Source organism: Canis aureus, chromosome 4 (assembly GCF_053574225.1).
Source record: "Canis aureus isolate CA01 chromosome 4, VMU_Caureus_v.1.0, whole genome shotgun sequence".
Lineage (NCBI taxonomy): Eukaryota > Metazoa > Chordata > Mammalia > Carnivora > Canidae > Canis > Canis aureus.
The window spans coordinates 57,046,080-57,622,795 of NC_135614.1; the positions used below are offsets into that span (position 1 = coordinate 57,046,080).

A 576,716-nucleotide genomic window follows, 5' to 3' on the forward strand; every position below is an offset into this window, starting at 1 on the left:
CACTTGTCCAGTCCTCTGTTTGACTTCAGGGCTTAGCTTAAATGTTGCTTCCTCCAGAAACTTCCCCGGATCCTGGAGGTCCTGTGCATCTTGTTTCTCTTTTTATACTGTTTCGTCTGCATATTTGTCTGTCCTCCTACTAGGCTGAACTCTCCTATGACTGGGGGGAGGGGAGGTGTCTTGCTCTGCTCAGGGCCCAGCCAGGGTCCAGTGTGCATTAGGTGATCATTCAACACTCCAATCAACAAAGGGGCGAATGAGTCAACACACCCCTTCCTCCGGGCCTTTACTTCTGCCTCTCTTCCTGCCTGCACTACCTCCTTCCTCCTTTCCCTCCTTTCCAGTTCTGCCCACCCAGTCAGGTACAGTTCAAGTCCCATCTCCTCAGAGAAACCTTCCCTGATGCCTATAGCAGAAATGCAACTCCTGTCCTCCTGTGTCCCCTGGGGACTCGGGCGACACACCCCTGAGAACTGGGCTCGGGCATGTTCTGTCTCCCGCTTCACTGCCAGCAACATGAGGGAAGCCCTGTGGCTGTCTCGGGCCTCAGGGAGGATGCAGAGAAGGTGCTGAGTGCAGATAGAGCTGGGGAGACACAGCTGAGGATGCTCGAGCAAGTGCATGTGTCACCCAAGAGTTCATGTGTCAAAGAGTCAGAAGGACTCACAGCTAGAACAGGTCATCCAGCCATATGCTACACCTGAACCCCCAGTGAAGGAATTTTATTGATGACTCACTATGGAGCACTTACTATCTGCCAGGCTCTGGCTGAACTCTTTTTTTTTTTTTTAAGACTTATTTATTTATCCATGAGAGACAGAGAGAGAGGCAGAGACATAGGCAGAGGAAGAAGCAGGCTCCATGCAGGGAGCCCACTGTGGGACTCAATCCGGGATCCTGGGATCATGACCTGAGCCGAACCTAGGCACCCAACCGCGGAGCCACCCAGGCGTCCCTCTGGCTGACCTCTTTAGCACAGCATCTCACATAATCATCACAACTGCCTTACGCATTAGGCACTACTGTTGCCATCATTTTATTTTACATATGGAGGAAGTGAGGCTCGGAGAAGTGTGGTAACTTCCTCTGGGTCACACAGTAAGCAAGTACCAAGGTAGAGATTCTTAATTTCCCTTCATGACTAAGGCATGCCACCTCTAGAGCATCACCCAGAGATAAACATCCAGCCTCCACTTGCTTCCTAGTGCTGTGAGAGAGCTCACCACATACCAGGACATTCTTTCATTTACTCATTAAGTTAATAAATATCTATTGAGCACTACTACGTGCAGACACTCACTGTGTTTGCCATTGGGTTGAGGGAGGTGCAAGATATCTGTTCTCATGGAACTTATATTCTAGAAAGCAGGCATAGACAGAGGCCAATGAAAAGTAAAAATCCGAAGGGGCACATGCACCCCAATGTTTATAGCAGCAATGTCCACAATAGCCAAACTATGGAAAGAGCCCAGATGTCCTTCAACAGACTAGTAGATAAAGAAACTGTGGTGTATATATACAATGGAATACTACTCAGCCATCAAAAAAGGAAATCTTGTCATTTGCAATGACATGGATGGAACTAGAGGATATTATGCTAAGTGAAATAAGTCAATCAGAGAAAGACAATTATATGATCTTACTCATACATGGAATTTAAGAAACAAAACAGAGGATCATAGGGGAAAGGAGGGAAAAATAATATGAAATCAGAGAGGGAGACAAACCAGAACAAACTCTTTTTTTGAAAAATATTTTATTTATTTATTTATTCATGAGAGAGAAAGAGGCAGAGAGGTAGGCAGAGGGAGAAGCAGGCTCCCTACTGGGAGCCTGATGTAGAACTCAATCCCAGGGGATCACGCCCTGTACCAAAGGCAGATGCTCAACCACTGAGCCACCCTGGTACCTCAAAAAACTCTTAATTATAGAAAACAAACTGAGAGTCACTGGAGGGGGAGGATGGGGGATGGGATAACTGGGTGATGGGTATTAAAGAGGGCACGTGATGTGATGAGCACTGGGTGTTATATATGACCAATGAATCACCAAATTCTACTTCTGAAACTAATAATACACTATATGGTTATTACTTGGATTTAAATAAAATTTTTAAAAAATTTTAAAAATATTTTATTTATTTATGATAGACACAGAGAGAGAGGCAGAGACACAGGCAGAGGGAGAAGCAGGCTCCATGCCGGGAGCCTGACGCAGGACTCGATCCCAGGACCCCAGGATTGCGCCCTGGGCCAAAGGCAGGCGCTAAACTGCTGAGCCAACCAGGGATCCCCTTAAAAAACATTTTAATGGCAGTGGTAAATTCTAGGCAGAGTTAAAATAGACCAGGCAGTCCTGGTGGCTCAGCGGTTTAGCGCCGCCTTCAGCCCAGGGAGTGATCCTGGAGACCCAGGATTGAGTCCCATGTCGAGCTCCCTGCATGGAGCCTGTTTCTCCCTCTGCCTGTCTCTCTCTCTCTCTCTCTCTGTGTCTCTCATGAATGAATGAATAAATAAAATCTTTAAGAAAAAAAAGAATTAAAATAGACCAATGAAACAGAAGGACAGGGTAGCATGTTTAGATGGAGTGGGCTGGGAAGACCTCATTGAAGAGATCATATTTTAGCTGAAACGTAAATGACAAGAGAAAGCTAGACTGGAGCTGAGGAAAAGCATTCCAGGCAGAGGGAACAGCAAGTGCAAAGGCCATGAGGCAGGAATGAGTGGCGTGTGTTTGATGCACAAAGGTGCAGCCTCTGCCTACAGGGCCGGCTGGGTAGTGCTGGGGAGATGGCTCCCCAAGCTGGAATTCGGGCTGGGAAATGGTTTCCTTGTGGAAAGAGCACTTTTTAGGGACTCAGAGGACAAAATTTGAGTCTGTGTGACCTTGGATGGGTACCTCTCCCTCTCTGGGCCTCTGTTTGCCTATCCACAGTCTGACATAGTTGGTATTTGCTAAGAGCTTCCCAGGCCTGAGATGCAAGCCCATGCCATCCCTTCAAGGTCCTGGACCCACACAGGATTCTGGGAGGCAGGCCACAGGACTGGGGAAGCCACAGTTGCCCCCCACCCACAATGCCTCTGCTCCTAGGAATGGAAGCAGAGATGCAGGAAGGGCTTCAGCCCTTATGTTAGCAATGGTCCCATTTCCTGCAGGCCCTGTTCCTGAGGAACATTCCCCCAGGGTTGTCAGTCCTGTCCCACTTTCCTTAACAACCTTGAACTGAAACAAAACTGGTGGGAGATTTTGCCTCTACCCCATGAGTAACTTCAGGCAGGCCCTTCACCCTCTGGGCCTCAGTGTCCCCAGCTCTGACCTTCCTGATGCCCAAGCTATCTCAGTGGGCCTAAAGGCTGCCACAGGGTTGCCATGGTGGCAGGCTACAGGCTCCTGCTCCCGGCATCTGCGGGAGTTGCAGTAGCCACTATGCAGGTGAATGGTGCCTCGATGGGGCCCTTTATTGCGAGAGTCCGCAAAGGAGACCTGTGGAGGGAATGTGTTGTATGTGCTTTACCCACAGGAGCAGGCCGGGTTGGGTTGTGAGTCTGGTTAACGCCTCTGTGCTTTAGGCCTGTTGCCCGTTGACAGGATTTTTTGTTTAATTGGAGGCATAAGAAAACAATAACATCTGTTGGCACGAGGAAAGCTGCAGGAGCCCAGTGAGGAGAGTTCCAAAGGAGGTGTGCGTGTGGAGGGGGAGAGAGGATCTCAAGTCTGAGCTCTGCCACAAGAGCTGGGTGACCCTGGGCAAGTCAAGTCACCATGGCCTCAGTTTTGCCATCTGGAAATGAGAGGTTGGACTATAGCTGGCCCAAAAAGCACCTGTATCAGGATTCCCCAGGGAGCCTATTTAATTCAGATTCCCAGTTCTGTCCAGCTCCACTGACCCGGAATCTCCTGGAGGAAGAAGCCCGTAAACACACCACAACCTGAGTGTGACTTGGCAGGTCCTGCATCATGGAGTGAGAATTGGCACTGTGGTTTCCAAGTGTCAGCACAGGGTCTGGTACATGGGAATTGTTAGCTATTCTCATGAGCTGAAAGTCAAAGGGATTTTGACCAGAATGTTAATGGGTAATATATAATTCTAGTGATTTCAATTTTTTCTTTTTTACCGTCGACTTTTTACAGTGGACATGTATAGCGGTGTAACTGACAAATATAATTATGGGAGAAATTGAGATGACTCTACAATGTGGATGTAGTCTTTTTGGTAGGTGCACACGTAATTATATTTAAATTTTGTTCTTAACTATATGACTTTCAGGTTATGACAGTAGTGCAGGCTTACTAAAATAAGTAAAACAACAGAACGCAAATGTGTGCATGTGACAGGTTGTTATCCAAATCCTCCCTGCCTCTACCCCCAAGGGTTAACAGCCCACTGGGGATAATTCCACACTGTTCCTCTTGCTCACACAGACTGACACCCTGGCGTATGGTCCGTTTGGGATTTTTCGTTGTTGTTGCTTTTACTAAAATCAAATCATCTCATACACCACCCTGCAATTTATTGTTCTCTCTTGAAATATATCACAGACATTTCTAGGACAGAAAACTAGTTCTATCTTATTTCTTTTAAGATTTGCTCAATAAATATTTAATTTTCTTTCTTGCCTCTACAAAGAGAAATAAATGAAAATAATAGCTACTTTTAAAACTTCAGGGTTCCAATTTTGAGCTTTGAGCTGGACCATTCCATACCCATCCCTCTTCAACACACATCGCCTCACACATATGCACATAGTGTGTGCACATACACAGATATGCACCTGGGTGTACACATGGGTGTACACACATCCCGTCTTTCCTCTCTCTGCATTGTTGGTGAACATGAAATCTCACCCTTTCAAGAGGAGGGAATGGGTCTTAGTCACCTGGGCTGGACTCACACTATGAAGTCAGACCATCCTTCCGAATTAGCATTGAAAACCAGTAACAGCCAAAGCCAGAAGGAGCCCCAGATCCTACCCAATTCTCAGGCTTTGGAAATGGGTTCTGCTGGTTTGGGGGGAGAGCAACTTTTGCTTTTACCCAACCACCCACCAAAACCTTCAACCCAGAGTTGCAAACTGAGGCCACATCTGCTACAGATGGGTTTAGTTTGGCCCAATCAGCACATGGCTTCAGCTCATGTTATGATTGGGGTCCTGGGATCAAGTCCTACTTAGGGCTCCTTGATCAGCAAAGAGTCTGCTTCTCCCTCTGCCCTCCCCCCACTTGTGCTGTCTCTTTCTGTCTGATAAAAATATTTTTTAAAATGTGTTTTAAGTTAAAACATTTTAAAATTGGGAAATTTCATATAATAGCCCAGATTCCTGCTTTTCCTGAAAATTCCAGGATTTGGCCACTCTGGGCCCAAATTCTCAAATGGCACGGCCAGCCGGCACTGAGCACTGCTGCCCCCTTAAGAGAGGGCACTGCCCTCCAGCACAGCCCCACCTGGTCTGCTCAGCTCAGCTGGTGTCTGCTGGCCCATAACACAGTGTAAGCCCTTGGAGGGTTGCCTCACAGATGCACCTGCAGTAAGGACAGAGCGCCCAGAAGAACACTGGGATCCCAAGAAACCGTCCTTGCCAGGGGCCTCCTTTGGCCCTTCATTGGCTGAAATATGTCCCATCACCCCGTATGCTGGGAAGTGACAACACCACAATACTAACAGCTACTATTTATTGAGTGCTCACTACGTGCTGGGCAACCGAGCTTAACACGTCCCTTTCAGGACCTCCTTTGACCCAACAGTCCTGTCCACGCATTATGGTCTCCACCAACCTGATGAAGAAACCTAGGCTCTGAGAGCTTAGGTAACTTGCCCAATTAACACCATTAGGGGTGGTGGAGCTTGGATTGCAACCTAGCTCCAGAGCAGGAAGGAGTACTTAGCTGGTGAGCTGCCCTGCTAGGAAGAGCAATGTGATTGGCTCATTTGCATTCAAACCTAACTTAGAGGGAGTATCCCAGGGCTGTGGGCCACCTCAGCTTGCCCTCCCCAGTGGAGATAACAGAGTGGTGAAGAGCAGACCTCCAGTGTTAGACAGACCTGAGCTCAGAACCCAACTTTGGTAATACCATGTACTAGCTGTGGAACCTAAGGCAAGTGACTAAACTTTGAGTCTCAGCTTCCTTGTCTGTGACCTGGGAAGGATGTTAACACCTGGCGCTGAGGGTTATTGGAGAGCTGAGCTCATGCATTTAAATGTTCTATGTATAGAGTTCTATGTCAGTGGCAGACATAAGAGAGTCTAGCTAAAAAGTGAACCAGAAAAAGGGATAGAATGACATGGAATACTCAGAATCCAAAGAAAAACTGAAGAACCAGGAAATGAGATAGCAGGAATAAAAGACAACTTTGCCAGGGAGTCACCAATGGAGCAGTAGGGTTCCAGCCTCTTTTCTCCCCATCCAGAGAATTCTCCCCATTCAGAGTCCTGGGAGCCTTGCTGCCCTGGGTCCTGCTCCTACCTGGGTTATGTCAGGTTCCCTGGAAGCAGAGCTTGAGACCAGGATTCCTGCATGACTTGTCTGCTGAGGTGGTGCTGGCAGAAAGAACTGGCAGGCAGCAGGACTGGTGAGGGAAGAAGCTGGTCAAAGATGGTGGTTTCAGGAGAAGTCTAGTCCCTGTCTGATCCCACTGGCAAGCTAGAGCGTGGTTAGTACCATAGTCTGTCCACACTTGAGGCCCTGGGGTTGGGTTTACCCTCCAGGAGGCAGTCATTGACCGCAGGCCAACCCCAAGGGGAGAAGCACATCCTCTCAGGTAGCTCCAGGTAATTCACCTGGGGTAATTGTCCAGAGAATGAGGCAGCTAAGAGCCATTAGCATTCAGTATTTGCATCAGGGGGAGGGTTTGCTAGCCCAGGAAGGGAGTCTGGGCAGGGCACCCAGAACATTATTCAATGTCCCAACAGCCCACACACAAGGAGGGAGAGGGGATTACCTGAAGAGAAATCAGGGCACTGTTTGCAGAAGAACTGGATACAGAAAGCTAGGGAGGGAAAAAAAAAAAAAAAAAAGCAAATATTCACTACAAATGATCAGCCCTGAGCCTGCCTTGTGTATAGTAAGCATCAAATTAATAGTGGCTGTTATTATAAGTGTAACAGGATATTAACATGGAAGTGGCAGCGAGAGGCCCAATAAAATAGATGCCACATTCCAGAGTAAGGTATAAGACCATGGTAGACAAGACCATGTTCTCAATCCCTCATTGTGGGTAGTTTTCAAGGACTGGAAGTAGTTGAGGATAGCGGGGAGGGCAGTTTTTGCAGGGCTGGTGGTGCTCCCTGAGTCCTCCCTGGCCTCAAAAAAGAGTGATGGAGGATGCCTCCCCCGTCTAGCCCACATCAGAGCGGTGGTACTATGAGTAACTACTCATAGGGCTCAAAATATGTCTCCTTCATTTCAGTGGACACAACACCTGCCCTCTGACTGCCCTCTGGCCATCCCACCGAATGGGCCACCTTAGTGCTGGCCAACTGCTTTGACAGTGGAATGGAGGGGTGGTGGCTGTACTGGGAAGCTAGCTCTCAGAGTGGATGGGAGCAAGAGCTGTGCAGTTTGGTGGACTCACATGGGACCTCTAGAGAGAATGCCAGGAAGCTTATCTCAGGGTCTGTCCAAAGGGGGTTCCTGGAGGAGGGCAAGCTGAAAGGAGCTGGAGGGCCTGCTGGATGCCCAGGGGCTGAGGAAGGAGAAAGCTGCCTGCAAACACAGAGACAGATCCGCCTTGCAAAGTTCCTGCAGGTAAAGAGCTCCAGGGAGGGCAAAGCAAGCCACGGAAAGGCCCCCTGACCATGTCTACCCTACCTGCCTGCCTGGTCTAGAGCGCCCCCCATGCGGGGCCACCGCAACAGGGTAGCAACTCTCTTCCTCCAGGCTCCAGCCCTGGAGGGTCGGAAATCAAGCTTAGCAAATTCTGCTGGGAGGGGAGATGCACAAGGCAGGAGAGAAAGGGGGAAGCCAAATAAGCTTCCTCCTTGATTACAGGATTCACCTGACCTTCCACTCACACAGGCTGGGGCTGGGGGCTGCGGGGAGAAGGCAGGCTTCCAGCCCAGTGTGCAGATGTGGTGGTCTGGGTGGGAAACTGAGCTGAGAGGATATTTAGTGACTGGAAGGGGCTGTAGGACTTTTTGCTTCCTAAAGGGACTAGAAAACTCATGGCTCTGCCCCAGTTTTCATACAGGGGCAGGATAAGTAGCCCTACAGAACAAATGAAAAGGGTCAGAGGGAGCAAAAAACAAATTCTTTCTGTTTCAGAGCCTATGTGTTATGAGTGTTCCAATAAAGGCCACTCGAGGGAAGGCATTGGAAATGACATTTCAAATATGTGACCTCCTCAGACTGGGGCCTGAATATTAGGCCTGAGGGTCTCTTAGGAAAACCCAGACCCGTTATTTTGGGATTTGGTGAGCTGAGCCCAAGGTTACCCTGAGTTATGATTCTTGGGTTCCACAGCCCCAAATCTGCATCATGCCATCTCCGAAGGGTCAAGTACTTCTGACACATGTCACACCCCTCAAGTGAGAGAAGGGAGTGTCTGAGGAGGCAGATGATGTAGCCAAGGTCTCCAGGCTGGGTGGAAGAGGCTTTCTGGCTCCATAGGCTCCTGACCCTGGACTCTCAAATTCTGGCCACAACGTGATGGCTTCTGGTGGTGCTGCCCTGACATAACAGGCTGTAAGTGAGGTGTGTGGGCTATGGAAGCTGGGGCATGACACACAGGGCTTCCAGGAATGGATGCAAAGTGTGCATAAATAAAGAAAGAAGCCAAGGGAATTATCTTCCAGGCCTTGTTCTGGAACCAGTGAGCTTTTCAGAACTAAAAAGGCCTTAAGGACCATTCAGTACCCCCAACACATTTTACAGACAGAGAAACTAAGGCTCATGTATGAACAGAGACTTCCAGGAGCTCAGTCTGGGCTCCAGCATGACTACATTTGAGCCCTATACCTTCCTCTGGAGGGCTCAAGGAGGAGATGCATCAGGATGAAGGGAGAAACTCCAGCCAAGGCACCAAGAAGGAACAGTTAGGGTACAACGGGGATGGGAGGGTGGTGGAAATAGGACTTGTTCATTTGGGTTTAACAACAAGGTGTGTGAGGGGACACAGGCAGACAGGCTCTAAGGAAGGATGTGGACAGGGGCCGGAGAAGGTTGGCTTTCCACGCTGGAGAGTCCTTACAAACACCCTGTGGGCAAAGGAAAGTACTCAGAGGCAGCTGGGTAAGCAAGAGACATAATACGAATAGCAGGTATTTGATGAGTGTTTCCTATATGCTAGGCACTGTTCTAAGCATATTAACATGTATTAGCTCAATTAATCTTCACTCGACCCTGTCAGGGAGGTACTGATACTAAACACCCAGAGGCTGTGGCACAGAAGTTAAGCCACTTATCCAAAGTTACACCCTGGTTGGAGTCAGGATTCCAACCCTAAAAGTCTGATTCCAGACCCCACTAAAACTGGCCTCATGGGCTACGGAGGTTTTAGGAAGAGCACCTGGAGTGTCAGAGACAGACTGGGGGAATGAGTTCAGTTAGATGCATGTGGAGTCCAACCTTCGAGAAAAGGCAGAAGTACAGGGTCTGTGCAGACCACACAGAGTTTGCCAGAATTTCCAGGATCAGGAGAATCACAGAACAGAACAGGAGATCCAGAGGTCAGCTGGTTTAACCTTGTATTTGCAGGTGGGAACACAGACTCAAAGAGGCAGGGAGACTTGGCATGCAGCTTGCTGCCTAGGCTTGCACCCAGACGTCTTGACTCCAATGATGGAGATGGATTTTTTTTAAAGATTTTATTTATTTATTCATAGACACAGAGAGAGAGGCAGAGACACAGACAGAGGGAGAAGCAGGCTCCATGCAGGGAGCCCAATGTGGGACTCGATCCTGGGTCACCAGGATCACACCCCAGGCTGCAGGCGGTGCCAAACCGCTGCTCCACCGGGGCTGCCCCTGGAGATGGATTTTAAAAGATGTGAACTATCAGGGCACCTGGGTGACTCGGTCAGTTAAGTGTCTCCCTTTGGCTTGGGTCATGATCCCAGGGTCCTGGGATCCAGCCTCACGTTGGGTTCCCTGCTCAGCAGGGAGCCTGCTTCTCCCTCTCCTCCCTGCTCATTCTCTCTCTCTTGCTCTGTCTCTCTGTCTCTCTCTCTCAAATAAATAAATAAATAAAATAAATAAATAAATAAATAAATAAATAAATAAATAAATAAGTAAATCTAAAAAAAAGATATGAACTATCAAATTTAAAAGGCAGGAACTAGACTTTCTGGAACAATGTGATATTCTGTAAGAAAAGCTTTTTTTAATGGGCATGTCCTTTGATACTTTTTAGGACTTTGTCATAAGGAATATACATGCAAAAACATATGTCACAGAATGTTTCATTAAACATAATTCTAGTTATTTTTTAAAAGATTTTATTTACTTATTCATGAGAGACACAGAGAGAGAGAGGCAGAGACACAGGCAGAGGGAGAAGCAGGCTCCATGCAGGAAGCCTGATGTGGGACTGGATCCCAGGTCTCCAGGATCAGGCCCTGGGCTGAAGGCGGCGCTAAACCACTGAGCCACCCAGGCTGCCCAATAGTTCTAGTTATTATAAAAATTCCCCAAACTGAGGAATTGGTTAAGTGAATGATGATAGATCTACCCGAACACTATGCAATCTTAAAGAACAATCATGTTGTAATTCAGGAGTTCTTAACCTGGGATACATGATTGGGTTTCAGGAGACTGTGAACTTCCTAAAATTGTGGGTATGATAGGAGAATGTGGATTTTTCTGGGAAGTGGATCCATAGCTTGCTTAAAATTTTCAAAGGGATCTGTGACCAAATAGGCAAAAACCTAATATTATGGAAGAATATTGATAAAACCTCTTATTTAAAATGTAGAGGGGCACCTGAGTGGCTCAGTGGTTGAGCATCTGCCTTTGACTCAGGTCATGATCCCAGGGTCCTGGGGTCAAGTCCCATATCAGGCTCCGTGGTGGGGGGGCTACTTCTCCCTCTGCCCATGTCTCTGCCTCTCTCTCTGTTTCTCATATGAATAAATAAATAAAATCTTTTAAAAAATAAATAAAATGTAGATAAAAGAGTATCAACAATTACCTACAGCCAGTCTTGTTTTATTTCCACGGCCGCTCAAGTCCCCATCTTGTATTATTTTGAAGGGAACCTCAGACATCATTGGACTCAGAAATGGCTCATCTCTAGAAGGATTGTTTAAAAAAAGGATAGGCACAATGTCATTGTCACACTTAAAAAAGCTAATGACAATTCTTTATTATCATCCAATATCCAGGTAATATAAAAAAGTAAATGATTTTCATTGACCAGAAAATAAAAAGTAAAAATAAAAAATAAAACTCACAATCCATCACTAAGGGAGAAAAGCGAAATGGGATAGATTATGACCCCATTTTGAAAACCATTCACATCATAATGGTGACAGTTATTTGAGGGAGGTAGTATGATCGGTGTTTAATTCTCTTTCCCAAATTCTCTGTATTACTTTTTGAGTTAAAAAATATGCAAAAAGAAGAATGAAAAGGTAGATTTCTTTTAAAATTCCAAATCTTCTGATTCAGCATTTAAGTTTCAAGAGTTTATCCTGCTGCATCTTGAGATGGAGAGGACCCAGACAACAGGGAAGTTCAGGGTCTTAGCCACAATCATGAGGGAGGGGAGGCTTTGAAGGGGATAGGAGGGTCTGACTGACTTTCCCAGCCTCTTGAGAGGAAATGTAGAAGCAGAGGTTCTGGAACATCTCTCAAACTCTGGTCCCTGATGTCCTGCCACCTCCACCCTCTTACCTTCCCACCTTTATCAAGCCTCACACGTTTGGGGCACTTTGCTGCTGGAGTTGACAGACCAAACGAAACAGAGGCGGGCAGCAGATAACCAGAGCCCTTTCTGGCCACACATAGGCCTGTTGGCTTGTCGGGCCTGGAAGAGAAGGCGTCTTGTTTCCCCAACACATTCCAGAGTCATGTCCCCCAGGCTGCTTGGCCTCCTGGCCAGATCCCTGTCCAGCCACTCCGGCCTTCCATGGTTGGGACAAAAAGGGAATGAAAGGCCTGACATTGTGAGGCTACTTTTTCCAAAGGCACAAGTCTCGGTTTTGCTGTGTGACCTTGGACAAGTCCCTCCCATCTCTGGACCCATGTTTCCGCAGCTGGACAGGAAGAAAGATAATTTCTAAAAGGTTCATTCCCCCCCTCCAGCCACCCAACTCTTTTGGCCAGAGTTCCTACATTTATCAGAAATGGGAAGTAGATCCACCACACCTCTAAATGTCAGCCTGGAATTTCATGGCTGCTTCCAGCTATAGTGTGAGGGCAGGTTGCTAAAACTTTTTTTTGGCAAAGATAGACACCACAGCCCAAGACCCAGAACACACATATATTTTTTTCTTTTTTAAGATTTTATTTATTTATTCATGAGAGACAGAGAGAGAGACACAGGCAGAGGGAGAAGCAGGCTCTATGCAGGGAGCCCGATGTGGGACTCCATGTGGGACTCGATCCGGGGACTCCAGGATTATGCCCTGGGCCGAAGGCAGGTGCTAAAGCACTGAGCCACTCAGGGATCCCCACATATACTTGATATAAAAGTTCCATGTGGAAAAAAAGTTCAATGCAGGAACATTTACCTTTCCTTCATGATACACAGTCTGGATATTTTCCATTCTTTCTTTTCTTTTTTTAAAAGATTTTATTTATTTATTCATGTGAGACACACAGAGAGGCAGAGACATAGGCAGAGGGAGAAGCAGGCTTCCCATGGGGAGCCTGAGGCGGGAACTTAATTCCAGGTCCCCAGGATCACGGCCTGAGCCAAAGGCAGATGCTCAACCACTGAGCCACCCAGGTGCCCCTGATGATTTTCCATTCTATTCTGCTTCTTCTTCTTTTTTTTTTTTTTTCTATTCTGCTTCTTATTTTCAATCTCTGATTGCAATCTATTAAGATGTTTTCCCAATCAAGGAAATAGGCATCATTTCCACATTGAAAAAACACTGATTCATGCAGCTATGCCCTCATTTCTGATAAGGTGGTAGGAACCCAGACAAACACAAATGAATTTTCTCTCGGTTTTTCAAATGGATTCTGTATTCACTGCACTTCCCAGATTTTATTGTGCCTACGAATCCCTCTGGAATGTTTTTAAAATGCAGATTCTGACTCAGTGGGTCTAAGGTGCAGCTAAGATTCTGCATTTCTAATTAGCCTCCTAGGTGATTCCAAGCAAAGCAGGTTAACGACAGGTATCTCTGACATCAGTTCACTGGTTCCATGTCATTCTTACCAATGGACAATTTTTCTCCTCCTCAGGACAGTTTCCCTTCCTCTCTACTTTCTTCTCTTTTCTATCCTAACATAAATGTGTTTGGAGAATCCATGGGTTCAAATCACATCTCCGTCTCTTACTAACTGGGGAAGCTTGGACAAGTTACTTAAATGTTCTGTACCTTGGTTTCTTTACCTGCAAAGCGAGGATAATTACCGTATTTTTCTGATAAAGTACTTTTGAGATGAATGAGAAAATCCATGTAACATTCTTAATACAATACCCACCACATTATGAATACCAAATAAACATTATGGTTGTGGTCATTATTATTTTTATTGCCCAAGTTACCTTGGTGCCTTTCTTATTGACTGTCTCCTCCCATAGGAATTATGTTTTATTTTATATGTTTAGTTTGAAGTATGAATTTATTTTTAATCATAGAATTATAGTCGTTGAGCATCTACCTTTAGCTCAGGTCATGATCATTATGATCCTGGGGTCCTGGGATGGAGCCCCACTTGGGCTCCCTGCTCAGCGGGGAGTCTGCATCTCCCTCTCCCTCTGCTTGTGCTCTCTTGCTCTCTTTCTCAAATAAAAACATAAAATATTTTTTAAAAAAATCATAGAATTATAACTATACATTACAGTAAGTTTGAAAAGTAGAGGAAAACCAAATTATATTATCCATAATTACAACAATTCCATCAACAATGATTGTTTTGGGATGTCTTCTTGCATATGTCTATTTGATGGTTCTCGTTTCTAGTTGAATGCAACTTTCTCTTTTATAAAACCTAGTGAAATCTCTCACTTGCATTTGGATGTGGATTCATGTTATTTGTTTTGTCTTAAAAATAAAGCCTTTCTTATTTTGAAGGGGGAAAAAAGCCCATGCATTTAATTTTGTGTCCTGCCTTTTTTTTTCTTTACTTCTTATATTATATTCACTTTTTCCCCTAGAAATTCATTCTAAAAGTATAAATGGGAGTGTTGCCAAGTATGATGAGTATGGCCTATAGAATCAAATCATTCCAACACACTCGGCTGGAGTTTGACTCCTGTGCTAGTTCTGGCGGTGGACACATGACTTAAGAGCTTACAAGATGCATAGATCTTTGGGACTTAATGGGCCCAGGGGAGGATCTGGGGCTTGGGATCACATAATGAGGGGGGGCAGAGCTGAGATCAGAAAACATGGCCTATCTTACAAAGAGTAGCAAGGGACTTAATTAAGGTACAGAATCTATTTTACTTCCATTTTACTAATTTAAGTGAGACTTTATTTTAAAAATTCCATATGCCAGCTCTCTTCCTAAAAAATTGTTCCTTCAACCACATGTTGCTGAGCATCAATTGAATGATGGGGCTGTACCATATGAATAATTTCTAGGTGATCAGAGTGCCAGAGGCATTTCCTCAGGATTGTCTATATTAAGCAAGTTACCATTCATTCAGTGAACAAATATTTAGTTAGTTTGTGATTTCTATGTCTAGGTACTCTGCTAAGTGCTGGGGATACATCAGTGAATACAAGAGATTCGACTCCTCTCCTAATGGGGTTTATAACCTCATTATGATGAATTATCTGTTTAGATGCAACTACTATTAAAACTGATGAACACAAACTCTATCAGGAAGGATTCTTAGTATATGGCATTTAAGGGGGAGGAAGTAAAACAAAGTTGCATTGCTCAGGTGGCAGGTTCATATTTAATTGTTGTTAGAATATCTTTTGAGAAATAAAAATATTTTCAGAATATTAACTATCCTGCTTCCACCCCCAACACACACATGATTATAGTGATTAAAGGAAGGACTTTGGGGTCAATGGAGACCTGGACTTGAATCCTACTTCTCCATTGTCCTAGCTGAGTGACCTTGGGCCTATCTCCATATCTATAGTATAGAGTTAACAACAGCCTTGCTGCAAGGATTAAATGAGAGATGTGTGTAAAGCACATGACATACAGTGAGAGCTTAATGCAGCTGTGGGGGGTGGGTTGGGGGGGTGGTTAGTGTACTATGACAGGGGAGGGGTCTGCCTCATGGTTTCAGGAAAGAATTGTATGCTTTTGAACTGCAAACAGCCCACTATCCTGTTTCTTGGGCTGGCTGTGCAGTTTTGCTGGAGTCTTCAAAAATACACTCTGATTGTTCTGTTTGGTACAAGGTGGGGACCGCTTGACTCACTTCCAGCCCACAGTGGTAGCTGGGCTGCCTTGGGCAGGAACAGCCCTAAACTAATATCAGACAGAGCAAGCAGAAAGCTGTCAGATCAAGTGACAAGACACGGGAGAAAAAGCATATACATGCTTAAATGTCAAGAGTCCCAGTGACAAATATATCTGAGTTGATGCAATTACACTTTCTCCCCTAGAGCAGAAAATGAAAAATAGAATGTTAGGGATGATCTCTAAAGTGACTTTAGAGATCATCTAAGCCACAGCTTTATTTAATCAATTATTTCTTTCAGGGAATATTTTTTTGGAGGTGTGCACGTGTGCTGGGTGCCAAGGTAGGACAGGTAGACAAGAGGCTTGTCTCTTTTTGGAACCTGTAGGATTCAGTGGAGAAGCTACAGCCCAGGGAGTTGGAATAGCTGGTTAGGATCAAGGCAATTGCCATTTCTTCCTATATTTTTTGATTTTTTCTAAATTTCCACAATGTACATGTATCCCATTTAATTGTGCATATATATTGACTTTGCTAGAGTCACACAGCTGACAGTATATTTGTCGGTAAGTAGGTTACTCTCAAGCGCTGGCCGTATTCATACACGTTGTCTTCTCCAAGCATGATTCTTGCATCAGAATGAAAATGCACATCCCGTGCCCACCCCAATTTTACAAGATTCCCTGCCTTGGAAACATGCTCAACCAGGGGATTTCGAGGGTGTGCTTCTCAACTTCGAGAAGCAATGCCAATGAAAACTAATCACCAGGTGATCACCAGGTAGCAAAGAAAGCAGAAATGATTTTTTAAAAAATTGGTCCTAGAAATTTAAATTAATGAACTAAATTCATGAAAACTAACCCATTTATCTTCTATTGGAATAAAGTCAACTCCTTTTTTTTCTCTCTAGTGCCACAACTAATTGCATACATTATGTGTTTTTAACAGGTGCTATAAATCAGTGTGCCCTTGGGCATAGGGCAGTCGGGGGGGGGGGGTGAGAAAGAGGGGGCATCCCCCATCTGACAACAGGGCACACTAAACAAGTGGCACATGGCCTTAGAGTGAACAGCCCAAGCTCTCATTGCTGTGCTTCCCTCCAGCACCAGCACCCTGCTTGCCTCTGGTTGCATAACAGCTTTTTCCGGGCCCTACAAATCACAGCCCTGTCCCAGATCTGGAGCAGGCGCCCTTTACACTGCCCAGCCCCACAGCCTTCGGCATTTGTAACCTCTCTCTTTTCCAGGTTATCATCATCTGTCAGATCTGAAGTTAAACAACAAGAAACATGTCAGGTGAGTGGCTGGGAGAGACACTTGGCTGTTTATGAGAAATATTCCATTACAATCTGACGCAAAATGTTAGGATGCATCTGCCAGCAAGCACCCAGGCTGAGAAAGTTCCCTTTCTCCGCAAGCAAGCTGATTAGTGTGTGGTTCCAATCCATGTTTATCCTCTCTGGCTCCATGGCAAAGGCCCTCGGAAAAACCTGGCTGGGTTGACTCCTGGTTGCCTGGTACAGTCAGATTCATTCAATTAGGATACCCAGTTCGAGACATAATGGGTTTTGGCGAGCTCAATAGACTGATTGGTTTTTATACACATGCACAGAAAGATTTGATTTCCTCTGTGGAATTTATGGCAGGGGAGAGGAGGTAATTAAATTAATTTCTGCTCTGGTTTCCAGGCTTTCCTTTCTGTTCTCTCTTTCCCTGCCACCTTTGCCGTTCTTTTTAAAATAGACTTTCAGAGGGCCTTGCTTGCATGGACAAAAATGAATTTAATAACTACCATCAGTCGGTTTGAGTTTGGGGGGTGAGTTCCACTGTGACGTCTTGTTCTTGGCTCCACGCTCCGAGTGGTGTTGGGAAGATAACAGGGACAATCTTGTGCCAGGTGGTGTGTGTAGGTGAGGTGACGGGGTGTTTGGGGTTGTTCGTGTGGCCAGGGAGTGATGTTCACACTGGGAAGAGGTGGTTGAAATCGGCTTTCTGGAAGGGAGCTGGCTTTCACACTTCAAAATGAATGCGCTTCCCCTTTCTCCAGTCGCCAGGTATGCCTTTTTTTCTGATTTCTGCTTTTCACACCATTCACTTGTCTGTTCAGCTCCCCGCTCTATCACCACGTTCTGCTGCAGCGAGGGGAGCCATTGGGCAGAAAGACTCAGGCACTGGGTGAGGTGCTGTGTTCCTGCCCACCCCTTCTCCTACCCGAAGCCAAGACCCTTTTATCAGCCTCTGACTTTTTCAGTAAGGACTTCTCTGGTTAAACTAAAGACAAAGAAGACCCCTGAGAGATTTAAAAATTCAATGGAAAAAGCAAAAAAACACTAAGCACTTAACTTCTCTCCCAAAGGACAGGAGAGCCTGCCAATTCCCCAGCAACGCCAGAGCTAAGCATTTTCCCAGTGTCAACATTAAATCCCTTTTTTGTGTTTCTCTCTTAAAGTGTGTTTACAATTGACCATTATGTGAAAGATGACGGATGTAGCCTGGCCCCTTTTAAAATAATAAGACTAATAATGATGCAGTTTCTTGCCCATAGACTCAGTTTCCGAATCTGAAGAAGGCAAGAGTTGAGGAAGCCAGAATATTCACCGGTAAGTGTAGCCAGCCATTGATCCATCCCTCCCAACCCAGTTGCTCAAATGTTTGGGCTCCTGTGGACTTCTCCATCAGATAAGCACAGATTTCTCAAGATTAATACTTTGGCCTCCTGGCAACTTTAGAAGTCAGTATCTTGCCCCAATCCTCTCCGCAGCTGGAGGAAGTATGGACCCCATGGCCCATTCCATTTTAGGTTGGGAGAACTGAGACCCAAGGAAGGAGGAGCCGCCCCTCTTGTACCCTCAGTCCCAAATTTTAAGGCTGGGCAATAGAAGAGCAACTCCTTGTCCCCTAACCGTTTCCACCCATTCTATCTCCCACCAGTTCTTCATCTTCCAGAACAGACTAGGTTGACCTGACTGGGTTTTTTCTACTGAAATCGATTTTATTTCTTTAAACTAAACGCTACTGAGTATAGATCACTCCTGCCAGGTTGTGGCTGAGGATTCAGGCTTGCGGTGGAATCCATAGGTTGGCAAGAGTTACTGAATAACCTCAGATTCCCGCACTACCTTGCCACCATTCTTGCGCAGAGCTGCATTGCTCCAGTGCGCACAAAGTTTGGAGTAAATCCCCAAACTCCTCTCTCTGAGATAGCTGTGCTTAGACAAACAAACTTAGAGCTGAGAGCTTGCCCCCGTTCTGTGGGGTGGGGACGCTGGCAGAGAAGTGCATGATCCCTAGAAAGAAAGACAAAAGACAGAGAGACATGGCTCAGCCTTGCATTTCTCGAAAAAGCAGACTTGCTCATGAAGGCCCTGTGCATCTGAGCTCTGATTGGATTACAGGACTTCCCAGCCTATGGGGCTGGTGGCATCAGTCCTTGGGGACATGGTCCCAGCTCCAGCCTTTTCCCAGTCCTGAGCCAGGGTAGACTAGCTAGCTGCAGGATCCAAAAGAAGGTGGAGTGGATTGATTCCCTCCTCCCAAGTCATTTACATTGGATTGAAAAAAAGAAAAAATTTCTCTGACCTGGAAAGCAACATTCAGGAGGTGAAACTGACCTTCATGACACTGACCAGAGATAAACCTCTAGTCATAGAAGGGCTTGGCACAGAATTGATCAGTTGGTTGGGGTCCAGGCAAGCGACCTGCAACCCAGCACTATGAAACTAACCAGCCAGCACTTAAGGAAAAACCCGATATGCCCAAAACAGAAGTGCACAACAGGATCCGGTTAACTGACCACCTGAAACTGATCTCTGTGAGGCCAAACAAAATTAAATTGCTCCAAAAGCAATCGGACTGGGTGGAAAGGAACCACAATGAAATCCACCTGCCTGTAAGGCACCCCTGACCAGGCGAGGGGTTGGAGCCCCAGGGCGGAGGAGGGCCCAGAGTGGACCCCAGCGGAGCCGGCCTGTGTCCCGGTGAACACAGGCTGGAGCTGCTGCGGGAGGCGGCAGGGGGATGGAGGGGGTGTGTCGGTGCTTTTAAATTTACGATCGCCGCGCGCCCCAAACGATCCCATAAATTTGGGGGCTGATTTCACCAAAACTGTGAGTTACGATTTTTCAAATAAATACATTTTCCAATCAGACGGGGTTCTGTTTAGGTTGAACGCGTCCTAAAGCAGACATCTCTCTGCGCGGAAAATACACAGAGGAGGAAACGGAGCCGGGACTAAGCTCAGACGACATAAAAACTTGTGTAAACACGTTGTCATTTAGGACTTCGGAAGGGAAAGGGAATGGGGGAGGAAGATGTTTAGTTCTCCCCGACTCCTCAGGTCCCAGCCCCGAGGGAAGACACGGAAAATTTAATATTCTTTTTCCATAAGCTTGATTTATGTTACTCATTAGACAATGGCCGCATCAGGTTTACCTTAAATAGATTTAGTATTTTTGAGGCTGTTACAAAAGTAAAGATGGACTGGGTTGTCCTCTGGCTCCCCCTCATCCCCTGGCCCCCCCACCCCCAACCCAGCACTCTCTCTCCTGCCTTCTTTCTCTCTCTTTCTCTTAGTTTTTCTTTAGGAAAGAATGTTGGGGAGGTGAACTGAAATGGATTCGCGAGGGTCTTCTATTTCTAGCTGTGCACCCCATCCTCTGGCCTTTGTTTTGCCACCTGTAAAACAAGGAGACTACACTAGGAAGCACAGGCCCTGTTGCACAAGAACATTCACACACAATGCTGTGCGCAGTTGCAGGAAGCTCGGGGATCCCCGAAGCTAAAAGGTAGAGAGAGTGGAGTATCAGCTCTTGTGGCTTGGCCTCTCTCCACTCCTCATCCCAGGGAAGGGGAGAAATAGGGGAGACGCAGGCTGCCATCAATGCCCGCCTCCCCTAGAGTTCTGGCCTCGAGCTGCTGCGCCTCTGCCACTCTGGCTGTTTGCCCTTAGGGCAGCTGCTTTCCCTCTCTGGGCCGGCTTCCCCGCTCGCTCGTCCTAACACTATGGGATCTCTCGGGAGACTCGCCCCTGCCGGCGAAGTCAAGGAGGCTTCTCACCCCACTAGCCTATAGGATAAATCGACCCGTTTTCTCTCTCCCGTGCCCTGACCGTCCCCCGGGCCCCGGGGAGCGGGTGGGGCCAGGTTGGAAAGTCCTAGGCACTCTTTAGATGCCGCACAGAAATGTTTAAGGGATTTGCGCGCTCAAGCTGCGGGGTAAATGGCCCGCGGGCTGATTTATGGCGCGTTACCGCGCGACGCGATTCCCCAAGACAGCGAGAATATTTTACACCGCGCTAATATAAACAGGCGGCCGGCCGGGTCCTTTTTATGGAGTTCCTGTAATTACCCGGGCCCTGACAGGTCCTTGATTTACGGCCCTATTTAGATAAGGGGTCCGGTGCGGGGATTGCCGGTGGCGTCAAGGTCACGGGACGCGGCGGGCGAAGATTTTGCGGTAGGCGCCGAGGCGCGGGCTCTCAGGCCTTCCAGCCCCGGGGGTGGGGGGGTGGGAGTGAGGGGACGAGTGGGGCAGGAGCAGAAGGACCCCAACCCCAAGGCCCAGGCCGAAGTCACTGCAGAGCGTCTGAGTACAGCCAGGCCACTGTACAGATGGGGAACTGAGTCCCGGAGGGGGCCGGAACTCCTCCGGATCATGCAGCGAATGAAGTGCGGGGGGAAGATATTGGGAAGGAATTCAGGTCTCTGGCAACATAACCCCACACCTGGCAAAGCTCGGTCTCCCTCGCTTCCAGCCTTATGGCAGTGGGGTTCTGTTGGGTAGGTAGTTGGGGAAAGAGGGAAAACCCAGTGCGGTCAGGAACAGGCTTGGTTGGATCAGAACACAGCACTTGAGGCAGAGACCAGTGGTCTGGACCCCCCTCCCCATCCAGGGCTATGCAGTCGCCTGGACGCCCGAAACCCCATTTCTTTTTCCCGTTGCATTAATCCCCCAACCAGAGCCACCGTTTATCCAGGTGGGCTGTTATTGTGCTAGGAGCTCCACCTGTATTACTTCAGTTAATTTTAAACTAGCACTCTGGGCGGGTGTTACTGTGTCCCAGTTTGCAGAAGAGGAAACTGAGGATCCTAAGGTTTACGCAAGGAAGGGTGACAGCGCCGGATCTCAACCCAGGCGCGCCGGAATCCGCAGCCAGTCTCTCTTAAGCTCCCCTTTACTACGCTTCCTAAACCCTCCGTGCTTGAGCTCTCGACCCCGTAAGATGGGGGAAGAGTTCTCGCCCTAGCACCTTCGGAGAGAAAAGCGCGCCTTTGAAAACGCGGCGAGGGTCAGCCCTTCGGGGGGCGCTCTCCGGGTGAGCACTGCGGGGTGCCGGGAGGGAGGCGGGGCCGGGGCGTGTGGACCCGCGCGGAGGCCCCTCCGAGTCCCCAGCTTCGTATCCTCGGTCTGGAGCCGGTCCCAGAGCGGAGCGCTAAGTCCCCGCGGAGAACAACCGGGGCGGGGGCCCTGCAACAACCCAGAGCTGGGAATTAAAACTCCAGACCGTCAGTCCTGTCCCTTTGTTCTAAAATTGGGGAAACTGAGGCTCAGAGAGGGAAAGGAACGCACACGTCTTATCTCTCAGCGCACAGGAGTTTCGGGCAAAGTCCTGGGTTGCACACCATGTAGCCTGGGGCGGAGAGGGAGACCGTACTCACTAGGTCCGCCGCACTCCAAACGCACCAGGCTGGAGTTAAAAGCACTTTGGGGTCTCCCAGAAGGCCGACGCTGGAGCCCAGGCGCCTTGCGGTCTATGCAGGCGATCTCGGTGGCGTCCATCCTGTTTGGAGGCCGCCAAACCCGAAACTCCAGAGGGTCCCCTATGGCTGCGTTCCCACTGTGGGCGCCGCTGGGCTGAAGACTCGAATGCTTGGCAGGCCGGGGTGGGGTGGGGATGGTGGCATGGTGGGTGGGGTGCAGGAAGGAGAGCAGCATTTTTGGCAACCCAGAGGACTACAGGCACCCTCCTCTTTACCCATGAGAGGCTGCCAGGCATTCTGAGGGCCCTCAAGGGACTCATCATACGGTATCAATAATGCATTTCCTACCACACTAACCCGGCCAGATAGTTTGGGGATGCATAGCGCTCTGAGTGATCTGTGTAAGGTGGGGGGAATGATTTGGATCTGTGGGTGGTGGGTGCTGGAACTGTGACTTTTTTCTAGTAATTGCCAGGATCTGTATGAGTGCTTGCCCTTCATGTGGGTGCTGTGACAGTGTGCATCCATTGCTGGACTTCATTTTCAGGACTTGTGAATGTGGCTATATACGTAAGATAGAATATATGTCAGACTATCTAAGGGCTTGCAATTTGTGTGACTGCGTGTTGTGTGCAAAGGTGAAAATGTCTATGTCTGAGCACCTGTGTGTACATAGTGGTAATTGTGGCTATGTGCCTGGGTGTGTTAGTTTCCACACTGAGAACGCACTAGATGTATGATGGAGTTTTCACCAGTTTGTGCTGTGGAGACAGTTGTGGGGAAAATAAGAAAATATAAATTTGTGAAACGGTGCACAACTGTAGGTGTAAGACTATGTGTAAAACCCTGCAGCTGTGCGATACTGATGTAGAATTCGTGTGCCTCTACCGTGTGATGGTATCTTTATGCATGCCTGCTTATAGGGTGGGGAGTGGCTCATAGCTGTAACATATCTGAGTCGAGATGTGTGCCCTGTGGGTGACGGAGAGATAATGTATAAAATTCTAGGAATGCATGAATATTAAAATGTGTCTCATGGGTGTAAATGTGTTAACCATGAGAATACACATACTTTTTGGCATCTGTATGAATAGATGGACTTCTGTGCATGCATATACGTACACGTGTAATCCTGAGCACCCAAGTGCTGCTGTGAGATGCTGTGGGTGTAGATCGGCAGTAATAGGGCAACCCCTGGGTGTGTGTTGAGGACGGAGGTCCCACTGCACAGGGTAATTACAACTCTCTACACACACCCTCACTCCAGAGCGCCTCCAGGCTGGGGAGGCTGGGGACCCCGTGGAGCCGGGGCTGAACCGGGCGCCGAGAGCTCCCTCCCTGGGAGCCTCCGGCTCTGCGCTCAGCCCAACCCCAGCGCTGCTGGCGCCAGGCGCCCGGGAGAGTGGCGGGTTTCCAGCCTGCCTCAGGCAGGAAACCAGGCCCTCCCTTCCCCCCACCGCCACGCACCTCTAGGGCCCACTGCCCTGCAGAGCTCCCATAAGTGCAACCTGCTCAGGACTAAGTGTCCACTTCTGTCTTGCAGTGCCCCCCCCCCATCCATTTATTCCCTTGTATGAGAGAAATACCACATCTCCACTTGCTACCAACCCCAGGGATAATCGTTCATCTCTGGGCCTCACCTTTCCTATCCCTACCAGGAGGGTTGACCTTCCTCCCTCTGCCTCTATACTACTAAGTGTGCTAGGCACATAGTGGGCAGTCAGTAAACAATGTTGAATGTGCAAAGGAATGAATTTGCCCTCCAAAAAGAGCAGTCACATATCTATTTCCTCCTCCCCCACCCTGCCCTTCACTGGGCATCGCTTTGGAGAGAAAAGCACAATCCCTCTGCTCCTCCTAGGGAAGGGGGTTGGCTGGGAAAGGTTGGTGAGGATGGAGGGACTCAGGTGTGAGGGCATCAGCTGCGAAGCTACCTCAATGGGAGAGGCACCACCACCCTGGGATTTCTGGGTCCCCGTGAGAGCCTTGGGAGAAGGCCCCTGTGGAGAGAACCAGACAGCCCCAGAGAAGCCCTAGCTGGGAGGGGGTTAGAGTGGAGGCCAGCACAGCCAGGACCTCTCTCTGCTCTGCTGGGTGTGAGATACCAGCATGGTAATTCTCTGGCTGCGCCAGCCTTGCAAATCGAGTGGAAGTTCTCGGCCCTTTTGTATGTGTTTACTACCAAACATTGATTTCTCCTGGTGTGAGCCTTGGTGCAAGCCTTGGCACTGGGGTCCTTAGACAAGTGGACATTCTCAGGCAGTGATGACCTGGGTGGAGTGACCCAATGTAGCCAAACTTTGGGCCCTCCATCTGGCCTTTGGATGGGATTAGGCGCCCAGGAGGTGAGAAGAGTGCCTCCCAGGCCCTGGAGCCCGGAACAAATCAGTAAATGCCTGTGGGCTTGGAGCCTGACTTCCTCCACCCCTCCTCCCCCACACACCAAGTCTTCTTCTCCAGCCCCTGGTCAGTCGTGGATTGCATGGATGCCTTGGGCAGAGTTGGGATGGGGCACAGCCCTAGCTGGATGGGGTTGCACAGCCCTAGCTGGATGGGGTTGATGACTAGGGGCTGGGAGTGCTTAAGGGAAACCATTAGCGGGCTGTGCTGCCTCCAGCAGGGTTCTCTGGCCTTCTGGCTCTGGCGCTGAGCGGAGTAGTAGTAGCTCAGGACTGAGAAGGGCGAGAATTCCCATTCTGAATCTTGTACAGTCTAGAAACAAGAGACCTTCTTTCTCCAGGTCTCAGTTTCCCTATCTGGAGAATCGAGGGGCGGGCTCTAGGTAAAGGCCTTCTTTTCACCGGATGATTCTGGATTCCTTTCCTTGAGTCCACAGGGAGGAGGTGGCAGCCACCGTCTAGGGTGTTGACAGGCCTGGGCCTCAAGTACGGAGCCCCCGCCTCCCCCTTAGCCGGGAAATGGGGGTGGGGAGGCGGAGGCGGGGCCGCCTCCCTGTCCCCGCAGGCGGCCTAGAGCCGTGCGGTGCCGGCTCGCTGAGCTTAAAACCCGGGACGGCCACCCCCTTTCCTCCTCCCCGCCCCCCTGCCATTGGCTCCAGGGAGAGGTTGACATCAAAGCCGTGGCCTTATATAAGCCAGACCCTGCAGGGGAGGCCGCAGAAGGGTTAACTAGGTCTGCGGCCCCGGCGTCCCAGCCCGGGACCCAACAGGCGAGAGGCCGGCGGGCGCGCCTGTCCGCAGCCTCGCCCCACACTCTCCCCAAGCCGGCGTCCAGCAGAGCGCCGCCCCACAGCCCACGGGTGGCCCGGGCAGTGTCTGGGGCGCATGGGGCGGCGCTAACCGGGCTGGCGGCGCAGGCCAGGGGCCGCTCCAACATGAACCTCGTGGGCAGCTACGCACACCATCACCACCATCACCACCATCACCACCCACACCCAACGCACCCCATGCTCCACGAACCCTTCCTCTTCGGCCCGGCGTCGCGCTGTCACCAGGAGCGGCCCTACTTCCAGAGCTGGCTGCTGAGCCCCGCGGACGCTGCCCCAGACTTCCCCGCCGGCGGGCCACCGCCCTCAGCCGCGGCGGCCACCGCAGCCTACGGGCCCGACGCCAGGCCCGGCCAGAGCCCCGGGCGGCTGGAGGCGCTCGGCGGCCGCCTGGGCCGGCGGAAAGGCTCAGGACCCAAGAAGGAGCGGAGGCGCACGGAGAGCATTAACAGCGCGTTCGCGGAGCTGCGCGAGTGCATCCCCAACGTGCCCGCCGACACCAAGCTCTCCAAGATCAAGACCCTGCGCCTGGCCACCAGCTACATCGCCTATCTGATGGACGTGCTGGCCAAGGACGCACAGGCCGGCGACCCCGAAGCCTTCAAGGCCGAACTCAAGAAGGCGGATGGCGGCCGCGAGAGCAAGCGGAAAAGGGAGCTGGTAAGTCGGGGGCCCGTGGGCTCCGGCTAAGGGCCCGGCTTGGTGAGCCCCCGCAGGCCCGGGGCACGGTGGAAGGAGTCTGCATCGCTGTGCGAGCGCTTTTGAGAGGCTGCGGGGAATTCTGAGGCTGTAGTATGGGATCGTGTGCGCGGCGGGGGCAGCTTCGTATTTGAATTCATTTGTAATGTGGGACAGTCTGTAAGGCTGTGAAAGAAGACAGTCTTCAAAGGATCCCTTTTAAGGATCCTTTGGAAGCTGCAGACCTGAGAAAATGTACACATCTTATATTTTGCTCCCAATTTCAAGGGGGGCTTGATCCATTCCTGGGCTTTCCTGGAATCCACGTTAAGAACGCAGTAGAAATTTGTTACTTTAATTTGCCTTAGTGTGGATTTATGCACGTGGACTCAGTTTTCAAAGAGTTTTTGCTGAACAGGCTAGGCCACTTCCTAGCACCGATAGGGAAACTGAGGCCCAGAGTGGGACGAGGGATTAAAGGCCACCTACCCAAGGAGTCAGAGGTGAAGCTGGGGTAAAACAAGTCAGGTCTTCTATTCCCAGCCCAGATCCGGTCCCACTGCTCCACTGCCCAGCGAGCTAGTTCTGAGAGCAACCTTGTTGGTTTTGTGTGTAAACTCTGACAAGCAAGAGGCACGGGTCTTACCCACTGCTTTTGGCTTTGGAGATCGCAATCCCTACTCGACCTTTCTCCATCCTCTCCAGTGAGGGCGACACTTTCTGGAGGGCGGGTCAGCTGGCCCAAGGGCTCTGGGACGCCTGAGGGCGGTGATTTCCAAGCTAGGGAACTCGTTTCTCTAAATTGGTGTGTTCGGGCCCGCCGCAGCAAGTTAGGAGTTGACCAGAGAGCCCCGCCAGGTTTTCTTTGCCCCGCAGGGGCTGTGGTAATCTAGGGAAAGCTCCTCGGGGGAGACCAGGAAAGATAGATAGGCATCGGGTCTCTAAACTGCCACCGGGGTGGAGGAGAGGCAAGCCGAGGGACGCGTGGTTGCAAGGAGTTTTGGGGCGTATCCTCACCAACTGCTCGTTGCCGCCTCTTTCAAAGTAGCACCGCTAGGTTCTTGCTAAGAGCCAAGAAGGAGGATAGTGGGCCAGGCCAACTGGTTCCTCCTTTCCTAGCCATCCGAGGCTCCTAGTGCACTAGCAGGGACCCAACCCAGTGGCCAAGCCCAGACGCTTATCCTGGTGGGAAAGCGAGTGGGACTTGGGGGTGGGGGGGAGAAGGCCCACGAGAGGGAAAAATTGCTGATTCCCACTCTCCCCATTCCAATACTGGCGGCCGTCCTTTGGCGCCATAAAGCACAAACTATGCGCATCAGTTTCACCAGGCACAGAAAATTCTGGTTACCAAACCTCCAGAGACTGCCCATCCCATTCCGGCCCCCAGAAACTCTGGCGCATAAAGGCAAATTTATGAGCCTGTTTGCCTATTTTGCAAACAGAAATCGCTCACTTATTTAAAGGCGCCCAGTTACTGCTCCCAAAACCTTTTCCCCACCCCAACTCTATGCCTGGGCGATAGGAGTAGAAAAATTTAAACCTGTCTCTCGCCTCTTTTCTTGTGTGTGTCCTCTGGCAGCAGCAACACGAAGGCTTTCCTCCTGCCCTGGGCCCAGGCGAGAAGAGGATTAAAGGGCGCACAGGCTGGCCGCAGCAAGTCTGGGCGCTGGAGTTAAACCAGTGAGCCGAGGCCGCGCCGAGGACCCGCCACGGCTGCCCGACCCCGGAGCCCCGGGAGGAGAGGAAGGCGGCGGCGAGGGCCAGGCTCTGGGTGCCAGGGGCTTATGGGGGCGCATCCCGCAGAGCCTCTGCTGCGTGCTGGCAGGTCGCCAGCTGCAACAACACACTTGGATCGCACGTGCAATGTCATTTGAAATTGTTTTTAATACATTAAGAGAAAGAGAAATATATATATATCCACCCCCCACCCCTGAAACTGAGAGGGCGGCTCTTGGCTGCACAATGCAGGAGAGAGGGACTGCGGGACTCAAGCGCGCTAAAACGCACCCTTCCAACCCTTCTGGGGCGAATTTCGAAGCCCCTATGCTTTCTCCACTATGCCTACTGGCTCTTTTCTTGTCCTCCCCGACCGCTTTGCGGCAAAACCCCCGGGCGCTCTCTTCCCTAATGAAAATGCAATAAGAGGAATCAATAGTTTTTGCCAGGGAAAGAGAACCAAACCAGGAAGACGGAGGGCTGCCTTTTGTTGCTCTCCTTCAAACAGTGGTGTTTTATTTTATTTTATTTTATTGTCGCTGCACTTCCTATTTAGTTCCAAGGGAAACACTTTCTCTCCCTCCTTCCTTCTTTCTTCCTCTCCCTTCCTTCCTTCTTTCCTCTCTTCCTTCTTTCTTCTCTTCCTTCCTTGCTTCCTTCCTTCTTTCCCTCCTTCCTTTGTAAATAAAAACTTTTCCCTACGTTGAAAAGTTTTTATGTATTTAAACTACCTACCATGCCTGCTGCGCTCAGGTGTTTATTACCCCATCCCTACCCTTTTTCTACCTCAAATCTATAAGACCACTCACCGCCTCCTCCCTTTGCCAAAGCAGTATCTATGCTCTTGACTAATAAAAGATTTTCTGAAATCGGAGGCAGCCTGCGTGTTGTCTTGGTGGGTATATCCGCTAGCCCCATCATTTCTGCTAGGCGGAGAATCTTCTGTTCTGACTTCTCTTTTGTTAAATGTTCTGACCAAATGGCAAATCAAGTCAGGAAAGCGGGGCAGATGGAGGATTTATTCGTGGGACAAAGAAAAAAGTTCTTAGAATATAATGGCTGGACAGGATAACTTCAGTGAACCCACAGAAAGGAAAACTGGAAACGAATTAGGCCCAGAAAGGACAGGCTAGGATTTATGTGGGTCAGCATTTCAGCTGATGTGTGGGATGGTATGCACACCGGTGTCTGCAGGCGGTGGTTTGGGGTTACTGGGAAGGGGGCTTGTCATACAAGCAAATGGCATCTGAGGGCATTGCAAGTCGACAGAAGGGGATGCTCTGGGGAATAGGTTCATGAAAGTGAGCTTCTTGGGATCTTATAGATGTGTGTGTAATGGTCCAGGAGCTCACACGGAGCCCCGCAGCTGTGCGAGGGCCAACCACCGGGTCTGCCTAGCACAGCTCCCTGAGCGAGGCAAGAGCTCGACAAATCATAGCGGCTATTACTTTGTACTCGACTAAAATAAGCTCGTGAGTGCTTGTGGTTACACTGAGACAATTAGGTTTCCTTCCAGGAACAAAGCACTAAACAAATATTTGTGAGACAGCATGTGGATTTGTGCAAAGCCGTGCAGTGTGTGTGCTTGCTAATTCGGGCACTCGTGCCGGACAGCTGGTTTCTGTGCCCCCACAAGCGCACCCATGATTGGGTGTGAGGATAAATAAAAGCGTGTGCATATGCCAAGGCGCAGATGCGTGGAAGACTAAAGTGGGGCAGGCAAACGCCGGCGTTTACGTGTCCCTGAATAACCGTGCACCGACAGGCAGCTTTGCGCGCCGCCGTGCGCTAGGCACCCGGCGAGGCGCTCCGGCGCGTCCCGGCACAGCTCCACGGCTGCGCGCGGGAACGCACGGTCTGCGGGGCCTGCACCCGGCTCCGCGCTCGCTGCGGGGGAGGCGCGCGCACCGGGCGCCGGGCCCTGGGCGCCCTCCGCGGGATGGGCGTGCGCCGAGAAAGGAGGCCCGGGCAGCGCCGGCACCAGGCGTGTCCAGGGCGCCTCGCCTCGCCGTCGGGGTGAATATGGGGCCCCATTAGACTTGGCTGTAAACACCGAGGCAGGAGCCCAGCGGCCACGCCAGCCCTTCCGGACGCGAAGGAGTTAATAAAAGGTGTTTTATGGGTGCGAGGAAACGGTGGGGGAGGTGTGAGCGTCTCTCCACTCCGACCCCCTACCTTTCCCTTTTTTCCCTCTCGCCACCCGCCGCCAGATCAAACGGGCCCGCGATTTAACTAGGGCAACACCTCGCGGTAATGAGCCGCCCGGCACACCCCTCCCCCGGCTTCAGTCCCCGGCTCCAGGCCCCGAGGCCCTCGGGGAGGAGCGGAAAAGGAAAATCCAAGACTTTTTTTCTCCTTCTTTCTTCCTTCTCTTCCCGAGAGCTGAGAAGTCCCTTAGAAACCGTGGCACGCATGGGGAAACTGAGGCTCGCGGAGCAAGCCGATCCTGGTGCCTCGGACCCGGAGGGGACCTTATCTGGATTCGAACCCGGGGCTCCGGCTGAGTTCACAGATGGCCTCCTGGCTCTCCCCGGAGCCCGGCTCCCTCGCCTATTTTTAGCGCCGCGAGGTATCCTAGGCACGGGAGGAATGCGCACCCGCGTCCGCTTCCCTGGAGCCCTGGCCCGCGAGCGGAGAGCGGGTCCCGAGGGGTGCCGCCGGCCGCCGTGCCTGCGAGGGCGGTGCTGGAGCCTCCGCTTCGGGCCCAGCCGCGGCTCAGGCCGAGGACCCGCGAGCCGAGCCGGGGAGCCGCGCAGAGCGGGGCGCGCGGCCGGCCCCCCGCTGGGGAAGCCCAGCCCCCGACGGGCGCGGCGCGGGGTCTCCGCAGGGCGCCTGCAGACGCGGCTCCAGCCCCTGGCCTGCCGGTGGCGCCCCCTCCCCCAGGGACCGGCTTGGGACACCCGCCCTGGCTTCCTCGTTCTCTCCCTGGGGTCCACGCAGGTTGTCGGAAACCTACCTCTCAATCCCCCCCAGGCGAAAACCCGGGCGTTAGCAATTTTGAAATGAGAATAGCACTTTTTTTTTTTTTTTTAATCTAAGGGGGAATGGAATGGTCACCAACTTAAAAGTAAATTCCAGGAATTTATTGCAAGGGAATCCTCCCTGATGTTACAAAGTTTTAACAACAGGGACTATTCTACTGAAGAGTGAAAAACACAAAAGACCCCAACGTGTTATAATTACAGAACTGGCTAAATAAATCCATCAGTACGGTGGGTTACCACACAGCCCCTAGAAAAGGTATGGGAATGGACACGGAGATTGTGCATGATATATTAAGTGGAGAGGAAAACAAAACAAAACAAAACCTCCCAGGTTGCTAAAGACTGTTTATTGAGACCTGCTTTATGTAAAACTAGCTAAATAGCATTCAAGGAGAAAAAGTGGGAGAATGTACATCAAAACATTTATACCTCCACCTCTGAGTTTGGGGAAAAGGGATGATTTTGACTTTTCCTTCTGCTTAGCTATATTTTTCTACGTTTTAAAACAATTAGTATTATTTTTACAACAACAAAAAATTATGCTGCAGTTTTTTTTTCTGACTTCTTCAGTGGCTGGTGTATTTTTTGTACACTTTACTCAACATACATTAATTGAGCACCCACCTGGTGCTAGGCACTGCGGGTATAAATGTAACAAATAAAAAAGAATCCTAATAATCACCACTCATTCACATACAATAGTAAATACTTGTGAAGAGTTTTCTTATTACTTCCATGCAGTAAATATAATTTTTTCTTACATCTATTTATTTTTTTCTTTTCTAATGTTGAAAACCTATTAGTGCATGAAATAATCAGAGCAACAACTAAAATTTGTAGAGGAAATTAGGCCCTTAGCATGCATTATTTCATTTATGCCTCATGAAGATTGCACGAGGTTAAAACTGAGGCAGCCAGCTTGGAGAGGTGAAGGACATTGTTCAAGGTCATAGGGCAGTAAAAGGTGGGTTGGCTTGGATCAAAGGGCAGCTCTGGCTGCCTCAGAGACCTGGCTTTTCCCCACGTCTCAAACACCTCCAGGTTGTGTGTGTGTGTGTGTGTTCATACAAATACAGCCTCTTTAGTCAGATCTTTCTTGGCCCCCAACATAAGGTAGACAAAGAAAGAAAGGGTTTGGGGACAGAATCTGGATTCTAACTCCAGCCTTCACCGGTAACACTCTTCCTCTGTGGGTCAGAGTGGACCCCATCTATAATGTGAGGAATGCAGCAGGTTTCTCAACCTCTGGGTTCTCTCCTGACTGTAACACCCTGACTCTGATTATCTACTCTCTGCTGGTGAAAACACCATGTTATTCTCTCTCCTGGCCTCTGATATTTGTAGAGTGCACTCATTTTTCCTTGGAACTTCACTTCTCTAAGCATGTTTTTGTCCCCCACCCAGAGAGGTGAAATGACCAGCTCAGGGTCACACAGCTAATGGAAGACTGAGCTAGGATTAGAAGGCCAGTCTGCAGGCTTCAGGCCCTGGAGTCCCTTGGAAAAGGCTCTGGATCCATTCTCTTCATGCAGCTAACAGTTAAGCTTATGGTCGTGCTAAATCCCCATAAAAGAAATGAAACCAAGAAATCAGCCAATCTCATTTTTAAATGAAAAGTGACTAGGAAGAAAAAATATGCAGGGTCTGAAGTGTCTGAAACCAGCCTCCTGATTTAAACCTAATTTGTCTGAAAAAAAAATTTTTTTTTCTGCCAAGAGAGTTTTTACAGCTGAGCTCTCCCAAACCCATAAAAAATAAGGTTTATATGGGAAATAGTGAAAGACTCTTAACTATAATACACAGCGTCTAATGTAAGCAGACATAGACACTATATAAAGCTCCTACAAATGTTATTAAAACAAACAGAAATGCACATTTATCCCCACAGAATGGACAATGGTAGTCATCGGACTTTCAAAGAGTTCCAGAAGTCCTATTTTCACTGAAATGTTCGAAGCACCCCATAACACTGGGACCTCAAAGATCCTTACCCACCATCCAAACATTTCCCTCATTTTACAGGAAGGGGAAACTGAGGCCCACGGAGCAGAGGGACTTGCTCAAGGTTACCGCGGGGAATTGTATGCTTTCCCCCCTGTGTTTAATTTTGACTTCTAGCACAGGATATAGAACAATACAGCGGCCAAGTTACTGAAGTTACAAGAGTCTGTCCAAGTTACCGAACATTTCTGAACCTCGTGTCCTCACCTACAAATTGGGAGAGACCACGGCCGCACCTTCCTGGGCTGTGTGAGGACTGAATGAGAAGAGGCATGCAAAGTAGTGCACTGAACATGGTAGATGTTTTGATGATTTTTTTTTAGTTCTTTTTTTTTTTTAAGATTTTATTTATCTATTTGAGAGAGAGGCAGAGAGCGCAGGAGTGAGGGGGAGGAGGAGGGAAAAGGGAGAGGGAGAAGCAGACACCTCGCTGAGCAGGGACTCTATCCCAGGACACTGGGGTCAGGACTGAGCGGAAGGCAGATGCTTGATCAATTGAGCCACCCAGGCGCCCTTATTTTTACGATTTCATTTCACTGCCACAACAGCCTGTGAGGCATTGAGGATTTATTTTGGTTTGTTTTCTTGTTTTAGAAGGGTAAGGATATAGAAGTTTCCCCACTTTTCGGAAGTTTGTGGTCTACTACTTCACTTTATGAAAGACCTATGTTAGTACCTGTTTTCTGTTAACCAAAAGAAATTAGAAGAGGAGTTTCACTTTTATGAAAAAAGCAAAAATAGCATTAAGTGTTTGTTTTGCAGTGAGGTGTTAAAGACGCAGCATGCCCCCCAGCAGCCAGAGTGGCCGCACCAAGCTTCTTCCCTGGGAACTCCTCTCAGCATCCCAGCATCAAGCTACCAGAGCTTGGAACTGTGCCTGTAAGCATCGGTGCTCTAGCTCCATTTATTTTATGCATCCATTAGCAAAATGTGTCCTAAGGTACCAGGAAAGCCTAGAAAGTTTTTTTTTTGGGGGGGGTCTGGGAATGCCCACTTTTTTTTTCCATATAGATTAATGGTAATTGCTTCTTTGCTTTTGCCATTTGGACTTACAAAATGTGTCATAGGAATGCTCTCCTTTCAGATAGTGGGGTGGGGTGTGTGTGTGTGAAACCTGTATTTTTTTCTCTCTTTTTTAAAAAAAGATTTTATTTATTCATTCATGAGAGACATACAGAGAGAGGCAGAGACACAGGCAGAGGGAGAAGCAGGCTCCATGCAGGAAGCCCGATGTGGGACCCGATCCCGGGACTCCAGGATCATGCCCTGAGCCAAAGGCAGGCGCTAAGCCACTGAGCCCCCCAGGGATCCTGAAACCTGTATTTCTAATGGGCACAGGAAGTTGCAGTGACTTGCCCAAGGGGCCTCAGCCAGTGAGTGGATTCCTGGTTCAAAGCCCTTATATTCCACATCATTCAGGTAAACCAGGGCAGGTGGGCTGCAGTAGTGGAGTTTCTGAAAGTAAGGCAGCAGTATATAGTAGAAGTATAGCATTTGTAGAAGCCACAAATGCAAGCCATGTATGTAATAACAATTTTTTTAGGAGTCGCGTTAAAAAAGTAAAGAGAAACAGGTGAAATTAAATTTAACAATATATTTTATTAATTACTTATGTACATAATGTATTTATTTGATTCAGTATGTCTAACCTGTAATTTCAACCTGTGGGCAATATAAAGATCATTAATGAGATATTTTACATTCCTTTTTCCATATTACAGCTTCAAGTTCAGGAGTGTGTTTTAGACTTAGAGCACCTCTCAGTTTGGACCACATTTCAAGTATTCAATAACCATACTTGGCTAATGGCTACCATATTGGACAATGCACATCTTAAGGCTCATGTAGCAGGAATATTAAACACAGTGCTTTAATTAATTATATCTATAAATAGCCACCATTTACTGAGCACTTACTCTGTACCAGGCAGCAGCATGCAACATCTATGGGCTCAATTACCTAACAACCATGAAGGGTAGGTAACTTATTCACAGTCACATAACTAAGGGCTGGCATGCAGACCCAACTCTTCTGTCTCCCGAACCTGCAATTTGAGCTGTTGAGTTCCATGAGTTTGGGAGACATTAGCAGGGCTGTAGTTGGGCAGTGAGGTGTGGAGGGTCCTTTGGAGTATTCCACACAGTGAGTAAAGCCCTGGGTTCCAGATCCAAGCCTACCATGAGTCAAGTGACCTTGGGCCATTCATCTTGGGTCCCAGTTTTCTAATCTTTAAGATGGGCTATGATGCCTTTCCTCAATCCACAGAACTCTTGTCAGGCTAAAAAGGGAAAAAGTCTTTCAAAGTGTTTTGAGATAGAGACTATAGCACAAAAGATAAGGCCAAGGTCAACAGGGAGGTTGGAACTGACCCCCAGGCCTGTACTCAAAACCAGATGAGCTGGTTGGATAAGCTGAGTGGTCTTGGACAGATCTCTTCACCTCTCTGAGCTCCAGAGCCCTCTTCTGTAAATGGGAAAGCAGAGTGGGTCACAGAGATGTGATGGTCCAGTAATGATTAGACGATGATTGGAAAGCTCTCAGGCTGAGCCAGGGTAGGCAGTGGTAATCATGAGCTATCCTTAGTGCCTCTGTTGTAGTTGGGGCTGGGCTGCAGGGCCTGATCTGGAAGCAACAGGGAATGGCAGGGAAGGGGAAAGGAACATAGCTTCCCCCACCCCCCTGAGATATGGCTCTTGGCTCAGGGTAGTATTCTGGTAGCCCATTGGTGGGGTGTGGGAGGTGTCTTAGTGTGCAGGAAAAGCACCAGACCCAGTCAGTGGTCAAGAGAAGGGGTTTTAGCCTGCCGTGTGATGTTGGGCATTTCCTTGTCCCCACTGGACCTCATTGTCATCAGTAGAACTAGGGGGTAAGGCTAGAGATCTCACTCCCCTTCTGCCTTGGCTGTTAGGATTTTACTACTGTGGGAATCCAAGCAGTCACCAAACACAGCACCCATGAGAAAATACCCCTGAGCCTTCCCCTCTGGGGGTGGGGGGAGGAGGGAGGAGGGGGGAGGGGGGCTGCCACTGGGGGAGGGCGCCACCTGGTGGCCATACAGCCTCCTCTCTGTTCAGTGTGGAGAAACCTGTTAAGGACTCCAGACTGGGGTGGCCAGTGGCCCCAGAGCCCAGGGCACACTTTTTCTGACTTCCTTTGGCAGCTCCGGGGAGCAGAGAGGGAACCCACCCAGTACCAGAGATGGAGTCCTGGGCATGAGGCTAACTCCTGAGGGATGTTGGGGTTTTGCAATCCAAGATCTCTGAGGCCGTCTGCCCTAAAGTCACCTTGGAGCAGGGGTCTGTGTTTCCCTACTGTGTAAAGTCTGTGTAAAGTCTAAAATGCATCACCCATTTTGTTCTCTTTCTTTGGATAGGAGCCGTGGAACCAAACAATCTTCTCTTGGTAACTCAAGCTCCTTCTGTCACTCCTGCGCTGGGCTGACGGAATGCAGAGGGCGTTTCCCCTGCACTAACCCCCCTCAAAACTGCTGGGATCCTGAGTTCTTCCAAGAGCTTTCCTGCCCCTCCATGTCCACCACGATGCTAGTATTCGACTTCTCTCTGTAGTCGGGGCTGCATGGTGCATAGAGGAGTCCGACTGACATGGGTTCAAATTCCAGCTCACCATAAGACTCTAGGAAAGCTGTCTAACTTCTCTGAGTCTCAGTTTCCCCACTGGAAAAATAGGGATGATGATAGCTTCTCTGCAGATTTGTGTGAGGCTTACGACCCTAGCACAGTGTCTAGCACTGAGTAGGTGTTTAACAAATAATAGCTACAGTTTCTGCAGGTAGGGCATCCTGACCGCTTTTTCATAGTTCAGAAATATACTAGAAACATAAATAGTATACATTTGAAAATGATATTAGCGACCAGAAATAAACATCCTTACTGTTGAAGATGGTGGAGCCTCTTTGCAACTGTCTAAATTAGCTCAGTGAAGTCCAGCTTGGTCTAGTCGAGATAAACCCCATTAGACAGGCTGGGGTTTTGTCAGTAGCTCCTTCCTCATTCTTTGGGGTTCATAAGCTTCATTAGGTACAGTTTCACCTTCAGGCAGTTGCTTGTTGACATGGCTGAGTCAGACCCCTGCCCCGCTGATGGCACTGCTTCCCCCTGAAGCCTGGTCCACTCCTGCATTCCCCATCCCCTAAGCAGGATCCTCAGGGGGTTCTGATCGGGCACTGGGGTCCTCCCGCTGCTGCTGGTCCCTTCACACAGTTGCATCTTCCTCGTAGTCATGAACCTTCAGGAAGTCTCTCTCATTAGCTGCTTTAGCTTAATTAAGCCCATTCCATTTGCTGAGCCTCACTGGCTTCTCCAAGACAGCACGAGCCCTTTACACACAGCTCCTTCATCAGGAGGGCTGGTGCAGGGCGCTGAGGCTGCCTCGCACACCTGAGGATTTCAGCAGTGGAAGGATTACTTCCGGTCCATGTCTGAGAACGAATTCCTCTGAAATTCCCAGCTCCTGGAGGACAGAGTCCTTTCCAGATTCCTTCAGACACCTGGCACACAGCACACTCAAACTTTTTTTGGCCATATTCCATTGCTTGGTGTGGTTTTTTATTTTTATTATTTTATATTATTTTCTCAGTGAGAAAGCACGAGTGGTGTGTGTGTGGGGGCGCAGCAGAGGAGAGGGAGAAGCAGGTTCTCTGCTGAGTAGGGAGCCTGATATGGGGCTTGATCCCACGCCCCCGGAATCATAAGCTGAGCCGAAGGTAGATGCTTAACCAGTTGAGCCACCCTGGTGCCCTGGTGTTGTTTTGTTTTGTTTTTTATTAATAGCAGTTTTAGTGACTCCAAAGTCCATGCATGCTCCTTTCTCTGGCATCTAAGTCTTTTGCTCCTGACTGGACTTCCCCTCATCCTTGGCTCCTGTGAAACCTTCTGATTTTTTTTTTTTTAAGGGTCTGTTTAGGATCCTCTTCTTCCAGGAAGCTCTCTTGGTTTTTCAGAAAGCTTTTTCCTTCCTCTTTCCCTTTTACTCTGATTCATATAGATACGGATACAGTACGGCTATACATGGAGCTGGTAAATAGATGTTTTGATATGCCTACAGATATGGCCTTAGTTGCAGATAAAGATGTGTGTGTATGTGTGTGTATATATTTGCACATACTTGTTCATATACACATATAGTATGTAGATACACAATATGCAAGTCCACATATCCACATATATATTCATGTTCATATAACATGTATACATATATACCTATGTAGTATAGTTTTCTAGCATTTCTAAACTGCTATGAATGTCCTTTTATATTATTTTACATGTAGACATATTTATAATACTTTTAAAACTGGTTCCCTTTTATTTGACACATAGATTGTTTCCACTTCTTCACTGTTGGGAACAATGCTCCCATGAGATAGTAGCTTATTGGGTGAGTGAGCAGCAGGGCACATTGGGCTTCGGGGTCAGATAGCCCTGTGTCTGATTCTCGTCCCCCCCACTTATTGATGGCCTTAGACAAGCCATTTTCTTTTTCTTTTTTTAAGATTATTTATTTTTTTCATGAGCGATCAGAGTGACAGGCAGAGACATAGGCAAAGGGAGAAGCAGGCTCCCTGCGGGGAGCCTGATGTGGGATTCAATCCCACCTGAGCCAGAGGCAGACGCTCAGCCACTGAGCCACCCAGGTGTCTGACTGTTTCACCTTTCTAAACCTGTCTATAAAATAGTTCTCAGCTCCTATGGTCATAAAGCATGTAAAGTGCTTAAATGTTGGGCCTGTCACAGAGTTAAGAGCTCAGTGAAGACACTGTGCCAATCTGGGAGGCAGAAGAGAGGATTTGCTTTGGCTCTCCCACTGCCCAGTGTGACCTTGTATATGGCTATTTTGTAGTGTGTGACAAAACCCACGGAGACGACGGGTGAGAGCCCTTTTCAAGTGAAGTGTTACCCAATTTAAGATTGTAGTATTCTTGTTGTTTTTACCAATTTTCTACAGGTTTGAGGAATATGTAACCTAAACACTATATATGTGGAGAAGGGCTTTGAGGGCACTTAAAACATTGCTTTGCAATCTTATAGATTTGGTGAAAATGTTCACACCCATTATAAACGATTTAGATACCAAACAGGCACAAAGGAGAAACAAAACCCCAAGTCCCACCAACCAGGAGTAACCACAGCTGGCCTGTTGGTTGTGGCCTTCTTTTACTTGCTACCTCTGTGGTGCCCAGAGCAGGACAGGGCAGGCTTCAGCTGTTTAATGTCTCTTGACCACAACCAGATTGAGTTGTTAGCAGTGGTGTGTTCTGGCTCTGTCCCTCTCAGCCAACCTCTGACAGTTTCATTAACCCCATTAAATCACACAGGTGCCTTTACACCTCCTGGGCCTGTTAATCTCCGCTCAGCTCTGGTAAGTTAAAACCTGGCTGGAAAGTTGGATGTACCTTGTTAACCTCCATTAAACCCTATTAAATTTCCTAACTAGAGTCTTAGTGACTTCTAGGAATCCCTCATTAAAGTTTAGTAAATCCACTTAGTAAATCCACTTTGGGTCAGGGCTGACCGTGGCTCTCCTGCTTCAAAGTGTGGCATGCCTGAGTTCTCTGACAGTGAGGTTGACATATCCCTAAGGACCAGATGACCCTTGGATCCAATCCAAAGAGTGTCTCTAGCTTTTTTACTCAGGAAAGTTCCTCCTCTCTATGCCTGCATTTATACCTCTATAAACTGGAGTTAACAACAGTCCCTATTTTATATAATTGTAATGAGATTAAATGAATCAATGCATGTAAAACTAGTAGCATGTTGTCTGGTGTGCACGCTGCACTTGGCAGCTAATATTATTGTTTCTAGACAGGAAAGATCCTTATAAACTAAAAGACTGTTAAGTTCATGGAAGATTCAACTGCAGACATTTATAGTGTTGTCCTACATGCTGGGCAGAGTGCTAGAGCTGTGGGCCATTTTCATTCTGGTTTTATCCAGACTGAAGACTATCCATGGCAATGATTCCTCCTAAAAGAGCCTCTGTGGCTGTGCATGTCACCATATTTGCTCAGGCTCTGACACTTCGGAGCTGTTCCAGGTGGAACACAGCTACTTTCTGTCCCTGGGCCTTGGAGGGTTGAATTCAGTGGTTCCTAAAAACCTGGATGTGCATACAAATGCTCTGGGAGATTGTGTAAAAACAGTTTCCTGGACCCCAGGAAGATTGAGGAGATTCTCATTAACTAGGTCTCACTGGGAACTCTGAGCAAGTAGTCCCGATGAGGCTAAAGCTGCTGGACTGGGAAACCTCTGGACCAGATTCTTCTTAACTTTATTGAGCTTAAGTCTTACTTGGGGAAATTTAAAAAATTCACATTCTTGGAATTAGGCCCCTGAGCTTTTTGTTCTGAGAATCTGGGATGGAGGCCCAGGAATGGCATCGTACACAGCATTCTCAGGGGATTCTGATGCGGGTGGGAGGTGGCGAGTGCCACACTGTCAAAAACACTGTACTTCGGATGATTTGGTATTATTCTAAAGGTCTATTTTGAGAAAGGGGTGTCACGCACCTGGGTGGCTCAGCAGTTGTCTGCCTTCGGCTTAGGGCATGATCCTGGGATCCTGGGACTGAGTCCCACATCAGGCTCCCTGTAAGGAGCCGGCTTCTCCCTCTGCCTATGTCTCTGCCTCTCTCTGTGTGTCTCTCATGAAAATAAATCTTAAAAAAAAAAAAAAAAGTAAAAGGGGTGTCAGGTTACTGGTGAAACTTCTGTAAAGATGTGGGTTCATCTCCCATCATAACCCAAGTCTCTGGATCCTCACAGGAGACCGACTCTAGCAGAGGTCAGCCAGTGTGGGGGAAGTCTGGGGACAAAGCACCTCTTTGAGGTTCTGTGTATGGGGGGTTAGAGGACAGGGGGCAGCCCCTTCTCTGTGGAAGAAATGGAGGGCAGCAGGTGGAGGGATGGAGGGAACTATGGTACACTCACACGGAGAGACAACATGGTATGAAAATTACAACTTCGCTTCCTGAAGGAAATCACCTCAGGGGTCATCTAAATGACTGCATCCTTCAGCAGCAATCCATCACCAACCCTGTGGGCTCCGAGGGATACCCAAGACTCCCCATCCTCTTTGCCTCCAAAAATGCCTCCTGAGAAGTCACCCTCCACAGGAGGAAGTGGACTATGGGTGGAGTGGCGAGGAGAGGAACTGCACTGGCAATTTCAATGCCACTTAAAATTTTAGAGCTAGCATCCATTCCTTCTAGTTAACTAATAAGATGAAGACAAACATTTATTGCATTTCTTCCCTTCCACTCTGCTGAGGACAGAACTGTGCTGAAGGGTCACTAACGACACATGTGAGATGAAAGACCCCAGTCTGAGGCGTGGCTGGGCAAGGGGCTTCATCCATACAGCCTCAGGGACCTCCACCAGTAAAACGCAGTCAGGTAGTCCCATCGTGAGCATGTAGTGACTGGCCTGCGGACTTCGCTAAAACACAGACCTGATTCAGTAGGCAGCTGGCAGGCAAGGGGGGCAGAGTCTGCATTTCTAACAAGCATTCAGATGATGAACCGACTCTAAATAGCAAGCCTCTACCGTAGGTGAAGACACACCAGTCCACAGTCCGTGAAGGATGTTTTTGAGCCGTTTAAACACTGGGATATTTGTATAAAGGTCTAGACTGCCAGCTCCTCTTGTGAAATTTCGAGAAGTGGCCACTCAGGGCTAGCATCCCCACAAGGCAACAATAGGCTGGGGCTGAGTAGCGGCTGCCCTCAGGAGGGACCCTAGTTCTCCAGTGGCCCCCTGCAGGGATTGTGGCTTGCAGTCCTCCAGCCAGTGGAGGCTTCTCACTTTATAGATGGATAATTGCAGAGCCAGAGGAAAGCTTTTTGCTCAGGGTATCTAGGATGCTATGTGGCATTCAGGCTCCAGCCTCTGGCCATCAGATTCATCGTCTCGTTCAGTAGGAGTGAGTGGGAGGGCAGGAGTCAACTTCTGTGATTTGAACTTACTTGATGTGCCCTAGGATTGGAAGGGGGAATGTGGGAGCTAGTCCTGAGAGCCCGGAGGAAAGACCGCTGTCACCAATGACTGTACTACACAGCCAGGGGCCAAATACAGAAGAGAAAGCATCTGAATTCCATGTGGCCGGCCGTTCAAGGAGAAAAAGAGAATGTGTATCTCGTTACTCATTCAGATCATTTATTAAGAGCGAAAGTCGGGCCGTCCCATCTGTGTGATATTGCAAACATGAAAAATCACATACATACTAAGGAGACCCCACAGGATTGAGAGCCTTTCAACAGTACAGAGCCATAGATTACAAAATTAAAATACAAATGATCCCCCGAATTTGGCAGGAAACAATACAGTATGAGGAGGCCTGGAATGGAAGGGCACTTGCTTTTTGATAAGGCAGTTACAAAATGGAAAACAAACCCACACCCCAAAAACATTCTGATGGGCATAACGGATAGCAGACACGTGAAACCGGGGTCCCGTACAACCTTCCGTTACTGGCGAACATGTGTTCATTGAGTGAGAAAAACCGAAGGGTCCGTGGTTTAGGATGCAAGCCAGATGAAATAACTGATTGTAGACATTTCTACCTTAAGAAGAGGTCCCACCTTGCCCCAGACTAGACTCCACCACAAAACGCTGGATCAACTTTACCCTTCCTAACCTTGAACTTGGAAACAGTCTGTAAAAAGTGAAGGGAATAAAAAGGCACCCAAAGCACCATGCTTCCCAGGCCATGGCCTTGGGCTTACTTGTCCTTCTAGCCCAGTAACAGGGACTGGGAGGCCATGAATCACAGGGCCTCAGAGCTGTGTCTGTCTGCGTGGGGGCCAGCTGAGTGACACAACCCCAAAACACCACCTGAAAGGCAGAAGTCTGACCAACAGATCTCAGAGCAAGCCCATCTTGTGAGAATTGAGATTCTAGGACAACACTACGATTCCTGCCAGGACTTTAGAACCCTGGTCTTAAATCATAAACTAGTTCTGTTCTCCCCTCATGTTCATTTGGTGAAACTCAGTGGACTCCTTTCCTAATCATTTCACACAGCCTGGAGTTCAGCAGGTGGGTTCACAGCCCCTGGGAGCCAGGATGGCCTCAGGAACCTCTGTGCTCAGTGGCAAGGTCTCAAGAATCTGCAGGCAGCTTGCTTTAGACAGGATTCCATACATGTGCCTGTCAGAGTGAGAAGAGCTCTGGATAGGTCAGGAGGACCAGAGGTTAATCCAGACAGTGCCACGTGACTCAGACAAATTCTGAATTTTAGTCTCCTGTCTTTAAAATGAGTGATGGGGCAAGAGCAACCTCACAGGACTTTCTAGCTTGAACATATATGTCTACTCAGACACAGAGGCCTGTGGTATGCCTCTCCTCCAAGGTCCTAAGCTTTATTTTCTCGATAAAAACAATGTGGGAAGTACTTGCAGAAATCTTAAGGTATAAGCCCTCAGAAGCCACGAAACCTTTAAACTCCACACAGAGCAATATTTTACAATCTTCTAGCTAAAACTTTTCCTAAGTGATGTGAGCATCAGTTTTTGTGGGGCAGGCATGAAATTAGTGCCCCATTCCTTCTTAGGTTATTATTTTTTATCAGGATGACAGCATCTCCTCCCCATCACCCCCTAAAACTGCTTCAGCAAGAACATGGGAGGAGAACTAGGCTGATGAGGTTTCTGCAACCTCCTTCAACAGGGAACTAAAAGGACCTGTGCTGAGGGGGAAGGACAGTCAGGGCACCAAAGTATCTAACTGCTAGCTGCTCCTTTCCAAAAGACAACTGCTCTGCCCTGGTACAGTGCCAGCAATTAGGTCCTTGGCCAAGATGAACAACCTGTTCCATATGGCCCCCACTGGGCAGAGATTAAGATGGAAGTGACAGAGAACACAGAAAAGCCAGAGGTTTATAGAGATAGAGCAGGCTTCCCAGGAGGTAGTGAGTTCCCTGTCCTCAGAGGTGTTTAAGCCCAGACTGCTCAAACCCTGGGTGGGACAGTTGTAGGCAGATGTCAGCACCTGTGGGGAGACTGGACTGATGACTTAAAGACCCTTTCCCAACTTTGGGATCTCACCATTATAACAACTGAGAGCCTTCAGGTGACTTCCATGAAGCAACTTCTCTAGGACCCACGGTCTGGACAGCCTATTTCAACAGACAAGGTCCCCCTGAGGAAGTCCCCTCTCCTACTTTCTCCCTTCCACCAGGCAGCTGTCCTGTGGGATATTAGCCACAAAGTTCCCACAAAACAAGCAGCTGAAATGCCGAGGTTAGATGCAACATTCCAGCTGCAAACAATTATTAATATCTGTTCTCTGGAAGGCAAGCAGTGACTATTTAGCTGTGACAGGAACATTGGACAACTTGGCGGCTCTAACACATAAGTGAAATTCCTTGTCATTTTACGATGCCAATCTCGAAGCCTTTGGTTTCAGTCTTCCATGGGATTCGGCTATGAGCTTTTTCGCATGCTGTTGCCAACCTAAGAGTTTGTTTGTTGAAATAAGAAGTCTGTCCATTTGTTTTTTTAAAACCCTAAATCGAAGTAACACGAGTGGCAGGATACTGACATTTCCATGTGACAACCTGCAGGGCATATGAGAGAGTCATACCAGGCTGGACCGAGGCAGGAACCGTCCTCTTTAAGAAGACAATGTCAGCTCTGGATTTCATATTCCAGTTTTGCCCAGGAGCACCAAGAGGAGAGAAGGCAATGTTGCAACATTACAGGTGGAGAGAAGCGCAAAGAGTCCTTGGCAGGTGTATAAAAATGTAGGCAGCCAAGATGAACACTGCTTTCCCCAGACTCCACTGCTTCAGAGGGCCCAGCCATTACTAATCGGCAGAAGTCTTCTGCCCACAGGTTAAGCCATGGGAAATCGCAGAAGAGGCTAAGGCAAGTGGCTTAGTGGTTTGATGAAAGAACAGATCTCCGCACACAAGAAAATCATTAAGTTCACATAGTTTTGTCTTTTCTCTCTGACATGTTTTCAAAGGTTGAAAACATACCCACAACCTCCATTTTCTAAAAGTATCTCTCTTTTGAGGAAAGGTGGCAGGGGACTCAAGTGTGCACAGCATCTGGCTGAAGGTGAACGTTTCCCCAGGCTTCACATTGGAACAAAAGTATTTACAGACACACGTGAACAGATGGATCCTAACACCACAGCTTCCTGTACAAAAATATACTGCTGTCTCTCTCCACTGGGAAACAAATTTGCTGTTAAAGAAATAGTGACATGACCTACACATCGGCAGTTCTCGCTTAAACATCAGAAAGATACATTTTCTTAGTAAGAGGTGGACATTTCCAGAGAGCAGACTACCAATGCTTTAACCTGTCGCCATCATCTGAGCCCCCCCTACCCCCACCAAACTGATGAGAAAACATTCCCCTTGACAAAGTGGGGCTTGGTGCCTTCAAGACTTTCTAAGTCTCTCAGGAGAAGAATCTTTGTAAGCAACGTACCTTAGAGCCTTCTTGATGTCTGCACATCAACATCCTTCAACCAATCTCTACAGACTCAACTTGAAATGGCTAAAAACACTTCATGGGCACCTTGATGTGCTATCCATAGCTGGGTGTATTAAAATAAGATCCTGTCTTAATCTAGAGTATGTTCTATGTACATTCATGTATACATATTTTAAAAGGCTGCAATCTGCTAGACATGCATTTTGAACACTGGTGAACACTTTGCTGCAATGGAACACACTGCATTTTAGTGAGAGGGGTGGCCTGTCCCCAGTCGGCACGGTTCTCTGCCCCACAGGACTGAGCCTTCGGGCAGTGAGCTTAGTAGGGGTTTTGTTCTGACTTCTCTGTGCTGATGCTCAGAGTGAGCCATTTGAGACACTTAAACTCTCTGCCGGGTCAGGCCATCCACGGCTCCTTTTATAATTTAAGGCTTAAGAAAAAGCACTCACAATTAAAACTGAGTAAGAAAATGATACTTTTGACCACAATACATGTCAAGATGGTCAGAAATTAGAATCCAAGTCCTTTTCTTCTCTTTTCTCCCACCCCCTATTCACAACCTTTGTCCCCTACCACACTGATTAGAAACTTTTGCAAAAGCATATTTTTGGATATAAAGCTTTGTTTTCAAAGGAGACTTTGGCTCTGACATAGATAAAGGAATCTGAGTTTCTGAACATTAAAAAAAAATCAGGTAATTATTCATATTTTTAAAAATTTGTTTCAGCAATCTTTCCCCCTTAAAAGGGAGGCAAATTGATCACAAAAATGAATATCAGATAGCACTGACCATTGTTACTCAAACCCATGACTTGCTGTTGACCCCAAGCCCAGGCAGTAAAGGCCAGTCAGACTTTTTATCCCAGAACTGGACTTCTGAGCAGGAATCACATGATCCTTGGCAGCTTTCTTGGTGGTTGTGAACTAAGGATTAGTATTTCTGAAAACATGAGTCCCAAATAACTAAGTATCTCCATTTGTCAAAGCATTTATGGCCTGGGAGGGTGACTAAAGTCACAATTCCTAACTCTCCCCACCAAAGTAAAGCCCAGAGTGATGTGCAAAGGGCTGCATCTCCTGTGAGGGTCCCTGTACCAGTGTTTCTGGAACCTTTACGAACATAGCTTGGTATATGCAACTGCCCTCAAATCCTCTTCTGATGAGAAACCTGTTGATGCATCAGGGTTTCCTCCACACTCTAGAAATTAAGTGGTGAGCAACAGAAATGGCAGAGGGCTCATTAACTAGAGGTGTGAAGCAGATGGTACAGGGCCAGTGCAATTAGCCAACAAATACTGAGTGTGTGCCTACTGTGTGCCAGGCACAGGGCCAGTGAAGGGGACTGCTGTCAAACTCATTTGCTGATCAACGACAAAGTTTACAACAAAGCAGGGCTTGTCTGTTCCTAGCAGACTTGTGTCTACTCAGGCTCCTGCAGTTAGCTGCACCCCACTGCTATTCCAGGGCTACATCTCACACAAGGCAGAGTGGTTTTACAAGGTGAGTATCAAAATATTTTCTATCCCACATTTCCAGTAGAATTGACTTGATGCTTTGTTGAATGCTGCAATACATAGTTTTTAAATCTCTTCGTGATCTTTTTTCAGTCTGGTAGTTGCCTTAAAGGAAAGTCTTTGTATACACATGCTGCATCATGAGAATATAATTCTCCTGACCAAAAAGATTTACAGTATTCATCATTCAAACTTTTTTATTTACAATAAAATTTAACAGTCTTAATGGGCTTAAACGTAGCAGATGTCACCTGTGTGTTCAGCATTACACTTCATTCCTTGATGTGCTTCATCGTCACTCAAGCTGTTTGCCACCCTCCGATTTCTGGTCCAGTCTACTCTTGTTACTCTTCACCATGTAGATGAAGTAGGCAAGCGTCTCTTTTTCATTCACAGGTATGTTCCTGAAGTGTCGGCTGACAGTCTATGTGGGGGAAAAAAACCAAAGTCAGTTAAAGCATGCCTAAGTCAGGGCCACAAATTCTGAACTATGCAAAGGAGGGAGTGCAATTTGCTTCCAGAGCTAGAGAGGGGAATTATGATCACTGCAGAACTTCCTGCAGTGCTGTGGAACTCAAAATGCCCTTCTTTCCCAAGGGGTTGGGTGATTTGATTTCCAGGCCTCCAAAAGCAGCACTTGAGCCCACAACATTCCCAAGATGCAGTTCTATTTCAGTGGCTGCCAACTGTCTATCACGGCATAATCTCAAGGTCATCCCCATGGAGGACAGGTAGGGACTGCTCTCTGCTTGGTCAGTGGCTACCATCACCAGCTCGCGGGCCCTGGAACTGGGCAGAAAAAGGTCTTTTTAAAATTGTGTCAAATGAATGGCCAATTGGACAGATGTAAGTGTTTGGCCCAAGAGTTCATCTAAAATAGTACATACTGCCTCTTGAAAGACACATCACAGGGCAGCCTGGGTGGCTCAGCGGTTTAGCGCTGCCTTCAGCCCAGGGTGTGATCCTAGAGACCCGGGATCGAGTCCCATGTCAGGCTCCCTGCATGGGGTCTGCTTCTCCCTCTGCCTGTGTCTCTGCCTCTCTCTGTCTCCCTCTGTGTCTCTCATGAATAAATAAATAAAATCTTAAAAAAAAAAAAGACACATCACATTTGAAGAATAAGTCATCATTTACTATATACTCCTGACGCTTGGCTTTATTTTACAAGTCCTGAGAATGCAGGTCTCTTTTTGCCCTACCTCATCCGGTCCCTTTCATCAGGGTGAATGCTGGCAAGTGGGTAATGTTACATTAAAGCAGGAAAGAGCTGTGCACCCCTATCTATGTTTTATCTAGATGCTGATGAAGGAAGTTTAAGAAAAATGATGGATCAGCAAGAAACTCCTAAAAAAAAAAAAAAAAAGAAAACCGATGGGGCTGTCAACCTTTCAGGAAATTTCTGAATGTACTGTGGGGGCTGGGACAGATAATGAGAGAGAACTAGCACTCTAGAGTGGTTACCTCTGGATGGTAGCATTGTATTTTTCTTTTTTCCATTTTCCAGATTTTCTACAACAGGCAGAAAAGCACATTAAGAAGAGGGATAAGACGGAGCCTGCACAAATGCCAACAGGACAGAAGTATCAAGCTAGGCTGTCAGTATATTCAAACAAGAGCCAATAGAGTATTTCTCCCTCCTCCAAATTGTATTAAGAGCTCAGGTAGGAGAAAAATTTCTTGGGTTCTATTCATTATAATACTTACTGCCATTGCCAGTATCAGAGAAGAAATAATCAAAGGGAAAACTAAAAAAGAGTAGCTCCCACAGAACATGAGCAAAGGTTTTGGGGTAATTAATCTGACACACCCAATGTGCAGGAAGGACCATATCTATATAGTCTTACAAAACAAGATTCAAACACATGCGCAACACTCAGGACTTAGAATCAGGCGTCCAGAGATTCCAGGTTCAATTCTGCTACTAATTTGCTGTGTGATTTTAAGCAAGTCCTTTCTTCTCTAGGTGCCATGGTTTATTTTACAGAAATAGGGCCTTTCCAGGTCTAAAGCTGTGGGACTCTAGACTATATAAGAGAGGGAACAGGAAGTTGCTTCTGAGCTACAGAGGGTATTACAGACACACGTCACAGTAGGGAAAACTAAGGTCACCATCAGAAGCATAAAGCTGGCTATTGCTTTTTACAGTGCAATTTGTCTACCTACTTCTGCTAACTGGGCCTTATTGAAGCCTGGTCTGGTCTGCAATTTGTAGTGTCGTTTATAACGCCGTAGAGTGTTCACCTGCAGCTGGAACAGATCAACCTAGAGAGAAGAAGAGAAATGCATTATCTATCATCTGACTAGTCACGACTCACCCAGAACGCACTATGTGCCCAGCACTATACTAGGAGGGATAGGGGTTGAAGAAGACTACAGAGATGTCTTAGAAATGATCCACTGAGGACTGAGAACTGGCTGGGAGGACAAAAAACAAAAACAAAAAACAATGGAAAAAGAATTCTGGCTGGGGAGGGGTGGTTCCGGGAGGCTCCTGGAGGTGGTGAAGCTTAAGCTAAGGAGAGCAGGAGAGCAGGGTTTAGAGAGACAGAGAGAACAGGGCCAGACTAGGGGATGAGAGAGAAGACCATGAGCACAGAAAGCCAGGAGATGAAGAGACAGACTCAGAGGTCATAGGCAATCGCGATAGGTTTAAACGGTGAGACTGGAGGGTAACAGGTCTTGAAAAGTGGAAGGAGTGACCACAGGTGGTAGGGGGTGATGTTCCAGGAAAGTGGATCAAGTGGCGGTTTAGAGGGGAGGCTGTTGGGGGGTGAGGGTGGAGGCGACGATGCTGTAGCACTGATCAGAAATGAGTTGAGCTTCAGAGGCTGGTGATACTAGCCAGGGACACCAAGCATGGGGAGCAAAGATCACCCCACACAGGCGGCCTGGAGGAGGATGGGCCAGAGCTTAGTAGTGGATAGACGGAGGAGGGGTGGGATGAAGGGCAGAGGGAAGTACTGATGTTCTCAGGGTTCTTCCCTATGCTCGGCCTTCAGGTATTGGAAACCTGAACAACTCTCCGGAGAAAACTCAAAAGCTACTGTAGCAAGTGAACCAATCAGCAGGTTAGGTCGGGGTTTCTGCAGATGACCAGATAACAGAGGGAAAGGACCCCCCCTTGTTTTCTAACACAGGAAGAGAGGAAAGCTGCACAGTCACGAAGTATTGAAGGCCCAGAAAGTTGGGCTGCTTTTACCTGCCTCTAAAAGAGATGTTCTTGCTTCAGGCAGGTGGAGAGCACTTAAAAACAAAATGAATGATCAATATGAGGGACCAAAGTCCTTCATTCTTTTCAAAACATTCCTCAAACCCTCCCCCCCCTTTTTTTGGTAAAAAGCACTGAAATTGAATACATTCATTTCTTTATGAAATAATAATACTAATGCTGAAGGCAATAGAAAAATACTGTAAACCAATACTGGAAAAAGGGACACAGGGAGGGGCAGAGGGAAAGGACCATATTTTCAAAGGGTTTCTCCACATCTGCAGACAAAGGCCCGCCTACTCTTTCTATTCCTACGCAGTCGTTTCCACTCTGAGTGCTAACAGGCGGTTGCCTTATGAAATATTCATGTGTCAAATATTCAATGTACATTACAAACAGGTTTTCTTCTGAGTCTTAAGTGAAAACTTCGAAAAAATGCAATACTCTTTCCTGTAGCCTTGCTCAATAGGTACTAGCCCCTTGAAGGTTTAAGAAGCCTAGGTCTCATCATCCAGTGCAACGTTTCTCAGCAAGGGGTGGTTTTGCTCCCCTACCCCAAGAACATCTGTTAATGTCTGGGGGCATTTTTTTTTTTATTGTCACTACTGTGGTGACTGGAATCTAAAGGGTAGAATCCAGGGATGCTGCTTACATCCAACAATGCACAGGACAGTCCCCACAACAAAGACTTCCCTGGCCCCAAATATCAACAGTGCCAGGGCTGAGAAACCCTGGGCCCTTATAACTGACTTTGGAATGGCTCCTTGGGAACAAGTCTGGATCAGGGAGAAGAGCTGGTGTGAATTGACAATGTACACCTTCATTTTGCAGACCAGAAAACAGAGGGTAAGTAACTTCCCCCAACCCCAATTAGTCTCCAACTCGAAACAGAAAAAAAAAAAAAAGTTTTAAGCATCTTGACATTGTGGTTATAGTTAAGAATGCATCAGGGGCTTCCTGCAGAAAGGCAGTCTGGCCTAGTGGGAAGGGCACTGGACCACAGGCCCGGAACTGTTTGTGTGACCTTGGGCCTTTGTGCCTGTCTGTAAAACAATGGGGCAGTGAGGCCAGCTGATTTCTAAGTTTTCAGCTCTCAGATTCGATGTTACCATGATTCTATGATTCACTTTTCAGATAAACCACAGCAAAACAAAGAGGACTCAAAATTACTTCTTAATACACAAAGTGGACCAGGTCAGAGGTAACAATCACATTAGAATCCACTCTTCCAGCTTTTGCCAGGGGACTTTTTTGACTTTTACCTCAGGAATGTCAGTGTCGTGCTCAGGAGAATCTCCACCATCGTCACTTGTCTTCCTCTTCCTTTTATTTCGTACACTCTGGATGAAATTTTTGTGGAAGTCGCAGATATACAGGTGCCTTACCTGATGGGAAGCAAATTAGAGTGAGGCTTGCCAATTCTATGGGAACAGGTAACATTTGAACTTCGGGGCTTCTCTCCTTTGCAAGGCATTGAAGAAACAAGGAAGAACAACATGTAGGCCCTGATTTCCAGAAGTTTCCTGTTGAGTGTAGACCAAGAAGCCCACAAAGGGATACAAACACTATCATCACACACTGGGCAGGAGGAACTTATAATCTAAGTACCCCCTTAAAGGCTAGGGACAACAAGTGGTAGGGGCTCAGCCAAGGGAGAGATGGCTGGGATAGTCAGTGTAGAGGTTCCTGACTGAAAAGGAGGATTTATAGGTAGATAGGAAGCATTCCAGATGGGAAGAGGGCCAAGACTTAGTTTCAAATAGAGATGACAAGAAGGCATGACGGAGACAGCCCAGGGTAGACGGTGTCGGTGAGGTGGAGCTAACTGCCCATATATGAGCACTAGGAGATTTGGGGCTTCGGGGTATGAGAACAGCGCAGATTTTCTTTCAGACAAAACCGAGTACCCCAAGGCCTTTGAAGCAAGGAGTGATGTGACCTGTAGGAGTTATGAATTTACAATGGGCTGGAAGGCACTGTCCCAGGAAGGAGGAAAGAAGGGGCTGTGGTAATGGTAGACAGGACTTCAGATTTTTCCACTGACAACAGCTACTACTGTAGGATGACATCTCTCTAAACAACTTCATTTCTGTGTATCAGAATTATACTTCTTGCATCACCACACATCTGGCCCACAAAGAGAAGTGGAAAGGGAGGCAGAAACTCTTATTCTCCCAGAAGCCACATGAAAGAAGTTGGATGCTACTGCTGATTTTCTAATGCAGGCTAGAGGCATAACAGTAAGTGAAGGCAGCAACAGCAGCTGAGAGGTGAACATGTTTTCATTTAAGAATGTAAGTACTAGGGGTGGCTGGAGGAGCCACTCGGAACCCTAACCAAAACGAAGCCCTGTGTAAATGACTTGGGGTTGTTGACACTGGAACAGATGCTACACAAATGTTCTAGAGAGACTTCTGAATTTGAATTTATTCCTTATAAATTTATACAGACAAAAATAAGCTGATAGGAAGCCAGCATCAATTAATTCAGGCCTTCTCATGGAGAAAATAATGAAACTTGCTTTTTAGTCAGATGAATCACCACTTTCATGTGGTTGGATTGGTGAGTCCTGAGCACTTTTAAGCTGCTACTGTGACTGTATCTTGCAGACAGCAGGTATTCTCTAAGTGCACTTGCACCAGGACAGGCAGCCCCTGCCGTCCAAAAGCAGCTTAGGCCAGCAAAAGCTGCCCTTACGTATGGCTACAGAGTCAAGTAGCTTTGCCAGTGTCAACTCTGCCACAGGACTTTCAGACACAGCTTGTGTCACCGTCCCAATGAATCCCGCCTAGTTGATGTATAGACCGCCGGACATGCTTTTGGCAGGGAAGAAAGCACACGCACACCATACTCTCTGTTCCTGATGGGAAGCTGGCCCTCACGTTAGCCAGTTCCACATGTAAGCCCGGAGATTAAGCAGCTCCTCAAATTCACAGTGGCATGCTTGGTAGAACAGACAGCGGAGGGGGCTTCCTGAAGCTGTGGCCAGGAGGTTTTAGGTCAGGACACTAGAATAATGGAATTCTGGATGGAAGAGAACTTAGAATCACCAGTGTAACCCCACTGGCCCCAATCTCATTTTCTACAGAGATAAACAGAAGCCACACAGATGGGGTTGTGAGCTTGGCCAAGGTCACCCACGCCTTCTGACCCCTTGTGCATGTCCTTTCCTACCACAACATTTTCTTTATACTATTCTCAACTTCCATTTTTCTCCAGAATAAAGCAGAAATATGTCAATTGGAGGAATGCTTGATTGCATGTTATATATTAATAACTCATAGAGCACTGCCAATGTCTACATGAAATGAGTTTGCCTGAGTTGGATTTTTGGTGCTATTATTTTAAAAGGTTTTCTGCTAGGCCCTTTTACAAGATAAATAGTCATTATTTCTCCTTAATGATTTTCAAGTACGTACTGATTTTCAGAAATTTCAGAGCTCAGTGGCCTTTGGGGGCTAGGGGTGGAGGAACGAGGGTGGTGGCAAAAGCCCCAGTGTTTTTCTTTTCTGTTTCACTTTCTGCAACAGCTAAAATTCTTGTGACACGGCAGTTACTTAGAATTGAATTCCTGCCCAAGCCTGTGAGAATGAAGTAGAATCCCCCTTCAGAAATAATGATTTTATACCACCACCTTGAAACAAATTGTGAGTGATTCCACCTTGAAACACTACTCCTCCAGAAACATTACTTTTGGGGAACTCTAGTGCCACATTCATGCGGCCTCTCTCCTAGACATTGTGTGTGAAACCACCAACATAGCTCAACACAGGTTTTCCAGTGGGGTCACTGGGTAAATGGACCCCGAGTGGCAGCACAGTTGTTCAGATGTCATGGCATCCAAGAATTTAAAAGAACTGGAAATTTCTTTTTCTTTCTTTCTTTTTTTTTTAAGGACTGGAAAATATTATGAGCTGTTCAAGTAAAGGCTCCCAACCACCTACACAAAAGGTAGGCAGTGTTTCCAAGAGGATAAATTCACTGCTGTCTTAGAATTAGGCATTTCACTTCAACACATGTCCTAATCTGGACCTCCTTAGTGTCTAGCCAGTTGTTTGCTCTCTGAATTCCTTTCATTCACTCATTGGTACAGATTTGTAGTAAGAAAGCCATTAACTGACAACCCCCCCCCTCCCCCGGCCTTTTAAAAAAACAGCATCTTTCAAGAGTGGCAAATATATTGATTGTTACCTTAAAAGAAAGGCGGGGGAGGAGGGGAATGGGAGGGAAGAGCCTGAAAGAAGAGGCAGTAAGATTTTTTATTTATTTAGACCTAATCAAAGCTTATGCATAGTGTTCAGAAGAAAGTCAGATAATGGGTTTAAGAAATTAACCAGCCTCTTAGTCACTGTGTGACTTTGGCCTGGTCACTTCTTATCTCTAGGCCTCAGTGTCCACTCTAAGATCCGAAGCAGAAAAGTGTGTGTCCTTTCAGTTTAACAAGCAATCTCTAATTTTCCCCAACAGTGGAATTTTGGTCCTAAAGGAGACTGGATATTAACCACCTGAGCTCTTAGCTGGTCTACCTGAATATTAAAGGCACCCTTAACTCATTTCCAATTCCTAATCACAAGGCAGCCACTTAAGGCTTGCAGCAACAGATGTCAAACTAAAAAGTTCTTAATTGGTTGACAATAGGCACATCTTTAGAATTGTTAACTAGAAGTGGTGAAATCACACAGGAAAAGTTTTCCTATAATTAGGCACAAAACACAGGGCGATTCTATTCAAATGTAACGCCCCTTCTCCAACTGCCTTTCTAAAGAAGCTACCCGTAAGAAAATGGATTTTCTTCCTCCTGGTCACTTGGACTGCAGACAGCCACCTCCCAAGACCTGGTCTTGGCCTTATTTCCGCCACATCCTTGAAAATCCCATTTCCCCGCAGCTGCATGCGAAGCAGCAAGCAGCGAGCTCGGTGACCCTCTGCAGAAGCCGAGGAGGTGGCTTGAGGCGGTGGGGTGGGGGGAAGTAACTGCCCCCTTTCCTTTTCTGAAGCGATCACAGGGTTCCGAGGAGAGAGCAGTTGAAGAGCCGGGTCCCTTCATCGCCCCTCCCCAACACTTGCAGCTTCGTGGGCCAACAGGATTAACCCAGGTCTCCCTGCCCCAGTATCAAAACCAATACCGCAAGCCCTCAACTGCCGTCAGACCTTCCCAGGCAGGAAAGGTCCTCGGAACACCGCCGCCCCCCGCCCCCCCCCGGACCCCAGCCTCCCGGATTTGGGCAGGATCCCAGTCCGAGCCTGCCAGAGCTGAAGCGGCCTTTGAAATCCCGAGTGCAACTCCCCAGTTTGCAGATAAAGGGCGGCGAGGCCCAGGGCGGGGAGGGCCCCGGGGGTCCGGCCCGCAGCCGGGGACGGCGGCCGAGGGGGGCGGCGCGCGGGGGCCCGGCGGGGGCCCGGCGGGGGCGGGGTCGGGGTCGGGGGCGGACTCACGCTCTTGTCGATGTCCAGCTTGAGTTTCTTCTGCGAGATGCTCTTCTGGACCCTCTTGCTGAAGGAGGCGTTGCCCGCGGGCCGGACGCAGCGCTCGCCGTCCTCGATGAGGCAGCAGCTCTGGCCGTAGCCCGGGGCGGCGGCGGGGGCGGCGGGGGGCCCTTCGCGGCTGTCCTCCTCCGTGCTGAAGCCGTTCATCTCCCCGCCCCGGGCCGGCCCCTCTGCGGGGGGGTCCCCGGCAGGCCACTCCGCGGCCGCGCGCCCCGCGGGGCAGGTCGCCCAGGCCCCCGCGCCCGAGGGTCCCGGAGTCCGTCCGCAGACGCGGCGCTGCCCTGCCCCGCGCCGGGGAGGCCCGGCTCCGCTCCGCCGCGCTCGCGCTCCTCCGGCCGCCGGCCCCGCGCCTCGGGGAAGCCCCTTCCTCCCCGCTCGAGGCCCCGGGGTCGGCTGCCGCGGCTCGCAGGGCCCCGCCGGGGGTCACCCGGAGGCGCCTGCCGCCGGGGGCCCGGAACCGCTGCCGTTCGGCGGGGGCGTCCGGGAAGGCGCCCCAGGAAGCAGCCGCTCCCCGGGGACTCCGGGCCCGGCTCGCCAGGGGGTTCCGAGGGCCCCCGCCGGCTCCCGCCTTCTTTCGGCTGCGGGGCAAACTCACCGCCGGGCAGCTCCCCCGGGGCGGCGCGGCCTCCCGCGCCGGGCCCGGCCTCGAACCCGCGGCGCCCGGGCCCCGGGGCGCGTCCGGCTCGCCCCACCCCTGCAGCCGCTCGGCTGCGCCCCGAGTCCCGCGGCAGCCCCTGGGCCGCCCAGCCGCCGCCCGCCCGACGCGCCGCACCACAACAGTTCGCTCCCCCGCCCTCCGCGGGACAGCGGAAGTCCCGCCTCCGCGCGCCCATTGGCCGTGCTCACCCTCTGGGCGGGGCCGCCGCCGCCGCTGGCGCGCCCCATTGGGCGCCTCCGCCGCCAGTCCCCGGCGCCTGGCTACTTCCTGGACTCTGCTGGGATGGGTTCAAAGTAGAGAAAGTGCGAGAGGGAAGAGTTGCCCGGGTGCGGGCGGGGAAGCGGCCGCTGACTTTCAGGCCGGGGGAGGGATGGTGAGCCGGGGCCTGACTGGACGGAGGGCCAGACTCCAGGACAGAGGAGCACGCTCGGCGGCGTACAGTACTGCGCGGGCGGGGCGCGGAGGGGCATCTGAGGGGGACCCGGCGCGGCTGGGGGTTCTGTCCTGGGAAGGACGCGCGGGGAGAACGCGGGGGCCGCGGCCCGGGTCGGGGGACGCGGCGGCAAGGGCTGAGCGACGGGCAGCCGGGCGCAGACGCGGGGAAGGGCTTGCAGAGGAGATGATGGGGTCTGACGGCGGGTGTTGCGAGGCAGTCGGATGCCGAGGGGGGCGGAGACCCGGGCCGCGCGGGGAGCGGGAGGGAGGGAGGCAGGGGCCCCCGGGGCGCTAGGGAGACCCCTCGGCCGGGAAGAGTCGGAGGCGGGGGGAGGTCTGCGGGGTGGGCTCGAGGAACCGCCGGGGACCCGAGGAAGAGGTCGGGGCGGGGAGGATGAGGGCCCGCGTCCGCCAGGGGGAAGTGCTCGCAGCGTCCTGAGCCCTCCCCGCGGCTCTCAGCGGCGGCTGCTGTGGCTCTCAGCCTCCCGAGGTATCCGCGAGGTGACCGTGCCCTGCCGACTCCCCGAGCTCGGGGCTGGGCGCCAGGGCGTCGCACACACCCAGCAGGGCCTCGGGGAAATCTAGGCTAGCACCCCAGGCCGGCCGCCGCCGGGCAGCTGGCGGGCACCCCCGGGCCTCTGGCCCACAGCGACGAGCCCAGGTCCCGCAGTCGGGCCCGCGCCTGGGGACGGGTTAGCACTGACCGGGGCAGGATGGGGCGGGGGCGGGGGGGGGGGGTAGGCTTGGCATTCTAGAGGCTTCTGGTTTGTATCTTGATGAAAAAGGGCAAGCTACCGGTTTCCATGTTTGGAAGCAGACACCCTGTGATCTGAAATTTTCTTCTGTGACCTTAAACGTATTTGTACCCTCTAGCCTAGTAATTGCACACGCAGGACAGCCATTTCAGGAAATTGGCCTACCGGAGAGGGAAAAGAAAAAAAAAATTTAAACAATGATGTTCATTGTAGGATTATTTATAACAAGAAAATAGAAAAAGAACCTCAAGTTCCACAAGAGAAGTGGTTAAGGAAACTAGCATCTTCAAAATTAGGTATTTTGTGATGTTTTCAGCGTTTAGTTTCAACATCAGCGTAAATTTTTTCTGTATGTAATGATTCATCACTCGACTCTTCAACAAAGAATTGATAATGAATTGGAGAAGTACTCTATTCATGCTAAGTTGAAAATGCAGGCTATAACATTCCATATGGGATATGACGGGTGTACATCTAAGTTAAAGAACAAAGAAAAAAGAAAAGCGACCGCTTGTGCTTAAAACATACACCAAAGTTCTAATAGTAATTATTTATGGGTAGTGGAAATATGGTTGATAGTTTTCTCCTTCTGGTCTATCTTTGCTTTTCTCCAGTAAGCGTTTATTGCTTTTATAGGAGGAAAAAATAGAATGAAAATTATTGGGAAAAAGGCACGGTTTAATAGAAGTCCTCACTCAGAGTTCATACATTCAAAAGTAAATTATTGAGCATATTACATAGACTCATTCCAGGGTTGGCCACAGGAGAAGGATAAAACATAATCGTTGCCTTAGAATAGAATATCTTCTAGTAGGGGAGCTCCAATACATATGCAGAAAACAGTCGGATAGTTGTACAGATCAGTGTGTGATGTCAGTTCCAAAGTGTACTGGTATGGATGAGAGCTCTACATTTTCCACATATATTTTGCCCTTAGATATTTTTTCATTTTTTAAAAATATTTTATTTATTGATTCATGAGTGAGAGAGGGAGAGAGGCAGAGAGGGAGAGATACAGGCCAAGGGAGAAGCAGGCTCCATGCAGGGAGCCTGATGTGGGACTCGATCCCGGGTCTCCAGGATCACACCCTGGGCTAAACTGCTAAACCACTGCACCACCAGGGCTGCCCTAGATATTTTTTCAAAACACCACTTGCATCCAGGGCCAGGCTACTACAGTACACACAACTTCCTGAGTGCCAGGTTCCCTTGGCATTACCCCTTGAACAGGGGAGGAGGACGAGTGCCTTTTCCTTGGGTGCTCTATCTCAGTCCTAGGGGTACTGGCTGCCCCTTATTTGCTATTCCTGTATTCTTTAGAGTTCTCTTTACTGTCTTTTACTGTAGTCCCCTGTTATAATTAACAACTCTTTATATTCATTTTCCTCCATTCAAACTGCTGTGTGGTATCTCTCTCCTTTTTTTTTTTTTTAAGACTTTATTCATGAAAGACAGAGAGAGGCAGAGACACAAGCAGAGGGAGAAGCAGGCCCATGTGGGGAGCCCGATGCGGACCGATCCTGGGACTCTAGGATCATGCCCTGAGCTGAAGGCAGGCGCTAAACCGCTGAGCCCCCCAGGGATCCCCCCGGTATCTCTCTCCTAATTGGACCCAGGCTGATAACCGCAGCCTCTGTGTAATTTTTTGCAGGAGGAGGGCATATGCTTTTAACTACTCTTTATATACAATCCTGTAGTATTTCTTCCAGGAATAGTTTATCATAAGGTCTCCTCTATGTTATTATGTAGTTGGGTTCCAAATAGCAATACTTGGAAAGAAATGCTGATTCCTTTGCTGAAGAGTAAATCTGTAACTCCAACAAGGAAATGTAAATATTCAGCTAATGGAGAAAATGAATACAGAAAGAAGCTTTTGTAATCCTTGCTCTGCTTTGTGTAGGATTTGAGATTCTTGAAATGGCCAAGAGAATCTGCTTTGCTACGTTTATAACTTTAGGTAATTAATTTACAACAGTTGCTTGAGTGCTTAGAAAGATCTTGCTTTTTAGATTTGTGAGTCTGCCCTGTTGGGCATTTAAAGTGTTTGAGAAAAATCAGGCATATTAAATTTGTAATTGTAGTCTGAAATGTCTAAGGAAATTGATTAATTAAAGCTGTGAGTCTGTTAAATGTTTAAGGAGGATTGAATCTACTAAACCTAAGAATTAATTCAACAGTAATCAAAGAACAAGTGAAAGTGATTGTTCTTATCTTTATATGAAAAATCACTAGATTTATAATGGAATAACAAGATTTGTAAGTTGAATGTAAAGCCTTTAACAAAAGCTAGGTTTTAAAATGGGGCAACTTGAGTTGGTAATTTTAACATTCTTTTCCATGCTGAAATCTACTTCCAGATATTTAAAGTTGCAGGGAGATAACCCCCAACTTTACAGTTCTATCTGAGGCCTCCCCTCTGAGCTTCAGAAAGCAACATTCAGTTCTTTGGATGCTCTAGAGGCCTCGCAGACCAAGACGTTCAAGTTAAAAACTTCTCTGATACCAATCCTAAACTGTGCCGCTTGTTCCACCCTTGATTCTCCCTTCCTTTCACCCCACTCAAAGCCCACCCATCATCGAGGCACTTTCTTCTTCCAGTAGATACTTAGAATCAACTGCCCCTTTGCTTCATATCCAGTGGCCAGCAGCACCAGCCCAGGCCACCATCATCTTGTGCCTGAAGTGCTTCACTGGCCTCTGAGCTGGTCCCTAAACCACTCATCCCTGATGGAACCTCCATACAAACCACACCTTGCCCCACTCTTCGTAAAGCCCCTCACCAGCTTTCCAGTGCATTCAGACAGTGCCTGCTGCCATCTCTTTGCCCTATTCCCATGCTTCAGCTCTGTTATTCTGCCTTAAGTTCCTCAAATAAGCCAAACTTCTCCCTACCTCTAGGTCTTTCCATTTGCAGTTCCCTCTACCTGGAATGCTGTTCTGTCCGCTGCTCCCAAAGCTGGCTCTGAACTTCAAGTCTCAGTTTCTCTCTCTCTCTCTTTGTTTTTTTTTTTTTTTTTTTTTTTTTTTTTTTTTAAGAGGGAAGGGAGTTTTTCTTTCTTTTATTTAGAGGGGGAGAGAGGGGGATGGATGGATGGATGGATGGATGGATGGACTTTATTTATTTATTTATTTATTTATTTATTTATTTATTTATTTATTTATTGGAGAGAGAGAGAAAAAGAATCTTAAGCAGGCTCAGTGCAGAGCCTCCATCTCACAACCCTGAGATCATGACCTGAGCTGAAATCAAGAGTTGATGCTTAACTGACTGAGCCACCAGACACCCCCTTCAAGTCTTAATTTAAATGTCACCTCTGAGATGCCTGGATGGTTCAGCAGTTGAGTGTCTGCCTTCAGCTCAGGTCCTGATCCTGGCATCCCACATCGGGTTCCTTGCGGGGAGCCTGCTTCTCCCTCTGCCTATGTCTCTGCCTCTCTCTCTCTCTCTCTCTGTCTGTCTCTCTGTCTCTCATAAATGAATGAATGAATGAATGAATGAATAATTAAATATCACCTCTGCGGAGTCTTCCTGGAATTTCCCCACCCCCATCGCCCATTGGTATTCTCCATTTGGTGTCTTTTCTTATTAGCATTCATCATAATGTGCAATTATTTCTATTTCAATATAAGCTCCATGAAGGCAAGGACTGTGTCTGTCCTGTTTGTTGTAGCTCCAGTGCATATAACACTAATTTCCCAATTCTGGTGGCTAACAAGAATAGGGACTCAGTAAGCTTTTTTTCTTTTTTTTAAAACTATTTTTTTCTTAAAGATTTTATATTTATTTATTTATCTGAGACTCCCTGCAGGGAACCTGATGGTGGGACTCAATCCCAGGACCCCAGGATCACGAACTGAGCACAACCACTGAGCCACCCAGGTGTCCCAGTAAGCATTTTTTCAAGAAATCAATTTAAATATACGTAACTATACCAAGAGATTTAAGTAATAAAAAAGGTACAAAGCAATATGTAGAGTATGAATTATATTTGTTTTCCTTAAAAGTTTTATACACAAATATACCTTTTATGGAAACACAAAAAACTAGTAATGTGGTTGCCTCCATGGTGGGAGCTACAGGTCAAGGGAAGAAAGGTAGGAAGAATTTGAATTTTATAACCTCTTTTCCTGTTAGATATTTATGATGTGCCTATATTTCTTTTATAGTAATAGTAAGGAAAATACCGTCCTTTGGTACTATTATTTAATAGGAAATTTGGAATAACAAAAAAGTTGAATCTCAGATGAAGGATAGTCATTTAAATGGAATAATTTGGCTTTATGAAAACCCCACAACATTGTCCTTATTTTCTTCATCTTGCTGAGGACCTATGAAAGCTTCCTCTAGCTCTGGCTCTGGTTTGCAGCCTGGCACTTGACAGGCATTGGCTATTGGCCAGTGGTAGCTATTGGCATGGTGGGTAGGAGCAAAGGCCCTGTTTTGAGTTCCATCTCTGCCACTTCACTGGCTGTAGGACTGTTGACAACTTACATGAACTATATGAGTCTCAGTTTTCTTTGTCTGTAAAATGGGATGATAATACTACTCTGATGGGGCTATTGTGAGGATCAAATGTGATAATGTAGAGCGCTTGGCACAGTGTCTTGCATATAGTGAATGTTCATCCATTACATGCTGACACCGCTAAACTTCCCATTGTACCCAAGATCAGATTTTTGCGTGTTAGGGAAGGAGACATCATATTGCATGATGGCAGGGCAGTGCTGCTTACCTACCAGTTGCTCGGTTCCATTCAGGCAGTCTCCATATCCATTGGCGCAGCAATGATTGGGAAAGTACTTGATCATTTTGTTGCATCTTAACTTTATTTAAAAAAAAAATCTGTGAATGGAAAAATCAAAGTACTAATAGTAGTGATAAGAAATAGGTGTATATCAAGAAAGAATGGAAGGAAATGTATGCAAATCATACATATGATAAGGGACTTGTATTCAGAATATGTAATGAACTCTTATAATTCAACAATAAAAAATACAAGCCAATTAAAAAGTGGGTAAAGAGTTGTTTGTTTGTTTTTAAGCACCAGAGTCCATTGAGGCCTTTTATTTGCACGTATGTATTACATCCCTAGAATCCCAGGATTTTCCCTCCCGTGTGCTTTCATCTTGCTTTTTCATGGTCTTTGAAGCTAGCTGAGGTTGTCAGTACAATGAAACCAAACCAGTAGGTCAGGAGCAGATTATTCTGCCATTTTTCTAGATCTTTGAGTTGTATATCAAATCTGGGGCTGATCACTCCATACTTGTTTCACTTGCCTGTGAAGTTTACAATTTTACCAATTTTGTGATCCTCAGTGATTTCTAATTCACCAGTGTAACCATGCTTCATCATCATAGAAACTGGATAATGATTTCGGTGCATGGCCTAATAAGAACTTGGTGTTTGCCTCTCTTTTTGGAATTGTTAATGCTCTTGAGAGCATCTGCCAGGACATCTATGTGCACCATTATGGTGGCATGGAAAGCTGGTGGAAAGAGGTAAAGATTTTGAATAGACATTTCTCCAAAAAAGATATACAAATGGCCAAAAAGCACATGAAAAGATGCTCAACATCACTAATCATTAGGGGAATGTAAACCAAAACCACAATATTACTTTGTACCTGCTAGGAGGGTTATAGTACATAAGACAGCTAATAGCAAGTATTGCTGAAAATGTGGAGAAGTTGAAACCACATATTGCTGGTAGGAATGCAAAAACAGTGCATCCATCTTGGACAAACAGTTTAGCAGTTCCTCAAAATGTTAAATGTAGACTTACACATGACCTAGCCATTCTCCTACTGAATGGTAACTACCTGAGAGAGATGAAAACATACGTCCACACAAAAACGTGTACATGAATGCTCATGCAGCGTTATTCATAATAGCTGAAAGGTGGAAACAAATGTCAACTGGTGAATCGATAAACAAAATGTAGTATTTCCAGGTACATTATTATTCTGCGATAAAGAGGAATGAAGGGCTGACACGTTATGGTATGGATGAATCTTGAAAATATTATGCTAAGTGAAAGCCAGACCCAAAGGCTACATGTTGCATGATTCCATTCATGTGAAATATCCAGAAAAGATAAGTCCATGGAGATCAGCAGTTACCAATGGCAAGGGAATGGGGAGGTCGGGTGGGGAGTGATTGCCAATGGGCATGGGGTTTCTTTGGGGGGACAAGAATTCTGTAATTTGGGACGCCTGAGTGACTCAGTTGGTTGGGTGACTGACTCTTGGTTTTGGCTCAGGTCATGATCTCATGGGTCATGGGATTGGGTCTGTCCTCAGCAGGGAGTCTGCTTGAAGATTCCCTCTGCCCCTCCCCAACTTGTGGGTGCACATGTGCGTGTGGGTGCGTGCTCTCTCTTTCTCAAATAAGTCTTTAAAAAAATATTTTGGAATTAAAAAGTGATGATGGTTGCACAACCTTGTAAATACACTAAAGAATACTGAATTATACAATTTAAATGGGTGAATTATATTTCAATAAAGGAAGTATGTGTATCATTAACTGTAATTGATATAAAGGTAGAAATCATTAGATTTGTTGAAAAGGATGAATCTTTAGTCTCCACTCGATGTTTTTAAGCATTTTGTTTTAAGATTTATTTATTTGAGAGAGAGAGAGAGAGCACGCCCCCTCATGTGAGCACTGGGTGGGAGGGGCATAGGGAGAGAGAATCCCAAGCAGGTTCCCCACCTAGCTCAGACCCTAATGCGGGACTCAATCTCATGACCCCAAGATCATGACCTGAACCCAAATCAGGAGTTGGATGCTCAACCAGATGAGCCACTTGTGCCCCCCAAGCTTATTATTTTTTTTTTTTTAAGTGAGCTTTAAGCCCATCATGGGGCTTGAACTCATGACCCTGGGATCAAGAGTCACATGCTCCACTGGCTGAGCCAGTCCCCTCTTTATGCATGTTTTTTGATTAGTGAAGAAAAATAATCAAATTGGAGATATAGTAGGAAAGGTAGGAAATACATCATCTAAGACTGTATCCAAAAATGCAGGTGTAATTACAACTCGTACACCCTTTTTTATTTGCTAGGAACAAATGTGCCCTGTTGATAGGATAAATTTTTTTTGATGGAATAAAGTTTTTGTTTGATTTTTTACTTTTGACATTGGTCCCATTTTCAGAAACCAATTCTGTATAGAAGTGGGGTTGTGTATTACCTTGCTCATGGGAAGGCAAAAGATCTCTTCGCCCTCTCTGATTCTCCTTCCTTCCTTCGTTCCTTCCTTCCATTTATTTATTAAGATTTTATTTATGTATTCATGAGAGACAGAGAGAGGCAGAGACATAGGCAGAGGGAGAAGCAGGCTCCATGCAGGGAGCGTGATGTGGGACTCCATCCGGGGACTCCAGGCCGTCAACCGCTGAGCCACTGAGGCGTCCCTGATTCTCCTTCCTTTAATGCTAGATCACCAAGCAAACTTTTCCTAAGCAATAATTCAGCCAATACTAGAAAGTTGTACATAATTATTTGGGTCACTAGGTATTTGGGTCACTGAGTCTAATGTGCATAAAAAAATGAACAACTTTTGGGGCAGCCTGGGTGGCTCAGCGGTTTAGCGCTGCCTTCAGCCCAGGGCCTGATCCTGGAGATCCAGGATCAAGTCCCACGTTGGGCTCCCTGCATGGAGCCTGCTTCTCCCTCTGCCTGTGTCTCTGCCTCTCTCTCTCTCTCTCTCTCTCTCCCCCTGTGTCTCTCATGAATAAATAAATAAAATCTTAAAAAAAAAAAAGAACAACTTTTTATTCGTTTCTCATCTCCGTTTTTTGTGAGCTTAGTCAGGAAAAGTCACCCTTAACTGTTTTGGCCTTAACTAAACATGCAGCTAATGGTGACATAAGTAATAAAGGTTATTGGTCAATTTCACAAAACAAAAATTGCAAAGGTAGATGGTTTGTTCATCAGCAGCTCGACAATTTCCCAGGTCCAAATCAGTTCTGCTACGAGCTGGGGATAAAATGGTGAACTGTTAGAGAGAGCCTTGCCCTCCTGAAGTTAAGTGGAGGAGAAAGACATTAACCAAGTAAACAAATGAATAAAATAATTAAAATACTCTTCATTATTATACTGACTTTGTATTTGCAAATATGCCTACTCACCAAGATATATTTGTACTCTTGAAACCAATACTTGCAACACCTTTGAGGTCACCCGCAGACACGTACATGTGTAAAGCGCTGAAAAATTTGTCACCCAACAAGCATGTTCCCAGCTGAGGTCGATTGAGTGCTCATGCTTTAAACAAGCAGTCTTTCCGCGGGCTATGTAGTGTCAGGTTTTACATATTTTTGTACTTTATGTTGGTGATTGTGGTTGAAAATATCCCCCAAGGATGGTGCGGAGGTGTTATATAGAGTTCCTAAGCTCTAAGACGGAGAACATATATTCATTAGGTAAGTTTCATTGAGGCATTAGTTATAGTGTTGGCTCTGAGTTCTAATTTGACAAATTAACGACCTATATTAAATAAGGTATCTTTAAACAGAGATGCACATAAAACAGGTTATGATTGATCGCCTGATGAAAATGTTGTGAGCAGAAGCTTGCAGGAGCATACCCCTGTACTTGCCTTAGGGGTGTGGTTCAGTATTTGCTAATTCAGTGTTCGAGATGACTCGATAGAACTTAACTACTGTGAACAAGGGGAATGGACTGTATATCAAGTGTCAGGAAGGAGGCTACAAAGGAACTCAGCTTGACAGAGAGTGATGTGTGTGGGAGGTCTCTTGAGAGTGGGCTTCCTCAGGGAGGGGACAGCTAAGCGAGGACCTAAAGGATGGAAAGAAGCTGCCAGGTGGATGGAGAACACTCCAAGTGGAGTGACCAGCAGGGGTCTGGAGGTGAGAACGACTTGACCTGTGGGCACCTGAGCCCTGTTGGGGAAGTGATGGAGAAGCAGGCAGGGGCCAGCCTGGAAGGATCCTTAGGACTTGGCTAAGAAGTTTTGGTTTTATACGAGAGGCCTGGGGTAAAGTTACAAGTACTCAGGCATCTCTGGGTCCTTGTTTGTTCTCATCATTTGGCTAAAGAGGCTTTTCCTTATTCACCTCTGTATTTCCAGGGCTGAGGACAGAACTGGTGCCAACTGCTGGGGGCACAGAGCATGGACCGCCATGGGCCCACAGGATATATTTGGTATGCATTTGTTGTCTGAATGACCAAGCCCTGGGATCCTGCAGCTGTAGCTGGGAAGAAACTGTAGCAAGGACTTTTCTCAGAATGTGGATAACGCCAGGATTCAGGCCTCAGCTTCCCAGGCTGAGAGGCCAAGGGTGGGGGAGCTTAGCACAGAGCTCCAGCAAAGGCAGGCCCATCATCCCCTTCTTCCCATGCCCGGTTAGGAGCTGGCAGGAGATCAGATGCTACTTCAATTCCAAGCGGCTCATGAACAAAAGCTACGAAGTTGCTAAGAAACCTGCTTTTCTGAGGGTTCACCAGGTTTTTCTTTGTTTCTATGGCATTGTGTCTGTGAGTGTGCGTGAGCACACCAGGGCCCGTCACCCTGCCAGCCCTGAAGCAGTCAGACCAGAAGGCAGGAACTACAGGCTGCCCTGGGACACCACCAGGGATGCCAGGTATTGCCAAGCCAGGCAGTGGCAGCCCAGGCGTTGAGGGTGAACAAAGAAGAGACAGCTGCCTGCGGCCAGAGGTTGACAGAGCTGTGAGCAGCTGCAGGAAGGAAGCTCTGGATACTGAATCCTGGACCCACTTCAGCAATAGCCCAGAAACCGTAGGGTGGGAGACACCAACAACAGAACTGATAGGGGGGTCTCACCCCCATCCCCTAGCTGAGCTTGGAAAATAATGACAAGCTCTTGTCAAATGGCCTTGACAAGATCAGGGCCACTGCAAAATACCAGATGCAAGATGTGTAGAACTATCCCAGTCCAGGCTGATGATTATCTAATTTGCTCCTGTTCTTCCCATCCTCACACGGACAATCTGAAGCCTGGGGAGAGGAAGGGACTTTCTCAAGAGTAAATAGCATATCACAGAGGTAGGAGCACTCTCTCTCAAAAATTCTATGGGCTGTGAGTGGATGGAAAAAAAGCCTAAAGTATAAGCTGAGACTATATTATTCACCCATTTGTCTCTTCTTCAAATGCTTCTTGTGCCTCTTTACTCAGTGCCAGGAGCCCCAAAGCCCCAATCTCAACTAAATATAGAGAAAAAGAGAATCCAAAACTTTGGACCAATTGCCAAGTTCTCCGAATCAGTTTGTGAATGAATGTGCCCCACCGCCACCGCCAGAGTGCACACTCTTTGTCCATCTAGGTACTTCAGATACCTTGGATTCTACTCTTGTGGGCTTGGGAGAACAAGGAGCTAAAATGGATGAGAAATGTAACTTTCCCCTGTCTTCCCACCTGCTCCAGGGAAGAAGGACCTTTCCTCCCAGTGATCGTGATTTTGAGAAGGCATCGGAGGGCTGGCTGCCCTGAATCTTTCATTCTGTATGCCCTAGGTGTCTACTATGTGCCCAGCACCTTGAGCAAGTCATTCCTGGCTATAAACATTGGCCAAAGGCACATCTGATGCTCTCACTATGCCCAGTTAAAAACCCTCTAATGGTTCCCACTGCTTTAAAAATAAAGCTCAGACTCCTTAACACGGCCCACAAGGCCCTGCAGATTCTGGCTTCTGCTCACCCCCTCCTTCTTTTCTCTTCTTTCTCTCTCATTCTGCTCCCATCCCACTGACCTTCATACCTGTCATGCTTCCCCTGCACAGGGTCTTTGCACATGCTGCCCCTACACATCGACCGTTTATCCCTTGCTTCCTTTTTTTCCTAGTAAAATAATTTAATCCTTTTTAGAGAAGCCATTAAGATTATAGAAGAAAATTAACTTAATATCCACCTGGTTCCAGTGCTCAAAACCTGCCACTGTGGTGGGTGAACGGATTCCCCCCTTCTGTTCATCAGCCTTCTCCAAGCCATGGTCCACAGCGGCCTCTGGTGGGCTCTGAGTGACAGCGCCAGTAGGCAGCTTCCGCTCACGGTCACGGGCAGTCCCACACCAAGTCTCAACCACAGAACCACAGGTGGAGCTGGAAGCATCATCTAAAAACTTCCCATTTTACGGCAGAAAACTGAGGCCTAGTTAGGGAGCAAATTTTCCCAAGACCTCATAGTCCGTTGCAGAGCCAGGCCAGCCAGTGCTCTTTCTACCGCATAATATGACACGTATCTAATATACAAAGCCTCCCAATGTTTTGGTTGATAGAAACGTGTGGCTGATGGGTGAGTTTCAGAAATGAATTATTTCATGTTGTTCTGCCCTGCAGATATTTTCCATTCCTGGGTGTAGTCTTCAGGACCCTTTGTGGGCCACCCTATCTAACCGTGGGCGCTCACCTCCTTCTGTGCCTCCAACATGGCAACTACTTCCTGCCTCAGGGCCTTTGCACTAGTGGTTCCCTTTGCCTGGAACTCTCTCTCCCAAACTGCCTCTTGGCTTACACTCCCTCACATCTTCCAGCTCTCACAGAGAGGCACTCTCGGACTGGCCTACGTAATGTTCACCCCCTGCTCCAGTCTCTCAAACATTTTTTTTTTAAATATCCTTCATAGCCCTGCTCACATCTAGAATCATCTTGGTTAGCTGTCGGATGTCTGCCTTTTTCTCTAGAACGATGGCTGTTGGGAATGTGTTCAGTATCCTGGGTACTAAGCAGACACTTGCGGAATACATGGGGGATGATGGGATGGAAAATGAGTGGGACAAGAACAAGCCAGAGAACACATTAGACAAAGTCTGGAGGTTTATTTAACAACAGTCACAATCACAACTGTACACAGTAAGTCAGTTCTTCACAAAGGCTTACTTTTCCAGGCAGGAGAAGAGAGGTTGGTGGTCTTGAGCATCTCAAGATGGAATACCCAGGCTGCCATCTCAATATTCCCTGCCTGTAGTCCCTTTGGGATCCCAGTCTTCAAGCCAAAAACAGAGCAGGAGCCCGACCCTGTTATCTGACATAGCAGAATCACAGCCTTCTGGGAAGCAGATGTTGTTGCGAGGACCTTGTCACTTGGGATGTAGATCCAGCTCCCATCCCAGAGGTGGCTGTGGGCCTGGGCTCAGGATCAAGTTTGAACTGAAATATTACTTGGATTTTCACAAAGAGAAAGTAGAAAAGAATTCCAGAACAGGACTGCACTCCTTGCCCCTCTCCTAAAAATCTTCAGAAAACATTAAAAATGCACTGCCTCCCCGGGAATTATAAAACATCACCCGATCTGTACAAACTAAGGGTCGCTGAAGCAAGGAATCCAGATTTCTCAGTTACCACTGTAAAGTGCTTTGCCACTCTGTCGGGACTCCAGAGACAGAAAAACGAAGATGTGCAGGAAGAAATACGGAGTCATTTTCAAGGATCGTCTCTTTCTTAAGGAGAAAAAAAGAAATTCAACAGGTAGGTTTGTAAAGTGACTAGACTGTGGACTTTGGGGATCTATATGCTACATCTGCAACAAGGACTGCTCTTTCTCCCCTAGATCTAATGTCACTCTCCTTGTGGAAGTGTCCCCTTCTGCCTCTGAACCAGTTCTTCCTCAAGGGAGAAGGGAGGGCTCCTGGGCCATTGTCAAAGTGGAAAGCTCTGGCTGGAGGCACACGGTACAATGGCTTTTCACACGTGTGCCTGCACATTTACCGCCTCCAAGGGCCTTGTATTTACAGCAAAGATGCTCTCTGTATTCCAAAATGCCCCTGGAGGCCCCCTCTGGAAAGGCTGCTGGTGGGCCACAAGGTCATCTACCTCCTAGCCACACCCTGTTTTGTGACCTCATGCTCAGAATAAAGAGAAAAGGGGCCCACATTCTCACTCGGTACCCAGATGACAGCATCTCCACAGCCTCCTGGCTGCTTGACTGAGCATCAGCTGGCAGTGTGAGCAGGAACCTGAATCTTTGAGACAGGTGGTTTTCAAAAGTGAGGCTCAAACGAGTGGTCAGTATCTGTCATCAGTTGGTCGGCTAAGCAGTGAACTCCTCTTTCCTTCCCCTGTCACACACTCAAGTCCCAGCACCTCCGGATTTGGGCTTGGCAAGACCGGCTCAGGGTCAGCATCCCTCCTTCATCGAGGGTGCCAAACCAGACTCAAAAGGGGAACCAACAGATGGGAAAGAGGTAGGCAGAGGCCTGCTTGCTGCTGCTCCTGTTTCGCCCACGAGTCCTGGTCTTGCCGAGGACACGGTCACCCACCTGGAGTGCACCATCTGGGAATCTAGCCTGTGCTCTGCACTCTGTCTGGAGGCTGGGATGGGGGGCTACAGGCATGGCCTCCAAACAGGCCCTCTCCCCGGGGCTGCTGGGGCCCTACCAGGCCACAGACCTAAACGAGTTGTCCAGCTGCCCTTTTCATCTGGGGTGTTACTTGCACGGACTGGAACTCTGGCATCAGGCCCTTGAGGGGCTTCTCTGTCTCAGATCCTGCTCTAGGCCCAACGTCTCCTGCTTGAAATGAGAAGTTCAGAAACACTCATCCAACAGAAACTGCACATACCACCACAAATGTCCCCCCCACCCCCAACCCTGCCCCTGTAGGTTTGTCTAGCAAGGCACTAGGAAAGTATTCAAGTTTAGGGATTTGCTGTACATTTGCATTTTTTTTTCTTTTTAAAAGGCACAGTTTTTATTTTAATGATGCTGCATTGCTTTCTGATGATGAACCCGAATTCTCCTCTCCAAACTTCAACACTCTTGTTCTCCTAGCTCCTGGAAGGGGCCTCATCTTCGGCCTCCTTCCTATGGAGGGCCACTTCTAAAGATCTAGCACTCACTTGGAAAAGACACGAGGGATCAATGAGCAAGCTTTTGCAACCACAGGGGCCACCCCTCCTGTGGCCAGGTGGCCAGGGCAGGGCTTGTGCGGGGGCAGAGTGGAGGAGTGATGCTTTGCCAGCTTTATGCTTAATCGGGGTGGTGGTGGTTGGGAGTGTTTATTTCCCTCCCCCCAGATAAATGATGGCCTTGAGCTCAGCCAGCACCTCAAAGGCAGATTCGTGGCTCTGTTCCCAGATTGATGTCTCACTTAATTGGTAAATGACACAATCCAGAGATCCAACTCTAATTGGAATACTGATTTCAAGTATTTCTTGGACTAGCTGGTGGAAGCCATAGGTTGTAGAATATGATTTCCATTTCTGAATCAGTGGGTGGCAGGCTGGTTACAGAAATGATTCCTATTAGTTTGGGAGCCCTCTGGGAGTCTGACACATAATTAACAAAGCAAAAGGTAAACACGAGGGACTGGCACGGAGCTAGGTGTACATGTGCTCTTGGGCCACTGGGTACTTTACTCCACCGCAGCTGGGGGCGTGGTGGAAGGTTGCAGGGCTTCAGGTCTGCGCTGAGGATCGTGTTACACCAAGGTCTCCGGTATGAGCTGATGGACACAGGTCACCCCCCACCCCTCCCCAACCAACCTTGGATTTCAGAGGTTGTCTCTAGGCTGGGGGCTGCCTATACTTGGCTGGCTCTTTTAAATCACAGCATTCCAGAAATCTATGCTAGATGCTAGAATACCAGAATTCTATGCAGCATTCTAGGTTGTGATCCAATGATAGAGTTCTTGGAAAATTCTAAAGTTCCCTATGAGAACTAGAGCCACGATGAGGTCAGAGGCTGGGCATCTTGCCCACAGTCCACCCTGGAGGCCTCCAGACTTTTGTGAGGTGAGCACATCACCCGTCTGCTCCTCTCAAGGCAGGTAAACTGCCCAAGACAGAAAGAGGAAAACGGAAGCACTGAGCAGGGAAATTCAGCCAGCGTATCTGGTTTAGAGGTCTTCTCCCAGGGCATCTTCCACGGGCCTGAGGCCATCTGAACTCAGCTCTGAATAGCTGGTGGCTGAGCTGTCCTGTGCCTGCAGAGCAATAAGTGGGCATTTCAAGGGCCCAGAGAACAAGGAGAGATCCCACGTGTCCATGGTGGCGGAGGAATGTCTGGGGGTCCCACTTCTGACCCCAGCCCTGGCAGTGGGCCAGTGCTCAGTACTGAACACTGCGAGGAGCCAGGTGTGACCTTCAATTGCATCACCTAGGGCTGTGACAGAGGACAGAAGCTGGGCAGTAACTGCAGTTAGCCCACGACTGGCAGATACTAAATGGCTGACACCAGTGGCCCCGAGAAAGACGCCCTCCCCTCCCTTCTGCCATGGATGGAGGGCACTGGGCTGCAAAGCTGCCCACACAGGCAAAAGTCGCCTCTTTTTTTCTGAAGGACCATCACATATGAGCCATCTGAAGGCTAGGCAACCTTGTAGGACCCATTTTTGGGTGGCCTACGGCTGCCCTGCATTCCTCCCACATAATGCTCAAGGGAACATGGTGACAGTTGAAAAGGCCCTCCTGGATTTCCATGACACCATTGGGGGTCAGAGCAGGCACTGCCCTCTGTGGGGCCTCTTGTGGGGTCTGCTCCCCACCCCACATCCACCACTGGGCTTCAAGGACCAGGCGGACACCTTGCTCTGGCTTTAAGAACCCTCCTTGCCTGGGACCGGTCGGCCAGCACCTTTCACATCAGGGTGCCCATGGAAGCCCTGCCCGCCTCAGGAGAGGAAGGCTGCGGCGGTGCCAGGGAGGACTCTACTAGGCCTGCTGAGGAGGCGCGAGGGCTCAGTTCCTATTGAATTTTTCCAAGACTGTCGAGTTGGTGTGTTCAAATAGCCACTGCTGAGTGAGAGAAGAGGGGTTACAGGTGTTCATGAAGATCCGGTGGTCACTTTCACTGCAGTCCATGCAACTGCCACTGACTGGGTGGTACAGGGTCTTGTCCTAGGAAACAGGCAGGTGGTCAGCCAGGCGGTGCTGGGGATGTGCCCCAACAGCAGAGGAGTAAGAGCACTGAGGCATTGAGCTAGGGCTGGCCAGCCACTCACACCCCCCCCCCCCCCCGCCAGGCTCCCTGCTGAGCACAGTGTGACACTGCCCCCCCTCCCCTTGCAGCTGGCCTGACCCTGTGCCTGAGTTCTGCCCAATGGGATGCGGGCAGAAGTGAAGCGTGCCACTTCCAGGCCTGGGCCCTCATTATGCTCATCTCTCTGGCCAAATTTCACTGGTTCTCGTGGTGTTTTTTTGTTTTGTTTAGATGGACTCAATTGTCAACATTTAAGATTTTAGAGATTTCACATAAAAACCTGGGTTTTGGGGACACCTGGATGGCTCAGTGGTTGTGTCTGCCTGTGGCTTCAGGGTGTGATCCCGGGGTCCTGGGATCAGGTCCTACATTGGGCTCCCCTGGAGAGCCTGCTTCTCCCTCTGCCTATGTCTCTGCCTCTCTCTGTGTCTCTCATGAATAGAAAAATAGAATCTTTAAAAAAAAAAATTCTGGGTTTCTGGCTTCTCTTGAATGACTAAGAAGTCAGGCACGGTGGATTTATGGAGCAAATGCATGAGTGAGTGGGCTCTGTCCGGGGAAGGAGTGAGGTACTGCATGCTTGTCTGCCGCTTTTTTTTTTTTTTTTTTCTGCTGCTCTTTTTATAAATCAAGCTGGTTGCCCCATTCCGCCCGCATAGCCTGCCTTACTTTGCGGTACTTCCATAGCTGGTTGCCCTTCATGCTGTGGCAGTCATACAGGGTGACTGGGCTGGTGTTGGAGATGGCATCAAAGCAGAACTTCTTGGTGTGCTGGGGGTCTCCGGGCCGGATGTCCTCCCTCCACGTGAAGGTGAACACCTGTACATACAGGGACAGCATCACAGGGACAGCAAAACCAGGGGATTTCTTTTTTGGAGTGACAGAAAATGGTAAACACAGAAATCCAGAAAACAAGATTGACCACACCTGCTCCAGTCACCCAGCTTCAACAGTTACCAACTCATGGTGAGCTTTGTTACAGCTTTACCCCCACCACAACCCCCCCACCCCCACATTATTCTGAAACAAATTATAGACCTCACATTTCCTCAGTGTACATACTTCACTAAAGTGCTATTGTAACAATAAAAAGTTACCACAAAGTCCTCAATGTCATCAAGTAGCAAGAGTTCAAGTGCTCTTGCTTTAGAAATTTCTCTTCAGTCTGTTTGAATCAGGATCCAAACTAGATTCACACATCGCATTTGGTTGATAAGCGTTTTGTTCAGCAGCTTTGCTGAAGAACAACTGGCATACAATAAATTACACACATTAAAAGTACACAATTTGATTCATTTGACTTGTTTCCAGCTGTGAAAGCACTATCATCATCAAGGTAATGAATATATCTATCTCTCACCCCAAAAGTATCCTCATGTCCCTTATGAGCTCTTCCTCCTGTCCCTCCCTGAACCCCTGCCTCTGGGAAACCACTCATCTGTTTTCCATCACTAGAGACTGGTTTGCAGTTTCTAGACTTTTATTTTATTATTATTATTTTTTAAATATTTTATTTATTTATTCATGAGAAACAGAGAGAGGCAGAGACACAGGCAGAGGGAGAAGCAGGCTCCATGCAGGGAGCCTGATGTGGGACTCGATCCCGGGACTCCAGGATCACGCCCTGGGCTGCAGGCGGTGCCAAACCGCTGAGCCACCCGGGCTGCCCTAGTTTCTAGACTTTTAAATAAAAAGAATCCTATGTACATATTTTTTGGTATGATTTCTTCCCCCCAACATAATTTTGTTATGACCGCATTTATCAATAGTCTGTGCCTTGCCATTACTAAGTAGTATGTCACTGCAACATATACTCCATTTGCCTGTTCTTAGACATTTGAGTGGTTTTCAGTTTTTGGTTATTACAAATAAAGCGGCTATGAACATTTGTGTGCAAGTTATTGTACAGACATACACTTTCTTTTCTCTTGGATAAATAACTTGGAGTGGTATGGCTGGATCCTATAACAGATAAATGTTTTTCTTTTTTCTTTTTTTTTAATGTTTAACTTTCTAAGAAACTGTCAGACCTATTTTCCAAAGTGCTTGTACCATTTACATTCCTACCAGCAGCATATCCTTTCAGCTCACCTACATTCTTGCCAACCCTTGGTATGGTCAGTCTTCTGAGTTTTAATTTCCATTGCTCCAATGGAGTTAAGCATTTTTAATGTCTTTGCCACTGATATGTGCTTTGCTGAAGTGTCTGTACAAATCTTTTCTTTTTAAGATTTATCCATGAGAGACACACAGAGAGAGGCAGAGACATAGGCAGAGGGAGAAGCAGGCTCCATGCAGGGAGCCCGATGTGGGACTTGATCCCAGGACCCCCGGGTCATGCCCTGAGCTGAAGGCAGACGTTCAGCCGCTGAGCCACCCAGGTGTCCTGTCTGTATAAATCTTTCACCCATTTTTAAGCTGTTTTCTTAGTATTGAGTTTTGAGAATTTTATATATTCTGGATCCAAGTCCTTTATCAGATCATGTTTTATAATTATTTCCTCCCAGTCTGTGGCTTGCCTTTCTATTTTCCCAACAGTTCTTTTAAAGAACAGAAGTTTAAATTTTTTATTTTTATTTTTAAGAAGTCCAATTTATTGGGGCACTAGGATGGCTCAGTTCGTTAAGTGTTTGCCTTTGGCTCAGGTCATGATCTCGGGGTTCTGGGATGGAGCCCTGCTTGGTGGGGATCTGCTGTTCCTGCTCCCTCTGCTCTTCCCCTCCTGCTTGTTCTCTTTCTCTTTCTTTCAAATAAACAAAGTCTTAAAAAAAGAAGTCCAATTTATCAGTGTTTTTATGGATTATGCTTTTGGCGTTTTATCTAAGAAATAATTGCTTTATCCAAGGTCACAAACACTTTTGCCTGCATTTTCTTCTGAAAGATTTTATTTTTTTAATTTATTTTTTATTTTTTTTATTTGACGGAGAGAGAGCGAACGAGCACAAGCAGGGGGACAGTAGGCAGAGGGAGAAGTAGGCTCCCCGTGAGGCAGAGAGCCTGACATGGGGATTGATCCCAGGACCCTGGGATCATGACATGAGCCAAAGGCAGATGCTCAACCAACTGAACCACGCAGGTGCCCAAATATTTTAGGTTTTATGTCAATACTCCATTTTGAGTGAATTTTTCGCATATATGTATTGAAGAGGTTTTTTTTTGGCATATGGATATCCAATCGTTCCAGCACCATTTGTTGAAAAGATTATCTTTTCTCCACTGAACTGCCTTTAAACATTGCCAAAAATTGATTGTCCATATATGTGGGGGTCCCATTCTGGTTCTCTCAATTCTGCTCCATCGATCCTTTTTTTTTCCCATCAATCTTTATGTCAATGCCACACTGTCTTGACTACTGACAGCTTATATCTTTTAAAAAATATTTATTTATTCATGAGCGACAGAGAACGAGAGAGAGACAGAGACAGAGACACAGACCGAGGGAGAAGCAGGCTCCATGCAGGGAGCCCGATGTGGGATTCGATCCTGGGTCTCCAGGATCACGCCCTGGGCTGAAGGCGGCGCTAAACTGCTGAGCCACTTGAGCTGCCCAGTTGATAATATATCTTAAAATCTGGTTCATCCTTGAAATTCATGTTCATCCTTTAACTTTGTACTTCTTTCTATTAGTTGTTTTGGCTATCTTAGGTCCTGTCCATTTCCTTTTGTGTGTGTGTGTGTGTGTGTGTGTTTATTATTTATTCATGAGAGACACACAGAAGCAGAGACACAGGCAGAGGGAGAAGAGAAGCAGGCTCCCTGCAGGGTGCCTGCCTGATGCGGGACTCAATCCCGGGACCCCAGGATCATGTCCTGAGCTGAACGCAGACGCTCAACCACTGAGCCACCCAGGCGTCCCTGGACCTGTCCATCTCCATATGAATTTTACAACCAGCTTTTCACTTTCTGCAGGAAAAGCCTACGAAGATGTTAGGACTGTATTGAATTTACAGAGTGGTCTGGAAAGAACGGACACCAACACGGAGTCTTCCAACCTCTGGACCTGGCACAGATCTCCATTTGTTTAGGACTTCTCTCATTCACTTCTTCTCCCTCTGCCTGTGTCTCTGCTAAGAGAGAGGCAGAGACACAGGCAGAGGGAGAAGCAGGCTCCACGCAGGAAGCCCGATGCGGGACTCGATCCCGGGTCCCCAGGATCACACCCCGGGCTGCAGGCAGCGCTGAACCGCTGCGCCACCGGGGCTGCCCGGACTTCTCTCATTTCTACTAAAAATTTTTTTTGTAGTTTTTAGTGTACTGGTCTTTCACATCTTTTGTCAGTGACCGATCTGAGGATTTCATATATATTTTTTGTTATGGTAAGTGCTTGTTTTAACTTTTAATTTGATTCTTCATTATTCATAAATACAAATACAATAGATTTTTGTATCTTACAACTTTGATAAGTTCATTTATTAGTTCTGATAGACTGTAGACTCAATTGAATTTTCCACAGATCATTTAGTCTACAAATATTGTTTTCTTTTTTCATCCACCTGCAGCACGTTTCTTTTTCTTGCCATAGGTTAGAACATTTAGTACAGTGTCAAATAGAAACGGTAAGGTCGGAATCCCTGTCTTCTTCCTGATCTTAGGGATAAAGTATTCAGATTTCACCATTAAGTATGAGGTTAGCTGCAGGCTTTTTATAGATGACCTTGATCAAGCTGACAAAGGTTCCTTTTATTCCTGGTTTGCTGAGAGTTTTTATCAGGAATAAATGTTGGATTTTGTCAAATGTTTTTTCTGGGTGTAGGTGATTATATGGTTCTTCTTTTCCAGTTCGTTAACATGGTGAACCTATTGATTAATTTTCTAATAGTAAGCCCACCATGCATTCCTGGGATAAACTACACTAGTCATGATGTATTATTCTTTTTATATGCTGTGGGATAGGATTTTCTAAAATTCTGTTTAGAATTTTTGCATCTAGTGCATGAAGGATACTGGTCTGTGCTTTTCTTATAATGTCTTAGTCTGGTTTTGCTATTAAGGTAACGCTGGCTTCACAAAATAAGTTGGGAAGTATTCCTTACTTTACTGGAAAGGTTTTTGTGGACATGGTAACATTTCTTTTAAAGTGTTTGGTAGAAGTCACCAGTGAATCTATGTGGGCCTGGATTTTTCTTTGAGGGAAGGTTTTCAACTGCAATGTTAGTCTCTTGAATAGAATCCTGTTTTCCAGTCAGGCTGGTGAGAACGGGCACCATTCCTGGCTCTGCATGAGCACCGGGCATAGCTCCCTCTCATCCTCTCAGGATTTCTCCAGCCCAGGAAGCTCCCTCATGCACATGCATGGATCAGTACTCTACCAAATGTCCAAGGGGGACTCGGTACATCCCACAAGTTCTTGGTGTCTAGCGCTCTCCTCTTCCATATTCTATTTTGTGAATTCTAGCTACATTGGTCTCCAACACTCTCAGCTCTGTCTCCCCAGCTTGGAGTCTGTCTGCTTAGCTCCCCCTGGGTTCTCATCCTTGACCTGTGGCCTAGAGACTCTCTCAAAGAAGGACTGGGACAGCTGTACGGCTTACCTTGCTTGCTATCCCTTGAGGATTACTGTCCTCCACTGGCTGATGTCTGCTCTCTTGAAAACAGTTTTTCACATATTTTGTCCATTTTCCAATTGTTTCTGGCAGGACTGTAAATCCAGTCCCTATTACTCCATCTTGGCCAGAAGCGGTCATGATGGTGACAAAGCAGTGGTACTGCCAGCTCCTGACTCATTGTTTTCCGGGCCCTTGGTGGCTCAGGGGCTGTATGTTAGAATCATATTTTGCCCTTTGCAGGCTCACTAGAGCTCTCTGCTGAGGGTGGTTGAGAGTCCTGGGGAATATAGATCCCACTGGGGCATTTGGGCTGCCATGCTTCCCATTTCAACGGGGGAAGGCTACACACTCAGGCACCATTTTGTTGCTGGTTTGAGGGAATCCTCAGGCATTAATGTGGACTCTCTGCCACACAGTGAGGCTATTCTAGGCTGAGCAACCCAAGCATGCTCTATCCAAGCCCTGTGCTTTTCCTGGTCCTTTTTAGGGTCCTAGGGTGGGTGTGGGTGTGGGGGGAAGTCACACATTGCGTTAGAGAACTCAGGAGAATCAGCAAAGGAGAGCCACTTCTAATAACAATTGTTATCGAGAAAGGAGAAGTGAGAGCAATAAGGCTTTCAGAGGGGGGAGCAGATACAGTCAGGCTGGGCACCATGCCCATCTGAGAGGCGGCGCTGTTCCTTTTCAGCAAGCATGCCACGTACCTTTTTCTGAGTTTTGTTTTTGCTGAGGACCCACAATATAGGCTTCTGTCAGTGTGTACTTCCAAAATGCCAGAAAACCCATAGTAGAGAGGCTAGAAAAATGTACCCTTGAGTCAAGATTCAGTGGATGTGGTGTGATTTAGGGATTAATTGTTGGATGAAGGGACCACAGAAAGCTAAATGCAGTTTCTTGAGAGTGGGGGATTTTCCTACACTGCTGGCTTACACTCTTCATTCTTCTGATAACACCCTTTGGACACAATCTCCTGGGGAAGCTACCCTCTTCACTCTTCTCCCCATTCTTTGGGTGACCACTGGCTGACCACAACCCCCAGCTCCAGTGGGCACATGACCCAGGCCTAACCAGTACAAGGACTATGCCATATCGTTATTGTAACTGGCTCAGGAAAGCCAATATGTGAGTGCCTCTGGGCATTTCCAGAACTCTGGAAAGGGACATGCCTTTTCACTGAGGGGTTGGACAAGCCTTTGTTGCTGGTGGTCCCATCTGCCATCACATGGGAAGAGCCAGGTAAAGGATGAAGCGCACAGAGGGGAGGAAGAATTGAGACCCTGGAGGGGTCCCACTGAACATCATTTAAGCTTTTCAGTGACATGAGCCACTATGTTCTCCTTTTTGTTGAAGGCCATTCAGGCTGAGTGTCTGTCATGTGCAACTAATGGGCCAGAGTGCTGATTTTATTGCAGTGTGAAGGATTCCTCTTATAACTCATCCCCTGGGCTAACTTTTGTCACTCATGCTTGACCCGTGGCCTCTCTCTCCCAGCCCTGACCATGTGAGTGTTCGGGGCTGCAAACAGCAGAGGGAAGTGGACTGCTGGTCCCCAGTTGCCGAGGAGTGGCCCTTACCTGCATATTGTTCCAGGCAGCCTCCCCGCGGCCCCGGACGCAGCTCTCCAGTCTCAGCGGGGAGCCCAGGGCCCCGTGCTTCGTGTCGACACACAATCCTGTGCCCACATTGTGGATCTGAAAGAGACAGAAGGATCATGTGGACCAGTGAGCACCTTGAGACGCCCACCTGGGTTGGGAGGAGGGCGCCCAACAGAGATAGCAGATGGGGAAAGCTCTGTGCCATCTTTAAAAAGCTTGCCCTGGGCTGGGGGAAGTGCCTTGTGCCTCTCAAGAAAGAAGTACTCAGTCCACACAGAGGAGCCCCTCCAGAGCCTGCTTTGTCTTGGAGCAGGTGGGGCCCGGGGAGATGGGTATTCAGAGGACTCCCTGGTTCCTCCCAGAGAATCTGATCCGACAGGTCCAGGAATTGAATCCAGGGTGATCCAGGGGCCATACGCTGAAAACCACCTTACAGAAGGACATGACATCTGTGCTGTAGGCTCTTAGACTTTCTGCCTTTTAGAGTAGGTGAGTGGCAAAAGGTTCTCCATCCAAAGAACAAGAGGAGTTGCAGTAAGACAGGCGTGGTGTGGGGGGAGGAGCACCGGGCCGGGAGTGGAAGGCCCCTGCTCATAGTTCACCAGCACTCACTACCCAAACGCCACTGTGTAGATGCCAGGTAGCGTAGTTCTTGCCTCATAGAATCACCCCTATTTTGACTGATGGTTTGGAGGTGTGGTGGGCGGTAAAAATGTACCACTCAGTTGCCCTGTTTCAGGGAATCTGACTGCCCAGCTGCTGCGTTCTGAATCCATGGTGTCTGAGTCGAGGCCATGCTTCCCGTGGACTGCTTCCTGCCAGCCACTAAGGGTGGCAGGGGTACCGCAGCCGGCCATTCCTGGGAGATGCCAGACTCCTCTGATCTGGCATGAAGACTGCTCAGTAACTTGGCTCAAGATTCCTGAGAGCACTCTTGCTCTCCTGAGTGCTCAGGGTGGGACTCCTCCTACCTCAGCCCTTCCTCCTCCTCTCTCCCCTTCTCAGAGGCCAAACCAACCCCACATCTGATCTCCCGGCCTCTCCTGGATCCCTTCTCATTTCTTCCCTCTTCCCCCAACAAGTTTCTTGGTGTCTGTTTCTCAGTGGACTGGACCTAATATAGAGGAGAAAGCCAATAAACTGGCAAAGAAAGGAGAGCTTCATGAAGTCAACATGACACCTCCTCTAGAATATTTATGCTGGTGTTGGGTAGGGCTGGCCAGACAGCTTAGTCAGGAAAGATCCTTCTAACTTGCTGTGTGAATTTGAACAAGTCATACCTAGTGTTTCTGCTGGCCCAAATGTATCTCTCCTTCCTGGTAGCAACACCCTGATTTTCTATGGGGCTACTGATCCTTGCCTACCCTGTGGCTTGTCAGGGTAGCTGTCCTACCCTTGTTCTCCCCTTCCTCCAGTGGCCACAGTGATTGGTGCAGACCTAAGAGTAAGACCTTTGTTGGCTTCACTGGGAAGGAGGCATATACTTTTTGCTGATTGGCCAAGCTGAAGATTTGTCAGCTTTGAGCTTCTGGAATCATCTTGCTGCCCTGAGCATGAGACTCACACAAAAGGAAGTAGAGGTAAACAGGAGAAAAAGAAACCGATATCATCTGAGCCCCTGGATCCAGGTGTATCTGAAGCCATAGCTCCCCAAAGTCTCTATGAGAATTAATACATTTCTCTTTTCACTTTATTTTTAAAAGATTTACTTATTTATTCATGAGAGACGGAGACAGAGAAAGAGAGGCAGATGCAGAGGCTTCTCCCTCTGCCTCAGACACAGGCAGAGGGAGAAGCAGGCTCCTCGCAGGGAGCCTGATGCGGGACTTGATTCCAGACCTGAGCCAAAGGCAGGCACCCAACCACTGAGCCACCCAGGCATCCCTCTTTTTACTTTATTTTTTAAAAAATTTTTTCAATTTTTTAAATATTTTATTTATTTATTCATGAGAGACACAGAAAGAGGCAGAGACACAGGCAGAGGGAGAAGCAGGCTCCATGCAGGGAGCCAGACATGGGACTCGATCCCGGGTCTCCAGGATCATGCCCTGGGCTGCAGGCGGCACTAAACCTCTGCGCCACCGGGGCTGCCCCCCTCTTTTTACTTTAAATTGGACTTCTGTCACCTACAAGTGAAGGAGATCCAACTCCTATGCTCATGGTCCTCAAGTCCCGATATATCCTGGTCCCCAAGCTGTGTGGGTTCTCTCAGTTCAGAGACCCAGGAGCCAGAACCTGGTGATGGAGTGCTTCTCCTCCCTCAGCAGGACTGGCTTCATGAGTGTGTGACATGGGCAGTGGCCCACGGCCTCTCACTCAGAAGGGCTTGTCATTGGTTTAAAGTTCTGCTATCATTGTCTTAAATTTTTTTTCAAGGATCTGTTTATCTATTTTAGAGAGTGGGGAGGGGCAAAGAGAAAGAGAGAATCTCAAGCAGACTCCCCGCTGAGCAGATGGAGCCCAATGCGGGGCTCCATCTCACAACCCTGAGACCATGACCTGAGCCGAAACCAAGAGTCAGACACTCAAACCAAATGAGCCACCCCAGGCTCCCCATCATCATCTTAAAATTTCCAGTAATTTGATCTCTGAATTTGTAAGTGAAATCTGATAGGACAATGGGGCATGCATTTGAGCAGAGGTGATAACACACTACACGGGCATCTGCTGTACCTTTCTTCTGTATGGCATCTGTGATGCCCCACAAGCAGACTCCCTGGGGGTCCCACATGCACGGGAGTTCTGCGAGACTCAAGTCACGGCTATGACCAAGTGGGGTGGTGCCAGGTCTGAAGGCCACACTTTCCTTTTCAACCAGAACTTGACTGCACAAAGCAGGGCCATGGCTTTCTGGGCGAGGAGCTCTGTGGTTATCCTTTTACTTGTGTTACTTCCCTCACCAGCAGCAGAAAACCACAGAGAAGCAAAGGAAGAATCGGACAGCCCATAATTCGTTTTCCTTCCACTTTTCCTCACTCATCAGCAAGCCACAGGGAGAGCGTTTGGCAGAAAGTACGGGTTATCAACAAGTGAAAGATCAGCTGAGTTAGCTTTGTGCAGAGTTTGTCCTGTGCTGGTAAGAAATACATGCGCACGCACAAGGGTTGAAATACAGACTGTGCAATCTCGCCCATCTGGCACACGAGTTAAATGCTCTTCTATTTGCATTTAAAACTGGCACTGCATAATATGAAGATGAACGGTAAAATTTATGCTAATAATTTAAAGTTTTAATTCCCCCCCGCCTTAGAATATTAAACAGCAAATAAAAACACCACCACAAGGCTAGAGGGAATCAGGGGAGGAACGTGTTTTATAGTTCATGCCTTAAACGGTCTTGGGAACAGGGCGGCCGCACCTGCATTTTGCACTGGGCCCCGCTTGCGCTGCGGGCTGGGGCCCGGGACTCACCTCCCCCCAAGCTGCGGCCGGGGGCTCCACGGGCGGGTAGAATTTGGGCAGGTCCCAGGCGATCTTGGTCATGAACCACTTGAAGCTCTTGCAGTTAAGAGCGCTGCGCAGCTTCTTCTGGGCCGCGACGTCCCCGGCGGACAGGTGGCGGTACTCCGGCCGGCGCTGGTAAATGTGCTCCGCGTACTCGTCCATCCACACCTCGGCCACTCGCTTCAGGTTCTGGGGGCGACGCGCAGGCGGAAGGGTCAGGCCCCGGGGGCCGGGCCAGGGGCGGGAGCCCAGGTCCTAGGTGGCATCAAAGACCCCCCAAAACCCCCACTGTGTCTTTAGAGCCTTCTGTATTCACTTAGGGATGGAGGTTTTAAGGACTCCAACTTCTGTCTGAACAAAAGGCGGCTGGGGTCGGGCCCGTCCATCTTCGATCCCCTTTTCCCATCGCCTGCCTCACGGTCCCCCCAACCTGGCTCCGGGAAAGGTGCGAGAACCGGCCTGGCGGATGGGAACCAGCCACGGGCAGGGGATTGGCCAGCAGCGAGCACGTGACCCAGGCCGAGCCAATCAGAGCCGTCGGCGCCAGCCTTGGCCGCTTCCCTGCAACCCCAGGGTTGACTTGCTCTGCTTCTGCCTCGGTTGCTGGGTAGATCTGCTGGGTGGGCCCGGAGGCCCGGAGGCCCGGAGGCCCAGAGGTCGGGAGGCCGGGGCTGCTAACGCGGAGCCCATGCAGCAGGGCAGAGGGCCGGACGAGCAACACATTCCTCCTTTTAGTACCTGAACCCAGCCATGCCCCAAGTGAGCACTACTACCCGGGGGCTTTGCGTTCACCGAAGTCAGTAAATTCCCTTTCGGCTTATGCCAATTTGAGATGGGTTCCTCTCATTTTCTACTGGGTGCTGACCAAGTTGCCTGGTGAGAACAAATTATAATTTGCAACCCAAAGGTTGCAGCAGCTGGAATTTTATTTATTTATTTATTTACTTATGATAGTCACAGAGAGAGAGAGCGAGAGAGAGAGGCAGAGATACACGCAGAGGGAGAAGCAGGCTCCATGCACAGGGAGCCCGATGTGGGATTCGATCCCAGGTCTCCAGGATCGCGCCCTGGGCCAAAGGCAGGCGCCAAACCGCTGAGCCACCCAGGGATCCCTGGAATTTTAAATAATCCTGTGAGGGGCAAAGGTTGCTCCTACTTCTATTATACAACACAAGGATCCTCCGAGAAAAAAGAACAAAAAGGACAACTACATTATTGGTGAATAGAGGCAGCAGGCAGGAAAACAACCTGTTTGTGAGCAGATACGGAGATAGAGGAAAAGTGAACTTTTCCGTGTAACTAGGGGCTCCTAGCTCCTCATTCCACGTGTAGTTGTATATACCACCTGCTGAGAATCACAGACAGCTGGTTCTGGAAGAGCGTAGCTGCAAGGTTCAGGTGAAATTATCTGCTCCAAAGTATCTTCCTCCAATCCCTGGCTGTTGTCAGAAATCTGCCATGCAACTCAACACTCAGCTCTCCAGGCTTTATCTATCATAAAGGTTACCCCCCACCCCCCTACTAAATCCAACTTTTCTTCTGAAGGGCAAAAGGGAGTTAGGGTTTTAAGCTGAATCAGTCATTCATACCTCAGTGTAAATGACTGCTCCAGAAGCAGAAGGTAAGGCAGGGGTCGACAAGTGTTTTCTGTAAAAGGCCAGACTGTAAATACTTTAGGCTTTGTGGACTATATGGTTTCAATTCTGAAGAAGCTATAAAGGAGCCCTACACGTTATGTAAATGAATGGGTGTGGTTGTATCCCATAAAACTTTATGGACACTGAAATTTGATTTTCACATATGACTAAATAGTCAGCTTTCATTCTCATTTTACATTTAAACAAGTAAAAACCATTCTTAGCTCATAGGCCACACAAAAACAGTTTGCTGACCCATGAGCGACAGGGAAAGAAGCCATCGGGAGGGGGGCCCCACGCCAAAGACAAAATTCACCAACTCCATTTTGCTGACTCTGACTTTGGGATTAGGAAGCTATGAAATTTCCTTGCCAGTGCCTCATTCTTTCTGAGTGCTGAAGAGGTTGAGACAGTGGGTTAGAAAACAATTCAGGAACAGTGTTATACCTGCCCAGCCCCTGCACAAGAAAGGCTGGGCTTAATTTAAAACTGTGCTCCGAGGAAGCTGAACGCCTAAAGAGGCCTGCATATCTGAAGACTCTCCTTTTTCCAACATGCCCACCCAAGTCCTTTGGCACACTAATTTGCTCATACCACAGGGATGATGAGGAATTGCTATAGTTTTCTCTCCAACCAAAGGCTAATGTGGCCAATCTGACCAAGGAGAGGTGCCCAAATTCACTGGTGATATTATAAAAGGATCAAATCACATAATACTTTGATTTTAATTGATCTTTAAATTATTATTTTAGTGAACATTTTCTAGATATGCCTTAACAAGCCATCTCTTCCAGATCTTGAACTTTTGTACAGTTGACTGTTTAGACCAAAGTAGAGGATTTTACATTTCTATTATATCTCCCCTTGCTAGAGTTACACAAAGGACCCTGGGGTTTTAGGAGGCTGCATACTTCCCTCATCCCTGCTCCTGACACCTTGCTAGTTCTGGGTCCCATTCTTGTCAAGTCCCTTTGTTCTTCTTGTGCTTGCATTACAGAAGTTTGCCCAGATTCTTAGAATACGAGTTCACTTTTTTTTTTGCAAATTTGAGTGGGTTTCTGTTACTCCCTTCCCTGAGACTGCTTTCCCAGGGGGAGAGACAAGAAGGATTTTAGCAAATGTAGTAAACAAACTAAGACTGGCCAGTTGTTCTTGAGGCAGGCAGGCTGCTGGTTAGCTCATCCTTCCTGAATTGCTGCTTCACTGCTCTCTGGCTGGCTGTCCTTGCAGAATCTTTAGTAGGGCTGTGGTTTCTCTCTTTATATGGCTCTTTTAGGGCTTTTAGATGACCTTCCCTCAAATCTATCAACATGTTCTGCTAGGAGATAATGCTTTAGAAGGGCCTGGCTGTTAAAACAAGAAGCAAACATTTACATTATGATCTGCAACTCACTGAAGGTGGTTAGAGGCTATGGTAAAAATTCAGGGGACCTTGATTCAGGCACTTTGTGGTCCTGCAAACCTACATGGGGGCCCCTCAGATTGTTAACTGGCTTTAAGTCACCAGGAGACTGATATGATACAGACAGGTGAAAAAAGTTAAAATGCTTAAACACAGAATTCAAAGAAGACACTGAAATAAACTTCCCAGTCTTGTTAACAGATGCTGGCATTAATGCTAACAACAGCAGTCACTGTTTAAGGAACAATTTGCTCTATGCCAGGCACCCGTCAGACCTAAGTGGGGTTTCAATTCCAGTTGGTTAATGTCCCCACATTTCACTTTCCTCGTCTCTCAAATGGGGATTAAAAATCTGTCAGAATGAAGTTAGATAAATATATAAGATGCTTTGCATGCTGTCTAGCTCACAGGAAGTTTCTATGTGCTACTACAGTTAGCTGTTATCCACTGAACTCATCTATGGTTCAATAAACAGGAGGCCACCGTGCCTTTTTTTTCCTTCTTTTTCTTTTTACCATGTGGGTCTTACAAAGGACCAGGTAAGAAAAGGCTGCTTCGGGAATTGTTCAGGGGTCAGGGGTGTCCCCACGGTCCCACCACTCTCAGTAGCTGAGTGTCACGCTCCCGGGCTTACTGAGCCACTTGGCGGTGTTTTCCTGCCTGACATCTTTCTCTAGATTTGCCAGTGAGATCTCGGAAGAAACACGATTGGATTCCTGCCTCTCGGGCTGAACCTAGACCGGCCCCCGCGCCCGCGTCGGATGGGCCGGGGCGGCTGTCGTTGGAGGCTTCTACCACCAGAGGGCGCTGCGGGCTCTCTTTTTCTTCAACGCGGACCCCAAAGCGGCCCCTGCCGCCTCCGCAGCTCAGCTCTCACGGGCGATGGGGCCTGGGGAACCCGCGGCTGGCCGGGCGCCCAGCCTTCCTGGGGAGTCGCAGCCGCAGGAGGAGGCTGTGTGGACGGAGGCCAAACCGGATCCCACGGGGGGCTCTATGGGTGGGGGTGGAGGGTCTCTATCGGGGGGCACAGCTGTGCCAGTTACCTGGTTAGGATTCCAGGGGCCTTTCCCCCCCCCACCCCCCGCCCCATTTTTCTTTTGTGGTCACCTTGTTTTATTTTTCCTCAAGACACTTAATATTTTATAATTTAAGATTTACAGGAGTATCATTAATACAAAAGCCAAAACAACCCCAAACATACTTCTGGCTAACGGATTTCTGTGCGTCGCCAGTGGTCAATTTAATTCAAGCAACAATTAATACAAACCATTTTAAGGGAATGAAATAGTTTGACATAGAATTTTTGGCAGTGAACGTGGGGGAGGGGGTGTGGAGAAGAGAAAGACACTGACATTTGTTAACCATCCTCCTGCCAGGAACTTTCAAGTGCCTTGTCTCAGGCTTTCCCCAACACACCACTCCACCTGTATTAATATTTGTCTAACAGGTTTCTTTAAATCACTCCTGGTCTAACTTTGCACCTACTTTAGCTTTTTTTTTTTTTTTTTAAAGATTTTATTTATTTATTCATGATAGACAGAGAGAGAGAGAGAGAGAGAGAGGGGCAGAGACACAGGCAGAGGGACAAGCAGGCTCCATGCAGGGAGCTGGATGCCGGACTCCATCCCGGGACTCCAGGATCACGCCCTGGGCCAACAGCAGGCGCCAAACCGCTGAGCCACCCAGGGATCCCCGCACCTACTTTACCTTTATCCTAAGTAATAATATCTGTAAAATCACAAGTTTGCTACCCTAATATATATTAATTCCAGATGCACATTAATTTAAACACATGTAAATAAAAATGTTCCTATGTCTGCCACCTAAAATCATCTTGTCTGTCACACTTGGGCAAACTGTGCCATCTCCTTAATTCTCTTGGCAATGACAAGAGTTGGAAAAAATTAGCTTCCTTTAAACAAAAGAGGAAACAGGCTCAGAGGAGTTAAGTAACCCTCTCAAGGTCACAGCTAATAAGTGGTGAAGCAGGGCTTTAAGGAAGTTATTTTAAATTGGTTTTCATCTAGAGAGTTGGTGGGAGGGAGGTGGATGGCACGCATATCCTCACACCTGAGTCACTTGGCTTAGAATCTCAAGTGCCTCAGGATGTCTCTGTTCTGCTGATGGGCCTGTCCCCTCCACCCCCCCATCCAGGGAAGCCACCGTCTTACCCGAGCCAGGCTGACTCCAGCGGGGACCTTGTAGGGTACATACTTCCTGTAGATATGGCCCACCCTGGAGCAGGGAATGTCCTCCATGCGGCCCCCGCACATCCACACCTGCAGGGTGGGAGGGGAGAAAGAAGATGATATTTCTGCCTCTCACCATTCCCCCCAAAGGCCACCATCCCCTCCTTCCATGCATTCATTGAAAGCATCAGCTTGGACTGTGCTAAAACCCCTCTTCACAGAATGAGGAGGAAAACACAGTAGTAACAACAGCAGTTTTAAATAGCTGACAGCCCTGAGTGCTTATGCATTGCCAAACACTATGCTACAAGCTCCTCATGCACAACCTCATCTAAGCCTCATCAGAAAACCTGTAAAGTGGGTAGTAATGGAGCTCCATTTTGCAGATGAAGAAGCTGAGGCTCAGAGAAGCTAAGAGGCTTGTCTAAGGTCAGAGAATTGGTGAGCAGAGGAGCCAGAATTTAAACCCAGCTTCAGCAGACTCCAGAGTTTGAGCTCTGAACAAGTGCAGGTGCGTGGAGAGCTGTGTTGCAATTCTAAGGCAGCAATGGGGGCTCAGTGCAAAAGACTACGGTGATCACTTAGTGATGTCTGCCACAGGGACAAGAGGGGAAGAGATGGCACATATTATATTTATATTTACTGACTGAGGCATCAAGTTCTGGAGTTTCCTCTGCCATCTGTAAGCCTCCTGCTGGGTAACCCTAAGCAGAGGCGGCCGCCTCCCTGCCCTGACTCCTCTGCAGTATGGCTTACTAAGCCATGCAGCTAGTATCCCTGTAGACAGGAATCTGAGGTTTCTATTTGTGTTTCCCTACATATCTGGCATCACAAAGAGCTCCCGAGTTTGATTACATGCTGGTCTGCTGGCAATTTGGGAATTCTTTGTAACCACACCGTATCACACCCAGGCTAAACAGAGCCTCCCCAGCAGTCCTGGGTTCAAATCCCAGCTCAGTCACTTACCAGGTTTGTGACTTTGATCAAGGTACTTCTCTGAGGCTCAGTGTCCTCATCTGTAGAGGATTAAATGAGGCTGGCCTCAGGGATGAGATACCTCACGTCAAGTGTTTCCTTAGCACAAGACCTGGGACACAGTCATAGCAGTGATGTCACAGTGATTCATTCAGCCATCTAATATATACGGAGTATCTGCTATATGCCAACATTGTGCTGGGTGGGCACACGTGGTGGTGAATAAGTCTGCCAAGGCCCTTGCTCGCATGGAGGGTGTGTATGGTGCTTAGCCTCTGGGATGGCCCCCAATGAGTCCTGCCTTCTGATATTTGCACCTTTAGGCATTTTCCTCCCAAATGTGTCCTGTAAAGACTGACCCATGTAGCCAACAGAAGAATGCAGAAAGGATGGTCATAAGAGACACTGTGGCTTCCACCTTCCTCCCTGGGACCATCTGCTCTGGGGCACTCAGCTGCTGTGCTGTGAGGACACTCAAGCAGCTCGGTGGAGAGTCCTGGTGGCGAGGAGCTGAGGTCTCCTGCTAATAGTGCCAACATGCCAGCCATGGGAGTGAGCCTCTTAGAAAGGGATCCTCCAGTCCCAGTCCAGCCTCAGGTGACTGTGGCCCTGGCTGATGCCTTGACTCTGACCTCATGACAAACTCAAGCAGAAATGTCCTGCTAAGCCATTCCCAAATCTCCCAGCTGCACAAACCCTTCAATACTGTTTACTGCTGCTTTAGGAGGGTATATTGGGGGTATTTTCTTCCTGTGGCAGTAGTTAAGTAATGCAGAAAGGCAGTTTCAGATAGTGATGTGTGCTATAAGGAAGCCAAAGCAAGGTAACTGGACAGACTCACTGTATGGATCTATGAGAGGTTAGGTTAAATCTACCCTGGTCAGGGAAATCCTCACTTAGAAAGGAGCATTAGATATGAGACTTAAATAATGAGAAGGTGAAAGTAACCTAAAGATCTGAGGGGTGAGAGAACAGGTGGAGAGAAGAGCAAGTGTAAAGGCTCTGAGATAGCGACAGGTTTGGCTTAATTACTGCACAGAGAAAGCCTGAGGCCTGGAGCAGGAGCAGAGATGGGAGGGCAGGTCAGAGAGGCGAGCAGGGACAATCATAAGGGTCTCACCAAAGAAGGAGTCTTCACCAAAAGTGTTCAGTGAGGGTTACAATATAATCCAATTTCTATTTTACCAAGATGACTCTTCCTGTGGGGTGGAAAATGGGCTGTAGGGTGCAGGTTTGGGGGAAGGAAGGCCTGGAAGGCTCTTGCAGATGGAGCAGTTCTGCTTTGCTTTTGTGGATGCTGTGGTGATGGTAGGACTCAGCTGTACTTGGGACATTATCTAGATCTATATCTAGATCTATATCTATCTATATCTATCTATCTACATAGATATCTAGATAGATAGTTCTTTTTATTTAAAATAGGTTCCATGCCAGTACAGAGCCCACTGCAGGGCTTGAACTCATGACCCTGAGATCAAGACCCGAGTTGATATCAAGGGTCAGTTGTTCAACTGACTGAGCCACCCAGGTGCCCCTCAGGACATTATTATTAATCTTATTACCATGTTCCTTTGTTTATGAATGAGGAGTAAGAGTGGGAACATTGACAGCCCTGATTCTGTGCAAAAGAGTATTTTCCAGCTTGAACAGCTCAGTGGGATATTGGGGATCTGGCTTCATGTCTTAATTAATTCACAGGCTCTAGAAGGGCTGCTTTTCCACCTCACTCACCTGAGTGTCCTCAGTCCCTCATTACTCTGTGCCAGGCCCTGCCTCCAACCCACCCCGGATGTACTGCATCCCAGGCTTCCTGCAAGGGGATATGCATGCATGTGGCTGCAATTAGTGGAAGTGCTGCTTGGAGAAATGCAATTATAGTCTGATCTTGGGGGAGAAAAAAAAATTGAGCAAGTCAATAGAACAGAACATTGGTCTTGAGATAATGGGCTCCTGATGGTAGATTAATGTCAAGGCCAAGCCAAGAAGTTTATTTTCAAAGCAGGAGATATTGATCAGGCGCCAGCATCCCATAACAATAACTCTTCCTTTATATGAAATGACTGATGTGGAAGTGATGCTTTTGTCTGGCGGATATTGCCCAGCTCATTGCTGGGCCGCCCCTGTCTTTCGGGAGGCAGAGTGGTGCTGAGCAGGTGGGGACACCTTACCCTGCTCTATTTTTGACCACCTCCTGGGCAGTTGACTAGGCTGGCGTCCAGCTCCCCTGACTCCATATTAAACTTGCATTAGCTAACGAGGATGCGTCTCCAGCCCTGCCCGGCAGGAAATCTTCCTTTATGCAGACAATGATCAATCTCCAAATCCTTCTCTTTGCTGTGACCTCTGGTTTCTTTGGCCTTGACTATGCTGGCCATCAGCCTGAAGGTTCCTGAGGGACCAGGATGCCCTTGATTTGCTGAGAGGTTTGAGATGCCCGAGACATCCAGAGCTCAGAAGGAGTCCTGGTTTGGGATGATGGGGTTTGCTCCTCAGCCTTCCTGCCACTGACAGCTGACTCGGAATGGGAGCTGCCTTCAGACACAGGGATACCTGTTCAGCTAAAGCTGCTGCCAAATCTCAAGTCCTCTGGGAGCACCTGAACAGTCTGAAAAGGGCCCAGTGTAGAGCACATCCCACTTCCCACTTCTCAAGTCCCTCTAGCATCTTCCACAGTGGTCAGCACCCCCATGGTGCTTGCTGGTTATCTGGCAGGATCCCGAGACTGGAGGGGACTCTCCCTCCAGGAACACGACAAGAGCTGGAGGCACAGAATGGTGCTGTGACTCACCCTGGGCTGGGGTGTGGCCAGAGGTGGTCTTGATCCTAGGTCCGGTGGTTCTGCTCATGGCTCTGCACCCATCTGTGTACTGTTAGGGCCCCCTCCCACCCTCCTTCATAGTTGAGGCAGCAGCCACTCAAGATCTAGGGCGGCCATGGCACAGGGCCTCCCACTCCTGACCCCACCTTGTGCAGCTGTGTGGCCTGGTACCAGGCATTTACCTGGGGAGCCACAGCCTCCTCATCTGTGACCTGGGCATAACCGGTCACTACTGCCTTGCCAGGCTGCTGTCATGGCATGAGACAACTCGTGAAAAGCACTTAGCTTGATGCCTGGCTGTAACAGACTTGATTATGTTAGTCATTTCTGGAGAAATACCACCACCTTAAAAATTATACAGCATTTGCCCCTTTGCCCAATACCATCAGGGTTTTCATCCTATGGCTTGATTTCCAAAATGGAGAAATTGAGGCTCAGAAAGATAAAGTCACTTTTCTAACTTGGTGGTGGAACCTGCAACTGATGAGGAGAATGCCAGGGCCAGGTGAGGTTGGCACAGTCAGGGGGTACCACTTGCAGCCTGACTGCCCCACGGTGCTCTCCTTTCCCCCAGGTAACACCCTGGCAGGAGAGTGCAGCTGGCGGCAAAGAGAAGGGGGGAACTGCAGCCAGCAGCAGCCAGACCCTGTTTGGCTGGGACCCCCTCATATTTGGATGGGGACACACACAGACCACCGACATGACGTGTCTGCCACCCCTCTCTGCTGTGGGCTTCCATCCCTCCCTCCCTGGCCAGCCCCTTGCCAGCCTCCACATGCACTGGGGACGCAGTTGCCTGCTCTGGGTGCCGTGTTGCTCTACCACAGGGAGTCTGCAAATACCTCCTGTCAGCTCGTTTCTGAGTGCCTCTCTCCCTTGCAGAACAGCCTTCTCACTTCTCATGGAAGCACCATGCCACCAGACAAGTACAAATCTAATTGTAAAAGCTTGCTCCCCATTCATTTTCATTGCTGCTTTGATTTATTTTATTAGCAAACTTCTTTTGTGTGATGACAGGCTTCATTACAGTGTCTATAAAAGACAATTACTTGCTCTTATCTCCTAAACTGAGAAGGAAAGAAACAAGTGGTGATGTGCATCAGGAAGAAACACGGGATCCCAGAGAGCGCATGTCAGAAGGCCCATCCTGTGGGGGGGACCTCCCTCTGTTGAGGACACGGCCACCTGGATACCACCAGGACTGGGTGGCCATCCTATTTGCTGATGGCTGGGAGAAGACGACAGCCAGCCACATTTTTTGCTGTTGGCATCCCAGCTGAGCACCCCTATGGAGTTCAAATCCTGTAAGTTGCATGTGGGGGGAAAATAATATAATAATTACTGCCAGTAATTCTGCATTATTTGTGTGCTTAGAAGGTACATGGGATTACTGCTATGAGCCTGGTTCTGAAGTAAGGACTGAGTCTAATCTTGTTAGCAAGCTTTATGAGTCTGAAAGCCTCAGTTTCCCCATCTGCAAAATGGGATGAATTCTTGTGTGTGCCTCCTGGGGTTGCAATGAGACTGAAATGAGGTAATCCCGAAGCACGGAGGGCAGTAAGCAATCCGCATGGTGTTATCTGGACTCACGACAGCTGCTGGGCACTGTGGAGAGGCCACGCACTTCCCCTCAGAAAAGAAGAAATGGTATATATCCATGTCTTCCAGAAGCTTGCGTTATTTTGAATATATTAGTTTGTTTTAAACAAGATGCTGTTTCAATAAGTCTTACCAGCATGAAAGGACCTCATTCATGCTAGTTTTAGATGTTTATTATGGTTACTGGATGCAGCTGGTAAAGAGTAGGAAAAAACAGTTTTACTTTATTTTTAAAAACCATTTGAATTTACTTCTGGGATGGATGCTTGGATGGCTCAGCAGTTGAGCATCTGCCTTCGGCTCAGGGCGTGATCCTGGAGACCCAGGATCGAGTCCCACATTGGGCTCCCTGCATGGAGCCTTCTTCTCCCTCTGCCTGTGTCTCTCTCTGCCTTTCTCTCTATCATGAATAAATAAATAAAATATTTTTAAAAAAGAATTTACTTCTAAGTTATATTATTTTATATAATATAATTTTAAGCATATCTGTATCTAAGTTAATAAATTAAACTAATAAATTCAGTCAAGTTGCAGGTTTGACTCATGCTTGGACTAGAGCAACCTCAGAACTAGGGAGGTGAGGGAGGTGCTATTGTACCTTTTATGTGTGAGGGAACCAAGGCCTGGAGAGACAAAGCTCCTTCCCCAAGGTCCCTCCGCTCAGAAATGGCAGAGCCCAGAGTGGAATCTGGGGTCGGGTCGGTTCCTTAGAACCAGGCAGCTCTGAGACCTCCAGGGAGACCACACCTTCCTGGTTTAATCTTTCTGGAGCCTGGTCCCAACCCTATTACGGTCTTTTGCCAAGCTCCCTATGAGCACCTGTATAGTCTACAGAACAGAGAGGCACTCCTGGCTTGTAAACAAGGCTCTCTGCCACCTGTTCCTCTGTTCCCGGTCACCTCCAGTCCTCACCACACTCCCTGAACTCAGGCTGTGGATGCTGCTGAGAACCAGCTGTCGTCCATTCACTTTGCTGCTCTGTGGGGCGCCTGTGTTTTTCCTCCCACCAATAACGCAGCCCATACACTCATTCATCCACTCATTCACACATGGCCTAATCATTGGTCAGCCTTGCTCTAAAACCTTGTTGGAAGAAATGGAATAGAAACTCATGGACAAGGGTAGACCCAATGACGCAATGATGTAGCTGGGTGAAGGTCCGGGGATGTGCCGGCCAGCCTGCCATAGCCTGCCAATTTGCTCTGTCCTTCCACACACAAGCCTGAGCACTCTTTCTGTACAAGACTCCATGTATTCATTACAGCCACGGTTTTCATCTTTGGGCACATCGGAATCACCTGGAAAGCTGGTTAAAATACAGACTGCGGGGCCCCACCCTTAGGGTGTCTGACTCAGTAGGTCTGGGATGGAGCCGGAGAATTTGCATTTCTACCAAGTTCTCGGATGCTGCTGATACTGCTGGTCTGGGGCCCACACTCTCAGCACCAGGACATACTGCAATAGTAACTGCCTCCCTCAGCATAATGGTTCTAGCTCGGTCACACAGACAGCCCTGTGAGTTTGGGGTTATTAGTGCCCTCGTAAATGAGAAGATACAGGTTCAGCAGAAAGGGCAAGTGAGCCATCCAAGGTCTCACTGAGAGTTTGTTGCAAAGCTGGGCCTGGGGCTAACATCTTTGAACCCGGTCTCATCAGCCTCAAAGCTCTTTCCACTCCTGTCTTCCTGCCACTGTAGCCAGAGCACATCAGCCACAACAATGTCAACAGTAACAACTACTGTTTATGGATCATTTATTATGTGCCAAGCACTGAGCTAAGGCTTTCACACAGTTTGTGACTTATTTTCACACCCATACTACAGAGTAAGGATTATTTTATCCTCATTTTATAGCTATGACGTTAAGCCCAGAGAGGTTAGGTCACTTTGCCATTGCTATGCAGCTTGACTAGCTGATCACACCTGCACCGGAATCGAGGGGGTCTGACTCTGCAGGCCATGTACTTAATTCCACGGTGTTGTAACATGAGGGTTCTGATCGGAACAGCTACTACTTACTGAGTGCCTCCTTTGGCTAGGCTCTAGGCCAGTTAAGTGTTTCATGCCATTCAGTGCTTACAGCAAAGCTCTGAAGAAGTTACTATGGCCATTTTGAGTGATGAAAGATGGAAGCACGGAGAGACAGGTGTGTGCTGGTTGGGAAGCCATGTGCGACAGAAGGTGGCTCAGGGCCCTTGGGCCTCTGAGCCGCCTTCCTGGAGGCATGGTGGGAGATGCAGGCTCCGACAGACAGAGACGCTCCTGCAATTTCAAAGGGCTTGCTGAGAGAGAGTCACGAGCAGAATGCTGTTCCTGCTCCCAGCAGGTGGCTCTTGGGAAGGCTGGGCACCTGTAGCTGGAGGAAGATGCTGCACACAGCGGAGCAGGTTCCCCACATCCTTGGATAACCCAGCAAAGGAAGGAGCTAGCACTAAGGGCCCCGGCAGCAACAGTGCAGCTCATCTGAGTCAGAGGGGGCTGGGAGGGGAAGGGGAAGGAAATGGGGAAAGGTGTTGGCATGCAGGTGCTTGGCTGGTGGCCCCAGATCACCTTCTGCCTCTCCTGCTGGCCTCTGGAAGTCATTTCTCCCTCCTGTGCAGCAACTTAACTCCCCTCAGGGCTGGTCCTGACTTCTGAGCCTGGCCTGTAACGATGGCGTCTCTCTAGGTGGAGCTGCTGTTCCTCCCCACTCCCACTGGAGGAATGAGATGAGCACCAGCAGTTTAGGATCAGGACACGTGGGATCTAGCCAAGGGATCCAGTCACTGGACCACTAAGGGCATCAGGTCACATCGCCTATAACCAGTTTCTGGGGATGCTCCTAACTTCTTTCCACACTCTTCCATTCACTCCTCCTGATGACGCTGTGAGTTTTACAGAAGGAAAACCAGAGCATTTTCTTTTTTAAAATCTGCCCCAAATCTGCAGCCTGGGACTGGGTTGGGCTTTGATAGGTATATCAAACAAAGCAAACCCGGGTACATGACACCTCCTGCCTCTGGCTCAGTCTCTCCTTCCAAGGGCAGTGGCTGCAGCCACTGCCTCCTCAATCCCACCCTGTAGACATGTGCTCAGGGCACTCAGACCTTCCCTGGGGTCTCCTCACTGTCACTGCCTCATCCCGGAACTTACAAACTGTCCAAACACAGCATTGGGATGTATATGGTGAGGGGTGCTGGGAGGGCTGAAAAACCGACATTTTTTTCCTTTATAGTTAAAAAAATTTGCTTTTCCTGATTCTAGAAGTGATATGTACTTAGTACTTATGATAAACATATTCATTGTTACAGAAACACATTAGTAGGAGTGGAGAGCCATACTCTGGAGCCCTCCCACCCCGATACCATGAGGGACAGGAAGCCTTCAGGGTGCCGTGGGTCAGAGCATAGGCTCAGGCTGCGTCCAACAGGTAGGGCTGACATTCCTGTTCTAGCTGTGTGGTTCTGTGGAAGTGATTTAACTCGAGCCTCAGTACTCTCATCTACACAATGGAGAAAATCAGAGCACCGCCTTGGGTGGGTATACCATGAAGGCTAAATGACAGTGTGTGCACAGTGCCGGGCAGAGAACCCCACACGTTTCTAGTGTGACTGAACATTAGCTGGTATGAGGACAGTCTGAGTGTTTGTTTGCTGGTTTGCCTTCCTCATATTTTTAAACATTAAACATGAGATCATATTACATATATATTATTTTTCCCATCTGTTTCAACTTAATATTGGAGGCATCTGGCTTTTTAAATATAATATTCCATTGTTTAGATGTGCTCTAACTTAATTTATTTATCCCCTTAGGATGTACATTTGGGTCATTTTCAGTGTTTCCCTAATGGAAGTAAGGCCTCAGTAAATTGTTTCTACCTAAATCTTTCCTTATCCTTGCAGCTGTCTCGGATAAACTCCTGGGTATGGAATTTTAGGTCAAAGAATGTGCTTGCTTTGGCATGAACAGATTTTGCCAAACTGCTTTAAACAAGACCTATGCACTCACACTGTTGCAAAGCCTACCTTTCTTACGGTGACTCATCCATATCGTCCAGTGGGTACTTTCTCTCTCTTGGATCTCAGAGTTGAAGATATCCTAAACTTGGTCTCCTGGGGGGACACTGTGCAATCACCCTTCTCGCTTGTCCTACTGCCACTACCTCTAATCCAAAATATCCTTGGTACCTGTGAAAGTCAAAGGGCTTTCCCTTTTCCCCACAGTATCTTATTTGATTCTATCTTGTGGGATAGGAAGGAAAGTTGTAATAGCACTGTCTGGGATGTGAGGGCCAGAGAAGTCAAGTGGTTAATCCAGGGCCCCCAGATGGATAGATGGAGAGCAGAGATGAGAAGCCAGTGCCCTGCCTTCTTGCTGACTACTATTCCTACCACACCACATTTACTCAAAGATGGTGATGTAAGTCTGGAAAGGGAGGGGTGAAGGATGTTTTATCAGATAGGAATTGATGCAACTAAGTTATTTAAAACACCTATTTTGGGACAGACACTGGGTATAGAGATAGCCAGTGGGAGCTCACAGTCCAGTAGGGAAGACAGGCCACCCTTGAGTCACATCAACATGAGGGATTCAGAGCCAAGCCAAGAGTGATGTTGGGGTGGACCCTAGCCAGCCCAGGGAGCTCAGGCTAAATGTGGGCTGGCTAGATTAAAAGAAAGGCATTTCAAGAAGAGTGAACTGTGCATCCTTCCAAAGATGACCTGACACGTGAGCCTAGGGCTTGTGAGCAGTTCCATATGGTTGGGCATAGATATCTGTGTGGACATCTGTGGTTTGCTCTGCCCCACATTCGTTCTCCTTCCAGATACAGTACCTGGTCTCTCCTTCAGGGAACCAGCCCAAACCCACTTTTCTGTCTCTAGGATGGGCATGGGCATGTGACTGCAGCTGACCGATCAGAACATTGCTCAGGGATGGGCAAGGAGACTCAACTTGGGCACTTCTACAGGAATGATGGGAAAGACAAACTCTCTCTCTTATAGGATGCTGGGTACTTCCACAAGAGAAAGCCTGCCCTGAGCAGGAAGCTAACCTAGATGAAAGCAGAGTCAAGGGCCTGAGAGAGATGGAGGCCAGACGAGATGGGTTAGCCCCTGGATCCAGCTAGGCCTGAAGGGTCTGCCCTGGGATTTCCATTGTATGAGCTAATTGATTCTGATTTTTCACTTAAATCAGACTGACTAGGATGTTGGTCATCTGTAATCATGAGTGCAGGCTAACGCAATGGGGTAAGATGACAGGGGGAGGGTGGAGAGACAAGCAGGGGTCAGCTCACAGAGGCAGGTATAAGTAGACTATAGAGTTAAAGATTTCACCAGCCACTAGAAGTAGGAATATCCTAACTGCCAACCAGGAGAACTTTGATAGTGTGACTGTGCCTTTTGGAAACAAAATATCTCTTGGTTGAGAGAAAGAAAGAGAGGGGGGAGAAAATCAATGACTCTTTCAGAAATTTCAGAGCCTTCAGAACACCTTTTCTAGGGTTTTCCCATCAGGATAGATGGCCTAGTCTGGAATTGGAGCCAAAGTTTTAATTCATCAGTCCTGACAGCACATATCAATTTATCTTAATTTTTGGAAATACACTCAAGCTTTTCAGACCATTCTCTTTTCTCTGTCATCAAGAAGAAAAGGGGTCTTAGCAGAGATTAAGCAGAGGGAATATGGTCTTTTGAAAATGCTCCACTCTGGCTGAAATGGAACACCAGCATTGTAGGGAGGCGTCCCTGGCAGATAAATGGGCTTTCCTGTCCACTCGGCACTAGGGGCAGGCCTTCTGCAGGGGCTTGGGAGACAATGCGCTGGCAGATGAGCTGTCATGGGCTCTGGGGACTCATGCTCTCCAAGCCAGGAGAGAGAAAACTGAGGGAGGAAAGTCTCCCTTCCCAACCTGGGAGCCTCCTCATTACACAGAACCTTTTCCCCTCGAGACTGAAGGACATTAATTGGATCAAATGAAACAGGAGCCAGCCTCTCTTTCCCTCCCAGATGAGAGATTTCCAATATGGCTTCATTACCAAGTCTTTTATAAATAAACTATGTGTAGAAAAATGCCATTTGTTCTGCTGTAATTGCCTGATGAGCATCATTAGACGGGTCTTTGAAACACACAGAATGAAATCATTTTGGGTTTAGGAATTCCTTTGTGCAAAGCCTTCTCCATTCACTATTTTCCATAGAGGGCGTTTCTGAAAGGGGACTTCTTGACCACGGAGGTTGGTTTCCGGCCAGTGACATACCTGCTCTGAGTGACACACGAAGACATATTTACTAAGTGCCTCCTCCATGGCTGGCAATCTTTCAGCTACAGAGGATACAGCAGGGAGTGAAACACATAGACATTCCCACCCTATTGAAGTTTACATTCTGGCGAGCACTCAGAACACAGGTGTGCTCACTTCTGGGTATACCCTCGGTGGAAAACTTTATAAATCAAGTTTGTCTGATTGCTGGATCAATGAACTGTGATGTTAAAACTCTTGATTCCCTGTATGTGGTTTCACTGTAATAAGGATGCAACATTTGGAAAACTAGATTGTATGGGCTAGGGATACTAAATAAATGACGTGTGTGCCATCCATCACTTGCTACTGCACCCATGGCAGACATCACTAATCAATCACAACTTTTCTGATTAGCATGGATGCAGCTTCAGAATACATATCAACACAGTACTGGGTAGCCCCCATCCCAGAGCAGATCAGAGTTGGCTGGGAGAGGAAACCTATTTGCTATTTCTCACCTAGACAGTCATTAATTCACCTCACCGAGAGGCTGTAGACTATCCCAGTAAATTTAGAATAACTCCAGGAGGAGGCAAAAACAGAAGGAAGGGGAAAAGACTGGAGCTAACTTCTCAGGCTCATTCTTCTCTCAAGTGTCTTTCTCTCCCGCTCCTGTCCCTATAGAGGCCTAGGAAACGTGACAGGTCGGAGAGCAGGCTCTGCAATCAGGCAAACCTGGGGCCAGGTCCTGGTTCTGTTACTTCCATCTGTGTGGAGCCTAGGTCTGAGCCCCATATGCCTCACTGTGAAATGGGTATAATGATGACATCACCCTGCCAGGAATGCTGGGAGGATCGAATAAGCCAACATGTGTGAAGGACTTGGCACAGTGTCCTATGAGCTCTGAGTAGGGCTGAAATCCAGCTGCTGAACAGCAGAACTGATGCAGACTTGTTTGTAGGTGGCGTCCGCTCTGATTATTTGGTGCTTGAGCCCTCACTGCCACTAAATACTTTGAATATCGCCCCTGGACATGAGCATTAGTGCATTTAGGGGCGGGTCCCCTGACGGGAGACGGCTTCAGAACTCTGGGTAAAACAGCCGCACACTGTTCTTCAAACAAAAATAATGTTTTGGTAGAATTCCAGGCTGTTGTTTTCTTGCTAATCACGGGTTTATGTTCTCTGGTCCTGAACTGCTCAGCCAGTGGTGCACATGGTGACAGTAATGATGTCGATAATGGAAATCATCTTTAGGATGTTGTTAAGGAGCACCCAACCAGCATGGTAGCATTTAATCCCCTGAACGACCCCGTGAGGATTCAAGTATTATTAAGCTTGTTTTGTGGAAGCAGAAGCCGAGGTTCAGTGAGACGAGCCTTCCTTATCCAAGATCACATAGCTGGTCGGAAGTAGCAGAGCTGGGATCGGACCCCAGCACCAAAGTCTCAATCACTGTATGAGACACCGGTCTCTTGTGTAAAAAGTTGGTCCCCAATTTGGTGGGGGTGGGGAGGATGCGGGATCAGGGTTGTGTATTCCCAGCAATGCTGCTACTGGCCATCCCTTATGCCCTACCAGGGGTCCCCAGGATGGTAGAAGCAGGCCTTGGCTGGCCACAAGGGCCCAGAACAAACTAACCGTCCCCTCAGAGGGACCAACCCTCTGTTCTTCACCTGAGATCAATATGGAATCCCACAAATGAAGGGGAGAAAGTGACCCCAGAAGTTTGTGTGGCTAACTAGCAACTACCATTTCCCTACCACCATTGTCAGGAAGCTTCTACAGCACAAGGGCTGGTCTAATAGAGTAAATATTTATTTATTCATTGGATCTTTTTTTTTTTAAGATTTTTTTTTGTTTATTTTAGAGAGAGAGAGAGTGCGTGCTCAGGAGGAGGAACAGAAGGAGAAGGGAGGGAGGAGGAAAGAATCTCAAGCAGATTCCATGTTGTGCACAGAGCCTGATGTGGGGCTCAATCTCACGGTCCTGAGAGCATGACTTGAGCTGAAATCAAGGGTCAGATGCTTAACTGACTGAGCCACCCAGGCACCCCTTCATTGGAACTTTAATGAATTCTACCAATTATCAATTGCTGGTTGTGTCCCAGGTTGCATGTTAGGATATTACCTCATTCAATCTTTGCAATAGCTCTGTAAGGTAGGCAGTATCATTACTCTCTTACCTCAGACAAGGAAAGAAAGCCAGTCTAATTTGCCCCATATCACCAAGCTCCTGAGAAGTGGAGTTGGGATTTGAACCCACACTTTTCTGACTCCACAACTTGAGCTCTTGACCACTGGTCTCTATGGCAAACTCCAGCAGTGGTAGATACAAAAATGAAAACTTGAGAGGGGTGGCCAGGAACCACTAAGGAAATCTGTGAGGCCAGGGGTCATCCTTGGAGCACAGTGCTCAGCATCCCCCAGGCCTGTGTATCCTGCTTGGCCTGGTTTCTCTGCCCTGCTGCTGGTTTGCTGGGCAGCTCACTGGGAGACATGGCACCATCTTTATCGGAAGTGTGACCTGTCTTATTCTAACTCTGCCATCCTAAGAAGGGGATGATGTAAGAGCTGTGGTTAAGGACAGTCTTTAGGAGCCTAGGGAGACACCCCATATCCACACGCAATAAGGATTGGCCCACGGCCTCTGACTTCTTCACCTAAGCAATAGGAGCTGCAGAACCCTGAGGATCCAGAGTCTTTCCAGGCTCAGGGTGCCAAGGGGATGTAGCAAGGAGAAGAGGGCTTCCAAAGAGCTGGCTCACCTTGAATGAGATTTCATACTGCTCCCCTCCCCAGATCTCCAGGCCTGGGTCGTACCCGCCCAGCTCCCAGAACCATTTCCGATCCACAGCGAACAGTCCACCGGCCATCACGGGAGACCTGTCAGGGAAGAAGAGTGTGGTGTGAAGACAAAACGCCTCAGCCGCATGCTCTGAGTGTGAGCCGACACTGCTGTTCCCCCAGGGATGGTGCTGCACGCTGCCCTGTGAGCACAGCCCACGTGTCTAGGAAGGAATCCAAGGCCCTTCCAAGGGAGGGCCTGCGCTGTCTTCTTTCTTGGCCACAGCATCCCTTCTTAAATCCTACATTTTAACCAAACTGATCCAAAACCCCCTTCAACCCTTATTTGTGAGGGGAAATCAGATAAATGTGTGCCTTGCAGCTGCATTGGCTATGCCTCTCTGGTCCTCCCACGGGTTAAATGGTCTGAATCCGGTCCCTCCAAGCCTGTCTGGGCTATGGGATCTCTTAGAGAGAAGACAAAACACATAGCTTGTTGGGCCCTAGCCCAGACCTATGAAGCAGTCCCTGGGGGATGGAGCCTAGAAATGTGTGTTTTCAAATAGGCTCCTTGGATGATTCTCACTCAGCCAGCCCAGCATGGGACATCTGTTCTGCTGAGAATTTGCAGAAGAAGACACAGTCCCTGTTCTTTCTGTTAAACTGGGATACGATGAACTCCACACACTGTCTCATTACTTTAGTTGCTGAGTGCCAGCTGAGTCGCAGATGCTAGGAGAATGTGGCAGTAAATCAGAGTTGGCCTGGGACTTCGGGGGGATGCTAGTGTGGTCACATAGCCACCTCAGGACTGAAGGATCCAAAAGACAGGTGGGTGGTAATAAGGGCCCCTGGGAGGTGCAGACACCATTACAGGAACACAAAAGGAGGGAGTGTCTGCCTCTAGGTTTTGGAGATGAGAGAGGCTGGGGCAAGAGTCAAGGAAAGATGCTTGAGGGGGGGGGCATTCGAGGTGGGTTTGGACAAGCGGGAAGTGAGGGGAGAAGAAGGAACAAGTGAGGGGAGAAGAAGGAACCCCTGAGGGGAAAACCCCAGGAGCAAGAGCACAGAGATGCTAAATTTGGGGGGGCACCATGGGCAACAAGAAGTCAGCATGGCATCATGCCAAGCCCAAGGGGGATGCCATGCTGCAGCCTGCCTGAGTCCCCACGGTGACTCACACAGGCTGGCACCTGAGAGGGGCCACTGGGATTTGCTGAGTGAAAATCTCCCAGAGTGGCTGTGTCCTTGTCTGGCTCCACTGAAAACTCCAAAGCCTCAAACCAAAGAACATTCCAGCAGCAAACTCCACGCCGCCTCCTGGCCTTGGGAACTGCAAGCTCATGGAAATTGGTCAGGCTGATTTTAAAAGACTGTAGCTAGCGCACAGGCCTCCCCAGCTTTCCTGTAGCAGATGAGCCTTGACAGCAAAGGAGGCACTCCTTTAAAAGAAGATCTCCTTGAATATTCATGGAGGGCTTGAGTGTGACAGGTGCTTGGCTGAACTAATTTTTTAATAAGATGACTACTCCCCATATTGACCTCAAGAGGTGGGGCTCATCCTTTTTACCCCATTGATGCCTGGGGAAACGCGAGCACGCGAGCACAGACAGGTGCCATGAAGAGGCGGGTGACGCATGTAAAGGTCAGGGGATCAGGGATGAGGAAACCATCCCTCCCACTTCTGCTCTCCTTTATCCCTGGTATAAATTTGAGACGTGTTTTACCACTTAACCCTGTGTTGCTTGGGACACCAGCCACGGGCCACATATTGCTACTAAACACCTGGAACGTGGCTACTCTGAACTGAAAATGTATTGGAAGTGAAAAATACACAGAGGATTTCCAAGACTTAGTATGAAAAAAAGAATAGAAAAGGCCTCATTAATAATTTCAGGGATGCCTGGCTGGCTCAGTCGGTGGGACATGTGACTCTTGATCTTGGGGTTGAAAATTTGAGCCCCACGTTGGTTTTGAGATTACTTAAAAAGAAAATCTTTAAAAAAATAATTGCAAAGTGTTGGTTACATGTTAAAATGAGACTATTCTAAGTATATTAGGTTATATAGAGTATATTACAAAAATGAATCTAAAAAAATGAATTTTACTTGCTTCTCTTTACATTTTTTATGTGGCCACTAGGAAATCTAAAAGTATTTATGTAGCATCCATTGTATTTCTACTGGACAGCGCTGATTTAACATCTCTGAGCCGGTCTCCCCAACTATAAAATGAATGTATAGCTACATTTCCTAGCTCGCGTTGCTGTTGTATTTCTGAAAGTACCCAGTATTATGAAAAATAAGGTGTTTAGATATCAACTTTCCCTTGTCTTTTGAAGGTTGTGGGGTTTGGGGTTTTTGGCTGAAGCCACAAATACACTGCTTGGAGGGACAGAGTGTTTCTGAGCTAGTGCTTCAAGAGGAATCAAACCCAAGACTCTGCACACAGCACTCAGCCTGGGTGGGAGCCAATGGCAAGGGCCAAGGAGCTGCGGAACAGGGAAGAAGATATTAGCTTCAAGGCATTTTGGATGCTCCAGGTTTGCTTCCAGAGGGAGGCCTCTCCTCCGGCCCAGTCTATTTTCTGCTGTGTTCACCAATAATAATAACAACTCTGAATATCTAGTGCCTACCACTCACTTCACCGACATCATCTGCAGCTCTCACAAAGCTCTGTTACTAGTCCCCTTTGCAGATGGAGGAATTTGAAATTCAGAAATGCTAGATACTCTGCTCAAGGGCATGTAGTGAGTAAGTGGATGAGCTGCCGTTCCAACAGAGGTCGGCCACCAGAGCCCGTGTCCTTCAAACACCATTCTACTGCCCTGTGCCTGCAGACTGCCCACCTGCCGGCACCATGGAGAGGTATGCAGAAAATGACCAGGGTTTTTCTAGTAGCCTCTTTCCTGGGTTTTGTCCAAGTACAATACAGAGAAGATACTTCTGGAAAGAATCAGAGGATACAAAGGATGGAGAGTCCCTCAGGAAGCATTGAGGCCAGGGGCTCTCAACCGTTGCCACACATTCCTTGGGAGCTTTAAGTAACAGTGATACCTGGATCCCATCCTGAGATTCTGGTGTAACTGGTCTCAGGAGTGGCCTGGTAAGTTTTGTTTGTTTGCCTGTTTGTTCTGACAAACTCCCCAGATGATGTCAATGTGCAGGCAGGGTTGGGAGCCACTGCTCTAGGGCGGGCCTGACCCCTTTCCTGTCCAGGCGAGACAAGAGACAGAGGCCTAGGAGGAAACCAGTGGGGCCTCTGCCACTCAGCAGCTGCATGACCTGGACTTACCCTTTCCCCATCTTGAGATGAGAAGATGAATGTGCGAGACCCATCCTTACTCACATTTCAAATTTCACAACTCAGCTGATGGAACTGGTTCCAACCAAAAGGGGTGCTGGTAACCCTGAAAATCTGTTTTTTGGAGTAGCCCATTCTGACCTTAGCTTCTGCTACGTGTCACGGAACAAGGCTCACGTCCTCTCTGAGCCCCAGGGTCTGCATCAGGCAAGGGTGGAGAACTGTCTCCACACCCTAGGGCACCGTGGTGAGGACGGTGAGCCATCCAGTAACGTCAGCTGTGACTGATCAATCAGCTCAGGCCAGATGTTTGGTCCTTCCCTGAATGGTATTACTCTCCAAGAACTCGGAGTAACTGGGGATGACCTTGGCCATGTGGGGGTTGCTGACCACGTGATGTAGCCCTGGGTTCCAACAGCAGGGGCTGACCATGTTTCGGATACTGGAGGTCAGTAGAAGAACACAAACTTCTGACCTGCTTAAGAGGCACAGGGTTCCACTCTGCCTTCTGCTCTCAGCAGTGCTCCCACTGCTCCCTTGCCCAGCCACCCTTTATTTCCCCAAACAAGCTCGCCTCTTTCTCCCTCTGAGCCTTCTCTTGCTCCCACAGCATTAGGGGTTCCTCTCATCCCCTCAGGAACTCTGGTGTTCCCTGTGCTTATGAGGGTGGCTGCTGACAGACGCCTTTCTCAGATGGGGAACGTGAGGTGCAGGGAAGCTAGAGGTTCACAGGGGTTAAACTGGTTAGACAGGTGTGATAGAATAATTCCACACCCACCGCCCCCAAAAGAAGCCAATGTCTAATTCCTGGAACCCAGGAATATGTCACCTTACATTGCAAAGGGACTTTGCAAATATAATTAAGGGAAGGATCTGAGATGGGGAGATTGTCCTGGGCTCAATGCAATCACTGGGGTCCTCGTGTGTGAAAGGAGGAGGCAGGAGGGTCAGAGTGAGAGAAGGAGACATGATGATGAAAACCTGAGCTGCAGAGAGACATATTGGGGATAAAGAGGGAAGGGGAGGGGGAGAGGGAGTGGGGGTAGGGTTGGGGAAGGCAAGGGGGAAAGAGAGGGAGACTTGGCGATGTTATGTTATGCTGCTGGCTCTGAAGTGGAGAAAGGAACCATGAGTCTAAGAATGTAGGCGGCCTCTAGAAACTAGAAAGCACAAGCAAATGGATTCTTCCCTAGAGCCTCCAGAGGCGACACAGCCCTGCTGACATGGTGATTTTAGCTAAGACTCCTTTTCGGACTTCTGAGCTCTAGAACTTTAGAAGAATAAGTATGTACTGTTTTAATACGCCAGTAAATTTGTGGTAATTTATAATTAGGAAACTGATACAGTAGGAGGCTGGACTTTGGCTTTATACTCAAGGGTCTTTCCACATCTCCAGCAGGGGTGTCAGAGTGGCTCACAGAACGGCACCAGACAGGTGCCAGAGAGGCACTGGCTCTAGTTCTGGCCTGGCCACTAACTCCACTAACCCACAGTATAAGTCAGCCACCATCCCACCCGAGCTGTCCTGGGGCCTCAGTCTCCCCACCTACAGGGGGATGGAATCCATTACCTGGAGGTCCCCTGGCTTTCACATTCTAGGATGTTATGGGTCCACTCTACACTTCCCGAAACTTCCACCATGGGACAAGCTGCCATTTCTCTATACTTCCGAGAGGGTATAACTGAACGATGGGAAAACTGGCTCCAAAGGCAGACCGACCTGCATGTACATCTGGCCTTCCCCACTTGAGGGCTGTGCGACCTGGAAAAGCTGCTTAACCTCTGGGAGCCTTGGTATCCCCATTTGGAAGATACAGATAGTAGTTTATACCACATATGTAGTTGTGGGGGGTTAAAAAGGATCTGCATGTGATGTTCACAGCACGGTGCCTGGTGTTTAGCAAGGGTTCAAAAGTGGTGGTGGTGCTGGTGCTGGCGATTATGACCAGGCACTAGGCTTGAGGGAGAGAGCAACTGTGTTCACTCCCGGCAGGCAGTCCACAGACCACAGAGGTGGACAAAGAAGAGGTGGCCAGCTGGGAGGCCCATGAGCTAGACTCTGAGACCAGTTGGGCGGGGCTGTGCTTCTGGTTGGGGATGTCACCCCTAGTCCCTCTGCACTGGACTCTTGGGGGAGGTGGCGATCCTGAGTTGGGTGTGTTGGGGAGGGGTCACATGAGGGTTAGCTACTGGGACCAGTTGCTTGTACTTACTCAAACGGATCACTGGGGTCAGCTTTCTGCAGTTCTGGAGGAATTGGGATCCGCTTATAGTACATCTCCCAGTCAAAGGCGCCCCGCATGGCATCCCCCGCTTGTGTTTCGTACCGGAAGTCATCGTGGTCAATCACATCAATCATTGGGCACACGATGGTCTTGCGGTTCCGAGCGATACGGTCTAAAGAAGCCAAGAGATGCCCATTAGGGAGGCAGGACAGGGTGCAGTTAAGTGCATAACCCCGCTTACTCACATTTTTTATGTGCTCCCCAAGTGAGTTTTCCGAACACATGAGTTTGAGAATTCCAGGAGGAGGGGAGAGAGTAAGATTTAAGAAAGATGGACCAGGGCTCCCATCCCAGCCCTGCTACCTGTGAGCTAAATAAATAGTCTCTGAGCACCAGTGTTCTCTTCTGTGGAATGGGGAGAAGAGGCTCCATGTCCTGGCTTGTTATGAGTACTGGATACTGGTTGGAAGGTTCCTCACAGTTCCCGTAATGGTCACCCCTGTTGTGGAAAGAGGGCTCCTTTCCTTCTGGAGGACTCCTGTCCTGGCTGTCAGGCTCCACATTCCAGGTCCTAAACTTGATTCTTGGCCCAAAGTAGCCAGGTACACCGGCACTTGCCCCTGACAGCTTCTCAAAACTTCCTAGCTATAGTTAGTGAACAGATGACCCTCCTTGTGAGAGAGTTCAGCTCACTTTTTGCAACAGTCAGAACTACTGAAGAGGGGATGGACTATCCCATGAGTCCCTCATGATCTCGTGCAAGCAGGGCCTGGCAGACCTTTGCCCTTGCATGAGTGCTATAGGAAGGCTAAAAGGCTAGGTGACCCAAGATGGCAAGGAGGGGCCCCTGACCAGATGGCTTTTTATGGTCCCCTTTAAACCAGGGAGGAGCTGATTTTATAAAATTCACTCTGCCCAACCTACTGACCAGAATTTTAAGCTTTGGTTTGCTCTGTTCTTCAATGTTCCTTCCATGAAGCTGTGATTGCAGCTTGGAGGTGCCAGTGATCGGGGAAGATGATCTGCCATAAGGGGCAAGTGGACTATGCCTGTCTGCTTGGCCCAACAGTCAAGTTCAAGGCTTGGAATGTGGAGCCTGGTAGGGCCAGTGCAGGCTGGCAGCTGCCTAGGGCTCAGGCTTCATCAAGCACAGTTTTCTTCCAGGAGAGGAAGCAGCATTTTTGCCTTTTCCTAAGCTGCAAGATGCAATCCATAGGTGGGTCATAAAATTGATTGTGTATTTGTGTGTGTGTGTCTCTGTGTGTAATGAACCAGAAAAGAACACTGAATGTGAGAGTGCATTCCAAGTGATGAGAAAAAATAGTTTTTCAGGAGATGTGTTTCAGGCAAACCACACAGGTGTGTGTTTGTGTACTGGACTGAGATATCCAATGTATTGCCAACTGTGGCATACGGTCAAAAAAGTTTGAGAAACGCTGTTTTCGGTAGTGTGTCCTCTGGGCTACCAGTGCCAGATGCACCTACAGAGAATCAGACTCTGGGGGTAGAGCTTGGATCTGCCTGGTGAACAGGCTCCCGAGGGGGATTCTTAATGAAGTCGAAGAAACTTCTCCAAGGAAAGATCTGGAGAAGTGCTTCCCTTCCCAATTATTCACAGCTGCGCAGGGGGGATTTCACACCTACAGAGGCTCTGGGCCAAGGACACAGCGCTCTGCAGAAGGCTGGCTGATGGTGGGAGGTGTGAGGTCAAGGTGCTGCTGTACTCACCTGGGGACAAAATGCCCAGGTCCAAGCCCTGGTTTTGTCACCCACGGGCAGCATAACCTTGACAAAGGTTTTCTGATGCTTCTGAACCCTGGTTTCCCTACCGACAAAATGGAGGAAGATGGCACCAATCTCAGGGGGTCCCTGTGAAGACCGCATGGGATAGTGGGCCAAGGTGCTCAGCCTAGCCTCTCACACATCCACACATCCCATCAGCACTCCGCCGACATCGTCTGTGACTGGAGCTGCTGAAAGAAGCTCAGAAGCTCAGAGGCTGAGCATCACCCTCATTCTCCAACTCTTTAGTCTCCTCATTTGTTATATGTGGATAATCATGCCTGGCCTGTCTGCTTTACCAGGTACTGTCAAATTCAACTGTAGCTGTGGCCTAAACAGCTAAGGGGCTAGCAGAGCCATGATGCTGCTGCTGCTGCTGATGGTGGTGGTGGTGGCAGGAAATGAGGATCAACAATGGCTTCCCTTTGGGGGGCTGAATCCTTCTTAGGCTCAGGTATGCCTCATTTCCCCGGAAGGCGGAGTGAGGGACCCCTGGGTGGCTCAGCGGTTTATGCCTGCCTTCGGCCCAGGGCATGATCCTGGAGTCCTGGGATCGGGTCCCACATCGGGCTCCCCGCATGGAGCCTGCTTCTCCCTCTGCCTGTGTCTCTGCCTCTCTCTCTCTCTCTCTCTCTCTCTCTCATGAATAAATAAAATCTTTAAAAAAAAAAAAAGGTGAAGTGAGCTGTGCAAGGAAGTGTTAATGGTTTCGAGACAAAAGCCCTGATGCCCCTCGTATGAACAAGGACACACTTTTACATCTACACCACCAGTTCACTTTTCTATTGGAAAAATAAAAAATAAAAAGAGGGAGAATGTTCCTTCCATGTATTCTGCGGATTATGAAAATTACCCTCATATATTTCCATAGAAACAGAGTTAAGGGCTATTTAGACTCCCAGCTCAGCTTCGTGCCCCACCACTTTGTTCTCTTTATGAGTCACTGGATGACCCAATAAATGGGTTGTTCCTTTAGCACTATAAATCAGGTGATTTATGGTGAGGTTTTTCTTTCTCTTTTTCTTTTTCTCTTTCAGTAATGAAAGGCAGATGGAGAGACCTCTTGGCTTAATTAAATAAACAGCCAGAAAATCTGTGTTATATCCTTTTCTTAACCCAATGGGATCCTGGACCCTTGGGGTCAGAAGCATATAATCTAATACTGAGGTTCCATGCTGATCTGTGTTAAAAAACAAATTTGCTGGATTATCCCATTAAACTGTGTGGGTTTTGCTTTTCGTTCTCACCTCTGCATGGTGGCTTAAGCAGTGCTCCTCGAAGTGTGGTCCCTGGACCAGCAGCATTGGCAGCACCTGGGATCTGCTTAGTAATGCAGCTTCTCAGGCTCTACCCCTGGATTTTCTCAGTCACAAATTCTAGGGTGAGGTCCAGCACTCTGTGTTTTAATGAGTCTTCCAGGTGATTCGGATGCAGGCTCAGGTTGGCCCTAAGTTTCAGTTCCCTTTGCTCCCCAGCTCCTTCTGTTATGGAGAGCATACCTACTCATTTGAGAGGGACATTTTCTTTTTTTTTTGTGTGTGTGTGTGACATTTTCTCTCTAGATTGACAACTCTTCTCCATTCTGCCTCTGTTGCTGTCCCTCGCTTGATTCCAGTCTCATCGGGACATTTCCTCTTCGAGGTCCACCCATTAGCACCAGCTGACCACCTTCAATGAGTCTGAACTCCACAGAACCCAGACCTGCTTCCTCAGCCAGCTAGGAGGCACCTCACTGCCCAGAACCCGATCCTCATGCCTCCTTTCTGTCTGCAGTGCTATGGTGGATGACTGCTGGATCGTGCTGCCCTGTCCACAGCCCTTTCCTGATAGCTGTCAGAAACTCTCCAGACAGGAAAGGAATTTAGGGAGGCAGTGTGGAGTTGTGAGAGTGGACAGACTTTGGGGCCAGAGAGACGGCGATGTTGACACTTACGACCTAAAGGAACAATATTGAGTCACTCAGTATCTCTAAAACTCAATATCTTCTACTGTAAGATGGGGACACTTCTGACCTGGCATACTTTTGTAAGGCCTGGAGATAACACTTACAACTTTTCTGGCTTAGTAGCAGTGCAGTGAATGTTAACTATTCTAAGCTACTAGGATAATGTCCCTCCACAGTTTGGCTCCTACCAGTAGATAGCCTTGGCTTCCTTTCTAATAATACTTGCAGTAACCTGGGGGAAGATATCATGTAACTAGGCATTAGCATGCTGTAGGACTTTGGGCAAGTCACTTCCCCTCTTGGCTTCCTCCTCTGTAAAATGAAGGGACAGGGCTTGAGTGGAATTTTAAAGTTTCTTTGAGCATTCCTGAATCCCTTGTGGCACATGACACTGGCTGGCTGCATCTCAAGCAGTTAAGGGAACCCTTGCCGACAATTCCTGCAAGAGGTTGGGGCCTACCTTGCCATGGGAGGATGCCTTACCAAGCAAGGGGGGAAGCCAGTTAACATTAGCTTCACAGTGTGAGTCTAAGAATGTGATGACATCCCCAGTTGCCGCTGAGGCCCCCAGCATCCGGGTTCTTATCAGCCCTTCCCGTTTCTTGGTTCGAAGAATCCTCACACTGGGGAAAAGGGCCATGTAGTCTTCAAGTGGCTTCTTCAGGTGCTCTGCGAGAGAGACAGAAGAGGGGTGAGAACAGCTGTTTGGTAACCGTTCTTATCTTCCCTCCCTGACGTGTGCACTATACTTTATAGTTTAGACACAGCTTTCCCTTCCCGCACAATGCCTCATGGGACCTTTCAGGTAGGATGACCACCTGCATATCTAAATGAGACTGCTGAAGCCCAAAGTCTTGAGTGCCAGTGCCAGGCCTGGACCACACAAAGATAGTCTGTAGGAGAGTGTGTGCAGCTGGAGTTTATACTTGGCTGAGACCTCTCTTTTTCTGGAAACAATGTTCTGATTTTGCTTGGTGAAACTGCCCCTCCCACACTCTCAGTCCATCACACCCTAGGTGCGGCTTACCCTATCTCTAGGAGCCAAGGGGGCAGAGCATGTGGTCTGGGCCCAACCAATCAAGGCATGCCATTTCCTTGCCTATAGTGATTGGTTGAGGGATGGCCATGTGACCTGACTAGCTTCAAAGAATTACTCTTGAGGGTTTTTTTGTTTTTGTTTTTTTGTTTTTTTTTGAAAAACGAGGCCCTTTCTTTTTCCTAGAGTTGTTAAGTTGGTTGGCCATAAATCTGGAGGTGCTGGTGACATCTTTGGCAAATGAGGTGATGAAAGGTGGGAGGGGGGCTCCGGCTGGGACTGAAGTAACATGTAAAAAGAGACGAGATGGAAGTGATCCTAAAAGGTATTTTGATTCCCCAGGTCCCCCTGTGCCTGAGGCAGACAGACTTTTAGACATTCTTACTATACATGAAACAAATTCCTCTTTTTGCGTATTCTAATGTGGGCTGGGTTTCGGCCCTGTGCCTGGTAAAGTTGCTCTAAATCAATCTCAAAGATAGCCTCTTTTTACTGAAAGTCCTAGGCTTAACCGGGTGTCTCTTGATTTTAATCACAGTTAGGGCTCCTTATAAAAACCCTAGTATGAAAAAAACCCCACCAAACCTCTAGTATGGCTGCCAAAACCCCCTAAAGTTTGTACCACGCTTAACAATGAAATACTGAATGTTTTTATCCTATGATCAGGTTAAAGGCTGTACACTCTCTCACCACCTCCATTCAACACTGTACTCAAATTCCTAGCCAATACAACTGGCAAGACAAAGAAATAAAAGGCATAAAGATTGGGAAGAAAAAGGAAACAGTATCTTTAATTGTAGATGACAGGATTGTTTTACATAGAAAAATCCTGGGGGAGGATGAGTCCAGCCTAGGAGGTGGTGTAAATCCAGACTGGGTGTTGGATTCCCCAGTTTCCTCCTTTCCTCGTCCCTAGGCTGCAAGAAAGCCCCGAACATGTGGAATCCCAATGCTGGGCAGTCAGGGCCGCATCCATATCCCCCTAACATCGGGTACCCTGAGGTGCCAATCCTGTCCATCCGCCACCTGTGAATCCCGGCTACCCTCTGGGCCCCTATCCAACTACCCCAGGGGCTCCCCAGGGGAATCCAGCTTCCCCCCCCACCCGGCGGGCTCCCTTATCCTGTGCCACAACCAGGGTACCCTGGATGCCAACCCACGGGTCCCTACCCACCTCCCTACCCACCACCTGCTCCTGGCACGCCTCCTGTTAATCCCTTGCCACCTGGCATGGGGGGATGGGGAATGGTGATGGACAAGAAGATGCGGAAGAAAATGAAGAAAGCTCATAAAAAGATGCACAAACACCACAAGCATGGCAAGCATTCCTCCTCCTCCTTCTCCTCTTCCAGCAGTGACTCTGACTGAATACAGGGCCTGGACCCTTCCCTCAAGTCACTCCAGTTCTGCTCTCCCATCAAGCTTCAAATGGCATCTTGTACTGGGGAAAATTAACCCTTGTGCCCCTTCTCCCTCACCCCCCACTCTGAGCCTTACTCTGCTGTTCAGCCCTAACTGGCTTGGGAAAATGGGCCAAAGAATTGCCATGGGCTAGCAAAGACCGTCTTCTTACTACTTGGAAAGACCTTTTAGCTGATGAGCTTAGCAGAACTATTTTTTGAGGCTGGTGAGACCTTTGAGCTAAATGCTGAAGATGAGTTTAAGATCTGTAAAATGGGATTTTTTAAAACTTTCTTTTGTAATACTTGTAGTTGAGAGAGGTTGTGGAAATTTAATTATGGAAGAAAAGAAACTGTGCCGTTTTGTAATGGTGGCTGGCATACTTTGGTGATTTAGTGGCAAATAGATTTCCCACCAGCCTTTATTGATTTACTAACTGTAAGCGTGCTGGGAGGTGGAGTCCATTTGGTTGATAAGCTCTACCTGCCGTTTTGGAATCTAATCTCACTTCTTAGCTCAGTAGGCTGGCTCAGGGCCTTCTCATTCTCCAACTCTCAGCCCAAATAAAGCTTTTTTTTTCCCCCTGGGGAAAAAAAAAAAAAAAGAAAAATCCTGGGAAAACTACAAAGAAACCAGAACTAATAGGTACACTTAGCAAGATATCAGGATACAGGTCAACATTTAAACATTAATTGTATTCCTATGTACTGGTAAATAAAAAAGCAACTGGAAACTGCAATTAAAAATGGTAAAAATACCATTTACAGCTTAACAAAAGAAGTAAAAACTGTATACTTTGAAAACTGCAAAACACTGTTGAAAGATATTAAAGACGTAAATGGAAAGATACTCTGTGGTCATTAATTGGATGACTTAATATTGTTAAGATGGCAATACCTCCTATATTGTCTATAGATTCAATGAGCTCAAAAATAGTAGCTGAATTCTTTGCAAAAATTGATAATTGACAAGCTGATCCTAAAATTTATGGAGGAGATCAAGGGATCCAGGATAACTAAGACAATCTTTTGATTACTTATACATGAATGTTTATAGCAACACTATTAACAACAGCCAAATGGTGGAAATAACCCAAGCTTTCATCATCTCATGAATGGATACACAACTATGAAATATATCCAAAGAATAGAATATCACTCAACCATAAAAAGGAATGAAGTACTGATACAGGGTAAAATGCAGATGAACCTCAAAACATTATACCAAGTAACAGATGCCAGACACAAAAGGTCACATATTCTATCATTCTACTTGCATGAAATTCTAGAATAGGTGAATCCATAGAGACAGCAAACAGATTAGTTATTACCAGAGACTAGGATGGGAGAAATGAGGAGTGACTACTTAATGGTATGGGGTTTCCTTTTGAGCAAACATACTGGAACAAGGTGATGGTTGCACAACACTGTGAATGCATTAAATTCCAATGAATTGTACACTTTAACATGATTAACTTTATGTTATGTGAATTTTACCTCAATTTTTAAAAAATGGGTAAGGGGGTGTGGGCAGGGGGATGGGGTAACTGGATGATGGGCACTGAAGAGGGCACTTGATGGGATGAGCACTGTTATACTATATGTTGGCAAACTGAACTTAAATAAAAACAAATGTAAAAAAAAAAAGAATTGGGTAAAAAGATCTGAATAGGCACTTCTCCAAAGATGATATACAAATTGCCAATAAACACATGAAAAGATGTTCAACATCTTTAGTCATTAGGGAAATGAAAATCAAAACCACAGTGAGATACTACTTCACATCCACTAGAATGGTCATAATGAAAAAGTCAGATAATAAGTGTTGACAAAGATGCCAAGAATAAGAATCTTCATATGCTGGTAATGTAAAATGGTACAGCCACTTTGGTAAACAGTCTGGCCATTCCTCAAGCAGTTAAGCATGGTTAATGTATTACCCAGCAATTCCACTCCTAGGTATATACCCAAGAGAAGTGAAAACATATGTCCACCCGAAAACTTTCACATTGATGTTCACAGCATCAATATTCAAAATGGCCCCGAAATGAAAACCATCCAAACATCCATCAACTGATGAATGAACAAACAGATGTAGTATACCCATATAATGGAATACTATTCAGGAATAAAAAAGAAAAGAGCAATTGCAACAATTCAGATGAACCTTAAAAATAGGGCTGGGTTAGAACCTTAAAAATAGGGCTGGGATAAAGCAGTCAGACACATAAGTGTAGATAATATTATGATTCTATTTATCTGAAATTTCTAGAAAGGCAAAATTACAGGGCCAGAAAGAAAGTTAGCAGTTGTCTGGAGGAGGGTTGGGAGTGGGGATTGATTGCAAACAAGGGAGCTTTTTGGAGTGATGGAAATATTTAAAACTGGATTATGGTGATAGTTTCACAACTGTATTCATTCACCTAAGAACACACTGAACTACAGGCTTAAAATATGTGATTTTTATATTATGTAAATTGTATCTAATAAGGCTGTTAAATTAAAAAAAACCAATTGTATTTCTACATACTAGCAAAGAACAATTAGAAAGTACGATAAAAATATCCTTTGTAAAATAACTTCAAATAGATAAAGACCCAAATAAATGAAGAGATAAATCATATGTATAGATTAGAAGATTCCATATTGTTTTTTTTCCCATATTGTTAAAGAGTCAATTCTCTTCAAATTTATCTATAAATTCAATGCAATCTCAATAAAATCACAGCAGGTTTTGAAATTGACAACTTGTAAAGAACCTAGAACAGTGAAAACAATATTGAAAAAGAACAAAGTTGAAGGACTCACACTGATTTCAAAACATTATAAAGTCAAAATAATCAAAACAGTATAGTACTGGCAAGGAATAAACAAACGCATCAATAGAACAGAACAGAGAGGCCAGAAGCGTACATACATATGTGTCATTGCCTGATTTTTGACAAGGGCACCAAGGCAAATTCAATGAGAATAGAAAAGAATTCTCAAAAATGTGAAACAAAACAAACGAACAAAGGAAAAAGAGAGAGAGAGAGAGAGAGAGAAAGACAAACCAAGAAACAGACTTAACTTACAGAGAACAAACTGCTGATTGCCAGAGGGGAGGTTGGTGGGGGACAGGTGAAATAGGTGAAGCAGATTAACAGTACACTTACGATAAGCACTGAGTACTGTACAGAATTGCTGAATCACTCTTTGTACACCTGGAACTAATGTAACATTGTATGTTAACTATACTGGAATGGAAATTAAGAACTAAAAAAAACCTAACATGTCCTAGTATAACTGGATAAGCACATGAAAAAGATGAACCACAACCCCTACCTCATATCATACACAAAAAATAATTTTAGATCGATCACAGATTTAAAGGCTAAAGGCTTTTAGGCTAAAGCTATAAGGCTTCTTGAAGAAAACATGGGACAATATTGTTGTGAACTTGGGGTAGGAAAAGATTTCTTAGGACATAAAGAGCACTAACCCATAAAAGAAAAAAAAACCCTGATAAATTAGACTTGATTAAGAACTTGCTCTCCAAACCTTGCTCATCAAAAGACATCAGTAAGAAAAATGACAAGGCAAGGAAGAGTCTGGGAGAAAATAGTCACAACATGTATCTGACAAAGGACTTGTATTCAGAATATGTAATGAATTCTGACAAAGTCAATAAAAAAAAGACGACTGATGTAAAACTGGGCAAAAAACCTTGAAACATTTTTACAAGAACATGTCACAAAAGAACTGATATATAAATGTCCAGTAAGTGTATGAAAAGGCATGACCCAAATTAAAGCTTGAGATGCCATTCCTATAGATTCCCCAGAATGACATAAAGTAAAAATAGGAACAATATGAGATACTGTGGAAGAAGTGAGCAATTGGAACTGACTCCTTGCTGGAAAGAATAGAAAGTGTACAACCACTTTGAAGAGCTGATTTCTTCTTATAAAAGTATCAGACAACTGTCTTATGTCAAGCAATTCTACTTATAGTTATTTACCCAAGAGAAACAAAAACAGACACCCACAGAAAAAAATGAGAGTGTTTCACAATAGTTTTATTCATAATAGTACCAACTAGAAACAACTTAAATATCACCAACAGGTAAAGGGATAAACAAATTGTGGTAGAGTCATACAATAGATTCCCTACTCAGCAATAAAGGGAAAAAACTTTTGATATATCCAACCACATGGATGAATTTCAAAATTATTATGTTGAACCAAAGAAGCTAGACACAAAAAATAACTTAGTGTATGATTCATTTAAAGTTTATCAACAGCTGAAACAATCTTCGAGGACAGAATTAAGAAAAGTGTTTGTCTGGGGTGTGGAGACTGGCTAGAAGGAGCATGGGGGAACTTTCTGGGTAACGTAATTTCTGTATCTTGACTGGGGGTTGGCTTCCCAAGTGTATACACCTGTTAAACTTCTTGGAATTGTATAGTTAACATAGCTGTGCATTCTTTCACTGTTTGCAATTTTTACCTTAATTTAAAAAATACTGGTCTATCAAACCCAACACCCCAAAAACAAATAATCCAGTTAAGAAATGGGCTAAAGACATAAATAGACATTTTTCCAAAGAAGACATCTAGATGTATAACAGACACATGAAAAGATGTTCACCATCACTAATCATCAGGGAAATACATATCAAAACCATGATGAGTTACCACCTCACACCTGTCAGAACAGCCAAAATTAACAACACAAGAAACAAGAGGTATTGACAAGGATGAGGAGAAAGAGGAACTCTCTTGCACTGTTGTTGGTAATGTAAATTGGTGCAGCCACTCTGGAAAACAGCATGGAGGTTCCTCAAAAAGTTAAGTAGAATTACCCTACAATCCAGTAATTGTACTACTAGGTATTTATCCTAAGGATACAAAAATACAGATTCGAAGGGGTACGTGTACCCCGACATTTATAGCAGCATTATCAACAATAGCGAAACTATGAAAAGAGCCCAGGTGTCCATCCACTGATGAACGGATGAAGAAGATGTGGTGTGTATGTACTCAGCCATCAAACTGAATGAAATGTCACCATTTGCAAGGACGTAAATAGAACTAGAGGGTATTGTGCTAAGCGAAATGTCAGTCAGAGAAAGACAAACATCATATGATTTTACTCATATGTGGAATTTAAGAAACAAAACAGATGAACATATGGTGGGTGGGAAGAGAGAGGGAAACAACCATGAGAGACTCTTAAAGATAGAGAACAAACTGAGGGTTGATGGAGGGAGGCGGGTGGGGATGGGCTAGATGATGATAGGGATTAAGGAAGGTACTTATTATGATGAGCTCTGGATGTTGTATATAAGTTATGAATCACTGAATTCTACTCCTGAAACCAACATTGTACTGTGTGTTGACTGATTAGAATTTAAATAAAAACTTGAAGGAAAAAAATACTGGTCAAAACACACACTCATTCTCTCTGTCTCAGCTGGAAAAGTTGGAACTGATTGGGAATCAGAACTGGCTATGCTCTTGATTCCAGCACAGTGGGCCATTCCTTGATTTCCTCTGGGCCTTGGTGCTATCCTTGAATCATGGTTTGGACCAAAAGGTCTTCCAGGGCTGTGGACCCAGGCCTCATGGAAACCTAGTTAGCATACGACCAGAGCTACTGGGTGATCACCTTCCCTAACCCAGGCCCCAAACCCTACTCTGAATTCACTCCATCCGGGGTTAGAGCTGGAAGGACCCTCCTATGTCAGGAGACGCGCACGTCTGATTCACCTGGTGAGCCGGCTATAAATACAGCTATGTTGGGCATCATCCTAAAGAACTGTGACTTGGTAAGTCTGGGGCAGCATCCAGCATCTTTTGTTCCAGAAGTGATTCTGATGCATAGCCACACCTGGAAACCACTGGAGTAGTTCAGTCTCTATTTTATAGACAGAGAACTGAGGTCTAAAAAAGGGAAGGACCCCCCTATGGCATATACTTAACAGCAGGGCTGGGTTTCAAACCAGGGTCCTCTGGCTGCCAGAACCATATGACCCTTTTATTTTTCTAACCCCTTATAGAAATGAATCACTTTCACTGTTATGGAAGGCAGACTATAATTTGTAAAGGAGCTTCACACATTTATCTCCCCTGCTTCATTAAATCATACTCCACATCATGCTTCTCTGCCCTTGACAGGGCGAGAAAACGGATGCTCAGAGAAGCTTGTTGTTGTACAGCCAATAAATCGCTGGGTTTTCTATAGAATACAATGCTTTCCCCCCTCTTGTGTTCCTCAAGCTCTCACAATCCTGTATCACGATCTTTGCCAGTTCCACTACCCTACCAGTTAGTTTTAAAATCAACTCACCTTTTTAAATTAAAATTTTTCATTTAATTAGATTTACTTTAAAGGGGAGCAAACACCATAAATGGAACATCGGTACCATTTATGATAAAGAGCTAATAAATTAAAAAAAAATAAAAATAAAATGGTGTGACTGGATTTTAGCCAGGCCCTCCTTCCTCCCCACAACTAGGAGCTTAAGCTCTGTTCTCTCTCTCTGTCAAGAAGGGAGATACGGACAACCAACCGAAACTCTCATCCAAGGTAATCAGAAGACACAGATGAGAGCTGGAAAGAGAAAACGTTCTCTCCACATGATTCAACGTTGTCTAATGCAAAATGTCTGGACCAACTGAGATCATCTCAGGTGCCACTAAAACCACTTTTGCACTGGCACACTCAGGACGCTTCTCCAGTTGCTTGATGTAAGTTTCCAGAAACTTCCATGACTTGAAGCATGTTTCATGGTGTATCGCCTGGCATCTTGCTGGTCGGAGCAATTAAAAGATATACGGAGAGAAGATTATCTACACATATACAAGCCAAGGCTGGAAGGCTGAAAAATACTCCAGGTCGCCTTCTTGCTTGGTTGCCAAGATTAATATGGCGCCTCCTGCCCTTTACCACTTCGCTTTGGAACAGTGACTCTGTAGAAAGCAGAAATCAATTTGCCCTAATTGAGAGACTAAATCTTTCCAAAAGAGACTTTCTTGGGCAGTGAAACAAGATAGCAAGAGGCATGATCACGCTCCAGATAATACTGCTGTTCGGGCAGGAACACTATCTTTTAAAAAAAGGAAAAAAATCCATAGTCATTGTCTGTGACCAGCGCTGCTGCTTGGCTGGGTTCAACTGGTAGGTCATTAAAACGAGGATGAGATAATCTCCTTCACCCACACACCACTACTCCCATCAGAGGGTGAAATATCACCCCGTCCGGCTCTAATCATTGAGGGCCTGGTTTGGGCAGAGCCCCATCGCTAAATCACCCCAAACGCAGATGGCTGCAGTCATTACAGATCGACCAATTAGGGCCTTTTGACAGCTTGTGGTGAAATCGGAGCAATTATTTAGGGGCAATTATGCTCCTCCTGTCCTTATCAGAAAATGCATTTACACAAAATCAGGACTGTTGCCTGATTTTACCACACTGTCTTCTTGGATGAGCACGATCCCTAAAGTCACAGAATTTTAGAGCTGGAAGGGACTTGGATGAAGATGATGATGGTTACGATGATGACAATTATAGGGAACAATTACTGAGCCCTCGCTCACACATGGAGAGCTCCCTGCTTCATATACATCATCTCTGACACCTACGACAGCACTACAAGCAGGGCATCACAACCCCATTTTATAGAAGATACCGAGAGGCTCAGAGTGGGAGATGTAACCTGCCCAAAGAACACAGTTTATAAATGATGAAGCCAAGGTCTAAAACCCAGCCCTGCCTGACTGTAAAAGAGCAGGCTCTTCCTACTGCACCAAACCTCACCTCTGCCTCACGGCAGTCCGGCCCCTCGGTCGAGCCAGAGGGGAATGGGGAGGACCAGAGAGCTGAAATATCTTCCAATCCAGAATCCTACATCGATGCAGCATTTTCCACCCTGGAATTTCTCCCAGTTTCCTGAGCACTAGGACAGGGATGGAAAACAGACTTCATTAAAGTGCCTAAGCTAATGAGTTGTAATGGATACCTAAGCTGTGTTAAGAAAGGCTCTGAGGCTGTATCTTGGCTCAGCATAAAAGTACCAGGACTGAGAAGAGATGTCTGCAGCCCTAGTGGCACATACTCATTCCTCTTCCAGGGGCTGCAATGTTTGAAAAGCAATACAGTTCCACTGCTTTTGCCCTTATTACCCCTTACTCAATGATGAGTCACGATGATTCTGAAGGTGAACCCCATCACGGTAAGGCTTTAAACAGATGTCAGAAGAGCAATTAAGAATGCTCACAGGTGGATTCTGCGTGCCCTGTCGACACATCCTTGGCATCTTTGTGTGTGTCCTCTGATCCCCAACCCTGGCTACGGGCCTGCCAGCATCTGCCTCTGCTGGGAGCTCTCTGCACCCATGAGTGGACCCCAGCCAAGGGCGACAATGTGGGTGGATAGCCGCCCCAGCTCCCTTGCCTCTCGGGTGGGATAACCCCAAGCATGTGCTCTGGGCTGGCTCCCGGGGCTACCAGTAGAATCGTGAGCAGTGGTGCCATCACAGGCCTTCCATTCCCAGTCTTACTTCTTTACTCTCTTGCTGGTGTTTCTCAAGATCTCCTCCTAAATTAACTATGTGCACTCAAATCTTATGTCAGTTTGCAGAAAACCCTGACTCAGACAAAAACCAAGCAGCAGGTATGACTTAGAGCAACTGCGAGAACGTATGGTTCTGTGAAGCTGCCAGTGATGACTTCTGCTCAGTCACACGTTGCTCTCTGGCACCCGGTTTCTGTAAACAGTAGTTACTGTGTGTTCAGTACTCAGTCGTACCAAGCACATTTACTCATCTAATCTTCACATACACTCCCTGAGGTGGTTGATGGTTAAGTATCTTGGTTTTACTGATGAGGAAACCGGGACACAGAGAGGTTAAGTAGCTTTCCCCACGTCCACCCAGTTAGTGGGTGGCAGGTCTTGGATTTAAATCCAGGCAATCTAGCTCCAGAAGCTGCTGTCTTCTTTGTTAAGCTTTAAAAAAAAAAACTAAGAATCATTTCAAACATATTAACAAAGTAGAAGAGAATCAAGCCCCCTACCCCCACCCCACTCCCCATCAATCAACTCATCACCCAGCTTCAAGAATTATCAACTCCTAGATATTCTTGTTTCATCTCTGTCACTGCCACTGGATGATACTGGAGCTACTGGAGTCTGTGCTCATAACCATTCATGCCGTTAGAGGAGAAAAGCCTGGGGAATTAACATGGGAGAACAGTGTGACTCCCTTGGGAAGAGCACTGGCCCTTTCTCAAGAACACTCCCAGTGAGTTATCTTAAGGCCAGGCATGTGGTATCTTCTCAAGAAATACTTGTTGATTACCTTGTTGGACTCCCTCAAAAGCCACTACAAGGATGGTGGAACAGGTATCAATTCTGGCATCACTAGAGAGGAAACAGGCCCAGGGAAGAGAAAGTCTTGCCCCAAGTCTCTCAGCTGGTGGGGTCTGAGGGCCAGAATTCAGGGCCTGTGCTTCCTGGGGTCCTCCCTGTAGACCAGTATATGTCACACTGTGGGTGCACACGGACACACACATACACACAAACGGACTTCTCTGAAGCCTGCAGCCTTCCTGGCTCCTATGTTGAAATGGAGCCTCTCCTTATCTGGTCTCAAGGACAGTCAGGACTGTGAGGATGGTTCTACCTGGAGGGCTGTGGCATAGGGAGGAACTGTAGTCAGAGGAGATGCTCTGGGTTGAATTGTGTCCCCTCAAAAGATATGTTGAAGTCCTAGCCCCTGGTCCCTGTGAATGTAAACTTCCTTGGAAATAGGGTCTTTGCAGATGTCATCAAGTTGAGACAAGGTCATTCTGGTTTAGGGTGGGCCCGAATGCAGTGACTGACTGCATTTTTAAGAAGAGGAAAACCCAGACACACAAGGAGATGGCCATGTGACAACGAGGCAGAAACAAGCCAAGAAACAGCATGGATTGCCAGCAATACTAGAAGCCTGAAGAGGAACGGAAGGATTCTTCTGTAGAGCCTTCTGAGGGAGCTTGGCCCAGCTGACACCCTGATTTCAGACTTCTAGCCTCCAGAACTGTGAGACCATAAAGTTCTCTTGTTTTAAACTCCCCAGTTTGTGGTACCCTGTGAAGGAAGCCCTAGGACACTAAGAAAGAAAGGTGAGGTTTTACCCTGGCATCATAACAGTGACGCAGCAAGAATATGTTCCAGTCCAGCCACTGCTATCCCTTGTCTGGAGCATTGCCCTCTATGGGCAAGTGCAGTGGCCATGATTGCTGTCCCTCTCTGGTCTAGTCTGCATGCAGCAGTTTAGGTGATCTCTAAAAAAAGAGAAGTAAATTGCATCTTGTCATCTTCCACTGCCTTGCTTAAACCTTTCAGTGGCTTCCCACGGCTCTGGGATGAAGGTCCAAAATCCTTACCAGGGATGACAAGGCTGTGTGCGCATGGCTGGTTCCCTCCCTTCCTTGCTGCCCACCCACCATGCCATCTTCCTTCAGGCATCCAAAGGCCCCATGATGACCGCTTCTGCCTTAGGTTGCCTGTCCCTGCCAGTCCTTCTCCCTGGGTGGCCAAGTTTCCAAGCCCCTCCTCACTTTCTCTCTAGTGAAACCCTGCTCAGCCTTCAGCTCTCAACTCAAGACTTCAACTCCTCACCAAAGCCTTCCTGATGACCTCCCAGACCATAGCAGGTCTCTAGCGTAGATCGTTATGGAGCCCTGGAACATGTCCTTCATGTCCCTCAGCTCAGGACATCTATCATTGTGCAGTCGTGGAAGGACTTTACTCTGTCTCCCTCCCACTTGGAGCTCTAGGAGGGTGAGCCATGTGAATGCTCTGCTTGCCAGTGGATCCCACATCCTCATGCACAGCCAGACGCATCTCCGAATCCCTGCTGAACAGACATGCCTTCCTCCTCCATGCTTTCATTCACTTTGATTTGATTTGATCTGATTTCCCTGTGAAGGAAGCAGGTCACGGTTCATCATCCTCATTACATGACAAGGGAAGTCAAGTTCAGGAGATGTTGTTTCTGGTACAAGATTACATGGCCCGTGAGGTAAGTGGTGAAGACAGGACTCAAATCCAGTTCAGTTTGTTCAGGGATCCTTATTCCAGTGCTATGTGCAATCAAATCAATTCCCAAGAAGAATACCTGAGTTTCAATCTCTGGTGTCATCGAACCTTGTGGAGATACCTGCTGAAGATCTCCAAAAATTAAGGAGCTCTGGCAGGGCACAGAGCATGTGGGAGAGAGCTCCAGGGACAGGGAAGAGGAGAAGAAGGAGAAGGGAAGTAGGGACCAAGTCACAAACCAAACAAATCAGCATTGTCCCTGTGTCACTTGGTTCTCTGGCCTCTGGGGGTGTTGTTAATAATGCAGAAGCTGCGGTGGGAGAGGCTGCCCTCCACGCATCCGGGCTGGCTTCTGGCAGCCGTAGGTGTTCTGGGTCTTGTCACATCTCAGTTCCACTGGGCTTCTGGCTATTAAAGTGTCATAGCCCATCTACTTCCAAGAGTGACTTATTCACTTGTAAGTCTTAGTGTATTCTAAGGCACTGCCAATCCATTTGGAGGAGGGAGGGCACAAAGCAGTCAAAGTGTCACCCTTAGTCCTGTTATGACACTTAGGTGTTTCTAGCCGAAAGAAAATTGTTAAGATGAGGTGGACCCTCATCTTTATCATCACTTTCATTGTCATGATTTCTGTCATGTGCTCCCTGTGCACCTGGGTCCAGGGAGGCAGGCACTGTTAACTATCTTAGATGGGGAAACTGAGGCTTAGAAAAGCTTTATGCTAATCTCTGTCCAAACAGCCAGTAGGTGACAGCCAGAGTCATACCAGGTATTTCTGATCCCAAAGCTGGCATGAGAAACTGTGAAACTGTATTACCACTCGATGCCCCTGGTCTCTTCATTCTGCCTAGGGGGGTACATTTCTAATCCCACAACCTCTATCCTAGTTCCCATCCCCTGGGATATCCAGGGCTTTCACTTGCTTAAAACAACTTCCAGACAGGTAACTATGAACAGCAGGAAAATTAAAAAGAGGTTGGGAAAGAAAGCTATGGGGTGCCAGGATGGGTTTTGGCAGGTGAAATGCACAGGCATTTAAGCATCATTACTGTTTGGAAAAGGAAAACAGACCAGTCCTTCAGGAGACATACTTGTTCTGGCTCTGAATTCCAGGAGAATTTCAGAGAGGCAGAGCTGAAAGGGGCCTTGGAGTTCAGCTCAAAGCTGAACTTTATCATTCTCCTGTGGCGTGAGTCCTCTCTTAAGACAGTCTAGGGTGTAACAGATATTCTTGATGGCTGGTTTTGAAAACACAGCCATTTCTCCCCCACCCCTCCCCGCCCCGTCCTCCTCCCTGCCCTCCTTTTCTTAATAATAGCTTTACTGAGTAATTCACATCCCATACAATTCACCCATTTCAAACCTACAATTCAATGTCCACCGGCCAGTTCTGTGCTGTTGAAAGCAGCAAGCCTTAGCAGAGGTATTTCTGTAGAGAGAACTCAGCTCAGTTTCATCAGGAAAGCATGTACTGCACTCCTGCTGGGTGCCAGGAAGTATGCCGGGCACATTCCTTTCTGTTGATCTAACACGGCGGTTTTCAGAGTGCAGACCCTAGACCAGGTGCATTAGCATCGCCTAGGAACTTATAAGAAATGCCAATTCTGAGGCCTCTCCCGAAACCCATAGAATCAGATGCATGGGGCCCACTGACCTGGATTTTAATAAGTTCTCCGAGTGATGCTTGTGCATGTTAGCATTCGAGAAAAACACCCATCTTAATGCAGAAGGTGAGATCAGGGAAATGAATCTGGATCAACATGATCATAGCAGGATTTCTAAATGATTAGAAACGGAATCTCCATTTTCCTGCTAGAATAATAGAAAAACTGAAGTTCTCCAAGGAATGCAGACTATCTGCTGGCTTCCAGCAAAACTGTGAAGGGGATGGGTCCTGACTCAGGTGCCCTCCATCTTCCTCCTCAGATTCGTGGTGGTCCTCATTTGGCCTGGTATCTCCTTCACCTCCGCAACCTTCCTTTGCCTTCATGTGAGAGTAGATCTGATAAATTCTTGTTCCTCCTGATAGGCTCACAGCAAGAGTTCTCAAATCTTAGCCCTAAATATCCCTCAGGGGAACTGGTTTTCATAGACATTCTATGTCAGGGGACAGTGACTTTCAAATCTTTTGACTGTGACCCATAAAAAGATATACTTTACATCACGACCTGGTACACAGACACATAACTGAAATACAAGGTGTGATGCACTCAGATATGTTTTTTCTCTTCTAGCCTCTTGTATTTCATTTTTGTTAAAAAGCTGGTCATGATCCCTGAAGCTGATGTCATGACCTTCCACAATGATTCGACCACAATCTAGAAAACCCTGCCCTGCAGCACAGTCTGGAAACTACAGTGTTAAAAACAGATGCCTCACTGGATCCTTAGGTCCTTGTCCACAGCTCCCAACCAGAGGCGAGTGCTCCCTGCCCAAAGCCCATTGTTACTGTTATTATTGTCGAGATTCTGAAAAAGTGTACCCAAGACCAGTTCTATAAGCAGGACTGCCAATTCCATTGCTCACCTCAGGAGGCCATTACTAGAACACCTATACGTTGATTTGAGATCTCTGGAGTACCACATGAGTGGAGAAACTTATGTCAATTATGGTCAATTTTCTTCTGCCAAAGACTCTAAAGAGTATATTTTAGGTGTCCTTTCCCTCACCCTAAGAGCTGCCAGGAAAATGTGCATACTGGGGCTTTTGCATCTATGGGTTCTATTGTCTCTGCAGCTGAAAAATATAAAAGACACAGCAGATCTGAGGGAACTGGGCCTAAACTCACGATCAAAAGCCAACATAGCTCCAACATCTGGCTGGCTCACCTTCTGATTTAGGGGTTTCCACCCTATCCTACTCAATGTCCCTTCATGTTACAGTTATCTTGTATAGTCCCCTTTAATATCCTAAAGTAAAATTCATAAATAACATAATGGGCTTACTACTCAATTTGAAACAATTTTTTTGAAGATTTTATTTATTTATTCATGAGAGACACAGAGAGAGAGAGGCAGAGACATAGAGAGAGAAGTAGGCTCCATGCAGGAAGCTCGATGTGGGACTCAATCCCAGGACCCTGGGATCACACCCTGAGCCAAAGGCAGATGCTCAACTGCTGAGCCACTTAGGCGTCCCTGAAACAATTCTATATAATGCTCCAGCTGTGATATAAAGGAGAGATCAAAAAATGACACGTGTTTCAATACGCAAATGCTTGGGATAACTGTGAGAAGACAGAGAAGTAGCCAAATGGTTGTACTTAGAGTGTCCTGTACTGGTTTACATTTCAGTTCAGCTAACAGATCAGTGCAGGTATGTGGGCTGGCAACTCAAGTCCTAAGAGCAGCACTGATGTTGATGATGTACTTCCCTAAAATGGTGAACAACGTCTAGAACAAGTACAATCTTCCCTTGATAGAATAGTATATTCCTGGAAAACTCAGCATGTCCCAGGGGAGGGGAGAGAGTTCACTGGCGGGAGACCACCATATGTGTCTGTAAGCTGCTTTGAGTGGTAGTTGGTAATGAGAGGAGAGAGAGGAAGAGCAGGTTGGGTGAAATGCTCACAGGCATGTTCCAGTAATAAAATACACTGAGGGGGTGGGGAAATGAAGGAAGAAGAGCGGGAACCAGTAAGCCTGGGCATTGTGTGGCTCAGAGGCCTTGGGAGAATAGGAATGTCTGGTGGAAGCTGTAAGTGGATTGCTAGGGAGTGTGTGATGTACAATCCTCCTCTACTTCTTCCCATCAAGTGTTCAGTAAAGTTGGAAATCCCCCCTGATACCTGTGCACACATGGATTTTTTTCAGGGGGCTCTCCATCTGGAGTGAGTCCCTGGAGCAGAAGCCAGAAGCCAAGGATAGCCAACTCAGGCATATACCTGGGGGGCACCAGGCACTGCCCTGGGCACTTGGTGGGCTCCATCCTGCACACATCCCTCACCACCACCCTCTGAGGGTTACCCCTACTTTACGGATATGGAACGAGACCCACAAAGGGTCTGTCACTGCTTGTGGTCACACAGCTAGTAGTGATTTCCCTGGAGCTCAAGCCCAAGTCCATCTGTCTCCATCATCCCTCTCAATCTGTGGCCCACTGGCTGGATGGCTTAGGCGCACATGTGAAGTTTATTGCTCTGGCACGTTCCTGAGAACGAACAGGGAGTGGGCCTTCAAGCTAAAGACAAATTGTACATCTTCTCCAAACATTTGCTTTGAAACCACAAGCCCCTCTGTTCTTCGGCATCACATTACAAATCACCCTACTCCTCAGGGCACAGGTATGTGGCTTGAACATGCCTTTGGTGATTTTAAGAATGAATTATGCTCCTTCCTCAAGCAATCACATCCACCAGCTAGCTCCCAGAAATAGAAAGCACTTTATCACACAAATTAACTCCTCTCCCCGATTTCACAGAAGATGAGTAATCTATGAAAAAAAGAGATGCTATTATCTAAACAGACAGCCTTATCTGCACTTTTAATTTCAACTAAATGTCTTGGTTCCTTTTCAGCGGGTGGGCAGGGCCATAAATCTGTTTAATAATCAGATGACGAATAAAAACACTCCAGAAAACATCACTATTAAGTTAATTATGGCCTCCCCTGTTTTCTGAAAGTGACTCCCCACCAATCAGATACAAATGAAAAGAGAAGGTCGGGTGCCTTGGACTTGGCCCACCTCACTTTTTCACCCAGTTGGAGTCCATCCAAGGGAGCAGATTCATGGGCAGTTCGAGTTGTGGGCTCTTGGTAGCTGCTCTTAAATTATGTCAGGCTGTCAGGTGTTGGAGAGCAACACGTGTTTCATTTAGGGTGCCGGCTTCCATGCCTATCGTTTAAGATGTTATTAAAAAGGAAAAAAAAATTCTTCCACTTCAGCAACACTGTCAACCTGTCAGTTTCATATCTGTTAAAGGGCAAAAGTATTCTCCTGGGGGAGATTTCCCTGCTCAGCGCACAGGAAGAGAAAGTTGAACATATGTCAGAGCATTTCTTACCACCCCTCTAACTACTGCCACCCCCTCTCCCCCAAATTCCCCAACCCAGTCTCAGCTATCTGGAAACTTCTGCTTTGCAGAGTCCTGCAGACTTCTCATCCGGCCTCTTCCCTCCCTGCTTCCTCACCGGTTAGTGCCAGAGCAGGCCCTGTGGGATCTTCGGCTATTTACACAAACTCTCACAGCAGAAATTAATCTGGGTACACAAGTCTCTCATCCCATCCACACTGTTGCTACAGCACAGACCTACTGATGTTATCTGGTGATGTTCCAGGCCTCTCAAGAGTGTCCAAAGCCCACCTTCCCAGACCAATCTTCCATCTCCACCCGGCACCTGATCCTCTCTGCAGATGCCACCTGAGTACTTTCTTGCCTTCATTCCTACTCCTGCAAATCCATCAGCTCAGAGCATCCGTTTCTGCTTCTCCGTGCCAGGGAATCCTATTCTTCCCTGAGGCCTCAGCTCACAGTGCTCCTGGATTACCAACTGCATGAATGGTGTTCTCCTCTGATGCCCACTGAATATAGCGCATGCTCTGTCTGCATTTCCATCGCATTCTGGTAGGGACTTGTGTCTAACTGCCTGGCCGCAAGATTCCTGGTGGCAGGATGGAGACTAATTTAGTCCCTGTCCTTCATAGCATCTGTAATTCCGCAGGTGCTCACAGATAATCTGGTGCATGATCCTGACTTGTTAAGTTTTCACTGTCATTTATTGCTTTTATTTTTAAAAATCTGCACAGACAATGTGCTTCCAGAGGACTCAACACGTCACCCATGGGAAGATGTCAAACATGTTTGGGGGTCCCTGTTGTCCAGGTATTCACTTGTGAGTTTCTAAACATAGGAGGTAGCCAAGGGAAGTAAAAGTCATCTTTACAGCAGGATGTTTATCAAAGAACAGGCCATTCATGACGTTCCCACCCCCCAAAGAGAGAAACAAATGCAAAGGCCCTGAGGCAGAGTGGGCAGGACCTAAAGCAGTCACTGTTTTTTCTGGTTAATGTTTAAGGCCATTCCTTGTAGGCAGACACTTGCATTGAGTCCTATTAGGGCATGCCTTAAAGATTCAGACAGCCCGCAGGGAAAGAAACACAAGTGATACAGAGAGACTCCATTTTTGGATATAAAGTGTTTTGGATACTTCATCTTTTTGTTTTAAAAATGCAAAAATCTTTACTATTATTTGTGATGCTAAATGTGATACATTTGTTATAAAGAAAAAAAAAAACTTTTTTGACCATCAGGGAGGAAAGTCACAGCTGAATCACAAGCCAGTCTAGTGTCATCCCAAGTGATGGCCACTCAATAGTTCGGTGTACTTCTCAGCCAGTTTCCCAATGTTTTTCCTGCTTATTTACTTATTTATTTTTTCTGAGGCCTGCTTTTTTTTTTTTTTCATTCAACAGTATATCGCAGTCATCTTTCTATATCAGTACATGCAGATCTAACCTGTCCTTTACTCCCTGATCTCACTCAATCCTCCAAGTAACCCAAGTGAGGGAAAAAGCCCCATTCAGCCTGACACAGAAACTAAGGTTGGAGAGCTAGAGTACTTTGCCCAAAGTCGACAACCGGTAGATTAGCAGACAGGGCTCTGTGACTCTATAGCTCATGCCGTCTCTGACACCAGGCTGTGTGCCTTCAGAAGAAAGGACCAGACCCAGGAGACAAAATGTGCAGAGTTACAGTTCAGCTCTACACGAAGAAAGAACATTCTAACAGTGAGAGCTGCCCAGTAAGCGGTATCTCATCAGACAGCGAGTTGTCCACCATGGGAAGAATTCAATTAGAGGCTCAACTCATTATGCACACAATGGAAAAGACTCAAATGTTGGGTAAAGACAAAGTGGCCTTGAAGGCCCCCGCAAGCACTGGGATTGTGCGATTCTACGGCTGCAAGAGGATATGCCTGTCCATACTATGAGCTCTAAAATGGTGTAAATCTAGCTCTTAGGACCTAATCCTTTACCTTGATGACTCCTTCTGAGATGCACTTAGGAATGTGCATAGAGAACATGGTTTTCTTTTCGTAAGGTCTAGCCTATTTTATCTACCCCTGTAATTTTCTCCCTGCCCCAGCTGTGAGCAAATTTTACTTTCAGTGTTGTATTTGTTTTATTTGTTGAGGGCCAGGAAGTGCACAGAATGCTGCCTCCAGTGGAACTCCACAGGGTGGGTCTGTGTAAAGCAATGTGGGCTGGGAGTTCTGTGCATTCTGAACACAGAGCAGCACGACACGGAGTTTTCCAGTCCTCCGGATTGTGCATGAGTCACACGATGCCCATGTAGTCTGATATGTTAACTCGTGCTCAAACGCACACAGCCCTCAAAACCCTACCACCAAAGTGCCCTGGAGAGGCATCTTATTCCCACGGAGGGGTCCGGGTGGCTGGCTGAGTCACAGGGCCACAGCTGACCTGCATCACCCAGAAACCAAGCAGTAAGACTCTAGCATGCCAGTAACGCCCCTTGGCTCCTCAGTACCCTTCCTGTTTGGGTCTGTCAAAGTGCGTGAATCCACTCCCCCACCCCCGTTGTAATCTCATTCCTGTGGGTTACCATATCTTCCCTCTTGGGAGTGGGGTATTTAAAAACTGAATACATGCTCGTTTTGAAACCGGCTCGTTTGATATGCAAACGATAAATGAAATATCACCAATTAACACACTGTTGGAGTGGCCTCTTAATACTTTGTGGTCCGTTGGGGCTTTTATGTCCCCTTAGTAGAAAATCCCCACGATCCAGAATGTCATCCTTCCACATTCCTTACTACACAGTTCAATGCAAAATAATATTTAGTGGAGCTTTGTATCGGACAGGGAGAACGCAAGCTGTTCACAAAGCAAGATGACCAAGCTCAGGCTCCAGGTGTACCAAGGAAGATATTTCTACTGCCCGAATACCATGAACAGCTGTCCCCCAGTGAGTGATTCTGTGCCAGGCAGAGTGTTCTGTCTCCTACAAGGATTATCTCATTTAACGTCCACCGTGATCCTATGAGGTGGGATTGTCGTCTCTATTTTAGGGATGAGAAAACAAATGCTTGGGGAGCTGGAGTGCCTTCTATTTTTTGTCGGTGAGTAGCAGAGCGGGGACTTGATCCGGGGTGTCTGGCTTCAGAGCATGTGCTCCCTTACTGGAGGAGGCACAAGAGAAGATGAGCAGCAGGGATTAACTTTGGGGAGGGGACCAAGGGAGGCAGAGGTCTCCCAAGCAGAGTCTCAGGGGATTCATAGGCATGGTCAGGTGGGGAAGGATGTTTTCAGCAGAAAGAGCAACTGTGGAAAGAAAACACAGCCCTGAGGCAGTTGAGTATCTAGGGAATTGGATAGAGTCCAATGTCTTTTCACCATGACAAATCTTAACAAACAATGAAGAAGTAATTCATGATTTCTTCTCATTAAAAGGGGGTATTTTCTAAAATTGTATGAGTAGAACAATTGCTATGAGAGATTGATTGTATGAGAGAACAGAGGTTTTGCTATGAAACAAAAATTTAGCCTAAAGAGGATTAATACACAAACCCTCCCCACCCCCTTCTAGAAAGGGAACATCTATATCTCTAAGATCTTGCAGGAAATAAATAAGCCATCTCCTTTCCTTCAGGACAGTATTATTTTTTAATTAAATGAGAAATAATACACATATTCTCCTTGTGAAAAAAATAAAACCTAAAAACGGGTTGCCTGGGTGGCTCAGTCAGCTGGGCATCTGTCTTCAGCTCAGGTCATGATCCAGGGGTCCTGGGACTGAGCCCCGCATTGGGCTCCCTGCTTGGTGGGGAGTCTTCTTCTCCCTCTCCCTGCCACTCCCCCTGCTTGTTCTCTCTCTCTGTCAAATAAATAAATAAAATCTTAAAAAAACAAAATAAACCTACAGGTACAAGAGAGGATCAAGTCTGTTTTTGCCTGTACAGATCTTCCGTCCTGGCTTACTAAGTCACCACTGCTAACAGTTCGGAGTATATGTGTCCATGCATTTTTTTATAGGTCTGTACACACATACGCATACATATTGAAAACAGACAGAACTGCTTCTGTTTGCATGGGTTTACAGAAATGGTTCTATAGCTTGCTTTTTTGTTGTTGTTGCTTTTTACTTTATAATACATCTTAGAGCTCTGTTCATGTCATTTATACCCAATCCTTTGTTTTCAATGGCTACATCATATTCCATATTAGGGGTGCATCATAGTTTATGCCCCATCCCCTACGGATGGGTACTTAGATCATTTCTAATTTGGAACAATTGTGAACAGTGCCGGGGTAAGCAACCTTACACGTGTCTCATGGCACACATGCTACATATTTCTCTAGGACAGACACTAAGAAATGTTATTTTTGGATCTTAGGATATGCACATTAAAATTTTTTGATACTTGCAAATTGCCCTCTAAAGTGGAATTCCCAATTTTTGGTCTCCCCTGCTGGTTTTTGTCTAGAATGGTGAGAACTTTGGCAAGGAAGGTGGGGTGGAATGAGGAGACAGATCTTTTCAATGGCATATTTCATATCAGACTAAAGTATTTAGAAAAATAGCTACTTTTTTCATATTATAAACTAGATAAAGTAGAGCAGGAGAAAATCTTGGCATGGGGTGATACACCAAAGAAAGGCTCTCAAAGAGGGGGCCAGGCCCTATCCTCCAAGAATCCCTGGTGAGGGCTGGAGATAGGATAGGATGGGTAGGTTTCTCAAAGGGAAGTAAATGGTCGAAGACGACAAGATGCAGAGCCCTGTTAGGATTTGGGTGAAGGTCTCTGAGTAGGGACTGGGAAGAAGGGGCTAGGCGAGGCAGACGATGCTCTTCTTCCCTAGGCCTGCTCCTTGCCTCCGGGGCCACCTGTTTTAGGCAAATCTGGTCACCATCAAAACCACAGCACGAGGCACAGATTCGGGGGGGGGGGGGGGGCAGGCAGGGCTGCTCCTCACAAATGGCTGTTAGGGTCAAGCATTCCTGCCCAGCCAGTCTGAGCAAAGGTTTGTCTAATCTGGACGGTCTGGAATTTCAGGGGCAAAATGCAGTTCTTTGGTAACTTGGGAAAGCTGCCTCTGCGGACAGTGGTGGTTAGAAAGGCGCGCTTATGGTGGCTTTTAACGCATTAATGGTATATGAAGGAGGAGACAACCCTTCAGAACACAGCCCCGCTCTGCTCCCAAGTGTGCACCAATTAAGATGATTACTGGTTTCCTTACAACACAAATACTAATGGCCTGTCACGCTCTGGCATATTTTTCTTGGTAACCTTCAACTCGGAATGATTAATATGGCTCCTGTGGCAAGGCTCCTCCACACAAAGGCAGAAAACGTGGGGTAGAGGGAGGGGGTGCCCAGCTCTGAGGCCTGCACATCCAGTGAGGCAGACGTCTGTGAAAACACGTTCTGAAGGACTCTGATGGTAGGAGGCCACGGCCACGATTAGTGGGCGGGGGCGGGGAGTGGGGAATGTCCTGTGAACCCTCCCAGCAGTCAGCATCAGGGCTAGCTGTGTGACCCCACCAAGGTCCCTTTCCGTCTCTGGGCAGGGGAGGCACATAGACAGGAAGGAGGTGTATGGCACAGCATAGCTGCTAAGAGCACAGCTCTGAAATCTGGCAGACTTAGGTTTGAACGCGTCGCCTTTCTACGTTCCATTTCTGTAAGCCTCGGTTTGCTCATCTGAAAAATGGGAATAATATAGAAACTCCTTTCCTTAGGGTACTGGGATGAAATGAGGTGATGCGTGCTGAGTGCTTGGCAAGCCCGGTGTCTGATACAGACTGAGCATCAATACTGTGGGCCACAGTTACTATTACTGTTGTTGTTTCACCAAACTAGGGAAACCAACATCAGTCTTGAGGCTCCCAAGGACACCCCACTTTCTCAATTTACATTTTCTAGAAACAGCTCCCCCCACAAAGAACACTTCCAATTTCCTTCTTCTACGTTAATCAAGATCAGAGAGGGCATCCAACTGCCCTAGACAGAACTCCTTCCCAGTGTTCCATGCATTTCATTCAGGGAGAAAAATGGTAAAGACCATCTCCATTTGGTCTTTTCAGAAATATGAACTGCTAGGTAGAGGTACCAATACCTCACTGAGGGTTTTAATCTAATATTCAGTAATTAATGAGGATGCAGTCAGAGGAAGCTCCTCTAACCACTCCTCTCCCCACCCATTCATCTTATGTAAAACACAGTGCAAACAGGATCTCAAAGCCATCTCTCTAAACTCAGTCATCACCCCTAAATCCTGCATTTTGGAGCACCCTGGGCATCATGGAAGTCTCTACCTCAGCTCATAGGGGAGCAGATCCTATGGGATACTGAAAGGGCCCTAGCATGGAGAGCAGAGGAGGGCTCACCTGCTTCCAGGGCCAGGCAGCTGATGTATGTGAAACGGGCCAGATGGAAACCCACAAATCCAACTGGGGTCACATGGGTGAGCCCAGAAATGATATCAGGAGAACCAGAGTGCCAGATTTACATGGGAATCCTCCCAACTTCCAACTAGTGACAATTCAATAGGATTTTAAAATTATTTTGAAGGCCTAGTAAGCAGGTCTATGGGGCTGTATCCTGCACCTTGAAAGGAACATAAACTCTTCAAAGCCGGAAATTTATGGCCTAGAGCAAAGGAGGAGTAATTTACCAAATGGAGTTCTCTAAACCAAAGGAGTTTAATGGATCAGAAAAAAGACAATAAAAACCACCTGTAGTTCTGACACCCAAACCACTCCTAACATTTTATGATCTCAAGCATTTAAAAATATATGTGTGTTTGCAGATGTTTTGCCTGGTTTTTATATTTCATAGGATGGGCCCAGATGTGCATGAATACCAATGGGCCCAGGATTCTTTTCCTGCGCTCACCTTTATGTTGCAATCGTCTTTGTGTGCTGCCCTCTTCAGGCAGCTCCTTTCAGCAAACGCTCTTCCTTGGCAAAATGTGCTTATGGGGCCATTTCTCTGGGATGCACTGAGCCAAAGTTTCTCATATCAAAGTCATGGACGGTACCCCTTAAAAGAAACAAACTACTGTGGGCTCCTCCATAAACACACCCAGGGATTTTTCTGGGAAATATCAGTTGAAGCAGCCAAGGTTTCTGACTTCCAACTGTGAATTTTCACTGCAAAGACAAGTGCCTTCATAGTTGCTAAAATAATGTTTTAAAATATTAAAACTCAAAATGAAAAGGCAAATTAAAAAACTCCTGGATAGTTCTTGGCTCCACTAAACCCAGAGGAGAAACACTGGTGTAAGGTACAGTAGTGGGTCCCTGGGGACCCAAGGTCCTTATGAGCTGAGCCTCTGAAGTTTTTGTCTGGGAGCCCCTACCCTGTGGAGCCTTCTTCCCTGCAAGCCCAGGGCTTTGGAAACCACAGAGGCCACTGGTTTTCACCCATGTACTGTGGGGCCCAGGAGCTAAAACCAGATTCTCCTCCCATCTTTGGAGGGCTAGGGGGAGGCCACACTTTATTTTCTACACTGGGATTTTGGGTAAGATTTCTTTTGAAAGAAGTTTTCACTGTTGAAAAAAGAAAAAAAAAGTTGGAAAATCACAGATGTAGGCCATTTTCCTCATTTTGGGGATAGGGAGATGATGATCCGGAGAGGGGAAGGGCTTGAGGATGCAAGTTTTCTAAGGGGCTGGCACTCCCTCCCTCAGCTCCTCCCCACTATCCTGCCTCAGCTTTCTCTCCCAGACTCCTTCTTCTTCCTAAGGCCCCTGAGCATTCCTCTCGAGCCTGTGTTCTTCTCCCTGAAATAAGCATCAGTTCCTCCAGTTTTTAAGGGTTCCCTATATATTTCCTCTTACGTGGAGATAGAAAGACACAAGGCATCAGGGGTGATCTGTGCAACATGAGGGAGCCTCCAGCTGAACCTGGCATCACCTCAGATGTGTGCAGCCAAAGGTTTCTAGCATATCTGAGGGAGGGGGTTGGCTCGTATGGCAGGTCTGTAAATGCAGACATAATCTTCTTAGCTGGAGACACCGTTATGATTCCATAGAAAGAAGAAATGCATTCAACTTCAGAATCCGTTCCTGTTCTAAACATTAGAACAGAGGCTTTCAGGAAACGAAGGCTCTGAGTCTTATGGCCAAACATCTGATGGTGGCACTAAGGTTTAGGTCTGTGACTCCGAGGAAGAAGGGGCTGTGGGGTGGAGGTGGTCCTTGCTGTGGACCTGGGTCCTAGGCCTGAGTGAGGCTGGCCTCAGACTTGCTATGGGACCTTAAAGCACTCATTTCCGTCCTGGGCTTCAAGTTCCTCAACTCTGAAATGTGGTTTCTACCACATTGTTAACTTCACTGAGGTACAGTAAGAATGGGAACACGGGATGGTATCTAGAGTCAATGTGACTTGTTTGTCATTTAACCCCTGCATTTCACTTCATTTGCAAAATGGGAGCAAACCATGCTGGGAGGCATACAGAGGTAAAAAAGAAAGTTAGGATATCAAAAAAAAAAAAAATTCTTCAACACACAGTAGCAGTGGTTGCCTCAAACATATCATTTTTAGCAAGTGCTCACAGAGCCAGCAAGCTTTCAGGGCAGATGCATATCCTGTGTCTTTGCCCTTCAGTTGCTCACTCTCCAGCTGGAGGGCCGAGTGCCAGGCCTGGAGCCACACAGACCAAACAGGGAGGGTTCACCCTGCAGGAGCACCCAGGCTTCTCGACCCCAGGGAAGGGGGGCTAGCAGGGGCTGGAGCATCAAAGAAGCCTTCTCAGAGGACCTGACTCACTGGGTCTTAGAGGGTGATGAGGAGTGTAAGGAGGCAGAAGAACGAAAGTGCAAATGGCTTTGCAGGGGTGTGTGTGAGGAGAGAAGAGGGTGATACTGGGGGCTGAGGTAGGACACTCAGGCTGGACTCTGTACCCTGAGAGGGCAGACATCTGACTCTGACCCCTCATCTGTCCCATCTTGGCCCCACAGAGCACTGGAGAGGCCTATGTGCCCAGTGCATATTAAGGAGCATCCTACTTCTATCACGCAAATGTCCTAATTCGGCACAATTTGCTACAGCACCACAACTGACAATGTGGTTGGGGCGACGAGAACGAGGAAAGCACAACCAATGCCTAACTTCTCAGCTGGCCTTGGAGTACAGATGACAACACACACGACTGATGCTGCTCACGAAGTGACAGGGTCACACGGGCAGACTCGGGGTTCTGCAGCACACCCCTGCCCAGAGCGCTAAGAGCCGCAATGCCATTGTTTGTTTCTCCCATCCAGCGCACAACAGTGTGAGTGTCATCATGATAGGGTATACTAGACACAAAGCTGTGGGTTTTCTCAGAGGTTAAGGTGGAGGGCATCACATCCACATCCGGTCACTGGACCGTTGGAAACACCAAGGGCAGGGGATGGAATCTGGCTTTCTGAGTGTCCACCAAGGGGCTGCGAAGGAGTCTGAGTTTTGACCAATGGAAGTAGATGAGAGAATGCCAGGTAGAAAACTTTCCCCTCCTCTCTCCCGTCCATGTGTATACAGGGACTACTCACACATGCTGTTCCTTCCCACAATGTATGGAAGGAGCCCCCCACGCCTGCTGAGAGCACTCACCTGCTCACACTGGAGCCTACTGCGTCATGGCAGCTTCTGTTGGAACTACCTCTAGTTCCTTGCTCCTCCCTACAATCGCTCTCATTTGTAAAATAAAAGTAAGTCATTCACAAGCAAGCACAGGTGCTTTAAAGGCTGTCTGGAACAGAATGACTTGCCTGGGGCACCTGGGTGGCTCAGTGGATTAAGCAGCAGACTTTTGATTTTGGGCTCAGGGTCCCAGGATCAAGCTCCCGTAGTGAAGGGCTCCACGCTCAGTGGGGAGTCTGCTTGAGGATTCTCTCTCTCTTTCCCCTCCCCCTCATGCGTGCCTGTACACACACTCTCTCTTTCTAAAATAAATAAATCTTTTGAAAAAAAAAATGACTTGCTTGCAACACATCTAACACATCCTGACCCACAGTGTCCTGACAGTATAGAAGAGACCAAGAGATGAGAATACAGCCTCAGGAGGGCTCTGAGTCAAGGACTCCAAGGTGCTCTTGTATCTGTTCATTAATTTAACAGACATTTAATGATGCCTCAATGCTCCTGGCATTGTGTGGGGTGCCAGGGATGCAGAGGTATCTAAGGTATGGTCCACATCCTCATCCTCAAGGAGCTTATGGTTGAGTAGGAAGGTGGACGTGGACATAGAAATGTTGGGGGTGCACTGCACATGAGCGGGGTATCTCAAGGGGAGAGTAGGGGCGCCTGGGTGGCTCAGTTGGTTACATGGCTGCCATTGGCTCAGGTCGTGATTCCAGGGTCCTGGGATCGAGCCTCCCACTGGGCTCCCTGCTGGATGGGCAGCTTACTTCTCCCTCTCCAATGCTTGTGCTTTCCCATTCTCTCCTTTCTCTCTCTTTCTCAAATAAATAAAATCTTAAAAAAAAAAAAAAAAAAAACAGGGGAGAGGGCAAAAGGAGGGAAGGATCCTCGCTGTCCTGTTTGAGGACAAGATGCGGGGAGAGATGGCCTCACTGTGATTGGTCCAGAAAGGTGGATAGGAGTTTGCCAAGAGGACAAGGGCTTTGTTCGACTCCTCTGGGGGAGGTAGACAGGGCTTCCCCTGTAAGGACCTTTGCCAGGGACCTGGTGAATGATTAAATCAAATGTGGTGGGATAATATTTGAGTAAACCCCGGGGAGTGGTGGTGTCTGCTTGTGCTGTCTGTTTGTGCTCACAACTGTTGCTTCACTCACTTTTACTACCACCCTTGACCACCCCATCCCTAAAAAACCTAAACAAAAACACCATGGCCCTAGAGACAGAAGCCATAACCAACATCAGAAAACAAAAACAAACAAAAGTTCCTGGCAAAGTCAAGTTGCTACCATAAACAATACATTTGGAAGAAGACCTCCTGTGTAAGCGTCCAGCCCCCATGGCCCTCATCATTACTTGGGGCTAAACAGACCTGGGCTCAGGGAGTGGACAGTAGTTAGAGAGCAGAGGGGGAGGTCGGAGCTGGTGAGGGTCCCTGGATCCAAGTGTCACTTTTAGATGACAGAGCTTGAGATAGGAAATCTCATTTTTTGAAAAAGTTTACATTTTTGCCTGCCTGAGTAAAATTTCTTCCTTTGCTATACTTATATCCTAATGTAAGACTTCAGAGAGATCAAAGCTTCCTTAAACCTGAAAATGTGAATAAAATGTCTTAAGCAGTTGCCATGGGAATTTGGCCCCATGAAATATGAAGAAAATGGTCAATGGGAGTGCAACTGTCACTTGGTGGCTGTGTTCAGGCACATGGCAGGGCTCAGAACTCCCCATCACCTTACCGAAGTTGGTCAACGTGCATTCACATGCCTGCCAGTGTCTCTGCCACTCACCTTGGGCTTTATCCAATGAATGCTAACCATTTTTTTTTAAGTATTTATTTATTCACGAGAGAGAAAGAGGCAGAGACATAGGCAGAGAGAGAAGCAGGCTCTTCGAGGGGAGACTGATGTGGGACTCGATCCCTGGACCTGGGATCATGCCCTGAGCCAAAGGCAGACGCTCAACCACTGAGCCACCCAGGCGTCCCTAACGCTAACCATTTACAAGGTTTCATAGCATTAAGTACCACTAAGCAGGCTTCTGCATGAACAGATATATAATTGACATAATTTGAAAAATGGCAGGTGACAGTGTCAGGTCTAAGGCCAATTCCCTTTTGCTACCTGACTGATGTGCAAGGTCTCTGGGGGCAGGGACCAGAGAAATGGTAGAAAGTAGTGAGGTGGACCCAGGACCCACTCATCTCAGGAAAGCTCCCAAGCCCTACTACTCACTAGGTGTGTGATCTTTGCCAAGTCACTTCACCTCTCTAGTCACAAGCTCTGCATATGCAAAACGGGGATCATGCTATCCCTACCTCACAGGGTGGCTATGAAGAAGTCCTGAGACATGAGACATACCATTTAGTATTGAAGGCCAGCAGACCCAAATTAATAGGTGAACTTTATGTCCACCTGGGGAAGGGTGGTCAGCACTCACAGAGTTACTGCCATCAGGGTGGGCTGTGTTGAATTTGCCAGGCATCTGTGCCACAGACTGATGTGGTTCAAGTCGTCTGCAATGATGTTGTAAGAACCTGACTCATTTCTATGACCTGAAAACAGCCGAGGCTTTTTGTGCTGCCTGCATGATTGAGGAACTCAGACGATGAAGTAATATTCATATGAATGTGTTCTTAGGTTCTAGTGTCTTGTCTCCTCTCCTTGAAGGATGTCCAATCTCTCAGCTTATGGATAGTGCTGGCGGAAACTCTTTCAACAGGAGTCTCAAAGCCAGCAGTGGAGTTACTTAGTAGCCCAGATTGCATTAAACAGATGCTACTCTGCCCAGCTGGAGCACAGAGAACAGATGAATGAACATCGCAAGAAAGCCTACAGCTAACTCCTTTGGAGGAATTCATCGAACTTGTTAGCAGCAGCTCTGATGTTGAGTTCTTGAAGCAACTAAGGTATTTGGTATTCAATTATAGCAGGAGAATAGCTGCTAATTATCCTCTGCCTAGTTAGCTAAAGAAAAATGTTTTTGTCAGGGAAGCAAGAAAGAAGTCTATAAACCTTAAAAAATAAAGGGAGGGGCGCCTGGATGGCTTAGTTGGTTAAGCATCCAACTCTTGATTTTTGCTCAGGTCACGACTCAAGGTCGTGGGACAGAGCCCCATGTCGGGCTCTGTGCTGGGCACGGAGCCTGCTTAAGATTCCCTCCCTCCCTTCTCCCTCTGACCACCTCCCTCCACCCCATTCACTTGCATAAGCTCTCTTTCTCATAAATAAATAAATATGGGAATAGTTAATACCACAGAAACCAGCTACAAATCAGAGCTCCCTGCCTTCACTCCAGCTGGCTGTTACCTTTTACCAGCACACCATTGGCTATTTCCATTGGTTTTTGCTGTTATAAATAACACTGCAGTAAACATCCATGTCCAGGCATCTATTTGCTCATCTTTGATTGTTTCCTTAGAAAAATTTCTTGAGATGAAATTGCTAGATCAAAGGATATTTTTAGGCAGCTCGGATACACATACTGTCAACTTATACTCCTGCTAACAGGGCAGCATGAGTTTATTTCCCTGCATTGGTTAGAGCAGACATTTGAGCTGTGGACCATAGAGCCATGATCTGGCACCTGCCCCCACCGTGCTGAAGAACAAATAGGGCAAGTCCAGACATTATATACCAAGCACCACCTCCCGCTCTCCTCTCCCGTACCTCTAGCTCTCAGAGGACCGCATGTCACTGCTGTTTTGCACTTGGCTGTTTGGAGTAGCACTGTCCAAGAGAATTTTCTGTGGTGTTCTGTCTCTGTGCTGTCCTACGTGGTAGCCACTCATCATGTGAGGTTCCTGAACACGTGGAATGTGTCTTGTGTGACAGAGAATCTGAATTTTTAACTTTACCGGGTTTTAATTTAAATTTCAATAGCCACACATAGCTGGTAGCTACTGTATCAGACAACACAGCTCTAGGGGTTCAGGAAGGACTGTGGCTTACAGTTCTTCTATAATTGATAATCATGATAACGAGACATCCTGCATTATTTATACCAGCTCTGATTTCAAATATTTTGTTCCCACTGACCCATAAACATTGACATTCTGCAATTTCTTAAATGTCTGGAAATTCTGATATTTCAGAATTTATATTACATTCTCTCAGACTGCATTGCCCACCCAGAAACTCTATCAGACAATATCCCTTTAGGGCCTGGGAAATATTGAGCTCCCGGCTCAGCAGAGAAGCAGAGGACTGTCACTCAAGGGGTATAGTCTCTCAACAATCATTACTCTCAGTCTATTGCTGATGTACCATCCTGCCTCTGTGCTTTTGCTTATGATGTTCTCTTAGGCCAGGGAACTTCCTTCACTAGGCAATGACATCTATTCTAGGAATCTCTCCCTGATTATTCCTTTGTAGAATTAAAGGCTGCACTGTCTGTGTGACCACTAAACATGGCTCATGGCTCAGGTGAGAGCCTTGAGTCACCACTTGGGACCTATTTAACCACTATTTTATTTATTAAACTATTTACTTATTTTAGAGAGAGACAGAGAGAGAGGGAGAGACAGGATCCCAAGCAGGTTTCATGCAGGGCTCAATCCCATGACCCTGAGATCATGACCTGAGCTGAAATCAAAGAGTCAGACGCTCGACCAACTGAACCACCCAGGTACCCCTAGACCTCATTTTAAATGAAATTTGAATAATGTTAGTACTGGATTTCTTACTCCAAAGCTGATTTGAAATAGCAAATTAAGGAGGGAAAAAGGCTCAAAGGGACAGAGACATAGGAGGTGACAGGAAGTAAAATCATCTAAGAGTCATACTGTAAGGGAGAAGATTCAGAAAAACATATAAATACCAAACCTGGGCTTCTGAAAACAGAGACACTAGGTCATTTTGTGAAAAGGCAAATATTTTTCTGGAACTCAGTAGTTCTTAAGGTAGGGCTATAGTAAATAACTGATATTCATTAAGACAACTATAAGGCATCAAATACTAACTCTAAACAATGAGTGAAGAGGCAAGGAAAGTCATCTTAAAGTTCTAGGATTTAAAGCTTGAAGGATTTTATAAGTCATCCATGCGTTATAGATGCAGACACTGAAACCCAAGGAGATGATGTAATTTGGTCAAGGTCACAAAGCCATTTACTGGCAGGGCTGGAACCAAAGCTGGTCTACTTGTTCTCGTATCAATACCTGGGAAAGTCACTTGAACTTTTTTACTCCACAATGCCATGGACTTGATGAGGAATTAATGGAGGAAAAAAATACTGTATCTTCTTAACCTCACTACACAAAGATATTTCCTTCTGTCACTAATGGTAAACAATGGGAAAGGATATGTCTTTGTATGGAAACAGGTGTCAAAGTAAGAATGAAACAGGAATTGGCATTTTTATCTTTATGATGAACACGGTGTGAACAGCACGACTTGGGAGTGATATAATATTTGAAAGAGCATTCTTTAATTGGGGTGATTAATATCCAAATTGCTGTTACACGTGGGCAATAGATTCCAACTGTAATGAAAATGAAATCCCCCAAACCCATGGCTGTCCATCAAGATGCAAATGGCAGAAGAGAAGTAAGTAGCTGATGACACACAAATGGTTTCAATGCTCTGTGCATCAGAAGACATTTATTTTGGGGCTTTGGCCATGGAGAAAGAATAATAGGATTGATCTAAGGCAGTTATAAACCACCACTGATAGATAAATATACATCTTCTCGCTCTGTGCAGGAGCAGGTATTCAGAACAAGGTGGTGCACACAGACAGACAGCTCCTTAAATGATACCTTGCAATTACACTGCAGCCTTCCAGCAGATAATAAACCTTCAATGTCTTGAATAATTTAAAATTTTCCAGCGGCATGAAGGTTGAAAGGAAAGAAAATCACACTCTGCTTTGGAGGGAGAAAAAAAAAATCCTTAGCAGATCAACTGTGGGAATTCTGGCAGAAAAATGCCCAGTTTTCATTTGTTTTCCTGATAGGTGGATATAATCGTCCCAGCTCAACCTGGTCTCTGATTTTCAAAGTCAAAGAACCAAGAGTGAATGGATCTCTGAGAAATAAAATCGGAAAATATAAAGATTTAAATCTTTACATGGGGGATCCCTGGGTGGCGCAGCGGTTTGGTGCCTGCCTTTGGCCTAGGGCATGATCCTGGAGACCCAGGATCGAATCCCATGTCGGGCTCCGGGTGCATGGAGCCTGCTTCTCCCTCTGCCTGTGTCTCTGCCTCTCTCTCTCTGTGTGACTATCATAAATAAATAAAAATTAAAAAAAAAATAAATCTTTACATGTTATCACTACCATCACAAAGGTGATTATACATAATAGTATATTATTCTAGATTCAGATAAACTTGAGTTTGGATCCCAACTCCACTACTCATTTGTGGTGTGAACTTCTGATTCTGTTTCATCACCTGTATTATCAAGACAATAATGCCAATTATAGGATTCAGTGAGATTATAAATTAATATTTCCTGGCATATATTAAATGTTAATAAGAAATGGCATTAATTATTAGTTTCATAAATTATTATTACTAATGATAGTTTCAGTCTTGGGGGTCTTCAAGGTATAGCTACAAAGGAGGGTGAAGGGGAAAAAGGGACAGAAGAACATACAGCTTCATACCAAGGGAAATTATGGTGTCCAGGTTACTGCTTATGGTATGGTTAATGTAAGGTTACTCTGAGCCAGCCCCTGCTTTGAGCCTTCTATGAGCAATATCTCAATTAATCTGCACAGCTCTTTATGGAAGTAGCCCAATTTTACTCCCTGAGACACAGAGAGATTAAGTGCTAGTTCAATGTCACCCCACTGTCTTACTCTAGAGCAAGGGTCCTTAGAACCCAAGGATTCAAAGCCCAAAGAACTTAGGGTTTAAGTTTTGCATTTAATTTTTTAAAATAATTTGCACATTCACAATTTTATGCCCTTATAAAATAACAGTATCTTTAGGGGAGTCGATGGTCATAAAAGTTGATCCCTGGTACTGTTAAGGTGGGCTTTTGTAGTTAAGTTAGCTACAGACACTGGTGAATAGCTAAAGAAATTGTCATGAGAGTAAATGCCTTCGTGAGAGGACTAAGAATGCTGTTCAGTCCTATTACAAGTCTATATTGGATGTGCTCCATTAGCAGCTAGCTCAAATGTTAAAATGGGGTGGATAGTCAGCTGCACTGGTTGGGAAATGTATTCAAGGATGAGCTTTGGTGCCTATTTGGCTCACACAGTAAGTCAGGGAAGGAAAAAAAAATGACATAACCAGGGGGTTTATACCTGCAGCTGTAACCCTTGTCCTTTGAGCCCAGAGTAAGGCCAGGCCAGCAGCAGCATACTCACTGGGAACAGCTTGGACTGGGAGATAGGACTGTGTCCTGACTTCTGCAGATGCCTGATAGCTTGCGGGGGGTGTGCCCAACCAGCAGCAGGTGCTCCTGAATGGGAGCAGGATTTTATCACGAACCTGCCCTCTGACTGAAGTGCCTGGTGGGCTTGCACTTCTCATCTCAAAAATGTGCAGGCTGGCTTGAGATTCCTGAAAGTAGAGCAGAAATTCCCTAAACTCTGAAGTCGTGCTGCCTGGAAACACTAGGCTTCTTACCATCAGCAGAAAGCCTTGATTTCTTCCAGATTTAAAAATAGATTTTGCATGTGGGTAACTTGCAAATGCCTGAACTTGAGATTTTGCATGTGGAGAGCTTGCTAAGAGATAGGATCCGTGGGAGTGTGGAAGAAATATTTAAAAATAAAGGTTGAAATGTGAATAAAACCAGAGTGTCTGCTCTTGAACTTACTCTACCACCACGTTTTTAAGAAAACTATCTTGCAGTGGAAGGAATGTGGGGGTGGAGATACAAACAGGGTCTTCTGAAACCTGGAGGATGCTGTGGGAAGATCAGGGCAGAAATAAGCCTGGCTGACGGATGTTGCAGAGCGGAATAATTTTAATTCAAAATGAGGAAACACTTTCCCAAGAGCCACCCAGCTCAGCGTGACACAGTAGGACAGACCTGGTGTAGGCCATCAGCATTGCCCACCTGGTCTCATGAGACACTTGAGGCAAACCTCAAGAGGTGAGTACATGGAGCTGAAAGAACCAAAACCCAGGGTACCCTCCTTGAGCTTTTCTATTTCCAAAGTTATGAATGTGGTTAGAAGTAGACTCCTATGGAGGAAGCCCTTTGGGGGCAAAACGTTTGTGAGTGAGTTTTAAATGTCTCAGGAGAGGCCAGAAATCCACGTGCCAGAGAACAGGGCTTTGAAGTCAGGTGCCCTCAGGTTGGAGGAGATGTTGGTCTACTCCAGAAAAGATGGGACTAGTAACAGAAAAGGCAGAGAGCTTTTGATGGAGGACCAGGCAGGGACCCAAGCACATTCTCACATTAAAAGACCTTTTTTTTTTTTTTTTTTTTAAACTGGATGTCTCAGGAGGAATTTCTTCGATGCCTGCTGCACTTAGAGTTATGAGTTTGGTTGGGGCCTCAAACAGGTGATTATGGTAATTTAGAGAGAAAGTACCAAGCCATTTCTGTCACAAGGCCGTTCTAGCTTGAAAATAATAGTGCCTCCTTGTATTTATAGAGTGCTGAATACTTTCCAAAGCCCTCTCTCATCTATTATTTCATTTGATCTTTACAACGGGGCCAGAGATGTGGGTTGTGGCTCTGCTGCAGGGCATTGAATGAGAGCTTTCCCCCCTTGGGACTTCAGTCTCCCTATGGTGCTTCTGGGATCACCTGCATCAGAATCCCCAGAAAGAGAGGCAAAAGATTCCCGGGCTCTACCCAGACAGAGAACCTGGATGTCTACTGGAGTGGGGCTTGGGAATCTGCATGCTAAATGTACTTCCCATGTGATTCCTATGTACACCAAAATTTGAGAGCCCCTGTTCTAGTATTTCATATCTCCTCAGCAATGAGATCTTGTCACATGAAACACACACTCAGCAATGAAAGAAACCCTGAAAAAGTATAAAATTCTGATGAGTGGGGAGAAAACAGTCTGGTGTTGGCTGAGTGTATGGTGATCATCCAGATAATAACAGCCTCTCGAGGATATAATTAGTGCCCTCAAAATTGGAATATGACTGTTTAATAATTTAAGTGAGATCATCAGGATTAATGAACAGCAGTTTAAATTAAATGTGGGACCATAAATCCACACGGCCTGTTCCAGGCTGGCACTTATTTGTGATGAGGTATCCTGGAAAACAGGGATCTGGTGGGGGCTGAACTCAACTCCTTCCACAAAGGCCATGTGTGTTTGCACCTCAGGCAGCCCAGACAGCACACAAGCTCAAAGAAATCACCATCCGACTACATCACATAGCATCTGTTTGTGATATCTGTCCTGCCATTCCTGGAATCCAGGGTTTTCCAAATCTAAGCATCATTTCAATGCTATCAAACTAGGATGAGGAGCTGGTTAAGAATGTGGATTACCACTGAGTCCATCTCTGTGGGTGGGCCCTGCTACTCTGCATTTTAACAAGCTCCTCAGTTGACGCTGACATAGGAGAGTCACATACTACAGCTTGAACCCCGCTGGAACTGGAGACCACGGGGGACACACTCCAGGTGCAGGCTGACTGTCCTTGAGGTCACTTTCTCCTTGGCCAGCTGGCTAGTGGTTCCTTGGGGTTCTTTCCTTCCATGGAAATCAGCATTCTCTTCAAAGTCATTGAATTTTTAGCTCATGAGGCTTTTATGCATTTCTGATTTCATCTAAACCCTATAACAGGACTTTGAGGTGGATGGGGTAGCTCAGCACCCAGCACTCCACCATTCCAGCTAATAGTAATAATAGCTGCCACCTCCATAATAGCATCATTAACAAGGACCATTTATTGAGCTATCCCCATGGCTGGGTGGTATTACTGCTCAGCTGTCCCTGCAGGAGCAGAGGAACAAAGTGGGGGCAAGGAGTAGTTCACCAAACTGACTCTGTCCCTCACTGGCCCTCAGCCGGAAGTCAGGAAGGAAACAGGGTTTTGTGTCTACTACGAAGAATCTGAAGAGTCAACTCTGCTCTGGAGCAAGGTCTATTTATAGGTCACTTCCATTCACTCATGAGTTCAAGCACTGCTTCTTCTATCTTATGGCATCAGGGACATATTTTCTGGGGAAAGTCAGGCCTGGTCTTTCCTCCCACCTGGTTGAAACATATCTGCTGGCTGTTGTGGGGGTTCTGGGAAGGTGATGGTTAGTTTGAATTTTACATTAAAAGAGATTGGAATGCAGCTGTTATTTAGAATATTCTAGACCATATATTCTGAGAGCATACAGAAAAAGTTAAACCAAAAAACAAACCCTAACAGTTTCTGAGAAAAAACTGGGCACAAAACATAGCTTTATAATCCCCCCTGTATTCATGCTCACTGCAGATTATTAGCAACGCCTGGTAAATCCCATGCATTAATAGGCACAGGAGGGGAGGACACACAGTTGATGGTGGGAGTTAATGGTAATTTTGAGATTCTTGGATGCTCATAAACAATGTGGGCATCTCTGAAGAGGTCTGCATTTATGAAGCGAACAAAATTAATTTTTTTTATTATTCTGGGAAGAATGAGCATTATTGGTCTTTCAAGAAAAGAAAGTAAGTGTACACAAGGATCCAGAAACATTGGAAAAGGCAGTCTGAATCTGTTAATACTTTACAGGAACCAATGTCACTAAGTAACACAAGAGGAAGGGATGTTATCATGGCCTTAAGACATCTTGTTTCTTTGTTCTATAAAATGATGCAAAATGGCATTTTTAGAAGATTTTCTATTTGAGATAGTAAATCTAGAGACTGAAGAGAGAAATTAAACTTTCAATGCCCATGAACACTCAATTGACTGGCAGGACTGCAATTTTCTCCTTTTAATTTTTGGAATAAATAAACAACATGTAAGTGTGTGGATTGGGCCTTCTTGATCTTTAAAGCTGTCAAGTATTGCCTATTTTTGGCCATAAAAACTGGCTAGATTTTTAGTTGCCAATGTTTACAACTCTGATGGTGCCTCTGGATTCAAATCAAACCAAAATCGGTGCTGATGTTGGGGAGTGCCTGATAAAGATACGATTGAACCTTTTAGGGGCTGGAAGTTCTGTAAGGAAATTGGGAAGAATGCCTGAAGCATCTTTATGCAGTAGGTTCATTTTATAGCTGCCTGTGTGTCGGGTGTCTGGAAGCAGGTTAGAGCTAATGCCTATATTTTGGCCAGTGTGCTTCAGGAACGGGTTAGAAACTATATTATTTAGAGAATGGGGCTGATATTTATAGTGAATGAAAACAGCAGGACATATCTATTAGACATAAACATTTCTTTACCTAAAAGCTTTTTGTTGCTTTTACCTAAAAGTTGTTTTACCTAAGAGGTACGGTAGAGAGAGGAAGGTTATTTCTTGTACTTTGGTTTGTACTTTCTACTAAGCATGAATTTTCCCTTTAGGTAAATGTTGGCAACTAAGAAGCTTGCTATCAAATCAAATATGACTTATTCAAATCACTTACAAGAGGGCCTGGTCCACAGTAAATGCTACACAGGTACCATGCAGCATTATTATTATTGCTGCTATTGCCATATCCTTTCTGGGATGCAGATAAGATGAGGCCTTTCAGCTCCCCACCAAATAAGCTAAGTGTGAATGATGTAAAAAGACTTGGTTGGTTTGAACCAAATCAAGTTAGGTACTAAGGAACCTCTTACTTTCATTTCAGCTTCAAATTTCATCTCCCTCAAGATCCTGAATAAGTAACAATTCATGTCAGCCTTAAGCCGAGGGCTTTCTGTGGTCCTCCTTCCGGAGGCCTTATTTCAAAGACCTCCAATAATAACCTGCTATCTTGGGTTTTGCTTCCTCCCATTATGTTTTCAAGGAAACACTAAAACAGTAAAAGGGTTAGATTTTAATCCTCACAAGAAAATCAGGAGAATATCAGCAATTTAGCACAGTTGTGCTGCACCAAGTTTTTAAAATGTAGAAGGCTCACCCACCTCAATAGAAGTGTCACCTTTCTGAAAATACAATGCAGCTCTTTTCCACTACAGAAATGATTCTTTTCCAAACATCAGAGCTTTTGATGCTTCAGATGCAATCTGAGCGATTTATTTGATTTTTTTTTGCTATCTCAGTAAATCATTTATACAGTGCTTGATTCACGAATTCTTTTTAAAAGATGCACAAAATATCCCATAAAAATATTGACTCCTGCATCTGTTGTTCCTGCCAGATACCCACCAAAAGGTTTATAGATTTCCCTCATTATAAACTAATTGATATTCTGTAACAGCTCTAATCTTCTTAATAGTCCTCTCCTTTGGATTCCAAGAGAGAAGCGTTCTGGATGTCAAAGATATACAGGAGAAGAGAACCAAGAAGCCTGTGGATTTTCAGTGGTAAGATACCCTAGAGACTGATGCTTAAGATGTGGGATTCTTAAGATTACAGAGCCCATCGGGGGGAAGATCAATCCCTCCTGTCAAGTGGGATTCCTGACCAGGAGGAGACTAGCGTAGTCCCCATTTATCTGTGGTTTTGCGTTCTCTGGTTTCAGCTACCTCCAGTCATCAATGGTTCAGGAGGCAGGTGACCCTCCTTCTGACTTATGGTCAGAAGGTCAACAGTAGCCTAATGCCACATCACAGTGCCTACATCATTCATCTCACTTCACCTCATCCTGGAGGCATTTTATCATCTTATATCATCACAAGAAGAAGAGTGAGTATAACACAAGAATACATTTTGAGTGACAGAGAGAAAAACCACATTCACACAGCTTTTATTACAGTATATCGTTATAATTATTGCATTTGATTAGTTTTATTAATCTGTGTATAATTTATAAATTAAACTTTATTACATGTATATATGGATAGGAAAAATGTGGTAAATATGGAGCTTGGTACTGTGTGTGGTTTCAGGCATCCACTGGGGTTCTTAAGACATCCCCCCACCAATAAGAGGAGGAGTACTGTACTGTAATGGCAGGTAAGCAGGTTAAGCCACTTACCGCCCATCTCTTTGAGCCTTTGTTTTCTCATCTATAAGATAGAACTATTTCTCCTGCCCTCATACCGTAGAGGGAAGAGTATTTCCCTTCTGGGGTGGTCAGTGGGGTGGCACTGGGCAGGCCAAAAAACAGTCATTCTCCCCACACGGCCTGCTTCATCCTTTCCTCCCTGTGGTGTGCTCATCGGCACAGGCTCTGCCCTTGCCAGGGAGGCTTATGATTCCTCAGCTGCTAAGCTCGTCCCTGGGTCAGTTAGTTCAGGAGGGAAGCAGCAGGAACAGATCGATGTGGGGTTTTCTGGATCAACCTCTCCAACAACACAGCTGATATTCTGGGGTCATCTGACTCCTGTCTCTTCTTCACAGTTGACTCAGAGGCAGAGAGTTGTGACAGTTTATAATGACAAGGGGAACTGGTGGTAGAAAGTTAAGTGAAAGCAACCTGGATACAAAGTTAAATATGACCGGATGTCCACTACACAAAGTGCAATGTGAAGGCACTGAATGTAGATTCACATTATGGTACATTATCTAGCTATTAAAAAACAGTTGAGTTAGCTCTATATCTTTTGACCCAAGGGATGTCTGTGATACATTAACAGGAGTAAAAAGAGTAATGTGTACAGGATGACCCCATTAAAAGGAAAAAAAAAAAAAAACATGTAAAGATTAGGGCTAAAGGCTTTAGCATCAGTATTCACGGTTTTAAATCAAAGCTCTGCCTCTTTGGATTAAATATACACTGGCTACTTCCTTAAAGCTCTCTGTATCTCAGTTTTCTCATCTGTAAATTGGGGATTTAAAATATGATCTTTTCAGGTAGAAAAAAAGAGATTTGAGATCATTGAGTCCAGTGGTTTTCACACTGGGAATGACAGCCCCACAAGAGTGGCCTGGTAATGAATGAGTGAATTCACTTAGCACAGAGTAAGCTCTCAGTAAGTATTAGTTCTTGTTATTACACGTTGTTACATGTTAGTATAATTATGCAGAATAATGCACACCAGACTATTAACATTAGTTACCCCAGTTGGAATGGAACTAAAGGGGGATTAGGAGGGTATGAATAAGGAAATGGCCCGTGGGTGGCTCAGTCAGTTAAGTGTCTGCCTTCGGCTCAGGTCATGATCTCAGGGTCCTGGGATTGAGCCCTACATGGGGCTCCTTGCTCAGCGAGGAGTCTGTTTCTCTGTCTCCCTCTGCCCCTCTCCTGCTTGAGCTCTCTCTCTCTCATATCAATCAATCAATCAATCAATCAATCAATCAACCTTATAGTAAAGAAAATGGAAATGAAAAGACACTGGAAACCAAACAAGACATGCAAGTGGTAGATAAGCATGTAAAAAGATGCAACAGTAAAGGTCAGAGGGAAATGTAAGTGAGAACAAGATACTCCTACATACCTACTAAAATGGCAAAAATCTGGAACAATGACAAGACCAAATGTGGAGCAACAGCAACTCTCATTCATAGCTGGTAGGAATACAAAATGGTACAGGTGCTTCGGAAGAGGGTCTAGTAGTTTCTTACACAACTAAACATACTCTTCCTATGTAATTCAGAAATTGTGCTCCTTGGTGTTTACCTATGTGAGCTAAAACATATACACACAAAAACCTGTGTCTGGACATTTATAATAGGTTTATTTATAACTACCCAAACTTGGAAGCAACCAAGATGTCCTTTTGCAGAGGAGTAGATAAACGGTGATACATCCAGATAATGGAGTATTAGTCTGCACCAAAAGGAAATGAGCTACAAGCCATAAAAAGACAAGGAGAAACCTTAAATGCCTATTACTAAGTAAGAGAAGCCAATTTGAAAAGGCTACATACAATGATTCCAGTTATATTCGACATTCTGGAAAAGGTAAAACTATGGAGACAGCAAGCAGGGCAGTGGCTGCCAGGGGTTAGGCAGAGAGAAGGATGAAAAGGCAGAGCACAGAAGAGTTTTAAGGCAGTGACACTATTCACTATGACACCATAATGGTGGATATATGTCTTCATACATTTGTCCAAACCCAAACCCTTCATACATGACAAACCCATTTGTCATATACGACAAAGAGTGAACCCACATAAAACTATATATTTGGGTCAATATATATTATTGATAATGGGTTAACGTAGGTCCGTTAGTTGTCACAAATGAACCACTCTGATGCAGGTGCAGAGCACTGATGGGGCCTGGGGGCTAGCTATGTATGGGGTAGGGGTAGAGGGGTATATGGGAACTCTGTACTTTCAGCTTAATGTTGCAGTGAACCTAAAGTTGATATACAAAATAAAGTCTATTAAAACAAAAAGAACCCCGATTTGGGGGGGGGGGGGGGGCGTAGCCTAAAAGCTAATAGTAATTACCTGCAAGTGATGAGGTTATATCAATAGCTCTTTCTATACTTTGTCCGTTTTCTCCTCCACTCCTAGTCCCGGCTCATGCTGTTCTCTTCACCTCCAACTCTTTGCCCCTGCCCCCCCATGCGCCGGGGAGTAGTATCTACTTATCCCTTAGGATTGAGTTTAGCTGGAATTTTCTCTGGGAAATCTTCCGTGACCTTCTCTGTGCTCCACAGAACCTGGATCTTCACCAAGGGGCACACATTCCATGGTCTTATGATTGTCTCTTACCTCATCTATCTGCCCCTTATGTATGTGAGCCTTTGCGGTGGGGAGGAGGGGTGGTCTGTTTTAATCCTTATATCCCCAGCACCTAGTACAGCACCCAGTATGATCAATTCATGAATTCTGTTGAATATATGAATATGAATTAAATCAGGACAAGTGTAAAGAGAAACAAAAAAACAGTACAAAACTCATGCTAAAAGAACTGAAACAGTATAGTGTAAGTGGGGAATAGCCACTCCAATTAGTTGTGGGGGTCCCAGAAGCAAACAAAGGCTGAGAGAGAACAGATGGGTATGCTTAGGGGCAGTGTCAAGAGTGGTAGGGTGAAATGCAGATCAGAACAGGGCAAAATGGATATCCTTGATGGGTCCCCATGACTGGCATGATATGAAAGTGCAAGTCAGAATTAATAAGCCCATCATGGCAAGAGGACTGACTCTAGCTCTATTGGTGAGGGTCTCTACTGTGTGAGCCAGTGGCCCAGCAATGTCCATAATCCTCCTGGTACCAATCACTGCTGACAATCCATCAGGAGCTCTGCAAACACTTGAAACACCTGCTTAAGATTTCCTTCCAGGGCACTATTCCCTGTACACGTTTGTGTGTGTGTGTGTGTGTGTTCCCTGATAGGGAGTTGAGCTGGGGAGGATACTGTCCATGAGATCATACTATAGCCTTTCATTTCTGTACCTCATAACTCCAGGTAGCTCACTATTCAGTCAAGGGCATAACACTTTCCATTACTATATATCCTATTTTTCTGCAAAACCAACCCTATTTAAAAATGGGGAGAAGGAGAAAAGGAATAGAAAAAAAACAACAACAAATCAACAGAGGTCTCTCTTGTTTCTTCTAATAAAAAATCTCCCATCTGGGCAGTGTAATCTGGAGGCAGATCTGCTCCTCTACACCCTCATCTCTCTCTCTCCCACTAGGGCAAAAACACCTCTATGTCCTCCTAATCCTCAAGCAAAGCTCAGACATTTGAAGAGCTTTTGGACACCCCTGGAAAACTCTGCAGCACTCTATTTGCAGGCAAGGCCAGGATTATTCTGGGGTCAGCATCAGCCTCTAGTCTAGTCCCCAGGGCTGCCTGCACAAAGCTCTGGATCTTATTTCAAGCATTCATCTGCTCCAATTTTGTCTCCTACCCGAGGTCTCAACCCTTAGCTGAATTACAATTAGTTGCCCTGAGGATCCTGGAGGAGACTCATTTCAGAGCAAAATGCCTTCTGCTGGGCAGTGCCAATCTAGCCTGTAGTTAGCATCAGTGAATTTCGACTCTGAGAACTGCCTCTGCTCAGACGGCCCAGAGAAATCTGTCTTTTATGATGGCCCATATTTGCTGTACTTTGGACAGGCCTCTCCATAGTTCTGAAATTGTTTCTCCCAAATCTCATTTTTAAAACAATCACTGCTGAGTAAGTTTTCTTCCAAAGCTGCCTTAAGAATTTCTTCTCAAAGCATGAATAATGATTGCTTTTCTGAAAAATGCAGGTTGTGGAATCTGACAGCTAATGCTCAGGACTGAGGGGCAGAAGAAAGAGTTCACCTCTGGGCTGCATGCCTGATTCATTGAGAAAAAGAGGTCACAGTTAGGGGCCACTGAGAAGTGGGCTAGTATCTCTTCTCTTCCCTGTCTTATTAGGGTCTGGCCATGGCACCGCACTGGATCAGTGTTTTTGCTCTCTGGAGAAAGAGATGCACTTAGAAGATGGAATTCTCATGAAATTTGTCCCTTCTTCCTCAAGACTGTCACATTCTTTTATTATTGAGGGGGTGGGGGATTGCATCATGTTATTTTTATCACTGGGATATTAGAGATGGAAACCATTACAGTCCAGGATAGGATGTGTTTGATAATGAGCTCTTTTGTAGCAAAAACTCTGCTCTTTAATACAATGGAAAAGTAATTTATTGAGAAGTGTCCTTGGGGATAGAAAAGAGTAATGCACGTCTATAGATGTTTTTCGTAGCCAGCCAAGGTGAGGAGGGACAGGCTACACTGGGAGCCCAGAGATGGGCTTCTCATCCCTTCTCTGCAACCAGCCAGCTGTGTGCTCTAGTTAAGCCTGTCCATGCCCCAGTCCTTGGGTTTCCCACCTGTACAATGAGCAGGCTAAGTGGCATCTGTGATTATCACACATTTTTAAGCAGGGCAGTTCCTCTTCAGAAACCAAATATAGACCATGCCAGGAGAGGGACCTGAATCCCACCTGCACCTGTGAGGTTCGCCATTCTGCTCATAGTACTCCCTAAAGCATCCTGGGACCCTTACTGCTCTGAGATGCACAGTGGAAGCCAGCAGCCTAGATGGTCTTAAAATTCTTTTCTAATTGAGCAAGGAGAAACACTTGTTTCTAATCCAGCTGATGTCTGGTTTATTCTACCTCTGGAGGACTAATGCCCCACAACATGCACAGAGTGATCCTGTCAAGTGTTATAGGTCCACTTTCCAGGACAGCTGATGCTTCAGAAAACAAGTGACAGGGACCCAAGGCTGCGCACAAAGACATAGGCTAGCACCAGGCATGGAAGGAATGTCTGTGTCTTCCCCAACCACATCTGTCTCAGTGACTGAAGAGGACCCTGCTGCTAGTATAGCTAGTGTGCGTGTGCGCGCGCACCATGCATTTCCTTCCTTCTTCCCTCCTTGTTCATTCATTCACTAATTCACACACAGATATGAGTCACCTGCTCTGGACCACAAATGATCTAGTAAGGAGGACTAACAACAAACAGGCCAACAAACAGCCGTGCAACCACACATGGAGAAGAATGAGTGGTGGTGGTGCTGGAGGAGCCAACCATGGGAAGATCTGGGAAGAGAGTGCCCGGGCAGAGGGAACAGCAGGGGAAGACCCGAAGGAAGGATGGAAGTTGGCCTGCTCTAGGACAGAGGGCCCTGCTGTGGTTGGTACACAGGTAGCAAGAGTAAGTGAGTATAACCCTACTCCTGTGGCCTTCAGGTACAGCCACAACAAGCCCGTTCAGAGCAGGCAAGCTGTGGTTCAGTCTTCTCATCTGTGGAATGCTGTGACAGATACTGTAGAAGGGCTCACTCAATAGCTTCTCTAGTGCACTTCTTCCTCTCCTACCTCTATTCAAGAGGCCCCAAGTCAAAACACTTATATTTGCAGCCATCCTGGCAGATAGGGATGCCTGGATGTCAGAGTTCTAGCCAAAAGTCTTTCCTGAATGAGAAGACTTTCCTGAATAAGAAGGCAAAATCTTGAAAAAGGGAGGTTCTGTTCTCTTTACCTCTCTTCCTTATTCTTCTCTGAAAGGCAGACTTCCTAGACATCAGCCCATTGTGTGACCATGAGGATGAGGCAGCAGGAACAGAAAAGCCTGGTTCTTTGATGATAGCCTGAGGCAGCTGTACCAATCCTGGATCTTATTATGAAATGAATGAATGAATGAATGAATGAATGAATGAATGAATGAATCCCTTACTGGTTTGAGCTATTGTTGATCGAGTTTTCTGTTATTTGCAGTTTAGTACATTGCTACATGAATATAAACAGGACAAAAACAGAATCTACTTCATGTTGTGGGAACTAAATGAGATACTGTGTACAAGGCCAGAGTCATAGCCAGGCACACAGCAAGCATCAGTAAATGGTGGCCCATATGTTGGTGCTGCTGAAGAAGAAAATCTGTCTCCCCTTTGGCCAGGAAGCTGGTTGGGGTGGGCCCTACCTCGATCACTGAAGTCATCAACCAGCACAATTTCGGCGATCAGCTCCGAGGGTGAGCGGTTCAGCACGCTGTGGACAGTGCGGAGGAGAGAGGACCAGCCCTCGTTGTGGAAGGGGATGATGATGCTGGTGTTGGGGAGCGTCTCCAGGTAGCGTTTACTGTTGCAGCTAGAGGGAGACACAGGGGACAAGAGAGGACAGGTTCAGCTCTTGTCTTACCAAGAGAACTCAAGAAGCACACAGTTTGGCTAACCACAAATACCACTCCTTTCCAGCTTCTGGGATGACTGCAAGCCAGGGACACCTCAGTCACTAGAACCTCTTCCACTTAGCATCCCGAAGTCCTGCCTTCAATTCCTGCACACACGGTACACAGGGATATGTATATAAGACGACCCTGACTCTGTATAAGAGCAGTTACAAACTGACAACAGCCAGCACTGAGGGAGCAGCACCGGGGTTGGGTGCTCTCCATGTGCTAACCTGTTTAAGCCTCTATCATTATAGGTACACGGTACATGGTTACCTATCCTCATGATTCCAAACAGAAGACAGTCCTTCAGTAATGCTCTGGCCTCTCTCCTCACCCCTTGCACACTCCTCACCAGTGGAAGAGAAACCTTTTACCCACAAGTCTGGAAGAATAAACTGGGCTTCACTGGCTCAGCCCCTCTGCTCACTCCTTGGATTCTGCTGGCAGAGGGCATATTTTTTTCCTCTGCTCTCTACCAGTCCCATGGTAAGCATGGGGGTGGAGGGCCCTGCCCTGTGGATCTTTAATGTCAATGTAACAGCCAAAAGAATTAACAGAGTTCCTTAATATCGTCAAATATCTAGCTGGTGTTCAAGTTCTGCCAATCTTCTTCTACCTTTTTATAGTTGTTTAAATCAAGATCAAGACAAAGCCCACATGCTGCTTCTAGCTGATGTGCCTTCTAAGTCTCTTTTTTCCTTACAATTTCTTTCTTGAAGAAACTGGGTCATTTGTGCTATTGGATTTCCTACAGTCTGCATTTTGCTGCTTGCGTCTTTGTGGTGTCTCTGAACATGTTCCTCTGTTCACCCCTCTTTGGTTCCTGTAAATCAGTAGCAAGATCTAGAGGCTTAGCCTACTTTGATGAGATACTCTGGCAACCTCTTCATAGTGGTGTGAGCCTCCTACAGGAGACACATACTGTCCAGTTGTCTTTCCTTTTGTAATGTTGGTGGCCACTGATGATCAATGCCTAAATCCTTCATTTCATCATCACGGGTTTGCAAAATGGTGAGACTCTTATTCTATCATTTACTAGTTGGGATACTATAATGAAGGAAAATTACCACATCAACTATTTGGTTGAGGTACAGGAAAATATAGGAAAAGTACAGACAGAAGGAAAGGGGTGGAGGAAGTTGGGGAAGGGCAGAGGGAGATGGAGAGAATATCAAGCAGACTCCACACCCAGCACAGATCCCAGTGTGGGGCTCAATCCTAGCACCCTGGGATCGTGACCATGAGCTGAAGGCAGACGCTTAACTGACTAAGCCATCCAAGCACTCCTGAGCTAGAAATATATTTTCATACATAACATCATGAGTTCATGCTGAAGTTTTATATTTAATATATAGGACTACAGAGTTTTACTGAACATTAATTTTATATTGCATGTTCTTTTTAATTGAGATATAATTCACATACCATAAAATTCAACATAAAATTCACCCTTTTAAAGTGTATAATTCACTATTTTTTTAAAAGATTTTATTTATTTACTTGAGAGAGAGTGAGAATATGAGACAGAGAGAAGCAGACTCCTTGCTGAGCAGAGCGTGTGACACAGGGCTCCATCCCACGACTAAGATCATGACCTGAGCTGAAGGCAGACACTTAACTGACTGAGCCACCCAAGTGACCCAGTAGTTTTTAATATCCTCACAAAGTTGTACAACCATTACCACTATCTAATTCCAGAACATTTTAATCACCCCCAAAATAAACTTCATATCCATCAGCAGTCACTATCCATTATCCCTCCCCTCAGTCTTTAGTAACCACTAATTTGCTTTCTGTTTCCATTAGTTTTCCTATCCTGGAGGTTTTATGTAAGCAGAACATTAATATGTGGCCTTTTGTGTCTGGCTTCTTTCACTGAACATGACTTTGAGGTTCATCTATGTTGTAGCATGTATCAGTACTTCATTCCTTTTATGGCTGAATAATATTCCACTGTATGGGTATACTATATATTATCTACGTATTCATCAATTGATTGATATTTGAGTTGTTTCTACCTTTTGGCTATTATGAATAATGCTCTACGAATATTCATGTATAAGTTTTTGTGTAACCGTGTTTTCAGTTCTCTTGTGTATATGCCAAGGAGTAGAACTGCTACGCCATATGGTAAATCCATGTTTAACTCTTTGAGGAACTGTCAAACTGTTTTCCAAAGTTGCAGGAACATTTTACATTTCCGCTAGCAACCTCTGAGTGTTCTGATTTCTCCACATGCTGTCCAACTCTTGTTATTGTCCATCCTTTTGATTCCTAGTGGGTGTGAAGTGGTATCTCATTATGGTGTGACTTGCATTTTCCTAATGACTAATGATTTTGAGTATATTTTCAAATGCTTGTTAGCCATTTGTAGAATTTCTCTGGAGAAATGTCTAGTAAATATGCATTTTGTTTTTAGATTTTTCTCACTAATGTATAGAAATATGATTGATTTTTGTATACTGAACTTGTATCCTACAACTTGCTGAACTCACTTATTAGTTCTATGAATTTCTGTGTATGTGTGTATTCCTTAGGATTTTCTATACATAAGACAATGTCATGAGCAAGTAGAGTTTCACTTTTTCCAATCTAGATGCTTTTATTTCTTTTTCTTGTCTAACTGCTTTGTTTAGAAACTCCAGTACAACGTTAAATAGAAGTGGCAAGAGCATAAACCCATATTTTGTTCCTGGTCTTAGGAGGAAAAGCTTACAATATTTCACCAATAAATATAATGTTAATGTGGGTTTTTCATAGATGTTCTTTATTAACTTGATGAAGTTCCCTTATATTCTGAATTTGTCGAGTGTTTTTTATCATGGAAGAGTGTTGGATTTTGTCAAATACTTTTTCTGCATCTACTGAAATGATCATATAGTTTTGTTCTTTATTCTATTAATTAAGTGTATAACATTGATTTTCATATGTTGAACCAACCTTGCATTCCTAGGATAAACCCTACTTGGTCATGGTATATAATCCTTCTTATATATTGTTGAATTTGGTTTGCTAGTATTTTATTGAGGACTTTTGCATCTACATCCAAAACAGATATTGGTTTATAGTTTTCTTGTGATGTTTTGTCTGGCTTTATATATTTTACCTCTTTTGCTAAAAATCTAGGTTCTTAACATTAGCATAGTTACTTATTTGCTTTTTCCTATAATATATAATTGTTTCAGAAAAGCAATACCAATATCACTACTAACAATCTCATTATATAACATTTGATATTCCTTTTGTCCTTCATTTCCTTTTTTCTGTGGGGTTGATTTAATTAGAGATATTAGGGGTTTTCCCAGGGCCCAGAATATGGGACCTGAGGACCAGGGAGGCCCAGAGGGAATGACAAAACTGTCTACCTTGTCTCCAGTCAGAAGCTACGTATGGTAGACAGAGTAGCAGCCCGAAGATGTCTACACCTTAATCCTCAGAAGCTTACATGACAAAGGGGACTTTGCAGATGTGGTTAAGGTTTAGAACCTTGAGATGGTTTGAGGAGCCTGGATTACCCAAGTAGGTCCAATATAACCACAGGTGTCCTTAAAGGTAGAGAACCTTTCTGGATGAGTCAGAGTTTGAGAAGGAAAAAGTAGAGAACTGAAGTGTGAGAGGGACTCAACTCACCATTGCTGGCTTTGAAGATGAAGGAAGGGGGTCATAAGCCAAGGAAAGTGGGCATAAGTGGGCATAAGCAAAGGAAAGCTTCCTTTAGAAGCTGGGAATGATTCCTCAGCTGATGGGCAGCAAGAAAAAATGAGTTTCACTTTTCATAACCAGTCTGCCAACAACCCCATATAAGCAAGATTCCCCCAGGCTCCTAGAAGGGAATGCAGCCTGGTCAACACTGATTTTAACCCAGTGAGACCCATGTTGGACTGGGTCTGACTTGCAGAGCTGTTAAGAATAACTTTGTGTTGTTTAAACTGCTAAGTTTCTGGTAACCTGCCATGGCAGCAACAGAAAACTCATACACAAAAGTCATCTTTGATGACCTTTGTCCAGTCTGTAAACACTTCAAAGTAGAAGATTTCACAAAACATTCTCATGAGTCTCACATGGCAGCAGTGGGCAGGAGTTGACAGTGGACACTCCTCTCCATGAAGCAGGTGCTCTCTGGGTCCCCTCAGCTCTTACCACTCTCCACAGCCATATACCAGAGCTGTTTCACTCCCTTACATTGCCTCGCAGGCCCCCGGAGACCTTTGAACTTGACAGCCCAGAAATAAAAGACATTGTGGGAGGGAGCTCCGCAAGACTGGTAAGAAGTTTTTTGGAGGAATTATGGAACAACAAATGTAACAACAAAATGTCTCCTTTCATATGTCACTGCAATCTATTGTTCAACTGTTAAAATGCACCAGGGGCTCTCTGCAACTTACTTTGAAACATCTGAAAAAGTAAAATAGATTGACAGATGGAGAGAGGGATGGACAGATATGTGATCAAGCAGGAAGAGAAATGCTAACTCCAGGACCTAGATGGTGAAACATGAGCATCAATGTACAATTCTTTTGAAACTTTTCTGTATGTCTGATAATTTTCAGAAAGAAACATTAGGCGGAAATGGGTTAGGACCCACAGTCTCCTTAGTCTCAAATTCTACTTCTGCTAGAGACACCAAGGGAAGCTAGAGATGGAGGGCAAGACCAAGAATGGACCCTTGGTATCTGGCAGTGAGCTCAGTTCCAGCTGTGTAGATAGGCCCCCGCCTCCCCCCCCCCCCCAATTCTGCCAGTATAGTTCTGCTAGACAAGTCAGTCTTTTTCCCCTTGGGACCTTGGGACTTCTTTCACATCCTGTCTTGCTCCTCTATCTGGTTGGAACTTTTCTATCCAGGCCTCAGGCAGCAGCCCTCCGACAGCCTCTCCCCCACCTCTAATCCCTTTGGTCAAGTCAACCAGGTTCTCTGGGAGCCGTCTCCAACTTCATTATGTGGGTTTTCACAAATAAACTAAAGCACCTCTTCTTAAAAATCCCTTTCCCTAAATCGGCTGGGTCTTCTGTGGCCAAGAAAGACAGGTGCTATCTAGTTTGCTATAGAAATTCCTGCCTTCCATCCAATCTCACAGGAGGCTTGTTTGATTGAAGCAGAGTTGGGGGTGCTGGTTAGCAGTAATAAGTTGCCTGGAGTCCACGGGGTGAAATACAATAGAGCTATTACCCTACAGAGAGGCCTGGCTCTCTCAAACCCCAGGCTGGGCCCCACAGCCTGCCAGCAGACACACAAACACCATCATGTATTAAGGGAAATAGGCAACACCACAATAGACTAAATTCACTTCTACTTTGATTCAATCATGGAATTACAGATTATTCAGAACTCAAATGAAAGGCTCAGCTTGGATCATAGCCTTGAACATGTACCTTTGTTAGGGACCTGGGGACTACTCTTTTTCTCCCTTCTCTATCCATCCACTCATTTATTTACTAAATAAACACACAACAGCACTTTGACTTTTGCCATGGGCACTAGTCATTAGTCTGGTTCCAGCTTAGTAGAGGCCCTTTGTTTAAATAAAAAATTGTGTGACATGCTGAAATCAATCTCTCCAGACTCCAGCAGGAAGTTTGGTTCCACAAACTTGTCCACAAGCCACCCTCCTGTAGGGGAGTTCATGCAAAAAGCCCTGTCTTTCCTGTTCTTATGAGGCCTCAGATAACAGCAGGAAGAGGAGGCCTGGCTGGAGACGGTGAGGAGGAAACAGAAGGCCCCCACCCACACTGACACCCCCATCCTAGCAGTCCCCTTTAAGACCTGTCTGCATACTGTGTCTTAAGATTTCAACACTAGATGGTAGAGTTACGCACAGTTCTTTGATGTGTGACAAACATGAGGCATCCCTGTGCCCAATGCCTTTAGAAAAGAAAATGCAGTCTCCAGGAAGAGAAACTGGGCACTATACTCCCAATGTAAGGAGGCTGGGTTTGGCCATGACCAGACAACTCTGCCTTCCCATGGTTCATTGTGTCTGATGGTTCCCAGAGCACTTTTCCTTCTCTTTCCTTTCACCCCAGGGAAGAAGGTGAACCAGAGAGTGCTAATCCCATTTTCCATACATTGAAAATAGGACCCACAGAGGCAAGTTACTTGGATCCTAGACTCAAATCTACATAGTATTTATTTAAAATAACACTTATTTTAGCCATTCTGACAGGTGTAAAATGATATCTCATTGTGGTTTTAATTTGCATTTCCCTAATGATTACTGATGTTGAGCATCACTTTATACCTGTTGGAATGACTAAAAAAAAAAAAAAAAAAAAAAAAAAATAAGAAACAGCAGGTGTTGGCAAGGATTTGGAGAAAAAGGAACCCTCTTGCACCGTTGGTGGGAATGCAAACTGGTGCAGCCACTGTGGAGCAGTATGGAGGTTCCTCAAAAAATTGAAAATAGAATTACCATATGATCCACTAATTCCACTACTATTTACCCAAAGAAAGCAAAAAGACTAATTCAGAAAGATACATGCACCCCTATGTGTACTGCATTGCATTATTTACAATAGCCAAGACATGGAAACAGCCCAAGTGTCCATCGACAGACAATGGAATATTATTCAGCCATAACAAAGAATGAAATCTTGCCATTTGCAACAACAGGAATGGATCTAGAGGATGTAATACTAAGCAAAATAAGTCAGAGGAAGACAGATACTATACATTTTCATTCATATGTGGGATTTAAGAAACAAAGCAAACCAACCAAAAATAAAAAGAGACAAACAAAAGAACAGACTCTTAACTATAGAGAATGAGCTGATGGTTACCAGAGGGGAGAGGAGTGGGGCAGGGGTGAAAGAGGTGAAGGGGATTAAGAGTACACTTATCGGGGATCCCTGGGTGGTGTAGTGGTTTAGCGCCTGCCTTTGGCCCAGGGCGCGATTCTGGAGACCTGGGATCGAATCCCACGTCGGGCTCCCGGTGCATGGAGCCTGCTTCTCCCTCTGCCTGTGTCTCTGCCTCTCTTTCATGAATAAATACATTAAAAATCTTAAAAAAAAAAAAAAAAAAAGAGTACACTTATCGTGATGAGCACTGCATAAAGAATTGTTAAGTTACTATATTGTGCACCTGAAATTAATATAATACTGTATGCTAATTATACTTGAATTAAAAAAAATACCACAGTGTTTTTCTTGATGACAATAATGATAACTGCTTAGGATAAAAATCTAAAAAACACAGAAAGGCTAATGCACAATCCCAGTACCATCCTAACACTTGGGGCTGACCTCTGCTAAATATTTAGGGAATGTCTTTTCTGCACACTTCTCTGCCCACATATTTGTTTCTATAACACGGCACATGGCAAACCCACTTGATGGCAATGCCCTCTTGCCTCAATATTTCTGCCCCCCCATTGATGCCCTAAAAGGGGCACCTGTGGAGGTTTAGCCCGTAAGTCCCTTGAGGCACTTCCATTATCACGTGGTTCACAGTCTGAGGAGGTTCCAACCCAAGACTTACACAAGCACAGCATGAGGACAAAGGGCCATGGCCGGGGCATTCCCTGACCCACTCTGAAATAGTGAAATGAGGAGAAACAAAGTAAATGTCCATCAACAGGGAAAGATTAAATAAATGATGGACACTTCACACTATGGAATGCTGACAAGCAGTTAAAAATAAAGTAGAAGATGATAATGATGATAACAGAAAATATCTGTTAAGGATCTCCATTATGTCAAGCAATGTTCTAAGCACTTTATATGCACAAAGTCATTTCATTTAATTGTCACAATGCTCTTTCCAGGTACAGACTATCATTATTCCCATTACAAAGAGGAAGAAACCAGGCACAGAGAAGCTAAGTAACTTGCCTGAGGTCAAAGAGCTGGTAAGGGCGACAGCCTGGACTGAAATCCCATCTGCCCTTTATACATGTTAATACTTTTATATGGATAATGTAGCAATGATATTAATTATACAAGTAAAAAGAAGAACGAAGAGATAAAAGACAAAAATCCAAGGAACTAAGCAGAAGTCTGACACCCTGGCTTCTAGTTTCTGCTCAGCCATGCAACAATCCAAGCCCCTTTTTCTGGCTGGATCTCAGGTTCCCCTCATGCCAATAAGGGAACTGGACAGATGCAAAGGGCAAGTCTCGGGCACCTGCTCTATATTCTTTCTCCTTCTTTGGTAATAGCATCCTGATTTTCCTTGAGGAATCTTCCACCCTTTAATTCTATAGGGTTCACGGGGAGGTCCTTGCCTTGCCTTGAGAGGGGCAAGGGAGTCTGGCTCAGCAATCAGAACACTGCATCTCTCCAACAAAGTGACAATTCAAGGATGAGCACCTGTAAATTAGAGTACATCTCTGCTAAGAGAGAAATTGGCTCTTTTCTGTTGACATTAAATATGGGAGGATATAAGTCTCGTCTGCCTAGGGCCACCATGTGTGTTCCCTGTTTTACTTTTTTTTTTTTTTTTTGTTCCCTGTTTTAAAGTGAATTGAACAGAATAGAAAATAGAGCCTAGAGTTGGAAAGGGGTTCCTACTGGCATCATTTAGGGGCTCGGATCCAGCTATAGCAGAAGCCAAGCTCTGCTCCTGCCCTTTTCAGTTTTGTGAGTCAATACATTTTCTTAAGTCTGTCTGAGTTAGGTCTCTGTCGCTCGTCACTAAAAGAATCCTTGCTGTTATCACTGGATCATCTCTAAGCCCTCTTAATCAAATTAATCTGTTTTGGACCTAAGGATGGCTTCTGAAGGCCAGAGGGAGAAATGGTGCCCCAGGAGTCACCTCTGATCTGCATGGGGCAGCCTCTGTCTCCCACTGCAGAATTCTGTTTATCACTGACTGGGAGAAAGGGGTCAGGGCTGAGGGCTGTCATGAGGGTGGGAGGCGGTGGGACGAGTGAGAGATAACTGAGCCCATCAGTGGTGGAGCAGCCCCCAAATTAATATTCCCTGAAGGATTCTGAGCTCCTGGGACACAAAGACAAATCTAATATACTGGCCCTTAAGATGCACCCTCGGAGCTTAATGCTGGAGCACTAGAATATAAAAGAAAGGAAGTCAGAATCAAAGGGAAGCATTTCAAAAATCTTCTCTGCAAGCCATCTTTGAATAGAACAATCCAATCATTTTGAAGGGAATGATAAAAGACATTTAATTCCCTAGCATGGGATACCGTCCGCAGACCTAACTGAACTGCAAGTCAATTGAACAAACCTGATATTGTATGTGCCTAAGGGAGCAAAAATGCTCTCGACTTGGGTTTGAATCCTGACCCTGCCACTCTGCAGCCATGAGACCCAGGGGTGGGTTTCCATCCTTGCAGAGCCTCAGTTTCTTATCTGTGAAATGGGGATGATAATGCCATGAGAATGTCATGGTAACTAGGTGAGCCTGTACATGTAAAACAGCCATGTGGAGGGAGTGGCTACCTCCGTCCTTGGAGATGGGTAAATGTGGGGAAGAACTCACAGCAAGAGGACGCTCCTGATTTCAATTCTCTTGGAATCAGGGATGGACATTCCAGAGAGAGGCACAGGGCTTTAGTGAGCCCTAAATAAAAGAGTTTTGTTCTTGTAGACATGCATCCTATTCTTGGTAACCCAGGCTTTAGCCAGCTCATGGCTCAAAATATTCTCATTTGCTCACTTCTTCAATCACACATGTATTTAAGAAATGTTTCCTGAGCACCTACTCTGTCACAGGTACTATGCTAAGCCCTGGGATCACACTGGTGAGGAACAAGGCATTGTCCCTAAGGGATACAGAGTTGGAAGGGGGGGGGGGCAGACAAATAAATAAGCAGTAGTAAATTATGATATTTTTTCCTGCCTCACTGCATGTGGCTGTGAGGGGAGAGCAGATGAAAACAGACTAGAAAAAAAAAAAAAAAAAAGAAAACAGACTAGAAAGACGAAGTGTGAAGGCATTATGAGTGGTGTATCCTTGCGCTCAGCCCTGCACCAACAGTGAATAGGTGACTTATGATTGTGGGGTTGAACTTGAGGTGGAAGGGCCTAGTCCAACCCTTTTGTGCTCCAAGTATGGAGGTGAGGCTTACAGAGGCTGCATGGAGATCCCAGACCACACAGCCAGTGTGTACTGGACTGGGAGCTGGGGCTGGCTCTTCACTTTAGTCACAACACAAAGAGGAAAGCCTTTGGAAACTCTGCATGTAAAGAATAAATCTGAATCTTGCATAGTTTCAAGGAGCTGGTGTCTGCTGTCATGTTCCAAGTGCTGCCGGGGGCCTAGCAGGTCTGTGGGTCGCTGGACCACACAGCCTAGAGAACTTCAGCATAAAAACGACCACAAGGAGGAATGCGGATGCTTTCAATATGCTTGCTGATGTCCATTCAATGTTTATTTACATTTATGAGACGTAGTTTGTATGGATGTGGAACCAAAAAGACTATTAGTTGCATAACCTTGGGCAAGTCACCAAACCTCTGCAAGCCTCAGTTTTTTCCTTTTTAAAATGGGCCTGTTTCCTCCTTTTTAAAGTGGACTTACAGGGGCTGCCTGGGTGGCTCAGTTGGTTAAGCATCTGCCTTTGGCTCAGGTCATGATCTTGGGTCCTGGGATAGAGCTCCTCATCGGGCTCCCTGCTCATCAAGGAGTCTGCTTCTCCCTCTCCCTGTGCCCCTCCCTTTGCTTGTGCTTGCTCACATGATCTCTCCCCCCCCCCTCCAAACAAATAAAATCTTTAAAAGAAAATGGACTTGCAGGTATGAACTGAGAAGTGAATAGGATAGGAACATCTTGATGCTCTGCAAATGTAAAGGTACATCAAGTCCCATTCTAGTCCAAAAAGAAACATCTGTGCAGATCAGGTCAATCGTGGTGCCTCCCTTAGCCATGTCTTCTCCTTGAACAGAAATGGCTATGCCTGAGCTCAGACAGTTGAGGAAGGAGTCCTGGGTGGGCCCCATGACCACACCTTTCCTGGCTATGATGGTATCTGGGGCAGGGGTAGAGCCCTGACCCAAGGCAGCCAATGCATCAAGTTCCCAATAGTCAATGGCCTAGCAAGAAATGTGCCTAAATGAGTGCACCAGGCTAACCAAATTCTCTTTATCTTTCTTGGAGATGCACCTTGACATATGGAAAGGGAGTCTGAGAGTTAATGAGGGAAGCTGACACAGAGCTATATGGAGAAGAATCAAGGTCTCTTGATGATGGGGTCCTGAAATTGCTGTTGAGGGGGTCATAAGAAAATTTGGTAGCTGGACTTGGAAGGATCTTTCCACTTCAGGCACTGGGAAGCCTGGCTATGCCTTGGTTCCACCTCCTCCCCCTTGAAAGCCTAGCTGGCTTTTCCCACATTCCAACTAGCTACATTCCCCTTTCTCTTTATTGCCCCTGCCTCCTTGCAGGGAACTGCCTCATCAATTAAAGTAATCTTGTGGCCAAGGAGTCCATCCTATTCCTAAATCCATTCGCAGAAAAGAAAAACAACATGCATTCAGAAGTTGTACTTGAACTGGATGAAGTATCCTTATTTTTTCTTTATTATCTTGAAAAGAATGGACCCTTATAGAATTAAGATTTCTAAGCTCCAGAAATAATGCAATAATGGAAATTGAGACTTCCAGGTCACGGACACTTGAGGCTGCTGGGGCACGCCATATTTTTTCACATGATTAGTGAGGCCTTACCAATACTGTGTCAACTGGGCCACCATGGCATCATGAGCAATTACCTACAGCCCATGGGGTTTTACCACCACTGTGCTCTACACAGTGCAGGTATGACTTGCAGGTATGAATTGTTCTTTAGTGAATATAAGGGTAAGCTGTGTTATTTTAAGAGAATGATCTTTTGAAAAAATCCTTGTGGACTGACTCTGCTACGTGAAAGCTCCCAATGTTTGTACTCTTAGATAAACAATCTTCTTCTAGAAATGGGCGCACCATTTTAGCACCTTCTCATGGGAATCAAATCGACACACCCTCTGCTGCCAGCAGATGACGGTTTTGGGTTTTCTGCTGACCAGACGGGCCTTTGGGAGTTGGTTTGCATGTCTCGGGGGTGGCAGAAGCCAGGATCTCTTTGGGTTGAGGAAAAAGGCCAACTACTGTTCCCAGGCCATATGCATAGCTTCAACATGGAGAGCCAATGAAAATCACTGCATAGGAAGGCTGGAGGGGTCTGAAGGTCACCTTGTTTGTGCTTCTTATTTTACAGATGGGGAAACTGAGGCCCAGAATGAAGAGGGACCTTCCCGGAGTCACAGAGTGAGATGACATACCCATTATCTCAAACAGTGGCCCACAGGAAAGGGTATTTCTGAAAGTGGCAACAGCAGGTGTGGTGAGGGAAGTGGCATGGGCTAAAGAGACCCTTAGATCTGGGTCCAAATCCCACATCTGTCACTTAGCAAGGGGTCGCCTTGGGAACGTCACAGCCTGCCTAAGACTCAGTTTCCATTTGGCTAAAATGGGGATATAATTCCTTCCTATTGAGGTTGTCACAAGGAATGAAAGTGATACCACAGGTTAATATACCTGGTACAGTATCTGGCTCATAAATAGGAGTTTCCACCTTCTAAAGGCCACAGTGTAGGTCATTTTCCAGCACACAGTTTAAGTTTAGTATTCTATTATGTATGCTTTTCCCTCTCTATTTTGCATAAAGGATAGTCCCTTATAATAAAACATTTTCAGTAAGACTATGTCCAATGGGCTCTGGAGCCACCAAGAAGCTAAGAGGAAGTTATAAATAGCTCCAGGCTCTGGAACAAAAGGAAGAAACTGGGTCTTAGTGGGCAGAGTGTGAAAAGCTCCTGCCCCCATCCTCCCTCCAGATGCAGATCTGGGCCCTCTCCTGATACATCCTGACAGCAAGCCTTCCCTCCTCAGCTGGGGCTTGGCTCCTAGCCCTTCGCTACACCTCTCTGAGGGATGGGATAGGCACTGGCTTTCTCTTTAACAGTCTGGCTAGAATCAAAGGAGCCAGAAGATTAGTGTGACAACATGCGCCAAGGCTGACATCTTTATGAAGGTCCTTTTCCATTCAGGGAGGCTCTGCTAGAAGCCAGCTGCACCCACCTGCTCTTTCCTCTTTTCAACAGACAGCTCAGAGAATCACAAGGGTTTATTATTATTACCTATGCACCCCGTACTGTCTGTTCATCACCAATGTTGCACCCCCTAACCGGAACCAGACTTCAGATGCAAGCAGTATTTAAGGGATTTTGGTTTGTGCTACCTTTTCCTTCCCTTTTGAACTCACATTTTGGAAAGCCCTTTGTTCAGAGCATATCTGGTCTTAAAATAGTTACAAAAACAACAACAAAAAAATTTAAAAAGCACGCAGCAAAACCCAACGGTTTCTTTACACAGCTGTCCTACATGATAAAGTTGGTCCTCCCACAGATGTAACACGCAACATATTCCCCATGCTACAGCTTTCAACACAGGCTGACAGCGGGAAAGGGGAGCTCTGGTTAATCGATACGTCATGCAAAATCAAGGTACCTGGAACTAGCAGCATGAAATAACCACCAGAAGGACCATGCTTCAGATCCTGGTTAAATGCCAACTGCTGGGCAAATATCATTAGGAGAAACTGGGCTTTAATAACAAGACTCTTGATGATTCACAAAAGAGGAGAAAAGAAAAAAGCAAAAATGTAAAGATATGTGTTCAAGGATATTGCTGCCGCTCGGTGTCCAGAGACAGAGAACTAGAAAAAACAACCTGTATGCCTATCAACAGAGTAATGGTTGAATAGGTTAGATTCTTGTGGACTGTTACACAGCTGTCAGAAATGTCTTGGAAACATGACCATAATACATTAAGGGAAAAAAGCTACTTGTAGAATAAAATATATATAGTACAACCACATTTTTTGTAAAAAACAAAAACAAAAAACAAACCCCCACTCCCCACCCCCCGCCAAAAAAAACCCCAGATCCCTTCATCTGTCTATACATGTTGTATAAACAAAGGAAAAAAAAAACCTACAGAGAGCTAAACTGTTTGCATTCACTATCTGGGCAGGTTTAGGATTGGAGGTGGGTGGTGGGATGGGGATGGGTACTACTGATTTCTTCCCCCTAAAAAGGTATGGAGCAGGAGGTTTATAATCAGGAGTGAATGGGGTCCTATTCTATTTAACACGGTTCCTCCACTGAGCTGCTCTGCTGGTCTTACCACCATGGAGGCCATCTTAATGAAGGGAGAGAAGTGACCATCACCTTAACTCAGAGTCTCATTCTCTTTTTTCTTAAACCCTTTCAAGGCCAACACCACTTAGAGATAAAACCCATCTCTGTAACTAATTTTACTGTTACCTCTCTGCTCCTAGATAAGCATGGTAAGAAATGCAAACTAAGTTGTCTACTGGTTGTGTCTATTTATACTTATCTCGCCAATCCTGCTTGCCATGCCTGGTCCAAGAACCATCATGCACAAGGGATTAGAATTTAAAAAGCTCTTTCTTCTCTGTGAGGAATGGGTCTCAGTCTGTGTGTGAGGCAGCAGAAAGAGCATATGCTTGGATTTAGGTTTGAGTCTTCTCTGCTGGCTGAGATCATCTGAGGCTCAGTTCGTGCATCTGTAAAATGGAGCTAGTGATCCCCATTAGATACAAACAATTTCAGAGAGGCTAGAATCACAAAGGGTTGCAATAGTGTTTTTGTAAACAAGAAGATGGTGTTCAAACATAAAGCGAAAAAAAATCACGCAAAACCTCAAAGTGGGAAGAAGTAAAAGGAGGCTGGTAAAGTGTTCAGCTCCATGCTTGGCACAGAAGCACTTGATAAATGGGAGACATTCTTATCATTCATGGAGAACACAGCATCCATTTCTAGAAGTAGAGGACTCAGAAAATGCATTGGAAAAAAAAAAAAAGAAAATGCATTGGTCTGCAGAAATGATAAAAGAATAGAAACCACACATCAGCTCATGTGGATGTCGAGTGGTTTTTGCCTAGCATAAATTGTAGGGGATACATGCCCATTTGATTTTTTAGTTGACAGGCAGCCATTTTTGCTTACAAGCTATTTATCTCTGTAATTTCAACCCAAGGGTTGAATTCACTGAAGTCTGTTTTTACAATTATAGGAAAGAAGTCAGTTTGAGAGATTTTATTGGCTGCCATTTTATTTTAAGGCTTATGAGCAACTTTAAATCCCAATATTAGGTCCGGTAGATCAATAACTATTGTCTTGAAAGAAACAAAGAAAGGAGTCATTTAATTTCAGAGGAGAACTGATTTAAGCCTCCTGAAAAATCAGTGATGCTCCAAAGGAACCTGGACTTTTTTCTTTCTCAGTTCACAAATCACCACACAACCCTTCCTTCCACCTTCCTGCCCCTACTAACAACAGCCTTGCTACCCACCTGCCAAACCAGGGAGTCCTCATCCCTCCCAGACTGAGCATCTTGGGGGTGCTAATCTCATACTGAAGTTCTCCATTACAAAGTGTCAGCCGAGCTTACTCCAGCACACAAATCATGATAAAAAGGATAAAAACTGTAAAAATACACACTAAATATGTCTTCCAAGCCTGTCACTGCTCTACGGAGGTCTGACAAACCTCTCAGCACTGGGGCAGGTGGGACAGGGGTGAATGCAGACTCCAGTCATTCATTCCCATTACAGAGGGTAGGAGGAGGTGTGCACGGCCTCTGCTATGACCTACACACATGGCACACAAACTCCATCATCCCACACACCACAACACGGCAGACCACAGCTGATCTTGGATCATTTTTAGATTTACTATCCATTATGCTTCAGGCATTTCTTGCTATTCAAGGAAAGCAAGTTAATTAAAACCACAATAAAAACAGAGCAACTCAGAAAAGGATCCCGTCACCATTTTTCACAACATAAATGGCATCATTTACTAAGCTGCCTACTAGACCTCATCATTTGGATGTTTAATGATGTCTTAAACTTGACAGAAATAAACTTCATTTTCCCCAAATCTGCTCTTCTCAAAACCTTTGTTTCTGTAAATGGCAACTCCATCTTCCCAGTTGCTCTAGCCAAAAACCTTGGCATTATCTCGATCTCTTCTCTTCTTATACCCATATTGTCTGTAAGCAAATCCTGTCATCTCCACCTTCAAAGTATATCTAGAATGGAGCCACTGCTTCTCTGCCATGTCCCTGTCACCGTGGTCTGAGTCACTGTCGCTCTTCTCTGCCTGGCTGCAATAAACTCCGAATTGGTTTCCCTGCTTCCACCATTGGCCGCCTACAGCCTGTTCTCAACATAGCAACTGAAGTATTCCTCAGAAAATGAAAATCAGATTATGTCACTTTCTGCTCAAAACTCCCAGGACTTCCCATCTCACCCCCTTTGGTAAGAGCCAAAGGCTCATGTGGCCCTGACATCTCTCCAGCCTTGCTTCTCATCACTTTCCCCTTGGTTCACTGGGCTCCAAGGGCAAGCATGATGGCCCCAGGGCATTTGCATTTGTTTCCTTGTTTCTTCTGCCTGAAGAGTTCTTCCTCCAGTTTCCTACTCTGCTAGACCCCCTTCATTTCTTGGTATCTCTGTTCATATGTCATCTTTATTAGAGAGGCCTCTCCCTATCACTGAAATAAAATCTATCCCATTTCCATCACTTTCCCTACCCCTTACTTTGCCTCTATGTTTCTTATATCCATTTATCACCATCTGAAACAGTAATACATTTATTTGTTTATGACTTCCTCTACACAGTAGAATGTAAGCTCCAGGGAAAAAGGAAATTTTGCTTATTTTGTTCATTGCTGTTTCCCCAGGGACTAGTCCATACAATAAGCACACGTAGTAGACTCATGATAAATATTTGTTGAATGAATGAATGATTTGCAGAGACAGTTTCCAGTGACTAATAAGCTTGAGATCTCTTTAAGGCAAGGACTGACACTTGACCATTTTAATATAAATGAGTGGTGCTAGCTCTGTTTTTGGTGGGCTACAGATAGCGGGTGGGGGAGCGGGAAGGAAGCCCTTAATACATCCACAGTTACTTTAGATTAAGTTCCTGACTTAGCCCTGGGTACATCCATAGCTGGCCATGCAGGGCAGGAGCCCAAGAACACAGGCAGCAGCTCTGTCAACAGCTTCCGTTAGCTTCCAGGATCCCCAACACCAATGCATAGCTGGCAATGCCTTCTGCGTCAGGAAAGCTCGATTGTTATATCCCTTGGTCTTTCTTACTCAGGTTTACATAACCATTTGAGAAGATTCTGCTTCTGTTTCTGGGGATATTTATAAACATCAGGCTTTCCTGGTTCTCAGGCCCTCAGCATCACCAAGGCCACATTAACATCCCTGAATAGGACCTCAGTGCTGCCAGTTCTTATGGGTCATGGAGCCATTTCCTCTCAGACATCTTCCTCCTCTTGATTCCTCACTCTTTTATCTGGGTGTTTTGGATACTGCAATGGTTGGCAAATGACCACAACAAATCCATTTCCAATTGGACTCTAGATAGAACTCTAACCAGGGTTTACCTGTGTGACTTTGGCCACAAGTCATTCTCCCTCCCCCAGTTTGATTCTCCTATTTGCTGATCTGGAAAAAAGTGAGTAATGATGATGATAATAATACCACCTGTCCAACCTGTTCATGAGGTCTGTAATGTGATTTTCCTGCAATGTCTTTGTCTTGTTTTTGTATCAGGGTAATGCTGAGTTCACAATGAAGTGGAAAGTACTCCACTCTCTTTAATTTTTTGGAAGAGTTTAGGTAGAGTTTGTATTCTTTCTTTTCTTTCTTTCCTTTCTTTCTTTTCTTTCTTTCTTTCTTTCTTTCTTTCTTTCTTTCTTTCTTTCTTTCTTTCTTTCTTTCTTTCTTTCCTTTCTTTCTTTTCTTCTATTTTTTTTTTTTAAAGAATTCACCAGTGAACCCATCTGGACCCAGAGTTTTCTTTGTGGGGAGGTTCTTAACTATAGTATCAATATCATTAATAGATACAAGACTATTTTGGATCATTTCTTTTTGAGTGGGCTTTGGCAGTTTGTGCCTTTCCAGGAATTTATTATTTCATCTATATTGCTGAATTTACAGGCATAAAGTTGTTCAGAATATTCATTATTCTCTTAATAGTTATAGGAGCTATATCGTTATATTGCCTCTCTCGTTCCTGGTATTGGTAATTTGTGTCTTCTCTCTTTTTCTGCATATCAGTCTAGTTAGATGTTAATCTATTTAAATTGACCATCTTAAAGAGTCAGCTTTTGGTTTCATTGATTTTTCTATATTGTTTTTCTATTTTCTACTTTATTGATCTCTGCTTTGATCTTTTTTATTCCCTTTCTTCTGCTTATTTTGGATTAACCTGCACTTATTTTTCTAATATCTTAAAGCAGAAGCTGATGTCATCAATTTGAGACCATTTTTCTTCTCTAATATAACCACTGAATGCTACAAATTTCCCCTTAAGTACTCCTCTAGTGACATCCCACAAATTCTGATATGCTGTTTTCATTACCATTAAGTTCAAAATAGTTTCTAATTTTCCTTTTGGTTTCTTCTTTGACCCATCTGTTATTCATAACATGAATTACATAGTTTCCAAACATTTGGAAATTTTAAGAGACTATTCTGTTACTGGTTTCTAAATTTAATTCCACTCTATGGTCAGAAAACATGTTTTGTATCACTTGAATCCTTTTAAATTTATGAAGACTTGTTTTCTAACCCAGAATATGATCTATCTTCATAAACCTTCTGTATATACTTGAAAAGAAATGTACATTCTGTTAATATTGGGTAGAGCATTCTATAAATGTCAGTTAGTCATGCTGGTGGATAACACTGTTCAAAGTCTACTATATCCTTGCTGATTTTCTGTCTAATTGTTCTATCAATTTTTGAGAGAAAAGTGTTGAAATCTCATAGTTGTGGCTATGTCTATTTTTCTTTGCACTTCCATCAGTTTTTGCATCAGGTATTTTTAAGTTCTCTTATGAGATACATAAACATTTAGGGTTGCTTTGTTTTCTTGATGAAGGACCTCTTTATTAAATTATGAAACCATCTTCTTTATCCCAGATATTCTTTGCTCTGAATTCTGCTTTAACTGATATTCATATAGCCACCAAAGTTTTCTTTTGATTAATGCTGGCATTACAGATCTTTCCTATCTTTTCTTTCACTTTTATTTGTATCTTTTTATTTAAGCTGTGTTTCTTGCAGCCAGCATGTAGTTGAATCTTGCTGTCTTATCTAATTGGACATTCTCTGGCTGTTTCAGTTATAATTAGTGTATTTACTTTTTTTTTTTTTTTTAGTGTATTTACTTTTAATGTGATTCTTGGTATGATTAAAGTCCATCATCTTGGTATTTGCTATTTCTTTTTTTCTGATCTCAGTTCCCTTTTCTCTCTTTTTTCTGCATTCTTCTGGATTAACTGAATACTTTTCATTACTCCATTTTATCTTCCTTGTTGGCTTATTAGCTATAACTCTTTGTTTTGCTATTTTAGTGTTCATTTCTATGATTTATAGGATACATTTTAAAGTTGTAACAGTATACCTTTAAAGGATATTGTATCACTTCACAAGTAGTATGAGAGTCAAAGAGTAGTATATTGTCATTTCTCTTCTCTGATATTTCTGTTGGCATACATTTTCCTTTCACATAAGTTTAAACCCAACAATATGTTGTTTTTATTTCTGGTTACATGTCAGATACCTTTTAAAAAGATTTAAACAATAAATCATGTAAACAAGAAATAATGTAGGGAATGGGGTTAAGAGAGGTAAGAAATAGTGTATATTTACTCCCATAGTTACTATTTCCAGTGATCTTCATTCTTTGTAAATGAAATCCCTATTTCTATCTGTTACCATATTCTTTTTCCTAAAGGACTTCCTTTAATATTTCTTATAGTACATAATTGCTGTGATAAATTCTTTCAGCTTTTTTTGTGTCTAAGTCTCTATTTTGCCTTTACTTTTGAAAGATATTTTTACTGGGTGTAAAATTCTAGATTGACAGAGTTTTTACTTTTAGTACCTTAAAGATGTTGTTAGACCATGCTCTTGCCTCTAACATTTCCAGTGAGAATTCTGTCCTCCTTGTCTTTGGTCCTCTGTATAAAATGTTTTATTTCTCTACTTATTTTGTTTTTAATTTTATTTATTTATTCATGAGAGACACAGAGAGAAAGGCAGAGACACAGGCAGAGGGAGAAGCAGGCTCCATGCAGGGAGCCCGACGTGGGACTCGATCCCGTAGTTCCATGGCAGACGCTCAACCACTGAGCCACCCAGGAGTCCCTTCTCTACTCACTTTAAAACTTTGTCTTCATCACTGGTTTGTAGTAATTTGATTATGATACACAGTGGTGTCATTTTGGTCATGTTTCTTGGATTGGGTTTCATTGAGTTTCTTGGATCTGTGGTCTTATAGTTAGTTTGTCACTCGGAAAACTTTTGGCCAATGTTTTTGTCCTCCCATTCATGGACTCCAATTACCTGGATATGTGACTGCTAAACATTATCCCATAGTACATTAATGCTCTTTTAATTTTGAAAAATTCTTTTTCTGTATTTTACTTTGGAGTAGTTTCTTTTCCTACTCTTCAGTTTCACTCCCTCCCCGCCGCAGTATCTAAGCTGCCATTCATCCCCTACACTATTTTTCACTGTAGGCATTGTTAGTTTCATTTCTAGAAGTTCAGTTTGGGCTTCTTTATATCTTCCATGTATCTACTTAATTTTTGAAACATATGGAATACAGTTATAAACTGTTTTAGTGTCCTCTGCTAATTCTAAAATCTTTGTCAACTCTAGATTTATTTTGATTAGTATTTTTCTCATTATGGGCCATATTTCATGCCTTCTTGGCATGCCTGATAATCTTTCTCTGGGTTTTACCTTGGTCCACACTGAATCTTTGTCTATAATCCCAAGCTTTGTTCTGGAATGCAGTTAAGTTACTTGGAAAAAGTTTGACCTTTCTGGGTCATAATTTATTATTTTATAGACTAGTCCAGACCACTGTTCAGTCTAGGACTAATTATTAGTTTTCATGAGGTAAAATTCTTTTAAGCGCTCTATATAATTTTCCAGAAGTTATGAGTTATAAGGTTTCTCAGTCTGAATGGAAGAGAGTCTCAGCCCTGTGTGAGAGCTAAGCAGTGTTCCCTCTAGTCCTTTTGGGTGATCCCTTTCTCAGTCTTGGGAAGCTTCTGCACAGGCAAGTACTCATCAGAAATCTGCTGAATGGTCAAGGGAACCATCTGCAGATCCCCTCAGCTCACTCTCTGCATAGCTCTCTCCTGTCTAGGACTTTGTCCTGTGAACTCTGGCCTCTTTGGTCTCCCTGGACTCTCACTCCCTCTCTTCAGTTCAGGAAGTCCTCCGGGCTCCATCTGGGTTCCCCTCCCTACACTATGGTCTGGAAACTCTCTAGAGACAAAAGTTCAAAAGTTGGGGAACTTGTAGGACTTATTTCATTTATTTCCCATCTCTTAAGGATTACTGCCTATCACTAACTGATGACCAATGTCTTATAAACCATTGCCTCACAGTTTGTCGTTTGTTGTTATTTCAGGCAGGAGGATGTCTGTTACTCTGTCTTGGTTCCCAAATAGCATTTTTGTATGTCTGGGTGTACATTCATCTTCGGAGCACTATTATTATCATTACAACTAGTGCTATAAGTGTGGTTGATTTAAACTTGTGTTGATAAGTTGTCTTTCTTTCCAGAGTATATATTTAATAAATGTCTGTCAAAATGAATAGGCTCTAATTGCCTCCCTTGTTGCTTCTGTAACCTGTTAGAGATGTTGAAGCGATCAACAGAATACTGTCCTATTACAACACCATGAACTTCTCTAAGTTCTTTTGAGGAAATTCAAAACATATCATAAATCAACAGAGTTAATTTAACAAAAAGCAACAAGCAAAAAGAAACAAAAGAAGCACAGAACCAGGAATCTAGTAGGTTTGGGCCTCTTATTGCAACAAAGATACCACTTGGGTCCATTTGTTACTGAAAGCAAAACCAATGGGCTGGGGGAAGGAGGCCAGGATCGTATAGAGTTTTCATTCCTACCATGAATGGTCTTTGACTGCTTTCAGTTCCACCATGGATAATCTTTGCACGGGAGAAAATGACAATTTTCTCAGAGAACTTTGCATAGAACCTTCAGACCCCAGGCACTTCAGTAGTTGGAGCTGTTGCCATCAGCTCTGTGCCCTGGAGGGGCCTCCATGTATAGTTACTGAGACCTCACACCTCCCTGGGAGCAGGGAAAGCAGGCCAGCACCCCAAGCAGTCTCTGCTCCTACTCCATGGGCAGGTGGTGCAGAGGGTAGGTTCCCTCAGAGCCTCCCATATGCAAGCCCAGCAAGTCAGGCTGAACTGACTGGTTTCCATTCTCTGTGGCTCTATGGCCCCTGGTGCAGCTTCTGGGGAAAGTAAAAGCAGCTGGCACACACAGCCCCTCAATCCTGTTCTTGGCATGCCATTGCCAAAATTCAGTTGAAGAAGTAAAAAGCAAACATCACCTCAGCTCCTGCTAGAGAAGTCGTTTCAGCTCAAAGAAACCAGAGGGAGAGAATGTCTCCACAGCTCTAATTTCCTCACACATTTCTGCTGTCTGCAGGAAGATCCACTAACCGCCCCCCACCCCCACCCCACCCCCTAGCCCAGGGAAAAAATAAAGCTCTTCAAGACATCTGTCAACTCATTTCTAGAAAGTGAGCTTCCACACTGGGAATTCTAAAAAGTGTGTGTTGGTAGAGGGAGGGCAGGGAGTGTCAAGAGCACTGGATTTAGTGACATCCTTCATGGTGACTTGAATGCTAGCTGGGTAGGGTGACAATAGAGTCTGAGGCGTCCTTAGGCTCAATTCACACCCACCTAGAACAGTGGTTCCTCACCTTACTGATGCCCTGGACCCCTCTCCCAGGCTGGTGAAGCCTATGGTCACTTCTCAGGGCAGCATTTATAATGCATAAAATAAGAGACCAGATTATAAAGGAAATCAATTGGACTAAGATATAGTTATAAAAATAATGAAAAAAAGTTTGAAATATAGTAATAAAAGTGTTTCCTTCTGAACATATTAAATAATATACTCTAGTGGGAGTTCTAATTTTTTTTTTTTATTTATTTATGATAGTCACACAGAGAGAGAGAGAGAGAGAGAGAGAGGGGCAGAGACACAGGCAGAGGGAGAAGCAGGATCCATGCACCGGGAGTCTGATGTGGGATTCGATCCCGGGTCTCCAGGATCACACCCTGGGCCAAAGGCAGGTGCCAAACTGCTGCGCCACCCGGGGATCCCCTCTAGTGGCTGTTCTAAAACTACCTTTACTTCAAAGCAGTGACGAGTATTCATGACATTTCTAGATATTCATAAAGTGATGTAAAAGTAAATGATTTCTTTTGGTGACAACATCATGGGCTTTGTTGCCTACAGTTATAATGCAAAGGAATACCACATTTCAGTTAAAGGTTAATGAAAAGAAAAATGCAGTGTTTCACCTCATTCAGGTTTATAGACCCTCCTGAGTTCTACCCACAGACCTCTCTGTGGGCCCCAGGACTCCTAGATTAAGAAGACTTTTTAAAAAATATTTTATTTATTTATTCATGAGAGACACATACAGAGAGAGAGAGAGAGGCAGAGACACAGGCAGAGAGAGAGAAGCAGGCTCCATGCAGGGACTGCATGTGGGACTCGATCCCAGGACCCCAGGATCATGCCCTTGGCTGAAGGCAGGCACTAAACCACTGAGCCACATAGGCATTCCCAAGACTTTTTTTTTCCTGAGCTGTTGGGAAAGAGTGGTGCAATGGTGACAAAGGTGCCAAGCTTCAAGTGGGGACCTCTAACCAGCTGGGAGACTCACTTTTAATCTTACAGTAAGCCAGAGATTGTGTACCCCATGCCTACTCCTCTACCTTTAGGATCTCCCCAAAAAGGCTGGGGATGCTGGGTGAAGGGTCCTCCGGAGTTCCAAGTACTCTGCGTCTACTCTTACTACTGGTCTTCTCATCTCTGGTGTAAGAACCTGCTTAGCCCATCTGTCCCCACCTCTTGCACAAGGGAGCAATAATGGCTCATTGACCATGGTATTCCTGGCATCAAGCATAAGGCTTAGCACTGAGAAGACCATTCCTATATAATTACTGACCGGACAGATGAATGGACAGATGAATGGACAGATGAAAGTTGTGACCACACCTAGCTTCTCTCTAATTATAAACATATTCTTTATTTCACACCAGTAGTTTCTCTACCCTGGTTATGTAAGTGAGAGTCGCTTTACGAGGTTTTAGAAAATACTGAGGCCCTGGATGCACCCCAGAGACTCAGATTCTAGTGGTCTGGGGTGGGGCCCTGGCCTCTGTATGTTTATAAAACCACCCCAGGTACAACTAGAGTTGAGACCCCACAGTAGCACAGAATAGCAGCCGAGGTGAGAGTGCAGTGCTCTCTGATAAACTTATTTTCTAGAGCTAGCAAGATGAAATTAGTGCGGAATTCTGAACTCTGCAAGGGGCTAAACACATAAATTGAGTTTCTGACCCTCAGAGTCAGGTCACAGTTCTGAATCCAGCAACATCAGTAATATCTGAACTATATTCTCAGTTGAAAAATCTGGGGCTTGACAGTGAAGACCACGAAACAAACTGCAAACACGAGGGACAAGCATTCTGAGGCCCCACGCTCCCTCCTCTCATGGCAAGAAGTCCTTATGAACAGGGCCCATCCTGGATAAACAGCACGCTTTCTGGGAGACAGATTCCTAGCTGTGTGGGTTCCTTACCTACAAAGTAGAGAGGATAATCATAAGGCCAATCTAAACATACTGTTGTGGGAACTGAAAGATGGAATGGGGCAGGAAGCATTTTGTCAGTAGCCCAAACGTGCTACCAAGATTAATTCTTTAGTATTGGCATGCCTTGTTTTACGGTCACTTCGCTGTACTGGGTTTTGTAGATACTGTGTTTTTTAAAAGTAAAAGTTTGTGGCAAACCCATGTTGGGCAAGTCTGTTGGGGCTATTTTTCCAACAGTATTTGCTCACTTTGCATGTGTGTGTCTGTGTGTGTGATATATCGGTAATTCTCACAATATTTCAAACTTCCTCATTATCATTATTATATTTGAATTGCTGCAATCTCATGATAAAACTTTAATGGATGTGGAGCTGCTTCTTATGGGTGAGCAAAAAAGGTAGTTTCTTAAGATGGAAACTACTGGGGAAGACACCGTGAACATTGTTGAAATGACAACAAAGCATTTAGAATATTACATAGACTGAGTTGATAAAGCATGGCAGGGCTTGAGAGGATTGATTTTTGATTTTGAAAGAAGTTCTCTTGTGGGTAAATGCTATCAAACAGCATCATATGCTATAGAGAAATCTTTCTTGAAAGGAAGAGTTGATTGATGCAGCAAACTTCATTGTTGTTTTATTTTAGGAAATTGGCACAGCCACCCTGGCCTTCAGTAACTGCCACTCTGATCAGTCAGCAGACACCACCGACAAAAAGATTACAACTTACTGAAAGCTCAGATGGTGGTTAGCATCTTTTAGCAATAAAGTGTTTTTAAATTAAGGTACGTATGTTGTTTTTTAGATATAATGCTATTGCACACATAACAGACAAAAGTATAGTGTAAATGTAACTTTCATATACATAGGGAAACCAAAAAATTCATCTGACTCACTTTATTATGCAGTGTTCCGGAACAGAACCTGCAATATCTCTGAGGTATGCCTGTACTGCATTCTACCAATTGAGTTCTAGGTGGAAAGACCTTATGGATCACGGATACTAGGTCAGACTCCTTGCATTCAGGTTCTTGCTCAACTCACCAGCTGTGCCATCCCATGCAAATTATCTAACCTTCTCACACCTCGATTCCTGATCCGCAAATGATGGTAATAAAAGTACGTACCTCAGTGGGTTTTTGGAAAGTCTGGCTGAGTAAGGTAGGCACCTAAAGTACCTAGAACGTCTTCTAAAACTTAAGCTTTGCATCAGAATCACCTGTAGGGCTTGTTAAAACACTGATTGCTGGGCCCCTCCCAAAGGCTTTTGATGCAGAAGAATGAGGCTGGGAACTGAGAATTTGCATGTCTAACATGATGCAGTAGAACAAGGCTGGGAACTGAGAATTTGCATGTCTAACACACTCCTAGGTACCCATGGCATTGCTGGCTTGGAAACCACACTTTGAGAACCACTGGCAGAGAACCATGCCTGGCATACAGTAAGCACCTACTAAGTGTTAGATGCTATTATCTTTTCCTGGGCTCTACTTTCTTAACCTCTGAGCAAAACACTCATTGCTCCAGTGACCCTTGGTACTGCCTTCCTGTAGAAGCTATTTTGAATTCTACTTGTGGAGGTTCCCAAAGGGTAGACCCAAGATAAGTTGCAACAGCACCATGCGGGAGCTTACTTATAATTCAGGTTCTTGGGTCCCAACTCAGATCTACTGAATGGGGATTTATAGGGGTGAGGCACAATATCCTGGGCTCTAATATTCCTCTGGCTGACGCTCCTGCATACGGATTTGAAGACTCCTGCTCTGCTAGAAAATCAACACAACCACCACAACAAGCCTACTGAAAACGGCTAGGGAGGCAGGACAGCTTAAGGTCCAGAGTACAGGTTCTGGTTGAGCTGGAGACCTGGCTCAGCTTCTTTGCCACCTTAGGGCCATAAGTTATGATGTTCATTTCAGTCTCAGTTTCCCCAGCTGTAAAATGGGCACCATTATAGGATCTACCTCACAGGAACCTCAGGTGATGCCAACAAAGTACCTACATATGACAGCCATGCAGAGAATGTTGGCTGCCACTCTAACCTTCTTCCTCACTGCTATGATGTGTCCTGGCTCAGTCACTTGAGACAGCTTATAAAAAAAGACATAAATACATAGGTGCATAGGATGGCTAAAATAAAGCTGCTTTTAAGCAAAGGAAATAAATATGTATCACACAGAAAGTGGGGAGCATGGAGTTGAAACTGTCGCTGCAGCTGTCTGAATATGAGATTTGAATGTTCCCATAGGCCAGAGCAGAGGGAAAACACAGCGGTCCCACAGTTCCCACTGCCTGAAAAGAGGAAGGAGGCCAGCTCTTTCTTATCCCTCTGCCACCCCACCTCCAAATCTAGGAGAATCCGGTCAATAAACCTCTGCACCAAGGCCCTGTGTTCCAAGGAGGTACAGCCACTTTATGTACCTGCTTCTTTAATTAATTCTCATCAAGAGCCACATGCAAAATCCTTAGATCCAGAAGATGAGAGATGTCACACTCACTTTGGGTGCCGGATATCAGGGAGTGAGCGATTCAGGGAGATTTTATCACTGACGTAAATGTTAAATCCATTTTCTCGGTACGCCTGATCCACTCTCTCAGCGTCGGTCATGGGGTAAGGTCTGCCTTGTTCTCCATTTCCTAGGAGCAAAGAGCAAAGTCAACGTTGCTAACTGAATGGAGTGGGGGAAGAAGGATGAAAGATATGATTAAACCACAGAGGTGAAACTTTATACTTGGATACAGAGTGGGCCTCCAGATTTTGTGGGGGGAGTATAAAGATGGGCAAGGAATGAGCATTTATTCAGCCATGGCCATTCTATGCACTTTACAGGCCTGTTCTCACGTAATTCCCACAGCAAGCCATCAGGGTGGACATGTGAAACTTCATTCTATGGATGTAGGCTCCAAAGTCCATACTTCCCCTGCTCTTCCAGGGGCCCCAAACATCCCTGACCATGGCATCCTATTACCTGGACAGAAGGCCTGCATGGGAGTTGACCAACCTTGGGCCAGTTACCCCAACTCTCTAAATTGCTGCTTGTTCCATCTGGTTCCCACAACCCATTGAGAAAGTCAAATGTGAAGTTGCATACATGACAGAATTTATAAACAGTATTATGATCACTCTCTAGGCAGGACAAACTTCATATGCAAATAAAAATGTTCCAAATGCTAAAAGATGCTTTGATCTTTTAAGTCAGCAGACAGTTAAGATCTGCCTAGCCTAAGCCACGATTGCCTGAAAAGTGTTGCTTTGAGGCAAGGATTTGGGTGGATAAAGTGCTAGCTGTCCTTTACTCTGCACAATCCCTCTGGGGAAAGTATCCCTGATGCACCTAGCAGTTATTCTCTGGGTTCCCAGGGTGCAGGTGATGAGCAGGAATGTCCACACCAACCCCTGCAATAATAGCTCAATAATCTGCAACTGGTGAGAGTCTTGAAGAAATGGCCATAAAATCAATTCATTAAAAATCACCTCATCTTCTGGAGCTCATGGTCTGAGCAACACCCCTATTTGCTTTGCAAAGTAAATGTTGACAACATCAGCTTGATGGGAAGGTACAAGCCGACAGGTGCGGCCAAGGGCTGTGCCTACTTCCACACAGCCAGATGACAGAGAGGACGCCACCATCTGTAACTCGGAAGGCTCCACCGTAAGATGCTGCTGGCTCGTGCCCAGGATGGATGCCGCAAGGGACACAAATTGCAGCCAACAGAAAAAGGAGAGCCAGAAGCATCTGCTTGGGGAGGGAAGTTTCTGGAAGGCAGTACAGAGGAGTGACTCAGTTCAGGCCCTAGAGTCTGGCAGGGTACAGCTTGAAGCCCAAACCTGCTACTCACAGTTCTGTCATCCTGGGCATGCCATTTGCCTTTTTATGATAGGGCTTTGCCCTTTGTATTAATTGGGATAAGAAGATTCAATGTAATGATTAAGGAGCAAAGGCAGGGCAAGATGCCTGGCACAGAGTTAGCACTCATCACAAGCTGGTTCTTATTATTCTTAATAATGTCTCCATTGCTTACTCTTTTTCTTGCTAGTTAGGCCCCTGTTCTGATAATTCTGGTAGGATAACTGGCAAATCAGCTCTTTTCAAATGTTTCATTTTTCAGTTTAAGCAGCACCCACCCCTACTTCATTTTCAATCACTGGTCTACAGAAAAAGCACTGCCATGCTTTAGATTTCCAAGACCACTGGTTATTATATCATCTCTATTTAGAGGCTTGTTGTAGTCTGTTTTTTTCATAATGTAATCTAAAAAAGAAATCAATAGTGGTGGGTGCCTTTAACTGAGATAAAAACAAGTCGTATTCCAATTCTTATATATCTATGGTGCTTTTGAGTATTGTAAAGTTGTTTCCTTCCCATCACCGTACTTGTCACCTTCACAACAACACCCCAAGGTTCTTCTAGCAGGAAGTATGAGCCCCACTGATTGATGGGGAAACCAAGGCTCTGGGAACATGGGATTTATCTGATGGTCACGTGATTGGTCAGTGGTGTCAGAGCTGCCCTCCTGCAGAGTCCAGGCTCTCTAGAGATAACTTTCCACATAATTTCTTTCTTTTCTTTTCTTTTCTTTTTTCTTTTCTTTTCTATTCTTTTCTTTCTTTCTTTTTTTAATTTTTATTTATTTATGATAGTCACAGAGAGAGAGAGAGAGAGAGGCAGAGACATAGGCAGAGGGAGAAGCAGGCTCCAGGCACCGGGAGCCCAATGTGGGATTCGATCCCGGGTCTTCAGGATCGCGCCCTGGGCCAAAGGCAGGCGCTAAACCGCTGCGCCACCCAGGGATCCCTCTTTCTTTCTTTTAAAGATTTTATTTATTTATTCATTAGAGACACAGAGAGGCAGAGACACAGGCAGAGGGAGAAGCAGGCTCCCTGTGAGGAGCCTGAAGTGGTACTCGATCCCAGGACCCGGAGATCCTGACCTGAGCTGAGCAGATGCTTAACCGCTGAGCCATCCAGGCAAACCTCCACATAATTTCTATATAGCCTACTCCTTCCCAGCCCTTCCCAATTCCCCAGTGCAACAGAAACTGCTCCAAAGGCTAATTAGCCAAAGAAAACTTTAGCTGAAGTCTGCTAAGTCCATTCAACCTTGCGGCTACAGAGCTGGAGAGGGACTGGCTCTGTCCCCCAGACCTGGATTCAAGTCCCAAGCCTGTCCTTTTCTCACTGTGTGATTGTGGGCAGTTTACCCCACATCTCTGAGCTATAGGTTCCTTCTTGTCAAATGGACCACAAAGGGTGACTTGGGGTTTCACCAAGAAAATGTGCAAAGTAGGGGCAGTCCGGTGGCTCAGCGGTTTAGCGCCGCCTTCAGTCCAGGGCCTGATGCTGGGGACCTGGGATCAAGTCCCACATCGGGCTCCCTGCAAGGAGCCTGCTTCTCCCTCTGCCTGTGTCTCTGCCTCTCTCTCTCTCTCTCTCTCTCTCTGTGTGTCTCTCATAAATAAATAAAATCTTTAAAAAAAAAAAAAAGAAAGAAAATGTGCAAAGTGTAGAGGATAAGCCTCTCTCACTGCAGGTGTTTAATAAATGTTGGCTCTTATCATGACAGCACTGCCTTTTAGTGGTAAAATATCTCATTAGGCGGGGAGACATCATCTATCACCCAATAAAGGTGGTGAGGACAATTCCTAAAGGCAGTGGATCTGGTGATGTGAGTGGATAAAGGGGTCAACTAACAGGTGAAGAGGGAGACTCCCAGGAAGCAGAGGAAGGGATGATGGCAAATGGAGAAGAATGGAGAAGGAGTCAACACAAGGTCCGGACATACCTGCTAAACATGCACACACACACACACACACACACACACACATACACGCACACCTATGTACATGCCAGCGCATGACACTGCTCTCCATACCTACGCGCTGGGCGTCCCTCCTGATGGCTTCTTTGTCATGCCAATCCTTCAGCTTCTGCCCATCTCCCACGAAAAGTATCTTCTTCTGCTGATTGTGTGAGCCCTTAAAAAAAGAGATAAAAACAGTGAAAAAGGAAGAAACAGGAAATAAATTTAATAACAAAAACCCAGAAATGGCACTATTTATGGGAGCTTTTGGTAATGATTGATGGTCTGTCATCAGCTGTTCATTTATGAATCCCCTCAATATACCTTTGTTGGTGCTGCCACATGCCAGTCAGGTGAGCAAAGGTCAGAGGGGTGACAGGTACACAGTGTACGCCCTCCTGGAACTCAGAAAGCAGCAGGAGAGAAACAGATGGACAGACATTTCTTCCCCCCGCCCAGGGAGAAAGCAGTAAGTGAGCTCCATCCGACAGAAATATGCGAGCCACAAACATGAGCCACATGTGTAACTTTAAATTTCCCAGAATTCATACTAAAAAAAATATATGAAAAACAGATGAATCAGATTTGATACTATATTTTACTTAACCCAATACATTCTAAAATAACATCATTTCAATATACAGTGTAAAAAAAATTACTGAGCTGTTTTATTCTTTTTGTTTTTTTTGTTTTTTTTTTTCTTTGTACTAAGCCTTTGAAATCCTGTGTGTACTTTACAGTTCTATTCATCTCAATTCAGACCCTTCCAGGTGGCTCATGGCTGCATACTGGGCAGGGCAGTTGAGTGAACCTCAAACCAGAGGCCTGGAGAAAAGGCTGTAGGAATTGACCTCCACCTGGGAGAACTAGGGAAAATTTCACAGACATGAGGGTATTTAGGCTGAGCTTCAGGGGAGCAGAAACAAGTGGCAGGGCATTGACTATTTCCAGGTGCCGTGGAGTGGTACAGGGCTGGGCTGGGCCTGAGGACCTTGGAGCACAGGAGCAGAAGTCAGATCTTGGTCATTTCTACAGTCCCAAAGGCCCAGTCCCAAAGAAGGTAAACATTTGGCGATTGTGTGTGGAATGCGTGAACAAGCAATTGGATGGCTGAGGGAAAATGGGGATATACAGTAGTCACAAAAGAGCAGCCCCTAGGGGCCAGGCTCTGAAGGCATTTATTGTGTCCGGGAGGTGAGTCCATCCTGGTGGGCCCATTAGGAAGTGGTTTCTCTAATTACAGGAGTTGCATTCCAGGATCTGGGGGTTATCAGAATGCACCAGATGCTTCCCCATGCCAACAGTCAAGTCTAAAGACTTGGCCCGGGGGCTCAGTTAGAGCCTTCCCCAGGTAACACTGCATAGCACGGCTGATTAAATACCTTCCTGTGTTCACATACATGAGAATGGCTTTCCCTATCATCTTGCCCATTAAAAATTCTGCAGACTTGTTCTTGCCATTGTGGCATGCAAGATCCAATAGTCCTATTTCCTATGTAATTAGCTACAAAGGCCCTGAGCATGTGGCATGCTGCAACATTAACACTAACAAGAAGTAACCAGAATAAAATCATCCCAAAACCTGTTTATTAAGTGTCTGGCTGATCCTTGTGTTAGCAGATTTTCCACAACAGCTCAATATCCTTACATCAGCTCTAATGATAATAACAATCCTTTGCATTCCCTCTCCTGTAGACCTCTCTGCATGGCAAAGAGCAAATTCTGAAAGTTAGCATGCCAGATGTGTTGGTCAGAGAGGGAAAGAAAACTGTGATAACAAAGCCCACATGCCTACAAACATTTCTTGGGTTTCTCAGAAATCACAGAAGCTGAACTGGAGTTTCCTTTAGCAAGTTTCAAATGCGTTCAGAGACATTTCTACAGGACACACACAGTGCTGCCTTGGGAGGAGGGCTGCTAAGAGTGGGACCTTGACCCCCCCCCCCCCACCCCCCCGCTTTCAACCAGACCAGCAATGCATCTGTCTGTTTTCTGTACTGGGGTTCCATGTGGATTTCATTTTAAAAAGGCCATCTGCAGGGATCCCTGGGTGGCGCAGCGGTTTGGCGCCTGCCTTTGGCCCAGGGCGCGATCCTGGAGACCCGGGATCGAATCCCACGTCGGGCTCCCGGTGCATGGAGCCTGCTTCTCCCTCTGCCTGTGTCTCTGCCTCTCTCTCTGTGTGTGTGACTATCATAATAAAAAATTAAAAAAAAAGCCATCTGCTAAAAACAAATGGACAACCATATGAGCCTTGCAGTGGGTCAGTGACCTGCCTAAGGTAAAATGCTCCATTGCCAAGATGTCAAGAGGGATTGGTCAAGGGCTGTTTAGCGATCTTTTTTCTCCAGTCCTCCCTCCCAATTCCTTTTCCCTCTTCTGCAACCCAAAGGCTGGGAACTTCAGTTGACTGCTTAGGTCACTGGTGGAATGAAGACTCTCAACATGCTGAGGCTACCTTACTGGAAGGAACCCATCTAAAGAGGTTCTCAAAGTGTGAGCAGCACTGCCCCACCTGGGACCTCATTAGAATGTTCATTCCTGAACCCTACCCCAGTCCTCCTGAGGCAGAAACTCTGGGGATGAGGCCCTATGATTTGTGTTTCAACAAGTCCTCCAAGAGATTCTCAGGCACACTCAAGTTTGGGAATCTACTGGTCTAGGATGAAAACAGCCATGATCCTGCCTGCTTGCATGCTGGTCAGACCAAACCTGGGCTCTAACATCCAAGTTGAACAGATATTTACCATCAAAGGTACCATCACAAAACCCTTAGGTATGGTTGCTGGCAAAAACAATCGTGGCTTTGAGGTTTTGTTTTGTTTTGCCTTGTTTTTTTAATTGTCAGCGTAGAAAAGAAGGAAGATTTTTCTTATTGTTAAGGGGTCAGATGACCCTTAAGGACATTTCAAATCTAAAATCCCACGAAGGGCTCAGTTTCCTCCATCTGTTTGTGAAAGTCTTCCCTTGATACTGGGAATGGGGTACAGGCTTGAATATAGTTGGTATAGTTGGGTATAGTTGTGACTATGGGTATAGTTGTGACCTCATGGAAGTATATTCCTTAAATTTTGTTCTCAGAATGAACAGTGAATTGCTGAACTGACAGGGTAGAGAGTTAGGGCCCCAAAATTCTGGGAACTTCACACCCTCAGCTTCTACCACCTGCACTGCCTTTGCTTTCATGATGTTTGACCCTCTGGAATGTTCTACAGAGAAGACTTATGTTGTTTAGGTGGTCCCAGTAGCCCTTCTATCTCCCTAAACTAATAGGATGTCAGAGCCTGCAGACACAAGGAGTTCTGCATGTCTAAGCATGTACTTACAGAGGAACCTCAAATACCCAAGAAGCTAAGCTAGCTATCAGAATCAGTTAGTTCACTCCTCTCTCATCTTACAGATGGGGAAGCTGAGGTCCAAAGAGGCCAAGCTACCCAACCAAGGCCACATAAGCAGATAAGAGGATAGGAGCCATGTTCTTTGACTCCCAGGCTAACTTTCGGTGAATAGAGCCCTTGCAGTGTGATTTTTTTAAAGATTTTATTTATTTATTCATGAGAGACAGAGAGAGAGGGGGAGAGAGAGAGAGAGAGAGAGAGGCAGAGACACAGGCAGAAGGAGAAGCAGGCTCCACGCAGGGAGCCCAATGTGGGACTCGATCCCAGGATTCCAGGATCATGCCCTGGGCCAAAGGCAGGAGCTAAACCACTGAGCCACCAAGGGATCCCCCTTGCAGTGTGACCTTGAACAACTTACATGAGTCACAAGTCCGAATTTTCCTATGTGGAAAATGGAGACAGTGCTATCTACCCAATAGGTATTTTCAGAGTTGGTGAGAATATCTCAAAGACAGAAGGTTATCCTGAGCACTTCCAGAATTTATACATAAAATGTAGACATCAACACCTTTAGGATTTTAAAAATCTACTGTAAATTGACATTTTCTTATCAAATTACCTTGATACAGAACTCAAATTTTGCTATATGGGTTAAAAAAAAAAACCTTCCAATTAATAGGTCTGAGCTTTGGGTAAGAGAAAATTTAGGTTCAATCCTAGAATCACAGACTTTTCAGTGCCCAAAGGACCCTTTGAATCCTTACCCACAAGCCTTGACAAAAACTGTGGTTAATTTCAGGTGGTTCAGGACTCTCTGAGGCCCATCCATAGGAACTCCACAGATAGATCATCCAAACTACACCAAATGTTTATCAAAACCTATTCTGTGCCAGGCACTGTGCTAGGCAATGGGGATACAGGCATGACAACAAAGGTCCTGCATAAGTGTTAATGGGGTTTACAGCCAGATCAGTCTCTCTCAAAGGGAGGTTTTTGGGAGCCCTGGGTCCTCATTATAGATGTAATTTCCTGGCCCCACCTTGAACCTATTAAATCAAAGTACCTGAGGGGTGGGAGACCAAGATGTGTTTTTAAACACATTCCCTAAGTGATTCTGATTCACAGTAAAGCTGGGAAAACCATTTGTCTAAATCCAGCTGCCTCAATATACAGATATGAAATCTGAGGTTAACAGAATAGAACAGATTTGTCCTAATTCCCATAGCTTACCAGCCCCCAAATCCAAACCAGATCTTGCTGTTCTCTCCCTGGGATAGATTGTGAGCTTCTCGAAGGAAGGGGTATCTCTTGTTCCGGTTCATCACTATGCATTCCTAGGCCAATACCTGGCCCACCTGAGGCCCTCAATAAATATCAGGTGAATGAGCAAATTGCTGCTCATCAATGGGGCAAGTAGTCTAGTTTAATGACTCTGGTTTCAGAGGTGAAAAAACCTAGGTTTTATTTCCAGGGCAAACTTCCTTGACTGACAAATAGGAAAAACTAACAGACGAACCACAACTTGTGGATTGTTGGGAGAATGAACTGAGCTAATTTACACACAGCATCTAGCTCAAGGTCTGGCACAAAGTTAGGCATTCTCAGTAAAGGGGGCCTATTAATACATTATTTTTAGAGAAAGCTTATGATCTGGTGCTTGTGATGGGCACGTCTGGGGGAAAAGAAGAGGGACGGGAATCAAATAATAAAATGATAAGCCCTTCAAGGGCAACCAACCTAATACCTGAGCCGTTTCAACTGGCCATTGCTGATAACGGGATTTAGAGAGTCTTCTCATTCACAGAAGGGCACGTGCCCATGTGGAAATTCTTCAGACAAGAAGAAATTCCTAGTTAATAGTGGCATTTTGCAATTAACAAATGTCACAAGACCTTCGGCAACAAGAAAGGCATGGATGACATTTCTCAAAAGACAGCAATTCCTACACAATCACAATCACTTAATAATGTGCAAGAAAGCAAGTCTGGATTTTCAGTCCAGAGTTAACTGTAAATTTCTTTAATTCTATGGACTCAAATATCTGTCTGTAAAAGCTGTGACTGTTTCCCCCGCAGCAACCGTCTTTTGCCCTTGATTACCAGGGGTCCTGTGGCTACAGGAAGCAAAGGGGTTGGGAGGGAGCATGGCAAGAGAGGCAAGGGACAATCTGTGGAGGAGGCTGCCAGAATTAACGTGGAAATCACATTAAACAATAAATTGGAAATGGCTTTTGACTGGCTGCTCTAAAGAACTGCTTCTGGTATCAGCGTACTTTTACTTAACATTCCATGGGAAGAATCGATTAGTGTTCAAACAGCCACACACTCACACACACAAATGGAGTTTTAATCTTTTGTTTAATCACTATTTAGCGTGCCTGGCACCCTTTGGAGGGGAGGAAGAAAGGTGGTGAAGCAAGCCAACTGTACTCTGCCCAAGGAGAAAGATCTGTCCAAGTGCACACTCGAATCCCAACATTGCAGATGCGCCAACTCCCTCTCAGAGGACACTGCCACCTATGGCTGAGCTGGTGACTATCTTCAAAATACAGGAAAGGGGCCATCTGCTCTAAAACCACAATGCTAGAAGTTCAACTGAGCAGGTCATCTGCTTCATCTAGGGTCTGAGGACATATTATGGACCAGATTCTGCTGCAAATTTTATCATGGCTTGTCCCTCCAAACCCCTTTTCAACTAGCCCCACAAAGGCTCTGAGGTTTAAATGACTATATAATTCCAAATGTTTGTCTATCTGCTAAGGAGATTATTCTAATAACCTTCACACACACACACACACACACACACACACATGCATAGAGCAAAGCATTCTCTTCAAGGTTGCCTGCAAGGTTATATTTCAAAGATCAGGTACAGTTTAATTTCGTTGAAAGCATAAAGTTATTTTAAGCAAGGGACTTTGGACAATTGAGTAAATGTACTTCCTTTATGAGTTTTGAGGACATAAGCTACATTGTTTTTATGTTTTCATTCATTCAACAAATAAGGATGACTTTGTTGATAAATTGGTATGTCCAAAGAACTGTGGGGGAGATGGAGATAAATAAGACAAGTCCGTGGACTCAACAAATAGCATGGATAGGAGACAAGCATGCAAGAAATGAAAAAAACCCACAACACTAACATAAGGGCCCCAAAAGTTGTATGGATAAATTCCACAGATATTTACAGGGGCAAAGATTAAATTCTACCTGAGACAATCAGGGAAGAGTCTTTGAGAGAGTTGCCTAAAAGAATGGGTAGGATTTTGATAGGTAGCAATGGGGTTCAGAATCTAGCTGGAGGGAAAGCATGTACAAAGAAATGGATGTCATGAAGTAAGGGACACATTTACTTAATGGCAAGGGGCTGATTTGGCTGGAGTGGGATGCAAAAAAGAGTCATGAAGGGCACCTGGGTGGATCAGTCGGTTAAGTGTCCAACTCTTGATTTCGGCTCAGGTCATGATCTCAGGATAGTAAGACTGAGCCTTGCAATGGGGCTCCCCACTCCGCAGAGAGTGTGCTGGCTCTCTCTCCCTCTGCCCCTCCCCCTGCTCACGTGTGCTTTTTCTCACTCTAAAATAAATACATCTTTAAAAAAAAAAAAAAAGTGAGAGTCATGAGCCATGAGGCCAGGAAGTCTGGACCAGAATCTGAGGGCCTTACACAGGAGCTGTTCAGCAGGCAGGAGCCACAGAAGGTCTCTGAGCAAGGAACAGGCTAGAGTAGCACTCCAAGAACAAAATGGTACTTGCAATTAATCTCAGAATCCTCCTCTCCCTGGGACAGATGGCAGAAGGAAGATGATCTTGTTTTCACTCAGAGGAAATGCTCCGTCTTTGTGGGCTGAGGACCACTCTCATTCCAGCTTTCCACAGGTCAGACTTAAAGGAGGCTGATGGAACCCCAACCCCAGTAGATAGGACAGCTGTTCTGCGACAACCTACTTTTCACCATAACCAGTACCAAGCTGTATGAGAAAACAAACAAACCTAAAGGGCACTGTCTATGGGGGGACAGAGACGCTACAGCCCAGCAACCACAAGACTGCCTAAGTCTGCTGAGCCCAAGTCCAGCGAGTTGGCTCTTCGACTCGGCCACTGGGTGCATCCATTTTCCTCTCTCCAATAACTCCATGGTGTCAAAACCAGGATGCTGGAATCCGAAATCTAGAAGGGGCTTCATTTCCTAAGAGGGTAAAGTCATACACAGACAGCAACCACTGTTAAAAAGGCTGCTCCTGTACTTCCAAGGGCAGAACTATACCACCTGTCCAATTCACCCTTTGTTTTGAATAGATGGCTCTAGAAAAGGTCATTTGCTACTTAAGGTGTGAAAGCTCATTAAGAGACTTTTTCAACAGCAGAGAGAAAAATAGCCAAGATATTTTGTAATGTCTATTATCTAAAGGGCAAACGGAATCTTTAGTAACTTCTCTCTTCCATTCTAAAAGAATGATATCAACTTTTAACATTTTCTTCAGAGCAAGTTCCCATGTTTTATCATGGGGGGTGTGTATCAGGGAAACAATACTCTGATCAATAATTTGATAGTGTGCACTTGAGTGTCTCACCTATGCACCCACCCATCAGTCTGTCTGCCCCTCTATCCACCCGCTTAAATGTTTAATGAGAACAACCACATGCTAGGCTCTGTGCTAGGTATCCAGGATATTGGTAAGCAAGACAGACAAGGTTAATGCTCTCATAAAGCTTACAGTACTGTGTGTGGCAGAGGAGAATACCCACTTTAATCCAAAACCACAAGTAAATTAAAACAGCTCCAGTGGCATGTGCATAGAAGAAAAAGCACACAGGGATCCCTGGGTGGCGCAGCGGTTTAGTGCCTGCCTTTGGCCCAGGGCGTGATCCTGGAGACCCAGAATCGAATCCCACGTCGGGCTCCAGGTGCATGGAGCCTGCTTCTCCCTCTGCCTATTCTCTGCCTCTCTCTCTCTCTCTGTGACTATCATAAATTAAAAAAAAAAAAAAAAAGAAAAGCACACAGTGCAAAGACAGTTCCTTTCTTTCAGATCAGATCAGGAGGGTCTGATCTAGTCAGCAAGGTCAGGAGAGGATTCCTTGAAGAAACAGAGGGAGTATGATTAGGAGTTAATTCAACAGAGGGAGAAGAGCACTCCAGACAGCGGGAAAAGCAAGGCTGTGCAAAGGCCCTATGGCTAGGCAAATATGAAACACAAGTGGGACTGCAAGAAAAGCAGTGTGTGTGGCACACAGAGGAGGAGGGAAAGCCTAGTGGGGATGAGAGGTGGGTGAGTAGAAGGACTTTGTCTTTTCTAGTATTTTATATAATATGGAGGTGTGGCAAGATCAGGTGGTATTTGGAAAGTTCTCTTGTGGCCAAGTGGAGAAGGGATTAGGAGAGAAAGAAGGGTGGAACTGAGGGAAGAGGCTATCAGAGTGTATATGTATAGGCAGAGATGATGGAATAGGAAGACAGAAGTGGGGATGGACATAGATTTGTTTTTTAATAGAGTCACAAGGGGTCTGCAGGTCTGTAGTCAAGAAATGCAGCCTGAGAACTTTGACACTTGGGTGATAAGTTTATCTTTAAGGTCCATTAGCCGTTGGGCAGCCCCGGTGGCTCAGCAGTTTAGCGCCGCCTTCAGTCCAGGGCGTGATCCTGGAGACCCGGGATGGAGTCCCACGTCGGGCGCCCTGCGTGGAGCCTGCTTCTCCCTCTGTCTGTGTCTCTGCCTCTCTCTGTCTCTCTGTGTCTCTCATGAATAAATAAATAAAATCTTAAAAAAAAAAAAAAAAAAAAGGTCCATAAGCCCAAAGTCCCATGGATGCAGGTGGCACTGACCTGGGGCCTGAGCCCGGACCTCCCCTTGCCTACCCTGCTGTTTGTTTCTCACATGTTACTTTCAAGTCTAAGCTCTGTTCTTCGACAACCACTCGGGGAAATGAGACCTAATAAAAATTGTATCATACGTATATTAACCTTCAGGAATTAAATGACACGTAGTCAAAAAGAAAAGAAAACAAACACTAACTGAGGAGGCTGGCAATCCTCCTAATCCCTATGCTCGGGGAGCCTGTGCCATGGAAGGTTGTCCTTAGCAGCCCAGCTCTCCCCAGCCTCTGGAATGCAAGCACTTTGGTACTGAGTGAGCTTTCTCTCGGAAGTTAAGTATTTTTCACTACCTCAGAAGGCACTGTGATGACTTCAACCAAAGAAATTGTCATTGGTTTTAATACTGGAGAAAAAAAACTGCCTAAACCGAACTTTTGAGAGGTGGTTTGTCATTATATTCCATGGGCAACTGTCAAGGATGATTCTAATTTTATGTTATTTCACCATCTACAGTGGTGAGTTTATTATAACCTAACCCTTTCATAAGATGAGACTTTACTATGCTATTATTGTCATTATAGCCACTTTGAAGATGACAAAACTGAGGCTTGGAGAGAAAATCAATATGAAAGTGTTTTGCAAACTGCCAACCACCCCATGAGTGTGATCATCACAATTAATGGTTCCTTCTGCACACATTTGCCCACTTCTTCCCACATCTCGGAACATAGCTCTCAGGAAAGAAAAACTCGCTGGCGTGAATCAGACTTCTGCGCCTTGTTGACAAGGGGTCTTGAAAATCTCAGTCTAATTGATAAGTGATCGACCACAGGAAAGTCTCCAAAAACTGTTCTCAGAGGCTTGGTGGATGGAGCACAACAGAGGGTCATTACACTGCTCTGCAGAGCAGATATGGATGTGTAAAGAGGAAGGCAGGCAAAACTGGCAGGCTGAATGGAAGGCAAGTTCCAAGCTCTTTTGGGGATTGAAAAATGACTACAAACACATCCTACTGGTCTCCTACCTAGGGAATTTATAACTGAAACACCAAGCAATGTAGTAGTTGCTCTCTTAACAGTGATAATTATAATCAGAATCCCCCATTCTGAAGACAACAAAACAAAAAGCGTAAGAACACGTGCTTTGGAGTCAGAAAGAGTTCTGCTTTGCTTGCTAGCTGTGCGACCTGAAGCAAGTTACCTTGTTTTCCCAAGCCTTGGTTCCTCAAGTATAAAATGGGAGATATTAATAGTACCTGGCATAAAGGTTACTGTGAGGATTAAATGAGATACAACCTGTGGAGGTCTTAGCAGTGTTTGGAATTTAAGAAGCACTAAAAATCATAGCTATCATTATTAGTTTTTATTTGGCTAGTACTTTGCAATCTACAAAGTATGTATGTATGTATATATATATATATTCATTTACTATATAGTGAATAATATAGTATATATATAATGAATATATATATATATATATATTCACTAATATATCTATTTCTTCACTACAATCACACCAGGGTGAAGGCAGGCATAATAATGCTATCATAATGTTCTTTCTTGGGGATCCTCTCAGTACTGTGCTCCCAGCAACCCTTCACAGTGAGCCAATGATGGCCAAAGGATAGGCCCTATCTGCCATGCCTGCCTTGAGCTAGAAGAGTGAATTCCCAAGTACCTGAGAGGCTGTGATCCACTGGTGGATTTCTACAATCTTAGATCTTCTTTCAGGCTGGCTAACTATTCACTGTCTGCAAAGGTCCCCCAAGGCAGTGGGGTGAGGAAAGCGGGGAAAGCAGGTAACTGATGGCTGTTCTCCTCCTCTGGTGCTGTCCTCCCCTCCCCCCACAACTACTGGAGTCTTCCGTGTGCCATGACCTGGAGTCACAGAATCGAGATGCTGAGTGGGAGCTGAGGTGCTGTCTCCTCTGATGGTCCACTGGACCCAGTAACTCTTTCTTTGCTGCAGCACATGCACAAGTCCCTGAGATTGGCTTGGGCCACCTAGGGGAGTGGGAGTGCCTCTATACAGATGACTACAGTTATTAGAAAATTCCTTCTAAAAAAAATAAATAAATAAAAATTAAAAAATTAAAAAAAAAAAAAAGAAAATTCCTGATTCTTAGCTCCTTGGGTTCCTTCCTGGTCCACAAGGAAAGTCTCTGACTGGATTATGATCCTGCCCCCAACCCTGCCGTCTGCCGTCTTGGAAACCTCTAAATTCCTCTCCATTTCTCTTGGGGTGGGAGCCCATTGAGTAGCATTCCCACCACCTCCCCCACTCCCATCTTACTCTCACTCTGTCATTCTCGTTCTTCTATACTGATCTCTTAGACATACAGTGGCCCAGGCAGGATACACGAGGTGTAGCCTCAGCAGCACACAGGATCGTATTCTCAGAACACACTGCTTTGCTATGAAAGTAGACGGTCCCTACAGAAACAAATCCCAACTCTCAGGTAGACCTTCTCTGGCCTCCCTGACTAGATCATAACCTCTAACTGTGCCCTGATAGCATCCTTACCGCTTCTTTGTGATTTCATATTCATTTGGGTGATTATTTCATTATTGTCTGTCTCTCCCCAAACTGTGAAGTCCATGACAGTAGGAGCTAGCAATTTTTGTTAAATGAATGAATGAGTGGAAACATCTTTTGTTTTATCTTTTCTAGATAAAGGAAGGTCATCCATGATTAGATGTGTCTAATATAGTCACAAGGATTTAATATCATAAAGGGGTTCTGAGGATTAACTTTATCCTCTGACTAAAACGTTTCAGGTCAACTTAATGGGCTACAAAACTAACGAGAGATGGCTTACCTGGATCCTAAAATGATTTCTAAAAAATGCAACAGCCTGAACTCTTCTACCTTCTTCTTTCATTTTCAAACTATTTCCTTTTTGGATCCCTAACGTTAAGGTTTCTGCACAAATTGCTGTACGTTCCCAAGGAGCTGCTCTCTCTTTCTGCCATAGTAATGGTAATTTTAGCTAGGAATAGGACTTCTCAGAATAAAGGTGATATTTCCCAGACATCCTGACAGCTAGCTGTGGCCTAACTAGGTCCTATTCAATGAGATGTGAATGCGGCTATTGTATGGCCAATCCATGGAACCCACCTAAAGCAATCATCATTCCTTGTATCCTATTGCCCAGAACACAAGTGCCACCATGCTGGATCATGCGATAGAGGTCCACACCCTAGAGATGGTGAGTATCTGGTGGGAAGGAGCCCTAGATTCCTGAGGACTGTAGGGAGTGGAGTGGTCACATCAGTCCTGGACTGTAACCTCCTAGACCTTCTCTTGAGGCCTGAGGCTTAAAAACCTGAAAAATAGCTTGGTATGATGCAGAAGAACCTGGAGGAGGATCCAGAAGATCTGGGTTTCAGACTTCTGGCTCTACATTTATGAAATAGACAGTAGGACAGTAGGCAGGTCCCTTGTCTTTCTAGATCTCCATTCTCTGACTGTAGAAGGGAGGTCAAAATTGTATCTGTCTACAACACGACTGTATAAAAAATGGTAAGGAATCCACAAAAAGGTAGTAGAACTAGTGAGTTTAGCAATGTCATTGGATATGAGGATGACAAATTAAAATCAACTACATTGCTAAAAAACACCAATGAATCTTTGGAAATTGAAATAAAACACAGCATTTAAAATGATAAAAAATACTAAATTTTTTTAGTAAAAAAATTGACGCCTGGGTGGCTCAGCGGTTGAGCATCTGCCTTCAGCTCAGGACATGATCCTAGGGTCCAGGATTGAGTCCCACCATCGGTCTCCCTGAGGGAAGCCTGCTTCTCCCTCTGCCAATATCTCTCTCTGCCTGTATCTCTCTGCATCTCTCATGAGTAAATAAATAAAATCTTAAAAAAAATACTTGAGGGTTTAATTTAACAAAAGCATGTAAGATCTATACACTGAAAATTACAGAACACTGATGGAAGAAATCAAAGCTCTAAATAAATGGAGAAATAAATGGAGAGGTACATAATATTTATAAATCAGAAGACTCGATATTGTTAAGATGTGTCAGTCCTCTATCTACAGACTCAATATAATCTTTGCAGAAATTAACATGAAAGGGACATAGAAACCTAATCAAAGTAACTTAGAAAAAGAGGAACAAAGTTGGGATTCTTACTATCTACTACTTTTAAGGCTCCTATAGGGCTTCAGTGACCAAGAGAGTGTGGTACTTGAGTAGGGAAAGACACGGGATTGATGGGAGCCGAATGGAGAGTCCATTTATATCATCAGTTGATGCTGAACAGAGATGCTAAGGAAATTCAATGGAAAAGGATAATCTTTTCAATAAAAGATGGTTGGAATCACTAAATATTCATTTGCCTAAATATAAACTTCAATCCTTACCTCACACCATACACAAAAATGAACTTAAAATGGATCACTGACTTAAATGTAAGAGCCAAAATTATAAAATTTGTACAAGGAAATATGGGAGCAAACATTAGTAACCTCAGTTTAGGCAATGGTTTCTTATATAGGACACAAACAGTGTAAGATACGGATAAACTGAAATTCATTACAATTTAAAAGTCTTTGTTCTCTGAAGGGGAAGCCATGGACTAAGAGGATATATTTACAAAACCCATATTTGATGAATGACTTATATTCAGAATGCATATAGCATATATTACAGCTCAATATCATTAGTCATTAGGGAAATGCAAATCACTTTTGCATTTTGCATCATTAGGGAAATGATCTCATCATCATGAGATAGCAACTTGTACCTACTAGGGTAGTGATAATTGTAAAAAATGGAAAATAACAAATGTTGGCAAGGATGTGGAGAAATTAGAACCCTTGTGCTTTGCTGGAGAAAATGCAAAATAGTGCAGCCACTGTGGAAAGTAGTTTGGTGGTTTCTCAAAAGATTAAACACAGAAGTATCCAGATGACCCAGTAATAACACCCTTAGGTACATATCCAAAAGAACTGCAAGCAGGGACTCACATAGGCATTTTTATGTCAATGTCCATTACAGCATTATTTACATACCCAAAAGGTAGAAACGCCTCAGGTATCCTTCAACAGATAGAGGAATAAACAAAACATAGCACATACATATGATGGACTATTACTCAGCCATATAAAAGGAATGAAATTTTGATACATGTACAATGCAGACAGACCTTGAAAATATCATGCTTAGTGAAATAAGGCAGACGACAGAAGGATGCATATTATATGATTCCACTTACATGAGGCACTTAGAATAGGCAAGTTCAGAGAGAAAGAAAGAAGAATAGAGGTTACCACGGGGGAGGGAGGGAGTAGTGCTTAGAAGGAGTCATTGTTGTTGGGGCTGATGAAAAAGTTTTGAGTATGGTGTTAATGGTTACATAACACTGATGTCTTCAATATCACTGAATTGTATTCTTACAAATGGTTAAAATGGTAATTATGTTATGTATCTTTTACCACATTAAAAAGAAATACCTCCCTTATCCTCCCTCATCCCTCCCCCCAAAAGCTAATTCTTCCAATTTTCAACCCTTACAAATTCTAATAACTCTCTTGGAAATTCACAATGGATGTTAACATATTTAGGCTCTGTAAAGCCTCATAGAAAAGAAGGCTGCCTAACTTTGTTTACTCCAGCATTTCACAAATTTATTTGATGAGAAGTTCCCCCCACCCACACACCCCTGGCTGCTAGCAAATGATTAACATCCTGAGGAACTCAGGGACCCTGTTTTGAAACTTGATGCTAATGACAGGGTTTATGAGGAAGAACACAACATGATTCCTCCCCTCCGCAATGTGCAGTTTTTGGTTTTTACTTTGAAGCATGATGTAGACAATGGAACAAGAGCACAAAGATTTCAAGCTGACATACTGACTTGGAAGGAGGGAAATAAAGTTTATGATAATATGAGATTTTCTAAAAGAAAGCTTTAGTCACCTTCTGAAGCATCTGTCATCCGTGTCTACTCACCTCTCCATTCATCCATCTGAAAAATGTTAATAGTGCAACTATCATTTGTTGGCCCTGGGTTAGGTTTAGGTGCTTTGGGGAGTATCATAAAAGACAGTTTGTCTACAGTATAGCCAGATTTGAGATCACTTCATTCTAAAAATTGCTACTGGGACCTGGAAGAAGAGCCATGAATTACTCTAGAGTAATCATTCTGGAAACAGTTCTGCAGAGGGCATTTGGGATGGGCACTGAAGGATGAGCATAATGTGGTCTAGTGAAAGCGCCACAAAAGTAAAGGTGATAAGGCTGCCAGGGAATGTCCCTTATACAGAAAATACAGACTATTTTAAAAGCCTGGCTTCTTACAACTCTGGTTAATGGATCATTTTACATTTTCTGAATGGTTTCTCATACGTAAATTTCTCCAAAAAACCTTGGTTAGCTTGAGAAACAATGCATTTGAAGTTAGAACAAAGGCTCTTGTTCTTCCTCTAGAGAATTCAGGAAGATTTCTCAGGATAACTGTGGTAGATTTATTGAAAAAGTGGCCCTGATCCTCCACCCATCCCTGCTTCCACATCCTATGCAGTGGGATCCTGAAGTTCCTCTCATTAGCAGGTGGAATCTACTGCCTTGCCTTCTAAATCAGGGCAGGCATTGTGACTTGCTTTGGCCAAAATAATGAAACAGATCTCCACGCCCAGACAAGGCCAGCAAAGCCACCCAGCCCACGCTCAGCTAACCAGAGACACAGAAGACAGCACAGACAAGACCAGAGAAGCCACCCAACTGATCTGTGGACTCATAAGGGATAATATATGATTGCTTGTTTGAAGTCCCTGCTTGAGCTTTGGGGTAGGGTTTGTTTTTTGGTTGGGGGGGGTGGTAGTAGAGAAGTGATAAATGAACTTTGAGAGGATTCAGTTCAGTTCTGTGTTTACAGCCAAAGGTGCCAAAATAGAAGCACAACTACAGGAATCCTATCCTCTTGCCTTATTTTTTTAAAAGATCCAAATCACACCTGTATTCTCAAGCTCAATTCAAATACCAGATCCTCAAATACTATATCTTAATTCTATTCCCTTCTACTTAAATAATAGTCTTCCTCCCATTGCCCTCTCACTGCATTCTTTCTACCCGTCTCTTTTTGGAAGTTAGCCCTGAAGGTCTCCAATGATAACCATTTGTATACGTGTCATTCTTGTCCACTGGATTCTAAGCCAGTGCTTTCAAACTATCTGTGATGTAAAACCATTTTGTTTTAATTTCCAATTCACTGTGAATCAAACCGTCTGTGGTAGACAGAATTATAAGAATGACTTCCAGTGACCCTCATCCTGTTATACTCCTCTCCCTTTAAGTGTAAGTGGAACCTGTGAATACAATGAGATGTTCCTCCTCTGATTACACTGGGGTACAGGCCAAAGATTATCCAGGTCGACATAATCTAATCACATGAAAAAGCAGAGCATTTCCTCCATCTGGCAGTATTAGAAGTCAAAAGGATTCAAAGGATGAGAAGAATTTGATGTGGCATTGCTGGCTTTGAAGACTGAAGGACCATGTGTAGATGGCCTCTAGGGTCAGCAAGCCACCCCTGGCTGACAGCCAGCAAGGAAACAGGGACCCCAATCCTACCACCACCTGCCAACAACCTGAGTGGGCCTGGAAATGGATTCTTCTCACAGCCTCCAGAAAAGAACCTTAACTGAACAGAGAACCCAGTTAAGTTGGCTTGGACTCATGACCTATAAAACTATGAGCTAATAAATGCATATTATTTTAAGCCACTAAGTGTGTGGTAATTGCGGCAAAACAAAAGTAATGCACCCCTATCTAGTGTAGCAGATTGTATTTTCCAAAGGTAGCTGTAACAAAATCTTATGACCCACGTCTACGTCTAAAACCTTTCCACAAGCCTATTAAAAGGTAGAATCTGGGGGATCCCTGGGTGGCTCAGTGGTTTAGCGCCTGCCTTTGGCCCAGAGCGCGATCCTGGAGTCCCAGGATGGAGTCCCATGTCGGGTTCCCAGCATGGAGCCTGCTTCTCCCTCCTCCTGTGTCTCTGACTCTCTCTCTCTCTCTCTCTCTCTCTCTCTCTCTCTCACAAATAAATAAATAAATCTTACAAAAAAAAAAAAAACAATAAAAGGTAGAATCTGTGTCCCCTCCCTTTGAAGTTGGGTAGACCTTTGTGAAAGCCTCAGCCAGGAGTCCATCAGAAGAGATGCAATGTGACTCCTGAGATACAACTGTAAAAGTTCTATGTACTTCTGCCTTGCTCTTGTGGAACCCAGCCACTATGTGATAAAGCAGCACCTCCCTCTTCCTGTGGACAAGTCAACGTGGAAAGGAACCGATAGCCAGCACCAACTTGCCAGCCACGTGAATGTACCATCTTGGAGGTGGACCCTCTGGCCCCAGGGGAGGCACCCCAGCAGGCACTACTGTGTGGATCAGAGATGAGCAGTCCTGCCCAGCTGTGCTCAAACTGCAGATTTGTGAGCAAATAAAGGACTATTGCTATTTTAAGCACTGAGTGTTGGGATAGTTTGTTAAACAGCAATGATAACTGGAACAAGTATACAGCTTGTTCCTCATGGAATTCATCATAGAAGTTCAACAGCATGTGAACTGATCTATAGTTATTCAATAAGACACATCCACTGAGCATGTACATGGCTGTAACAACAATGTCAAACTGCCATAAAAGTTTCTAAATGCTTATCTTCAATTCTCTGTTTATCTCATGGAGAACTGGTGGTATTCTACAGACTACACTTTGAGAGGCATGGCCTTTAAAACATTTCTGGGCCGAGCCCATTGTCATTCACCTCTGCATCCTCCCAAATACCTGTTAGAATTCCCGGAAATAGGAAGAATTCAGTAAATGTTATGGACTGAATAGAACACCCCAAGAAAGCCATGGCTGAAAGCTAACTCTCTCATTTTATAGATGGCAATGTGACAGTCCAGAGAGATGAAAGGATGCATTCGGTATCATGGGATAAGCTAGTGGTAGAGCCATGAAACCTTCTAACCTAGGCTTTGCCAACCCAACTACCTACATATAAAGAGGGTGTAAGACAATATACAAGGAAAGAGGCTGGTGAAAAGAAAGGCAAGTGTACAGATGCCCACGTAAGGGGAGGGGCAGCTGCCAGCTGACTGCCACCAAGTGAGGGCAAATGAAGACCAATGTTCAGTATGTATGTATGTATTTATTTATTTAAGATTTTATTTATTCATGAGAGACACAGAGAGACAGAGGGGGGGCGGGCAGAGACACAGGCAGAGGGAGAAGCAGGCCCCATGCAGGGATCCCGATGCAGGACTCGATCCCGGGACTCCAGGATCATGCCCTGGGCCGAAGGTGGTGCTAAACCCCTGGGCCACCTGGGCTGCCCAAATGTTCAGTTTTTGTTTTTGCTTTTTTAAAGATTTATTTATTTACTTATGAGAGAGAGAGAGAGAGAGAGAGAGAGAGAGAGAAAGGCAGAGACACAGGCAGAGGGAGAAGCAGACTCCATACCAGGAGCCTGACGTGAGACTCGATCCCGGGCCTCCAGGATCACGCCCTGGGCCAAAGGCAGGCGCCAAACTGCTGAGCCACCCAGGGATCCCCAAATGTTCAGTTTTTAAAAAGAAGCTGGAGAATTCAAGTTTCTAGACACTGTTTCTTACTTTTTAATATGCTATCTAGATAAGCAAATATGTTTGCGTGCTAGATTTTGTCCAGCAGTCCAACAATTTGTAATTCCTGAGCACCTCCCACTTACAGGTAAAGAAACTAGGGCCCTGAGAGGTTATAGATTTAACATAGAACATACAAGAAGTGGTGAGGTTATTTCTGACTTGTCCAGGAATTTGATGATGATGATGATCATTGGTAAAACCAACACTCACTGAATACCTACTATGGGCAAGACACTAGGCTAAGCACCTGGACTTACAATCTCATTTAATCCTTTCAACAGTTTTAGAAAGTAGGAACCAGGATTTCCTCTTTTTACAGATCCAACAAGAGACCTGGAGAAGCTAAGTAACTTGCCAAAAGTATAGAGTAAGTAAGCAGTAGGTCTGTGTTTAAACCAAATGTTCACAAGGGAAATGGGTTTTCTACCATTCATCATCATTTCACTGTCCCTTTAGCAGCCTATCAAAGCTCCCAGGTTCAGTTTTACCTGGAATGGCTAGAAAAATCCACCCTTTCACATGTATCCATCACTTCAAGCCAGTGGCAACAATCCGAGGGTGAACTGTTTCTTGTCCCCTAGAGTCCGAGTGACGCTGAGCCTGTGCACTGCTCATCCTTCCCAACCACTGCCTCCCCAGACGGGCAGGGTGTGTCTGCAGCTAGAGCAGTGAGAGCAGCAGCTTGTGCCACAGTGTTAGGATCCCCCAGCATCCTTTGCTAAAGAGAAGGGAAGTACAGGACTGAGAGGTGGGAGGTGCCTGAGGAAAATCGGTTAGACCTGTCATTTCAAACTATGTTCAATGGATCCCTTGGAGATGCTGCAGCTGGGAGCTGAGCCAGGGGTGTCCTGACAAGAGGGGCTCCGATTTCTTCTTTGCCATACATTCATTAGGCTTTCAAGTAAGATTATAAGACAAGTGTTCTACTGCTAAAAAAAAAGAAAAAAAAATCTAAGAACCAATGATCTAAGCCAACCTCTTGACTGCATTTTTTTAAAGACAGACCCTATAATTTGATTTGCAATTATAACAATAATAAAGGCACATAGCAAAAGATTTAAATAGTCAAAAGGGTATACAATAAAAAATATAAATCTCTCCCCACTCCCAATCTCTATTCCTATTCCCTAGAGATAACTACTATTAACATTTTCTGAGTAATCCTTTCAGAATTTTTAATAAGGAAACCAAGCCCCTGAGGTTGGCTTATTTGAGATTATTCAGCCAAGGCTATGTACTGAATATCATGCTTCTGGCATTTCTCTCCCTCTTTCTAACTTGTAAAAGTGTCAAATGTTTCCATAGTAGATTGCAAACTCTCCCCATCCACCTGTAGCTTCAGAAACCATACATGACACATCTTCTGGCCTCAAGCACAAAACAGGAAGCTTTCGTGTCTTTTTTCATGTGACCATATTTTCCCATGGTCTTCATTTCATATGGTGGAAAAACAACCAGAGTCACATCCTCAAATGGCCAGTGTCCAAGCCAGGATCAGCAGCTGGAAAGTGCACGCTCAGTGAGAGTCTGAGCCACTGGATGGGAACTCAAGCTTGAACCCAAATCCTAGAAGGGGCAACATCTCTGTACCATTGGCTCCTCTCTGGGCAACTGTCAACCTCTGAGGACCAGCCTCCTGGCCCTCAGGCTGCAGCCCCCAATTCCCAACCCTCCTGCCTGCTTCCTGTGCCTCATTCTGCATCCATCTGCAGTCGCTTTTCCTACATGCTTTCTATTCTGGACCCATCTTGTCTTCCCAGGAGTAAAGGGGTATATAAGTCCACTCGGCTGAACCCCTTGTCTTCCCAGGAGTAAAGGGGTATATAAGTCCACTCGGAGCCTCTTTCTTTCCTTGAGAAGACCCAAAGGGCCAATATTTATTGGGCTTTCCATGTGCCAGGCTCTGCTAGGCATTTTTTTCAAAAAAGATTTTATTTATTTATTCATGAAAGACACACAGAGAGAAAGGCAGAGACATAGGCAGGAGATGCAGGCTCCCTGAGGGGAGCCTGATGCAGGACTCGATCCCAAGACCCCGGATCACGACCTGAGCCAAAGGCAGAAGCTCAACTGCTGAGCCACCCAGGTGTCCCTGTGCTAGGCAATTTGCAGGCGTTAGCCTCACAGTATGCTGAAAAGCGGCACTAATTATTACCGCCCCATTTTACAGATAAGGAACGTGACCAGGAAGCTGGCACGGAAATGCAGGGCTAGCTGACCACGGCTCAGGGGAGGCATGCTCAAGTTCCAAAACTGGAGGGAGGGTTGCTTTTGGCCCCGAGGCTTCTGACGTCAAGCCTGCCCAGGACACTGCCCACATCGGGTTCTGGAAGGGGACAAAACACCCACGGTACCCCTGGCCTACTCTTGGTAATTCCCCTCCATTATCTAACAGCCTAGTCCTTTCTCAAGGCTCTTGAAGAGGACTCTGAGCAGAGAGAAGGCCTCAGATCTGTGAAAAAATTAATCCCATGTTACTTGTCAGCAGAGGTGCGGGCTCCCTGCTGTTGCCTAGGTTACATGCCTGTAGCTTAAGCCACTGCCAATCACTCCCCTATTTACCTTAATTAATCAGACTGGCGTGGCTCCCTCTGGCAGGGGTTCGGCCCTCCCCTCCTCGGGGAGAGGACTGAAGTACTGCTGCGGAGATGCAGCCCTGGAATGGGTGGGAAGAGCACCTCAGAGGGGCCACCTGGAACCACGGCGGGGAGAAGAAACGTTCCCTGTCAACGGCGTTCACTTGCCCAGAAATTTCGGCTAGAGCTCAGGAGGCAAAAATGCGCTGCCAGGCAGGGCATAATTATAAGTTGTATGATTCAGGTTAACCAAAAGAAAGGCATGAGGCCTGAGCAAACAGCTGTCTCGTATGCAAAGGGCCTCATTTCACTTGTTATGCTTTTAAAACTTACACAAGCAGGAGGTGGAGGGGGGGTGGGAAGCCCCTCGGTCTTCATACTGCAGAGGATTTGTTTTGTAAGAAACACACTCTGCCGGCTGACCTGAATCGGAGTGTGGACTCTACCTGCGTTTCAGGCTTTCCATTCTTTCCTCTCTTGGTGTGCATTTTAGTTTTCTAAAAGAGTCACAGATGACGGGACATGAGGCACTTACTGGGTCACTGTCTGAAATGTGTCAGGGCTCACAGAACACAAAATTTACAGACCTATTAACTTCAGCCTCCTTGCCAGATAGAAATGGACACAGACACACCCACATAAGCCCTTGGACTTGGAAAGCCTGAATGCAGCCAAGTCACATAAAGAAGCCCAGGATTCTGTTAAGTCCCACACTGATCCCTCTGTGCTTCACTTGTAGCCTCATTGACAGGATTTAAATATCTGTCCAGGTTGGCTATCACGTCACCAGTCTGAGTTGTTGCTCTCCTTTTAAGGCACAGAAGTGAGCAACACAAGTTGCTTCCAGCAAGTGAATCCTGACTGGCCATATGATGTCCCAGGGGCTGTGACTTTACATGTGACCCTGAGCAGGGTACCTATTGACCAGGTCTCGGTTTCTTCAAATAAGGGGAAGCAGAAACCTGCCCTAGAGACTTCATTGGCTGTATGGAGGCTCAAAGGAGACCACGTATGTATATAATAAAGCATTCTGTGATTATGAAGGGACAGGCATGTGGATGTGGCCATCATCACCGTCTGAACCCATGAAACCAGTGGTCTCACATTGTTTAGTTAAGGATGTGGAAATCACTCTGCCCATCTGCTACTTGTTTGCAAAAAGTCTGCTGAGTCTGTGGGTCCAGGCCATCTTCAGCCTCATCCTGCCCTTGTCTTAGGCAAAATAAGGCTAAGTTCAGTTGACTCGGTAACTGGTTATCAAGTCACACAACCAGACTGGAGCTAGATCAAAGCCTTGCATGAGGAAGACATGCTACACCATTCCAACTTTGAGATTCACCACAGGAAACTGATGGATGAGTTAGTGATGGCTGGAAGATGGGCAACACAGCTCTGGTTAGACAGGAAAGCTCCCAGTGTTGAGCCAGAGAGCAGACAGGAGCAGCCCAGGTCACATGCAGTCACACAGAGGAATCAAGTATGTTCTGAGAGTTGGGATCACATGAGCCCCACCAGAGACCTCAGCCAAGTCACCCAGCTTTGGGGGAGCAGTGTAGCCTCTGACAGGAGAAAGAGTAGGGTCCCTGGACTCCAGATCTGGGGAGTCAGCATCCTCATTTGGTAAGACACTTGGACTTCCTACAGTAGCTTCAGTGCCTGAACTCTCTCCTTCCTTCAGACAAGGGCCACCTTCACCTGGGCGTCCCCTTTGGTCTCCTGGCCCACAGCCCAGCTTCTTTTGTCCTCTGCCAGTCTGGCCCTAAGTCGTCTCCCCACAGATATCCCAGTGTCCTGTCTGCCTAGTCTGTGCCAGCTCCCTCCCCTCTTCCTGTCCTACCATCCTGCATCCACTCACTGTCAGAGGCCCACAGGTGGCCTGACTTAGGCTGTGGAAGCCTATCAGGCTCAGCTCAGGGACTCTACTGAGTCCCTGCCACATCCAGTTTGGCCCTGTTCCCCTTCCCACGGTCTCACCTTTCTGTCCTGGGTCCAGGCGGCTTTTAGAGTCCTTCCAATACCACACAGAGGAGGAAGCACATCACAAGGTACCAAGTGGCTCTGGCATGTTACAGACCCCTCTTTTGGACCACCAAATAATTCAACAAGGTTGTTGGGATTTTTTGTTTTTGTTTAAATAATATATTCATGGAATCCAATAAGAGAGCCAATATTGTTGGGATATAATATAAAAGTTCCTGGAAAAGAACAATAACGGCTAACATTTATTGAGTTTCATAATTTTTAAGCCCCTGCTTAAAAACTTCCAATAATTTCCCATCACTCTTAAGATTAAACCAAACTTCTTAACATTCTCAGGAGGTCCTAAATGGCCTGGTCTCTGCCTATCACTCCAGCACATCCTACATCATGCTCCCCTCGGTCTCAGAACTCTGGACACTCCTGAGTTCCTCAAAGACACCTCACGTTTCCTGCCACGAGGCCTCTGTGCATGCTATTTCCTCAAGAAAACTTGTTACACCCTGTTCCCACTCCACTACATTAACTTCACATTTCAGCTCAGATGCCATTCCTCCGAGAAGCCTTACTTGACTTCTCAATCAAGGCTTCTGGCAAACACAGCAATCCTATTCTTCACAGCATTAAGTTAGTCAGCAGACTTTTATTTGAAGTGATTATTTAATTAATGCATATCCATGCCTGTATTATAGGCTCCCGAAGGGCAGGGGTAGTATCTGTTCTGGCTCACCTGGCAGTGCAGCAGACACATGGGTGCTCAAAAACCGCTGGCTGAATAAACTGAATGGATGAATAGGTGCATATTATGTGCTAGTCTCTGGAATGAGTCCCTCTCAATGTATTATCTCTTTTATCCTCAAAACAACCCTTTGAGGTGGGTACAATTATTAAGTCCAAGTGACACACAGTAGCTAAAATTTTATAAGGATTTGGTAATTGGCCCAGGGCCACAGACATAGCAAGTGGTAAAGTCAGGACTTGAACCTAGGTCTGTCTGACTCCAATCAATGCTTGTACTCTTTACTCTGCAAAACTTGATCCCAGCAAGCAGTAGAGGACATCTCAAATAAACTCCCTTTGTTTTAGAGTATAAACTTCGCCAGTGAGTGAGCACAGGGAAAGGAGAATTTTCTTCTCTCCACACGCATCTGAGCCACAGAAAGATAAGACAGTGCAGATTCTTCATATTTTCCCAAATGAATTCTAGCTAAGTTCCCTGGGAATCTCTCAATAATTCCATCTCCCACCTCTCCTTTCTAGAGTGCTCTGGAGACCTACGATAGAGTATAATTTGTGAGAAATAAATCTGTGGGTTACAACACTGACATTTTAGGACTGACTTGTTATACCGCCTAACATTACCAATAAGAATGCAATTCTAGGGAGCTTGGTGGGTACAATTCTAGGGAGCCTGGGTGGCTGAGTGGTTGAGCATCTGCCTTTGGCTCAGGTCGTGATCCTGGGGTCTTGAGATCAAGTCCCTCATCAGATTCCCCACAGGGAACCTGCTTCTCCCTCTGCCTATGTCCCTGCCTCTCTCTGTCTCTCATAAATAAATAAATAATTAAAAAAAGAAAAAAGAATGCAAATCCACAATCACACACCAACATGATTCCTTGAATAGATTTTCCTGGATAGAACTTAATATTCTCTGGCAACCTTTATGAACTTAAGAATGTCCTAAACTACTGAAATGTGCAAATTTGTCTATTGTCTCTTCCCTTTCGATGCTGGCATCTGGTTCTCTCTAATCCAAATATGCTGTCTTGTCTGAAGGGGAAGCTATCCCTTCTGTGCTTGGACATTGTTTGGTGAACTTCTTCGGCTTCTCTGGAGGTCTAACCTTGCAAATGGGCTTATAGAAATCTGAAGCTCCATGAGTAGGGTGGCCCTATGACACTGTAGTGTTTGGTGGACTGTAGTGTCAATGGCCTGTGCTGCTCCTGACATCTGAAATTACCTCATGGGTGAACATCTCAGGAACATCTGTTCCCTCACAAGATGCTTGGCCAAGCTTGCTTTGGTGGTGGAGTCTGATAGTTGCATTATTGCATGAAGTATCTGACCTTGCTAATAACTACTCAAGCTACAAACTTGCTGAATGAAAGTCACCATGTTTTCAGCAATTATCTGGCTCTGTGCAAAAATGTTAATTTCATGCTTTGCAAACCCATCTTTTGTAAAAGACCAACTTGCCTATAAAAATTGCTTTTGACATTCCCAAGATAATCTTTAGGGGAAAGAAAAAGTAAAAAAAAAGGGGGGGGTCTCCATTTAATCAGTTTCTACAACCTTCTATCACTCAAGACTTTTTTTTAGTGACAAAAGAGAGGTGTTAACAGGAAGGGTCACCAGGAGGCAGAGAAAGAACCAAATCAATGATGACTAATTTCTAAGGATGCTAAAGCCCTTGCAGGCTCACTGTGCATTGTGCTTCTTTAGGTGGATTGAGTTTGAGAAGCCTGGGAAAGTCACATGCTTCACACTGAATGACCTAAGCATCTCAGCCTTAGTGGACCCATAGGGATGCTCTGGTCTGAACAGTTCATTCTGCTGGCAAGAAAAAGGAGGTCCAGAGAGGAGCCGTCCTGCCAGGCTCCCACAGAGGTCAATGCCAGAATCAAGAATCCAACCCAGGGCCCCTGACTTCCCAGTAGTGCACATTCCAGCAAGACATGGCACTAGGACAAAAAGAAAATATATTTTTAAAATTTTATTTATTTATTTGAGATAGAGGGAGAGAGAGAGCACGAGCAGGGCAGAGGGAGAGGGAGAAGCAGACTCTCACTGAGCCTGGAGCCTGATGTGGGGCTTGATCCCAAAACCCTGGGATGACGACCTGAGCCAAAGGCAGACGCTTAACCAACTGAGCCACCTAGGTGCCCCACAAAGAGAAAATATGAATCTTTCCTTCAGAGGTTCAAGAGTGACTCCAGCCATGCTCTTGCCCTGAGACTTCCTAAAATGCTGTGTGTTCCATGATATCTACCAGATGGTGTGATTCAAGACGTAGGTCTTCAGCGTTCACTAGCAATGCTTCTCAAACAGTGACTTTGCTTTATCTTACTCATGATATCTCAAATCTTACTTTCCACTCTATAATGGAGGTCTTAACTTTATAATATAAAAGTAATGTTTCTTTCCCTTCTTCTCCAAATAGTTTGAGTAAACCTGATGCTTCTGGAAGGTGTGCCTTATTGTTCCAACATGAACTCATGGCATCAAAACCCATTCATAGGCAAAGAGCTGATTAACTACCATATCAGCAGGTGCTAAGCAGGTAGACCAAAGAGCTAGGCAATGGGCTGTGGGGTCCAGGAAAAGGGAAGAAAAATTAGTTAAAGTCTGGAGCAAGGTTCTCCAGAAGGATGGATAAATTTTTTTTTTTAAGATTTTATTTATTCATGACACACACACAGAGAGAGAGAGAGAGAGAGAGAGAGAGAGAGAGAGAGGCAGAGACACAGGAAGAGAGAGAAGCAGGCTCTACCCAGGGAGCCCGATGTGAGACTCCATCCTGGGACTCCAGGATCAGGCCCTGGGCTAAAGGTGGAGCTAAACTGCTGAGCCACCTGGGCTGCCCAAGTTTGTTGTTTTTAATGAGAGTCCTTAATTGTATTTTCCCTGACTGTAGATTATATATATATGGTTTTTTTTTTTTTTTTTTTTTTTTTTTTTGAAAAGAGGAAAGCACAGAGAAGAAAATTTAAATACCCTACAGGAAACTGGGAAAAATGGTGCACAGGACCTCTTTGTAATGTTTTTACAACTACATGTAAAATCTATAATTATCTCAAAATAAAAAATGTAATTTAAAAAATCCTCCCTAATCCCACCATCCAATAATAACCACTGTTGATAATTCTGTGGTTACCCTTTTTATCTTGTTTCAATGCATGTGTCTAAAATCTGAAATCTGAAGACCTAATTGGAGGTCTGGAACCAGCTTTCTTTACCTGTCATTGTGTCAAGAGAAATTTCCTATTATTAAAAGTTCTTTGAAAGTATTTTCAAAGGGTACATTATATTCTATTACATGGGTGAATCATATCCCCTACTGCTGGACATTTAATTGCTTTCAATTTTCCACTATTACATTTTTTCATGTTATATATATTTTACTACAATAAAATTTTTTTGTAAGTTTCAATAAACATCCTATCCATCTCACATTTCTGATTACCGTCTCAAGCTGGACTCCTGGAGCAAATTCCTGGCTCTTTTTTTTTTTATCAACATGTGACTCGCGTCACATGTTGATAACAAAGTTCTTTGCTGATAGAGGGAAGTGGGCAACATTTTTTTTTTTTTTAATGAGGCTGAAAAATATCTTAGTAGAAAAACTCCAGGTGACTGCAAAGTGCCTAATTGGTGATTTTCAAATACAGGGCCATCTGGGAGCCAGGTAGGAGGATCCAGAAAACCCACAAACCCACCTGCCTGCAAACTGGGGTGGGTGCCTCATCCAGCTGTCATGCTCTCCTTGCATCTCAATACAAAATGATCTTTGGAGAGAGACACACTAAACCAGGACATATGGGACTGTCTTTTGTAAAAAGAGGTTGTTCACTCTTCTCCTAGGAGGGTAATAGCTTGGGAAATATGCATAAACCATTGCTGCTAGGATATAAACAGCACGAAATTATCCAAACTTGGAGCCATTAAAGATGCACATTGTGAATTTAGAATCAAAACACTCTATAAATTTATAGCAAATCTGCACATTGAAAAATCAGTCTGCAGACTATAAAAGCAGTTGTTGGTTGAAAGCTTTTGCAAATGCTCCTGACTACACTTCTGGGGTGGGTACAAGGTATGAGAGCAATGGGTTTCTCTCAAGGAAGGCTTCATTGACATCTGGAAACAAAGCAGCTCTGAGATGCCTTCCAAGGAGGTCACTTTCTTCCAAGGTCTGATGTTCTCCACTACTGGTTCTACCATTTTTCTGGAAGTGATATGGTGAAGTTCTCTGTCATAAGCCTAAAGACTACCTGAGACCTGACTGGTTCTTTCATATGTTGGGGAGTGAGATAAAAAATAAGGGCCTGGACAAGTTACCATAAGGCTCCTTACATCCCTTCCCGAAATATAAATATTGCCAACAAGGGAAGACATGTAAGGTTTGGAAAACTCACTGAGAACTCTTTGTCTTCAGAAATTATACTTGCTGATTATTTTTCAGTGTTTCCCTTAAAGAAGAGTGATAAAAACCTACCTACCACAACTCCTCCCCACCCCTGGAATAAGGTCAGGGAGGGAGCTGTGAGTGGAGGTCCCCTTGGCGGTCACTTCTGCCCACTGGAGGTCAGAAGAAAGTCTCCTCTTTGACAGATGACATGTGTGCTTGCAGCATTTGGCTGTGGTTTCAGGTACTCCCTAAAAGCTGAGAGGGGGTCTATACTGCTCAGAAATGGAATTAATTTCCTCTAGGGAAGGCTAAAACAAGTATTTGTTATCCTAGAGAGACTAAAGGGTCAAGGGGGACAGCCATAAAGCTTTTTCTCTTGTCTCTGTTCCTTGGTATTCTAATACTTCCACCTCACTTTAAAAAATGTTATTTGCCAACCTATTATTTTGAACAATTTCAAAGAAAAGCTGTATGAATAATAAAAAGAACACCAGTATACCCTTCACTTAGCTTTACCAATTATTAGTATTTTATCACACTTGCTTACCAACCTCTCTATACATTTTTTGCTTAATCATATGAAAGTAAACTGCAGACATCATGATGCTTAACCCTAAGTACTTCAGCATCCATTTCTCAATCAAAAGAACATTCCCTATATAACCACAATTCCATTATCATATTGATACAAATTATCTAATTTACACTCTGTATTCAAATTTTCCCTCAAATCATTATATTTTTTAAGATATATTTACCTGAGAGGGAGAGAGAGAGAGAGAGAGAGAGGAGGGGCAGAGGGAGAAAGAGAGAAATCCTCAAGCAGACTTCCTGAGCCCAATGCAGGTCTCGAACCCAGGACCCTGAGATCATGACCTGAGCCAGAAAAAAGTCAGATGCCCAACCCACCGAGCCCCCCAGGAGGCCCCCATCCAAATTACTTTTATTAATTTCTTAACTGGTACATAATTCACACAACATAAAATCTGCCCTTTTAAGTGCAGTGGTTTTTAATATTCTCACCACATTGTGCAATCTTCATCACTAATTCTAGATCATTCTCATCACCCCCAAAAGGAAACTCTGTGCCATTATCAATCACTCCCCATTTCTTCCTCTCCCCAGACTTGGAAACCACTAACCTATGTTCTGTCTCTATGGATTTGCCTCTTCTGGACATTTTATATAAATGGTGGCCACATAATAGGTGTCCTTTGAGGCTGGTTTCTCACTTAGCATCAGGTTTCCAAGGTTCATTCATGGTGTAGCATGCGTCAGTACTTCATTCCTCTCTACAGCTTCATAATACCACATAGTATGGCTAAACCAAATTTTGTATATCTAGTCATCAGTTGATAGACATTTGAGTTGTTTTCACCCTGTGTCTGCTATGGATAATGCTGCTACGAACATTCACATATTAGTTTTTGTGTGAACATATGTTTTCATTTCTCTGGGGTAGACAGCTAGGAGTAAAATCACTAGGTCCCATGGGAACTCTGTGTTTAACCTTTTGAGGAAATGGGGACTGTTTTCCAAAGCGGCATCATCCTACAGTCTCACCAACAATGCATGAGGCTTCAGATTTCTCTACTTCCTCGCCAACACTTGTTACTGTTTGTCTCCAAAGTGCTTTTGCTGTTATTTTTTCCCTGTACCAGGATCCAATCAGGGATTCTGCATTGTATTTACTCATCATGTCTCTTTTGCTTTCTTTCATCTGGACCTGTTCCCCAACCTTCTTTTGCCTTTCCTGATGTTAGCATTAAAAGAATAAAAACAGTCTAGTCCAGAGTTGGTATTCATCTGTGATTGTGGTGGGTCCTAAAGCACCTTCCTCTTGCTCACCACATCAACACCTTAGGAGAGGTCTCCAGGTTGATGAGCACACTAACCTTGTACAAACTCTTGGTCAGAGCTTAGCAAAATGATCTTGTGCCTCTTACGTGGGAAATGCTTCTTGATACCCTAAGGCTTCCATTTGGCATCAGCAGGCATCTCAGGGGAAGGTGGCAGATTGGGCTGAGGTGGAGGAGAATGTGTCTGAGGGGCACAGTAGAATCTGGGCACCTGCCTTGAAGTGGCCCTCCACAACACCTGCCAGCTGGGTTGTCTTGAGCGCTGGAGTTAATTGGGGGCACTGAACTACAACAGGGGATAGCACTGCAGAGTGAGACCCACCGGCTCCACCACGGTAATGAGCTCTGACATGTATCACATCTCAGACTGTAGCTAATTAAATTCTCCACAGCTTCTCCAACAGCAAGGAAGACTTGCAGCACTCAGCTGCAGGGGGGCAGGATCAAGGATCCTGGGACCTACTCCTGGCTTAGCCACAGATCCTCTGCATGACACAAGGCAGGTAAATCAACTCCTCTGGGCCCTCCCTCATCTATAATGTGGGGTGGGGGGAACACATGTGAGGTTTCTTTAAAAGCTAAGAGTCTCTCATTCTAGACATTATACTGTCAGTTTATGTTAACGACAGTAACTCAGATGTGCTCTTGTCAAAGGGTGAAAAATGCAAGAGCTAATGCAATATGGTGGCAGCCTAGTTACAGCATCACAATAGCACTAGTAACTCACAGGCGCTACCTCTTCACATTGTGTAGCACCTTATAGCTCTTCCACAAATGTTAGCTCACTTGTCCCTGCATGGGGTAGAAAGGGAACAAGTGATGGCGCCCATTTTGCATGTGAAGGTTTGCGGATCTAAGGTGAATTCATTCATTCTTGAATCATCACGAAGCATCTACATGTGTCAGGTGCTGTGTGGTAGGCCCTGGATGCACAACACTGAGCTCGACAGGTAGGAGTTTTCCCTCTTGAGCTTTTAGCTGGGTGGAAAGGACGATTAAACAAGCTACAACAACAAAATGTGAGCACCGCAGAACTCAGGGACCCACAGGAAGTCCATGCAAGGGGCTCTCACCTGGGCTAGTGGTTGGCCTCAGGTGGCCTTCATAGACCACATGACGTCTAGTCCTAGCCCAGGGCTCTTTGGGTCCTCTAAGGTGGAGCAGATATGCTTCAGGTAGTAGGAATAAGACTCTCACCTGAGGCCTACTTGGCTACTTGTAGAAAGGGCAACACAATGCTTTTCCAGGGGTTAGAATATTAGTGCTTAATACAGAGTTGCCGAACGAATGAACTCCAGTGCCCACGGGCCTCAGCTCCTGAAGAGACAAGAAATTAGAGCAAGGCTGCTAAGGGATGCTAGGTTTTGAGTCAACTTCCTTGGCTTCCCCTGCTGCATGACAGTGCCAAGGGTCAGCTCTCCCTCTTTCTGGGGCTCAGTTTCCCAGTCTCCCCACCTGCAAGGTGAGCATGTTGAATTAATTAATGCTTGCTCTTTTGCTCAATCTACTTAAGGAGCTCTCAAAACTTTCTCTCTTCCTTTCTCAAACATCAAAAGACAAAGACAAAGCATGAATTGATGCATTTCAGTGGTGTCTCATAAAACGAAATTAATGGTGTCAGGAATCTTTAACTGACCTCTGAAGTCAAATTCTTCAAGGCTGATTGGCTGGACACAGCTGTTTAATAATGAGTAACCCCCCCCCCCCCCACTCTGCGACCTCATACTCCTTGGCAGTTAATAGGGTCATCCCATAACTCTTCCCATGAGAAGGAGAGAAGAGGGAACGGCCGGTGTCTACACTTTGCAAAGGCTCGTTCATAAAGCAATATTTATACATTCCCTTTAACCTGACATTGCATAAGATCTATTACCAGTTAATTAAATTGTTACTGTTTTATACATTGACTTCTGGTTGTGATCAGCATCTAAATTTACAGATCCACAAGTCTGCACTGACTTGCGTGAAGAAGCTAAATAATATTCACTTAAAAGAGCATTAAATTGTGCAGAACCATCATGAGCAATCAATAAAGGCTTCATGTTAAACAGAATTTAAAGAGATGGTATTTGCTACTTTACTCCCTTGAGAAACATATGCCTTTAAAAGTTATTTCCTATCCCTGAATTCCCTGAGACTACAGTGATTTTGACAATTTTCTGATTTGTTTAAAATGAACAATTATAAAACTTCGTTAGAGGCATTTGCATTCATCTAAAAGGGGGTGCGTCCTGGATCCTGCCACTGTCATAAAGGGAAAAGAGACAGGAGACTAATTAAGTAACAAAGCCTCAGCCAGAAACCTCGTTTCTAGAGGCATAATCTCCTTTGCCAGGCTCGGGGCAGATGACTGGCTGCATGCTTCCTCCTCGGCCTAATCCTCCCTCCTCCTCAGCAAGAAGCGTTCAGACAGTGTCTGGAATAATAATGTAATTACGGACAGCTCAAACACCTCATCCATGAAGGACAAGAATTTGGAGTCTTTCAAATCTGGGAAGGAGAATCAAAGGCACCAAAGGGTGGTTACTTTTCGGGGGGCCGGAGGGGTTAGAATGGTCTTTCTCGTTTTTTTTCCCCCACTAAAGCACACATGCTTCTCAGAAGGAAAGTAATTGCTTTTGACCAAGACGTGATGGCTACTCAGGTCAAAGTGGCCTCTGCACTCACTCAAAAATGCAACCCCAAAACCTCAAGTATCTTTCCCCCAGTAAAAGCCAAATATGTTTTGTTTTCTTCCATCATGGTTCTTCTTTCAGTCTAGATCATAGAGTTCTCAATGTTGTGAAAAAAAAAAAAAAGATACAGGATTAATGGGCAAGGATTCTGTTTTATGAATCTTACATTCCCTGGATTTAGCACAGTGATGGCTACACAGAAGATGCTAAATAAATGTTTGCTGATTGGCATTAGTAATACTTCATGTTGCTTAAGTGAAATATAATTTTGCTCATTTCCATTTGGAAGAACACCATCTTGGGGAATACTCTGAGTACAGGTTCCCACTGCACATGTAAATATTGTTAAAAGACAAAAGCCAAAGACCATGGTCCAGAGCCATGATTTTCAAACAGCATTCCACAGAGGCTTATCAGTTAAACAGAGGTGACTCAGGGGTTGTGTTAGGGAGGGAAGAGGGCAGAGACTGCTGGGCCGCCAACCCCATCCCATGTCCATTTCAATGAAAACAACTCACTTCTGTTTTCTGTGCTAGGCTTTTTTTTTTTTTAAGATTTTATTTATTTGAAAGAGAGAGAGAACACAAGTAGGAGGAGCTGCAGGCAGGGGCAGAGGGAAAAGAAGACTCCCCACTGAGCAGGGAGCCTGATGCAGGACTTGATCCCAGGGCCCTGAGATCACGACCTAAGCCAAAGGCAGATATTTAACCCACTGAGCCACCCAGGCAACCTTGTGCTAGGTTTTCACATAAAAGATCCTTTGAAGAAAAATGTCCTACAACTGGACATACACATAGTCTCCAAGTATCCCTCTACAAGATAATTACTAATTGCACAGGGAAAAATAGTAGCTTGACCCTAGAGAAACCTGGCATATATCATCTTAACACTGTTGATAATAACTCATCATGTACCTCTGATGTGGCACTGAGGGCACATGTCACTTCTATGGAATTCTTGCCCATGTGCATGAGAGACATCAGGCAAACCCAAATTGGGGGACATTCTACAAAACAATTGGTTATTCTTTTCAAAGTGTCAAAGTCACAAAACACAAAGAAGAGGCTGAAGAAACGTCACATATTGGAAGACACTAAGGAGATATATGACAACTAAACGTGATACGGGATCCTGGGATAGAAAAAAGAATACTAGTGGGAAAAACGGCAAGGTACAAATAAGGTCTGTAGATTGGTTAACAATATTATTTCACGGGGCACCTAGGTGGCTCAGTCAGCTGAGCGTCTGACTCATGATTTTGGCTCAGGTAATGATCTCAGGGTGGTGAGATCGAGCTCCGCATCAGGCTCCACACTGAGTGCAGACCCTGCTTAAGATTCCCTCTCCCTCTGCCCCTCCCCCCTCTAAAAATAATAATAACATCATTTAGTGGGTCTATATAATTTGTACTATGGTTATATAAGATGTTAACATTAGGGGAAGCTGGATGAAGGGAACAAAGGAATATTTTTGTAATATTTTTGTAAATCTAAAATTATTTCAAAATAAAAGTAAAAAAAGTTTATGAACTAAATAAACTTTTAAAAAATCACCATCTGAGAGAATTATAATTGGAATTCTGGATTGATCTTCAAATATGAAAAAAAAATATATAGAAAAATAACAGAACCTCTGTCATGCCAAGTCTGATTTAGGTATAAGTGTGAATTTTAATGTTATTCATTTTAAAAAACCTGACTGTCTGGCTTTTCCTGGCAATGCTCCCTAGAATAAAGACCAAGTAGTGATGAGAAGACCTCAAGCCAACATACATGGAAGAAGAAAAGCAGTTTGGACATACTGGGGAAGAGGCAAAAGGGGTGGGAGGGAAAAGAAAGATGGAAACTGGCTAGTGAATTAACTCAGGTTTCACCTATAAAATTCCTAAGAATTTTGCATTCTATTCCATAGCGTACTTATGGTTATTTTCATATAAATGTTACAGTCATTCGCCTACTCCCAGACCATGTCAGAAGAGAAGGACCATGTTTATTCTGTGGATTCTCATACCTTCTGGTATCTATCCTAACTTCTAGAAGTATGGTGTTATAAGTGGCTGAGGAAATATTTATTAATTTTCATTATATCAGCATATTCAGTAGTACAAAGAAGTGCTTTAAGATTTTTTTTTTTTTTTACAGATTTAAAGCTTAAAAACACAAACATATCTGCAAAATCCTACTCATCCAGAAAACCTCATTCCCTAATGATATCAGATAAATGAAGCATTGCTCTACCAAGAAGTTGTGTTAAGACCTCAGGAAATCGGCATTGTACATATATTAGTTATGCATGAGAAAATAAAACCTGGCCTTTCTTTTTTTTTTTTAAGATTTTATTTATTTATTCATAGACACAGAGAGAGGGGGGCAAAGACACAGACAGAGGGAGAAGCAGGCTCCACACAAGGAGCCTGATGTGGGACTGGATCCCGGGTCTCCAGGATCACACCCCAGGCTGCAGGCGGCACCAAACCACTGCTCCACCAGGGCTGCCCAAACCTGGCCTTTCTTTTTCTATTTTGAAAAGTATGGGTTTCGCAAATGCCCCAATGGTTCTTTTATTTATTTATTTATTTTAAGGAGAATATCTGAACTGCTGATAACAGATTACCTGTTTTTGAAGAGGTATTAAAATTCTGCATTTGGCCTTTCTTCCTTGGAAAGCGAGGATCCTTATTAAGGGTGTTTTTTGGTCCTCATGACACTCAATAAATATTAAAATATTTGTTGTTTTAAATATAAAAGCAGGCAATTGCTTTCTCAGTCTTCATTCCTTTGTTTTTCTAGAACCTACACCCTGATCTTGTGGAACTAGCCTTCTCCCAGTGTCAGTTCACACTGTTTAGGGGGGCTGGCCTCAGTTCCACAAGTAGAGAGCTGTCCCATACAAAGAGGATGGTATCTTCCTGACCACCATAAAAGGCTTAAAGAGTGGACACAGAGATTGGCTCAGTGATTCTGATTACAAAGATCAGAAGAGAGATTTTCTCTTTCTCCTGGAGCTGCCAAGCTGAGGGAAGGAAGCGTTTTGCTATGGGAAGCCTCCTGCCACCAAGAGGGGGAAAGATGGCCTGAAGAGAAGCAACCAGCCCCCAGCACACATTACTGAAGACCTCAAGCTCCAGGATCCAGCCATGCCTGAAGGCAGTACTTCCCCAGTCTTTCTACTTAAAAATAATCCAAAAGTCCTTTTGCTGAAGCCCATTTGAAAAGAGTTTCTGTTATTTACAACTGGAAGAGTCCTAATACAAACATCTTTTAAAAAAAAATAGAGAATATTAGGAAGGCAGAGAGGAAGTGGGGCTTTCCAACCTCTAAAATTCAATTTTATACCCAGGTTCAGACAATTCTACTCAGATGAAAGGATAGTCAGGGGTGCTTGGGTGGCTCAGTCAGTTAAGCATCTGACTCTTGGTTTTAGCTCAGGTCATGATCTCGGGGTTGTGAAACTAAGCCTTATGTCATGTTCGATGCTTAGCATGGAGTCTGGCTGGAGATTATCTCCCTCTCTCTCTGCCCCTCCCTCTGCTTGAGTACATGCTATTTCTCTCAATAAATAAAATCTTAAAAAAAAAAAGTATAGTCATAAGGACAAGAAAGCATAAAGAAGTCAAAAGAAATTGGTTTTGAAGTTCAGCAAATGGAATTCAAAACTGACGAGAACTGACCAGATAAACAGCTCTGGGCAACTGCTAACCCTTTCTGAGCTTCCATTTTTACATGTCTAAAACGGGAGTGATAACTTCCCAGCGTTGTTATAAAAACCAGAGAGATAACGGATGACACAGAGAAGCAGTGCCTGGTCAAATAGGGTTATTTCTTTCCTTTGCTAGGACACAGATAAGGTGGCAGGGAAGGATGGCAGCATCTGGGTTCATGAGATGGCCAGTGAAGCCCACACATCAAAGTGCTAACATCGAAAACATCTGTGGTGAATGATGAAAAAAGGGGGAAGTCAAGCCATCCCATCCAAACAGTATGACAGTGTTTGAAGCTAAATATGTGAACTAGATACCTGATTATAAAATGCATCACAAATCCTCTCTCTTCCACGGCACTGTTTAGACTTCATATTGAAGAACACAATTACATTCGACTAATGGAACTTCTGGGAGCTGATGTGGCACTCAGTTTCCAAAAGCTGCCTCTCACCACACACCAAGAAAACCTCACCTATTTGGTAATATAAAATAATAATAAATACATGAAAGAAATGCAAAATAAATGGGAATGTATGAAATAAAATGAGATAAATCAAATTAATGAAAAAAAGTCTCAAACTGCAGGTCTAAGGTCACCTCCAATCTACAATGGACCATACACAGTACCTTTTTAAAACAATATAAACTTATCTTTCCAAATACTAAAAATCCAGAAAGTTCTTTTAAAGTTCCAGATGTCCAGTTTCTCTGGAATAACCACAAGGCCTGGTAACCTATCCCTGTGCTCCTATATGGCAGCAGTTGGCAGTAGCTGAGTTGCCAGTGGATGCCCCTTGAGATGAGGGGCCATATCCTCCAACCATCTGCTCTCTTCCCAACCTGACCCACTCTCTTACATAGGCAGGCATCACTCACGCAACTGGCCTCTAGAGCCCCTCTAGGAATTTGCATTTGCTGCCCATTAGAAGGGAGTAGATCTGGGATCTCAGGAAGGCATCCACCACCCTCTTCCTCTGTCAACCTCCCCACTCCAGAAGCAAAATTATAAGGGTTACTAAGAAAGGAAGACTTAGTGGTGGTGGATGTACCACTGAAATGTACTTTCAAAAAGAATGGCCATGCACAGTAACTTCTTGCAAGATACATCCACGAAGGCAAGAGAAACATAAGCAAAAATGAACTATTGGGACTTCATCAAGATAAGAAGCTTTTGCACAGCAAAGGATACAGTCAACAAAACTAAAAGATAACCTACAGAATGGGAGAAGATATTTGCAAATGACGTATCAGATAAAGGGCTAGTTTCCAAGATCTATAAAGAACTTCTTAAACTCAAAAGCAAAGAAACAAACAATCCAATCATGAAATGGGCAAAAGACATGAACAGAAATCTCACAGAGGAAAACACAGACATGGCCAACAGGCACATGAGAAAATGCTCCACATCACTTGCCATCAGGGAAATACAAATCAAAACCACAATGAGATACCACCTCACACACCAGTGAGAATGGGGAAAATTAAGAAGGCAGGAAACCACAAATGTTGGAGAGGATGCGGAGAAAAGGGAACCCTCTTACACTGTTGGTGGGAATGTGAACTGGTGCAGCCACTCTGGAAAACTGTGTGGAGGTTCCTCAAAGAGTTAAAAATAGATCTGCCCTACGACCCAGCAATTGCACTGCTGGGCATTTACCCCAAAGATACAGATACAATGAAATGCCAGGACACCTGCACCCCGATGTTTATAGCAGCAATGTCCACAATAGCCAAACTGTGGAAGGAGCCTCGGTATCCATCGAAAGATGAATGGATAAAGAGGATGTGGTTTATGTATACAATGGAATATTACTCAGCCATTAGAAATGACAAATACCCACCATTTGCTTCGACGTGGATGGATCTGGAGGGTATTATGCTAAGTGAAATAAGTCAATCGGAGAAGGACAAACATTATATGGTCTCATTCATTTGGGGAATATAAAAAATAGTGAAAGGGAATAAAGGGGAAAGGAGAAAAATGAGTGGGAAATATCAGAAAGGGAGACAGAACATGAGAGACTCCTAACTCTGGGAAACGGACTTAGGGGTGGTGGAAGGGGAGGTGGGCGGGGGATGGGGGTGACTGGGTGACAGGCACTGAGAGGGGCGCTTGATGGGATGAGCACTGGGTGTTATTCTATATGTTGGCAAATTGAACACCAATAAAAAATAAATTTATATTAAAAAAAAAGAGTGGCCGTGGTATGTGAATTATACCTCAATAATAAAGCTGTTGAAGAAGCATTGGAGAAGGCTGAAGAGGGGGAAAAGGGTAAAACAGGGGGAGAAACAGGAAGAGGAATAAAGGCTCCCTATAGGGCAAGGTCTTGACCAGACTATGATACTGACAAGGTCTACCCTTAATAACCCCCAAGCTTCCTTTTTAGTGTCCCTCTCCTAAAAAATAAAAGAAATCTGGTTTTCAGCCAGCCACAGAGGTGTGAAGTATGGGAAAGTAGAAGGTATACTAGATCCACAGTCAGGAAACCCTGATGTCATCCTTAGCTGTGTGACATTCTGTGAGTCAATCTGACTCTCTGTGTCTCCATGTCACTACTAAAATAAGGATGATAGTTCCTGAACTGCTTAGGGCAAGGATAGTTTTGAAATAATAGTAGAGACAAGAGATGTGAAAGCATTTTTTTTTTTTTTTTAACTGTAGAGGGTTGCACCATGTGCAACAAATACAGGGCACTCATCATTATCTCTGCCCAATGCCTATGAGGGACATTAATGAATCACAACACTCACTATTGTAGCAAGTATTGGAACTGCTTACCCAAGAGCTCTTTTCCCCATCTGCCATGCTTACAAGGCCCAAATTTTGATATAGTCACCTATTTCCTTCACATAATTAACCAATGTATGTTGGTGAGTCTGTGCCAATTTTGGTGGTCTGATTTTCCTTACTAGACACTGGTTCAAAAATAGAATCAACTGAGCAGGTATTAATTAGTTGGGTTAGAAGCATGAGTTGGGGAAGGATTCCTTCACTAATTAAAGATGACAGAGAGAAAGAGCATACCACATAACTAAGAATATCAGTCTAGAATGATGAACACTAAGACACAATCCAGCAAATGTACTAGGAAGGAAAGGAGGAAGGAAGGAGTATCCTTTTGGGTATCAACAAAAAGGCAAGGTACAACAAGGGACAGAAAATTAGATCACCAGCAGACTTTTTGACAGTAACACTTTATGACAGAAGAAACGGGAATAACATATTCAAGATACTCGAGGAAGGAAAATATGAACCAAGAATTTTATATCCAGCAAAACTGACTTTCCAGTAAAAAGGACACAACTGTTACAACATTCAAGAACTCAAGAGATATTGTTTCCATGAGGTCTTCCTAAGGAATGACCTATAGAAGAAGCTTGTCTCTTATAGACAACCAAACTGACTGGAGAAATATCAACATATGGACTGATGGTGAACATTAAATATGCAGTTACCTATGGAACCAAGACTAAGTGGGAGTTAGGAGGGAAAGAGTAGTATGCACAATAAAAGACAACTATAAGACAAGTTGAGGGGAGGGAGTGGGGAAAGTTCATGCAAAAAAAATGTTTCAAGGAATCATATTGGTAGCAATGTTATATTGTGATGATGCCAACATTTGCTGTGTGTGTCGTATGGAATAAGGCAAAAGAGTTTAATTCCATTATCTCCTGTATTCTTGAAAACCAGGGTTCTTCATGTGAGGAAAGGAGATAAACATGTACTAAAGAAAAAAAACCTCCAGCTTTGAATTTAAATTAAACATATATTGATGAATTCATGAGCTATTTGATCTTTAATGTAAATAAAATATCAAAATATACATATTTATACGTTTATACTCTGTCCAGTGGAAAGTCCAGGAGCAAGTCCACTAGCAAAGAGCATCTCTAATTCCCCCATGATGGTCTTCAAATACCATTTCACACTAAGAGAAACCAAGAGAGTTCTGATAGGAATGGCTGACCTCAGGTCAAGGGCAGGATATGTACCAGATGCATCTGAAACATCTGAACGTATCAGAGAGAAAGAAAACAATCAAGATTACTGGGATTGTGCCACAGAAAACTTGGCATGTGACTTGAACAGACTCCCACCAAATAAGTAAAGAAGAAATGATAGAATCAGGATGCCAAGAGACGTCATGTGCCTTCTGATGAAGAAGCACAGTGTCACCTGCATTCTTGCCAGAGGGATCTACACCAGTCTGAGAAAGTCTCTGGATCCAGCTGCCAATTTGCAGAAAATAAAACAGGGGAAGGTGTTAATCTGAACCGTGAATGTACGATCAGCAACGTCTAGACTGATGGGTCTGGGTTCTTCAAAAGACAAATTATAAGGAAAAGAAAGAACTGGTGGAGGAACCTGTAGCTTAAAAGGCTTAAACAACATCATGTGTTAAAATGGGTAAGATTGAATGACTGGGGATGCACATTTGGGGGATAAATCTATTTTCTAAATGGAAGGACATGATTGCTGTGTTAGGTCACATTCAGGGACGGTGGTTGGATAGGGTACAAGAAAGAGTTTCTAGAGGAACTGCCGACAGTTTATTTTTTTGGCTGGTGGTGGTTGCAAGGGGATTCATCTTAAAATAAATTCTTTAAGTTTGCAGTTGTTTTATATGGTTTTCTGTATCCTGTATTTTATTTTACAATAAAAAGGTTGTTTTTAAAAAATAGGAACAGGAGAGAGAAAAGAAAGGGGCTATATCTATCTCTGTCCTTGACATGTCTTGCATCAAGATAGGGATCACAAAGAGAGTGTATTCCAGATACAGGGTACAGCCTAAGCAAAGCCAAGTGGAGAGATGGAAGATGTGGCACATTCCAGCAAAGGCAAGTGGTTCTGTTTGGCTACTCAAGGCCTCTGTGCAAAGAACAGTAGGAAATAAAACTAGAAAAGTAGTTGAGGGCATACTGTGGAAGTCTCATTATGCCTATGTAAGATGTTATTAGCTTAGGAGGAAGAGAAAGAGTAAATGTTTCTGAATAAGGACTGATACCTGGATTGAGCCATCCCAGTGGTCACTTCTCACCCCAACCCCTTCTTCCTTCCTAACAGAACTCCAATTTTGTTCAATTACCCATCCTGCAGGTGTCTGTGTCTACGTGTAATGTCTGAAGCTACAGCAGCCACCTGGGGACAATGAGGAACTTTAACTTGGGAGAACATGCTGAGTATGGCAGAGCACAAAGATGGTAGGACTACAAATCTCAAATCCTGTTGCTGAGCCACTGAATTAATTAATCCCACAGTTGTCCTTCTCCTAGGGTTCTATTTACATGACATAATAAATCTCTGTATCATTTAAATGATTGGGTCTTCTATTACTTGCAGCCCAAAGGATCCAAAATTACAAATGGGTTTTAGGGGAAAATAATTTAAAAGGCATACCTAGACCCTTATAAGTAAGACTAAAAAAAAAAAAAAAAAAAAAATGCCTTTAAATAGGCTCTATGCCCTCAGTGGTGCAGAGAACGTATGACCCAATTGGTTGCCCTGAACAATCTCTGTAGAAACAGAAGGTTCCAGCAGCCAGCTTAAGTTTACCACTTAATCACACAACTCTAGCTGGTGTCAAGCTCTTAAAGGAGTTGATCCCAGGGAACAGGGAGAAAAATGAAAAGGAAATAAAATTGAACAGTTGCCTGCAGAGAACACCAGCTGCGTGTGATTGATTTCCATGTAATCTCCATTTGTCTCCCTGAAATTTTTTCATCAGATCTCTGGCACAGGGTCATAGAGAGGCACAAAGCTGCTCATGCCCGGAGTGTGGTCAGGAAAAACAACAACAACAACAACAACAACAACAACAACAACATATTCCCTTATGCGCCCCTAAAGGCCAAGAAAGCCGAGACAGGTGATCTGGGGGAAGAAAGAGAGAGAAGCGTTTCCTCTCCTCACCCCACAGCAATAGTCAGACCAGGAGCCACTGCAACCAAGGTGGAAGGTTGGTCTGTTGGCTGCTCTATGAAAAATGGTTGAGTCCTAAGGTCTGAGGAGCCTGTGCCTGTCCTGGCTGTCTTCAATTCATCAACTGCTCAGGGCAGGTGTCTTGGCCCCAATAATAGCTGGCATGTGGGATTCCTCTACTGACCCATCGATCCCAACAACCACACAGGGAAACAAATTATTCTGGGGAAGGGGCTAGGTTTGAGGTCACTGGTGGTGGGGAAAGGATGAAAAGGAATAGAAGAGGATGGGAGGGCAGGGTGGACTGTATCTAGTTATCATTTCAAAGTGCCATACCTGTCACTTGTTTAATGCTCTTTGCCTTGGAACAGCCTCTGGTATTGATACAGGTACTTATTTGCCTGGTGTGCTCCAACCCATGACAATGGGGCCTGAAGCTCAAAGGGAAGAGAGATCGCCTACAGCAGTGGTGCTTGAAGGGTAGCTCCCAGTCTGGCAGCATCAGCATCTCCCTGAAATACAAATTCTCAGGCCCCACCCCAAGCCAACTCAATCACTGCTCTGGGGGTAGGTCCCAGAAATCTGTTTTAACAAGCTCTCCAGGTAACCTCCATGTACACGAAGACAAAACCAACAACCTCATTATGTAAGTGCAGAAGGGCCTTCAGTGACTTACTCAGGATCATGTGACTGGAAACCAACAGAGGCTACACAAAAAGCTGGATCTGACTCCCAATCTAGTGCCTCTCCCATTGCATCAGAAAAGGAAGCAAAGCTGCAAAGATACAAACCTATGGTGAGCTATTTCAACACCTTTCTTAAGCATTTTTAGTATTTTTGCATACATTCTAGAAACTTATTTGAGCCCTGAGCCTAAAACACTTCCGGTCCTAATATGGGATGATCAGACGAGGGTATCCTCTCCCTTCTGACTCCTCTGTATGGCTGGCATTAAAGTGTCCACGTTCATCTAATGACCAAAGCCAGAAACCCCAGCAACCGTGGGGCAGCGCAATTCAAAGCAGGGGCTCAGGGAGGCAGACTGCCTAGATTCAAACCCCAGCTATGTGACTTGTTCTCTGTGTTATAGGGGGCAAGCTGTAACCTTTTTGAGCCAATTCCCTCAACGGTTACTTGAGGACAACAAGTTTACAGGGACAGCGCCTTCAGGGAGGATGAAACAAGATAACCCAGGTGGTGCTTAGCATTGTGCCTGGTACACAGCAAAGTGTGCAGTGCATGTCAGCTGTCATTGCTATAGTTCATATCACCTTGTCCCTCTCATCCCCATGTCCACCTGGTAACTGAGTCACGATGACTCCGTATCTTTGACAATTCCCATATATGGCCTCTTTTCTTTGTCTTTGCATGCTCATCCCCATTGCTGTGGTGGTAGTTCTGGTCCTCATCTCATCCTCCTGCACCACCACGCAAGTCTTCAAATAGGTCTTCTGGCCTCTGGTCTGCTCTCCAGGATGACATGATGAGCTTTTCAAATTGCAAAGCTCAGCCATTCATTCTGCTGTGTGAGCTTCCTGAATCTCTGCAGTGGCTCCCCATGGTCCTTGGGGTCAAGTTCTAGCTCCTGGGCAGAAAGCACCAGTCCCCTGATGATCGGCACCCCTATGTTGATTTTACTTCTGGGCCCCTCCCAGGCTCTACACCTAATTACTTTGGGGACCACAAACACTGTGGCCTTTTCACACCAGGAGTGCCTGGTCCCCCTCTGCCTGGCAAATCCACATTCATCTTTCCAGATATATCCAAGAGCTGGTGCCTGCTTGAACTCTTGTTCTCAGGTAGCCGTGACTACCCCTGCGTGTGCCCTCTCTGCTGCTGCACCTGCTTCCCTCCCAGCATCTGTTCTACCTTACTGGGCTTATATGTTTTCACATCTGCCATCCTTATTGACTGCTAGATTATCACCCTCCCTGGCACAGAGGAGGTACTCTAAACTTACTTATTAAATGGATAAACACTGAACTCCCCCAATTTTGACAGTCCCAGCACTGCCCTCTGGGCTCACAGAACAAACCTGCTCTGATGTTCCTCAGGAAAGCCTTTCCGGGGTTGGAATCCCATCTCATTTTCACAGCAGGTTGGAATGATTCTCTGTACAAATGTGGCTGTGATTATGCAATGAGTAAAGCAGGCTGTGCAAATGATATGTCACAATGTAATCCATCCATCACCAGGCGGTCATTCAGTTCCCAGCATGGGCAAAGCCCTGGGTTTAGGAGAAAACGAGCCTTCTCATCCCCAACTGGTGTGGAATGTGGCAATGAAAACTAAGAGCTTGCAGTCAGTCATGGTCTGAGCACTGGGCTGGAGGCTTGGCTTCTAGTTCCTGGCACTGTCACTCACTCACAGGGTGACCTTGGCAAGCCCTTCCCTTCTTGGGCCTCTGACCCTCATCCATGAAACCACGGTGATGAACTAGAAGCTTTCTAAACACCCGTTAGAGCTCAGAGCTTGAACGTTTCAGAAATTTAACAGCCACTCATGAGAAAACAGGGATGACTCTCTTGCTTTCTATCCTCACTCCCTTCTGAGCACTTTGCAGTTCACATGGGAGACAGATAATACAGTATTCACTGAACACATGACATGACTCTCCCTGTCTCCATCCAGGTGCTAACTTAGGACCGTGTGCCAGAACCTGGGTGTTCCTGGAGGCTTCAGCACCTTCCCCTATAAACAACTTCCCCTGTCTTTGAGATTCATTCAAAGGAGGCAATATTGCATAATGGTTAATAATACACAGCCAGAATCGGTCTGCCTGGCTTTGATTCCTGGTTCTTTCACTAGTAGCTGTGTGACCTTGAGCAAACTGTTTAACCACTCTGCCACTGTGTCTCATTTTTCTCATCTGTAAAATAAAGACAACAGTAGTTCTACCTTATGAGGTCATCGTGAGGATTCAAATAGTTAATACAGTTAATTCCCTAAATAGTGACTCCACAGAGTAAGTAAGTACTCAACAAAAAAATTATTGTTACTATGTGTTCTCAAAGATCCTTTGGAAAAAGATTACTGCTGTCTAACAACATTTTAAGAAAGGCATTAACTCATTCAAGAGAGTGCAAACTTCATGACCTAATTACCTCTCAAAGGCCCTCCCTCCAAATACCATCACATCAGTTGTCTTTCTATTTGAGGAGACAATGAGAAGTCAAAATTGGCAGTCTGCAATGTGCAAGAGGCCTTCACCAGAACCTGACTATGCTGGCGCCCTGATCATGGACTTCCAGCCTCTGGAACTGCGAGCAATAAATTTCTGTTGTTTATAAACTACGCAGTCTGTGGTATTTTGTTGTAGCAGCCCAAATTAAGACACATAACAACAACGACCACAAAACATGAGTGGATAGATAGATATACTAAAGTGACTGTAGTGGTTATCTCTGGAAGGTCATAATCACTGGGGATTATCTTTTTGTGTCTGTGCTTATCTGTATTTTGTAGCATTCTCCAATATTCTCTATCTCCCACCAAATGTCTCTTCCCACATTCCAGGGACTCTGGGCCGATGGTTCCTGCAGCTCTGCTCCCCAGCTGGGGCCCCAGCATTCCAAGGAACTGCCAAACTCCAAACTCATACTCCTCAGGAATGGGTTGGAATGGGGCCTCTCCAGAGGAGCCTCATGTAACTGGCAGGAACACATTCCTTCCATGGGCATTTCCAGAAAGAACCTCAGTCAAAAGCAAGAATGACAGGTATCCAAAGCAGACCAACCATGAGGCAGAAGTCTGTGCAGCTCAAATCTTGGCAAGGAGCCCCTCAAAGTAACACCTCTAGCCATTTACTGAGCATTTAAGCTCTGCCCTGCACCACATAGCTGTGCTAAATGCATTCCAAGCATTATCTTATTTGATCTCCACAGCCTTGTGAGGCAAGTATTTTTCTCCAAAATTAAGGATCAGGACACTTGAGACTCTGCCATTATCTTGCCCCAGGTCACTCAGCTGGCAAGGAGCGGAGAGAAGTCAGCCCCAGGTCTCACCCTGCTACACACCACAGTGACACAGCATCTTCTCCTGGGTTTTGTAGGCCTCAGTGTGCCTGGCCTTGAATTTCCCTTTCCTCACTCAAGGAACTAGACTCCTGGTGACACTCAAAATTGCTAGATCAGGTACTTACAGCCACCCCCATGTGACTCTTACCCATTTCCCAGACTGTTCACAAGCTGCAACACAGAAACTGTTGTTTTCATTCAATCAGGAAGCATTTATTAGGTGTTATGTATATATCTTCCACGTAGGGAGATTCACGCTCCACCCAGGACACACATACAAAAACTATGGGAAATGGTCCATGTTCTTCAGCATTGAAACATCTCCTTATAGATCTATACCTGACAGACTGAGAGGTCCCCAAAATTGTGTCAAATGGACCCTTATTGAGGACTCTGACCTGTGATTAGGGTCTCACTAACACATCTGTGTTTAAGTGCCGCCTGCCACTTACTGGACCCACCACATACCAAATACTGTACCTACTTTCTTTCTTCCAGGCCTTATCATAACCCTGTGAGATACTTCTTACTGTTTACAGGGGAGGAAAGATGCTAAGAGAACCCAAGAGACTTGCCCAAGGTCACCCAGCACCAGGAAGTACCTCAGTTGGTTGCATTTGAGGATTACTTTTGTGTCTGTCACCCCACCAGCCTGCGGGCTCATAAGGACAGGGATGGCATCCCGTTCAGCATGGTGTCCCTCACTGACCTAATCCTATGCCCAATAAATGATAAGCATTAGCTTACACAGATACACACAGAGGACATACTTGGAGGGAAGCAGTCGAGGTAACTCAGAAGGGGGCCTCTGGATTCACACAGATCTGGGTTTGCATAGCAGCTCTGCCTCGTCCTAAGAGTCTCTCCTTGAAGCAATTCAGTCTTCTCTGACCTTCAGTTTCCTCACCTGTTAAATGGGGACTCCAACAAACTCATCTCCTACGGAGGGTAGGAGGAATGAACAAGAGCCAGGGCTATTAATCTCTGAGCAGAGACCTGGCACATAGTAACTGTTTATTAAAACACAGCCATCTATTACAGCAAAGCCAGAAGGGCCCAATTAATGGGACATGTACAACGCAAGGTGCTCTGTCCCTGTACTGGAACGTGAGCTCCTTGAGGACAGGGCTGGGACATTTATATCAGAGACCCCAGCAATGGCCAATAAAAGCTGTTCAACAGATGGCTGCTGCTGCCGGAGACCTTTCCTGTCCAGGGTGTTGATTCTGAGCTGTGCACAGAAAGGCAGGAAGGTGGAAGGGAGGAAAGAGAACCTCCTCTGTTCCAGCAGAGGGCTCCTGAGCTGGTTTCACCTCTAACATGGGGATAAATAAATTAAAATGGGGATGAAAACAGTGCCTACCCTGCAGAGTTCCAATGAGGCAGAAACGAAATACCTTCAGAAAGCCTTCTGGCTAACCTGAGACCAATGAGAAGGGTCAGGGCGTGATGGCACAGGGAAGAGTAGGCAGTGGGACCAGGAAGACTCAAAACGGCATTAAGAGGGAGGGCTTTCAGGGCACCTGGGTGGCTCAGTTGGTTAGGCAGCTGCCTTCGGCTCAGTCCTGACCCCACGGTCCTGGGATGGAGCCTCATGGCCAGCTCCCTGCTCAGCGGGGAGTCTGCTTCTCCCTCTCTTCTGTCTCTTCCCTGGCTTTTGCGCTCTCTCTCTTACTCTCTTTCAAATAAATAAGTAAAATCTTAAAAAAAAAAAAAAAAAAAAAAAAAAAAGAGGGAGGGCTTTAGAACCCTACAGTTATAGGTTCAAATCCCAGCTCTGACATTTACCAGCCTTGAGATTTCACCTCACTGAGACTCCTCAGCCTCATCTCTGCAAGGAGGAAAACAAAAGAACCTCTCCCAGGAGGCTGTTGTGAATCAAATATAAAGTATGCTGAGCCACCAGTACATAGTAAGAGCTCAATAAATGGTAGTTTTATTATGGAAGATACATTTTTTTTTCTGAAGGTAAAAGCCAACCTCCTCAGACAATAACAGAGCCAAGGAGGAATTCAGCTTAGTGCAACTAAAATAAAAACAGGAGAGCCGAAACCGTTTCCTGAGGATGACTATTTATGAGGCCAATTTCAGTTTCCGAGTGCTAATGAATCCCCCAAGGCAGGCTGTGTGCAGCTCCCAGCCCAGAGCACAGGGACGCACCCTCCCCAGAGTTCCTCCAAGCACCGCGCACACTTGCGGCACCCCATCAGCATTTACTAATCACAGCAATAATCCTAATAACGATCAGGGTAAAGTGCAGGGGGTGGGGGAGACACAGAGGGTGCAGGTGGGGAGGAGGAACACTTAAGCTACTTTGTTTCTAAAAGACAAACTTCTGCCTGAAATAGATTAATTCAATCTGCATATTAATGTGGATTACTAATTAATGACTAAAAATGCTTTCAACATGGAAAGTGCTATGCAAATGCTTAAGACAATAATAACATCTAGGAGTCATGGGGTAAATGTGGAAAGGAAATAAACTAGCCTCTTTTTTTTATAACTTTTAAAATTTTATGGTTGAAGGAAATGGAAGGCATTGGGAAAATTCACTTAAAGCACAAAAACATAGAAGAGGAAAGCGTGGTGTGAGGGGACTTCCTTTGTGCTCTTGTGGAAACTTCTCGCTGCACTAACCACAGGTCTTGTGACTGCAAGCCTACTTTCTGGCCTTGCCTTCTAGACCTCGAATTCCCTGAGGGCAGAGGCCACATCCTTACATGCCTCTACTTTCCTGGTCAACCCTGTGCAAGGCACATAGGCAGTAGTTAATAACGGGTAATGGAACAAATAAATGACCCCCAAAAAGGAGGGTGAGGGAGCGCCTGGTGACTGCTCTCTAGAGAACAGTGTAAAAAGGAGTAACTTCAGAGTAGAAAAATCGGACAAATGCTATCTCGGCCACGTGATCAAGGTCAAAGTCAAAGCACTAAGTTATGTTAATGGTCTGTGCCCTTGGTATGAAGCAATGAGAATGGTACTTGATCTGTGGTCTTCCTCCCACAAGCCTATAACTCCTGTCTAAAAACAGCAGAAAAACATCAGACAAGTCCCAGTAGAGTCCACAAAATACTCACTAGGACTCCTCAAAACTGTCAAGGTCATCAGAAACAAGGGAAGTCTAAGAAACCGTCCTAGCCAAGAGGCACAATTTAGTTCAATGTGGCATCCTGGAGGGATATCACAGAGAGTGAAATGGGTCTAGGAGGAGAAGGGACCCATCTAAGTTCTTATAGGCTCCCCTGGCAGATAGGTTCTCATCACACACATTATAGAATGATGGAGACAGTACTCCTTTTCATACACAGTAAATATCTTGATTTTTTTTAAATTGCAACTTAGATGCAATTTCCTCCCTCCTCTGAAAACCCTCAACCTCTATTGCCCCAAAATCCTATATAATTTGGTAGCCAAGCATCTCATGGGAACCAAGAAATTCCAAAGGGCTGGAAGAATGGTCCTCAGAGCTCACCAAGACCAAATCCTCCCATTCAGCAGAGGAAAAACTGAGGCCTGAAGTAGGGCACAGTTGTCTTGCCTATTGCCAGTTTAGTATGTTGGTGTCATACTTCACTCCTGCTTCTTCAATTGCAATATCCAAAAGTCACCCTACTACCTGGGACACAAAGAACCAGTTTAGGACTATGGAGGAATTCCTGCCAAATTCTAGCTCTATCTTTGCCAACCTCATGGCTGTAAAGAGCATCCATGTGGAAAACAGTGTGGTATTTAGCTACACGTCTTTTTGCCCCAGGCCCCTGGCCATTGCCAAGCAGAAAGCCCAGGCCTGGCAGGCTAAGGCCTGAGACACAAAGGCAGCTTCCAAGCGGGGTGTAGGGAAAGGGCACAGCTCAGCCTAGCTGGCAGGGCACACTTCCCTGTGCGGCCCCATCCATCAGCCACCCTGGGGGATCTCATTTTCCAGCTCGGCGTAGGGTACATTTTCTAAATGTGACCCTGTTTCTGTTATGAGAATCAAAGTGCTTCAACCGCAAGATCATAAATACTCAAAAGTGACGGCTAATGGCAGTGGCAGTTTGCAAAATGCCAAATGGCAGCAAGAAGTGGACGCCATAAATTACAGCCCGACTCCTCCATTCTCACAGAGGTGTTTTGTGGGTTTTTAGTGATGAGATCCGCTTTCAAGTGGATTTACAGGGGCTCCCTGTGAATTCAGACAGAGCTTTTAAAAATACTTCTAACAGATGCTGAAAAGAAAACGAGAAGAGCCTAAACCATTTCAAGCCTAAAACGAGTTTATTAAAAATGCGTTTAATGCATAATGGCCAAAATATGGAAAGTGGCTCATTTGAAGATGGATACGTTTAGTGTGAAAATGCTAATGATGATAATAATAGTAACGATGACAGGGAAGACGGATCGGGTCAGGAACTGGGCTGAGCATTTTACGGGGATTATCTCACTGAATTCTCTCAAACGTTCCATGTGGTAGATGCTACAACTGTCCTTATTTCACACATGTGATAATGCAGGTTCCAAGAGGTCAGGTCATCTGTCCCAGGTCACGTCCCTGGCTGGTGAGTGACAGATTGGAGCTTGCGGGCTCATGGTCTAGATGACCCTCTCAGTCTCCCTCCCAGCCAAAGCAGAGTTGACACGAAGCATGCCAGGGGCGCCCTGACCTCAGCAGAATGTCACTGTGCACCCAGGGAGGTCCGTGGATGACGCAAACAACAGATCTCATGAACCTGTCACCAGCATACCGAACAAAAGGACAAACTTGTAGAAGGGTCCCTATTATGATGGAACCGTAAACTTCCAGGCCTGACTTTTTAACCTCAGTTCCCACATCAAGGAAATGATGGCAATATCACTTTCTGGCTGTTAGGACAAGTTGGTGGGATCACATATGTGCAAAGCTCCTTGAAAAGCCCGAGGTACTGTATAAGTGGTGTTCTTAGTGAAGATACCAGATCAGCTTTATCAGGAAGAGTGCTACTGTGCATTCCCCCATGTCCCCTTCACAGAGGCAGAGACTGAGGTTCAGGAGGGAATAAGTAACTTGCTCAGGGTCCCAGATCTGAGAGTCAATGACACGGCCACGACACATATACACAACCCAGGGCTGCAGAAAACACGGGCTGAGAACTCCCGGGGACTCCCCAACGTCCTCGTGGCACTGAAGCCGCGACCAATGTTTCTATCTGCAGGTGGCAGAGAAAGACTGCAGATAGGGCAGCCTCAGAGGACTAACGACCTCCTGAGCTCAGCGTTCACAGCCATTGCTGCGGCCAGGGATCCGTGCGTACAACCTGCGCGCTCACCGAGACCACGAAGCTTCCCCATTTCATACTCATCTGACTTATCTGCATCTGGGTGGGGACATTTCTGCTAAGAGTGAGGAAGAGCAGGGGGCCTGTGCTAGCCTGTGAGGCTGCCACTGCCAGCTGCCTACGGAAATGTTTCCAGGTTCTGTCCTTCTACAGATTTCTTTCCTTTGGGAACTGTCCCACTTTTTCACAAAATGCTATGTATGCATCAGACATTTCCTTCAGGCCCTGTTTCCTCTTTTGTGTGACTTTTGTGAAGCCATCGAAGGGAAAGTTACAGAATCATAGACTGTCAGGGCTCAGGGGACCTCAGAGACTAAATGTTGTCTACTTCAATCTGCCTCCAACCCCTTTCTCACTATTGGCACTTAGGTCCCTTCTAAAGTATTTCTGCCAAAGGGTCAGCCAGCCTCTGCTTGAATACCTCCAAGGATGGGGAACTCACTACCTATGGAGGCACCGTGTTCCATATTCTATCTCCAGAATAAGGAAGTGAGAGGTTAAGAGCATGGACCCTGACCAGAACTGATGATATCTCTTTGTAAGACCCAATGCAAAACAAAAACACAGGGATCCTTGTTCAAAAAGTATTAAGGATTTTTAAACGGCAACAGCAGAGCAATCAACCTAATGCAAGGCCTCTAAAGAATGGGACTCTGAGCAACTGCACTAGTCACAGTCCATGTGGTCTGATTCTAATGACGAACTCCATGGGTTTGGATCCCACTTACTAACCAGTATTAGCCTCATGCGTAAAACAGAGGTAAAAATCTCTAGTTCATAAACTTGTTTCTGAGAATTAAACGAGTCACTACATGAAATGCTTAGAACAATGGCATAGAGTAAACAAATCATTTCTCTGCCCACATCACACACTACAGAGAGAAAAAGGAGTATACACAGCAATCTCTATGCCAGCCTTTTGATATCTGCAGATGGCTCTTACAGCCTCATATGCCTTCCATCCACCTGGAGCAAAGTTGCTAGGGTCCTGCAACCAATGCCAGCCACAAAGGCCCACAGATAGGAAAAATCATAGTCACTACAAAGGGCAGATCCAGTTCTGTGGGACCTACAGTTTATGTTTTAGGGGTGAGGGTAAGAAGAGGATCTTTAGGAAAAAAGGAGATGAAATTAAGGCATGCACACCATGTATTTTTAACATGCTGCCAGATGTAGTTCCAGTTCAACTTTCCCACTGGACAACCCTAAAAATGCCTGTGGCCACCCCAACATCATCCAACAAGAAGGGAAATCAGAGTTGGGAGAGACAGAGGTCTTAAGTGGGTGTGGTTAAACCATCTCGCTTTTGCAAATTTTAAGACACATCCCGGTACCCTTGGATGTGTCTACTTCTCTCCAACATTCCTGCCTGGACTTCACAGCCTCCCAGATGGCTGTCCTACTGGCATCCCCATCCCCTCCTGACCAGTCTCTAGAGAGCAGCTGCAGTGACCCTGGAAGAATGCAAACCTGACTGTGTGAACCCTCCAACAGCTTCCCACTGCCATTGGGATAAAATCTAAGCTTCTTACCATGGAGCGCATCTTCCTCCCAAGACCAGCCAGTCGCCCATCCCAAACCTAACTGTGCAGCCCCTCACAGCCTAAGCTTCACTCAGACAAGCCACACCTCTGCGGGATGGTCTGCTTGCCTCTAGGCAAGCACGAGGCTTCCACCCCTTGGGGCCAGTCAGAGAGACTAGAGCCTTGCTCTGCCAGTGCCACCTGCAGCGCGTCCACCTCGCCCTGCAGACACAGCTTGGGGAGGCCATTCCTTTCCACTGAGTTTCCTATGCACGGAAATCTTGCGGGAGCAGCCAGACTTCGAAGCCCTTCATTTATAATTCATTTATTTCCTTGTAATACTACTGCTGCTGCACTCGAAGGACATGGCCCTGGCACAGGCATCGCCCCCTGCAAGCGAACACTGATTCAACCGAACCATGGCAAACCTTGTCTGAAGGTCTCCAATTATAGACAGCCAAACAAGCCCAGGATGCAAAGAGGCAATCTGGAGTCAAGACATCCTCTTTGCCATTGACCACACTCTTTAAACATCCCAAGCATGTTCACATTTATCACTGCCTTTAAAAAAAAAAAAATCTTATTTTCATAATAATCCTCTGAGGCATGGAGCTTGGAGTTTATTATTCATTTTCCAGATAAGGAAACTGAGGCTCAAAAAGGCGGAGTCACTTGTGCAAAGTCAGAGAGCCGCTAAGTGACAGAGAACTAATGAGAACGCAAGGGACAACTGGTTCCATGGCCCACGCTCTATTATGCTGTATTCTCCCTTCTAGACTCGAAAGGTATTTTTAGGAATGATTTTAAAATCTTGTACACATCTGTAAATTAATTTTTATTCCCCAAGACAAAGGAGTTTGAAAAATAGGAAGAAAAGTATGAAATGAAGGGGAAGTTACTCCACTTCAGTTACTTCTGAAGTCAACCGTGAAGCCTGTTACGAGTCCCAGCACTCAGGCCACAATGCAATCCTGTCTCATCTTCAAGCACGCCGGCTCTCTGTGGCCTCAGAGCACCTGTACCTGCTGTTCCTTCTGCCTGGACATTCCTGCCCTGGCTCCTTCCCACCTTCAGGTCACACCCTGACCATCGTCTCTGCACAGAGACTTCCTTGAACTCCCTCCCCTGACTCTTACACCAGCTGGTTCATTTCCTGACAGCGCCGGTCATCACTGTCTTCTTAATGTGTTTTCCTGTCTGTTTCTTTCACTAGAAGGTAAGCTTCCTGAAGGCAGGGTCGGTTTTCTCACCAGCATACCCCATTCCACAGAACTATGCCCAGCACATGCCAGGTACTTAGTAATAAATACTCTGGATAAATAAATAGAGCTTATTTGCATTTGACCATTGTCAAAGCCCACGGTAACTCATTTATAATAACCAAATTATATACATTTGCCAAATAAGCTTACCATAATCAAATAAATGCAGGACAGATAATAGCCTTCTATTTTTATCACAGATGAAAATAAGAGGCCCAGAAAAATTAAGTGGCTCGCCTGAAGCCACAAGCAATCAGAGATGGGGCTAGGCCTTAAATTCACCCATGATTTGCTTTTTAATACTGTCAATTTTTATAAAAATCTGCTTAAAATAGTTTTCCTTCAGTTTCTTCTCACTGCCTTGAAGATACTCATAGGTCGCCGTGTTGTTTGCTGAGCCCTCTGGCTCTCTGTCCCAAGAGCTCAGAGAGGTGCCCAGGTCTGTAGCACTTCTTTGAGCTGACAAACTGCAAGGGAATGTGAATTAACAGGATCTCTGGGGTAAAGCTAATCCACAACCCAATGTACCCAGAATCCTGTGCAGAAAAGCTGATGGGCACAAGAACCAGGTTTTCTAGGATTCAGCAAAGGCAAGCATGCAAGTGTCAAATGACTCTTCTGTATCCCAGAGAGCCTAAAGGTGTATAGGCGCAGAGAGATGCCAGCAATAAGGCTCCTACTAAACCCAGGACCTAGATAACGTGCATGACCTTGACACACTGGACCAAGATGCTGCCCCACAATGACTTCATTCCTCCTGGGGAGCGGGCTTCACTATCATTTTAATATGCTCACGGTATAATAATAAAACCAAAAATGAAATTAATCAAAACCCAAACTTTACAGCTAATAAGAAAGGGGAAAGTCATCTCTCCCCATCTCTACTCCACCCACTGGAAAAGCTAAAGCTGTTTAATTTCAAAGTCACCTAACCTGGCAGTTTTCTGACTTCTGAATTCAATCAACTTGAAGCGATTCCCCCCAGCACCCCCTTCAAAAAATGTTCGAAAGAGACAATGTTGTCAGCTTTGTGTTCCGTCCAATAACTACATTCAAAACAACAAAGAAGACAACATACTGCTATCATTTCACAAAATAAAGGATATATAAGGACATATTTCATAAAATGAAGGACATATTATACCAAGTTGGAAAGCTGTCCACCCAGGATCAGAATCACACTGAGCTTTTTGACAAAACTTGCTGCTCTCCCCTCATTTTTCTCTTTTCATTTTACCTTGGACTGGTGGCCATTTTAACAACTGGACCGAGTCTGTGGACCAGTGAGTGGGAATCACAGATCCAGCCCCTCCCCTTCATCTACAAATAAAGAAAAGCCAACCCGGAGATTTACAAGGCTGGTTAGTGGCAGGCCCTCAGGAGCTGCCACTGCCTGCCCTGCCTGGTGTGAGCCTGGCCTTATCTGAGAAGACATGTGCATAAAAAGATGTCAGATGAGCCTGGCTTCCCTTTATTTATCAAATGTTGATTCTGTCCCTCCTCCTAAGCTACACCAAACCCCAGTGCTGGTCTGGGTTCCAGAAAGAGTGGCAACTGCAATTTGGATTAACTTTAGTCACTTAACTTTGGTTTACCCTGGAAGCAGCCACGAAGCAGTACAGAGGGGGTGCTCAGGAGGAAAGGATGCAGGGGGCACACACAGCTCCCCAGTGCCTTGTGGCAGCCCCTCGCCAGAAGATGGCAGCGGTCTGAGAAGCACAGAATTGTGGGTTTGTTATCTATTACATTTCTAGCCTCTTCACTCCTGGGAAGCAACTTCTAAGACCACAAACCTGCATCTCAGGAAGCCAGACACAGAGGCCTAAGGTGTGCGCCAGGGTCCCCTTATCCGTGCCCTATGTTGCAGGACCTGGTAATTGTCTATTTGTGCTCACTCAGGGCTTCCATGGGCAGGTCCAGTCCTGATCTCCACATTCCCAAACAGACTCCTTGAGGAAAGGAACCAGTGCTTTACTTTAAACTCACAATTCCCCTAAACTATCTGACACAGTCTTGGGCATATACAAGTACCTGAGACTTAACTGGAACAAAAAGAGGGCTGAGACAGGTGTTTCACCATCTCAGCAGGGTGTGCCCATCTGGGCTGTTCCAGGGACACATAGTTTTATGTATACAGGATTACAGTATTTAAGCCTTGGAGAGTTCATCAACGGTGAGGTCACATCCAACAGAGTCTAGTCAACAGGTGAGGAATCCTTTAAATGGGGAAATGCTAATAGCGTAAACACTCTTTTTTCTACTGGACTGTGGGTTCCTTGAGGGTGAGGCCCCTGCTCCGCCCATCTTTGCATCCTCCAAATACGCTGGGCATGGAGAATGTCAGAGGAGGGGCTCCAATGATGGCTGCTGAGCTAAAACATAGTTACTGCAATTGTCTGCTTCCTCGTTGTATTCTGACAGATTCTGTCATTCATTCATTCATTCATTCATTCAGCTTATTGAATGTTCTTTGCATACCCAGGTACTATGCTAGAAAAACAGGGATACAAGGAGGAGTAAGGCTGTCCTGGTCCCTGATCTCAAAGAACTTATGTTAAAAAAAAAAAAAAAAGAACTTATGTTTTTAGTGGGGTGGGGGTGGGGGAGTGTAGATTTTAACCCAACATTAATACAAATAATCATATAGCTTTAATTTAATACATAATCTAAAGGAAAGATAGAGAATAGTGTGAGAGTATATAATAAGGGATAGACCCTAGATGTTGTGTAGTGCAGACATTTTAACCATACTAAAACAAAACCTCAACTCTGTTGGCATAGATGATTTAGTAAAAGGAAAAGATGTAAAGCCCAGGGACTCATTAAGTGGTTGTAACACCACAGCATACACATCAGCAATACAACGAAAAGTAAACACCTTCTTCCCCTGGTTTTCTAGTGTTTAGCAAAGAAGTGAAAACTAACACAAATGCAATCAATCCCACAGAAGAAACAATTTTTAACAAACACAGCATAAAAAGTTTTAGGCTCAATTTCCATCTCCAGCAGTATGCTGGACTGGATACCCTGACAGAACCACTAACTGAAAGCAACTAAAAATGGGAGAATAAAAAGCAACAACAAAAACAAAATTACATATTTTAAATCAATCAATAAACTTGCAAGAAAGAAAAAAAAATCAGAAACCGAAAACAAAATGAAAACAGAAACCTAGAGGTAAGTGGACAACTGAAACTAGCCTTTTTTGTCTGAGGGCATCATGCAAGTGTTAATGCAGGTGTTGATTCTCTCATCTTCTTAGAACACAGGACATAGGGGACAAATGAGGACTCCTCATAGAGGAGTTTGATAGGGGCCCACTCTGCACCAGCACTCATAGATAGCTGGGACTCCCTACACCCTTAGTATAAGAGTAACCTAGAAATAAACTCAGCTCACCAGGAAATTGGCTTAACTTTTGAAAATGAGTAAACTACGTGGGAGGGAATCTCTCTTGAGAATTTGTTACCACAAGCCAGCTCTCATACAGGTTTGTATAATAATCAGTATACCCAGGGGTCTGAAAAACTTCAAGCTAAGAATTTAGTATAAAGGGACCCCACTAGGTATGAACAGAACCAATGCCAATCCCTACAGAAAAGGTGTCAAAAAATATGACCAAAATCAAACAAATATACAAAATACATAAAGAAAAAAGGAACCAGAAAAACAGTTTTTAAAGAGGTTTTAAAATATGAAAAATAATGATACTATGAAAAAGAATGAGCAGATTTTAGAAAGATCCAAATTCAACACAACTTTTACAGCAATAATAATAAATAAAAGAAAACAACAACCAAACTCTATGGAAGGTAAAACAGTGTCTAACTAGATCTCAAATAGAACTGATGAACTGGAAAAGAATTCTGATGTAATTATTCAGAAAGCAGCCCTGACCAAATAAGGAAGGTATGAAAGAAGTTAAGAAACATGAAAAACAAGGGGTAAAGGTCTAAAAAAATGTATAAAGTAGGAAAAGAAAGAGAAAATGGGGCAATGGAAATACTAAAGAGATAATGGCTGAGAAATTTCCTGAACTGATAAAAAGCAATAATTAAGATTCTACAAAATTAATCCAAACAAGATTTTTAGAAATATACTAATATCCAAGCCAGATGAAGCCATTAAAAGAAAATTGAACACAAATTTCCTTTTCAACACAAATATTAAAATTCTACATAAAATCAAATCCAACAACATATAAAAAGGATAATAAGTCATGACCAGTGAAGTATATCCCAGCTGGTTTTGCATTCAAAAATCTATCGCTATAATTCACTATTTAACAAGTAAAAAAAAGAAAGAAATGAGGCACTTGGGGGACTCAGTCGGTTAAGTGTCTGCCTTTGGCTTGGGTTGTGATCCCAGGGTCCTGGGATCAAGCCCTTCATCAGGCTCCCTGTTCAGCAAGGGAGTCTACTTCTCCCTCTCCTTCTGCCCCTCCCCCTGCTTATGCTCTCTCTCTCTTGCTTGCTCACTCTCTCTCTCTCGAATGAATAAATAAAATCTTCAAAAAAAGAAATACCAAATACTTATCTCAATAAATACAGAAAAAGTTTTTGACAAAATTTAACATCGATTTCTAACAAAGACTTTCAAGAAACTAGAAATAGAAGGGAACTTCCTCAATCTGACAAAGGGCATTTATAAAAAACTTACAGCTAGTATCATATATAACATCACCATTAAGATGGAACACTCAGAAACAACACAAGGATGTCCATTCTTGCCATTTCTATTCAACACTATACTAGAGATACTAGCCGGTGCTATATAGCAAGAAAAAAGCCATCTAGATTGGAAAGAAGTAAATACAATTGTCTTTATTTGTAAAGGACATGATTGCTTATGTAGAAAAGCTGATGGAACCTACAAAAAAAGCTACTAAAACTAATAAATGAGTTTGGCAAGATTACCAGAGACAAGATCAATATATAAAAAGCTAATTGTATTTCAATATATTAGCAATTAACAACCCAAAACTGAAATTTTTTGAGAGAGAGAGCATGCATACACACGTGGATGAGGGGGCAGAGAGAAAGGGAGAAAGAGAATCTTAAGCAGGTTCCTGCCCAGTGTGGAGCCCAATGTGGTGCTCGATTTCATGACCCTGAGGTGATCATGATCTAAGCTGAAACCAAGAGTCAGACGCTTAACCAACTGAGCCACCCAGGTACCCACAAACTGAAATTTTTAAAATACCGTTTATGAAAGCATCAAAAATTATCAAACCCTATAGTTAAATCTGACAAAGATGTAAAGACTCAAAACTTTGGGCAGATAAGTACATTAAAAGATGCTTAATATCACTAGTCACCAGATAAATACAAATTAAAACCACAATGAGATACCAGTACACACCAATTAGAATGGCTAAAAATTGTAAAGACTGATGCTGATGGAACTGAAACTCTCATATACTGATACTGGGAACATAAAATGGTACCACCAAAATTTTAAAAAAGTTAAATATACACCTAACATATAATCCAGCCATTCCATTCCTATGTATTTGCCTAAGAAAAATTAAAGCATATGCCACACAAAGACTTATATGTTAAAACTCACAAAAACTTTGTACTAGCCCCAAACTAGGAACAACCCAACTATCTACCAAGAGGTAAATAGATAAAGAAACAGTGGTATAGCCATACAAAAGAATACAATTGACTAAAGCAATAAATTAAGATAATGCTACAATAAGAATGAATCTCGGGCAGCCTGGGTGACTCAGCGGTTTGACACCACCTTCGGCCCAGGGTCCAATTCTGGGGATCCAGGATCGATTCCCACATTAGGCTCCCTGCATGGAGCCTGCTTCTCCCTCTGCCTGTGTCTCTGCCTCTCTCTCTCTCTCTTTCTCTCTCTCTGTCTCTCATGAATAAATAAAAGAAACCTTTTTTAAAAAAATGAATCTCAAGACAATCATGTTCCATGAAAGAAGCCAGATTTTAAAAAGAGTACATAATGTATGATTCCATTTGTAAAATTCTAGAAAATATAAACGTAGTCTACAGTGATAGAAAATAGACTGGTGGTTGCCTGAGGAGTGGAAGAGGACAGGAGGGACAGGGAGAGGGGTTATAAATAACAGGGGACAAAAGGAAACATTGGTGGAAGATGCGTATGTTCATTATCTTTACGTGATGGTTTCACAGGTATACACATATGTCAAAAGTTACCAAACTCCACAAATACTTTAACCATGTGCAATTTACTAGGTGCCAATTATACCTCATAAGGCTGTTTTAAAAATCTACATTATAGTGAAACTCCAGCACATAAAAAAAAGACATAAAATCTTTTTTTTTTTTTTTTTTTTTTTTTTGGTGAAATTTGAAAAGTAGCCAGAGAAAAGTCAGATTTAATATAAAGGAATAATCATTACATTACTCCTGAATTCTCAACAGTTATATTAAAGGCAATAGAATAATGTATTGAATATATGAAGGTAAAAAACTGTCAAACTGAAATTGTGTACCCAGAGAGAACAGGAGCAAAATGAAGGTATTCTCAAGCAAAACTTAGAATTTGCTATTAAGAGATCCTTAAAGGAATTTTAAAGGATATGCTTCAGGCAGAAGGAAAGTGATTCCATTTGGAAGTCCTACATAAAACAGTAAGAGTACAGTCTTATGGAATTAAAAATGATAACTAAACATAAGGAATAATACAGTCTCTGATATTGGAATAGGAATGTAAGGAAATGGGTGGGAGCTACATTTGTGGTGAGCACAGCATAGTGTATAAACTTGTCGAATCACTAAGTCATACACCTGAAACTAACATAACATTGTATGTCAACTATACTCAATAATAACTAAAATAATAACTAAAACCCAAAAATAATATCTAAAATTATAACTAGAATTAAAATAACTAAAATAAAATGACAAAAGTACCATGTAAATCAGGAGAGGGGTTGATCAAAGGTGAGGTGTTCACTAAGTTCCCTGCATTGGCCGGGAGTAGGGTAAGCATATTGATTAATTTTAGACTCAAGAATACATGTTAAAATTTATTAGTTAGAACTATTCAAAGTATAGAAACATAATACTGAACTTTGATAGGAGAATACAGGAAATAGCAAAATGAGAAAAAAATCCAAAAGAAGTCAAGAAAGGAGAGGGGACAAAAAACATAAAAAGGCGAGATAAAAAGAAAATGCTTGAAAATGACAGAAATAAGCCTCCTCTAAAATGTGAATTTCTCATAGACAGAGGCTGTGTGATGCAATCCACTGTACCTTCAGAGCCTACCATAGCGTCTGGCACTTATGACCATCTTTGATAAATATCAAATGACTGAGTTTGCTAAGTGAATAAATATATGTTTAGATGAATAGATGGTAAAAAAAATATATTTGGTCTTTGCCCCAGGTTCCTGGCATAAATGTCCTAAAACCCTCAGAATTTCTAAAGTTGGAGGAGTGCCTTTTGTTATTCATAAGTCATAAGGAGTCCTTTTTGAGCACACCTGAGTTTATGCTAATGAGGTGACTTAGGGTGGGGCCTCCAGCTAACCTGAAGATGGGGCTGGTCACCAGAAAGGCCACCCATCTACCTTAGGAAGGGGTGAGGGGGATGGGACACTGCAGATTAATTTTTATAAAAACTCTTGAATAAAAAGATTTGATGAGCCTCTGGGTTGGTAAATGTAAAGGTAGAGAAGAGCACCCCAATTCCACCAGGACAGAAGCTTCTGCGCCCAGGTCCTAAAGACCTCACTCTATGTACCTCTTCATCTGGCTGTTGACCTGTATCTTTATAATATCCTTAATGAACAACTGATAAACCTAAGTAATTATTTTTCTGAGTTCTATGAGGTGCTCTAGCAAATTAATCACACCTGAAAAGAGAATGGTGGGAATCTCTGATTTATAGCTAGTAGTCAGCCACATAGGTGACAAAGCTGGATGTGTGATTGGCTTCTGAAATGGAGGCAGTCTTATGGGGCTGAGCCCTAAGTCTGTGGGATCTGATGCTAATTCCAGGTTGATAGTGTCAGAATTGAGTTAAATTTGTAGGACACCCAGTCAGTGTCCACTGAGAACTGTAGATCTGCTTGATGGTAGTGGAAAAAAAAAGACCACTGGGATGGTAAAAGAATGAACCTGATTAGTAGAATGAATAAATGTATGCCTAATACAAAACTTCATTTTGGCCAAAAGTTTCAGCTTTCTCTAGGCACCACTTCATTTATCAGAATTAGCCAACAAATTACAGGCAGGACAAATTGAGTTTCTTTCTTGTCCCTGGCCACTGTCTGGAAGCAGTGAAGTATGAGAAATGCAGATGGACAAGAAAAGAAGCAGCAGAAAGGGACTGGGTCAAATTAGTCCCAGCTTACAGAAAAGTTGGTAGAATAAAAAATCACGTAGGGGAGGAAGCTTCTAGTTTTGAATTATATTATTTATTCCCTCCTGTCCATTTCTATGGCTAATATCCAAGTTGAGGCCTTCGGTACCTACAGTAGGTGTCACAAGGTCCTCCATTGCCTTCTGTCCCTCTTCTATTTCATTGTCCATCCAGACTTTATCCCATCATGATACAAAAGCCATCATGATATCACTTCCTCCTCATCCTCCTGGCTCAGACGTTTCAGTGGGTCACAACTGTCTCGTGGAATCAAGTTCAAACTTAGCCTGATTTTTAAGGTCCTTAAGAGTTGATTCTCATCACCTTTTCTTGTACCATTCCCCCTAAAGAACATGAGGCTTTAGTCAGTAGATCCCATAACCCTTCCAACCTCTGCATCCTCGCTTATGCTGTTCCCTTCAAGTGTCACTGCCCTTCTGCTACCTTTGTTAGTGAGGTTGTGAACATCCTCAAGGCCCAGCTCAGATGTCAACTCCTTCATGGTGTTTTCTGGGCTCTGAGTCAAAAATACATTTTTTTACTTCTTGTTCCATAATGCTCTGTTTATCATTCTCTTATGATTCTCCACACACATCCTATCTTATCCTCTACCTGGGAGGCAATTTTAAGTATGTGGACTTTCAAGTCAGACAGAAATAGGACTGAATCCATATTTGCCATGTCCCAGCTGTATGAACCAGGTAAGTTACCTAGCTTCCCCAAGCCTCAGTTTCTTCATCTGCAAAATGGGGAAAATATATATTAGAGGGTCATTCTGAACATTAAATGAGACGATGCCAATCAAGCACATAGCACACACAATAATTAGGATTATCAGAATACCTACCTATGCCCCCTCTTCCATGGATACAAGTCCCCTGTGAAGAGCATCCACACCTGATGATGTTTCTACCTTTCCTTCTGTCTTCTAACATCCAGTGTGGTGCCCGACACGGTGGTTTTCTCAAATTACATAAAATAATTTCTAAACCAAGAGGTAATATGTTGTTAAATATGCTCTCATTCATGTTGGTACTATGTTTGGGTTCTACAGGATTCTTAAGGTATATTGTATGTGTTCAATATTTAATGTCTTTCTTTTTTTTTAAGATGTTATTTATTTATTCATGAGAGACACAAAGAGAGAGGCAGAAACAGAACCAGAGGGAGAAGCAAGCTCCCTGCAGGGAGCCCAATGTGGGACTGGATCCCGGATCCCGGGATCACGACCTGAGCTGAAGGCAGACCTGAGCTGAAGGCAGACACTCAACTGCTGAGCCACCCAGGCGCCCCTCAATGTCTTTCTTATCCCTAGAAACCCTTTATGTTCCAGATTTTACTAGACAATGATGATACCTTCTTAGGAAAATAAAAAGGCACAGCCATGGACTGGGAGAAACATTTCTGCAAAACACGTATCAGACAAAGGATCTGTATCACAGAATATATTTTTAAAACTCTTAAAATTTAGTAATAAGACAAACAACTCAACTAAAGGTTGGCAAAAGATTTTAATAGACACTTCACAAAAGATACAAAAATAGCCAATAAACCCATGAAGAGATGCTCTTTATGAGAGCATGTAAATGTCACGTCAGAGGTGTAAATATTTCACACCCAGTAGAATAGCTAAAATTAAGATCTGATCATTCCAAGTGCTGCCAAGGATGCTGAGCAACTGTAACTCACATACTGATGGTAAGAATTCAAAATGATGGGACGCCTGGGTGGCTCAGTGGTTGAGAGTCTGCCTTTGGCTCAGGGCGTGATCCCGGGATCTGGGATCCAGTCGCACATTGGGCTCTTTGCATGGAGCCTGCTTCTCCCTCTGCCTGTGTTTCTGCCTCTCTCTCTCTCTCTCTCTCTCTCTCTCATTCTGCCTCTCATAAATAAATAAATAAATAAAATCTTTAAAAAAAAATGATACAAGTGCTTCAGAAAACAATTTGGCAGTTTCTTTAAAAACTAAACATACATCTACTATACCATCTAGCCAGTACATTGTTTTTGTAGGTATTTATCCAAGAAAAACAAAAACCCACATCTACACACAGACCTGAACACAACATATTCATACCAGCCTTATTTGTAATGGCCAAAATCTAGAAACAGCTCAAGTGTCTACCAACACGTGGATGGATAAACAAATGGTGGTAGAGTAATGAAACAGGAAACTACTCAACAATAAAAAGAAACAACCTCTTGATATACATGAGGACATGGGTGAATCTCAATTATCACCGTGCTCAGTGAAAAAAGCAAAGAGGAACCCAAACTGTATGAGTCCTGTACAATTTCTAGAAAACACAAGCTCATCTTGGCAGACAAAGCAGGTCAGTGGTTGCAAGGAGACAGAGGCAAGGATGGGTTACAAAAGGGCACAAAGAAGCTTCTGAGGATGATAGAAATGTTTAGGATAGTGATGGCAGGCTCACAGGTTTACACAGACGTTAAAATTGATCAAGTCACATGCTTTCAAAAGTATGCCATCTATTGTACTTAAAACATAACTCAGGAAAGTTGTATGAAAACAAAGTACTTAAAAAAATTTTTTTTAAACAAACAACAAAATAAAACAAGCAGGATGTTCACTGGCAAAGTAAGCAAAACCTAAAGTTGGTCGGAAAGCAGCTCTTGAAAGCCTAGTCTCAGCACAAAGAGCAGCGGGAAGGCCAAGAGCAGGAAGCTAGGCAGACGGGCCCCAAGTCGCAGCAGGGAGTACCATAAATGTGGCTTGGATATGATCGGCTTTTTGAGGTTGCCTCTGTGGCAAAGCTAATTTATTCAGTGCCCAAGTCTCTAGCAGTCCAATACTTCGAGCAGGAGACAGTTGTCAGCTTGCATTTCTGTGGCCTTATTTCCTGTGTGCATTTTGAAAGAGATTCCCGGGTGCCCCTGAAGCTTTCACCCAAAAGGAGAATTACAAGGGGAGATTTGGGGCATGGCTGAAGGGCTAAAGACACAGAATGTCCTGGGGAAGGAGAGACAGAGCTTTGGCCCAGCTGCAGGCATGGATGTGGGGGCTGAGTGGGCAAGGCCCCCGGGGTGGGGGCGGGGGCTGCCATTCACAGTGATTCAAGCGGTGCTCCCGGAACAGTGCAGGGAGGGGGAAGGGGAAGTGCCCCTAGGGGGCTGAATTTCGAGCTCCAGCCCTCCCCCCAGGAAGTACTGAGCCCTCCCAGGGCTCCCTTCATCAAACATTACTTTAGGAGAAAAGCTTAAAAGTGAAATGAGGAAATGAGCATAAAGAGGAAACCGCACTCTTTTCCTGGCTTTAGCCCTTGTCTGCTATTACCTTGCAGCTTCCAGGCATCGTGGTTTCCCCATCTGTTGGGTGGAGAGATAATCCCTGCCTTGCCCACCTCACTCATTTCACCCCCACCTGAAGGCCTGAGGCGCACACAACCCTGAGAATCCTGGAACAGAGGGGTCAAGCTGGCAGGCCATGGCCAAGACCCAGCAGGCACAGATGGCTTTATTTAGCTCACACAATATTTAAAACTCAGGAGAGTCAATTAAAAAAAAAAAATCCAGAAATTTAACTTTTCTTGAAAAACCCAAAGACTTGGGCTGACTGGACCCACATTCCCAAGCAACAGCTGAAGCTGAAGAAGGAACCCCTTTTCACTTGCCCACAGGCCCTCCCCGCCCACAACAGAACCCTTCACTCATTGAAGTCACTGGCTTGGGCTTGTGGGCTTTTGAGTCTGCTCTCAGATCAGTGAGAAGGGCCCTTGACTTCACCCAGTCCAGGCTACTCCTCAGCTGGATGCTGTGTCACGGGTCCATAACATGACCCCTACCTTAAACATGTCTCTTGATGAGAAACATCCATCACCTTGGAGGATGTTCACAGGCAGGATTCCATTCGCTTAAACCTTCAAGTGGCAAGTCTCTCCCACCCTCAGGTCAGGGTTCTACTTTCCTTTCATGCTCCCTCCCCACCATTTCAGAAGGCTTCAGATATTTACAGCCACTGGTTCTTCTATGAAAACCTAAACACCAGGTATCTTTAGTCCCTCCCTTTAGACACATTTCCTCGTCCCTTGGCATCCCAGCACTTTCCTCTGAGCATGCTCCACTTTATCTCTGCCACATGTGGAGCTGGTGGTTTCCTCCTTCCCATTTTGTCCTAGTGAGCCGGTCAAATTAATCATGAACACATGTTCCTACACGGTTTCTCTCTGGCAAGCTTTAAAGAGAGGCAGTATCACCGAGTACTATAAGCAACAGTAAATATGTTCTGTTGGGTTTAGTCTCAACATTCTCATATGGATAAAAATAGACCTCATGGCACCAGGCAGAATAATTCATACTCTCTACAAATCATTTCTGAACCAGAAAACTGAAACATCAGGGATTTCCCACATTTCGAAAAATGACATCAGTCTTGGAGTGAAAGTAATTGTTTGAAGTTTTAAAATAAGTACCCGATATTCTGAGATTACATACCTTTTATGGAAAAGAAATTAAAAATACGTCAAAACTCCCTAATTCAGACCTAAGGGTAGAACAAAGAGAAAAACAAAAATTCTCCTGTGCTTCTGTAGGTTTCTTGAAGATCAGCAAAGATCAGCATTATGAGAGTAGAGAAAATATTGGGCCTTTATTTCATCTTAGAGGGTGTGTGTGTGTGTGTGTGTGTGTGTGAGAGAGAGAGAGAGAGAGAGAGATTGAGATCTTCCAGAAATCACTTAATATCTGTCTCTGAATCTTGCTTTCCTGTTTTGTAAAATGCAAGGCTTGAATGAGATCACCGAGGTGTCCTCAGACCTGCATTAGAACCACCTGGGTGGGACACGTCAGTGGCTCAGTGTTAGAGGGTCTGCCTTCGGTTCAGGTCATGATCCAGGGGTCCTGGGATCGAGTCCAGCATCAGGCTCACTGCAGGGAGCCTGCTTCTCCCTCTGCCTGTGTCTTTGACTCTCTCTGTGTCTCTCATGAATAAATAAAATCTTAAAAAAAAAAAAAAAAAAGAACCACCTGGTGTGCCCATGCAGATTCTCGCCTCCCTACCCCAGAAATTCTGCATCTTGGAGGGTGGAATTGGGCCAAAAAGCTGGTGTGTGATAAGTGCCCAGGTGACTCTAACCACCACCACCGCCCCCACCCCGACTTCTCATCCAGTGGTAACATCCTAAGTCGTGCCTCCACTCCATTATTTGGCATGTGCTACGTTGCTCCTCTGGCAGGAGCTACGTTGGAGCCAAGGGCTAAGACAGTAAACAAGTCACATAGGCATGATTCTCAAGGAGCCCAGGCAGGAATGCGGGTGGTAGGCAAGAAGAGGTTTGTGTTTTAGAAAGATCACCTGGGCTGCTGTGTGCAGAATGCATTGCAAGAAAGCAGGTAGAAGGGGATCCCTGGGTGGCTCAGCAGTTTAGCACCTGCCATTGGCCCAGGGTGTGATCCTGGGGTCCGGGGATTGAGTCCCTACATGGAGCCTGCTTCTCCCTCTGCCTGTGTCTCTGCCCCTCTCTCTGTGTCTTTCATGAATAAATAAATAAAATCTTTAAAAAAGAAAGCAGGTAGAAAGAGGCTGGAATAAAGGCTTCTTTCTTGGCTGTAAAGGTTGAGTGCTAGAGACAGCCAGCATACAGAGTGTGAGTTGGGGGTCTAAACTCTCAGGGAAGAGTCCAGGCCTGTGGCTTCTCATCCCAGGTCCCACTCCTAGGATCACTTGCCTCTTTGGAGGAGGAACCTGCTCCCCGCCCACAGACCCACCCGCCTAATTCTGTCTGAGACGCTTGCTTCTCTCAGGCTCAGAAAGGGGGATGAAACCTACTAGTTGGCCTTAAGGTATCAAGAACAAAAGCCAGAAATGGCTCTGAAGAGAAACATCCCTCATGCCTGCCCCTTGGGAATATACATACGCTCTCAATAATATCTCACGTGTGGCCAGCACACTATAGTTTACACCACTTGTGATCACCATACCTTTTTGGAGGCTCCCAGCACCCCCGGATCGGCACTCCCATTTCAGAGAGCAGGAAAGTGAGACCCAGAGGGCCTGGTGCACGGTCACAGAGACAGCGGGAAACAGAGCAGAGGCTGCGAATTCATTCCACGGCTCTTTCCTGCTATTGATCCCTGAGCCCACGGGGACCGTAATTAATTAAAACGTCTCTCCTCAGCACTGGAGACAGCGACCTGGAGAATTCAATGAAAACGATCTACCCAGTGTGGAAGTGTTTCATCTTGGAGTCCTGGGAGGGCTTCTGAAATGAGAGGGACTCCGGGGTGGGAAGGGGAAGATGCCGCCAGCCTGTTAGCAAATGTCACCCAGGCAGAAAAACACCCACTTCGAGGAGGCTGAGGCTGCGCCGCTCTGGGGAGGAGGGAATGATCCTACTCCTGATGGAATAGGAGAGGCCTGACTGGGGTGGGGAAGGGAGCCCAGAGGAGGAGATGGGACAAATTGCACAGAACGCTTCCCTTTCTTCCACCTGCACTCCCAATCCTGCCCTCTGGGGCAAGTCAGGTCAGTCAAACCGTACAGTTCTCTAGTGGAAGGGAAAACAGGCTCTAAACACCACTATCGCCAAAAAAAATTAATTAATAGCTATTGGGAAGCCCTAACAAAGTACCAGGCACAAGCCCTGTCTGTGTAGTCTCATGATGAATCACTAGCATAAGTCTATGCAATTGGTGACCATTATCTCCATTTCTCACATGGGAAAACTAAGGCCCAGAAAGGTTAAGCATCTTCCTTAAGGTTCAACGACTATGAAAAATGACACAGCCAAGATCCAAATCTAGGCCTTTTTTCTCTTTTTGAAAAGGGGAGAGAGATGGAGAGAGTGCACATGTGGGAGGGGCAGAGGGAGAGAGACTCTTAAGCAGTTTCCATGCCCAGCACAGAGCCCAACACAGGGCTCGATCTCACAAACCTAAGAGCATAACCTGAGCTGAAACCAATAGTCAGACACTTAACCAACTGAGTAATCCAAGCACCCCTAAATCTCCGCCTTTCTGACTGCTGAGCCTCTGTTCTGCTTGAGGAGGGGGTGGCGCCTGAGGGAGAGGCCCCCTCCCCAGGTTTATTTTGAGGACAGTGAAAGGGGAGATGTGCTCCCTCCATGTGTGTGGGAACCGTCACAGATCGCACTTCTTTTAGAAGGCAAGCTGGAATTCCATCTCCTTTACTATGTGCCTTCTTGGGATGAGAGAGGAGGGAACATACTTACCAGTAGACAGGGCTGGGCCAGTGCATAGACACAAACTCCTGAGGCAGCAGGACCTCAGGTTCCCATGGCAACAAGCACCCCACTACCAGCACTGCTCCCCTGCCCTCACTACACACCCTGTGAGCAGGGAGGGTGAGGCAATATCCTCGTTTCCCACAAAGGGGCACCTGACTTGCCAGAGGTCACAGAACATATGAATCTTGGGATCCACTGGCACTGCCGGGATGGAATACAGGGCTTTAGGCTGAAGCCCCTCTCGTTCACAAAAATTGGGATGAATAGGAGTGGGGTCAGAGAGGTCTGCCAGACAGATTGAGAGGGTAGAAAAGAGATTCAGTGAGACAAGAAGAAGGAAATGGGGGTTGCCTGGCCTCAAGGAAGCTTAGGGGTGGTCTGTGTATCATTCTAGGTGTTCCACAGCAGCTGGAGAAATTGTCCAATAGGCCTCTAAGCACGTGAGAAAAAAAATGGAACAGGAGGTAAAATGTTATGGGCTTATAATAAAAGCATGACCATCTGGGATTGGGCAGAAGGAAGAATTTCTCACACATAAGCACAGGAAAGGAGAATTTTTTTCTTCCATGTGCCAACAAAATCTAGAAGTGAAAAATCTGCCAGGGTCCACTCACAAGTAAAAAGCAAGTACTTGGACATAAACATGAAAATAAAAATGTAGTTGCCATAGGAAGGCCTCCTATGCAAATATCATGTTGTTATCCAAACTACCTGAGGCATAATTTAATAGGTAAACAATGATGGGTTAGAAGAGGGTCCCAACTACTCTGAAGGATGCCAGTTCTATGTTCTATGGAAAGGGCGCAGGTTTTCAGTGAGTGAAGTCTTTTATTATTAAGCTGCATTTTATTATTATAAATTTTAATTTTTTGAATCAATAACATGTCCTTAGTATAAACTTAACCAATGAGGATAATGCAGTTGTTTTGATCAACATAATTTGACCTCAGGAGCGAGACATCTTACAGCTTACCTCTGCCTCAAAGTATGATTTCTCTATTTTGCGTTAGTTACTCAGTGTGGCAAAAACTTTTTTTTTAAAAAAAAGATTTTATTTATTTATTCATGATAGTCACACACAGAGAGAGAGGCAGAGACATAGGCAGAGGGAGAAGCAGGCTCCATGCAGGGAGCCCGACGTGGGATTCGATCCCGGGTCTCCAGGATCGCGCCCTGGGCCAAAGGCAGGCACCAAACCCCTGCGCCACCCCGGGATCCCCCGAAAAAGCCTTCTTGATGTAATGAATAGTAGATATACTTGATGAATAAGTAGATGCATTTTTTTTTTTAAATACAGCCTGCCCTGCAATCTCAGGATGCTTTTGAATTCAACAGATGCTGGAAAAATAAGTTGGTGACCTCCGATATGGAAAAATGTAGTACATGGCACATATAAGTGATTAAAAAATTTTTTTATTACAGTTTAAAAAGAGTCAACACAATGTGGAATAACGTTTCCAGAATCCCTGAAGCACCACGTGGACCTCCACAGATGGTCTGTAAAGTGTTCTTTAGATAGTGTCTGAGGCCCTCTTGGCCCTGGCCTCTGCTTCCTCATCCTCACTGTTACATCTTGAACAGGAAGGAATGAAATCTCCAGGGGCACGAACAGGTCTGAAGGAAACAAGCTTTCCACCAAGTGCTTCCCCCCCAGGCCTCCTTTCAGAGGAAAGAGTGAGGTAACAACTGCTGCAAGACTCTACCTTCTGAGAGAAATCCGTATCTACCTACAGCTGAAAAAGTGGAAGGTACAGACGCACAGAGCTAAGAGAGCCCTGGCAGGTCATCTTCCTATTCCCGGTCTCAGGCAGGCTAAGTCCTGGTAACTCGGTAGCTTCTGGTACAGAGAATACCAGATCCCCCAAACAAGCAATTCAGATACTTTGGAGACTGGCTAACATACCTAGAGCAACAACGTGTACAGACAGCAGACCTGCATAATGCATGCCGTGGCATGCTTACTTCATTTTTAACCGTGACATTATTCTTTTGCTGTCTATCTTAGGGAAAAAGAAAATCACTAGTATGTCCTATATCTTAAAGAACTAAAGGGCTGGAATGATTAGGAGAAAGAAGAGGGAAAGGTGGTGACCTCCCCATCCCTGGGGAGGATTCAAGCTAAAGGCTGCTGCAGAGAGGACTGCTCCCCGCGGTGAGACAGCATACTGAAGGATCCCTAACTTTCCTTTCCAACTCAAACTCTGTTTCTAAAAAGAAGAGCAACCCTTTTAAAACTTTTTTTTTAAATCATACAAGTTATACGTGTACACAGTCATCTCTCAGTCCCAGTAACGGTATAATGGCATTTACAAAAGCGTTTTTCCAGCACGTACTCTCTCAGAACATCATCACCACAGCCCTGCAACACAGCGATTACTGTCATTATCCCCATTTTAAAGGTGGGACAGAGTTCTGGGTTTAAGTAATTGTTCTGAGGTCAGACAGCTAGAAAGCAGAATCGCTGACAGCTCCAGCCTTCTCTTTGACATTTCTCCTCCTCCTCCTCCTCCTCCTCCTCCTCCTCCTCCTCCTCCCCCTCTTCCCTCATCCGCTCCCCTCTCTGTCTTCCGCTAAGTACAGTTTAACAATGGGAAAATGGAGGAGAGACAGTCTGTACAGATAACTGACTGATCCCCCTCCCATCACTTTGCACCACCAGATGATCCAGGGAGGGCTTACTCATAACCTCCGCGGGTAACGAAGATACGGAGATGTGCGATGATTTTGTTTCAAAAAGAAAAGAGGTTCATGCATATCCGAATTTTAAAAAGAAAAAATTAGTCCCTTTTTTAAGTTTAAAAAGGGAAGTGTTCTAGTCTAAAGTGAGGAAATGAAAGGAGGAAGATTTTTTTCTTTTTTAAAGTGGGCTCTGTCATTCGCATGGGTGGGAAGTGAGTGCACACTGCTCCTGAGATCACAGTGAATGAAACATTCGGATGAATTCCATAATGAACTGGCGCAGAAGACAAATGCCAATTCATTAAAAGAAGAAAAAAAATAAGATGAGTTTTAAAAGATAGGCCCCTAAGCTGTTGCTGGGTTTGAATTTCCAAAAAAGAGGACCACCTGGTTCTTGATTTTGTTTAGAGGCTGTTTTGATCCCCCGAACTCAGATCAACACTGATTCTTCTCAAAAATGTTTTAGCAAAGAGGGTGTGGGTTGCAATGGGTAGGGAGGAGTGACTCCCATCACATGGCCGCTCGGTATTCCAACTGCTTAAAGAAGCCACAATTTCTTAAATGTCTAGAAGGAAACAAAGAGGCCCAAAGCCATGCAGCAGACTTTCACAGTCTTCAAAACACACTTTCTCCATTTCCTTTCTGATGGTGGATCCTGAAGGGAGGCCCATGGAACCCAGAAAGGGTTAGGAGTCGGCTCGAGGACACAAAGCACAGACTCACATCCTGATGGACACTCAGTCCAGTGCTCCTTGCTTCTGAACAGGGAAAGCATTTCCAAAGCAAGTTGTCAACTCCAGTTCAGCTTCCTTAAAACCCAGCTTGGCCACCTGGGCCTGTGCAGAAGAGGGAATGGGCAGGGTCCCTTGAAGCATTCACAGCCTCGTGGAATAAAAGAGAAACGGGAAATGGCAGAAATCAGTCTCTGAAGACCCGCTGGCATGTTCAGCCTGGTCAAGGTCTTTTTCCTTGCAAATCTGTAATCCCTACATACGAAGAGCGGGAGGCAGTCGTTACCACCTGCCTCTCTCATTTCGACCCTTTATAACTAATGCAAAGAACTCAAAGACAGCACAGCTGTGTGTTTGCACTGGTAACAGCAGCGGTGGTAGCTAGCTTACCACGTGCCAGGCACTGCACTGGGAACATCACACAGTTTCACGTGCATAGTGCACATGAGGTAACCGATATACACTGAGGTCTGAGTCATTTGCTCGAGGCTGTAAATCTCTGAGATACAGGTGCTGGAATTTAGACCTACAGGGGCCTGGGGTCTTAAGCCCTCTGCTACTGGCTAGCTGTGTAATCTTGCATAACTTCTTCAACTTCTCTAAACTTCACTTTGGTAATCTGTAAAATGGGGATAATAGCAATCCCATAAGGCAGTTCAGAGCAATAAAAGAGAGAATGTAAATGAAGCACTTGGCGTCAGGACTGTCCAAGGAATAATTCCTTGGAATTCCATAGGAATGCCTAATTCCAAGGAATGTTATTCACAAACAGAGATGTGCTCTGAGGCAGTCCTCCTTGGCACAGTGCCTATCCCAGTGAAAATACTCAGATGCTACCATAAGTATTCATTATCGTTGTATGTCAGTGCCAATAATCAGGGTCAAAAGCCAAAGGAGGAGCTGCTCATCTGTGAAGGCCCGCTCAGGTGTTCCAAAGAGCTCTCTTTTGCTATCCATTCTAACCTAGCTTGCCAGAGAGTACCTTGGTTCTTATGACCAATTTCAGAGAGTGTCTTACTTCTCTAAGCAGATGTAAAATTCTAGAGGGCAGACGTTTATCCATGCCTTGGATTCCCTGAACCACTTCTAGTGCCAAGTGCACAGTATGCCCTCAGGGAACTGTGGTGGTTTTAAAATGTCCATGAGTTCTTTCACACTCCTCCCTTCAAGAGGTGGGGTTTAATTCTCCTTTCCTCACAAGGACGCTAAACTTAGTGACTCACTTCTAACTAACAGAACAAAGAGTCCATGACAATGTAAACTTCTGAGACTAGGTCACGGAAGGAACTGTGACTTCCTGCTTGCTCTCTCAAATCACTTGCTCTGAGGTGAACTAGGTGCCATGCAATAGTGACACTCAAGCTTCCTATGGAGAGAGCCCAACGTTGAGGAACTGAGGCCTCCTACAACAGCCATGTGAGTGAAGCCTTCTTGGAAGTGGATCCCCCAGCCACAGTCAAGACTTTGGATGACTACAGTGCTGGCCAACATCTTCACTGCAATCTCATGAGAGACTCCCCACCCCCTCCAAGAGCCAGAACCATCCAGCTAAGCCTGGATTCCTAACCTAGAGAACTGTGAGATAATAAATGCTGCTGTGTTAAGCTACCACATTTTGGGATAATCTGTTACACAGCAAAATATAACCAAAACTGGAACCATGTGGTGAATTTAACAAACAGACAACAGGGAAGGTGTCGTTTTTGGATAGGAGTAATCTTCATACTCGGATGAGAGCTTCCGTATTTTTTAACTACAAGAGAAATCAGATAGAAGACCCAAGATGGGATGACTTCACCTATTCAGGCTTTGGCTCAGTAATCCCCACAGGGAAGTAGAGGAGGAATGTAGATGACTTAAGCTAAGGCTGGTGGAACAGCTTAGTGCTCCACCCTCTCAAAACACGTGCAAGCCAGCAGCCCAGATGAGGGACCCAACTCCAGCTGATCCTTCCTCAGTCCCTGCTGATTCCATCCTAAGCCCCAGGGCCACGCTCCAGCTACACGGCCCCCTCAAATTTCCCCAGAGGGATGGAACCCTTTCCTGACCTCTTGTCTTTCACATGGGAGGGTCCTCCTTCTAGCATCCCTTTCCTCTTTTGTTCATTTATTTCTAGTCACTGAATTCTTAAAAATGTCTTGTTGTGGGGATGCCTGGGTGGCTCAGTCAGTTCAGCATCCAGCTCTTGATTTCAGCTCAGGTCATGATCTCAGAGTTGTGGGACTGAGCCCTGAGTTGGGCTCCATGCTCAGCAGGGAGTCTGCTTGAGATTCTCTCCTCCTCTCCCTCTGCCTCCCCACATGTGCATGCTCTCTAACTCAAATAAATGAGTAAATCTTTTTTTTAAAAAAGTCGTGTTATGAAGTAACTTTGAACTTACAGAAAAGGTGCAAAAACAGCATAATGAACTCCTAAGTATCTTTCATCCATGTTTGCTGTTACCATCTTCCACATATTTTATTATTCTCTCTCCCTCTCCCCCATCTCCTGAAACATTTGAGAGAAAGCTAAAGACATGATAACCCCTTACTCCTAAATTCTTTAGTATGTATTTCCTAAAAAATAAGGACACCAAAGTCAAGAAATTTAATACTGATACAATCCTACTCTCTCACTGACAGTTCATAACCAATTCTCCCAACTGTTTCCATAATGTCTTTTATAGTTAATTCTTTTTTTCCTGGTTCAGGATCCAATCCAAGCCTGTCCATTCATTTTCTCCTTATTGATCAAATATGCCATAAGTCAGGCATTGTGTAAAGCACTGGGGATAAAACAGCAAGGGGAAAAAACAGACAGAGCCACTATCCTCATGGCACTTGTAGTTTCACAGGGAGACATATTAATCAACTGATCACACTCAGTTTGTGTAATCACAAACTAAGACATGTGCTTTAAAGAAAAAAGCCTCAACCTGGGATGAGGGCTTGGAGGTGGGGGCAAAGAAGTTGCAAAGGTTCTCCTGAGGTTAAGACACTTGAGCTGAGATCTGGAAGGTGAGGTAGAGTTAGCCAAGCCATTTGTGCATGTGTGTGCATGCATGCATTTGGAAGGGCAGGACAACTGGAAGAATGTTCCATGCAGCAAGATGATGTGTTCAAGGTCAGTATGAACAGAGGGCAAAAGGGGCAGGGAGGGACATATAGAGAGGGGGCCTGGAGTGGAGTGTAGTCTTTATTTTAGCCAGTGCATAATGTACATTTTCTAAAAGACCACTCTGGCTGCTGTGTAGAGACAGGTGATGAAAACAATATGGGGCAAAAATCCTTTAGCCTCAATTTCAGTATCCAAAAGTTGTTTTTTTTGTTTTGTTTTTGTTTAAGATTTATTTATCTGAGAGAGAGAGAGAGAAAAAACACAAGCAGGGGGAAGAGCAGAAAGGGAGACAAAAAGACTCCTCTCCGAGCAGAGAGCCCAACATGGGGCTCAATCCCAGGACCCTGGGATCATGACCTGAGCTGAAACCAAGAGTCGGACACTCAACCAACTAAGCCACCCAGGCATCCCCAAAAGCTTTTTTTATAACTTTTTTAAAATAATTCATTTATTGACCAAACCTGACCTGAATGCACATAAAGCTACTTATGCTCTTTATTTATCCACTTGGTGTGAATATTCTTATATTTTTGCTACAGAAAAAACCATGTTATGATTATGGGGAGCTACCATAGGTCCTACTGGGGCTATTAAACAGTACAATATATGCCCTGTATCAATTTTCCCAAATTAGAAAGACTCTTGTGCCACCGATCAATTCATTGCCTCTCAACCACAAATCCAGCTTTCACTGACTACGGTGCAAAAACGGATCTGGGCCCTTTAAATATTTTTCCCTTATCAGATAACATGATGTTAATAGTAATCACAGAGACCTGTAGATGCTGGAGAGATGCTGCAGGAGGAAAGGGTTTTCCTGTTTCTCTGTTTTACATCCTGGTTCTGGTACCTTTGCCAGGCAGGCAGCATGGATGACATTGTGACACCAGCTGGATCCCCACACCTGACATTTACTGCTCACAAGCTTGTACCCACCGATCTTTGTCCTACATTTTTCCTTAAGCTCTTTTTTCCAGCTTATCTCTCAATTCTGGCAAAAGACCCAATGGTAATAGCATTCCGTGATGGAAACTGAAACTACCCTGTATGCAATAATGACAGCCTAGACAAAGAGCTCTGACAGCCCATACCACCCAGACCAGTTTGAGCTCAACCGCCGATTTATGCCTATACAGATGGACCGTGGAGGGATCCATGGAATGACGGACAACTACCTTTGTAGTTGTCTATTCTATATTAAAATCTCCACCAGAGGAGGAGTACAAGCCTCACTGATATAATATGTAATGTATTGCATAGGCATATTTCCTTAAGGTGCAGGAGGTGTGACCTTACACTCACCTCTACATATGATGAATATTCATCCTACCCCTAAACAAAAGGAACCATTTCACCCATGCTTGGGGAGTCACAGTTTTGGAAGTTATTCCTCATGATCTCCTTATGTGCTGCAAATAAAGTTTCTTTGGGGGCTCCTGGGTAGCTCAGTGGTTGAGCATCTGCCTTCGGCTCAGGTCGTGATCCCAGGGTCCTGGGATCGAGTCCTGCACTGGGTCCTGCAAGGAGCCTGCTTCTCCCTCTGCCTATGTCTCTGCCTCTCTCTCTGTGTCTCTCATGAATAAATAAATTTTTAAAAGTAAAAAAAAAAGTTTCCTTGGTGTGAGAATTCCACCAGGTATAGTTTCCTAACTGTGACTTACTGAGGAACAAACTCATGTTAGTTTGGTTACAGCTCCTTCAGCACAGGGCTAGAGCAGCAAGCACTGACTTTTCCATTGTCCAGCTGCAGCAACCAACAGCACCAAGCAGCCAGCAGCTTCCCCCTAACACCCACTCCTGTGGGTAATACTGTAGCTGAATGCCTTCCATGAGACACCTTGCCACGAAGAGCTGTCCCCAGCACATTTCACTGATGTGGCACCAGAGCTGTTTCTCTGCCATTGAGTGAGCACACCTGCGCCCTTTCCAACAAAGCCAAGATCTCAGCCTGTGAAACTCTCGCGGGAGTGCTCTCTCCCTCAGCCCCAAGAGGAGGATCTTCCTCAGATACTCTATCTCAATAGGGGTGGAGGGGTGCTCCTTGGTGCCCCATCTCAGCCTGAAACATAGTGGCTGTTCCTACATCTGCTATTCTCACATTCTCTAGATTTTATTTAGAGCACTCTTTACTTCATAATAGTCAATCCTTCATTACTGCAATTTCTTGTTTAGTTGATAATTTTTTATATTAAATTTTCTGTGTTTAGATTACTGGGTGGTTTCTCTCTGCTGATTGAACCCTGACTAGCATAATTCGGAAACCTAAAATGTGCCTCGTATAGAGGGTTTGGGCTAAGGGATTCTAGACCTAAAATAATAATAATAGCATCCACAGACCACTTCCTATATCCCAGGCACTACTCCACGTGCTCTGTGTATGTGAACTGTGTAATTTAATCCTGATAACTATCTATTGAGGTAGGGACCAGTATCATGCTCATTTTAAAATAGAGGACACAGGAGATTCAATAAGTTCCAAAGTCACACAACTAGTAAATGGCAGAACTAGGATTTAAATCCAGGCAAACTGTGGCCCTATAAGCCTGGGAGTGAGGTGGGAAAGGGGCAAGGAGAGAGATGCAGCAGGAAGATCAGCTTGAAGGCTATTGTGCATCCTCTGCCGTGCTCTCGGGGCCCCATGCCCACTCCACCGACTGCTTGCATCCCACTGCCCTGGAACTATCTGCCTAGTGGTCCAGCTGTCCTCAAAGGCAGAGACCATGTCCTTTTCTCCTGGACTGTCAAGTGCTTAGCAAAAGCCAGCCTGGGCACATTCAGTATTCAGTCAAAATCTGAATAAATGACACATTGAATGAAGCAGAACTATAGACCTAAACACCAGCTAAACAACAGGCTGAGCCTTCTGAGTCACGTCCCATGCTTGGAATGCTCTGGTCCCATGAGCCCTGTCCTGGGAGCTCCTCTATGTCATTTGGCCTCACATTCAGACATCTGACAGTGATTGACCAAATGACCTCCTGGATCTTTTCCAGCTCTTGGACCCATCAGAAAGCCCTCCCATGGACTAAGTATGCTCTACTTTGTGCACTGCATCACCATGAACTTGTTTATCTCCCCTGTAGACCTCAAGCCCTTTGGAGGCAGGGACTGTTTTCTGTACTTAATAACACACAGTAAGCCTCCAAATCAATTAAGTTGAGACCCAGAACAAAAATAAGTCATTATAGAAGTCATAGTAGAAACTCAGGAAAAGATACTATGGTTAAATAAAAGGCAGTATACACCATTTGTTTACTCATTGGTATTCCGGGCTAATGGCTAAGTTAAAACAACAACAAAAAAAAGAAGCTGATCTGTTAATAAGGAGTGTGGCCTTCGTTAAAGAATACATACGTGCAGGGTAATATATTAATCCTCCATAGGAAGAGAGGATTTTTCCACGAATTAAAAACGAATCCAAGTAGCTAGAAGAGATTATGACAATTATGCCTGCCTTGCTGAGTGTTTTATCCATCTCTGCCCGAACACAACACACGAACACATTCGTGCACACTCATAAAACAATCTGATGAGGAAATGGAAAATGGTCCATGTATTCGTTCCCTACCTAAGGCTGCCATAGAAAAGCACCAACAACTAGGTGCAAAAAGTAACAGCAATTTATGTTCCATTGTTCTCCACTGTTCTGGAGAACGCAAGTTCAAAATCAAGGTGTTGGCAGGGCCATGCTCCCTCCAGAGCCTCTTCCAGCTGTGTCCATGCCTTTTCCAGCTGCATCCATGCCTCTTCCAGCTGTTTCCAGACATTCCTGGGTTCATGGCAGCATCGCCCTGGTCTCCTCCTCAGTCTTCCGATCGTCCTATCTGTCCCTTGCTGTGTCTCCCCTCTTTTACGGACCCCAGCCAGTCACATGGGATTAAGAGTCCACCCTACTCCAGCATGACCTCATCTAACCTAATTACATTGGCAATGACCCTATTTTCACAGAAGGTCACATTCTCAGGTACAGGGGTTAGGACTTCAACATACCTTTTTAGGGGACACGATTCAACCCATAATATTCCATTCATCCATTTAATCGTAGATGTGGTCCTGGGAGAAGGACCTCACCGCCCTGAAGATCACAAAGCAACTAAAGGCATTTGCTCCACCAGGAAGAGACTAGAACATGGGTCAGCAAACCATTACGTGCCAAATCCAGTCTGGTGCCTGTTTTTTCAAACAAAGTTTCATTGCAACACAGCACAGGTCATTCATTTATGTATTGTCTCTGGCTGCTCTCACACTACAATGACAGAGCTGAGAAGTTGCTGTAGAGACCATAGGGCACACAAAGCCTAGCTATTCTCTAGACTAAAAGAATACACAAGGGCAGCCTGGGTGGCTCAACGGTTCAGCGCCACCTTCAGCCCAGGGTATGATCCTGGAGACCCGGGATCGAGTCCCACGTCAGGCTCTCTGCTTGGAGCCTGCTTCTCCCTCTGCTTGTTTCTCTGCCTCTCTCTCTCTCTCTCTCTCTGTCTGTCTCTCATTAATAAATAAATAAAATCTTAAAAAAAAAAAAAAAAGAATAAATGACATACACTGGCTGAGTCTGGAGATGGACCTTCTAGAAACAGGAAGAAGCCCAGGTCCACATGGCAGCTCTCTCTGGCTGGAACCTCACCCAAACCTCACCCAATGGGCTGTCTTACTGGGAAAGCTCCTTCAACATTATTCTCCTCTGCCTAGAGAAATGGTAAAACATAGCATGATAACATTCATGCCGCTAAAGCTGTACAAATTAAATTCTAGAAGCATTTCCAAGAGAGATTAATTCTAACTGGAAAGATCAGAGAAGACTTTCTGGGAAAGGAAAGATGGGAGAGGAGCCTGAAAAGAAGGATAGTGGGCACAAGAAATCCTCTAAGTCGCCCTGAGCCATGGCAGATTACCTAGGGCTCTGCTGAGCTAAGAGAGTGAGTTCCCTCTCGCTGAAGGTGTTCAAGCCAAAGATGGCTGACCTCTTGGCAGGGATGAGGTTGGGGGAGATGGAGTAAGATGAAAGACAGTCCCTTGGAATCGTGGATTCTTTGGTCTTGTCTGTCACTTGCTGAGGGAGACACATACAGCATAGAGAGAGCAGGGGATGGAGGGGAGGAGGGAGAGACAGACTTACACAGGGGAAGGAGAGGGTTGAGGATGGGAGGGGGTGAAGATACGTACTCACACCCAAAGTCAGGGAGCCCACATGAACCACACAGAGAGGAAAGCACATACCAGCTTCCTTTCCCCTTAACTGCTACAGAGAAAGAGCAAAAGCCTGACAACTAGGGTTAAAACTATCAAATGTCCCTTCAGTACCTCCAACTTGGCACCTGGCAGCCTTCTTAATACGCCCCTTTGTTCCCTGGCCAGGCCTCGGCTGCCTCTCCCACTGCCAGGGGAGGGGAAGGGCAGCAGCGCAGCAGGGATCCGGGCTAGGGAGGGAGCCACAGGGGGGCATGCTCCACACATACCGGGTGGACTCCTCAGGGAAACCCTGGCACTCAAGAACAGAGGAGCCCTGCCAACCCCAGCAGGAAAGATAACACAGCAGAGAGCAACATCCAACAACTGCCCAAAGTGAGGGGGCCAGGCAAGAAAAGCAGGTCTGAAAACTGGCGAGTCCCTCTTATCTGTGCTCTGCTGGCATGCCAGGAACACAGTATCCTCCACTTTCCAGGGCAGGAGGTGGAGGCCAAGAGAAGTTCCATCACTTGCCATGGTGCAGTGTCCATCAAGCATTGTGGTTAACAGCACAGGGGTGTCTGGGTGGCTCAGTCGGTTGAATGTCTGCCTTTGGCCCAAGACATGATCATGGGGTCCTGGGATCAAGCCCCACATTGGGCTTCCTGATCAGCAGGGAGTCTGCTTCTCCCTCTGCTTGCAGCTCCCCCTGCTTGAGCACACACACACACACACACTCTCTCTCTCTCTCTGTGTCAAATAAATAAATAAAATCTTAAAAAAAAAAAAAACTGTAAGTTTCTGAGTCTGAGTCCCACAACTTGTGGGACTGTTTAAACTTCTGAGCTTCAGCCTTCCCATCTGTGAAATGACCCCAGTCAGAATACTTACTATATGAAGAAACAAGAAGAACCCAGTGCATGACATGCACCAACAACTCAATAAATGAGTGATCATTTTTGTCACCTCTCAGGAGCCAGGCAGGGCTCAAAGACAGCAAACTCTCAGCACAGGACCGACTGCCACGCCTTCAGGGCCCCACACCCTGTGCCCCACTGCCATGCCAGCAGACACCTGGAACCTCAAAGGGAAGTTCCTGAAGCAGGGGGGAAGGGAGGAGAGGGGCGCCACTCCTGCCCCAGCACACAGGGCCCTGTACTCATAGGCATAGGTGGCTGTGTTCAGCTGAATTGCTTCACCCAGGTAGCTCACAGCCCTCACACCGGCCCTCTCTTTCCCAGAAAGGCCCCTAGATGCCTGTGAGGCCCCCTCAGACACGGGAATGTGGCATGTGCCATTTCTGCTGGAAAGCTGTCTTTCCTCTTCTCTTAGGCTCCTAATGCTCCTGCAGTAACGAGAATGCACGTTCTGGGGTTTCCTGACATGCCAAGAAGCCGAAGGCAGAAAACAAAGTAGACTCTGTGCTCCCATCATTTCTAACAAACCTACAGCAGCCCTCTGACACAGCTGGAGCAAACTTTGTTAGACAGGGTAGACCTCAAATTCAAAATACCTAAAGACATAGAAAAAAAAGGTAAATGGTTCTTGGGCTCAGATAGAGTTGGGATATAAGTCATCTGGATATAAACTTAAGTGACTGTTCAAGAGCCTAAGACTTATATGTTTATATTTCCAAGTAACTATCTTCTCTCCCCCCTGAAAAGTACATTAGGGCTTAGAATCAAAAAGGACTAACTTTACTTACTGGATCTGTAACTAGTCATGTCACTCATACTCTTTGAATCTCAGTTTTCTCTTCTGTCAAATGGGGGTCAAAAGCCCTATTGCGCCTCCACCTTGACGTAAGCAGAACAAATTAGACAAAGGTTATAAAGGAGGACTCCCAAACTCCCGTGTCCCCGAGGCCTGGCCAGTTATGTGAAAGGGTGAAGAATCCAGATTTGAGCTGAGGACTGTTAGAGCAGGCCACTGCTGACCTAGATCCAGCCACTTTTTGTGATACTGGAACCTGGGCCCAGTTACCAAGACTTCTAAATTTTTCCTCATAAGCCAGAAGTGAGGATTTTCTAAAACGTGAAATAGCCCAATGTTCAAGTACTAACAAATTTCTGACACTTAAAAGTAAAGACATCCTGAGGGTGTTTGGGTGGCTCTGTTGGTTAAGCGTCTGACTCTTGGTTTCCACTCAGGTCATGACCTCAGGTTCATGAGATGGAGCCCTGGTCAGGTCCTGTGCTCCACATGGAGTCTGCTTGAGATTCTTTCCCCTCTCTCCCTCCCCCTCTGCTCCTTCCCCTGCTCATGTGCACTCTCTCTCTCTCTCTCTCAAGTAAATAAAATATTTTTAAAAATTTTTTTAAAAATAAAGATCCCCAACCATCTGTGGGCCAACACTGGGTAAACCACATGAAACCTATTTCTGGGCTACTTCTGACCACAGACCACCAGTCTACAACTTCCATTAAAGTATACATGTAAGTTTTAAAGAAAAGATAATACAAAGGTCAAACAAAATAATAAAAGAAGTTCTCAGAAAGAGCTAGTCATTAAGGTTTATTGTCAATAAAATAACCAGGAATCCTACTACAGATCCTGATGTCCCCAAAGCACATTCACAAACTCTTCCCTAGTTAGATGCCAGTTTAGAAACTTATTATCTCACAAACAGACAGGCATATACATTTTTTAATTGTCAGCCACTGACTCTGATCAATACTCAGGAGGAAACATGCAAAAATAACAGTGTTCAGTTGAGCACATACAATGCACTTCGGCAGCAGGAAGTAATTCTCACACACATACCTCTGCCAGATGTTTCCTTTAAGACACTCCTTCCTCCAGAAGCCCCTGCCAGCACCCTCTGCTTCACAGCCTGCCTCTCAGAGGAAGCTGACATGTGTAACCCACAGGTGAGATTCGTACACACACACACACACACACACACACACACACACCAGTTAACTGGGCTCATGGGAGGCTGCCCGAGGGAGACTCCCAGGGGGCTGTAATTGTGCCCCGGCACTGTCATGAGGGCATTCAGCAAATGGAAGAGCTTTCCAGAGCCAACACAATGATTCTAAGAACCAGGCTCAGGAGGTGAGGGCAGGGGGTGGGAGGGCTTCCACAATAACGTCCCACTGCGCCCTCCTCACGTCCTGGGGAAGAAGGTAAAGGTAGACTCCACCAAGGTCATAGGACCAGTAGGTGGCAAGGCAGCAGAAGGAAGGCTCGGGCTGGGTGATTCTGCTTGAAGGAGACACCTGAGTTGGAATTGTTTCCATCACTTCCTAGTTGTGTGGCCCTGGATATGCCACCGTGAAGGGAGGCCCTGGTTCAGTACCTCCCCATCCTCAAGGAGTTGAGGACAGATAACTCCTCATTGTCCCCATGGCAGGAAGGCAGAGCACCCACCCCGGAAGGGCAGCAGACCACAGGCATCAGAGGTAAACAAAACTCTAGACACCCCAGAGAGTCCTTGTGGCCCATGGCAGAAGGATTTTCAAAGTGCACCGCCCATCCCGGATGCCGGATCCCAATTCTGCACCACCTGCAGCTTGACAGAGTGCCACTAACAACGCACACCACAGAGCCCTCCAGGAGCACTGGCTGCCAACTTGGGAAACTGTAAATAAACACGCTCCTTAGGAATACAAGTTCAAAGGCAATCCCAAAGTGCTCCTGGGGAGAAAGGAGTGGGCCCCCAGGGAAGGTGAGGTCTGTCTCCCTGGGGTGCTGATAAGCTTGGGATGTGGGCAGAGAGGACAGAGTTCCCTCACGGACTCTCAATAGAATTTGTTAAATACACGGACCCTTGGTCCACCCCAGACTGGCCCAATCCTACTCCTAGGGCACGAGCCCAGGAGCCCCCGTGGTTACCAGGCTCCTCAGGGCTTAGGAAGCACCCAAGAAGCTATTCTTCAAAGCTAAGCTTCCTGCACTCCACCAGCAGTTACTGAGTTCCAACCATATCATCCACTTGCTCACTTCTTCAGTCATTCAGCAAATATTGTGGGCAAACAAGAGTGGGCGACTGAGACAGAGGTTAGTCCCTGTCTTCAGAAGCCAACATGCTGGACAAGATCAAATAAAAATGATCATTACGCTGCATGATACATTTCTATAAGGGGCTCTGGGTCCCTATAGGAGAGAGCACAGCCGCAGGCTGCTCCTACAGGGGTGAGTGAGGCTTAGGGGCCAGGTGGCAGGGAAGGAAGTAGGAGAGGCAAGGAAGTAGCGTGGGTGGAGGCTGAGAGACGTGCAACACCCCGACAGGCACAAGGACTGAGCAGCAGCAAGATGCACAAGGCCATGCCTTCCTGGAAGGTCCTCTGATCTATGCGGGCAAATAAAAGCAGTCCTCAGAACTAAGACCAGTGAGCAGCTCCTGGGGGCTGGAGGGACCAAAAATTCCTTCCTGGGGACACCTGGGTGGCTCAGTTGGTTAAGCATCTGACTCCTGATTTCAGCTTGGGTCTTGATCTCAGGGTCATGAGATCAAACCCCACAGTGGGTGTGCAGCCTGCTTAGGATTCTCTCTCCCTATCCACCCACCCCTCCTCCTCCCTGTTCCCTTCTTGCATACGTGCTCTTACTTAAAAAAAAAAAAAAAAAAAAAAAAAAACTTTTTGGAGGCGGCAAAGAGTACTTCCTAGAAGGATGCGGAGGAGCTGGGTTCTTTCCTAATGTAGGAAGTAGGAAGATACCCTCAATAATTGCTTCAGATTCCAAAGAGTCAGGGAGTGGGGTACAGAGAGCAACCTGTGCATACACACTTTCCTTCCCACCCCCAATCATCAACAAGACTGGCCCTGCTCCATTTCTGAATGCTGAGCCGTGAGGCCAACCACCTAGCCTCATATTTCTCAGGGTCCAACAATGACAATAGGAGCACCCCTCCCTACCTGGGCCACAGGGACTCTGAGTCCCTACTCTAGAAAGACTATGTCCCTGCTATAAGTGAAGCACTTCCCACAAGCAGAGACATAACCACAGTTACTGAGGACATGTTCTGCACCCAGCCTGTGCTCAGGGCTTTGCCCACAGCGATTCATTCAACCATCAAAAGAACCCCTCAGGACACCCAACACTGTTCCCATTTGACAGACCAAGAGATCCAAGCACAGAGGTCGAGTGACTTGTTCGAAGCTAAGGATCGGAATCAGGCCATGTAGCTCCAAAACTAGAGCTCTACACATTGCCCCACAGCATCTCAATCTAGGAGAACAGGGGAGTCACTTTGCCAATGGGGCTTCAGTGGGGGTTGGTCGAGGGTTCCTCTTCAAGGTTGCACCACCACCAACTGACCACTTGGGTTCCTCCCCTGCCACGGAAGAGTTTCAGTCTTAGAACAATGGTCTCCCCTAGCAGCCTTGTAGGAATGGGTGGGAAACAGGTCCTTCGTCCTGCTTAGGCACTGGGTCAGAGACCCGCAGGCTCAATAACCAGCTCTACAACCACAGGCTGCGTATCCTCAGCCAGTACCGCACCTTCCTGACCCCTGCTTCCCTCATTCATTCCTGTCTGTTTATAATTGAGAGTATTTAACAAGATGTACAGGTAAAGGGCTTCTTAGTCCAATGCCTCACAGAATAAGTACCAAATACATGGCAGCTGCTACGATGATGATGATTAACCTCATCATTCTCCCTGTCATCTATATCATCATCCTTATTAATGTCATTTAATGCCATGGCTATTATCACCTCAGGAAAGAGAAAAAAATTCAGCATCTGAAGCTCAGAATTCTCTCAAAATTGAAAGGAAGGAAAACATGGGCCTACTTTTTTCCCTTCCTTCTCCTATCTATACTCAGCAGAGGGCAGCAAACAGGAACCATCCAAAGATAAGAGAGAGAGAGAGAGAAGAGAGACACATGGAGAGAAAGCTACACACTCATAAATACACACCCACCCACCACAGCAAGCCGAATTGTTTAGCTTCCTCTAGCTTCCAAAGTATGAACACTCCGCCTCCTCCAGCTAAGAGGGCCAGGGAGAAAAAAAGTCGAAGCTGAAGAGACAGAAGTTCTTTTTCAGCTTGAGAGAAATTTTCAATGAACTGACTTTGCATGTGTGTGTGCATGGGGAGGGCAGGCAGCGGCTCTCAGGACATCTGGGAGGGGTAGGAAGGCGGCCGCAGAACACACATGCAAGATTAAATAAAGAAAGCTTTCAAATGGGCTTCATCTCAACCCTCTACTCCACGCTGGCAAGCATCCACACTCCAGCTTGCCTCAGGAGGATGGTGAGGCTCCCAGAGTTAACCATCCCAGACAAGGGAGGGCAGAGCAGGGATGAGAACACAGACCTCCAGACAGTAGGTTCAGTGATTGACACTAAGCCCAGGATGGCCGAGGGGTTTTACCCCAGGGACCAAACCTGATTCCCCCAGTCATGCCAGCTAGGGACACTGGGCCAGAGAGGTTCTAGAATGGACACCTGTTGTCCTCATCCCTACCTAGATTGTATTTCCCCTCCTCTCCACAAAAGCACTTGGGTTTTTCTCTGGGAACTGTTCTTCCTACGATTCAGATGGCACGAGCCTACCCCTAGCTCCAGGGTGGGTTAAGTCAATCAGCATAGCTCATGCTCTTGACAAGTATGAATGGTTCAGAGAGCACATTAGATCTAAATTGGGATGATAATACCTAGAGAGCTTGCTAGCACTTAGAGAGAAAAAAAAGTTTCCTCTTTCTTCTAGAGAACCTACAAGAGGAAACAGACTGTCTCCTTTAGGATCTGGTATGGATATGAGGTCGGAAAGAAGTACTACCACTTATTGCTACCATAAGAGTTCTGTCTAGGGCCTGAACCTCTAGATCAGACCATACCTGAAGCCACTGCAATTACAGGAGCTAATACCTCCCCTTACTCATTTCAGCCCATGCAGCTTAATTCATTCTGTTACTTACAAGTGATTGAGAATCTGAAGTGGCTCTTCAGCTCATGTTAGCTCCATCTGCCACAGATACCAATAACGATGCCACATGTGATACATACATTTAATTTCTCAATTTCCTGGCCAGATCCCTTTGCCACCTTAAAATCTAATTCATTTTACTTGCTTTACACTATAAAAACTTGGGAAGATGGGAAGCCCGGGTGGCTCAGCGGTTTAGCGCCGCCTTCAGCCCAGGGCCTGATCCTGGAGATCCTGAATCAAGTCCCACGTCAGGCTCCCTGCGTGGAGCCTGCTTCTCTCTCTGCCTGGGTCTCTGCCTCTCTCTTTCTCTCTCTGTCTCTCATGAATAAATAAAATCTTAAAAAAAAAAAAAACTTGGGAAGAAATGTATAAAGATGGATCTGCAAAAAAGCCAGGTAAGTTCCAGCCAATAACTGGTCAATAAGTATTGGCCTCCAAAACTGGGAGTGATTAATCTAGACTCATGTAGGATAATGGTAGAGAAGGATCAATTATTAGGATGCAGAGAGAAAAAATATTCGTGCAGAAATAGAGCATGAAAGTGGAGAAGAATCAGGTTCTGATCTGCACTCCCTGCTCTGAGAATGGATCTGCCCTTTTCCGGGCCTCAGTTTCCGCACCTACAAAACGAGGCAGGCAGACCAGATGACTTCTGAAGCTATGACACATCTCGATCATTCAACAAACATGTTCTGACAGTCTTCCAAGTGCCAAGCCTTATGCTTTGTGCTAGAAGAGGATATAGTTCCTTCTTCAAGAAATTTCTGGAAGGGGAGGCCATGATGCACTCATTGGCCACAGGAACTCAGGCATGTATAGGGTACTTTCTTTCCCCACTGCACTGGGCAGAGGACAGTGGTCCTCTGAGAAGCAAGACTCTTATTTCAGTCTTCCTGGGAACTCAGACCGTAGATGGGAGACAGAGGGTTAGATATACACAAAATACAGAACCCACTGCAAACACCATCATGAGCAGTTAGCTGCCACAGGACACACCATGGGCCGCCAGTTTGCCTCAGGGTCTTTATCAGTGATGGGATCCTGATGCCATCTCTGTGTAGGACTTGACTGTGGACAAGGTACAATTAGCAAGCTGGATGGTTATCTTTGAAATGGGCCTTTGAGTTTTCAATCCTGATTCCATTATTTGTTATCGTGTCACTGGCACCAACAGATTAAAAGACTGAATGTCCTCAGAGTATAAACACATCTCCAGGTAGAAGTGGCTTCATCACAACTTAGGTATGGGGAGACCTGTTTCAACATACTTCTTCTACTTGGGCCTTTTCAACACATGCTTCCAAACAAACTCAGGGAACCCCAGGAAGTTAATATTGGAAACATCTTTATAAAGGATCTATTCCCTCTGTCACAAATAAATTTCAACATGCCATTAACTCCACTTGAGTAGCAGTGTCGAGAAACAGTGTGAAGCCAAGCCTGGGCTTAGTGGGAAAGAGACTGACTGCCCTGGCCAGGGGAGGGGAGCACCATTATGATACACATTTACCTTCACTTTACAGATGAGATCCAAGGCCCAAGTTAAAGGACTTTCCTGAGGTCCCACAGTGAGTTTAGGGGCAAGAGAGAGAACCAGAACCCAGGCCTCTGTCCCCAGGCCTTGCTCAGCTGGGCTCCTGAGGAGACTGCAAACCTAAGATGACAGGAGGAATGCAGGGAGCCAGATTAGCTCAGGTAAACCAACAGCCTAGCCCCAGTGGCATCAGATTTCAGCTGGGCATCTCTTCAGACAAGAGATTAGCAATATAAAAGGGTCCAACCCCTCTATGGAAAATTAAAGACATCATTCTAAGGCTACATTTCTATGGTAGTTAACTTTCTGATGGGTAAGGCTCTGCCACTAGGTGAGCTATTGATTTCTGGATATTCTAAGAATAAAGTCCAGCTCTGACACAATGAGGAAAACTCTCGATACTTGAAAATTAAAGTCCTTCGTATTCTATTATCCTACCAATTTCTATTCTACAGTCACTATTATCCAATGAAGTCATTTCTCACAAGAGATTATGGCTCTCAAATAGGAAGGGGCTGCATCACGTTTCCTAACATAGGTGTTCAATAGCCAGTTCCCAGATCTGGAATATGAAACAGACTGCAGGATTAATGCAAGATATTAAGCAGATTGGGGCTAGGAATGAGAGGGACCCCTAAGTTAAAATGAAGATGGCTTCAGGACGAAATTTTCTTGCTCGGTTTTACAACTCTCTGAGAAGCCAGCCATCTGATCAGATGAATGCTGAAATCCTAAAAGCATTTATGTGTCCTTTATAAATCAGCTGCCCTACCCCACTCCAGAGGTATACCTAGGATGAGCTAACATGACAGTTCTATAGACTGACTTTCTAGCAGATGACAAATGCTCTTAACTTTAAATCCTTTATTCTTCAATCCAGTGGAGAAGTCAAGGAGTTAAAGGACTGCTCTAACAAGGAATATGTTAACCCTCCAACCCACAAGGAATGTATTAGGCATTTGGATAGAGTCCTGTCAGACTTCCCTCCAGAGCCTCTGCAGTTATTTCTACCAGAAAGATCAACGAGGTGCTCTGGGATAATTTTCCACAATTACAAGAGCAGCAAGCTGAGCTCAGAACTGGTCAGCCCTGTCAAAAGAAGCCCCGTGTGCTCAAGATGCCAGATTTCGCAGATAGCAGACTGATGTGTTACGTGCACGTTCCAGTGCCCTGGGATGAGGGATAGAACACCATCACTCTGAGAAGTCAGCCTCCTCCCTCAAGGCCAGCTGACACTCAGACAAGGGACTGGGGGCCAAGCCCAGTGCTGTGCATCTGCAGGAGAGGGACACAAAAAGTGGCTGTGTGGAAATTTGGCAGAGTATTCCTGAAAGGCAGCCGATGAATGCTGAATCCTACAGCACCTAGTAGAGCTTATCGTTGGGGAAACAGCTCCTTTCTGCTACTCCCAGGAAGCAAAGAGAGTTTCTTTAAGCAAGGATATTCCATCAGTACCCCCTGGGAACCACCACCACATCCCTTCATGTCTTCTTCCTCACCTCCTCGTCATGATATTCCAGAGCAAAAGAAATGAGCAAGAACTAGACCTTCCCAGACGAGCCTATCTGTCCCTTCCAGTTAAGGGCTCCAAGCAGTGCCCAGCTGTTGGTTCCCTCTCTCTTTGCCCAAAAGGCTGCCTTACTCCATCAATTCCCTCTTGCACAAGTGAGTAATTTACTTTGAAAGCTCAGGCCAAACTGGCAGTTAACCTTGACCTTCTCTCTACACATCTGGGTCTATAGAAAATGAAAATCAGGATGTCTCTGGCATCCACGGCAAATGAAATACGAGGGCTTTCTCCAGGCAGAGGCAGAATGTCATGAGCTATTTTAGAACTGGCTACAGCTATTCCAAAGGAGAGTTAGTACTGGGCAGGACAGTCCCCCCTTGACCTGGGGCTGTGTCCAGGATGGAGCCCCCACAGCTCCAGATGCTACAAGGGACCCCTGCCCTCAGGAAAGAAAAAAGAAGTGGCCATTGTACTTCTGATTGATGCACTGATGGTTTCACAATGCTGGAGCTGGACCAATAACCACATTTTACAGATGGCAAACGGAGGCTCAGAGAGGGAGATGAGAGGTGATCCAGGACACACACAGCAAGTTAATGGTAGTGCCGAGGATGGAACCCTGACCTCCTGCCACTGATGCTGCCATAGGGTGGGAACAGCAGAACGATTTCATGAAGGAAAATTGCATATGCATACAGGACTTATGGCAAAGAGGGGGCGCCTGGGCGGCTCAGATGGTTAAGCATCTGCCTTCGCTCAGGTCATGATCTCCAGGTCCTGCTCCGCGGGGAGCCTGCTTCTCCCTCTCCCTCTCCCTCTCCGCCTGCCTGTGCTCACTCTGTCTCTCTCTTTCTTTCTCTTTCTCTCTCTCAAATGAATACATAATAAAATATTTTTTGCAAAAACAAAAACTTAAGGCAAAGAGGTCTAATATGGCTGTCAGGGTTCGAACCAGAGGTTTAGTGAAGAAGTTGAGAAGCTTAATTTCCACACATTAAGATCTACCAAAGAGATCAACGAGACCCTCCAGGATGGTTTGCAACAATTAGGAGAGTGACAGGCTGTATTCATATTGGTCATCTCTGTGGCCAGCAGCCCTCTGTGCTCAAGACGCCAGACTGCCCAGACAGCAGCCTGATACCAGGAAGAGAGGAAAAACATCAACCTCTAAAGTCAGCTTCTTCCCTCATCAGCCAAGTTTGACCCCGATGGACAAATTTTCCATGTCGCATGGGGTCCAGGAAATCCTAGAAGAGAACCTGAAATGTCCCACTGCGTGAAACAGGTCAAGCACGTATACACTCACCGGCACCTACTGAGCCAGGAGCGGGGAAGGTAGGAGTGCTCTAACAGAGCTTCTACCATTATCAGTCTATAGGCACGAGTGACACAACACACACACACACACACACACGTGGGGGAGTTCAGAGGAAGCAAGAACAATTAAGATCCCAGGCTTGGCTGCAAGAAGGAACACACCTAGTCAAATTGGACAAGTTCAAAGGGATCATGGGTACTCTGAGAAGGGATAAGGAAGGTACCTGATGTTCCACTCTCAGGGCACACTGGGTACAAAGAGCCTCTGGGAAATTTGTGGGGGGTCCCTCCACTAGAACTCTTCTAGACTCCCATAAGGTAAAAGGCAGGAGGCCCCCCCAAGAACCAGGCGCTCCCCTCTCCAGGAGGACCTGAAGCTTCAAGGGGAGCATGGTCTTTGCATCCTCCAAGGAACCCACAGATCTGGGAAAGAGGGAGGGGGAGGAGGGGGAGGGGAAACTAATGGGTAGACGAAGGAGGCCTAGTGTCCCTTTGGGCAGACGGGAAAACAGGAAAGGGGCTGACCTGACTAAGGAACACTGGAATCAGCAGGTGGGGGCGAAAGCTGCAAAGACCCAGACACTAAATAGAAGGACTGGCAGTTCCAGAAGAAGGAGTCGTCCTGGGATACAGGGGATGCAGGCAGGATCCTCCACAAGCCAGAGATGCTGGGAGGTAAAGGAACACCAGACGTGGACAGAAAGGAGGATGCCCACCTAAGGCACAAGACGGACCTCCCAGACTGAGCAACAGGAGTCTCGGCTTCTAGTTCGGATTCAGTCTCCGACTGACGTGGGGCCCTGGACAAGCTCCCGTCCTCTCTGAGCCTCGATGTTCCCAATCCCCAAAATGGGAAGAACAGAAGAGTCTCCGGGGCGCACGCCGAGGAGACAGAAAGGGAAAGGAGGAGCAAGGATCCGAAGGCTCCAGGGGAAGACGGGGAGACAGAGTCCCCACCCCCACGGCAGCCGGGGGGACTCACCAGTCCGGCCGCCGGGACCACCGCCGCCCCCGAGCCCCCGGGGGTGCCGTCGGGCTGCCGCTCGCGGTACAGCGCCCAGAGCCCCACGTTGGGCAGAAGGACCAGGGCCGCCAGCACCAGCGCCACCGCCTGCAGGAGCCGCTTCTCCTTCCGCCTCATCGGGGCCGGTGAGCCCCGCCGCGCCCCGCCGGCCCCGCCGCGCGGCCCCCGGCTCCGCGCGTCCGCCCGTCCGCCCGGCGGCGGCAGCAGCTCAGCGACGAGGAGCTGCCGCGGCGCCGGCCCCGCTCCAACTCCGCGGCACTTCCGCCGCTCACCGGCCGGGGAGCCGGGCCCGGCCACCGCGCCGCCGCCGCGGGGGGGTGTCGCCGCCGCCGCCGCCGCCGCCGCCGCCCCGCGCCCGCCGAGCCGCGCGCCCCGCGCCGCCCCCCCGCGCCTCGCCTGCCGCGCCCCGCGGGCCGCGCGCCCCGGCCCCCGCGCCGCTCCTCCCGGCCCGCCCCGGCGCGGAGGGGGCCCCCGGGGCCGAGCGCCTCCCCCTGTCGCGCCGCGATGGTGCGGCCCGCTCCTCGGCCCCGCCCCGCCCGCGGCAGCTTTGCCAAAGTCCCGGAGTTGGCGAGTTGGGCGCTAACTGGTGCGGGCGGAGCGGGGGTGCGCGGGGGCGCGCGGGGGCGCGCGGGGTCCCCACCCCCTCCCAGAGCTCTGTCCGCGAGCTCTGCTCCGGATCCCCCCGGGAGTTCGCGCGCGGCCCGCGGGGGGGGGGGGGGGGCTCGGGGCTGCGGCCGCCCACCCCCTCGGCTCGGCTCGGAGGACCAACTTTGCTCCGGGGACTCGGTGGTCCCAGGCGGGAAATGGAGCCGCAGCTGTGCTCCCCGCGCGCGGCTCTGCGGCGGGCCCTAGTTGTCTTGCCCTCGGGGTCCGGGTCCCTGGCGCTGGCTGTGCACGCTCTCTGTAAGCTGTCGCGTGCTGCGCCCTCCTGCCACCCGACCGCTGTCCGGCCGAGCGGCGGGAGGGGACCCGAGCCTCTGCAGGAGCCCTTCTCACGCAAGCCCAGTCTCCGTGCAGTTGGGATGCCCTCCGGGCCAGTGAGTACTTCTGGGCGCGCTGAGCTCACGGAGCCCTTTCTGGAACACTCTGGTCCGTTTCTGTTTCCCGGTCAGCAAGCCGCTGGTGAATGCCTTCCGAGGGCCAGACGCTGTGCCAGGCACCGGGGTGAAGTGAAAACAGGCTCGAGCCCTGTAGTCTGGGAGCTGAAACAAAAAATGCATAATTGCATTAGGCGAGGGAGTGGGTCTGTAACCCTGATGAGGGCTCTGAGGAAGTCGAGCCGCCTGGGCTCTGTGAAGGGCTGCGGAGCTGACTCCGACGGGGACGGGGACGGGGACGGGGACGCCTGTGGCTCCTCGGTGCCCTCCGCTTAATTGCTTCCTCTCTGATGGCGCGGGATGACGCGCCCTCTCGGTTGCCTTCCTCTTCGCCACCCGCAGCCACCTGCGTCCTCTTCCTTCTCTGACCTCCGTGCCCAGCCACCCCCGGCCTTGGACCACCCGTTCTGACGTCCTCCCCAGTCTTCCAGCTCCAGGCTGAGCGATGGGGATTCAATTCTACTGAAATTCTAGCCTGGATCTGGGCATCTCCACAACCTTTAAAGCTCCCATCACCTAAGCTCCAGAGTTGACTGACACTTCCTGCCTTATCTCTGGCCTGTCCTGCCTGTTGATGGCTGTTTTCCTTTATGTGCTGTCGTCCATGAAGTTCCTTCCACCCCAAAAGCCCTCTCCTCTTCCACATCTGTGTTGATAGAAGTCTTTGTTATCCTTCCATGTCTAGCTGAACTGCTACCTCCTCCAGGAACGCCTCCAAAACTCCTCAGAGGGCTGCTCTTTCTTTGAATTTCTGCTACAGTAATGCTGACCTTTTATTGAAGGCTTAACTCTGTGCCAGGCACCATGTTAAACCCTTGACACACGCTACCTCTTTTAATGCTCACAGTTAGCTACCCTGTGAAGTAAGTGTTTTTCTTACCCGTATTTGCAAATGCGACTCATTAAAGAAAGCTGCTATCAGAATGATCATCCTGTTTTAACAAAGGGTGGATAGCATCACCCCTCTGTTCAGATCCCTCCAGTCGTTTCCCATCTCCTGGATTTCTGTAAGAAACTGTAAGATCTCACAAGGCCATATATGAATAACCCTCACCTTTTCTTTCATTATCCCCCAGCCCATTTGCCTTCTTGCTGTCGAGCTTGTTTCCTGCCTCTGGGCCTTTGCACTTGCTGTTGCCTTTACCCAGAAGGCTCACTTTTTTACCTCTAGATCTTAGCTCTATGCCTTGAGAACTGTGTTTTTTAAATTATTTCAGTGGCAAAATGTACATAACATAAAACTTACAATTTTAACCATTCAGCGGCATTACATACATTCCAGTTGTTTAACTATGTACTTCATGTAAGTAGAATCATCCAATATCTGTCCTTTTGCGTTTGGCTTATTTCACTTAGCATAATGTTTTCAAGGCCCATCCATGTTACAGCATGTTTCAGAATTTCAATCCTTTTGAAGATTTAGTAATATTCCATTGTATGTATACATCACACTTTGTCTATCCATTCATCCATGCCTGGACATTTGGATTATTGCCGTCTTTTGGCTATCGTTATTCATGCTGCTATAAAGACCCCTATCCTTTTTATACTGTGGTTGATAACACAGTATTTATATAATTGAATTCCCATCTATCTCTGACAAAAGTGGAAGTTCCTGGAGGTGAAGATAATGTTGCAAAATTCTTTTATGTGCCTTTACAGCAGAAGCACAATGCTAGAAACAGAGTAGCTGGAGCAATCCTTTTACAAAGAGGAGGCTCACTCTGCTCCTGGGAACTTGCCTGGGACTTCCTTATATGTTACAATAATCTGTGAGAATCCTTACCATAGCTCATGAGGCCCTACATGATCTGACCTGATTTCTAGACTTTGTTCTCTCTCCTTCCCTTCTAGTTACACTGGTCTTCTTGCTGTATTCCTCAAGTGCACCAAGTTGATGATGGCCTCAGGGCCTTTGCACATTTGCTGTTCCAATGTCTAGCAATCTTTTCCTCTAAACCTCTGCTTGATTCTCTCCCTCCCATCTCTCAGGAACCAGACCAAATGTTCTGCCTTGGAGGGAGCCTCCCTGACCAGCTGATCTCAAATATCAAAGAGCACCCCATCTCCATTTGCTCTATATTTCTTTAGAACAAGGATCCTTTACAGTATGTTCTGCTTCTAGCATATACTTCTCTTTTTTTGGAAATCAGAAAACTGGTGCTCCTTACAAGCAGAGGAAATTGCAGAAAGGTATCCCCTCTCCCTGGGCCAAAGCAGCAGGAGCTGAGCCAGGGCACATTGGATTTTCAGCTCATACTCCAGCTCAGACCACGCAGAGCTAAGCTGTGGCCCCTCTCAGGCCTGGAACACAATAGGTGCTCAATAATAACAGGATGACTGAAGTATAGCAGCTGAGGTCATGTACTGGAAAATCTTCAGTGTCTCTCTTCTCCCCACCCCTTCTTCCAGCTCCCTAGAGGAGTCTGCACAAAATTGGATTTGAGCTTTTTCTTGTGTCTTACCAAGTGACTTGTTGATCAAAGCTGCACACCAGCTCGGTCAGCCTTCAATGGAAACTCTAACCCATGAACCCAGCTTTAATCCCAAGGCTCTTTGATCACCTTCTACAGTGTGGGGATGCTGGGGGGATCTCCTGAGGCTTTATCCCACTCACTGAGACCATACCATTTAAGACAAGTAGGCAGCCTATTAGTTCTGGCTGTTTTTCTGGGAAAATTGTTCTGGTCACTGACTGAAATTGAGCAAGATATGTTACTTTCAGACTGACCTATCCTAGGACTATTGTGGGCATTAAATGAGATGATGTGCATAAAGGGCTTAGTGCAGACACCGATGTGATAAAACTAGTAACTTTTGCTGAAATAAAAGTCCAGCCTCACTGAGGAGAGATGAACAGGATTTCAGCTGCATGGCAGGAATCTTCCCCATGGCCTGGGCCTCTCCAATCTCTTCTCCTATTACTCTCCCATCACTCACTCCAAACTAGCCGCTCCCACTTTCTTCCAGGTTCTGACCCCACTCTGCCCAATCCAGCCCCAGGGCCTTTGCTTAGCTCTTATCTCTGCCAGGAACACTGGGGCCCTGGTCTTCCCTCACTATTCCTCCCTCTCATCCTTCAGATCTTAGTTTAAATGTCACCTCCTCACAGAGAGCCTCCCTGTCCGCCCACCTGAAGTGCCGTTGCCATACTTTACATCTTGCTATGTTTTCTTCATAGTGCATATCTCTCCTATTTTTAATCTTATTTATTTGCTTATTCACTTGTTTGTTATTGAGCTCTTCCAGATAACATGTCAGCTGCATGGAGCAGAGACCTTGGCTGTTCCTTCACTTCTCTATCCCCAAATCTTGCAACATACATGCCTGACACAAAGAAAGGATTTAATACCAACATTTGATGAATGATATCTCCTCTCTTCCCCCATCTTCCCATCTTTGCTTCCTTTTCTTCTTTCTTTCTTCTTTTTTTTTCAATGAGCTGCTTATTCTCTTGCTTACTTTTCAGCGTTCCATCCTGTTATCAGTAACAGGCAGATCTTTTGGGATCCCCTGAGACATACTTCAGCAAGAAGGGTCAATCAGAAGAGAAGTCATGGGCCAGGCCCTTGTCATTCCTGAGGAAGATATGAAAACCTTTTTTTTACTAAATGTCTTCACCTTGGCTTTCATAGGGTCCTTTGTTGCTGACCCCATTTGTCTGGGGCTATATACCCTCAGGCTGGCCTGGCCTAGGACTGAGCTGAGGGGGTATGAAAATGGAACACAGTGGCAAGCCAGGGGGTGTTGGTCTGCAACTCAGTCTATCTCAGACACTCTAACCTTGGCCAAGTCACTTCTGTTCTGAGCCTCAATTTCCTCATCTGTGAAATGGGGATAATCATGACTCTTTAACAATATACTTTCCATGCTGGTAAGACAAAAGTCTGCCTGACCCTAAGCAAAACAGAAGAAACTCTGGGTGTTGTAATTCTTTGCCTGCTGCAGATCTAAAGCCTTCCTCCTTCTCTCCTTGGAGATCATTGAGATCATCATACATTTTCATTTTAAAGATTTTTTTAAATTTTTATTTATTTATGATAGTCACAGAGAGAGAGAGGCAGAGACATAGGCAGAGGGAGAAGCAGGCTCCATGCACCTGGAGCCCGATGTGGGATTCGATCCAGGGTCTCCAGGATCGCGCCCTGGGCCAAAGGCAGGCACTAAACCGCTGCGCCACCCAGGGATCCCATCATCATACATTTTCAAAGAAGCCTGCCTGCTTTCTTAACAGACTAAGCCTCCAGATGCATGACCTCTTAGCAAATGCCTTTCCTTAACAGTCATAATGTTTAAGGCTCCTAGATGATTGCTAGATATCTGCCTCCCCCGCTGGACTGGAAGCCCCAGGAGGACAGAGATCATGTTGTTTGTTTGTTTTGCTCCCCAAGATACCCTCACTGTTTAGTACAGTACCTGGCCCAAAATAGGTTCTCAGCAAACACTTGGGAAATGAATGAACGAATCATGTAATCAATCAAGCACTCAGCTCTTTATAACCTGCACTTAGGAAACTCATTAACACTGGTGTCAGTGACCCAAATTGCTATCTGTACCAGGTTGGTCATTTAACAAGGCTCAGACTTCTAATATAGAGGAAGAGAACAAAAGTCCTGGAGCTGAAATTTCTCTAGCTGGCTCTCAGCCTGGATCAGTAGTCCAGACTGTGCTCTTAACTTCCTGTGTGGCTCAGACAAGCTGCTCAAATTCTCTAAACATCAGGTTTATTATGTATGGTTCCATGAGTATATGTGATAGCAGGAATTAGAGAGGTCTGGAGAAATATAGAATATGGTTGCATCAAATAAAGCAGTCAAACGAGATGCTCTTTGAGGTCTTTTTAAATTCTAAAATTTGGGGACTCAGTCTTGCAAGGTATGGTGGGAAAATGGGAGCCAGACATGGAACACCACTCAGGTGGTTCAGTCCAGAGTGTGCATTTAGTGGCATTTCAGCTCTAGTTTGAATAAAAAGAAAGTGTTTGCAGGATGCCCATTTGAGATGACCTCTAGACAGAAAATTGTCTGTCTCTCTCTTGGAGTCTACTTTGTCATTTTCACAATGAGATGCCAATTAAACCAGTCCTGCCAACTATAAAGAAATGCTGCTGAATCAAGGCAGCAGATGTGGAAGGTGCTTCAAATAGGATATGTTTTGAAAGAGCAAACAGAGAATGCCATAAATCTCCAAAAGTAAATATACTACGTCATTAGTTGGGTACATCTCAAACAGAGTATTAGTCGGGGTGCCAGATGCAAATATCAGGTGTGTAGGGAGCAATCCTCCTCCTGGCACTGCCACTAAAATAAATATCAGAGTTTGGGGAATGTGAGTGCTTCCTGTTTAATTATTTTTCATTTTTGTGTAAAGGGAAAAAGTTGTACAAAAACACAAATGGAGAGGTGGGGTGCAGGAGAAAGGGGCTTTTTAGGAGTCTTAGACTCTTGGAGAAGTGGCTCACATCTGTGGACACCTCTGTCAAATAAAGGGCTGGATACTCTATGATCCAACACTGTCAACCCTGGTGGTGCACAGATTCACCATGGAACCTTTTAAAACTCCGGATACCCGCCCCGCACTCCACACAAATTAAGTCAGAACCTCTGGTGGTAGGACTCCCATCCCCAGGTGATTGCAATCTGCAGTCCAGGGTGAGAGAACCATCTATCGCTCAATGGTTTTCAGGGTTCTAAAACCCACCCAAGGCTTCTTTTCCTCTAAACGGCAGGTCATCTGATGTTCCACTAGGTGGCACCTTCCAGCAAACTTCAGTGGGTCCAGAGAGGTCTTGTCTGGGTCTAACTGCAAGGAGAGAATTCAGAAAACAATCCTTGGTGGTCTCCACTGGCTATAAGGGGTCTGCACTGTTGATGAGAAGGCTTAATTTGTTGGTTAACAACTTTCTGGTGAGTGCTGGAACCACAGAATATTAAGACACATCCCTGCTGGGAACTGAGCCCTGGAGAGGGGGCAGCTCCATCCCTTAGAGCTGGGCTCACCCATTCACCAGTGCTCTCTGGTGTGTCTTACCCTCAATCTGTCCAGCAGGAACAAAACACCCCCACCCAAAAGTCCTCAAAAAGCCTCGTTATGGGCAGTAGTGGACATCTTGTTCTTTTTACCTGGTTGACTAACAGCACTGATTTTCCTTGGGAATTTACCTTCCTCCAGGTCAGCTGGGGGCTTAGAGCAGAGCTGACCCCAGCCTCAGCTTCCGGCTTAGCCAATCAGAACCGCTATCCCTTTCCCCTATAATTGGTCCCTTTCCCCTATAATTGGTCAGAGGATGGATCCCCGATTTGCCTAAGGCAAATTAGAACCATGGCATTTTCGTTCTGCCTGATAGAGGCTATCAGGAAGTAGTGGCCACTTCCAGCTTGGATTGCTGAGAGATCTGGCTATAGGCCCCACCATGAGGAATGAACGTACTGAACGTACTGAACGTACTGAACATCTTAACCTTTGCTCCTGTCGGGCTCCCCCCACCCCAACCCCGCCCGTCCCAGAGCGGGTATGTACAATACATCAGTGGGCTTCCTTGCTCGCTGGTTTCCTGTTGGGGTTAGATCTTGACCAGGATTTCAGAGGGACAGAGAAGAACCAAATCAGGGAGTCCTCGCCCAGCTTCCTTCCTGGAAGGGCTGGATGTGTTGGCGCCAAAGGCCACACAGCTCAGGCCAGGCGGGCCTCCCTCTGCACTCGGGTAACTGCATCTCCCCTCCCGCTGGACAGCACACCACAGTTTCCTGCCCCGGCATACTGCACTCTCCCTTGTGGTTCTTCTGTCCCACTATCCTCTTAGTAAACTCTCCTCATGTTCCCCAGTGTGACAGAGCCAGAGACCCTGACTGAATAGAGTGGAGAAGCTTCCTGAGAAGCTGAGAGCAGCACCAGCATAGAGGAGAGTGGAGCCCAGAGATCACCCAGTGACCCAAGCCAGCCCCTGACGTCATCCTCACCGCCACTCCAGCTCACCTCCCACATTCAAACAATTACCTAATAATGCTGATTTTATTACCTAATAAATTTTAAATGTATCCCTTCCCCTCCAGGCCTACTATATGAGACATACTTCAGGTGCCTGCAAGAAGAATCCCTGATCAGGACCCTGCTACCTCAAAAGGCCAAGTTCCCTGCCTGGCTAACCAGCTCCTGTCCTCATTTAGGGGCTGACCCTTGGTCTAGGATTTGCCTGACCTGGATCGAAAGGATGAGCCGAGTTACTCCGATCCTGTCTCAGAAATTGGAGTCAAGTGCCACAGAGGGGAAAAGGCAGCTGCTGGTGCTCCCTCAAAGTGCAAATTCAGGTAACATCAGGGTGGAGATGATTCCTGGGCCACAGGCAAGCAGAAGGTATAGGAAAGGTGAAACCCCAGAATAACACAGGAAGTGCCTCCATGGAAAGAAGACAGTGGAGCAGAAGTGTGAGACACAGAGGTGCTGAGAGAGAAAACGATGCAAGAGAAAAACCTTGGCTCCTGGTTTTCTAGCTCCAGTTGGTTTCTGGGAAGGATCCTGCTTGGATCCCCGCCCTGGGGCTTCCTCTCTTTAGGCGGGGTTTCCTGCCGTATTTCCTTTCCCTGGCCTTGGCACTCTCATCTCAAAGTCCAGGTTAAAGCCTTTATCATTTCTCCTGTGCATTGTTGCAAGAGTCTGCTGACTCCACTGTCACTTGGGTCCTGCTTCCCTTAAAGGGCACCCTCCCCACCGCAGGGATTATTCTGCTGTGCAAACTTGCCATGCCGGTTCCCGCGAGTGGTCTCTGGTTGTCTTCTCCAACTCCCTTCACCTTACTTAACTGTGTTGCCTCTCACCGCCATGCCCTTGCTCATGCTGATCCCCTTCCAGGACTACCCTGCACAGCCTTTTGTAGGTGACTTCTTACTTAGCTTAGATGTCAGCTCCTCCTCCCTCACTCACTGACTCCTTCCTCTTCCCACCCAGTGGCTCTAAGAGCCCCTTCCTCTTTTCCCCTACTACTTGTGTAATTTCTGCTTTAGTATTTACATATTCATAAAGCTGGTGATGATGATGTCAGCTAATATTTATGGAGCTCTTTTTTCTTAAGATTTTATTTATTTATTCATGAGAGACACACAGAGAGAGGCAGAGACATAGGCAGAAGAAGAAGCAGGCTCTCTGCAGGGAGCCGGATGTGGGACTCGATCCCAGGACCCCGGGATCATGACCTGAGCCAAAGGCAGACGTTCAACCACTGAGCCACCCAAGTACCTCCATTTATGGAGCTCTTATTACATACCAAACTCTAAGCTACCACTTACAAACATTATTTCCTTTTGTTGTCCAAGATTTATTTATTTATTTTTAAAAAGAGCAAGAGAGAGAGACAGTGAGCAAACGGGGGTAAGGGCAGAGAGAGGGGGAGAATCCCAAAGCAGACTTCCTTCTGAACGAGGAACTGGATGCAGGGCTCAATCGGGACCCTGAGATCCTGACCTGACTCAAAGTCAAGAATCTGCTGCTTATCCAACTGAGTCACCCAGGTGCCCCTAAACATTATTTCTTTCAATCCACACCAAAACCCTATGAGGTAGGTTCTGTCATTATTCCTATTTTCCAGAAGAGGAGACCAAAGCAGAGAGATAATGTGACTTGCCCAAAGTCGCACAGGTAGGAAGCAGTAGACTCAGGTCTATTGTTCATTTCTTCCTTCTTTTTTTAATGGCAACTTTATTGAGATATAATTCACGTGTCCTACAATTTACTCACCCACTTAAATTTCAGTGGTTTGTAGAATCTTCATAGGGTTGTATGCAACCACCACCACAATTTTAGAACATTGTCATCACCCCCAAAAGAAACTCATAGTCATTAATTGCCCACTTCTTACTATTGTACTTAACAGTTGGCATGGTACTCAGCATGTAGTATCTGCTCAACCAGCACTTGTTGAAGAATGGATGGATGCCCTAAATTAGAAGACAGTGGAAGGAGGAAGACAGCCTCTTTGTGCGACACTCTTCACTCTTCATATCAAACAAGGGTTTGCTTGATTCTTCTGTTTATTTATTTTATGCCGTTTCTCTGTTCATAGCCACCACTTATATTTTATGTGCCAAGCCATACACTAAGTGACTGATATATGTTATGTTATCTTATCAATGCTCATGATGACACCTAGAAGTAGGCCATTGTGTCCATGATACAGATGAGGAAACTGAGCCTCAGGAATTTCATTAATTTGTCTAAAGTCATACACCTTGTAATCACTTTCATCTTAACATTAAGTGAACTGCTCCTGCCTATAACAGAACACTTAACCATGTCTATGCATTCTCCTAGGTTCTTTCTGTGTATCACCCATTTATTCATTTTAGTCATTCATCCTACAGATATTAAGAACCTACCACATACCAGGCACTATGGCAAGTGCTAGAGATTCCATGGAAGGCAAACAGATCCACAGTCTCACAGCGTTCACGGTCTAATGGCAGAACAGGCATTATAAGCATGAACACACAAATAACAATTGTATTAGTTGGGAGGAAGGAGAAAGGTCCTCATGGCTGTCAGATGCAGATCTGGTATTAGAACCTAATGCTACTGAAATCCAAGTCCAAGAAATTCCAAGATTCCTTCTGCCAATTTACATCAGTGTGACTCCCTTAGGCTGATCTAATGGGACGCTGGGTTTGCCAAGGGCCCTCTGGGCAGTGCTTGTCCCTGTAGGAAGTCTGCCACTTACTGTGGGAGACCAGAATGCACAACACAACAAAGGCTCAAACACACACACACACACACACACACACACACACACTCAGCTGACCCATACCTCCAGCTGCAGAGAGAGCTAGGAGAGAAAGCAATGCAGTGCATTTTGCAAATGCCTTCTTTCAGCTGTGGGACTCAAGTTTGAAGAGCGTTTTTCTATTCACTGTGTTGCACTTTGCTTTTATCATGTAAATGATCCTGGAGATCACTCCATTTAAATACATGGAGATTGTCCCGTTCTGTTTTCCACTTGCAAAGTACTGCATGGTGTGAATAAACCAGGGTTCAAACTGTCTCCTAATAGGTGGACCTTTGGAGTTTGCATTTGAGGCTAGTAAAGTAATGCCTTAATGAATAACCTGGTGTCTGTCTTGTTTGTTAGCAGGCAGGTGAATCTTGAGGGTAATTCTTAGACGTAGGATTGGCTGGATCAAAAGATGTTGCCTAGTTCCCTTTCACAAGGGTTGAATCCTTTTGCACTCCTACCAACAATGTATGAGAGTGCCTGACTCTTCACATCCCAGGGCCACACAATATTTTTTTACATTTTATATAAAAATCTGCACTCCCAGCTTCTCTTCAAAATGGCAAGATCTGGAAAACACTGGACCTGGTTTCCTGCATAGCAATAACAAGCTGGGACTGAGGGGTTACTGAGACCAAGTCAGCACTATGGCACCTGTGGCCCTTGGAAGTTTCAACTCCTGATCTGGTCCAGCCCCTTCATTATGGAGATGAGGAGACCTCACAAATTCATAGAGGAAAGTGAGTGAGGACTAGAACCTAGGTCTCCTATTGATGTGGGAAATAAAGACAGAAGAAAAATTAAATTTCCTTACTACCTACAGCCCACTGACAAGTCCTTGAAACCTGACAAACAAACAAAGCTTATCTTAACAAAGCTGCACTGATGTTAATACTTTGCTAAGGGCAAAAGGCAATCTTAGCCCGACCTCAGGATCCTGTAAGTCTACTTTAACATATCAAAATTCCTTCGGAAACTTCCTTTACCTCTAACCCCCAAGATATATGTTGGCAGTCATCCCAGAAGTGTATAACCCACCAATATACATCTGAAGTGTCCCATGACTCAGGTTTTATTAGACGGTAATAAATGACCAGCTGGCCCCCTCAAGGTCCTGGAAACCTTGATTCCAAATTTCCTTAGGGACTTATAATAGGTTATCCCTAACCCCCTCCCAACTTGAAAGTACATAATGGGCCACTCCTCATGACCCCAGTGCAGCTCTTTCTGTCCACGGTCCTGTCCCCATGCTTTACCTTTTTTGCACCAAAGACGTCTCAAGAATTCTTTCTTGCAGGATGCCTGGGTGTCTCAGCCTTTGGCTCAGGGAGTGATCCTGAAGTCCCGGGATCAAGTCCTGCATCGGGCTCCCCACAGGGAGCCGCTTTTCCCTCTGCCTATGTCTCTGCCTCTCTCTCTGTCTCTCATGAATAAATAAATAAAATCTTTTAAAAAAAAAGAGAAGAGTATTTAGGTGTCTGGAGTCAGAGCTGAGTTGAAATCCCATTTCAGTTGCTTATCCACTGTGTAGTGCAGGACAGATCACATATTTTCTCTATGCCTTCGTTTCCCCATCTGTACAATGGGCATAATAATAGCAGCTACCTCATGGGGTTGTGGTGAGCACTTATAGAAACAATGCACAGAAAAGGTTTAGCATAGGGCTTGGCACCTGACCAGCCTCTGTTTTAGCCAAAGCTAATAAAGGAAGCAGTTTAAAAATGTTGGTCTTGAGGAATAGGACATGGTTGGGCAGGGGCAGTTGCTTTTTATTATTAGTTCTCTGAATTATTTAATTTTATGACTATATGCACACATCACATTACTAAAAATAAAATTTTTAAACATGCTAACAAACTGGGTAATGACAATAAAAAACTGGAGGCTGGGACCCCTGGGTGGTTCAGTGGTTGAGCGTCTGCCTTGGCTCAGGTCGTGATCCGGGAGTCTAGGGGTGGAGTTCTGCATCAGGCTCCCCTCAAGGAGCCTGCTTCTCCCTCTGCCTATTTCTCTGCCTCTCTCTCTGTGTCTCTCATGAATAAATAAATAAAATCTTTAAAAAAAAAAAAAAAGAAAAGAAAACTGGAGGCTGACTGAACTTTTCTGGCTTGAGTATCTGTTTCTACTACATTCAAACTCCTCCTCTTTCCTGCTCCATTTTCATCTTCGGTTTCCCCTACCCTTCCTGTTCCCTTTCTTATTATCTTGATTGTCATCCATTTTTAGCTGCTCTCATCATGGCTTGGTGTCTGTATCAGTTTATTAGGACTGCCATAACCAAATACCACAGATTAGGTAAGTCTGAATAAAGAAAATTATTTTCTCACAGTTCCGAAAGCTATAAGTCCAAGATCAGGTGTCGGTAGATTTGGCTTCTTGTGAGGCCTCCCTCCTTGGCTTGTAGGTGGCCACCTTCTTGCTGTGTTCCCATATGGTCTTTCCTCTGTGAGTGCATTCCTGATGTGTCTCTGTGTCCAAATTTTTTCTTCTTATGAGGGCACCAGTCAGATTGGATAAGGGCGCACCCCCAAGGGCCTCATTTTAACTTAATTACCTCCTTAAAGGCCCTCCCTCTAAATACAGTCACATTCTGAAATTCTTTCCCATATCCCTCCATTTTCTTCGCAAACTCCTACACATACTTCAGGATCTACGTGAGTATCCCCTCCTCTGTGACCTCTCCTATATACCCCTCGGCAGAATTATAATCCCTCCTCTGGGCTCTCATGGCAGCCTGTATGTTCCTCCAATAAAACACTTCTAGTGTTCTAGCAAGGTTTTGCATACTTGTCTGTTTAAATGCTTGTTAGTCATCTTTAAAACCCCAGGGCCCGGATCAGGGGCTGGCCCACAATTTGTATTTGATGAATAACGGAATGAATGAATAACTGAATCTTTCTACTGTGGCATCAGCCCTCTTTTTCGCTGCTCAGAAGAAATAGAAACCAATTTGTCACTCTGCTCTATGCGGATTAGTCACAGTTTAATCAACTGCAGGGTAGTGTGATCTATTTACTGAGCAAAGTAAATGCTAAAAAAAACAATTCCAATGTTAATGCTGAATTGTCAGTGCTTTTATACACTTACCCTGTCTCACTTCTCATCCCCATTGGGCTTACTCTGGGGGCTGGATGGCACAGTGGACTGAGAGATAGTGATAGAGGAAAGATGTTGGGGACCCCAGGATCAAGCGCTGAGCCAAAGGTAGATGCTCAACCATCGAGCCACCCAGGTGCCCCGATGCCTAAATACTCTTAATTGCCATACTCTGAGGGTTCCCTTCAAAGTCTTATTGCTGTGCTCCTTGATTTATCAACTCTGGACATTATCCATTGACTTCTTGGTATGATTGATGAGGATTTAGCTCACTTAATCCTCCTGCTTTCTGCCTTCCAATTTTAGATAGATACATTGCAATATTTAGTTCTGTTATGAGTACCTTTGGGGCTTTAAATAATACAAACCTCAATTCCTTGCTTGTACTCTACAAACATTTGTTAATTGGTTGTGAGGGATCACCTGTGAGTGGGTGATGGCAAGGCCATCCCAAATATTCTTATGCATCCCCATCCACCATAACACCCAGCTCCGTGATGGGCACCCACCAGCTGCTGGATAAATATCTGGGTAATAGAATCAATGCAGAGAAACTTAATAGCATCAAAGGTGGGAGATGACCAAGAAATCTCAGCCAGGCGAAGGGCATGGTAATTGCAGTCTGCAATGTCAGACTGACTCCTTTGGAGACACAGCCTCCCGCTGAGGAGGGAACAAGGAGCTATAAAATGGAAATTGAAGGAGAATCACTGCTGAGCAGCTGTCAGGAAGCACTTCCCCCAGCGGAGACAGCAGATGACCTGGCTGCAAGGTTGTCTGGGCTCACACACCTGAGCCTGTCCTGCCAACCTAAGGGGAGCCACCAGGGAATGCCACCCAGGCCCCTGGCCATCAAGCTATTGTGGGAAACAGGGTAGGGGAGGCAAGGGGGTTCTGCTAGCACCAACTCCACAGGTCGCTTTCTGAAAGGGGTGTCAGGGGCAACTCCCTGAGGAGGTTTCTCACACAGACTGGAGAACCTGGGTCTGCATATTGTGAAGAGCCCCGTAATGTGAGGATAGAGGTCATGCGCAAAGGGTCTTTGTTCATGCTACTCTGTCACGTACAGCATCCTCCTCACGTGCAGCCTAGCCAATTCTTCATTACCCTTGTACTACTGGTCAGATGACACTGTCTTTAAAGGAATTCCAGACCTCCCATGCTGGGTCAGATCCCCTCTGATATGTCCTTTATGTCCTGTTTTCCCCTGATGACACTTAGCACAATGGTGAGTTTACATTTATTAGGTGTTGCTTGTATCAAGTCTCACCCTCTGGATTGGGAACGTCTTGGCTTTTGCTCACTGCTGTATACCCGCATCTAGCACAGCACCTGGCACATAAAAGGTGCTCTGTGACCACTTCCTCAATGGGTGAAGAGGTGAGCGAATGAGTCTGAATTCAATGCTTTAACCAAGATGGTTCATTAATGTGAGCTTTTGTCCTCTCAAAACCCATTATCTTTGTGCCTAAAAAGAAGAGGATGAAGCTTTCAGACCCTGACCACCCCAGTCCAGACTCATGATTCATCTTCTGAAATGCAGTGACTGGCATCTCAGATGACTCACAGACTCCTGGGGGACACGCTCTCCACACACACATTCTTTCCTTTCCTTAACTCTTGTCCTCCCCCAACAATCTGTCAGCAGACCAGGTCTCTTTATCTCCTACTCAGTGGTCCTCAGCCCCTGCTCCAGCTGACTGACTAGGGCAGCTTTTTAAAATATACAGATGCTTGAGTTTCTGATTCAGGGGCTCTGATGGGGGCCTGGGCAAGTGTTTGTTTAAAGATTCTCCCCCATCTGATGTGTGACCCACTCTCAAAGCTGTCTCTTTTCCTACAGCCACCTGCCTTTCTCCAGCTCTGTCCCCCCTTCTTCTCCCCTGGGGACAGCCATATTGCTGGTCTCCCAGGGCTCCAGCCTTCAGCTCCCCAATCCGTACCCTGTAAGGCAGCCTGCCAGGGAGATCTTTCTAGAATTAAAGCCTCTAGAACATCATTCTTCTGCTTAAAATGTCCCCACCCCTACTCCACCCCATCCCACTGCCTACAGGACAAACCCCAAACTCCTGGAGAGCCCCAACAGGTCCTGTTCACTTCTCTAGTCTCACCTCTTTGGTTGAGCCTCAGCCAGCTGGCTCACACTCTGATCTAACATGTGAGCCAAGCTGAGGGCCTGAATGAGCCAGTCCATGTTCTCTCCTTCTGAGTCTGTACACAACAGCTCCCCTTACCCAGTGTTTTGTTTGTTGGTTTTTTTTTTTTTTAAGATTTTGTTTATTTATTTATTTATTTATTTATTTATTTATTTATTTATTTATTTATTTATTTGATAGAGAGAGAGCACAAGCAGGGGGAGTAGCAAGCAGAGGGAGAGAGAGAAGCAGGCTCCCCACCGAGCAGGAAGCCTGATGTAGGGCCCCATCTCAGGACCCTGAGATCATCATCTGAGCCGAAGGCAGATGCTTAACTGATTGAGCCACCCAGGTGCCCCTTCGCTTATCCAGTGTTAAAGAAAAAAATCTATTTGGATGCTTGTTAAACTGGTAAGGAAGACAGTTCGGGACCACTGTAATAGTTTTGCATTAAGGGAGAGAGAAAGGACTCAACTCCCCAGCACCACAAAGACAGCTGGGAACTGACAGGCAATGAGCACAGTGAAGGGGTCAACGAATGGAAGATTAAGAGGAAGTGTTCAGGGTAGAGGGATTTTGTGAAACTGATCTCAGGGTAAGGGACAGGGAATTTGCTCAGATATCAAGGATGATCCAATCTCAATTCTCAATTCTTTGAGAAGACTGGGCTGGGCAGACCAAAGGCAGGATGATGTCAAGATCAAGGCCCAGTTGGGAAGAGGGCTCAGGGAAGCCCCAGGAAACTTTGGTCAAGGAGAGAGTCCATCATCAGAACGCTTGACAGTGTTCTCTCTGCTATGCATCCAACAAGGCTGCTTCTCCAGGCTCTGCTGGAGGTGGAGCTGCCTCTGGGAAGCCTTACCTGATACCCCTCCACTGCTCAGTGCCCCTCACCTGTCCTGTGTTAGCATTTGTCACCTCCTACTGTTGCAATCTGTTTACTTGCCTGCTCCTGAGTTTGGCCCTGAGCAATTTGAGGGCAGACACTCTATCTCGAATCCCCAATGCCTAACGCAGTGTTTGACTCTCAATAAGTATGTGTTAAATGAATACATATTGATGAACACAGCTCTCATAGAATTGCTGCTCTGCTCAGAAACCATCAATGACTCCACATCAGTGATTCTTGGATTTTAGTGAGCATCTGAATCATCAGGAGGGCTTGTTAAACACTGAGGGCTCAGTCCTCCCCACAGCTTCTGGTTCAGTAGGTTGGATTGGGGCCTAAGAATCTGCATGTCTAACCACAGGTGAAACTGGTACAGCTGGTCCAGATGGTACTTTGATAATCACTGGCATGCAGGATTGCAGCTGATATCATCCCCAAGTGAGATGCATCATACTATTTTAAAAATCCAAAGATAATAAGATTTAATAGGCAAATTTCAGGTGAGAGGTGAAACAGATATGATCTCATGATCTAGGTGACCTCCTTCTTGCCTCAAGTATAAGATTCTCTTTCTTTATCTCCCAGTTTCCCTGTCTTCCTGTCTCTCTCATTTGCAGCCTGGAGCAGTGAGCAAGACTTCATTGCCCTGCCCCATGCTTCACTGGCTGTGAGAGAGGCTGCCTCCCAGGCCCCTCTGCCAGGCCTGGTGCCAGGCTGAGAGCAGGGACTGCGGGCCCGGGGGTGGCTGAGTGGCATACTAATGCACATGGCCCAAGGAGCTGCAGAGCCCCCAGCTCTCTATCGTGTCAGTCCTCACGATTAGCTGCTGCTGCAAGCCAACTGGGAAGGCTGAGATAGTAGGATAGGGGCCATGCCTGCACCGGGAAGGATGAAAACAGAGCCCCAAATGAATCTGCCTGGCCTGAGGGGGCCAAGGTACAGCTGTTTGCTGGGCATGTGGACAGAACTGGGGTGTGAAATTCTGTGGTGTTCACATGTATATCTGAGGCTTCTGGGGCATGAGGCAAAGTGGGGGTGAAAAGGGGCCATGCCAGGAGCTGGAGCTGAGGGGTAGCTTTCTACATGTTGCCATGTTATAAGGAGGCCAGGCACGCCTTCAAATTTTCAAATTTGAACTTGGTGGGCCAGGCCAAAATAAAAGAATATTTGTTAAGATAGTAAAAGCATGTGGTTTGGCTTTTTTTTTTTTTTCCTACAGTTTGTTCCCTCAATTTGTGACTTCTAAGTATTCAGACATGTGAGATACTCTTGCTCAGGCCCTGCAGATGTTTGGCATGTGGCTGCCTGCAGGAGTGAGCAGTGAGCAAGGCTGCTCCCTGAGGGGCTGTGCTCTTACCTAGGACCAGAATCATTACCCAAAAGGCCCGGGTGGCCCTGCCTCCCTGGGGCCTGGCTGTGCTCCTCCAAAGGGCTGGGAGGGCTCCCTCTCTTTCTGGGCCATCGGGGGAAAACTGGCCCACAGCTAAATGACAGCAACTTCATCAGCTCACTGAGATCAAGGAAGAGGCCAGGGCCTCAGGAGGTTTAGATCTGGGGTTCCCATCAAGCTGTTGGTTGGTGGTCAGGGGTGTGGAGTCAAACATCACGCTGCCACTTCCCAGATGTATTTCCTCAGGCAAGTTACTCCTCTGAACCTTAGTTTTCTTGTTTGTGATGTGGGGGTCAGTGTAAGGGATGCATACTGAGGGTTATGGCTGGGCCTCTGGACTGGGCCTGCACAGGTGGTCCCTTGTAAGCGCTAGCTGTCATTTGTGATTTCCTTCTTAGTTCAGCCCTATCTGGTGGGGCTTCATCCCCAAGCCCTCCCCTTGGCAGAGTTTGACAAGTTGGAGGAGGCTGTCCTCAAGGTTCCTTTGGACACTCTTTGCTCAAGAGCATTCCAATTTATTTCAGGAACCCACACCTCTCATGTTGCAGATCAGGTGCCCCTACCAATGCAGATTGCTAGGCATCTGCATGCTAGGCACCTGCCTCAGATCTTCTGAGTCACCAGTTTGGGACTGGGCCCAGGTATCTGCATTTTAATGAGCTTCCCAGAAGATTCTCCCATAAGAGGTAGCTCTTGGAGAAACACTGTGGTTGAGAAAGTGGACTGAACAGCAGGAGGCTGATTCTTGTTCCATCTGAAGCACGTTTCTTTTTTTAAAAAATTTTTATTTATTTATTCATAGAGACACAGAGAGAGAGAGAGAGGCAGAGACACAGGAGGAGGGAGAAGCAGGCTCCATGCAGGGAGCCCGACGTGGGCTCCATCCCGGGTCTCTAGGATCACGCCCTGGGCTGAAGGTGGTGCTAAACCGCTGAGCCACCCAGGGATCCCCTGAAGCACGTTTCTAAGAGTCAAAACTACCCAAGAATGGAATAAGCTGCCTTATGAAGTAGTGAGCCCCCTGTCGTTCCTTGGAGGTATGCAAACAAATGCGAGATAAATCCCTGGCAGAGACAGGAGAGACCTCCAGCCTCAGCTTAGGAGGTGCAGGTCACAGCCAGGACGATCTCCGTGGCTCCATCTTCTTTTCCTTTGCCCTTCATCTCGGGAACTGCTGTCAGCTTTCCAACATCATCACCATGCTCCCTTTCCCAGGGACGTCGTGGTCTGAGTCTCATGCTTGAGAAAGGAATGAATGGTCTCCTGTCCTAGGACAGAAGTCTGGTGACAGAGAAGATCATTCTAGGCTGCCCCTTTTCTATTGTGCCACCAGAGGAAGCCACCGTCTCGGCCTCTGGAGAAGAGAAGCCCTGCCTTGGGCCTTCTGTGCCCCCCACTTCTCCTTCTCCCCCCCCCCACATAATTTATAAGAGGAGTTGGAAGCAAAAGAGGCTGTAGAGTCAATTTGAGACTGCACTCAAGAGAGGACTTGGAGCTGCCGCGCCTCGCAGTAACTGTGCCTAACGCCGCATGTAATCACCGCCATGTGTCTCTGTCAAGAACTCCGGTCCGCTTCAGTGCGGTCCCTGGAAACTCCCCTGGCAGGACCCTCCGAGCAGAAGACAAATGGACAAGTTAGGGCAGTGATAAATCCTGCTGTCCTTCTGCTGTCAGCCACCCCCTGCAGCAAATCAGCTCAGCAGGAGGCAAAGGGAAGGGCACACCTGGCAGCAAAGTCCTGGGGGACCAGGGTGTGTGGTCCCCAAGCACATTCTCTCAGAGTGGGGCCTGGCCAAGAATTTGTTTTGAAGAGATGAGTTGACATGGCAGTTGCTAAGGATCTGAGAAAGTAGGGAAGACAGTAGGTTTTTTATCTGCTCACGTCGCCACCAACCCACAACGAGACAGGCGCCCCATATCCCAGCTTTGTTGGGTCCTGGACTTGCTCCCCCAGATGGCTGAACCTGGCTAGGTGTCTCCACACCTGTGTTCTAAAAGCCAGCAGAAAGCCCCCACCTCACCCTGAGCTCCACACCCATCCTTGGAAACCCAACTCCTCTGTGCCAAAGCTGAGCGTTTCCTCCTTGGACTGGACCTCCCACATCCCCTTCAAGGGCATTGTATCTGTCTCCAGGCCCCTGCCATCTTTATACTTTGAATAAGAGTTTTAGGAATTGTGGCCACATATTAAGTACTTACTATGCACTAGAGGGTGCCACATGCATAACCACAAATGTTCATAAACATAAAATTATTAATTCCATTTTGCAGATGGCAAAAGTGAGGCACAAGATAGTTAAGTGACTTGCCCAGGTCTGGGTGACTTGAAAACCCATAATTATTTGGGTCGACAGGGACGATAACATTGAAGAATAATAACAGTGGATCAGAACACCTGAATATGTATGAATTAAAACTCTGGCTCTTCTTTGTTATCAGGAGGGTTACTTTAACCTCTCTAAGCCCTAGTTTTTCTCTGTGTAAAATGAAGGTCATCACAATTATCATCATACCTACTTCTTTGTATTTGTGGTAGGCAGATTAATGGTCCCCCAAAGATGATGATACGGGGAGATTATCCTGGATTATCTAGGTGGGCTCAGTATAATTACAAGGGTTCTCATAGGAGGGAGGCAGGAGTGTTAGAGTCAGTGCACATGTGCAAGAGAGAGATTTAAAGATGCCAAGGTGCTGCTGATTTTGAACACAGGGGAAGGGGCCATGAGCTAAGGGATGCAGGCAGTCTCTAGAAGCTAGGAGCAAGGAAACAGATCCTCTTCTAAAGCCTCCAGGGATCCCTGGGTGTCTCAACAGTTTAGTGTCTGCCTTCAGCCCAAGGCATGATCCTGGAGTCCCGGGATGGAGTCCCACGTCAGGCTCCCTGCATGGAGCCTGCTTCCCTCTGCCTGTGTCTCTGCCTCTCTCTCTTTCCATGTGTCTTTCATGAATAAATAAGCAAAATCTTAAAAAAAAAAAAAAAAAGCCCCCAGAAGGAACACAGCCCTGCTGACACCTTGATTTTAGTTTGGTGAAGCCTATCATTTGTTTCCATCACCTAGAACTGTATTGTATGTTTTATTTTTTTAGTTTCTTAATTTTTAAAAAATATTTTTATTTATTTATTTGAGAGAGAGAGAGAGAGAGTGCACGAATGCGTGGGGAGAAGAGCAGAGGGAAAGAATCTTCACAGACTCCCCGTTAAGCATAGAGCCCAATGTGGGGCTCCATCTCAGAACCCATGAGATCATGACTAAGACTATGAGCCAAAACCAAGAGTCAGATACTTAACCTACTGCTACCAGGCGCCCCTGTATTGTGTGTTTTAAACCACTAATTTTTTTTTAAGATTTTATTTATTTATTCACAAGAGACAGAGACAGAGAGAGACAGAGAGAGAGAGAGAGAGAGAGAGAGGCAGAGACATAGGCAGAGGGAGAAGCAGGCTCCATGCAAGGAACCCGATGTGGGACTCGATCCTATAACTCCGGGATCACACCCTAAGCCAACAGCAGATGCTCAACCGCTGAGCCACCCAGGGGTCCCTTAAATCACTAAATTTGTGGCAATTTGTTACCATAGCAATAGGTATGGTAAAAAAAAAAAAATCAGTAAAACACCAGGCACTTTGAATTGGTTATATAAAAGTTCACTACACATGCTGCCTCCTGGTTCTACTGCAAGGTTCTTAATATCTTAGACACCTTTGTATTCCAAACATAATTTGTTATAACACTCAGCACATAGTAGGTGCTTTTAACATTTAGTGGATGAATAATTGCCTTCACTAAAAAAGGGGGAAGAGGCAAACTCTGGAAATGGTAGTAAAGACTAGAGATGTGCATATTAGAATATAAGAGGTGGTTAACTATCCCTCTAATTAAGGCATTGATAGATCTGGTTAAGACCCTAATGGTTTTTCCTCTGTATAGAGCTACATATTAAAGTCTCTACCAAGGACTTTATTAGTATACCTTGCTACAGAGAAGAGTGCGGCTTGAGGCTTACCTTCTGTGGAAGTCTTCTGTCCTAATTCCAGCACATTGTGATGGGTGTTTGTTGGTAACAGTGGTAGCAATTCAAGTCAAATATATCTGAGAAATACATACATACATGCAATAACCAAAAATGTAAAAAATCACCTGAATTTATTGGCTAGTGTGACAGACAAACTGTAGCTGCAGGTCCAACTTCAGGTACTGCTGGATCCAGGCATTTGAATGATGTCATCAGGCTTTGTTCTCCTCATTTCTTAGTTTTGCTTTCCTCTGTGTTGACTTCATTTAAAAAAAAATATGTTATTTATTTCTTCATGAGAGATAGAAAGAGAGAGAGAGAGAAAGGCAGAGACACAGGCAGAGGGAGAAGCAGGCTCCTCGGAGGGAGCATGGTGTGGGACTTGATCCCCAGACCTGGGCTTATGCCCTGAGCTGAATGCAGACGCTGAACCACTGAGCCACCCAGGTGTCCCTGTGTTGACTTCATATTAAGGCAGGTTCTGCTCATGTGGTTGACCCCAGAAAATCCAGGCTTGTGTGTTACCAGTTTAGCAATCTCAGGGGAAAAGAGCATGTCTTTCTCAACTAATGTAGCAAAAGTCTTGGGATGGATTCTGATTGGTTCAACTTGAATCAGACGCCAGTTCCTGAACCAATTACTGTAGCCTGGGAACTGGAACACCTACCTCTTGGTTTGACTTGGGTCATGGGCTGAACATGGAGATGAGACAATCTTGGTAGAGCCATATGGACAGAGAGTAGGGGAAGAGTGGTCCCCAAATGCAAATGGAAGAGAAGTATACCAGAGAAAGGGAGTTGGTGTGGGGCAGGCATAAACTACAGAAACTTCTTTTCTCAGATTGCTTAGTAGGATGCAGAAATAGTACTAGAATCCAGCCTCTTAAATCACCCCAAAGTCTGGTTCTTTAGTCAAATTGGCTGGAGTGTGGGGGCTGGATCTGCAAATAAAACTCTCAAGCCTCATGGGATTTCCTGGAAAAATAATGAGGCTTATGAGGGTGGAGGGCTGGCAGGAATAGACACTTCCTGTTCATACGAGAAACTCAGACTCTCAGAATTGGAAGGCCACCAAGTCTGACTTCTCCATTCCCTTTACTACATCCTCTCCAGGTGGCTGGCAGCCTCTGCATGTATGCTGCCAGGGACAGGAAACACACTCCTTTTCTGAGACAGTCATTTTTTGATACCTCTGACCATTAAAAATAAATATCCCTATTTTGAGTCCAAATCTGTCTTCCTGTAGCTTCTACCTCCTTGTCCTGGGAATCACAGAGAATACGTTTAACTCCTTTGGAATGGCTCAGAATAAAAATCCACAGAGACTGAGAGTCAGAAGAGTATGGTTCTGGTGTAGGTCCTCTGCTGGGAGAGCAAGGAAAATGATGAAATGCAAACATGAATGTGAAAGTGCTTTGTATGTCACAGATCATCACCAACATCATCAGACATTTAAATGTCAGACACTATTCTGAAGTCATTAACTAAATGTATTCTTTCCTTCTTTCTTTCTTTCTTTCTTTCTTTCTTTCTTTCTTTCTTTCTTTCTTTCTTTCTTTCTTTTTTAGAGAGAGAGAGAGAGAATGAGCATGCACAAGCAGGATTGGAGAGGGGCAGGACAAGAGGGAGAGAGAGAATCTTCAGCAGGCTCCATGCTCAGCTCAGAGCCCGACTTGGAACTCTATCTTATGACCCTGAGATCATGACCTGAGCCCAAATCACTGGTCAGGTGCTTGATCAACTGAGCCACCAAGGCGCCACCCTAAATTTATTCTTATAATAGGCATTTGAGATAAATTCTATTATCATTCTCATTACACAGATGAACAAACTGATGCTGCTAGAGCTTAAGTCACGTAGTTAATTTAAATGGTAGAGTTGGGACTGGAACCCATCTGGCTTGATTCCCGTGTGTGTCCTTATCTAACACAGCACCTATAAAAAAAAAAAAAAAAAAAAAAAAAAAAAAAAGATACAACAGTGGGCATTGCTTTAATTGATTGTTTCAGCCTAATGGCTCTTGAGTTGGTGGGGACATTTGATTCTTCAGTCTTTTCTAAGGTTGCTGAGTGGTTCTTGGCTTCCCTGATCTCTTAGTAGGACAGGGAGAGCGATTGAAGGCGCCAGAATCAGTCAAGAGTTGGCCCTCCAGCCAAGGGCAAGTTTCCTGTGGATGATGTTTTCCCAAACAAGTTCTTCCCTCTTCCCTGGTCCAGAGATTAAATAACCCGCAGGCAGCTCTGCAGACAGAGAGAAAAATGAAAGAGAAGAGGCAGTGTGTATTACAAGAACATAAAAAGAACCAGGCTCTGTTTACTCAGATTGGGAAACAGATTCCAGGAACAATGTGTCTGCTCCAGCGTAATTATCTTGAAAGTGGTCGGCATTTTACTCAGCTCCAAAACTCATAAAGGGGCTTCAAAGAGATGGGTACTCTGGGGACTGTTTTATCAAAAGGGACTTAAGAGGTAAGGTTTATAGATCAAACTCAGCTCTTAATTGAATCAGCACAACTGAAAAAAAAAATTAAAAAGGGGGTTTTATGAAACAGCAGGAAAACATTTTGGATATGCAGATTGAAAAGAAAAGGTAGAAACTGACCCAGATACCTGCCAGAATGTGTTCGCACTGCCAGCGGGTGTTAGTGAGAGTGGAAGGAAAGGAAGTTATTGCGATCATAAACCCCTAGCTTGGAGGAAACGTGGAGCTTCCATCTGTTCTATCTTTTCCACTTAATTCACTTACATTTAATTCAACTTATCCATTCATTCATTTTTCAGTAAATAACTATTATAAGCGCCTATTGTGTGCCAGGGAGTGTGAAGGGCTGGATATGCAATGGAGAACATACAGGGTCCTTCCTTCAAGCCCCTGCATGCCCTTCTTGGCGGGAAGTGTCTAATCCCCAGCAAACCACCCCCCCCCCCCCAAACTCCTCTGTTCTTCTGGAAATCTCCTGGGGCTTGATAGTTTGGGTAACAGTCAATCTTCACATTCTGGTGGATTCGACTTTAGAACTGGATTAGTTTAGGATTCAGGAGGTCCCTGGATTCTTGTTCTGTTTCTGCAACCTCTTCTGTATGCGATTTTTGGAAAGAAAATTCTATTCATACCAGAAGAAAACTGAGCCTCCTGGAAGGCTTTTCTCCTCTTGCTCCCCTAATCCACATGTTGTGTTTAAATCTTGGCCCTCCTGCTCACAAGCTCTGTGCCTGTGAGCAAGTTGTCTAATCACTCCGTTTTTTTGTATTATTGTATGTAAAATAGGATTGTGGGAGTTTTTGTTAAGAAAAATGTGAGGGGCACCTGGGTAGCTCAGTGGTTGAGGGTCTGCCTTCGGTTCAGGTTGTGATGCTGGAGTTCTGGGATGGAGTCTGCATCGGGCTCCCTACAGGGAGCCTGCTTCTCCCTCTGCCTGTGTCTCCGCCTCTCGCTGTGTCTCTCATGAATGAATAAATAAAATCTTTTTAAAAAGAAATGAAAAATGCATGTGAAATGATTATAACGGGTCCCCTTATTTAATAAACACTTAATAGACCTTAACTATTATTATTATTCTTAGAGCACTGCAGACCATTTTTTCACAGTCTTGATCACTGTTTGTTATTATATATTTAAGTGGCTATCAGATTTATATCTGCCTCCCCCATTAGACTGTAAACTCCGCAAGGGCTATTTTATCTACTGCCATGTTTCCAGTGTCCACCTCAGTGACTGGCATACAGTAGGAGCTCAATAAATATTTGTTTAAATGGGTTAATGAATGAATGACTTTCTTTCCAAATCCATCTCAGCTTGCAGAGTAAAAAAGAATCTGAAGGCCTGCCAGAGCATCTGTTCCCAGAGGTTTTCTCAAAGAAGCTCCGACAGCTGTTTGTGCTAGAAGCCACCATAAAAAAGCATTTTTAAAAGAGAGAGGGAGAGAATAGTGGTAAAGAGAAGATCTATGGCCTAGCGGGGATCCTGGACCTATGGCTGCAGTGGGACTCAGGGGAGGGCAGGGGAAGGGCGGCAAGGTAGATGGAGAGGCTGAAGAAAGGAAGACAGAGACATAACTTTGAATCAGAGACTGAGAGATACTCAGAGAGAAAGACACACAGCGAGGCAGACAGTCACTGAGAAAGGTGCTCTGGGGTTGACAGAGACAAAGACAGAGTGGGAGAAAGAAAGGAGGGAAGACAAGTGTTTGAACTGGCAGCTAATTCCCCAAATCCTTGCGGGTTTTTGAGAGCTAGAGAGTAATGCAGGCTTCAGCCTTGGCTGGTTGATTTATGACCAGTGAGAGTTGGACGGCACTGGAGCTAAGCACATTAGGCAGCTGTGTGACTTGGAGCTTCTCAAAGCCAAGCCTGGGACTTCCCCAGGGAGCAGGATGGTGAGCAGATCAAAGGGTAGAGGGGCTGTCTCTCTAATGGGATGTGAACTCCCAGTCAGGGAAATCATGGTATGGATGACTTAGAATGCCTTTGTCATCACTCTCACTTCTAATTGGGAGCCACACAAGAAGTTTTGACTCGAAAGACTGATCTTTCCACCCTTCCTCTCTCCTTCCTTCCCCCCTACCCTGGGTCCTCTTCCCACCTGCCCTGCCTTCCCTCCCTCTCCCCTTCCTCCCTTCCTTCCTCCCTCTTTCTCCCTCCTTCCTCTCTCCCTCCCTCCTTTCCTTCCCTCCCTCCCTTCTCTTTTTCTTCCTTCCTGATTTATTGAGCATTCAGAAAACACCAGGCCACCAGGATTAAATAAGACATGACTCTCAACTTTTAAAGAGCTCTCTTTCAGTGGTGTAGCGTAAAGAGAAGAAAAGCAGGGAATGAAATGATAGGTACAGTATGGTACCATTTATATAAATTCAATTTTTAATTTTTATTTGTCCAGGATACATGTACTTAACATATATTTATAGGTATAAATATAAAATGGATAAGGCAGAAAATATCTAAATTTATGAGCGAGGTTGCTGGGGGATGAAGCAGGGAGGGCATGAAATCTGGAATGGCAACAGCAAACCAAGAGGGTTTCATCTCTACAAGAATGACATGTTGCTTATTTTATTTTTAAGAAATTGAAAAAAAATTGACAAATGGTTTTTGAATGGTCATTTTTTGATGGTGGATATTTGGCTATTAGGTAGATGCCGTTCTTTTTAAATTTCCAAGAATTAAGAGAAAAGCTCAAGAAATTGGAAAACTGATTGTAATTCAGTGAGACAAGTCACTTTGATGCTTCTCTTCTTCCACATTAGCCCTCGGAGATGGAAGCAGCAGGGATGCTCAGAGGCATCCTCTCTCTCCCCTGTCCATCTATCCTGCCATCCATATTTTCAGGAATGAATTCTCCAGGATTGAATCAAATAAGCTACTGCATGCTAAGTACTATAAAATAATCCCCTTTCTGTGAAATACGTGCACCTTCCAGAGTGTTCCAGGAGTCAGGAACATGGTAGTTCAGGCAGGAAGGGTGGGAAGCCAAAGTGAGCAGAATCCTTTGAGGCACCCGCCACTGATGGGCTCTCTCTTCTAAGAAACCCTAATTTGTGGGCAAGTGATAGTGTAAAGAGCCCAGGCTTTGGAGCCAGACAGACCCAGGTTAGGGGTCCCTTAGAAGCTGTGTGACCTTGGGGGAAAGTATTAAGTCTCTGAACTTAGTTTCCCTCATGTGTAAAATGGGATGAAAATGCTTCCCAGGGCAGTTATGATATTTAAATGACCTCATAGAAGTGAAGTGTCCAGCAAGCCCAGCATGGTACCCAGAAAACAAAGATTCTTTGCACGTATTCATCTTTTCTTTCTGAGGTGTAGATTTCTTCAGTGTGATATCTGGAATATGGCTTCGGCTCCAAGAGCCAATCTTGTAAATGGCTGTGGTTGACAGGACTTCCTGTCTTAAAATCTTCCCTCGTGCAGAAAACAGCATTGTAAGTGGCAAAGATGCAGACACCGAGCCTAAGTTAAGTCTTGGACCTGGGAGGAGGCAGGAGCCCCAAAATTGGAGAGCAATAAAGCTGGAAGGGACATAGCTGGTCCCCAGGCCACCAACTCCCAAACCTCGCCTCACGTCACCCAGAAAAGTTGTCAATCACACAGTCTGAGTCTCAACTCAGAACGGCTGAGATTGAGACTCAGGAATCCCTTTTTTTGAGGAAGCTCCCACAAAATGCAAATTAAAACAATGCCATGCCATTTTTAATCCAACAGATGCCAAAACAAAGTTTGATGATGTCAAATATCAGTGAGGGTGTGGGGAAATGTGTGCTCTCAACCACTGCTGGTGGGTGTGGCCACTTTAGAGGGCACTTAAAATTTCTGTGGGATAGCGGGGTTAGGTGAAGCACAGAGCCAGGCCCACCTCAGTGCTGGTCCCCACTCCATCACTTTCCAGCCCTGTGACCCTGAAGACATTCTTCAACATCTCTGAGCCAGAAGCTCTTCACCTGTGAAATGGGGCTGCCATGACTTGCAAACAGCCAAAGCTGAACTTTAAAATGCTCTGCAGGTGTAAGAGGAATAAATCTGAGACATGTGTGAATGAACCTGCATGTGTTGTGTATGATTTAGCCTGTGTGCGTGTGTGTGTAGATATGAATGTGTAGGAGGTGGATATGTAAGGTGTGCATGTTTATACACATATATGTTATGTCTGATTGTGGGGGTGGTTAATGTGTGAGAGGGAGGAAGGGAGGAGGGTGAGGGAGGAGGGAGGAAGGGAGGAAGGATAAGAAACTAGTAAGAAAGGAAAGGCTGGATGAAGGAAATTAGGAAGGAAAGAAGGAAATGAGACAGCACGAGACCAGATCTTGCAGTTCTTTCCAGAAGCCCCTGCCAGCTCCAGGACCGCAGACCAGAATTGGTACAGAAATCTCAGGGACAGGATCCCTGGGTGGCTCAGTAGTTTAGTGCCTGTCTTCGGCCCAGGGTGTGATCCTGGAGTCCCAGGATCGAGTCCCACATTGGGCTCCCTGCATGGAGCCTGCTTCTCCCTCTGCCTGTGTCTCTGCCTCTCTCTCTCTCTCTCTCTCTGTCTCTTATGAATAAATAAAATCTAAAAAAAAAAAAAAAAAAAAAAAGAAATCTCAGGGACTGTCTCTGGAACCAGTCCATCTGCTAGCTTCTCTGTCCCAGAATCACCTCTCAGCACTTGGGGACCATTTCCAGGAGGCTGGGACCGAGGAGAGGTGTGTTCAGAGCGGCAGGGTCGTAAAATGGCAGTGGCCTTTCATCGGCCCTCTAGTAGGTAAAAGAGTGCTCAGTCTCTGGACGCTTTGCCTCCTCTGCCCCTGACCACCTGAACCACCCCCAGAGCCAGGCCGACCTCCACTTACTCCAGCGCAATTTCCATAGCAGCTGCCTCTTGCCACCTCCCTTCCTCTGGTCCGTCCCACCCCTCCCAGCCACCCTCACACTGCCACCAGGCCCGTGTTCATAAGATGCACGGTGCCCATGGCCTTCTGTCTAGAAGGTTGTATGTGGCTCCGGGCATGGCTGGAATCTCTGATTATGCAAGCTGAGCTCAGATATCCCTTCCTCAGAGAAGTCTCCTCCGACTGTCTAATCTACTGCAACACTGTTCTCCTGCCTGTGTTCTTCCATTAAAATACTTACTTCAGGGGATCCCTGGGTGGCTCAGCGGTTTGGCGCCTGCCTTCGGCCCAGGGCGTGATCCTGGAGTCCTGGGATCGAGTCCCACGTCGGGCTCCCTGCATGGGGCCTGCTTCTCCCTCTGCTTGTCTCTGCCTCTCTCTCTCTGTGTGTCTCTCATGAATAAATAAATAAAATACTTCACTTTTAGTTGTGAAAAATAACACACATACACAGAGCAAAGCACATAGTACACAGGTGGACAGCATGGTGGGTGATTATAAACACTCATGTAGCCACCCCTCCACATTGCCTGCACCCTAGAAAGAGGCTCCCCTCTGTCCCTAAATGGTTCTGCCCAGGTGCACACATCCCTTCCTCCTCAAGGCAGCCATGAACTTGACCTTTGGTAATCAGGTGGACAATGACTGTCTGCGTGGACTTGTAGCGACTGTCTCCCTGCCTCAAGCCCTCCCTGTTAACCTCTGCCATGGCTGGGACCTTGCAAGCCACTTTTGTCCTCCAGAGCCAGCTTCTTCCCAGATGCTGCCAGCAAGGGATGCTGTTCCTCCTGTTGGCTTTCCTTCCCCGTAGGGTTCACCCCAGCAAGGCCCGTGCTTCAGTAGCGGGGTAGATTCTGACGCCCAGTTTTCCCAGCGCTCACAGAAACAGTCCCATGGTGTCCCTTGAGAGACACTGGCCCCTGCCAGCTGGCTAGCACCCCTCCTTGGAGGTGCCCCTCCGGCTCCAAGGTTCTAAGTTTACACAGTCTAACCTCTTTTCTCTGTTCGTCCAGATGCTGCTTCCTGCAATTACCACCTCTGTGAACTGCTTTTGCCTTTTCGGTTCTTGAATAGAGACGATTCCTGAATACCTTGTGTGGTGATTTCTCTCTCATGAGTGGACCCTGACTGACACGATTTCTTTGCATTAAAAAAACTACTTTTACTATATAAGGATGCATCCCTAAACACAAAACTGCAGTTTTGTCTAAATACAAAACTTTAGCTAATTGGAATCATTCAGTGGCCTGCTTCTTCATTCAACACATGGGGAGTTGCAGCTTGTCCGTTTCCATAGCTGTGCAATATTTCATTGTATGATCACACCACAGATTATTTATCCACTCTTCTCGTGATAGACATTTGGATTGTTTCCAGTTTCTGGCTCTTATAAATAATAAATACTACAATAAACATTCTTATTTAGATTTATTGGTGAAACTGCATATACATTTCTATTGGACATATATTCAGGATAGAAACCAACAGGACCTGCATTTTCTGGTGAATAATGAAGTTGGGAAGTTTTTCTTATGATTCTTAGTCATTGAGATCACCTTTTTTGTGAGATTCCTATTCAAGACTCAGGTCTTCTTTTCCACTGAGTTGTCTTTTTTTTTTTTTTTTTTTTTTTTTTCTGAGTTGTCTTTTATTTATTGAGTTGTAGCAGTGCTTTGTATATTCAGAATATGACTCATTGGTCAGTTATGGTTTTGTACGATTATAATACAGGTTCTAGATTTTAGTGTAGTCCAATTTGTACCTCTTTTCCCCTTTACACTTAGTGCTTTTTATATGCTATTTTAAAAAAAATTCAGGGTGCCTGGGTGGCTTAATTGGTTAAGCATCTGCCTTCAGCTCAGGTCATGATCTTGGGGTCCTGGGATCAAGCCCCACGTTGGTCTCCCTGCTCAGTAGGGAGTCTGCTTCTCCCTCTGCCTCTGTCCCTCCCCTACCTTCTACTTGTGCTCTCTCTCTCAAATAAATAAATGAAATCTTTTAAAAAATATTTCTCCTTCATAGGAAAATGTATCTGTTATCTTTTTAAAGCTCTGTTGTGGGATCCCTGGGTGGCGCAGCGGTTTAGCGCCTGCCTTTGGCCCAGGGCGCGATCCTGGAGACCCGGGATCGAATCCCACGTCAAATCCCACGTCGGGCTCCCAGTGCATGGAGCCTGCATCTCCCTCTGCCTGTGTCTCTTGCCTCTCTCTCTCTCACTGTGTGCCTATCATAAATAAATAAAATTTTAAAAAATAATAAATAAAGCTCTGTTGTTTTGCCTTTCAGATTCATGTCTGCAACTCACTTGATACTGATTTTTATGTATGCATGATTTATCAATAGATTCTCATGAATTCCTTCTGTGTATAATCATATCAAGTGCAAATTATGATAATTTTGTTTTTTGCTATCCAGTCCTTATACTTTAAATTTTTTTGTTATCTTACCACACTAGCCAAGATTTTCAGTATAATGTTGAATACAAGTGGGGATAGCAGCCATCTTTGACACATTCCACATCTCCAAGAAAACTCTTAGTTTTTACCATTATGTAGGATGTTTGCACTAAGATGTTTTTCGAAATACTTTTTATTAAATTAAATAAATTCCCCTTTGTTACTAGTTTTCTGAAAGTTTTATATCATGACTAGATATTGAACTTTATGCATTTTATGAACCTATTGAGATGATCATCTGATTTTTCTCCTCTATTCAATTAGCATAGTGAATTATATTGAGTAATTTTTAAATATTATACCAACTTTGCATCCAGGAATAAACCCAATTTGGTTAGCAAAACTATCCTGATTATATATTGTTAGAATCATTTTCCTAATATTTCAATTAGAATTTTTGCATTTATGTTCATAAATGAGATTGGTCTGTAATTCTCCTTTCTTGTATTATCCTTGTCAAGGTTTGGTATCAAAGTCATATATCATAAAATGAATTGACAAGTATTTTGTTTCAAAAAATGAGTTGAGAAGTATTTCCTCTTTTTCCATTCTCTAGAAGAGTTTGTATAGGGATCCCTGGGTGGTTCAGCGGTTTAGTGCCTGCCTTCGGCCCAGGTCGTGATCCTAGAGTCCTGGTATCGAGTCCTGCATTGGGCTCCCTGCATGGAGCCTGCTTCTCCCTCTGCCTGTGTCTCTGCCTCTCTCTCTCTCTGTGTCTCTCATGAATAAATAAATTAAATCTTAAAAAAAAAAAAAGTTTGTATAATACATTTAATAGCATTTGCCTGTGCAGCCATCTGGGCCTAAAATTTTCTTTGAGAGACAGTTCTAAATATGAATTATGAATAGCCTATTCAGATTTTCTATTTCTTGTGTCTGTTTTGGTAAGTTGTGTTTTGCCACAAATGTGTTCATTTTACCTAATTTATTTCAAATTTATTGGTATAAAATAGTTTATATTACTATTTTGTCATATTTTTAATTCAGTAGAATGTATAGTGATAGCTCTCTTTTTATTGGTTGTTTCTACTATTTTTTAGTTTGTTCAGACTTTCCAGCTCTTTATCAGTGTTATCAGTCTCTTAGCAGGACAAACTTCTGGATTTATGGATCCTGCCCATTATATGGTTGTTTTCTTATTTTATTAATTTCTGTTCTTATTTTATTTTTCTAATTCATTTGGGATTTAGTCTGTTGTTTTTTTCCTATTGTTTTGAGATGAATAATTAATTTTCAGCCTTTGCTCTTTTCTAACATGTGTATTTTAAGCTATATATTTCTAAGTATATTTTAATGGTATCTCAATGTCTTAACATGTCAGATTTTAATTTAAATTCAGGACAAAATATACCCTGATTTACACTGTGATTACTTCTTGTTTCTATTGAACATTTTACAATGTATTTGTTATTTTCAAAATATATTGAGATTCCTAGTTGTGCATTTGCTATTGATCTATAGCTTAATTGAGATTGTGATCAGAGAGTATATTCTATATAATTTCTCACCTCTGAGACTTGCCTAACAATCTCCACACCCAAAATGGGGCTCGAACCCACAACCCTGAGATCAAGAGTTGCATGCTCCACTGACTGAGCCAGTCAGGCACTTCTATAGTGCTTTTTTGACTTGGAGTCTACTTGTTATTAACATAACTATACTGGCTTTCCTTTGATTCATATTTGCATGGTATATCTTTACTAGTATTTTTCTATCCCTTTACTCTCAACCTTCATGTATTCTTAAATTTTGGACGTGTCTCTTATAAACCATATGCCTTTGTTGGTGGTATTTATTTTTTTTAAAGATTTTATTTATTTATTCATGAGAGACACAGAGAGAGAGGCAGAGACACAGGCAGAGGGAGAAGCAGGCTCCATGCAGAGAGCCTGATGTAGGACTCGATCCCAGGACTCCAGGACACATCCTGGGTGGAAGGCAAGCGCTAAACTGCTGAGCTACCGAGGGATCCCTTGTTGTTGGTTTTTAAACCCAGACTGATAATCTTTGTTTTATCTGGAGCATATACACCATTTATATCTAATGTCTGTAATAATATCTATATCTAAAGTTATGTATAGGGACGTCTGGGTGGCTCAGCGGTTGAGCATCTACCTTTGGCTCAGGGTGTGATCCTGCAGTCCCGGGATCGAGTCCCACATCGGGCTCCCTGTATGGGGCCTGCTCCTCCCTCTGCCTCTCTCTCTCTCTGTGTCTCTCATAAATAAATAAATAAAATCTTAAAAAAAAAGATAAGGTATGTATATTTATTCCTGACACTGCAAGAAGCTCAGGATGCTTTAACTCTTTCCAACTTACATGCTATTACTGTCCTGTATTTTAGTTCTGTGTATTTTAAACACCACAGGAGTATCTTATTTTTTAAAACAGCTTATTAAGATATAATTCATAAACCATGCAATTCTCCCATTAAAGTATACAATTCAACCATTGTTAGTACATTCACGGATATGTGCAACTATCACCACAGTCAATTTTAGAACATTTCCATCACTTTAAAAAGACATCCCATACCCTTTACTTCTCCCCTGCCCCTGCCCCTCATCTCTACCCCTAGCCCTAAGAATTCATTAATCTACTTTCTGTCTATAGATTTCCCTATTGTGGACCTCCATATGAATGGAAGCCTCATTACCTTTATACAGAAATTAACCAATAAGATTTATTCACACATTTACCATTTTCATCCCTCCTGACTTTGCTTACATTCCTATGTGGGGTATCTTCCTTCTGCCCAAGAAAACATAAGTTACTATATCCTTTTGGGTAAGTCTGCCAGTGATACATTCTCTTAAACAAAATATAGTTTGTATGAAATGCCTTTATTTTATATTCATTTCTAAAGGATATTTTTGATATATTTAGAATCTTACTTGAGATATTTTTTAAAGATACTGTCCCATTGTTTTTTGTCTTCCATTGTTTCTCTTGAGAAGTGAGCTTTTGGTCTAATTCCTGCTCCTTTGAAAGTAATGTGTCATTTAGGCTGCTGTTGTCCAGAGGGCTGGTTTGCTTCTGGTTTACCTTTATTTATACTGTAATATGGCTATTTTGAGTTTCTGCTCAGACACAATGAGTCATAGACATCAATTTTCGTCCTTTCAGCCCTGAGAGACTGTCAAAGGGGTGCTTGCCTCTCAGTCAGGTGACTCATTTGGATGAGCAGAGACCTCCAGGACAAAATTCTGAACTCACATCTCCAATTCCCCTGAGTTTTGGTTTAATGATTCTCACTACCCTCATTAGCACTATGAAACACTCAAGTAGATTTTTAGAAAATTGTCCATCTTTTCTTACTGGTCTCAGCTGGAGGGCTGGAGAGTTGGTCTGAATTACTTAGTTCAACATTACTGACTATATCATATCACCTCATTTTACTTTTTTAAAAAAATTTTATTTATTCATGAGAGACAGAGAGAGAGAGGCAGAGACACAGGCAGAGGGAGAGGCAGGCTCCATGCAGGGAGCCTGACATGGGACTCGATCCCAGGTCTCCAGGATCACGCCCTGGGCCAAAGGCAGGCGCTAAACTGCTGAGCCACCCGAGCTGCCCTCATTTTACTTTTTCATAGCTTTCACTGCTATTTGGAAAGCTTGTTTAATCATTTGTCTATGTTTTAATTGTCTTGCTAGGCTGTAAGCCCCATAAGAGCATGGTTCTTACCTTACTCACCGTAGTTTCTATCCTTGACCAAGCACAGAGCAGACTTCTCTCTTCCCTATCATCTGATACCACATTCTTCCCCCACTCTTTGCTTTTTGCCTTCAAGAGCTTTTTCTAGCCCTTGGACCTTCCTCATAACTTCTCACCACAGGGTCTTTGCACATGCTGTTACCTCTACCTGGAAAGTCCTTGTCTTTCTATTTTACTTAATTCTTCAGCTCAAACATAACTTCTCAAGGAATCTATCCTTAACTGCCTTTTCTTGGTCAATTTTCATTATTATATACTTTTATACTACTATATGCATACCATTCATGGCAGTTTTTATAGTTTAAACATTATACATATTTGTGTAATAATTTCATTTGTAAGCTCCATGAAGGAAGATACTTGTCTATTTTTCCCACCATGGTGTATCTAGCACTTAGAACAGTGCCTAGTTTTTCATGAATATTTCCTGCATGAGAAAAGAATGTGCCAATTTTTATACTTTGTATTATCCTTAGGACATTGGAGAATTGGAGAGTTTTAAGTTAGATATCAGCCATACAGAGATGCATAAGTGTCCTTTCTCTGTATTTGTGTGATGTGAAGCAAAGCTTTAACCTAAGGTCCAATATCCTTGACTGTGAAACAGGAATGAGCTATTCTCTTGATCGTCATGAGTATTAAGTGAGATCATGTGCACAAGGAGCCTAGCACATTGTACATGGTAAGTGGTCATATAATAATCTCCTGTTGTTGTGAGCAGGCCCTGTCCCTACAGAAGAACTCAATCATCAGGCCCAGCTGTCACAAGGAAGAAATAAGTCACTTGGATCCATAGCCTTGGAATGTTGACCAATGAGTGGATAGGGGCAATGACCAGCATGAGACATAATCAGAGGCAGATGAGGAAGCTGAGAATCAAGAAGAAAGTCCAAGAAGCAGAGTGAGAGTGAGAAGACAGGCCCAGAAGCTCTCTGCCCCAGGCTCTACCACACACTATCTACCCAGCATCCACCACAAAGGTTCTCTAAGAAAGTCCCTCCACCCTTTCTCTGGGGCCCTCCAACATGCTTTCAGCAGGCTCCAGGGAGTCCTTCAGCTAACTCTCAACACCTGTACCAGAACTTTATCAGAGTGCCAGCCAGCAGTGTTCTTGATAAGCAGAAGTCAGTGAGATCTTTCCTTGTGATTCTGTCTCACTATTGGTGACTTCCAGGTGAACTTGCAACATAACCTCATAGAACCACTCCTTCAGAGTCCTGTCAAAGCCCTGTGGAGACTGGCCAGAGCAGCATGAAAAGTGTCTGTTGCCATTCAGACCACAAAAAGCAGGAGTAAATGCCAAGACAGCAGAATGCCCTATGCCTTATAGCAGTCTACTTTGATTGACTTACCTGAGCAGACCTAAAAGCCAACACTATGGGAGAGTCTAGGTGTGGGCTGTAACTGAGGGTCAGTGCCATCTAAAGGTTAAAACATGGTGATCAATGGCATCCTCTGCATCTTTGAAATGATTATGGATTGATAAAGCCATGATTACTCCCTCACCTGGATCACTGCTATGCATTTACTGAGTAGAGGAAATTATCCATCAATAATGACAACAATTTATACTCAGCAAACAGCTATTTAACCACACGTTGATTTCATTAGGCTAGATCACAGTTATCATCGTAATAACAGTGTGTACTGCCCACTTTCCCTCCTAAGGGTGAAAAGTTTGAGAGTAACCCTTTGTTTGATGGGCTGAGGCTAACATTGAATTTTGAGCAATTAGCTTGTCACTAGAAGAAAGAAAGGGAAAATAGTTGGGCAAGTATTGGATTCTAACGACTTCATGTTGTTATGCTGATTAATTAATTAAAGCATCTATTTGCCAAATACTTTTGAGCACCTATGATGTGCCGTTCACTATACTAGATGCCAAGAATGTACTAGTTGAATGAAATACCCAGTTTGTTATATCTTGCCATATAACAATATTACCACAAACTTAGCATCTTAAAATAACACACATGTGTGATCTCAGGATTTCTGTGGATCAGAATTCCAGGAATAGCTTATCTCAGTCCTCTACAAGGTTGCAATCAAAGTATTAGCCAGGGCTGGGTTCTCATCTGAAGGTTTGGTTGGGGAAAGATCCACTTCCAAGCTCATGTAGTTGTTAGCAGGGCTCAGATGCTTGCAGGCTAAGACTAAGAGCCTTAGTCCCCAGCTAGTTGTTGGCTAGAGGTCACCCTCAGTTCCTTGTCATATGGCCCTCTCCAAAACAGCCACTTGCTTTATGAAAGCCAACAAGAGAGGGAGTTTCCTAGCACTACAGATATTGGAATTTTATGTAACTTAATCAGCATTGACATCCCATCACATTTGCCATATTGCCTGGATTAGAAGCCAGTCATGGGTTCTACTTACACTCAAAGTCAGGGGGTGAGGATCACACATTGGTGTGAATATAGGGAATGAAGGTAATTTGGTACGATCTATTCTTAGTCTCTGCTATGACTCAGTTTACAGGAAGATAGCCAGAAAATATAATTATCATGTCATGAGATCCAGGCTATCAAAAGGAAGCACTCAGGTAATGCCTCCTTTCCTTAGTCTAATGAAGGGATATATAAGCTAAGACTTGAAGTATGAGAAGAAATTGCTCAGGTCAATTGTTAGGTAGGTATATGTGGGAGCCATGGGAGTATGTGATGAACACAGGGCTCCAGGCAGAGAAATTCTAAACTCATAAAATGTTAGAACAAAAGACAGACTTAGTGATTATCTAGTCTACTGGTTCTCACTCATGGATGCACATTGGAATCACCTGAAGAGCTTTATAAAACACTCATGTCTAGGGCTCACCCCAGCGGCTCTGATGAATTGGCCTCAGGTAAGCCTTGACGCTGGGATTTTTGAAAGCTCCCCGTATGATATGAGTGTGTGGTCAAGGTTGAGACCACTCATCTAGTCCAGTCCCTTTGATGATATAGATCAGGAATTTGAAGCTCAGAGGAAATGGATTTGGTCAAGGTCACATAGCTGCCAGTTGACACAGCCAGGGCGATGAGTGGAAAAGGCACAGAGCTGGAAGGTAGGAGGCCTGGGTCCCTGCTACTGACAAGTCTCTGACCATTCCTCTCCCTAGGACTCAGTTTCCCCCCTGCAATATAACATGGGCCAGATGATCTTCAGAGCCCCTTCAAATACTGATGATGCTGATTCTTTTTTGGCTAAGAATCACCCCATATCAGCAGCTGGTCTGGGACTGGCATCCAGCTGTCTCTACTGTGAGCTATGTCTTTGGAACCCTGGAGTCAGTGACATTGGCCAAGTGACATGGCCAAGGCCCTTCTCTGAGTGGGGATGCCTGGTAGACTGGGTGTTCCCAAACAAGCCCTTTTACTGGAGACAATTTTGTGTAGTGAAGCATGTGAGAAGTTCACCCAGCAGGAAGCTGCTCTGGCTGGGTTTAATCTATGGTGTGTTTATTAGGATTGGGGTTTTAATTAAAATTGACATTTCAAAGACTACCTGTTGAGGGAGTGCTGCTTTAATGAGAAGCACATCCTGGTGGCATAGGTGACCCTCCCACAAGGTCACACAGATATCTGTGGCATTAAAGTAGAACTGCCCCCACCCAGTTCTCCCCTCCTCTGCTACATTAGATCACTACCTGCTGGTGTTGGTGGCTCCATCTATGTTGGGTCATTGGTGATGGGGTGGAGGAAGGAGCCAACACAGGGCTGTTCTGGCCCTCTGGGACCAGAACTCCCCTCCCCTCCAGCTCTGGATGAGTGTGTTAAACCTGTGGGGCTCAGTTTCCTCATGTGTAAAACAAGCTGTTTGATTATCTACCTTTTCAGCAAATATTTGCTAAACACTCATCCTGAGTTAGAACTGCTGGTGTTTCTCCTTCAGGAATTCACAAGGTGAGGGGAGCAGAGGCAAGAAAAAAAAATCAATATAGGATAAGGCCCTCAGCTTGGTGCCTGGCTCATAGGAAGGTCTTATGATGATTCTTGTGTTCAGGTACTGTGGGAACCGAGAGGCAGGTTCTCAAAATCACATGGTAGGGAGAATAAGCCATGCTTCCAAGAAATATGATCATTAATTGATTCTCCAAATATTTATTGAGTATTGACAATATGCCAGGTACTGTCCTAGGTGATGATGATACACTGGTGAACAAGGCAGGCAGTGACCTTGTTCTCACAGGGCTTACCTTTCCATGGAGATTATAATGACAATAATAATAGCAATGACTTCTATTTGAAGAACAGTTACCATGTGCTCTGTACTTTTTTATGTCTTATTTCATTTAATCCTCATGAACAACCTTATGATAGAGGTACTCTTATTTTCCCCCTTTCCAGATGAAGAACTGAAACTCATAGAGAGTTGAGAATCTTGCAGAAGGTTGCCCATGCAGAATGGGATTCCTACCCTGAGCTGGATCACTTAGAGCCTGAACACTTCCCCACTATATTATTCTGGTTTAGGATCGAGGTCATGCACAACTAGTGGAGGGGTTAACCAGTTGTAAGAATGAAATGTGTGTGTGTGTGTGTGTGTGTGTGTGTGTGTGAGAGAGAGAGAGAGAGAGAGAGAGAGAGAAAGAGAGAGAGAGAGAGAAAGAATGAGACAGGGAGGGAGAGGGAGAAAGTACACTGGGTGGTAGCAGGGCTGTTCTTGATCTCATCTCCCTCCCTGCAGCCCCAGGAGACACCCTCTTCTTACCTGACCTGGCACTTGTTGGTGATATGAAGGAAGCAGTCTCCTGAAATATCTGAAGGGAAAGTCACGGTCTTCTCTTATTTGAGGGGCCACAAAAATTAATGATAGCTTATCAAAGTGAAATCCAAAAACAGAGAGGGATTAGCAGGATTCCCTTTGAAGTCCTTTTGCTCAAAATATTTATCCCTCTGGGTCCAGTGGTCTCTGGTGTGATGCATGTGTTATTGGGCCAGGACCACCATCCCCACTTATTCTTGAGGGGAGGAAATGGGAAGAAGCAGTCTTCAGAGGTTTCCTCCAGAAGGACCCTCCCATCCTTGGGGTAGGAGATGGTGTTCCATCAGTAGACTGGATGAAAAATCCAGGCCCTAGTTCCCAAACACTGGTACCTAGAGTCAAGAGACTCAGCACAGGTGGGATTGGCAGCTGGACAGCCTAAGGCAGGACTCCTCTAAGAGCCTGAGGTAGGACCCAGTCTTCAGGGATGAGTCGGTTATGTTAGCTTTGGGAACCAGTCCTCATAGAGTCTGGGAGAAGGTGTTATTATCCATATAGTACCCATGAAGAACAGAGGTTAGTACCCAATTGTAGTACCCATGAAGAGAGATTAAGTTCCTGAAGTCACACAGCTAAAAGAGTTCTGGAACTAGGATTCAAATCTAGGAACTATTATGCCCAGATAAATAAATAAATAAAAATTCTTCCTGAGATCAGAGAGGTTATACTTGTTTCAAGTCACACAGCTTGTAAGTGGTGGCATACTTCCAGAGACCATACTGTTTTCATGATGCAAGACTCTTGGACTTAAAAAAAAAAAAAAAAAAAAGACCCATGGAAAGTTCTAGAGGTTCTGTGGGACTGCTGATTGAAAAAGAAAGGGCATGGAGCTCATCCAGGAGCCCCAGTGGCCTGGTGGCCTTCCTTAGCTCTCAGAACCTTTGTATAGGAAAGAAGCAAAGCTGGGTTGGGTGTGGCCTGGAGGAAGGCAAAGGGGTGAGTATCCCCAGAATCACTGTGCATGAGTGACGGAACTGGAACCAACGCCCACTCGCTCTCCCCTAATCCAGACGCAGGGATCTTTCCCACGGTTCCAGGCTACCATGCCCCCGGGGGCAAGAATTTGTCAGGAATGTCAGTGGTCACCACTGAGACATCAGGCCTGATGATCACTGGATTTTTCCCCCTAATAAATTAACTCACTCACTGTTTATTATTCATCAGACACCCCGCTGAGCATTTTTTCCGACATTATTCATTCAGTTTACAAACAAGCACCGGATGCAGAGTGTACAGCAGAAAACAAGACAAACAAGGCCCTCACCACACAACCATCCCCACGGATGGTTATGATTCTTCCCATTTTATAGATGAAGGAACTGAGGCCCAGAAGGAACTGCCCAGAGTCACCGAGGTGACATGTGAACCCAAGTCCTTCTTCACCACATCAGGGTCTGGCCTCTCCAGGCAGCCTCCTGAATTTACTCAGAGAGGGTTTGATTTGGCTTTTTATTCCCCAAGCCAGACTCCCCAGTGGGCTCTGACTATGCTCCCGTTACCAGTCAAATGTCACCTCCTTGCCATCACGGCAGCCTAAAGGCAAATTTTCCAGAGCCATTCTTCCTCCTGCCTGAATATCTCTGCATTTTGCTCCAGTCGCTGTAAAAAAAAAAAAAAAAAAAAAAAACCAACCAAAATACATGCCTTTTCACTGTTCCCATTAGCACCTGTTTCTCCTGCCGAAGTCCTGTCCCTTCCATTTTCTAAACTCAGAATGCCTGGTCATCCTTCAAGACCAGGGCAGCTGTCCTTCCTCTGCCAGGCCTCTTCCCCTGACCCCCTGAGGTAGAGACTGTCCTCCATGCTCCCCAGCCCTCACCCCCTTCAGGGCATTTTCAGGGGCGTCTAGGCAGATTCACGACATGCCTTCAGACAGGTCTGTCTCTCCCGCTGGCCTGTAAATTCTCTGGGGTCAGGGCTACCCGTATGGTTCCAGGAACCATTACTAACCATTACTAAGTGCTCAGTAAATGTTTGTGAAATGAATGCCCGAGGACAGCATGGCCTCTGTCTCCTCCGGTCGACATCCCAGCTACAGACTCCCTTCAGCCCAGCTCTGTCCTCATTCTTTATCCCAGCTGCTGACTGTGGCTTAGGCCTTAGATGGTTCATTAACTAATAATAATGAGTCACTGTACTAGCCTCAGGAGCATTGTAAATGATACAGTGTCAGGAGAAGGCAGTGGGATGTGGAATTTCAATGAGGCTGGCATGGTTCTGGAAACAGTGAAAAGGCCACGTGCAATCTTTTCCTCCGTTACAGCCCCCATATGCCAGGCCTCACACACTAACTTAGAATTATTCTATTATTCCATTCCAGTTCTAATTCTAGGCTGACTGTAGGGACTGCAAATTAGTGCCATGTGGCAGGTGTGGCAGGAAGACTAATGCGCCCCCAAAAGATAGCCATGTCCTAATCCCCACAGCCAGTGATGCTGTTACCTGATATGACATAAGGAACTTCGCAGATGCCATTCACTACGGATCTGGAGTAATTATCCTGCATTAACTGGATGGTGGGCCTTCATGTAATCACAGGGGTCTTTGTAAGAGGCAGAAGGAGATTGAACTCGTAGAAGATGATTCGATGATGGAGACAAAGATTGGCATGATGTGCTTTGAAGATGGGGGAAGGTGCACAAGCCAAGAAGGACGCACACAGGTGGGCCACAGAGGCTGAAAAAGGCCAGGGAAGAGGTGCTCTCCTCAAAGCTTCCAGCAGAAACCAGTCCTTCCGTTTCCCTGAGGTAAGCCTAGTGGAACTGATTTCCGACTTCTGACCTCCACAATACATTTGTGTTGTTTTAAGCCACAAAGTGTAGGTAATTTGTTACAGCAGCAATAGGAGGCTAATACATGAGGCTGTTTCCGGTTTCTGGAGAACCTCTTTTCTGGAGGTAGCCTCAGTTATTCTTAACACAAGACATCTGACATCACTAACAACTGATAAGAGTTGGAAAGGGGAGCTGGAACCCATTTGTTGTTATTTTGTATTGGAATGGGTCCAAATGTCTCCTTCCAAGGTGAGGGAAATGGAAGCCCGGAAAGATCAAGTCTTTTCCAGGGACATGCAACCCATTAGTCACAGCACAATCTTCTGCATGCCCAGATTCTTTGCCCTATGTCAGCCCCTTAAAAGCCCAGCTTGGTAGCTGAAGTATCAGTGGTGACATAACATTGTGGCCCGCACTAAGCATTCCTGCAGGAACCCTGAGCTTCCCCCTGTAGCCAGGGCTGCGTAAAGAAATGGTCCCAATGGGGCCTTTCTGTGGCTCCACTCAGGGGCTCCGCCTGGAAAGCCAGCCTCTGTAGCACAAACTGGGAGAAATCTCGAGACCCTCATGACAGGTTTTGCCAAGGACTGGTCTCTCAGGGCAGATTTATTCATCAAAGCCCTCCATAGAGATTCCAGCCACCCCGCTAATGACTTACCTGGGGAATCCGTGCTTTGCTCAAATCTGTCCTCAGGAAACCTGAGCCTGTGAAATGAGAGTCGTTAGGGGAGATAACTGTCACCTGAGAGGTAGAGCTACTGGGACATTAGCCTCCCCAGCAGGTGGCTAAGGTTATAACCTCATAAGCAATGATCACTTCTCTACCCAGGTTTATTAGCCAAATGTTCCCTAGGGGCTCAGCTGTGGCTGAGCAGGCCCTCTCCTGCTCAAAGACCCTCCGAGGCTCCCCACGGCTTTCTAAACAAAGTTTCCCTCACCCGGACATTCCCAGCTCTCCTTGATTGGGCTGCATCTTTTCTTTCCAGCCTTATTTCCCACTATTCTTCCTCTAATGCTGCAGTCAGATTCACTGTTCTCTATAGAGAGCAGTGGGGGAATGGCTTGCCTATTAGTGGCAGGGCTGAGGCCAGGGTGGGAATGCCCAAGTCCTCCCCATGCCTTTTATCCTCATTTCCAAACACAACGGGACAGGAGACATACCAACAATGACATACAAAACCCTGAACTCAAGGTGTAGTCTTGATTTTTAGACTTGTAAAATTCCATCCAAACAAGTCTCATTGTTTGCCTGGGTAGGTACCATGGCCTCAATGCAGGGAAAAGATTTTGCTTGTTGAATTGAGAATCCTGGATTTTATTCCTGTCCCTGCCCTAAATAGACTGACCCTGGCCTGTCCCCCTGACCCCTGCCTCCAACTCTGTACAATCCAAGAGCTGGACTAGATGATCTTTCAGTCTCTTCCAGGAAGACATTTTTATTTTCCCACCAATGGACTGGAAACACTGAATGAGTTTGCAAGGAAGACTCTTCCCAGGGTTGGTGGAATCTGGCCTGGCCTGGTGAGGAAGGGATTGCTAACAGGGTTGTGGCCTGGACTGGAGAGAGAAAGCAGACCCGTAGGCCCTGGGAGAATGTTAGTCGGCTAAGAGAGCACGCCATTCTCTCAAGCGTCAGTGGGTCCTACTCTGGGCCAGACATTGAGTGAGGTGTGGGGGAAGTGGAAAATGTTCTTGGTGGGCTTTTTATTTTTTGTTTTTAGGTGGGGGCAGAGGGAGAATCTCAAGCCCAACACAGAGCTCAATCTCATGACGTTGAGATCATTACCTGAGCCATAATCAACAGTCAGGTGCCCAACCGAGCCACCCAGGCACCCCTAAATGGTCTTGGTCTTAAATAAGATCTTTGAGTCAGTGTCAGGGAGGAGGGGAGGTAGGTAGTTAAACAGGCAATAACAACACAGAGTGATGGTGAGGGTAGACATATAGAGCCACAGGAACAGAAGGAAGGGCCTTGTCATGGTGCAGGAAGGTTCAGAGAAGGATACCTGGAGGATGCCACCCCTCACCTGAGGTATCTAGTCATTTGCAAGCCAAGAAGACAGGAAGGGTGTTCCAAGCAAAGGTTCAGTCTAGGCAGAAAATGTCCAAGTATTGGAAATCAGTGACTACCTAGAATGATGGATAGAGGAGGAGACTGCAGGGGGAGGGGGGGTCGGAAACAGAGACAACTGCTTTGTAGCTGGTGGGAGGGATGGAACAGGGGAAACGGGCATCCACGTCTGGCCCTTATGCATCCATGTGTGAGTGTGAGTACAGGCTGGATGCTGCTACCTGAGCGGAGGGCCTGAGGCCAAGATGCTCAAAGGACAAGACCCAGGTTGCAGTTGCTGAGGAGCTGAGGGTTGATTGAAGGAGACAAAGCCAGCAACAGAGGAGAAGAAGAAGGGACCGTGTGCCTGGGGGAGTGCTCGCTCCTTTCGTATTCACAACCTGTAAGGAGGGTCAGATTACCCCTATTTTATAGACAAGGACTGGACACTGAGAGGCTAAGTAATTTGTTGAAAGCCATGAGGCTAGTAAGTAGTAGAGACAGGATTTGAACCCAAGTCTGTGTGAGGCATGCCCAAGGCTTCCTCCAATGCCCCACCTTACCTCTCTATAAAAAGCAACACAGAATTAACTTTTGCTTGTATGGTGTCAATTGCCTTTTCAATGTAGAATTTCTGTGATGGTCCAGATTTTAAGCCCTGTCTCATCATTCTTCTAAATCATGAATACCCACCAGACCATGTCTCTGTCTGAGCTTACAAAGATGTGATTGCTTTACTCATTGAACCTGCAGGGAGAAGAGGCCATTGCAGTCAGAGTAGTGGGGAAGGTTTCCCAGGGGAGGCTGGCCCTGGAGCTGCAAGGAAGGAAAAGAACAGGTGAGGGGTAGAAACTGGTTAAACATTAATCCAGAGGGAGGGAATGCACAGTGTGTTTCTGGGTGGAGAAACCATATATGTGTGTGCATGTATTGATTGCTTCAACAAATATTTATTGAACACCTACCATGTCAGGTACTGCTCTAGGTGCTGGGAAGCAAGAAGGTGTCCTAGGTTCCTGCCCTCATTAGAGCTTACAGTGTGTGTGTGCAGGTGCGCATGCGTGCAAGTGTGTGTGCGCTGTGGAGGGTAAGGTACGGATGGGGCTGAGAGGCACTGGAAGAAGGTATATGCAATTAAGAGCATTCATCCCAAAGGAGATTTCTTCCCCTGAATTTTGCTCTTCTAGCTTTGCTTCTTGATTTGTGCCCCCACTCCCACCCCACCCATACTTTTGCCAACAAGAGGGAAAGGCACAGACTCCTGGAAGCTGCTCAGGAGGTCCTGGATCCCAGAGCGGAGGCTGCACTGAGAGTGAGGCACGGTGGCTCAGCCTTGCAGGCTGATGTTCCCTTTTGGTGTGGCTCTTTTATCTACTGGCTCAGGGCAGACAATCGATGCTAATCCAATCTTCGGGGACCAAATGAAACAGCCGGCATTTAAAGAGCTCGAGTCTCTTTCTGATTGCCAGGCGACCTACATAATCGCTCTCGCCCCAGCCTGCTTGGGAGGGCACTGCCTTTGACAGAACCCAAGCAGGCCCTCTCTCTGCTGGGAACTGGCTATGATTTCTTCTGAGCTTGCCAAGCACAGAGGAGACTGGGGTAGCAGGAGTCTGGCCAAGGGTCCCAGATGCCTGGGTCCTGCCCCAGATCTATGATTAACTCCCTATGTGGCTCTGAGAATGTCTATTCCCACCACCACTACCTCCTGGGCCTCAGTTTCCCCATTTGTAACATGAGGGAGTTAAGCCAGACCCTCTCAGAGGTCCCTTCTCACTCCAAGATTCTAGGTCATTCATGGTGCTAGGTCACACTTACTACTCCAGACTCCAGGATTTCTGTGGGACCCAAATAATGAGTACAAAAGTTAGCTGGGACCCTCATGATGGGCATGTGGGTTAATAGCACAGGAATTTGTGTGTGTTATATATATATACACATACACATATATATATACTGTTTTGAACATTTCCAAGTCATATAAGTGAAAAAAATTAAGTTGCAGAATGGTTTCTATGAGGTGATACTACATATTACGTACATGCTTATACAAGCACACACATGCATAGAACATTCAAATATCTCTGGAAGGACACATAAGAGCCCTGTAGTCTTGGAGGAAGGCCCTGGATATCTAGGAAGGAGATTTAAATTCCTTCATACCTTTTTGCACTTCTTGATTTTTTTAACCATATGCATTGTCACTTTGAAAATTAATAAACACGTTTAATTTTTATTATTTTAATTTTTTAAAAGATGTTATTTATTCATTAGAGAGAGAGAAAGAGAGAGAGAGAGCATGAGCAAGGCGAGAGGCAGAGGGAAAAGCAGACTCCCCTATAGCCTGATGTGGGGCTCAATCCCAGGACCCTGGGATCATGACCTGAGCTGAAGGCAGATGCTTAACCAACTGAGCCACCCAGGAATCCCTAATAAACAATTTTTAAAATTGAGTGTGAACTTTGCCATCAATTCATTTATTCACTTAATAGTATTTATTGAGCATTGATTATGAGCCAGGTACTGATTCAGGAAATAGTGAGCAAGTCAATCCCTGCCTTCAGGGAGATGACATTCTAGACTGAAAATATCCAGTCAGTGTGCATTATGGTGCCCAGTGGGGAGAAGGAGTGTGAAATACACACCACAGCCATGAGTACAAGGCATGGCTTTCTACCTGCAAGTGGTTTGATCCTGGGCAAGTCGCTTTACCTTGCTGATCCTCAGTTTCCTCATCTATAAAATGGTAGTAATAATATGACCTGCTCTGTGGGGTGTTTGTGAGAACTATTTGAAATGAGTACCTGGGGTACTCTTTGGTTGAGTAACAGTACCTAGGACATAATAAGTGCTTCACACATGTTGATTTACTGTTTTGTCATGTTAATGGGAAGGGGATCTAGAGGGGAGTGAACATGGCCAAGAGCTGTGTAGGGACTGAGGAAGGTGAGGGTGGGGGGATCTAGGAGACAGAACAGGTGGTAGGAAGAGGTGAATAAACTGTGCTGGCTGCTGGTTGGGTTGGGATGATATAGAGGGAAAAGAAGAGGGGATCCCTGGGTGGCGCAGCGGTTTGGCGCCTGCCTTAGGCCCAGGGCGCGATCCTGGAGACCCGGGATCGAATCCCACATCAGGCTCCCAGTGCGTGGAGCCTGCTTCTCCCTCTGCCTGTGTCTCTGCCTCTCTCTCTCTCTCTCTCTCTCTCTGACTATCATAAATAAATAAAAATTAAAAAAAAAAAAAAAGGAAAAGAAGAGGGGCAGCCTGGTGGCTCAGTGGTTTAGCGCCACTGTCAGCCCAGGGCCTGATGCTGGAGACCCGGGATCGAGTCCCACGTCAGGCTCCCGGTGCGTGGAGCCTGCTTCTTCCTCTGCCTGTGTCTCTGCCTCTCTCTCTCTTTTATTAATAAATAAATAAAATAAAATCTTAAAAAAAAAAAGAAAGAAAAGAAGAATATGAGGGATCCAGCCTGGAGGATAGAAGTGGGTTTGGAGCTCTAACAAGCAGGTCCAGCCAGGAAACTGGGTGCAGTTTGGTGAGGTGGGAAGCCCATTCATCCCATGCTCAGTGTCCAGGGACAGAGCCATCTTGGTGTCGGCTGTCTGGGTCCCTGAGTGGCAGATATTTCCAGGTTACATTTGTGGGCTGTTGGGAAGGTCCAGTCAAAGCTTCTATCCCATCCCCTGTGATGATGCCATATTCTTTACTATTAGAGTCATTCCCCATGGGTAGGGCAGGTGACAATGTCCAGGTGATACTGTGTCCAAAGTTCTTTGCCAAGAATCTAGATGCAATCTAGGAACAGAGAGGGAAGGTCTTCCTCAGGGGTTTCCAAACTAGGTGATCCTCAGACTCTCCTGAAATACCAGTACAGACCCTGGGGCCTTAGACCCTGTGTGCTGGCCATGCCACCAAGCCCAAACCAATGGCAGGTGCTTTTCAGCAAATGAGCCTGGGAGCTTTTTCTTGGAACCTCAGTCAGACTTTAATATAAGACAGAGTCTAACTCTGGGATCCACGTGTGCAAGAAACAACATAGTCATTTATTCAATGATTTAAAGTTTGCTGGGTGCACGTGCATGTGCCCTTGTGCATGTCCATGTCCGTGTGTGTGTGTGTGTGTGTGTGTGTGTGACATGTAGGAATAAGGGAAAGGGAGTAGAAGTCTAGTTGGGGGAAAAAAAAAACAGAGAAGTGAAATGTTTACTTCCCAAGAGAAAATGAAATCCAAAGAAAAAATCATTGCCCCGGGGGACGCTGTGAATCTCACCTGCATTCAGTGAATCTCAGTGAATAATCTCATTCAGTGAAGCTTTTTATGCAAATCCACACAAACAAATTCTGGGCCCTGCTTGGAATCCTGGGAGGGCTGACTCCATTTCAGGAGCTGTGAGGGGGAAGCGAATTTAGCAGGAGGCCCCTCCTGGAAGCTGAAGATAAGAGGCTGGCCATGGCCCACAGGACTCATTTGACAGTTCCCGGTGATAGCTTCTTAGCCACACACACAATGTATGGTTTTTTGACACAAACTCAAAATATCAATTTTTTTCAAATTATTTTTGAGCAGCAAAATCTCCTTTTGCCCAAAGGAGGTTTTAAATGGAACCCTGACATGAAAAAGAGAAGAAGGCAAGCTACTCTGGTCCCAGTAGGAAACAGGAATGGGGCCCAGTGCATCACCCATTCAGGTTATGCCCACTGCCCTCCACTCAGGCCTGGGCTAAGGCAACAACAATCTCAGCTCAGATTTAAAATACTTACTCACCTTCACCTGCTCCACTTCACAAAGAATCCTCCCAGTACCCCTCTGACATGCCAGTCTCCTCCTATAGTCAACAAAGGCTGCCTGGCCACCACCTGGGGCTCAGTGTTATCCTGGGCTGGAGGACCAGTTCTTTCTGGAAAAGGAAACCTCAAAGAGACCATGGCCAGAAGCTTGGGAGATGATTCACTAGTTCCTGGTTCTGTGACTCTGCCCGCTGACAAGGGAGGGCTCAGGCTCCGGAATCAAAGATTCAAATCCTGGCTCTGCCACTGAATGCTGTGTGATCTTGGGCAAGTCTCTTAGCTTCTCTAAGCCTGTTTGCTCTGCCATAAAATGGACATGGTTCCTACATAGTGGGTCTGTGCAAGGAGTAAAGAAGCTATTAAACGTCAGGGGTAGCAAAGGCATGTCTACATGGCCCAGAAAAGCAATAGAGATGAGAGGTCATGCATGGTAGTCAGCAGGAGAGCACAGTCCTTAAGGGGGAGCTGCCACGCAGTGCCAGCTGGTTGTTTGCCTGTGGGAAGGCAGGCCCAGGAATGGCATTTTCCCAGAAAAAAAAAGGAAATTTTATTTATTTGAGAGAGAGAGAGTGTGTGTGTGTGTGTGTGTGTGTGTGTGTGTGAGAGAGAGAGAGTACAAGCAGGGCAGCAGCAGAGGCAGAGGAAGCAGCAGACTCCCCGCTGAGCAGGGAGCCCACCACAGGGCTCCATCCCAGGACTCTGGGATCCTGACCTGAGCAGAAGGCAGGCTTTTAACCGACTGAGCCACTCAGGTACCCACCCCTCAAATGGAAATTTAGATTTTTATGCAAAACTCCCAAATTTTAGACCTTGGCAATTAATTCAGTTTTCAAACACTGCAGGTCAAGCAAAACACATCTGTAGGACCAGCCAGCACCTAGGAGTCACTCACTAGTCTCCATGGGGACAGACAAGCCTGCCTCTCCTACCTTCTCCCCTTTCCTTTCTGTCCTGACCATCCCATTACCAGGCAAGCTCTTAGTTTCCTTCTAAGAGGATCAAAAAATCTTCACAAGCTCACCCAGCTGAGCCTGAATCTCATGATTGCAGGTGTCCTGCCCTGCTGTCTGCGCTCTGGTTTGCTGCCACTCAGACACTTCCCTCCTGCCCATGGATGTCCTGGCAACTCTCTACAGGTGGTCATGGGCAGCTTGGCAGCTTCAGAATGTGTGAGGGAAGGGGAGCCCTTCAAAGGCACCATCTCTGCCTCCTGGAGCCTCTTAAATTCAAAGCCAGCCTCTCAAGAAGTGAAGGGTCTTTGCTCTAGGCACCTCAGCCACGCTGTAGCAGGATTAATCATCCTCTCCCAGAGGATCTCTCCAGGGTTCTGGGGATGTCCTTGGAAGATACACATAGGGGGTTGGTCCAGCAGCCTTTCCCAACTGATATGGGTGTGGGGGGGGGCGGGGGGGGAGTGTTAGGGCCATGGAGGGGTTGGTGTTTAATTTTCTTTATTTTTCTCCTTTCCTTTCTTCCTTTCTTTCCTCTTCCTTCTCCTCTTCCCTCTGCTTTTTTTTTTTAAACAATAAGTAGGCTTTTGTGTGAATGACACTTGCTGAGAAATTTTTAACTCAGAAAAATTCAAAGTACAAAGTAAAAAAGCAAAAACAAAAACAAATGCAAAACCTTCCTTCTCAGAAAAAATCACTGATAACTCAGTGAGTATCTTCCCAGATGTCTCTTCATATGCAGGTAAACTGATTGAGAAATGAGTATTTAATTTTACATAGTTGGGCTCGTAAAATATCTGTGCAGTTGTACAACTTGCTTTTTTTCTTTGAAACAGCATGTCTGGGAATGTCCATCCCTAGCATTGTATTGGGATGTATAACCATGGCTGTAGCTGCAGAATAATTCAAGGATATGCCATAAATTATTTATCAGGTCTCCTGTCAGGAAGATGCACAAACTTCCTTTTTGTCAAGGTCCTCAGGGCTTCTCCTGACCCACCATCCCATGCATGGGCACTGGGGCAGCCTCCTAATTTAGCCTTCCTACTTCCAGGCCTCCCTCTGAGCATCTATTCCCACACAGCACCCTGAGCTGGCTTGTAATCATGGCCAACAGATCATGTCACTCCTCTGCTTAGAATCCTTGAATCTCTTTGCATCACTCAGAATAAATTCCAAACTCCTTACTATGGGCTAACAAAACTCACATTCTCATGATCTGGCTCTGTCCATCTGGCTTTCCCTGGCCTTCAAGAGCACTCATTTTGTTCTCAACCTCTGTGCTCAGAGGTACCTCTGCCGGTGAGACTTTCCCCCAACCTCCAATCAATACTGATCTTGCCCCTGCCAGTCATTGTCCCATTACTCAGCTTTTTATTGTTTTTACAACACTCCTCATCACTAAATGAAATTATCTTATTGGCTTGTTTCCATGCTTATTATTGGCCCCCCAAAGGCAGGGACCTTGGTCCCATCAAGTAGAACCCTGCCAGGTACCCAGTGGGAAGACTGAGCAATGAGCAATCCTTTGTTGAATTAATGAGCCAAACACCCAGCAAATACCAAGACTCCTAAAGTCAAATCTCCCCCTTTCTCTAGATTGTCCTGTATCTCTCCCTTAAAATAATTTTGCTCTTATCTTATCTATCTATCTATCTATCTCTACTTATCTATTTTTTGAAGACTAATGTATTTATTTTAGAGAGAGGGCCCATGAGCAAGCGAGGGCAGAGGGAGGGAGAGAGGGAGAGAGGGAGAGAGGGAGAGAGAAAGAGAGAGAGAGAGAATCCTGAAGCAGACTTCCCGCTGAGCACAGAGCCCGCTGCGGGGGCTGGATCCCAGGACTTTATTTGAGATCATGACCTGAGCCAAAATCAAGAGCCGGTTGCTCTTGGGGGACTAGCTACCCCCAGGGGCCCCAAAATAATTTTGCTTTGAAAAGTGAGCTTCAAGGTCTATCTCTGCTCCTTGCATGCAGAAGAGCCCAATCCAGAAGCCAGCTCAGTCCCTCTCAGCTTTATCTCCCACCCTCTCATCGTGCACCTTACTCTTCAGCTGAGGGAGTTCTTGACCTCCTCCATACACGTCTGTCTCTGCCAGGAAACGTCCTCCTCCTTCTATTTTCTTTGTCTTGCTCTTGTCATCTGGCCTCTGGGGCCTAAACTTTACCCATCCTCAGTCCAGCTAGAATGTCACCACCATTCCTGGGAGTCTGTCCTGTCTTTGGCAGCAAGAATGATCTTTTTCTCTCCTCTGTACTCACATGACACTTTATCTTTTCCACCCTTGAGACATTAGCAATTTATGCCTTCCAATATTGCCATTTGTGTCCCTAGCTTAATCTTTCCTACCAGATTGTGAGTTCCCTGCCAGCAGAGATTACGGCTTGTTCACTTTTTATAACAGTTAACAGAGAGAAAATGCCTTGCATACATTAGCGATTTTCATCCTTACCAGGACACTCCGAGTTGGGAACTGGAAGTAACCTCATCTTATAGATGAGGAGGCTCTGCGAGCTTACACAGCTAGGAAGTGCAGGGGCTAGGATTTGAACCCAGAGCCTGAAGCCTTAACAGTGAAGCCAAAGCAGTTCATCTCGGTGGTGCCCACGTCAAAAGCCCCTTTCCATCCTTTTTCTTCTCTCTCTGCAGCAGCTGTGGGCCCTCAGCTCCCAAAGACTCGGGGCTTTGAAGTGCAGGACCTGCAGGGATACTGATAGTGTTAACAAAACAAATCAAAGGACCAAACCGCTTGAATCAAAATCTGAGTGCCTGCCTGCGGGGCTCTGCATTGTTACTCACTGATGATTCAAGAGTCAGGCTGGTGGAGCCAGGCCAGGATGGGTGATTTTCTATGACAGGGTTGCACTGAAGTGTTTCTCTAAATTATGTCCATGCCTCCATCATCTCCGGCCTTGTCCGCCTGGGAATATACTCTGTGGCTCCTTGCCCTTGCCCACCTTACCCCCGCTCACCTTCCTCACCCCCCATTTTCCTTGCTGTTCCTTTTCTCTTCCATCAGACCTCCCCTCTTTCCCAAAGCTTACTGCTTAGTGATCTCTTGATGAAAAATATCCTTGACAAAATGTGTGACTTTGGGCAAACCCTTTGCACTGCACCCCTGAGTAGCCATTTCTGCCCCTTCTGTAGATGAAGAGGTTGGGCTACTAGTGAGGAAGCAGTGGCCCAGAAAGGGGATGGACTCTGCCTAAGGTCACACAGCAAGTGGATCGCTGGCACTGAGCCTACACACAAAGTACAAAGAGTATCGATGAGCCCTTATGGACCCCCTAACCAGCCTCAAAAATTAATAGCTCACCGCCAATCTAATTTCATTAATCTCACTCATTTCCCCTGCCCAGATTACTTTGAAAAATCTCAGAAATCATGTATTGTTATATATTGTATAAATGAGCCAAAGATGGTCTCTGCGTATGCATTGTTTTTTCTGCTCTGCAGGCTGAGACTCATTAGCTTAAAAGCCTGCAGGAGCCAAACTCAAATTTTTATACATCTAATTGTTTTCAAAACATCCCAAACAAGCAGATTTTTAGCCAGTTAGAGTCTGCCTGCTTTGCACACCTCTGATACCTCACTCAGCATCTGCTGATTGTTGATAAGATGGAGCCTCATGGTTATGAGACCTCAAGCTGCCTTTCAGAGTTCTCTGACCCAGAGACTCCCCACAGTAGTGATGAGTGACAGATGTCATCTGGACACCTAGGCCTCCATCTGATCTTCCACTCCCCTGCATGATCCCTTGCCCCTGTGCTCCCACTCCCCCCGCCCTTCCCTAAGCCCTGGATGGTCTTGTGCTGAGATGGACTTCCTCCTCTTGCCAATAAGGCTTGTTGTATGTTAATGCTGCTCATGATCATATGGTTTTCCTTGATGGGTCCCCAAATCCCTCAACAACTCGATAATTATTCATCTCTCTCACTCTCTCTCTCTGTCTGGACTTGCATTTGTTTGCTGAAGAAATGAGTTGTCCTGTAGAGTTTCCCAAAGATAAATGAATTTTACAGATTGTACCACCATGGTGTTGTTTAACACGCTCCACTGTCCTCTGTCCTCTGTCCTCTGTCTGGATCTAGAGGTTGGATCAGATTCAGTTTCCATCTGTTTCAGCAAGCCTGTTTCATAGGTGCTTCCTGGTTCTTCTATTAGTAGATTCATCATGTCTGATTGACGTGCTTGTGATGTTAACAGTTGTTGCCCATTGTCAGACTCATTAATTCATCAGGGATTACAAAGTGGTAATATTTCCCATTTACTAGCTGGACTGTTTCTAGAAAGAGAAATGTCCCCTCATTAGGCTTCCAGTGATATCTTTTGAATAGAGAAGGCAGGATAAATGCTTGATTCTTTCCATTTCTTCACCAATTTCCAACTTTCAAAAGTTGATTATCTTGCATCCTCCATGGTGTTCAAGTATCTTATTTTGTCTTAATGTTATAATGGATTCATACTTTTAAACATATTGAAAAAAATAAACGTATTGAATGTGTTTTAATCCATTGCAGTTATTGTCCTTATTGATACCCCAATTATCCCATATTTGGTCATTGGGAATGTCTTCTTCAAGTGGATTACTTGTCCTTTTGACATGTCTTTAGTAGTTATTGATAGTCTTCTTATTGTCAGGAAAAAGATATTCTAGGCTCATCTGTACATTTAAAAATAATTATCCTTGACCTGATTCAACCACTTCTCCAAGAATACCTAGTTCCTTTTGGTGGGAAATGATATTTCAAGATCATACTACAGTTATTAAAGGACCTTTTGGCACTGGTTGGCTATGATTTTTAGGTCTTTTCAGTAGATAGAGCTTGAAAAAAATTTTAAGGATAAAGTATGTCATGTATTCAATAGTAATCTTTTCTATTTAAATTCTGTACTTCAGGATTTTTTTACTTAACCTTTTAAAAATTTTCTACCAGTATGTCCTTTCTCCTAAGTTGAGAATCCAGGTTCACAGTGATGATGACAGTGATAGCATTAGAATATCACTTAACTATTAATTTTCTTTATCCCACGGTACAGTCCGAAAATGACAATACCAACAGTCTCACCAACAGTGGTATCACTGGGGAGAACTTGTGATTTTTCTCTTGCAATTATTTTTGTCTTTGGTGTGTATACTATTAAGGATGTACAGTCAAATTATGCTATTTTAAAGTCACATGGAATATTTATGTATATGGTTATGCCACCAAATACATATGTAATTAAGTTCAATTAAAATTGTTATTTCTGTTTTTAAAATTGAGGTATAATTTACACAGTAGAATGCTCAAAGTTTTTACTTTAAAAATGTTTTTATGTTTGATGACCTTTGACAAATGCATATGCCTGTGTAACTCGTACCTCTAGCAAGATATAAATTGTCCACAGCTCAGAAAGTTCTATCTGTGAAATAACATATGTATATGTATATGTATACTGGTCTCCAGTTCCTGAGACAGAGCTCTTAAAATCCTTCTGAATAGGGGTGCTAGGACTTAGAACTTTTGTTCTAATATTTGGTCTTCAACCCCAGTTTCTGACATAGAGCTCCTAAATCCCTTGATTTCCTTGGGAAATCCCTTGAGTTCCTTGGGATTTCCTAGGTGGTAGGAGCAGCTTTTGTTCTAATGAGGCAAGTCTTGGGGGCTCCTGGATGGGGGTGGGTCACCAGAAAGACCAACTCATAATTAGAAGCTTGGTACTTTCAGCCCCACTCTCCATTCTCCAGAGAGGGGAAGGGGCTGGAAACTGAGTTAGTAACTGATCATACCTCTGTGATGAAACCTCCATAAAAATCCCAAAAGTGTGGGGTTAGAAAGCTTCCAGTCTGATGAAGACTTCTATGGTCTAGGAGGGTGATACATCCCAACTCCACAGAGACAGAAGCTTCTGGACATTGTCCTCTGCATCTCTTCACCTGGCTATTCATCTATATCCTTTATAGTAAATTGGTAAACGTAGCTAGCTGTTTCCTTGAGTTCTGTGAGCCATTCTAGTTAATTGTTCAACCCAAAGAGATACCACGGGAACTCACATCATAGCTGTTCTGCCAGAAGGTGACAACCTAGAACTTAAAATTGGCATCTGAAGTGGGAGCAGCCTTGGGGATCATCTGATGCTAACTCCAGGTAGACTATTAGAACTGAATTGTGTTGTAGGACCCCCAGATAGTGTTGAGAAACTGGTCCATGTGAGGAAAATCCCACACATCTTGTGTCAGAAGTATTGTGAAGGGCACCTGGGTGGTTCAGTCGGTAAGCGTCTACCTTTGTCTCAGGTCATGATCCTGGAATCCAGGGATGGAGCCCCATGTCAGGCTCCCTGCTCTGTGGGAGTCTGCTTCTCCTGCCCCTCACCCTATTAGTGCTCTCTCTTTCTCTCTCTTGCTCTCTCTCAAGTAAATAAATACAATCTTAAAAAATAGACACACTGTGTGAGTATAAAGGAAAATACAATGTGTTTTTCTATACTATATGTCATACTATATGTCATTCCTCTACCTCACACCCACCGCGAGGCAGCCATTGCTCGGGTATCTTTCACCATAGATCAGTTTCCCTGTGGAATTTTACACCAAGGGATTCATATAGTATGAACTCTTTTATGTTTGGCTACTTTCACTTGGCATAATGTTTCTGAAATTCATTCATGGCATATGTTTCAGTAGCATATTCCTTTGTATTGCTGAATAGTATTCCATTTATGAAAATCATCACTTGGATATCCATGCTCCTTTTGATGGACAGTTGAATTGCTTCCCAGTTTTAGTTATTATAAATAAAGCTGCTAGGACACTCTTATGCATAGTTCTTTTGTGAGCACTCTTATGTAAATACTTAAGGGTGGACTTGCTGGGTAGGTACATGTTTATCCTTATGAAAAACTCCCAGACCATTTTACTAAGCGGTTGGCCAATTTTACAGTGTTGTCAGCAATACATGGTAGTTCTGGTAGTTCTAGTAACTCCATATCCTTGCTAACATTTGAAGTTGTCACTCTTTTCAATTTGACATGCTTGAAGGACTTATAACTCACTATGATTTAAATATATGTTTCCCTAATTAACAACATAAACATTTTTTCAGTTGCTTCTCAGTCATTTGTATATTCCCTTTAAAAGTGTCTGTTCAAAAAAAATAAAAATAAACGTGTCTGTTCAATTGTTTTGCCATTAAAAAAAAAACTGAATTGTTCTGGCTGTTGACTTATAAGAGTTCCTAATATATACTAGATAAAAATCCTTTGTTAGACATTTGTATTGTGAATGGTTTCCCCCAGTTGTGGTTTGCTTTTTCATTCTCTTGATGGTGTCTTTGATGAGCAGAAATTTTTGATTTTGAGAAAGACAAATGTATCAATGTTTTATGATTAGTGCTTTCCGTGTCCTGTCCAAGGAATCTTTGACTACCCCAGCTTGATTATGCTTACTTTTTGCATGGCATGTCTTTTCAGATTTCTTTACTTTCAATCTTGTCTTTGCCTATTTATTTATTTATTTATTTATTTATTTATTTATTTTTGCTTTTATATTTAAAGAGCATTTCCTGACAGCCTGTAGTTGGGTCTTGCTTGTTTATCTAGTCGGAAATTTTCTGCCTTTGAATTGGAGTGCCCAGTCTTACTTAAATATAATGTGAAGTCATGCAATTATTGATACGGTCAGCTTAGAGTCTATCATCCTGCTATTTGCTTTATATTTGTTTGTATGTCCTACCTTCCTTTTTGCCTTTTTCCCTGCATTCTTTTAAATTAATTATTCTTAGTATTCTGTTATCTCCTATGTTAGCTTTCTAGCTAGACTTCTCAATTTTACATTTAATGGTTGATTTACGAAAAAAATATGCATCCTTAACCTATCATAGTCTACTTAGAGTTAATATTGCATCAACTCACATGTAATATAAAAGATTTACAAGAGTATATTTCCATTTACCCCCTACCCATCCTTTCTGTGATCATCATACATTTTATTTTCACATATGTTATAAACTCCACTATACATTACTGCTTTTGCTTTAAACCACCCATTATAATTTAAAAAATTAAAAAAACAAGGAGAGAAAGGCCTTTTATTTCCCCCTACACATTTACTGTTTTCAATTCTCCTTGTTTCTTCAGCTAGGTCCATGTTTCATCTGAAGAACCTTAATATTTCTCCCAGTGCTGATCTACTGATGACAAATCCTTTCAGCTTTTGTTCTTCTGAAAATGTCTTTATTTTGCTTTCCTTTCTGAAGGTTATTTCTCTGCATATAGAATTCTCAATTAACAGAGTTGGGTTCCCCCCCTTTCTCTTAGCATTTTCACTGTCATGACATTTCCCCCAGACTTACATTGTTTTTAAGAAAAAGTGGGTGGTTCCTCCATTTTTATCTACTATATAATGTATCTTTTGGCCTTGGTTGCTTTTAAGATGTTCTTTATATCGTTAGTTTAAGCAATTTGATCTTTAATATGCCGATATGCTCCCTGTGTTTATCTTGCTTGAGGTTCACTGAACTCTCCAAAGTAAACTGATATTTGACAAATTTAGGAAAAAGAAATTGGCCATTATTTCTTCAAATACTTTTTCTATCTTAATCTCTCTCTCTCTCTACTACTTCTGGAGTTCTAATTACATGTATGTTAGAGTGTTTGATATTATCCCAATAGTTACTGAGATTCATTCCTTTTTTTTATTTTTTGCCTTTTAGCTTTATTTTAGATTAATTCTATTGTCATAAATTCAAGTCCATTGACCTTTTCTCCACCAAATTTTTAAAATTTCAGATATTTTACTTTTTAGTTCTATAATCTCCAGTTTTCTATAGTTTTCATTTCTATACTGATTTTCCTCCATAGGTTCGCCCTATCTTTTCCTTGAAATAAAAAAAATTAAAATTATTTTAAAGTTTTTGTCTACTAATTACAATACCTCTGTCTTCCATGGATCTGTTTCTCTTGATTACTGTTGATTATTTTTCCTAGTTATAGTCTCCTTTTCTTGTTTTTTTTTTTCACTTGTTTAATAACTTTTGATTGTATGATAGATATTGCAGATGTTATGATATTGAATCTAGGATTTGGTGTCTTCCTTTAACCAGGTTTTTTGTCTGGCAAGGCAGTTAATTTACTAGTGGATCAGCTCAATCTTTTAAAGGCTTGTTTTTAAGCTTTGTAAACTTATGTCTAGCATAGTCCTTACTCTGGAGCTATAGCAGCCCTATAGTAGGGGTGGCTTTGACAGTATTTCAGTTGAATTCTGAGAATGTTCGGTAGGTCTTCATGTGGGAAACAAAGGCAGAAGACAAGTTATTAAATTTCCTTACCACCTACAGCCCATTGACGAGTCCTTGAAATAGGCAGTGACAGTCCTCTAGGGACTCAAATGCCTGGATGTTGATACTTTGCCTAGGGCAAAAGGCAGTCCTAGCCTGACCCCACCCCCAGGATCCTGTATAAGTCTACTTTAACATATAAAAGTTCCTTTAGAAATTTCCTTTATCTCTAACCCCCCAAGATATGTATTGGCAATCATTCTCCAAGATATGGCCTACTGATAGACATCTGAAGGGTCTCGTGATTCAGGTTTATTGACAATAATAAATAACTACCTGGCCCCCTAAAGGTCCTGGAAACTTTGCTTCCAAAGCTCCTTTGGGACTTACAGGCTGTCCCTAACTCCCTTCCAACTTGAAAGTATATAATGGGGCACTCCTTATGACCTCAGTGCAGCTCTTTCTGCCCATGGGTCCTGTCCCTGTGCTTTAATAAAATCACCTTTTTGCACCAAAGATGTCTCAAGAATTCTTTCTTGGCCATTGGCTTTGAACCCCAATGTCTTTCCTACATTAGGTCTCTCTGCTCTGGATGGTCATGTATGCCTTCCAGAGCTATGACTTTTGGAATCTGCATTCAGATCACTGTTCCTTTGTAGCTGTTTCTCTGCCAGGCTTTCCAGAATCTAATACTGTACGTTTACTTTTTGTATTCAGTTGACTTAAGGGGACTCTTATGTAGATTTCAAAGCTCTTTATTTTTTTCTTTTTCCTTTTTAAAAAATGATTTTATTTTTATTTATTTATTTGAGAGAGAGATAGAGAGTACGCTGATGGGGGCAGGGAGCAGAGGGAAAGGGATAAGCAGACTCTGAGCTGAGTGTGAAGCCTGACGCAGGGCTCTATCCCATGATCTGAGATCATGACCTGAGCCAAAATCAAGAGTTGGACCTTAACCAATTGAGCCACCCAGGTGCCTCTCAGAGCTCTTTCTATGCACAAGTCTCTCCTGTCTGGTACTCAGTCCTGCAACTCCAACTGCCTCAGCACCTGGAACTCTATCTCCTCCCTCATCTCAGTAAAACTGCTTTGCTCTGCTTGGAGTCCACTTCCCTATGCTGCATGGTCTGGAGCAGTACCTCCAAGCCCAGAGCCAGGGTAATTTCTCTAATGGATCACAGTCCTCAACTACCTGTTGTGCAACAGCTAAAAACAGTTACTTTATATGCTTTCCTATGGTGGAAGGGGCTGGTCTAGTCTCAGTTACTCTGTCATTGCCTAAAGCAGAAGTCATTTAAAAAATTGTTTTTGAGTTTCTTTCGTAATTCAATTTGTTTTATATTTGCATAGGATATTTACATGATTACAAATTAAATATACAAAACAGGATTTATTTACAGAAATCTAGCTGGTATTTCTGTACCTTTTGCCCTATTTCCTCCTTTCCACTATATGTAACAATTAAAAATAATATGTATGGCTTATTTTATGTTCTTTCTTCTGATAACACAAGTAAGTGTGTGTGTGTGTGTGTGCAAGCATGCACGTTTGTGTGTGTGTTTTGTATTTACCCCTGACTTAGATAACTAGTACATACTTTCCTCCACTTTGCTTTTTTTCATGTAACTATGTATTCTGATGGTCACTCCGTACTAATATAAAGAGATATTTCTCATTCCTTCATTATAGTTGCATAGTCTTCCATTTTAAGAGTGACTAACTTGTCCCTGTTGGCCTATGACTTTCCAGGTCTTAGCACTGAAAGTTCCATGTGTCCCAAACCAGGTTGGTTGGTCACCCTGTTGTTGTATGTGTACACTACAGTTTTTCAATCAATATTGGATGGATATTTAGGTTGTTTCCAGTCTTTTACTACTACAAATAGTTCTCAATGAATAGCTTTGTGCATATATCTCTTCATATTTTTGCCAGGGTATAGTTGAGTTTTATTTTTAGAAATGGGATCACTGGTTCAGAGGTAAATGCATATGTAATTTTTTCCAGCTATTGTGAAATTCTCCCCCTTAGCAATTGTACAATATGAAATTCCACCAGCAAAGCTTGAAATCCGGTTTCTCTAGAGATTTTCCAACAGAGAATTTGTCAAACTTTAATTTTTCCAATTGAATAGGTGAGAAATTATACCTCAATCTAGTTTTAATTCACATTTCTCTTATAATGAACAAATTTGACCATCTTTCAAAAGGTTAAGAGCCACTTTCATTTCTTTCTCAGTGGACTGTTGGTATAATTCTGTAGCCTATTTTTCTGTAAGGCTGACTGGTCTTTTTCTTCTCTCACTTTAGAAGCTGATGTGCATATAGATATCTGAACTCTTTGTGATATAAGTTGGGATTATTATTCCCATTTTGTTGTTTATCTTTTCACTTTTTAAAAAAAGATTTTTATTTATTTATTCATAAGAGACACAGAGAGAGAGAGAGGCAGAGACACAGGCAGAGGGAGAAGCAGGCTCCATGCAGGGAGCCTGATGTGGGACTCGATCCCAGGACTCCAGGATCACGCCCTGGGCCATAGGTAGACACTAAACCATGAGCCGCCCAGGGATCACTATCTTTTCACTTTGTAACAACTTTTGCCACAGGAGGAAAATTTTTTTGAATGTGATCCGTTGATCTATATTTTCCCTATTGCTTACAGATTTTGAGTCATAGTCAGGAATGATTTCCCCACCCCCAAGCTACAGAGGAATTCAACAATATTTTCTTTTACTGCTTGTCTGGTTTCCTTTTTCACATTTACATTTCTGATACATTTGGTATTTATATTGGTTGTATGACATGACGAATGAATCCAATTTTATCTTTTTTCTATATGGCACTCCAATTATCTGAATATCATTTCATTTCAAAGTCCATGATTTTTCTATTTTTTTTAAAGATTTAAAAAAATTTTATTCATGAGAGACACAGAGACACAGAGACACAGGCAGAGGGAGAAGCAGGCTCCATGCACGGAGCCCAATGTGGAACTCCATCCTGTGACCCCAAGACCACACCCTGGGTGGAAGGGAGGTGCTCAACCATTGAGCCACCCAAGCGTCCCTAAAATCTATAATTTTTCCTCTGATTTGAGCTGTTGTCTTTATTGCATATTAAATTTGTGTATGAATGGGTATTTTCCTGAATTTCCTGTTCTGTTTTATTTTAATTATACAGGCTTCGTATCATGGTTCAGTATCTAGTAGGGCTAGATCCCCACTTTTTTTTTCTTCCAAATGAACTTTATAATCAACTTGTTTAGCTGCAGAAAAAAAAAAAAAAACCTGAAGATATTTTTATCAGGACTACCTGGGTTTTATAAATTAAGTTAGAATTGTCGTCTTCCTGACACTGAGACTTCCTATCCAGAAACAGAGTATCAGAGGATGTTTCTTTTCTTTTTTTAAGGTTTATTTATATAAGAGAGAGAGCACTCGTGTGGGAGGAGGGGAAAAGAGAAAGAATCCTAAGCAGACTCCCTGCTGAGCATGGAGTCAGATGCAGAGATGTGGGGCTTGATCCCAAGACCATGAGTTCACAACCTGAGATGAAATCAAGAGTCCAATGCTCAATTGGTCCAAGGCACCACTCAGGCGCCTTGAGGATGTTTCTGATCCCTTTACAGATTATGGAGTTGGTGATATGCTCTGTGTGGTTATGTGGCTGAGGACCACAGGGTCTCACAAGTCTTCCTCAGTCAACTCATGCCACCTCTTCCAGGAAGTCTGCTTCTTTTCTAGGGAATGACCTCTCCAACCTCTGCAGATACCTTGTGGTTCACATTAAAACTTTTGAATATAGGGGCAGCCCCGGTGGTGCAGCGGTTTAGCGCCACCTGCAGCCCAGGGTGTGATCCTGGAGACCCGGGATTGAGTCCCATGTCAGGCTCTCAGTATGGAGCCCTGCTTCTCCCTCTGCCTGTGTCTTTACCGCTCTCTCTCTCTCTCTCTCTCTCTCTCTCTCTGTCTCTATGAATAAATACATAAAATCTTAAAAAAAAATTTAAAAAAAATAAAACTTTTGAATATAGGTTCTACCCATACATTTGTGTACCCTCTTTCATCTTCTGGGCTAAGAGCTTTCTGGGAGTTGGGTATGTGTTATGAATCACAGTAATACTGATAAAAGATAAGCTAGGAGTAGAGACTCTCAACTGGGCCCTTCACATCCACTATATTGTAGCCTTTCTTGGGGTTGCCAGCTGGCATCTGGTAAACCAGATCTGGCCCATGTGTTTGACCTGCTTGGGAATTTAAAAAAATTTGAATTAGTTGCCAACATCTAAAAATGATAATATTCTGTATGAAAATATCAATTTTCAGTATCTCCAAAAGTAACAGAAGCCCTAGCCTTGCTGGGCCACATTCCCACATGGCAACGGCCTGCTGGATCAGCTGCCCCCTTTCCACCAGGCATGGACACTACTGCTTTCCCCTTACCTCTCATATCTGTTACCAGCCTGGGCCCTGGAAGCATTTGAATTAGTATTTCTTCTCAAAACCACCGGCAAAGGAAGGAATGAAATCCCTGGCATGCAGTGGGTGCTCAGCAAATATTTGTGGAACGAATGCCTCCCCATTTCGGGATCCAGTGCTGAGAGCTGAGCTGACTTAGCAAAGGTCTCCTGACCAGTAGGTAGCAGAGGCAGGATTCAGCCTTTCCGTGTAGCCCAGTGGTGTTTGACAGCCATCCAAGTGCTGGCCCACGCGTTCTTTCTCACCTATTAGCTGGTTAATGGCCATGGACTTGGTCTCGAGCCCTTAACTATCTTGGCTGTTCTCAGATGGAACATTGGTAACTGCTCCATTACCACAGATCCTGGCGGGGAGGCTTCGGACCTTGGGGGAGAAATGGGCCCTGGTAACTTTATAGCTTCATAGAATTGAGTTTGAATCTCTTTTTCTTTTTATTCCTCTTTCCCCATAGCTCTCCCAGGCCTCATGAAATCTGCTGACAGCTGGCACTCACTCCGGAGGAGTGCTGGGAGTCAGAGTGAGGTTTTCCCTGGGCCAGGGGGAGCCTGCACTCCCTGCTGGGGGTTGCTTTGCCTCTTTGGAGGGAAGAGCAGAGGGCTCCAAGCTCCTCAGACCTTAGTTCCCCGATCCTCCAGGAAACCAGAGCTTCACTGGATAAGAGCTTTTATTTATTATTTATTTTTAATATTTTTTAGATTTTATTTATTTATTTTGAGAGAGAGAAAGAGGGAGAGAGAGAGAGAGAGCTTGCGAATGGGATGGGTGTGAGGGACAGAGGGAGAGGGAGAAGCTGACTCCCCTGCTAAGCAGGGAGCCTGATGTAGAGCTTGGTCGCAGGACCCTGAGATCATGACCAGAGATGAAGGCAGATGCATAACAGACTGAGCCACCCAGGCGCCCCAAGGCAATGAATGGCCTTTAAAAAGAACAGCTAATTGGGTTTTTTCCATTCAACAAACAGGTATTGGGCTCCTCTTCTGTACCAACCACTGTGTGCCACTGGCAAAGGCCTAGGAGAACCCGATAGACATGTTCCTGCTTTCTGGTGGGAGAGGCAGAAAAATAAGCCTGTGAGAAAGGGCAGGTGTCCTGGGAACCCCTGGGTGTGAGTGCCTGACTCATGCAGGAATGGTCAGCAAGGACTTGCATGAGATCTTCCAGCTGAGACCTAAGTGAGCAAAACGGTAGGGGAAGCAGGAGTTGGAGAAGCCCTCCCTGGGGAGAGGGGATGGAGTGTGAAGAGACCCAGGGGTCAGATCTGGGGAGCTGAAAGAAGCTCAGTGGGGTGAAGCATGGTGGGCAGGGGGTGATGCAGGCTGGGGCAAGCAGAGAATAGCTAAACTGAGGTGAGCACTTACTATCTGCTATGTTAACTTAACCTGTGGGGGATGTTAAGGGAACTTAAACTTTACCCTAGGACCGGTGCCTAAGGTCCAGCGTGGAGGATCTCAAAGAGTGGCTTTCTCCCTATCCTGATGAGGATTGCTGGTAGCCATGGCCAGACACCCTCCCCAGAGAAGGCAGCAGATTAGTCCTCCCTCTGCACGCCAGCCCCCATTCCCCTTCTGGTTTGCAACTGAAAACCAAGGAGAGAGGAAGAAATGGCAGGGGACAGTGTTCTAGTGAGGGTTTTCTCCACTGTGCCCTCCCGCCCCCACCCCCAAGCTCTCTAGAGGCCAGTCAAGGGGGTAGGAGGGTGGCCTCCAAGGGAATCCCTCCTGGAGTCTGGAGGATCCTGCACAAAGGATCAGCTGGACCTTTGCTGAGTGTCAGAGACTGCAGGCCGCAGGCCCGGTCTGCGCTGCTCCAGGGACCGAGGGTGCTGAGCAGGTTGTGGGTGTGCTCAGCCCGGGCCCAGGGTGTTTGGGGGCCACATGAACACGGAACCACATAGAGTCTGGTGCTGAGGAAGGCAGTGGGTACAGCTGGAGCTGCCTGGGCCAGCGGGGTGATAATGGGGTTCAGGGCACGCTATCCCAAAATATGGCACCTGGTATATTCAATATTTTAAGCTGAAGGAGTTTGAGAAAACAGCAGAAGTGGGAAGGTCACTCTCACTCCTCTCCCTCCCCTTGAAGCAGGTCATAAAACCCTCCTGTGAGAGTCCTCTCAGGGGCACTGAGCTCTGTGGGCAGGCTGCAAGCCCATTTGGAAGCACTTGCTACAATTTACAAGTTACGAGGTAGTAAGCGCTGGCCTCAGCTGTGAGCTAGCTACTGGACCTGGCCTCCGCCTGCCTCCAGCAGGAGGCAAGACGCATTCTCATCCCTGAAGACTGGGGGACATAGAGAGGAATCCACACAGAACAGGCCTTACAGAGTTTCCTCACTGGTGGGTTCTGAGGCTGAGTCTCGAACAGCACCACCTCCCCAGAGGACAGCCGAGGCTGGCACTCCTGGCAAGCATCTTCTGTCTCAGTGACACTTTGCATAAACCCAGTGATGGGGAGCTCACCGCCTGTCCAGAAATTGTACTGCATTTTCTGATGGCTGTTGAGATAACAACTTACATTTTTTTAAAAAAGGATTTTATTTATTTATTTATCCATGAGAGACACAAAGAGAGAGGTAGAGACACAGGCAGAGGGAGAAGCAGGCTCCATGCAGGGAGCCCAAAATGGAACTCAGTCCCCAGACTTCTGGATCATGTCCTGAGCTGAAGGCAGATGCTCAAACACTGAGCCCCTGCCCCAGGCATCCCACAACTTACATTTTTAAAGGGCTTTGTGGTTAGCACAAACAATAGCGATCCAGTAAGTATTTATGAGGCACCTACCACTGTGCTGAGCACCTCTCAACTTTTCTGCGAGGAGGGCTCAGCAGGCAGGCTTTTCATGTGTGTCTTGCATCTGAGAGAAGGAAGACAGATACTGCGTGATTTGCCTAAGGTCACTCAGAGCTAGGACCGCTGGCACCAACGAACATTTCTTGAGTGCCTGCTGTGTGCCAGGCACTGTGCTAATCGCCCTACACAGTCCTCTGGGGCTTGAAAGCTCCTGTCCAGTATCCTTCCCACTGCCCCAGCCGGCTTTCCCACACTCCCGCTCCTGCTCCCTGCTTACCCTGCGTGGAGTCCACGGTTTTCTGGCCAAAGGATTGATTCCCTGGGATGGTGAAGGCCTGGTGCTGGGGAGCCTGGGAGCCTTAGAAGCAGAGTTTGCCTCTCCCAGCACCAGCTCATTGCACCTGCTGACCTGCAGCTATAGGAGAAGGTGCTGACAGTTCAAAGGATAGGCCCTTGATTAATATCTCATCCTCTATAAATAAGTGAATAAAGGCTCTGCTCACACTGCCTTGCTGCCTCCTTTGGCCCTTCATCGCTCTCCGTGCCTTGTTATGCGCTGGCCTGGGGATATCAGACTTCAAACTGGCAGCCAGACTCTGTGGGACTCCTTAGCTTGGAAGTGGCTCCCGCCCCCCACCCCCAACTTGGGTTCTGCTGAGTCTTCTCTCTGGACTCCCCAGGTGCCTACACAGCCCTGCCCTCCAGGCAGTCCATCAGATAACAAGTTAACAAAAAGGCACTGATTTGTAGTGCTTGACAATTGTGGTGGTGGGAATATTCCCACCGTGGCAGATTGAAGCTACCAATGTAGTGGTTCCGATTGTGGAGTTGGGAAGAAATGCACACGATCAGCTCTCACGAGCTGGTGTACACTGGCTCCAGCACATGACTTCGTCTACACCTGAGTAACAGTGACCGCTATTTATGAAGCGCTCGCTACATGTCAGGTCCAGCTGTGGACACTTTGTACGTGCTCACACTCACAGCAGCTCTGTGAAGCGGGAGCTCCCCATTATACAGGTGAGAAATGCAGACTTGGATAGATTCGGCAACTTGCCCAAGGTCACACACAGGAAAGGGCAAAGCTGAGATTGAACCACAGTGTACTTTACAGGAAAGTGAACAAATCCTAAGTGTACCGCACAGTGGATCTTTACTTATGTACGCCACGTGTAACCAGATCATGGCATGGAACATTTCCAGCCCTAGCTGGCTCTTTTGTCCCCTCTCCCTTCGATACTCTTCCTACAAGGTGACCATCCTCCTGATTTTTAGCACCATAGGTTTGCTTTATCTGTGCTTGAATTTTATGCAGCTGGAATCATTCAGTACTTAATCTTTTGTGTCTTGGCTTCTTTCTCTCCAATATCATGTCTGAAAGATTCATCCATGTCAAAGCATGTTTTAGAATTTCGTTCTGTTAGGGGTGCCTAACGGTCAGTTAAGTGGCCGACTCTTGATTTCCGCTCAGGTCATGATCTCAGGATCATGAGAGGGAGCCCTGCTTCAGACTCTGTGCTCAGCAGAGAGTCTGCTTGAAATTCTCTCTCCCTCTCCCTCTCCCTCTGCCTCTCCCTCTCTCTCAAATAAATAAATAAATAAACCTTTTTTTTTTAAAAAAAAAAAGCTTGTTCTGTTGAACAGTCATATGCTATTCGACATGACGTGAGTCCATGCTTTCTCCTGTGGATGGTCTTTGGGGTGGTTTCCATGGAGCAGACTCATAATCACTGCGATACACTGCCACTCAGGTGGGGGTGGGAATCCCTGAGTCTTCTTGTCAGCATGTGGATTTTTCATCATCATCCTGTGGGTTGAGTGATATCACGGGATGCATTCGTTTCTGATTGCTGCTGTAACAAATTACCACAAATTTAGTGGCTTAAAACAACACAGATTTAGCACTTTGTAGGGGGTCAGAAGCCTCAAGTAGGTTGATGAGGCTGAGGTCCTTCTGGAGACTTCAGGGGGAAAGTCCTTTTTCCAGCTTTCAGAGGCCATCTGAGTCACCCTCTGTTTCTGTCATCACATTTGCTTCTCTGACTTGGACCCTTGCAATTACATTGGGCCTATCCAGGTATTTCAGGATAATCTCCCCATCGCAAGATCCTTAACTTAATCACACCTGCAAAGTTCTTTTTGTTACGTAAGGTAACATACTTCTAGGTTCCCAGATTAGGACATGGACATCTCTGGGGGGCCTAATAATATCTATCATTATTCTGCCTATCACATTGGACTATCTACTGTGTAAGGAATCTTGGTGTAATGGAAAGAGCTCTGGGGTGGGACTCAGATATCCAGGGTTCCAGTCTGCACTATATATTGACTCACTGTGGGACCTCGGGTCCATCCCTGCCTTTTTAGGCTTTGGGTAGATATAAAAGGAAGAGCTAGGCCAGATGATCCATCTCACAGGAGCCTTCCGGCCTCCACTTTCTCTGATTCCATACATAAGTCTTAGGCTTCGGTTCTATCCAGCCACTCTTTTTATCTGCTTGTGCCCATTTCTTCCCACCTGCAGGGTAAAGGGAACATGCCTTCCGAGAAGACCCGGAAGCCTGCAGCAGATCCCCCAGTGTCCACTCTCTTTCTCTTCTATCATTTGGCCTCTGGGCCTTTCATGCAGAATGACTTTGAAACCCTGCTATTGATTTTCCTATCACCTCAGGTCATAACTTCCCACGCTCCATTTTCCTTTAAGTGGAGGTTTGAAAACCCAATTTGGGAAAAAAAAAAAAAAAAAAAAGATTGCCCGCATGATTTTAGGGGCTGGGCTGAAAGAGTAGCTCTTCCAGGAGGCTGAATGTGAAGTGCCTGGAAGGAAGGAATAAGGATGCCCTTATATACTCATTTCTGATAAGAGCTGGCCTATTCTTTCATTTGTGGTTGATGGCTGTTCAAGCCATGGACTCCCAGCAGCTCCTGAAAAGAGAAAATGGGAAACCAAATAATTTTCTTTTTGGCCAAACAGGAAGCCTACTCTGTTGAAAGCAAACCAGGGGCCTGTTGCATGTACATACTATCTGCTAGCCAAGCAGTTGGTCTTTCCTGGCTGGTATCTTGTGGCTGATCACCTCCTCCAACTATTCTCTCATTCATGTAATTATTTATTGGCGCCTGCTTTTTCTCCTGTGCATAGTAGTTTGTGCATGCACTTTGAAGTCAGATGTTCATTCAATCAATAAATGTCTATTGGGTGCCTACTTTATATTGGACACTTGGCTAGACACTGGAGAAAAAAGATAAGCAAAACAGATCAGGGGCCTGTCCTCAATGAGCTTACACTGATGGAGGAGACAGATGGTAATTATATAACTGCATGAAATATGGATTATCATATATTTATTATAATACATCATTTATGCAATTTAAATACACAAGCAACTCAATTTTTATGTATGTTTATGAGGTCCAATATAATGATGCCCATTAATCTCACTCAGATTTTAACGTTTTATTTTTAGAGAGAAATATATATATATAGAGAGAGAGAGCAAGTGAGTGCAGGGGGGAGGGGCAGGAAAGAGAGAGAATCTTAAGCAGCCTCCATGCTGAGCCCAGAGCCTGACACAGGGCTCGATCATGACCTGAGCTGAAACCAAGAGTCAGACCCTGAGTGCACCACCCAGGTGCTCCAACAAGCAAAACTCATTTTACAAGGCTACATGCATGCATACTCGAGGACCTGCATCAAATACAGTACAGAGCAGGCCCACGATAAAGGCTGAGGAGAGGAAAAAGTGCAGGCAGCGGGGTTGAAAGACAAAGGGGAAAAAGTACAAATGACAAGAAATAGCAAATAGTGTGTCCTTGTCTGGTCCAACAAGAGTGTGCTGTATACTGAAGAACAACTTACATCTGACATCCCCTAAAAAATTAGAAGTCAAACTTAAAAAAGTCTGGGCAGACCCACAGCTCACTAGGCACCATGCGATCCGTCCCCCATGGTTGGAGCGGGTGACAGGGGGATTGATCATCACTGGAAGAGGTAAATGCCATGAACAAAACATTGAGGAAGCTATGAATGCTAATTACAAGAGGGCATGACCTAGTTTGGGGCCAAGGAGAGGCCATCTTGGAGTGAACCTTTGAGCCAAGAATTAACTGGGTGAAGGAGGGGGTGTGATATAGACAGAGAAATTGGCTCAGATAAAGCCCTGAAGCAGGAGAAAGTTGGCTAAATCTGAGGGCCTTGGGGAAATGTGGAGGGTGAAGGGAGAGGGAAAAGAGAAGCAATACATGGGAAGTTTTGAATTTACTAATGCTGCAATAAAATCTGTGAACAAATTAACTTCCAGTGTCCTCATCCATAAAATGGGTATGTAATACTTTCCTTGCAGAGTGGCTTTGAGGATTCTGAGATAAAGTATGCCAAGTGCTTAGCCCAGACTTAATCCCAGAGTAAATGGCAGCGACTATTTTTATGACTGTGAGGTCCATGGTTGCTGGGTGCTGCCAGGGAAAAGATGAATGAGATTTGGTCCCTGCCTTGGAGCAGCTTCTCATACTGTTGAGGAGACAAGCAATGGCTAGTTTACAGGTGTGTCATAGAGTTCTTCTGCCCATAGTGCTGGGGGCATAAGCCCCAAGGTGGGAGCGCTCTGTTAGGGAGTCAGGGAAGGCTGCCTGGAGGGGGAGGCATCTACATGCAGAATGAACATGAAGCACACAGAATTCTATTCAAGTGGGAAGGCAAGAAACAGCTCTGCTTCCCTGGGAGGATCTGGGATGCAGAGACAGAAACAGCTGCGTCTCTCACTCTCTTGCCGAAAAACAACTTGAAGGTGTTGCTTCCCTTATTAATCCAGCTGTGAGTGGTTTTTTAGACCAGCTGTCCTCCCCATCCTGAGACCCTGAGGAACGAGGCGCGGAGCCTCTGAACAACATCATTAAAACGCTTCCCAGGAAGAGACTCAAGCTGAGCTGATGAGAAGCTCCAGCAGCCCAGGTACCAAGGGATGTGAGGTCAGAATGTGGGGCAGGAATGGCTCCTGTCCAGCTCCATACTGGCTTGTGGAACAGTCTGGGACAGGCCCATCACCTGTGGGCCTTGGCTTCCTCACCTGTGAAGTGAGATGATTGGCCTAGATGACCTCTTGATGATATATGCACTTCTGACAAGCTGTGTTTTCAAAAGGAATCCATGTGAACTGGCCACAAAACTCCCTTGCTAAGAGTTTGGGGACAATTTCTATCAAGAGCAAAGGAGAAATGGACATGATCCCCAGGTCATTCTCACTCCCTTTCAAAACTTTTGTGTTTGTCAAATCCATGCATTTTCAGCCCAGGTGAGTTTGGGAATTTAAATAGATATCTGGCAAGCTAATTAATGTCTTTACTTCATTTTCCTAATCTAGCCCTAGCATTGATCATTCTAAGAAATATGTGACTACAGGAAAGTCACTAAACCTTTCCAAGCATCTGTTTCCCTTCTTTAAAATGAAGACATCTGACTGAATCATTTCTTTGGGTCCCTTCAGCAATCATTCTCTCTGCTCTTTTTATTTATGGCTTCGATCCCTGTGCAGGTCACTCATCTGCAGCAACAAGTGAGATGTGGAAAAAGCAACACAGGTGGGCTTCCTTCTCCCTGAAGCTCAACGTCGTGATCTGAATACAGTGACATGTTTAATGATGCCTTTCACTGTAGGCCAGCAGAATAGTGAAGTGCCTAGAAGTATGGGTTCTGAGGCAGGCAGTTTGGGATTAGATGTGGTCTCTGTCACTAGTTGTATGACCTTGAGCAAGTGGCGGTTGAACTAAAACATGCATAATTCTATTTAGGCAGAAAAGCAAAAAGACTCAGTTTCCTTATCTGTGAAATGGGATTGAATATACTGCCTACTGCTAAGAGTTGTTATAAAAGTAAGATACATAGTACTTTCCAAATTTCTGTCTGCTTGTAGGGTAAAACATAGTTTCTCTAATAAATAGGCCACTGACCCTTTGGCCCTAGGGTTAGGCAATCAGAGAGTGGTGAGAATTGAGGCCAGGTAGAGAGGGTATACTCTAAATGGAGCAATATACTCCAGCAGACTGTAAGGTTGTAGGTCTCAATGTTGTCAGATCACGTTCTTTTTCGAGAAAAGCAGTAACTTGGATTTTTTTATGAAATGGCCTAATCTTAAAATATTGGCTCACAATTATCTCAGTGCTGTGCATATAAGGCATGGGTGCAGGTGGCCCACGGTTTGCCAGTGTGCAACCTCCACAAAGTGTTCAGTGAGTGATAGGAAAACAACCCCATTTCACAGATATGGAAGCCAAGGCTCAGAAAGGTGAAATGATGTCTCCAGGATGCATGGCTGCATTATTTTGGAGCCAGGGCTCTCACACAGGTCTTTTGACTTCTAGATTGGCACCCTTTGGCCAAACCACTGGAATCCTTCTAGAACCTCAGAGTCTCGATGTTAAGCTGCCTGGAGCTAACTGGAAGTCCTGTGGGAGCTCAGAGACTGGAGATACAGCGCTCTTTGCTTCTCTCCTTTCCTGCAGTGCTTGAACGTAGCAGTGGCTTAAGATCATGCCCAGAACCTCACCCAAGGTGCCTGCATGTAACATTTGCAACCCAACGGTGGCTCAAGTCAGGAGGCATTGGAGTGGGGTGGGTGGTGGTGATTTGGAGCTTCCAGGCACCAGAATTGTCTCAGGGGCTCTCCTCACTCCAAGCCTTCCAGTTTGCCCACTTTCCTTGAGCTCAGAGACAATAAGTGTCTTTTAGCTGCAAGACGTCTTTTAAAAAGTTTACAGGTCAAAATAATCCTCAATAAAAAATAATTATAAAATATGATCTCCTTTGTGGTTAAATACTTGAGCTTTAGGAAATATTAAGCTAAAAATGGATGGTGTTATTTTTATTAGAGATTAGAAAATGAAAATTTACCATCATTATTATTAGAAAGATATAAAGCATTTCTGCCTCTAATTGAGATTTCAAATGCCCTCCCCCAATCTCAAATGCACCTCAAAACCCAGCTGCATCCCATACAAGCTGTGACTTTAGACAAATAGCTTCACTCTTGGAAGCTTCTGTTTCCCTATGGGATATAATGAGGTTGTGCCCGTGGGCCATCCTCCCCTTTGGGGAGACTGATGGATGTACCTGTACTGCCTTCTTTTTTTTTTTTTTTAAAGATTTTATTTATTCATTCATGAGAGACACAGAGAGAGGCAGAGACATAGGCAGAGGGAGAAGCAGGTTTCCTGTGGGGAGCCTGCTGTGGGACTTGATCCCAGACCTAGGATCAGGCCCTGAACCAAAGAAAGACACTTAACCACTGAGCCACCCAGGTGTCCCCCTGTACTGCCTTCTAATATCTCCCACTTGGGTCCCAATTTTCAACCTTCATTTCCTTCTCTTTAAATTCTAGTGCAAACCAGCTCAGCCCTCCCGTCAGCATCCTGGGCTCTTACAGTCTCCCTGCCCATCAGGAAGTCCACTCTGCTCTTTCTCAGAACCTTGTTAGGGGTGGCTGGGATGTGTGTCATTGGCAAATCGCTTCTGGAAACAAGTTTCCCACTTTGGCAGGAGATGGAGCAGAGTCTATCCTGCTGAGGGACCAGCACAGCTTATCAGCCTTAGTCCCAACTCTGTGCTCTCTACTGGGGTTTTCATAATTTCTTTTCCCTCAATTGCTTCCTCTCAAAGGTATTTGCATTTAAACAAGACTTTGCTCCCCTGCTGATTATTTTCCCCCTCTTTGATTCTATTGCAAAGCAACCAGAGTTGCCCGCCTGTTGGTGTCTGGATGGGCTCCATGGCAACAGCTGGGAGTTGAATGGTGTGAACCTCACCTCTTTCCCTTTGCAGTTATGGTTGGCAGAGTAGGCACACTTAGGAGAAATTTCAAGGAAGTGAAAACGGAACTATTTGTCACTTCTGGGTCTCCTGGGCCTGCTTTGAAAACCTCTGGTTGGATTGCAATGGATAAGATTTCTCAGAGAGGAGGAACCCTCCTGGGTGATGTTTTTAAAGGCAAAAGCACATGTTACCGTCTAGGGAGAACGGTGCAAGGAGCAGAAGAACAAGGCTCCAGGTGTCTTTCCTGACTCTGATCTGGGGCATGACCTTGAACAGACTGGTGATCTCTAGTTAACTTGGGTGCTTTGTACACTGCTGGGTGAGTGAGGAGCCTCTTGGCCTGAACTTCAGTTCCCTGTGTCCTGGGGGGCTTCACTCACCTTGACTCTAGCAGAGGGGTTCATCATAATAAACATAGAAGCTCTGGTGTCAGGCAAAGCTGAGTCCAAAACCCAGCTGCATCCCATACAAGGCTGTGACTTTAGACAAATAGCTTCACTCTTGGAAGCCTCCATTTCCCTATGGGATATAATGAGGTTGTGCTCAATGTGCGCAGAAGCCATAAATGTGCTTCTAAGGTTTGGTTTAGTTCTCACAAATACGCTCCACGTATTTGGGAAGAACATGTACTTTATAGTGTCTAGTCCAAAGAAAATGAGGACGTACAAGGAACAAACTGGAACTAAATTATGAGCCTGGAGACAACCTATGGATTGAAGCTGAGCACCTCTCAAATTGGTCAGCAGGTCCATGAACTAGAAAACAAAATTCCTTGTATTATAAGCTATTAAGTTGGAGTAATAGTTTGTTATGCAGCATTATTGTGGCCATAGCTGGCTAATACAGGGAAGTCACAAGAGTGAGGATTAAATGGTAATTATGTATATGTTACCTGGATGACGGCACCTCTGTGTGTCATTACTTTGTTCAGTCTGCACCAGCCCCAGGGTAGACTTTATCAATTCTCCCTACCCTGCCTTCCCACTCCCACCCAAATCTAGTCCATGACCTCAAGAAACAACATAAATTTTATTAACATCTGCTCATCACTATTTATCTGCTCCCAAACTCTGTGCTCTCTCTGACACCCTCCTCATCACCTTTTATTTTCCAGATAGTTTAGCCTGACTCCCTCCATCTTGTATCCTATGACCATCACTTCATGCTGCAAGCAAGACTTTGGTTATCAGGATCTATCCTTTTAGATGGTGTGGCAGGTACTATGATTGCTCTGCCTCTATCTCCTTGGCACTCATTGGTCCCAAACTGCTACTACCTCTTGTGCTTCTTCATGTGGCATTGTCCCCCAGAAATCTTCTTGGTAGACCCTTCTTGCTGGTTCTTGGAACACCTGTACTCATTTATATGTGTTTTATTTGTAGCCCCTGGTCTGGCCTTAACAGTGATAATAACCCATAACTTCTAAGGAGCATTTTAGAGTTTATAAAATGATTTAATATTCACTTAATCACCAGTCATTCACTGAACCATCATTTCTTAAGTGCTTGCTATATGCCAGGCATTACCCCAAATGCTGGGAAAATAGTAGGGATAAAGATTGGCGAAGCCCATGCCCTCGTGGGACTTATGTTCTGGAGTGAGAGATCCACACAACTTAACATTAATTAATTACTATTCTTTTTTTTTAAGATTTTATTTATTTATTTGGCAGAGAGAGACAGAGAGACAGAGAGCAAACATGTAGGCAGAGTGGTAGGCAGAGGGTGAGGGAGAAGTGGGCTCCCCACTGAGCAGACTAGAACTTGAAACTGTTTGGAAGTTACTCAGACCTCACTAAACTAAGCATCAGAAGACTGAGGAATTTAGGAATCCAGATGATCACCCCATCCCACCACACCCCCCATACTCCATGTTGGGAGGATAAGTGCCACTGATGCCCTCCCCACCCACCTGCTCAGTGTTACCAGCCAATACACCCAGCAGGAGAAAGGCAACCCTCACAGTCCTTCCCTAACAGAGCCAGCTAGGTACCTGGAGCAACAGACGTTGCCTGGCCCTCTGTGGCAGTCTAAGATGCCAGCTGCCACCTGGCAGCCTTTGGATATGCCGTGATTCAGGGAAGTGCCATTGCTAACTCAATCATACCTTCCTGCTGCATGTGGCAGCTCAGTACCACTGCATGAACACTGAGGGAGGACTTTGCCTTCCAGATGCACTGACATTGATGGGCTGGGGCTGGGCAGGCTGGTTCCTGCATGTAGCCTAATAGGCAAGTCTCCCCACAACTTGGGTTCTGAGCTCAGGATTCCATAGATATAACTTTTCTGAATTTGTCACTAGGCAAAATTAGCCAATGGTGCCTGCTGTCCAAAGTTTCCCTTTTTGGGGAAATGGAGGCATAGACCAGGCAATGGCTTGTTTATAGTCCTTGCAAGTGTGAGCTCTGGCAAGAGCCTAGAGATCCTTCTAAGTCTTGGCCTTCAACCAAGTGTTGAGTATCTGCTATGAGCCAGGCATTGTGCTAAGAGCTGATAAGCTCACTTCTACTGAGGAAGAGAGAAACATGATCAGTTATGAGCATTATATGTGATAGGAATATGTGTGGGTCACCTCCAGGGGGACCCCAAAGTAGGGAATCAACACTTCTTCATTGATGAAGAGGGCAGGCAGGGTGTGTGGGATCTTGAGGGTCTAATAAAAGGTAAAGTTTAAGCTTTCTTCTGCTCTTTCCAGTAAGATTTATTTGAGTTTTCCATGTGCCAAAACTCAATAAAATATTTTAAATAAAAATATTCATTTATTTACTTTCTAGTTCAGATTTGTTTAAGTTTGAACATTTAATCACAAAGGAAGGAAATGTTATCACTAAGGTTGGTGAATTTTAGCAGGTACTTAAACCTCTCCCTCAATCTCTTTTTCTTTAAAGATTTTATTTATTTATGTGAGAGGGAGAGAGAGAGAGAGCACAAGTGGAGTGAGGGATAGAAGGAGAAGCAGATTTCCCACTGGGCAGGGAGCCCAATAGGGGGCTTGAACCCATGATCCTGGATCATGACCTGATCCCTGAACCACACAAGTACCCTCCTTCAATCTCTTCTAAGTTTGCTCAGGAAGACTGAATGAGTTAAAATACATAAAGCACTTAGAATAGGGTCCTGCATTCTGATATAATTCTTGCTTTCCATCCCAGAGGACACCATTAGGTGGAAATTGGGTATGAATGAGAGATTGTAGCAATTCAGACACCTGCAATTTCCAAATCCTGTCCCTGAGAGCTGCAGGAGCCCCATCCAGCTTCAGTGAGCTGGGGTCTGGATGAAGCCTACACCATGGCTAATCTGCAGTGCTGCTGTGAGGATCACTGTGGGATATCTTTCTGGTGTATGACATGATGCTTATTGTTTCTCAAAAGACAACCATGTGGCCTGTGGGTTTCTCATTGTTTGCTATAGGCCAACACTTGTCTTGTTTGCTAAAACACACATAGAATTAAACCCTCAAAAAGTCCACATTGCAAAGTATTGCTATTGGGAGGCAGGACACATGTTTAGGGAAATCAGAGGATGGTAATGATCCATCTTAGTCATTTTCAAAGCCCACTGAGCTATGTCTGCATTTGGACAGGTTCTGCACAGGAATGCCATCCTAAGTGGGTCTTTGGTCTTTGGGTTTGTTGGCATCACATGGGATGCAAATCACATGGCACTGGCAAAGACCAAGTCAGTCAGCTCAGCTCTGAGTGGAAGTTTGGATTTCAGAGCAGTATATGGAAGTTTAGAGCCAAAATCTCACTCCCAAGAGGCGTTAGAGGGTTAAAGACCCACCAAGAAACATCTAGGGGTGGGAGGACCAACAGCCAGCTGATCCCAGGTATTGGAAGTGGCCACTACAAGCTAATAGGAGAAATAAGTAGCATTTGTTTGGTGCCCAGGATATAGAACATCTCCAAATTCTCATGGCCTGGAGGAAGCAGGAGGAAGTCAGTATCTGGAATAGGCCAAGGCAAAAATGAGTTCAAAATTCAGTTTTGGTGCCTGTTGGAGCACAGTAGAGTCTGAAGCTGCTCTGTCTCCCTGCCTTCAGGAATGTCTTTGTACCCCTTTCTTCTCAGGATCTTGTCCTTCAGAAAAGTCTACCTTTCTATGGCTACCCTTCAAAATCCTGCTTGGGACTTACTCATTGATGCATGTCTCTGTTGCAAAGCCTTCAACAACTTCCCAGTGCATACAGACGTCTGAATCCCAAGCTCAGCACTCATTGGTGCTTACCCTAATATGGCCCCTGTGTCACACTACTTCCTTTATTCCTTTATTAATCACAACATGCATACTCACCACAAATAAATCTGTATTTACCACCTCATGGGCTTTGCCAACAGTGTTTCTTCTGCCTGAATCTTTCTCTGTTCTTCCCTTGTCCTAACCTTGTCATTCATCTGACAAAATTTTATTGGACCAGTGTGTTTACTATGTGCTGTTTGAAATGACCATAGTGGCAGATTATAGGAAAGGCCACAGATTCTTGCCTTCTTTCAATACATACCCCCTTGTTGCATAACTTTGAGTACCCTCCCGTGGTGACGCTGGCCTGGTGATACGTTTTGGCCCATGGGATGTTAGCAAATGCAGAGGCCTAAAAAAACATTTGAACTCTTTTTGTTTCACTTGGAGACCTTCTGCCACCCTGAGAATGAGCCTGGACTAGTCTCTTAGATGCTGAGAAACCTTGAAAAACAAGGGTGATGGCTCAGCTGAGACCAATCAGCCCCAGTGACCCCCACATCTGTTCACAGATGCATGAATAAACCCAAATTGCCAACCACAGAATCTAGTGCTAAATAAGTAGTGGTTGTTTTAAGTTACGCTTTCTGGATGGATTCTTAAGCGCAATGGTACCTAATGTAGCTATTAATTGTTCTTGTCAATCTAATATCTCTTACCCCTTCTGTTGGTAAGAGCAACCTGATTTTACATTGATAAATGATGCCCCCTGTCATGTTCAGTCTATACTATATGCTTCTGGTGAAACTAATCCACCTGCTCTTTTGATTCCAGGGAGGGTCAGTGTATTTCTGGCCGTGCAAATGGGCACACGGCTCAAATGATCCAATAAGACTCAGATCTGGGATTTTTGTTGAAATTCTTGGAACAATAATTCTCTTTTCCCAGCAGGGTAGCTAAGTTAGGAGAATGTCATCTCAAGCGCTCACACAGAAGCTCATACAGCTCACACAGGAGAGAGAACTGAGAGACAGAATGAGTCTCACGGGCATTACTTGTGCCTCTGGATCAGCCTGGGCCTACAGTTCCATTTCTCCCTGGGTTTTTCAGTTACACAAGGAAAAAAAAAATCTTCTGTTTCTGTGTGTGTGTGTGTTTTTTTTTTTAAGATTTTATTAATTTATTCATGAGAGACACAGAGACAGAGAGGCAGAGACACAGGTGTTAGGTTTTTTCCAAATGAACGGCGGAGAAATAAAAACAAAAAAACAAAAAAACCTGCAGAGCCAGGCAGTAGGTTCGAGAGTGCTTTAATGGGGAGCCTCCTGAGCAAGGTTCCGTGACCCGGAGAGGTGGCCCGAGTCAGGGAAGTCACGCCTGCCCAGGGTTGGGGAGTGTGGGGGTTTTAAGCCTTATTGGTTCCAGGTCTGCATCCAGGTGTAGGCAGGGAACACCATGTCCCTAGGTGATTGGCTGGGGGTGGGGATAGTACAGACGATGGGGGGGTGGTCCCTGGCTGGAAAGTCCCCGATGGAAAGTTTTGGTTTCCCATCTAGGCTTTGATTTACTGGAGATGAAGTGGTGGTCATGGCTGCTTTGACGGGAAGATCAGCCATTTTGACCCAATTTGAGATGTCTGCCATTTTGGGTGCCCCTGTCTCTCAGCCAGCCCAACAACAGGCAGAGGGAGAAGCAGGCTCCACGCAAGGAGCCCGACGCTGGACTCCATCCCGGATCTCCAGGATCACGCCCCAGGCCGCAGGCGGCGCTAGACCGCTGGGCCACCAGGGCTGCCCTGTTTCCCTTTAAGCCAGTATGAATGGGATCTCTGTCACTTACATCCAAAAGTCTCTGACCTATATACTGCTCCAAATGCTACCTTCTCAAAGAAACTTTGCCTTCTCTCCCAGCAAGAATGGAGGGTCCTACAGATTTTTGCATACCGTCAAGAACACTAATTTCACTTTTTTTTAAGAACACTGATTTCAAATCAGAGAGACCTGTCCTCAGATCCTGGATTTGCCATTTGCCATTTGCTAATGGTAGGTATGAGGCAAGACACTTAATATCTCCAAGTCTGGATCAAATGGCTACTTTAATATTGTACACCTCACAGAATTATTGTGAAGAGTGAATGAAACTGTATAAATCAGTTGGTGCATGTTTAACAATTGCTGTTATTTTTAAAGAAAGATGTTTTATTATTCCATACTCCCCTGATGTCAAGAACGATGGCTTAATGAGCCCTTTATACCTTATTTGTCACGTCTTATTTTTCTTTCTTTCCTCATCCCATTGTATAGGCTTTAAATATAGTAGATGCACATATTTACATATATAGGTTCTTTGGGCAAGATGATAAGGAATCTGTCCTTTTGTCTAAACAACATTGTGATTTCCTTCCTGGTCATCCAATCAGTCCAAGTCGGGAAAATGGCTGGTTTTGAGAAAGTGTCAGGTTAGGGGATCGATCCCTGGGTGGCTCGGCAGTTTAGCGCCTGCCTTCGGCCAGGTGTGCTCCTGGAGTCCCCGGATTGAGTCCCACATCGGGCCCCTTGCATGGAGCCTGCTTCTCCCTCTGCCTATGTCTCTGCCTGTCTCTCTGTGTCTATCATGAATAGATAAATAAAATCTTTTTTTAAAAAAAGTGTCAGGTTAGAGTCTCAGTTACCTAGCATAATTATTTGGTCTTCTCTTTTGGAACCCCATAGGAACATGAAGTATTATCTTTGCTAGTAGTGTAGCTTGGTTCCAGAGCAGTAGCCTGATAAAGTACATGGCGTGTGCCAGGTACTATGCTAAGTAATTTACATATATGATAGTGGGAAAAATGTGGCCACTTGTCAGCAGTGTGATTATAACAGACATAGGTTTTTGTTGCCTACCAGTATCCTTTCCTCCCTCTCTTGATGCTGCAGGTCAAATTTTATCAAGGAATCCTCCCTGTACTGTGATATTGGAGGGGCAGGATCTCCTCAAGCTCCAGCTGTGGGCTCTTGAATCAGGCCTGGCCAACTAGGGTGCTCCATCACTCTGACTACAGTGCTTGATTTGGAAATAGCATGTGACCCGTGCCAGGTCAATGGGTGTCAGTTCTGGGACTTTTGCTGGAACTCTTAAGGAAGAGAAGTTCTCTCTGTTCTGGAATGGCTAGACTAGAAGGATGAGGCAGGGAGGAGTTTGTGACCACCATTTTGCAAACAAGAAGAAAAGCCTGTCTAGGGGTGATGATGATAATACAAAAGAAAGCCAAGGCAAGAGGTAGATATCTTTAAGCCTTTCTATCTTGCTGAACTGGAAGACCAACTTATGTCTGGACTTTTTAGTCACTTGAGCCAATATTTTCCCTTTTTAACTTAAGCCAGTCAGATTGTGTTTCTGTTACTGAAATAGTCCTAAACAACCTCTCTCAGCTTCAGGTTCATCTTTTGCTAAATGGGGTTTAATAATATCTCTCCCACATATTTAAAGTGTCTAGCACAGTGCTGGCACATACTGGGAGCTCCACAACTGGTAATAATCCTTCTTTCTCTGAACTCTGGGAGTGAGGGTGGCCATCCCCCTTTCTTTCAAGGCAGTAGCTCCTCTTCTGTTGGCCAGCTGGCTGGAAATTGTCCAGAAGGCCAAAGAGGGGCAAGCAGTCTTTTTTTCCTTGATGCAAATAGCATCATTTTGTCCGGGCGGATGGAGAAGCTCAGTGGAATGTATATTTGTCCCTGGGCTCTGGTTTCTGATTGCCACCCGGGATGTAGCCAGCAGGCAGCCTGCTGTATTCTATGCACCACAGACAGATGATAAACCTTTGATTTTTGCTCTTCTCTGCTTCTTAGGAATAATGGGTCCATAATGAATTACATTCCCAAGAATAGCTGTAATTGTAACAATGCCACCGAGAGGGAGCTGGCAAATCAGCCAGTCCCGTGAAATGTGCCTACTTTGTTCCAATCACTCTCTTTGGAATGGGTACCAACTTTGTTTTTTCCATCCCAAACTTTTAATAAGCAGTGGGCTTTCTGTGGGAATAGAGAATGAAAGCCATACATCTGGGAGGTTTTATTCTTGGTTTGCTTGCTTTATTCCCTTGTCTCTAGAATTTTCCTTGGGATTTGATCTCAGAAGAAAGATTTCTGAACCCCTTCTTCTCATTTTACCTTAGCTGTCATCTGGCATTATGTCAAGGAATTAATACCTCCCTGATAGTTGAAGATGAGGAATCATTTGTATGCTGTCCAAGGTGCTGATAAATGATATTATTATGGAAATCTCAGCGGAGACATCTTGGCCCAGCTCAAAGACTGCACTATTGACAATCAGAGAGATGGGTGGTTGAGTGGGGGAGGGGGCCACAAAGTTTGGCAAAAGGGGAGGTCCCTGGCCACCCTGAGTCATGTCCTGTCAGCATGTCTTCTTGGAAGTACATTGTCATCTTGGCTGTCTTTGAGAGCCTGGAATTTACACAGAACCATATGATGAGCAGTCAAGAGTCAGGATGGTAAATATGACTCCCTGACATTCAACTGACATTGTAGGTAAACATAAGAAGAATCAGTATTAATTATATTTACTAGCTACAAAAAATTCCATAGTTGCTATGTGCCAGCACAGCACAAGGTACTCGGTATCCATTTTCTCATTTTTAAAAAATATTTTATTTATTTGAGAGAGAGAGAGAGAGAGAGAGCATGAGCCAGGGGGAGGGCCAGAGGGAAAAAGAGAGGCAGACTCCCTGAGGAGGAGCTCAACATGAGGCTCAGTCCCAGGACTCTGACCTGAGTTTGAAGGTAGATGCTTAACTGACTGAACCACCCAGGCATCCCCATTTCCTCATATTTTTTTTAAAAAGTTTTTTTATTTTTAGGTAATCTCTACACTCAATGTGGGGCTCTAACTCACAACCCCAAGATTGAGAGTCATATGTTCCTCTGACTGAGCCAGCCATGTTTTCATTTAATTCTTACAACCCAGTAAGTTAGGTACCCTTATTGTCCTTATTCTTTTAGCTAAGAAAACTGGAACTTAAAAGAAAGATGTCTAGACCCATGGCAAAGCTGAGGTTTGGCCCTAAAACCCATCCATTTAACCAACATGTTATATCTAATGAATATGCTTGAGGATGGGTTCTACAAGACCCAGGAAGGCCAGCCTCCAGCTCACTGGATGACTTAGAGCACGTCACTTCTCTTATCCAGGACTTGAGTTCTCCATCTGAGTTAGTGGGTTAGCTTGAAGGTTTCCAATTAAGCAAGTAGCCCTGGCTTAGTGGTAAAATCCCTGTCATTGGATGTAAGCTTGAATCATAGCTAGGGAAGCACCTAGCAGCCAAGTCGAAAGAGGGAATTCACTCATTGGATGGCAATAGGTCCACATTAGCTTTATAGTTTTTTTTTTCCTATTAGAATCTGATGCCAGTATGTTTTGTTTTTTTTTTTACCTATTTTCAAATCCAAAGGGCCAACATTTGTGCTCCCTGCAGCTTAGTCTTCTGATTGCAAGGCAACTCTAGCTGCCTGCTGCAATTTGCTACGGTGACTCAGCAGGAGGTGGAGAGGAGGCACCCATCTGCTCAGTCTTCCTCCTGAAGACCTTGCTTGGCTGAGCACAGGGACACCAGGTGGGAGGGCCTCCAGATAATTGCTCAAAATATATTTGTTGCTGATGCTCCCTTTGTTTGCTTCCGGCACCACATTTCCCCACCCCTAGCAAAGTTCTCACTTCATTGAATGCTGAATGCCCATCAGGGAAACTTGTCACTTTCTTATTTGTGGGAAATGTCTGGCATAGAAGGGCAGGTACCACTTAAAATGTCAAGGCATCAGTGCAACTGGCAGGTAAATTTCTGTGTTAAAATCCACTTTCTGCTTTGGAGCTGGGAAATGATGTAAGATCCTGATTGCAGTTGGACATGAAGACTGCCCTAGTCAGAGAGGAAGAGGTAAAAATCTCAGTAATCCCCCAGTTCTCTGAACAGTTTAAGATTCCAGTGCTGACTCCCTCATCCTCACATTTGCAGTTTTTCAAACAGGCACCCAGTTCCCCTCCCAAGGCCCCTCTATATATTCCCCATTGATCTACTCGTGCTCTGTCATTGCCTATCCTCCATCTCTGCCATGTTCTATTGGAACAATGTCCCAACGTATCTTCCTGCCTCTAACTTCTTTGTATGACAATATGTTCTGAACATAGCTGCTATTTGTTTTTTTTTAATGTAAGTTTTTTATTTATTTATTTGACAGAGAGAACACGAGAGAGAGTGCACAAGTACAAGCAGGGGGAGCTGCAGAGGGAGAGGGAGAAACAGCTCCCCATTGAGCAGGGAGCCCAATGTGGGGCTGGATCCCAGGACCTTGGGATAATGACCCGAGCTGAAGGCAAACCCTTAACCAACTGAGCCATCCCAGGCACCCCTGTGACTGCTATTTGAAGACTATTGAAGGGGAATTCTGAGCAGCAGCTTCCCAGCATACATTTCAATGATTTCTTAAGTAATTACAGAAACTGAACAACACCCCTACCCCCTGGACACCCAAGCTTAACACTTACTGAATGCTTGCTACATGATGCCAGGAACAACACTAGGCACTTTATGTATTAATTTATTCTTCGCAAGAGCCCTCTGAGGTGGGTATTAATAGCCTCATATTACTGATGAGTAAACTGAGGCTGAGAAATTAACCTGCCCAAAAGCTCTCAAATTTTAAGTGCCTGACCCAGATTTAAACCAAAATGATCTGCATTTGTTGTTTCTTTTATTATTACTATGAATAAACTTTATTTTGAAGAGTATTTTTAGGTTTACAGAAAAACTGAGTGAAAAGTATAGAGAGTTCCCATATATCCTCCTATCTCCACCCCTTCCCCAACAAGTTTCTTCTATTACTAACATCCTGTATTAGTGTGGCACATTTGATGAGCCAGTATTGATACAATGATATTAACTACAGTCCACTGTTTACATTAGGGTCCACTCTTGGTGTTGTATGTTCTCTGGGTTTTCACAGATGTATAGGGACATGTTTCCACTACTAGAGTATCAAACAGGATGTTTCAATGCCTGAAAAATCTCCTGTGCTCCACCTATTTCTCCCCTCCACCAACTTTTGATCTCTCTACTGTCTCCAACGTTAGACCCAACTGTCTACAGAACCTCAAGTAGTTTCTGGCTTATTCCACTCCTTGGAAGAATAATGCAGGGCAGGATTCAACAAAGTCGGACCCCATTAGCACCACCATTGGTAGGAAGAAGCTTCTTCCACTTATTTCAGCCTGGTTCTTATTGGGCTTTTGAGGGCCTAAAGACTCTTCATCTGTTTGTCTGGATCCACAGATTTGGCAGGTGGCTGGGTGTGGAGAGGTGGGACTGAGAAGCATCGTCAATAGTCACAGAATTCAACAGAGGAAGCAGGTGATGGGTGGGCTGAGGTAGCAAAGGGCTGTTGGGTCAGAGCCTCACTTGGGCTGCAATAAGGCAGCCCATGCTTAGTGCACCTGCCTTTGGCAAACAACCCTGTAGAGTGTCTCCCCTCAACCAAATAGGTAGTGCAGCATTTCTGAAACTTTAATATGCATATGGATTTCCTGGGCATCTTGTTAAAGTGCAGATTCTAATTCAGTAGGACCGGGGTGAGGCCTAATATTCTGCACTTCTATCAAGGTAGAATGCTGATAGCAACAAGGATGTAGGAAGCAGGAAATGAATTTATCTTGGGTGCATTGCCTGTTTTATCATTGGGCTTGCTGCCTAATTTCCTTAAAAGCTCTGATTGTTTTTTATGCTTCAAAGAAATACTTGCACCTGGCTGAGTTCAATTCTAAATTCTACCACTAAATAGGGACATTTTCAACCTGCAATGTGCTCAGATGAAGGCACCTGGGATGGAAAATGAGGCCAATTATTCAATAACCAATTTCGTCTTTCAATAAATATCTGCTGAGCTCCTACCGTGTGGCAGACACTGTTCTCTTGGGACTCCCAGTCTAGCAGCTGAAAGAACCAAAACTAAGCAAACAATCAAAATGATCTTAAGTTGTGTTAAGTGCATGGAAGGATATTCAAAAAGGGTTAAGCTGGAGACTAACCAGAGGAGAGGGAGTATTTTAGAATAAATGGGTGTGTTATTTCCCTACTGCTGCTGTAATAAATCAGTACAAACTTAGTGGATGCAAACAACACAAATGTTTCTCTTATAGTTATGGAGGTCAAGAAGCTCAAAATCAGTCTTGCTGAGCTAAGGTCGAGATGTTTTAGGGCAACTTTCCTTCTGGAGGTTCTAGGAGATAACCAGTTTTCTTGCCTTTGCCAGCTTCTGAAGATCACCCACATTCCTTAGCTCATGACCCCCTCCTTGAATCACACCAATCTCTGTGTCTGTTGTCACATCTCCTCTATGACTCTGGCGCTACCACCTCCTTCTCATAAAGACCACTGCAATTACATCAGGCCCACCAGGATAGTCTATCTCCAGATCCTTAATAACAGCTTCAAAGTCCCTTTTGCCATATGAGGCACCATATTCAGGGGCTCCAGGGATTGGGATGTAGACATCTTTGGGTGGGTGGGAGTAGATATTATTCGGCCTGTCTAAGGAAGTAATATTTAAGCTAAAGACTCAACACAAGTCAGACATGAGGAAAGGAGAATGGGCTTTCTCAGTAGGGGAAGCAGCAAAGGCAAAAAGCTTGAGAGGGAGAGAGCTTTTCAAACCCAAGCCCTGGAGGGAACCCCAGTGTGGTGGAGCACAGGGGGCAGACAAAATGGGGTGCAGCAGATGGAAGGTCAGGTGTGTGGGCCCTGTGGGCTGTGATGAGGACTTTGGAGTTTACCCTGTGTGTTATTAGCAGCCATTGGAAAGCTGAATCATGTTCCTGACATATTCTGATTTGTGTCTGAAGGAACACCTGCTATTCAGCTCCAGCTTATACTTGCCATGTGGAAATACGCACAAGGCCTGGTGTGGCCAGGTCTCCTGACTTCTCAGGCTAAAAAATGGAAGTCGGGTTATTTTAAATGTCAAACTCCTGATTTTAAGTTACTAACAACACATTGGAAAATTTAAAAGCACACACATACACAAGTAAGGTTTGGCCAAGAGCTGCCAGGCCACCATCTCTGAAGCACCTACTTGCTGCATGACCTGGGGTGAATGATGGAAACTTCTGGGCTTCAGATTCCTGGTCTGTATGACGGAGAGAATAATGGTGGGTCCTGCAGAAGGTTGTTGGAAGGATTTGGTCTGTTAATGAGAGAATCCGTAGAAAATACTTAGCACAGTGCCTAGAATCATTCGGTATCCATGTATGTATGTTTTTTAATTTGAAGGGATTAGATGAAGGTTTGAAATAGATGACCTTTAAAATTGCTTTTGGCTCTGAGATTCTAAGATGATAAAAGATTCCTGATTAATCAGACCATATATTTAATAGCAGGATACCTGAGTTGTCTTCCCTTGCTTGGATTTAATTCCCTTACCCAGTATGAATCATACAGAATGCATGTTTGGTAAGGTGACAACAGGCTCCAAGACAACTATGCTGGAAGTCTGAAACCACTGTGGTAAGGAACAAGGCTTCCTGTTGCTGACTCCGCACAACATTAAGGAATTAGAGTCCTACTCAGAACTTTGAGATTAACACCTCTGGAGCTCCTGAAGATTCCACACTGTGGTTTCTTCCTTCTGTCTACCTAGGGGGAGTAAAATATGGGGAGGGGATGGGTGTATACAGTTCATGGCTTCTAGGTAGGTGAGCCTGAAGATTAAAGGCTTTTGCTCTGGAGGGCCTCCTCCCAGCGCCATGCTAGGTACTTCCCCACCCCGCAGGACCCTACTTAGAAAAGCCCAGAATAGAGTCAGGGCAAGCCTGAGCCAGGCAAAGCTCCAGGGATTTGTGGTTGTCACCAGGATCTGGAGGATGCAGTTTATCAACAAGAGCAATGCTTGCAAATCACAATGACATATAAGCTGCATTTCTTGGAACTTCTTGGAATATCATCTGAGGACACTTGGCATCCATACACACTCACGTGCCCATAGAACTTTGATTTCTTTATTAAGCTTCAGAAGCAGCTTGGAGCTAGGAAGATAAAAAGCCATCTCTGGTTACCAGCATATCTCTCTCTAACTGAACATATCCAACAGGAGTCTGAGGTGACTGTGGTGGGCTGGGGGGTCCCCAGTTCTCTGGATTGCAACTTTTCAGGATTTCTAGGGTGAGTAAAATGCTCCAGCTCTGCAACTTTCCAAGAATGTATAAGGAACTGCCCAGCAGTGTACAAACAGAAGGCATGGAGTCAGATGTTCCTCGTGCCTTGGGCTGGCATTATTTGCCTCAGCCTGGTGCTCAAGGCTCTCTGTTATGGTTTTTGTTAGCAAGTCACTAGACTGACTCAGGCTAGCTCAGGCCGAAAGGGGGCCTAGTGCAAGGCTGTGGGGCTGACAGAAGCAAAAGAAAGGCTGAGCCTTGGACAGGGCCAGCAGAACTAGCTCCAGGATCCAGGACAGAGAAAACTCACTACTTGGGGGCTCCATCTGGGGAGTTGGTGCCATGGTTTTCAGCTTCTGTGTCATTCTGCTCAGGATTCAAAAGGCTGAAAGATTCTGATGGTTTGGATTAGCTATCTCCTGGCCAGTATGTTGTCTACCAGACGATGTGCTATGGGGAAGCAGATTTACCCAAAGAAATATTGATGTACTGCTACCCATCCCCTACCCTCATCTCCGAAGAAAGGAAGACAGCAGGTAGGTGGAAACAGCAGTTATCCATCACAAAGGCCCTGCATAAAGAGGTTCCAGCCACCCCTGCTGACCCATTCCCTATGACTCCCAACACAAACTGTCTTTCTGCTTCACCATATTCCCCATTTCTTCTAGTTTATGCCCTGCTTACTCTGGGATGCTCTTCCTGCCTGTTTCTACATGTTCTATGCCTACATCATGCAAGGTTGATCTCTTCTTGGTTTCTGCCTGCTGTGCATCAGGGTTTGGGTTGGATTATACATGGGTTAGGGAATAGGCTCCATTAGGGAAAGGGAGAACTCATGAAGCTGGGGCTTCCATACACCCCAGAAAGGAGCCTGGTAACCTTACACTGAAGGTCTGACCTCACTGGCCCCTGGACTGCTCCCATTTATGGGGCAAAAGTGAAAAAACAACCCTGATAGCGGAACACACAGGTTACCTGGAGTCATTAGTCTAGATTTAGGGTGCCAACCACTTACAGCTGCTCTATACTTGAGTGTGAGGTGCATAGAAAGTTAGAGTCTTCCTTTTTGGATCAAGGAATCCATCAGTCCTATGGAAAGATAAGTTTGGGTACAGTCCCTCTGACTGGGTCACTTGAGAGGGATCCTGGTCCTAGCTAGATAGTTACCAGGCAGCCACATACGCAACTCCAATGCCACTCCTTTTATAGTTCTTCCACCTGTTCTAACCCCCAAACCCCACAAACTAGTTATCTCTCGTTTCTCTGAACTCTTTGATGGGGCTGCTTTGAGAATTTGTCCTCTTTTTCCTGTTTCTATCTTTGCTCATCTCGGCCCAGGCTCAGACCCTTGATATTAGAGGTCTACATTCCTGCCTCCTCTACTAGACCAGCATCTCTTTAAGAATATCTTCTATATGTCTCTTATCTTTGCATTCCTCTCACTATTTGGAAGCTTGGCTCAAATAGGCCCTTCATACAACATAGGATTGACAAAAGAACAAATTGCAGATTCAGCTGCAAGATGGGAGTCTACTTAGAGGTGAAATAAGGATAGATCATGAAAGTAGATCCCTAGAAACCCAAGGAGATTGCACAGAAGGCCACAGTACCAGGAAGGGACTAATGGAGGAGAAGCCTTTTATGATATGGGGTGGAGGTGGTAGAGACGGTGTTAAAAACACTGATTCCTGGGGCACCTAGGTGGCTCAGTCAATTGGATGTCTGCCTTTGACTTGGATCATGGTCCTGAAATCTTGGGGTTGAGCCCTGCATGGGGCTGCCTGCTCAGTGGTGAGCCTGAATCTTCCTCTTCCTCTGTCTACCGCTCCCTCTGCTTGTGTTCTCTCTCTCTCAGTCAAATAAATGGAAAAATCTTAAAATAAGATAAATAAACATTTAAAAAAACTAATTGATTCCCTCAACATATACTCTTGAGCACCTACTACACATCAGGCCCTGAGCAAAGCCTTTGAATTGACCAGTGAATAAGGCATTTAGAGTCCCATCCTGATAGAGGGAACTGGATATTCTTTATTTTCCTCTAAACTCAAGGAATGAATTTCCTTTGCTTCACTAAATCCTTAATATTTTGAGATAAATTGGGCTCTCCAGATTTACTGGTGCATGACATTGAATCAGAGGGAAAACTGTACCAAAACTCCCTATCTTTCTTAAGAATTAAAAAAAAAAAATCCCCACATGTTCTCATGGTTACATGGAAGTTGAGTCAAGATTTACCCTTCTCAAGCCCCTTATTATGCCAGAGACACAACAGGGGGTGGCATTGTTTTGACAAACTTAAAAGGCTTCAAAACCCAAATGGCTTAAATGTATCATGCTGTTTGTATGAGCTGTCACTCAGAAATTTCTCCAACTATTGATCCAGCAAGAGTAAGGACAGATCAATGGTGCAGTAGCGAGATATTTGGCTTTCAAGTTCATGCTTGTCTTACTCACTAGCTCTGGCCTTGGAGAGGGATGGGGGAGAGAGGACATTGGTTTATTCTGAGACCCTTAACTTAATCACAAGGAATAAACCTTAGAGATTACAAAGCCCAGGGCTCACATTCTATAGATATTACAGATGAGGAACCATATTAATAACTTCCCTAATCACATCACTGGTTCTGTTCCCTTCTCATCTCCACCTTATTCACCCACTGGCATTAAGGAGCCCCAAAGGAGGGGAAGCTGCTTTCCTTACCTGGTCACTGACATATATCAGGGAAAACTGCAGGTTACATATATGTCAGAACAGCTCGGTCAGTTTAGGAATATTGGTTCCTGGTTGACAAATGCATATCTAGGTCACAGCTGTGTGAATGAGACCAAGAACTACAGTTGATTTAAAAAACTAGATTTATTCCTCATGTCTCAGACCCAGGACCTACTTGTCTGGAACAGCTTTCTCTGTCCTACTCAGCCAGAATTTGGCATTTCCTGCCCACACTAACTCCATGCATACTTCTGGAAAAGTACCCCATGTGTACTTCTGAAACAATTGTAGTTATTTAGTCCATCTCTTTGTTTTCAAAGAGACTATCTTTCTTTTTTTTAAGATTTTATTTATTTATTTATCACACACTCACACACACGCACACACATACACAAAGGCAGAGACACAGGCAGAGGGAGAAGCAGGCTTCTCACAGGGAACCCGATATAGGACATGATCCCGGCACCTAAGGATCATGCCCTGAGCTAAAGGCAGATGCTCAACCACTGAGCCACCCAGGCATCCCTTAAAGAAACTGTCTTACTGTTTTCTGTGTCCTCAGCACCTTGGAAGCACTTAGTAAATGTGCTGTGAGCTAAGGAACAAACACCAATGATTACGTGTATTCCATATTAGAGCAGCAGTTATGAGAGAAAAAGAAGTATCAGGGGTCAGGTGGAGGCCAGAAGGAAAGAGGGCCATAGAAAAGGGAACACAAAAGAGGAGCAGACTGGAAGAGAGAGAGAGGTGGAAGGTAACGCTGCAGGAAGGAGTCACCAACTTAGAAGGAGCTCAGTGGCTCTGAGTATGATTCCAGGAAAACATTGATCAGCCCCTGCCATTCCCTGGAGCCTATTGCTGCAAGTAGATTCCTGTTATCGCTTCTCTCTGAAGTGCTAATTAGAAGATTAGCCATCGTTCAGAGCTCTTTAGCCACTCTTTATCTTCCACAGCCTCAATCTGAAGGGGAGGACTTGAGGGGAACTAATTTTCTGTACTGATGCCCAAAAGCCAGAATACTACAAGAGCTGGATGAAACCAGATTTGGCTCCTTGAGCTGGCTTTCATAGGGGTTTTCTTTGTTTCTCTGGTTGAAAAGCAAGGCTTCTGCATCTATCTACTCTGATCATCCACAGAACTGGATTTCATTCTCTCTGCTCAACTACATCTGTCACAAAAAGAGAGCAAGAGTGAGAGAAAGGCAGAGGATAAGAAAGGGAGTTTTGGGGTTCACATCTTCCATTTATTGGACTCTTACCTCATGCCAGGCACTGTACTTGGCAAATTACATGCATTGTCTTGCTTAATCCTCACCTTTGAGGTAAGTGTTTTCATTATTCCCATTCACAGGTGAGAGAACTGGAGCTGAGAATATATGACTGGCCCCAGGTTGGATACCTGGATTCCCACTAGAGCCCATATTTGAGATCAGGATTGGTCTGACTCCAAAAGCTACTCCCTTCACCATGATGGTGCTAAACTACCACCCATGGGGAGGCACAAACTCACTAGTGTATCCTGCACAGTGATGATGGTGATGATATATAGTAGCTAAATGGTTAGTACTGAGAATTGATTTTGTGCTCAGCACTATACTTAAGTGGTTTACACACATTGTTGTATTGACAACCTCCCAACAACACAGAGAGGTTGTCTTTGGGATTTATTTGTAGGTGAGAAACTAAGGCACAAAGAGTCTCAACCAAGGGACTCCTCCAAGATTGCCTATGAAGTCGTGTGGTAGCAGAGCTCAAAACAGAGACAAAGTCTGACTCTAAAGATGATTAGCATCATCTAATCAGACTGCTATGGCTCTGAGGATTTCTTCAGAGGCTGGAGTTCACTCTGATTCACAGAAACTTCCTGGAGTAAGGGATCTATAGGGAAAGAGATCCTTTGGGTAGGTAAGTCATTTATTGTCTGCTTTTGATAGTTGCAGTGGGGTCAGTGACTTTTAAGGGGGCTCCTTCAAGGTCACAGAGCTTGGATGTTCAGGAATGTGTTTACATCATCTCAAGTTCCCCTAAGACGGATGTGTGACTAAGAGTTGTCTGCTCCATCTCCCTGTGCTCTCTAGGACTTTCTCCATTTCATTCTCCCACCTGGTGCCCAATGTCCTTTTGATGTCATGGGGTCTTGGGCCCCTTAATATCCAGCCCTGGCTTCCTTTTTTGAATCCCCTTCTCTCACTAGAATTTATTTCTCTGTGTCCCTCCTGCCCCTGTCAGGTGGCTAAAGTCAATTTGATCATACTCATTTGCACTAAAGCATTAATGGCTTATTATAGCAATCCTTCCGGGTAAGTGCTGCATTCTAAAATACCCCATCTAAATCCTGGGTGAATGCTGTACATGGCAGCACAGTGGCAGGCAGGCTGAGAGGCATTTTGGTGAGGTATTTTTCCTAATTAGGCAAAGCACTTTGCCTACACATGAAGGCAAATCTTCCCAGAATTTACCAGTTCAGAGATGTCTTTTCCAATAGAGCTTTTAGTTGCCTTAATCTGCAAAATGGGGATGGGGATTTTTGCCTGGGAGGAAGGGTTTGGGTCTGCTGCTCTCTTATAGTATTCAGGTCAGTCTAATTCCAGAAATCAAATCTGGGGAGGCAGAGGCTGTCAGGCAGCCAGAAAAATTAATGAGAAAATTGGAGTAAACACAATGTGTATTTTGTCAACTGAAGTTGGAAGAAGGTGACTGGGTGCTAGTCTGCAAAATCGGGCTCTCCGGGGCGTATGTACTCAGTGTATGTGCCTATTTGGAGATGCTGTGTGCTCTGAGCTAATGAATTCAAAGGCACGAATGAGGGCTTAGAAAAGAATGCCTATACCTGGATAGCTTCTGGAGAACCTTTCATTTACTTGAATCACGTCTTAGATCTGCCCTCTGTGATCAAACTAATGAGGAGTAGCACACACAATAAAGCCCCTCGGTGTGGGATAAAAAAGCCATCATGCTCAATAGGAATGGCAAGAGAGGAAAAGCAATAAGTGATTGAAGAGCTCCTGTGATTCACCGCCTGGCACAAGCTTTACAAAGCAGGGCTTCTTCTTTTCTCTGCATTGGGGGATGCAAACATCAGGAAGGAGAGAAAGTTGCCCTTTGATTGAGTCCTTTGTAATAAGGAGATCTTTTATAAAAGACGTACACAGGAAGAACTGCCATTTTCTGACAATCCATTTGCTTTAATTGATCAAATATTTTTATTCCTGATTCATTCCTTTGAGGAAAAATTTGCTTGGCAGAAAACAGGTACAAGATGGGTGATGGAGACCTAATCCATGAGTCTGGTGCTCCAAAACTGAGAGCTGAACATGAGGAACACGTGTGGGTTAGGGTAAGAGGGCACAGATTGTCCTAATGACTACAGGGGCTTTGGTGACTTGGAAGGTGGATTAAAAGGGCATGAAATACCTTTTAATCTTCATTATCTAGGAACTACAGCATAGTGCAAGATTGCATATGCAATGCCCGCCGGGGAGAATGAGCAATGTAAGTAAATTGGGCTGTGTGTAGGAAAGTCAACAGGAGAAGCCTGAAGCAAACAGTATTTACTCTTAGTGTCTAGGATTAATAGGAATTGGCTGGGACTGTGGTGAACTGCAAAGCAATCAGGCTATCAGGGATCAACCTCTAGAGAGTAGTTCAAAGCACAGTCTTTTAAATCAGGAAAAACTTGGATTAGAATTCCAGTTTCTCTGGGGTGCCTGCATGGCTCAGTTTGTTGAACGTCTGACTCTTGATTTTGGCTCAGGTCATGATCTCAGAGTTTATGAGATTGAGCCCTACCTTGGGCTCTATGCTGGGTGTGGAGCTTGAGATTCTCTCTCACCCTCTCCTTCTGCCTCTCTTCCATGTGCTCTCCTGAACCTCTTAAAAAAAAAAGAATCTAATTCTCCTTCTTCTTGGTTTTGTGAGCATGGACAAATTATTTAACCTCATAAAGTGAAAATAAGTTAAAAAGCAGCATGACAATCCCTCTGTCAGTTTATGCTAAGATATGGTGTTACAATAAACATCCACTGTGATGAGTTCAATCATGTCCTCCAGAATTCATATGTTTAAGTCCTAACCCTCAATACCTCAGAATGTAACCTTATTTGGAAGTAGGAACATTACATATATAGTTAAGATGAGGTCCTTAGGGTAGGTCCTAATTAAATATGATGGGTGTCCAAATTAAAAGGGGGTAAATTTGGACACAGACATGCACACTTGAAAGATGCCAAGTGAAGAAGATGAGGGCAGAGACCAGGGTGGTGCTTCTTCAAGCTGAGGAATGCCAAAGATTGGTAGCAAATCACCAGAATCTAGCAAAGAAGCACGGAACAGATTCTTCTCCACAGCATTCAAGAAGGAACCAAGTCATGCTAACATCCTGACATCTTGATCTTGGACTCTAACCTCCAGAGCCATGAAACAATACATTTTTGGTATAAGCCGCCCATTTTGCATAGTTGGTTACAGCAGCCCTAATGAATGAATACATGCATGGAATTCTGATGGCTTAAAACAACAAGTTATGTCTTGCATAGGCTTCATGACCATTTTGGATTGGCAAGAGGCTCTGCTCTTAAACTTTCAGGTACCTAGGCAGATGGAGTGGCCACCATCTCAACCTGAAGCTTTAGGGCTCACCTTGCAGGGGAAGAGGACATAGAGAATGGCATGCCAGCCCCTAAATACACTGCTCACATTTCCAATCAAGTCATATGACTCTGCATAACATTGAGGGGGAAGGGAAGTCTAATTGTACTGTGAACCTGAGAAGGGAAGAGAACTAGATGATGGGCACAGTCATGTCTATCACAATTATTTAAGAAAATCTGCACAGAAAGGCAACATCCCCAATAGTCAAAATACAGACAGGGCCCAGATCAGATGTCCAACAGATGAATGGATAAAGAAGATGTGGTGTCTACATATACGATGGAGTATTACTCAGCTATCAAAAAGAATGAAATATTGCCTTTTATAATGACATGGATGGAACAAGAGGCTATTACGCCAAGCGAAATAAGTCAGAGAAAGACAAATACCATATGATTTCACTCATATGTGGAATTTAAGAAACAAAACAGGTGAACGAAGGGGAAGGGAAAGAAATATGAAAAAAGATAAAAACAGAGAGGCAAATCATAAGAGTCTCTTTTTTTAAAAAAGATTTTATTTATTTTAGAGAGAGAGAGAGACAGCACGAGCAGGAGGGGCAGAGAGGGAGAAAGAATCTTTTTAAATATCTTTTTTTGTTAGATTTATTTATTTATTTATGATAGACATAGAGAGAGAGAGAGGCAGAGACACAGGAGGAGGGAGAAGCAGGCTCCATGCAGGAGCCTGACGTGGGACTCAATCCTAGGTCTCCAGGATCAGGCCCTGGGCTGTAGGCGGCGCTAAACCGCTGTGCCACTGGGGCTGCCCAGGAGAAAGAATCTTAAACCGACTCCATGCTGAGTGTGGAGTCCAATTCAGGGCTCAATGCCAGGACCCTGAGATCAGGACCTGAGCTGAAGCCAAGAGTTGGATGCTTCACTGATTGTGCCACCCAGGCTCATAGTAGCTCTAGGAAACAAACTGAGGGTTGCTGGAGGGGAGGTGGGTGGTGAGATGGGTAATTGGATGATGGATATTAAGGAGGGCACTTGATATAATGAGCATTAGGTGTTATATGCAACTGATGAAGCACTAAATTCTACCTCTGAAACTAATAACTCAGTATATATTAATTAAACTGGATTTAAATAAAAAATTTAAAAAAGCATTAAAAAAAAAGAAACTCTGCATAGAAAAAAATGATTGGGTAGAAACTTCCTGAAAAGCACTTGCTGATGTTAGGGTGCTTGGATTACTCTACTTTTCTAAATTTGCTAAAAATTTCCACAAGGGGCATGTATTACTTTAATAAGCTCTGGTCATTCATTGGCTTTCAGGCACTTCCAGAGCTCTGAAAGCCAGCAGAGCACATCCGGCAGCCCAAGGGTAGGCCTCTGGAGAAAGTCACGGGTGCAAGCCATTGCAACTGGTCTGGGGATCACAGAAATGGTAAAAGGGATGTGAGGGGCCATGGGTGGACTGTGCTTGCTATTACGGCTGGCAGCTCCCTGAAGATGGAGGTTCTGGTCTGTCAGACAACTTGGGCTTCCCAGACTGTATACAGACAACATGGCTCTTCACCCGCTCCCTGCTGGCACTAGTAGGAGGGACCCAGTGGTTTTTGAAGATGCCTCCTTCAGCTGTCATTGGGAAGGACTGGCGGATGGTTTCAAATCTATGGGGATGGCTGGGGGAAATGTGCATCATATTGACTGTGTAGGACACAAGGTGAGGAATGGACACAACTGTGTTGTTGAGTGGGTTTGGTGCCCTTACACAGATTGACATGAGGGGAAGCTCCTCTTGATTTCTTTTGCTATCATTTCTCTGGAACCCAGCCTGCCTGCTTCTCTCTTTCTCTCTCCCATTCCCCTGCTAAGTGCTAGATGGCAAAAAGGCAGAGTCTTCCTGAGGCCTGTATGACAGGAAGCCCAGGAGTAAGACTTGCAGGGTTGGACCTGGGTTCAAATCCTGACTCTGTAACCCACTAGCTGAGTAAAAACCTCCAGGAAGCTCAGGTTCCTTACATATAAAATAGGGAACAACACCTATACTGACTAGGATCATATTGAAGCTGGGGGGGACTGTAATTTTTTTGAGTCCTAATTTCTTTGTCCACACACTGGATTATAATAGAATGAATGATACGAGATGCTGATGCTGATGATGCTTGCCTCTCAGGATTGGTGTGGGGGTTACAGTGGACTGTAAACAGGCTGCGGTGCTGGCCCGGTCCTGGCTGCCCTGCATCCTTCAAGTCTTCTTAGAGTTAAGAAGAATGGTCTTTCCACTAGTGTCACTACTGGTCAGGTGATTTTTCATTCAGGCTTGAAGCCCATTTGAAGTGCTATACTGTTTGTTTTCTAATAAAAACCCTTCTCTTTTCCTTCAGGTCCTGGGGAGCTTATGATCACAAATGTCTCTGGATAAACAGACTTGTGGTTCTCTGGAGGGAGAGAAACCCCCTCAGGCCCAGCCTCCTGGGCCCAGGGTGGGGGAAAAGGGATAACAATGGACGAGGAAATGTCTAGGACCTTCTCTTTCTCCTGGTAAATGATCTGGACCAACCTGGACCTGTTCAGTTTCTGGGCCAGAAGCACAAATTGAATCCTGTGCCACATGCACTTGTCTCCTCACCTTTTCCTGCAGGAATCTAGATGGGGATTAATAGGCTCACTCTAAGAGCAAAAGATGCAGGAGTGCCATCGAGGCCTTCGTGTTTACAGCGTTTGAAAGGATGGATCTAATTTAAGTCTAATTTAATCTTGGCTGTGTGAAAGTACGGTAAATTCCAAGCCAGGAAGAATAAACTGGGATGCCATAGAACGTTAGGGATAATTTAATTCAACTCCCTCACTGAGTAGATAAGGAACCGAAGGCCCCAGGGTGGAGAGGAGGGGGTCCTGAGGTGTCCACAGCCACATAGCAAGCTGCTGCTGGCTGGAACCCTGGGCAAGGCTACCTGGGTCCCGGGCCAGTGCTCTGGGCTCTGTCCTTCATTTCTGTGCCATTGTCATGATTTTTGTCATATTTACACACCAGCTGCACCTTTATTAACATGGTTTCTTTAATAACTGAATTGACTCTATTTTTTATTTCTAAACAAATTTATTTTGAAAGGAAACTGCTATAAAGGGAGAGTGAGGATCGTTGGCCACAAATAGAAGGCAACCATAAAAATACATGCTATGAAACGAAGCAATACAGTTAAATTTTAGCAAGGTATGTGAAGAGACCACCCATTCTTTCTGTTAAAAGGGAGATTCATAATGTTAATGAGAATTTAAAAGGGAATAGCTTTCTTACCATAGGAGAGAGTGTTTTAAAATGTGCTTGTGGGCCACGTAATATTGTCTCTCATATCATGAGTGTCTCAGTTGATCAGGAAAGAAAAATAGGTGTGAAAGTTTATAAAGAGGCCTGATACCCTGCTGTGTTCGAGTCCTACCTGTGCCATTACCAGCTATGCAGCTCAAGCAAGTTACTTAACCTCCTTCTGCCTCAGTTTGCTCACTCATGAAATGGGAATAATAGTGTGTGTGGACTGTGGGATTGTTGCAAGCATTAAATTAGATAATATGTACAAGGTCCTTAGAACAGGGCATAGGGCAAGTGCACAATAGTATTAGGCTTTGTTTTTTTTTAAAAGATTTTATTTATTTATTAGAGACACGGGGGTGGGGGGTGCGGCGCAGAGACACAGGCAGAGGGAGAAGCAGGCTCCCTCTCCCTGCATGACCCCGATGTGGGACTTGATCCTAGGACTCCAGGATCATGCCCTGAGACGAAAGCAGATGCTCAACTGCTGACCCACCCATGGATCCCAGTATCAGGTATTAATGTAATTTATACCAGTATAACTGAAATGGTATTTAAAGCAGGATTGTAAACTTTATTTGAAGGATCACAAAGAAAATATTTTAGCTTTTGTGGTCTCTGTGGCCTCTGCAACCACTCATCTTTGCCCTACTATCGAGACAGTGGCCATAGGCAGCACATAAACAAATGGGCACGGCTGTGCATAAAACTCTGCGTACAAAAATAGGCAGGAGACCAGACCAGATTTGGCCTGCAGGCTTTAGCCTGTGCTAGAGGCTTACAGGTATGGGAAGCAAAAACAGGCCAAATGGTTTGTGGACTATTTTGAATAGAATATGTACCCATGTGAGGTAGCATCACATCTCATTTCTTAGCTCAAATCCCAAACTGGAAGTCACTCTTACACACCTCATATTTAGGTTCTATATTTATTACCTACCATCGTCTTAAACATTCCCCAAATGGCCATGGGACTGAGCAGTTCTCTTTTTTTTTAATTTTTTTTTTAAATTTATGATAGTCACAGAGAGAGAGAGAGAGAGAGAGAGGCAGAGACATAGGCAGAGGGAGAAGCAGGCTCCATGCACCAGGAGCCCGACGTGGGATTCGATCCCGGGTCTCCAGGATCGCGCCCTGGGCCAAAGGCAGGCGCCAAACTGCTGCGCCACCCAGGGATCCCCAGACTGAGCAGTTCTTGAACTGGAAGTGGAGCCAAAGTTAAAAGCCCTGGGCTTGGGAGTCAGAATGACTTGGGTTTGCCAATCACCCTGCAAGGCGATCATTTTCTTTCTCCACTTGACATTGCGGCTCAGGGGGGTGGAGTAATTTGCCCAGTATCACGCAGCCAACCAATGGACATCAGTTCCACAGACTTGAAATGTGGTTCTAATCTAGGAACCCCAGGGCCAGCCATGGGTCATCCTGACATCTTCTAATCTCCAAGGTAAAGGAGGGGAAGGCATGAGAAGGATTTATATTGAGTTAGATGTAAGGCTGATGGCTTGGGGCACTTGAGACCCAAGGAGGAAGGAGAGCCTGGTCCTCCAAGACTGCAAGAGAAGGTGGGAAGTGCCCAGGGCTGACCTGCTCTGTCTTTCACTGGTGAACCCTCGCCGTGTAGCTGGGCAGGGCTTCCCACCTCTCTGTGCCTTCCCACCTCTCTGTGCCCCAGTGTAATAAGAAGCAGCGTTTATTGAGTTCAGACACAGGGCACAGTGTTTTCTAATATCTTCATCTCATTTTCTCCTTACAACAACCCTGAGATTTTTATTCCTGTGGCACTGATGAGTTACATGAGGCTCAAAAAGCTCATTTGAATTGCCCAGGGTCACAGAGCTAGGAGTCACGCTGCTGGGATTTGAATGTTCCTCTGTCTGGTTGCAAATTTTTTCAGTGCAACATACTCCTTGAAGGAGTCCATAAATGAGGAGTATGCACATGGGTGTTCTATAATCCTAGAAACAGAGCTAACCCACATTATACTGTCTATGCACTTGGCACAGAGCAAGACCATTCCTTCCAAAGAACCCTATGAATGGGGGGCTAATGGTATCCTCTTTCAGCACATTTGGAAACTGATGCTCATAGACCTTAAGTAACTTGTCCAAAGTCACTCAGCTACTAAGAAACAGGCTGTGGTTTGAATCCAGGTCAAACTCACTCCCAAGCCCATGCTCTTAATAGAGTTTATTGTTTAGCCCAGAACACTTTTTTTTTTTTAAAGTAGTCTCCACAACCAGCATGGAGTCCAACACGGGGTTTGAATTCACAACCCTAAGATCAAGACCAGAGCTGAGATCAAGAGTCTGGTGTTTAACGGACTCTGCCACCCAGGTGCCCCTGGCCCAGAACATTTTGAGAATTAAAGTTACAGGTAATGCCAGGACAGAGACAGAAACAGGGATGTGTGGTCATCCCAGCTCTTGACACTTGGATTCTCGCCATCTCTCAGGACCACCATGAATCATCACGACATGAAGAATCTACTGCAGCTGGCAGCACCATCATTTTTATTAACAATTAATGCTTATATTGATCTTAGGAAGCATTTTAGGGAAGGGGCAAAGTCCTGTGGAAGTGAGGCATTTGGGATTGGGTACTTGAGATTTTTTAGGAAGGGGTGAGTTCAATTGCCTCTGGAGTCACAAAAAGAAGTAGTCAATGCGCAGGTGGCACCAACCCCCCACTGTCCTTCACTTTCTGACTCCAGGCACTGGATGAGGAGAGATGGATTAAAAGAGCAGTCCAAGGAAATGGAGATAAATGACTTCAGATTTGGTATGATAAGAAGACCACGGAATTTCTTAGATCCAGAAAAGAGACCAGAGCATTATCAGGCTATTACTTGAAACCATATGTACCTCTAACTCAAGGCTATAATCATGTGGGGGCAAAGCCGGGGAGAATTATCTGCCTCAGAATTCCCAAAATTCTAACCATAAGGGCCTTATCCCTTTAGGCAAAAGTTTCATTCCTCTAGGACACCAATTTTAAAAATGAACAACCACAGAACTATTTGAGTTCGTTATCAGTTATAAACACAGCACCTCAGATTTCCTTCTGAATTTGACAGCTGCCTGGGATGGAGGAAAGGTAAGTTGTGATGGAGAAATGGGCAGAGGGGAAGCTTCAGGACATGGGTTTAGCATGGGGTTCCTGGCAGCCAGGAGGCAGTGAAAAAGGCTTTGGGGGTCTAAGGGCTGAGGAGAAGACAGCACCAGGAGGGTAAAGGCCACCTCTCCTGCCTTGGCCATGCTAAGTTCCAGGGCAACCACCTTGCAGAGAATGGTGGGGTCATGGGATTCAAAGTGGTACAAGGCAAAGAGTCTGGAGAGCCAGGACCCCGGAGTGCTGAGGCAGCTCTGCTAAAGTGAGACTCCAGGCAAGTTAATCGCCCTGTGACGCCTCATCTACCAAGCATGAAGCTTTGCTGAAAATGAAATAATCTCTGAGGTTTTTTTCAGCTCTCATCCCAGATGAGGTTCTAGGCTGCGTCACGAAGTGAATCTTGCTGTGCCCAAGTCGGTGGCTTAGAGCTAAAAGGCTCTTGACTGGAGTACAGGTGTGGCCTCCCCTCCACAATGTCCCTTTTCACCTTCATTCTCCTGGTGACCAAGGCGGCTTCTCATCTCTCCTAGTCCCATCTCTTCTTTTTGATCTCTGGAGAGAGGGCAGGAAAGAAGGGCCAGCAAGAGCAGGGTGGGCAAAGGCTTCTGGTGGGTTCCACCTTCCAGGGAGATCAGGAATTGCCTAAGAGAGAACTGAGGAAAATAGGTGAGATCACTGACTACCAACTGCAGCAAAGACAAAATCTTATCTAGAGATGGCCCAGGGATTGACCACAACGTCTAAGAGGACGCATTGGGTAATGTCAACTAAGATTTAGCTTCTTGATGCTTTAGGTTTTTGTCATCTTTAATGAGGAATCGGGTGGACTATTAATATTAAATGGACATCTCCTCTGACAGGATCTGGCTCGGTGCTTTATGTATTATCTCATTTAGTGCTCACAACAACAGGGAAATAGTATCTTCATTTTACAATAGCTTAGAGAGGAGAAATCATTTGCCCAAGTTTATACAGCTCAGAGGTAGAAGAGCTGGGATGCATACCAGGTCTGTGTGACCCTACAGTCCCAGGCTGGGCCCCTACATTGTGCTACCATTTTATAAAGGAGTCAGATATCACTATCCCTCTAGCTTACTCAACAGGTTTTGGTGCAGGAGGAGGGGGAAGGGGAGAGGATGCCTGGGTCCCAATCTCATTTATTAGCCTGTTACTTAAGGCAAGTTGCTTAACCTCTCTGAGTCTTAGCTTCCTTACCTGTGCCAGGAGGGATTAGAATAGCCCTAATCTCAGAGATGTGTTGTGAGGATGAAATGAACTTTCAAGTATGAAATGGGCTCATAGGCCCATAGCGAAGGCTCCATCCTTTTTAGGCATTATTATAATTCATGTTATTCTTAAATAGTATGCAAATCAAACTGTGGCTTCCCTGACGTCTACAGCTGGGTGGGTGGGTGGGGGGGAGGGTCTTCTGATAAATCCCCGCTGGTGTTATGTGCCCTTTGTGAAAGCTAAGAAGTTGCTCCCACCATCATCAGACAACCCCACTGACGTGTGGCTGGTTCATGAGGAGCTTTCACAGGATTTCATCAGCATGACTCACCTGTGAGGTACGTGCTAACCACTCTCTGCAACTAAGAGAAGTCCTCACGGTTGAAGGTGTTTTTGGTTTGGTTTTGTTTTGAATTCCCAAGCCCAGAGCTTTAATCTACGGTGTCATAGAGAATTAAAATGGCTTCTCTTTGGAGCCTTTGGGTGTCTGTATGTGCATGTGGACAGATAGACGGCTACAGTACTGAGGAAAGGGGAGAGAGTGGGCCTTGGAACATGCCAGACTGAGAAAGGGATGTATTCAAGCTAAGCGCTTCATCTAGCCCCACGGGAACTCTTGGAAATTTGGTTTTTGGACTTAAACTCCAAGTGGTTATGACTAATCCTACCAGACTAATTCCTACCCTGGGCTGTGTCTACTTGCCCCAGGCCAACTCCTACCCCTCAGTACTTCACTAGGAGCTGGTGACTATCAACCCTCATTGGGGACTTGTGGAAATGCACCCACCCTGATATGTTCCCTTCCAAAAGCTTCCTGAGTATGGGTTGCAGCTGATCTCCGGGAGCTGCTTGGCTTGGTGTTGGCCATGTGGCTTTAGGAGATAATAACGTTGCTCCCACCCAGCTGGGCCTGCTTGGCCACCCTGGTGCCTGTCTGCTGTTTCCACTCAGGACTGTATTAGGAGGGCCGGCAGCAGGAGGAAGGGCAGCAGCGAGCCTTCCTGTCCTTTCTGCGACCCAACGGCGGCCCCTTGTGCCCATCAACAGAACTACAGGCACTTTTGTCTGATTTCCCACTAAGTTTCTGGGTTGTTTTTTTTTTTTTTTTAGTCTTTTTGTTTGTATTTATTGAGACCTACTGTGTGCCAGCCATGGTTCTAGACACCGTGAACACACAAGCAGACAAAACAAAACCCTTTCACTTATTACACTTTAATGCACCTGCTGGGGAGGCAGAAAATATACATTCATGTATGTGCACATAGATGCTGGATGCTCAGAACTGTAGAAGAATTCAGCAGGGAAGAGGGGTTGTTGGGTCATGAGGGGAAGAAGGGCAACACTTTTCAATCAGGTGGTCAGAAAAGCCTCACTAATGAGGTGATCTCTAAGAAGGAATTGAGAGTGATGGGGAGGAGCATCCAGCTAGGTAAAAGGGCAGGAATGAAAGTTCTTGGAGGGGTACCCACATTTGTTTCAGGGACAAGGAGGCCAGTTGAGAGAAGAGCAGCAGGAGATGCTGAGAAGCTTTGGGGTCAGATGGCAGAAGGCAATGGGTCCCCAGCCTAGCTTCAGTGTCACCTGTGAGCTTGTTTCACATGCAAATCGCCAGGCTCTACCCCAGACCCACTGAGTGGGGAACTGTGTGAGTGGGCTCCAGCAGCACGGGTCTTCACAAGCCCTCCTGCTGAGTCTGCTGCCGCTACAGTCAGAAAACCACTGCTTCAGGGCCTGAGAGGCCCCACTGTTTTGTCAGAGTCAAACACTTTCATTTTTCTTATGAGAAGCTGTTGGTAGTTTGGGGCAGAGGAGTGCCATGATATGATTTTAATAAAAATGTGCTTGTGCCCTAGCCCTACCCCCCAGAGATTCCGATTTAATTAATCTGAGCTATGGGCTGGGCAATGACATTTCTAAAAACTCTCTAGGTAATTCAAAGGTGCAGCCAAGCGTGAGGTCCCTGGCTTCTGGCTTGAGAATAGGGTGAAGGGGGCCAAGGGAGGAAACAGGGAGCTCAGTTGGGAGGCTACTGCTGTAAGGCACGATGACGGCTTGGATTGGAATGACAGCAGTGGAGGTGATGAAAAGTGGTCAGATCCTGGATGTACTCTGAAGGTAGTCCTATCAGGATTTTTGATGAGTTCTATGCAGGGTGTAAGAGAAAGTTGTTGGAATGATGTGGTTTCCATTTGATACAGTGGGGAAGACTGTGGGAGGGATAGGTTTCCTTAAGCAGGGGAATCAGGAGTTTGATTTTGAACGTGTTAAGTTTGAGAAATCTGTTCGAGAGCCAAATGGAGATGCTGAATAGGCTCCAGGGAGATGGCCAGCCTGGACATCCAAGTTGTGAGCTGTCAGTGATAGATGATGTTGAAAAGCCAAATGGTGGGATATTTAGGGAGGGAGTGTAGATTAAAAAAAAAAAGAGAAGGCTGAGGAAGCCGTAGGGGCACTTCAATGTAGGAAGAAAAGAAGTAGGAAGAGAACCAAGAGCCAGTGGTGTCCCAGGAACCCAAGTGAGAATGTATTTCAAGAAAGAGAGAATGATCAATGATCATAAACTACTGACCCATCACACAGCATGAAGATTGAGAATTGGCTGCCAGACTTAATAGCATCTAGGTCATGGGGACCACAGTGACTGGGAACAATGTCAGTGGAGGGGCTGGGAGAGGGTCAAAGCCTATCTGCAGAATAGGAGAAGAGCAGCTGGAGACACAGAGGATAAATAAGTCTTTTCCAGGATTTTGCTGTAAAGGGAGGGTGTTGGAGGAGAACAGGGTCAAGAAAGGCCCTCCCCCAACCCTTTTTAAAAGATTTTAAATTTTAAAATCTCTCATGAGAGACACAGAGACAGAGGCAGAGACATAGGCAGAGGGAGAAGCAGGCTCCCTGCAGGGAACCCGATGTGGGACTTGATCCTAGGACCCTGGGGTCACCCCCTGAGCTGAAGGCAGATGCTCAACCACTGAACCACCCAGGCGCCCCCCACCCCCTTTTTAATATGAGAAATAACAACATATTTCTACCTTTGTTAGGAAAGATCTTCCAGCACAGGGAGAAATTAATAGATATTTTAATAACAACAAACATTTATTAAGCACATTTTTATGCTCCTGGCACTGTGTTTAATGTTGTACATGAATTATTTTCCTTTCAACATTTCCTCCTCTCCACAATTCTAGAGAAAGTTCTATTATTATCCCCAATTTATAGACAACAGAGCTTGAGTGCTGAGAAATGAACTAATGTTCCCAAAGACACAGCCAGTGTGATGGGAGAGCAGAGGTTCCATCCTGGAGTCACCTTCAGAGCTAGAGCCTTTGGCCCCTGCTCTGAAGCCTAGCTGTCAGGCTCCCTGCATGTGGGACACCCTTCTAAATGCTTGGGGTTTTGGTGCTCATCTAGAAGAAATGAAATGACTCAAAACTGTCCCAAAGAAACCAACTGTCAATTAAAAGTCATCATGACGACAGCACTATTATAAGATTTCCCAGTTATAACTGAGAGAAACTTCTGGATATCTTATTCTTTACTCTGTCACCCCAGCACAGTGTTGCTGTTGTACAGAAGTGTTTACTGCCTGGAACATCCTGGGTGTTCAATGTAGCTGTGCTCATCCTGTTGTACCTATCTACAAGGCACAGTCTCCTTGATTCTATTAAACATGCTCCCTTCTTTTGCTAGCAGCCTTGATATTCAGCTCTACTCCCTGCCTCTTCTTCATGGAGGGCCCCTCTCTGCACGATCTCTGCAGGCTGCGTGACCAGCTCAGTGTCTGCTAATGGGCACTGCTATAACAGTCTATATCCTTGGTAGAAGCAAAAGGAAATAGCTGAATAGTCTCCCCCCCGCCACTACCACCCCCTGCAAACTTTATGTCCACCTGGACTTTTAGAATGTGACCTTATTTGGAAATACGCCTTTGCAGGTATAATGGCAAAGTTATAGATAAGTCATACTGGATTGAGGGGCGAGGGGTGGCTCTACTCCAATGACTGTTGTCCTTATAAAAGAAAACAGAGATACGGACAGACCCTCAGGGACAATGCCATGTGACTATGGAGTCAGAGATTGGAGTGATACAGCTACAAGTCCAGGAGCACCAAGGATTTCTGGCAAGACCAGAAGTCTAGAACAGGTGAAGGAGGATTGTCTCTAGAGCCTCAAGAGTATGGCCCTGCTGACAGCTCGATTTCAGACTTCTAACTTCCAGAACCGTGAGGGAATAAATTCCTATTATCTTAAACCACCACATTTGGAGTAATTTGTTCTGGCAGCCCAAGAAAACTAATACAGTACCCACTAGTCAGAACGTGGTAGTACACTTGTGAGGTAATGTAGGTTAGGCAGCTTACTTTAAAGATGTTAAAGGTAAAGTCCAAGAAGGGCAAGAGGTTTGTCCAAGATCACATGGCCTCTTATCTGTTTGGTTCACATTGTACCCCTGCAACCTGGAACCCCACCTTGTACCTAACAGGATGCAAATGTTTATTTGTTGAATGAATGAATGAATCCTTGGCTCAGGGTTGCTTCAAATCCTGTTTCATGACTTGCCAAATTTGAAACCAACACTGCTTTTTCTAAATTGGCAATTCCTTTTCTCCCAGTGTTCAGATTAACACCTACCAGTGATGGATTGATTTTTGCCATTGAAAATGTTAAGGCTTCTTGGAGAACTAGCCAGAGAAAATTTCTAATATTGAGGCATAATGCTTTGTATTTTTTCCTTTACTACCTTAAAAGGACTTTCCTGTCCCACCAGACATTCCTTTTAAACAAAGGGCTGAGTATCCTGAAAACAACGCCACCTAAAGTGTACTAATATTGTGTCAACCCACTGACTTTAGTTACATGTAGCCTCAGGTCTTGGGGATAAATTCTTGACTGGTTGTTCGCAAGGATAAAGGCAATATGATTGATAGCCACCATCTATCAGGTAACTATGGGGTTTCAGAGAATTGTTAAGGACTTTGCTATGTTATCACCTATCTTCACAATAAAGATTAATGATACCTTTCAAGGTATTGATTGTACCTATGTTGTCCAGTAAGATAGCCACTCTATGGAAGGAGGTCTTTTGGAGATCTGACATTAGCAGTGACAAGCTTATGGCTTTGTGAACATGTATGAGGATGCTATGCTGGGTTTTAAAACTTTTAAGAACTTATTTTACAGGTAGAGTCCCTCAAGTGTGCAAAGATATATGTCCAGAGATATTTGTTACAGAAATGTTTGTAAGAGGAAAAGATTGGAAACATCTAAAATGCCCATCAACAAGAGTTGGTTAAACGGTACATGCCATTAATAGAATGCCAGAAAGCCACTCAAAATAATGAGGCAGATCTATCGATATTCCTACGGGAAAATGTCCAAGATATAGGGTCTAAATAGTTGCATTTGTGTATGGTTCCCTTTGGAAAAAATAAATACAATGATATAAGATACATATAGGAAGTAAGGTAGAAAAAAGAGTATAATATTATTTGTGTAAACTGAAGACAATTATGTAGAATATACATAGAAAAGAAGGGACAAAAAAAAAAAGAAGGGACAAAGGAGGAACATTTCTGGAAGAATGTATATAAAATACTGCTACTGGATAGGGAGGGTAACCAGGAAGTGGGGTGTGGGAAACAAAAGATTTTTTTAAATCTAAAAACCTTCTATACTGTTCATATTTTAAAATAATAGGCATGTATTTAATTTATCATTTAAAACCCAGTTATTTAAAAATAATAAGAAAAATAGAGGGTACATGACTTGTTATTGACACCCTTGGGGGCTGTAAAGAGAGCAGAAAGAAATCATGCCGGCATATTTCTGCATGGATGCTCAGAAATTAAGACAACATTGGCTCTTAGCAGAATTTATATTGATACATGCAAGCTCAGGTTAATAACACGCTCAGAATAGATAGACTGGGGATAGCAGCCCTGAACACATGCAAAACAGAGTTGGCCAAGCTGTTAGAGGAAAGATATTCCAGAGCACAAATGTTGGACAGATGGATGGTGCAAGATGCTTCCCAAAATGTTACTAAGTCTCAAAAGAATACAGAAAAATATAACATGTAGCCTGAGTTCTTAATTCATGAGGGGTCTCTTTTTTTCCTGAAGGAAACTTTCACTTCCAATTTTTTCTCCTGTTTTATTGGGCTAGTATGTTAGGCATCAGATATTAAGCTATGGGACTACAGAGTGATCTTAATATTTACTGACTACTTTCTCTATGCCAGCTGTTTTAGCCCTTACAACTACCTAGTGAGGTAGGGTTTTCACAAATAGGTGAAGTGGGGTTCAGAGAAGTAAACTTAAGGTTACTTGGTGAGTAGGTGGGGGAGACCCCTTAGAGCCTCCCGCCTGCTAAACTAGGTGCGTCTCAGTGTTGCTGCAAGTGGAGAGTCCCTTAGGCATCATCTTATTCTGGAGGAGGGGAAATTGAGGTCCAGAGGGGGAAAGACTTTCCCAAGGCGAGGCAGGCCTTTGTTCCTAATGCATGTTCATCTACCTTAACAACCTTCTCCCTAGGCCTTGGCTATACAGCAGATGCTTCAGATAATGTCGAACTGAATCAAACTGGGCTCTTCCATGGACAGTGTTGTAACAGGCTTCCAATAATAAGGTTCCTTTCTGAAACCTGCACTTTCCAAACCTGAATATCCACATCTCAATATTTGTACTATATATGTGACCCTGAACACCACTTGTCAGTTCCATAGTTTGTGGACAATAGATTACTGTGGCACACCTGTTTTAACTTGGCTTGAACTATAAATATGTGTGAAAGCACAAATAGGTTTAGTGGGTACTTCATTTTCTTATAACACACATTTTGAGGTATAATGCTGATCATGTTACTCCTCCTTTTAAAAGCACTTAATGCATTTTTAGAATGAAGACTCAGATTCCTGGCCTAGGCCCAGGGGAGGAGGGGGTCTATAATCTGGCCTCTCTAATCAGCAGGACTATCAGGAGCCATGCTGGTCTTCTTTTGTCTGCTCGAATGCACCTCGGCCCTCACGGTTCACAGCCCCTACACAGGCTTCTCCATCTTCTCTGGAACACTCTTTCCCTGAGCAACTTGTTTGTAAGAATCCGCTTAAAGGCCATTTCTTTGGGGGAAGCCCTTTCCCGAGCACCAGGGGAGGCCTTTGAGATTCTTGTCACACTTGTACTTACTTGTTCACCATGATCTTCCCTAGCAAAGGGGTAGACTGCAGGAAGGCAGTGTCCACAGTTCTCTTGCTTAGCACTCTGGGTATATTCCTCAGCAACCAGCTTGCTAGTGCTAATTACCCTACTTGTTGATTAAATCAATGAGAGAAGAGAGATAAACTCTTGCAATACACTTCAAAGACCTCAGAAAGCAGAAGAGTTCTGTATTTCTGTAATTTCAGAATATAGCACTATTTTATACCCAAATATAATAATATAAGCTTATAATGATGTCTCCAAGTTGGTGACAAAAAAGGCTCTCTTTAGTGTGCTATATAAGAGGAAGTGGCACTGAAATTCATAAAAAAAAACTATTTCCATTAAAATAGTCAAATTGAAAAAAGTCTACATATAATGGGAACATTATCTAAAAAAACAAAACACTTAACAAAATACCTATTGATGCAAGATAAACAAAGTATTACTCTACTTTGAATTAATGTAAGCTCTATTTATGAATTTTTATATTACGAATGGGTACATTTCATTTTCCCCCATCTTATGCAGTCCCCAGGAGATTCACGGGTAATAAAACAAATGAATTTCTTTCTCCATTAGGCTACCATTGCCACTTTCAAATGGCTCCTTGCCCATACACTCTAATATTTTTCTCATAATAAGTGGTGAAGCCTTCAGCCTTCTCATTTATCTTAACCACCTGCTTTTGTGTTTCAGGGGAGACAAGTAATATAATACCTTCAATCTATATCAGGGAAGGAGGTAAGTTGAGGCAAAGATGATAAATGATTTAAGTTCACACAATTATTCAGTATTTACCCATCCATCTTTATCAATGAAGCAACAAATATTTAGTGGCTGCTAACTTGGTGCCAAGCTCTGTTTTAGTTGCTGGAAATATAACAGGAAATTATAAGGTCCCTGTTTTCATGTAACTGATACTCTACCTGAGAGAAATAGCTGATTGACAAGTAAGCAAAGACATACAAAATTAATATCAAATAGTGCGGTAGACTGAATGTTTGTATCCCCTCATATGCATATGTTAAAATGTACCCCCTAGGTGTGGTATTAGAAGGCGTAGCTTTTGGGGAGGTGATTAGATCATGAATGTGAAGCCCACACGAATGGAATTAGTACCCTTATAAGAGCCCCAGAGAGGTCTCGCCCCTTTCTACCTTGTAAGGACACTGCGAGAAGACGACCATCTGTGAGTTAGGAAGCGGGTTCTTGCCGGACACCTAATCTGTTGGCACCTTGATCTCGGACTTCCCAGCCTCCAGAACTGTGAGAAATTGTGTGTTGTTTAATCCACCCAGTCCATGGTATTCCATTCTACAGCCCGAATGGACTAAGGCAGATAGTGACAAATGCTGTGATGATAATAAAAGAGTTATGTAACCCCAACTCTAACCCCAGCCCTGGGTGAACATACTGTGTCGTGGTCGGAGATGTCTCTCTGAAACAGGGACAAATGAGCTGAGATCTGCTCATCAAACAGAAGCCAGTGAAGGGACCACGTGGGGGAAGATAACTATGGGCAGAGGGAACAAGATCAGAGGTTTTGAGGTGGGAGCAAGCTTGATGTGTTTGAGGAACAGCAAGGAAGTCAGGATGAAAAGGTGTAATGATTGAGTTGGAATAGTAGGTGATGGGCTGAAACACACAGGAAGGACCTAACTTCTACAGGACCTGGAGGCCATGGAGAGGAGTTTGGATTTTCTTCTACAGTTTTCTTCCAATGATGGGAAACACTGTAGAATATAAGCAGAGGATGACATGATGTGATTTATTCTTTTGAAAGTTCATTCTGGATGACCTGGGGAGAAGAGTGGAAGCAGGGAGCTCGGAGGGGCCTCAGAGAGCAAAGGCAAGAGGTGATAGTGTCTTGGACTAGGACAGTGTCAATGGAAGTAGAGAGTAGTGAGTGGATTAGATACATTATTTTTTGAACTGAGACAGAATTTGCTGATCTATTGGATGTGAAGAGTTAGGCAAATTGAGTCAAGGATGACACAGGTTTTTGGCTTGAGCAAATGAGTAGATGGTGGTGCCATGTGCTGAGAGAAGATGGTGGGGGTAGAAACTAATGTATTCTTTTGTTATCAGGGCAAGGGATCAAGACTTCTGTTTTGGGTGTATTAATTTTGAGATGCCTTTTAAAGATGCCTGGCCAAGTGGAGATGCCAAGTAGGGAGGTGTTAGATCCGTAAGTCTGGAAGAGAGCATTTAGAGCTGAAAATAGCCATTTGGGAGTCATCAGTATGAGAATGGCATTTAATACTTTGAAAGTGGGTGATGCTGCCAAAGAAGAGAGTGCTGTTGGGGAAGGGACAGTTATATTTCCCAAGCCCTCATCCCTAAGTCCCAAACTGACCAATGGTCATGGTCATATCCTGTAACACAAGACTTTCATTCCTCCTATTGCATTAAAATAAGCAAACATTTACTGTCTCTTCTATATGAAAGGTGTTACCCCAGGGGCTAAAAGATAGGTGACTAATACATGATGCCGTTTCTCAATCTGCTCACTACCTGGCAAGGAAAGAATATAATATAAAAGGAAGGATATGTTAGTGTATTTCTAAGGGAATAGAAATATACTCAAATGATAAACTTGGGGAGACAGATTGGGAACAGATCCCGGAAGGCTAAGAAATTGGATTTGTTTTCTGCGTAGACAATAGGACACCATTGAAGATTCCCGAGTTCCATGATCAGATTAATCCACATCCTTCCTATGCATGACTTCTTCACCCTTTTGTATCTAGTTCAAATCTCACCCCAACCACAAAATATTGCCCATCCTGAGATCAGTGACTTTTCATCTTTAGCTCTTCTGCATTTGTTATCTAGTGCTAATCCATTTAGCACTAGATGATACACTGTCTCTTTCAGGTGGTTTACTGTAGAAACATCTTACCTTTTCCACAGTTCTATAAATTCCTTCTAAATGGGATCCATGCATTATTATTTTTTAAAGATATTATTTATTTATTCATGAGAGACACACAGAGAGAGGCAGAGAGAGAGGCAGGCTCCATGCAGGGAGCCCGAAGTGGGACTCGATCCCAGGACTTCAGGATCATGCCCTGGGCCGAAGGCAGGCGTCAAACCACTGAGCCACCCAGGGATCCCGGGATCCATGTATTAAATCCAATAGTTTCTTGCTCAAGGATAGGAACGTGATAAGTCCTCAAGCAATGCCTCTTGCTTCAAGTGTCACTTTAGGAAATTCTTCTCTGACCTCCGATTAGATGAGGTTTCTTTGTTCTAGGCTTTCATTGAATCATTTTGTAGTACACTTTGCAGTTTTTAATTATATACCCTCTGTGCAACTATTTGAATAGGCTGTACATTCCAAAGAGCAGAGATCACCTCTGATTTTGCTTGTGGTAGCATCCCGAGTTTGTGTGTAACAAACATTTGTTGAGAAACTGAATAGGCATGGCCTTTGGTGCTCAAGGGGCCAGGGGGTTCTAGTGGAGTAGCCTCAGGCATGGTTCACCTGTCTGCTGGCAGTTTCTGAAAGAGCAATGACATCCACACGGCAAAACTACTGCACAGAGGGAGTATCTACTGATGAACTTCCCGTTTGCTTAGGGACAAACTATTTCCCAGGGGGTGGCTTTTCTATCGGAAGGAGGCCCCTCAAAGGCTGATTTATCATCACTTAGGGCACTTGAGTCCTCCTTTTTGCACAGCTGAGCAGGAGGCAAAGCAGAGTTCCCAACTGTCAGGAAGAATAAGCACGCTGGCAGTAGCCGCAGATCTTCCAGGCAGATGGAGCAACATATGTATATTTACATATATATTTCCTAATCAATAGGTTCCAGCAAAAACATGAAAACTCAAGAACATGATTGGAATTTAAGGAACTCTGAAAGAGTTTAATTCCTTAACGAAAATTAGCACAATTGTTTCTTTAGCTGACAGATGACTTTGGGACAAAATAGTGCTATTGAATGATCAAACTTTCCTCCCTAAATATGTAAATCTCATCTTCCAAATTAGGTACTTCTCGCATTTCTTCATTAAACAATACATTTCTGGGGCCAGCCAAAACAAGCTTGGAAATCTTTTAACCATATTTCTGGCCCCTGCCTGCTTCTCTCTCTCACTTCACCAGCCACAAGGCCTATTTCTTCTTTTTCTAACAGGCCAAACTTGTCCCCTAGGAGCTTTGTCATTGCTTGTTCTTTTGCCTGGAATGCCTCTTCCCCTAACCTTTGAATGTCTGGATCCTCATCAGTTGGGTCTCAACCCAATGCCTTCTTTGGAGAGGGTTCTATAACGCTGATTAAAGATACTACCTGCCAGTCACTACCACTGAGAAGTCCCTCGTCCCTGGAACCACCTGGCATATAGCAGGTGGTCAGTCAACATCTGTTAATGAAGAACTAGATTAAGATAAGACAATTATGCCCCTGCAGAATCCTATAACTTGTCTGCTATTTGAGCCATGAGTATTGGAGACAATATAAGTGATGGCTTGAAGATCTAGATTTATTGCTTCTGATTTTTGCTTTGTTGATGCATGTATCTTCAAGGAACATGGCTTGCAACTTTATCCACCACAGAAACCCATTTTGTTCCTGTTAATTCATGTGAAGATGATTTTGTTGCACATTACCAGTCATCTACAACTTCCATTCTATCCCTCCTTCCTTCATAATAGAATCCTTTAAGGCAATGTGTCCAGTTAAAAAATACACATACTCATCTCCCCAGGGTTTCTTACAGCTACAGCAAGTAGGCATGTAATCCAGCTCTTGAGGCTGAGTGACAGAAGTCAGGTGAGGCTGCAGGAAAGCTATCTTTTTCTAGATAAAAAAGATAGACTCAGCTGCTATGTGTCTTTGCCCTTTGACTTTATACCCTTTTCCCTGCCTGGAATGTAGACATAATGCGGAAGGTGAAGGAGTTGTCCTGTGTAGCATGTGTTCTCAGTGCTCTGCCCATAACCGCGCCCACCCCCTGGCACTCACCATTCCTATATTCAACACAGGCTTCTTTTCCAAAAGTTTTTGTGACTCTGAGGGGTTTTGCTGATTATATGATCATGCTACCCTATGTGTGGCAGGTTGCAAGTGCCAGTTAGTGAACTTGGGAGTAGCCCTCAATGACAGATGGGAGTTGGTGCATAAACATCTGAGCTCCTCGGCCTTCAGTTACATATACTGGGGGCAGAGAGAGCTCCCTGAGGTCTTCAGTGGGACTGAACAGCAGTGGCCCAAAGTAGTAACCCACTCATTAATGGACCCTGGATTCAGCCTCCTTTTCCCTGTCTCACTTCTTGGGGGAACCCAATCTAGGACATTTTGTGACCATGTAGATGAAAGCCGCCTAAGGGTGGAGGGGAATCTAGAAGCAGCCAGAGTCCTTAATGCTAGACTTGAGCCCTGCACCAGCCTGGGACTGACTTCCTCTGGACTTCTTATTTGAGAAATATAAACGTCTTATTTGGGTAAGCCACCACAATTGGTTTTCTATGGCATGCAGACAAATGCAACTGTAATTGAGAGACTTGGAGGAATTTTTAGTTGACTCCCAACACCACCAGTTATGGCTTCTAACAAAGCTGACACTCTGAATGCACAATTATTGTCCCCTTACACTCTATGGCATGTTACAGCTAGCTCAGTGTTTGCTTATATGTTTATTTAATGCTCATGTTAAATTTTGTGAGGTAGATAATATCAATTCCATTCTGAAGTCCAGAGAGGCCAAGTACATTGTTAAGTGGCTAGTGGTGGATCCAAGTCCAGCGATCTTTGCCATAGGGAGATAGAAACTAGGTTTTCATTCTAAGAATGAAAGCTCTGTGGTATTGAGGTAATGAGCTGTGCCGTTACGTTTCCTTTGCCTGTCTCCTCCTGAGATCCTGTGCTTTTCCATCGTCACCCTTCACTCCCATGGGACTACAGGCATTTGCTTGTACCAGAGGCACATGTCCTATGTGCCAAATATCATCAGACTTTATATACTAATTGTGTTTTCCAAAATATGTGTTAAATCCTCTTTAGGTCTTTGCCAGGAATGTTTTACGTCAGAAGTGAAAAACTGTTGCACACGTGTCTGCTAACTGCATCCTCATGGACACTGTAGGCAACACATCCATCTCAGTATGGCCCAGAGCACCAAAAACATATAAATGCTTATTAAATATTTTTAAGATTAAAATGCATAACCACAGAATTCAAGTTGGATTAAAATTTACTCCTGTTTAAAATCATTAACATCAAATTCCATCACATGTAAAAATGAATATATACTCAATAGAGGATTTCAGACAAATGAAATAGTCCATTGAACATTTAATAAATATATTCAAGCATGACTTTTTTTTTTAAAAGAAAGGACAAAATCATAATGTAAGTATTCATTAAAATGGTGACCATTTAAACATCATCTGAACCACACTAAAATAACGCTTACACTTATGAAATGTGTTGAGATGTAGGAGTTTATGTATAAAGCTGAGCATTTTCAAAATTCCCGGCCTGGATGAGAAAAGATTGTCTTCTCTTATTGGTGACTCAGGAAATATGATTTACTTGTGTTATAAGTGCTGGTGTGTTGAGACAAGGCTAGCACCCATGGCCGGCTGTGCTCTGGAAAACAAGCATGCCATGCTCCCATGCCACTCTGGGACATGGGAGACAGAGTCTGATCTGGGGTGAAGCAACATGCAGGATGTGGAGAGGAATACACCAAGGGGTTCACTGAAGCTGGAGGACCACACAGAAAGCCACGTGCTTTAACTTCAAAATGCATGCTAAGTGAGGCGAAGAAGCCAGAAATCTTTTCACAACCGTTTCAGATTGGCAACTCCCAAGGTACTCACGTAAGGGTAATTGGGAGAAATACAAATGCTTGCTGGTCCCGAATCAAGAATTTAACTATCAGAACAGATGCAACGTGAGGATACGCTTATTGAACTACCTAAAACTCAGGTTGAGTATCAGCTCAAAAAATGCCTGTCCATCTGGCATCATTTCAGCTGTCCAGGAATCTATAAAAATGTTTACATATCCATTTTTGGTAAATTCATTTCACAAAGCCATCATTTCATTTCATAAGGACAATAAGGTTCATTAAGTCACAATACAAAATTTATAAATGAGATGACAGGACTATTTAAACACATTTTCTGAGTAAAGGCATTTTCACTAACTATAAAATCCACTGAAACAAAAGATTAATTATACCACAGTTATTGTCAAAAGACTTTTAGACTGTAGTTTAAGTTCAAAAGGTTAAGGATTTTACAAAAACGTAACATGAGACTATTTATTACATATGAAGAGTATTTGATTAGATACAGAACATATTAATGTGTGGTTTTCTTCCTCTCGGAAACTAGCTTTAGAAAGTAACACCAAAAAAAAAAAAAGTAACACCAACTCCAGTTAAATTTTGACTACTGTAATTCCTTATCACTGGCACCATAATTTGGAATATTCAAAGTAACCCAGTTACCAAATAAAGTCACCATTACGTTTCTAAAGTTAATTTAACCAGGACACACTGGAGTAGCCAATAGTGATACAGTATTGTGTAAACTTACAGATTTTTTTCATTAGTTCTCATATTTTTCCAAAGTCCCATTTCCCAGGACTTTGACCGTTAAATATATCTACCTTAAGGTTCCAAACACTCACATCCATTTTGAGAACTTGAGGGATAGATCCATTGGAGGTACTATCTGAAGGATAGTCAGGGAACAAACCTCAGACAAGAGACTTTTAGCATTTTTAATTTTTTAAGAAAAAAAGCCTAGGAAGGAAAAAGTGTTCTATAATCTAGGGTCTAGGGAATGGTGAAGAGCCCTTGCTCTCAAAGCCAAATGTATGAAAACAGTATTTCTTAAAGACATGCAAGTCTACAAGCCAAGGCGAGCTTTGGCTAAATGATTGGTGGTAGCTTTTGTTTGGCTCTGGAGGTTTCCATGGAAACAGCCTGAGACAGAAACGGCAGCATTATCATCTTTATCCATAATGCCATCTGATACAACTGCACACTGATTCATTCATGCTATCCAGAAGAGATGTATTATTTGTGATAAGCCTGGACAAAGGGAGGTGTGAGTTTATCTGGTTACACTCTCTATTTCCTTGCCTTCCTCCATTTGAAACCTTAAATTAAAATCCTGATAAAACCTCCTCTGAACATTTCCCTCAGAAGCCTCTAGTTCAAGTAATGGTTCAATAATCAGAAACCAAATGAAGAAACATGAAGCACCAAATGGAGCTCCACTGCCAAGTTCTTAAAAATCATATGACACCAAGCTTCCTGTAGCTGAAGAAATTATTCTGAAGAGTATTTACAATTCTATTATATTAGGCCTCAACCAGGCAAGAAATACCGTCTCAAGTATTCATTATACACAGTTGAATCAGATGGCCTCATCCATAATTTTTCTCCCTCTTTATATCTAGATCATTTTTGTGTGTATATATATCTATATACTGGTACCTATATCTATGCCTACATATTTAATATATTCACATATACCACATACCAGTATCTAATCTTATTTCAGGTTAGTGCTTCTCAGAAAGACCACAAAAGCAGCCTGAGCTCAGAATTCTCTATCTGAAGTACACAAAAATAAAAACCTCAACAACAAAGTATAAAGAAAACAAACAAGATAAGGAGGCATGCAGCCTTTAGCACCATATTAACCATCATGGAGGGCAAGAGTGTTGACAAAGTCTAAAGATGAACCCAGCTCTGAGTTTCCTCCTGGGATGAGATCCCAAACACAGAACCCTCTACGGAGTCCAGTACTTTCAAAAAGGGAAAGCCTGAGAAATTCTATTAACAGAAATGTCAAAAATCCATGATTTACCAGAGATAGATGATTTGACATTGTTTCTTATTCTAAAAGCACTGAAGACATTATTCCTTAAGAACAAATTGCTCACTTTTGGAGATCAGTTGGGAAATCACTGCCAGCTCAATGAACTAAATGATGCTTCAGTAAGTTAAAAAGACATGATATATCCCCCAAAAGGACCAATTTACTCATGGAAAGTAGTTTATTAATGAGCAGTTAGCTCCCTGATATCTGTATAACAATACAGACATTGGCTACACTAAAGAGACTCAATCTAGCACATACAATTGCACACTCCATATGGCAAAACATCTGAAAAACACCCACACGTCTATGCACTATGGCACTGGTGTGGGAATTTAAATCACAAAATAAAGTCTCAGCTTGATCCTTTCCATAAAAAGGTACTTAAAAGTCTAGGGAAGGGTTTATTTGGAGATGTGCTGATGAAATCTGGTGGTTTTAACAGGGACAGGTAAGAAGTTACAAGGCTAGAAATGACTTGAGATATCATCTAATGCAAATCCTTCAACTTAACTGGCGGGAAAAGTGAGGCCTCAGGATAAGCATCAACCCTAACCATTTGAAGAACCATGACCAGAAGAGGAGGCATGGAACTCTTAGTTTGGCACTTTGTCCATTATGCTTATCTCTCGGGTTCCTTTAAATCTTAGCTTGTGTCATTTCATCAAGCTTGAGGAAAATGACTGAGAAATATCAGATATGAAAAACACTGAATTTTTACAAAGATTTTGGCAATAAGTCACATTCTGATGTGCTTAATATTAACAAGGGGGAACCCCCAGTTATATTTTGGTAAAAATGTTATTTCCTGCATGAAATACGTTCCTTTTGTGAGAGCTATTTTTGCAGGTACTGGGATAGCTCACAGCTGACGGCTTTCATACGTCCCATCTTTGGAGTAAGAGTTTGATTCAGCAGATCCTAGATCATCAGGTGGGCTGAAATGACTGCTGTCTTGGGAATCTGTATCAATACTTTTGGTTTCTGACTGGAGGTGGACAGAAACTTGAACTGCTATCTCCTGGCCTTGTTCATTCAGAGAACCATCATCTGAATCTCCTTCTGGTGAATTACTCCGGCCCATCTCTGGGTTAATGACATAAATGCCACCTTGAGCATTCAAGGCAGGTCTCTCTTTAATTCTTTCTCCCATGTCATCAGGGTCGTCCACTCGCACAGCCTCAAACATCTCCTCAACAAAGGCCCGGCAGTTTAGAATAAGGGGTGGAAGAGGGACACTTCTTGCCAGTTCTTCAATATAACGAGCAAACTCCATCGTCTTAAATTGTGTGACTTTGGCGAGTTCTAGAGTCTTGGCTGAAGTGATGATGGGGATGCGCTTTGCAATCTCAAAGGCCTTTTGAAGTTTCTCAGCCCCTTCAGTTCTGAAGAATTCATTGATAGCCTTCTCAGTCTTACGAAGATGGCTGCTCATCATGCACAACCGTGTAACATTCAAGATGAGTGTGATTGTAAAGGCAATCAGGCAAACAATCATGTAGTAGACACTCATGTCTCCCGAGGTGAAGATAACACGAAGGGTGACAGAGTAGGAGGCATGGATTGGAGAGGTGACAAAGCATGTATAGAGCCCTCGGTCATCAAAGACTACACTGGTGATATTCAGGAAGTTATCAGAAATCAACCATTTTCCACCTGATGACCCAACAGAAATAAAAAAAATTACAGCATAAAGAATATTATTACTGAAAAAGCCAACTGCCATATTTATATATGCCACCTCTTCACGAGAGTGCTTTACCTCATCTATTAGGTTCTGCTACTTGTGTACAGAGTAGAAATTTAAACAGCCTGAAGTTAAAAAGAGAATCAAGATCTTCCTTCCTGACACAAATTATTACCATAGCTACATTTCGAGGCTAGACATAGCAAGCCTTTCAGGGAGATAGTTATATCCTATAATGCTAAATGAATAATCTTAAAAAAAAAAAGTTTATATGTATGTACCAATACATTTTCATATAATAGAAGAAAATGCCTCAGAAATGCAAAATAATGGTTATTTCTGGGGTAATGAGTTGAGTGATTACATTTTCTTCTTTTTATTTAACTGTATTTGTTTACTTTTCATAACAAGACAAAAATTAAAAAAAAAATACAATCCTACCAGTTTAGTGCATTGTCTAACTACTAACTAGTAAATATGGCATGGCTTGCACATGTTAATTTATTTTGTTAGAAAAGGTTTGTTGATAATGTCTTGATTTTCTGGCAAGAATAACTGAAGCACAAGCCAAAAGATACATGTCACAAGTCAGGGTAAATGAACTGCTTAGCAAAGAGAATAAAGTTGCCCTTAAGATGCCAAAAGGATCTTTGGGTTCGGTTTTAAACCTAAGACATGCTGCCTGTCTTCTATACACGAAGGCATCTTCATTCAGGGATCATGTACACAAAATACCTAAGAGTATAAAAAGCAAAGCTGATGGCCTACCTACCTTGATTCAATACCCATTTGTAACTTGGCTCTGCCTCACAATTCTGTTTGTGGTAAATTCTCAGTGTATCCTGTACTTTAGCTACACAAGCCATTCATTCAAAGTGGGATGGATGGGCCAACTGGGGGTGTAGACATGAGTCCCCATGACTAGAGGAAGTGTCTTGGAGAAGGCTGGGGGATTGCTTAAGAACCACCTGAGTGCCCAACCTTAAGATATTGCAGTTAAGAGATCTTCAAGATCTTTCATCCCTGAGATTCTATGGTTCTGAATTATTTTAGTGGTACATCAATTAGTAAGCACTCTGGATTGTGCCCATTTTTATTGTCATCAAAATTTATCTAAATTCTGTAGTTATATGCTTCTGTTCTATGAATTTGGAGCTATGAAAAGGCTATCCTATGAATCCAAAGTATGATGGAAGTACATCACTCCATTCATCAACCACTGTACTACAACCACAATGTAAACTCTCTAGCTTACTTGCTGATAATAGCTCAAGATTTATGAACCTTATACTAGACTGACGTGCTCTTTAAACTCCTTTCACTGGAGATTCATAAAATTTAATAGAATTTTCCAGAGCTGCTACTGAAAGCATCAATGATAGATGTTAGTGGTTTTCAAAGTAAAGGCAAAAAGGAAAATGAAACTGCCATTCCACTTGGTTGGTCTCATCCTAACCTAAGCTTTGTTGATGTGGTCAGTCTGTAATGATCACATTGATTGAAAAATTCAAATCTCAGAAGTGTTTGGTGAGGATCCTAGTGCCCAAAGGGAGTAGGAGTCTAGACCATTGTGTCCAAATGTGAAACCCCAAATCACGTCAAAATATACATTCTGGGCATTACTCTAGAGATCCTGAGTCAATAGATGTATACTTTTAAGAAGCTGATTAAAAATATTCTGTTCTAACAATTCAAACTCTTTAATTCCCTGGCGGGCAGTTACCCAGTTTACAGAAAGTTAAAATGTTTAGTGTATATTTTAGAAGAAAATACCATTGGTCTCTTTTTCTGTTTTCCATTCTAATATGAATAATCAAATATCCTTTATATTCCAAGAGGTTAGATTATCTTTCTAGCGAAAAAGATAAGAAAGGCCTTTTCTGAAAGTGTAGGTTATGAGCATCCTCTAATTTAATCTTTATCCAATTGATTTTTCATGATTTCTTTTTGAGGTACTTTAACACAAGCAGTCTTCAAAAAGCTCTTTCTAGCAGAATATTAGCTAGGAAATAATATTCTGATTAAGATGTGTTCACAGGTTCACAACAGCAAAAACAAGTAAAATAAAAACCTGTCAAAAAAGAGACGTAGTTGTAATATTATGTCTGGATAATTTTTAAGACTGAGACGCAAAGGCACAAGAGAAGCTTTCCCATTTTCAAGTAAATTAAGGTATACCACGGAAAGCCGTTGAGGTGGAAGAGCCTATAGAGCTCCTTCTCAGTGCCATTCTAATTCTCAGAGGGACTTAAAAGTTTTATGCACAGAGCTACACTTTTTTAAAAAACATCCTGGATTTCCTCTAAAATTTTTAGTGACTCATTTCCATACAAGATTTTAAAATTTATGACAAATTTATCTAAGTCTAGCCATAATCCTTCCTGCTGTATTCACAAAGGGCCATCACACTATCATTCACATTACAGTTTAGGTGAAAGGGGTTGTGCAGTGCACAGCCGACACAGCTGTCTGTAGCAGCCCTGAGGTAGTCTACCTTCAAAAGAAGAAAACTAGCTCACCAACACGAGAGACGTTAGCTCCCTGTCATCAAGTGAACATCTTTTAAATTTATAACTATTATTTCTTTCTTCTTCTGGTTAAGTAATTAAAATTGGTTTGCTTTTTCTCATAGCTAGAATATTGCAGGCCTTTCAAAGTTTTGACTCTTCCCCCTAAGCACCTCATCATTAAGATTCTTTGTCGAATATTTCAAGGAGACAAAACTAACAGGAAATGAGTAACCTTGATTAATTATACCCTGGCATAGTTACCTCTGCCTCTGCCATCCAGTTGCTGGCCTTTTGAGTTGTACCAACGGACATCTTCATAGTGGTTGACTGTGAGAAGACACTCGAGTGAAACACTAGTTCCTTCTTTGGCTATGATGACATCGTCCCCTGAGTGGGAACCTGCTGAGTGCTCAAAGCTTGGAGGAAATGATGAATTGAAGGAACTATTATTTGTTCCCAGTGGGGCCATTTCGTTGAAGCCAACATCTTCCAAAACAAAAGCTGCTGGCACAGTAACACTCACCACTAAAGTGAAGAGACAACAATGTGGCTTCATGGAAAAATGGGAGGAAGTCTTGTTTAGATTTGGAGAACTCAAAAGCTTCTATTCTATAACAAGAGCACGGTGGGTAATTTATTGCTTGGTATTGGGAATTTTCCAAACAAGTGGGAGATTCAGGCGTATTTTGAAATCTTCAAGATTAAAAGATGTGAGTGGATACCAACCTAAAAGAAAGCCAGATTTAAAGTTTAAGCAACAAAAACTCATAATGGGGTGAAACTTTTATGTTTTAGAAATGAATAGATGTGAAATTGATTAGAATAATTGGCTCTGACATCAGGGAGCAAAATAGAAAGAACACTACCTAAAAATCTCACACCGAGACCATAGAAAGAGCACTGAATTAGAAAATGGTAGGCAGACCTAGATTCTGGTCCTCACTGTGCTACTAACAAGCTGTTAAGACCTTGGCAAGTAGCATTCTCCCTTGGCCGTTTTCTCATCCATCAAATGAGACTAGATGAGACCTCTCTAAAGACTCTTCTAGTTCTGAAAGGCTATGATTCTATTTTACTCTGACAAATCTTATGCAACAGGGAGCCAAAAAGCCTAAAATATTTAGCTTAATGATCTTTTATTTCAACCTGCACCATCACCATCTGTTGTTGTATCAATAATGTAAATCAACTGATACATCATAATAGTAACGATGGAGTTCAAAATTTGAGCAATCCAAATACATAATATATTAGTTTTAAATAATGCAGAGATAATGTAGAAGGTAGTTTTCTGTTTGTTTTAATACTAGAAAGGAAATTGTACTATTACATATATTTAAGTAGTTATTTACTTCTGAAGCTTTAGAACCTCCCTCTTTGGCAACAATGTTAGACTAAAGAATTTTCCTTTAACACTTCCTTCAGTATTCAGAGACAAAATACAGTATATTTAACAGTTTGTGAGAATACCAAATTTTAGCTCAAAGTCTGCAAAATTAGCTCAGGGAGGAGCTGACATCTTCAATGTCTAGTTGGTAGAAATACAAATACAACTATAGAGAAGCGTGCCAGACAATAAAATATCATGAACAAAGAGCAAAATATCCCAGCTATGATTACCTTTCTGGTAATTTGATTCCTCTTTTAACTCAATGACTCTCAAAGAAAAATTTCAACTTATTTCTATAAAAGATAGGATGAAATGCCTAGCTTTATTTCCTATAAAGGCCCAAAATAATTAGTTTTGGAAATGACTCTCCTTTGTACTTTTGTAAAGATTTCTTGATCACAGAACATAAAAAGCACTGGATCATTGTATTTAGCCATTAAACTCCTCAAAGTCTGAATCACAGCAAGCTGTAAATGTCATTTAATTTTCATTAGCCCGTGAAATGATGATTGAATGATAATAATAATTTTCTATACCTTGCTATATCTTTAAAATATAAGAATGGACTTTTTATTTTTTATTTTTATTTTATTTTATTTTATTTTTTTATTTATGATAGTCACACAGAGAGAGAGAGAGAGGCAGAGACATAGGCAGAGGGAGAAACAGGCTCCATGCATCGGGAGCCCAACGTGGGATTCGATCTCCAGGATCACGCCCCGGGCCAAAGGCAGGCGCTAAACTGCTGCGCCACCCAGGGATCCCAAGAATGGACTTTTTAGAGTAAAACATAAGACTTCAAACTTTGTTATACATAGTAGCTTGAATACATGTGTTTATTTCTATTTCTTCCCCAAACCCAGCTAAAATGACACTACAGGAAATAAAGATCTTGGGCATTGGAGGGGATTTCAGAAATGGTCCAACCCATTTACTATACAGTGACTTGCTCCTTTAAATTATACTGTATGTATAGATAGAGACCAGGATTCTCTATTGAGGGAGAGTGGTGAGTGGAAACAATGGAAAGAACACTAAGTAGTAAATGACTGCCATAAGCCAGGCTCTGTGCTCAGGGCTTGACATGTGTAATTTCTCAAGTTCTTTTTCAGTACAATATATACAGTTGATGGATAAGACTTTTGTCCTTTATTCTAAACTACTGCTTCCAATTGTGAGAGGAAATGACTGTGCTTAAAAAGTGTTCTAAGTCTTCCCTAGAACTTTGATGACAAGTTCCTGTGGCTGTATCCAAGTCAATGTTTTCCCAATTTCATTCATTTCTTCTATTAGCATGATTTTTTTTAAGTCAACTCATTATTTTACTTTCACACATTTATTTTAAAAGGAAAGTCTATATCACCTTTGTAAATAAACGTTAACCGTATACATAAATATGGTGAAAACAATGTTATTAACTGCTGTCTGCTAAGGGCTCTGAGCCAGAGGCTTCCTCTCTTTGTCAGGAAAACAAAAATAAACAAAACAAATAAACCACCCACAACTCTACCTTATTCTAATACCACCTCATTTCTTATCCTGCCATCATCCTCTTCTTTCCTACCTATTCCACACTGAGTTCAGAACCACAGTTTTTAATTTAATTTAATTTTATAGAGTGTGTGAGCAGGGAAGGGGCAGGGGGAGAGGGAGTGAGGGAACCTCAAGCAGGCTCCATGCTCAGCCAGGAGCCTGGGGTGGGGCTCAGTCTCACAACCCTGAGATCATAACCCGAACTGAAATCAAGAGTTGGATGCTTAACTGACTGAGCCACCCACGTGCCAGAGAACCACAATTTTAGACTAGAGGTATACATTTTCATCTCTTCACCTGTATCTACTGAGCTCTATGTGCCAACCTTTTGTACTAGAGAACCGCCTCTGCCTTCATGGAGCTCAGTCTGGCAGAGAATACAGACACTAACTAAACACATGCAATATAGTAAATGCTGCCCAAGGTAAAGTACAGGATGCTACAGTAGTACTCAATGTGAGGAACTAAACTTGTCACAGAAAGCCCCCTTGAAAGCGAGGTGTGCAACAATACCTGAGGGATAAATAAGAATTGAAAATGGAAGAGAAGGGCAACCTAGGTGGCTCAGCGGTTTAGTGCCACCTTCAGCCCACGGCATGATCCTGGAGACTCGGGATCAAGTCCCACATCGAGCTCCCTGCGCGGAGCCTGCTTCTCCCTTTGCCTGTGTCTCTGCCTCTCTCTCTCTCTTTCTCTCTCTGTCTCTCATGAATAAACAAATAAAATCTTTAAAAAAAAGAAAAAGAAAATGGAAGAGAAGTGTTTTAGTAAACGGACAGAGGAAAAAGCAGAGGGATCACTGGTTAGGAGGTGCTCAGGAAGAAAAGCTACAAGTTGTGGTAATAAGAAGGGGTGGCCTGAGCGTGCTGGGTCTGACTCCTGATTCTGGAGGGGAGCAGTCTGGGCCAATGGCAAATCTGGAGGTGGACTTTCGGAACTGGAGTGGGAGGCTGAAGTGAGTGAAGGAGATAACTCTCCAATAAGAAGAAGTCAGGGAACCCTGGGTGGTGCAGCGGTTTAGCGCCTGCCTTTGGCCCAGGGCACGATACTGGAGACCCGGGATCGAATCCCACGTCGGGCTCCCAGTGCATGGAGCCTGCTTCTCCCTCTGCCTGTGTCTCTGCCTCTCTCTCTGTGTGACGATCATAAATAAATAAAAATTAAAAAAAAATTTTTTTTTTTTAAAAAAAGAAGAAGTCAAAGAATGTGGAGGCTCAAGATAGGGTAGATTACCTGTAAGAAAGGGAATGTCCCCCCAGGTTCAAGGCAGCTAGAGTAGAAGACACCGGAAATAGAAAAAAAAAAGGACTCTCTCTCTGCTGAGATGCAGGAGCTTTAGAAGAATAAACAGCCTCTATATGAGAGGGCTGTGGGGCAAGCAGTGTCCTGGCAGTGTTACTGCCATGTGGAATTCCTTCATGTAGCTTCCCTGAGTCTCAAGTCCTGGCTCTCCCTCCCACGTGGTCCAGAGTATACCTGGATGCAGGCTGGCTTTTCCCCCAACCCCTGTAGCTCTCACATTATACTACTCATTGGCAGTCCATCCCCTCTCACTTAGGAGTCCCTTAAGCACGGGGACTGTATTTTTTATTGCTATACTTCAAAACTAGCACATATTCAATAAATGTTTACTCATGGAAATTCATTTAAATTTGATAAAGTAAATAAAAAATCTTTAAAAAATAAATTTGAAAAAGTATGTGATATATCTTTGTAAACTGAAGAATGTTACATAATAGGGATCATAATTATGCAAACTGACATGCATTTACTAGCACTTACTATACTGAGACAGCCAATGTTAACAATCCAGAGAACTTAAGAGGCATAGTGCCTAAAGGCAGTACTTGGGTCAACCCCAACTCCCAAAGTCTTCATTCACCATCTTGTCCTAGAAGGAAATAGTAGGGATAAAGGATTACCAAGCCCAGGTTGACTACTAAGATCACCAGAGAGCTTGTTAAAAATACAGATTCCTGGGTTCCACCCTAGCTCTAGTGAATAAGAACCTCTGGACTTGGACTTTGGAATTAATGGTGTTTAATTAGCTCCCTGGATGATTCTGAGGCAGAGGGCCCATGGATTGGCGTACTGAGGCTATGACTATATTTCCTCATTTCCTCTACCACAGCATTGCCCAATGGTGGTACAGACTGAACACTTCCAAGAAGAGAGAATTATCACTCATGTTCCATTCTGGACTTTGATTACCCTGGATCAGTGGAACTACAGGCCTCTGAAAAAGGCGGAGTAGCAGGGAGATTCAGAGTACAGTCTCCAGAGCCAGATTTCCTGGATTTGAATCCTGACAGACTCTAATCAGCCTTGCAACTTTTGTAAATGACTTAATCTGCCTGTCTGGGTACCCTCATCTTTAAAATGGAGAAAATAATAGTGCCTGTTCTATAGGACTGTTGTGAGGTTTGAGGAAATTATCTGTATAAAACACAGGCTCTGGCAATAGTAATCACTGAGTAACCTCTAGTAATTATTATTGTCTTTTTAGATAGTGTGCTAAAATCTACATCTGATAATAAAACCATTATTTAAGATAAATGGAACACTTTTACTCAGAATACTATGCAACCATTTAAAAATCTTGGTGGGGAGAGGGGGAAACGCTATTACGTAATTTCAATCTGTAATTTTAAATTTCACGTTTTGCTTTCGCTTACTGCAAATAAGTAATAATGTGGATCAACCAGGCATTTTAAACTGAACTTGGGAGTCCAACCATGATGTTACGTTGTTTTTGTGAATTCTGAGTTTGCAGTAAATAATCTCTGTTATGATGTGCCTGGCTTACCTTTCCCTTTTTTGAGACCTGCCTTTATGTTCCAGGGCCCAAGAGGAAGTCAACCCTTTGGACGACTAAACTAATCAGAAGCTTTGATCTTGGAATTTGGATTTGAGACATGGTGGGTTAGGGCCATTTGAGAAAGAGAAGGTGTTGAGGCAGTCAGGTCTGAGCCACATGAAACAGAAGCAGAGAGACAGGATCACACAGATGCAGAAGGGAGAGAAAGTGGTGAAAAGAAGCGAGGGGAACAGAGGGGAAGAGAAAGAGACACACTAAAGTGCTGCCTCCTGACAGAATTCTACTTCCTCCAAGATTATTATTATTTTTTAAAGAAATAACCATCCATATACAATTTCATTCAAAATTAGAACCACAAAAATTGGGGCACCTGGGTGGCTCAATGGTTGAGCATCAGCATTTAGCTCAGGTCGTGATTCTGGGGTCCTGGGATCAAGTCCCACATCAGGTTCCCTCCAGGGAGCCTGCTTCTTCCTCTGCCTGTGTCTCTGCCTCTCTCTCAGAATGAATAAATAAAATAATAATAAAAAAAGAACCACAAAAATTAAGACTAAATGTAAAAACAAGAAAGGAAATGGACAAATGGGGCAGCCCCGGTGGCGCAGCGGTTTAGCGCCGCCTGCAGCTCAGGGCGTGATCCTGGAGACCCTGGATCGAGTCCCACGTTGGGCTCTCTGCATGGAGCCTGCTTCTCCCTCTGCCTGTGTCTCTGCCTCTCATTCTCTCTCTGTGTCTCTATGAATAAATAAATAAAAAATATTAAAAAAAAAAAAAGGAAATGGACAAATGGTTAGGTAGGAGAAGAAAGATTCAGTTCAGCAAGTGACTAAATTGTGGCTGTGGCTACCAGGCAATACTCATCATGGATATCAACCTCCTCTCCTCCTTATCCACTGGAACGTGGAACACAAACTGCCCATGTGGTCAAGACTTGTGGTGCCTATTCTGTATAGAAACAACCATTTGCCTCTATTAGAAGTTTAGAGAAACCTACAAGACAGGTCTAGAAAAATACTATGAACACTCTTAAACTGCTCTTAGGTCAAAGGTGGCAGATGTAGCCTGATCTGTTGATTTTATCTGTTGATTTCTTTCTGTTGCCAGAAGAGCAATAGGTCCTATACTCTCCTTCTATGTCTGGTCAATAAAGGCAGGCCCAGCCTGAGCACTTCGTAATCATACCATGGGCATCCCAAACACAAAGGACTTCTAGTCTGAGCTACCAAGACACAGTCTATTTGCAGATAAGAGGCTGATGCTGTTGAGCAGCTGGGAGAGAAAGCGATGAAGGTATGGGTCCAAGAAGGTTGCAGTGACAGAAAACAGAGTGAAGGAACAAATCACCTTTGGGATCAGGACAGCTCTTCATACTAAATTTCCTTGTGTCAGAATCAGTCTGCTAATTTCAACAAAAATTACACTGACTATAACCATTCTACTCACGCTGGTGTAATAATTTTCAAACAGCTCCGGTAAATCAGGGGCCCACCACGCCCAAGATGAAGTACTGGGTGCTAAAGGGATGCCCAGGGTATTAGGATACTGTCCCTCAGGAATTTACACACTAGTTTTGGGACTTATTGTGACAATATCATGCCTGTTATTATTATTTTTAAGTAGACTCCATGCTCAAAATGTGGCTTGAATTCACAACCCTGAGATCAACAGCTGCATGCTCTACCAACTGAGCCAACCAGGTACCCTTGCCTGCTATTTCTTAATGCTGCAGCTGACATTTAGAGGAGAAGAGGAAAGAGTTCAAAAAGGAAAATCAAAGTGCCACCTTCTTACAAACAGTTATAAAGGGCTATGCTATGTTTGTGGGTGAAGTTACTTGGTAGAATGTTTCATTAGCTTTCTTCAGCATTAAAAAGAATAACAGAAAAGTGTTACTCAAATTTAATCCAACTCCTTTTTCATCTTTTAGGTACAGTAAAATATAAGCTTTTCTAGGATCATGAATAATCAGAAACATAGATGACTCTACCTGACAGAACCATTCTAAATATTGGCTGTATCACAAAAAAAAGAAACAAAGAAACAAAGAAAAGCCCCTAAGCTGTCATCCCTGACAGATTGCTTTGTTGCTGTTCCTGCCAACTTCAGAGAGAAGAAATATTTCCATTCTGCTTCAATTCTCAACAGAAGTAAATAAGGAAGTAATGTGGCTGATTTCCGTTCTTGTGGCTCAATATTAAGTTGGCTGAGGAAACTGCTGTTTGCAGAAATAGTTCTGGGATAACACAAAGTTGGGAAAAACACTGATGCCCAGATGGTATTGGTCTCAAGTATACTGGGATATTAGTGCTTTATTCTCCATAATTAGATGTGTTCTAGATTGTATTTACAGCTTATCTACTCTTCTCTACTGGCACTGTTACACTTGAAAAATGAAGTTCCCCCATGCCTGGCACACAAATGGTCAAAGTGGCATTCTGAATTGGCAAGGGGGAAAAAAAGCAACTGAAAAGCAGATTGTTAGTACTCTTCCATCCGTTGCAAAGAGCAAACATAAAACTCTCCTGCTTATACTCAACCATTATTATAGAGATCTGAACCATAAAAAGGTTAGTAATATTCCAACAGAAATCATAATTTTGAGGATCATTTTCTGAAAAGTTCCTAATTAAAATAGCCCTTATGCTGCCAGTAGTAACTTGGAACTATCACACACCTCATAACTGGTTTGGACACTCAGCTCAAACTTCAATGTATTTTCTGGCCCCCTGAAAAACACCTGTGACTTATATTCTTTTGCCATTAGCATTTGCTGAAATTACTGAATGCAAATGACAAAGATATGGATGTAGGATGTAACAGGCCTAGGTTTACGATCATCTTACCTACTTTTTTTTTCTCTATAGTCTAAAAAATTAAGCTTGGTATAACTAAAACAGAACTTCTCATTCTCACCCTCACATCTACTTGTCCAATATATACATATCTTAGATCATGGCCACACAATATAATTCTTTGTTTTGCAAGATCAAAGTTACAAGATCATCATGGCTTCTTGGTTAGTAGCTTGGACTGAAGGGCCTGATCCCATACCTGGATGAAGCTGTGGGTTTGCGAGGCCTTAGTTTTCATATATACTGAATAAGATTATTAACAGTAATGACCTCATAGGGTAGTTGTGAGCATTAGATGAACTAATGTGGGTATATTATAAATACATGCTATTGTTAATATTATTCCACTTCCTAGATGTTTTCCCACCCTAGTTCACAGTCCTTTTACCTTATCTGGGCACCATACTATTCTTTTAATTTCTAAATGGGTCTCATTAACTCCAACTATACTCCAAACACTGCTCCTCTTAGAACTGGTCCTAAACATAAATCCAACAAAGTCATGGTGATTTAAAAATCCATTGATTTTCTACTGCTCAAGAGAGAAGCTTCAAATTTTGGTCAGATATCCATATTCAGGTGGTAGAACAGAAATAGCCAGATGAAGCCCAGCGGTACCTGCGTGCAGAGTAATGGCTTGCTGAAGGAATGAATAGGTCTAGAAATCTGGTCTTCAGTTACACCTCTGTCACCAATTAGCTATGCTCTTGTAGGGGCCTCTTTCCTCAGCTAGAGGCTAATTATCATTATCATTCCTTTCTTTGCTTAAATCCTATAGTCTTCCCAGCTTCCTCCAGTCATGGCTCAAAGCCTTAACTACACTCGTTTCCCTCTCTAATCTCTCCAAATAACTTTTTACTTTAAAGTTAGGTTCTAGTTGTCCCTTTTACTTGAAACTTCCTGCTCCTCCCCACTAGTATCTTCCTGTGGAAACTCCACCCTCTGTACTGTATCCAACTCAAATTTCACCTTATTCTAGAAGCCTGCTCAACTTTTACCCTCTTCATTTTGGATGAATTTCTTTTATTCGGTCAGTCACCTAGCACATTGAAAAGTACTCAATTGTAAGACTTACTGGATTCCTTCTTTTATCAGTTATCTATTTGTCCAAAAGACCGTAAGCTTACAGATCAGCATCTAAAAACTTTTTCATTCTTTAGCATAAGACTGGATTCAACATTTTGAATTCAGATGCTCATCAACTTGGCAGTTAGAAAGGTACTTGCCACCAACTTCTTACTGGCTTTCCAGAGTCTCAGGCTCTGGAAAGTGTTAATGGAGATTTTTGAAGATATGGAAGCATAGCTTTTAAAATTTTAGTGGGGGGATCCCTGGGTGGTGCAGTGGTTTGGCGCCTGCCTTTGGCCCAGGGCGCGATCCTGGAGACCCGGGATCGAGTCCCACGTCGGGCTCCCGGTGCATGGAGCCTGCCTCTCTCTCTCTCTCTCTCTCTCTCTCTCTCTCTGTGTGACTATCATAAATAAATAAAAATTAAAAAAAATTAAAATTTTAGTGGGGAAAATAGTCTAGAGTGAATTTGATCTGTACCTGGTTTTCTTAAATTGCAATTTTTGAGAACTTATATCAAATTAACCCGTGCTGCTTGTTAAAATGAATATTTCTTGGTCCCACTCAGACTTGCTGATTTGGCATCTCTAAGTGTAAGGCCAAGCATCTGCTTTTTCATGTGCATAGTTTTAATGACTTACAAATCAAGCCCATATTTCCTTTGATTGTCATGACAATATTGCAATCCAGTGATTCTCAAAGTGTAGTGGTACAGGGGCTCCTGGGGTCCCTGAGACTTTTTCAAAATGATTTTCATAATAATACTAGGATCTTATTTGCCTTTACATTCTCATTCTCACACAATATGGTGTAATTTTCCAGAAGCTACATGATGAGTGCTAACATAAGAGAATGAATTCAGGAGATAACGAGAATCTAGCTATCTTCTATTAAACCAAATATTAAAACGACTTGCAATGATTTTTTGTTTTGGAAAATATTTTTTCATAGAAATGCTATGTATGTTAACACGTAATGAATTTATTATCTCAAATAAATAACTGAAAGTTGTTTTGATACCTAGAACGGTAAACACTGATAGATATAAGTCGCATGCACAAACTCTTTGGTGTTCTCAATACGTCTTAAAAAGTGTAAAGGGATCCTGAGACCAAAACGTTTGAAAACTGCTGCTATAATTATTATTAGCACTATTTTAAATGCAAGGCACAATTAAGTGACTTACCGAGATTCCATTTTTGAACCCCAAATTCTATGCAATTTCCATTACCACAGGAAATCAGAGAAGACTACCTATTTTATACTTTTACAAATTTGTTATCTTTTTTTTTCTTTTGAATAGGGATTTTTATTTTTATTTTTTAAAAAAAGATTTATTTATTTATTTATTTATTTATTCATTCATGATAGACCTAGAGAAAAAGAGAGCGCGGCAGAGACACAGGAGGAGGGAGAAGCAGGCTCCATGCAGGGAGCCGGATGTGGGACTCGATCCTGGAACTCCAGGATCAGGCCCTGGGCCAAAGGCAGGCGCTAAACCACTGAGCCACCCAGGGATCCCCTGAATAGGGATTTTTAACCAGCTACCAGGTGACAGTGATGCCCTTAAGTTTAAAAGAACCACCATGAAAAGCAAAGGCCCTAGCTGTTTTAGGAAGTGACAATTATTATATACGGACATTGAGATGATAATTCTGAAGGCAACAGATGGGGTCGGGAGACTTGGGTTCTTAAAAGATCAAATCCCTTCCCTTCCCTGGAACTTCACTTTTCACATCTGTACACTCAAGGGGTCTCTAGTGCCTCTTTCTGGCTCTCAGTCCCGGTTGCATGCATTCTCACCGCTCAAAGACAACTGAAGAGATTCACCTTAATCTTAACAGTCATACTTAAATCAGAGCATATGAAGCTTCTGCAGAGAAACCTTCAATCGTTCCCCCGTTGTTTCCAAATAAAAGTCAAACTCCTCGTCCTGGCTCATAGACACTACAAGATTCGGCCCACTGAAGTCTCTGGCCTCATCTTCCTTCCTCTTTTTGGGCAAGTAACAGCGGCCTTTTTTTTTTTTTTTTTTTTTTTTATCTTTTCCTTGACCCTAAGTTTGTTACCACCACGAGGCCTTTCTTTGCATTTGCTATTTCCTCCGCCTCCAATGCTCTCAACAGCTTCCTAAGGATCACCCTCCCTGTTCCGTATCACATGATGCTGTTTAATTTTCCGTAAAGTGTTCAGAATCATCATTTTCCCTCCACCGCCGTGTTAGACCATAGTGTTTGCTTGCTGACTTGGTTACCGCCAACAAACTGGGAGCAGGGCCGGGGGTGGCTCGTAACCCAGTGCTGTCCCCCCGATGCCCAGGTAGCGCCCGGCTGGTAGCTGATGCTCCGTAGAGCGACGACGGCGGAACTCCTGCAGCTCAAGCCTCGCCTTCAAAAGGGCGGGGACATCCTCGTCACCCCCACGCCGGACCCCGACCCACCGGTTCAGACTCCTGCCTCCGCGCCCCCCCGCCCCGCCCAGTGGCTCCCCGCACGACCCCGACTGAAGCTTCACTTACCAGACCCGCAGCTCAGCTAGCGCTGGCCGGAGCCGCGGCTTGACCCGGAAGTGCTCTTGGGCAGGCGGGGCCGCCTCCGCACAGAAGGCGAGTACTTCCGGGGCAGTAGGAGCGGCTCCTCGGCGGCGGCGGCGGCGGCGGCGGTGAGGGTGGCGGTGGGCTGGGTGCGGGGCTCCCGGGGAGGAGGCCGGCGCGGTGCGGGCCGGCTGGGGACTCGCGGCCAGGCCGTGCGGGCGGCTGCGGAGGGGGAGGAGCGGCCCGGGCCGGGCGGCCGGCACTTCGCGGCTGGACGCGCTTTGGGTTGCCGAAGCGCTACGCTGGCGTGAGGGGCGCTCGTCGTGGAAGTGGGGAGCGCGGGTTGGCCGCGGGCGTCCGGCGTGGACCCGACCTGGGTGTGGGGACGCTGAGCCCACCCGTGCGTCCGCCCGGGGACCGGGCTGTTAACGACAGTCGTGGCCCCGCCAGCCTCCGCCCGCCTGGCCTCGTCCGGCGGCGGCGTGCGGGGTCCGCCCTGCGCCCCTCGCGTGCTTGTGCGGGTGGCGTCGGGGCCGCGTGGGAACCCCGGCGGGCGGCGTCGGGTGCGGCCGGGTGAGCGACCGCCGCGCGGGGAGCTTGGGAGACGAGCCCCGCCCGCGCGGCCCTGGACCCAGCGCGTCGCCCCTCGGCGGTGTGCGGCCCGACGAGCCCGAGGAGCGTGGGCGCGGCCTGTGTGTGCAGCTAAACGTGTGCGCGCGTGCTTTCGAGGCGTAGGACTCGGCCGGGTGCCTCTGCGGTATTTCCGTTCACAGACGCTCACTGCGGGGTACTTGGGAAACTCACAAAAACCTTAAATAGTGCAATTCCTCACACCTGAAATTTCTTTCTTTTTAAAAATTTCTTTCTTTTTCTTAATTTCTTAATTCCTTTTCTTTCTTTCTTCCTTTCCTTTCCTTTCCTTTCCTTTCCTTTCCTTTCCTTTCCTTTCCTTTCCTTTCCTTTCTCCTTTTTCTGATAGTGAATCCACTGAGAACAGGGATAGCACAACCATTATGATAATAAAAGTCATGGTCATTATAATATATATATATATATATTTTTTGGTCATTATAATATAAGCAGCTTTTCCACCTAGCCAAATGTCTAATGAGCACATTCTAGGGGCTCATTAAACCTCTGTTGCGGGGATCCCTGGGTGGCTCAGCGGTTTGGCGCCTGCCTTCCGCCCGGGGCGTGATCCTGGAGACCCGGGATCCAGTCCCGCGTTGGGCTCCCGGTGCATGGAGCCTGCTTCTCCCTCCTCCTGTGTCTCTCTCTCTCTCTCTTCCTCTCTGTGTCTATCATAAATAAATGCATCTTTAGAAAAAAAAAATAGACCTTTGTTGCACAAGTGAAGGAATAGACCTAGTGTTTAGTATGTTCGAATATGCTCTTCGGGTCTTCTGTAAAATACGAATTATGTAATATGGATGTCACATAAACTGTACAGTAATTGCCCCTTCACTGCAGGTGATTTATCCCAAGAGGTGTGATGATAAAACGCCTACGTAGTGAGGTGAGACGAGGTGAATGATGTAGGCGCTGTGATAGAGCATTACCTTAGGCCGCTACTGACCTTCTGACAACACCTTGGAAAGAGGATCATCTGCTTCCAGACTGCTGTTGATCGTAGGTAGCTGAAACCCCAGAGAAGAGAGACTGCTGTATATAGCATACTATTTAAAAAATATATATTATTATGTGTTGTAATTTGTAAAGAGCATATAAGGAAAGGGGAATGATAGTGTAAAAAAAAAGTACATATTTAGCCACACAAAACAGTGATTGCACTTTGTTCAAGGCGTGTGTAGTCTTACCTGTTAGGTTCTTGGAGCAATAGGGCAGAAATGGTGCCATAAATTAATTCTCGGTCTCCAAAACTTGGTATGTAGTAGGGACTGAAAAAAATGTTTGCAAATGAATGGATATTTCAGAGTTGGTTTGTATGTGTGTGGGTAATTGCATCTGGGTTTTTTTCTTTGTGTTTTGGGAGTGTATCATGTATGTATATCATATATGATCTAGGCTCCATGGTGTGTACATCTAACTTTCCAGCCTTATGCTTTTTCATCATTCTCCCTGCTATATTAACTACAGTTATTTGTCGATAGTCCATGTCTATCTATAGTCTGTCTATTCCATTTATACTTCCTATGTGTTGTTTTCCCTCCTTTGAATTTTCTCATTGGCACTTTTATCTGTCAAAATCCCAAGTGCCCTTTTAGGCAGGTGTTGCAAGTTCAGATGTATACAGGGGCTTAGTAACAAACAAGTCAAATGGATTTAGGTGGAGATTGTAGGGAACTGGAGAACATTTTTCTGTCTAAAAAGGTCCAGCAACTCTTTGGCATGAGCTAATTATTACCATGTTAATAGTGGTGACATGTTACCAGATGTTTCAACTTTACAAGAGAAGTAGAAAATCTGTATTCATATATGAAGTTTGATTTTTATTTTTTTAAAGATTTTATTTATTCATGGGGTGGCGGGGGGCAGAGACACAAGCAGAGACACAAGCAGAGGGAGAAACAGGCTCCATGCAGAGAGCCTGATGCAGGGATCATGCCCTGGGCTGAAGGTGGCGCTAAACCGATGAGCCACCCTGCCGAAGTCTGATTTTTAAATGTTAGCAGTTAATATAAAAGTTTTAAACACTATGCAGGCCAAATAGAAACATTTAAAGGCTGGAGTTAGCAGTCACATTCTCAGTTTGTGGTCACTATTCTATGCTTATTTCAGATACTTTGTGTGTGAATCATATTCTATGATTCCAGCAGACTTTGTTCTTTTAACATTTTATATATACCTTACTTAAAGTGCTGTTTCCACGCTGTCCTAGATCTCTTTTTTTTTTTTTTTTTGAAAGAGAGAGACAGACAGACATGCAGGCGGAGGTGGGAGCAGGAGAGAGGAATCCTAAGCAACTCCATGCCCACCATGGAGTTTGTCGCGGGGCTCACTCTCACAACCCTGTGATCATGACCTGAGCCAAAATCAAGAGTTGGACACTTAACTGACTGAGCCACCCTGGTGCCCCTGCCAAGCTGTCTTAGTTCTTAATGTCTGTCTCTTCTACTACATTGGAAACATATTGATGGTTTGGATTGGGTCTAATTCTGCACTTGGTAAATATTGGTATAAAATAAATGTGTATATATACACCTAAGGCTTTGGTATAAGTGTGTATGTGTGAGATACATTTATTTCTCTTTTGGTAATACTAGGTTGTCTTGGAAACCAGCATCTGCTTCTTGTAAAAACACCAGTAGTATCTTGGCTTTAATTGCCAAAGAGCCGTACTTACGGAAGGGATTGAATTGGTTAACATTGCTGTTCAAAAGCTGGTTGATTTAGATTCTATCTCATGGCTTAAATTTTATAATTTAATTTACGAATTGAGGTAGAAATAATGACTAAGATTTTTTAATGACAATCAACAAATGGAAAAATTGATAAATTGTACCTCATTGAAATGAAAAACTTTTGCTCTGTGAAAGGCCCTGTGAAGATGAAAAGATAAACTACAGGCTGGGATAAAATATTTCCAAACCACATATCTGACTAAGGACTTGAATCCAGAATATATAAAGAGCTCTCAAAACAGAAAAAAAAAAACAAAAACCCAACAAAATAAATCCAACTAGAATATGAGTAAAAGATACAAATAGGTATTTCACTGAAGTAGATATACAGATGGCAAATAAGCACATGAAAAAAGATGTTCTGTATCATTAGCCATTAGAGAAATACAGCTTAAAGCCACAGTGAAATTATTACACACCTAATCAGAATGGCTCAAAAAAGGAAAAAAAAATCATTCCCAGATGCTGGTGAGAATGCTGAGAAACTTGATCACTCATACATCACTTGTGGTAATATAAAATGGTACAGCTACTCTGGGAAAGAGTGGCAGTTCTTATAAAACTGAACAAGTACTTAACATGATCTAGAAGTTATACTCTTGGTCATTTATTTCAGATAAATAAAAGCTATGTTCCCACAAAATCCTGTATGTTAATATTTTTGGCTGTTTCGTTTGTAATAGCCCCAAACCAGGAACAGCCCAGATATCCTTCAATGGGTAAATGGTAAAACTAAAATACATCCATACCAAGGAATACTACTCAAAAAAAAAAAAAAAAAAAAAAAATGAAAGAAACTATTGATCAAACAATTTGGATGGATCTTGAAGGACTTAGGCTGAGTGAAAATAGTTAATCTCAAAAGGTCACATACTGTATGAATCCATTTATATAGTGTCTCGTATTGAGATGGAGAACAGATTAGGGGTTGCTCTGGGTGGGTGGGGGTGGGGTTGGGGGGGATGTGACTGAAAAAAGACAACACAAGGGATCCTTGGGATTGAACTGTTCTGTAGCCTGAGTGTGTAGATAGATGGTCACACACATATATATGTATGATAAAATGTCTTAGAACTAAATACATGTACATGAGTGCCTGTAAAACTGATGAAATCTGAAGATGGTTGTATTAATTTTCTGGTTGTCATATTAGACTGTGGTTACGCAAGTTGTTGCCATTGGAAGAAACTGGATGGAGGATATACAGATCTGTCTGTATTTCTTAAACCTGCATGTAACTCTATGATAATCTCAAAATGAAAAGCTTAAACAAATCAAAAAAGCATAGAAGGTTAATTTTTTTCTTTGACTTTTATTTTACCAGGCAATGATCTAATCATGTCAGATAAAGATGATACTGAGACACCAGTGGTAACTGAAGCAACCTCCACCCTTGAAGATGGGAACTGTGAGCTGTCTGAGAATTCTGAGTTCGTTGACCAAAGTGCCAAGCCAGAGAATAAATCAGAGCTTGCAGCTATCACTAGGAAAAGACCAGAGTCCAAACCTTCCAGTGACCTTGAGACTTCAGAAGTTCTCCCTGTTGAGGCATCACAGGCTGTAGGCAAAGTAGAGTATCTTTTAAAACACTGGGATTAAAAGTTTGAGCTAAAAGGAATTTGGATATTTGATCTATTTCTTTTCTTTAAAAGCCGTAAAACACAATCTTTTCAGTTTTATAAATGCCTTTATGAGTAAGGCATGAGTATAAATGCCTGTGCTACATGGTGCCTAAATGCAAGTGATGTAGCATCTGTCAGGCAAGCAGTACAGTTCTGTAGTTTAATAATACCTATTTTTTCACCTGTACTTTGGTTTTTTTTTTTTTTTTTTTTTACTTTGGGCTAATTAGATACCTTCTCTGTATTCTCTCTTATTCTTTATTATTTTTTTTTTCCCTTTTCTTTTGCCTTTTGTTTTTCTGCCTACTGGGAAGAACAGGAGACTGTTTCCAAAGATGTACCTCAGACTGGATGGGGATATTGGGGCAGCTGGGGCAAGTCCTTACTCTCTTCAGCCTCAGCTACAGTAGCTACAGTAGGTAAGATCATCCACCATTTTATCAGTTTTTGGGTATATGTTGCTACAGATCTGTATTGAAAATGACCTAATAATTCCTCTTCCATGTTTACTTAAGGGCTTTGTAGTTTGAGAATTTGTTAGGAATGATGGGCTGATTTGTAGTATACCTAGAATTTGCAGCATTTTCTCATTAGCATTTCTTATTAGAGTTTCTTGTTTTCTCATTAACCAGACATTGTTAATTTAAAACTATTGTGTGGTGGTAAATCAAGCTTGTTTTTTTGTTTGTTTTGTTTTGTTTTTTTTGTTAATATTACGGAAATGAACATCAGTTGTGTATGGTCACTATAACGTGTCTGTGGCCATAGTGACTTTAAAAATCTGCAGGATTGGGCAGCCCCGGTTGCGCAGCGGTTTAGCGCTGCCTGCAGCCCAGGGTGTGATCCTGGAGACCCTGGATTGAGTCCCACGTCGGGCTCTCTGCATGGAGCCTGCTTCTCCCTCTGCCTGTGTCTCTGCCTCGCTCTCTCTGCATCTCTATGAATAAATAAAATCTTTAAAAAAAAATCTGCAGGATTGTTTTTGGTTTGTTTCTTCAGTTTATGATTTTTGAAAAATGTTACCATTTTTCTCATTAGGACAAGGTATTTCAAATGTCATTGAGAAGGCAGAGACTTCTCTTGGAATTCCTAGTCCCAGTGAAATTTCAACCGAAGTCCAGTATGCAGCAGGTCAGTATATGGAAACTGAAGACCTAGAATTATGGGTCAAATGGAACAGTTGAGCCAATTTTTCAGTACATATTTATTGAGTGTCTGATGTTTGGGGCATCATGGTACTGGTGAGAATGGGGTTTGGAATCTTCCTCTAACAGAGTTCTGTGTCCTTTAGCCACTTTAGTCATCTATGAAGTGGGATGATGTATGTCAGAGGACTGTTACAAATATTAAATAAGGCCATGAATGTAGAATACAAGAATTGCCTAGCATTGTGTTTGGCACAAATGAGTAAGAGCCCAAGAAGGGTTAGCTGAATTTGACTCTGTTGTGATATGAAAAATATGTTAATGTGTTTAGTTTTAGAAGGTTATTTTTTTGTGTGTTTGAATTTTTATGAGGGTGAAATTTAATTTTGGATACCTGCTTTGATCAATGTATTCTCACTTAAGCCACAAAAGACAAAATTATAACCAGGGATCAAGATGGCCTGGGACCAGAAAACAGGAAGTTTTTCAGGCCCTGGTTTTGCTTTCTCCATCTCTCAGGGGCTTTATTGTCTTTCACTCTTGTCTCTCTTTGATGGTCTCACTTTTTTTCTCCAATAAGCATAATTTTCTAGGATAAAATTTAAAATAGGCCATATTTTTAAAAGTCAGATTTACTGATTTATAATTTATAATTAATTATATAAAAATTACATGTAAATGTATAATTTATATACAGTAAAGCTTACTCTTTTTAAGTATATAGTTTACGTGTTTCAACGAACATAACATCCTGCTTATACAGTATAATCACAGTCCATTGTGATTATTCAGTATAGAATATTTCCTCTATGTGTTTGTGTAATCAAAATATAAGAATATTTTCATCACCCCCAAAAGACTATTCATGCCCCTTTGTGGTCCTACTTATCACTTACTCTCAAATTTTGGCAATTGCTAATCTATTTTTTGCCTAAAGTTTGATCTTGTCCAGAAGATCATGTATATGGAATCATGTAGTGTGTAATGTATTGTTACATATATCAGTAATTCAAAAGACTGGATTTTATTTTGGAAATGAAATGAAAATGAAAAGAACTATGTTAGTTTTCATTTTAAAATAGGTAAATAGTTTAAAATAATAAAACAAAAAGGGCTCAGGCTACCCTGTGTATAGGAAGCAAGGTCAAACTTTTAAAATTTCACATAGATGCTAATAAGCCAAAACTATTTTGGATCATCCCTCATGTTGACACATCCCCTTCCTTTTATAGGAGAGACAAATGCCAATGAGAATGCAAATTCTTCCTCATTGATTGGGCCATTTGGTGTATTTTCAACCATCTCTACTGCTGTTCAAACCACAGTGAGTAAAATGGATGGTGGACTGTACTCTGTGAATATAGTGTTTTTTTTTCTTTTTTAAGGATTTTATTTATTTATTCACGAGAGACAAAGAGAGAGGCAGAGACACAGGCAGAGAGAGAAGCAGGTTCCATGTAGGGAGCCCGATGTGGGACTTGATCATGCCCTGGGCTGAAGGCGGTGCTAAGCCGCTGAGTCACCTGGGCTGCTCCATTTTATATGTCTTTTGATGAGCCTCTGTACACATTTCTGTTGAGTATGCAACCATGTGTAAAATTGCTGGGTCATAGGATTTTCATATGGTCCCCTGTAGTAGATACTGACATACAGTTGTCCAAACTGTTTAAACCTGTTTACATTCCACAAGCAGTGGATGATTGTTTTATTTGCTCCACATTCTTGCCAGTGCTTGGTATTGGAGCCACTATTTTATATAATCAAAACGTGCAGATGTCTTTTTCAGTATTACTGTAATGGAGTTGAATGTGTTTCCTAGGGAAAGAGCGTGATCAGTGGGGGTTTGGATGCCTTAGAATTCATTGGGAAAAAGACCATGGATGTAATAGCAGAAGGGGATCCTGGATTTAAAAGAACCAAGGGTCTGATGAACCGGAATTCTACATTGTCTCAGGTACTGTTGTATTCACCTGTTTACTTCATGTTTCTGTTTTGATCTGTATTTTTGCGTATGGTAGACCTTGTTAGTATTTCCTTTTGAAGAATTTTCAGTAAGGCTTTTTTGGGTGGGAGGTGGCTGGTGAGAGCTCTAATGCTTAGAGAAATGCCCTTTTTTTTTTTTCCTCCTCCTCTTTCTTTTCTGCAGGAGCAGTAGAAGGTGACAAGCCCTTTCAGAGCTGTTGAGTACATTAATGTTTAAAGCATTTTCAGAGAAACACCTGGTTCCTTGGGTGTTATTTACCCTGTCCAGGATCAAATTATGTGTGACCATTTTTTCCCAGCAGCTCCTTAGCCTATCAGATTTGAATTGCAGTGCCGGGAATGAAAGGGTAGCACTCTGTCCTGTTACCATCTCAGCTTTGCTTCCCTCAGCTCTCAGAACTCACCCTTGAGCTCTCATTACTGACTGCAGGGTACTCCTCTACCTTTTTTTTCAGGTTTTACGAGAGGCAAAGGAGAAAGAAGAGCTATGGATCTCCAATGAGGTTACCTTGGAAACGGACAAGAAAACTCATTATGGGCTCCTCTTTGATGAATTTCAAGGCCTTTCGCATCTGGAAGCTCTGGAGATGCTTTCGCGAGAAAGTGAAATAAAGGTAATTCCAAACCAATGATTTCAGATGGATGGTCTCCAAGCAAAGGAGTGCTGCATAGTTTCCTCTCTGTACAATTGGAAGGTGAAATGTATTTCACATGGAGGCTGGAGACTCTAAAAATACTATAGCAAATAAAAAAAAAAATACTATAGCAAAACAAACTAATGTTTGAACTAATTGCTAGAAACAGAATGAGTCAGGTGTTACTGTTTTTAATTTAAACAGAAAAGGACAGGTTCACCAAGAGGTCTTAATAGCACATCTGTATTTTGTCTTTGTGTTAGTCTTTTTTTTTTTTTTTTTTTTTTGTAGTCTCTCTGGCTTATGCTGCCAATTTGGATACAATTACCTGCTAGTTTTTAATTGATTCAAAACTGTTTAATTTCCCCCTAATTTCTTAGCAATTGTTAAGCACTAATAATTTCTGGATGTTTCTGGCTTCTATTTTTTTTTTTTTTAATATAATTTCTCCCTACCTTTCTGTAATGGCTTGCCTCTGTATTAAGGTTCTTAAGGAATAGTTTGTATTGGTTGATGAACTCATAATTTTTATTTTAATTTGGTCTATAGTCTCTTTTCCATTTAAAATGTTTTTCTCTGTTTTGTACTCTCACAGCTTCTTATTATTTTGTATCTATTCAGGTGAAATCTATTCTTAATTCTTTAAGTGGAGAAGAACTACAGACTCTAAAACTTGAATTGGAGCAACTCAAGGAAGCATTTTCTCTAGCAGAGTTCTGTGAGGAAGAAGAAGAAGAGAAAAAAGGTAATATGAAAGTCCAACATTTGAGTGGAAGGGATGTAGCATGTTTATATGCAGTGTTTTGCCCTCAAAATAAATTATTTTTTCTCCAGTTACGCTAATCTGATTTTACTTTTTGCTGCCTTGCCCCTGACTAGGTATTGATGTGAGCAGTTGGCCTTATGTGCATATCTTTGCCCCACTCCCTGCTCCTGCCCCCCAAACTGTTTGCGACTTCCCCAAGGTCTCATCTTGGACTCACAGATCTGCCTGCTTTTTTGGTTAGAGAGTCACCCTTGTTAGATTCCTGCCTCAGTCAGGCTGGTCATCCCTGTGAGCTTCTTTTATATCCTTAGATACTGCTCCTGTGCCTCTCTAAATTCTGTGATCCCTGTCTTCTTCTTGAATTCAGGCGTGCAAGGTGGCAGTTATCCCAAATGTAGGTGATAATTTGTATTTTTTATTTTCGATAGTTTTTTTATGCCATATTCCTAGTGTCTGCATACTCCAGAAAATATTAGTAACTACTCATTTTTGCAAAATTATCAGGAAACAAGGTAGTTTACATAAAGTGTAATTTCTAGTAGCTGAATCTTAAGCTTTTAAGAATTGTTTTATTTTAAAGTTTAACTGGAAATATTTCTAATATGTTTTACACACTGACCATTTTTTTACTAGACTTAATGAATACAGGTTTTTTTGCCTTTTTTAATAAATGAAATGAGTTATAAACATTAGAAGTGACTAGAAAAATTCCCTCAGTGTCCATCAAGACACATGGGCCAATCACCCATATGGTAGATTAAGTCAGTGGTTTGAAAAGTGGGGTCTACAGATTCTTGGTCCCTAGGATTTCTTCAGGGAATCCATACGTCAAAACTCTGCATCATAATACCAAGATTTTTTTTTAATTTATTATTTTGATATTTGTACTGATGGTGCAAGAGCAGTGGTGATTAAATTACTGGTGTCTTAACAGATCAAGACGGTGGTATCAAACTGTACTAATGCTGTTTTCAACTGCCATGCATTCATAGTAAGAAAAAAAATAGATAAAAATTTTTAAAGTGTTAGTTCATTTAACCTTGTCTCATGAAGCAGTAACAATGATTAATCTTACTAAGGCTTGACCCTTGAATACACTTATTTTTCATATTTTGTGTGAATCGTATGGAAGTTGTCTCATGGAGAAGTACTGTTATTGTTTGGGTTGTAAGCTAGAGTACCTGTTTTTTTCATGGAACACAGTTTTTATATAAAAAGATTGCAGTCACAGAGACTGTTCAGAGTTAGATATTTGGTAAATATTTTCTTAAAAATGAATCAAATAAGCCTTCAGGACACCTTAAGGAAAGAAATATTTGTGGCTAGTAAAATTTAAATTACGCAAAATTTAGAATTTTGTAAAACTTCTGTTTGTTATAGTAGTGAGGTTGACAGCTTCCCATTGCTTACAGATTTTTTTGATGAAATTGGTGGTGATAGTAACAAATTTGATCTCCTAGGGGTATTCAAATGTGTCAGCGTTTAGATCTGCATAATTCAGAGAACCAGTATTTTCTGGATAACTTACGGGTGATGTTACAAGGTGATGTTACAAAGTCATACGTGGGCGGGCGAGAGAGACCAGTAAATTTTGATTTAATGTAACTGAATTCAAAATTTTATGATATGATTTCAGGTTGTACATTGTAACTAACCTTTAAGAAATAACTATTTCTTGAACTTTGGTGTAGTATTAAAGAATATCCACAATTATGTGCAAAGGCTATTAAAATCATTCTCATCTTTCCAACTATGTGAGCTTGAATTTTCTTCATGTGCTTAAAATAATATATCACAACACATTGAATGTATAAGCAGATACAAGAATCCAGCTGTCTTTAAGCTAGGCATTAAAGAGATTTGCAAAGATATAAAACAATGGCATTGATCTCACTAAAGTTTTTCTTTTTTGGAAAATATATTTGTTTTTCTTAAAAATTTTATGTCAACAAGTGTGTTTAAAGAATTAATAAATCAAACATTTCAGTTTTAATTTTTAATATAATAAGTGTTGACAGGTATAGAACTTATATTTAAAAAACTCTATGGGGTTCTCAAAAAGTTTTAGGAATATAAAGGGGTCCTGAGACCAAAGTGTTTTTGAGAACTACTATATTACATTATCCTAAAATGCTAGTCTTTTAGAAATGTCTCTATTGCTTTTCAGAATTGTGCATGTTTGTGTTCTTTTGTGCATTAATCTGCCCATCTTTTAATTCTCTTCATTATCGGTGAGCTTGCTTATAATACCCTCTGAATCTTACTATCTATCTTTAATCAGCTTTGGTTGGAAACCAGTCTTTTTTTTTTTTTTTTTTAAGATTTTATTTATTTATTCATGAGAGACAGAGAAGCAGAGAGAGAGAGAGAGGCAGAGACATAGGCAGAGGGGAGAAGCAGACCCCATGCAAGGAGCCCGATGTGGGACTGATCCTGGGACTCCAGGACCACGCCCTGAGCCAAAGGCAGACCTCAACCACTCACCCAGGTGTCCCGGAAACCAGTCTTATTCAAGTTGTGTATTAAAAGGGCACTTTGAGTGAGTCTTAGGGCCTTTCTTATGAGAGAGGAAAGTAAAGTAGAATGTATGGATTCTATACTAAGAAAAACTTCCTCTTCTTTGTTCCCATTTTTGTTTTGCACTGCATTCTAAGAAGTCACATTGGCTGGTTATATAACATTTTGCTATATATTCTATGTAAAAATCCTGGTCCTGGTATGAAATGGCTCTTGAGTATAAGTTTTTAAAGCTTCCCTGAAGTACTGAGAAGACAGTATAGCATGATGGATAGAAGGATGGGTTTTGGAGTTAGACCTGGGTTCAAAATCAAGATCTGCTGTTTCCTAAGCCATGTGACCTTGGAAAATTCCTTAACACTCAACTTCTGTTTTCTCAGTTGTAAGAAAAGGATGCTAATTCCTCTCAGGTTGTTATAAGGACTAAATGAAATATTTAAGGTGTGACACATGGTAAGCACTCAACAGATGGTGACTACTATTTTCATTATTAGGGTGGGATAAGTAAATAAAGATCTATGCTTAGCAGGAAATCTATAAATTAATTTTGTTTTGCGTAAGTTGCTCTATTGTTCCTAACTAAGCCCTAATGTGGCAATCCCCAGTTATTTATAAACTTTATTTATTTGTACATAATACCATTAACAGTATTTGCTCAATTTAGTCAACATCTGGCTTTGCATAGTAATCAGAAATCCTGATCTTTAAATACCATTCTGAGGACTCTAATGGCATTTCTGAACAGATGGATTTGTGCCTATGACATTTTTCTCCCTTACCTGTTTGCTAGAGATCAGGACTCTGAAAAGAAAGCACCCAAGTGCTGCACATTACGCTCTGCCACAGTTTTCTCCAGGGATTTTTGGATAAAAACGCAACACTGATCTTGGTATTATATCTCAATGAAAATATTAAAAAAAAAAAAAGGCAGTGGTAGCAGAGGGGAGAGAAAACCATAGAATCTGGTTCTGGTGATGCTGATCATCTTTACTTTACATCAACAGCCTTAGCTCTTGCCCCTCTATCTTATGCATCTGATCAGAGGGAGACTCAGAGGGAGTCTGAGTCAGAGAGACTCAGAGAGACTCTAGCCTCTCCTGAATCCCTCCAAAACACTAGCCCTACCTCATTTCCATCCTCGCACTTTTATCCTAATGCAACAACTACATTTTATACTTAGGTCTGGAGGAAGTACATGACACGATCTCCAAACATTTTTGGATCAATCCTTAGCAGTAAAAGATTTTGAGTACTTAGACCTAATGTATGTACATTTGATGTTTATATACATGTACTACTATGATAATATATTACTTACATTCTAAAGTATACTCTAAAATAGAAATTTTTATTTTTATTTTGTTATTTATTTATTTATTTATTTAAAGATTTTATTTATTAATGAGAGACACACACACACACAGAGGCAGACACAGGCAGAGGGAGAAGCAGTCTCCATGCAGGGAGCCTGACATGGGACTCGATCCTGGGTCTCCAGGATCACGCTCTGGGCTGAAGGTGGCGCTAAACCGCTGAGCCACTCGGGCTGCCCTAAAATAGAAGTTTTTAAAGGATGGTTTAGTTAGCAGCAGGTACACACTGCTGCCCAAAAATAAAAGTTATTCCCTGCCTCCCCCCCCAGTACTCTATTGGGTTATTTTGTGAACTCCTTGGGGTATATGCATCCCAGTATAGATTCAGATACTCCCTTGTTCCCATATAATTTAGAAGCTTTGCTAGAAAACCAAAATGCCTGTTAGATTTTAGGTTTTTAGACAGTGGGATTTGATTAGGAGTTGCTAAGAGGATTTATGTAGTGACAGCTGTAGTATTAAGGAGATCAGCTTTTCCCAGGCCATATTACACCTGGGATCACCAAACCATTTGAATTTTGTCTTGAACACCAAGAGAGAAAGGTAAAAGGATAGCAGATGGAGAGAGAAGAATGAAGATGGAATTTTTTTTTCTAAGGGTTTTGGGGGAAAAAACAGGTATAAAGCAGTAATAATTTGCCCTGGTAAACTATGAACTGGTGACTCAGAAATACACTTAGAGATTGTAAGTGCTAGAAGATTTCTACATACAAGAGTTCTCCCTACATTGTACAGTTGAGAGAAGCCTTCCTTGATCTGAGAAAATTGAGTAAGATTTAGATGAGTGGAAAGGAAAACAGCATTTCTTGCTATTTGTGTGTGTGTGTGTTTTTGTTTATATTGACTTTACCTGTTTGCCTGTATGTTTCTCAAATACAAATATTCTATGTTTCCCATCATCTCTCAGGCTTCTTAACCAACAGCTTTCTTTCCTCCTTCCAACATTCTGGGATCCCTTTTCCTCTTCCTTTCTTCTTATCCATCATTATCTCCACCCGTATCCCCGATCATTGCCTCAACCTCCCTGCCCACTCCCCCTGCCCCCCTCTTGTTTCCATTTCAGTTCATCCTTCACAGTGCGCCAGTGGATCTTTCTGAAATTTAAATTGGACATATCTGTCTCTCTTTAAAATCATTCAGCATCTCCTCATTCCCTCAATAAAAAGTTTGAATTCCTCACTGTTGTTTTTAAGGCCCTCTTTTACCTGGATTCTCCTTAACTTTCTAGCTTTATTCTTACCTCTCCCTTACATAGGACTCCCAAACATGTTAAACTTATTGCCATGCTTTCTTTTAACTCTGCCTCTATTACTTTTTTCACTGAGACTTCCTTGTCTCTTGGCTAAGTTGTGTTCATGTTTTATGTCCTGACTCCACTTTCTTCAAAACACAGGCATAGTACTGCTTTCACCAGTTCTCATTCATACATCTGGAATATAATATAAAGAGCACGGGATTTGGACTGGGGTGGGAAGGCCAATGTTTGCCTCCTAATCTATGCTATGAGATTTTGGGGAAGTAAATTAACCACTTAAAGGCCTAGTTTCTTTATCTCTAAAATGGGATAATGACACTTTTTATAAGCCCATCGAAAGAATTCATTGGTATCTATAGAAGATTCTGTAAGCACTGAAGCACGTTGCTCATTTAAATTGCTGCTGCTGCTCCTGCCATGCCTTTCCTCTTCCTCCTCAGCACCTACCCACCCCATCAGTCTTTCTGCTGCGTCTTACATGGGACTTGGTTTTTGTTTTGTTTTTAGATGACGAAGACTTTACCAAAGAAATAACAGAGCTATTTTCCCAGCTGCATGTCTCCTCCAAACCTGAGAAACTTACCAAGGTAAGTTATTACTTCTTGGTGATTTTCGTTTTTTTACTTATGTCAATTTACCGGATGAAGAATGTAAGATTCTAGCTTCCTGGCAAGGATGTCACGAAATTGGGTATATATCCTGAGTTCTCTATCTTCTGCCTGCCTCCTGGATTCCCAGGTTAACATGCAGATCTCACATCTGCCCTCCCCAGTGGAGCCTGCCCCACACATCTGCCATCCTCCGCTGTTTTCATTTGGAATGTTTGCTTATCTGAAAGCTCACATGAGACCACAGCGTTGGCGGTGCTCCCCAGCCTTCGTTTTCCCAGTGGCTAGCCTCTATTGGGGTCTTCCTGTTCTTAGGTCTCTGAGTGATTCAGAGATAATGGAATGTGGCCCCTGCCCTTATGGCCTGAATGGAGGTTATCATTTCCCAGAGCCCAGTGACCTTTTAGCATGTGAAAATGAAAATCCCACAGCTTTTAGGCCTTGGTCTTTGATGGCGATGTCTGACTTACCTTCACACACTTGGAACGTGGAAGGGCTTTAGTCAAAGTGGGTAGGGAGGGTCTGTTTCCAGAGCGGTACACATATAGCATATATGCTACTGCCAACTCATGGGATACTCTCCGCTGGGTCTTGGGCTGCTTGCTGCCTCTGTACCCTCCTCTCAAAATCTCCAGATACATTTCCGGATTAGTTAGCAGCAGGTACACACTGCTGCCTGGCCAGGACAGCCATTACAGTTATCTGGATACTGCAGGGTAAGGAATGTGATGCTAGATTTGTTATCCCACTCTCCCATCTCCATTTAAAATGCTGCATTCCCCAAGGAACTTTTTAGATCATCCCCTAGGCACTCATCTTCCTTATCTCAACTGTAGTACTTGACTACAGCACTTTCTGACATGTATCATCATAGTGTTTTTTGAATTGGAAATAATGTCAAACTTAGAGAAAGATTGCACAGATAAAGGAAATAACATTCATGTATCTTTTATGCAGGTACACCTATTAGTAATATTTTACTTCATGCATTTCATCAGTCATGTCTGAGCCTTTGTTCTCTCATTCCCTCTCCTATCCCTTCCCCTTCATCTCCCCTTCTTCCCTTTCCCCCCATACAGCACTACACAAACATACACACACGCTCATGCATGCACATTGTTATTATTGGGACTATTTTGGGGAATTAATAGTATATACGATAGCACTTTAGTCATAAATATGTTAGTATGCACCTGCCAAGAATATGGATATTGCCTTATGTCACCACGGTAGTTATCACCACAGTAAACTTAACATTGATACTATATTTTTAAAAAGATTTTATTTATTAGAGAGAGTGAGAGTAGGAGCAGGGGGAGCAACAGAGGGAGAGGGAGAAGCAGACTCACCTCTGAGCAGGGAACCCAATGTGGGGCTTGATCCTGGGATCCTGGGATCATGACCTGAACTGAAAGCAGATGCTTAACTGACTGAGCCCGCAGGCGCGCCTGATACCATATTTTTACTTAATCTGTTGTCCACTTGACCACATTCTGGTTTTGGCAACTGGCCCAACAATATCCTTTGTATTAAAGTTTTTCCTCTAACATTGGAGGTAGGACGTGATCACAGATTGTGTTTAGTTGTCATGTACTTTCAGCCTCTTTTCATCTGGAGTAGTTCCCCACTTTTCCTTATTTTTTATTATGAGAAATACAAATTTCTCTTCCCCTGTGTATAAAAATAGAGTATTCCTCATTTGGGTTTGTCTGATGTTCTCTCACGATTAACGTCAGGTTATGCATTTCCAAGCAAGCTACTTCCTAAGTGATGTATCTTTCCCATGTTGTCACACCCAATGCACAGGACCCAAGGCACATCTTCCCCTCATTGTGCCTTGTTGCCTGATTTCTCACTGTGTGGTTATGATTGACTCCCTCTGTTACTAATAAACTTTCTGTGCAGAGACATAAGACAGATACCCTGATCCTCATCATAATTTCCCTTCTAGATTTAGCATCTGTGATTCTTGCTGCACCAGTGTTTCCAGTGATGGTTGCAAAATGATGATTTGTTTTAATCCTAGCACTCGCCCCACATTTATCAGTTGGCTCTTGGCATTCTACTCTAGTTAAGAGTTTAAGAGTTCTCCCTTCTCTTGTTTATTTATTTATTATCTGTTACTTAATATGATCTCATGGGTTTCTGTTTCTTTCCTTTGGTTTGTAATTCATTACGGTTTTAAATTATTTTGGTATTCAAGTTGTCCTTCAAATGGACTCCTGTGTGACATGCATTTACCATTGTTTGGAGTATTTCCTTATTTTCTGGCATAACAGGATATCTTGGACTCACTTTGTACCTTCCATATGCCAGCCCTGGAATTAGCCATTTCTTCAAGGAGCCATGGTTTCTTTTTAGTATTATAGGCTAACATGTGGGAGCTCATCACTGCTGGGGTGTCTTTGCTTCCAGGCCCTGTGGGCAGAGCTAGGAAATGTACTCAGATACACACACCCCTATATTTGTATATTGTACATACGTTAGAGATCTGAGTTCACCCTGGTAACTCCAATTTCAGTCCATCTCTACATGGTTCTTCCTGCTTTGCCTTTCCTCATGACACATTTGTATCTCTCTTTTAACACAGTGAGAAATCCAATTTTCCAACATTAGCACACGTCCTTATTTCCTCAGTTCTTTATGCATCTGAATTAGTTTCATTTCTTTGCCCATGCTACTATAAAACCAACCCCTGGAAAGGATGTATGATTTATTTGCTTTCCCCCATGTTAATTTTCAAATATATAGAGTATTGTCATGTTTCTGAAAAGTCAAAACTGTATAATTCCCATCTGCTCCATTTTCCCTTCTCCTTTTAGATAATATTTTTAAAAATTTTATTATTTTTTTATTTTTTAAAGATTTTATTTATTTATTCGTAGAGACAGAGAGAGAGAGAGAGAGAGGCAGAGACACAGGCAGAGGGAGAAGCAGGCATCATACAGAGAGCCTGACGTGGGACTTGATCCAGGTCTTTTAGGATCACGCCCTGGGCTGCAGGCGGCGCTAAACCGCTGCGCCACTGGGGCTGCCCTCCTTTTAGATATTAAACTTTCTTGCTTTCTGGCATGTCCTTCTTGTGTTTCTTTTTTTTAGGTAAGTAGATGTATATTAAAGATAAGCAGATATATTCATTATCTTCTTATACAAAAGTTAACATATTCTGTATGTTCTTTAGCACTTTGCTTTTTTCACTTAACCTTATGCATATATATCTTTATACATTTATCATAGGTTTTTTCATTTGTTTTTTTAAATGTGTATATCTTATCTTCCATCCTAAATCTTTTTTTTAAAGACTTATTTATTTGAGAGAGGGGGAAGGAGAATGTGCATAGAGGGGAGGGGCAGAAGGAGAGAGAGAATCTCAGGCAGACTCCCTGCTGAATGTGGAGCCTGACACAGGCCTGATCCCAAGATGTTGAGATCATGACCCAAACCCAAATCAAGTCAGATGCTTAACCAGCTAAGTCCCCCAGGTGCTCCACGTTCCTTCCTAAATCTCAAATTTCTTCAAGGCTGGATCTTTGCTTTATTGATCCTTAAAATCCCAGGCTTACTATTTCTTACTTTGTGGTGTTGAGCAAGTTGTTTAACCTCTCTGCCTCTGTTCTTCTATCTGTGAGATAGGGATGATATAGGGTTCTTGTGAAGAATTAATGTGATAATACACACAAAGCTTTTATGGAGTCCCTGGCTCATAGTACATGCTCACCATTGATGGTCCTATCTATAGAAGCTATTCCTATATAGTATACATTTTGGTATTTGATAAATATACATATGTTATGTAACTTACTTTGCTAGGTACTAGGGAAACTATAATGGAAAAGACATAATTTCTGTACAAGGAGATCATATAATCATTTTAAAAAGGCAAGTAACCCCTTAGATGTTTAGTAGTTCTGGTCATTCTCTGAAAGCAATCTTCACATTGTTTACATTTTGGGTGTTGAGTCATAAGAGATAGAATAGTTAAAGACGAGGGCCTGATTTTCCACAAGGATTTATATGGGAGACTGTGATAGAGGGGAAAAGCAATGAAGCAGGAGTCTGAGAAGACAGTTCTGATTCTTCTGACACATGTGATGTTGGCAAATCTTGTTTCTTTTCTAGGCCTCCCCCACCCCAAGTGATAAAATAAGTGGTTGGAGAAGCTAACCTCTTAAAAGGTGGCTTTTAATTCCTAAGTTTCCGGGTCTCACCAGTGGGAGGTTCCAGACTGAATTGTGGGTGTGAGGTCTGGGTAGCATTGCTGATTTTTGAAAGGTCTGATAAATTACCTTGAATTGGTACAGTAGTTCATAATGACTTCACTTAATGTATTTATTACAAGAGTGGTCATTTTGAGTATGTACTATGCCTGCTAAAATAGCTCCTTCAAGTATACTACATTTATGATACCAATTTTCTTCTTTTGTGTGCTCTTATGTCTCCCTGTTTTTCTTCCTTCTTTTATTTATTTATTTTTTAAAAAGATTTTATTAATTTATTCATGAGAGAGAGAGAGAGGCAGAGGGAGAAGCAGTCTCCATGCAGGGAGCCTGATGTGGGACTCGATCTGGGGTCTCCAAGATCACACCCTGGGCCAAAGCCAGATGCTAAACCGCTGAGCCACCCAGGGATCCCCTTCTTCCTTCTTTTAATCCAAGATAAATCAATCCCTGGTTTTGCTCTCGTTTTATTTCTTGAAAGGAATTGCAGAACATTTTCCATACTTATTTAGAGTATTAGTCATCTCTTAGGATTCTTTCCAGCCTCATCTCTCACTGTCCTTTTCTCTAAAAATCTCACCACTCCAACATCATCTTCTACCATGCTTTTCCCGTATTGGTCTTCCTTCTGTTCCTTGAGTACACCCACCTGATTTCCCTCTGCTTACAACACTCATTTTCTAAATATTTGCATTTTAAACTTTTAAACTTCAGATTTCAGCTCAGGTATCACGTCTCAAGATCCCTCCTGACCATCCAAACCTAGTTTGCCTTCTCATCCAGTCCATACTCTCCATCTCTCCATTTTATTTTCTTCACTTATTTGTTTCTTGCTATGTTTCTGCACTAGAGTAAGAAGAGTAGGACCATGGTTTATATTAGTCGCTACTGTTCCCAGCGCTTAGGACAGTGTGTAGTAAATATTTGTAATGGATGAACTGAATAAATGCATTGCCTGCTCTGGTTTTACTAGTTGCTTCACAGTTTTCTTAGCACACTTCGGGTTTTCTTGTTTCCAATCTTTATACAATTATTATTATTATTTAACTTGAGGAGTTTTTTTTTTTTAAGATATAACTTATTTATTCATTCATGATAGACATAGAAAGGCAGAGACACAGGCAGAGAGAGAAGCAGGCTCCATGCAGGGAGCCCGACATGGGACTCGATCCCGGGTCTCCAGGATCACGCCCTGGGTCTCCAGGATCACGCCCTGGGCCACAGGCAGGTGCTGAACCGCTGAGCCACCCAGGGATCCCCCTAATTTGAGGAGTTAATGCATAGGGGAGTTATAGATCAGAGCCAGATTGTTCTTGAAGGTGTTCATAGATGAACTCTATGGGAGTTCCTGTGTCATAGGAGAAAGAACCTTGAAATGAATTATCTGCGTACATAGATTCTGCTCTAGCTCGTTCATGATGTAGCCTGCATGGGGCTCTCAGTTCTCAGCTGGAATGACTCTCCTAATCTTACGTGGATTCCTATTGCCTGGTTACAGCTCTGAGCACATTCTGTCCATATAGAGGTCCTCAAGTGGATGCCTTCATTTAATGACAATAAACCTTTTCTTAGATGCCAGGACACACTCAGTTGCAAATGACAGAAACTCCAGTCAGACTGGCTTAAGAAAAAAGGGGCACTCATTAGCTCAAGAAACCAGAATATCAAGGGGCAAGACTGACTTCAGGCATGGCTCTCTACCCACCTATCCCCACCCCAGTCCCCACACCAGTCTCTTGACTCTGTGTTCTTTTAGTTTGGCTTTATTCTTAGAGAATCTTTTCCAGATGGTGGTAGGATGACTACTGACAACTTAAGGGTAACTTTTTTCCAGTTGAGTAACTCCCAACAGAAGGAAGGCTTCCCTTCCCCAATAATTTTATCAGTTGTCCTGAGGCTAATGCCCATTGACCTGGGTTGGGGTGACTTTTCCATCCATGAAGTAATCACTGTATGGACAGGGGGATTAATATTCTTGGTAAAAACCTGAATTGTTTGCCAACCCTTGGAACCAAAGGATGGAAGCAACCCCACCCGAACCACAGGAACTGAGAAAAATCTGGAAACTACTACCAAGAGAAAGGAGACATGGATGCTGGCTAGATAAAAACAGTAGGTGTCCTTTGTAGTGTGCTGGATAGTGGGTGTGTAAATCCAAGTAAGACAGTCTGTAACTATCCTATAGCAATGTTTGTATAGGAGATAGACACATTTAATTTTGGTAAGTACTAAGATGAATGGGTACTCAGGGGACTGTGGACATGCAGAAAAGAGTTGTTTGGGTGCCCAGTCTCCGGGAACGTTTTTGAAAGTTACCCGGAAGAAACACTGTCTGGGTGGAGGATTGAAAGAAAACTAAGAGCACCTTTATTTGGAGAAAAGAAGAGGGTGGGGAAGGGCATTTTAACCTAAGGGAATAGCATGAGTGAAGAACAGGCATATTTATAGGTCATTATTATTAGATCTTAAAATGAAAGTGGTCAGAGATGAAGGAGGTCTAGGTCATGGGTACTTCTTCAATCATGAAAGAACATGGTCTAGTTGATGGGGAGCCATTGAAGAGAAGAGGAATGATAAGTCTATGAAATATCCTGATACATATGTCCAGTAAGCAGCTGGAATGTGTTGTTTCCCTGAGAGGTCAGTGCTGGAAATAAGGATTTAGGAGTCAGCAGCAGGTAGGGAATATTTAAAATTATAGAAAAAGAATGGGCAAAGGGAAGAGGGAGTTGGGTTAGGCAAGTAGAGAGCCAGGCTAGAACTCCAGGTGATGCTGGTATTTAAGGGGCTGAAAAATAAGGATCTATACATACAAGAGTCTGAGGAGGAATGCTTATAAGGGGGGAGGCAGAACTGGAAGTTGGTGGTATTATAAAAGTCAAAACAAGAAGCAACTCAAAAGCCCATTATCAGGACAATGGTAAATTATGATATATGTATAAAATGAACTACCACACAGCAAGAAATAAGAATGAGCTGCTAGTGCTTGCAACAGCATGGATGGATCTAACAGACAGTATGTTAGGCATAACAAGTCAGACACAAATTAGAATGGACTTAAGATTTCATTTGTATGCATTTAAGGATGGGTAAAATTAATTTACAGTGAGACAGAAGAGTGATTACCTTTGGGCAAGGGTTTAGGGATGGGCATGAGGGTACCTTCCATTGTGGGGTGATGGAAATGTTCTGTATCTTGATCTGGGTCACAGTTACAAAGGCACATACGCATGTAAACATTTCTTGAATTGTGTGCTGAAAATTTATGCACTTTATGTAAATTTTACCCTAGTTTTCAAAAAGACCAAAGGATTAGAGAATTTCAACAAGGAATGAGTGAACAGTAGTGTTAGGTGTTCTAAGAGAAGTGGTAAGGTAAGTAGATACATGTATGATAAATGTATGTTTGGATGAGAACAGAGCATTGACTTACATGATGCTAGCCATGATGCTAACATGTTCCTGGTAGGTGCACAATGCATACTGTTACCTCTTGGTGAGCTGAATTGAACTGTTGATGGGCAGTAATCTTTTTCTTATTTAGGCAAGGAATACTGCCTACGAATGGATCAGTACATCTCTGGCCAAACCATCAGAAGAGAAGGAAGACGGAGAGAAACAGTTGGAAACAGAAAAAATTGAGCAAATCAGTAAAAATTCAATAGAGGTATCAGAGCAGTTAAACCTTTTTTTCTCTTTTAACGGTGTGGAGATGTGGGTATCACAATCAGGGATGCAGGCACCTTTTCTTTGTTGCACCACTACTCGTCATTTAACCCTTGTAATCCAAGAGTATGGCAGCAACCTTGTTCCAGACTATGGAATGAAAGAAGGAGTGAAGGAAAAGAGACTAAGGGTGTGTTTGTGTGTTATATCATGGGGAAAGTTCCCAGAAGCTGCAACAAGACACTTTTGATCTAAATCTTTTGGCCAAAACATAGTCACCTGGTCACACCTGACTTCAGGGAAGCTACTGTTTTTGTAATTTTGAGTCCAGTTGTTAAAAGACCTCACTGCTGTGGTAGAAGAGGTTTATTGAAGGGCAGCCATTGGTCTCTGCTGCTTTCAAGATACCAAATCCTACAGGATGAGAGAAGCAAAGTGATGTCATTTCCTCTGGGCTAAAAAACCCCCCAAAATAAAAAAACAGTGCTTTGTCTTGTTTTTCCGTTCAGGATATACATGCATTTGCAATCCGGAGCCTAGCAGAGCTGACTGCCTGCTCAATTGAACTGTTTCACAAAACAGCGGCTCTGGTTCTGCATGGCCAGAAGCAGGAAGTGACAGCCATAGAAAGAAGCAGAACTCTTTCCCAGTAAGTATAAAGAGTATCCCTATAAAAGATACAAGTTGCTCAGAGTTTTCTCAGCTTCTTTCCAAAGTTTAAGAAACTTTGCTCTCAAAAAGGTGCTATTCACATTGTACCATCCACAGGTTAGAGGTTTGTTCATTTTGGGTTTTAGTTATTAAGTAGCCAGAGGGGTTCTTTTCACTGAGCCATAACTCTACATTATAAATGTTTTTATTAACTGGTTGTTTTATTAATTAATTTTTATTATTGATAATCTGAAAACTAGGTCTCACGTTATTTTAATAAAAATAAAATTTTACAAAAGTAAAAACAGAATAGTTCTAAAACCTCAATTCTTAATAATGGTTATACCCATTATTAAATGTTGATTATGTCCTAGGCTCTAAGGGACTGCTAAGGGACGTATGTGTATCATTTCTAATTTTTATAACAACTCTAAAGGTAAGTGATTAGTCCAGCTTTAAAAAAATGAGGAAACACACACAAAATAAAAAATAAAATAAAAATGAGGAAACACACACAAAATAAAAAATAAAATAAAATAAAAAAAATGAGGAAACACTCAAAAATGAAATAATCTACCCAGCTTGTGCAGACTGGGATTTAATCCCAGGCCAGGCTAAATCCCTAAGCCCCTTTTCCACCATATTGCTGATTTGGAATAAAAATTTCAGAAATAATATTAAGTAGATAGTCACAAGAGACAAAAAAGGACTGCTTTCTAAATAAATCTAATTAAATAATGAGAATTTTCATTAGAAAAAAAATGTGTAGTAGTGTCTAGTTTGTTAGGATTGGGAAAGGCCCTTGATGTTTTCCAGACCCCTTCTTCACCTACAGCTTCAGTGCTCTGCAGCATCCCACAACAGGGGGTTGGTTTTGTCTTAACATCCTTACCCAGGGCAATATACACGTTTAATGCAATCCCTATCAAAATACCATGGACTTTCTTCAGAGAGTTAGAACAAATTATTTTAAGATTTGTGTGGAATCAGAAAAGACCCCGAATAGCCAGGGGAATTTTAAAAAAGAAAACCATATCTGGGGGCATCACAATGCCAGATTTCAGGTTGTACTACAAAGCTGTGGTCATCAAGACAGTGTGGTACTGGCACAAAAACAGACACATAGATCAGTGGAACAGAATAGAGAATCCAGAAGTGGACCCTGAACTTTATGGGCAACTAATATTCGATAAAGGAGGAAAGACTATCCATTGGAAGAAAGACAGTCTCTTCAATAAATGGTGCTGGGAAAATTGGACATCCACATGCAGAAGAATGAAACTAGACCACTCTCTTTCACCATACACAAAGATAAACTCAAAATGGATGAAAGATCTAAATGTGAGACAAGATTCCATCAAAATCCTAGAGAAGAACACAGGCAACACCCTTTTTGAACTCGGCCATAGTGACTTCTTGCAAGATACATCCACGAAGGCAAAAGAAACAAAAGCAAAAATGAACTATTGGGACTTCATCAAGATAAGAAGCTTTTGCACAGCAAAGGATACAGTCAACAAAACTCAAAGACAACCTACAGAATGGGAGAAGATATTTGCAAATGACGTATCAGATAAAGGGCTAGTTTCCAAGATCTATAAAGAACTTATTAAACTCAACACCAAAGAAACAAACAATCCAATCATGAAATGGGCAAAAGACATGAACAGAAATCTCACAGAGGAAGACATAGACATGGCCAACATGCATATGAGAAAATGCTCTGCATCACTTGCCATCAGGGAAATACAAATCAAAACCACAATGAGATACCACCTCACACCAGTGAGAATGGGGAAAATTAACAAGGCAGGAAACAACAAATGTTGGAGAGGATGCGGAGAAAAGGGAACCCTCTTACACTGTTGGTGGGAATGTGAACTGGTGCAGCCACTCTGGAAAACTGTGTGGAGGTTCCTCAAAGAGTTAAAAATATACCTGCCCTACGACCCAGCAATTGCACTGTTGGGGATTTACCCCAAAGATACAAATGCAATGAAACGCCGGGACACCTGCACCCCGATGTTTATAGCAGCAATGGCCACAATAGCCAAACTGTGGAAGGAGCCTCAGTGTCCAACGAAAGATGAATGGATAAAGAAGATGTGGTTTATGTATACAATGGAATATTACTCAGCCATTAGAAATGACAAATACCCACCATTTGCTTCAACGTGGATGGAACTGGAGGGTATTATGCTGAGTGAAGTAAGTCAGTCGGAGAAGGACAAACATTATATGTTCTCATTCATTTGGGGAATATAAATAATAGTGAAAGGGAATATAAGGGAAGGGAGAAGAAATGTGTGGGAAATATCAGAAAGGGAGACAGAACGTAAAGACTGCTAACTCTGGGAAATGAACTAGGGGTGGTAGAAGGGGAGGAGGGCGGGGGGTGGGAGTGAATGGGTGACGGGCACTGGGGGTTATTCTGTATGTTAGTAAATTGAACACCAATAAAAAATAAATTAAAAAAAAAAAAAAAAAAACCTTTCTTAAGATGAGGGACTCACACTCCCAGAGTAGCCTGTTCTTTGGAAAAGTGGCTACTTCCACTTTTCTACTTATATATCTGGGTTTACATGTATACATATATGTATATGTGTATGTGTACAGTAGGTATATGTGTGTATAAACACACATATGTATAGTCGCCCGGCTAATTATCAAGTAAGTTAAAATCCATGGAAACTGGGCTTTCACTTGTTTACTGATATATCTGCAATGCTTAGGACAGTACCTGGTAAATAGAAGACTTCCAATAAATATTTGTTGAATGAATGAATGCATATTTACTTTAACTACATTCGTGAACAGAATGTAGTATCTTTTAAGTACTACCTTATTTCCTTAAAATGTATTTTAGTTATTTCCTTTGATAGAACTTGAAAATCTAGTACTTCCTAGAGGATTTTGCAGAAAAATGTTTTTCCAAGGACTAAACCTCTTTCTGTAGCTTGAATGCTTGCTCAAATGGGTCCCCAAATTAGGTAACTGATGAAGGCGTGTTTCCCTTTAAAAAAAGCTTTCCTCTTTCACATTTACTCCCAGGAATGATTTGTTTTCTTATAGTTGTTAAATATGCTTATTAAAAAAAAAAAAAAAAAAAAAAACAGAACAAGGAACCCTCCTGACTTTGCTCACTTCTTTCCTAGGATGACAATTGTGTTGTGTAAAGAGTTGTCTTCTCTGTCTAAAGAGTTCACCACTTGCCTAACAACTGCTGGGGTAAGAATTCTTGCCTCTTACTGGGCTAATGTTTGTTCTTTGGGCTTTTTAAAAACAGTTCTATTAAGATTTTCATACCATAAAATTTTCCCATTTCAAGTGTACCATTTAGTAGATTGATTTTAATATATTTACAGAGTTGTGCAACTGTGACCTTAATCTAATTTTAGATGGTTTCCTCATCCTTCAGAAAACCTCATGCCTTCAGCAGCCACTTGCATTCTCTTCCACTCCACTTTCTACTAGCCCTAAGCAACACTAATATGCTTTCCATCTCTAGATTTACCTATTCTGGACATTTCATATGTATGGGGTCATACATCATGTGATATTTTGTGTCTGATTTCTTTCAGTTAGCCTAATGTATTTGAGGTTCATCCACATTGTAGCATGTATCTGTACTTATTTTTATTACCAAATAATCTATTTTATGGATATACACATTTTTTTTAAGGTTTTATTTATTTATTCATGAGAGACACAGAGAGAGAGGCAGAGACATAGAAGAGGGAGAAGCAGGCTCCCTGCAGGGAGCCGAATGTGAGACTCGATCCTGGGACTCCAGGATCATGACCTGAGCTGAAGGCAGATGCTCAACCGCTGAACCACCCAGGCACCGACATATACATTTTATTTTTCTGTTTATTAATTCATAGACATTTGGATTATTTCCATTTTTCAGCTATAATGAATAATGTTGCTACAAACATGCATGTGTGTTTTCATTTCTCTTAGGTGTATAGGTAGGAGTAAAATTGCTGGGTCATATGGGTGTTATGGACCATTGAAGAATTCGCAGACTGTTTTACAAAGTAACTGTATCATTTTACGTTCTTGGTAGCAGTGTATGAAAGTTCCAATTTCTCCACAATCTCTTCAACACTTGCTATTGTTCATTGTTTGAACAGTGTATGAATGGTATTTCATTGCAGCTTTTATTTGCATTTCCCTGATGGCTAATGATGTTGAACTTCTTTTCATGTACTGTTGGCCATATGTATGTCTTCTTTAGAGAAATGTCTTCTAGTTTTTCCTACTTTCAAATAGAGTTATTTTTAAAAATTATTTTATAAATTGGATTATTTCATTACTTTTTTGTCATTTATTAATTGCCTTTTTATTACTATTTATTACTGAGTTTTAGGAATGCCTTATATATTCTGGGTACAAGTTCTTTTATCAGATACATGATACGCATGTCTTTTCTTCCAGGCCATGGGTTGTCTTTTCACTTTCTTGGTAGTGTCTCTGCACAGAAGTTTTTAATATTGACAAAGTCTAGTTTGTCATCATTGTCTTTTATCACCATTCAGTACTAATCGTTGCCTAATCCAAGATCATGAAGATGTACTCCTCTATGTTTTCCTCTGAGAGTTTTGTTGTAGCTCATTTATGTCAATGATCCATTGTGAAGTGGGGTTTCACCTTCCTTCTTTTGCATGTGGATATCCAGTTGTCTTAGCACCATTTGTTGAAAAGCATTTCCCTGTTGAATGGTAAAATCATTTAACCATAGATAAACTGGTTTAAACTCTAATTTCTGTTTGTTGATTTTATGTGTGTGTATCCATATACCAGTGCCATATTGTCTTGATTACTGTAGCTTTGTAATCAAGATGTGTAAATCTTCATCTTGGTTCTTCTTTTACAAGATCTTTTATCTTTTTGGGGCGTTACGCATTTTCGTGTGAGTTTCTGGATCATCTTTTCTGTGTCTAGCAGATTCTTGCAATCTATTTTTGTTTTCTCTTTTTATGAAATCTGCAGTATATTTTCTGCTACTCTTTGATATCTGTACTGGAAATGTAGACTTTGCTAAAATAAAGCCCCCAAAGTTTGGCTGTAGTTTTAGGGAGCAGTGCCTTACTTAGACTGTGGCAATCCTTATACTCTACAGTTGCCAACCAAGAGGAGAGTTGTAATTAAAACAGCTAAAGTAATTTTTTTCCTTTTTAAAGGAATTGTAAAAATTTACTGAAGGTGTGTAAACTGTAGAATATGATCAGAAATCAGTAACCGTGAATTAGGATCAAATCAAGGCATTTTAAATGAGTAAATAAAATCACTTTGTAGTAAAACCAAGTTATAGATACAGAGAACAGATTGGTGGTTGCCAGAGGTGGGGGAGTGAAGGGAGGCCAGAATGGGTAAAGGGGATGTAAAGGTATAAAACTCCAGTTTTAAATAGGTCATGGGGATGTAAAGTACAGCATAGCAACTATAGTTAATAATTATGTAGTGTATATTTGAAAGTTGCTAAGAGTAGAACTTAAAACTTCTCATCACAGGAAAAATATTTTTCTAACTATGGTGACACATGTTAACTAGACTTATTGTGGTGATCATTTTATAATATATGTAGATATCAAATCATGTTGTACACCTGAAACTAGTATGGTATTGTATGTCACTTATACCTCAATCAAAAAAAAAATCACTTTGTAATAAGTATTTAAGTGCCAGTGTGGCAGCAAATTCTAGGCTCTTAAACTTATCAAGAGCATAGCCCAAATTTTTCTTACTTTACGAGTTTAGATTATTCCCATAAGGGATAATCCTGGGATTATCTCTTCATTCCATAATATTGTCTTTAAAAGAGCTTCTGGGATTCCTGAAGTTAATCTTCTGAAACCAAATCTTTCCATGTGTTTCATAAAGATACTTTAACCCAGCAAATCAACTATAAGGTGCTAACACATGGCGGTGTTAACTTTCCATTATTTATTTCCATGTTTTCCACATAGCCCATCTTAAAAACCATTGAATATTTTGAGCACATGTTCTTTATCTGCATGTTCCATTTTAAAATTGTTCTGAAGTTTCTGGTCATGTGTATCATTTCTACCCCCTCTTCCAAAATGAATACTTTTTAAAGTAAACAAAACAAAACAAAACACCTACAACTGGGGATGCCTGGATGGCTCAGTGGTTGAGCATCTGCCTTCAGCTCAGGGTGTGATCCCCGGATCCTGGGATTGAGTCCCACATTGGGCTCCCTAAGGGGAGCCTGCTTTTCCCTCTGCCTATGTCTCGCTCTGTCTCTCATGAATAAATAAATAAAATTTTAAAAAACAAAAACTATAAAGGAATACACTGTCAGTTGGGCAGCATAGGAAAATATAAAAGGAAATTTAAAGCACTTCCAGAGATTATATTTTGCTCTTTCTCAGTCCAGACTTTTTCTATACTTATATTATGTATGGGTGTGTGTGTGTTTATGTTTCAAAGTGGGATCACACTGCGTCTACTGTTGTGTTTTTTTAATTTGCAGTGCTCACTTAACCATGTATTTTTTTTATTCTAGGTCAAAGAAAAGGCAGACATCCTTAATCCCCTAATCACTGCAGTATTTCTGGAGGTTAGTAGTTAATTATAAGTCTCTAACTTTTAGGGTATAATGTTTTATTAATCAGCTCTTCTTCAGTCTTTATTTTTTGTTTTTGTTTTTGTTTTTTCACCAGATTGGTAGTTTAGCCATACTGATGCAGGTATGACCAAAATGGTGTGTAGTTGATGCATATTCCCTTTTCATTATTACAAAGCATAATGATGAAGCTCTTGCATGAACTGCAAAGCAGCAGTAGGCTTTCAGTAGTTAGTACTACCCACTGGCAGCTGATGGACAATCTTTAGTAATGAAACACCTTCTGGAGACCAGGTATAGACTTGAAGGGCTGAAAATGACAAACAGGCAAATACTGCTTCCAAAAGGACTAAAGTTTATATAGGGGAGATTTGTTACAAAACAAGACAAAACATTTTGTTGTGCCATTTCCTTGCCAAGAGATTTGCTTTGTTTTATCAAAGGTACTGTGTTTATAGAATCCTCATCAGTTCATTAGATTTAAGGAGGTGGGTGGTTTAAGTCCATGGAAAAGGGGGATGCAAGATCATATGATCAATTATTTGTCTCCTTGTGTGACACTTTCTGCCTGCCATGTTTTAAAAACTCTGTCTTGTAAATTAATTGTGTAAACTATTTGAACATTTGATGATCTGTTTAAAATGTGTTTATGTAAGTCAGGGGAGATAATTGGTTAGGTTTTAAATATGAATTGAAAAAAATTAACTATTAGACTGTTACTTCTTTAGTTTTAAATTCTTTTAAAATTATCAAGGAAATGCCTTTAATTACTTAGCTGCACAGTTTTCTTGAATATCAGGGTAATTATTCTGATAATTAACACTTAAACAATGTTTTTAAAAGTTAGTGATTTAGTAGATGGCAGAGTGGTATAGGTGAGAAGTTTGCAAACCGGGAGTCTAGTCCTGTCCTGGATCTCCCCTGATTTGCTTTATGACTCTGGACCAGGCATTTACCTTCTTGACAATCTCATTATCATTATGTGCAATATAAGAGATTTAACTAGATGATCTCTGAGGTCTCTTTTGGTTGAAAATTTGGCAGCAAATGTCACATTAAGGTTTAAATAGGATTATATGCTATTGATAAATCCGAAAAAGGTAAACTCACTTATGGGCTTTCCTTATTGCTGTTTGGAGTTGATTGTTCTTGATTACATATTTGAAACATCCTTGTCCTTGAAATTATATGTTTTTATCTTAATGTAATGAACTCTCTATTCTTCTGGAAGATCAGAACTTGTCAGATATATGAAGTCTGGCAAACTCTGAGCATGGTGATTCCATGATGCTTCTCATAATTATGTCTGTTGTGCCAGATAGAAATATATCTATACTGCATCATCTTTGAAAGCGGTTTTCCTTGTACATATTTGTAGTACCTGTCTTGTATTCACTAATTGTATTGGGTTCATGGAAGAAGAGCTATCATAATGGACTGAAGATCCTATTGGTGTAAGATTCATAGCCTTCCAGAGTCCTTTGAGTAAGTGACTAGAATGTTGTGACAGACTCTAGCATTTAGTAAAGGATTAAATAAGCTTCAAATGCCGAATTTGAGCAGAATGTGAAAGAATAGCTACCATTTCTGATGGACAAGTTGGACAAAAAATGCTGACATTTGTTTTTGGTACTGTCATCTCTTAAGAGCTATTTCATTCTTGCCTCTGTAACTTTTACTAACATGGTTAGTTTGTGCTTTTGTTTGCCAGCCCAGAGATTCAGTTAGATTGTACAAATTAATCTGTTTTTGTTGTTGTTGTTGTTGTTGTTGTTGTCTTTTAATATATTTTCCCTTTTAAGTAACTGTGATATTTTCTTTTTCTCAATCTCAACAGGCATCAAACAGTGCTTCCTATATTCAGGATGCCTTTCAGCTGCTCTTACCTGTGCTGGAGATCTCTCTCATTGAGAACAAAACTGAATTACCAGAGGCATGAGCTATATACAGACCCAGGGTCTTTGTCAGAACATTGAAGAACAGAGAGGATTCAACCCAGAACTTGTGGTGGCCAAGAAATGCCACTCTCTTTTGGGTACCCCTGCAGAAGGGAAGGAGAAAGGATTCTTTTAGTGTATAAAATTTGGGCAGGAGAGCAGGTTTAAAGGAGTTTTGTTGCCTTCACTGCTTGGGTGAAATATTCAGGTCTTCACACTGCCCTTCTAAGTTGTTAGAATTGTTAAATTATTTGAGAAGAAATTTTTATGGAAAGTTCAAGAATAATAGCTCTAGATAAAGGTTAATGGGAGACTCAGGCAAAAATATTGCTCTTTATTGGACATGATGCGAAACACTAACAGTCTTGTTATGGTTCTGTATGATTTTGCAGCCCGCTGATATAATTGGTTGTGAAGCAAGAGAGAAACAATTTAGTATTCTAGAAGTCCTGTGCTTGATCTGTCGATGCCATGACCTTTCTCCTTTCTATAATAAAATCTGTGGCTTTAAGAAAACAGTAAAACTGTAATGATTACCTAGATTCTTAGGACTTGGTTAGAAAGTTTCATGTGCTCTTTAATTCTCCATAGGTCTTTGGCATGGAGGAGAAACTTCTGAAATGTACTTGAAGCCACATGAATTAACTACAGCAAAGTGCCCTTTGGCTTTAAATTGTTCTCCTACCCTAAGGTGACAAGCTTCAAGTTGTAATTGACCCCAGTCAGGGGGGTTCCAGACCAATAAGTGCAACTTACAGAAACAATTTCATGTTTGCAGGTATTCCAAGTCTCTCCAGGATGTTTTTCATGCATACCTTATGTGCAGGATAAATTCTGTAATAGCCAGCTCCAAAGGAGTATTGAAGCTCTTTCAGTAATGGAGTTTTTGTTATTTAAATGCTGTTGAAGGGGACTATAAGAGTCCCATAGAAATCATTTATAACAGGATTTAACCTGTAAGATACAATATGTTTTTCCTTATTTTTGTTTTTTGTTTGTTTTAATGTATTCCTTAGCATGTTTATAAATACAACTTTTATCCTTTAGATCTTAAGCCTTCTTTTGCTCTCTTCAACAATGTAAGAGGCTAATAAGGTGTTATCTTCCTAAAAGTTATTTGGTATCCACTCTTTTAAAAAAAAATTCTCCAACTTTGTTGTTGGAGGTAACTTTTGTGAGCTCTACCACTCATCTTCTAAAACGTTTAAATAAAAATTAATAATTGTGTCACTTGATCCTTTCACTTACTTTTCCAAACATGAGCCCCGATATCTTTTTCAGACCAAAGAAATAGCAGAACAAAGATGTAACATTGACTGATCTCAGCACTATTTCCATACCCTTATTTGGGGCATGGGTAGTTTATAAATAGATTTGGGCTAAAAAGGTACACCAGTAGCACTAAAATGTTACTCTGCTTATATTCTGTTTTAATATGATCAGAAAACTTTGTGAACATTAATCTTTTTAGGTAAATTTCACCCTTCCTAATGTAATTCTGAAATTTCAGAGAAAAAACAGTTGCCTATGGTAATGAAAGCTGGTGTCCCCAGTCCTGGTTTGCTGTCTCAAGTGCAGTTGCTGTGTGTGAACCTGGATCCCCTGAACAAGGTTTAGGAACTGCTCACACTGCTGTCTGTCTGTTCAGATGCCTGTACAATGGCGGTTTGCAGTTTTTACTTTTCAATCTAGAAACATAGCTACGGTTTTTCTTTCAAGAAGAGGGATTTAGATATGGGGAACAGAACAGTGACTCTTTTTAGGTACCTCCCCAGACTGGTTTTAGATTAGACCTTAAAAAAGGCAAATGTGACTCACTGCCACTTTTTTTCTTATCGTCCTTGTCAAGCCTCCCCTATCTACCCAGATGTTTTTCAGTGTATTTTGGAGACCATTCGTGAAGCAACAATGAAAACACCAGTTAATTCTGAGTGACAATTGCTTACCTTTCACCTAAAATACGGTGAAAAAGAATGCAAGTTCCGGGCAGCCCGGGTGGCTCAGTGGTTTAGCGCCACCTTTGGCCCGGGATGTGATCCTGGGGACCCGGGATCAAGTCCCACATTGGGCTCCCTGCATGGAGCCTGCTTCTCCCTCTGCCTGTGTCTCTGCCTCTCTCTCTGTGTCTCTCATGAATAAATAAAATCTTAAAAAAAAAAAAAAAATGAAAGTTCCTTGATGGAGAGAGAAAAGTAAGCATAAAAATTTGTTGGCAGGTGAAAAGGTAAATTCAGGGGATGCTTTGGAACCTACTGAATTATGGTGTTGATTTTTGAATGGTGCTTGCTTCATTCCATTTGGGGTGGCTACAGGATGTAGTTTCTTGATGATACCTAGTCTTTTGGTGCTGTTCTTTTAAATTTTCTCGTGTCTGAGATTTACAGCTACATCCTAAAGTATACTACATTCCTCCTTCCCAATTCACTTAACACCTTATTGGTAAAATGTTCAGTTGTAATTGGGGTAAGATGCTTCTCTTCCTACTATTGGGATCTTTAAAGGCTGTGATTAAAAGAAACTTCATTAATTTGGTCTAAAAGAAATAGAAACATGTACAAAGTAATTCTTGTTTTTTCTTTATATAATGCATGCAGATGTGTTGAGGACAAGCTTTACCTTACTTGCTTTTGATAGGTTTTCTTTAAAGGCATAGATACCGGGCAGCCCGGGTGGCTCAGCGGTTTAGTGCCTGCCTTCGGCCCAGGGCGTGATCCTGGAGACCCCGGATCGAGTCCCACATTGGGCTCCCTACATGAAGCCTTTCTCCCTCTGCCTGTGTCTCTGCCTCTCTCTCTCTCTCTCCCTGTGTGTCTCATGAATAAATAAATAAAATAAAAAATAAAGGCATAGGTACCAACATTGACAGGCTTGTGAAGAGTAAATCTGTAATCCACGTGGCTGGCCTTCATAGGAATCTGAAATCAGTGTGATGCACAAATGTGGATTTTCTAGGCCTACAATCAGAAAACAAGACGTTGTCAGTCCTACCCTGAATGAAGACCCTCTCTTTCATACTTATTTTTATCTAAAGACCTATTTGAAGGAGAGATGTTTTATAAGTAGTTGCTGTTGATGTCATCATTTGAGAAATAGATTATCTTTATTTCTAGATGTATTCTGAGTTTTAAAGGTGGGAATATTTTTCACACTGGGAAAACCCAGATTAAAACTGTACCCGCAGGGGCCCCTCAACAAGCATGGTATTTCAGAAATGTCAAAGATTGAAATCTCTTCTGTCTCACCAATAAAGGTGATGTTCATTTTCATAAAAGACTTAAAATGAAGCATTTGGGAAATGAGGAAGTTCTAAAAATAACAAGCCTTAATTAATGTGTCATCAAGGTCTCTGGCTAATATATGAGGAGAATTTTGAGAACTTGCCCAGTAATATCACTTCTCAGCTGTACCCTGATACTCCCACAAGCTGCATGCACTCATTTCTCTGTTTAACTTGCAGCCTCTGTTACTTGTGATTACATCATCTGGCCAAACCCCAAAGTCCCTTCGTTTCTAACTATTGCTTCCCCAATCAACTCTTTAGGAATTTTTTTTTTTTAACAATTGAAATATTCTCTGAACTCATTTGTCCTGCAAGCTTACGCTGGTGCCACTGTCTGAGCAATCTCTGCCTGTTAGCTGCAGAGCTCTCCAAGGGGCAGATGCCCTGTTGTATTGAATTGTGGTTGAGTTGGATGGACATGTCTCAAATCTAATTGTGATTGTTGGGCCAGTTCAGCTTTGCACATGTGTGCCAGATGTATCCATCAAAACTCTCAACTGTACTTCTGGTGGCTTGTGTCTTAAGAGGCCAATTTCTGCCATTTATATTAAAACTACAGCATGATCTCCTGTTCATCCACTACCAGTGGATGTTAAAAAGAGGAAACTCACGAGTATGGAGCAACTTGAGTATCAGGCACCACCGAATACACTTTTCTTTGTAATCCTCACGACTGCTGTATGGGGGCAGGGCAATGATGCCCATGTGTATGGGGCCTGCAGGATGGTGTAAAAGTTGGGAGTGAGCACAGACTCAAAATGGACCTCAGCACCCTTATGTTCCAGCCTTGTGATCAAGAGCAGGTGACTTAGCCCCTTAGATTGCAGTTTTGTTATCTGGGAAATCCATCTCGAATAGCACTTGTATTATAAAGTCCCTGATAGGACTAAATAAAACGATCTGTATGAAGTACTTAGAAGAGCACCTGCCACACAGCAATATGTGCATAATGCTTACTAGCCAGACACCTGTTCTGAGCATTTTACGTGGACCAATTTAGTCCTCAAAACAACTCCATGATATAGTCACTATTAGCATGCCCATTTACAGAAGAGAAAACTGAGGCATAGAGGTTAAATAACTTGCCTGAGATCACACAGTCACCAAGTGGTAGAGTCAGGATGCAAACCCAGGCAGCTGAGCACCTAAGTTCTCTTTTCAACTATGACCTCACACTGCCACCATAACCTGTCAGAAACCTTTAACAACTATTAGCTACTTTATTATGATGGTTATGAAAAACAAAGGTTTCAGTGACTTCCCCAGGATTTCACAGCTGTAAATGACAGAGCTCCTGCAGTGTGAGCCCAGGTTGTCTGGCTCCAGTTTGTTCTATTTTATTATTTTAAGGGAAAGGGGTTGGAGGTTCCTGTCTAGCGGTAAATACCTGTAGGGGAGCATCTGGGCCCGTTATCCAAAGCTAGTTGGAGTTGGCATGGAAAAGATGATGTGGTGGCAAGTCATGTTTGCCACAGCAGGAACACAAATCTCTGTGAAGTAAGAGCATCTGTATCAATTAGTGATCAAAAAGGAGAGAGGAGTACACCAGTGTTCATAACAGCCTTATCTGTAACAGCCCCAAACAGGAAACTGCAGATAGCCTTCAGTGGGTGAGGGCTTCAACTGCATCCACACCATGGATCATTACTCAGAAATTAAAAGGAATAAACTATTGATCCATGCAAGAACTTGGGTGAATCTCAGGCAATTATGCTGAGTAAAAACATCCCCAAAGGTTACATACTATATATTCCATTCATAAAACACTGAAATGACAAATTTATAGAAATGGAGACTCATTTTTTTAAAAGATTTTATTTATTCATGAGAGACAGAGAGAGGCAGAGACACAGGCAGAGGGAGAAGCAGGCTCCATGCAGGGAGCCGGATGTGGATCTCAATCCTGGGACCCCGGGAACACGCCCTGAGCTGAAGGCAGACGCTCAACGGCTGAGCCACCCAGGCACCCTGAAATGGAGACCAATTAATAGTTGTCAGGGGTTAGGAATGGGGGTGGAGGAGGAGATGGGTAAGTGTGGCTTTAAAAGGGCAACGGGAGGGATCCTTGTGATGGGGTTGCCTTACTTGTGATGGACACATGGACCTACTCGTGTGATAAAGTGTATGGAATTTTAAATGCACACACACACACACACACACACACACACACACGAGTACAAGGTACAAGCATCTATACAGTAGAAGTAGCCAACTTCTGGCCAGTCCTTGCCAGTCAGTGCAGGCGATGTCAGATGGGGCTGCTGATAGCTGTACCACCTTGCATTTGTAGAGAACTTCCACATAAGTATTTTCACTCCCATTTTAAGATGGGGCATTCGGGATCCCTGGGTGGCGCAGCGGTTTGGCGCCTGCCTTTGGCCCAGGGCGCGATCCTGGAGACCCGGGATCGAATCCCACGTCGGGCTCCCGGTGCATGGAGCCTGCTTCTCCCTCTGCCTATGTCTCTGCCTCTCTCTCTCTCTCTCTGTGACTATCATAAATAAATAAAAATTGAAAAAAAAATTTAAGATGGGCATTCGAGGTCTGAGGGAGTCAGGAGGAGTATCCTCCTTTTGGCTCTTCTCTGCGGCCCGCTCAGTTTCCTTGAGAGTGGAATCTCACACAGCCAGGTGAAACCCCCGTCCTCCTGGATCAAGCAGGTGCCTCTCAGCCGACAGAAAAGATATGTGGAGGTGTGAGGGCTCTCCTAATGCCTTTCTAAGACCTAGCCAGGCTCCCCCTTCTCCATCCAGGGGAGGGGCTGACCCCCGTGTGAGTCGTGATGGCTGATTGTGGTTAGAGGGCATCATGGGTTGCTGCTCTGAGGTTTGCCTGACTTGTGCATCACCTGACTTCCTATAGCACAGTGATGAGGCCACAGACACGGTGAGTGGGGGGTGTGTGTGTTTAAACTGGTCTGGGTTCAAACCCTGCCTAAGCTATTTCCAGCTGTCTTACCCGGGGCAATGTACCTTCTAAGCCCAACTTCCTTGCCTGAAAAAAGGAATAAAATAAGCACATTCCTCATAGAGGTGTTTTGGGTTTACCCAGGGCTGGCTACTTAATTTGCAAAATGAAAACACAGGGCTCCTTGTTCAAACAGCAAGAGTAAAGCTTTTCCCCCTTCTTCCACCGTCCCTCTCTTGGCTGTCTTGGTGTTCTTTATTTGCTAGCGTATGTTGTGCTTCCTCAAGCACAGGGGTACCTTCTTGGTGAGCGTAGATCCTCACAGGTGCCTGTGGTTCCTCCCTCGAGACTTAAGTGCCCTGGACAGTGTGTAAACCAAGGCTCCAGCCCCCAAGCCCCCAGCACACATTTCACTGTCCCGCTTTTCTTACTAAAGCTAAATTCAAGATAAAATTATTGGGCATTTCAGCATGGTGCCCACAGAGCACTAAACCCCCAAATGTAGGCACTTCTGGGTGTGGGCCTTACGTGACTGTATTGGTGCCATGCCCCGGAAGCTGGCGCTGAACATGTTTGTAAGCATTTAGCACAGCCTGCATCCTGTAGGAAGGACCCAGCAGTCGGTCAGTAGAAAAAGCCACAGCTCTGCTCCCCTGTCACCTCAGGAATCCCACAACTCAAGCCTTCCCTGGAGCTTTGCATCTGCAACCTGGCTTATGGGAGAGTCAGGGAAGGGGTTATGATCGCCTTTGTAGAAATGGGGAAACTGAGGCCCAGAGAGAGAGGACTTGGCAATGCTCACCCTCATTAGTTTCAGAGTCAGAAGCGAGTGAGTGGTAATCTCTGGACTCTGAGCCAGTGCTGGTCATCTCAAGCTCAGTATCCACTCTGGGCCTCCTTACGTTACCTGGGCATTGTGAGCAGCGATAGCTCACGCAGCTCCTGCTGGGGACGCAGCCCCTGCCCCGCTTCCTTACGTAGCTTTCTGAAACTGCTCATTACCAGTCTCTTCCAGAAAGCCTCCCCTGCCAAGGACCTCCCTAGAGGACTTTTTCTTGCATGTGTTCATTCACTCAAAATCCGATTGTATAGAGTGTAGTTTCTTTTCCTGTGCTTTTAATATTACCAAACATTATGAACGTGTTTCTGGCTTATTAAATATTTTAAACCTTATTTATAATAGCTCCGTAATATTTCATTTTAGGGAAGCTCCATAATTTATTTGGCCAATCCCCAATTATTAAACACTCAGGTTGTTCCTAATTCTTTGTCAATTACTGAGAGGCGATGTATGAAGCTCGAAACTGGGGACAATCATCGTACATGGCTCATGGGCCATTGTGAAGATTAAATAAATACAGGAATAGCATTTAAGAAATGAAACAAGTACTATGCATGTGTTAATAATGTTATTCTGTTAGCTTTATTACTTTGATAATGCTAGAGTTGATACCATTTTACACACATCTTTGAGCATGTAAGTGATCATTTCCTAGAAGTTGCATTACTGAGTCTGAGGGGAGAATGTTCCAGGCTGGCATAGAATGAGTCCATGATTTATGGAGGGTGTGCCCTGCAGCCGGCAGGGAGACCAAGGGGGCGCAGGGGGTGGTAGGATTGAGTCCCAGGCTTTGATTGGAAACATTTGTCTGTTTCCAGACTGTGTGCCTGAGGACATTTAGACAACCGTCTGCCCACTTCAGGGCTGAAAACAGGAAGATGTTGGGAATATAAACCCATCCGGAAGGACCCAGAAGGACTCTGCTAGCTCAGCATAGACATACAAGTTTGCCTCCAGCTCCAGAACATTAAGTGGATATTTTTTCACCTTCTCTTCCTTGGTTCCTGCTACGACTATGGAATTTGGGCCTTGGATGCAAGAGAGTTGAGATGAAATTGGATGGGACCATTGAGTCTAAAATAACAAGGTTTGTGATATTAGGCTGTCACTTCAGGTCAGCACTGGGTAGAGGAGCAAGGGAGGATTAACAACTGCTTTGGTCACTGGACCACACGCCGGGGGCATGCAGAGAAAGTCCAATTCCTCTAGCCTTCGATGGGCGGGCAGACGTGATAATTCTGCAACCATGAGAGTCTGAGTCAAGGTTGTCTTGGCAGCGAGTACCTATGTCTCTGAGTTGTTGGGCTTTGAGAAACTCATTGTCTCCTTCTTGCTGAGGTGGATGCCTCCTTCCAAGTCCAGACACAGCTCTCAAATCAGAGAGCAGACCCCCTGGCAGGGAGAAAGGGCATCGTTGGGCCAGTCAAGGGGCTGTGAGACCAATTCCTGTGGTTGGGGTGGCAGAGGCTGAGCAGAGGCCTGGTTGGATGTGGTGCTTGTATTTCCAGGACCTGGCTTCTGCCCCTCAGCAGATTCTGAGCAAGTCCTTGCCCCCCACTCCCCGGGGGCAGGCACAGATTTCACATCTACACAACCACCCTTTCCAGTCTTTACATTCTGAGGTCCCATTTTCAAAGCCTGGCTAGCTCTGATCTGGCCTCCTCTTTGCTACCCTGGCCAGTTTTCTGGTGGGGACAGCAGCAGAAGAGCAGCTAGTGTTCTTAGGAGAGAATCACAAGACCAAGGCTAAGAAAGGACACATCTGGCTCATGCAGCAGAGTGGCTCTGGACGGCATAGGGCAGGGCTGGGGGCATGAAGCATGGAGGGGTGGGCCTCAGCGGCTGTTGTCTCTGCTTTGTACAGGTATAGGGTCTGTGGGTCCCTGGAGCCTGTGTGTGGGCCGTGCTGAGGGAGACAATAGGAAAACAAGGAAAGTCTATGGATATCATATCTTCTGCACCCTCCCTGGGTCTCCACCTGACCCCACTTCCTTCTTCAGTTGGGAGAGACCTGAGGGTTGAAGCAAAGAGAGTTCTATGCATGTGAGCACTGCCTCTGTGGGTTCTTGGGACATTCCTCTCACTTTCCTGGGCTTCCATTCCCTCATCTGTCCAATGAGCTAACGGTGCTCTGACTGCACAGAGCTGATGTGCTCATCAGAGAAGACAATGTCCCTTATCATCCTCTGTAAACTGTAACATGCCGGGAAGAGGCTGGCTGCTGTTACCCTGTTTGTTCTCAGCTTGGTGTGACAGAAGCAAGAGATCTCCATCAAGGTGGCGTCTGTCCTAAAGTGTGAGTTCCTGGGCTCTTGCTTACTTGGGATTTTTTTTTTCTCTGTATCCTGGTCACTTGGTTAAGGAGGCAGTGACTGGAGATGTGACAGGAAAGGGGGCCAGCTCGGCAGGAAACTCTTCAGAGCTGCCAGAGGTCTGATAAGTATTTACAGAGAAAGAAAACATCTCTCAGGAAACCTGGAGGTACAGAGCAGTAGCCCTGGGATGTGAGGCCACACCAGTTATGAGCAGAGACAGCCACTGGGGAGCTTACATGTGGGGCTTGTAGAATGCACACGCTCATTCATGCTGCATGCAGATACACCATTCATGGAGACCATTCGTCCTTAAGCACACCAGGCGCTGTGCATACCCTCCCACAGTCCAAGTGAGCCCCAAAGGCTGACCCCAGCCTATGCAGTGCTTATTGGAGGCTCCAGGTCTTTCCTGGGGAAGTGCTTACGTATAGGCCCACCATCCAATGTTGATGGGTGAGCTGGGATCATTCCTTCATTGGTAATCATGCCCTACTTGGCTGGGGAGGGACGCTGGACCAGGAGGAAGCAATTTGAGATGATTGTCCACCCATGATGGGACCAACTTCCTCATATATTCTTAGAGATACTCTTTCCTTCGCTGGATCTCAGTTTCCTTCTCTGTACAATGGGTCCACAACCCCTTCCCTACTCAGTACTGCAAATGGCAGTAGGGTTCAAGTGGAAGAATAGATATGAATGTGCTTTGAGAAAGCTGAAAAAACCACATATGCAGGAAGGAGAAGTGGGGCCCGGGGAGGAAGACATGGGGAGGAGCAGACTGAGAATTTCAGGTCACACAATCAAGCTAGCCTCCCCGTTGAGCCTGTTTCCTCTCCATCATCCCCTCCAGGGTTGGCAAAGAGGCTGAGAAAGAGAAGGAGCAATAGTGAGAGAAGGGGACTCTGAAGAGTAAGCCGTATGAGGATGAGCAACAGAAAGTGGAGCAGGATGGTGAGGGCCTGGTACCCTCACTGGGTCAGAGCAGTCTGGAAGTGAGCTTGCCCAGATCACAGCCACCAGATTCTGTGGAGACTCTCTCTGGGGTGACTATGCTGCCCAGATTTAAGCTGCTTCTGACAGGCAGATGTCAGGGCTTGGGATGAGGAGAAGCCGTCTCTGCTCAGGAATAGGAGGATGCAGGGATGAAGCTGTTGGCCAACTGTGAAGTGACTTCTGTGCTTTGTGAATGGACCAATCAACATTAGGTGGCTGTGTGCATGGATTCAAAACCCACCTATGCAAATTACTGAGTAGGGCTGAGAGGCCTGGGGAAAGGGACTGTGGGCTTCATAGGGTGAGGGTGCTTACGAGGACAGTATTCCTGCCCCTAGACTGAGCCACTCTGCTGCCAATCCCAGTCCAGCTCACTTTAGCTGGTCAGGGAAACAAAGTCATTTGTCTAAGTCCTGCATCTAAATCCTGTGTCTGAGCAGTAGCATTTCCATTTAATATCCTCCTTTTCCCTCTGGAAATTTACCTTCTGAACAAACATCTCTTTGAAGTTTGTGAAGAGAGAAATTACGGTAGCTGCCTTCCGCCTTGGGCAACTCTTCGAGAAGTCATAAAGTAGGAGAAGTCAGATGCTAAAGCATCATTTCTCTGCTTGCCTCTTCTCTCCTCTCCCTTCATAGCCTCTCAGTGCCTGGGGATCTTTATGTTTCCCTTTCCTTTCCCACACTTGCTAGAAAGGGTCTGATAGCGACCATTTAGAGTTTAAGTTCAGAGACTTCTAGAAGTTAGTGTCAGAATATGGATAAAAACCTATGTCTCCCTGTTCTGATGTCCTCTTCCCTGGTCTTTGCTGCACCAGGTTGAATCTGTTCACTTCCCTAGCACACCTCATGACTCATCCCCTTTTTTTTTTTTTTAAGATTTTATTTACTTATTCATGACACACACACACACACACACACACAGACAGACAGAGGCAGAGACCCAGGCAGAGGGAGAAGCAGGCTCCATGCAGGGAGCCCGATGTGGGACTTGATCCTGGGTCTCCAGGATCATGCCCTGGGCCGAAGGCGAAGCCCCACCCGGGGCTGCCCAACTCATCCCTTTTGACTCCCTGAGCATATTCCACACCTTGCTGAGGGTCTGGAGGAGGGGGCATCCTCTGAGGGCAGTGAGGGCTCCAGACACCATGGGAGAACCTGGCCCAGCCCCAGGACCCCCACATTGACTTTGTGTCTCCCTGGCAGGAGGATGAAAGCAGTGAGAGTGACGGCAGAAACAACGAGAAGGATCCCACTCAAAATGCCTGCAAGAGGCACCAACCACACTGTCTTGGACTCAAGCACCGAAAGCATCAGGGAAACTGAGTCCTGAAGGGGAAAGGACTTGCCAGAGGTCACACCAAGAGTCAAAGAGAGCAGGATTGGTCCTCAGGGCTGCTAAATCCCAGGGCAGAAATGAACTCACCAGGGAGGCTCTGACTGAGGGCTGATGTCACCCCAGAGGGCCGCTCCATCTCAGGTCTCAGAGAGGGCCAGGCCTCTGGCAAGGTCTCTTGACTCCCAGCACAGTGCTCCCTCTACTGCCCTAAGCAGCCCGTGGTTCCTGGCCTTGAGCTACCCGTGTTATGGAGGAGACAAGGAAAGAAAATGCCTCCTCTGTCTCCAGAAGGAAGCTTCAGGTCTCTCTCTGAAGCAGAAGCCTAGAATCCCATGCAAGAAGGCAGAGATTAGCGTGGGCTTGCGGAGTCCTGAAAAATCTGTGCGAGAGGGTCACAGGTGTGGAGGGATACAGGTGTTTCACCTGGAGTGGAGAGGGAAGTGGAAACCGGGAATAGCAATTGAATTCTGGAGATGGTGTGAAGTAGGGTCTGAGGTCAGGGCTTGGGACCCCCATGGTCCGCCTGGGCATTCCTCCTTGCTCTGGCCACACAGCCCTTCCCTTCTGTGGCATCTCCTTAGCAGGGTCTGACTTTTCTTCTCCTGTCACACAGAACCAAGGAGAAGATCGGCATGAAAAAGAAAAAAAATGCATCAGTTAATGGCAGGAACTGGCTGACTGGGGAGCCAGGAGCCGGAGCCCCGGAAGGATGGGAAGAAGGCGAGTGAAGGAGGAATGTCACAAGGAGAAATTGTCCACTTAGACCGGTAAAGCCTTTCATGTTCATCTTTGTCATTTTGTTTAGATCATTTTGGACAGAACTGTCCTTACAGGAATGAAACCTGGGTATTTACTGAGCTCCTACCATACCAGAGTCATGATGCTCAGTGTTCTTCTCAATTACTTTTTTTTTTTTTTTTAAAGATTTTATTTATTTATTCACGAGAGACACAGAGGGAGAAGTAGGATCCATGCAAGGAGCCCGACGTGGGCCTCGATCCTGGGACTCCAGGACCACACCCTGGGCTGAGGGCGGCGCTAAACCGCTGAGCCACCCGGGCTGCCCTCCAAACAACCCAACAGGCCTGTGGCACCATCATTCTGAGTTACTGACGAGGACCCAGGCCTGGAGCATTTAAGAATTTGCCCAGAGTCAGCCTAGCTGTGAGGCGGATGGGGCGGGAGGAGAGCTTCGGCCAGGAGTCTTTGACAATAGTGTTTATCCATCCACACGTGGACCGCATGGAGGCCCCCGCCTCATCCACTCAGAGGTTCCCCGCGTCCCCTCAGGGCCTCCCCGGCCCATCCCATCCGCCACGCGGGCGCGCTCTAACCCGGTTAGGGCCTCTCAGCTTGAACTCGGTTTGACCCGCATTCTGAGGCTTCAGCAGGGCTAGAAGGATACTTGCTGGCCCCAGGGCGGGAGATGGGGCTTGATTTCCAGCCTTGACATTGAGCAGATGGGAGACGTTGGGCACGTCTCTCACCGCCTCTGTGGTTGTGGTTCAGTTTCCGCACCTGTAGCCCAGGATAAAATGAATAAAAACTCACGAAATAGAACTGCTTTGGTTTTCCGGGCATTTGGCTCCATCTTCTGGTCGGTTCTTATCACTGCGGTTTCTTGCAGTGTTCCTATCCACTGCGGACAGCGGGTAATTTTGAGGCTTCTTGGAAACTTCTGGTCACTCTGGGGGCTGGGGGCAGGGTGGGGGCACAGCCAGGGGTGACCTGAAAGTCCAAGGAATTGCTCTGGCCTCTGGGCTGCGTCGGCCTTCTGCTGCTAGTGGCTGGCTGGACACTCAAGGAGGCAGCCGTGGGGGTGAAGCCCCAGATGCCAGAGCACAACGGGACATTAGAGACACTCTTACCCCACCAAAGTACAGACAGGGAAAGTAGGCCTAGGGAGAAGCGAGGACCCACCGCAGGCCACACACAGGTTCCCTGGCCTCCCTCTGTCCAGCTGCTCCCCTCTCACCGACATACTCGTCTCACCCGGTCACTTCTCCCCTTCCTTCTGAGACAGGGCCATCTGCTTAATAAGTACCCTGTGCCGGCCATCTGCTGCCACAACGGCCTACACTGTCCTGGTCTGAACTCCAGCCCTGACTCGGCGGGGGTAAGTCCCCCTTTTTTTTTTTTTAAGATTTAAAAAAAAATTTATTTATGAGAGAGAGAGAGAGAGAGAGATAGAGAGAAAGAGGCAGAGACACAGGCAGAGGGAGAAGCAGGCTCCATGCAGGGAGCCTGATGTAGGACTCGATCCCGGGTCTCCAGGATCGCGCCCTGGGCCAAAGGCAGGTGCCAAACCATTAAGCCACCCAGGGATCCCCGGGGATGTCCCTTTTTAAAGATTTTATTTATTAATTCATGAGAGACACAGAGAGAGGCAGAGATGTAGGCAGAGGAAGAAGCAGGTTGCATGCGGGGAGACTGATGTGGGACTCATGCCCTGAGCTGAAGGTGGACGCTCAACTGCTGAGCCACCCAGGCGTCCCTGCATTGTGAATTCTTGAGCCCAGATGTGTCTGGGTCCTCCTCAAGCCACGTAGGTTCCCACATATTGATTGGAATCCAGGTAGCCCACAGGTTGAGGGAGATACATAGAGATCTGGAGAAATTTGACAGCTGTCAATGGGGAGGCCAGTCTGGCCTGGGGAGGACCCAGGGTGGCCAATTCTTCTAATCTTTTGGTTCTGGAATCTGGAGCCTCTTGGCAAAGTCTAAAGGTGAACGTCCCCCTCTTGCCCATCCCACTAATTTCTGAAATGAAAATGAGTGAATACAAGTCTGAGAGAATATCATGGAGGCCCTCCTGCTGACCCAGAATCCAGCCTTTAAACGCCCAGGAGATGAAATGGAGGCAAAGGAGGATCAGTTTGCCCCTGTGTCTTCTCTTCCCTTGTTTGGACATCAGATTTACGGCCTCTAGTGTAAATGAATGAGGCCCAGAGAAGCAGCTTGAAGAGGCCGCAACCCATCCCTGCTTGGGCTTGAGCTGCCAGGGCAGTTTTGATTCTGCTTGAATTTCTGAGCGTTGGAGACACAGGAGGTGAGACAGGAAGGTTGGGATCATCCAGAACAGCTTGGCTGGCCTTTCCTGCATGAGCCCAAAGGTTTAGGGTCACTGCCTTTCCTAGAAAGCCCTGTTCCTCCTAAGGCAGCAGGGGGTGGTTCTGAGACCACGTGCATCAGAGTGACCTGGGGCGAGTTGCTGCATCAGACTCTGTGAGGTGGGCCTGGGAATCTGTATCTATAGGAGGCTCTGCAAGCTTCAGGAACCATTGGTTCCCTTCTGCTGTGTTGGGATTGACAGCCCCCATTCTCACCCCCTGCCCTGGAGGCTGTTCCACCAACTGTTTCTTTTTTTCTTTCTCTTTTTTTTAAGGGTTTATTTATTTATTTGAGAGCAAGCACAAGCAGGGGGAGGGACAGAGGGAGAGGGAGAAGGAGACTCCCCGCTGAGAGAGGAAGCCGGATGTTGGGCTGCATCCCAGGACCAAGGGATCATGGCCTGAGCTGAAGGCAGATGTTTAACCAGCTGAGCCAGTCAGGTGACCGCCAGCAATTATTTCTTAAAGTATGTGATTTTCTCTTAATAATCGCATTTGGGGATCCCAGGGTGGCTCTGTGCTTTAGTGCCTGCCGTTGGCCCAGGGCGCGATTCTGGAGTCCCGGGATCAAGTCCCGTGTTGGGCTCTCGGCATGGAGCCTGCTTCTCCCTCCTCCTATGTCTCTGCCTCTCTCTCTCTCTCTCTCTCTCTCTCTCTCTCTCTCTGTGTCTATCATGAATAAATAAATAAATCTTCAAAAAAAATAATCCTTTGACACTTCCCACATTCTTCCCTCTCATTTCCAATCTCTATGCCTGTTTTATTTTTTTTATAAATTTATTTTTTATTGGTGTTCAATTTGCCAACATATAGAATAACACCCAGAGCTCATCCCATCAAGCACCCCCCTCAGTGCCCGCCACCCAGTCACCCCCACCCCCCGCCCACCTCCCCTTCCACCACCCCTAGCTCGTTTCCCAGAGTTAGGAGTCTCTCATTTTCTGTCTCCCTTTCTGATATTTCCCACTCATTTTTTCTCCTTTCCCCTTTATTCCCTTTCACTATTTTTTATATTCCCCAAATAAATGAGACCATAAAATGTCCTCCGATTGACTTATTTCACTCAGCATAATACCCTCCAGTTCCATCCACGTCGAAGACAATGGTGGGTATTTGTCGTTTCTAATGGCTGAGGAATATTCCATTGTATACATAAACCACATCCTCTTTATCCACTCATCTTTCGATGGACACTGAGGCTCCTTCCACAGTTTGGCTATTGTGGACATCGCTGCTAGAAACATCGGGGTGCAGGTGTCCTGGCGTTTCATTGCATCTGTGTCTTTGGGGTAAATCCCCAGCAGTTCTATGCCTGTTTTAGAAGTAGAACACCATAGGATTCAGGGGGTAGAAGTGTTCTGAACAGAATGTGTTATCCAAGTCCCCATTTATAGATGGGGTATTTGAGACCCGGAGATGGGAGCATCCTGCGGCAGGTCACACAGCTGTTCCATGAGACCTGGTAGGAGGCACAATCCCATGGTGCCTACTGAGTGCTCCTCTCACCGAGTCACTCTGTCCTGCTGTAAAAGCTGCAGTGTAGCCTGAATGCCACCCAGACCCATTCTTAGATGAAGTCACTGTAGTGTCGTCACATGACTCCCTGGCCAGAACTGATGGGACAGGAACAGTCATCTAACCTTTGAGTTGGCCCTGTTGACTTTTCTCTTGAAAGAAAGTTGTTGCCGAGCTTCACTGATGCTATTAAGCACTGGGGTGAAGAGGTTGATTCTAGAGTTGGGGTGGCAATGTGTGTGCCATGCATCCTGGGGAGCAGGCAGAGAAGATGACCTACAGAGAGAAACAGGCCAGACGTGGGAGGTCGTGCAATCAGGAGCGGGAAAGAGAGACTCAGAGATTGGAGCAAAGGACAGAGAGACATACACAGATGCCAGAGGAAACACACACGCGCACACACACACACACACAACACACACAAAGAGATGGAAAGAGACGGAGGGATATAAACGCAGAGACACACAGACACAGAGGGAGAGCGTAGGATAGAGATTAGGGAGAGAGAAAGAGATGTTTAGATTTAGAGAGACAGAGATCATCAAAGAGAAAAAGAGAAACAGAGACAGCAGCCCTGCCCCGGCACAGGGTATTAGCCCAGTTTTTCTCAAGGTCCAGTTGACCTCCCTGCCCGTGTTCCCTGAGATACCGCTGAATCTTCCCCCAGCCGCCTTTACACTTGAGCGAGCTTCAGTGGGTCTCTGCTTCTTGCAAGTGCTGATTCGCAACCAAGCCTGGAGGAGGCTTTGGGGAGGGGGAGCGCGCCCGCAGACCTGCCTGAGAAGCACATGTTGCAAGCTGGGGAAGCAAACGCTCCATTCCACTCAACAGACCATCTGTCACTTCTAGTTACCTCCAGGACCTGGAGATGACTCTGTTCCTCAGCAAATGTCAACAGAGATGCCAGCTCCCAGTGGTTGGCTGGTCTCTGGCCGGCGGAGCGGACTCCCTGCTCACCTGGAGCTGAGTTAATGAGGCCCTGGCTGTGCCCCTGGCAACTCCAGGCCTGTGTTCACTTGATGCTCTTCCCTCCTTGCGACTGTCCCTGCTGTCTTCTGCCCAGGCCAAGCCTGCTCACTGTTTCACTCCTCCGGAAAGCCGTCCTAATGAGTGACCCTGCAGCACACAGATCCTTTCCTTTCTAAACTTTCTTAGTACCTACTGTCTCTCTCTTGCCCTTCCGTGTATATGGCTCCATAATTATGTCACATAAGGGGCTATTATACTAAGTTATAAGTCCGACAAGCTTGCCATGTGAGAGGAAAAGGAAATCACTAAATTCATATGACTTCAGATAACAGGAGCTCTTCGTGATATAGAATGCTGTTTGGATTTTGCGAGTCTTCCAGGTACTATTCTAAGCACTCATTATCTAGCAACTCATTTGGTCCTCGTGGCCATGTACAGAACCTGGGTACAGGGAAGTTGTCACTTACTGGAGGTCATGTCTATTGGTCAAAGACAGAGGGCAAAAGAGAGTTTGTGGCAGATTCTTTCCCATCCCCCTGGACTGGCCAATGCCTAACCGTCCACCATTGGAATCTTGTCCTATTACCTAAAGGCTGTGAACCTATAAAATCCATGTATTTTTTGGCAGAAGGAGAGCTGAGGAAAAGTGAAGGAAGGCCTCTCAGACCACCCTAAGCGACCTCCTTGAGCCAGAGTGTCTGCATGACCAGCACCATCCCATTTTCTAAGTGCATCCTATGGAATGCTAATTCCTTGGGATTCTAAGTAGGATTTGTTAAAAAAAAAAAAAGTCAAGTGTGGGAAACACTAGGTTAAACAGTTGTCTGTGCAGCATGATATCTCAGATCCTCAACCTGCTGGGGTGTGCACTGTGGGTCTAGACAAAGGAGAAGAATGTAAGGTATTAACTAGACAAATTTGACCACAGATTTTTTTAAAATTTTTATTTATTTATGATAGTCACAGAGAGAGAGAGAGAGAGGCGCAGAGACACAGGCAGAGGGAGAAGCACGCTCCATGCACCGGGAGCCCGATGTGGGATTCGATCCCGGGTCTCCAGGATCGCGCCCTGGGCCAAAGGCAGGCACCAAACTGCTGTGCCACCCAGGGATCCCCTGACCACAGATTTTTTAAAAAAAGATTTTATTTATTCATGAGAGACACAGAGAGGCAGAGACATAGGCAGAGGGAGAAGCAGGCTCCCTTCGGGGAACCCTACGCGGGACCTGATCCCAGGACCCCGGGATCACAACCTGAGCCAAAGGCAGGTGCTCAGCTGCTGGGCCACCCAGGCATCCCTTGACCACAGATTCTTTTTTTTTTTTTTTTTAAAGAATTTTATTTATTTATTTATGATAGTCACACAGAGAGAGAGAGAGGCAGAGGCACAGGCAGAAGGAGAAGCAGGCTCCATGCACCGGGAGCCCGACGTGGGATTCGATCCCAGGTCTCCAGGATCGCGCCCTGGGCCAAAGGCAGGCGCCAAACCGCTGCGCCACCCAGGGATCCCTGACCACAGATTCTATTCTTACCATCGCCTCTCAAGTCAGGCTTCCATGGACACTTGAGAAATGCTGCCTAAACCCACTGGATAACCGTGTCACCACTGATACAAAGAGCTGTGTTTTCACTGCTTCCTGTGGACACATAACTGGCTGCCCTTCATTTGCATTTGGTGGCCTTGCCTGCAGGTGGTTTCTCAGGTGGGCAAGATAGGCTGACCCACATGACCCACCTCCTTCCTCCAGGACTTTAGGGTACCCTGTCACTAAGGAGCTGCATTTATGGGGTCAGGGGCATGGAACAGCCGGGTCTTTTCACCCTAGGTCCTTGCTTGACCTCACTCACTTGCCTCACTCACTCATCCTTTTAGAAACTGTTTCTAGCATCTCCAAGGTGCTAGGCCCTGGAGGGGTCCCTGCAGGAATCAGAATCTGCCTTGTCTGGGGTCTGTTTGGGTAGATCATGTGGGTGTAAGGAAGGGGAATAGGACAGTGGGTGGTGGGATTGCAGAGGAGGGACAGCTTACTTTCGCTGGGAGGTGACCTGGGGAAGGTCCACCCAGAGCTAGGCTTAGAAGGGTGACAAGAGGTGGTGGGTGGCACTTGTGGCTGAGAGTGAGCAGAACTCTTGGGGTAGCAGCTGCAGATCAGCCCCTTACAGGTGCCCTGACCCCTCACCGACTGCTCAGTCTGTGGAGAGTGGTAGAGCCTGCAGCAATGGCTGCACTGGGGCTCCTCTGACCCTGGCTGGCAGGTGCCCTCCTGTGCTCTCTGCAAACTTGTGAGGGAGAAGCATTTGTGTTTGGGAGTCCAGGGGGGCAGGGGTTGTGTTTTCATGTGCTCACTGTACCCCTCACATCTGTGGTGGGACCCACAGACCTTCATGTCCTTCTCTGAGCCCTCATCTTCCCTCTCTGCTGTTTATCTGGGACCTTGTTCTGGCACCTGATCATGAATCCACTGAAGAGTGAGCCACTCTAGAAGCAGTTTTGTTTTATTTTATTTTTTATTAAAATTTTTTTAAGGTTTTATTTATTTACTCATGAGAGACACAGAGAGAGAGAGAGAGAGGCAGAGACACAGGCAGAGGGAGAAGTAGGTTCCATGCACCGGGAACCCGACGTGGGACTCGATCCCGGGTCTCCAGGATCACGCCCTGGGCTGAAGGCAGGTGCTAAACCGCTGAGCTACCCGGGCTGCCCTAGAAGCAGTTTTATTGTCATATGGAACTCTTGAAAAACAAAGAGACTTGAAAGATCACGAATGAATTTTCATAGAACTGGGTCCTGCAACATCAGAGTCAGCTGAGAGAGGCAGGTGGTATCCAGAAAGGTGGCAGGTCCGGTACTGTGACGCAGGGCCAGACCAGAAGCCAAAGGAGACTTCGATGTCAATATTTCTAAGCAATATGGTAAATATTCCATCAGTTGTGTATTAGAGAGCACACAAAATCTGAAATCCAGCTTGCTTCAGGTCCCAGCCCCACTGTGGACTGTGTGAGTTTCCCTAGGATTTAGAGCCACTGGTTCCTTCCCCATAGAATGGTGGCATCGTTTGTCGCAAGGGATTGTTGCATTCCATGAGGTGAGGCTTGTTGAAGCCCTGTGTTAGTTAGCCAGCTGCTGTCCCACCAGCAAAATGACCACCCCCTGGTTTTCTGGACCCAAGGTCTTGGACTATGGGTTCTCATGGGTTTTTGGTCCCTGCTTGATTCCTCATTCTTTTTTATGTTGCTCTGAAACCTGTTTCCCTGTAACGCTCCCCCTCCTCACACTAGGTTTTCATATTTCCCCTGGAGGCTTTCTCTTCCATATGACGGACGGCCTTTCAGACACCCTCATGTGCATTGTGTCCAGCAGTCTGAGACTTGGCTTCCATGTCTGTAGGGTGGCCATACCATCAGCCTGTGCCCCATTGGGAGGCCCAGGATAAACAAGAGAATGTGTGCTTGGCATACATGCTCAGTAAATGGCTAGTGTTTCTGACCCCAAGGCCCTGTTCCACATCCAATGGATACTATTTCTCACGGCAGGGATTAGAGAAGACTTCCTGGACCTGATGAGAATTGGGCTGGGCTTTTCACAAATATGCAGGAGTGGCCATGAGATTGGATGAGGGTACAGGGAAGTTGGAGCCAGAGGAAGACAAGTGGCAAGTCTCAAGATTTGTTCTAGAGACAGAGAGGAGGCCATCCTGGCCTTTGTTGTTGGTTTGTTGAGGAAACCAGAGGGAGATAAACCTGCAAGAATAGAGTGGGGCCCTGGAATCATAAAAGGTAGAGTTAGAGGGGTCAGCGGGGTCACTTGGCCCAATCTCTTACCTATAGTGGGAATATAGATGTGTGACTTGGTGATAAGGAGAGCCTGGTCTGAGGCTCAGTTCTGCTGTGTGTTCTTGAGTAAATTACATGTCATCTCTGATCTGGATTACTCTTCTGTGTCAGGGAAATACTAATTCTTGCCCTGCCTACTGAAGGGGAGCAGAATATACCACCCCCAAACATGCCCCTGTTGCATATGGATTATCTTGAATTAAAGTTATTTGAGAAACAGCCAGTACAAGAAGGATACTTTGACCTTTCTGTGTCCCCCTGATAACAGGAAATAAATCTCCGAAGTAAAACCTGCTCTCCCTGAACCAGGAGGAGGAGAGACGTCCTTACCTCCAGAGATAGGGAATTCAGGGCTGAGAAGGCTGTATAAAAAAACCTCATTAATTTCTCACTAATTTGCTACTTCAAGCCCAATCTTCTTTGTTTTGCCAGTTCTTTTTTTTTTAAGATTTTATTAATTAATTAATTAATTAATTAATTTATTTGATAGAGAGGCAGAGGCAGAGAATCCCAAGTAGACTCCCTGCCAGGTGGAGAGCCTAATGTGAGACTTAATCTCACGACCCTGAGATCATGACCTGAGCCCAAACTAAGAGTTGGATGCTTAACCTATTAAGCCACCCAGGGGCCCCAAGTTTTGCCAATTCTTCACAAATATATTGTTCCTTTATCTAAAAGGTATAAAAGCTGCCTACCTTGGTCACTTCTTTGAGTCTTATATTTTCAGTGGGCTCTTGTGCCTATGGAATTAAATTTGTTTTTCTCCTGTTAATCTGTCTTATGTCAGTTTAATTATTAGAGCAGCCGAAGCACTGAGAAGGGAGGTAGGGAAAAGTTTTCCTCCCCTACACTACTCTATAGTTGTCATGAGGATATAATGAGCCTTCGGGTGAGGATTTACTAAGAGATGCTGGACAAGGGGCTCTCTTCTCTATGGGCCTTGATTCTACTGTCTGTGGAATGGAAATCCCATCTGTCCCCAGTGCAGGGAGGCTGTGAGTTTAGGCAGGATACCGGTGTCCAGGAGGGGAGAGCGAGGTGGCTTGGGAGGTCCTTGGGGAAGTGCACATGCTCTAAGGCATAACCAGGATACTTCCCCCGCCCCGCCCTACTGGCTTCTTAGAAAGGACCAGCGTGGTATGGTGGCTGCTGTGGGTCCCAAAGCTGGGTTCTCTCTCTGCCCTTTCTCTTACTGAGGTGAGTTAGTGAGATGAGATGAGATCCCACTCTGGTTGAGTGTTGGGCTCATCTGCCCCGCACACCCAGGCCCCAGGCATCCTGGCCATTCCTGGAAGGAGGGGCCTGAGGGAGTCATCCCTGCTCCTCCTCTTCCCCTGTCACCTGTTTCCATTCTCATCCTGAATCCATGGCTTCATCCCTGCCCAGGCCTCTCATTCTCCAGGGCAGAGCCTACAAAGGGGAGTTCCCTGCCATTTTGCTTGTTCCCGCTTCTCATGTCAGCATTGGCATCAGTTTCCAAAGCATACCCTCTTACCCTAAGAGGCTTTGCAGGCAGGACTCTAGGCCACATTTCATGGGTGGGGAATTGGAGGCTGAGAGAGACTAAAGGACACACCCTCTGGCAGACTCAGAGCCCCTGCACCTGTGTTCTTTGTGTTCTTTGTACCGTGCTGGTGACTCTAAAATGTAGAGTGGCCTAAGGATCATGTGAGAGTTTGCTAAAATGCGGATTTCTAGGCCATCAGCCCCAGACAGCAGATTCAGAGCAACATCAGAGGGGCCTGAGCATCTGTATTTTTGACAATCCTTCAGGAATGATGATACACACCAGAGTTCTAGAACCGCTACACTTCACCTCCCTTTCTAAATCCCAGAGGTGTGGTGTGGTGGGAGTAGAGGTCAGAGGGAACAATAACCTTTACGGATTTCTCGCTGTGTCCTTTACCTGTATTATCACCCTAGAAGGAGACATTATAATTCCCATCACATAGAAGGGAAAATGGAGGCCAGGGGAGGTTACACAGTTTATCTGAAGTCTCAAAGCTGGGACTTGAACTCAACTGTCATAGTTCCAGAGCTCAAATCTTCTCCACCCAAATATTTCTAATGAAATCAGCCCCATGTCTCCCCCTCCAAGGCTTCCACCCCATTTTTGCCAGCTGGGATTCAAGATCCTCCAGCCAGGCAGAAAGCAGCCTTTTCATGAAAACCTCCTTTCTCACCAAGAGGTGGCGGTGCTGGACTGAGTATTTGTGGTTAAGGGGCTGTGGAAGCTATCAGAGGACTGCGATCTTTTCTATCCCTCAGCCCGTGTTAGAGGCTCTTTCCCTCCCACCTTCTGGCCATCCTAGGCTGTGAGATTTCCAGTTGCGGAGCTGGTTCTGTTTGCTACCTCGGTTCTGATCGCCCAGGCTGGGACGCCCAGGGATCCAGAATCTCCCAGCACCATCGTCTGGTGGTAGGCGGGCAGCCAGGGGCAGCAGCTCCAGTGTACATTTGCGAAGGTACAGGCTTGCAGTCCCTTAGGTGCTTCCTATGCATTACCCCAAACCCTCTCCCACTTAGGTGCTATCATTCCACCTGCTGGCTCAGCAGAGGAAATTGGAGTTCTATGAGGCTAAGGCGCTTGAATCTGGAAGTTTCTGGCTGTAGAGCTGTGCACAGACTATTATCATCTTATTTATATAACTGTGTAACCACTACTATCTCATTTATATACGTGGAGAAACTGAAGCCTGGAAGAGAGGCACTGATGCTTGGGAATCGGTGACAGTTCTGAGACAAGGATCCATCTTCTCAGAACTCGGGCCCTGCCCTAACTCTTGCCCTTGAGCAGCTGTGGATGATGGCCTGGGCAGCAGGAAGTCTTTGGGGGAGGACTCTTCCCTTCCCCTCTCCAGGGACGGGGTAGTTGGTGGGTGCTGTGCTCAGAGCTGGCTAGTGTGGTAGGGAGAATGGCTCTGTGGGGCAGGGACCCTGGCGGTCCTGTCTCACACGAGTCCCCAGCTCCTAGCATGGTCTGGCATAGAGTCGGTGCCCAATGAATATTCATGGAGGAAATGTCCATTCTTCCTTTTTGTCTTCTTAAGCTCTCTTCTCTGGTTGTTCAGCCAGCAGGCATTCCATATCCTTGGGGTCCTCTAGCCCTGCTGGGGGCAAACATTTGGCTTCTTAGCTCAGACTTTCTCCTTGTCCTTCAGCTTTCCAGATTGGTCCTTTTTCTGTCCTGCCTCCACTCCAGATGGAAAGACCCTAGGGGCCAACGTCTTATGTTCCTGTGCATGCTTCATGGTGTTTATTACAAGGTTGAATATAAAATAAGCTCTATATGAAAACAACAGTCTCCTGTTTTATCCAAGCGGTACGTAATCATTGTTGCAAAATAGAAAATAAGCCAAAGGAAGAAAATTAAAATCACCCCCATGATCATAGCATTCTTTTCTTCAATGATATTTAATGGCATTGAGTTTTTCCCTTTCTCTTTTTATTATGCAAGAAATACGTATTTATCGTACAAGTGTAAAAAATACAGAGAAGCAAAAACACTTTAATTCACTGGAAACACCACTTCATAAGCCTGTCAACAATCCCATTAACAATGATAATGGCAATAACCACCTCCAGGTACCAACAGTTCTACCTAAGGTTTTTAGAACCTTATTGAGGTATAATTTACACACCATAAACTCCCCTTGTTTTAATGATTAATGAATCATTTTAATGCAAAGATTTTTACTAAATTTACCGGGTTGTGCAACGATCGGTATAGTCCACTTTTAGAATATTTCCATTGCCCATGTAAAATCCCTTGGGCCCATTTATAGTTAATCTCCAGCTCCAGGCAACCGCTAATCTATTTGCCATCTGCACAGTTTTGCCTTTTCCTGACACAATACACTAGGTGATCTTTTGTGTTTGATTCACACATCAGTGAGGTTAGTGAGGAAGCTCACTATACTCAGTTTCCTTTCCAGGTGAGGAAACTGAGTACTTGTGGGGATAGGTGACTTGCTGAAAGTAGTCACCTGGGCAATGAGTGGAGTAGCCTGGCTTCAGTGGAGGTTCCCACCATCCTTTACCACCTCGTCATTGTGATGTGGCTTTTCATGTCCTGGCCTCTGCAACCACATATCATAAGCGTGTTTTTATTCCCAAAAGGGTTGTACTCTATGGCTTCTCATGCCACTCTCTTTTTCACTTAATAATGGACTGTGAGCATGTTTCCACAGAATCAGTATACATCAATGATGGCCACAGCAGATTCTTGACAAGTACAGCACAGCATTTACAACTTTGGGGTCTCATTGGCTGGACGTCAATACCAGTTCTGCCACTTATCAGCCATGTGACTTTGGGAAATTTACTTAATCGCCGTGTGCTTCAGTTTCCTTGTTTGGAAAAAGGAAATGGTAGTGTTGACCTCATCAGGGGGCTGAGAGGATTAAATGAGCTAATATGTACAGAGCAGCTGGCCCCTGGGCACCGCTCAGTCAGTGCCAGCATGTTCGCTGGCAGCTGTTGATTAACGAACAAACCCCTGCTTTTGCACATCAATTTCATCCTGGAAGCTGGCATCCAAGGATGGGGCATCTCCACACTTGACTGACCAGCTGGAGAAGGTCACTCTGTCTCCCTGCTGTCTCCTCCCCAGCTGGAGTCTCTGCCAGCTCTCTCTGGATTAGTGGAAGAAAGGCCTGATGAGGTCCAAAGATTGACAGCCTTTTTCTGGCCAGAAGTCCCTTCCTAGAGAGTTTAGGAACTGAGCTCCAGGGCTGGGGAAAAATGCTAGGATCAGCCCTAGATGACAAGGGTAAAGGAACTGGAAGAGGGGTCAGCTCCCAGTCCCAACCCCCATGGGTCTGAGGCTCCAGTGTGGGTTCTGCTTGCTGATACCCGGGAGCCAGAACATAATCCCGGTGCCATCAGTCAGCCTGCAATTAGTGAAATGGAGGCACACATGCTGGTTTGCAGATTGTGGGTGGGAGGACAGGATGTGGTGGGAAATAGCTCGCCGACTCTAGGGGCGGGGGTGGCATTTGTCTGTGTTCCCTGGTGATTTGGCAACAGAGGCTGCTGGGCACTCACATGGGGGTGGTGGCCTTGGAAAAACCCTGCCAGGGCCCAAACCCTTTCCTTCTGTGGGGTCAAGGGTGGGGCCTCCAGCATTGCCCTCTGGCAGAGGGTCAGCAAGGCCGGAGCCAGGACACCAGGCATATCCTAGGGAGTAGTAGTATCCTAGTGGAGCTGAGGACAGGCATGAGAATAGTAAGGCCTGACCTCGGGTGTGGGGTAGGGAACCAGGAGCTGGGCAGGGGGCATGAGCCCAGGAGTGGGATTCAGGCTGCAGGGCATGGAGCTCAACCACAAGGACTTAGAGCAGAGACCTGGGCCATCTGTTGGTGCCCATGGCAGCACATGGAAGTTGATATAAACAATCTAAAGAGTTTGGGTAGAAATTCAGTTTTCTGGCTTTTCTTGGAGAACTAGAAGTTCAGTAGCACAGGCTCCATTTCTGAAAGGCAGCACCCTCACTGGGGCTGCACAGCAGCTGCCCCCTTTGGATGCACACCCACTTTCTGGCCTGGCATAATAGGGTTATCCAGACCACAAAGCCAGTGCCATGGCTTTTCACCCACCTACACAGTGCAAGTTTCATTCTGTTTTTGTGAATTTGTGACCTTTGCCCTAGGAATGCTGTACTCAAGATCTAGCTCGTTCCTTAGGGTGGTCAGAAGGCTCTGGAGGTAGTGACTCCATCCTGAGACCTGAAGGCTCAGCCTGTCCTATGAAGAGTGCTCCAGGCAGAGGGTATAGCAAGTGCAAAGGCCCTGAGGCAAGAAAGGGCTTCCTGTGTTCTTGGAACTGTGGAATGGAGTGCTCAAGGCAGACTACCCATTGGGAAGAGGAAAGAGAATATTTTGGAACCAGCTGGAAAGATATCCCAGCTGGGACAACCAAGAATAAGTAGCCCACTGTGGATAGGCAACAGAGGATACAGCTCTCAGAGGGTGAGTGGTTGGGCAGCCAAGAGCTCCCAAGGCATCTCTGGTGTGAGGCTGACCTGGTCCCCAGGGATGATTGAAATTACTGGGCATTGCCTACACCTGTTTCTGACCCTAGAGGGAGTTTCTCTACTCCCTCTTGAGGGAGCTCTCAATAAACCGTCCTCATTCAGGAGTGTGTGAGCCTCCTTCACCAGTTCTAATCTGGACTCAGAGTGGGGGGAGGATGGGGGTTTCTTCTGAGCTAGGATGCTTTCTAACCTTGGGTCTGGAACGGCAGATCCTGCACAGCTGGCTCTTCTGCAGCCTGACAGACCCAGGAGGCTGCCCACCCAGCCAGCCACGGGATTCAGGGGGCGGGGTCTCAGGAGACTGCAGGGGGCGGGGGAGGGGAACACCGCACTGAGGAGCTGCCCTTCAGGGTCCCTTTTGGACTCTGATAGTGGGGAGAAGGCTACTCAGCTAAGCCCTATATCTACGTGGCTCCCTCCCCTGGGCCCCAAAGAGGACTCGGTCCTGCTGGGGGAGAAGCGGGGTCCTTAGCCCCTAGGGGCTGTGCTGCAGGAAGACTTGCTGTCCCTTGGGGGCCCTTCTGAGCGTTGGGAGATTCTCAGGACCTCGGGGAACACAGAGGCCTTTCTATTCTGTTTTAAATACAATTTAATTTTTTCTAATTATGAAAGAAATGAGTGTTAATTGCAGAAAATATGGACAAGAATGTAGAGAAAAATGATTACTACCGAGGTTCTGCTATGAAGCTTTTAGTACATCTGCTTCTGGGTGTCTTCTCTACAAAGGGGGACTTGCACGGTAGGACGTGGACAATGGGGATGGTGGAAGATGAGGGACACTCTGGACTCTGGACTTGGATGACTCAGATTCAAAACCTCATCCTGTTGCTTGTTAGTGGTGTGGCCTTCAGGGAGCTACTCCGCTACTTTGTGCCTCAGTTTCCTGACCTGGAAAATGAGAATGGCTTTGCATTCCTTATGGGGTGATATAAACCACACCATGCTGTGACCTCTTTCTTTCATATTGTTCCTTCAGTCATTATGGGTTTTATTCCACAAATCTGGCATAGAAGAAGACGCAGATTAGCTCTGTAGAAATCAGCTATTTCCTTACTCTGTGCATCCACTCTGCCTCACTCATGGGCTCCCCATGTCAGCCCTTGGGTCTCACTAGAACTGGCCTGGAAGTAGTGACAGCCTAGTCTCAGGGCCTTTGCATGTGCCATTATGTAGGCTCACTGCCACTCATGCGGAGTCCCTTGATGGCAGGCCGTCTGCAGGTTCTGTGCTGGGTTTGGCAAGGTAATCTTTGTCAGGATGGGGCAGATAGGGGCTGGAACTTGGGTAGAACTCTTGGGGGCAGGCTGCCACCGGTTCCCTGAGGACCACCATCTGCCTGAGGTGCAGTAGGGATGGAGGCTGGGAAGGGACGAGGGGCAAACCATTCCCACAGACTTTATGCCTCTCTCTTCCCTCACGTCTTTCCCTCCACATTCATAGCTTCTCTGGAACTATTCATCTTGCAGAACTGAAAATTACCCTAGTGAATTGAGAATTTAGGACCAAAACTCAGAAGGGAGGTTGCTTTGCCACACAAATCTCCCCTGAGGCCAGTGAGCACAGCCTGGGCTTGTATGGGGGTGGAAAATAAAACAGTCCCTGTTCTCCCCAATTCTTCTATGCAGTGACAACAAATACCAATGAATATCTCAACTTATTCCACTGTGACTATTTTCTTAATATCAGTAAGAATTCTTTTACAGGCTAGTCTTTAATAGTTGCAAGAGATCCTACTATGTAGATATTTCCAGTTTTCTCTAGGCTTTCTTGTGGCATTTAACCCGAATGCACATTCTTATACCCAAAATACAGATGAATCTCTGATGTTTTCTCAGAATTCCTAGAGGGGTATTATTGGGTCAGAGGGTCTAGCTTTAAAAATATATGTATTGAGTGGATTAGTCAGTTAAGCACCTGACTCTGATTTTGGCTCATGTCATGATCTCAGGGTCATCAGATCGAGCCCCAGGTCCGGCTCTGTGTTCAGTGGGAAGTCTGCTTGAGAGTCTTTCTCTCCATCTCCCTCCCCCCTCACCCTGCTCATGCTCTCTCTCTAAATAAATAAAATATTAAAAAATATATATATTATTAATTTTTTCAGTGTGGTAAGATCAGATAACATGAAATCTACTCTCAACAAATTTTTAAGAGTACACACTGTATTGTTAACTATCAGTGAAATGTTGTAGAGCAGGTCTCTGGAACTATTCATCTTGCAGAACTGAAACTTTATGAGCTACTGAACAGCACCTCCCTAGGAAGTGGATGCTGCTGGCCTTGCTCGGGGCTGGTTCCCCTAGTGAGAGGAGAGGCTCTTGAAGGGGGCACACATATGCACAGGAGCCTGTGTACTCGTACAGCACAAGACTTGCCTCTGGTGAGGCTGGCAGAGGATGAGTGACAGGCACTCACATGGCAGAGGTCTTTGGGACATCATTGGAGTGCAACAGACCTTGTGGAAGGGACAGTATTTGCAAGAGGAAGAAGTGGGCAGAGGTTGAGTTGGTCTCAAGAGAGAAAAAGCCTGACAGGCAAAGGCTGGATGAAGGGGTCCAGGCTGTCTGATAGCAGCAGGTCTAATGTCACAGGTGGCAGCCCCAGGGACTCCCCATGTTTACTTCCAGGGGTCCTGGCAGGAGGCCTCTGTGCCTATTTCACAGCAGGGCAAGGTCACTGTTTGGGGCATTTGGGGGAGAGGGGAGGCTCTCTACACAACAGATACTCATTCCTTCATCCCTAGATGACTTTTTCCCTTCCTAAATTTTTTCCTGCAGTTTCTTCTAAATGTCCATTTGCAAACTGTGTAGGTCTATGATGGAATGTTCATTTGTCTGTGGCAAACTGAGAGAGGAAAAAAAAAAGACTGTGAAGTGAATTTTTAATGAGGCTAGATTTATTTAATTTAAGGACTCTCCTTTCTTCTGAGGCAGTGACCTTCCTTTTGGTGTTAAAATGTTCTTTCTTTTATGAAATGATAATGAAAGTAAATGGCATTCTCTTTCACTCTCCTCACTTAGCAATTTAAAAAGCTGGAAGTTCTCTTCGAATACTTTCCATGCATGCCCCTCTTTCTGTGTTTGTGTGTGACTTAAGTCAACAAAAATAAAAAAAATTTAGGGTCTACTGGGTAAGTTCTCTCAAGAGTGACCCTAGTCCATGGTTTTACTTATCATTATATTTGGTTTTGTCCAACAAACTCTTTATTTGACAAATATCAAGAGCTCACTCTGTGTCAAGCCTCTTACTGGAACCATGTGGTGAGGCTGGCTGCTGGTGGGATGGGGTCACACTTGGCCAAGTTTCCCAAGGCCTTGATCTGCCAGTGGTAGATTGAAATGCCTCCCAAAAGATATTCATTTTTTCCTGGGTTATTCAGTGGCTCCTAAATGAAATCACACATATCCTTTCAAGATTATAAGAGGGGGGCACAGGAAGTTTTGAGACAGACACACAGAAGGGGATATGGAGATGGAGGTCTCAAGCAGGTCAGCTGGCAGCCACCACAAGCCGGAAGGACAAAGAACAGGTCCACCCCTAGAGCCTCTGGCAGGAGTGTGGCTCTGTCAATACCTTGACTTTGGATTTCTGGCCTCCAGAGCTGTGAAAGAATAAATTTCTGTTTTTTTTCATCCACCAAGTTTGTGGTAATTTGTTATTGCTGGAAAGCAATGTAACCTCCAACCGAGTCAAGGAGAGAAGCTACCAGGGTAAATTACTGGGGGCTGGCTGTCCTGAAGGGGTCAGGATCAACTACATTGCTTATCAGTACAAATCCCACATAATGAGTTTCCTTGTTGGGAACTGCCCCTCCCTGAATCTTTTTCGCTAGGGCCTAGGCTGGCCCTTCATGGCCTTGCCTCCCATTCTGCTCCACTTGATTATACACCTGCCCATAGCTAGTAACATCAGAGCTTCAGGGGGGAAATTGACTCCAAACAGAGGTACACGCCATAGTTATTTTATTTCTCTAGAAGAAGTTGAATCTGCTGCAAGATTTCATTTTTCTGGGTGGTGAGGAATTCAATTTCAGTCATCTCTGGGGCTTTTCCTTGTCCCTGAGCATGAGGAAGTGTTTGAGGTCTCGTGTACTTGCTGGGTGGCTCAAAACTTGTGTCTACACAGTCACGGTAGGCACCCTCCTTGTTCAAGTCTATGTGACCATGCAGGCAGATGGCTCTGCACCTTCTGTGCCAAGCTGACCCATGAAAGTCACACAGAATAACAGTGCACAGCCTCTTAAGATGTGCCCCTTTGATTCCCCAGCAAGGAGCTGGAGGCACCCATAGACCTCTGTCCTTCATCCATTCAGCCTTGGAGAATATTTGTTCTTTCTTTCCTACTTTTTAAACTGTGAGACTCACCCCCTTCTCTCAACTCTGTAATAATCCAGAGGAATCCTCCTGTTATGGACTGAATTGTATCCCTCCATAAACATGCTTGTTGAAACCCCAGTGTGACTGTATCTGGGGGTGGGCCTTTAAGGAGGTAATTAAAGTTAAATGGATCATAAGGGTAGAGTCTCTTTTTTTTTTTAAGATTTTATTTATTTATTCATAAGAGACACACAGAGAGGCAGAGACATAGAGAGAGAAGCAGACTCCAGGCAGGAAGCCCAAAGTGGGACTAGATCCTGGTACTCCAGGATCACCCCCTGGGCTGAAGGGAGGCACTCAACTGCTAAGCCACTCAGGTGTCCCAAGGGTGGGGTCTTAATCTGATAGGACCTGGTGTCTTTAGAAACACCAGGGATGTGTATGCATAGAGAAGAGGTCGTGAGAGGACATGGCAAAGGGGTGGCTGTCGGCAAGCCCCAAGGTGTGGTCTCACCAGCCCAACAGCATCTTGGTCTTGAACTCCGAGGCTCCAGAACTCTGAGAAAATAAGTTTGTGTTAAGTTGGCCAGTCTGTGGTGTTCTGTTGTGGCAGCCCTCCAGACTAATACATCACCTCAGGGAGGTTAGGCTTTTCCAAAATAGAAGCCAAGGAAAGAGTCATTCTTGAGCTCCTAGGTGATACACTTCAAGCCCTAACATGACTGGGCAGGAGAGGCACATGTGATGCTAAAACTCCAATGGTGAGGAGGAGGATGAGGTAGAGAATTTTACATGTTTCCCAAAACACAACTCCTGGAATCATTGGTAGTACATAGAGCAGTGTTCTGTGGTGTCAGATGAGGGAAATATTGGGTTAAGCTGAGTTAGGCTTGAATGAGGAGTTCACATATGCAGCATTTCCCAAACCTATGGGGCCAGGAGCCACTGAACTGTCCTTTCACCCAGCATCCTGTAGGATTAGTGTTTGGTGGACTCCCTTTTGCACACTGCTCATATTCAGTGGAGAATTATGAAATGTGAGACCTGGATAGGATTCTTAAAGTTATATAGTCTGAAGCTGTTGGATCTAAATTTAGGAAACTGAGGCCCAGAGCAATGAAGGGACTTGCCAGGGTTGTCAGTGAAAGAGCCAGCGATCCTGATTCCCAGCCTGATGTTATGGGAGGCATCTGGCTGGAAAATGCTGGCTCCAGGGAGCCTCACTCAGGCACTGAGTCTTGACCTAACTCCTGCTTCAGTCCCACCAAAGCCATATTACCCCTAATTCTGACAGTGAGTGTGGCCTGGGAGGGTACTCAGCATCTTGCCTATTTTCTTAAAAGGAAGAAAACATTTTGCATGTGATAAATCAAATCCAAATATATTTTATCCAGCACATTTCCTGTAAGATTAAAGGCCTCAGAGAAATTTAATCCCATGTATCTGATTCATCTTCATTGGAACTCCTGTTTTCACTCTATACATTGTTTCCCCGGCCCCAGCTCTCTGAGCTTTCCTCTGAGCTCTTTTACTGCAGAAACAAGGCATTCTATTTGAACAGATGAAAAGTTTCCTATCCCCAATCATCATGCCTCTCCCCATCCCCCCCCCAAAAAAAACCACCCAGGGAATTCTTAAGTACCTTTCAAAATGGAGAGTGCATGTCAGGGGACTGCAGAGAATCAAAGAGTGTTAGTTAGGGATAAGAGGATGGAAGTGATTAATGGCCCCCAAAAATCAGGCCTGGGAAGGTTGTATCTAGAATGATACAACCTAAACAAGAGGTCAAGGGGGTGATTTAACAATCTTTGCAGAAGAGCAATTATTTCAAAGCCCAGGACCAAGTTCCTCCAAGAACAGAACAGGAGGAAAGGACCTGAAGCTGCAGCATGAAGGAATTAGGTTAAACATATGGAAGGATTTTTCTATTCAGATGGTCTTGAACACACAGGAGTAGAGACGAAGGATTTACAGAGAGGCCCATGGATTTGTGGAAAGATCATAGGCTTTGAAGGCAGAGCTTCTGTGTCTAGTGTATGGAAACTTGGGTAAGATATTGACCTTGAGATCCCGCATATCTACCTGAAGAAGTGGAGGTGTTGTACCCACCTCACAGTATTGTTGGGAGGACTGGAAAATGTATGCTTATGTTCTTGGCCCACATGAAAGGCTTACAACTTGTGGGTCTTAGTAGGATGATGATCACAATTATTGTGACCGGTGATCAATAAGCGTCAGTTCTTGTTCCTTTACCTTTATGGTCTCAGTGGGGGTGAGGCCCTGTGCTTGTGAATTACCCAATACCTGGGGTACTTCTCAGGAAGGCTTGGGCACAGATTTTACTTTTCTCCCTCGCAGGTGAAGATAGGACCCCACTGATGCTGAGATTGTTTCAAAGACCCAGAGAGCCTAACATCTAGAAACATTCCCTCCTATGCAGATTATTTGAGTAAATTCTTTCTGAATGGTGATATGAGACCATTACAAGAAGGTTCTAATATAGCTAAGATAGGTTTTTCAGATCAGGGAAGAATCTGGCTTTGGTGGAGAAAGACGTGGATACATCAGGGTCCCCCTTTAGAGGATTTGGGGGTCATCTGGAAGATGCTGCACTGTATGGCCACTTTTCTTTGGCTTAAATTTCTGATTTATTTTAGAAAGTATTCAGAAATTTTCAATATGTTGTCAGTGTGTGGGCTCTTCCAGCCAATAAACAGCCTACTTGAAAAATGCTGTCCTGATTAGCTAGAGAGTCCTGCAAGGTAAAGGCCAAAGTGAGTATAAGCAGTATAGACTAAAATAGAGAAGGATGGGATCAGGACTGCCCGAGCAATCAAGGCAAGCTTTCTGAAGGAGTAGGATTTCTCCAAGCCATACAAGGACTGCTAGCTCTTAGAGAAACAGGGATGATGGGTGAGAGGCCTTTCAGGCAGGGAGACAGCCTGGACCAATGGTCAGAAATGAACATGTGGGCATCATTTAGGAGAGGAGTAAGAAATGAGGCAGAATAGAGGATTGAGGGGGGCTTATTGAGTCTGTGGGAGTCACACTAATGTATCATTTGAGCCAGATATCCTTCCAATAAGGAAGCAAGGAAGGTTTTTGACAAGAGAAAATGACAAAACTGGCATGACTATAAATGGCAAACAATATTTAAGTGCTGAGTAGAAAATCTACCAAACCTAGAGAAGAAAACTGGTGTGTGGGGGGGTGGGAAACGGTTTAACATGTAGAAAATACAGAAAAGTATAAGAAGAAAAAAATTAGTCCTACTATTTCCAGATGATTTGTTATAATTTTGCTTTTCCTTTATTTCCTTTTACATAGTTTTTGCATGTATATATATAATTTGTATATAACTCTTTATAAATATAGTATCTAATGTCTCATGACATTAGATGAGATAGACCAAAGCATTCCCTCATTTGTAGATTTTTATTTTGCTTTAAAATTTCTATTTATAATAAATACAATTTGGGAAACATTTTATGTGGGGAGATACACACACACACACACACACACACACACACATATATATATCCATATATGTACTTAGATTTGTTTGTTTTAAATATCCCAAGGTAGAAATATTACATCAAAGTGTATGAATAAATTAAAGAATTAAAGATTTTTGGAAAATATTGCAAAATTGCTTTCCAAAAGAGTGGTACAACTTTACATGTCTGTTAACAGTGCTTGATCATGTTTGTTTAAATACCTCTTGCCTATACTGCATACTCTAGTATGTTATCTATCTACTCTGCATACTCTAGCAAAAGTGTATGAGTTGCTAACTTGGAAGGTATAAATATTTTAAGTTTCATCTCTTTGATTACTTATAAAGCTGAATATTTTCCGTATGTTTGTATGTTATTTAAGCTTCTTTTTAAAATTGCTTACTAACATCCTTTGGCCAATTATTTCTATTGAAGTTATGGTGTTTTCTTAGTATTGAATGAAGTCTTTACATAGTGATCATTTTTAATAGCTATTTTTTCTGTTAAAAATGTTTCTCTTTGAAAGAAATCAGAAAATGAAAATACATATTCAAAGACTATAGTAAATGTCAATTATAATCTGACCAATCCAGGGATTAGTACTGTTGATACTGTGGTAAACATCCTTATAAGTTTTTTTCTCCTGATCATATATATGCATATAAATAGGGACATATGTCAAAAATGAGAAAAATGGGGCCACAATTTTGATATTACTTTGTAATGGCTTTGTTTTATATAGCAAGTTATAGACATCTTTCCTATGCTAGTAAATGGAATATAGACTTGTCACCATTACTATTTGGGCAGTATTTCATTGCATAGATACGTACCTTGTTTATTTGACCAATCTGTAACTTATATATTGAAAAGTTTCTCTTTTTTCCTATTGTAAACACAGCTACAATGAATATATTGTAGTTAAAACTAAGTGCCACTGTCCTATTTCCTGAGGAATAATTGTAAATGGGATTGTTGGGTCACAGAGTGAACATATTTAACATTTCAATATGTATTGTCTAACTGTTCTCTATTTTTTTTAATTTTTAAAATTTATTTTTAAAGATTATTTATTTATTTATTCATAGACACACACACACACACACACACACACACACACACACACACACACACAGAGGCAGAGACACAGGCAGAGGGAGAATCAGGCACCATGCAGACAGCCTGACGTAGGACTCGATCCCGGGTCTCCAGGATCACGCCCTAGGCATCAGGCGGCGCTAAACCGCTGCGCCACGGGAGCTGCCCTATTTTTTTTTTTTTAAGATTTATTTATTTATGATAGAGAAGAGAGAGAGAGAGAGAGAGGCAGAGACACAGGAGGAGGGAGAAGCAGGCTCCATGCAGGGAGCCTGACGCGGGATTCGATCCCGGGACTCCAGGATCACGCCCTGGGCCAAAGGCAGGCACCAAACCGCTGAGCCACCCAGGGATCTCTATCTGTTCTCTATTAAGTGTTAAGAATTCCCCCTTCTGTCCACCATAGTGTATTTCTCACTGTATCACTAATGCTGAATATTACTGTGTTTTGTTTTTGTTTTTTTTTTTTGCCAACTGATAGGTGAAAAATAACCATATGTATGTATGTATATATGTATGTATTTAGGGGTGTTTACAGGGATCAAGAGACTTAGTTTACCAACTGACTATTATATACTTCCTTGTCCATATGTGGTCCAGTTTTCTTCTGGGGTATTTATACTGAGATATTTATCTTTTTCTATGAACTCCATATATTTTTCTTCTTCTTTTTTTTTTTATCATCAATTCTATTAATTTTTAACCCTAGAAATCTCTTCTTTCTGATTTTCTTTTTTTAAAAATATTTTATTTTATTATTTATTCATGATGGGGAGAGAGAGAGAGAGAGAGAGAGAGAGGCAGAGACACAGGCAGAGGGAGAAGCAGGCCCCATGCAGGGAGCCCGACATGGAATCGGTCCCGGGTCTCCAGGATCACACCCTGGGCCGAAGGCAGCACTAAACCGTTAAGCCACTAGGGCTGCCCTCTTTCTGATTTTCTAATTAGGTCTGAGGAGGTAGCTTTTGAATTACTTTTTTGATATCTGGGAAGAACATGGCTCTGTTGAGAGGTGGAGGAAGGCTGATAATTTAGAGATAGTGATAGAAACAATTGTGTTGTAATGGAGCATAATGGAAGATTAGTTTGAATCTTTCCTAATGTTTAGTTGTTGTTGTTATTTAAAGTGGCAGCTCCATTCTCTTGGACATGGAAATCATCTTTTCATTTGTGTTTAATTTCATACATTCGGGGGATCCCTGGGTGGCGCAGCGGTTTGGCGCCTGCCTTTGGCCCAGGGCGCGATCCTGGAGACCCAGGATCGAATCCCACGTCGGGCTCCCGGTGCATGGAGCCTGCTTCTCACTCTGCCTATGTCTCTGCCTCTCTCTCTCTCTCTCTCTCTCTGACTATCATAAATAAATAAAAAAAAAAATTTAAGGGATCCCTGGGTGGCGCAGCGGTTTAGCGCCTGCCTTTGGCCCAGGGCGCGATCCTGGAGACCCAGGATCGAATCCCACGTCGGGCTCCCGGTGCATGGAGCCTGCTTCTCCCTCTGCCTGTGTCTCTGCCTCTCTCTCTCTCTGTGACTATCATAAGTAAATTAAAAAAAAAAAATTCATACATTCAGTGGTTCAACTTCTTCCATTTCTTCCTTTGAAATACATCTCAGGTTTGAACTTCCTTTCCTCCCTCATATCCTCTAAATCTGGATTACTACCACCTTGTGTGTGCCTGTGTGTGTATGTGTGCCCACATACAGCTCCAGGAGGTCAGACTTTGTGGTATCTTACTATTTTATCCTAGCCCCCAAAACAGACCCTGAAACTGAATAGGTGCTCAACTGATACAATTTAAAATGAACAGATGGATTAGTAGCAAAGGGTGGGTGGTTCAGCTGCTTTGCCCATCAGAGACTGCCTCTCAGGAAGAAATCAGTCTGTCTACCGTCTACAGATCTGATCATCCATTCTTTTATTTTTTCTTAAAGTTTTAATTTAAATTTCAGTTAGTTAATATACAGTGTAATATTAGTTTCAGGTATACCATATAGTGATCCAACACCTCCAATCAATACCTGGTTCTCATCATAACAAGTGCACTCCTTCATCCATATCACCTATTTCACCTATCTCTCCACTCACTTCCCCTCTGGTAACCACTAGTTTGTTCTCTATGGTGGAGTTTGTTTCTTGGCTTGCCTTGCTCTCTCTCTTTTTACCCTTTGCTCATCTGTTTTGTTTTTTAAATTCCACATAGGAATGAAATCATGGTATTTGTCTTTCTCTGACTGACTTATTTCGCTTAGCATTATACTCTAGCTCCATCCACATCATTGCAAATGACAAGATTCCATTCTTTTTTTTGTAGTTGAGTAATATTCCACTATGTGTCCGTGTGTGTATATCACATCTTCTTTATCCATTCATCAGTTGATGGACATGGATTGTTTCCATAACTTGCCTATTGTAGATAATGCTGTTATAAACATCAGGGTGAATGTATCCCTTTGAATTAGTATTTTTGTGTTCTTTGGGTAAATACCTAGTAGTGCAATTGCTGAATTGTAGGGTAGTTCTATTTTTTTAAAGATTTTTAAAAATTTATTTTGAGAGGGAGAGATAGAGCACACATGCACGTGGGTGAAGGAGGGGTAGAGGAAGATGAAGAGGGAGAAAAGCAGATGCCCCCTTGAGCAGGGAGCCTGATGCAAGGCTCCATATCATGAACCTGAGATCATGACCTGAGCTGAAATCAAGAGTTGGATGCTTAATCAGCTGAGCCACCCAGGTGCCCCAGAGCAGTTACATTTTTAAGTTTTTGAGTAACCATACTGTTTTCTAGAGTGGCTGCACCAGTTGGCATTCCTACCAACAGTGGAAAAGGGTTTCCAATTTTTCCACATTCTTGCCAACACCTGTTGTATCTTGTATTGTTGATTTATGCAAGTGACATATCTGATAAAGTGTTAGTATCCAAAATGTATAAAGAACTTATAAAACTCAACATACAAAAAGTGAATGATCCAATTGAAAATGGGAGAAAACATGAATAGACATTTTTCCAAAGAAGACGTACGGATGGCCAGTAGTCACATGAAAAGATGCTCACCATCACTCATCATTAGGGAAATAAAAATCAAAACTACAATGAGACAGCACCTCAGACCTGTCAGAAAGGCTAAAATCAACACAAGGACCATTCATTCTTTATTCATGAATGCCTGAAATCCCTTGTGAAAAGAGATAGGTTAAAAAATGAATTAATTGCAGTGTTAGCCAGGACTCTGTCAGTAATAGAACTTGAACTAAATCAAGTAAAAGGGGGAACTTACTGTAAGGCTGTGAGTTATTTTCATGGAACTCACAGGTAGAGATGTAGCTGGATCCTAGAAAGGGGCTCAAATGAAGACAATGAGACTTTAGGTCTTTGGACTTACTTTCCTTTCTTGTTGTCTGCTCTTGTCTATAGTTTATAATTAACACTGAAGAACAGTTTCCTCTTTTTTCTTGGACCATAGGAATGCTAGTTTATAGCCATGCCCTACCTCCTAAATCTGTATCTCCTTTATTCAAGAGACTTGCCTACTCTAGAATCTCTCAATTCTATTTCCAAAAGAAAAGAGTCAAGCATCTGTAACTTGGGGACAGAGTCATATTGTACAAGCATGGCTTTTAGGGGCTCATGGCCTGAGGAGTAGTTAAGGAGATGCTGGGGAGCTTTGCAGATACTGTGAAGGGGTCTATAGTTACTATTATATCCAAGCCTTAGGCTGGATGGAACAGGCTATCTTTGTCAGCCAAACTCTATTGCGCTTTCTTCCTTGGAATAGCCTATCTGGATTCAATCCATTTTGGTCAAGGATTTCACAAGAATATTCAGAAGAGGGGAAAAATAATTGTAGTACTAATGGAACACCACAGAAATGGGACTGTATGGGAAAGTGGAACAATGTTAACACACGAGCTTTGGGATTAGTGGTACCTTTTATTAAGGACACAGCTCTCTACTGTTTACCTTCATTATTCTCCCTCCAAGTAAGGTTGCTAGATTTAACTGGTTATGTATGTCCCATGAAGTATTTAGGACATACTTATGCTAAAAAATTATTCATTGTTTGTTTGAAATTATCATTTAACTGGATGTCCAGCATTTTATCTGGAGATCCTAACCCCAACCCTATTAGGCATTTCATACCTTATCAGAGTCTTCTGATGAATAAGTAGTATAGCTCCAATTGCTTTCTCCTCTACACACAACCCAGTCAAAACGGATTTCTCTCCCTTCTACATTCCCATAGGTTTATTTGGTCAATCTACAAGTCTTTATCGAGTACCTACTATTTATTTACCAGGCATTTTGCTAGCCATAAGAAGGAGGTGATGTCTAAGATGTCCCCGCCCTCACCTATCAGAATTCTCAGTGCTATATATGAGTGCGTGCTCTCTGCCTAATTGCACACTAGGGGCTCCTCATGTCTCAACTTTGATTTCTAGCATAACATCTCACACAATTGTCAAATGTGCTCAAAGAGTTCGAGAGGGAAAGGTTCTGGAAAGTGTGGCTGATGGATTGAAATACTTTGGCCTCATTTGTGATTTCCTAATAGGCTGAATCTTTCTAGAGGTTTGGTTACTAATCAATCCTACGTGTCAGTGCATAGTCTCTATGAAATATTCCTGGATGATATGGAACTTTTTTGCACATAGGTAGACTAAGTGTTGGGCAAAGCAATGTTGGGGGAGGGGCACAGAAGTGAAGCAAAGAGTCTTCAGGGAAAAGAAACCATTACATTTAATGCAAGGGGTGGACTACTGTTTTCTCTAACCCTGCAGCAGTCTTAGAAAGTGTCTGGGGATTCAGACACAACTTGGAGTAGCATTTCAGCGAGTATTACATTTCATATAATATAGGAAAAGGCAATTCACTTTTTCTGAAGGTGTTGATGACTGCTCTTATTTCTGAGGAGAGTTCTCTATACTCATGACAGTTTGACTCCTTCCCTCTGAGTGCTCCCTCCTTCATCAAAGCAGTATAAACTTCCCAAGCTCAAGGAAACCTTGGACATCAGAAAGGCTACCCCTTTTATTTAGCTGATCAGGGTAAACGGTTTAGAAAGGTGAAGTTACTTGTGTGAGGCCACATAGGAAATTCATCTTTTGATTCCTAGTCCACTACTTCATCGTCTCCATAAATGGTTTACAAACTTTTGGAGTATTTTTAAGCAAGTCTTAAAAAAATTGTATGAGGGATACATATGCACACACATATATACATACACACATACAGATGCATGCACACACATACAGATAAGGGTGGAATTGCCCTGAGTAAAGTAGGGGCCAGTTTTCCTTTCACATCCCTTTGGAGCACCCCCCAAAGAATCGTGGGATGGGGGAGAGTCTGCTTACATAACCACTACAGTATCCCATATTTTTCCTAACTTTGACCCTGAAAATTTTTTTGTAAGAAATCAAATAGATTTTTGGCCATAATCATTCTAAAGTGTGAGAATATGCTAGGCTTGCTCCATTTTGTCTCTAATGCAGAACAGAAATCTGGTGCGGGGGAGAAATTACAGACAGCCAGGAAGATGTCTAATACAGTTTGGGAACCGAAAGGGTGATGGGAAAAACTGTCATCCCCCAGCCAAGCTGAAGGATGAAGATAACATGATCAGTATCTCTGCACCCACCCACTGCTTTTCAGCAGGAACACAATCTAGTTTCCTTCCTCTGTGTTTTGTGTTTCTACACTCAGATCTATGATAGATAGGATCATCAAGTGCATTTTAACATAACAAGATTTTCCCCCAAAGGTAAATACCCAATACAGCTATTTCTACCACTTGTTAGTGATAAGGAAGATGGAAGAAGACACAAGACGCCTGCAATGATGAAAGCTTTTAGAGTATCTTTCCCATGAGTGTGGGACACAGCACTATTTATTGGATGATTACATCTCTGGACAGACTCTTTTATCATTCATAGACTGAGGCAGAAATTCATTTTTTCTTCGCAATTCCCTAGATCCAGTCTAACCTAACAAAGATGGTAGCTCTCCTTAATTTCAGATTTCAACTTTTTAGACTTTAGAAAACAAATTCTTAATAGATAATTATCACTATAATAGAATCAGAGAGAAGAAATAAGACTCTTTGGAAGGCACTGTTTATTCCCCCCCTCCCCCCCAGCACTTTGCTATTAAGCTAACAGATGGGCCCATCTTGCTTTTCAATCTTCCCCTGGGGTTGATATCTGAAGTCTTTTTTGGATTATGAAAGATATTTACATGTTTAAAGGGACTGTCCCTTTAGCTAAAATGCAAAAACCACTTGGGCATAAGCATAGAAAATCTCTTCATTCTGAGATGGAGAGCTATCAGCACCATCCAAGGCATTTTTGCATTTAGATTTTTCTTTTGTCCTTGCAGTTATTTTTAGATGATACCAAGAATTTTCAGGCTCTCACTTTAAGAGATAAAAACAATCAAAAGTTGAAATACCCTAAACCCCAATCCTAAAGCAAGAGCCATGATATCCATGATATATTACCAGAGATCTGCCCCCTGCCCCCAACCTCTTGCTGAAAGATCTCTGGTCCATAGTGCCCTTATATTTTGTTGGTTTAAGGGGAGTTTTCTTCTAATATGATACACATTTTCAGTTCTAACCTCATGACCAAACAAAGCAAAAATATATTTGCAATGTTTCTGAATTAAAGGTGAGTTTTACATTTTATTTTCTGAATAATAAAATATACTTTATTACAACCAAAGAAATTCTACTAAAAACAAATTCTACCCTATTTAACATCAATAGAACTTGTGTGCAATAAATAATTAAGTAGTAACATCCTGAAGATCAGTTCATTCAATTGCTAGTATTTGGTAATTGCATTCTTTCTCCTTGCTACAACCCTGCAAACTTTGTCTATCTCCCTTAATCCTGCTGCGAGGTTCACTTCTGCTCAACCCAGTGCAGGTAGTACAAGTGAACATTCAGACTTGATGTTTTTGCTGGAGCAGGTCACTGGTGTCGATAGGACCTTTGGATATACTCAGTCACTCAGTGAGGACCTTGTGATCTTTGTCCATGTGTTATGACAGAGTAGCCACAGATGACGGAACTCTGAGAAGTTCTGTCATCTTCCTGTGTAACCACTGAAATAATTGGTACCACTCCAGCCCTCTACAGGCTTCTGTGCTGGGGGCACCATATCTCCATTCTCCTTATATTATAGTAGAAGTAAGTCTGACTCCTTATCTAACCTTCTGTGGTTGTTTCATTTTCCCTGTATCCTCTTCCAAAGCAACTACCTTTTCTCCATTATCATTCTCAGCATGGACCTTGTGGATAAGTGCAGGAATTCTTTACTGTCTGTGCAGGAAAAGGTTGATAAAGAATGCTGTCCTTAGAGAGGCCTATTTACACAATTGACCCTTGGCTGGTGTCTGAAAAATTGGATTTTGAGAGGTTTCCATAATTCCATAAATGATTCTCTCCCTGTGCCTAAACTGTTTGTACAAATGATGTGGTTTATGCTACACGTTTGCTTTTGTTCTGGGAATCTGGAATTTCAGAATGTGTTAGGCAAAGGGTGTCTACATGAGTAGCCCCCAGTAAAAACTTTGGGTTCTGAGTCCCTAATGAACTTCCTGATAGAGAGCACTTCATAAATGTCATAATTTGATGCTGGAAGAATTAAGCACAATCCTATGTGACTCCACTAGGAGAGGACTATTGGAAGCTTGCTCCTAGTTTCCTCTAGACTTTGCCTTTTTCCTTTGTTCATTTTGCCTTGTATTCTATGATAACTTCTATTGTAATAAATATTAGCTATGTGCTGAGTCTTGTCATTCTAGTGAATGATCAACACTAGGAGTGGTCTTGGGGAATCCTCTTTCTAACATAGTGGCTCTTCAGCTCAGGACTCTAGCCTCTACAATTGAGCATTTATCCATAGACTGCTGTTGCTCTCACAGCTGTAGAAACAAGGGAGTTTCATTGCAGATAGTGTGGCAGCAACATTGTCCTCATTCCACTTCTTCTTCTTCTTTTTTTTTTTATTGAGCTGTGATTTACTTAAGTGAGATGTTCAAAGCCTCTTATTTAATTCATGGGATGTATTTCTAGAAAAACCAGCTTTTACTGGGTAGAAGTTGATGATAATGTTATTCTGAAGTTAAATCCTGGGGCCTATATATATAGTTGGAGCTGCAGTTGAGGTTGCTATGAGGTGTGTTTGTAACAGGTTGGGAGAGTACTGGTGATGTTTAATTTTATGTGTCAACTTGGCTGGGTCATGGGATGCCCAGGTACATGTTAAACATTCTGTACACATCTTTGAAGGTGTTTGGGAGTAAATCATTCTTTAAATGATTGGATGAGATTAACATTGAATTGGGAGTGGGTCTCATCCAATCATTTAAAGAGCTGAATAGAACAAAAAAGTCTGGCCCTTTTTTTGGCCTGACTGCCTTGAGCCAAGACAACAGTTTTATCCTGCCTTCAGATTTAATTTTTTTTTTTTTATTTACGATAGTCACACACAGATTGAGAGAGAGAGAGAGAGAGAGAGAGAGAGAGGCAGAGACATAGGCAGAGGGAGAAGCAGGCTCCATGCACCGGGAGCCCGATGTGGGATTCGATCCCGGGTCTCCAGGATCGCGCCCTGGGCCAAAGGCAGGCGCCAAACCGCTGCGCCACCCAGGGATCCCCTGCCTTCAGATTTAAACTGAAACATAAGCCCTTCCCGGTTCTTGAGCCTGTTGGACTTCAAACTGGAACTTATGCCATTGGCTCTCCTGGGTCTCTAGCTTGTCCACTCCCTGCAGATCTTGGGACATTTCAGCCTCCATAATCATGTGAGCCAATTCCTTTTAGTAAGTATCTCTCTCTCTCTCAAGGTAAATTTCCTTGGACAACCCTGACTAATGGTCCTCAAACTAAACCTCTTGAATTAGGCATTGAGAGGGACAACCCTACATGAGGTATGGTATTTGTCTTTCTTGGGTTTGGAGTGAACCTATCCACAGGAGCACCAGTGCTTTCAGATGAGATCTGTTCAGGACTCTAAATTTTCATCCAGAGCTATTATTCCCAAATATCATTTTCTTACAAGATGAATATTTTTTCTTTTCCTTTACTATGTGTCTTTATACTCTTTCCTAAAGCTTGTTTCTTTTTTATTTTCTTTTATTTCTTTACTTTGGATTCATATGTATATTTATGATTTTCATCTTGGCTGCTATTCCCAGGTGCCTTTATACCCAAGACTATGATTCTTGGTCCTTATTATTCCCCTTTTATTATTTTCTTTCTTTCCTTTGAACAAGAACCCATAGCTCCTTATCTATAGACATAGCCTGCTCTTATGTGTTTTCCACAAACACTGGCATAAAGCTTCAGCTGTCTTTGGTAAAGACACATTGGGAGACAATATGCTCATGAGAGTTGTGCAATGGGCAATGTGTTCTCAAGAATAACATTTGAGGTGGGAAAATTTACAAAGTGGTATGGAAATGGAGCTCCAGCTCTTATGTTATAATGATACCACCCATTGGGAAAGCTCATGCCTGCTCTTTTTGTCTGCTTCTTCCTTAATCTTCTTCCTATGTTTTCCTTTCCAGACATTTGGTTATACTTTCCTCTGGTTCTCCAACTGTAGGCTGATTTGTGGTTTTAACAAGCTCCCCAGTGATTTTTGAAATGCTTGGTCTGAAAACCACACTAACCACACTACCTGATCTCTCTGCCTCCTAGTCCTTTTATAAACAAGTCCAGCCAGTGGACATAGCCTGAGAAAGCAGGGAAGGGGTCATGGATGGCATCTGAACCTTGGATTGTGGGAAATCAGAGCAGTTCCTCTGGGCTTCTTTTGGTTTTGAGAAATGAGCTGAACAATATAGATAGTATTCCTGGGAGCTTAGATGGATTCATTCTATCATTCCAACTGTTGTCTCTTGAGAACCAGGATTGAAACTGTACTAGAAGGCTTTGTTTCTGGGAGTGTTGATGAATTAGAAAGAAGACCAATGTGAACCCAAATGTAATCCCCTTCTGGGTGATGAGAGACGAAATGAAAAGACACCAAAAGACACCACCATTAAAGACTCCTTGTTAATATGACTAGATGAGAAAACATTTAAAATCAATGAAGAATGAAACAGGCTTCCCAAGAAGAAAGAACATTATGAACTGCATTGTGGCAAAGTATTAAGGATTGAGAGAAGCCAAATTTTTTTCAATGTTGCTAATTTGATGTGGGAGATTTTTCATAGATATCAAACTCAGTGACATCAAAATGAAGGGGTCCAAACTGTTATGTACCCAGGGCTCTTTGTGGCTACCCTCTGTGACATTGGCTTTGTCAGGGATTCCACTCCTGGAAATCCTTGGCATTAAAAATGCATCACCTTGTGAAGACATTAAACAGTTGGCTCAAGGAAAAAAGAATGTAGCCAAGAGAAAGTTTTTATTATAACAGTGTTTTTTAATGCTTCATGCAATGGTCATGCCAGAGACAGAAAGGGACATCAGTGTCCATCATTTAACTTTCCAGGCTTGAATTTGCAGGGTTTTCACCCCATAGGGAATCTGTCCAACAGAAGTAGGAGGTAAGGCATAAATTCAAGCCACAGGCTTTCAATTTTCTGGTATATAAGTTAGAGCCAGAAATATGAGACACACATTTTTAGTTTTCTGATAGCCACATTAAAGAAAGGAAAAGGAAACAGGAGAAATTAATTTAAAATACATTTTATTTAACCCAATTATATGAAATAAAATACATGACAACATGTGATTAAAGTAAAAATTATTAAAGAAATATTTTCTGTTCTTTATTTTTTGTACTCACGCTTTAAAATTCTACAGGTTTTTTGTTTTGTTTTGTTTTGTTTCGTAAGTTTTATAAGTAAAAACTTCTAGAACACCTCATTTCAGACTCACCATGTTTCAAGTGCTCAATAGCCACATGTGGCTGCTGGTTAATGTAATAGCACAGTTCTACTGTTTGTTTGCCTCTTTTGAGTTGCTTTGGCTGCAAAAGTGATGCTTGCATGATTCATGATTCAGCCAGCTATAGTTCCAATTTATATGGTGAATGGAGATGTGGCTTATACATTTCCACTTTTTGTATGAATGTAGGACTCTATTTAAATAGTTGAACATACCCATCAATTGGTATTGCTATAATATTTTTATGTTATTATAGTACATAGAGTAAGAGTTGTAGAAATGCAATACTTTAAAACAAATACTCAACTCTTACCTGTTAGTATGTACCAGCATTGTTCTAGGAGCTAGGGATAAAGTAATGAACAAGACAGGTATGGTCATTGTCCATATGGAGTCCACATTCTTGAGTGAGGATACAGGCAATAATTAAACAAATAAACATATTGTGTGTTGATTATATAAATGCTATGGAGAAAAACAGGAAAGGGATTAGAGTGTTGAGGGAGACTTTACTTGTAAATTCTAACATTATCCAGTAGTGACTTAAAGTCTTTCTTCTTTTTCCTCTGAGGACCTTAGAGAGCGATACCCTTGTGCCCACTTTTCATCTCTTTACTTCAGTGACCCTCTATCCCTTCCTCCCAAAATCTAGAGCCTACAGAATTAAAGACACTGTATTTTATTCTTTCTGGTACAGATGTTAATATGTCCAGGGAGAATTATCCAACTGATATTTTGAAGCTCAAGGAAAAATACTTTTGAAATTTTTTGATTTTAGTTCTATCTCAGCTCACTGATAGCAATGGGAGATAAAAATGATTGGTGAGGGTGTTTGCATGAAGACATATGACGTTGTATATCTAAATCATGAAAACTATTTACTGTTACTATTTTTTCCTTTCTGAGATGACTTTGCTCCTATTTACTTATATAATATTGTTCCAATTTGTCAAACTTTTGACAAATGACTGAAACACAGTTCAAGCAATTAAATATTTAAAAGGATAATTATTGACTCACAACTGTAAAGTCTAGAGTACATGGCTTCAGGCATAGCTGGATCTAGGTAATCAAATGAAATCACTGGGAATTTATGTTTCTCTACCTCTCAGCTCTGATTTTTACTGTATTGCTTCACTTAGGGCTTTTTCCATGTCATGGTAATATGGTTTACAGTCTGCCAGCTTAGCAACCCATGTGAAAATTCCTTTTTCACCATTGGAGTCAGCAAGGATTTCTGGTGGCTTTCAGTGGCTGTACCTATCCACAGGGGATTCAGTGTTATGATTTGCCTATCATGGGTTACACATTTACTTTTGCACCTGTGGTGGAATTAGTCCCATAATGAAGACATGATCTGAAAAAGGAGGAGAGGTGCTTCCATGAGAAGAAAGTATAATGGTTACTGGGGAAGCAAATAAACAAACAAAAAGCCAAACAAAAAATAAAAGAAGATAGTAAGGAAGGAAGGAAAGAAGGAGAGAAGGAAGGAAGGAATAATAGCATTCACATCATGAGCTATCTATGACAGGTATGACAGGTAGCATGATTTGGAGAAAGAGCCCTGAGCTCCAAGCCAAAAGACTAAGTCTGGGTACTCTATATTCTACAAATTACTAAGAAGCTATTTTTCATTCTTAAATGTCACTTGTGGAGTGGGGATAATATTCCTTGTTCCACTTAATTTACATGGCTGCTGGGAAGAATAACTTTTGATCAAGGATGTATAAAAGATGTGCATATCTTAAACTATAGCACAAATATTTTATAATCCACAATCACTAGTTCCTTTATCAACCAATTGCAATTCAAGAGACTAGATGAGAAAATACTTTCCGTTCAAACACTTTGAGTTATGGAAAATATAGCTATAGAAGAGCTAATTTTTAAAGACATTAAAATAGAACTTACTAAAGTTTTAAACAAGGAATATAAAGTACCTCTTATACAGTAAGCAATAGGAGGAAATAGATGGAAGATTTTTTAGAATCTTCCTTCAACTTCTCACTCTCAATTTCTCTTTCCATTTAGGAGCAGCTGTTTTGCTGTCCTCCCCTATGGCTCCAAGGTTTCTAAATTACTGCCTTGAAAGGAAGTCCATAAGTAGATAATCTCACAGGAGCAAGAGATTCTGTTAATATCTAGCTCGGTTGGCAGTACCCTAAATCTTTTGCATTAGTTTAGGTCTTCCAAGAAACAGAAGCCAAGATGGGATTAAATGTCCAAGGATTCATTAGGGAAAACAACTTAGAGAAAAAGTGTGGAGGGAGGCAGGAGAGTCTAGGGGAGCTATCTACTCTCTCATTTCTGTGTACTCTTTACCCGTATTAATTTTGGCTTGATCAGTGCTAAACTCAGTTTTAGATAGTATGATCTTAGGGATCAAAACCACAACTAGAGAAATCACAAGTTTGGCTAATTCCAAGGATTAAGGTCCAAGATTAGTCCAGAGGAAGATTGAAACCCTTCATCCATTTGTAAGCTCTGTCTGGAGAGTCTTCATTAGCAAGATTAATCACATTTGGAAATAATTGAACTCTTTTAACCTAGCATAAAAAGCCATATTTGATTATGACTCTGCCTTTCTCCTCAGTCTTATTTCCCTCACTCATTAAGCTGCAGCTACACAGGCTTTGTTTCTGTTCTTTGAATATACCAAGCTCATTCTCCTCGAGGTTGCTTTCCTGGAATGACTTAATTTGGCTGGCAGATTCTTGTCTCCAGACCCTGTTGTAAATATTACTTTTTCAGAGAGGCTTTCCTTACCATCCAGTCTGGAGTTGCCACTTCTTATCTATCATGCCACCTCATTCTAATTCTCTGCATTGCCTTTACCAGAACTGGGTGTATATATATTTTCTTTGTGTTTAGTATCTTTGTCTACTACTTGAATGTAATTTCCAGGAATGTAGAACTATTATTTATCTTGTTGACCACTCACTGCACTTCTAATCTAGAGCCTAGAACAATCATTTTACAGAAGGACACCAATAATTCCTTATTGAATGAGTTAAGGGAAATGGGTGAATGACGGTTGAACAGCTTCAGCACCACGGAAAGCTCCAAACAAGTCTTTAGGTTTCCCAAACTTTTGGAGAAATGGATCCGGTTTCTGACTTGTAATTAGAGGGCAGAGATTCTCTGAGAGGTTGAGACCTTTAGGTGTCTTGATTGGTTGGGATGGCTCAAACAGCATCTGCCAGATGTTTCCCCTCCAGCTTGGGTCTGTCTTGTCATGACTAAGATTTCCCTTATCAAAGCTGGCCAGGTCTCTTGGGAATACTACCTTAAACTAACTTTTTCTTCTCTATGTTTTGTGCAGAGTTATTTTTCTTTTCCTCAGGGCAGCGTCTAGTCATTGAGTACCTCCTATGTGCCAAGAATTGTGCTTGTTGTTAAAAATTCAGAATTGAATAAACAGGGTTCTTATTCTGAGGGGTTTACTGTTCCCTCACAAAAGTAGGCTACAAAAGAAAAATGAAAGAAAGTGCTATGGGATAGAGATAATAGAATGCCTGAATAACTGTTTATCAGTAGAGAGCACAGTTTTAAAGAGCTGACAAGAGTTTATAGTGCAGAACATTCAGAAAGGACATTCTAGAGAGAAAAGCATAAAAAGAGTCAGGAAAGTATATGATGAATTCAGAAACTGGATGGTTGGAATACATATGGTGGTGAGGAGCAGAAGGAAATGAAGCTGAAGTGGTAGGATGAGGCCAGATTATATAATATGTGAATGTGGTACAAATTGGACCTTTTTTTTTTCTAATAGTAGATAGGCTTAGAAAGGGTTTTAAGTAGGAGATAAATAATTTCAGATGCTGCTTTGGGATTATCATTGTAAAGATTGAAGGATATAATGGATTAAACAGGGCTTCTAAAACAAAACCACCATCCTGTGGTAAGTAGTAGTTGTCATTCTTACTGTTGCAAGTAAAATCCTTACTAGGAGCTGCTTAGTGGCATGTTTATTTGGATCAGTGCAGTTAATAAAGCCCCCCTCCTTAACACAAGTGATGCAAATTTGTAACAAAAAATATAGATGAATAAGAAAAATAAATCATCCCTTAACTCAACACTCAGAGAAAACTATAGTTAGAAGTGTATGTGTGTGTATTTTGAGGGAAGCTATTAGGCACATATATTTTGTACATATTCTTACATATGCTTTTTTTGCTTCATAATACATCATGGACATAATTAATCATATCAATAATAATATACCTTCCTCATTATTTTAATGGCTGTCTATATTCCATTGGGCTGATGTACTCTTAAAGTCTTTAACCAACTGCCTTCCAGAAGGATTATTCTATATTTGCTAAGAGAAAACCAGTGGAAAATGGGAAAAGATCCATGGACCATAAACTTCAGGCAGGAGGAAAATTTTGAGGATTTTTCAAGGAAAGGATTAACATGCTCAGCACAAAATTTTAAACTCTGTGAGGCTTTTCTAAGAGCTCGTAGCCTGTTAGGCTTGAGATAGGGCTGGAGGGTGACCCTTGGGGTTTTCTCTGGATTCAGAAACTCAAATGGCTTAGTTATTCTTATCTGCCCGCTGCCATGGCAGGAACCTGGCATCTGAAGCTGAACTGCAGTGACTCTGGCGAAGATGACTGGAGGCCAGGAGTGCTTCTGGGCCCTGGGTTTTCACATCCCCCGCCATGATACTTTAGACCAGAAGCTCCCAAACTTACTTGACCGGTTGCTCTCTCAGTTAAATATTGTTGTGCACCCACTTCAAATATATGCACATTTATTCTAAAATTACACTCAACTACTGCTGTACTAGATTTTTGGCACATTATAAAATCTAAAGCAAATAGAAAATTTAAAAGCATGAGAATGGAAGTGAGATATTTTATTTATTTTTAAAAAAGATTTTATTTGTTTATTGATGAGAGACACACACAGAGAGAAGCAGAAACATAGGCAGAGGGAGAAGCAGGCTCCATGCAGGGAGCCTGATGTGGGCCTCGACCCTGGATCCTGGGATCACGCCCTGAACCAAAAGCAGACGCTCAACTGCTGAGCCACCCAGGCATCCCAAGAAGTGAGATATTTTAAAATAAAAGCAAAATCTTTTCACTCAGTTAAATATTATTAATATAGCCTGTAAAATAGTTATTAATTATTAATTAATATTTTAGAGAGGTCAATGTGGTTGAACTAATACTTCACTATGCTTTTAAAAAAATATTAAGACTTTGATATTTCTGAACTCTTGACCAAATTAAGTTTATTTTTACTATCCAAATAAAAAATATACTGCAGAGAGGTGTGTTGATCCACCAATAGGTGCAATTGGATGTACTTTGTAAATCATGATGCTCATTCTAAAATTCTATCCACTACTTTACATAAAGGTTTTGGTTGAAATTAGCTGGTAAATTTCTGTCTTCTTAGGTTCTAGTTAGTTGATTTGTTTAAAAAACTGGTTTAAAACCACTGAAATTACTAATTTGGAGGAGTTTTAAACAGGTTAAGAAATAGTTTTTATTCAGCATACAACTGAGGCAATATGAAATGGGGCATTTCCAGCATGTTTTCAAAATGCTCTCTCCATAGCAAGAGTTATTTTTTTTAAACCAAATAAAAATGAGTAGCTTCATTTAATTTCTTTTTACTTTAATTTCAACAACTGTTCAGTATTTTCCTGTAAAATAATCAGCTAATCTCAGTGGGGCACTAAAGATTTTCATGATCACTTCCTACCTTATTATAGAGGAGTATAAACATTCCAGTATTCAGCAGTCTTAATTATCAGTGAACAACCTTAGTGACATGGTGGATTATATAAATTTCAGTACATTGTAATACTCTAAACCCAAGGAAATGAGAGAAGACCCACTTCTGACTTCTCTGAGCTGTGTAACTGCTTTCAGAACCCATTGGAGTCCTCACCTGAGACTGAGGGAACCAGTGCTGGCCCGTATATTATGTAGTAGGAAAGCTTAATTTCTTTCTCAATTTCAAAAATTATTATGAGAGGTCTTGATATCTTTTCTTCCTGTACTCCTATTCTGTATGCTCCTTGAGGTTCATGGTCACTATCAATCCCTTTTTTTCCTTTGGGATACTGTTTCCTATCTTTAAAATGCGGAGAGGGGAGATTATGTTTAAGACTTTCCTACTCTGACATTCTAAGATTCTTTTCAGTTTCTTAACATAACAGGGGTCAACTAGCAGAAACCTATAGTGTTAGGGTGCTGGTGGATGAGTTTTGCTGAGGGAGTGGGCATAAGAACAGTACCATTGGATGTAGCTGTGCTGTGATAGGTAGTTCCAAGTGGTAAAGGGTGTTGGACTAAGCAGCGGAGATATGGAAGTGAGGAAAGGATGATTTTGGAGACAATGCTTTTGCTTCTGACCGTGGCCAGGTTATTTTTGACTTTCTGCATATTAATGGCCTCATAGTAAAATGGAGTGGGGAAAAAGAGTTGATTTTCAGGTCTTTTTGAGCTGTAAAAGACTCCAAGTCTGTGGGGTCCTTGGACGAATAGAGAATAATATAGAACAGATGTACTTCACCCTGGAGACCAGGGTCACCTTTCTTGTGCTGGTCACCTGACATTGGTCAGGACTAACTTCTGGGATCTGGGACCTTTTCTGAAGTGGTAGCATGGCAAAGGGGCTGGTAGGGGAGCCTTTGGACTCAGAATGCCCTAGCTCTGACACTTACTACCCGTGTGACTTTGGGCAACTCTTTGAGTATGTCTGCCTCTCATTTTCATCATTTGTAAAACAGTCGTAGTAATAGGACTTCCCTCCTGGGTTGCTGGGGAGATTAAAGCTAAATGAAATAATACAAAGTAGAGAGTTTAACACAGTGCCTGGCATATGGTACATCTTTAATAAACAGCTGTAATTATTCCTGTAGTTCTTATGCTTCCCTCCTCTCACCTGCAGACTTTTTTGATCGAATCTAAACTCAGCCCTACCAAATAAAACAATAACAACAAACTAAATTTACAGAAATAGAAAAGTCTTTCTTCCTACTGCGTCTATTCTGAAGTCCCATGAATGATAAACTCTTCCAGTCTCTTAGGCTAGTCTTTAAATATTCTTTCTTCCTTCATCCCTGCAAATGCCACCTTCTTGCCCTGAACAAATCTCAATGCCATATACAACAAAGTCTTTTCTTTTTCTTTCTTTTCTTCTTTTAAAGAACAGCTTGAAGCTTGGGTCGAAGCAGAAATACTACTCTGTTAGAGCTTAAAATTTGCAAGTGTAAATCTCTTCCACAGCCAGGTGCATGGGCCCAAAAAGATAAGGGTGTTAAGAGGTGCATTTCCATGTTGGAAATATCCTCAGATTAATTTGAAGGCACTTGTTAATAGCATACTATTTCTCCACTCTTGGGCACATTATTATTGCTCAACTTTCCAATTTGATGTCTTAGAGTAAAACTTTTTTTTTTTAAAGATTGTATTTATTTATTCATGAGAGACACAGAGAGAGGTAGAGACATAGGCAAAAGAAGAAGGCTCCCTGCAGGGAGCCTGATGCAGGACTCAATCCCAGGACCCTGGGATCATGATCTGAGCCATAGGCAGATGCTCAACCACTGAGCCACCCAGATGCCCCTAGAATCAAAATCTTCATTAAAAAACAGAAGAAGGAATTAAGCATTACCAATTCTAAGTTGCCCCCAAATAAATAAGCATATGGAATACTTTTGGTTGCCTCTTTGCACGATGGGAGGCTTTCCAAGAAAGAAGGCAGGAGTAGAGGACTCAAAGCCAGGAGGTTGCTCTGCAGAGCGCAGTCACATTGCCACAGCCAGATGTGAGCTGCTGAGATGGAGTAGGTGCCCCAGTCACCAGCTGGGGGAGCTGGCAATTCCAGGAGGCTATCCAAAATGATTTCTGATAACATGTCAGAATAGCCCTTAATGAGTAAATTTTGATGGACCTGTTCAGTTTTCTGTGTTTTCAACTGGTACATGTACATCTTCAGAAGTATATGGTGCTGTGCCCAAGAGGCATGTGAGGTTGCAGAATAAACGTGGCATGTTTTGTAGCACCAGTTGGTCTTGACACTCCTTCCTTTCTTAAAGATTAAAATTGCCAGAATGTAATTTGGAAGCTGTTTAGCAAACGTATAGTTAGAAACACAGGCCTTGTGGTTAGGTAAAAATGTACCAAATCTTCTCTGAATCTCACCTTCACCATGTGTGGACTGGGGGTAATAACACCTATTTCCTAGGATGATAATGGAAACTAGATGTAATTAAGTCTAGCTCTTAGCACAATGCCTGGTACCCATAAGTGCTCAGTAAGTAGTGACTATTTTAAGTTCTTGGTAGAAGCAGAGTTAATTTGGTTGCAAGCAACAGCAATTAACTCAATTTAGCTTGATAAAGGAAGGTTTATTGAAAAATACAGCAGGTAATCTCAAGGCATCCAAAGATGGGAAGTATAATCTAGCTGGTTTTATGTGCTGATCTGGTAAGTCTAGAACGAGTGACTCCTTCATTATGCTTTTCTATATATCTTTATTCCATTTGTCTCCATTTGGAATACTTTGTAGTAAAAATTTGAGAAAGTTTGACTGAATGCACTCTTCATATCATGGATGCAAAAGAAGAGAAATGCTGAACTGTCAGAGCAAAGGAACCTCAGCTATCATCTGCTCCATAGATGGCCACAGCCATAGCACAGGAGTTGTTTCTTACCCCTCTTAAGCCCATGGCAGACATCACCAATTGATCTTGACGCCAATCTTTTATGCCGCATTCAGAGCTGACTTCATAATCTTTAGCATCACACTTCTGGACAGGCGCTAACAAATGAATGGAGAAAGCTCATGAAAGAAAACTGATCTGCCATTCTTAATCCAACCTCTTTGTTATAAATGAAGAATGGAGGCTTAGAGTGGGAAAGTGACTAGCCCAAGTTCACATTGCCAACCTAGAATTAGAAGCACACATTCTTTGATGGAGAGGATAAAATTATCCCACAAGAAGAATCAGAATGCAATGAAGAGCTAAGCCAGTGGGCACTGGAAAACTCTAGGAAGGCTTTCTGGCAGGGATTGGAAATACCTGAATCTGAGAGGATTTGAGCAGCTGCAGAGAAGAGAGAGTAGCATTTTTTTTTTAATTTTTATTTATTTATGATAGTCACAGAGAGAGAGAGAGAGAGAGAGGCAGAGACACAGGCAGAGGGAGAAGCAGGCTCCATGCACCGGGAGCCCGACGTGGGATTCGATCCCGGGTCTCCAGGATCGCGCCCTGGGCCAAAGGCAGGTGCCAAACCGCTGCGCCACCCAGGGATCCCAAGAGAGTAGCATTTTTAATAATATACGGGTTTTCAATGTTGGGGAGGACTGGGAGACCTAGTCTTAGAGGCATAGTTCTTCCATATGCTGCCCTCCTGTCCTGGTGGTTGCAATAGGAATCATTACCATCATACCTGTCTTTGCTTAGAGGCAAGGAATACGGTCTAATACAGTTGTCTATTGATGGTCATCCTGATGACAACTGGCTTGCCTTCTTATCAATAAGTAGACTAATGATTTTGACATTGTATAAGAGACTGATTGGTGCACTTAAAAAATGTTTTTCATTTTTTTTAAGAAGATTTACTTATTGGGGCACCTGGGTGGCTCAGTCAGTTAAGTGTCTGCCTTCAGCTCAGGTCCCGGGATCAAGCTCTGAGTCCAGCTCCCTGCTCATCAGGGAGTCTGACTCTCCTTCTTCCTCTGGCCCTGCCCCCTATTTGTGCTCTGTCTCTTTCTCTCTCGAATAAATAAATAAAAATATAAAAGAGATTATTTATTTGAGAGAAAGAGAGTGAGAGCAAGAGAGCACATGCACGTATGCATGAGCAAGGGAAGGAGGAGTAGAGGGAGAAACTCTAAGCAGACTCTGCATTGAGCAAGGAGTCTAACTCGGAGCTTGATCTCATGACCCTGAGATCATGACCTGAGCTGAAACCAAGAGTTGGGATGCTAACCCACTGTGCCACCCAGGTGCCCCTGCTTTTTTATTTTATTTTATTTTATTTTATTTTATTTTATTTTATTTTTATTTTATATTTTATTTTATTTTATTTTATTATTTATTTATTTTTTCCCCTGCTTTTTGTTTATTGTTTTTGTTATTGCTGTTTTTAGCATCATTTTTTTTTTCTCTAAGCAGATATGATGCCAAGAGGAAAGCAGAGTTGCTTTGTTTTTGGTGGACTACTTCAGAAAAAGGTACACATATTTCTCCTCTCTTTAAGTGGGACCTAAGGCTATAGGTTTTGTTTGCCTGTGATCGCCACTTCTTTTTTTTTTATGTAAGTATGTAAGTATTCTCTTTTATTTTTTATTTTTTTGTATATTTTTTATTGGAGTTCGATTTGCCAACATATAGCATAACACTCAGTGCTCATTCCATCAAGTGCCCCCCTCAGTGCCCGTCACCCAGTCACCCCATCCCTCCCACTTACCTCCCCTTCCACTATCCCTTATTCATTTCCCAGAGTTAGGAGTCTCTCATGTTCTGTGTGATCACCACTTCTAAAAGGTTGAATATTTCAGAAAAATTTCATTATTGCAGTTCTTCAGACACGAGCCTGTTAATTGGGATTTTCAAAGACAAATTCTTGTTTGGGTTGGACACTTGGATGAGATTTATGAGAGATGCTTTGGAGTAAGGCCCACTTGAATCCCAATACTTGATAGCTGTGGAGATTTAAGCAGGTTACTTAACCAGTCTGTGTCTCCGTTTCTTCCTCTGTATAACATGGATAATATGATCACAGATCTTACAAGGTTGTTCAAGAGCTCAGTGGAACAATATATGTCCCCATAAATGATAGCTATTAGATTTTTTTATAATTAATTTGTAACTAGAATATTCTCTTGGCTCTCTAGGATTCTGTGATTTCCTACAACAACATGCTTCAGTCTCATTTAAGGATTCCTGCAAAGAGGTAATGCTAGGTATTTTTCATTTTTACCATGGCATTCTTCATTCTCCAGAACTAGAGGTGGCATTTGAACAGAAAGGAAGGAATCAGAAAACATGACAGAGCTGGAAGGACACTTTGAGGCCAGACAGCTCTAGTTCAGCTCCTCACTTGTACAGATATAGAGATTCAAGCTCAGAGAGACTAAATGACTTGCCCAAAGTCACACAGCAAGTTTGTTACAGAGGAAAAAGAAGCAGGTGAGAAGTGAAGGGCTGCTTGTGCTGGACAATCCGATGTCTTTTGTTTGTTTGTTTAATTGTCTATTGATTAGTACAGGCCCTGGTGGGAGTAGGGAACATAAGAGAGACTTGAATTCACAGAATCCAGGATCTGCCAAAAAGTAGCTATATAACCTTATACCTGTCTCTGAGCCTTGCTTCTCTCATTGGCAAAGAGAGGATAATTCATCCATATTCATCATTATAACATAGCCCCATAAGGTTGTTGGTGAAGGAAAGGAGTTCATACATGTGACGTAGCTCGGGATAGTACCTAATCCAAAATAAGAGCTCAGAAAGCATCAGCTATGATAATGATGATGATGACGATGATGTTGACAGTATCCAGAAAATTAGATCTGAGTGGGTCAAAAGAAACCCAGACAGAGGATCTATGAGGAAGTCTCCTTTGTCAGCCCCTCTCATTTTGCTCTGTGGTGTGGTGCTCATCAAATGAATGTCTGGCAGAGGATACTATGCGTGTCTTATGTGTGTCATGCTACCTCCTTTCTACCTGGCATGGAAGAAAGATAGAAGACTGCAGCTAGGCAGGTTACAGTGAAGTGGAGTGCTGTAGGATGGGATGGGATGTAGCAGGAGACAGTATTGGGTTAAGGGAGTGTTAAAAATCCAGGGTTTGAATCCACATGGATTTCACTTGGGCTGGTGTGTCTCTTTTTTGAGTTTTTGTGCTTCCTATTCCGTGAAGAGGATGTTCCTGTGATTGATTTGTGAATTGCGGACTGGGCTCCTGCTCTATGCTGAGTACTGGACTAGGTGTGCAGACACAGTGGACGTTCTGGTTCTCCCTTGGTGTCTAGCAGAACAATCTCTTGTGTGCTTACCATGTGGGGACGCTGTGAAGACCAGATGCTCTCAGAATAGAAGGGATTAGCAATTTAAATTATAATTACAAATTTAATTACAAATTCAAACTGTGTTCTAAAAGGAACAACAACAACAATAACAATAAAAAGATTACTCTGGCACATGACAGACACCTCACAAATCCTTATTAGATGAGAGAATGTGAAAGGACCAAGGGCTGAATGTGTGAAAAATACTTAAGAACAACTCTAATTACCTTTGTTTTCCAGAAGAATCAAGATGGCACCCCTGTGGGGAGAGGAGCAGTGAGGTAGGAAAGAGGTTACAGATGCTATTAGAGGAAGTGGCAAGATGTCCAAGATAAATTTCAACTTCCTCACCTGCTTGTTCAGGGCCAAGTCAGCCCCAGTGAAGTACATATTATTTTCCAATTTCACAGCCCATCATTCTTCTTTTTTTCTTTTCTTTTCCGACTTTCCATTCTTCTGTGTTCGGTAAAACCCTTCTGGCACTTGCTCTTGTGGGAACACTGGCTGTTCGTCAAACCCTTCTTCCCTTCAGGGAAACAAAAGCAAATCAATATATGATATTAAACAACCTGGAAGACCCTAGTGATTTAACACTTTCCGTAAATGTCAGCCAGCCCAGCAGCTGTGGATGGTCTCACTCTTCACATCTGTCATTTCCTCTCTTCTCTCAGCTGTCCCTTGATGTCTCCCTTGGAGTGGCTTGGAGAGGAAAGAAAAAAAATGAACTAGGAAGAAATACTAAGAGATAAAGCAGTCCCTGCAACTGAAGGAAATCAAAGGGAAGCTTGGTGACCTTCCCATGTGGGAAGGATTCTTTCCATTGTAAGTGACAGAAAACTTCTCAAGTAACAAAAAAAGAAAATTTAAAGGTTTAGGTCATTTAAAGTTTAGGAATAGGGATGGCTTCAGGGACAGTCTGATATTGGAGCTTAATGTCATTGGGAACTAATTTACTTCTTTTCATTTCTTGACTCCATTTTCTGTTCCTTAAGCTTGCATTCAGGTTCCAAGATGAGAGCAGCAAATTAAGACATACCATATTCTCCGGTTTATACCCAGCAGGGAAGAGCCATATCTCCATGCCAGCATTCCTAGCAAAGGGTAGTTTCTTTCAGAGCATGCTTGGATCACATGTCTACCCCTGAACCCATCACTGTATTGAAGGGGAATAGGATGGTCTCATCAGCTTAGGGTATGGGTCTATGATCCACATGTGGGGCCAGTGAGTAGAGTGACTGAATATAATTTGAACAGAGGCTCATCAGAACCCACAGAGAATCATTCTCATTATAAGGTTACTTCTTTAGGTCTTCAAAACCCTTCTTACTTTGGGCTTCTTTTAAAATGCAAACCATCTCCCTACTGTTTGCATTTTAAACTCTAAACAAATAGTATCCTTTAATTAAAAGAAAAGAAGGAACTCAGATTAGGGGCCTGAGGGTGGCAGCAGTGGAGAAATGACTAAGTAGAGAATTCTTACAGCGAAAAGGCCGGGTATGGTGTGGAAGCTGGGTCTCTGCGCAATAAAAAAATTATGAAATCTTTCAAACATCTAAGATGAACTGACAATATAATGAACATCCATGTACATACCACCAAGTTTTGGAAATAAAGTATTTAAAATAAATTGTAAGCTTCTTATGTTAATCCATTCCCCATTCTCCTCCCTTCCCAGAGCAAACCATGATCATGATTGGAGTTTAATATTCCCATAATGCTTTTTATATTCCCTATGTATATATGTGTGTACAAGTAATATGTAAAGGTTTACCACTTAAAAAGTTTATAACTTTATAGAAATAGGCCATATGGTATGCATCATTCTGCAGTGTGCCTTTTCCCTTTCTATTATTTTGATGTTTATCCATATTGAAACATGTAGTTCTAATGGATTCACTTTAAATACTGTATAGTAGTCCCATGAATGACAATAATATGCGGTCTACCTTTTCATTCTCTCTTTGATGGATGTTTAGGTTGCTTCTGCGATAAACACTCTATGATAAACCTTCATGTAAATACCTCCTTGTTACATGTACATGAATTTTTCTGGGACATATACCTAGGAACAGAATTTCTGGGACAGAGTATAGTCACATCTCCAACATTATTAAATGTTGAGATAAGTCTCCAAAGGCTTAGTACCAATTTGCACCTTTGCACCCCCTCCCCAAGCAGTGTGAGACAACTCAGTCCTGAGTGAGGCCGACCAGTCCCAGGAAACACTAATCAGTCCAATATTATTCCATGACAAAGACCTGCACACTTATGCAAACACCAACTGTCCTCCTGACATGAACTAAGAGGAAGGGAGGTGAAAGGAACAGTCTTTGGGAGTGTTTAATTGAGTTAGACACAAATATAGATTTTTTTGGGAGACAGTAGAATATAGACTTTGAAATTTGATGGATTTGAATCCGGCACTGCCACTTACTAGTTGTGTGTCTTTACACACATGGTTGGTCTCTTGTCTCAGTTTTTCCCTCTGTCAGGTGGAGATGGTAATAGTACTGACTTCATGGGTTATTTGAAGGATCAGATGAATTAATACTTGTAACAGTATTGTATGTGGACCGGTCAATGGTAAATGGTCAATACATGATAGCTATGAGCATCATTACTGGTCACATTGCTTAGTGATTGTTTTTTTTCATCCTTGAGGACTCCTTTCCCATCTAGGAAGCTCACATTATTGTTATTATAGGTTTTTTTTTTTGTTTGTTTGTTTTTTGTTTTTTTTTTAAGAGAGAGAAAGAGCATGAGCAGGGGGAAGGAAAAAAGGAGAGAGTGAGAATCCTTAGCAGGCTCCCCACCCAGCATGAAGCCCAATGTGTGGAATGATCTCACAATCCTGAGATCATGGACCTGAGCTGAAACCAAGAGTCAGATGCTTAACTGATTGAGCCACCCAGACACCCCAGGTAGCTCACATTTTAAAACAAAAAGATAAATGAATATTTTGTGCTGAACAAACTAAATGAATTCAGCAACTTAATTCTTTATTCATTTTTAGCTATCAAAGCCATCTGTGACTGCTAACCAGCTTCTGACTAGCAGAATGAAATAGTAATGACACACTAGGTCATATAATTACAGTCCCAACAAGGAAACTTGGTTTTTAGTTAGCCAGAGTGGCTTCATCACATGTAAGTGTATAGCTTCTTTCAGGTTTTTAGAAGTATTGTCTCTTACCAATGATTACCCATGATAACTTCTAGGTTATGGCCCTTGATCTAGTCCTACCTCTGTGTTTCATTGATAGGAAAACAGAGGCCCAAAGAATAGAAACAAATTTCTAATTGTTCCTTCATGGGTACATAGTTACTGATTTAGTGACCAAGACTTGTCTTGGTTTATGCATATGACTAAAGGGAAAAGGGTATCTGGTTATCGCTGCATTAAAAAAAAAAGAAAGAAAGAAAGAAAAGGAAAGAAAGAAAGAAAGAAAGAAAGAAAGAAAGAAAGAAAGAAAGAAAGAAAAGAAAAGAAAAGAAAAGAAAACCTCCCCAAAGTTCAGTGGCTTAAAACAACAATTTATCCTCTCTCATGTTTTTGTTGAATGGGCTCAGCTGGGTGGTTCTCACATGGGGCTGCTCCTGTAGTTGCGGTCAGATGGTGGCTGGGGCTGTAGGCATCGGCAGGCTTGAGTGGACTGGAGATCCAAAAGGACTCCCTCACATGGTTGGCAGTATGAGCTGGCTATCAACCAGAGTTCTGTACATGGTGTGTCTGTGTGGCTTGGATGTGTCACGGTATGGTGGTGAGGTTCTGGGAGTGATTACTTCAACAGTGGGTGTTCTAAGAGGAAGGAATCAGAATCTGCCAGGCCAGGTTAGGGCTGGGTCCACTTTACTTCTGCCATATTCTGCTGGTCTAAGAGATCAAGTAGGTTCTATTTCTTGTTGATGAGGTGCCAAAATCATATTGCAAAACAGAGTGTGGGATGAGGGATGTTGCAGTTATCTTTGGAAAGCGGTAAAAAACCTTTCATGGCAATTTTTTCCCCTTCCTCCCAAGGATTTGCAAACATCTGTGCTCACATGCTGAGGGAAGTAAATGAAACTGTGGCCTTTCCTCCTGGGCTCTGCCAGTTTTAGGGGCAGGAAGGAGAGGCAACTTAATCTCATTTGAAAGAATCACAGAAAGAGTGAAAAATTCTCCACTCCCTGGCAAAGCAGAAACATTAAATATTTCTTAAAAAATACTTTACTGGAGCAACCACATGCATACTAATAAGAATGGAATTATTTTTTAACTTGTTTTTGGGAAACGTTCATAATAAAACATCCTGTACTTGAATTATTAAAAACAATGTTGAGTAAAGAATTGCTTAATTTAGTAAATAATTTTAAAGCAAGCCATTATTTTCCCCAAACTTGAATTTGCTGAAAGCACTCCAAGAATTTTATTACCGGCATGACTGCATAATGTAATTGTGTAATTAGTAATACATCTGACACTGTTGGAGAGATTTAGTTTTACTTAGGGCAAGAACAAAATGTAGTACTTTATTATTTTTTAAGACTGCATGAGGGACAACTGGCCTGTTTTGCTGGTTAAGTTTTTTTTTTTTTTTTTTTAATACATTGTATGGTTGAAGTCACAAAGAAAGAACCAGTATTTATTTTATTTATTTATTTTTTTGACAGAGAGCACACACTAGGCGGGGGGGGGGGGGGGGCTGTGAGAGAATCTTAAGCAGGCTCCATGCCCAGTGAGGAGCCTGATGTGTGGCTTGATCTCATGACTCTGAGATCGTGTCCTGAGTGGAAATCAAGAGTCAGATGCTTAACTGACTGAGTCACCCAGGCGCCCCCCAACATTTATTGATATTGGGTCTGTGGGTAGAACTTGTGATATAAAATTAGAATTACCTTACCTAGGTTTGAATCCTGGTGCTGCCTCTTGCTACTTATGTTTTTCTTGAGAAAGTTGCATAACAAAATTTCAGATTCTTTATTTATAAAATGGTAATGAGGCTATTTATTTCATAAGGTTGCTTTGATTCTTAAATGGGACAATGTACATAGAAGACCTAGGGTCTTCTTCTATGGTAGTAGGCTGGGTTTCTAGTGATTCTGTTTGAGTGCTTGATTTTGCAAGTGCTTGGCTTGGATGGTCAGTGTAAGATCCAACTTAGGTGTGTTAGCTGCCCTCCATTTGGTGAGTGTATGGACTACCAATTTATTCACACAGATTCACCAAGAGAAGTGGCTGTTCAAGGAATCTACAGCTGACATCCTTAGCATGCCTGGAATTCACAATTATAAGCATATCTTACACTGATGAACTTTTCTTGCATTATTTGGTTTGGAGAGACAAATCGATTTAGGAATTTTTTAGTCAGCATGACTGATGAAGTTGTGTTTTGTCAGAGTCTTGGGTTATAGTTCCAATGTGGAAGGAAGAATTCAAAAATGATCCCTGTTAACCCTCACTCTTGTGTTATCTCCTTTCCTTGAGTGTGGATGAAATCTGTGAATATGACTGGCTATCAAACTCATGATTATGTTATGTTACCTAGCAAAGGGACTTTGCAGATGTGATTAAGATTACTTATCAGTTGGCTTTGAGTTAACCAAAAGGATGGGTCTCACCTAACCACATGAGTCCTTTAAATTCAGGTCTAGAAGTTAGAGATGGAGTAAGATCCTGAAACCATGAGGAAGATTCAATGTGAAGAAGTTCTATTGCTGGCTTCAGAGGTAGAGGGGGCCATGTGGCAGAGATGGGGGACGGCTTCCAGGAGAGGAGAGTGACCTTTAGCCAACAGGCAGCAAGAAATGAGAACCATGGTCTTAGAACTGTGAGAAACTGTATTTTTTCCCTACAACTATGTAAGCTTGAAAGACAACTCAAAGCCATGGAAAGGATGGCAGCCCAGTCAACCCTTCAATCTCAGTCCAATGAAATATGAGCACAGAGCTCAGCCATGATGTGCCCAGACATTTCACCTACAGAAACTGGGAAATAATAGATTTATGTTGTTTCAAGTCACTAAGGTAGTGGCAATTTGTTATGCACACAATAAAACTAATATGCCCAGTAATTCTCACTGTGAGATCTCAAGTTGAGTCATTTCCATAGTTATCAATTTCCTTGCTTTTAAGTAAGAGTATTTTCTAGTCTAAAGCACTGGTACTTATAATAATTATGCATCAAAATCACTTAGATTATGGGGACCAGCTTAAAAATGTAGACTTCAGACCTTTCTCTTGATCTGCTGAATCAGATGATCTGGGGGTAAGGCTAGGGGCTGCATTCTTAACAGGTTTTCCCAGGTGATTCTGATGTTTGTGGTCCTGGATCATACTGGCACTGGTAAGTAAAAGTGACAATAGAGTACTTTTTCCTTTTGTTATAGTAAAACTCATAGCCCTGTAGACACAGGGCTCACTGGGCATAAAGCACTTTGTGGAGGCTCTATTAAGAGGGCTCTCACGTAAGCTTTGTAGTTATGTCATTATATATAAGATAGGCCCCATTATAAGCCAAATTTCCCTGCAGCTTGAGGAGGCAGGGCCAAAGTTACACAGCACAGAAGAGGTAGAACTGGAATTTGAAGGCTTGTATCTCTCATTTCCAGTTGGGGTCTTAACCACCAAGTATATCTTCTGCCATGAAACAGTGTCTATTCTGTATCTGCAGCACCAAACACACATGGTAGATAAATAAGGCACATTTTTTGGTATATTTTTTATTGGAGTTCGATTTGCCAACATATAGCATAACACCCAGTGCCCATCCCGCCAAGTGCTGCCCTCAGTGCCCATCACGCAGGCACCCCATCACTCCACCTACCTCCCCTTCCACTACCCCTTGTTAGTTTTCCAGAGCTAGGAGTCTCTCATGTTCTGTCTCCCTCACTGATATTTCCCACTCATTTTCTCTCCGTTCCCCTTTATTCCCTTTCACGACTTTTTATATTCCCCAAATGAATGAGACCATATAATGTTTGTCCTTCTCTAATTAACTTACTTCACTCAGCATAATACCCTCCAGTTCCATCCATGTCGAAGCAAATGGTGGGTATTTGTCGTTTCTAATGGCTGAGCAATATTCCATTGTATACATAGACCACATCTTCTTTATCCATTCATCTTTCGATGGACACCGAGGCTCTTTCCACAGTTTGGCTATTGTGGACATTGCTGCTAGAAACATGGAGGTGCAGATGTCCTGCCATTTCACTGCATCTGTATCTTTGGGGTAAATTCCCAGCAGTGCAATTGCTGGGTAGTAGGGTAGCTCTATTTTTAACTCTTTGAGGAACCTCCACACAGTTTTCCAGAGTGGCTGTACCAGTTCACATTCCCACCAACAGTGCAAGAGGGTTCCCCTTTCTCTACATCCTCTCCAACATTTGTTGTTTCCTGTCTTGCTAACTTTCACCATTTTCACTGGTGTAAGGTGGTATCTCTTTGTGGTTTTGATTTTCATTTCCCTGATGGCAAGTGATGCGGAGGATTTTCTCATGTGCTTGTTCGTCATGTCTATATCTTTTTTGGTGAAATTTCTGTTTATGTCTTTTGCCCATTTCATGATTGGATTGTCTGTTTCTTTGCTGTTGAGTTTAATAAGTTATTTATAGATCTTGGATACTAGCCCTTTATCTGATAGGTCATTTGCAAATATCTTCTCCCATTCTGTAGGTTGTCTTTTAGTTTTGTTGACTGTATCCTTTGCTGTGCAAAAGCTTCTTATCTTGATGAAGTTCCAATAATTCATTTTTGCTTTTGTTTCTTTTGCCTTCATGGATGTATCTTGCAGGAAGTTGCTGTGGCCGAGTTCAAAAAGGGTGTTGCCTGTGTTCTCCTCTAGGATTTTGATGGAATCTTGTCTCACAGTTAGATCTTTCATCCATTTTGAGTTTATCTTTGTGTATGGTGCAAGAGAGTGGTCTAGTTTCATTCTTCTGCACGTAGCTGTCCAATTTTCCCAGCACCATTTATTGAAGAGACTGACTTTTTTCCAGTGGATAGTCTTTCCTGCTTTGTCAAATATTAGTTGACCATAGAGTTGAGGGCCCATTTCTGGGTTCTCTATTCTGTTCCATTGATCTATGTGTCTGTTTTTGTGCCAGTACCACACTGTTTTGATGACCACAGCTTTGTAGTACAACCTGAAATCTGGCATTGTGATGCCCCCAGCTATGGTTTTCTTTTTTAATATTCCCTTGGCTATTCGGGGTCTTTTCTGATTCCACACAAATCTTAAGATGATTTGTTCCAACTCTCTGAAGAAAACCCATGGTATTTTGGTAGGGATTGCATTAAATGTGTAAATTGCCTTGGGTAGCATTGACATTTTCACAATATTAATTCTTCCAATCCATGAGCATGGAATATTTTTCCATCTCTTTGTGTCCTCCTCAATTTCTTTCAGAAGTGTAGTGTAGTTTTTAGGGTGTAAATCCTTTACCTCTTTGGTTAGGTTTATTCCTAACCAAAGGAATGCTTTTGGGTGCAATTGTAAATGGGAATGACTCCTTAATTTCTCTTTCTTCAGTCTCATTGTTAGTGTTTGGAAATGCCACGGATTTCTGGGCATTGATTTTGTACCCTGTCACATTGCTGAATTGCTGAATGAGTTCTAGCAATCTTGGGGTGGAGTCTTTTGGGTTTTCTAGGTACAGTATCATGTCATCTGCAAAGAGGGAGAGTTTGACTTCTTCTTTGCCAAATTGAATGCCTTTTATTTCTTTTTGTTGCCTGATTGCTGAGGCTAGGACTTCTAGTACTATGTTGAATAGCAGTGGTGAGAGTGGACATCCCTGTCATGTTCCTGATCTTAGGAGGAAAGGCTCCCAGTGTTTCCCTATTGAGAATGATATTTGCTGTGGGCTTTTCCTAGATGGCTTTTAAGATGCTGAGGAATGTTCCCTCTATCCCTACACTCTGAAGAGTTTTGATCAGGAATGGAAGCTGTATTTTGTCAAATGCTTTCTCTGCATCTATTGAGAGGATCATATGGTTCTTGTTTATTCTCTTGTTGATATGATCTATCACTTGATTGCTTTACAAGTGTTGAACCAGCCTTGCATCCCGGGGATAAATCCCACTTGGTCATGGTGAATAATCTTCTTAATATACTTTTGGATCCTACTGGCTAGTATCTTGTTGAAAATTTTAGCATCTGTGTTCATCAGGGATGTTGGTCTATAATTCTCCTTTTTGGTGGGGTCTTTGCCTGGTTTTGGAATTAAGGTGATGCTGGCCTCATAAAACGAGTTTGGAAATATTCCATCCCTTTCTATCTTTCGGAACAGTTTTAGTAGAATAGGTATTGTTTCTTCTTTAATTGTTTGATAGAATTCCCCTGGGAAGCCATCTGGCCCTGGGCTTTTGAAGGCACATATTTTGGTGGGTGGAGCCAAGTTCCCATAATGGCAGCACTCTGGTAAGAAGCCCACACATGCTCCCTGCTGTCCAGGCCCCTAGAGCCAAACTGCCTCCTGCCCTTCTTGATATTCCAGTATCTCTTTACTATGTTCCTGCCATGATTTAAGACCGCCTAAGTCAGACTTTGTTGCTGGTAATCTAAAGAAGCTCTGCTAATGGAGGAGCAGAGACTTTAAGAGCTAGAAGATGGCTGGAATGTTCTCTGTCTCCCTGTGCAGTCCTGCTGAGCATGGTATAATTCTCTTTGCCCTGCAAGTATCCTCCCCCATGCTCTTCAGACTGGCCTATTTCTCTAGACTCACTCATGCTTCCTCTGCCATCTGTGGAAGGGCTCTCCCCACAGCCCTCCCAAACCAACTCAACTTTGAAGGTGCTATGTAAGCCCCGTCTCCTCCATGTGAAAGGCTTAAAACTGTTGTGCCATAAATATTTAAAGTATCTTTCCCTTTCTATTCTACCCTTTGATATTCTCTGTACTTTTAACTTTCATTGGTTATAAAACAAGAGTGTTTTTAGGTTAAGATAAATCTCCTTTCTGTATGAATTGTTGCAAATTCCAATTTTGTGACATCAGAATAACAGCTAACATGTCTATTAGAAGCCAAGCTTACTCATATGTAAGTGCTTCATGAAGTTTGACTTGTTTATTCTCAAAAAATTCATTGAAATGTAGTTATTGTTACTTCTTGTTTTGTAGATGAAGGAATTGAGGGTTCAAGAGGTTCCAAATGAACAAAGTTATATTTTAGACTTGTGTATATCCAAATAGTAACAGCAGGACCAAATTGTGAGGCATCTTTAATTGCTTTGGTACTGCCATCTTTGAGCCATTTATTTTCCATATTAAGAAGGTAGTGAGAGGTTCAGGGTAATGTGAATGCCACAAGAACATTGGGCAGAAAGGGAGGGAATATGTTGGGTGGAGGTGAAGAATGAGGGAAGACTGTCTGGGGAAGTGGCACCTGGGAGGTGTGGTAGATTGTAGTTTTCAAAGAAAGCTGCAAAGATCTTTCTATCCCATATGCTTCTCTGAATCTTAATAATCTCATGTCAAGGGATGCCTGGGTGACTCAGTCAGTTAAGCATCTGCCTTCAGCTCAAATTATGATCCCAGGGTCCTGGGATCGAGTCCAGCTTTGGGCTCCTTGCTCACTGGGGAGCCTGCTTCTCCCTCTCCCTCTGCCCTTCCCCCTGATCATGCTGTCTCTCTGTCTCTCTGTCTCTCAAATAAATAAAAAAAATCTTTAAATAAAAAAACCCCTCACATCAGGAGGTGGAGTCCATATCCCCTGCCCTTGAACCTAGGTTGGTCTTTGTGAGTGTTTGGATGAACAAACCACAGGGGATGTGATGCTCTGTGATTTCTGTGGCTCAGTCATAAAAATGCCATGCCATCCTGCCTCTTGGGATGCTCGGTCTTGTGACCTGGTCACCATGCTGTCAGGAAGCCCATTCAACTCATGGAGACAAACTGAGTCCCACGGCCCTGGCTGAGCTCCCTGCCACAGGTTGGCATTAGTGTTCTACTGGTGTCAGTGAGTCATCTTAAAAGTAAGTCCTTTAGTTCCCACCTCAGCTATTCCAGCTGCTGTCATATGAAGTAGTCTGAGCCATTCCCCTGGGTCCTGCTGAAATTATGGGACTTCATCTTATTGAATTCTAATGATAATTCACGGAGGTAGATACTATTATCCTCATTTTTTAGATGAGGAATCTGAGGATTTGAGTTTACTTTAAGGTCACACAGATAGCATCTAGGGGGTGATTTCTGCCCCTCCCCCCAAATTCCCTTTGGTAATATTCCTAGGTTCTAACCTTTCCTTCCTTCCTTTCATTCCTTTCCTTCCTACCTGCTCTATCAGAAGGTTTATTCTCTCTTCCACGTAGGACTCACCTAGGAAAATGATGCCTTTAACCAGATTCACAGTAAAGTGGGAGTAACTGGTAGGTAGACCAACACATTCTTTCACCAATTTGTTTATATCGTGGATACCCATTAATCAAAATGAAAAGCTCTTCTGGAGAGCATTTCTCTAGAGTACTCTGGAGTCAGAACTGGTCCTAACACTTGTTCAGATAATTTTATGTCCCAGATGAAGGGCTGACATGGTCCAGACAGCTTACAATTGTTTCCCCTTTTGGCAGTTTGGAAAACAGGTTGACTTATGTCCCTCTCTCTAAGCTATGCTCCATCCTGGGGTGCAAGGTAGTTGTGTTATCACCCCTACCTTAAACCACGAGGAAACCACAGCTCAGACACATTCACAGCTTGCTCCGGATCACACAAAAGAACCGAGACTTGAATGTGGGCCTTCTAACATCAAAAGCTGAGTCCCACCAGCAACATGACTCTTGCTGTACCTACCCCCACATGACAGGGACATTTTAGGGAGGTAGATGATAAAAGACAGCAGCTGGCAGAAGGAAAGCAGTGATCTGAACACCTAAGGGGAGTCCTAAACAGTGGAGAGAAGAAAGCAAATGTGAAAAACCCATGGATAGGAAAAAAAGAAAAAAAAAAACAGGGAAAAGAAATAAAGCCGTTTGGATTGCTCACTGAGTTGATGCAGTGGATAATTTAATAAGCCGTCTGTTCTGATCCGTCTTGCTTCCCTGCTCTCAGCAGGGCGCCGTATGGAAGCTCCTACTCAGTAATTGTAACAAATGATCTTTCCCCTTATCTGGAATCTTATGGTGTGAGTTGGGGAGCTCAGCTGTTAAGCTGTTTTTTTTTTTTTTTTTTTTTTTTTTCAGGAGGCAGAGTTTGGAGCAAACATGAGTTGGTAAGAGTGTATGTTGTGGGGATAAGGGACAGGGGTCTGGGATTAGACCTTACAATCTCTTTGCCCTTATAGCAACCCTATTTCTGCTACTCTCTGAGACTCGGATGCTAGGGTGACCTTCCTGCCTTCCTCCCAATCAAATTTTATCCACCCTGTGACCTCAGGACTCAGCTTCCAGCTAGATGTCAATAAATTCATCAGACAAATGAATTCTTCCTTAATGATTATGGTTCTTGCTCAGTTAAGAACATTCATTTACTCACCAAATAATCATTGAAAATCTGTGAGCACCAGGTACTGAATGAGAATGTCCATGCTCTCATCAAATCTGTAGTTTCATAGAGAAGGTTGGTAGGAAGCCAAAAAAAAAAAAAAAAAAAAAAAGAAAAAAGAAAATAAATATGGATTTTAGAGACTAGTAAGTGGTAAGAAACCTGTGGTGTCATGTTTTATGTGGATGATCGGAGGGTGAGTTCTGAGAAGGTGATTTAGCGTGGAGACCTGGCTTGTGAGAAGGGGCCGGTTGTGGTAGGGGCTGGGGGCCTATGCTCCAGGCAGAGAGAGCTGTGAATGCAGAGACTCCGAGTGAGGAACTGGCTTGGTGTATTGAAGGAACCGCAGAAAGTCACAGGGAACAGTGGTCAAGATGAGGCTGAAGAGTGGCAGAAGCCAAATTATCAGGACTTAAAGTCCAGGGCAATGGTCTGGGTGACATGATTTGATTTATATTTTATTCTGATACTTAATCTTTGAACACTGAGGTTGGAGGATACTTTAGAACTCAGAGGTGACTTCTGGAGCTCAGAAGCTCCAGGGCTGGTTAGTGACAGAACCAGGACAAGCACTGCTCTGATTTAAACAGTGTCCATTGTCCTTGTGATATTTCAGCCCTTCTGCAGGCACCTCCAGAGCTGAACATATTGAAAATATTGGGGAACATGCTGGATCAGGTGTTCTTTTTAAAAATGGAGATACAATTGACATAAAACATTGTTTAAGTTTAAGGTGTTGGTTTGATATTTTTATATATAGCAATATGATTATCACACTAACTTTAGCTAATACCTCCATCATGTCACATAATTGTCATTTCTTTTTTGTGGTAGACATTTAAGATCTAGTGTCCTAGTAACTTTGTAATACAATATTGTTAAGTATAGTCACTGCATATTGGGTCCCCAGAATGGACTCATCTTCTAACTGCAAGTTTGTATGCTTTGGCCCAATCTCTCCATTTTATCCACTCTGAGCCCCTGGTATCCATCATTCTACTCTGTTTCAGCTTTTTAATATCCCACTTATAAGTGATACCATATACTATTTTTCTTTCTTTGTCTAACTTCTCTCACTTAGCATAAATGCCATCAGGGTCCCTCCATGTTGTTGCAAATGGTAGGATTTCCTTATTTCTCATGGCTGAATAATATTCCATTGTGTATATACTATTTATTTTTTTTATCTATTCATCTGTTGATGGACATTGAGGTTACTTTCATGTAGTGGCTATAGTGAGTCAAGTGGCAATGAACATAGGAGTGCTGATCCTGTTTTTATTTCCTTTGGATATATATACTCAGAAGTGGGATTGCTGTATCATATGGTAGTTCTCTTTTTAAATTTTTTTTTGAGATTTTTTTTTTTAATTCATGAGAGACACACACAGAGAGAGAGAGAGAGAGAGAGAGAGAGAGGCAGAGACACAGGCAGAGGGAGAAGCAGGCTCCATGCAGGGAGCCTGACATGGGACCCTATCCCGGGTCTCCAGGATCACGCCCTGGGCTGAAGGTGGCGCTAAACCGCTGAGCCACCCAGGCTGCCCTCTTTTTCAATTTTTGAGGAAAATCCATACTCTTTTCCAGAGTGGCTACAATATTTTGTGTTCCTGCCAGCATTGCACGAGAGTTCCAATTTCTCCACATCCTCACCATCATTTATTAACTTTATTATTTTTAAAATAAAAACCATCTAAACAGGTGTAAGGTGACAGCTCATAACAATTTTGATTTGCATTTCCCTGATGATTAGCAATGTTGAGCCTTTATTTTATTTATATGGTATATTACATTTACTGACTTTCAGATGCTAAACTAACCTTGGATTATTCTGGAGATACATCCCACTTGGTTACATTTTTGAAACATACCATATTCTTATTATGTTTATTGTCTACCATCTCTTGCTGGAAGGTCAGTTCCAGGAAGGCAGTAATCCTGGCCCATTGATTTTCCCTGCTGGGTCCCAAGAGTCTGAAAGACTGCCTGGTGTATGAGAAGCTCTCAGTTAAAGTTTCCTGGATCTGACCCCAAAGTCCCAGCTCTAAACCCTAAATCAGTAGCTGGGTGTGAACTTGAACTCTCATTGGACTTTCTATGAAGCCCAGGTTCTTAATGGGTTCTCCAAAGCACAAGTTCCCAGCCCTGGTACGATGAGATTTGTCTCATCTGGGGGATACAGAGTTTGTTCCCAAATGGCCAGAATTGACCTTCCAGGAAGCTGTGTATCCCTCCTGCCTCTCCATATCTGTGCTTCCCATGCTGGCAGCTCTTGGTGATGCTGTTTCCTTGGCATGGGTACATTGGAACAAAGGCAAGGGCTGCCTGACTTCTAGGGGCTTTTTCCTTCAGGCAGCTGTTGACAGAATTTTCCTGCAGGGAGTGGAACTGGAGAGACAGAGAGAGTGGTGTGTGTGTGCGTGTGCGTGTGTGTGTGTAAGTGCACATGTGCACACATAGTGCATGTGGAGACATAGCAGCTGTATGTGCAAAGTCTCTGAGGTGGGAACTGCCTTAGGTATCTGAGGAGCAGAAAGAGGTCCTTCTGAATGGATCAGACTGGACTGAAATGATGCAGGCAGGGGAGAGTGGGGAGAGGCCCTACGTCCATGAGCTCCAGGGGCAGGGGAGTGCTAGGTGGAGCCTGGCTATCCCTGACCCTTAGAACAGCTGCCCCTCCTCTGCTGCCCTTGCTTTCTTGGGACCCTCCCTCCTCTGGGGCTCTGACATGCTTCACAGTGACCAAGTCAGTCTCTGATAACAGATGTGATATCAGGCCTGGAAAGCCATTCAGGCACATCCTTTCACTTTACAGAAGCTTGAGGCCCGGAGAGATTGGGTGACTTGTCCAAAATCACATAGGAAGTTGGTGGCAGATTCATAATTCTTAGACCCAAACGCTTTCTACTATTGGAACTTGTTTCTTCTTTCTCTTTTCCTTTCTTTAATAAAATACTTTGATTCTGGAAAACAGTATGGAGGTTCCTCAGAAAGTTAAAAACAGAACTACCCTACCACCCAGCAATTGGTATTTACCCAAAGGATACAAAAATACAGATTTGAAGTGGGGTACAGGCACTCTGATGTTTACTGCAGCATTAGCAACAAAAGTCAAATTATGGAAAGAGCCCAAAGGTCCATTGACTGATGAGTGGATAAAGATGTGGTGTGCACACACTGGAATATTACTCAACCATCAAAAAGAATGAAGTCTTACCATTTGCAGCCACGTGGGTGGAAATAGAGGGCATTATCCTAAGCAAAATAAGTCAGTCAGAAAAAGAAAAATACCATAAGATTTCACTCATATGTGGCATTTAAGAAACGAAACAGATGAATACATGCGAAGAAAAAAAGAGGGAAGCAAAGCATATGAGACTCTTTTTTTTTTTTTAAGATTTTATTTATTTATTCATGAGAGATACATACACACAGAGAGGCAGAGACACAGGCAGAGGGAGGAGCAGGCTCCATGCAGGGAGCCTGATGTGGGACTCGATCCTAGGTCTCCAGGATCACCTGGGCTTCAGGTGGCACTAAACGGCTGTGCCACTGGGGCTGTCCCATATGAGACTCTTAAAGATAGAGAACAAGCTGAGGGTTGATGGAAGGAGGTGGGTGGGGGATGGGCTAGATGGGGGATGGGCAGTAAGGAGACACTTCATATGATGAGCACTGGATGTTGTATATAAGTGATGAATCATCGAATCCTACTCCTGAAACCAATATTGATTGCACTGTATTAATTAACTAGAATTTAAATAAAAATTTGAAACAACAACAAAAATGTACTATCCACGGAGCAGGTATAACATTAAACACTTTCCACTCCTTACATGCCTTAACTCTCCAGGAATGAGGCAGGTGCTGCAGCCATCTATACTTCACAGCTGATAAGCTGAGGCTCAGAGAGGAAGGAAATTTTCCCAAGGTCATGTAGTCAGGATTCTAACCAGGTCTGTTTGCCTCCCGACCTGGTGTCAGGCCCCGCCCCTCTCTTCCCTTCACTGATGGGCCAGCTAGAGGTTGCAGAGCTCTGTGGATGGCAGGGAGGTGGAGTGAGCAAGGCGGACCCCAGGCTGCTCCCCCTCGTCTCTCCCCAGCCTCAGAGGAAGTGGCCATCTGGGCCTCACCCCTAGCACTCAGGATCTGGGTGAATTAACCTCTGCCAGAGCATGTCTCTCCCAGAGTTCCTGGACCCAGAACCCACTGAGGGGTCAGCTTCCTGCTGCTTGCAAGCTTCTGGGGCTGCTGACTTGCAGTTGCAAATTTGCCCTTCATCGTCCTGCATAGGTGGCTTAGCCCTCCAGGTGGTGCAGACTCACTATTCCCCACAGAGCTTATTTAGCACTCTCCATAGCCACTGCCAGTATCAGGGGCCCTACTTGATAATATTCAAAGTGCTTTTCTTATGAAACAGCTCTTATTGTCAACTGTGGGATTCATATCACTGTGATCCCTATTTTCACAATGAGAAAAGCTGAAATCTGATGTTAAAGATATGTTAAAACACCCATGGCCATAGAACTGGCAGGCAGTGGAGCTGGAGCTCTGGCCATGCTAGCGTTCCCCAGATTTACCAGTTTGGGGTAGTGGATGCCATTTTGTGACTGTGTATGTTTTCCTTAATCAATCCTCTATTTTTGCAGCTGAGGAAAATGAGGCTCAAAGGGCTGGGACTTGCTCTGGATCTCCTAGCTGGCAGGTAGGAGATCAGCGAGGCAAATCGTGTGTGTGATCCAAGCTGTGAGGGATTGAATGGTGTCCCCCCAAAATATGTGTTTAAGTTCTAGCCCGTGGCACCTCAGAATGTGACCTTACCTGGGCATAGGGAATTGCAGATGTAATTTGTTAAATTAAAACAAGGTCATACCGGATCCAGAATGAAGGATGTCTTCATAAAAGAGAAATCTGGATATAGATGTGCACACAAGGAGAATGCCATGTGAAGAGAAAGGCAGAAATTGGGGTGATGCTTCTACAAGCCAAGGAACACCAAATATTGCTAGTAAACTGCCGGAAGCTGGATGAAGAGGCCAGGGACAGTCTCCCTCACAGCCCTAAGAAAGAACCAACCCTGGCAGCACCTTGATTTCAGACTTCTGGCCTCCAGGACTGGCAGACAGTGAACTTCTGTTGTTTACTCCCCAACTTGTGGTACTTTGTTACAGCAGCCCCAGGAAACAAATACACAAGCCCATGTTCTTAATGACTCCATGGCACTGCCTTCTGTTCCCAGAATCCTACGTTTTTTTTGAGCTGAGAGGATTTTACTCCTAAGTTCCAGACAAAAGGAATAATAACCAACCCCCATGAATCCCACTGTGACAGCCCAGAGGTGGGAGGACCATGGCTCAGCCAGGGGTGTTGGGCAGGAGGAGAGCGCTCTCCATGGTACAGAAAAATGCAACTTCACAGCCTTAATGAGCGTGTGTGATGCCTGCGGGGATGTGGGCTGACAGCGCCTCACTCCCTCACTCTGGAGAGGCTGACTTTTGGAATATTGGTTAGACTAGAGCATTCTCATGTGTGAGGATCCTAGGAGGACCCAGGGGATGAAGAAGTGCTGGACTGAGAAGTGGGAAACTATTCTGCTGCTCAACATGCTATGTGACCTTGGGACAACCTCCTGCCCTCGCTGGGCCTCAGTGAAAAGATTTGACTGGATGATGCCTGATGGTCTTGAAAATCTCCATCTTTAATCTGATCTAAAGGAAGAAGAAACAAAGGGAAGAACCTTGTCATTTGGAAATATCAAAGAACTCACTTAAGGGGAACTTCTTTCCAATTTGGTTTCATGTGTGTTGATGAGGCAGGTTGCCCATTCCTCAGCATGCCAACCACCAACTGTGTCTTCCCTTGACTTCCAAAGATCTCATTTCAGGATAATGATGATGATGGTGCTGATGGCAATGAATAAACACTATGTACCTATAGGGGGAAAAACATTTAAAACATGTTTGAGGTTCACTCTCAAGGAACTTATGATGATTTTTTTTGAGCTGGGGCTACAGCCAGTCATTGTAAGATCTTGGACTAGTCCCAGTCTCTGCCTGGTTTTTCTACCTGTGATGTGACGGTATTGGGCTAGATCTGTGGTTCTCAGACTGTGGTCTCTGGACCAGCAGCCTTCATATGTCACCCAGAACTTGTTGGACATGCAAATTCTCAGATTCTGCCCCAGACCTGCTGGGAAAGAAGAACCTTTCTGGCTGCTTTCCTCCCTTTGGAAACTTTTAACGCCTCCCTTTTATCCTTCCTTTCTCTCAGTGTCCTCTGATGACAGGAGCTTATTAAGATGGGGGATTTTCCACAGGCTTGTTTCAGAGGTCCTGGGGAGGAGTTTTAATTGCCAGACTTCATACCGAGGGTGTTAACATTTATTAAAGTCAGCTCCTCTGATTGCCTTTTAACAAGGCAGTGACTGTGCATAGGAGATAACACTGGGCACAGCCCGGTGAGGCCTCAGCGGCGGCTTAAAATAATCAGGCCCCAGGAAAATAGGAAGGCAGCCTGGTGTGGTGGTGGTGGTGGTGCCACAGCCTTGGCTCCCTGCCCCAGCTGGTGGAGGGCACAGCTGTAGGGGTCTAGGGTGGCTTCCCTCAACAAGCCAGGTACAGGAAAATGGAAGAAAAGGGCCCGGGAACAGAGCTGTTGCAGAGCCTGCCTCCAGCCAGCCAAAGCTCTCAAACAGCTCTGCCTCTCTCCTTGCATAGATCAGAACCTTACACTTGCATAATTTTGAGGGGAGGGATAGGACCAGGTAAAGCACCTATTGTCGGGTAGTGGAGAATGAACTTGCATCCAAGGCCCTGGATCTAATTTTGGTTTGCTGCAGCATCCCATGGGCCTTTGCTGCAGGACCTCACCTTCTGAGTGAGCCCCATAGGCCACAGCACTGATTCTTCCAACGGCATTCTCCTGGTCTCAGGGCACAGCCAATATGCTGCTGGGTCAGATCTGTAGGGCTGAAAGGTTCTCACTTCTCCTGGGGGCAGTGAGGAGCTGGGTACTCTTCCCATCCACCTGGAGTGGCTCTGGTTTCATCTGCTTTAGGCCACAGAGGTGTTACAAGACATTCTCACAGAGTGAAAAGCAAAACAGCATGGCTGGAAACCCCTGTGCTTGGTGGCTGCTTTTGCTGGGTCCTGACCTCCTCATCCCTCCCTCCCAACTTGTGCCTTCTCTGGATTCCCCATCTTGGTGAAAGGCAGGCCCAGCCTACCACATGTCCCTTCTCTCCCTTCCTTGTCCCCAAGTCCCATTTGTCATTACATGTTGCTGATTCTTCTGCCCAGTGGTTCCAGAATGCATTTCCTTTTCTGCTCTTCATGACTGACCTGGCTTAGGTTTGGATTTATAGTGGATGCTCTGAATTGTTCCTTCTGTTTCTGGCCCTGCTACCTCCAACCTTTCTTCCCTTGGCTAGAGTGATCTTGCTGAAAGTCACTGTGAGCTGAGTATTCCCCTGCCCAATGCTTCCCTTTGCCCATCAAATGTAAGCCCCTTGGTTCAGGTTTCTGGGGCCCTCCATGAGCTGTGCCCATCTTTCCAAACTTAGCACTTGGCTCTTGCCCTCTCTGCTGAGCCAAACCAAACTCCTCCTGGTATCCTCAATACTTTTTGAGAGTTAGTTCAGGTGGCATTTCCTCTCTGGGACCTTCCCTGGCTCCCCTGGGCACAAGAAATAATTCTCTCATCTGTCTGTGTCTTGTAGAGCTTGTATCCCCTAAGATTATAACTGATTGCAACACCTGTATTTCCTACAAGCCTGTGAGTTCCTCAAGGGTATAGAGAGCATGAATGATCCAACTTTGTACCTATGATATGTAGCAGGTACTTCACCTGGACTCTTTTGAAATGAATTCTGCAGGGATGCTCAAATAACCTCTTTCATCCTGTCCCCACCCCTGTGTTCAAAGTGCACTGGCATTTGCGTGGAAGTTGATAGTCAAATATTAACTGAGGCTGCCATGTTGGTGAAAAGTAATGAGAGGCTAAGTAGGCACTGAGGGGCCAAGGAAGCATGTCAGACTTCTAATGCTGTGTCACCTCGGGCCAGTCACTTGACTTCTTTGGACTTCAGTTCTCTATTGGTATATTTGACAACTCGTTAGCGGTGAGACCTCTCTCTGTCTTTGGCCCACAAGACAGATCCAGTGGTAAGCTCTACCATTATGTATCCCACTCCTAGTAATTATTATTTACCAAATTATTGAGCATGTGCCAGGTACTGTGCAAAGGCTAAGGCCCATCTTGTCTGACCTAATTCTCTCAGGAACTCAGGGACACAGCTATTATTACCACCACCACCCGCCTCTAGGAGGCCCAGAAACATGTAAACTACTTGTGTGAGGTCATGCTGAAAGAGCTAGGATTCAAATCCAGATGTGGAAGGTTACAGATAATTAACTACCAGGGCATCTACCTCTCCAAACTAGGACGGAGAGCTGCCTGTGGGCCAGAGAAGGTGAGGCCTTCCTTCACAGTCTTTAGAAGTGCTCTGTGGTGAGAGCACTGGTGGGCTATGGTTAGGAGGGCTCTGGTGTAGAACACAGTTAAGAATTCTGAAATTAACACAGCATGGCTTTCTGTAGCATACAAGTAAATCCAGGGACCACATTTTCTCCTCCTGGGCCTTTGAAGACTTCATTATGGGGATGATGAAGAAGAAGATGGTGATGCGTCACTATGGGGGAAATATGTTCAAGCAAGAGTTGGTCATTCACACTCACTGCCATGACCCAGCACTGGCATCTCTGCTCCTCCACCCTGACTTCAGGCCATTCTCTTCTCCCCCTGTACTCTGGCCATAGACACCTTCCTGCAGTTCCTTGCACCTGCCACCCTAGTTGGACTTTGTTGGACTTTGCAGTTGCTGTTCCTTCCACGTGAATGCTTTTCTATCTACTCTTTATTGCCTCATCTCTCGTGGCCAAGCTCAAATGTCACCTCCTCAGAAAAGCCTTTCCTTATCTTCTGTCCAAAATATCTCCCCAATCTTCAAATGACACCCTGCCCTGTCATTCTTAGTTTCTTTCCTAGCACTGTGCACACTTTGTAGTTATTCCTCTTTACTTTTTTAATGTGCTGGATTCCCCTAATCCCTCAAAGGTAGGAACCCTATAGGCAAGCGCTTTATATTTGTTCTGTATGGCAGCATTTTCACCCAGGGCCTGAAGCATAGGATGACAAAAAATACCCGTTGAGTGAACAACCGCGTGCCTGAAGGATGACCAGCTCTCATGTGACTTGCTCTTATCTTCACTAGGTGATACACAACTCCTCGAATAAACTTCACTGGTTTCCTAAACTTCTCTGGACCTCTGTTTTCCTACATCTAGAATGAGGGCTTTGGAAAACAACAAGGATCAGCAGATTTAAAAGCCAGAGAGTAAATATTCTAGGCTTTGTGGACCATGTGGTTTTTGTGCAACCACTTGACTCTGTTGTTCCAGCATCAAGCAGCTACTGACAACTTGTAAACCAAAGGGCATGGTTGTATACTAATAAAACTTTATTTACAAAACCAGGAGGGCCAGCCCATGGGCCATAGTTTACCAACTCCTGACTTTGAAGGCCACTGGAGAGCTTTATAGTTTGGACAGGTAAAATCACTTATTGGTCTTCTTCTAAGGAGACTTGTTTGGCTTGGTTTCTTGGCCTTAATGTTGAAAATCCCACTTCTGGTAGCATGTATGTTTTGGATCCTCAAAGAGACAAACTAATGAGGAAAGGAATAATGGACCCATGAAAGCTGCATGGCAGGCCAACAGGTTATCAACAGTGTTTGAAGGCTTTCCTAAGATGGTTGTAAACACACCTCTAAAAATACAGAAAGTTGTGGAATTTGGAGACTACCTTTGGAAAGCATCCAGAAGGGTTCTTTTCTCAAGCTGCTCCTTTCCCTGAAGATTTGGCCAGTCTCAAGCCTTATTACTGACCCCTGAATGCGCTGTCTGTGTGTGTGACAGGTCATCTCTTTGGGGTTGCATGCACACTGTCTTTCCTACCCACAGCATCATAATCTCCTTGACAACAGGGAATTTTATTTCATCCTTTTCCCCAAATGGCATCTCATATTGTCTGGGCACAAAGAAGTGCTGAATAAACACTGAATTTACATCCTAAGACTCTCTGGCTCTCCCTTCCCGTTATGCTTGATTCAAGAGGCTCATGCCGCTGTGAGGATGGGTCTCGATGGCTTTTTTTCCTTTGCTGGATTCTGTTTTCTGTGTTGTCTGGGATCTGGGTTATCTGATACATATCAATGTCATTTACAGCCTGGCCAAGCAGCTATGGTGGTCAAATGGCTATCCTCGGATACTGCAGAAGTCAGAGAGGCAAGGAAGCGGCATGGGAGGGGATTTCGGTCCTGGATGTGGAAGGAAAACATCTTGGGTTTAAGATACAGTTGTGCCAGGAACTCGCTGAGGGACTTTAAGCAAGGCCCTGAACAAGCCACTTAAGCAAGCCAAAGTCTGAGTTTCTTTATCTAACAGCATATAATCAATCTACTGTTAGGAATTTTTATGAAGACGAAGTAATTTATGGGAAGGTATTGGCAAGGAATGAATAAGAGCCATTCTGACATCATAATAATTATCAGTAACAAGCCACCATCCCCCTTACATCCTAACTGGCCTTCTGGCTTCCACCTTTGCCCACTGAATCTGTTGTCTAAGTGGCAGCCAGAGTTATCCTGTAAATATGACTTGGATCTTAGATCTCGTCATTCCTCTGCTAAACCCCCAATGGCTCCCCTCTCACTGAAAGCCCAAGTCCTAATGATGGCCGACAAGCCCCCACATGTCACCCGGCTCTGTGTGCTCTGACATCATCTCCTACTACTCTATTCTCTAGTGATCTCTTCTGTTGTTCCCACCTCAGGACCTTTGCACTTGTTCTCAGCCCTGGAATATTCTTTCCCTAGCATCTACATGGCTTACTGTTTGCTTCAGGGTTTCATCCAATGATCACCTTCTTCTTCTCTGAAACTCTCCTTGGCCATCTTTTAAAAAGTTGCATCCTTTTCCCCTTTCCTGCTGCTGTTTTCTGTTGTACTTTCAACTAGCTAACATATTGTATTACTTGGGATGCTCTGGTGGCTCAGCAGTTGAGTGTCTGCCTTTGGCTCAGTGGGTGATCCCGGAGCGCCAGGATTGAGTCCTGCATCGGGCTCCCTGCAAGGAGTCTGTTTCTCTCTCTGCCTCTCTCTCTGTGTCTTTCATGAATAAATAAAATCTTAAAAAAATATTTGTATAACTTGTTTTGCTTTTGTTTGTTCCTCTACTGAATGGGCATTTCATAAGGGCAGGGATTTTTATTTTTTCACTGCTATGTTCCCAGTGTTAAACACAGTGCCTGACACATAGTTGGAGCTTAAAAAGTATTTGTTAAATGAATAACAGAAGTTACAATTTTATTAGCTCACTAAGGCTGCCTGCAGGGTACACAGGAACTCGGTAGCATTTAGTTTAATCCTTGGTTGATATGGAGGTCCCTCATTTGCTACAGCTTGGTCAATTCATGCTTACCTTTTTCCCGCTGGGTATCTTTGGAGGCAGCATAGTAAAGTGCTTAAGAAGATGGGCTTGGCAATCAGACTAAGATCAAGTCCATTTATTTCCTACTAGCTGTGTGAGCTTCGGCAAACAATCTACCTCTCTGAACCCGAGTTTCTCAACTGTGAAATGATAATTTCTACTTGGAAGGTTGTTGTGAGGATTACATGGGGATCATCATCATTCATGTAAATGTTTAGATCAATATTTAGCCCATCATAAATTGTTCACTATTGGTAGCTATTTTATATCAGTAACAGCATAATAACATTGTCTAAAGAATGCATAGGAACAAGCATAATTCTAACAGCTCATAGTCATTGCAAAAATGCCTTTTGCTTTTAAACTTTTATATTCTTTTTCTGCTATTTTGGAAAGAAAGTTATTTCCCTTTTTCCTACTTCTTTCCATTCCTCCCATCTTTCCTCTATTCCAGGAAACCTGAATTTTCATCCCATCTGTGCCACTGACTGGCCACATGTCCTGACTCCAGTCATTTTGCTACTAGAAGCCTCATCTGTGTAATGGGACGAGAGATGCCTGCTGCATCTACCTTGCAGGGATACTGAGAGGACCAACAGAGAAAATGGGTATACACAGTAACCACAGCAAGCCCTACAAATGTGAAGTCTGCCTCTCATTTTTATCACTTCTTCCCAGCAGTGGTTGTTTTCAATGCCCAGCCCAGCATCCCTGCCCTTGTCCATCATGGGGAATTAGACACAGCAAAGGCACAATGGGAACAGCTTGCTTTCCTGTCTCTGATTCTGTGGTTTTATAATAGATGCTTCCCTGAAGCCAAGGTTGAGTTTATCTTTGGAGAACCATTTTTAAAAATGTGATATTGGAGATGACTTTCAGTTCAGCACAATAATTTAATTTTAATTATTGATGTGACTTGAACCTGGCATTTTGGATCTGTTTAGGCCTCTTGAAAGCTTGAAGATTTTTCAACATTGTGAGGCCTAGAATTTACTATCTAGCCAGAGGTTTTCTGCATCAAGTAAATGTACTGTAATTCTGTTATTATAGTTCTCTGGAGAAATCAAGTGTATCGTTGGTGTTAAACTAGAAAATTCATCAGCAAGGAGAGATTGGTGATGACTGCAGGCTCAGATATGGCAGCTAGGGGCGGGGAGACAGACTGGTTCCCTTTTTCCCTGTCTCCTGTCTCCTTTGTCTCCAGGGCCCTGAGGGGTGGAGAAATTCAGCCCTCTGTTCTGCTAGATTTAAAATATTAGAATGGGGACAAAAAAATAACCCTTTTGGAAATCAGCTAGTTCAGGGATGGCAAATGGGTTTCTTTTCATGTGCCAACAGACAAGTGGTGCTTACTGAAGCAAGTTGTTAAGGATTTTGAGTCCGTCTCTATTTAGCAATTTATTCTGTACTTCCCCGCGCACTAGGCATTTTCCTAAGCCCCTCCATTTGTGTTAACTCACTTAATTCTAGCAATGACTTGATGAGGCAGGCACCATGAATAATCCCTTCTCTACAAATGAGAAATCTGAACTAGCTTGCCTCAAGTCACACAGTTTATAAGGGCTGGGGCTGGGATTCAGACCGGAGCAGTTGGACTCCACTAAGATCTAGTGATACTGTGAGGTGCCTGGCCCAGAGTCTGACGGATGGTGAAATCTTGATGAACCTGAGCTGGGCAGGTGGTATTTTATTACCACTTAAGGTTACCCCAGATAACCCTAGATAACTAACCACCCCTCCCCCTCCGGGAATGGGACACAGTTGCCTAGAATACTCCCCTTCTTCCTGGCTGCTCTCTACTCATCCTTTCATCCCAGCTGAAAATTCCTTCAATAGGGACTCTGGTCCACCTCGTCATCCTACTAGTCCCAAATAGGTGCCCCCATTATGATCTCCCATCATGCGCTTTTTCCACATTTGCCTAAATCTGTAGTGTTAAATATGTTCTTGCATGATCATTTGTTTAACACCTGTCTCCTCCACCTGCCTGTGATTTTGAAGCAGTGTCCGCAGAGCTTGGAGGATGCTGGGGACTCAATTGTTAGATGAAGAGGCTGGTTGGCTGCTTATCTGGGGGACCCTAGAGTAGTGTTTTTTTTTTTTTTTTAAGGTTCTATTTATTTATTCATGAGAGACACACACACACACACAGAGGCAGAGACACAGGGAGAGGGAGAAGCAGGCTCCGTGCAGGGAGCCCAACATAAGACTAGATCCCGGGCCTCCAGGATCAGGTCCTGGGTTGAAGGCAGGTGCCGAACTGCTGAGCCACCTGGGCTGCCCAGGGTAGTGTTTTTTGAACTGTGGGTCATGACCCCTTAGTGAGACTTGAAATCCATCCTTTCTGACAGTATTTAAAAGCATGAAAAATAAGAACAAGTACTGGAGGACTTTACATGTGGAAGTGATACCAGTTATTTTTGTGAAGCTTTTACTGTAATGTGTGTACACTGGGCCGGATGTAAATGTAATGTATTTCTGTGCATTATAGTGAAGGTTTTGAAAGCCCTGGTCTAAGGTAGATTATCACATATCCTGGGGAGTGGGACCAGGTGACCCCTGAGGTCTCTCCTTGCTGATGCTGGGGGGGTGTTCTATAGGCCAGGCGAGGGCATTTGGAGCCCAGGGCTAATTCCCCTCCATCTGATGCATTATATTTTTCAAGGCTATTTGATTATGCCTGGATGCTTTGGAGGCGATCTCTCCCTTGTTCAATTAAGCTCATGCTTGCTTTTCAGCCTGCTAAATGAAGCCTTTGATCACAATTGAGAATTCACTGTTTCCATTGGTATTACAGCTCTAAATTTGCCTATTTCCAACAGCCGCTGATTCTAATTGAAATGGAAGGACTGTGGGGGTTTTTTTCTTTGGGGTTTAATTGTGTTTTTCTCCTTATGCATTGCCAAATGTTGGTCTCTTTTTAAGAGGAAAGGGGGTAGGATTGGAGAACAATGTGACAGAGCTTTTTTGGGCTAAGGTGAGCAGCAGTTTACACTGTTGAAGATGCAATGTTGCCAAGATAGGATTGAACCAGAAAACCAAATTTAATTTTCTTTTAAAAAATGTGTCTTAAAAATGTGACTTAGTGATAGATTAAGAAAGTTTCTGGGCACACTCAGGTGTTTTTCTGCTTTTGTCCCTACAATCTTGCTACTTAAAGCATGGTTCATGGACCAGCATTACCTTAAAGCAATGCAGAATCTCAGGCACTGCCCCAGACTTGCTGCATATGAATCTATACTTTCATAAGCTCCCTGGGTAATGCCTGAGCACGTTTCAATTTGAGCAGTGTGGTCCTATAAGATCAAACATGTGGCTGACATGAATGGATAAGTGATTGACTTGTTGGATGGAACATGGTAATTCTTCTGTGATCAGAAAGTTCAGTTAGCATAGTAGGGGTCTCCAGGGAAACAGAGCCAATAGCATGTGTGTGTATATTTAGAAAGAAAGATCTATTTTAAGGAATTGGCTCATGTAACTATGCAGCCTTGGCAAGTCCACACTCTGATGATGGAGGCTGGTGGGCTGGAGACTCAGGAAGAGGTGGCAGTTTGCATCTAAGGTCAGTCTGCTATTGAACCAGGAAGAGCTAATGTTATAGACTGTCTTAGAGTGTTGGGGCTTCTGTAACAGAATGTCATGAACTGGGTGGCTTAAAATAACAGAAATTTATTTCTCACAGTTCTGGCGGCTACAAGTCCAAGGTCAAAGTGCTGACAGTGTTGGGTTCTGGTGAGTGTTCTATTCGGGGTTGCAGATGGTGCCTTCTCATGATATGCTCACCTGGTGGAGAGCAGAAAGAGGAAAAAGTTGTTTTGTGACTCTTATAGGGCACTAATGCCACTTGTGAAGACTCCACCCTCGTGATCTCATCTAATCTTAATTACCTCCCAAAGCCCGTACCTCTTAATACCTTCACATGGGAGAGGTGTAAAGGTTTTAAGATAAGAATTTTGGGGAGACACAAACATTCAGAACAGAACACAGATGAAGTCTGAAGTCAGTCTTCTGGGATAATTCCCTCTTGATGGGAGGTGGCAGGGAGGTCAGCCTTTTGTTTTAGCCAGATATTCAACTGATTGGATGAGGCCCACCTACATTTTGGAAAGCAATCTGCTTTATTCAAATTTTACTGATTTAATGTAGGTCTCTTCCATGGACTTCCTTTCAGAAATTGCCAGGATAATATCTGACCAAATATTGGCACAATGGCTTGGCTAAGTTGACACAAAACTAGCCATCACAGTTGGAAAGAAGTACTTAAAAGATAGGAGGAGAGATCCTCCATGGTCACCAAAAGACATTATTTTCCAAAGATTTCTCTTTTCTATCAAAGAACCAGTGACTATCTTCTGGACCTTAGATTTTTTTTCAAAAACCCTGATGTCAGAGAAGAGCCAGGTCTTGGGAAGAGCAGTAGCTCCAATAGCCTGTGGGGAGTGCCTGGTTGGTCCCCCACAGTTATTTCTGTGGCTCAGAGCATTGGTTCTTGAGGCACACCAGGGGCCCTCCTTCCTCTATCACTTATTAGCTGTGTGATCATGGGCAAGCTCTTAAATCCAAAGGCCTCAGTTTCCTAATCTGTAAAATGGGCTTATAATGGTTCTTGTTCATGGAATTGTCATGAATATTATGAAAGGACTCAGTGTTGTAAGACCAGATTGCAAAGAGGCTGGCCCAGGGCAGTTAATACACGATGGCTGCTACTCTTGCTGTTTTCTGTCACTGCTCTTATTGCTGCTGCCTCTGTGAACTCTGATGGCTATTTCTCTTATCCAGCTTAGGTCTCAAAGTTACCATCTACAGTTCAAATACCAATGCTGCCTCTTTCAGAAGCAAGATGGTTGGGTCACAATTTGGTATCCTTACAAGTGGGTGGAGAGGTCCTATTTTTATAATTGCTGTTGTGCTGAAATGAATCATTCCAAGGAGAAGGGGAAAAATGTTACCCCTAAGCTGGATATACTCATTTTCTCGTAAAATGCATTGTCTGAAGACTGAAAGTTCCAGAGTCTCTGAAATGAGACCTATCAACCTACCAACCCTTGTCCCCACTGCCCCAGACTGTGTTTCTGCTCTACTGTGTCTCCCCGTCCCAGTTAGTCTCTCGCCCTATGTACTACATTTCAGTAGCCTAGTTTAGTCCAATTCTCTCAAGCAGATAGAGGGAAATGTTTTCAATTAGCAAGATCTCATTGCTGAGGGCACTAAGAGACAGTTCTTTTGGAGCAGAGAAACTAATTGAACGTATGTTGTGTATTTACTAGAGGAGGGAGCACCTCGCTAGAGTTTTAGTGCTTTCATCCTTGCCGGTCTGGGGCTGCTCCAGCCAGGAGCTCATCATTTAAAGCCACCTAGCCCAGGCTCCCTTAGGATGTGTAAATCCCATCTGCAATAGCCCTGGCAGTGTCTGTGCAGCTCCTGTACACACACACACACACACAGACACACTCTGAGGGAGTGAATCACTTACAAGACAGCCCATTTCTGGGTTGGACTATTAGAAACTTGGAATTTTTTTTATGTTGAGTACAACTCTGAGAGCTAACCACTTCTCCTTGTCCTGTTTTTTGAATTCTCACCATCATGGTCATTACTCTTTAGTGTCCTTCTATTTCTGTTTTGTCCCTTCCTTCCCTGCCCTCTATCCAAGTATTAAAAGACACAGAAATAAGAGAAACAGTGGTGGATTAATTCATTCCTTTACTTATTCACTATCTAACAGACATTTGTTAAATGTCTACTATTTACCAGATATTCTTTGAAGTACTGGGAGTAGGGTGACAGACAGGTTTCTCGTGTCATGGAACATTTTTCTAGTAGACTGGACAGATGACAAACTAATGAGATAATTGCAGGGTGGCAAGTGCTTTGATAGAAATAAGGAGAAATGATCATGAGAACTGTGATGTGTGTGTGTGTGTGTGTGTGTGTAAGAAAGAGAGACTGGGTTTGATTGATTTTCCTGTACATGGAGTGGCCAGGAAAGGCTTTTTGAGGAGGTAATGTTTGAGACTATATCTAAAAAAGTAGGAAGTATACCATACAAAGGAGTGGGGGAAGAATATTCTCAGTAGAGGAGACAGGAAGTACAAAGACTTCTGGATGGACAGAAGGAACCCATTGAGGCAGAAGCTTCAGGACCAAGGAAGAGAATAATGCTTATGGAGAGAGACAGAGAGGCTGGGCCAGTTCTGAAAGACCTTGCAAACTAAGGGAAAGAATTTGGATTTTTTTTTTTCAGTAGTGAGTTTACTGGAGGAATCTAATGGGGTTTAGTTGCATCTAAGTATGTAGGTACAACTAAACCCCATTAGATTTAAGTTTTAAAAAACACTGGGTATGTGTGGAGAATGAATTGCAGGGTGAAAAGGGGATAGTGGGAGGACCAGTGAGGAGCTATCACATAGTTCTTAGGATATGGCCAAGAGGATGGATTTCAGCTATGGAGGCAGAAATACCAGGACTTAGTGATGTATTGGAAATTGTGGTCAAAGAAAGAGGTTCTCTCTTTATCTGAAACATATTAGAGGGATGCCTATATGTGGGTGCCATAGCCTAAATGTTTTCAGCTCCTCAAAAATCATATGTTGAAATCCTAATCTCCAATGTGTTGGTATTGGGAAATGATTAGGTCATGAGGTGGAGCCCACATAAACAGGATTAGTGCTTTTCTAAAAGAAACCCCAAAGGGCTTCTGTGCCTCTTCTGTCATGTGAGAACATAGAAGATAAACCAGGAAGCAGGCCCTTACCAGACACCAAATCTTCCAGCATCTTGACCTCAGACTTCCCAGCCTCTAGAACCATGAGTAATAAATGTTTGCTGTTTAAGTATCTTGTGTATAATATTTTTGTTATAGTAACCTGAATGGACTAAAACTGCGAAAGGACAGAAAGAATTGTTACCCTTGACAACCTATGGGATGAGAGAGGGGGCATCTTATTCCTGGAAGAAATTTCATTTTTTTAAACTTGGAATCACATAAAGACATGGCAACCATATGGATGAATGCATAGAAAGGTGCCAGAAGAAGTCTTAGCAATGCTTTTCATGAACAGATGAGTTAGTAGGGAATAGACAAAGCTAAAATCACAAAGCAAGGTAGTGGCAGACCCAAGACTAGAATCAAGTCCTGCTATCTGGGCTCATGCTCTTTCCACTGGTCCACTCTAAATGAGAGTTCTTGGACCAGGGTATTAAAGGTCACAAAAGTGAGGCATCCAAGAGGATCCCAGATGCTTTAGTTGTTTGGTGGGAAAGGGATTGGAGAAAAGATAGAATGATTTTCATCCATTTTTCCCCTTTCTTAAATCCTTTATGATTTCCCATTGTACACTATACTCTAAGCTTTGCAAGGGTAGGAGTGACCTCTATCTACTTACCACCTGGTTCAATATTGCATGTATTAGGTACTCAGTAAATGCTTGCTAAATGAAGGAATACATGTTTCAGAAGTTGAGAGCTCATTCACAGGTATTTTCTTTTTTTTTTAAAGATGTATTTATTTATTTATGATAGACATAGAGAGAGAGAGAGGCAGAGACACAGACAGACACAGGAGGAGGGAGAAGCAGGCTCCATGCCAGGAGCCCGATATGGGACTCGATCCCGGGACTCCAGGATCACGCCCTGGGCCAAAGGCAGGCACCTAACCGCTGAGCCACACAGGGATCCCCTCACAGGTATTTTCTAAGGAAATTCTTTCTGCTGATTAAATACTTATTTTGGGCTGGAATCCTATCAATAGGTTATTCAGACCAGGGATCATATTGTCCTTTCCATTCTACACTAGTTGAGTGACACTTGAAGACAAACATTCCTTAGATCATACTTCCGAAGAATGTTGAAAATTGGATGGTTGGGGATCTCAGAACAGTACTGAATGTTGTTAAAGGATCTGGGGATATTGAGCCCAAAAAAGAGTTTGGTTTGATATTCAGTGGGCTGTCCTGTTAAAATGGTCTGACTTTTTTTTTTGGGGGGGGTGTCCCAGATAGTAGAATGAGGACTCATGGCTCCCATTTTCAGGAAGGAAGAAGGATTCGTATTCAGGTAAAGGTGAACAAAGAAGCATGGCCATTTGAAAATGAAGTGGATTTTGTAGAGTGAGGTAGAAGAATAGTGAATTGGTTGATATGGCATGCATTCTTGCCAAGAATGTGGTTAGAGGAGATCTCTGAAATTGTGAAGACTAGAATAGATGTCTTCTCTGGTCATATTTTCTACCCTGAGATTCTAAGGAATTTCCCCCACAGTGCTAAAGGCGTCTTGATCACAAAGCCTCCTAAATGGCACAAAATGTTTTCAAACATTCCTCTTTATTAAAGCCAAATCCAGTGCCAAATAGAAATCCAGATACTCCAACCAGAACTGTAATGGTAAAAAGCACAGGAGGCTGTAACTTTTGTTTTCCCAAGTGAGCTTAATTGTTTAAAAGCCAGCTGGCTCCCAGGGTCCTGATGCCACCTTTTTATTTCCTTACAAATGAAGTTCTTCTCCGCCCTGTTCCTTCTCTGCTTGTCTCAGCCAAGAGCAATCTCTGTCTACAAGTAGCTTTCAGTGACAATTATAGTGGATGTTGTTCCAAGCACCATCTTTGCTGGAGCCAGTGGAACTGGTAGTGCTGTGAGTCATTAATATTGTTTTTGAGAGTTGTGACATTGGGAATATGTAGGATCCTCTGGCCAGGCTTTCCTCACTGGCACTGTCCTCTAGACTGAGGGTGTGTTTAAAGGAGGCAGCCAAATCTCATTAGAAGTAAGAGATGGGTCCAGCAGGCACTATTTTCTTCTGAGCATAGTTGGGTCACCAGAATCTTCTGTTTTTCTCTCATTTCATTCCAAGCACATTCAAAATCTGTCCTCTTGAAAAGGAGCTGCCTGGGGGCAGCTGCATCCAAACAGAGAAGAGATTCATGATGTGTCTGTACCCCATTCTTTCTGTTTCTTAAAGCAGCTTTTTTGATAATATAGTTACTTTTTTTCCAGCTCTTTTGGTCTGGTTCAACTTCTTTAAGTCATACTCATCAATAAACAGGGCTTGCTTAAGTTGTAGGCTAAGATTTTTTAACACTCTTTTAGGCATTTCTTAGCATGTCCATTAAGTGATACATGATCCCTCATTGGGGATTACTATGTCTGAACCCGAAAACTGTATTTATCTAACTTACCATGTGTCCAGACCTACAAGCCTCAGGCTTTTTCTTTTCTCCTGAGAGGCTCTGACTTGCTTTTCACCAGGAATATGTATTCAATAATTGCATTTATCTTTGACCAATGGTACATAGACTTCATGGATAACAGAGTAAAAAGATACACTGAGGGGGGCACTTGATGGGATGAGCACTGGGTGTTATACTATATGTTGGCAAATCGAACTTAAATAAAAAAATATAAAAAAAGATAGTTATAACACTCTATATATTATCTTAAGTTTAAATTTTAAAGTACTTATCTTGACAGCAGGGCATAAAACCAAGTAATGTGTAGAATGACATCTACATTCCACAAACATTTGTTGACTACCATGATAGCACAGTGGTAGATAGTTTCTGGAATCAGTTCAAATCTTCGTTTCCTACTTTTGTGCTTTTGAATAAGGTACTAGTCACTCTGAGTGTCAGCAACCTACTCTGTGCATTAGGATTGATAATAGTATCTGCCTCAAAGAGGATTAAATAAGATAATATACATTCAGCGTCATATAGTAAGTATGTATTACCTGTCAAGTGTTAAGAAGTCATATATATACCAAGAATATAGGTACCTTGTTGCCATGAATCTTGGAGTAACTGAGTTGGAGCAAAGGTTAAAGGAAATGAACCCTTAATACAAATTGAGCATAGCATTACTAATTATAAGTATTTTTTCTCTAAATATTTTCTTGTTTATCTTTACTTCCATCTTTGTACTGCCCTAGGTCTTCTAATAGCTATTGAGCCCCATCTGTTCTCATTTATATTCAGCTGCTATTTAGAATATAAGCGTTAATTATCTCCTTAACACCTCACTGCTACTAATTCTGAGCACTCTGTGTTCTTGGTTCCTTTGGTTTATACCATCTGCCCAAGTCCCATACCACTTGTCTTCATTATCTCTTCTGTTTTAGTGGCTCTTTTTTTTTATTTTTATTTTTTTTTGTTTGTTTGTTTTAGTGGCTCTTGACTCTCTTTTAAATATTACATGTCTAGAATAACCTCTTCCAGCTATTTTTTAAAGTATTTTTTCTTATTATAAAAGTAATCCTTATAAAAACTGAAGTAATACAGGGAAAATAGCCTCTTTCATAAGCCTACCACCCAGACAAAATAAATTTATATATTAAATATATTTTCTTTTAGTTCCTTTTTCCCCCTGAGCTTCTATATGTGTTTTAAACTCGGGATCATACCATGTATCAGATGGGAGTTAGCTACAAGTAACAAAATAAACAACTCAAACTGGTTAGTAAAATGAGGAAATAGAGTAGCCCACATAAGTGAAAATCCAAAGGATTTAGGATGATCTCAATCCAGTGGCTCTGCCTTCATTTTGTGTGATTCTCTTAGCTCTATCATCTCCTGCTTCAACTAGCTTTAGCAATCCCAGGCATTGCATTTATATTCCAAAAAAATCCAGGGGAATAAGTGTTCTTTCTTTTTAAAAAACCCCTTATAAGTGTAGAAACTTTTTTTCCAGAAGTTCCCAGCAAACTTTCCTTCACATTTCATTGGCACCAATTAAACAACGTGTCCATTCTTGAATTAAGACTGTAAAGGGAGATCGATTTACCATAACTGGCCTAGATCAGTGGTTCTAATATTTGAGTGTGCATCAGAATCCCCTTAGGGGCTGGTTAAAATTCAGATCTGGGGTTTTACCTCCAGTGTTCCTGATTCAGTAGATCAAGGTAGTGCTCATAAATTTGCATTTCTAACAAGCTTCCAAGTGATGATGACATTGCTGGTCCAGGGACCACTCTTTGAAAACTATTGGCTTACATAAATTTGACCCCTTTTTTGGAGATGGGTTCAATTTCCACAAATATGTTGTGGCCATGCAAAACAGAAAGGGTGAACTGGATAGTGGAGGGAAAATCTAGGTGTTCACTACATCCTTGACTATTTCTCCCATATCATAAAAATTTCTTTAAGTGTGTGTATCTCGCTGGTAAAATAAACCATGGTACTTCCATATAATGAAATATTAACAAACCAGTCTTCTCATGTTGGCCATTGATGGTTTTAGTATTTTAGTATTTTGCTGTTATAAATTACATGGGAACATCAATGTACAGAATCATTTGTGTGCTGCTCTGATTATTACCCAAGGATACATTCCTAGAAGTAGAATTATTTTTCTGGCTATTCTTATATCACTGACTCAGGGTTCTTTTTTTTTTTTTTTTTCTTTTAAGAGAATAAATGTTCCATTTTCCCCTAGCTTTCTTAAAGGGCCAGACTTTTATATCCTGTGTACATTGAAATTCTCTCACAGAACAGAACCATTTGGGGACAGGATGGGAAGAAGGGCAGGATGACTTAGCAAGTGGAAAGGGCAGGAGAATAGGTCCAGACATTTGTGAGTGCAGGGCTTTCTCAGGGAGCAGGAAACCATGTATGATATATGAAGATATGTGGAGTAGTGGCAGATAGAGTGAGAGAGTAAACTTGAGATAGTTTGAGCATGAATTTTTTCTTTTGGGTTGTGTTTTCTAAACTTCAACCATTCCCTATCCCATTTTTACAATTTTGTCGTTTCTGTGTCCTACCTACATTATTATAAAAGTTTTTTAGTCCACTCAAATTAATTTACTTTTTGTAGAAACTTGATATCTCTAGGGTTAATAGAAAACCATTATCAGTTACTATAAATAGAAAGTAATCATATTTATAATAACAATGTTATTAAATTCTAATTTAATACCATTGCTCACTACAGGCTCTGAACCTACAAAGTGCTCTCTCTTTATTGTGGAAGAGATGAACTTGCATTAAGAGGTGCTAAAGACATACTGTGTCCAAATAGGAGCTCTTGTCTTGATATCAACAGAAAGATAAAGGGAGAGCTTGCAAAGAAAATAACTTTCTTATGATGCAAATGAATGTTATTTAATGTCAAATTATACACTCTCTAAAATCATGAACATTCCATTAGCTGGATACACCAGGCTAATGTGCCTCCAACCTCAGAACTACTTAGAATTAATAGACCCTTGGGATTGGTGGTAGGAAGTGGGCCTAGGAATCTGCATTTACCAAGTCTTCAGGTGATTCTCCTGCTCACATAAATTTAAAGAAACATAGCTAAGCTGTAGAGAATCCTTAAGTTCCTCCCATTTTTATGAAGCATTTTATGTGGAAATATTGAGGAATTTACAGAAAACTTGCAAATACAGTATGAAGACTTACTGCTCTTCCTTTATCTGATTAATTATTAATATGCCCTTATTTGCTTTATTACTCTTTGTGTTCAGAGAGGTTCTGAGACACCTCTCTGTGTCTCTGTCTCTCTTCAACTCTCTGTTTCTGTCTCTCTTGATGTATATTTTTTCCCAAACTATTTGAGAATAAGTTAGACATGCCATGTACCTTTCTCTCTAAATACTTCATTGTGTGCAGTATGGTTATTAATTTGAGGAAATTTAACATTGATATAATGTTTATCTATGTGTAATACATATTCCAATTTTGTCAATTGACAAATAACCATAAGCCAATATAGTAATAACATATTTTACACCATTTTTGTCCTTTAGTATCAGTCCAATCTCTGAACACCTATTGTATTTAGTTGGCATGTCTCCTTAGTTTTTAATCTGAAATAATTCCTTAGTCTTTGTTCAGGTTATACATTGTTGACTTTTTGGAATAATAAAGCCCTGCTTCCCTCTGTACTAGAATGCTCATTATTTTGGGTTAGTCTGACATTTCCTCATGTAGACCCTCATAAAAGCAGGCTATGCATTCCTGGCTAGAATACTCCATAGGTGATATTGCAATCATCCCACAGTAGTATAACTAGAGCCACAGCATCCATCTGCCATCCACTGGTACTATTAATTTTGATCACTTAGTCAAGGTATTGCATGAATTCTCTATTATATAGTTAGTATTTTCCCCCTTGCAACTAGCAGGCAATCTGTGTGAGGGAGAAGCAAATACTTTGTTCTTCAACATTAAACATGTTTGTGCTGGAATCAGCAATGGGGAAAGTGGATGGAATTGAAGAGAGAGAAGACAGCTAAAGGCCACAAAAGAGGATGAGATCTGAAGACACTTAGTTCAGGGAACTGGGGAACTGTTGCAACCATATGAATGGATGTGCTTGTGCAGATAATCCTGGGTCTCAGGATTATCCATAGTTTATCAAGTCTATTTGGTAAATGTTCTACATGTACTTGAAAATAATATATATTTTGTAGTTATTGGACATAATGCTCTGCATTTTTTAATTATGACAGGTCTTGTTGACTTCTATATTCTTACTGATTTTTTTTTATCAGCTTGTTTTATCAGTTACTGAGAAAGGTAGGTAAAGTTTCCAACTATGATTGGATTTTTCTTTTTTTTAGTTTGTTAGCTATTACTTTATGTGTTTTGAAGTTATATTTTATGCACCCTCTGTAATAAATCTTTTGTGTTCTTAAGTATGTGTTTTGTAAAAAAAATATGTAATACGATTTTGCTTTTTTAATCCGGTCTATCAATGTCTTCTAATTGGAATATTTAGTTAATTTACATTTAATTACTGAGATAGTTCTGTTTAATTATATGATATTGCTATTTATTTTCTATTTGATTTACTTTGTTCCTTTGTTTTGGATTAATTGATTATTTTCATTATTGCATTTTTTTCTTTTCTATTAGCCTTTTAATTGCTATTCCTTCAGTGGTTTCCCTAGAAATTCCATTATACTTCTTGGATTTATTATAGATTGTCTTAGATTAGTACCTTTATGACTTTCAAAATGTGCAAGAACCTTAAAACAATTGAACTCCATTTACCTCTTGTGCTTTTTGTGCTACTATTATATATTTTAAGGCTACATTTATTTCATTCTTTTTATTTTTATTTTATTATAGTTATTGCTTTTAACCCAGAGATTATATATATATATATATACACATTTATTTATCTTAGAGAAGAGAGTGTGGTGGGAGGGAGGGGCAGAGGGAAAGGGAGAAAGTTAATCTCAAGCAGACTCCTCGATGAGTATAGAGCTTGACTTGGAGTTTGATCTCACACCCCTGGGATGAAATCAAGAGTTGGATCTTAACTGATTGAGCTATGCAGGTGCCCCAGAATTTTTTATATATACATATATATATATATTTAATATTTTATTTATTTATTCATGAGAGACAGAGAGAGACAGAGGCAGAGACATAGGCAGAGGGAGAAGCAGGTTCCGTGCAGGAAGCCCCATGGGGAACTTGATCCCTAGACTCCAGGGTCACTCTCTGAGCGGCGGGCAGACACTCAACCGCTGAGCCACCCAGGAGTCCCTATTTATTTTTAAACACAGTAAAAAACCTTGCCAATCCTCAGTTCTCCCTTTTCTAATCTATTGAACCCATATTTCAAATTCTTGATATAAATAAAGATATTTTTCAGTTCTAAATGTTCATTTGATTTTAAAAATAGATTCCAGGTCTTTGGTAAATACTATATTTATTATTTTGAATGTACTAATCACACATTCATAATTAAAGTTTTTGTATGATACTTTTACTACCTGAATCATCTGTGGGTCTATTTCTATTGGCCCTTTTCTTTTTGATTTTTAAGTATTTAGTCCTGTTTTTTTTTCCTTAATCATGCCTTATAATTATTTCTTTATATGATGAATATTGTGGATAAAAAGTTGTAAAAGATCTACATGAAGTTATCTTTCTCCAGATAAGTTGAGTTTTCTCCTAGCATGCAGATGTAGCACAGGTGAATCAGCTTGATATTGTCACAGGCTTTCTTATGATTGACTTCTTTCTGTTTTGCCCCTAACCATCTTATTCCTAGTGTATGACCCTTCTGGTACTTTAGGATCTTTACAAAGGCCTGTCCACCTTGATTGGGCTTGAACTGCAGACTGCATCATGTGGTGGCTGAAATAGTTGCTAGATTTTTAAACTTCCATTGCTTTTTTTTCTGCCATATGTCTTGGAGTCTTTCTCTGTATAGAATGTGATCAATAGGGACACCTGGGTGACTCAGTGGTTGAACATCTGCCTTAGGTTCAGGGCATGAACCTGGGGTCCTGGGATCGAGTCCCACATCAGGTTCCCACGGAGAGTGTGCTTCTCTCTCTGCCTGTGTCTCTGCCTCTCTCTTTGTTTTTCATGAATGAATAAATAAAATATTAAAAAAAGAATGTTATTAATAATTTGGGAGGAATATATGCCCAGTGCTCAGGTTTTATTTTATATGGGATTTTGCCCTCAAGTCCTAAGCTCTGAATGTTGACTTTTGTCTCTTAGGCACAGTTAGGCTGTCATTTTCCTCTTGGGCTCTATTCCTATGTACTGTAATTTGGAAAATGCTTTCAGAGAAAAAAGCCAGAATAAATAGCTCTTTTCTAAAATCTCTCTAAAATCATAGACTTTCATGTTCTGCCTGCATTGATTGTGCTACAATGGCTTCAAACATTTTTTACATATTTAGTGCAGATTTTGTCATTGTATTTGGCAAGAAAACTTGTCCAGTGTAAGACACTCGCATGGTAGGGCTTGTAAGTCTTTTCTCAGTTTTAAATGAAGAAATTTAAGCTTGGAGAAGTTATGTAAGTTTCCCAAGGTCAAATAGATTGTAAAGGACAGAGCTGGGATTTAAGCCTCAGTTGTTTAGTCTACCAAACTTATGTTCTCATTCACGACACTTACTATATCCTTAATAATAATAGCTATCGTGTATTGATTACCTATTAGCTGCCAGGCAGTATTCAAATAATAACTCTGTTCTTTACAAAAATCCTATCAAAAGTATGGTGTCGTCTCTATTTTACAGATGTAGAAACTGAACTTAGAGCCCAAGTCTCTTTTTAAAGGATAATAAGAACATAAATGGCCATACGTGGGTCTGAATCCAACTCTTTCAAGCTCTATCTCTGTGTCATCCACCACCCTTATATTAGAAAGTAATTATTAGATGTATGAACTTGGTCAATCATGTCTGTGAGCACTGGAATTCTAATTTGTAAAATGTGAATGTCAATCATTGTTTGGACTCTAATAATATTTGATTTACAAAGGAGATCATGGGTGAGAAGACTTAATGTAAAACCACATGGCATTTCATAGATAAGAGTGTTAAAAGAGGGACAGTTTTTCTACTCAAGCTGTAATGTTAGTGGATTTTTCTTATTATTTGCAAATGATAATTTCCTTAATTTTGATTTTATTTAAATCAGTTTCAACAGTTGCACATTCAGCAGCTACTGTTTGCCTAACACTCTAGGGGAGACAAACAAGTGTCAGTGGCTTAGCCTCTGTCTTCTATTAACCATAGTAATCTCATTTGAGAAACAAAGATCACAGCCCTGAAATTATAACAGAACAAATAGATCAAATGCTGTATTAAACATAAATAGGAATAAAACATGTGGCACTGACACTTTTGTTTTGAGTGTTCAGGAAAGGTAGAGTGAACTTTCAGAGGTCAGACTTTATAGTTCACCTGCCTGAATTAGAAGCCCAGATCTATTGCTTACAACCAAATTACCTTTGGCAAGCTTACTTACCTTTTTATCCTTGTTCCTCATTTATAAAGTGGAGATAATACTAGTACTTAATTAATGGGATTATTGTAGAGAATTTATCCATATGAATGTTTAATACAGTGCCTTCCTCAATATATACTTTTTATAATTCTTAATAATAGAAAACTATTTTCAACTGTTATTACTGAGGATAACAGGATTTGGGCCAAAGAGGTGCAGAGAGGCATTCTAGAGGTAAAGTTTTTTTAAAAAAAAAAAAACAAAAAACAAACAAGAGCCCATTTTCCAGATTGCTGATTAGAAATGAGCAGGAAAAAGAATAGCTGGAAACATTTATGTCCACAATTTGGAAAATAGTCTTTGACCCCTTCCTTAAATTTGACATCAGTCTCTAAGCTGTTTGCTAAGCCTAGTTTTATCACCTAAGAATATGAGAGTTGAAGAGGAGGAAGCAAGTAGATAATGGTATTTCTCTTTGAGATTTTTACTCCTCTATTTCTAGTGGGCTTTTATAGAAACCTTATGAATTCTGAGTTCTTTCTCTCCTTGCCTTCACTCTGGCATTCCCATGGAATTGAGGGTTACCTGTTCTGGGGAGTTAGGTTCACTTGTATGTAGGATAAAATTCTGACCCCATTTTATTTATCCTTCTAAATCTATAGTTCATAGAGTAGGCATACAAAAAATGCTCATCCCCACATTCCCATTATGCTTAAAACTCACAGAGTGACACTGGGCAACTTCAATTTCACTAGTTCTGTTCTTTTTCCCACTCCATTGCTTTAGGGCTATCTGTGCTGTAACCACATCTGCAGTGACTCAGACCTCTCTGGTGCAGATGTCCTTAGGAGTAAGTCAGTGTGTAGCAAAATCTGTTCATGAGCAGTTGTTTTGTGGGATATGGAGGATTGATAGTGATGATCTAGTGCCAGGAGCTCTGTACCTCCTCCTTCCATCCACAAGCTTCTTTGGGCTGACATAGGCAGGGATTAGGCCTTATCCTATGTTCAAAGTCTGGTGGAGCAGCTGATAAGCCCGGAGTCAGGCCAACATAAGAGATTTGAGAAATAGGACAATTAAAAAAAAATCTAAACAGGCTGAATTGGCAATTCTGTCAGAAGCAGAAATAGTAGAAAAACAAACAAAAAAAATCCCAGACCAGCAAACAAACCAGATGACCAAAAATCAAATTAATCTAAAAAGAAATCAGGGAAGTGATTGAAAGTATGAAACAAAAAGAATCTTCATGCTTTTCTATTGTTTTCTAATATTTCAGCAGTGAATTTGTATTTTTGAAAAAAGGAATTTATTGGGTCACTTAAACTAAAAACAACAACAACAAAAACACAAAAAAAACCAAACACAGATTGGCTTGATTTAAGTTGCATCTGATGTCTCTAAGAACCCATTATTCAGCTTGGTTTCCCAGTGGCTTTGCAGTCAGGTTACCTCTCCCCACTCCATGAGACCTGGAAGAAGGCTGCTGGCTCATGTCTAGAAGAAAAGAATCTGTGTATCCTTTTTTCATTGGAATGAAATATGCTCAATTGTTGAGAAAAATGAAGTATATTATTGATGGAGCAAGTTCTGAAAATCAGAGACATGAGTGAGTCCAGAGTGCCTGGGATAGCAAGACACACACATTTTCCCCTATAGCAAGAAGACTGCTGTGCATGGATCTGGATAGATTGCTACATTTACTCTAGCTCTAACAGTCCCTGATCCTCTGGAGATGAGATACTCCTCCATGCCTCCATATCCCATATCCCATCCCAGCCTGATGACCATAGTATGGGGTGTGTTTGATCTAAGTCATCCTTTCGAGAAAATGTAATATTTTTTTTTGGTATGTTCTATCTTTGGGGAAATCAACTGGACGTTATCTTTCAGGCACCAGAGTGCCACTACATTAAATCTAGCTCCAGCCTTCTCCAACAGGATGGTTTGTGTCTCTTCTACACAGTCTGCAGAGTTGCTATGATAATTTGCATTAGTGAATAAACTATCCCTTGATCATAAGGAAGGAAGGAGAAATGTGGGAAGAGGTATTTCAGAAGCCTGAAATTATCAAATGTGACATCTAAAGTTCCTGCTTTTGATGATAATTTAGAAAGCCTATCACCATCATGTTGAGTATCCATCAACATCAACTTAGTTTTATTGAATGCTTTCCATGTGTTAGCAGAGTCAAAGGAAAGAAGATAGGCCAGCTGAAGTCACAATCTAGGCCTACATGGAATGGGGTCTAAATGGATCCACGTTTAGAAGTGTTAGGGAGCAAGGTCACTGAAAAGACTCTTAAATGGTTTTTGGGCCACTTGTACCTCCTTCTGATTCACTGGGGTGTTAAGTTGTGGATTCTTGGGCTACAAGATCTGAGTCAGGATCTCTGAGGGAGAAGCTCAGCATTTTAAATACACTTCTTGTTCTCTCCTCACTTTCATGTACACTGAAGTATGAAGACTGTTGGCAGGTCTCCAGGGAAGGCTTCATGGAGGAGGAAGGTAGGAATTGAGCTTGGTGTTGAAAGATGGAGAAGAGCAGGAATGGCTTTCCAGGTAGAGGGAAGCCAGATACAAAGGTGGAGAGACATTCTGTGGATAATGAGAGAAGCAATTTGGTTGGAGCAAACAGTACCAGTTGGGGAATGTAGACAATAAAACCAAAGAACAATTGTGTCACAAGAATAAGAACCAGTATTTCTCCAGCTTCCTACTTTAAAAATTTTGTTTGATTTTTATATATGTATATGTATGTACATACATATATATATGAATTTGATATTTATATGCATAACACATTGTCATAACCATTCATAGAGTTTAATAGCACCTCCCAACTCACCCTTTCTACTCATCAGGCACAAAACTCACATTTTCAGGAAAATAAAACAATTAGTGCCATATTCTTTTTTGTTCTGGGATTCATAAAATAACTTATGAAGCATGCTAGCAACAAAATGAACCACTTAAAGTTCTTAAAACATTGTCATCTATAAGGAAAATAAATAGACTAATTTAATCTCTCACAATTAAATTTTATCTTAGAAAATGAGATTTGGGTTTTTCCCACCCTTAGATATCCAGTCACACTCTACTTCCATAAAAGTGAGAATGTTCTATGAAAGAATAGGCATCAATAAATCCTGTTATCTTATGCTGTTAAATAATAAAACCCATAGAATTTGCTAGTTTTGAATGATATTGATATAGTAATGATATTTTATATATCATTAATATGTGTAATTGCAAATTTTGCTTCCATCATCACTTTGCATTTGATGTAGTATGGCTCTGTTGATATGCTGGATGTTTTTTATAGTGTTCTTATTCATGTGCAATGAAGAGAGAGATAAACCAGTCATTCTTCTCTCATCTGTCTCTGATGTTTTTCATATTAAAGATTAGCTGACCTCCTTGGTGGAGTTCAGGACACTTGTTAGCCACTGGAAAATCCATAAATCCCTGTGTTGAACCTGCTATGTAGCATTGCCAGCAAGTTGAAACTTGTTTGTGTCTACACCTGAATTATATTCTTGTGACTTTGAGTTTGAGGCTCATGTTCAAAGCTACAGTGAATTTTCTCTGTCACTGGCAGCTTAATGGAATGACATATCCTCTTGCTCATTCAGTGAGCTAGCTTTGGCAAATTAATCTTTTATCTGAATTGGCCTTTGAATTGTCTCATTTCCTATTTTTATGTCATATGATAACAAGCATTTAAATTAGGTGAAAGTTCATCAGGCTATTATTACAAGATGAGGTAACAAGCATAAATTTAGTACTATGGTTTAAACTGTGGGTAAGATTCTAAAAAATGGGAGTCACTGTAAAATCAAATCCATACCACTTCAGTAATTCATAATTATCACAAAACAAAGAGTATAGGTAGGAGGTCATGAGGCATATGAAATCCCCACTTTGCTGGCTAAAAAATCTATTCATTTTTTCTAATTTGAGAAAATATATTAGGATGATCAATTACAATAATCCTTTATTATAAAGATGCCTTTAAATTTAGTCTAACATATAAAATGGATATATTGTTTGCAATCTTTAGTAGCTTATGTGTTTTTCATGTTATGATATTTAGTACTGACCCTGTTGATGGAAGTGCCCCACAGGGCTGTCGTGGTTGGTTGGCAATGGGGGAATCCCTTGTAGGGGTGTGACATGATGAACTGATTGATATGCAATCTTAGGATACAGGAGATGGACTGGAGGTGAGGATGGAGCAGGGAGATAGATCATTGAGGAGATTACTTCAGTAACCCAGGGGAAACACAATGTAAGCCTTCTTGGCTGTTGGTAGGAGGGCTTGTGAAGAGGGAATAGCTGAGAGAGGGAAAGTGGCAAGGAGTCTTTGGAAGAGGCCAGTAGGAGGACACATATGGTATTTGTAAGAGACAAATATTTTCAGTGGCATCCTGTCTCCTGAGGAATGTAAAAAGAACAAATTGGGGCAGTAATATGCTCTGTGTGGCAGCCAATATTCAGGTTACCCTGGGGAGAGACATGAAAAACCTCTTGTTTGCAAGGACTACAAGTCATTTCCATCTCCCTGGGCTGAGGGAAAGCCCCAGCTGTGTGATTTCTTAGCCAATTATGGAAACTTGCACAGCAAATGCAGTGCATTTAATGCAAGGCCACAAATCTGGAGCAGCTTTCTGCTTTGAAGATTTTCTTATTTCATCTGCCATTTGCTTTTTATGGTTCTCACTTAAGGGACGTCTGGGGTATCAAGGCAGCCTCTAAGGCACCTTCCTCCTACTCCTGCCTCCATCCTGCTCCTTGCATCTTGAAAGGCAAGTGCTAGACAAGTTGGTGGGTTCCCATCAGGGATTCACCACCAGGGCATTGAGTTGGCCTCAGAATAAGTGGGACTGGGTGAGGCAGTAGAAGCCCCATACTGGCCCTCTTAGTTGGCTACCAGCCAAGGTGCTTGAACTGAAATTTGGGGTCCCTTTTTGTAAAGAGAAGTGGACTGTAAAAAACTGGATAAATCATAAAAGACATTGAAAGTCTTAAAAAATTGGTTCCAAGGGCCTTCACTATTATTTTATTTCTCATTTTGCCAGTGATTATTTGGTCCTTTTACCTTGAACCATGAAGATAGTGACTCATGACTTTCCTGTCAGCTGTATGCACAGACTTGATTTTAGTTATAATTTACACAGATTATCTGACCTCTTGACTGTCTGTGGGATTGACCTCTAATGACTTCAGCTAGCATGAAACAGTTTGCCCTCCACACTGGGGAAAAAGGAGACCCTCTTCATTCTCCTACTTCCCTCCTTCCAAAATAACAATAATAATAAAATAAGTAACTTTCCAAAGTTACATTCAAGGAGACTGGTAAAGCAGAAAGGATCTTCATAACCAGGTCCTAGTGAGAATAGGAGTGTTGCTATCTATGACAGCTGTCCTGGGTGAGCATATCTGGACATAACCGTGGAGGGTGAAAAACATTCCCCCTCTAAAGATAAGTCTACATCCTAATTCCCAGCACTTGTAACTATTATTTTATTTGAAAAAAAAAATTTTTTAGTTTTTTAATAATAAATTTATTTTTTATTGGTGTTCAATTTGCCAACATACAGAATAACACCCAGTGCTCATCCCGTCAAGTTATTTTTTAGTTTTTATTTAAATTCTAGTTAGTTAACATATGTTAACTCTGTTAACATATTCTAATATTGGTTTCAGGAGTAGAATTTAGTGATTCATCTTTTACATACAGTACCCAGTGTTCGTCACAACAAGTGCCCTCTTTAATACCCATCACCCATTTAGCCCCTCTCCCACCCACTTCTCTCCTTCAGCAACCTGAAAAAAAAATTCTTTGCAGATGTGATTAAGTAGAGGGTCTTGAAATGAAGAGATCATTCTGGAATATCTGGGTGGCTCTAAATCCAGTCATGTGTCCTTCTAAGAATAAGGTAGAGAAAGATTTCATATACATGGAAGAGGAATCTTCTTTGTGATCACAGAGGCAGTAACTAGAGTAGGCCAAGGAATGCTGACACTCCAAAAGCTGGAAGAATGAAGGGAGGGATTCTCTTAGCCTCTGGAGGGTGTGGCCCTCCAGGGAGTGCAGCCCTGCTCCTTCAGGGAGTATGGCCCTGTTGACACTTGATTTTAGCTCAGCAAAACCAGTTTCAGACTTCTGGCCTCTAGAATTGTGAGAGAATAACTTTTGTTTTAAGCCACCAGGTTTGTGGTAATTGGCTACAGCTGCCACAGGAATCTAATTTACAAAGCTGTTTTTCTGCACACGGCTGTATTAAGGAGTCTAGTCGAACTATGGGAAGTGGAACACAGAAAATTTGGGGAGAGTGGAAGGTGCAGGAAGCATCTTCCCAATGCCCTAGTCTTCATAGAGTCTGAAAGTTGAAGTGAAAGCAACTTGAAGTCATCTAGTTAGTGTCTATCATTTTTTCTGTCTTCTTTCTAATAATTGAATATCTACTATGAATCAAACATTTTGTCAGGCACTGACTCTAAGAGTTCCTCTTTTTCAAAATACCTTCCATATAAATACAACCTTTCTCACTTGGTAATGACCTTGAATTTTTACCATGCGGATAGGCCTTTCTGATAAGAGAATATTAATTGATAAGGATAACTGAACTGGTAAGGAGACTGATATGCCTTCTTTTTCTTTCTCCATCAACCATAAGTGGCCAACTGGGGAATCTGGGTGGCTCAGTCAGTTGAGCAGCTGACTCTTGATTTCAGCTCAAGTCATGGTCTCTGGGTCCTGGGGTTGAGCCCCATATCAGATTCCATGCTCACTGTGGAGTCTGCTTGAGGACTCTCTCTTACCCTGTCCCTTTCCCCCACTCGTTCACTCTCTCTCAAACTGGCCAACTTTCCATAGTTCTGAAATTGAACCAAATCAATTAAAAATATTGATTGCCTAAGTCTTGAGCTGAAAACAATATCTTGGTAATAGAAGAACAGGAAGACACATGGCCTTGGGTAATGGGAAAATTCCAGATCAAAACAGAGTCAATGTGGGGCAGTGGTTAAGATCTGTTTGTTCTTATATATTTTCATTGAAAGCATATATCCACATTGGAACAATCTTTTATTTTATTGGTCACCATTTATTTTATTATTTATTTTTTTAATTTAAATCCAATTGGCCAACATAGAGTACATACTTAGTTCGAGTACAATAATTTATCAGTTGCATATAACACCAGTTCTTATCATATCACCTGCCCTCCTTATGCCCATCACTCAGTTGCCCCATCCCCCCACCCACTTCCTCTCCAGCAACCCTCAGTTTGTTTCCTAGAATTAAGAGTTTTTCATGGTTTTTCTCCCTCTCAAATGACTTGCCATTCAGTTTTTCCTCCCTTACCCTGGGATCCTCTGAAGTATTTTTTATTTCACATATGAGTGAAACCATATGATAATGGTCTTTCTCTGGTTAACTTATTTTGCTCAGCAGAATACCCTCCAGTTCTATCCATGTCGATGTAAATGGTAAGTATTCATCCTTTCTGATGGCTGAGTAATATTCCATTATATATATATACAATGGAACCACATCTTCTTTATCCATTCACCTGTTGATGAACATCTCTGCTCTTTCCACAGCTTGGCTACTATGGAGATTGCTGTTATGAACATTGGGATGCAGGTGCCCCTTTGATTCACTACCTTATGTCTTTGGGGTAAATACCTAGTAGTGCAACTGCTGGGTTGTAGGGTAGCTCTATTTTTTAACACATTGGTATGATCTAATTCAAGTCATTAAGGAACTATGCATCTTCAAAGGAAAGGAAGTAGGAAGGGGGAGAGCACAGGCATGAAGAAGTCCTTCATGTAATACACAAAACCGTTTGAATCTCTAAGAACATCTTCTGCCTAGCAGCAGGGGCCAGCAAAAAATTTCATTAGGTTTTGCTCATTGGGCTTCACTTAAAAGCAGAAAGGATGCAGCGGGGGAGATACATCTGTAAACATACCAAACCCACCAAAAGTCTTATTCATAGTTAGAAAGCCCAAGGCAATAGTTTGAAAGGGTCTCATTTGCACTGGGTAGTGCTTTTTACTCTCTGAATCTTAATTTTCCCATCAGCACAATGAAAGATTTGGATTAGAGAACTTGAATTCTCTGGCACTAGAGAATTTTAAATGTTAGACCTGAAAGGGGTGTTATAGATCACTTTGCCCATTCCAGCTATTTTACAGATCAGTAGAATAAAACCCAGATTGTAGAAAAGGTTTGCCCAAGCCACAGGCAAAGCACTGGTGAAGCTAGGATTAAAATCTAAAGTCTGGAGCTTGCTTCTGGTTCAAGTTCTCTTCATTATCCTATGGATTTTAATTAAGGGAATTATTCATGGATTGATTCATTGCTTATTCATGGATAGATTTCAGGGTTTCTGTAAACCCCCTGAATTTCTATGCCAAAATTTTGTGAATGTCTATACATATTTTTAAAAGAAAGAAAATCTTTAATGTGATCTCCAAAGATGACTAAAAACTTTTCAAAAAACCATCTACCAGTTAACTCCAGAAGGATTAATTGTGCTTCTGCTACATGTCAGGCTTTCTTTCAAAATGGAGCAATAGACAGCAGCCAGAAGTCCCTGCTCTCAAGGAGCTTATATTTTATAGGTGGGAGTGATAGACGATTCTCAAACAAAATGTATGTCATGTGGTGATATGTGTATAGGGAAAAATAAAGCAAGGATAGGAACAGGGAGTTCAGCACACCACTTATGCTTTACTTGAATTGAAATTAAATTTTCCCCATGAGTGCCAAAACTCCTTACCCTGACAATTGTGAGCATACCACAATGAAAGGGGCACAGTATGCTGTGTCATAGCTACTTTACTAGGAGTCAGCTAGAGGCAGAGGTAGTGTCCTCAAAAAGGTCCTGATTCTTCTCCTTTGGTCATTTTGAGTGATGCCTGTGCTAAGAAGGTGAATGAGTCCTTCTCCTGAGCCAGCTGAAGCTGATTACCAGATCATCACTCACAGGGTGCCACATGCTGTGGTGGAGACAGGGATGGTTTCTATGTCAGCATTATTTATGACTTAAGGTATCACTACATCTTGGGGAGGAAGGGGAGGCAGGGAAACAGCAACAGCTGTTGATGGAGATTCTATGGTTGGAGATGAATAAAGGGTAACCTTTGGTGATTTTTTAAAAAAATATTTTATTTATTTATTAATGAGAGACACACAGAGAGAGAGGCAGAGACATAGGTAGAGGGAGAAGCAGGCTCCATGCAGGAAGCCCAATGTGGGACTCGATCCCGGGACTCCGGGAATACACCCTGAGCCAAAGGCAGACCCTCAACTGCTGAGTCACCCAGGAGTCCCCCTTTTGGTGGTCTTTGTTGCTTTTTCAAGGATTTTGAGCTTGATTGTATCTTTACATGGTTCTTAGAGACATGGCCGGTATGGTTAATCCCACTTTAAAGATTTATCATCCAACACACAAAGGGCTGTGGGGTCATAAGGCAGGTTAGAAGCAGGGCAAAGGATTAAAGTCCAGATCCTCTTGTTTCCTTGCAAGAGTCCTTCCTCCTCCTCCCCTCACATCCTTGATTTCATCCCCGTCTCCTCTCTTTCCTGCATATAACATATTCAGTCCAGCAGCAAATCCTTCTTGGAAATATTTCTAGAACCTGACCTCTTTTCATCATCCCACGTGGCCACCCTAGACCAGCCCCCAATTAGCTCTCGCTTGGACTGCTGCAGTAAACCATTAATTGGCCTCCTTGCCACCACTCCTCCCCCCCACTCTTAGCAGCCAAGAGTGACTTTTTAAAATATAAATCAAATCAAGTTATGCTGTGCTTAAAACCTGCTAGTCATTTTCCATTTCTCAGAGTAAGAGCTAAACTTCCTTCAGCAGCCTCCAAGACCCTACATAAGCTCACCTCTTGTTCCCCTCTTCACCTAATTTCGCCCTTCTTGTCCCTTATATGTGATGTCTTTTGGTAATACTGGTCTCTGCTTTTCCTTGAATTTGGCAAGTACATTGCCATTTGGAGACATTGTGTTTGCTCTTCCCTGTATCTGGGAGCTCCCCCTGAGATATTTTCATGCTGTCTCCTTAATTTCTTTCAAGTCTCTGATCCTCTGTCTCCTCATGGAGATGTTTCTTGATCATTTGTGTAAAATAGCAACTTTGTCATTCCTTGACTTCTCATGTTGCTTCATGATGTTTATCAGTACCTGATGTTTTGTGGTCATTGTTCATTTAGTCATTGGCTCTCCCATTAGAATGTAACCTCCTTGAGGGTAGTGGCTTTGCCTTATTCACTCTTCAGTGTCAGGCATGCAGTGGTAGATATATTCATTTGTCAAATGAGTGGAAGAATGAAAACATCCTTCTACTCCAAGACTTTATTGAAGCTGTTCAGTGTTGGCTGTGATGATATCACAGGCCAGGGCTGCCATAATGAAATACCATATCCTGGGTGGTTTAAGCAACAGAAATATTTTCCTACATTTCTGAGGCTAGAAGTCCAAGGTCAAGGTGCCAGCATAGCTAGATTAGCTAGATTCTGGTGAGGCCAGACTTGTGGTGACCTCATTTAACCTTCCTTACCTCCTTAAAGGCCCTGCCTCCAAAACAGTCACATTCGTGGTTAGGATGTCAACATATAAATTTTGAGGGGTGGGATACAATTTAGTCTATAATAGAGGCTAGCATTTATTAATTACCCACTATGTGCCAGGTACTATGCAAGATACATGTTTTCTCATCTAATTATTATCCTTATTTTATAGACAAAGAAACTGAGGGTTACCAAAAAGGTTACCTAATTTCCCAGGGCACAAAGCTACTAAGTAAAGAAGTTGTGGCTTGAACCCAGATATAATTCTAAAGCCTGTTTTTGTGTTTTTGTTTTTGTTGTTGTTGTTTTCTTTCTTGTGTGTGTGTGTGTGTGTGTTTAATCTATAGTCTATAGATTTTCATTTCATATGGAGGACATAATAGGAATAGTTTCCTTGAAATGAATTTTAAGCTTTTCCATTCAAAACAAACATTTTCTTTTCAGAAATCTGATTTCTATCACCACAGTTTAGTTTTGCCTATTCTAGAATTTCCTATGGAGGGAATCTTACAATACGTAACTTTATGTCTGGCTGCTTTTGCTCACATGGTTTAAAGATTCATCATTATGTGTTTATCAGTAGTTTGTTTTGATTGCTTGTATAGCATGAATTAATCTCAGCTGGTCAACCATAGACTTCCCTCCAGCATTGCCCAGAATATTATATTAACCCTTGGCCAAAGCTAGGGAATATAATAGCTGGAGGTAAATCATGTTTTTTTTTAAATATATATGTGTGTATGTTTGTTTGTTTGTTTGTTTATTTATTTATTTATTTATTTATTTATTTATTGGAGTTCGATTTGCCAACATATAGTATAAGTGTATGTGGGTAGTTTTAGACAGGACGTACTAGCTGGTCAGTTTTGTATTATTTATTATAAATAATAATTAGATTGATGGCTTACAACTGGTTTTGGTGGTGCCTGTGAAGAGTTGAAAGTAGAGGTTGGACATGTGCCGACTAGATCACTGTAAGAAGCCCCTACCCCAAGCAGACGTTTGGCTTCCTGATTCCAAGGTTCTTTGCATGCATGTCAGTGGTGGTTTGAGGGCCAAAGACAACACAGGTCCTGAGCAACACAACACAGTCATGGAAAGATAAAGAAGTTTGTACCGCAGATAACCTATTATTACTGTATTACATCCTTTGCCCATATCAAAGTTGTTTCCTGATGATAAAGTGTTTTGAGTCTTTTGTATCCTTTTAACCATTAAATCACTTAAAGTAATTAACATGTTATTAACATAGCTGAGTAGCATTTCATTTTACTAAAATATATAATTTATTTATTAATGTACCTACTTCATCATTCCAGTTTTAGGCTATGGTACTATGGAAATTCTTGTACAAGTCATTTTGTGGATATATATTTTCATTTCTCTTGGGAAAATGCCTGTTAGTTTATGTTAGTTATCTATCATTGCATAGCAAATTACCATAAGCTTAGCATTTGAAACAATACACATTTTATTCTCTCACAGTTTTTGTGGATCAGAAATCTTTGTACTATTTAAATGGATCCTCTTCTTCACAGTCTTCAAGCTCTAATCAAGATGTTGACTAGGGCTGGTTTTCATCTGAAGGTTTGATTGAGAAAGAATCTAATTCCAAGCTCACGTGGTTGCTGGCAGGATTAAGTTCCTTGTAGGCTGTTGAACTGAGGGCCTCAGTTTCTATTAGGCTGTAGTCTGGAGGTCATCCTCTGTTCCTTGCCATATGGGTTTCTCCAAGATGTCAGCTTGGTTTATCAAAGTGTACAAGCTGGAAAGGCAACTAAGAGAGCCTGCTAGCTAGCTAGGACAACCTTTTGTAATCTAATTATGCAAGTGGCATTTCAATGTTGCTGCATTCTATTATTAGAAACAAGTTACTCAAGGGGAGGGGATTATACAAGGCCACGAATAGCAGGAAACAGAGATTATTTGGCACCATCTTAAAGGCTGCCTACTACAAGATTTGAATTTCTGGATCACAGAATGGGTGTATAAATAACTGCATACAGAACTGATAAGCTCCTTTCTACAGTAGTTGTATTTCTTGACATTCCCACCAGCAATGTATGAGAGTTCCAGTTGCCTTAACTCCTTTCCAATGCTTGGTATTATCAGACATTTATCTTTTAACCTAACTAGTGGTATAAAATTGTATCCCATTAGGAATTTAGTTTACATTTCTTTTATGGCTAATGACGTTGAGCATCTTTTAATTGTTTATTGGTCATTCATGTATCTCTTTTGTGACATGTCTAAATTGTTTCCTTTTTTTGTGGGGGGTGGTTTATCTTTATATTATTAATTTGTAAGGATTCTTTCTGTATTTTGGTTGTAAGTCCTTTGTCAAATAAATATATCACAAATATTGTCTCCCAATCTGTAGCCTGATTTTTATTTTTCTTAATGGTGTCCTTCAGAGGATTAAAATTATACAATGTATGTTTTTTGACTACAACAAGCTTAATTTAAAAACTATTAACTATATGATATCTGAAAATTCCTGAATATTTAGAAATTAAGCATGCCTCTAAATCACAAAAATAAGTTTTAAATATTTTGAAGTAAAAGAAAATGAAAACATAATACACAAAAATGTGTGAGATGCAATTAAAGTGGTATTTAAAGGTAGATTTGTAGTTTTAAATGCTTATATTAGAAAAGAAGAAAGGTTTAAATTAATGACCAAAAGTTCCCCCTTAAAAAGCTGTGGGGGAAAACAGCAAAGTAAATCCAAAGTAGGTAGATAGATTAAAATAATACATATAAGAACAGAAATCATCATAGTTCTTAAAAAGATAAAGAATAAAAGAAACTAACAAAGCCAAAAGCTACTTTTTTCTGAAAAGATAAACAAAACCAACACCTAACTAGAACAACTAAAGGGGAAAAGGCAATACAAACCACCTATAATTGATATGAACAAGGTCACTTGATGGGATGAGCATTGGGTGTTATACTATATGTTGGTAAATTGAAATTTTTTAAGATTGATTTTATTTATTTATTTATTTATTTATTTATTTATTTATTTATTTATTCATGAGAGACACACACACACACACAGAGGCAGAGATGCAGGCAGAGGGAGAAGCAGGCTCCCTACAGGGAGCCCAATGTGGGACTTGATCCCGGGACTCCAGGATCTCGACCTGAGCCAAAGACAGATGCTCAACCAGTGAGCCACTCAGGTGTCCCTGGCAAATTGAATTTAAATAAAAAAATAATTAAAGAAAGGAAAAGATCTTATCACCACAGATCTTGTAGACACTAAAAGGATAATAAAACTGTTATGAACAACTTTATGCCAGTAAACTTGACCACTAGAAAAAAATGAAAACTTTCTTGAAAAATAAAACTTCTTAAAATGAATACAAGAAGAAATAGAAAAAATAAAGAGCCCTACATCTATTTAAGTAGTTTAATTCATGATTAAACACCATTCCTCAAAGAAAACCTGGGTCCAGAGAGATTCACTGTTAAATGTGATCAAACATGCAAAGAAGAAATAATTTTATCTTACAAAAACTCTTTAATAAAATACAGTAGAATCCTTTCCAACTAATCTAATGAGGCCACATGCCACTTTTTACAGTTTTGATGTCTAATAATTTTCTTAATGTATCCTGAATATTTTGGACAGAAAGTTTTGGACAAATAGTTTTAGAGACTCTGTATTCTGTTATCTTCCTTCAAAGAGAATTGAGTTTTTATTTTAGTAGGGAGTTAAATTACTGCCAGAGCACTTTGACATTTTCAAGGCTTAATTTTTTTCTTTTTTTTAAAAAAATTTATTTATTTATTTGAGGGAAAGAAAGTGAGAGAGAGAATGAAAAGGGAGAGCAGCAGAGGGAGAGAGAGAAGCAGGCTCCCCAATGAGCAGGGAGCCTGATGCAGGACTAGATTCCAGGATGTTGGGATCATGAGTTGAGCCAAAGGCAGATTTCCAACCAACTGAGCCACCCAATTGTCCCAGCTTAATTTTATTCTTTGTCTGAGTGAGTCAGTTTGGGGTTTACCCTCAATTCTAGGGGGTGGTTTTCCCTCCTGAAATTTCAGTGGAGAATCTGAGATGGTTGCCAAGGCCCTATAACTTGATGAATTTGAATTCCAAACTTTGTCTCTCCTGTGGCAGGCAGCTACTGATATTTCTGTTCAGCTCTTTCAGTCTTCCAGCTGTTGTTTTCCTCTTTAGTTCCTTCATATCTTATCTCATGAACATGCAGTACAAGCAATAAAAAATTTGAAGATTGTCTATATACAGATTTGGGGGCTTCCTCCACTCTGATTTCTTCCTTTTCTAGATTTCCTCCTCAATTTCTAGACCCTCTGTCAACCTTAAACTCTTTCCTCCAACTCCTCAGGTCAACAAAACTGGAGCTTTCCCTTTGAACTCTATCTACCAAGAATCTTACCACTTAGACTGGAGAGTTTTCTCAGGGTGAAGTGCAAATAGTTGTGGCTGGCTCTCAACCATGGAAGATTCCTTCTTTCAAGGTTGAATCTCCCCCAGCTTCTTCTTGTCTTCATTTGTTTTCTAGAGTCTTCAAACAGTTGTTTTTACATTTTTTTCGAGAGTTTATAATTGTTATAGCTAGAGGTTAATCTCCTGAAGCCTACTTTACCATTATTAGAAGCCAGAAATCCTTGGCCATTATTTTTTATTTTTTTTTTTTACCAAATATTATGGCTGTAATAACATTATAGAATGTGTCATAATGTGGGAAGTGCTAATAAAAACAAGTATACATTTCTGTGACATTACAAAGTGGGGGAAGGATTAGCTCATCCCTGGGATAACTTAGAATGTTTCTCAGAGAAGATGGCCTTCAGAGAAAAACAAGACTGGGTCTTGAAAAATATACAGATATTCACCTACACATTCAGGAATCTGAAGAAAAGATATGTAGAGAAAAGCATATGATAGTGACATGAAAAATGTTTGGCAAGTAGCTTTGTGGCATAGAATGGAAGTTTGCCAAGGGCATTTAAATGACCCCAGTCTAAGCCCTTCTTTACAAATGAGGAAGTTGAACTTTATACAGCTAATTCATAAAAAAATAAGGACTCAAATCTCTGTCATTAGACTCCTAACCAAGATTTCTTCTGATTTTATCTTGTTATAGTATGTTTTGGACACTACATAGTGGTGTTACTGGTCCTGAGTATGGTATCCATAGTCCTCTGGTACCTGGCCCCATTTTATATAGCCAGCATATTCTCTATCCAAAGTGTTACCATCATCTGCACTTGGTGCTCATGTCTGCATGCTAATCTTTGCTTCTATTGTGTCTCCTACCTAAATAGTTTTGATTAGTATCTTCTTCCTGTCCATAAGTCTTTGTATCACCTATGGATCATCTAATCTCTGCCATGTATTGTTCTCAGCATTGTGATTACAAGCATGAAAACAATATAGTTCCTGTCTTGCAAAAATATGGTGGAAAAGGAAGAGGATGGACCAAGTAACTATCACCTGGCATGATAAGAACTTTGATTAGGAAAATAGTAAGGGGTATGGGAACACACAAGAAGGGGACCCCATTTATTTGGGATAGGGTATGTGTATCACAGAAAACTTACTGCAGGAAGTGATGTCCTTATCAAGGACCAATGGAACCAGAGATAGGAAGGGAGGAGGAAGTGCCATAGGTGGATGAAGAGGAGAGTGCATAGGATTTATCTGGGAAACTGAAAGATGATTAAATATGATTGAGACTTAGCTGGTAAAGGAAGACATTGGAGAGGTGAATAGGACCCAGCTTAGCAAGGGCCTTGTTTGGAATCTTAAGGTATTTGGATCTTATCTTGAGGATATGGAGAGGTATTAGAAGTTTTAACAGAAGTTTGACTCATATTTTTGTCTCATCACTCGGACAGTATGTAGGGTCGATGGAGGGAGAAAGAGCGGGATCTGGAAGGCCCGTGAAGGCACAATTATAGTGATTTAGACAAGAGAGGGTGGTGTGGATTCGATGGTGGCAGTGGAGATTTAAATGACATAATTGAGATATATTTTGGAGGAAAAATCTGAAAATTTTGAAAGTGAATTGGATATAGGTATTCAAGGAAAAAGAAAAGAGATTGGCTCCCAGTTTAATGACTTGAAAATCTGAGTAGATAGTGGTACCACTTAATGAGATGGGAAAGGCTAGGGAGGAAGTGGCTGGTGATGGATGGTGGGGTCATGAGTACTGCTTTGCAGTGATTGATATCAAATTGGGAGCTAAAGTTCAGAGCTGGGGATACAGTTTGAATGTTGTCATCTTATAATGGCTTTCAAAGTTCTAGGATTGTTTGAGATCACTCAGAGGTAAAAGAGGACTCATTGGCTGGGCTATCAACACTGATAGAATGAGTAGAGATGGAGACTTCCTCAAAGACAATAGGAGGAAACAGTCAGTTTCCCTCCTGCATATACAAGTGCACATTAATATTATAAAGGCCCTGATAAGATCTGTAGGGAGGGAGCATTTTATTTGTCTCATCCAGCCCTTTTAAAGCTTATTTCCTCATAGAACCCTCTTTAGCAAGAATTCCTAATCAATTTTCCTTGAAAATGCACCTATAGGTAGTGATACCTACTAAGACATTGCATAATAGATCCTGCATGATAAGGATCATGATATTTAATCTAGCTGAGACAGACGAGAAATATCCCTCCAAGCCAGGCTTCTATAAAGAAAAAAAAAAATACATCATGTAATTGGGGAAGCTAGAATGAGTGGACAGAGGCTTATGGTTTAGGATTCTAGTTTCTTTGAACAGAGGTCTTTAATCATCAGAATATGGCATTCTGGTTTTCTTGACATGAACTCTGGGGAATCTAAGGCTGCCTGGATACAAGTCTTTAATTTTATTTAGAGGAATTGAACAGGTAAACTATTTTGTGCCAGGTCCTGTGCTTCAAGAGCAGATCAGTGTAGGAAGCAGGTTCTATCATGGTCCTCACTTCACAGATGAGCCATTTGAGATTAAAAATGGTTATATAAGTTGCACAAGTAGAGGAATTTGGATTCAAACTTAGGTCACCTGGGTCCACACCCATGCTGGGTAACACTCCGCTATACTGACCAGCGGGCACTGAGCCCTGAGACTTTTTCTGTGCTGACCTGCCTTCCTTTTGTATCTTTCTGATTTGACTTTTGAGGTGAGGGACTTGAAACCCTGGAGGAAACCAGTCTGATTTCCTTCATGAGGGGATTCCTGGGGCCCTTGACATTCCCCTCATAGGTGGCTGCTTGAAAGACAATTTTAGAAAACCATCTGAGGCTTTGACTTTGTAATAGTACCTCGAGGCAGTTCAGACCCTTCACCTGCAGGGCTTTACCATGGAAAATGCACTTAGCCCCACTGAACTTTTGGGATGATGACCAGTTGCTATGAAGGGCTGGGATGAGAGGTGGCTGCCCAGGGAGACAGCTGTGATCAAGCCAACTGCTTCCCACAGCCAGTCTTGCTTGGCTGTGGGCTTCAGCACATACTGTGCTTGCAGGCAGTGCTTTTTAGTCTCTGGAATGTTTTTTATGGTCTTTGAGCAATGTGACTGGCACTGGCAAGTGTTGCCATCTCTTTGACCTGGGGCCTGGGGTCCTGTGTTCCCCACTTCTCCTGTTCTCTGTGTGTGCTTGTTTAAATTTCCACATGTCTAGAGGCCTCCTTTTTTGGGCAATTTTCTAAAGTTCCTTTCATTGTGACTGGTGCTGATCTTTGTTCTCTGGACATTCCTTTGACTCTTAGATTTACCATCTATAACATGGGGGTGGGGTTGGGTTAGATGTCCTCAAAGGTTTTCAAAAATAGTAATAACATGGCCAAAATTTCCTGAGAGTTTACTATGTGCTAGAGCTTGTCCTTTTTTTGTTCATGATTTCATTAAATCCTCCCACCAGTCAGAAGGAGAAACTGAGACAGAGAGAGAGGTTGAAGTACCTTGCCAGAGAATACACAACCGGTGGGAAATGGTTAGAATTTGAATCTTAGTTGATGACAGAGCCTTCATAGTTGTGCTGTGCCTACAAGCGTGGTACAGTCCACTCAGAAGGTCTGGGTGGTCCCATTTCACAGGCTGGCCATGAAGGCCTACGAGGGGCATGTTCCCAGAGGTAGGCTGCTAAAAGGGAACTTTAGAGCAGAGCTTCTTACCCTAGGGTGCATGGACAGATGGGACAGCAAGTAGATTTCATGCAAGTCCCACAATCTTCTTCAAACTTTATTAGGAAGTGCATGTGTGTGTTTCTGTGCATGTGTGCCTTTTTCCTGGGATGGGGTTCATATTCCTTTGTCTGATTGTCAAAGGGGTCCATGGCCTCAAAACATAAGATGTGTGGTCATTCTTGACACTTGTGGGATCTTACTGAGAATCTGATCAAAGCTAAGGCTGCTCTCCCAGCAAAAAATAACAACAAAAAATCAAAACAAAAACCTTTGAGGTGATTAGGGATGACCATCTTAGCTTATAAAAAAGGAAGTGGAAGCTCAGAGAGGAAAATCATTTTCTCACAGAGTGATGATGGAGTAATAATAGATCTGCTGTTGGTAGCAACGGTGATTATGATGGCAGCAGTAGCAAAAACCAGCTACCAAGAACATAGAATGTTTAAGGCACAGCCCTAACCATGGTGCAGGGATTGTCTCCTTTCACCCTCATATCAACCCTATGAGTCAATCACACTTCATTTTATTTCTCAGCTTTACTTGAAGAATAATAAACAAAATTGTAAGATATTTCAAGTGTGCAATGAGAAGATTGGATGTACCCATACATTGTGAAAGGATCCCCACCCCCCAGTGAGTTAAATAATGCCTCCCTCACCTCACATCTTTATCTTTACTTTTTGTTTATTTATTGAGATTAGGTTTATTTATTGAGTTCTGCTCTTGTTTTTTTTTTTTTTTATTTAAAGAGATTTTATATACCTATTTGAGAGAGAGACAGAGTGCGTGAACAGGGGGAGGAGGAGGAGCAGAGGGAAAAACAGACTCCCCACTGAGCAGGGAGCCCAAGCCTTCTGGGATCTTCACCTGAGCGAAGGCAGATGCTTAACAGACTGAACCACCCAGGCACCCCTTAAGTTCTATTCTTGGCAATTTTTCATCTATAGTACAATGTTATCAGCCGTAGTCCATGTTTCACATTAGATCCTCAGACTATTCATCTTATAACTGAAAGTTTGTATTCTTTTGCCAACATGTCTCTCTTCCTAGCCCCCCACCCCAGCCTCTGGTAACCATTTTCTACTCTGTTTCTATGAGCTTTTCTTTTCTTTTTATTTCTTAGATTGCACATTTAAGTGATACCATGTAGCATTTGTCTTTCTCTAGCTGACTTACTCACTCTGCATAACACCTTCCAGATGTTGCAAATGACAGGATTTCCTTCTTTTTGTTTTTAAAGATATACTTATTCATTTTAGAACAAGAGAGCATGAGTAAGTGAGGGGAGGGACAGAGGGAGAGGAGAGAGAGAATCTTCAACAGACTCCTAGCTGAGTACAAAGCCAGCCACCGGGCTGGATTCCAGGGCCCTGAGATCATAACCTGGGCAGAAAACAAGAGCCTGCCACTTAGCTGACTACGTCACCTTTGTGCCCCAAGATTTCCTTCTTTTTAAAGGCTGAATAATATTCCATTATGTGTACACACACACACACACACACACACACACACACACACGAGCGTTTTTTCTATCCATTCATCCATCTGTGCACACTTAGGTTGTTTCCATATCTTGGTTTTTGTGAATATTGCTGCAATGAACATGGGAATTCAGGTATCTCTGAGATAATGACATCTTCTTCTTCTTTTTTTTTGGATATAAACCCAGAAGTGGGGTTGCTAGATCGATGATATTTGTATTTTTAATTTTTTGAGGAAGCTCCCTACTATTTTTCATAGTGGCTGTATCAGTTTACAGTCCAGAGTCCTACCAATAGCACACAGGGTTCCCTTTTCCTCACATTCTTGTTAACTTTATAGCTGAGGAAACCAAGGTCCTTTGAAGTTAAATAGCTTATCCAGATATCCCACAGCTAGGAAATGGCTGACATAATAATAGAGCACAAGTCTCTTCACTTCTGTCTCAGGACTCTTGTCATACCATACAAAAAACAGGAGGGAGCTGGGCCTTGCCTCCTGGAATCCTGGAACTTGCCCTCCATGACTTGCGTGCAAGTCAGCAGCATGGCCCTGTCAGTATCCCATGGTAGTCTGTGTCACTGAAGGCCTTGAAGGTGGCAGAAATGCCCTTACCTGGGAACTGGTTTCCAAGCCACTCCTTGCAGTGACACTGATGAAACACATTTCTTAACAAATAAGAATCTAATGGATTAGGTCTTATCTAATTATGCATTCTGCATTAATGCGGTGCCTCTCCCTGCCTGATGCTGCCGGCATAATTAAACTTAATGTACTTTTAATGATGTCTTTTTAACTCAAGCATTCACATGTGATTAGCATCAAATGGGGATGAGCTGTCCCAGGTCCAGGGGCTGTTCTTTACATTCCTACCCATTCTCCTCCCTACAACAGGTGTGAATGAATCATGGTCTTCAAGGTTTGAAAATGTTAGCTTGGGGGTAAGGATGCCTTGTAATGCCAGTCACTTTAATTTGAGTCAACAAAATGGCATCCTCTTTTAGTTTGGCTTAAATTCCAGTAAACACTGGGAATTATACTATATGCTGAACAAATTGAATTTAAATAAAATATATAAAAAAAGAAAACAAACAAAAACTCCAGTAAACATTACTGAAAGCAGTATGCATTGTAAATTTTGTTCTGTTTTGAACTCCATTTGTTGGCTAAAGAATGAGTAAAGAAACGATCAGGGAAACAACATGTGAAGAAAAGAGAATTATATTGGGAGTCAAGTTACCTGGTTCTAACAAGTAATACTCCCGTCTTTGAACCTTTTCTTTATCTGTAAAGTGGGAGGGTTAAACTAGATGACATTTAGGGTCTCTCTAGCTCTGAAGATGATTATTATTTAAATATGGTCCCCATGCTCCTCTTTCTTCCCTACCTGCAGTTCATCCTTCTTACCCCTCCACCTAGTAACTCTGAGCATGGGCTGCATTATTACCTTCATCATAAATTTTGCACCACAGTAGAAACTACTACTGTGTGTTATTTCCTGCATGCTAGGCATTTGTATTTGTTACCTCCCCTCATCTTCAACTGCCCCAAGAAGTTTGGTATTTTGTCAGTTTTACTGATCAGGGAAGTGTGACTTAGATGGAAAGATTTTTCCAGCTCAAACAGCTGGAAAATGGTGAAGATCAGTCAGTATTTATCCATAGTGCCCTGTCCCTTCTCAAAAGTTTGCTGCTGCCGACAAGAGAGGGTGGAAGTTGAGACAGACATTTACAGCACACATGATCCACCCCACATTAGTATTTCTAGTCTTGTTTTCCCTCTCATACTCCACTTCTTGCCCCTGCTGCCACCTGTCATTGCCAGCCCTTTCACCGCTCTCACGTGTATGTATCCTGATGCACAGCCCTGGTTTCTCACTCAGGCTTCTCACTCTGCCTGTCTCACCTCCTGCACTGTATCATCCCATCACAGCTTCTGGTGCCAGTGTAGGTCTCTCTGCGGCCAAATTCCTTTCCAAATTCCTCATGCTTTCTTCTCCTTGATGTTAGAGCACTTTATTTTTATCGCAAAAAAAAGAAAGGCATAATTGAATTATTCATATGTCACTATTACCTAACTTGATTATGAACTGCAGGAGATAAGAGTTGTTTATTA

General features: G+C 44.1%; 5 protein-coding genes, 5 long non-coding RNA genes and 2 pseudogenes across 28 annotated transcripts; 6 read left to right on the forward strand and 6 right to left on the reverse strand.

Moving 5' to 3' along the window:
- Nucleotides 1–25,370: 25,370 nt before the first annotated feature.
- Nucleotides 25,371–28,669, forward strand: HAND1 (heart and neural crest derivatives expressed 1). 2 transcript variants are annotated; one of them, XM_077895777.1, is made up of 2 exons: nt 25,371–26,061; nt 27,659–28,669. In XM_077895777.1, the coding sequence occupies exons 1-2, from the start codon at nt 25,510–25,512 to the stop codon at nt 27,761–27,763; spliced, it is 657 nt and encodes a 218-aa protein (XP_077751903.1). In that variant the 5' UTR covers nt 25,371–25,509; the 3' UTR covers nt 27,764–28,669. The 2 variants fall into 2 exon arrangements, with proteins under 2 accessions (XP_077751903.1, XP_077751904.1); XM_077895778.1 differs by having other exon boundaries at nt 27,662–28,669.
- A 13,255-nt stretch (nt 28,670–41,924) lies between these two features.
- On the reverse strand, nt 41,925–56,082 carry SAP30L (SAP30 like). 2 transcript variants are annotated; one of them, XM_077895779.1, is made up of 5 exons: nt 55,398–56,082; nt 51,224–51,346; nt 48,917–49,015; nt 48,215–48,262; nt 41,925–47,177 (listed from the first exon to the last, which is right to left on the reverse strand). In XM_077895779.1, exons 1-5 carry the CDS (start codon nt 55,593–55,595, stop codon nt 47,049–47,051), a joined length of 597 nt encoding a protein of 198 aa, XP_077751905.1. In that variant the 5' UTR covers nt 55,596–56,082; the 3' UTR covers nt 41,925–47,048. The 2 variants fall into 2 exon arrangements, with proteins under 2 accessions (XP_077751905.1, XP_077751906.1); XM_077895780.1 differs by lacking the exon at nt 48,215–48,262 and having other exon boundaries at nt 55,398–56,064.
- Nucleotides 56,083–60,381: 4,299 nt separating this feature from the next.
- On the forward strand, nt 60,382–83,771 carry LOC144312767 (uncharacterized). The gene is made up of 4 exons (XR_013378347.1): nt 60,382–61,184; nt 66,390–80,458; nt 80,712–80,821; nt 81,072–83,771. It is a non-coding gene; the product is annotated as an uncharacterized LOC144312767 (long non-coding RNA).
- On the reverse strand, nt 62,386–62,823 carry LOC144312766 (small ribosomal subunit protein uS8 pseudogene; annotated as a pseudogene).
- GALNT10 (polypeptide N-acetylgalactosaminyltransferase 10) lies at nt 69,074–285,204 on the reverse strand. 13 transcript variants are annotated; one of them, XR_013378345.1, is made up of 14 exons: nt 285,018–285,204; nt 190,895–190,997; nt 187,520–187,658; nt 160,054–160,220; nt 113,145–113,330; nt 108,923–109,106; nt 103,388–103,505; nt 88,987–89,094; nt 83,744–83,965; nt 80,312–80,428; nt 73,861–74,010; nt 71,757–73,109; nt 70,664–70,782; nt 69,074–69,714 (listed from the first exon to the last, which is right to left on the reverse strand). XR_013378345.1 is itself a non-coding variant. In XM_077895782.1 (12 exons), exons 1-12 carry the CDS (start codon nt 285,174–285,176, stop codon nt 72,951–72,953), a joined length of 1,812 nt encoding a protein of 603 aa, XP_077751908.1. In that variant the 5' UTR covers nt 285,177–285,204; the 3' UTR covers nt 69,074–72,950. The 13 variants fall into 13 exon arrangements, 2 of the variants coding, with proteins under 2 accessions (XP_077751908.1, XP_077751910.1); XR_013378341.1 differs by having other exon boundaries at nt 69,074–70,236; XR_013378344.1 differs by having other exon boundaries at nt 70,664–70,785.
- LOC144311900 (proline-rich protein 13 pseudogene) lies at nt 114,619–115,679 on the forward strand (annotated as a pseudogene).
- Nucleotides 133,990–163,390, forward strand: LOC144312768 (uncharacterized). The gene is made up of 3 exons (XR_013378348.1): nt 133,990–134,243; nt 159,035–159,285; nt 159,849–163,390. It is a non-coding gene; the product is annotated as an uncharacterized LOC144312768 (long non-coding RNA).
- Nucleotides 285,205–289,544: 4,340 nt separating the features above from the next.
- Nucleotides 289,545–293,620, reverse strand: LOC144312769 (uncharacterized). The gene is made up of 3 exons (XR_013378349.1): nt 293,354–293,620; nt 291,857–291,958; nt 289,545–289,734 (listed from the first exon to the last, which is right to left on the reverse strand). It is a non-coding gene; the product is annotated as an uncharacterized LOC144312769 (long non-coding RNA).
- A 109,688-nt stretch (nt 293,621–403,308) lies between these two features.
- Nucleotides 403,309–422,500, reverse strand: MFAP3 (microfibril associated protein 3). Of its 3 annotated transcripts, XM_077895790.1 has the most exons (5): nt 422,353–422,449; nt 416,285–416,649; nt 414,879–414,987; nt 410,435–410,899; nt 403,309–407,632 (listed from the first exon to the last, which is right to left on the reverse strand). In XM_077895790.1, the coding sequence occupies exons 4-5, from the start codon at nt 410,727–410,729 to the stop codon at nt 406,839–406,841; spliced, it is 1,089 nt and encodes a 362-aa protein (XP_077751916.1). In that variant the 5' UTR covers nt 410,730–410,899; nt 414,879–414,987; nt 416,285–416,649; nt 422,353–422,449; the 3' UTR covers nt 403,309–406,838. The 3 variants fall into 3 exon arrangements, with proteins under 3 accessions (XP_077751916.1, XP_077751917.1, XP_077751915.1); XM_077895791.1 differs by lacking the exon at nt 414,879–414,987; XM_077895789.1 differs by lacking the exons at nt 414,879–414,987; nt 416,285–416,649 and having other exon boundaries at nt 422,353–422,500.
- Nucleotides 422,420–455,926, forward strand: FAM114A2 (family with sequence similarity 114 member A2). 3 transcript variants are annotated; one of them, XM_077895788.1, is made up of 14 exons: nt 422,420–422,492; nt 427,054–427,298; nt 427,671–427,770; nt 428,390–428,482; nt 429,729–429,820; nt 430,316–430,450; nt 430,935–431,093; nt 431,736–431,859; nt 437,533–437,612; nt 445,395–445,517; nt 446,026–446,165; nt 449,323–449,395; nt 452,700–452,753; nt 454,597–455,926. In XM_077895788.1, the coding sequence occupies exons 2-14, from the start codon at nt 427,068–427,070 to the stop codon at nt 454,696–454,698; spliced, it is 1,506 nt and encodes a 501-aa protein (XP_077751914.1). In that variant the 5' UTR covers nt 422,420–422,492; nt 427,054–427,067; the 3' UTR covers nt 454,699–455,926. The 3 variants fall into 3 exon arrangements, with proteins under 3 accessions (XP_077751914.1, XP_077751911.1, XP_077751912.1); XM_077895785.1 differs by having other exon boundaries at nt 422,426–422,501; XM_077895786.1 differs by having other exon boundaries at nt 422,443–422,495.
- Nucleotides 455,927–457,249: 1,323 nt separating this feature from the next.
- On the reverse strand, nt 457,250–459,122 carry LOC144312772 (uncharacterized). The gene is made up of 3 exons (XR_013378350.1): nt 459,063–459,122; nt 458,588–458,692; nt 457,250–457,650 (listed from the first exon to the last, which is right to left on the reverse strand). It is a non-coding gene; the product is annotated as an uncharacterized LOC144312772 (long non-coding RNA).
- Nucleotides 459,123–462,826: 3,704 nt separating this feature from the next.
- On the forward strand, nt 462,827–467,433 carry LOC144312773 (uncharacterized). The gene is made up of 3 exons (XR_013378351.1): nt 462,827–464,020; nt 466,238–466,853; nt 466,984–467,433. It is a non-coding gene; the product is annotated as an uncharacterized LOC144312773 (long non-coding RNA).
- Nucleotides 467,434–576,716: the final 109,283 nt, after the last annotated feature.

Coding starts and splice junctions, on each gene's coding strand:
- FAM114A2 (XM_077895788.1), top strand. CDS start 427,068: ATGTCAGATAAAGATGATACTGAGACACCAGTGGTAACTGAAGCAACC. Junction 445,518..446,025: donor TCAGTAAAAATTCAATAGAG/GTATCAGAGCAG, acceptor TTTTCCGTTCAG/GATATACATGCATTTGCAAT. Junction 449,396..452,699: donor CTTGCCTAACAACTGCTGGG/GTAAGAATTCTT, acceptor TTTTTATTCTAG/GTCAAAGAAAAGGCAGACAT.
- GALNT10 (XM_077895782.1), bottom strand. CDS start 285,176: ATGAGGCGGAAGGAGAAGCGGCTCCTGCAGGCGGTGGCGCTGGTGCTG. Junction 89,095..103,387: donor AGTATGAAATCTCATTCAAG/GTGAGCCAGCTC, acceptor CCCACCCTGCAG/GTGTGGATGTGCGGGGGCCG. Junction 74,011..80,311: donor CTGCCTGGAACAATATGCAG/GTAAGGGCCACT, acceptor CTGTATGTACAG/GTGTTCACCTTCACGTGGAG.
- MFAP3 (XM_077895789.1), bottom strand. CDS start 410,729: ATGAAGCCACATTGTTGTCTCTTCACTTTAGTGGTGAGTGTTACTGTG. Junction 407,633..410,434: donor ACTGGATGGCAGAGGCAGAG/GTAACTATGCCA, acceptor TTGGGTCATCAG/GTGGAAAATGGTTGATTTCT.
- HAND1 (XM_077895777.1), top strand. CDS start 25,510: ATGAACCTCGTGGGCAGCTACGCACACCATCACCACCATCACCACCAT. Junction 26,062..27,658: donor GCAAGCGGAAAAGGGAGCTG/GTAAGTCGGGGG, acceptor GTCCTCTGGCAG/CAGCAACACGAAGGCTTTCC.
- SAP30L (XM_077895779.1), bottom strand. CDS start 55,595: ATGAACGGCTTCAGCACGGAGGAGGACAGCCGCGAAGGGCCCCCCGCC. Junction 51,347..55,397: donor AGCTGGACATCGACAAGAGC/GTGAGTCCGCCC, acceptor GCTTCCCATCAG/GTAAGGCACCTGTATATCTG. Junction 49,016..51,223: donor ACGACACTGACATTCCTGAG/GTAAAAGTCAAA, acceptor TCTTCTCTCTAG/GTTGATCTGTTCCAGCTGCA.